The sequence below is a fragment of the Mobula birostris genome, chromosome 16 (genome assembly GCF_030028105.1).
Source record: "Mobula birostris isolate sMobBir1 chromosome 16, sMobBir1.hap1, whole genome shotgun sequence".
Lineage (NCBI taxonomy): Eukaryota > Metazoa > Chordata > Chondrichthyes > Myliobatiformes > Myliobatidae > Mobula > Mobula birostris.
The window spans coordinates 16,313,679-16,793,132 of NC_092385.1; the positions used below are offsets into that span (position 1 = coordinate 16,313,679).

The 479,454-nt window shown below is 40.9% G+C and overlaps 2 protein-coding genes and 1 non-coding gene across 3 annotated transcripts; 2 read left to right on the forward strand and 1 right to left on the reverse strand.

The window, feature by feature from the left end:
• Nucleotides 1-30,724: 30,724 nt before the first annotated feature.
• On the forward strand, nt 30,725-438,710 carry syn2b (synapsin IIb). Its single transcript, XM_072280332.1, has 13 exons — nt 30,725-31,493; nt 261,937-261,994; nt 285,922-286,013; nt 313,188-313,344; nt 320,729-320,818; nt 384,654-384,716; nt 385,276-385,418; nt 389,245-389,319; nt 400,734-400,836; nt 421,137-421,286; nt 424,798-424,864; nt 436,398-436,692; nt 438,476-438,710. The coding sequence occupies exons 1-13, from the start codon at nt 31,198-31,200 to the stop codon at nt 438,609-438,611; spliced, it is 1,725 nt and encodes a 574-aa protein (XP_072136433.1). The 5' UTR covers nt 30,725-31,197; the 3' UTR covers nt 438,612-438,710.
• LOC140211314 (U12 minor spliceosomal RNA) lies at nt 288,249-288,399 on the forward strand. Its single transcript, XR_011889417.1, has one exon. It is a non-coding gene; the product is annotated as a U12 minor spliceosomal RNA (small nuclear RNA).
• Nucleotides 325,342-334,396, reverse strand: LOC140210999 (metalloproteinase inhibitor 4-like). Its single transcript, XM_072280333.1, has 4 exons — nt 334,317-334,396; nt 330,160-330,268; nt 326,982-327,109; nt 325,342-325,732 (listed from the first exon to the last, which is right to left on the reverse strand). The coding sequence occupies exons 2-4, from the start codon at nt 330,266-330,268 to the stop codon at nt 325,535-325,537; spliced, it is 435 nt and encodes a 144-aa protein (XP_072136434.1). The 5' UTR covers nt 334,317-334,396; the 3' UTR covers nt 325,342-325,534.
• Nucleotides 438,711-479,454: the final 40,744 nt, after the last annotated feature.

The window sequence follows — 479,454 nt, forward strand, 5'->3', positions numbered from 1 at the left end:
GGGGAATTTAGTATAAGAGCAAATAGGTCCTTCTGCAGCTGTACAGGGCCCTGGTGAGACCACACCTGGAGTACTGTGTGCAGTTTTGGTCTCCAAGTTTGAGGAAGGACATTCTTGCTATTGAGGGAGTGCAGCGTAGGTTCACAAGGTTAATTCCCGGGATGGCGGGACTGTCATATGTCAAAAGATTGGAGCGACTAGGCTTGTATATTCTGGAATTTAGAAGGCTGAGAGTGGATCCTATTGAAACGTATAGGATTATTAAGGGATTCAACACGCTGGAGGCATGAAGCATGTTCCTGCTGATGGGTGAGTCCAGAACCAGAGGCCACAGTTTAAGAATAAGGGGTAGGCCATTTAGAATGGAGTTGAGGAAAAACTTTTTCACCCAGAGAGTGGTGGATATATGGAATGCTCTGCCCCAGAAGGCTGTGGAGGCCAAGTCTCTGGATGCTTTCAAGAAAGAGACGGATAGAGCTCTTAAAGACAGCGGAATCAAAGGTTATGGGGATAAGGCAGGAACTGGATACTGATTGTGGATGATCAGCCATGATCACAGTGAATGGCGGTGCTGGCTCGAAGGGCCGAATGGCCTATTCCTGCACCTATTGTCTATTGTCTATTGCCTTTGTTTCTAATCTCTAGCCATATATTCTCTGGGCAAGTTCTGTTGACATGCTATTACTAATGATAATTTTTCTGCAGCTATGCATTTTGCCTGCTTCAGCTACGGACCTGAAAGGGCGACAGCCTAGTGTACCATGCACAGTGAACCAGGAGCAGGGATGGGCAGCGTGAAGGGACAAAAGTGATCAGCCGCAGGCAGAAGCAGGGAGGTCGGGCTGATTGATAGCTGGCCAGGTAATGCGAAGAGGTGCAGGGCGATGGATAATCCAGTGCCCCGGGTGGAGTGAGGCATAAACAGCCTGACAAAGCTGAGCAAAGGGACTGAAGCATGAGGGCACAGAGGTACTAGGTGGCAGGGAAAAAGCACAGAGACAACAGGATGATCTGGACTGGATGTCACAACCATGGACTTGGCTGCGCAGTAAATTCGGCAATTGCGCTCGTGAATATGCACATGTCAGCTAATTACTGTTTCATTATGTCGGTATTTAACTCCCTTCTTTTTGTTGTAGCGCTTGTCAGGACTTGAGCAAAGCACAGCAACATTACACTGCTTGCTTGCATTCAGCCTTGCTTGAGAAACTGGACAATCAAGTCAACTGACACTGAAGGTTAGCGGTATTTGTTTTGTAGTTAGACGTTTCTTTCAGCCGTGGTGTTGGCATTTAGTTTTCCATTTGAGAGTATCAGTTAACGGCCCAGTTTGACCTAGGGTTTATTGTTTCCTTTTCCCTTAAAATCCTGTTTACATTAAAGTCTGTGAACTATCGACCTTTTTCAGTGTCTCTCCCTGGCAAACCTGCTGCAATCCCAGTTGAATGGGGCTCAGATAGATTTTAAAGTGAGAAGGCAGGGTGGACGTGGACCTGAAAGGGTACTGGCTTAATGGAGCCATTTGAGTGAACTTGCCATGGGGATGGACAGAGTGAAGGGATTATTAACTGAGGAATGGACAACGATCAGCTGCTGGTTGAGGTAGGGAGGACAGGATGACTGGAGGTGGATAGGGCAACATGAGGAGGGAGCAGATATGACAGAATGAACCAGAGAACAATGTAGGAAAATGGAGTTAGTGAGGATGGGTATCAGGTGGACTATAGGGCCTGTTTCAAGTTTGAGTTTATTGTCACTTGACTGTACAAATATACAACCCAACGAAACAACGTTCCTCTGGACCACGGTGCACCCGTAGTACATACATCACACACAGCACATAGGACAACATATCACCACAAATACGTTAATAAAATATAATTCAAAATGCATGTGAAGAGAGCAGCACAGGCATTAGTAAACAGTAAAGAGTAAACAGATTGTTGTCCTAATGACAAGACCTCGGTGTGGCAGGGTATTCATTAGTCTCACAGCCTGAGGGAAGAAGCTGTTGCCCAGTCTGAGTGGCCAAGTCCTGGTGCTCCTGTACCTCCTTCCTGACAACAGTGGGTCAACGAGATTGTGGGATGGCTGGCAGGGATCCTCAACAACGCTTTGGCCCTTTATATACAACGTTCAGAGTAAATGCCACCAATAGGGGGTGAGGAGACTCTGGTGTTCCCCTCGACAGTTTTTACTATCCTCCATAGGTTCTTGAGGTCCAATGCCTCTCAGCTCCCGTACCACACAATGATGCAGACAGGGTACTCTCGATGGTGCTCCTGTAGAAAGCTGTTAGAATGCAGGCAGGGGGGCAGGGAATGCAAGGGAGAGATTAGAATGTTTCTGCATTTTATGACACCATGAGTTTTCCAAATCTAATATTTATTCCTTATTTATTTATTATTACAGGTCGACCTTCACTAATCTGGCACTACTGGGACCTGAGGAGTGCTGGATTAGTGAAGATGCCGAATTACAGAAGGATCACATGAAGCATAATTAGTGCCGGATTATCGAAGGAACTGGATTACAGGTAGTCAGATTAGTGAAGGTCGACTGTATTATTTCTTTCTTCCTGTATTTGCACAGTTTATTGTCTTGCACACTAATTGAACGCCCAAGTTGGTGCTGTCTTTCATTGATTCTATTCTGGTTATTATTCTATTATGGAATTATTAGATTATGGGGACACTCAGTCCTTGTTTATTGTCATTTAGAAATGCCTGCATTAAGAAATGATACAATGTTCCTCCAGAGTGATATCACAAGGAAAAAACAGGACAAACCAAAGACTAACACTGACAAAACCACATAATTATAACATATAGTTACAGCAGACCATGGGCACAGTAAAAAAAAGTCTCAAAGTTCCGATCGACTCCCGATAGTCCCGCTAGCAGGCGGCAAAAGGGAGAAACTCTCCCTGCCATAAACCTCCAGGCACTCACAACTTGCCGATGCATTGGAAGCACTGGACCACAGCCGACTCTGAGTATGACTGCAAGAAAATAAATCTCAGGGTTGTATATGGTGACATGTATGTACTTTGATAATAAATTTACTTTCAAATTTGAACTATGATTGTTGTCCCTGAAACGTTATCCACTGATAATTGCTCCACTTAGCCTGTCTCAGAAAAAAGATAAGCCCAAAAGGTCTCCCGTGTCCTTGGATTAGAAATGCATTGATTAAGAAACTTCTCTTCAAAGTCAAAAATTCCTTTCAAGCTTTTCTTTTTTATTACTTCAGTACTTTAGAATAGATGAAGTCCCTTATCTTTTCCCCAGGGCAGGGGAGCCTAAAACCAAGGGTATAGACTTGAGGTGAGAAGGGAAAGATTTAAAGAGGACCCAACAGGCAAGCTTTTTATAAAGAGGGCGATGTGTATGTGGAATGAACCATCAGAAGAAGTGGTAGGGGCAGGTACAATTACAACATTTTAAAGACACTTAGACAGGTATGTGGATAGTAAACACTTAGAAGAATATTGGACAACCGCGGGCGAATGGGACTAGCTCAAGTAAGCTCCTTGGCCAGCATGGAAGAATTGGGCTGAATGTCCTGTTTCAATGCTGTATAATAGTATGACTCAATTATCTAAACGTTATGGCTTTTGCACATTTCTGTAATTTCCTTACACATTTGGTCCTCTTTCATACCAGTTTGGGGAATAGTCCCTCTATTATCATGTCACCTCTGTAGTTTCTTAATACTAACAAAGTAGGTTCAGTTGTTCCAGGGTATTATTTTCCTTAATTAATACTTCCCAGAATCCGTTCTTTACTTCCAGATACATTGAACACAAATACGTTGGATTCTGGTTAATTGGGGCAACTGTTTATTTGGCACAACCCTTAAAGAACAAAAACTAAATCTAGAAAATAGCCAAGATTCCCAATTATTTGGGACACTATGCTGCATAATTGGGGCAGGATATTGTTACTGAACAGTTTCTAACTAGTGTCAGTCGTGTGCACTTGCATGGCCGCTAGACACAACACTGTTTTAGAGTGATCAGTTTTTAAAGAGCATCAGTTGTGTGTGTTTTGTTCAGAAAACTGTGATTTCTGTACTGATAGTTGGCGAAAATAAGCAGTAAGACGATGCAGAACTGTTTTGCTCACCATGGTTTCATGCATTCAGGCTTAGAGATGCCAGAAACAGCCAGGGGTGAAAATAAATCGATTTCATTACTTCAACAAGTTCAGAATTCTCTTGATGTTACAATGAAAATGAAGATTTGGAGGATGTCATTGTCTAAAGCATGATATGAAGGCAGTCCATTATCTGTATGATGTGTCGTCACTGATTTTGTTTATTTACAGCTAAACAAAAGGACACGGCAGATGAATTCCTCTGCTGATAACTATTAGGAACTAATACACAGTTTTATCGTACTGTAGAGGTATTGGTAGTCTTCTAATTGGTCTGTATTTCATTTAAATACGTAAATTGTTACTCAGAAAATGGTAGTTCATCTTTTTTATACCTTTTAACTATTTTTATGAAACTTCAGCTAATTGGGACAGCCACTTATTGGGCCTAAATAATGTGCTGTAGATTTCTATGTTCAATGTTCTATATTGGACCCAATGTGTCCCTGTTAACTGGCATCCACTGTATTTAGTATTCAGTCAGTTCTTAGTTTTAACCATCTCTCCTTTATTACCAAAGCTTCATACTCACAAGTGGCTAATTATACCTGCAGCTCTCTGACCTTGTTCAATATGCTTTGTGCATTTGCATATATGCACAGGAAGCCAATCTTGGCTCTCCAGACTTATCCTGTCTAAAACTGTACGATAATGTGTTCTAATCCTATTTATCTCTGCAAATCCTCCCTGCAGTTTTTTAAGCTTTCATTTCAGTGGTACATCCTGATGCCAAGTTGATCTAATCCTCAACACCATTCTCCCTTCTGTCCAACTCCCATCCTCCACCATTGTTCTAGTAATCTTCTTGTGAGGATACTGATCTCTGCTCCGTTTAAGTACAACACAGGAACCCTCACGCCTTTCCCAGATCTTGTATCTTGTCCAGAAATTTACTGGCCTCTTGCCTGTAGCCTTTCTCCAGCCCTGCACCTACTTAGACCTTTCTCTTGTTTTAATATTCACCGGTATGTGGCACACAGAGTGATCACACGATCATTACTTTTCAGGCTGCCCTTCTTCAGTTGTCTCAAACCAGCCTGCTGGACCACATCTTATTTCTTGCACTAGCACCTACCATGACCTCTGGCTCAGGCACACCCCTCCTGCATTTTAAAGGGGAAAGTTTTTACATAGAGAGTGGAAGACATTTCCAACGTATATTTACTTACTGCCCAATACGCCACTGGCATTTAAGGCAGTAATGCAGGTCCTCTATCTCTGGTGCTGTTCAGAGCTTCCTTCGTTTTGCTAGTAGCTTCTTCTTGGTTTTCACTACTGTCAGTAGTTCTGGGTAAAGACTCAGGAATACCATCTCACTCAGATGTAGAAGGAATCTTCATTGCTGTTTCCATAACAAATTTCTTTTACTAGTTCGGGTTGCTAGTCCTGAGCTAAGCCCTGAACCTGGAGGATTGGTGGACCACTGGTCCCTACCCTTTGACCTGTTTGGCTTGGGTGACTCTACCAAGAGCCAAAGCATAAAGCCTTGACTCCAGCCTACATAGCTCTCCGGGTCATTGAGGCATGCAAGCCTCAAGTCATGACAGAGTTGTGGTCCTCTTGGAAGATTTCCAATTTGTGGATTCAAATAAAATCATTTCATCTAAGAGACATATAGACAGGCAAAAAGATTAGATTAGATTAGATTAGATTAGATTCAACTTTATTGTCATTGTGTCAAGTACAGATACAAAGCCATTGAAATGCAGTTAGCATCTGACCAGAAATGCAAAGAACAATGAAAAAAATAGGCAAGGCATCAGAAAGTATGCAGACCAATATAATGAGCGCAGATGGTAAAAAGACCAGTAGGCTCTTGATGGGCTGAAGGGCCCTTTTCTGTGCTCCACCCTTCTGTCTCTGAGCACCTTCTCCACATTGTCTCTCATCTTGACATCACAGAGGATTTATGACGACTGGGACTGGCTTGGGTGGGCATTTAGTCAGACTGGATGAAGTTGAGCCAAAAGGCCTGTTTCCATGTTGTATGTGTCTATAATGATGCCTGTCCCCAACTTTGAAACCCCTGTGACCATTGCATTCCAATGCCGTTGCTCCATGATGCCATGTTCTGGACTTGATAGGAACATTTAAATCATGAAGGGTCAAGACAGAATAGTTGGACAGAAATTATTCCTGTTGGCAGATAGTTCATGATTAAGAGGAAATGGAATGATGGTGACTGGATTATGAGGATATAGAATAAAAAAAAACTGGCAAAAATAAAACGAGATAAAGAAAATCTTCTTTACACAGCGAGTGGTAAGAATCTGGAATACACTGGTTTGGGGTAATGGAGGCAGATTCAATCATGACATCCAAAAGAGTACTGGACATGTACTTGAAAGGAATATTAGATTAGATTAGATTAGATTATGAGGACACTCAGTCCTCGCTTATTGTCATTTAGAAATGCATGCATTAAAAAATGATACAATGTTCCTCCAGAAAGATATCACAGAAATACAGGACAAACCAAGTCTAAAACTGACAAAACCGCATAATTATAACATATAGTTACAACAGTGCAAAGCAATACCATAATTTGATAAAGAGCAGACCATGGGCATGGTAAAAAAAAGTCCCAAAGTCCCGATAGCCCCATCATCTAATGCAGACGGTAGAAGGGAGAAACTCTCCCTGCCATGAACCTCCAAGCGCCGCAAACTTGCCGATGCATTGGAAGCACCTGACTGCAGCCAACTCTGAGTCCATCCGAAAACTTCGAGCCTCCGACCAGCCCTCCGACACCGAGCACCGAGCTCCATCTCTGCCGAGCGCTTCGACCCCGTCCTGGCCGCCGAGCAACAAGCAAAGCCGAGGACTCGGGGCCTTCCTTTCCGGAGATTCTGGATCACACAGTAGCAGCAGCAACAAAGCAGGCATTTCAGATGTTTCACCAGATGTTCCTCCGTGCTCTCACGTCCGTCTCCATCAAATCAGGATTATGCACAGTACCCTACTTGACAAATAACAGACATCACCACCCGAGTGGTCGCGCCGCCATCTTCTCCTCCCGAATTAGAGGGAAGAGTGTGCAAGCACCTACAGTGCTCTTGGACCAACCTAGCATGGACTTCATAGGCTGCTCTATATCCCACCTTTTATTCTGAAATGTTTGATATGATTTTTAAATAACACATTAAAATGGATGCATCACACCTTTGGAGAGGATCCAGCTCCAGCAGATCTCAAAACCGTTCTTGTGAAGCAGCTTAATGATTTTCAGCAAATAATATGCAGTGCAAAAAAAAACTACCTTTGTAGCGAAACAACATCCTGAAACCTACCGATGACAGCAAAATCACTTAGCCCACCAACATTAACCGTGCTCTTCGAACTTGATTGCCATTCTAGTTCAATTATCCAGTTCAATTGTCATTTAATCAAATGTAAAGATTTTTACTCCTCATGTATATGAAGGATGTAAGTAATAAAGTCTATTCAATGAATACCCATGAATACAGCCGAATGAGACAGTGTTACTACAGGGACAGCACACAGCGTCACACAGTTACACAGCATTCGAGAAACAGTCTGGCCATGTTAAGTTTGGCCAGTCCTGTCTACCACAAAGAAATGTGATGCAAGTCATTCATCGTTGTGGAGTATGTTTAAAAACAAACCCTGTTTTTTGGGGATTTATTCTATATAAGCACAAACATAATTCGAATGTGCCCGCGAGGGCTCCAAGATCTTATTCTTAAGCAGCATGATGAACAAACAAATAGCTCTCCAGGTCAGATTCAGGAGACATCTGTCACTGTTGCTGTTGCCTCTAGCTGCTGTATATCTTACTCAGGGAAAAAAATCACACCTTATCCAAGAAGAAGCAGATGGCCAATTGCATCACATGCTTCCAAGAATGCGACAAGCAGTTCCATAAATTTAGCCCATATTCTTCATAGTGACTCTCTGCTTCACCATCTTGTAATGAAAATTGACTCCAGGGTTCTCTGTGTTGCTCTAGTATTTGAAAAAAACATTGGAGAAGGAATCAAATAACATATCAAACAAAGGGCATTCTCTCCCAATCCCACCACCTCTTTATTCATCTCTTGCTCTGTTCGTTTTAGTAACTCACATTAATTTTTATGAATTGCACTGTACTGCTGCTGCAAAACAACAACGATCATGGCAAATGTCAATATAATAAATCTGATTCTGTTTCAACATTCATACATCATCATACGTAAGCTGCATTTCCTTTACTGTCCATTGGGTGTCTCTGATTAAAGCAAAAAACTAGCTTAAATCAAGATTGCTCAGAGGAAATAACGAAAACATGGAATAATGTCAGCCTCACACTGTTTCAAATCTACCATAACTACGATGGGTGGTTTACATTCCCCTCAGACCAAAGGTCTAAGTGTGGAGCAATATTCAGGTCAGTCTGATGGATTGAATTTCTATTCATCTGACACTTGGGACAACCCGGCCCCATACGATCCTCCGCACAAAATACAACAGAATAACTTTGGCATTAGCCAAAGGGATAGAAAATGTGACCTATGTGGAAATGCAGGCCAAAATGTTCACACCTGCTTTAAAAAAATAGGTGGTAAAATAACATTGGAGAAGGTGTCTTGATTTGATGGTATAAGGAAGTGATACCTGTGGATGTGAAGGGTGCGAGGTTCTCATCTAAGTGCCACAATTTGTAGCACTTCAGTGTGGTGGAACATGTTAGCAATGTGTGCACTCAGATTCGCACGTGATCTACACTTTGCAATGTGCCATCAAGGCTGAGAATACGAACCACATTTAAATACCCAGCAGCCTTTATGCACTGGCAACCATACATCCAAACTGAGCTAAGTGTGCAATATGTGTACAGTAAAGTATGTTGAACTCCATTGTATGCAGCTTAAAGACATGCCAACTGAGTTTCCATGTTATTACACTATCAAAAGACTATACAGTATCCAAATATAGAAAATTCTGCACCATTATATTGATTATGACACTATGATTCCTACCATTTCTGGCATCTTCTGGCTTTGTCAATCAGCTCACCAAACATCTTGAGCAGACAAGGACCTAAAGACTAGAATTCACAAGAATTCCATGTGTTTCTGCTTTCTTCTCTTTGACCACTGTCTGTTAACTTTGCTCCTGTGGAGCACGGTGAGACACTTTATGAACGTGGGTTAATGTAGTTGTACTAGGATCAGTCGTCTTATGTGCAATACCAGTGGGTTATTTACTGGAGTTGTGGTGATCACAGATAGAGCTAGCAACCAAATGTCCTTTATTGACATAGTCATCTTTCAACAGTGGATGATACAATAAAGAATCAAAAGCAATATCATATGGTATATATGTCTCACATGTGTTTCTTCTTGTTTGTAACTTTCCATGATAAGATTTCATTAGAAAAAGAAGTTACAAAAAATGTAAACATGCTATAACCACACAATATCACCCTCCATCTTGTACTCCTTCCCCTCCCTAACCTTCTTTCCAGTCCTGATGAAGGGTCTCAGCCCGATTCACCGACTGTTTACTCTTCGATATAGATGCTGCTTGACCTGCTGAGCTCCTCTAGCATTTTGTGTTTCTTAGTCTGGATTTTCAGCATTTGTAGAATCTCTTGTGTTTGTGTCAATAACAACGAATGATCCTTCAGATTCTCTACATTTTTGCAGAAACAGTGTGCCAATTGCAACTGGAGATTGCAGGTAATGTGGTGACCTCTGCCAGAGGAACTGAAATGGTTAAGCCACCTTCTTGCTCCCTCCACTCTTCCTTACTAATGCCATATCTACCTCAACATTGCATGAATTAAAACACACAGTATCCACTCAGCATGACTTGCTGCATTCCTTCAGGACTTTGTGTGTGTTGCTTTGGATTTCCAGTATCTGCATATTTTCTTGCGTCAGTATCCACTTCCAATGTCTTTCCCTCTACTCCAGACAGAAAGTTAAGAAAACTCTGTGGCTAAAGTTGCCTAAACCTTGTTTTAGACTGTGAACTAAATCAAGTGGTTTTTTTTGGAAGCTGGTTCTCTCCTGGGATTGTGTAGCTCGTTGTATAGGTTAATGGCGGAATTCAAGATAGAGATTGAACTTTACCAAATGTATAGATATTTTTGCTCTGAATCAGCATCTTGTGAGTGATCTTATCTCCCACATATTGTCCTGCAGAATAGGTTAGGATTGCATATGGAATACTGAAGTGATATATTGATGAGAAAGCCCCATGTTTACTTGTAAATATGTAACTACCCTTTGAAAAATGACACATTATGTTTAGTACTGGAGACATCACACACTTTGGAGAAATATTGAATTTCATATCAAATTCAATAATGTCATATCATAATCCAATTAACTTAAATAATCTCCTGAAGAATCAAGCAACACTTCCACTAAGAATGTATTAAGAGGCTACATATCAACATTCATGAATATATCGATACCTCTGGATGAGAAATGGATGCCAGTTTGATAAGAGACCAAAATTATTTCTTACTACAATTCAGACCACTTTGGTAGGTTTTGTTAAACATTAAATTCTTATTTCATATTAATTCATATTACACTATTTTACTATACTACTGAGGTGGCACGGTATTGTAGTGGTTAGCATGCTTTCCAGTACCAGTGACACAGGTTCAATTCCCACTGCTGCCTGTAAGGAGCTTGTCCATTTTCCCCGTGACCATGAAGGTTTCCTCCGGGTGCTCTGGTTTCTTCCCACAATCCAGAGATGTACCGGTTGATGGATTAATTGGTCAATGGTCAATGTTAGGCTAGGATTAAATGGGGGAATTGCTGGTCGGCGCGGCTTGAAGGGCCGGAAGGGCCTATTCCGTGCTGTATCACAATAAACAAACAAACAAATGTTATAATACACAAGGTTGAAAAATGCATGAATTATTGTAGGATTCCTATTTATGTAATATAGTATGGGTGTATGCTATGCAAAATAGTCAAGTGATTTGAACAATCTAGTGTTTCGGATAAAGTTAAGTAGGGTAGAAATAGAAAGGAAGGAAGAGCTGTAGTATAATAAATTAACTGAAAAGTGAAAAATAAAATAGAAACAATTCTTGAAAATCAAAAAAAATTGCAGGCCCTGGGAATCTGTACTAAACAAAAACTACTGGGGATGATTAATAGATTAGACAGCATCCGTGGTAAGAGAAACAAAGTTAATGTTTCAGGTCAAATTCCAGTTTTCAAAATTGGGGAAGGAAGAAAACAAGTCAGCATTTTACAGGATGTAGGAGAAGGTTGGATAGGATATCAGGTATAAATGCCAGGGGTTAGACCTGAGTGGCTGTAATAAGTAATTGCTGAAGCTATTTGATTGATTGGTTATTAAGGGAGATGAGTGAGAGAGAATAAAAGGAGCACAGAACAGCTGTGAAGGGTGTAGAAAATGCTCTGCAGATTAGGCAGGGTTAATGGAGTGAGAAAAATTAACATTACAGAAGGATAACCAACTGCCAAGCTGGCCGGTTCTGATACAAAAATAACAAAGTGGGCGAGTTGAAATTATTGAATTTGATTTTGCGTCCAGGAGACTTCTATCTGCACAACAAGAAGATTAGGTGTTACTCCTTAAGTTAGTTAACATTGGGCCTTGTTAATGTGGTACAGGAGATTGGAGATAGGCAGGTCAGAGCAGGAGTGGGATAGAGAACAACAGTAATGGCAACTGGAAGCTCAGGATCACCCCTGTGAACTGAAGATAAGTGCTTGACAAAATGGTCATCTAATAGGTTAAAAGGTCGGCACAACGTTGTGCACGGAAGGGCCTGTGTTGTACTGTTCTATGTTCTGTGACTGTTTGGATCCCTGGAAAGCTCATCACTGTCTTTATTTTCATAGGAGGTTAAGGGGATTTAGTTCATCACTGAACACTCCAAATAACTTTGACAAACATACCATTGAAGGTATCCCCAATGGCTGCATCATGGCCTGGTACAACAATTCGAATGCGCTGGAATGCAAGAAGCTGTAGAGAGTACTGGATTTTGGCCAAGGGTCCATACGGCACATACCTTCCCACCACTGTTAGTATCTACCAGAAGGCAAGATGTTTCATCAAAGATCCCCACCATCTGGGCCCTGCCATCTTTTTGTAGCTACAGTACCACCATGCAGGAGGTACAGAAGCCTGAAGTCCCACACCACTGATTTCAAGAACAGCTACTTTGATTCAACCATTCCGTTCTTGAACCAACCAGCAAAACTCTAACCACCACTTCAGGTTAGCAACACTCTGACCACTGATCACTTTGCACTAAATGGACCTTTTATTCTAATTTTTTTTTCTTGTACAAATTGTGTAAAATTTATGTTTATGTTTTTCTTGTGAATGCTGCTTATCTGATGTTCCGTGTCTGTGATGCTGTTGAAAGTTTTTCTATTGCTTTGGTGCACTTGGGCACCTGGCAATAAAGCTGGCACTGAAAATTGCAAAGGATGATCGGTTAAGTACAAAGACTAGAGCAGTGGAAAATGACAAAGGAAACTCAGTCCTTGCTCTGTGTGGGAGGAGAATGGAACACAGTGATTATTTTAGAATGGGATCACATGATCAATTAATACTCTGGAAAATGCTGTTCAGCTCTACAATTCCGTGTCATTGCTTGTTTATCAAATAGACCTGATGCCTCCAAGCCAAGTTACCTGTGGGTTAATCTACCGTTCTTGCTTATGGTGGGCTTTGTCAGAGGGAGAGGGAGGAACAGTAGAGTTGGGTGGCTGTGACATTCTTTTGTGATGCATGAAGGGTCCCCACACTTTATTGGGGGACTTCCTCTGTGAGGTCTGCTGCTGCCTAGCAGGAAGGGCCTGTCAAATACTAATGTTCATACATTTGTCAGATTCATCCTTGTCTGGTTGGGCATCTCATTTAAATCTGATGATGGGTCTCATCCTGAAACTTTGACTGTTTATTTACCCCCATAGACGCTGCCTGACCTGCTGAGTTCCTCACAAATTTTGTGTTCGTTGTTCTGGATTTCCAGCAACTGCAGGATCTCTTGTGGTTATCAGCCAAATCTGTTCAAACCCAAAGCTCAAAATCAGTAAGGCTTTAGACTAGTGGTCACCAACCTTTTTAAGCCCAAGATCCCCTACCTCGACCTCAGTGAAAGGCAAGATCTACCTACTAAATCGTTTAGAGAAAAAACAGTTCAGATTGTACTGCCAATTTGAGGCCTTTTATTTGGGCTAATTGTATTTGAATTACACAAAATGTGTTTGTCAAACTTTCAAATTAATTCAAACAAGAAAACACTGTAACTAGCATATCTTTAAGAATATTACAATACTTCACACCTTTAATTCTAAGTTTCATTATTTAATTTTATTTCAACACAAAAAATAAATGAATAAAAATTGACTGTTGCACTCAGTGTGATGACTGGTGCTGAATACTTATTGCTAGTTCCCTGAAATTTGGCTCATAACTACAGACAGCCAGTCTGAGACAGTCTGTGAGGTGTCTGTCAGTAAGACAGCTCCTGTACTTAGATTTAATAATTTTTCATCTGTGAAAATGCAATTTCACATAGATAAGTTGACCTGAAGTAGGCACTGATTTTTAGTGCTATAAAACTAATGCACACACCGCACATTGCTGAGGCCTCATCAGTAGTAATTGCCACCAGTTTATGAATGGGGATGTCATTTTCATGGACATATTTTTAAAACTCATTGTAAATATCCTCACCTCTCGTTCTTTCCTTTAATTGCAAAAGAGTGAGGAAGTCCTCCTTTGTTGTAAAATCCTGGAAAGCCATTCTGACAAATACAACAAGCTGAGCTGTTTGCATTACATCCAGGGATTCATCGAATTGTAGTGAAAAATATCCACGTCCTCTGACAATGACTCTACCCTCCTTGTCACTGTTGCAGGGCCAAGCGGTATATCATGTATTGCGGTTGTGATGCCATTTTTATTTTTAAAGTCATTAAAAACAGTCTCGGCAGTAATGGCCGTTGCTTCCTTGAATAAATCGCCATCTGTAAAAGGCTTCTTGTGTTTAGCCAAAAGGTGACTTGCACGAAATGATGCTTCAATAGCAGCCTTATTTTGAGCAGCATGTTTTGTGAAAAATGATTGCTGGGCCTTCAACCCTGATTTAAGCTTCTCAACTTTCCAGGCACGAATTGCGCTCTTTGGGGGGTAGGTGTCTTTAAATTTCTGGTGGTTGGTGTTGTGGTGCCGCTCCAGATTCCCTCTTTTAGTCAGTGCTTGTGTTTGGTGGCACATCATACATACACACTTGTCTTTCACCAAGGTAAATAGAAATTCCTCTTCCCATCCTGGATGGTATTTGTACGTTTTTGCCTTCTTTCATGGAGCCTCCGCCATGCTATCAGGATATCACGAGCGAGTGCCGTATATTGATGTTTGCGACATACTGTACTCTTATCCAGTGGTCCCCAAATCCGGGCCGCTCAGGTTGGAGGAACAACACCTTATATTCCGTCTGGGTAGCCTCCAACCTGATGGCATGAACTTTGACTTCTCTAACTTCCACTAATGCCCCACCTCCTCCTCGTACCCCATCCATTATTTATTTATATACACACATTCTTTCTCTCTCTCTCCTTTTTCTCCCTCTGCCCCTCTGGCTATACCCCTCGCCCATCCTCTGGGTTTTCCCCCCTCCCTCTTTTCCTTCTCCTAGACCTCCTGTCCCATGATCCTCTCATATCTCTTTTGCCAATCACCTGTCCAGCTCTTGGCTCCATCCCTCCCCCTCCTGTCTTCTCCTATCATTTTCGATCTCCCCCTCCCCCTCCCACTTTCAAATCTCTTACTAACTCTTCTTTCAATTAGTCCTGACGAAGGGTCTCGGCCCGAAACGTCGACTGCACCTCTTCCTAGAGATGCTGCCTGGCCTGCTGCGTTCACTAGCAACTCTGATGTGTGTTGCTTGAATTTCCAGTATCTGCAGAATTCCTCATGTTTACGTAATTAATTAGGTGCCGCCCAGCACGTAAATGTCAGCCCAGATCAGAGGCAACGCAATCGGCAATCGCCTCTGATCTGGGTCAACATTTACGTGCCGGGTGGCACCTAATTAATTAGCTTGTTTATTTCAGCTTTTTTCTTAAAGATGTGCTGGGTGCATTCCAACTACCGCTGTACCGCTGCATTCTTTGCAGCCCAGTGGTTGGGGACCACTGCGTATCTAATTTAATTGGTCACTTTGATGCAGCACAAGCTGCGCTGAAAACGCAGTTCATGGCAGGGGTGCTACACACATGCGCACTGGGCAGAAAGAACGGAACTAAAACCCTTCAACCCGGAAACAATCTTTCTTTACAAACAGCTTTGTAGCAAAAGTATTGCTATATTACCATTATCCTAATTAGTATTACTTATTTTTATAATGCTCACATTACAACAGTACTTGCGTATTTATTTTTGATTTTTTTTCGGGATCTACTGGGAAAGTCTCAAAGATCGACAGGTTGGCAACCCCTACTTTAGACATTCAGGCCAAATGAGCATGGTACCATCTTGTAACCTCTAGAGCAGGGGTTCCCAACCTGGAGTCCGTGGACTTTTTGATTAATGGTAGGGGTCCATGGATTAACCCCTGCTCTAGACTACCATTGGGTGAATAAGTAACAATAGAAGACTTCTTGCAGGCCAGCCACATACTGTACATTTTTCTCATGCTATATATTATTCTCCATTCAATTTTATATCTTCAATATTTTAATTTGTTATATATTGAAGTTTCGTCTTGTCATTTCCTTGTAAGTTCTTTTCTTCATTCTCCATCTTTTAGTTGCCTTCCTTCTTTGTCATCCCTGACCAAGAAGATAAGAGTTGCACACAGTAAGATACCTTTGGATATTTAGGTCCAGAAGGAACTGATGTGACATTTTTAAACAGGAACAGAAGAGACAAGAAAATTACATTTGATTGTGAACAGAATCAAGAGAACATCCAATTCTTAGTCTGTTTTACATTGCCATGTAAAAATCACTGATAAAGCAACCCCATGATTATATAAGACTTACGGTAGGGAAAGAAAAATCAAAATATTAGTCTCCACTGTATTTTTTCATGTTGAGGTTAGGACAAGTGATTGTCCATCTGTGTCAGCTCATCCAAAAAATAGTTTGGACCTGATATTTGTTATCTGATGGATCATTTTAGGAGAGAGGGCATCCCATTGAAACATATAAATATCTTAGATGGCCTAACGGTTAACTGTTATAGAAGATAGCAAATCGATCATGAGATTAATTTAGTTGTAATTTTATAAACAGAGTGAGAGCAAGCTTTATTTTATTTTGAAAAGCAGTGCAGATTCTATAAACCTGCATAAAAAGTGAATGCTGGAAATACATAGAAGTTTAGTTGGGTCGCTGTGGCATTCTTTTGGGATGCATGTAGGGTCCTCACACTTTATTGGGAGACTTTCTCTATGAGATCTTCTGCACCATAGCAGGAAAGGCCTGCCATACATTTGTCGGATTCATCCTTATTTGGTAGGGTATTTCATTTAAGTCTGATGAAGAGTCTCACCCCAGACATCGACTGTTTATTCCTCTCCGTAGATGGTACCCAACTTGCTGAGTTTGTCCAGCACTTTGTGTTTGTTGCTCTGGGCTTCCAGCATTTGCAGGATCTCTTGTGCTTATCACTCAGATCTTGTTATCATAGAAAGGATGTGCTGAACTTGGAGAGTGTTCAAAGGAGGAAATGATTCCAGGATTGAAAGGTTCATCATACGAAGAGCGTTTGATAGCTCTGGGCCTGTATTCACTGGAATTCAGAAGAATGAGGGGCCTAATTGAAACCTATCAAATGGCGAAAGGCCTTGATTGAGTGAAGGTGGAGAGGATGTTTCCTACGGCAGGATAGTCTCAGACCACAAGACACAGCCTTAGAATAAACGGGTGTTCTTTTAGAATGGAGTTGAGGAATTTCTTTAGCCAGAGAGGTGAATCTATGGAATTTGTTGCCACAGGCACCTATGGAGGCTAAGTCTTTATGTATATTTAAGGCAGAGGTTGATAGATTCTTGAGGACTAGTGGGGCCTGGGCTGGATGTCCTGCTCACTTAAGGAAGGTGAAGCATCTCCCATAGTTTCTCCTTTCCAAGTGTAGTGATTGCCGCAGGGCCACTGTTTGACTTGCCACACAGTAGGTCACTCGCATTTAGCCTCTCCGACACAACTGTCCCCATAGCAACGCCTTCAAGTGGTGTTCCTGTTCTTACTGAGTTTGCAATGTCATGGTGCGACCGAGTGTCCAGCGGTATAATTGGGCAGGCCGGCTGGGGGTGGCAACCAGCTGAGGAGGAGAACTCTGATTCCAAACCCAGGTAGGTGGGACTGTTAGTCTAGCCAGGCACTTTATCCAGGAGAATGAAAGCTCCAATACTCAACCTATAGCTTGGAGGTCGCCATAGTCGTCACAGCTCACTGTGCCATAGTGAAGCATTCCCCGGCCTAAAGAATGGAATAGGTCCGCGTGCACCGATCCTCACTATAAACCTACGCAGTGCAGACGGGAAGGAAAGCCCTACTGTGATGGAGATATTCCCTCTTGATCTTCGCAAGCGAAGAACCAGCTATCATCATCTGATGGATTCTTGATCAGTCAAGATACAGGGAGAAGGCAGGAGATTAGGGCTGAGAGGAAAAATGGACCAGCCATGATGAAATGGCAGAGCAGACTCAATGGAACAAATGGTCTAATTCTGCTCTGATATCTTATGGTTTTAAGGTTTAGAGTGATGTGGACCAAACACAAGCACAAGCATGGGCAAGTTGGGTCAAAGGGCAAGCTTCCATGCTGTATCACACTCTCATTCTGCTCAATAGGTCAGAAAGCACATGCAGAAAGAGGTACAGAGTTAATGTTTCAGGACTTTGAGTACTTGGTCATCAAAGATAATCAGATTGAAACATTGACTCTGTTTCTGTCTCTGTGAATGCTGCCTGTCCTGCTGATTATTTCCACTTGTTGCGGGTCTATCTCCATTCACGAAGGCTCAGGCATCCATAGCATGTGGTGCTGTTACAGCTGGAAAGTTGGGTTAGTACACATGGGTGTAATATGGTAACACAAGTACAGTGCTGGAGGAGCTCAGCGGGCCAGGCAGCATCTACAGAGAGGAACAGAGTCAACATTTTGGGCTGAAGGTCTGATGAAGAGCCTCACCCCAAACATTGCCACTTTATTCCTCTCTATTGATGCTGCCTGACCTGCTGAGCTCTTCCAGCATTGTATATGTGTTACTCTGGATTTCCAGCATCTGCAGAATCTCTTGTATTTATGGATATAATATAGACTTTATTTTTGGATGACATATTCTGACATTTTAAATAAATTGACTTTATGTTACTGTTTCAAATTTAAATTAAGTTGTAAAATTGCAATGTAAAATTGTTGGATCAGGTGAGTTTGTCTACAATACAGAATGAGGAACAGAAATATCAAATGGATGTGCTGCTGTATATTTGGTAATGACTGAATCGTATTTGTTGGTAAGGCTAGACCCTGCCAGGAGAACTAAAGATATATTTTAAAAAAATGCTCCTCTCACAAATGATCACCAAATATTTGTAATATTAGGACTTGGATTAATCACTAACCATTGGTGTGGACATTCATATTTCTCATTATAGAATGGTTTGATCTTGGCAGCTTCAGTCAATTTTGTTGACAGATTAAAAATGGATCTACCTAGTAGTTTAAATAGTCATCAAGCGCCACAACAAGAGACTGTAGAAATATAGAGTTGGCTCCATTTGGATGACCAGTCAATTCATCACATGTTATACGTATGAGCATGTACACTTGCAGTTTCTTCGTGTTTTTTGGGGAGAGTGAAGGGGTGGTCTACTCCCACTAGCATTCTAAATGCCTGCATCACCATCTGGTATGACGGGGCTACTGCCCAGGATCGAAATAAGCTGCAGAGAGTTGTAAAATTGGTCAGCTCCATCATGGGCACTAGCCTCTGTAGTGCCCAAAACATCTTCAAGGAGCGGTGCCTGAGAAAGGTGGCGTCCATCATTAAGGTCTCCCATCACCCAGGACATGCCCTCTTCTCATTGCTACCATCAGGAAGGAGGTACAGAAGCCTGAAGGCACATAATCATTTTCTTCCTCTGTCATCTGATATCTGAATGGGCATTCAATGCATGAACACTACCTCATTACTTCTTTTATTTCCTATTTTTTGCACGACTTATTTAATTTAACTATAAAATATATTTGTATTTACTGCAATTTAGTTTTTTCATTTCTCTTATTATGTATTTCCTTGTGCTGCTGCAAAGTTAACAAATTTCACAACATTAAAACCTAATATTAAACCTGATTCTGATTCTATACCAATCCTTTTTATAAAGACTTGTATAAGAGATAATTGTCTAAATTTATTGGAATGTAAGGCAAAATATTGAGCTAGTTATGAGTTTGTTTACATGACAATAAACAATTGCTACTTCCTTAAAATGGAAGGTCATGACTTGGCCAGTCCTCAACCGATCTGGCAATTGATGACTTCGTACTCACATACCCTTGGGCATGGCCTTGCGAGCCACGCAGTTGTTTCATGCCACTACATGCGGTGCCCAGGATATGACAGGGTGCTGTTCATGACCAATTTTCCATAATAAGCAACACTGCAGACTCTAGCAACAAAACAGCAAGCTTTTGGTCTCCCTCTCATCTGCTGGAGGAGTGGTTCCTCTCTATCCCTCGCTAGTTAGTCTGAGATGTTGCAGTGTTTGGATGGACGGTAGTTTTTGATGCACTCTAGACCATGGGGCTTTGCAATTCCTTGCGTGGTGGAGGGGGGGTGGTTGAATCTTTGGCTGCTACTTGTGCATGGGAGGGGGAAGGAGATTTAGGGTTCTAATGTTTTCTATCATTCATTCTTTGTGGGTTTTTTTTCTGTTTCATGGATGTCTGTGAAGAGTAAGAATTTCAGTTCGTATACTGATGTGGGCACGTGGCCAAGTGGTTAAGGCATTGGACTAGCGATCTGAAGGTTGTGAGTTCGAATGCCAGCCAAAGCGGTGTGTGGTGAGCAAGGCATTTAACCACACGGTGCTCTGCGACGACACTGGTGCCAAGCTGTATCGGCCCTCGCCCTTGAACAACATCGGTGTTGTGGAGAGGGGAGACTTGCATGGGCAACTGCCGGTCTTTCATACAACCTTACCCAGAGTGAAGAAACATAGAAAAACTTTCCAGGTACAGACCCATGGTCTCGCAAGACTAACGGATGCCTTTATAGTGATAACATTCAGTGATATTAAACTGAACCATTGAACCCGAAGGATTTGTTAAGTGGGAAATGACCAAAAGCAGTGTGTGAGAACGAGCAGGGTGCTGCAAGTCTTATACCCAGCTTTCCCCGACTCAGTAAGTGAGCATGAGAGTCTGCTGAATGTTTCCAGTTTTACCCAGCCTGTGATTATCGTGGCACGAGGAAGGGAAGCAGAGAAGGCACCCAGAAATGTCCCATTCCCACCTAGCAGTTCCACAATAGCCAGCAAATCCATCCCTACCCTTCCCACCCATCTCCAAATGCTCACTGATCGTAAGCAGAGGAGGGCATGTACAGATATCCATTATACATAGTCAGAGGTGTCCGTTCATTTAAAGGACTGTCCTCTCTCTCAATGGAAATTTGGGATGGAGCATAAATCCTGATGTTCTTGTCCCTGGAGAAGAATAAAAATCAAAGTTTAAAGTGAATTCATTATCAAAGTACGCTTATGTCACCACATACAACCCTGAGATTCATCTTCTTGCAGGCATATTCAGTAAATCCAGGAACCATAATGGAATCAATGAAAGACCGCACCCAACAGGGTGGACAAACAATCAATGTGCAGCATAGAACAGGCTCTGCAAATACAAAAAATAGTAAAATTAAATAAATAAGCAATAAATATTAAGAACAAGAGAGGAAGAGTCCTTGAAAGTGAGTCCATAGATGGCGGGAACAGTTCAGTGATGGGGCAAAGAAGTTGAGTGAAGTTAAATCCATGGTTCTTGACAAATTGAAAAAGCGGATCTTATGTGAAATAACAGCATGTCTCATTATCAAATTCTATGCACTGATACTGCATGCAGGAATCGATTTATATTTCTACTCATGATATGTCAGTTGAAAAAGCTTCACATTGTGAGAGCACACACTTAAGGGACAACTGGGTAGCTTGGGAGGTAAAGCAGTTCCAGTGGTAAGAAAGGTCTTAATGATCGAATGTGCCTTTCACAATATGGCATGTAGGAGATACAGGAACTCCTAGTTCCATCATATAGCCTATGAAAGGTGAAGCTAATAACCTAATAAGGTAAATAAATTAGAGGTGATGGGCGCTGATGTTTTTTTGCTGAAATGGGTGGGGAAGGAGGGGGTTGATGCTTTGTTGCTACTTGTGTGTGGGATGGGGGAGAAGGGAGCTTTGGGGTTCTAATGTTACTGTCATTCATTCTTAGGGGTGTTGCATTTTTGTGGACGTCTGCAAAGACCAATAATTTCATGTTGTATACTTTATACATTTTCTGTTATTAAATGGAACCATTAAACTATTCAGTACTCGAAAATGTCCATCCCAGCCAAAACTTCCTGAAAGCATTACGTGAAAGGCCGATTATAAACTATCACGACCAAACAGGATAAACAAATAGGGTGCAGGAGTAATCACTCTGAGTCGGAAAGGGGGAGGAAAAAAACACATCTGCCTGAAGTCTGAAACAAAACAATAAATAATGGACATTTGAACTGATCTAAATATGATGATATTGCACCTACTTCCAAAGTGTAATGTGACAGAAGGCAGAGTTTTGTACATAGAAAACCACCTACCATATTTCAGTATTAGAATCAGGTTTAGTATCTCAGGCATATGTCATGAAATTTGTTGTTATGCAGTACAAGGGATGGGGAAGATTACATAAAATTATAAGAAGTTAAGGTAGAGAAAGGCTGATGGTTCTCTGAGGATTCAGAATAAAGAGCTTCAGAAAGAATTGCAAGTTGATGCAATGAAGACTTGTTGAGTATGAGCGTCTTGGAAAAAGAGGCAATCAATGTGTTCAAAAGGAAATTAGACAGGCATGAGGGCAATAAAGTGCAGGGGAATGGGAATAACTTGGAATGGGTTTGTTAAGCTCCTGTGCCATTACATATGTTATTATTGGCATCAGTTTGAATTAAAAAAAAAGCAAAGTCTATTGTAATGTGATCAAAGTGATTTACTGTTGCTATATTGAGGTTGTGATTAGGTGTTGTCCCAGTTGGTTCAAGAACTGAATGGCTGAAGGGAAGTAATTGTTATTGAACCTGGTGGTATAGGGCTTCAGGCTTCTGTACCTCCTACCTAATGGTAGCTGTATGACGACTGGATGGCCAGTTTGGTGGGATCTTTGATGATAGGTGTTACCTTTATGTAGGTACCACTGATGGTGGGGATTTGATGTGCCTATGATGTATTGGCAGAGCTCACTACACTCAGCAATTTCGTGCATTTGACCAGGGTGCAACTAGTCCGGATATTTTCACCAATACATCTGTAACTCTCGGTTTGGCTAATGGCTTATAGTGGGGTGATAGCCCCCAGCCTGGCCAAACATAAGAAATCTCATTTGGGTAGATGCTGTGCAATGTGTCCCCTGTTACAAATCAGTACCATGAAATAACAAACAGTACACAATATGCAACTAAACGATTGAGCTTTATTATTCTTAATATGACTATCTGGTTCATAAAGAAACAAAAGGAAGAGAAGGGCCCATTCTCATGAAACAGTTTAATGCACAATGTTGGAGCTCACTGATAAGGCCGTTCATCCACCACCGACCTCCTCCGATCGTCGCTGACCTTCGGACCCTTGCTCCAAGACCACGCCATCCAGCACTCTACCAACTCTCTCCATTCGCGTCTTCTCCCCTCATTTCTCTTCGGCAAAAGACAGAGAAATCGCTGCTCCCAGACACACAAGAAAGAACATCATCCCACTCATTGGCCAACATGTCCCGTTATCTCTAGTCATAATCCAAACATTGCTGTGACAGAGAAACCATTACCTTTGCAGTGGAGCATTGCAGAGAAGACATTACATTAGCAGTGAAACCTTACAGCGTGTAACACATCTACAGAGATTTATTAGCGTGTTTGGTGTTGTCATCTACGCAATTGGAGCTGTGCTTTGCTAACACAGTCAGGTGTATATATGGAGAAGAACAGGGGCCTAAGCATACAACCTTGAGATGCATTTACGTTGATGGTCAGAAATAAGGAACTTTTGCTCAAAGTAGTTTTGTGATAATTTACCAACATTCTCTGGACTCTGGCAGTTCCCAGTGCTTTGGAAGACAGAGAATATCATGCTGCCTTTTAAAAAATGATGTTGGCAATAAACAGGTATCTATAGGCCAGTTAGCTCTGTAGTCAGGAAAATTATTGAAGCTATCATTAAGGAAGAAATAATGAGGCATCTGGATAGAAGTGGTTCTATCAGTCATGGATTCATATGGCATGGATTCAGGAAGACGGGCTCTGTTTGATAAAGTTACTAGGGTTCTTTGAGGATATAACAAGTACTGTCAATATAAAGTGTTGTGTTCTTATATTTATACATACCATGGATTAACAATAAAGAATCATATTCTGGAAGAATTAGAACTTTTATTTAACAACAACAACCACACATGTCTTACAGCGCCATGCTTCCAGATTATTCTATCATTTCTGCGCATGCTCAGAACTCTTTCCAATCACGTCCTGACAGGTCATATCACCACATCTTCCTTTCCTTAAAAAGAAAAACAATTAGCAATATTAATCAAAATAAATGCATAATTTATCTTGTCTCTATCAGTCTTTCTGGAGGCTTACGAACACGAGTAGACCTTCTAAGTGGTTCTCACAGTTCTTGTGTTTCATTGTTATTTTCATGTTTTGTCTGGTCTGCATCAGTTAACTGAAACTCTGAAGGTGGCTCTTTCTTGTGGTCTTTGCGATTTGTTCTTAACACTGCTTCTTCTGTTTGGACTGTGTATGATCTGGGTTGTACTTCTTCAAGTACTGTAGCTTTCTTAATTCCTTCATTTCCATTTGTAATGAAATATGAATCTTCTTTTCTTCATCTAATTCGTTCATTAACTATGTAATCTCTTTTTTTATGCTGAGACTTCATCATTTCAATGAAACTTCTCAATTCCTTCACTTGTGCTTTCACTTCTCCAATTGGATCCTGATTCTTATCACTCTTTGGCTTCAGATCAGTATTATACTGTACTGGCAAGTTTGGCCTCTGTCCTCCTGCAGAGGTGAGATTGTGATGGAATGCATGGCCCATTGATGAATGTGTGTTACTTCTAGAGGGCAAAATTGCAACTCCTGGTTTTGGTGGCAATGCTTTGTCAGATGCTGGTAACAATGGGTTGGGTCTGGGAGCCTTCTTTATGACTTCTAGCCGTTCCATTCTGTCACTGTATTCTGACTCTGTGTCACTGTCCAGGACTAATATTCTTTTCACCAAATTCAGTCTCTCACAGGCAGATAGACCCAGTATTGACTGTACATTATTTGGCACCACCACAAATGACAGCGTGTGCACAATATTTTTGTGTGATACTTTTGCCACACATGTTTCTTTAACTGGAATGTCTGCATCTGAATACCCAGTCACTTTTATATTTGTCTTATGTAGCATTGGTCTTGGCTTTAATGCATTAAACTCAGATTCTGCAAGAACATTTACTTGTGCTCCAGTATCAAGTTTAAACAGAATATTGATTTGGTTCACTTGCAATGGAATAGTCCAGTCATTATTCCCATAATTCAATGATATATTTTGTCTTTCAAGATGCCTGCAAGCACAAAAATCTCTTCTTTTTAATTGCAAGGATTTTCAGGGAAAGGAGTGACCACCATTTGATGAGGACTGGGACTTGAAAAGACATCTTATAGCCCAAAGGGGATACCTCTTGTCATGGTGTATCATTATTGACTATGGATTTTAAAAGTACATTCAAAGTCTAAACACCCCTTTGTGGCCAGATATAATCTCTCCAAGCTTGGCCCTTTGACATGAATCAGCTAATCCAATAATTCAGTTTTATCTTTTATTGCCATGCCTCAGTTGGAGCACTTGGGGGCGCCAGAGTCCTCCAGGCTCCATTGCTCCTCGTCCTGATTATTGGTTGATTATTTTTGCCTGTGTCTTGTTTTAATTATTAGTGCACCTGGACCTTGTTTCTCTATTTGTCCCCTTTGTTTTGTTCATCTTTGCTCAGTCTTGAGTTTATGCATCCAACGCTGCCATAGTTGGATGCATCAGTAAGGGAGATGAGGCTGAGTACAGGACTATGGTAGGAAACTTTGTCACATGGTGTGAGCAGAATTATCTGCAGCTTAATGTGAAAAAGACTAAGGAGCTGGAGGTAGACCTGAGGAGAGCTAAGGTACTGGTGACCCCTGTTTCCATCCAGGGGGTCAATGTGGACATGGTGGAGGATTACAAATACCTGGGGATACAAATTGCCAATAAACTGGACTGGTCAAAGAACACTGAGGCTGTCTACAAGAAGGGTCAGAGCCGTCTCTATTTCCTGAGGAGACTGAGGTCCTTTAACATCTGCTGGACGATGCTGAGGATGTTCTACAAGTCTGTGGTGGCCAGTGCTATCATGTTTGCTGTTGTGTGCTGGGGCAGCAGGCTGAGGGTAGCAGACACCAACCGAATCAACAAACTCATTCGTAAGGCCAGTGATGTTGTGGGGATGGAACTGGACTCTCTGACAGTGGTGTCTGAAAAGAGGATGCTGTCCAAGTTGCATGCCATCTTGGACAATGTCTCCCATCCACTACATAATGTACTGGGTGGGCACAGGAGTACATTCAGCCAGAGACTCATTCCACCGAGATGCAGCACAGAGCGTCATAGGAAGTTATTCCTGTCTGTGGCCATCAAACTTTGCAACTCCTACCTTGGAGGGTCAGACACCCTGAGCCAATAGGCTGGTCCTGGACTTATTTCCTGGCATAATTTACATATTACTATTTAACTATTTATGGTTTTATTATTACTAATTAATTATTTATGGTACAACTGTAACGAAAACCAATTTCCCCCAGGATCAATAAAGTATGACTATGACTGTGACTATTCACTCTGTGTGTAGTCATTCTCAAGTTCTGGCCTGTGTTTTCTACTAACCGATCTACTAGTTAAGATTCTTTATCCAACTCCATCCTCCTCTCTGATTTCCTCTGCATTTGGGCCCACCTAATGAACGTTTCTCCTGATACAGAACTTCATAACAACCCTGGTTCAAACCCAGCCTGGCAATCACCCCCGTTAGAGCAAAACTGAGCCATTCATGGAACCAACAGAGTATGGGGATTTCCAAACTATGCTGAATGACATTTCAGAGACTGGAAGGGATTTGAAAAATCAAGAGAAATTTTAAATTAATATTCTGCCTAGTTTTAGCCAATGTGGGTTAACGAGAACAGACACAATGGGTAAATGAGGTTCCTCTGCAACTTCAGTCCCACCACAGCACCCCTGACTATTGTGCACATTGACAAGGAGTGCTGTTGCAGAAAAGCAACATCTATCATTGAGGATCCCAACCTGAGGTCTGTGGACACTTTAGTTAATGGTAGGGGTCCATGGCAAAAAAAGGGTTGGGAACCCCTACCCACTATCAAAACCATGCCCTCTTCTCAGTGCTGCCATTGGGAAGGAGGTACAGGAGCTTTGGGTCCCACAGCACCACCAAGTTCAGGAACAGTTATTACCCCTCAACCAACAGACTCCTGAACCAGAGTTAATAACTTCGTTCACCCCAACACTGAACTGATTTCACAACCTATGGATTCACTTTCAAGGACTCTACAATTCATGTTCTCAATAATTATTATTTATTTATTTTGTAATATTAATTTTTTTTTTTTTCTGTTTTTTCTATTTGCACAATTTGTCATCTTTTGCACTTTGGTTGTTTGTCAGTCTTTGTATTTACTGTGAAAGCCTTCAAGAAAATAAATCTCTGGGTAGTATACGATGACATATCTGTACTCGGTGATAAATCCATTTTGTAATTCCTGGCCAACAGTATTCTGGTTGTTATAAGAGCAATTTCTCACCATTGTGGGACAACATTACAGGGTTTTCCTCATTTAGATTCCATTAGTGTTGGGAGATCACGTGAGACCCCATGTTGAGGGGAGTAGGCTGTTTTCAGCAGACCTGATAGCAGGCCGGAGGATTGCTTGTCTAAACATATCAACTGCATTTACATTAATACCAGTGATCCAGCATTTGCATGTTGTCTGTCAAAGTGAAATGATGCTGACTGCTCTCTACGGCAGCAGACTTAAAGGTGTCAACAATGTTAATGTGTCAATCCAGGATAATTGACATCAGGTTTACAAGCTGAACCAAATCTTTATCAATGCCAGAAGTCTATTCTACAGGCCCTAAACTGCTGAGAAAATCTGAATAACCTGCTCTGGGTTACATCAGTCACAGAAACAAGGATGAACAAAATGAAAAAAAGGATATCAGTTGAAACAAGCTAAATTCTAGTTGGCTTACAGATTTGTTTTAGTTCATTTAAAAACTTGTAATTGCTTTCAAGTGTATTTGAGTGAGATGGTTTCACCTTCTCAACCCTCTCTCCTTTTGTCCATCGAAATCCGATGACGACGTTCACTCCTTTAACGGTGAGATCTTTGATGACTACACAGTCCTATCCTGGGCCCACAAGCTCTGTTGCAGGTGGGACATGTATATGTGGTAGTGGTGGCAAACATGGCTGCATTTCTCCAGGTTCTCTTCTGTTGTCTTCTGGCTGTTCTTTCCATCTCCAGAATATGAACCCCGTCCCGACACAGCTGTCGCTAAGTGGTACGGTCAGCAGCAACACCCTCCAGGTCCTCGGGTCTGATCTTGCACTTCCTTAAAGCATTCTTCATCTGATCCTTATAGCGCTTCTTCAGCCCTCCAGCTGAGCGTCGACCATGATGTAGCTGGCCGTATAACACTCTGCGGGGTAGTCAACATGGGGGCATCCTCATCACGGGCCCCAGCCACTGCAGCTGGCGCTGGGTGATCATGGCCTCAATACTTCAACCCAACAAAGGCAAATCTCCTAAAAAGAGATGGGAAGTCCAGTGGGAGCTCACCTAACACTAAATGAAATTAGCTGGGAAGTCCACCCTCATTCAACACTCCACTCCCAGACAATGGTGGGGAGGGGGGTATTATCCAGTGGAAAAAATACAAACCTACCCTCTGACATGGAAGCTACTGACACAACGAAGGAAGCCGTGAACACCGCCAGAGATGGAGGACCTTCATTGCTGCCCTAAACGGCAGCAGCATAACGAGCAAAAGAGATACTTCTCACATAATCATAGTGATGCAGCAGTAGGAAAACTTAAGCCAAGCATTACTTCGTGACAGTTAGCTAGCTCTTTGGTGAAATGGACTGAATGATGTTCATTTGACTCATTTTTTTTTTGAAGAGTAATTTTCTCATGCATTTACAGTCACACCATTCCTTTGATTTCTGCTGGTTAAGCTGACTGAGTTTTAGCGACTACTGCAATCGACGTCCACTGTCAGTTTCACACACACGTATTGTATATCACGTAGAAGTAAAGGTCCTGATTTGGCAAGAAAGAACACGTTGCTTTGATCTAGCAGCACGTCATCGTGCGAAAGCAGTAAGGTGCTGCTGGAGGGAACGACGACAGGAAGTTTTCATTTACTGCAACACAACTCCATTGCCTTCAGAAAAACAATCCTCTTCTCTTTAAAAGAACATGTTCTAATTATATTCCTGAAGCATCAAAATAGAATCGGAAAAGCGACTATATAGATACTGTATGTCAAAGCCCGATGCAACTCTTGCTCTGAAGCAATTTTCCAACAGCCATGTGATACAGAACAAATACTGTTTTTTTTATGAGCTACTAGTTAGAGAAATTTCTTTACACTGTATTAGAGAAATAAACTTCCTTAATATATAATAAAACACACAAAATGCTGAAGGAAGTCAGCAGGTCAGGTAGCATCTATGGGAAAGAGTAAGCAGTCGATGTTTCAGGGCGAGACCCTTCTTCAGGATTCAGGATGGTTGCTTTGGGTTTCCAGCATCTGCAGATTTTCTTGTGTTTGTTTCTTAATATATTGTCTTTTACAAGTATGAAGAATAAATTTGCAATTGATCCAAACATTGAAACGGAGACCATGTCTAACATAGATTACAGAGACCAGATTCTGTTCGGCAGTCAAAGGTTTTGTTACTTTATCAGATTTTTGCTGTAAAATTCTTGCAGAGATGCTCTTCCTTCCTTACATCAGGAGTACAATTCACTCGAAAGTATTTCCAATAATTGATCCTGCTGCCCTTTACCAAACTGAAGCCGATGCTTTGTGATCAGAATAACATATTTAACTTATTGAAACAGACAGTGTTATTGAAAATCCTGTTCACCGTTGTACAAGCATCGTTATTCTGGATAAGGGTCACTGCTCACATCTAGGAAATTTAATAACCACGGTTAAAACCCTGACACAAACATTACTGTACAGCTGCTGCCATGTTAGTGAAATTCATTGGCAAACAATTTTCAACTGGTTTCATAAATCTGCTTTAAAGTACTGCATTTATCAAAATATTGTACATTTATTAATTAAATAAAATTGGCGTAATATTTTCTTTCACTTTGATCTACATCTCTGCCAAGGCTCCACCAATAGCAAAGCAACTATATTGTATCATACTGATAGTTGCTTCAAAAAGGTACCTTTTCCATGGACAAATTCTGCACACAGTGAAGGTTATTTCTCTCACTTACAGTAACTGTCATAACTCATAGTACTCCTATTTCACTCCAGAAGAGCTGGAAAGGTTGCCTGTTCTGCCATTTTCCTCTGAAGAGAATAATTTGCCAGAAACTGAAGGTTTGAAGGTACCAATGGTCAGGAATCAAATAACAAGCAAATATAGACCTAACAGTACCAGCTATTGCTTCTTATTCTGAAATACCTCTCACCCCTCTCCCCTTCTTCCCCCTCCCCTTCCCTTCCCCCTCTCTCCCCCCACTTATTTCCCTCTCTCCCTATCTTTCTGCCGTTATTTTAAATCTTTCTTTAAGTGAATGCGCAATTCTTGTAGAAAGATAGTTATTTGTTTAGTTCTTGCTTGGAAAAACTCCCAAATATATAAAACTCTGCCTTGTACTTTAAAGGATTGAGTACGGGGACTGAAATAACCATTGAAGAATATGACAGAAATTTGCTACTTAGTTGGTGTATGGTTGATTGATTGCCATATAATTGCAGTAATGTGAGAGCATCAGATGAAAATTGTCATACGATATCAGTACTTGCAATTTTACTGTGGTTATGAGTAAGGTTAGAAATGAAAGGCAAATATCTTGCATATTCAGAAACTGCTGCCGAGTCCATATGTTTACATCAGTGATTGGACGGATATAAATAGAGCACGATGTAAAACATCTGCCTGCCTAATAATCATTAGAAATGCGGAGAGAATGGACGCTCGTCGGTCAGTGGTCCCTTCCAGCTGAAAAGTCAATGAAATGTAGGAAGTGAAAACCTACATCGACGGCACAGGCAGCGTTCCACCTATCGCTGCTTACTCGTAGGGGGAATTCACTGGCCCGCCATGTGACAGCTCCCCGCCGCCGATGACATTCAGGAGCACGGCACCGGGAGAGGTAGTTTGCAACTGGCTGCTGGCCGGGCAGTGGGGTTGTGTCGGCGCACGAAGGTAGAGGAGGGTAGGGCTGAACTGCAAGGCACAGAGGTGACTACAGTCTTGCAGCACGGAGACGTCAGCACATGTGCAGTTCTGATGCTCTAGATGAGCGCTCATTAGAGACAGACATTTAAAGACATCGCACAGGAGCTTGTTCGGTGTACGGAGGTGAAAGACTTCTGGAACTCCCCGCTCCACCGAGCTGCCCGGCACCTGAATTTCTTACCTCCCGCTCTTGTTTGGGTTGCCCCCTCCGGAATCCGCACAAATGATGAACTTTCTGCGCCGAAGGCTTTCCGACAGCAGCTTCATCGCCAACCTGCCGAATGGATACATGACAGACCTGCAGCGGCCGGAGCCCCCACAGCCCCCGCCGCCCGTGTCCCCGGCCCCCGAGAGGAGGCAGACGAGCCAGTCCACGGGAAGCAGCTTCTTCAGTTCCATCTCCAACGCCGTCAAGCAGACCACGGCGGCCGCTGCGGCCGGCTTAACGGAGCAAACGTCCGCGGGAGCTGCCAGGAGAGCCAAGATTCTCCTCATCATTGACGAGCCCCACACCGACTGGTAGGTGATCCCGGGTCTGTTCGTGCGGCCAGCACCGCACAGCTGTTCACCCTGTGGTGCCGGCTTTCCCCGTCGTCGGTGGGGGTAAAATCACTCAGTACGCCGTTATTTTCCCCACACGAATTATCTTCCCAGTTAAAAACATAAACACACAAGTGTATTTAAATTGGGCTAACTTGTGCTCCATTCCCTATTCAGACACTTGTAGGCAAAGAAATAAAAGCGATCGATTTAATATTCTCATTAAATGCATTTATTTCCTTTTATCTTGGCAATGTGATGTGGTTTAATTTCGTTCTTTGATGGTCCAACGGGGTTTATTGACTGCTTTCCTTCTTAACACAAATGACCATGGGCTATTGAACGGGCTGGGGCGGGGATTATACCCTGGTCTAACTCTCCGAGCCTGCCTTGTGACCTCCCACCCTGCACTGCAGAACGGCAAGACTTTGCTTTCCATACTTTGGGCTTCGCCTCATCTGCAAGACAGCTGTCTCAATATACAAAAACCTTGAGATCGATACATTTATTATTTTCCCGTGAGACGATCTCCTAGATAGCTGCTTCATTGATATGTGACAGCACCTGTTCACCATATTTTGCATGTCGATAAACAGAGAATTATATCACTTCATCTCTCTTAATGGTGTTCTACCCTAAAGTCAACAGTTCTTATTTCAGTGTACAGTACAAGAATCGTGTCAAGAAAGAACAACATGTAACCCGAAGACTTTTCCTTCAGTGCCTGATCTGAAACGCATTAACTGTCATTGCAACTCAAGATTGCTACAAACACCTGTTTATTTGTGTAAAAGCAAAAAATATTTTGGAACAATGTTTGTGGTTGCATTTTTTTTAGATTGAGGGATTAAATAAGCTTCACGTATCTACTCACTAGTTTGGGGCATTAGCCTCAAGAATATTTTGTAATAAAGGAAATCAAGTTGCCTTTGGTGAAACAATCCCTTTCATGGTGTAAGTCAGTTTTCGCTCCTGTGCAATGTTTTAGCTATTTTTCTGCTCTGTTTATCTCTGCCCAGAGGTCTCCATGGTGCCTTTATAGTGTTTGAGTCAAGCTGGTTACCATGAGATGGCTTGGTCCGCAGTGAATTATGGGTAAATGGCACCAGAACAGATGCTGTGCGCCCCTCCCCCTCCCCATTACATCAGTAACAAATAACAACACATTTTAGAGGCAAGTTGATAAGACATCTGTGGTAGGGGATAAAAAAGGTGTCATGAATGCTCAAGTACATTATCACATTTTTTCCTGAAGATTTCAGATTTATTTATTCTTGGAATAGCAAATTAATGTCAAACAATTATAAAATCAGTCCTGATAAAGGGGCTCGGCCCGAAACGCCAACTGCTTACTTTTTTTTTCCCCTCATAGATGCTGGCTGGCCTGCTGAGCTCCTCCAGCATTTTGTGTGCATTACTTTGATTTCCAGCATCCATAGATTTTCCTCTTCATAAAATTAGCATAGGCAGTATAGAGATAAAATTGTCAGGACACTTATTTCTAAAGGCAATTCGTTTTCAAAGATTCAGTTAAATGAAATGGTATGTTTTTTTTGGTGTGGCATTACAATATTCATTTTTGAAAGAGAGTGTTCCATGCTTAAAGCAAAAAAAAAAACAACCTGGCTTTCTCAAAGCATTAGACATTAAGTAATGGATGTGCTCAGTTTCTTTGGGACAAAATTATGATTGATTTTTTTTAACCTGTCTTAGAATTTTAATCAGCCGACTGAACTTTTAGTGGATCTTTGGGAATTTTTTTGGTTTTTGCTTCTCTGTTGCCTAAAGATCAATATGTTGTTGCTGTTTGTTGTATTCTTGGATATTAATCTGCATGCAGCCCTGTCTTGTCTATAATATGTGTGTTATATATGCACTCTTTGTCTGTACTTAATGATGTTCTGGCATCAAATGAAGTGGGATGTATTATAGAGTATATAAGGATTCTCCAGCCATTTACTTGCAATCCATCCAGACGTCCTGTTAGATCAAGATTTAAAATGAGGTATTGGATATGAATTTTTAACATCAGAGAATGGTAATATGGGACCATATGTACACAATTATAACAGCGTGCTGCCAGAACATTACCATGGCTCTGAAATGGTTTTTAATCGTAGTAAACATAATGCATGTTTCATTCCTGCTCACTGCACCATGGAAGTGTAGAATTTTTCAACTTGTAAATCCTGACTCTCTCAGTTACAAAACATTCTAATTAGAACCATTAAGTAAGATATCAACTCTTTTTTTTAAAAAAAAAAAGATTTTTCTGAGCCAACATATAACAAACTATGTTTAAAAAGGTCAAATTGTACATCAATGGTAGTTACAATGATACTTTGAACAATCACTTACGTCCACATTTAACTATTGGTTTATAAATTCTAATTTATGCAATAATTATGGAAATGTATTACTCTGGAGTAATTTTTTTTTGTTTCTTCCAGACGACACACTGAATAGCTCTGTTAGATAATTTAAGAATTGCTTTAGACATTCCAAAGAAGTATAATAATTGAAGTTGAACAATTCTGTCTTTATTATTTGTTATCACCATGTTATGAAGCCTCTTGTGAAATAAAATGTGTTGCATTCCTAGTTGATTATGCCAAACATGCTAGCAACTCAGTGGTGGTAGGCATCTGAAAATAACTTTTGACTGTAACGGAATTGAATTATGTCAGTTGTGACATTTTAGGCTGTACAATATGACTGACTGTGGTTGACTTTATAGCCAATGTACTTATTCTTGGAATGTGAGCAATCTTTGGAAGGCTGGCATTTTTCCCCATACCTCATTGTCTTTAAGGAAATGGCACTGGGACCTCTACTGAATGGAATGTAGTACACTTACTGAGAGTAGTTGTATCAGGTAGTTGAGTCAAGAGTGCTCCATACCGAAGAGGGGAGATTTAGGGACAAGTGTTCCATTCACCACTGCCTTGGTCTTTTGAGGTGATGGAGGACATAACCTTGTGAAGTGCTGCCAAAGAAATGATATTTCCTATGGTAGGTTGTATGCATTGTAATCATGGTTCTCTGCTGGTGAAAAGAATAGGTGTTTTAAAGCAGATACACATGGTTAGCTGAGTAGAATAAGTTTGTCTGCATGGTGTCAAGTTCTCTGAGTGTTTATAGAGCTGCACCAGATCAGGTAGATAAGTATTCCACCATATTTTTTGTTTGTACCTTGCAGGTGGTTGAAAGACTTGAGAGTAGCAATATAGGAGAATACCTAAGTCCTTGAATAACTTTACATGGTATTGCAGAATACCCAATTTCTTACAACCATTTTATTTTTAGCCTTGTTTTTTAAGTTGATTTGGGAACGATTGGGCTCTTTTTGGTTGCTGGTCATTACTTGTGTCACATGATTATTACTTGCCTCTTGGCCCAGTTGTGGACATCTTCATATAGTCTTTAGGCATGGTTCTGAGAAGCACTGAATCGGCAGTGCATTGACCTTGTTTGATCTTGTACTCGAGGGAATCACTAATGATACAGCTAAAGGTTGAGACTGCTGTGAGGAGTTCCTAAAGTGATGGCTTACTGCTGAAATGTATTGAATGAGATGCTTCCAAAAATCACAAACATCTTTCCTTCTGACAGATGTAACTGTAACCAATTGAAGATCATTCCCCCTAAATCCCACAGAATTCTGCAAATGCTCCTTCAAATGCAATTCAGTTATGTTCAATTCATCTCTATTGTAATAAGGTTTTGACATAACTCTCAGAATCCAAATAAGCAATGCCAAGCTGGTTAGAGGTTACTATGGGTAGGCTGGTAGGATGTTATTTGGCTAGAAGGCATTTGCCCTGTGTTATGTGGAGAGCACATTTACAGACAGAGAAATACAGTGAAGAAAGAGGCTCTTCAGCCAATTTACTCCATGCTGAACCATTTAAACTGTCTACTGCCATTGACTTGTACCGGGACCCTAGCTCTCCATACTGCTACCATCCGTGTATCTATCCAAACTTCTCCTAAACATTGAAGTCGAGCTCCCTTGCACTGGCAGCCCATTTCACACTCTCTCATGATCCTCTGAGTGAAGAAGATTCCCCTTAAACTTTTCATCTTTCACCCTTAACCTATGGCCTCTAGTTGCAGTCCCACCCAATCTCAGTGGAAAAAGCCTGCTTGCATTTACCCTATCTATACCCCTTGTATACCTCTGTCAAATCTCCTTTCAACCTGTCAATGTTCTGAGATATTAGGAACAAGTCCTAACCTATTCAATCTTTCCTTATAACTCAGATCCTCCAGACCTGACAACATCCTTGTAAATTTGCTCTGTACTCTTTCAACCTTGCCTCTTTCATGTAGGTAGGTGACTGAAACTGCACACAATACTCCAAATTGGGCCGCACTGATGTCTTGTACAACTTCAACATAACACACCATCTTCTGAACTCAATACTTGGATTCAGGAAGTCCAATGTGCGAACAGTTTTCTGTATGACCCTGTCTACCTGTGACACCTCTTTCAATGTATGCCTAGAGTTCTTTGTTCTACTCTTCAGTGCCCTGTTGTTTACTGTGTAAGACCTACTCTCATTGATCCAATGAAGTGCAACACTTCACACTTGTCTGCATTAAATTCCATCTGCCATTGTTCAGCCTATTTTTCCAGCTCGTCACTTCCTGCTGCAAGCCATGATCGTCTTCCTCACTCTCCACTACACCCTCAATCTTGGTGCCATTTGCAAATTTGCTGATCCAGTTAACCACATTAACATCCAGACAATTGATATAGATGACAAACAACAACAGACCCAGCACCAACACTTGCAACACTCCACAAGTCACAGGCCTCCAGTCAGAGAGGCAACTGTGTATGTACTACCACTCTCTGGCTTCTTCCACAAAGCCAATGTTTAATCCAATTTACTATCTCATCTCGAATGCTGAGCACTGAACCTTCTTGACCAGCCTCCCATATCCTAGACAATTTTCCACTTTGTCAGGTGGATGCCAGTGATTTATGTTTTTAAAAATAAATGAGAAAGCCACTTGTCCCTTGAGTAAGACTGCAGCTGACCTGACTTCAGTAGACCTCCATTTTCTTGCTTAATACTCAAGCCCTTAATTTCCTTGTAATCCAAAAATCCGTCTTCCTGAGCCTGAGGTGTGCTTAATGACTTGACACCCTCGGTCCCTTGTAGTAGAGAATTCCAAACAACTCAATTTTATTTTTAGAGAGATAATTGTCCTCTGTCTCGGTCATCTTGAGATTCTGTCCACTGATGTCAGACTGCCAGTCTGAAAGATAAACAGCTTCTCAGCAACTTCTGTGCCAACCCCTCTTACTGTTTTGTATGTTTCAGTAAATTTGTTTTTCATTCTTGGAAATTTAAGTTCCATTCTCCCTGTATTCTACCCACAGTACAACGTCCTCGCATCAGATATTAAACTAATGGATTGGCAATGCATTAACTCCAATGCAAGTGCAGCCTACTTTTAATCTGGACCAAAACTTCCAATGAGATCTCTGAAAGCCTGCAAAACATCTGTAATTTATTATTACATCTTTTTAAATAATGATCAATATATTATTTGCTTTCCTAGTTGTGATGTCTGTTTACTTTCTGTGGCTCATGCACCAAATTCAACACAATCACTCTGGGCTCCAGTATTTACTGGTTTATCACCATTCGTGTCGATATGGCCCTGGCCATCACGGATAAAGCCCTTGCAACCATTGAGCACATCTAAATGAAACGCTGTCGAAAGAAAGCAACATCCATCATCCAGATATGCTCCCTTCTGGCTGCTGCCATTAAGAAGGTAGTACAGGAGCCTCAGGACTCGCACCACCAGGTTCAGGAACAGTTACTACCCCTCAACCACTTGAATCAAAGGGGATAATTTTACTCAACTTCACTTTCCCCATTATTGAAATGTTCCTACAGCCAGTGGCCTCACTTTCAAGGACTCTTTATCTCATGTTCTCTATTTATTGTTTGTTTATTTATTATTATTTCATTTTTCTATTTGCAGTTGTCATCTACATTCTGAATATCCTAGTTGAGCCGTCTTTCATTGATCCTGTTATAGTTATTATTCTATAGATTTCTTGAGTATGTCCATAGAAAATGAATCTCAGGGTTGTATATGGTGGTAGGTATGTACTTTGATAATAAATTTACTTTGAACTTTGAGGCTATTGAATTCTTTCTATGCTGTCTTGTTTCACATCTGTAGGATGCATTTGTCCTGCATCATATCACCATCAGATTTGTACCTTGTTTCCTGGTTTAGTTTAATGGTACTGTTTATCGAACCTGTGTTGCTTCTCTAGTTTGATACTGATAGATATCTGACGTGGTGGGATTTTGCAGGGATGGTAGTGGAAAAGTCCACAATGGCTAAAAATCCTACCAGAATGGTCTACAGAAACACGAGTTCTCAGGTTTGAGATGCTAGATCTGTCCTTAATGCACCTTTTGTAATGCTGTGCAACCCAGTGAAATGCATCTGTAATGTGATTTTTAGAAAAGGTCTCCACAAAAACTGTGTGGAGTCACTCCTAATAACATCATGGACGAGCATGTCAGAAGAAGGCAAATTTATGAGGATGCAATATTTTCTCACAGCCAGTTCACTTGTCACCCATCACAGAGGGTCAGTCTGTCAGCTACAGTACTGTACAAAAGTTTTGGGCACATACGGTATACACAGCTAGGATGCCCAAGACTTGCTGAATACTGTATTCGTCAATATGGAGCGGAGAGCAAGTTTGTAAATCCAGTGGGAGCAAAGGATGTTGGGTTTGCCGAGGGTGGAGCATCACGTGAGGGGTGTGGGACAGCTGGCAGAGAAGGAATACCAGGGGTGGGAGATGGCGTGGCTGCAGACGCACCCAGCCCTGAGACGCCAGGCAAGATCATTTGATTCTAAACAATTGGTTTATTGATCATTATACAATGTCCCTCTGGTGATTCCAGCTCTCTCCCCTCTTCCTTCCCTTTTCTCAACCATGATTCCCCTCTCCCTGCCCCCTTCCCACTCTCAGTCCACAATAGAGACCCATATCAGAATCAGGCTTATCATCACTTAAATATCATGAATTTTTTTGTAGCAATACAGTGCAATATATAAAATTACTACAGTGTACAACATCTTGGGCATCCTAGCTATATATGTGACTAAGACTTCTTACAGCACTGTATATATTTTAAAACACATATAAATAGTTCAATAGTTATAATGCCTGGATTCCCCTGCTGGCAATAATTAAAGTATTTTTAAGAGATTATTTTAAGAGGAGGTGTTGTTGGTAAGCTTCCTCACTAATATTCTTGAAGGTGCCAGGAGATTTCATCGCATGTTGTGTCGCTGTTGGGGACCCCCTACCCTGCCCCAGACCACTCCCACCTGACCCTGTAGCACTAGGCCTTCAATTCTGTGAGGCCTGCCTTGATTGTTTGATTGATGTGATTTTGTGAGTATCGCAGTGGCAGACCGAATGTTGGATGGTATTGGTGCAGTCCCCCAGGTGTTCATGCAGAGAGTTCAGAGGGTTCAGCCCATCCTCATTGCCTTCTACACATTATATATTGTTCATTTTTTCTACCTCCAAGAAACAGATACTCACTTAACCATCTTACAGAATCCTAACTGGTAAGTTGCAAAGCAACACATTATCTGCATTTAACCAACAGTCATTCAGTGTCTAACTCTTAATTCATGCACCTTATCAAATAACTAACTAAATAATATTCACACTTCTAATTCATTCATGGAATATTCTATTAAAATGACATTGGTTTAGGCCCTTTCTTGAGGTGTGTAGATAATCTTGCTACCAAGCCTGCCCTGGTATTTGATTAGATAATGTCCAGTCTGCACCTGCTTCCGCTTTCTTTATCTCTTGCAAATTCTTGGATGTGCTGCCACCTCTACCTTCACCCGTCTTTGCCAGCACTCCAGGTTTGGATCTTTTCGGCCAGTTTTCCATCTATGCCTCGATACCATGCCATCTCTCTTCAGTCACAACTATTAAAGGCAATCAGTCTCCCCACAACCTTTCTGATCAGTCTGCAGGTTAATGCACACCCCCCCCCCGCACCCCCATCAATTTGTCTTCCTTCATATTCAGCGTGCTGAATTCCAATCCTAATCCTAATCTGTAATGATTTCAGATATGCTCTTGGCCCAAGTGTCTCCTAAAGATGTATTTTATGCACTTTCATTAATGGACTACCACTCAACAAAAGCTTTTTCAGTACCAGATAACACAAAGTTCTGTGATTCTTTATCTGCACCATGAATATTACTGATGATCTGGCCTCCACCTTCTGAAGCAAAGAATGCCAGACATTCTCTATCAGAGAACAAATTTCTCTGCATCTGTTTTAAATATCAGCCCCCTATCTTGTTGCTTTGTTCCCTTTGCATGACTCTCCTATTTAGCCCCCATTTTGTCAGGGCCACCCTTTCATCCCAGGAATTGGTTTGCTCAATCCTTTGGAGTATCTCCAGTGCTACCACTGTGGATTTCAGTTAATTGGGATAGTGCATTTTGGTCCAATTAGCTGAAGTTTAAACCGCAGATATAGGAGCTGAATTAGGCCTTTTAGCCCGTTGAGTCTCTCAGCCATTCAGTCATGGCTAATTCTTCCTCACCTCCTCCCACCCCCCCCCCCACCAACCCCATTCCCTGGCCTTCTCTCCATCAGCTTTGATGTCATGTCCAATCAAGAATTTATCAATATCTGCCTTAAGTAAACCCAACAACTTGGCCTCCATGGCTGCCTGTGGTAACAAATTCACCACTCTAAAGGGGCTAAAGAAATTTCTCTGCATCTGTATTAAATGGATGTTCCTCTATCCTGAAGCTGTGCCCTCTTATCCTAGACTCCCACACCATGGGAAACATCCTTTCTACATCTACTCTGTCAAGGCCTTTCAAATTTTGAAAGGTTTTAATTAGATCCCCCTTCATCCTTCTAAATCCTAACGAATATGGACCCAGAGCCATCAAACATTCCTCGTATGATAACTTTTTCATTCTTGGAATCATCTTGTGCCAGCACATCTTTTCTTTGAGGAGCCCAAAACTGTTCACAAACTAGTTATTGGAAATAATTTGTTATTTGGTTAAATGGTAGTTTGCCTTTTTTTAATTATATATTTAAATGAAACACAACAAATTAGAACACTAATATTAGTACAGTACTATAGAACTGTTTAAGAGAGTCATAGAAAACCATAGCACAGAAACAGGCCCTTTGGCCCATCTAGTCTGTGCCAAACCTAACAGTTATTGATGGAGGAATTTTTACAGTGTACACTGTAGTGTTCTTTTGATTGACTGTAAACAAACAAAATCAGTGCAGATACCCAGTGCAGATAATGGATTGCTGCCTTTGCCTTCCTGCATGAAGTAGAATCAAAAATCACTGCTTTTTAATTCAGCGTCAGTGAGGCCAAATGAATAACATAACACAAGCATAAACACCTGATGCTATTTTAAAAAACTGTTCATTCTAAGCACAGTGTGTAGTGTCTAACGGCCACGCAAGTGCACACAGTTGATGCTAGTTAGCAACTGTTTGGCAACAGTCTCCTGTCCCAATTAAGCAGCATAGTGTCCCAAATAAGCAAGATTCTACTTATTTACTCAGTTAGTTTTTGTTCTTCAAAAGTTTGTCCCAGATAAGTGGCTGTCCCAATCAGCCAGAATCCAGGGTCTATCATAGACATTGTACAGTATTGTAGGGGTGGCCTCACCAGCACCCTGTATAAGTGTAACAAATTGTCCCTGCTCTTAAACTCCAACCATTTGCAATAAAGATAATTTGTCATCTTAACCACTTGTTGGACCTGCCTGTTGGCTTTTGTGGACTACAACACCTAGATCCCACTGAAATTCACTCATTTTTACTGTCTTTTCATTTAGATAACAGTCCACCATTTGGCTCATCTTACCAAAGAGCATGACTTTGCACTTCCCGACAAAAAAACTCTTTTTGCCATGTTTTAAGCCAATCATTCAATCTATCTATACGACATTGTGAAGTTACAGTCAGAATCAGGTTTTAATATCACTGGCAAGTGTCGTGAAATTTGTGAACTTAGTGGCAGCGGTACAATGAAAAACATTATAAAAATAAATGTATTACAGTAAGTATATATATATATATATGAATATTAACTTAAATTTAAAAATAGTAGTGCAAAATCAGAAATAATAAGAAGTGAGGTAGTGTTCATGGGTTCAATGTCCATTTAGAAATCAGATGGCAAAGGTGAAGAAGCTGTTCCTGAATCATTGAGTGTGTGTCTTCAGGCTCCTGTACCTCCTTCCTGATGGCAGCAATGAGAAGAGGGCATGTCCTGGGTGATGCGGATCCTTAGTGATGGACAATGCTTTTATGAGGCACCACTCTTTGTCCTGGATACTACGGAGGCTAGTACCCAAGGAGGAGCTGACTAATTTTACAACTTTCTGTAGCTTTTTTCCATTCTGTGCAGTAGACCCCTCCCACATACCAGATGGTGATGCAGACTGTCATAATGCTCTCCACAGTACATCTGTAGAGATCTGAGTGCTTTAGGTGACAAACCAAATCTCCTCAAACTACTAATGAAATGTAGCCGCTGTCTTGCCTTCTTTCTACTTACATCGATAATGTTCTCATCAGAACAGTCCCTTCCAAAATAAAATGATTTAAGTGGTTTGAATCTTAGCTTAAAATCTTCCCTACTCATTCTGTGTTATTGTCAGACTTGGGAATATTAAATTTCATTCCCTCTTTCAGGTCATTAGTATAAATAAAGGGTCAACAACTGATCCCCGGGGTACTTCGTTGGTTATATTCCTCCAGCCTTGAGATGTCCTATTTATTCTAACCCTTTGTTTTCTGTGTGTCTGCTAGTTTTCAATCCATGCTAAGACATTTCCTCCAATACCTTGGGGCCGTTAATTTATGAACTAACCCCTCATGGAATAACATCAAATGCCTTTAGAAAATCTAAATGAAAATTTACAAGCTCGTCTTTATCAACTCTCCCTTTCACATAGTCATAGAAAAGTACAGCACAGAAACAGGCCCTTCAGCCCAACGAGTCCATGCTGATCCATTTAAACTGTCTACTCCCATCAACCTGCACTGGGACCATAGCCCCCCATACCCCTACCATCCATGGACCTGTCCAAACTTCTTGTAAACATTGAAATTGAGCTCATTACTTGTGCTGGCAGCTCGTTTCACACTCTCACAACCCTGAGTGGAAAAAGTTTCCCCTCGTGTTCCCCTTAAATTTCTCACCTTTCTCTCTTAACCCATGACCTCTGGTTGTAGTCCCACCCAACCTCAGTAGGGAAAAATGCCTCCTTGCATTTGCCCTATCTATAGGAAAAAGGAAAGGTACTTTGCATTCGGAGTTTCTCCGGTTAGCAGAGGATTTCCCTCCACTCCTCTCTGACGTAACGGGGGACTGCATACGAGGCAAGTTACAGCAGTGGTTTGCCATTGCCTTCTGCTGGGTGAGTTTCCAAAGAGATCACTAGCTCATAACCCAGCACAGATGGAAAGCATGCAAGGGAGCCGGCTGGATTCGAACTCAGGACCTTTCATCCCGAAGTCTGGCACTGATGCCACTATGCCACCAGCCGGGTTGCTCTATCTATACTCTTCATAATTTTATATACCTCTATCAAATCTCCTCTCAATCTTCTATGTTCCAAGGAATAAAGTCTTAACCTATTCAATCTTTCCATATAACTCCAGTCCTACAGACCAGGCAATATCCTTGTAAATTTTCACTGTACTCTTTCAACCTTATTTACATCTTTTCTGTAGGTAGGTGACCAAAACTGCATGCAATACTCCAAATTAGGCCTCACCAATGTCTTGCCCAACCTCAGTATAACATTTCATCTCCTGTACTCAAATAATTTGAACAAATTTGTCAAATATGATTTACTTTTCACGACACCATGTTGGCCTGGTTTGATTACGTTCCAATTCCCCAAATCATTAGTTAATTGTAGTGGGGTGATTCCTTGCTGCTCCACACCTGGTTCTGTGCTTGTTTGGCTCTGCTGTTAGGGCATTGGCAGTGGATTGTTTTAACATCTACATGTATTGTTGATGGTTAAGTAGTAGCTGATAACAATCCAGTGTCCTTATTTTTTAAAATCATTATCTTGTATAACTGAAGTACTCTAAAACCGATTTTTATTACCAACTTTCAGTGCCTACTCAATGAGAGATCTTGATGAAGGGCCTCACTCCTACTTCACAAAGTCAATGAAGTCAAGAAAAACTGTAGAACCAACACAGCAACAAACCATGAAAGCCAGAAAAAAGTATGAATGCTGAAACTTGAAACGAAAACAAACAAAAATTGCTGGAAAATCTCAGCAGGTCAGCCGGCATATGTGGAAAAAGAAACAGTCAACATTTCTGGTCTGAAATCTTCATACTTAAAGCAAACTTAAGCAGATTTATAGGATGATATCAATTTGTTTTAATGCACCCTGTGTGGAGGCATGAGGGCTAGGACTGTCCCTTGTGGAATGACTTCAGTACTGAAGGCCTGTGGTGGCTCACCGCAATCATATTTTACCCTTCTTCCCAGCCAATCATTTTTGAAGCAATTTTGAGCCAAGTGCAAGCAGTTTAGAATTGCTGCTTTGCAATGCCTTGATGTTTAAAATATTTATACAGCATGCTATATTATATTTGTTTCTGCTACAGTATATGATAAAGCTACAAGTTTCTACTATGAATTCTGGAAATAATCAAAAGCTTCTCAGTCCTGCTATAAATTATTTGTTATTTGGGGAATAATGATACTCTGTCTCAGTGTGAAGGATTAAGTGAGAGTTGCTCTAGAACTCAAATATAACACAATTCTTAGGAAGTAAAATGGGTTCACTGGTACACATTGATATGGACTATGAATATTTCGGTCTTCTGGACAAGATGGCACCTGAGTACAATGCTCCTTCGGTTGACATCTTCTAGATAGATCATTAAAAAAGTGAAATATAGGATTTCATGTTTGCTACATTTGTTTTTCATCCTGGATGTGATTCTGGAACTGTTGGAGCTCTGATTTGATGCTTGGAGGTTCCTTGGCTGTTCCAGTGCTCTGCAATTTCCGAAAGGATTCCAGGAGGTAGAGGCAGCATGCACAAACCTCATGGCAGGCAGGGTGTAGGGTGGGACACGAGCTAATGTTTGACTCCATTTCACTGATTAAAGCAACGAGAGAGACTGAAACATTGAGGTGAATGCAGAAAGTGAGCACCAGCTACCTGTTTTATTTGATAACTGAGCATCATTCTGCTATGCTATCAGAGAGAGGAGAGCCTGTCACTGTGCCTGGAGAACATCGCACAGGTTTTCTGCATTTTGGCTATGGACTTGGACTGCAGACTCTTTCCATCTTATAGCTTCTTGTAATTTTTTTTTCATCTGATCTTCCTCTTTGTGCGAGGAAGGGGATCTGTGGGTTGATGTTTTTTTTTGTGTGGGGAGAGATGATTTGGGGGCTGATGATCGTGCTGCCTTTCTTTTCTTGATTTCATGGCTACCCATGGAAGAAGAATTTCAGCGTTGTATACTTTGATAATACATGAACCTTTGAAATCTGCATAAGCTCTTTCGGTAATGTTGACTGTTAATTTCCATGATCTTTTTTTTTCTCTCTGCCTTGTCACTTAATGGAGTCTACCCATTGTTAATTAAATTGTGATTAGAGTGAGTAAGTCTCTGGTAAAGGCAAAATTATTTTCAAAAATGGCAGCATGGTTATTCAGAAAATGTGGCACGGTTTCAGTTCAATATCTAATCTTCCAAGCCTGCAACATCAGCCCCCTGTGTGGGGAAAAATTGATAATCCTCACTTCCTAAAAGTCAGTCCCTGAAATGTAATACATATAATAATGCTCTGTTTATGACAGAAATTCGCATGTTATCAATGTAACCCACTGAAGATGGGCACGCCAGTGCAGTAATAAACTTTTCTCATTTTATACGGTAATTATTGTCATGTAATCAAAGTCACTGGAGAGAAGTAGTTGGTAGATATGAAGTATTCTCTTTATTCAACAAAATGAGTCACAGCCAGCATCATATTGAGACCTTTTCAGAGGAAGAGACCTGCTTGACCCAATGTTACATGACATTTTATACGCTAAATTTCAAAGAGCGATTCTATATTTACAATGCATCTACAATACTTTCCTTTGAATTAAGTTTAACTTTCACACCACCTTCTTCACATGCATACTACACCCAAATAAATTTTAAATCTGCATTGCCTGAATTTCCAATTAACTGTGGTTCACCACTTTTAGGAATCCATTGTCCGGAGCTGTATTTTAAATTTAATCTACAGTCCATATTCAGATCTGAAGATTGGTGGCTATAAGTTAATGTTTTGCTATAAGTCCAGAATATGCTCAACACGATAAATAAGCTGCAAGACAAGGGGGCAGAATTAGGCCATTTGGCCCATTGAGTGTGTTCTGCCGTTCCATCATACCTGATTTTATTATCTTTCTCGACCCCGTTCTCCTACCTTTTCCCCGTAAACTTTGATGCTCTGACTAATCAGGAACATATCATTCTCTGCTTTGAATATTCCCAATGATTTGCCCTTCACAGCTGTCTGTGACAATGAATTCCGCAGATTTGCCACCCTCTGGTTAAAGAAATTGCTCCTCATCTCTGTTCTAAATTGATGTCCCTCTACTCTGTGGCTGTGCACACTTCTCCTAGACTCCCCCCCAATATAGGAAACATCCTCTCCATGTCCACTCTATCTAGACCTTTCAATATTTAATAGTTTTCAATCAGATTCCACACCTTCCCCAACCATTCTTCTAAGTTCCAGTGAGTACAGGCACAGAGTCATCAAACACTCCTCATATGTTAATCTTTTCATTCATGAAATCCTTCTCATGAATCTCCTCTGGAGCATCTCCAATTCCATCACATCCTTTGTAATGCAAGGGGCCCAAAACTTTTCAAACTATTAAGGGTAAATTCGAGCCCAAGTACTAACTGCAAAATATACTTTGTGAACAGTGTTGGAGTGATTTTGATGACATGACCTAACCAGCAAGATCAGATGGGAACTCTGAGAGACTGATAGGCCTGTCACTTATTCATTTTACATAAGGGTTTTCGAGTTAGGCTGGAATATCTGCTGGTGAGAATCCTCCAACAAGTGTGAACATGATCATCTATTAACAGCAATGGCTCAGCTGCTGTAAGGTATCAAGATACACTCTCTCTTGCAATTTCTAAATCATTCCTTCCTGTGATGGTTGGAAGTGGTGGATCATAAAGTTTAAAAGTACATTTATTATCAAAGTATGTATACATTGATTTTAGTAAGGCATTTGACAAGGTTCCACACGGTAGGCTTATTCAGAAAGTCAGAAGGCTTGGGAGCCAGGGAATTTTGGCCAGGTGGATTCAGAATTGGCTTGCTTGCAGAAAGCAGAGGGTCGTGGTGGAGGGAGTACATTCGGATTGGAGGGTTGTGACCAGTAGTGTCCCACAAGGATCGGTTCTGGGACTTCTACTTTTCGTGATTTTTATTAATGACCTGGATGTGGGGATAGAAGGGTGGGTTGGCAAGTTTGCAAACGACACAAAGATTGGTGGTGTTGTGGATAGTGTAAAGGATTGTCAAAGATTGCAGAGAGACATTGATAGGATGCAGAAGTGGGCTGGGAAGTGGCAGATGGAGTTCAGCTGGGAGAAGTGTGAGGTGATGCACTTTGGAAGGACAAACTCCAAGGCAGAGTACAAAGTAAATGGCAGGATACTTAGAAGTGTGGAGGAGCAGAGGGATCTGGTGGTACGTGTCCGCAGATCCCTGAAAGTTGCCTCACAGGTAGATAGGGTAGTTAAGAAAGCTTATGGGGTGTTAGCTTTCATAAGTCGAGGGATAAAGTTTAAGAGTCACAAGGTAATGATGCAGCTCTATAAAACTCTGGTGAGGCCACACTTGGAGTACTGTCAACACACGTCAAAGTTGCTGGTGAACGCAGCAGGCCAGGCAACATCTGTAGGAAGAGGTGCAGTCGACGTTTCAGGCCGAGACCCTTCATCAGGACTAACTGAAGGAAGAGTGAGTAAGAGATTTGAAAGGGGGAGGGAGAGGGGGAGATCCAAAATGATAGGAGAAGACAGGAGGGGGAGGGATAGAGCCAAGAGCTGGACAGGTGATAGGCAAAAGGGGATACGAGAGGATCATGGGACAGGAGGTCCGGGAAGAAAGACGGGGGGGGGGGTAGAACCCAGAGGATGGGCAAGAGGTATATTCAGAGGGACAGAGGGAGAAAAAGGAGAGTGAGAGAAAGAATGTGTGCATAAAAATAAGTAACAGATGGGGTACGAGGGGGAGGTGGGGCCTTAGCGGAAGTTAGAGAAGTCGATGTTCATGCCATCAGGTTGTAGGCTACCCAGACGGAATATAAGGTGTTGTTCCTCCAGCCTGAGTGTGGCTTCATCTTTACAGTAGAGGAGGCCATGGATAGACATGTCAGAATGGGAATGGGATGTGGAATTAAAATGTGTGGCCACTGAGGGATCCTGCTTTCTCTGGCGGACAGAGCGTAGATGTTCAGCAAAGCGGTCTCCCAGTCTGCATCGGGTCTCGCCAATATATAAAAGGCCACATCGGGAGCACCGGACGCAGTATATCACCCCAGTCGACTCACAGGTGAAGTGTTGCCTCACCTGGCAGGACTGTTTGGTGCCCTGAATGGTGGTAAGGGAGGAAGTGTGAGGGCATGTGTAGCACTTGTTCCGCTTACACGGATAAGTGCCAGGAGGGAGATCAGTGGGGAGGGATGGGGGGGACGAATGGACAAGGGAGTTGCGTAGGGAGCGATCCCTGCGGAATGCAGAGAGAGGAGGGGAGGGAAAGATGTGCTTAGTGGTGGGATCCCGTTGGAGGTGGTGGAAGTTACGGAGAATAATATGTTGGACCCGGAGGCTGGTGGGGTGGTAGGTGAGGACCAGGGGAACCCTATTCCTAGTGGGGTGGTGGGAGGATGGAGTGAGAGCAGATGTACGTGAAATGGGGGAGATGCGTTTAAGAGCAGAGTTGGACTTGGAGTACTGTGTCCAGTTCTGGTCGCCTCACTATAGGAAGGATGTGGAAGCATTGGAAAGGGTATTGAGGAGATTTACCAGGATGCTGCCTGGTTTAGAGAGTATGCTTTATGATCAGAGATTAAGGGAGCTAGGGCTTTACTCTTTGGAGAGAAGGAGGATGAGAGGAGACATGATAGAGGTGTACAAGATATTAAGAGGAATAGATAGAGTGGATAGCCAGCGCCTCTTCCCCAGGGCACCACTGCTCAGTACAAGAGGACATGGCTTTAAGGTAGGGGGTGGGAAGTTCAAGGGGGATATTAGAGGAAGGTTTTTTACTCAGAGTGGTTGGTGCGTGGAATGCCCTGCCTGAGTCAGTGGTGGAGGCAGATACACTAGTGAAATTTAAGAGACTACTAGACAGGTATATGGAGGAATTTAAGGTGGGGGGTTATGGGAGGCAGGGTTTAAGAGTCGGCACAACATTGTGGGCCAAAGGGCCTGTACTGTGCTGTACTATTCTGTGTTCTATACATTATACAGCTTTGAGATTCATCTCCTTACACACAGCCCAAAACAAGAAACCCAGAAGAATCTATTTTGGGGAAAAAAAACAGTGTGTGCAGAGAGAGGGAGGAAACACATCATGCAAACAAAAGAAGTAAGCAAACAGCACTTAGACGAAAGTGAGTCCTCAGATCACAAAGCTCGGAGCAGCCCACAGCCTCCACTCATCACGTGGTAGAGTAAAATGTCACAGATCCTGCAGACACGAAGCCCGGAGCAGCTGGAGATGGTCCGCAGCCTCAGCGTACACAGAGTGGAGTAAACGTCATGGAGCAATGAGCTGAACTAGCCCAACCCTCGCCTCTGGCCCTGACACGCTGCTCACTCTAGAGCAATAAGGGAATACAATGTGAGTCCATTATCTGTAATCCTCCTTGGAATATATTCCCACCATGAGGGATCACAGAGGATACTTGAGGCATCACCCTGAAGTAAAAGTTTGAGGGTCTCATTCTGTGTATGCCTTCTCCCAGCCACCTCGACTCCTAACCACTGACAGAAGTTTCCAGGCTGTCTTTTTCACCTTGATTTTGGCCAATGAAACTGAAGCACTGTTTGAAGAATCTCAGTTATTTTGTAATAAGTGTTTAATGGACTAAAATTTGCATTGTGTACTGTTTGTATTCTGCCCCTTAGTGATGGTAGGTAGTCCCACAATGACTAACTTGTACCAAATATCTTTAAAGGGACCAGCTACTAATCGGCAGGGTAATCAACAAAGCATGTGGAATTGGTACATTCCAATGTTAGTGCAGCTCTGCCAACATGGCTCCCTCTAAAAAATTTTTTATTTAGATCTATTTTTGGAAATCATGGGAACAAACAGTGGAAACAGCTGTCACACATAACACCAAGATACACTCTTACAAGTGCTGTAGGACAGTCTAGCTTCCCCCAAAGGAATCATCGACATGTTAGTGTCCCATGGGTCCTGTACAGCAGGTGCTATCAGCTGCATCTTCAAAGCAATGTAACATAGATAAATATTCCAAGGAGGAAGCACTTGGGGCTTCAAACATATTGGCAAAGACTAGATTTGAAGAGCAGTTTTCACAAAAATGGATTGAGCTGAAGTGTTAGCCTTGCCAATAATAACTAAGTCCCAAATAGGAAAAAAAAACAAATATGATCTTGTATCCTCTGCACTCCTTGCCTGTAGAGTTTGGCTCCCCAAACGTGTATTTCTTGGATGTAACTAAATTAGTTGCAGTCTCCCGTCAGATGGACACACAGACTTTTGTGACGTCAATCTAGTTGGCCACCGTTCTGGCACACGGACCGTTAACGGCTGCTGGGTGGAAGCATACAAGAAAAGCAGATCGAAGTGAGTCAGTGTGACACCAGCACTATGGATAAAGTGCTAGATAGTTTTCCACAGCTCAAGGTGTATTCAGCAGCTGTAACCACTAACTGTATCATCCATAACTTGCAGTCAGAGAATTCCCCATTGATTTTTTTTAGCCTGTTGCTAAATATTTTGTAGGTCTGACTTTAGAAAAAGAGTTTGTGTCAATTGGTAAATGCTGCAGTGAGTGGTGTGCTTGCTGCTGAACACATCTGGGTACGCTGTCCTGTTACCAGACAAGGGTGCATCAGTAAACACTCCTGAAAGAGTACAGTGTGACAAGGTGTGCCGTGATCGGAGAGGGGACGGAATGGACTCAGCAAAAATAATCTCTGCCTAATATATTAAGTAAACAAATTTCTGGCTTCAGTAAGAACATGCTCACTGAAATCTGCAAAGCTGCTCCAAACAAATCCAGCAACAACTGGAATCTTAGAGGAGGTTGAATATCATATGGTCACTGCGTGTAGACTGGAGCTGGAACCCCATCTGATGTAGAGATTCTGCAGATGCTGAAAATCAAGAGCAATGTACAAAATACTTGCAGTCAGCAGGTCGAGCAGCTTTAATGGAGGGAAATAAATAGTTGACGCTTTGGGCTGAGACCCTTTGTCAGGATTTCTGTTATCTTGCAGTGCGCTGCTGTCAAAGAAAGAAGAAGGCTGACAACATTTCATCTTTAACTGTAAAAAAAAAAGTTATTTATTTGAATGCACATAACATTTACATCGTCTCTGTACAAATAGCAACATATGAGTATGATGTAATAGCTATTACAGAAACGTGCTTGTTGAGTGACCTAAACAAGCTGCTCAATATTCCTAGTTATACACTGTTTCAATAAAACATGGCGAAGATGAAAAAGGGTAGGGTGGTGTTAATCGAGGACATGGAGCAGTGCTGACTCATGATGTAAAGGCATTTGGGTTTGACATCGTGGAGAGCAGGGGAAGGAAGACATGGGCTGGAGTGTTGGTATTGGTGTTGGTTTATCAAGTAGTCTATTGAACTCCAAGATGTGATCTCTGAATAGGTCAGATAATGCATAGGGACATATTTGAAGGGAGCTTCAATTATCTTGGGAGGCTTTAATCTATATACTGACTAGATGAACCAAACTGTAAAGGGTATCATGGGAGAAGATGCATCAGGGATTGCTTCCTTGAGCAAAACATTGAACTGCTTTAGATTTTGCTCTGTAAAATAAAGGATTTGTGGTCACTAACCCCTTGGGCAGGAGTTCCCAACCTTTTTTTGCAATGGACCCCTACCATTAACCATAAATTCTGTTTAAACTACTTTGAGGGGTCCATGAAATTCCGATTGGGAACCCCTTCCTGAGGGGGTCTTTAACCACAATAGGTTAGAATTCAAAATACAATTTGAGGATGTGTTTTTAGTTTGTATAATGGTGATTGCAGAACAATGGTATGAGGGAAAAGTCCGCCAAGGTGGACTGGGTAAATAAGCTAAGAGAAAGGTCAGTAGAGAAACAGTGACAGATAGTCAGTTGGTTCGTAATGTGCAAATGATCCCAATCAAAAGGAGGAATTCCAAGAGAAAGAGGCAAAATACATGGATTTACTTAAAGGATAATGTTAAATTGAATACTGAGATATATAAATTGGCAAAGACGAGTGATAGACCAAAGTATTGGGAAGTTTTTGGGATCCAGCTGCGATGGTTTGCTACCTGTAAAGCTCCAAACTCAAAAGGAGACGTTAAGCCCTAGCTGATTTATGGGTATCTACAGGTACCCTCAGTAAAGGGAGGTTATACTGCATCAGCCTCCACTTCAAAGACTAGTTTACTTTCCTGTTTAGTCTTTATGGTGAGGTCTAGCTTCCAATACCCACTATTTGAGTGATGGGTCCTCGCTCCCTATGCCAAAGGAGATACTTCCAGCTAACGAAAGTAGTTTAAATACAATTTATTTTGTGGTGTAATTATACACATTTAAATTTAGACAAATAATTCTGGACACACACACAGATGAAACTTGGGTACAATTGCCAAACAAGTTTAATTTTTACAAACTGAAAGTATGTACCAATAAGTTGCAGACTAACGAGTCATCTGTTTCAAAAACTGAAGATCGAGGAGTTAAAGTCAAAGTGAATTTATTGTCAAAGTACAGAACATAGTACATGATCCTACCTTGAGATTCATCTTCCTGCAGGCACCTAAAGAAAAATAAAGAAATACAATAGAATTTATGAAAAACTATATATAAGCAAAGACTGACAAACAACCAATATGCAAAAGACAACAAATTGTACAAATATTAAATAAATAATACTGAAGAGATGAATTGCAAAGTCCTTGAAAGCGAGTCTATAGGTTGTAGAATTAGTTCGGAGTTGAGGTGAGTGAAGTTATTCATGCTGGTTCAGGAGCCTGACTTTTGTAGGCTAATAACTGTTTCTGAATCTGGTGCTGTGAGATCTAAGCCTCCTGTTCCTCCTGCCCATGGGAGTAGCAAAGAGAAAAAAGTATGGCCCGGATGGTGAGGGAAGAGTGCCCTTGATGGATACTGCTTTCTTGTGGCAGTGCTCCTGGTACGTGTGCACTGTGGTCGAGGGGGCTTTGCCTATGGTGGACTGAGCTATAGGCACCACTTTCTGTAGACTTTTCTGGGCATTGGTGTTTCCATACCAGGCTGTGATGGAACCAGTCTGGATACTGAGAATCTATGGAAGTTTGTCAAAGTTTCAAATGTCATGCAATAGGACTTTAAAGTTATCGAACGTCGCCACCTCTGATCCCCTAATGAAGACTGGTTCATGGACCCCACCCCGGCTGCTTCCTTCTTTGTCAACAATCAGCTCTTTAGTTTTACTGACATTGAGTGAGAGGTTGTTGTGATACCATTCAATCTCCTTCTTGTAAACCAATTTGTCACCATCTTTGGAGATGATGTCAGCAAACTCGTGGTATATATGGCATTGGAGCTGTACTTAGCCACACAATGATGGGACTAGAGCAGGAGGTTAAGCATATGGCCTTGTGGTGCACCTGTGCTGATAGTGATTGTGTAGGAGATGTTACCAATCTGTACTTGTTCTTCTTTCTGTCACCCTGTGTTTTTGCTATTCTCCTTCTCATTCTAACATTTATGTTTTGCCACTAATTGACATCACCTACATATGATGATTTTTAAGTTAATTGTCAGGCCAGGTAAATGCAATAATTAATTCGGCCAAAATAGGCCTCATTATTTACCTTAAATGATAGGCTAACGAGATCCTCATTCTTCACTTATTTACGACAAGAGGCTGAGCAAGGAATACTGGTTAGAAGAATGATTTTGTCCAAAACAGCTCTTTGACCCTGGAAAGGCTAACCTGCTGTTCTAGAAAGCTGAGGTTTGCAATAAGAACCTTAGGCCTTAGGGAGTGAGTATCCATCACACAGAAGCAGAAGATTTTTAAAGATCTTGGTCCTGAAGAAGGGTCTCGGCCCAAAATGGTGTCTGTTCATTAATTTCCTGCTGAGTTCCCTCAGCATTTTGTGTGTTGCTGAAGATATTTTTAAAAATCAGCTAACCTTGTAAGAGCCCCAATACCTTCATTCCTTGGCACCTCCATTTGAGCCACAGTGAGAAACCAGGGAGTGTATAACAAAGCTACCTCCTGTCAACAGGCTTGAAAGTCACTACAAAACAACATCAGGTGACGTGCAGGAAATATCAAGTTACCACAAGGAATGTGGCAAGCTCCAACACCTGGCTTTAACTAAGACTCTGCAGGTATTCAATACTTTTAGGAATACCAATTTGTTCTCGTCTCCAGCGGATAAGGTGCCAAGTTCCAGGACCATTGCAGAGAAGATTTGCAGTGGTCATGCAACAATGCATCAAGATTCACGGTGTATGCTAGATGGCCTACTATTAAGAGGACCCAGCTATGCAGAGAACTTTAGGAGAGCAGGGGGATGAAGAAAGGAAAATGTAAAACATATCATGTGGAAGGCTGTAGGGCCATTTTGGACAGGCTATCCATGAACAACTTAAGCAGCTGCATCTTTTCCTAGAATTCTGTCATTTGTAGAATAGCTGCTGCAGAATGGAAGATGGCAGAAAAAGCTGGACTATGTGGAAGGGGAGAGAGTAAACGGGAGCTACAGATTGCCAAGATTAACACACACAAAATGCTGGAGGAACTCAGCAGGCAAGGCGGTATTTATGGAAAATAGTACAGTCGACGTTTCAGGCCAATACTCTTTGGCTGTACTTTTTTCCATAGATACTGCCTGGCCTGCTGAGTTTCTCCAGCATTTTGTGTATGTTGCTCAGATTTCCAGCATCTGCAGATTTTCTCTTGTTTTTGCTGACAGTAATATTATAGGTGAGGAAAACACTCGGGGCTGTTATAAAGGATGAGCTAATTGGACACTCAAAACATTTCAATGGGATTCAACTGGTCAACAGGGCCATATGGAAGGAAAAGCCTACTGGATTTTCCAGAATGTAACTGGCAGGAAATATGAGGGAGAATAAGTGGATATGGTACACTTGGCATAATTTGAAAACTGATTAGACAAGTAAAACAAAATGAGTCTTTTCTGGGATGAGGAGCAGTAATGTGAGGTACTGCAAGGATCAGTGCTTGACCCTCAGCTAACCAACAGGTTCAGAGAATGAAGCAGCCTTCTCTCTTCATTCTATTGAGGAAGTTCTTGATGTATTCACCAAATTCCCCCATACCTTACCTTCTCACTGTCACTGCCTACTATTGTATTCCAAATAAAGTTGTGTATCAAAGTTCACCAAACTGCTCGGAAACATCAATTAACCACTGTTGTTGGTCCACATGGTCCACTGAATTGTTGGCAAACCCTCAGATGACGGATGAATGCTGGAATGGTGTGAACAAGTACCTCCTTTGAATACTGCTGTATTAACAGCAGTCCGAGATTGAGGAGATGAAGAAGCATTTACTGGTGTTGGATACTTGCCTGATGCAGAAGTGCAGATACAGAGTTTCTTGTTGAAATGCCAACAGTTTCTTCCCAATCACAGGTTTACAGCCTCTTGTTCCTCTTTGGGTACTTTCTGCCTGTGCTGCATTGGAACCTATAATGACCTTCAAGAGGAGGTTATATAGTGGCGGGGGGTGGGGGGTGGGGGAATGTCCGAGTTAAGTTTTTTTATGCAGTTGGGTACGTGAGATGTGCTGTCATGGGTGGTGGTAGAGTCAAAGGTACATTAGGGACATGTTGTATACTAGGAGACTCTTAGATAGGCACATGGATGATAGAAGAATGGAGGGCTATGTAGGATGGATAGGTTGGATTGATCTTGGCACAAGTTTCAGGAGTATATACATATTATGGGCTGAAGGGCCTGTACTGTTCCTTAATGATCTAAGTATATGTTCTAATTGCTACTTGACAGAATTGTATAGCATGGAAGCAGGGTTTTCACCTGCCAAGTCCAATTGAAAAGATGCGTTTTGCCATCTGTGCAAGAGTCAGTTCTACACCATCCAAGATATTGCAAACATTACAATGCATAGATCAACAGAGCTCTGCTGTAAGCTGTCGTACTGAAGTCCATATCTGAGTCCTCTTCAATGGAGCTGGTGTGCATTCCTGTACTCTGGGGACTGAGTACTTTAACTTTAGGCCAAACCTCTAAATTCTACATGGTGGATAGAAATGTTAAACCAATAATAGTATATCATAGACTTGACTTTATCTATCCTGGGTAGTAACAATTCTTGGCTGTAAGGAAAACTGCAAGGAAAAAAAGAGGCTGTGTCATGGGGGATAGAGGTAAAGTGCTCACACTATCCATCACTTATACACTGGAAGAAATCTTGAGGTGGGGAGGAAATAGAATATGAACAGTCTTCATCTTCTTCGGTTGCAGCTCTGCCAGTGGCCCTGGCTTTGCTCCATGGAGTAATGTGTTGCTCCATGGAGACTGAGAACTGTCTCCTTGAGGGGTGTCAGGTAAAGCTGTCGTGTGTTGCCTGCTGCTGTCTGTGCTCGTGTACCACCTCGTCCCACATAAGTGGGGGAATCGTGTCTGTATATATTGCCCAATGTACTTGGCAGGACAGAACGGCTGGCAGTGCGAGATCCTCAGCAGTGCAAAGTGTGTGAGGGTGCGGCGGATAGATTCAAGTTAATTATAAGTTTGAGTTCACAGTTTGCTCTTTGTGAATGATGGTTGGGGTGTGGTTAACCCAACAGTGATTTGAGGCTAAGGAAACGGTAACCAAGATTTGGCATTAGAAGATACAAATTACTGACCTTGACTGTGTAGTTAAGGTCATTGATCTTTTAGCAGCAACTGAATGGTACATGAACACGATCTCACCGTTTTGCTCTTTGCACTATTAATTTATGTTTTATTTATATGCCAGCTGTGTAACAGGCAGTAACTACGATATTCATTATTGTAAATTGTAGTGATTTTTAACTATTGCACTATACTGATGTTGCGAAACAAAAAGTTCACAGTATAGGTCAGTGATAATAAATGTGATTCTCATCCCTTGTTCTCGGGGATGGATCCTTGCACTGAGTGCAAGAGCAATCTGCTCCATGAATTTCGGAGCCAAGGTGTTGACACACTTTGTGAGTGGGCTGTCGGCGTTGGGCAACTATAATTAGCAGACCTTGTTATGTCACAGGTCTTTGATCTTCATTAAAAAAAGGTACAGTTTTTTTCTTATTGTTATTTCTCTGCTCATTAATTGAATTAAGAGCAGGATAGCATGTGTCATTGTAAATGTCTCTGAGAGCATGAGGTATGAAAGGTCACCAGACCGGTGCTGAAGCTGGAGTGGTCTGGTCACAACTCATGGTCCAGTTTCCTTATGGAATGGTCACAGGACTAAGGATGGTCGTCGGGCTAGCAGAGGTCACAGGCAAGTCTGCACTGAGTGCAATCCAGCCCATTAATATTCTGTAAATTGAAACTGTGACGCAAGGTTTTGTCATCTTGTCTGAAACCACTGCAGGTTAAATTATCGTTTTCATTAATCAAAGATGTTTCTAGAATGTCTAAGGTTTTTAATTACCTTTTAATATAAGAAAACAAGAAAACCACCAATTATAATCATGAATCTTCCCTCAGGATCATCAATGACATATACTTATCTTTGATCTGTATATTTCCCTGTTTTATGCATCTTGCACATTATCTTTGAAGTATGAAATATTCTTATTAGAAGCATTGAGCTACACATCTGTTCCTTAAAGCTAAACAGATGTTTCAGGCACATATTTCCATCTCACTATGTTGTTTAAGGACTAAACCCCAAACAAAGGCCATAAACCCAAATCTAACACCAGCAACTTGTAATTTTTGTAGTAGTTCTATCATGTTTGCAAAAATATCATCAAGCAATACATGATATTGTGTTAAATGGAGAAACAGGTGACCACAGTTTTGGTGAAAAAGCATGAACAATAAGGAGAAAGAAAGAGAGGCAGAGATGTGTGGGTTTTGGGAGATGATACCAGAACAGTGAAGCAGTTGTTAATACTATTGCTTTACAGCTCCAGCCATCTGGATTCAGCCTTGGCATCAGGTGCTGTCTGTATGGAGTTTGTAAGTTCTTTCTGTGACTGTGTTGTTTTTATTTTATTTTATCTTTGTGTATTATTTGCATCCCATCTTTCCATCCATCCTTCCTTTTACTTAGAGAGTCAGCATGGTGTAGGCCCTCAAAGCCGCACTGGCCAGCATCCCCCAGTTTAAGCCTAACCTAATGATGGGGCAATTTACAATGACCAATTAACTTGCTCGGTACGTCTTTGGACTATGGGAGGAAATTGGAGGGGCCAGTAAAAACACATGCATTCCACAGGAAGCAGGTACAGAGATTCCTTACAGAGGACTCTGGGATTAAACTCCAGTGCCCCGAGCTGTAATAGTGTTGTGCTAACCTCTATGCTACTGTCACGCCCAATATTTCTCTGGGTGCCCTTGTTTCTTCCCACAACCCATGGATATGCTGGTAGGTAATTGGCTATGATACATTACCTCTTACTGTATGTACGTGGCAAAAGAATCCAAAGGGTAGTTGGTGATAATGTGAGAGGCAACAGGTTGATGGGCTAAAGAGTAAGGACTAATGTGAGCTTCGTTTTGCTTTGTGATAAGTAAGAACCTAGGTGATAAAGGCAGACAATGGGAATGAACAGGAGACCAGTCCTGAAGGATCACAGAACTCTAGAAGGGCTGTATAGCTGGAAATTTTGTGGATGAAGGGAGAGCTATGGTGGGATCTGAAGGTAGGAATTTAATATTGGGAGCGGTGCAAGTGTGGAGGAGAAATGGGGCAATGGAAAAAAAACTTGCTTTGTACAGTGGTGTTTTGGGCTAACACATTATTTACTGAGGGTGAATATTTACAGAACAACTAGGAGAACCTCAGAATACTCGGGTGTTGAGGTACCAAAAATGTGGCAACTTACTTTTGCAACACATGGGCTCAGGCAAGCATGGCGATGGACAACGTTGGATAGAATTGTGAATTACATAATAAAGCAGTGATTAGAATGAATCTGAAAACTCGAATTTCAGTGGTCAGTGAGATACTTGTGTGCTACTCATAGGAGCACACTGTGGCACCAGCCTCTAGCCTGGAGGATAAGTTTGGGGGGAAAAAAAAATGAGCAGCATCTGAAGATATAGTCACCTAAATAGTTACTGCAACACTGTCTGGCATGGGGGAGGGTACTACAACAGAGGAACAAAGGAAGCTACAGAGAGTTGTAAAATTAGTCAGCTTCCTCATGGGTACCAGCCTCCATAATCTCCAAGACATCTTCAAGGAGCAGTGCCTCAGAAAGGTGGCGTCCATTATTAAGGACCCCCACCACCCAGGACATGCCTTCTTCTCATTGTTACCATTAGGAAGGAGGTACAGAAGCCTGAAGGCACACACTCAGTGATTCAGGAACAGCTTCTTCCCCTCTGTCATCAGATTTCTTGGTGGATATTAAACCCATGGACACTGCTTCACTACTTCTTTATTTCTGTTTTTTGCATTGTATCATGTATTGCATCGTACCGCTGCCACAAAGTTAACAAGTTTCACGACATATGCCGGTGACGTTAATTCTGATTCTGTATAATTGAACGTCTAGAGGTTGTTCACATGCATGAGAAGGTGGTACTCCTGCCACAACCTTAATTACTGTCGTTCTGGTAGAATAGCCAAGTATTTTTCAAATACTGATAAGCTGGGTTCTGCTTTATCACTTAGGACAAAATATATTCAGCGTTTGTGACGTGGAACTATTGCATAAGAATGCAAGGGCTCACAATTTCCAGTGTCAGTAGATCTGCAGCTACGTAAATTTGAACTTCAAATTCAGTAACACTTGATACATTGAAATGTGTCATCTACCTCCAAAGATAATGACTAAACCACAAAGTATAAAAATGTGTATAATTGTAGGAATTGATTTTTTTAAATTATACCCTGGTACACAAGCAAAAGTGCAGAAAATTGGTATGATTTGCTTTTAAGGGAAATTTACATATGAAATGAATCGGGTTACTTAGAAAAGACCAGCTTGAGTAACATTGGCATATTGTGGTACAGTATTGAAAATATCCCTGCTGCTTTGAGTGGGAATGCAGCTCGAGTCTCTTTATATTTCCTAAATTCCTTTCTAACAAAAGACCAACTTGGAATTGCAGTAAATTATCTTTAACATCGACAGGAATTCTTGAAATGTCTGAATACCAAATTGTTAGTTTCAGATAGGCCAAGAACAGAGTTTTTGGAAAATGCTGCGTTCTTGGTTCCATTGCTTGGAACATATAAAAATTGTGTTTAGCATTTCAAATTTATGTATAAATTACCTGAAACTATTTTAAAAAAAAAAGAGGGATTTTACAGGTTATTTTTGGAATATATGGTTTTGGATATCCAGCTTTGGTGATCATGGTTCCATCTAATTTCAGAGAACAAACACAATATACAACCTGAAATTCTTACTGTCCACAAACATCCATGAAATAGAAGAAAAACTCCAAATTCAGAACTTCAAAGCCCCCCTTCCCCTCCCCATGCACAAGCATCAACCCTCCCCCTTCCCTTTCCCCATCAGCCTCAATAAAAAGCATCAGCTGCTCCCCACCCCAAACACCCACCATGCAAGGAAAAGCAAAGCCCCCAAAGATACCATGATCTAAAGTCTACCAGAAACCACTGTTCACCCCAACAGTTCAACATGCCACAGTGGTTCTCTCTCGCGCTGTCTCTCTCGTGCTCTCTCTCATTAAATTTAGATTTGTTTTCTTCTTCTCTGTTTAATCATGGCACTTATAGGTTTTTTCTTCCCCATATTCTAAACCCTCTGTCAGCAGGAGATTCATAAACCATATTATTCTGGCTTTGGCAATGTAGCAAATATAACAGTAGCAGAATAGAACTAGAAAGGACCAATGTTTAGTATTGCTCTAATTAATTTCATCTCTACTTAAAATAGATCAGTTTATGTAACCTAATAGCTGGTTAAATTAATGACTTGAGCCTGATAAGACTTTCCAGTGATCATCATTAAGGATGCCAGACATTTTTTTCTTGCTCCAAAGTTAACTTAAAAACGACTGGTCAGAATCTCCTGGAAAAACTGCAGTCAGTTCTGAATGTCCTAATAGACATTTAATGGGCTGTGCTGACAAAGGTCATAGAACTTCCCGTAATTCCCTAGATCTTGCAGTAGGGAATTCGCCCAGTGAATCAGCACCAGATCACCCTTCAAAGTAATGTTCCATATTCAAAGTGAATTTATTATCAAAGTACGTATATGTCACCATATACTTCCCTGAGATGCATTTTAACCTTAGAGGAAAGAATTACAATAGATTCGGTAAAAAACTGCTCATAAAGGCTGACAAACAACCAGTATGCAAAAGACAATATGTGTAAATAAAAAGCAAAGTATAACTAAATAAATAATACTAAGACCACAAGTTGTAGGGGTCTTGTAGTTGTGGAGTTGCAGAGCTGTAGAAAGTAAATGCATAGGTTGTGAGTTCAGAGTTAAGGTGAGTGAAGTTATCCATGCTGGTTCAGGAGCCTGATGTTTGAAGGGTAATACTGTAACTGTTCTTGAACCTGGTGGTGTGAGAACCAAGGCTCCTGTACCTCTTTCCACATGGCAGCAGTGAGAAGCGTGCATGGCCTTGGATGGTGGCAGTCCTCGGTATTCAATGATGGATTTTATTTCACAGAAAAGTACCTGCAAGACTGCAAGTGTTCTTTATAATTAGTTGACTTTAATCATGTGCTTTTAAATGCTTTAATTCTTCAGGTTTTTTTAAAAAGTTGATTAATTTTAATCACTTAGTTTTTGTAAGTACTGAAGACCAGACAGATTAACAGTATGGACAGCCAGCTGAGCATGGGGCAAGGGTTAATGGCTGACAAGTTTTATTCAGCATTTCTACGTGGGGATAATATGCTGTCCCAGCTACTTGATTGCTTATAATAATGAATGAAGCAACTTCTTAAGGAAGACCTTGGAAAAAATATAGAAGTAGAGTAGCACGATCACTCGAGTCAAGGATGTTGTTCTTCTAAGGGGTCCTCTCTTGGTGGTGTCTTCAAGTGGCTGGTCCAGGATCATAATCCTGCCCCCTCTCCTCTTGCAGATCGCTGCTGGATTTAATCCAGGATGTAGGTGTAAGTTCCCTTAATGGAGATCACCTGTGCGTGATTTGTTTAACGTGGGAGGCTAATGCATGGACACTCACCACACAGTTCTTAACAGATCAGGGTCAGGGTGCAGTGGCATGGAACGCAAGATGACTGGGGACCTTTCATTACTGCAGCTTCCACTGCCTTCACTACCTATTGTGATGTGTCATCATCTTTGCCAGCTCCACTGTTTCAGCCAAAGATCATTCCTTGTCTTGAACTTCTCCCTTGACTTTATCTCCATGGGTGACACTACCAAGAGCTTTTCGCTAGTTTGCTAAACTCCAGATGCATTGCTCTTGGGATTTCAGGAACTCCCCTTACCATGGTAACTGACAGAAGGATAACTATGCAAGGATAATTAATGGATCAATGGGTAGATGAGCATAAGTTCTTTGCCAGGAAATTCTATGTCAATATGTTACTCGTTTCTAAACTGGCGTTAACCAGTCTCATGATCAGGAAGATTATGCAGCAGGTCAGAGACGGCAATTCTTGTATATGCAGTAATCATTTCATTTTGTGTTAGATGTTGGTATGCTTCCAAATGTATCGTAATACAGAATTAATTCAAGTACAGTGACTGCAATGATGGATATAGATTTGTTTGGATGGTCAGTATTGTGCCCTTGCTCAAGAGTTTTCCCATTTCTTAAGCTACACAGATCAATAACTCCCGTCCCAGCGTCATTGCAGTTGAAGACAGTTTTGTTATTCACCAAGCATTGCAGTATGCAAGGAGCCACTGTAAAAAGACAGTACTTCTCAGCGTTCTTACAAAAGGCAGATTCAAATATTGATTGAAATTCCTTCAACTTCTAACAAGTGCTTCTAAATATTAAATGAAATGTACAAATGATGTAAAATGGCTGGCCTGGTGATGAAAGCTATTTGCTTAACAATGTGATAATAAGCAATCAACAGCTGTAAACTTACAATTAAGCAATGAGATCTAGTAACTAGAAATAAAATGACAAACCACATCAGGAAAGACATAACAGTCGGAAACAGATCACGTTTGAGTAAAGGGAATAAAGAAAGGAAAAACAGTGATTTGAGATAGAAAATCCATAGCAGATAAAAGGATTATCTATTAATTTTGCCAAGCTCTGGGCAGCTGAGTTGATTCTAACGTTTTAAAAGCTGGCATGTATTCAACCGGATCACAGGGCTGTGTATTATTTGCATTCAATTTACTGCTCTCAGTTCATTAGTGCAACTTGAGGTATGCATTCAGAATTGATTTAGGGAGCATTGCTGTTAGAATGGAAATGGTGTTCCAGTGAAATTTAATGGTATGGAGACTTTTCAAATGGACTGTTGCAATGAGGTGAAAATATTCCTACAACACTTTGAAAAGATTTGGAATTGGCACAAATTTTGTATTGACAGCTCAATTTCAAATATCAGCAGTTCTTAAACACTTGCTTCCCTTGATTTCAGTTAATACAAGCAGCTATATTACTGCCAAAAGCAGAACTTCTTGGTGGCCAAATATTTTAATTCTGATTCCCATTCCTGTTCTGATATGCTGGTCCATAGCCTCCTGTACTGTTGCAATGAGGCCAAACTCAGTTTGGAGGAGTAACACCTTGTATTCCGTCTTGGTAGCCCACAACCTGATGGCAAGAATAGCGATTTCTCCTTCCAGTTTAAAAAAAACTCTCTCCCCCTCTCCACTCTTCCTCTATTTCCCACTCTTGCCTTTTACCTATTCTCACCTGTCTATCTCCTCCCCCTGGGTCCCCTCTTCCTTTCTCTTCTGCCATGGTCCACTCTTGTCTCCTATAAGATGCCTTCCTCTCCAGCCCTTTACCTTTCCCACCTACCTGGCTTCACCCATCACCTTCCAGTTAGTCTCCTTCCCCCCTCCCCACCTTTTTATTCAGGCACCTTCCCCCTTCCTTTCCAGTCCTGAAGAAGGGTCTCAGCCTGAAATGTTGACTATTTATTTCCATAGATGCTGCCTGATCTGCTGAGTTCCTCCAGCATTTTGTGTGTGTTGAGCAGTATTGCTGGTAGATAGACCTTATGAAAATATCTGCCTTGTCATGCTGTTCCTTGTGAATTTCTACCTTCCTGTACCTGACTCTTCTGGTAAGGTTGAAGGAGCAGGGGACTAACAATTAAGTAACATACCAGAAAATAATCTTTAAGTGAGCTTAATTCTCCATCTTTATTTGATGTCTGTTGAAGTGAAAGTCAGATGGCTGAGGCCTGGAAACCTCCCCAAACATCTCCACTGTTGTGGAGCTAAATTCCAGACTTGATGAATGTTACTCCCACTGGATTTTCAAGTTTATGTAATAAGTTTTCTGAAGATGTCTCAGAAATGGATGGCATGGTTCTACAAATGACTCTTGCTTCATTGAGGAAACAGTTCCCTGAAATCATTAGCACCTCTCAGTCTTTGTCAGGTAGTTCTGACAGCATCTTCAGTAACACTTGATTGCGTCTTGACAGGTACAGCCACTTTAACCTCAAGGACTCCTCTAGAGTCAATAAAAAATTGACATTGTGTGACTGGATTGCTTTTGAAGAAGTTCCCAAGGCAAAATTAGTCAGGGATCAGTATATCTTAACAGTGACTATTGTTTGCGAGTTCTTTTGAGAAGACAAACTTCTGTGTGCAGTCATAATCTAATAATATATCTTTCTGTGCCTGCGACCGTAAATGGCAGCTACTGAGCAGAGAGAATCTGTGACTCTGACTCAAGCTCCATGGTTTGTCTTTTATTCCTCACTACAAACAGCTCAGAGATGGGAATTCCCGTTAATTAATGCCAAGTAATCAATTCATCTTCACTTGCAACAGTGGAGTAGGCATGATTGGAGCATGTTATCTTTAAAACCTTCCAGTAGAAATTTCACTCAACTTGGTTGCAAAAATGTTTCATGTTTTTGTTACGCTGAGATTTTTTTTGAGTACAACATTGGAAGTGATTGACTTTTCCTCAGATGTACAGTATATTCCTGCCGCTGTTTGTACGTTCTCCCCGTGACCGTGTGGGTTTCCTCTGGGTGCTCCAGTTTCCTCCCACAGTCCAAATGCATACTGGTTGTTACTTTAGTTAGTCATTGTAAATTGCCCCATAGTTAGGCTAGAGTTAAATTGGGGGTTGCTAGGTGGACGGCCCTAATATCCGAGAGGGCCTATTCTGCACTGCATTTAAATAAATATTATTGATAAACACAAGGAAACCTGCAGATGCTGGAAATCCAAAGCAACACACACACACAATGCTGGAGGAACTCAGCAGGCCAGGCAGCTTCTTTGGAAATGAGTAAACAGTTGATGTTTCGGGCTGAGACCCTTCCTTAGGACTGGAGAGGAAAAGGGGAAGTCAGAGTAAATAAAATTCTTGGTTATTAATATTGTCAGGAAAAGATGCAGTATAAATAATCCGAATTAACATTTTCAGCCCAAATTATTTGAATTTAGATTGTTATGAGCAAAAGAAGTTAACTAAACCTTTACAACAGGAATTCTGCAGATGCTGGAAATTCAAGCAACACACATCAAAGTTGCTGGTGAACGCAGCAGGCCAGGCAGCATCTCTAGGCAGAGGTACAGTCGACGTTTCAGGCCGAGACCCTTCGTCAGGACAGAAGGGTCGTTCCTGACGAAGGGTCTCGGCCTGAAACGGCGACTGTACCTCTTCCTAGAGATGCTGCCTGGCCTGCCGCGTTCACCAGCAACTTTGATGTGTGTTAACTAAAGCTTTAGCCTCATTTAGACAAAGCAACCACTGAGAGCGACCAAGAGAACATGACAAACACATTGGAGCGTGATTAAGCCTCTTGCTCTGTAATTGCCAGCATCGTGGCAGATCTTCCATACTATTTTTCTCCATTACCCCACCATTCCTTTGATTTCTTTAATACAAAAGTACCAGTTTTCAATATTAATACTAATATTGAGCATTCACAACTGTCTGGGATGGGAAAACTCCAATGGTTTGCCATCCTCTGGGTTAGGATATTGTACATAAGTCAACCTAAAGCTGCCTAGACCCTTATTCTGTGATTGTGATCCTTGGTCCTGGACTGCTGATCGTCTCTGCATTCTCCCCATAGGAATTTCGTAATTTAACAGTAATCTTCTAAAGCCTAGTAAATACCAACTTAATATACCTAAACGTACATCATACAGCAAACTTGCCATTCTAGGAACTTGTCTGGTCAATCTTCATCCACTCCCACTTAGGACAAGGATTTCTTATTTTGGCCGAGGAATCTAAAACTATACGCAATACTCTATTTGTGGTCTAATCAAGGGCCTTTATTAAATTTTGTCATGCTAAAAGCTGATATAACCCATTTACCTTCCTAATTCCTTGTTGTGTCTACACTTCAGTTTTCAATAATTTGAATACTATAATACTGAGGTTACTAAGAATATCAGCATTTCCTATTTCTATTTACAAATTTTGTTTTTCTGTATTTTGTACACCAAAGTTGATGATCTCCTATTTTTTTATTCACATACCACTCCACCTTAAATTCACTTGTCTCTGTATTGAAACTTCAGTATATCCTCTTTTCCTGATAGTCCTTTGAGTTCTAAAGTGCTCTCAATCCTCAGGCCCTGAGTTGCTTCTGACAACTTTCGATATCTTTAGTATTTTTTTAGTGTCAAGTAAAAGTCTATCAGATTCCTTTCTCTTGGCTTTTCCCACACTCCTGGCTTCACCTATCACCTTCTAGCTGTCCTTTTCCTTCTCCCCACCCCTACCTTTAACTCTGATATCTGCCCCCTTCTTTTCCAGTCCTGAAGATGGGTCTCAGCCCAAAACGTTGACTGTTTGTAGTTGTTTTCCATAGATGCTGCCTGACCTGCTGAATTCCTCCAACATTATGTGTGTGTGTGTGTGTGTGTGTGTGTGTGTGTCTTTAATTTTCATTGTTGCCCATAGTCAGAACACTTCACATATCTTTTTTTTTACTTAAAGGATTTTGGTTTACAAATCGTGTTCTATTTTTAAATGCTAACCTTTCCTCTCACACCTTTTAATCAATCAAGATCAACTCATCCCACAGAATTTCATAGTTTTCTTTGTCTAGATGTAAAACCTGACTTTTGCATATAACTAGATCAATTTCAAACTGTATAATTCTCTCATCATATGACTATGCTTGAGTTTTCAAGAGTAGATTTAAATTTATTTTTGATTAATAATCAGAAAAAAATTCAAATAAACTTAAATCAACACCTCCAACTCTGCAAGATTATTAATTAACCACTCTCTTACCATAATATTATTTAAAATGACCTTTTCTCTGGTTGGTTCCTCTAACACATTAATCTAGAAAGCATCTCCTATTAATTCCATAATTTTTGCCCTTCACTTTTACAAGCCCTAGTTACACTTTCCCAGTCTATATGTAGATTGAATGATTCATGTGGATTTCATGGATGGAAAAGTGTGCTAACTAAACCAAGATCAGCCCCAGAACGCTTTTGTCACCTGCCTCCACACCATCTGCTGTCAGAATTCTCACTCATATCTTTGTCACCATGAGTTTCAATAACCGTCCTGGCTGACCTCCCTTCATCCATTCTCCAGAACTGAATCCAAACACCTTCTTTGCCTTCATACAAACCTGCACCTGGCATTGCTCTTCACATAGTGAGCATTCATTAGTTCTTGATTCATGCTGCCTTGCATTTAAAATTCCCATCCTGCACACAACCTTCCGTATCCTATTCCATTCCTAATGATGCCTTTCATTTTTGGAATTTTATGGGTTTATTACCAGTCAGCTGACAACAAACTGCATTCTGGAATTACCTAAATCATTCCATTAGTGTTTCCAGTTCACACTGTCCCTGATGTCTCTAATTTGTTTAATAATGCTTTTTTGTCTACTCTGCCCTTTTCTCCTTTACTGGCTCAGCATTTCTAATTATTCCTCTCTTAAGTACCTAAGGGTGTTTTTCAAAATTAAAAGGCATTACATAACTCAATTAGTTCAATTTAATATCAAAGAATGTATACAATATACAGCCTGAATTTCTTACTCCTCACAGACATCCGTGAAAACAGAAGAGTGCCCCAAAGAATGAGTCACAGTAACAGTGTCAGCACCTCAAAGCCCCCCCTACTCCCCCACCCACACACAAGCAGCAGCAAGCATCAACCCTCCCCCTCCCCCACTTATTTCAGCAAAAAGCATCAGCACCCACCAAGCAATAGCAAAGCCCCAAAGGGAGACCATGATCTGCAGTCCAAAAAAAACCGAATCGTTCACCTGGCCTCTGCCCCCTCTCTGATAAAGAGGCAGAGAGGTGTCACTCAGCAAGAGGGGAGACAAAATCAAAACAGCTCATTGATTAGAGTGTTAAAGTCTGCCACATTGTTTCTTTCGAGTTCTCTAACTGCGAATCAGCAGCAAACTCTCTCCCCACCAGCAGGAGAAAGAGAGAGCGATTCGCTGAGTACCGAGACCTCCAACAGCTGATCCGCTGTTCCCTATATTCTGTTGTTGATTCGGAAGTACCTGATGCTCTAAATTACCCCTTCTCTCTTGCTTTAACTATATTGGTACTTCCATGCATGAGTGAAGAGGGCACTTTCCGAAGCAACACTAAAACTTGCAGCACTCAGCTTTGCCAATCTGTGTCTGGTCTCTATCAGATAAAGCAGGTGGATGGGAAAAAATACACACAAAGTGCTGCAGGAACTCAGCAAGTCAGGCAGCATCTATGGAGGGGAATACATGTTTGGGGCTGAAACCCTTCATCTGGACTGGAAAGGAAGCAAGGAAAAGCCAGAATCAAATGGTGGAGGAGGGAGGTTGCAGAAGGAGTATAAGAAGGTGATGAGTGAAATCAGGTGAGAGGGAGGGTGGTTGAAGTAAGAAGCTGAGAGGTGATAGGTGGAAGAGGTGACGGACTGAAGAAGGAATCTGATAGGAGAGGAGAGTGGGCCAAGGAGGAAAGAGGAGGAGGAGGGGCACCAGAGGGAGGTAGTGGGCCATCGAGCAAATGAGAAGGGGTGAAAGTGGAGCCAGAATGGGGAATGGAAAAAGAGAGAAGGGTTATGGAGCAGGAGAAATTACTGGAAGTTATAGAAACAATGTTCATGCTGTCAGGTTGGAGGCTGTAGATGAGGAAATAACTTACTACACTAATCATATTGATTACTTGAAAATATGTAAATGCAAAGTAAAACCAGGAAATCCAAATAATATTGTGAGGAACAATTTGAAAAGCTAGAAGAGACCATGTTATTTACAGGGGAAGAACTCCAGTTATGAATAAAAATATAGCTATCATCCATTTATTGACCCTTCCCAAATGAACTCGTAATACTCTTTTACAGAATAAATGCTAATATTGACACATGCATCAAGCTGACTCCTATATTTTCAAAGGCTTCTATTTCACCAGGTACATGTCAAGTCTGGTTTAAAAAAAGTGTAAGGTTTGGGGCAGTTATTAAAACCCTGTCAAGTTATGGCGGATATTACCAATAATTCTCAAGAAAAAGAGCCAGTATGGATCATTAGTAAACTTAGGTACAGATTCTCTTGGCTCCTGCTTTAAATACAGCTGGAGGAATATATTGAAACTGAAGGGCTTAACAATTTCTACAGGCAAACCAAGATGCTGCTTTCAAAATGTTGATAGCAGTTGTAAAAACCATAACAATTCTAGATTACATTTTAAACTAACATGTCCCGTTGACTAATAAAAAATGATTAAGTCTGTGAAAAATTCTCTTTCATTAGCTGAAAGAATACATGCGCATAATGAGTAGCACATAATGAGTATTTTTGAAGAAAAAACTTCAAAGTGGTGTCGAGCTGAAATTTTAAAATTTATTCTCGGGATCTAGATTTTACCAACTAGGTAAATTTACTGACTAATTCTAGTTAGCCTTAAAGTGCAGAGCCACTGTCTTTCGTTCAGGTGTGGCAAATGTTATTTACAGCAATTGTGACTTGGGAGCTGACTACTTTATTGGCAGAATGGAGCTAATCTGTTGCTCAGACTTCACTACTCTTGATTCCCAGCTGCATAGCCCAATTTACCTGGACTGGTTGCAGAATACCAATCAAAGTGCCCCTCCAAGCCAAGGTGTGACTGGCAAGGAGGCGGGAGGCTTCAGCAGTAGATGTCCTCAGGCAGTGTGGTACTGAGGCCCTGCTGTTCAATGCCTCACCTGTCTCTGACAGGCACCACGGTTGGGGATGAGGTAACAGACTCAAAATACTGGAGGAACTCAGCAGGCCAGGCAATAAGAGTAAATGATCAACATTTTAGGCCAAGACCCTTCATCAGGACCTAATAAAGGGTCTCGGCCCAACACGTCGACTGTTTATTCATTTCCATAGATGCTGTGTGACCTACTGAGTTCCTCTGGCATTTTGTGTTTGTCCTTTTGGATTTCCAGCATCTGCAGATCTTATTGTGGTGGGGGTAACAGAATTCGGGCAGGGGTAGAAAGCCTCACTTCCATCAAAGCAGGGATTTAATTTTAACAGTTGATGGTACTTGGAGACATTTAAAATATTTTCTGATTGGTTTAAGTAATTAAGAAAACAAATCAAGTCAAAGATATTGTAAATTATTTATCATTTATTTTGTAATCTTTAGTGTGGGAATTTAATATGAATGGGATCTCTAGTATTGTGCCGGAACTGACTGGCAGAAGGTTGGAGAGGCAGAAACCCAACTGAATACATATCCACAAACACGAGGAAATCTGCAGATGCTGGAATTTCAAGCAACGCACATAAAAGTTGCTGGTGAACGCAGCAGGCCAGGTAGCATTTCTCGGAAGAGGTACAGTCGACGTTTTGGGCCGAGACCCTTCGTCGGTCCTGACGAAGGGTCTCGGCCTGAAACGTCGACTGTACCTCTTCCTAGAGATGCTGCCTGGCCTGCTGCGTTCACCAGCAACTCTTATGTGTGTTGAATACATATCCTTCAGTATGCTGTAGACTTGCAAAGAATCCATTTGAGTTATGAATCAACCTACCAGTAATTTCACAACTACAATAGCAAATCCTCGCAAATAACAAGATAGTGAAACCCTAAAGTTGCTGTTAACCTTGCTAGGAATTTAGGCCATGGAACTATTGATTATAACTCATTTGTGGGCCAAAGGGCCTGTATTGTGCTGTAGGTTTTCTATGTTTCTATTGTTTTCATTCAAAATCTAAAGTATTGTTAAGCATTCTGCTGTGAGATCATCTAATAATGTAGAAGTTGTGTGACATCTGTTCAGAGACATAATTCAGCTCACTGAGTCTGTATAGACTCAAGCATACATTTACATAAATCTTAATTTATTTTCTCCCAATTTTCATCAACTCACCCAGATTCTACTACTTACTACATCGTTCGCTATGTGCCATGTCATATGATGCAGGCAATCATGGTCTTGACCATGATTGTACTTGGCAAATTTTTCTACAGATTTGGTTTGCCATTTGCCTTCTGGCAATGTCTTTACCAACAGGTCCCGCGGCCATTATTAATAACGTCAGAGATTGTCTGCCTGGTGGCGGTGGTCATATAACCAGGAATTGTGATGTGCATCAGCTGCTCGTATGACCATCCACCATCTGCTCCCATGGTTTCATGTGACTCTGATTGGTGGGGCGGGGCAGCTAAGCAGGTGCTACACTTTGCCCAAGGGTGTCGAGTCTACTGGACCTCCTTGGAGATGCATCTGCACCCCACTCGCTTACACAACTTACAGTGCCAATTTACAGTGACCAATTCATCCACCAACAAATGTATCTTTGGGAAGTCAGAGCAAACAGGAGCACCTGGAGGAAATGTGTTATCAGGGAGAAAATGGAAGTTCGACAATCATCTCTGGAGTTCAGGGTGAATCCAGGTCACTGAGGCAGCAGCTGTACTATCTGAACCACTCTTTCACTGGGAATAAGCAACGACACTTTCAGTGTGAGGGTTGATGATTTATGAGTAGATGTTCAGAGGACTCAAGAAATAAAAGCTATCATCTTTATCTATTTTCCTCTAGATATCCAGATCCATTTATAGTCATTTAGCTTTATTAGATTTTTAATGTATGCCATCCATTAGGTTTCATATATAGAGGCCTTATTCTATAAGCAAAATTGTTATGAGGAAGCAGGTTCACAGGTTAATAAGTGAGACAGAAGACTCTGATTATGAATAAGCACATTAGCCATTTATTAATAGACAGTGAAACATTTGACAAAACAGCTAATCCACCTAAGTTGCACCAATTATGATACTCAACATTCAGTAACACTTAAACTCAACATGTACCTCACTAAGTTTCCCCAAGTTATACCACCACAAAATTAACCATTCAACAACCAGGTACTTTTAGCTAAGTGTGCATGTGGGCCCTTCTATTCCTGCAGCATACTTGCCCAATGGTTCTTCAGCACCGGCCGTGACCTCCAGGTGAAGGTGTGTGCCCGGAGACAAAGGAAAGCCCCTGCGATGCCTGAGGCCAGACAATGGTGCTGTGGCCAACAAGGCACCCAATGGGAAAGAGCTGCAGCATCCTTCGAATGAGCCAGTCGATGACTGGCATGGTAGAAGTGGCTTTCGATGACAAGTAAATGAATCCTTCACGTTAATAGAAAATGAGTTATGTTAACTGGAATAAACTTGTTAAAGCAGCATAGACAGTGATGAACGCAAGAGATTCTTCAGATCTCTTGAGGTTAAAGAAATCTTGAGCAAATCAATATGCTGGAGGAATTCAGCAGGTCAGGCAGTACCTCTAGTCAACATTTTGGGCTGGAACACTTCATTGTAGCTGGAAAAGAATGGGCCACAAGGCAGAACCAAAGATGGGGGGAGGAGGAGGAGGAGTTCAAGCTGGCAGGTGAGGGGTGAAACCAGGTAAGAGGAAAAGGTGGTTGGGGTGAGGGGGTGGGGGAATGAAGTAAGGAGAATGAAATCTTTCCTTTGGGGGTAGATGGAGTGAAGGTGCTCAATGCTGAAGTCCCGTGAGCTATGTCGGGCCTTGCTAATGTAGAGGAGGCTATACCCAGGATCACCAGAATACTGTAGATGGCCCTGACAGTGTCACCTCACCTGGGAAGACTGTTTGGAGTCTGGAATGGTGATGAGGAAGGAGGAGAAGGGGCTTGTGTAGCCACTTTCAAGGAGATCAGTGGAGAGGGATGAGTGGACATGGGAGTTCCATAGTACAGAAAGTGGAGAGTTGGGTGGGTGGGGGCATCCTGTTGTAGACGGCAGAGTTTTACGGAGAATGATGTGCTGGATTCAGTCTCAAGGGCTGCAAGGCAAAAGGCAGAATTGCCTGGTGGACACCCAGTTCAATTTGACTTCAACATGTCACCTCACGGCTTTCTCTACTGCCATGATGAGGCCACACACAGGTGGAAGGAACAACACCTTGTATTCCATCCGGGTAGCCTGCAACCTGATGGTATGAATATCAATTTCTCCCTCATCCACCTTCTCTTTTTTTCCATTCCCCATTGTGGTTCCCCTTTCACCCCTTCTCACCTTGCCAATCACTTCCCTCTAGTTCCTCTCCTCCTTCCCTTTCTTCCATGTTCCACTGTCCTCTCCTATCAGATTCCTTTTTCAGGCCTTTGCTTCCTCCACCTATCCGTTCCTAGCTCCTTATGTCATCCACCCAACTATCTTCTCCCTCACCTGGTTTCACCTATCGCTTGCCAGCTTGTACTCTTACTCTCTCTCCCCCCCCCCCCCCCCACACAAGCTTATTCTGGCTTCTGCTCCCCATTCCTTCCAGTTGTGATGAGAGGTGTCTGCCTGAAATGTTGGCTGTTTATTCCTCTCCATAGATGCTGATAGATGGGAATGATCTGCTCTCAAGAGTGAATGGTTCGTAATTATGCAACTTTGAGCAAAAACAAGATGTGAGGGAAAACATTTTAATCTAATTCATAGTCTCTAAGGGTATTGGACACTGAATCAATCAGTACTTCCAGATAGATTGGAACAGCACTTGGGACAAATTTGCCTATCCTAGGGGAAAGACTGGGCGTACAGTATTGCTCTACTGGGAACTAAAACAGACTTACTGGGTTGAATGAAGTACTTCTATAATAACTGCATGGTTCCATGTTTTATTAATTTCTGCAGTTAATTACTTGGGAAGATATAGATTTAGTTTACTTAAATTTCTTTTAACTTTTTTTTCCGCATTATTTACGCTTTTTATTTGGGAAGTGAATTGCTTTAGTTTCTCTCTTCCTGGCTGATAGAAGTAAGCCTTTCATCTTTTCAACAGAGTGTGATCAATACTATTCAGAAATTCAGGACAGCTCCAAATTGCTCTTATAAACAACAAGAGACAATAAGGGAGTAGACCTGAAAGAGATGGAAGTGAGAAAGGAGTATGCATCACGTGGACAAAACTTAAGTCTTTGGAGGCACAAGAATGCAGATGCTGGAATCTGGAGCAACAAGCAATCTACCAAAGCAACGTGGAGGGTCAAGCAATATCTGTGGGGTTGGGGAGCAGGGAAGGGAATTGTTGATGTTCAGGATTGAAACCCTGCATACAGATTAAGCAAGGAGGATGATTGTGCCCAGTATAAAGAGGTGAGGGGTAGGTTGCTGGTCTCCTCTCTCATTGCAGGACTGATGTTTCTCTCGCTGTCCCTCGTCAGTGAGGGAGAGAGCCTGTCTGAGATGTTGAGGTGCTGAGATAGACAGTAGTTTTGATGGACTCTAGATCGTGGTCTCTTTGGGGGCTTTGCTCTTGCTTGCATGGTGGGTGGTCGTTGCAAGGGGGAGGTCGATGCTTTTACTGCTGCTTGTGCATGAGGAGGGGATGCTTTGGGGTTCTAACATTTTCTGTCATTCTTTGGGGGTTTCTGTTTCACAGGTGTCTGTGAAGAGTAAGAATTTCAGGTTATACACTGTACACATTCTCTGATATTCAACTGAACCATTGTGAGTATAATTGTGGACCAAGATGATTGACGAACTGCGAAGGGGTGACAGATAAGTTTCACCATTTTGTGGAAGGTTGAAAGTGTGATGGTGGTTGGAGTTGGGAGGTGGTGAAAGGTGAATGATCGATGGAGGCAGGCAGGGATAAAAAATGAGGGCAGATGGGGTGAGGAGGGTGGAGTCACGGTGGAGATGGTTGCTGGAGGGAGACCAGTTCAGGAATCTGATAAGTAAAGAGGTGATGATAGGAAATCATTAAAGGAGGGGTCAATGGCTCATGGAACCAGAACCAAATAGGAAAGTGATGGGAGGAAATATTTTGGTGAACACTGTGTGTCGTGGGTGGATGGAATCAGAAGAGGGAGGAGGGGCAAAATGTGTTATAGGCTCCGCGAGGGGGTTGCTGCTGGGAAAGAGGACAAAATGAGTGGATTAGAAGAGAGAGGGGATGGCGAAAGGGTGATAAACCCACCAGATGGAGGGTTACCTAAATGTGGAAAACTCTATCTTCATGCCACTGGGTTCTAAACTATCCTGGCGAAATATGAGGTGTGTTTTTTTTTCTAGTTTGTATTGATTCTCATCCTGGCTGTGCAGAAAGCCAAGGATGGACAGATCGCCCTGGGAATTGGAAGGAGCATTGAAATAGTATGCAACTGGGAGCCCGGGATGCTTACGGGAGGCAAAGCATAGGTGGTCTGAAAAATCTTCTCCTAGTCTGCACTTGGTCTTGCCAAAGTGGATGACCACTTGACAACGTCAGAGAAGGTGAATGTGATTTTTGCTTCACCTGGAGGGGTTGTTTAGGCCCCTGGTGTCTGGTAGCAGGAAAAGATTGGTACTTGCTTGCATATATTGACATAGTCGATGTAGTTCACTTATCAGTGAAACATGAAAACATTAACGAGATTGCAGATGCTGGAAATCTTGAACAACACCCAAAATGCTGGAGGAACTCAGTGAGTCAGGTAGCATCTAAAGAGGGGAATAAGCCAACATTAACTGTGTATTCCCCTCCATTGAAGCACGCTTTTAATTGTGCGCTTTGCTTAATCTGCGTCTGTAATGACTTCTATCGTTCTGTTTGTCGAACTTCTTCAGCATTAGTGATGACAATTACTGTAAAGCTCATAAGCTCAGAGCCACGTCAGTGATGGCTCTGCCTTCTTAGCTGTCAGACAAACATCTCGTGATGAAACTCATTCGGGATGTACTGTCAGGCAAATGTTTAGCAGTATAACTCAGTTTGGATGGTGGAGATGTATGGAAAGTGAATGTCTCTTGACTCCTCATTATTGCCAGGGTTCTGGTGGAAATCTGGGGAGAATCTGATCTATGAAGTTGTTAATATTCTATGGTGCTCTTGGATACCACTGGAGTGCAGATAAACATTACTTACAATTATGATTGCTAAGTACAAACATTTGTATGCCCTTCAGCATGGAAAACCAATGTTTCCAATTCTCAGGAATGCTATAGCTAGCACAGAAGGCTCATCCACTGACTCTGCAAATGATGCAATGATAGGGAGCACGTCTGCTTGACACCGGAGGGTCACAGAGACCTCAACAGACTGATGAGCAGGGGACGCGTTGTTTGTGAATGGGGTTAGGGAAACCTTCCATGACTACAGACTGGTGCTCCTTACGGGGAGTTGCCCGGGAGATCTCTTGAAGATATGGGTGCAGTTACTAAATACCGTTCACTTTGGAGAAGCCTGCATTGCCAGTTGCTCGTATGGGTTGCAGGGAAAAATTAATGGATTTTCCCCTCCCTGGAGTATGGAGCTTTGGTGCTGTCCCTAATGTAGCAGTGAGCTTGTGAGTTGTGCCAAACATCAACGTCAGCATGATGAGTGAGTGTTTGCCATCCAGACTGCCTTGGGTAAAGCAGTCAAGACACGCAAGTGAGGTCATCTTTGAGGTGTAGAAGTCACAGTGAAGACCACGTTTGATCATTTGCCTCCTGAGTAGCACAGATTCACTTACAATGGAGATACCAAGAGCTGATTGCTCTGTGGTCTAATGCGAGGCCATTGTCATTGAGAATATCACTGGGGATGTATTTTGCATATGGCACCATTCTTTTGGAATTGTCTTACACAAGAAAAGTAGTTAATGTAAGATTAAAAAATCCCACTAAAGATGTGGGAGACATATTCCATGACAGCTGCGAAGGCATCCCAGCATTATACACAAAATCGCTGCTATTTGTGTTTCAATAGCAAAATGCCATTTTCTCTCAGTACTGTGACAGATGTCAGTCATATTAAGTAGGTAAATAAGTTTCCTTGCAAGCCGTTTAATCTAATTGTTTGTTGATTTCTGTGTACTTCTGCAGTAATGTTTTCAACGATAGAGTATTATAAGCTTTATCAGTACCTCGTGTCAGCTTGGAGTCCGTAAGCCAATTATGCTTTCTGTGATTCACTGGTGAATCTCCCAAGGAAGTACACGACTATCGCTAAACCAAGGAATCAACACAAGAACAGAAAATTCTGGAAATGCTCAGCAAGTCAGGCGGCATCTGTAGGAAGAGAAACAGTCAACATTTCAGGTTAACGATCCTTTGTTAGAATGGAAAGTGACAGAAGGAGCTGATAAAGCTGTGGGGTGGTGGGGAGGGATATGAGTCTCATGAGGTGAAACCGGAATAACCGTAGGGATGAGTTGTAAAGATGGCTTTCAAAGAATCTTATAAAGATTCCTGTAATGAATTTAAACAGGACATGATTGAGCTTGAATTACTGTTAATCTATTTACACTGTTGCAGTGGTGAAGGATGTAATAATTTTTCTGGATCATTTACAGAAGCTTTCCGAGGTAAATTGCAGGATAAAACTTACCCTTACTTAATATAATCTACTCATACTAATTGTTAAGGAAGTTGTAATATATCTGGAGTTGGACCACAAACTCTGCAAGACTTACTGTAAGTAGTTACAGGAGATGAGAGCTTCAAATAAGAATATTCATCCTGTGTGTAACAGCGTTGAATGAATTTCATGTGTTGTCTGCGTCATACAATTGGTGGCATCTGTCTTCTACCCATAGTATGTATTTGCATAACCATTATGTACAAATGCAACACATATCAAACTTTCAAGTACGTTTAATATCAAATAATTTATAAATTATACAACCTTGAGATTTGTCTGCTTACAGGCAGCCACAAAACACGAAACCCAAAAGAACCCGATTAAAACAGAAAATAAAGACCAAGCCCCAATGCACAGAGAAGGGGGGTGGGGGGGGAACACAAATCATGCCAACAATACAAATGAACAAGAGCATTCCAGACCAAATTGTGTCCTTGGATCTGAATCCTCAGAGTCGGCCCAAAGCAGATTTTTCTTATGCTTGATTCCTGCCCTATGAAGTTCCTGAGATGTTCCAAGCACAGAGGATTGACCTCCAAGAGATAAAACTGGCTTCCCATATTTTGGAATAATACCAACTATTAGAATGTTTCCCATCTGATGCCTATTTACTTTAATTTGCCAGATCTCCTCTCCCTCTTGCCATGCTTGATTAGATGGTACTTTAACGTAAGGGACAGCCACTCTAGAATTCGGCTCTTTGGACCATGCTTGAGGCAAGGCAGAGCCTTGGAGCTAAGTGGTCCTAACAAAACCCTAACTAGTGATCAATGAGCAGCTTATTGATGCATAGGTGCTGCTTGACACTGCTGTTGATGACAGCTCTCATCATGCCGGTGTTTTCAGCTGCGATTCGATTTGTCCTGTTTCCTCTCTCCTCTGCTACAAGTCAGGAACAAAAATTATAAACATAAGAAAGTTTTTGTCCTGTTTCCTCTCTCCTCTGCTACAAGTCAGGAACAAAAATTATAAACACAAGAAAGTTTGCAGATGCTGGAACTCCAAAGCTACACACAAAAATGCTGGAGGAATCCAGCAGGTCAGGCAAGCATCTGTGGAAATGAACAGGTAGTTGATGTTTCAGGGCAAGACCCTTCTTCAGGACTGAGAAGGAAGGGGAAGGTGCCAGAATAAAAAGGTGAGGGCAGGGGACAAAGGCTAGCTGGAAGGTGATGGGTGAAGCCAAGCAGGTGGAAACGGTCAAGGGCTGGAGAAGAAAGAATCTGATAGGAGAGGAGAGTGGACTATAAGGGAAAGGGAAGGAGGAGGGGGTCCAGGGGGAAATAACAGGCAGGTGAGAAGAGGTAAAAGATCAGAGTAGGGAATAAAAGAGGGGGCGTAGAATTTGGTTACAAGAAGGGGAAATTAATATTCATGCCATCAGGTTGGAGGGTACCCGGGCGGAATATAAGGTGTTACTCCTCCAAACTGAGGGTGGCCTCATCTTGACACCAGAGCAGTCCATGGACTGACATGTCCGAACAGGAAGGGGAATTGGAATTAAAATGTTTGGCCACTGGGGAGTCCCACTTGCGGAGGTGCTCGATGAAGTAGACCCCCAACAAAATTTTTAGCAGTACGTTACTCTTCAGGTTTACATTAAATTACTTTCTAATTTTAAATGGAAATTATGACTTCACGTCTCTGAGAGGTGCAAATTGCAGACATTACTCTTCTCCTGGCATCAAACAACGTAGGTGTTAGTGCTAAAATGACAAAACATCCAAGTTAAAGAACTTGTTGGTATGATATAAAACCTGGGATGTTTGTGCACCCGTAGAAAATTCCATCTGAACAGCTGCTGTGATCAAATTTCAAACTACAAAGCAGTGCAAATGTGTGGATGTGGGATCGTGAAATGTAAAAGGTCAACAGTATGCTTGGGTTGTTAAACTGGATAATGTGCGACTGACTAAATACAGTACACTGAGTGGCATTGTTACAGTGACAAAATAATGTTGGAGCATAATTACATTTTCCTGGGAGCTTGAGGTGACTAATTATAGAATTCTTGCACACCAGACCAAGATTGGGATTTAATCTAATTTTTGAGAGCGTCCTGTATACAACTGTCTCCCCACTTCGGTGCTAAGTGATAAATACCTTTTTCTCTTGCTGGCATTGCTAATGAACCCCAGGGGCATCAAAGCAAATCTCAATTCTATTGTCCCCTGACATCAACACAGCACACCCTGAGAATTGTAAAATAACGTGATGGTATTTGACATTAAATGTCAGAAGGAGCAGAATTACACAGAAGCAGGGGTTTTGATCTTAAGGAAGTTTGACTTCAATTGAACGAGATATAAGCCCTATATATTAAACAGAGTTGAGTTCAGAAATAAAGCAGCTGCACAACAATGTGAGGTCTTCCAGGTTATTTAATGCAATGCTAAAAGCAAGAAATAAAAAATAAATATTTGAATATTTGTTATAATGTTCACAGAGCTTGGAGTGTTAGAATGCTGTAGTATTGGAACATAGAATAATATCCACAGTATGTTAGCAAGCAGAGAAAGTGCCACATCTTTCTAAAGATTCCAGTTCAAGAATTAGTGGATGTTCTGCAAGTTTATAGGATGTAAGATGTGGATAACAGACGGAAATTAAAGACTAGGAATAAGTAGATTGGAGGATTGCCTAATGAAACACTGGGATTAGTTTAGCTTCCTGCAGTCTATGATTTCAATGAGGGAGTCAAGTGTAATAGTCAAGTGTACACATAAGACATACATTAGGATATAACCTGGTTGTCGGTGCTTTGCTTTCCTGCACCGGTGATCACAGATCGGGACTCGTTCCTACTGCTGTCTGTAAGGAGTTAGTAACATTGTCTCGGTGACTGTGTCGGTTTTCTCCTGGTGCTCCAGTTTCCTCTTGTATTCCAAAAAGACATGTCATAAGGTGTAGGAGGAGAATTTGGCCATTTGGCCAATCAAGTCAACCATTTCATCGTAGCTGATCCATTTCCCTCTCAGCCCCATTCTCCTGCCTTCTCCCCTTCACGCCCTGACTAATCAAGAGTCTGTATTAAATATAGATTCTCTGCCTTAAATACTGTATATGTAAAACGTGGTCTCCACAGCGCCCTGTGGCAATGAATTCCTCAGATTCACCACTCTCTGGCTAAAGAATTTCCACGTCATCTACGTTCTAAATGGACATCCCTCCATTCTGAGACTGCGCCCTCTGGTCCTAGACTCCCCCACCATAGGAAGCATCCCCTCCACATCCACTCTCTCGAGGCCTTTCAACAATCGATAGGTTTCAACGAGATCCCCACTCATTCTTTGAAATTCCAGTGAGTACAGGCCCAGAGCCATCAAATGCTCATCAATGATAAGCCTTTCAATCCCAGAATCATTTTCATGATCCTCCTTTGGTCCTTTTCAAGTGTCAGCACATCCTTTCTTAGATAAGGAGCCCAGAACTGCTCACAATACTTCAAGTGGGGCCTTATGGTTAGTGAGTTGGGAAGTGTGGCGAAACTGCAGGCTACCCAGCACAACCCTTGCTAATTTGATTTGACAATCAATGCATTTCGCTGTATGTTTTAATGTACACAGGGCAAACAAAGCTAATCTTTAATCTTTATCATTAAGATGGGTAGCAGTGTGGTAGATACAGAAAAGCTTTGTATGTTTTGGCCAGTTGAATTGAATGGTCAAGGGCCCGCCAGATGCCCTTTTGGAAAAATCTGTCATCATCCACTGTGTTAGTAAGAATAGAAAAAAAAGTCATTTTTAATAGTGAGAGACTGAATACTCTCAGAGGATCTATGTGTCTTTGTATACATGTTACTGAAAGTAAATATGAATGTACAAGCAATAAGGAAGTCAAATGATATTGTTTTTCTTTTATTGAAGAGGATTTGAATGCAAAATTCAAAAGGCTAGTTCCATGTATGGAGTTATGGTATGTAGGACTGGTCTCCCTACCAAAGGGAACATAGATTTACAATGGCGTAAGTGTAGCAAAGGTAGTCAAGTTTATTTTTGAGGTATGAGGGAGTGTAGTTTGAGGTTTGTGATCTCTCCTCTGTGGGGGGGGGGGGGGGGAGTGTGCAAATTCTTCACTCCAGAAGAATAAAAGGTGACTTGACAGACATTTATGAAATTCCTGTCAAAAAATGATTATTCACCAAGTTGGAGTGATTAAAACAAGGGATCGACATCTTAAGATAATGGGCATGAGTAGCAAATGTTTGAAATTTTCTACCAAAGAATTCTGTGGGGCTTTTGTGACGAAGTGTAGTTTTGGATATTAAGCGACCAAGTGATGTGTTTGAGAGGATCAGATCATGAATGTGATGCTGTAGAATGTGATGCAGTTTCTTTTTCTTGCATTGTTTGGTGTTCCTGTTCGATTTTTAAATTAAGACCATAAGATATAGGAGGAGAATTAGGCCACTTGGCCCATTGAGTCTGTTCCACCATTTTATCATGGCTGATCCAATTTTCCTCTCAGCCCCAATCTCCTGCCTTCTCCCCATATGCCTCAATGCCCTGACCAATTAAGAATCTATTAACCTCTGCCTTAAATATACATAAAGACTTGGCCTCCACATCTACCTGTGGCAATGAATTCCACAGGTTCGCCACTCTCTGGCTAAAAAAAATTCCTCCTCATCACTGTTCTAAAAGGACGCCCCCTAAACTGAGGATGTGTCCTAGATTCTCTCACCATAGAGAACATCCTCTCCACATCCACTCATCTTTCACCATTTGATAGGTTTCAATGGGGTCACACCTCATTCTTCTGAATTCCAGTGAAAACAGGCCCAGAGCCATCAAACGATCTTCATATGACAAGCCATTCAATCTTGGAATCATTTTCATGAAACTCTTTTGAACCCTCTCCAGTTTCAGTACATCCTTTCTAAGTTAAGGGGCCCAAAACTGCACATAGTACTCCAGGTGAGGCTTCAGCAGTGCTTTATAAAGTCTCAACATTACATCCTTGCTTTTATATTATAATACTCTTGAAATTAATGTTATCATTGCATTTGCCTTCCTCACCAGGCTCAACCTACAAATTAACTTTCAGGAAATGCTGCTCAAAGACTCCCATATCCCTTTGCACCTCAGTTTTTTGTATTTTCACTCTATTTAGAAAATAGTCAACCCTTTCATTTCTTCTACCAAAATGCACGATCATACACTTCCCAGCACCATATTGTATCTACCATTTCTTTGGCCATTCTCCTAATCTAAGTCCTTATGTAGCCTCTGTATTTCTTCCAAACTACCTGCCCCTCCACCTATCTTATTATAGTCTGCAAACTTTGCAATAAAGCCATCAATTCCTTTTAATCTTTTTATTGATTTTTCAAATGTACAGGCATAACAGTATTAATACAGAGAGATTGGGATTACATTGTTAATAATTGACATACGCAAATAAAAACTACAGATAATACAAGTATATTCAACTTCCCGAACTCTTAGCATGAATGAACATGGTAGAGAAAAAAAGAAAAAATATCAAAAAAAAAACCCAAAGTAAAAAAAAACAAAACTAAACTGAACCAAAAAAAAAAAATTAATCTAAACAAAACAAATCAAGACTAGGCTGATATGTTACATTGAATACATATTAATGTCGTTAACTCCACTCCTCCATCCATATATCCTAGGTTAACAAAAAGGATTCGGAAAAGGTCAGACTACATCATATGAAAATATTGAATAAATGGCCTCCAAGTTTCTTCAAATTTAACCAAAGGATCAAAAGTAGCACTTCTGATCTTTTTTCTAGATTCAAACATGATATAGTTTGGGAAAACCATTGAAATGTAAGAGAGGGATTTTTCTCTTTCCATTTCAGTAGGATGGATCTTCTAGTCATTAGTGTAACAAATGCAATCATCTGACGGGCTGAAGAGGATAGAGAACTATGTTCCATCATTGGTAAACCAAAAATTGCAGTAATAGAATGAAGTTGCAAATCAATATGCCAAACTGTTGAAATGATATCAAAAATATCTTTCCAATATTTTTTCAAAAGAGAGGAAGAGTAGAACATATGAGTCAAAGAAACTACTTCAGAATGACATCTGTCACAAACAGGATTTATATGAGAGTAAAAGCGAGCTAGTTTATCTTTAGACATGTGGGCCCTATGCACCACCTTAAGTTGTATCAATGTATGTTTGGCACATCCAGAAGAAAAACTAACTAATTGAAAAATTTTCTCCCATTTCTCTATAGATAATTGAAGTTGAAGTTCCCTTTTCCATTCATTCTTAATTTTATTGGATATGCCTGGTTGTATTTTCATAATTATGTCATAAATAATTGCTATTAAACCCTTCTGATAAGGATTTAAACCTAAATTTTTTTCCATGATATCAGTTGAGTGTGAAATCGGAAAGGTAGGAAGCATAGTATTTAAAAAGTTTCTTATTTGTAAATATCTTAAAAAAAAAGGATCTGGGCAAATTATATTTATTAGACAACTGTTCAAAAGATATGAAACAGTCATCAGAGAATAAATCATGAAGACATATTATGCCCTTCATTTTCCATATCAAAAAGGCTTGATCCAGAGGGTTGGAAAAAAAATTAGACATAATAGGACTTGATAAAATAAATTTGTTCAAACCAAAAAACTTATGAAATTAAAACTATATTCGTACAGTGTATTTAATTATTGGATTAACCATTTGTTTATTCAATTTAGAGAGAGCAAAGGGAAGCGAAGTTCCTAAAATAGAAACCAATGAGTACCCTTGTACAGAATTGCATTCAAGGTTTACCCAATGTGGACTTGGAATTATATCCCAATCTTATGTCCAAAATATTAAATATCAAATATTAATTGCCCAAAAATAAAACCTTAAATTCGGCAGTGCCAAACCACCGTCTTTTTTGGAATTTTGTATTTTTTACTTAATCTCTGATTTTATTCTGCCATATATAAGAGGAAATTTTAGAATCAACAGTATCAAAAAAGGATTTAGGAATGAAAATTGGTATTGCTTGAAATAGATATAAAAATTTAGGTAGAATAATCATTTTGATAGCATTGATTCGACCGATCAGTGATAAAGATAATGGAGACCATTTAGTAGACACTTGTTTAACCTGATTAATTAGCAGTAAAAAAAGTAAACTTGAATAAGTCTTTATGCTTTTTAGTAATTTTAACACCCAAATAGGTAAAATAATCGGTAATCAATCTGAATGGTGAACACCTATAAATGGGAACCTGCATATTTAATGGGGCAAGTTTACTCTTACTAAGATTCAATTTATAGCCAGAAAAGCTACTAAACTGAGCAAGCAGGGATATTACTGCCGGAATGGATTTCTCAGGGTTAGAGATATATAGTAAAATGTCTGAAATGTCGTAACTTCCAGTTCCTCTTTGAACCTTTCTTCCTCTTCCAGGTTCATGAGTTTGCATTCTGGTTAACGCTTTACATACCATATGTTAGATTTTAGCACTATGGATAAGATTATTAATTTTGTTTCTTGGAATATAAACGGTTTAAACCATCCGATTAAATGGAAAATTTTTAAAGTATTCCATAGAATGAATGCTCATATTATCTTTGCACAAGAAACTCATGCGAGGAAAGAGGATTAGCAGCGTTTTAGGTTTTGGAAGAAAAACAATGCCACTCAAACTCTCAGGCCGAAGTGAGAGGAGTTTCTATTTTTATAGATTCTTCAATTTAATTTATGCATTATGAAACTATTTCAGATCCGAATGGTAGATTTTTGCTAATCACTGGTTTGCTCTTTAACAAAAAAGTTGTTATGGTCAATATTTATGCTTCAAATGTTAATTATCCTGAATTTTTAAAGCATCTTTTCACATCCCTTTCCAATTTAAATGATTACATGTTGATAATGGGTGGAGATTTTAATTGTTGTTTAAACCCTTCGATGGATAGATCTGTGTCTAATCAGGCACTTCTGAACAAATCGGCTACTCTGATCAATTCTTTTATGGTTGTCTCTGGAGTTTCAGAAATTTGGAGATTTTTAAAACCCAAGGCTAAAGAATTTTTATTCTTTTCTCATGTATGTCATCATTATTCGAGAATTGATTATTTTCTTATTGATTTACATTTAATTCCATTTGTTATTGATTGCAACTATGATTCCATTGCTATTTCTGATCATGCACCATTGAAACTCTCTATTAAGCTGATGGATACATCTTCTAGTACTAGACAATGGCGGTTTAATACCACCCTGCTTCAGGACGCGAACTTTGTTAATTTCATTTTCTTTTCAACGAATTTTACGGAAGAAATTTCCAGTGGGGTATTATGGGATGCTTTTAAACCTTATATCCATGGACAAATTATTTCATATTCTGCTGGTCTGAAAAAACAAATTAATAACTAGGTTGGTTGACAAGATTAAAGAAATTGACAAGAAATATTCTACTGCTCCTAGTAAGGAGCTTTATAAAGAGAGAGTCGAACTTCAAATGGAACATAATCTATTACTAACATCTTCGATTGAAAATCAGTTAATGAAAACTAGGAGTCAGTTTTATATACATGGTGATCTGGTAAACTATTGGCTAATCAATTGAAAACTGCTTCGGTTAAACGCCAGATCATAAAGATTCGTAAAAGGGATGGTACCTTGACGGTTGATCATGATGAGATAAATAAATCCTTTCAAGAATTTTATACGTCTTTATATCAATCAGAATTTCCCGACGACCTTACTATAATGCATGAATTTTTAAGGAAATTGAATATCCCGAAATTACCACCCAACAAAAGTTTAGAGTTCAATCTACCTATTACGGAAGAAGAAATAAAGGATGCTATTTTTTCGATGAATTCAGGTAAAGCACCTGGTCCAGATCGCTATATGACAGAATTTTAAAAATTCTTTTCTACTATACTTTCTCCATGGTAATGTAGAATCTTTAAGGATGCAGTACTTCTAGGTAAATTACCACAATCTTTTAATCAAGCTTCTATTTCTCTAATTCTTAAAAAAGTTAAGGCTCCTATTGAATGTGAATCATATAGGCCCATATTGTTGTTGAATGTAGACTCCAAGGTTTTTTCTAAAATATTGGCAACCAGACTGGAGAATGTGTTACCTCAAATTATTTCGGTTGACCAGACCGGATTTATTAAAAAATCATTATTCCTTCTTTAATATTAGGAGATTAATGAATAGTGTTTATACTCCTAGAACTTCAGAATGCGTTATTTCATTAGACGCTGAGAAAGCTTTAGACAGAGTCGCTTGGGCATATTTATTTAATATGCCTGAGAAATTTAATTTTTGTCCGATATTTATATCTTGGATTAAATTGATATACCTTACCCCTTTGGCTTTGGTATCTACCAATAATCAACGATCACCCTTTTTTCAGTTATTTTGTGGTACTAGACAGGGTTGCCCTCTTAGTCCATTACTTTTCGATATTGCCTTGGAACCTTTAGCTATTGCTATTTGAGACTCACCTAATATATTTGGCATTACCCACTATATAATTTATCACTATATGCAGATGATTTATTACTATATACCTCGAACCCTGAGAAATCCATTCCAGCAGTAATATCCCTGCTTGCTCAGTTTAGTAGCTTTTCTGGCAAAGCGATCAATTCCATCATCCAAATCATTGATGTATAACACAAGGAGAATCAGTCCCAAAACAGACCCCTGTGGAACCAGCAGCCAGTCAGAAAAGGCTCCCTTTATTCCCATTCTTTGCCTCCTGCCGATCAACCATTGCTTTATCCATGCTTGAATCTTTCCTGAAGTACCATGGGCTCATAGCTTGTTGGGCAGCCTCATGTGGCACCTTGTCAAAGGCCTTCTTAAAATCCAAATACACAACATCAACCAATTTTCCATTGGCTTCCAAGAATTCCAACAGATTTATCAGTCAAGATTTTTCCCTTCAGGAATCCATGTTGAGTACAACTTATTTTGTCACATGCCTGAGACCTCATCCTTAATAATCAACTCCAACGTCTTTCTTACCACTGAGGTCAGACTACCTGGCCTGTATTTTCCTTTCTTCTGCCTCTTTCCTTTCTTGAAGAGCGGAGCATTCTTTGCAATTTTCCAGTCTTCCCAAACCATTCCAGAATCTCGAAAGATTATTAATGCCTCTGCAATCTCTTCAGCCACCTTTTTCATCATCTGATCCAGGTGACTTATCTACCTTCAGACCTTTCAATTAATTCCCCAAGTTAGCTTTTCTCTAGTTATGGTAACTTCACGCACTTCATGGCCCCTGACACCTGAAGCTTCCAGCATACTGCTATTATCTTCAACCATGAAGACTGATGCAAAATTTTTATTTTGTTCATCTACCGTTTTGATGTCCCCCACTACTACCTCTCCAGCATTGTTTTCCAGCAATCTGATATCCACTCTGCCCTCTCTTTTACACTTAATTTATCTGACAAAACTTTTGGTATCCTCTTTAATATTATTGGCTAGCTTACTTTTGTATTCTTTCTTTACCTTCTTAATGACTTCTCTTGTTGCCTTCTGTTGATTCTTAAAATCTTCCTGCTCCTCTAACATGTTGGCTTTGACTTCTCTTGCTAGCCATGGTTGTGTCATCTTTCCTTTAGAATACTTCTTCCTCTTTGGGATGTATATATCCTGTGCCTTCTGAATTGCTTCCAGAAATTCCAGACTTTGTTGCTCTGAAGATCAAAGTTCAAAGTCAATTTATTTTCAAAGTACATGTATGTCACCATATTCAACCCTGAGATTAATTTTCTTGCAGGCATGCACAGTAAATCCAAGAAACACAATGAAAGACTGCACTCAACATGATGGATGGATAAACAACTAATGTGCAAAGGACAACAAACTGCAAATACGAAAGAGAAAAAAATAATTAATAGATAAACAATAAATATCCAACATGATCTGGAGTCCTTGAAAGTGAGTCCATAAGTTGGGGAACATTTCAGTGAGGGTGTGTGAAGTTATCCCCTCTGGTTCAAGAGCCTGATGATTGGGGGATAATTTTTAAATTTTAGATGATGGGTGTGTTAATGTTCATCTTTAATTTGATATCTAAACAGTGTGTTGAAGCTCATTAAATACTCGGTTTCCATTGATTAACTGCTTTAACCTGGTTATATGTTTATGACAGAATGAAGCCCATAGGCTCACACTTAATATTACGTCAGCTGGTAGAGTGAGGCATGAGCTTGTGCTGCTTCCTGACAGCTATATCAAGCCAGCGTTGCTCGTGACCTCCACTGCTGTGAATGTGGAGCTTGCATGTTCTCTGTGTGAATGTCTACCTTCTCCCAGGTGCTCTGGTTTCCCTCCACATCCCAAAGGCTAGCTGATTCTGAAGTTCACTCGAACTTGCCCCTAAATTAAGTGGGTAGAAGGAGAATTGGGACAGGTTAACGGGCATGTGAACGAGGACAAGTGAGTGTGAGAATGGGGTTAGAGCAGGAGTTCCTAACCTTTTTTATGCCATGGAGCCTTACTATTAACTGAGTGGTCCGTGGGTCCCATGTTGGGAGCCCCTGGGTTAGTGGGATTACTGGGAGAAACGGAGTAGACTAAGTTGATACCATCCTTCCCTGTCATAAGGAACTGTGATATACGCAAGGTAATTTAGGATTTTTTTTGTTCAGTAGGCACATTCTTTATTTCATGAGTCTAGCCATTCGAAAAAGAATTGGATTCATAAGTTTGCCTAAAGCTTTGAAGTAAACTGAATTAATGGGTTTTAAGCCACCCTGAGAAATATCTGTCAAAAAGCCCTAGAGTCTAGACACGCATGGCAACCCTGAATGACAGTAACACATGAAAAGAAAAGCTAACAGCTCATATAATCTCAGGCCAGCTCACAAGTTTTTAGAACTAACGAAATTCCTTTGAAGTGTATTTATTACTGTAATTAGAGAACACGGCAGCCAATTTGTGCACAGGAGCTCACACTGTTAACAACATAGCAATAAAAGCATAAAATGCTGGAAATACTCAGACATCTGTGGTGACATAACTGGAGTTGATGTTTCTAGTAGATAGACTTTTATGAGAAAGCTGAGTACTTGCAGCAGTTTCTGCTGTTATTTCAGGTTTTTAGCATCCCCAATCTGTATTAATGTATGATAAATGTGATAATGGGTGTTTGATTGTTGGCAAAGTCTTGTCAGGCTAAAGGGGCTGTTCCTGTGCTATACAAGTGAAGTTAGTAAATTCTAAAATATGCATGACTTGAGTTAATTTCTCTGCCATATCCCTTTTTTATATACCTTTTGGACAAACTATCAGTTTAAGGTTTATTTTGGATGGTATTTATTTTATCTACAAATCTTTGCGGTGGTGGAGAAATATGCCATTTAATTTGGTTGGATGACAATTGCTCAGGATGGTTTTTTCTTGGACAGTTGGTCAGGATTGACGCTGACTTCCTTCCACTCTGGCTTTGAGGTTTCTGAGGCAGCTCATGAGAGATCCACAGACAGAACAGGAGTACCTGCAAGGGCAGGCGGGTGGGTAGTTTGAGAGATGGTGTATTCCTTTTACTGCTTGTGCAGGGCTTCTTCGTGTTCCTGTTTTATGACCTCAACATAAGATCCCAACTGAGCAGACATGGGCCAGAGATCTTCGAGAATCATGGGGTTGCTACATTTCCTTGTGGATGTACTGAGAATTAAATAAAGTTTACTTCAGGAGTCTGGCGTCAAGCATGCAAGCATCATGGTCTGAGTGTAGTTCACACTTCAGAACTGGGATCGTTGAGCAGGGAGAGGACACTGACAGTAGTTCACATAACCTTCCAGTAAATTTGATAGATTTTGTGACAACACTTTGGTAGTATATTTCCAGTCCCAGTGGTCCTTCCAAGACAGATATATAAATGGGAGAGCTGGGATCACTGCTACCCAGAGCCACACCCAAGGCCCTGATCTTCAAATGCCGTTCTTCTCAACTGAATTTCCATTGTCAATGTTTGCCTCCACTGAAAAGTGGCTCCCCAGATGTGAAAAGTGGCCCACATTTTTTGGGGCCTTACCCTGGTCCTCGCAGGATAGCAACCAGCCTTTAGTTTGAGGTATTGGGAGGAGGGACACCCATAAATGAATTCTGTACGGGGCAATCACTGTCCAATTTGCTGAGTGAAATTGTTGACTAATATAGCAATTAAAATGAATTGATTGACCGTTATAATTTTCCTAAGTAACTGTCATGGAAATGAATAAAAAGCAGCATTTCTGATGACTGTGTATAATTACAAAAAGCATGGAGAGGGATGATTCACAACAATGTTATTATATGATTCAGAATGTTAATCTAATGCTCCCACTGTCACCATCACTTTACATTTGAAGCTATTTTAACCTACATAGCCTTTACTGATTGCTGGGCCATGTGTTGCCATTTTAGGAGTGCATAAGGATTAAGGATGAGGCATTGTAGGAGCTGTGGATTAAAATTCTAATTGTTTTCCACAACACGAAAGGTCAAAAGGACAGAAGGTCTGAGGAACTGTTGAAGATATGAAGCCAATGGTGCACACCTGGAAGGACTTGGTTCTTCTTTTGTCCATTTCTAGGAAAGTGGGAAGATCAGGATGGGTAATTTAGTGGGATTTTAAAATGGTATGATTTGCGTTCAACATCTGTAAGACAAAGGTCTTCAGCTGACCCGTCACATGGCACTGTGTGGCCCCTTTCCCCAGCTATGAAGCTTCACAATGAAATCTGGAGAACACTAAACACTTCCTGTATGATGTGCATAGGAAGGAGTTTACAAAAGTATTTACCTTTTTTTTAAAACTCTAGCACACACATAGATTGAAAACCACATAAAACATGAACCCGGATGGAGAATTAAATTTTGAAGTCAGAATCAATTTTAATATGACCAGCATATGTTATGAAACTTTGCGGCATACATGATAAATGTAGAAAAAAAAACAAATTACATTAAATATATATATGTGTTAAGTAGTGCAGAAACAAAGCTAAATATAACGAGGGAGTTAATCAATGTTTATGGGTACAATGTCCATTTAGAAATTGGATGGCAGAGGGGAAGAAGCTGTTCCTAAATCAAACATGAAATGAATCATTGATGTTGAGTGAACTATATTTGAGTATTTATGCGTATTTTAATTGTCTTTAGAGTCTCTCATACTTAATAATCATGACGGGACTAGAGGTACAATGCTATTCAGGGTGAAGAAAGAATCTATAAAGAAAATGTTATCACAAATGTTGAGTTGTTAAACCAAAAGCTCCAGAAAGGATGTGGGTTTTATCTTCTCCTGTGCTTCTTTAGGAAGGCAACAGGAGTGGCCTTAGGGTGCTTGGATTAAGGAGAGCATAACAAGATATTATGTCTCCATGACTGAGCAGCCTGCAGTTGCTCACTGGCAAGATTACATCCTAATAAAACCCACTTGTGAGAAGTGGTGTCTGGAGCATGAAATCTAAGAAATGAAACCCTGGGAGGGGAGATAAAAACATCTCCAGAGAAAATAGAAGAGAGCTTGCAATTTGTGTAGGCAGAAACCATGCAGAATAGAAATGAATAGAAAGTAGATATGAGAGAAAGCTAGGTGAAAGAGCTTGAGATATTTACATCAAAAGGAGAAACTTTAGGTCTGCGAAAAGAGAGTGAGACAGACTCATCAATACCAATGTGGGGAAGATATTCCCTACAGTGTGGGATTCTAGGACTAGACGGCACAGAATAGGTAGATGCCCTTCAGGAGAGAGATGAAGAGGAATCTCTTAAGCCAGGGTATGGTGAATCTGTGGAATTCGTAGCCACAAACGGCCAAGGAGGCCAAGTTATTGGTATATTTAAAGTGGAGGTAATTGATTCTTGATTAATCAGGGTAACAAAGGTTCGGGGAGAAGGCAAGAGAATGGGGTTGAGAGGGATAATAAGTCAGCCATGATGATGACTCAATGCGCTGAATGGCCTAATTCTGCTTCTATTGCCTTTTGGTGTTTTCAGTCAGGATGATGAATCTCAGGAATTTTCAAGCCCAGAGAGTTGTGGAGGTTGGATAATTGGGGGCATATAAAGAGAAAGTATGATTTTGGCAGATCAGGGAGGTGAAGGCCAAGGAGAACCTACACAAAGGAGGAGATGGAGATGGTAGATCAGCCAAGTGGCCACTGCAGTTTGTGTTTCTTTCTAAAAGGGATTGAGTGGAGGGGAAGGTCATAAAAATTGTTTTGACAAATTAGATTACTAAAGTAATAATAATTGAAGAAACTCAAAGATTGTCAGTTTTTATACTGGCATGGAATCATATGCAGATATTCAACTTCCAAGTAAATCATAATCACAGATGTTTACATGACATCTTTGGAAAATTACCAGACAGCCATCATTTTCTTTTTCAAACGTCTAATCTATCTCACCTTGATTATAAGGTCGTTGAAAGCTCAGGCAGGAGGCAGCTTGATTGACCTTCAGCTGGTAATCACTCAGTGTTAATGATTCAATCCTTTAGGGAAAAAAACATGTTTGTTTGAATTGAGTGAAGAGCAAAATGGGTATGAAAAGTGAATGCAAAAGCTCAAACATTGAATATTTATTTTTGTATGGAAAAAAGCTTGGATAAAGAGAGTGTGCAGTATGCAAATCAATACATTTGTGGTGGCATCCATTAGTCTCACGAGACCATGGATCTGCGCCTGGAAAGTCTTGCTTCGGTCTGTGTTGGTAGAGCAGCATCTGTTGTGGCGTAGAGACCCACACGGGAGTGACAGTCTCGGCTGCAGCGACTGCATTTGAAGGCAGTGTCCTCCAGTGTTGTCTTGGTGCTGTTTTTCTGATGAGTGTGCTTTTCTTCAGCAGCAAGCCTCAGCTTCTCTTCTCCCCTTTTTAGACCTCTGCGTAGTTCCAGCCTCTGAGAGCGATTGCTTGCGATGTCCTCCCACCTCTCGACGTTCATGTTCAGTGATTTCATGTCTCTCTTGCAGATATCTTTGAAACGAAGATGGGGCCGCCCTCGTGCTCTCTTGCTGGAGGCCAATTCCCGTACAGCAGGTTTTTCGGGATCCTCCCGTCTGACATGCGGCATACGTGGCCCAGCCAGCGGAGATGGCATTGTTGGAGCAGGGTGAAGAGGCTGGGTATCTGGGTGTGGGCCAAGACCTCATTATTGGTGACTCGGTCAGTCCGCTTGATGTCCAGGATGCGTCTCAGGTTGCGAAGGTGGAAGGTGTTGAGACGCTGCTCTTGTCTGTAGTAGAGGCTCCAGGTCTCGCTGCCGTAAAGCAGTGTGCTGAGGACGCAGGCCCTGTAGACTGCAACCTTGGTGTGCATCGTCAGCTTTCTGTTCTCCCAGTCTTTGTCAGCTTGGCAAATGTTGAGGCTGCTCGTCCAATCCGTATGTTGATCTCAGGGTCTAGGGAGAGACTGTCCGTGATGGTGGAGCCAAGGTATTGTTGATGGTAGTGGCAGGAGGGGGTGCTCAACGCCTTGGCCCAACACGTTGGTTTTCTTCAGGCTGATGGTCAAGCTGAAGTCCTGGCAGGCTCTTGAGAAGCTGTCCATGAGGCGTTGCAGTTGCTCTTCAGAGTGTGTTGCCAGTGCCGCATCATCTGCAATCAACATGTCCCTGATGAGTACTTCATGAACCTTGGTTTTTGCCCTCAGCCAGGACAGACTGAACAGCCTCCCGTCCGATCTGGTGTGGAGGTAGACACCATTAGTTGATGTTCCAAAGGCGTGCTTCAGCATGACTGCGAAGAAGATGCCGAACAGGGTGGGGGCAAGCACACAGCCTTGCTTCACACTGCTGCAGATGTTGATGGCCTCTGAAGAAGAGCCGTAGAACTGAATGACACCCTTCATGTCGGTGTGGAATGACTGAACTATCCTGAGGAGTCTCGGGGGACAACCAATCCTGCCGAAGATTTTGAACAGGCCGTCTCTGCTCACAAGGTCCAAGGCCTTCGTAAGGTCAACGAAAGCGATGTAGAGTGGTTGTCTTTGCTCTCTGCATTTCTGTTGTAGCTGTTGAAGGGAGAAGATCATGTCGATTGTGGAGCGTTCTGGCCTGAAGCCGCACTGAGACTTGGGATATACCCTTTCGGCTATTTTCTGCAGTCTGTTCAGGACCACGCGGGTAAAGACCTTCCCAATGATGCTCAGCAAGGAGATTCCCCTGTAGCTGTTACAGTCGCTTCTGTCCCCTTTTTTCTTACATAGGATGACAATGTTGCAGTCTCTCATGTCTTATGGCACTGCTCCCTCTATCCAGCACGGGCACAATAGTTTGTGCAGGTAGTTTAGCAGGGTGCCCTTTGCGCGTTTGATGGCCTCTGGTGGAATGCCATCCAATCCTGGTGCCTTCCCGGTGGGCAGCTTGTCGATGACTTTATGCAGCTCTTCAGCAGTCGGCAATGCATCCAGTTCCTCCATGACAACTGGAATCAATACAACAGTTGTAAAAAAAACCTGAAATATACAATATACATATGTCAAGATAAATCAGTAAACAGTCCTAAGATTATAATTCGCACTGTTTGCATCTGCGATGAGAAACTTTGACCTAGTTTAAACGCAAAGGGCAAATTAGTGATCAAACATTTTCTGCTTTGTACATTTCCTAGATGATTTTATTTTCTTGTGTGCCATGTCAGTTAGAGATAAAATGGAGAAATATGGCTACAAAGAGATGTTCTTGTGTACTGCGCTATAGTGATGCGTAGCGGCTAATCCAGAGGCTCGAACTAATAATTCAGGGATCAGAGTTCAAATCCCATCATGGCAGCTGGTGGAAATTTAGACTGTTCTTCGCCAAATTCCAGATTAGTAACAATGATAAGTCTGAATAATGAGAACCGCATTTGGAGGGATTTATAAAATTAGGTTACGGTGGAGTACTGTGTACAGCAGTGAGTGCCACACAATAGGAAGGGTGTAATTCCATTGAAAAAGATGCAGAAATAATTCATCAGTGTACCAGCCAGGATTTGAGACAACTGTCTCATTTGTGAGGAGAGACTGTATTGACCGGGTTTGTTTTCCTTGGACTGGAGTAAGATGATAGGGTAGAACGTAGGAAATTCCTGTAGCAGAAGTGTCCAAAGCTATAGGATATAGGTTTACGTAAAGGGTTAAGAGGTTTTCCACCAAAGGATCATTAGGATCTGGAACGTACAAACTGAGTGAGTGGTGAAGGTAGGTAATCTCACTACATTTACTAAGTACCTGGATAAGCACTTGTACTGCCAAGGCATTGATGGCTATGGGGAAAGTACTTGTAAACAGAGGTAGGTACTGGAATGATAATAAGGGCATGATGATCAAAGGACTCTTCTTTTTGTTGTATACCAATAAGTAAGATCTGTATGGTATAAACTACCAATGGTTCACCAACATTTCCTGGGAAAGGAAAGCTGTCATTCCAACCCAATCTAGCCAGTGAGTTTGAAAGGTTGAGCAAGCTAGGGATTTTCTTTTTGGAACAAAGGAAGAAGAGAAATGTACAAGATTATTGTGCATTGGCAGAGTGCACTGCCAGCACCCTTTCCCAAGGGGAGAAACAATAAATTTGATAGGACATAATTTTAAGGTGATTGGAGAAAGGTATGGGGGGAATATCAGAGTACTGTTTTTTTTCCAAACAGAGTGGTGGGTGCATATAACACTCTGCCTGGGTAGTGGTAGAGCCAGATGCGTTAGGGACGTTTAAGAGCTTCTTAGATAGCTACACAAATGATAGAAAAATAGAGGGCTATCTCAGAGCGAAGCATCTTTGAGTAGGTTAAAAATTTGGCGCAACGTTGTGAGCTGAGGGACCTGTACTACACAGTACTATATTTGTCAACATGGAGCAGAGAGCAAGTTTGTAAATCTATTAGGAGCAACAGATGTTGAGAGTGGCAAGGGTGGAGTGCTGTAGGGGGGTGTGGGACAGGTGGTAAAGAAGGAGTCCCAGGGGTGGGAGATTGCACTGGTAGAGACACACCCAGCCCTGAGACACCAGGTAAGGTCATTGGATTCCAAACAATTGCTTTATTGATCATTACAGAATGTCTCTCTGGTGCTTCCATTTTCTTCTCCTTTTCCCAACCTTAGTTCCCCTCTCCCTGCCGCCTTCCCACTCTTGGTCCACAATAGAGACCCATATCAGAATCAGGTTTATCATCACTCACATATCATGAAGTTTGTTTTTTTTTTTTTTTTGCAGCAGCAGCTGTACAGTGCAATACATAAAATTACTACAGTAAAGGTCTTAGTCATCCTAGCTATATACCTGAGAACTTTGCACAGCACTGTGTGTTCTATGATCTATGCTCTGTGTATAGTACGTGTCTCCAGACACATCGAAAGTGACAGTGTATGAAGTGCATTCTGAAATGCCCAGAAAGCCCCACAGTTGCTGGGAACTCACCCCTAACCTTGAGGGAAATGCATATTGGCCTTGTTAACATCACCCAGATCTGGAGTAACATAGCAATATGGAGATTGGCTATCAAAGACCAGCAGATGCTGAATATCTGAAACGCGAACTGACAATGCCAGAAGTTCTCCATGGGTCAAACAGAAGAGGTTTACATTTTGGGTCCAAGGCCCTTCATTACATCGAGGAGAGTGAGGACACCAGTTAGTTTTCAGTTGCAGATGTGGTGGGGAAAGGGTGGATATGGCTCTAATAGAGTGGGGTAGGTGTTTGATCACACGACCCCAATGTTTACAAAGTTCTCTGAATAAATTATTGAGGGGCACTAGAGAGAAACAAAACAAATGGTTTAGTTAGAGCAGCCATGATGAAATGGCAGAGCAGACTTGATGGGCCGAACGGCCTAATTCTGCTAATATCTTATGGTTTATCTAAAACTGTAGAAATGCATTCAGACTGGTTGCTGAGATTTGTAACCAAAAGACAGATCCTTAAAGTACCCATATTGGAAAATCCCAGCAGAGCAGCCAGTCGTAAAGAATGAAATTAATGACAGATGGATTGCTGTTGTAAGCGGAGAAAAGCTAATTATCTAAATCTGTTGGATTCAAGATTGAGTCTCGGAGGCTGCAACATGAAGCATGGAAGTGAGGCCCTTCAGAGTAGCTTGTCCATGCCAGCTGTGTTGCCCAGGGAGTTAGTCCCATCTGCCCGCATTTGGCCCGTAGCTCTCAAAATCTCTCCTATCAATATACTTATCTAAATGGCTTTTAAATGCTGCTGATGTGCCTACCTCAACCACTATTTCTAGCAGCTCATTCCAAACATGCACTGCCCTTTGTGTAAAGAAGCTCCCCTATTGTCACTTTATCATCAGCTGCCTGTGGTCTTAAACCCATTCCTCCTTGTTTTTAACACCCCTCTCCCTGGGGAAGAGACCTTGTCTGTGCCTTTCATGATCTCCAGGTCACCTCTCCATCTCTTACATTGCAGGGAAGAAATTCCAAGACTACACAATCTCTCTTGTAACTCAGACCCCCAAATCCAAGCAACATCCTGGTAAATCTTTTCTGCACTCTTTCTAGTTTAGCCATTATCTTCCTGGCAACAGGGTGACCAGAACTCTACCCAAGCTTGCCCAGATAGAAGAAATTTGTCTACTTTAGTAGAGGGACTAATGAATTGAATTACACATTCAACGATTCAAAAATAGCTTCTTCTCCTCTACCTTCAGATTTCTGAACAAACATTGAATGAACCCACGAAAATGACCTCTGCTTGGGTCTATTTAAAACAGGGGATGACAGGTTCTTGATTAATAAGGACATTGAGGGTAATGGAGAAAAGGTAGAAGAACGGGGTTGAAGGGATAATAAATCTCCATTATTGAATGGGAGAGCAGACTCGATGGGCTGACTGGCCTAATTCTGTTCCTGTGTCTTATGGTGTTGTATGCAAGTGATATTAAATCTGATTCTGAATTGTGCGACAATAGTAAATAAAGCTCAAAGAATTTTACATGCTGGAAATCTGAAACAAATTGAATCTCTTTATGAAAACAAGAAAATCAGAAACCACTGAGTGTTAACTAGGCAACATATCTTTGGTCAGAAACAGGAGCACTGTTTCATTCCACAAGTACTGCATGACTTGCAGGCTGTTTCCTGCATTTTCTGTCCTTATTATTACTGTAATAAAAAAGCAATAGTTTGTTAGATTAAATCATCTTTTCTTTCAATTTAACTAAAGACCAGGTATCTTCTCAATGAATACACAGCATCTGCACTCAAAGTTTATTAACTATCATTATCATTAAAATCCTATACCTGTTCTAATAAATCCAAACATTTTCCTTTGCTGCAAGCCATCACACATAGAAAATGGCATGCAGAATATTTCAGAAGAGGAAGAACCTAGAGAATAGAAAATTTTTGTAGGTTACTAAAAAAAAAAATTAGATAAACTGTATGTGTTTGAAGAAGTTAATGGATTCAGTATTTGCAGCTTAAGTACAGTAATCAAATAAAAGATATCTAGAGTTTATTTATGCCACAAAGGATATGATTTATATTTTCAATTTTCCATTATCAGCTATTCCTTTGGAAATTTAACTCTATCATTTTGCCTATGATGTTGCATTTTTCACTATTACGAGAATTTAAACTGGCAATCAGTATTCAGTGTTCTGAATAATAGCAGCTTACTGCTGTTCCAGAAACATGACTTTTTAAAGACTCAGATTCAGTGTGTTTAAGGAAACAATTGGGGGTTGGGGGAATGAAGATGATGCTGAAATTTGAACCTTCGAATGATGACATCGAATGACTCCTAGTTAATTCAAGAACATTCTCAGGCGGCTTAGTATGGCAACTACACTGCATGTGACGCAAGAAGCTTCAGAGAGTTGTGGACAGAGCTCAACGTATCACGGGAGCCTACCTTTTCTCTCTGGACTCTGTCTATACTTCTCTCTGACTCAGGCAGCCCACCTCCAAGTCACTTGGGGATTGTTGCGAAACAGAGAGACCAATGAATGCAAAGTACATAGTGTAGTTCTCTGAAAGTGGCAACACATGTGGACAAGGTGGTGGAGAAACCATGTAGCACATGTGCCTTTCCACACTTGGATCACTGAATATAAGAATCAGGATGTCATGTTCACAAGAGATTCTGCAGATGCTGGAGATCCCGAGTAGCACACAAAACGCTGGAGGAACTTGCAGCCCAGGCAGCATTTATGGAAATGAGTAAGGAACTGACATTTCAGGCCAACACTTTTCTTCAGGTTATGTTAGTGACATAGCCACCCTCTGGGTAAAGGAGCAAGACCTTGTATTTTGTTTGGGTAGCTTCCAACCTGATGGCATGAATTTCTCCTTCTGATTTGAAAAGAAATTCCCTCCCCCCCCCCCCCACTTATATTCCATTCTGACTTTTTACCTCATCTAACCTGCTTGTCACTTACACCTCAGTCCCCTCCGTCCCTTTCTCGTATGGTCCACTCCTATCAGATTCCTTCCTCTCCAGCCCTTTATCCTCCCCACCCACCTGGTTTCACCTATCACTTGTCTTCTTTCCCCTCTCCCCACTTTTTTGTTATTCTAACATCTTCCCCCTTCCTTTTCAGTCCCGAAGAAGGATCTCGGCCCGAAACGTCAACTGTTCATTCATTTCCATGGATGCTGCCTGACCTGCTGAGTTTCTCCAGCACTGTGTGTGTGTGTGTGTGTGTGTGTGTGTGTCTGTCTGTCCTAGTGACATTGCTCCTGGAAAATTGTGTGCAGTTATGGTTGCCATATTATAATAAAGATGTGATTAAGCTAGAGAAGGCACTGAAAAGATTCACAAGCATGTTGCTGGGACTGGAGAGCTTGAGTTATAGGGAGAGACTGGGTAGGCTGGGGACTGTATTCCCTGGAGGCTCAAGGGTTTCCTTGGAGTGGTTTATAAAATCTTGAGGGATCTAGATAAGCTGGATTGTCACAGAGTAGAGAACTCTAAAATCAGAAGGCTTAGGGGACCTGAGAGTCAAGGTTATAGAAAGTGCTGGGTATATGGAATGAGCTGCCAGAGGAAGTGGTAGAGGCAGGTATAATTACAACCGATTCATGAATTAGAAGGTTAGGTTGAAACATATAAGATTATCAAGGGATTGGACACGCTGGAGGCAGGATGGATGGCTGATGGATGAGTCCAGAACCAGAGGATGGATGGCTGATGGATCAATCCAGAACCAGAGGCCACAGTTTAAGAATTAGGGGTAGTCAATTTAGAACGGAGTTGAGGAAAAACTTTTTCTCCCAGAGAGTGGTGGATATGTGGAATGCTCTGCCCCAGAAGGCAGTGGAGGCCAAGTCTCTGGATGCTTTCAAGAAAGAGATGGGCAGTTTTTCTTTTTTTTTCTGTTTTTTTCTGTTTTTTTTCTTTTTTTTTAGGTAGGAGTATGTATCGGGGGGAAGGGTTAAGGGGAGGGGAGAGGGTAGATATTATTCTATGTAATCAAGTTTGAAAATTGAATTAAAAAAATTTAAAGAAAGAAAGAGATGGATAGAGCTCTTAAAGATAGCGGAATCAAAGGTTATGGGGATAAGGCAGGAACTGGATACTGATTGTGGATGATCAGCCATGATCACAGTGAATGGTGGTGCTGGTTCGAAGGGCTAAATGGCCTAAATAGGCCTGCACCTATTGTCTATTGATCAGAGATTCCCAACCTGGGGTCCATGGATCCCTTGCTTAATGGTATTGGTCCATAACATAAAAAAACAATTGGGAACCCCTGACGTAGAGGGATATGAGCCAAATGTAAGCAGATAGGATAAGCTCAGGAAGTCTCCTTGGCTGGCATAGGCAAGTTTGATCAAAGGTCTTGTTTCTATGCTGTCTGCCACTTGTTTTCATATTAGTACTTTTATCCCATTGTAAAGCACTTTGAACTACATCATCTGTGTGATAAGTGTTCTAGAAATGTTATTATTATTAATATTATTATTATTACTATTCAACTGTCTCTATACCCCGAGGGGGAAGAGAAAATAAAATGAGTCAAGTCTGTAACATCTGCTCTGTCTCTTTTGAAATGTCCAGGGATGATTTGTTACACAAGCAGTGCAATATTAAATTACTGTTTTGTTGCTGTCAGATACAGGATGTAATATAACTTAATCAGTCTCAGAATCTATGAGCAGCACAGTGAGCTGTTGTCTCATAGTGCCAGAGACCTAGGGTCAATCCTGCCCCAGGGTGCCATTGTATGTAACTTGTATGTTCTCCCTATTACTGCTTGGAATTCCTTCAGCATCCCAAAGATCTGCTGGTTGGTAGCTTAATTGGCCCCTGTATTTAAAAAAAGAGTCTGATTTGATAAGAATATTGGGAGAATTAGCAAACAGATTAATGTAGGATGTGTGAATTGGTAGTTAATGGTCAATGTGAACTCATTAGGTCCAAAGGACCTGTTTCAGACCTGTATCTTTCTATGGCTCTATGAAAGTTTTATAATAAGTCTTGGAGAAGGAGTATTGCTATTAGGGATTATTTTATCTGGATAATTTCCTTTCAAGAAATTTCGTACTTCCTGGAGTTTAGAAGAATGGAAAGTGAACTTATTGAAATGTCCAAGATTCTTAAAGGGTCTGACCGGGTTGATAAAGGCTGCAATTTAGTCAACGATCAAGGGTCATGGTCTCAGATAGTGGGTTGACCAATCAGTAAAGAGTGAGTAGAAAATTTTGACCAAGATAATAATGAATCTTTGGAATTTGTGACCCAAGGGGGTAGTGAAGGTTTGGTCACAACTGTATACAACATGAGCAGAAATTGTTTTATTTAGATATTAAAGTTGTCAAAGGCCATGGGGTTAATGCAGGAGAGTCACGCTAAAGCAAAAGACCAACCATAATTGTGTTGAATGACAGAGAAAACACCTTTATTTCCACCTACATTCCTAAATTCAAAGGTATTATAGAATTATGGGCAAAGGTATTATGGGTCAAAAAAATAAGTTGGGACGTGGGGACAAGAATCAAAATTAACTATCAACAATCAAATTTTCCTATACTCTACCAAGGGATAATGGAAAGAAATTAGAGGGAAAGATTTCTGTATGCTCTATTTCATTAGAGGTTAAGTAGAACTAGTCAGATGGTTTTCTAGCTCATTGTCCAAGGCAGGTATAAGGATGATCTGGAACAGGGGTTCCCAGCTTGTTTTCATGACATGACCCCTACCATTAACAGGTTGGGAACCCCTGTTTGAGGGAGGGAGGGAGAGAGAGAGAGATAGATAGAGAGAGATATGTGTGTGTGTGTGTGTGTGTGTGTGTGTGTGTATGTATGTATATATATATATATATATATATATATATATATATATATATATATATATATATATATATATATATAATATGTAGATATATAAAAAAATGTTTTTCTCTCATCAATAGGCAAGGTTAAAACATACACCACTGGCACCAGATTTGATTATTCTTTGTATTACTGCGATATTTTGATTTCATTGAAATTGCCTGCCTCCGGGGTAGGCTGATCATGTGGGGTCTGCTCATTTAGCCATTGTTTGGGACTTTGTCTCTTGCACACAGTTTCACAATGTAATCGGGAATAAATTAATTCCATCATTACCATTAGGTATTCTTTGACATATCCCTTCTGTTGATGAAATATTGATATGGGATGCAACTAATTTGGGTCCAATTTTCACAGGATATGTACAGTCAAATGTTCAACTGGAATATTGTAACAGGTTGATTATGTCAGGCTGATTACGCTAACTGAACAGGGGACAGTTGGATGGAGATGGGGAGGAAGCTCTCAAGGCTCCATGAGAGCTCAGTTGCTATCCACAGCAGTAGCTGACAGTTCAGAATACAGTTCTTCATAAAGAAAGGAAATTTGTCTGGATGAAGAGAGTAACTGGGATTGGAAAATGATAAGACGGATCCATTGGAACTGCAGCTAAGGGCAGCACAGGTCCTGTCAATTCTTCTACTTGTAAATGGAAAAGAAGAATGTGGTGTTTCTGGCCCAAGCCTATGATAAGTTTGAAACCTACAGTAACATGCTGGCTTGAATGGAATGCATATCTTCTAGCCTGGAATGTCTATCAACATAAAACCCTGTTTATTGCACATTTACCTGAGTAAGTAAATTTCCAGAACAAATAACTTAAACTGACATATCAGTTTTCGTTTCAATGGGGCCAAGCTTCGATTTTCACTCAGGGTAAGAAGCTTTTTTTTTTAAATCACTTCTATTTGAAGAGTACATATTTTGGTATTGACATTGTTCCTTGGGCTTGACCTTGCAGAGAAGGAATCTCTTAATCCACATTCTCCATTGTGAAAGGCCTGGTTTCAAATGGAAGTAATTGGATATGCCCAACCATAAAGCAGGATAAAATACTGATTGCATAGCTCCCACAGGGGTAATTGTCTGAAGATGAGACTTGGTTCTAGCTGCATATCTAATCCAGTATCAACTACGTTTGCAGAGCATGTTGTCTTTTTTTTCATTTCACCACTATTGCTGGAATGTATCTAGCAATGTTTTAGAGAGAAAATTACAGAATTGTCTCTTGGATGACTCATAGCTATGTGACTGTGAGATGAAGACACTTAGGCTGAGAGGTAATTTCATTATTAAAAAGAACTCCTTTTGCCCAATCAATTTTTGCTCTTGGTATAAAGCAAAGAAGTTTCTTGGCACATAAAACAATGGAATCATGATGGAATCAATCAAACACACAGCATGCAACAACTGAAATGCCTCAAAATCTTGGACCTACCACAGGTAAGCCTGCAAAATTGTTATATTTATCAATTAATTTGAGAGGCAGAAATGCACCAGTGTAATCTCAGAACATGGTGTGAGCATCACGTGTCTCTGATGGGCATCCAACCAAGAATTACTGTGAACAGTCCTGTCCACTGGAAAAGATGGGCCCAATATGAATCGTGTGCCAGATGTAGGGTTTGAAAATCACCTTTGAATGCCCCTGTGGTACAGTTTGGTGTATTTCCTTACAGTGGTACAGGTAGAGATGGGTGTTAAACAAGTATGCAGAATGTCTTCATTCTACGCAGAACCCCTGGTGCTGTGTCTGAGGGCAGTGCCACAGGCAAAGCATGCATTAGCCTTGATTTTCTTTTTCCAAAAAATAGCATTTTGCAAATGTATCAAGCTGCTTAGTAGAAGGTACAGTTAATAAGTTTACAGGTCATGTGAAAATTGATGGTGTGGATAGCAAGGGAGGTTGTCTAAAGCTATGACAGGACATGGATCATTTGGAAAGGTGGGCAAAGTTGAGCAGATGGAATTTAATTTTAAAGTGCAAGGTGATGCATTTCGGGAAGCCAAATGGAGATGGGACGTATACATGTGATGTTGTTGTTTGTTGTTGTTGTTGTTGTTCATCCTTCGTAGTCGAAGATGACCATGGCTTCACAGTCAAATGGGAGATTGGTGGCTGTGGGTCCGGAGGTGACTGATGCGGCCAATCCGGGCCCTGAAGGCTCGCCCACATGTGGGACACAAGTGGGTGGGTGCTGTCGTGGCAGTGGATGCTGCTTGGGCCTTGCGCACAGCACGCTTTCGTTGCGCCTCGATGATGCGCCTGACTTCAGCTGCATGGGCTCCTGTAGTGATCTTGCTGCACCAAGCTGGACGGTCGAGGGCAAGCCTCTCCCACGTGTTGATGTCGACACCCAGGCCTTTGAGGGATGCTTTGAGGCAGTCTTTGTAATGTTTCTTCTGCCCCCCCCCCCCACCGCCTGAGCGCTTGTCTGGCATTCTGACCACGTGTCCAGCCCACCTGACTTGGGCTTTCAGCAGGAGGGTGTAGACACTGCAGAGCCCAGCTCATTCCAGGATTTCCGTGTCGGGGACTTTGTCCTGCCACCTGATGTGGACCAGTCTGCGGAGACAGCTCAGGTGAAAGTGGTTGAGCTGTTTGACATGTCTGCTGTAGACAGTCCAGGTCTCGCTGGCGTAAAGGAGGATGGTAAGGACCACTGCACAGTAGACCTTCAGCTTGGTGGTAAGGCTGAATCCTCTCCGCTCCCAGACGTTTTCACGGAGTCTCCCAAAGGCGGCGATGGCTTTGGCAATCCTGTTGTTGACCTCAGCATCTATGTTCATTGCGCGAGAGAGTATGCTGCCCAGGTAGGTGAAGTTGTCGGCTGCCTGGAGGTTCTGACCCTTCACCGTGATGCGCGGCTCCTGGTATGGTTTTCTGGAAGCGGGCTGGTACATAACTTCGGTCTTTTTGGTGCTGAAAGTGAGACCGAAGTTATCGCAGGCTTGTGAGAAGCAGTCCATTTCACGCTGCATCTCCTGCTCTGTGCTGGCGTTGAGTGCGCAGTCATCAGCAAACAACAAGTCTCTGATGACAGTCTCTCGCACCTTTGTAACTGCCTGCAGGCGCCTAAGGTTGAACAACCTGCCGTCAGTCCTGTATCTGACGTGAATTCCTTCTTCGTAGTTATGGAAGGCATCTGTCAGCGTGGCAGAGAATACCATACTGAACAGAGTCGGGGCAAGAACGCAACCTTGTTTGACGCCATTTGTCACTGGGAAGGCCTCCGACTCGTCGCCGTCATCCAGAACTTTCACCATCATACCGTCGTGGAACTGCTGGACGATTGTGATGAACTTGCTGGGGCAGCCAAACTTCTCCATGATCTTCCACAAGCCTTCCCTGCTGACCATATCGAAAGCCTTGGTTAGATCGACAAAGGTCACGAAGAGGTCGCTGTGATACAAGTGATAGTAAGGTGCTAAGGAATGTTGATAAACTGAGAGATCTAAAGGGCCCAAATCCATATTGCCTTCAATTTAGCAACGCTGGTGGATAGGGCAGTGAAGAAAACATATGGCATTCCTGCCTTTATAGTTGGGTAGAATAATGGGATATATATAAAACCCTAGTAAGGTTACACTTGGAGCATTATGTACAGTTCTTGTCACCACACTCCAGGAATTATGTTGTTGCACTGGATAGAGTGCAGAGGAGATTGACCAGAATACTATCTGGATCGGGGAACTTTGGTTATGGGGAGAGACTGGGAAAGCTTGGTTTGTTTTTCCTGGAGTCGGCAGCTGGGGGATGAGCTGATAGACGTACACTCATTGGTATGTAGTATCCAATAAGGTGGCCACTGAGTGTATGTTTGTGGTCTTCTGCAGCTGTAGCCCATCCACTTCAAGGTTCAATATGCCCTTCAGAGATGCTGTTCCACACACCACTGTTGTTACGTGTGGTTATTTGAGACACGGTTGCCTTCCTGTCAGTTTGAACCTGTCTGGCCATTCTCCTCTGACCTCTCTCAGTAACAAGGTGTTTTTGCCCACAGAACTGCCGCTCACTGGATTTTATGTTTTTGTTTTTCACACCATTCTCAATAAAATCTGGAGACAGTTGTACGTGAAAATCCCAGGAGATCAGCAGTTTCTGAGATACTCAAACCATCCCGTCTGACACCAACAATCATTCCATGGTCAAAGTCACTTGGATCACATTTCTTTCCCATTCTGATTCTTGGTCTGAACACAACTGAACCTCTTGACCAGGTCTGCATGCTTTTACACACTGAGTTGCTGCCACTTGATTGACTGATCAGATATTTGCATTAACTAGCAGTTGTACCCCAGAAGGTGCTGACTGAGTGTGTATAGGATTATGAGAGACAGGTAAGTTAGGTAGTCAAAATCCTTTTCCAAGTAGTTGAGGTAGTAGAAACTCATTTTGCTTAAAATTTGCAAGCACTTTCAAAGCAGAGTTGGGAATGGTTGTTGGTTCAGTGGATTGTTTAAAGTGAATTGGGAATAGCAATGGATGGAACAGTGGAGTGAATGAGAATCAGCTTTAATCCTGATGAAGGGCTTTGGACCAAAATGTCGACTGTTTACTCCTTTCCATTGTGTGTGTGTGTGTGTGTGTGTGTGTGTGTGTGTGTGTTTGTTTGTTTGTTTCAGGTTTAATATAACTGGTATATATGTGAAATTAGTTGTTATGTGGCAGCAGTACATTGCAATACATAATAAAAACTATAAATTACAGTAAGTATATGTACATATTTGAAAATTTAAATTAAAGAAGTAGTGCAAAAAGAGGGAAAGAAGTGAGACGACATTCATGGGTTCAATGTCCATTCAGAGATCTGATGGCAGAGGGAATGAAGCCACTCCCGAATAGTTGAGTCAGGAATCAGAACCAATATTTTGTGAAAGTTGTTCTTTCGTGGCAGCCAAAATTTTTTCTAAATGCAGTACAAGTGTTGTGGGGTGGATGAAATCACTGGAGAGACAGAGTTACAGGTGGATACAAAGCAGCTTCTTTATTCAACAAAACAAGGTACAGCAGGCATCATACTGACAGAGAAGCTTTCAGTAGAAAGGTCTGCTAGCCCAATGTGGCCTTAATATTTATATGCTAAACACAAAGGGCAATCCATATTTACAAAGTTATAGACAATGCTTTCTTTTGAAGCTACATACAAAACATCACACCTTCTGACTTCATCCTTTCCTCCTGACGCCCACATGTCTGGGTTGGTACTCACAACCTTTGGCAATGCAAGTTAAATCCACAATACATTTATTTGGTACTTTATGTGCTAACATAGAGGACAATTCATATTTATAAAGTATAGATGAGGCTGTCTTCGAAACTACCTGTAAACCACACTTCCATCCACAGTGTCTGGGCTAGTATTCTGGTATTATAGACAATAGGTGCAGGGGTAGGCCATTCGGCCCTTTGAGCCAGCACCGCCATTCACTGTGATCATGGCTGATCATCCACAATCAGTATCCAGTTCCTGCCTTATCCCCATAACCTTTGATTCCGCTATCTTTAAGAGCTCTATCCATCTCTTTCTTGAAAGCATCCAGAGACCTGGCCTCCACAGCCTTCTGGGGCAGAGCATTCCATATATCCACCACTCTCTGGGTGAAAAAGTTTTTCCTCAACTCCGTTCTAAATGGCCTACCCCTAATTCTTAAACTGTGGCCTCTGGTTCTTTACTCCCCATCAACGGGAACATGCTTCCTGCCTCCAGCATGTCCAATTGCTTAATAATCTTATATGTTTCAATAAGATCCTCTCTTAGCCTTCTAAATTCCAGAGTATACAAGCCCAGCTGCTCCAATCTTTCAACATATGACCGTGCCGCCATCCCGGGAATTAACCTTGTGAATCTACGCTGCACTCCCTCAATAGCAAGAATGTCCTTCCTCAAATTTGGAGACCAAAACTGCACACAGTACTCCAGGTGCGGTCTCACCAGGGCCCTGTACAGCTGCAGAAGGACCTCTTTGCTCTTATACTCAATTCTCAGCTTTTAGGAAATGCATTGTTGTGAACTCAATCCACAGTACTTTGTCAAACAGAAGGCTGGTGGCCAGAGTCATAAAGTGTAAATGAATCATCTACCCAAAGCTCACTCTAACACAAGCAAGGTATAAAAACTGACAAGTTACAATAATAAATAAAATAACTAAACATTGCAAAAGAGGGATATTAAAGTAGTGTTTGTGGACCATTCCAATGTTGCTTGTCTGCTCAGCTACACTTGCACACCAGCACTGTTTGTTCTGAGATTATCTCATCATTAGTGCTGTCACTTTCAGTGGTTCTGTATAATTAGTGAAGGAAACTGTCCTTTTTGGTATTCATACTTCTGCTAATAAGGGATAATTAGCCTGACACTCACTGACTGGCATTAACCTTAAGGAGTAGTTGTGAAAGTATAATCAATTCAAATTTATTGTATTTGTGTGCAATATTTGAAGAATATGGAAATGTTAAACTGATTCAACCCTTTTGATGATTATAAAGAACAAAATCAAAGAGTAACTACAGTTAAAATTCCGTTAGTTCAGTTTGTACTTTGAGATGGTTCAATGTGGAACCACTGGAACCACTTAAAAGCAACTATAATTTATTTTGTTCGTTCTTTATCTTCCTTTGTTTTAAATGTACTGAGTACTCGCCCATCCCCTCTCAAAAGGTTCTTCTGAAACAGGGGTTCTCAGCCTGGGGTCCTTGGTTAATAGTAGGGGTCCATGGCATAAAAAGGGTTGGGAGCCTCTGTTCTAAAACGAAGACAAAAACTCTGAGCACATCTGTTGGAAGAGGGAAGGAGGAAAAAAAATTAAATTAGTTTCAAGTTGTTTAAGGGTGGGGAAGTTGATGGACAGGACAAAGGGAAAATAGGCCAAGGTCAAAGTTGTATAGCTTTTGATGAGGATGTCTGGGTGATAGGGTAATGAGGGAGGTTAAAGAGAGAACCTTCCTGTTAGTACAAGTCATTCTTTTCTTGCTTGTTACCAAATACTTATTGACTTTGCCAATAATTTACCATCATCCTCTTTGAATCCCTTTTAAGACTTTAAATCAGTGGCACATTTCTTGGTGTGCATTCTAGCACAAAGTTGCCATCCCTCTCAGAAATATGTCAGGTCTTTTATTTCAGCCCAGTACGCTTCTATTTCCAATAGTTTAATGAACCACAGTTTCCCTTCTCGGGACACTTCGTCTACAATACCAGTTTAAATTCCCAATCATCAGAATGTATTCCATTTATTCTAATGGTCACGGTTACAACGGCAGTGATCAACACCAACTGCAAATTATAGCTACTGATCTTGGAACAGAGTTCAGTTTCAAAATAAATGCTCAATACTTGTCAGGGTAGGGTGAGGGGTAGTGTCTTAGTATCATTGACACCTTGGTAAATTTAAGATGTGGATTGAAGCCATTTGCCATATAGTGCCTATAATGTTCTAAGAGGTAAATAGAAAATTGATCATAGATTATTACAACACTGTACAGGCTCTTTGGCACATTATGTCGTGCTAGCCTTTTTAACCTACTCAAAGATTAATCTAAAACTTCCCTCCCACATAGCCCTCCATTTTTTTTCTTTCAACCATATGCCTTTCCAAGAGTTTGTTAAATATCCCCAATGTTTCTGTCTGTACTATCACCTCTGGATCCATGCACTCACTACTCTGTGTGTAAAACCCTCCTCTGACATCCCCACTAAACGTTCCTCCAATCACCTTAAAATTATGCCCCCTTGTGTTAACCATTTCCACCCTGGGGGAAAAAGGAGTCTGGTTGTCCGCACAATCTATGCCTCTCATCATCTTGTACACCTCTGTCAAGTCACCTCTCATCCTCCTTCACTCGAAAGAGAAAAGTCCTAGCTTGTTCAACCTATTCTCATAAGACATGATCTCCAATTCAGGCAGCATCCTGGTAAATTTCCTTCGCACCTTCTCCATAGCCTCCACATCCTTCCTATAATGAGGTGACCAGAACTGGACACGATATTTTAACCTCAGATTTATAGACCACAAATAGTTAAACTAATTAAACTATTAAACTAACAATCGGGCAGATTATTATTTAGATGGGGAGAAAATTCAAAAATTGGAAGTGCAAAGGGACTTGGGGGTCCTCGTGCAGGATACCCTAAAGGTTAACCACCAAGTTGGATTGGCAGTAAGGAAAACGAATGCTATGTTGGCATTCATTTCAAGAGGAATAGTGTATAAGAGTAAGGAGGTGTTGATGAGGCTCTATGGGGCATTAGTGAGACCTCATTTGGAATACTGTGTGCAGTTTTGGGCCCCCTATCTTAGAAAGGATATACTGATGTTGGAGAAAGTTCAGAGACGATTTACGAGGATGATTCCTGGAATGCAGGGGCTAACATATGAGGAGCGTCTGTCGGCTCTTGGATTGTATTCATTAGAGTATAGAAGAATGAGAGGGGATCTCATAGAAACGTTTCGAATGTTGAAAGGGTTGGACAGAGTAGATGTGGAAAGGTTGTTTCCCTTGGTGGGTGAGTCCAGGACAAGAGGCCATAGTCTTAGAATTAGAGGGTACCCAGTTAAAACAGAGATGAGGAGAAATTTTTTTAGCCAGAGGGTCGTGGATTTGTAGAATTCGTTGCCACATACAGCTGTGGAGGCCCGATCATTGAGGGTGTTTAAGGATGAGATTGACAGGTATCTAATTAGTCAGGGTATCAAGGGATATGGGGAAAAAGCCGGAAATTGGAACTAGATGGGTGAATAGTTTAGCTCATGGGGGAGCTGCGGAGCAGACTCGATGGGCTGAATGGCCTACTTCTGCTCCTTTGTCTTGTGATCTTGTGATTTTACCATGTAGGACTTTGAATCAAGTTATTCGAGTACTAAAATCGATGATTTCTTGTGTTTGCTTCTGTCTTCTGTTGTATCTTAAAACTACGCACCTTCTTTGTTTTATTGATAGAATACATCCTTTCTGTTTACTCTATCTAAGCCATTCATAATTCTGAGGGGTTCAACGGCCAAGATCGCTATTTACTAATCAGCTGTTCAATGGATAAACTCATTAAGCCAATGGAAAACCAGTCTCATTATACTTGCATTTACTTTTATTCTTTAGCTGTTTTATCCTTTCATCCTCAGTTGCAATTTTTTCCTAAGTTTTAAATGAAATGCTTTCTTATCTTTTCGCAAAACTATGAAATAATGACGACTGTCTAAAAGCCATCCCAGTACTTGTGCACAGTCCTGCTGGAAATTACAGACGGGGGATGATCTTAGGTCACGTGCATCAAACTGGAGGCTCCTGATTAAAATCAGGTTCCTGCTGTCTGATTCTTCGTTCCTCTCTAGGATGAGGGATGGGAGAAGGAGAATCCTCTGAGGAAAGAAGAAGCAGTTTAGACCTATACTTTATGCAGTACAGAAGAGGTGACCTCAAAAAAAAAAACATATAAGGGTCTTATGGCCCTTGACAATGGAGATGCAAGGTTGGATCAAGGTCTCAGACTCTAAACGTTTAGCCATAGAGGACTGAGAAAAGAAGACATATTTTTCACCCAGAAGAATTTTCTTCATGAACTTGAGGAGATACAGTCATTGAGTGTATTCAAGGCAGAAAGTGATATGTTTTGGCTATCACGGAAATCATGGGATTTGGATTAATGCATAAAGTGGTGCTGTAAGATTGATGGTGATTCTATCGAATGGGAGGGTGGCCATTATAGAATCATGGCTACCCTGTTGAATGGCCTGCTCTATATCTTACATAGATATGTTTTAACAAGGGAGAATTCCTCATGTTGTGCTCATAAATTAAAATTAGTTGGTGCAGGAGGAGAAAATGACCTTTTAGTGACCTTTGTAATTACATTTTCATTGGCGTGACTACTTCGAATTATGAGAATGTTTTTAGAAGTGTGGAATCTCTGCATCAGTGCTGAAATTAGCGACAAGGGTTTGTAGTTCCCTTTCCTTTCCATTCTTTTCTTTGCTTTCTGTGTTCGCTTTGCACTGTGTTCACTATTCTAACTTCCCCTCCTTTCCACCATTTCAGAGTCCTTCCGTAAGGGAATGCTGCAGTCACCCTACCTACGCAGCTCCCAATTATCCTGTGGAAAAGGGAGTGAGTTGTTTCAATATACCACTATCAGGAATCTATAGTGAAAATTATGAAGGAAGTTAAACTGGCATAGGCAAAGCTAATGGACAGGAGTTCTGGCTCATGGCTTATATGCTGTGTAAAATCGGCTTTACTAAATTATTAATAACCAGGATTGAGCAAGTCATTGAAATCTCAGAAGACAGTGATATTGTTGCCTCCTCAAATTATTGTCTTATTTCTGTAATGATTGTAATCTCTTTTGGGATCAGCACAGTCCAAATTAAAAACCATTATCACTATTATGCAGCAGATTTTGCTACACATTAGTTAACGTACTATGATGGAGAGCACTCGAGAAACATACTCCTTACACACACGCATTTACACACACAAACCTTGCCTTGTCACTCTGCTGTCATTGCACTGCGTGTAGCCACTTTAAAGTCTTCCCGGGTACATCCTCGTAATGGGCCGTCAACCAAGCTGAAGCCTCAGGCTGGCTTTATGGTGCCTTTCCAGCCACACACCGAGGAATGTTCCATTTCCTTAGTAAGGGGGATGTGTATAGTCACAGTCATAGTCATACTTTATTGATCCCGGTTTTCACTACAGTTGCACCATAAATAATAAATAGTAATAACACCATAAATAGTTAAATAGTAATATGTAAATTATGCCAGGAAATAAGTCCAGGACCAGCCTATTGGCTCATGGTGTCTGACCCTCCAAGGGAGGAGTTGTAAAGTTTGATGGCCACAGGCAGGTCCATGACACTCTGTGTTGCATGTTGATGGAATGAGTCTCTGGCTGAATGTACTCCTGTGCCCAACCAGTACATTATGTAGTGGATGGGAGAAATTGTCCAAGATGGCATGCAACTTGAACAGCATCCTCATTTCAGACACCACAGTCAGAGAGTCCAGTTATGTTGTTTGTATACTGTATTTAAGGAAGATACTTCAGTTGATTTTCTAATATGATTGTAACTACATTGTGGGGTACATTCATTCATAGTCTTAAGTTAACTCTGTGGGTAACTTTGAGAGACAGAGATTCATTCACTCACTCACACTGGACTGTACAGAGCTTTTGTGTTTTCAGGTAGATACCTTTTTGTAAGTATTGCCTGTTTTCACTGTTACTGCTAATTTTGATATTCTGATGCACCTAATAAACACCTTTGCACTAAACTGCTAAGTGACTCAAGCCATTTTTCCTTTGGTCATGACCCACATATCTAACAAACACATAGTGACATTTCTCACCTGGACAATAGCTTCACATTGTCGTTAGTCTATTTCATTCCCTTTTTTTTTAAAAAAAAAGAAAATGAGCATTACCTTCATCCTACAGCAAATATTTAGGGCAACAGGGTAGTGTAGTGGTTAGTGTAACACTTTTACAGTGCCAGCAACCGGCATTCAATTCTGCCACTGTCCATAAGGAATTTTGACAGTCTCCCACTCTCCACGTGGGTTCCCTCCCACTGTAGTGTTCTTGTGCAGTGTGTTGAAACTCTGACTAAACACCAAGTTAAACCGGAGCCAATGAAGACAGAGTCGTAGTAAGGTTAACCATTTACTGTTCACTCTTCCACGTTAACATCGTATGGTGAAAACTGTTGATTAAAAAAAATACAAACATATACAGTGTCTGTTTCATTCCGGAGACCACGCACGCTCTCTTCTTTTAGCGAGTGTCTCCAGCCGCCCCGAGTAGCGGGCGAGGGGGGTCCCATCAAACCGCCATCAGGCTTGAGCACACCCTGCATTTGAAATTGAAAACCCGGCACGCGCGCGGTCCCAACCGCTTCCTTAACAGAAACTGCGTTAATATTTTTACTTCAAATACATTCTTATGAACTTACGGCGTTGCTTCTATAATGTTTCTTTGTGGATAGAAACGGAGCTCTTCATGATCATGCTGCACGCATGGCACCCACCTTCACACCTTCTCCGAACCGGAGGTTACACATAAGATGCGGCGAAACCGGAGGTGACGTCATCACATGCAGCGATATACCATAGACAATGAATTTACCTTTGTTATACTGCAACTTAATTATCAACCTTTAACTTTAACTAGAAAATAGTCACAAACAAATCATTTAAAACGTAGACCCAACAAAGTCAAATAAATGCTTTAAGGGCAACACACCCACATTCCAGAAAACATACAGGTTTGTAGGTTAATTATGGGAGCAATGGGGGGGGGGTGTGCCCATTGGGCTAGAAGATCCTGTGACCATGCAGCATCTTCCAATAAAATAAAAAAAGAGACACTGCTTTTGTGACACTTAAACACGGAATTCTGATTCCTGGGTCCCACACTCTTCAGAGTCAAGGATCCAAAGGCTTTTTTTCATATAGATTTAATGGTGATTTATGACTCAGAAGTGTTTTATTTGTTCAAAACCTATTTTATTCTGTGTCACCTTTTATTATATTCTACATTTTAGAAAAACTGTCAGGAAGGGAACTAAAACTATTAATTCCATTAAGCACTTCACCACAATATTACAGGATGCAATTCCTCGGGTCTCGCAACTTTTTGGAATTGTTTTTTCTAATTATGTAAGGAGCTTCTGGTGACGATTCTTGTTCCTTGGAGTTTGATTGAGACAACTAATCATTTAATCATGAATCTGTGATTAAAGTCTTCCAAATACAGGTAAGGGAATCTTATTCCACTTGGTTGAGGATTTAGCCACCAGCAAAAGATGATTTGTGTTATGTCACAAATAATTCTGTCTGTATCTGTTGCACAGTTTGCACCAAGTAATAGCATCAATATAGAAGCACTGTAAATTTAGAGGCAAATGGAGGGATATGCCTTTATTTTTACATTTACTGCATTTATCGATTATCTCATGAAAGGTCATGCATTTGTCTTCACTTTGGCTACATCATCTTCAGCAGCATGCATTATTTTTGCTTTAATTTTATTCAGTAGATTGTGATTTATGATCATTTCCATGTTGAATTACACCGCATCAGAAATTTGATTAAACCACCTGGACAGCTACCGAAGATGCATTTTCTGTGTCATATGCATTCCTAGTGGCACCATTCCCATTGCTACACTCATTTGGCACATTCCTGAGATGAGTCATCACTCACTAATCTCTAGACTATTCCCACACACAAACTAACCAGTTCTGATCATCATGCCCCTCTATCCCACTTCAGATATAGGAGCCCTGTTTCATGACCTTCCTCATCTCTCCCACCCTAACACCAAACCACAATTCCTCTTTAACTCAGCCAACGATCCACATCAAAATACTGCCTAACATGTAATAATCAGGCTTATGGGGGAGGGTGGTTGTTGGAAGTTAGACGCCTGTGATCTAGAGACTTTAGACACAGAAAATGCTGGAAGTACTTGGCAAGTCAGACAGCATATTTAGAGGGGAAACAGCCAAAGTTTTGGGCTCTGACACTTCAATAGGACTGAAACAGAAGGGAGGAAAAGCCAGAATAATAAGGTACGGTGATAGGAAGGAGTACAAACTGGTAGATGATAGGTGAGGGGGAAGTGGATGGGAGAAGAGAATTAAATAAAGCTGGGAGCTGATGGGCAGATGAAGTAAAGGGCTGAAGAAGAAATCTAAGAGGAGAAGACAGTGGACTGTGGAAGGAAGTGAAGAAAAAGGAGGAGGGGAACCAGAAGAAGAGGATAGACAGGTGAGGAAAAGAGGAGGCAAGAGGGGAACCAGGAGGATGGAAAACAGGGAGGAAGGTGGAAGGTTAACCTCTGCCTTGATGGAGATGCTCGTTTCCTGGCATTCTACTCACCACTTACAGCACATACCCCGAAAGTTATTCACCTCTTGCTGTGTGTCACCAGGGGATTGTTCATTTGCAGAGGTGTTGCAAGTGGAATCATGCAGTCATCAGCACACTTGTAATGGAAGAAATACCATTCATGAAGCATCCAGAGGTGGTTGAGCCTTGCCCCTGAAGAATTCAAAGTACATTTATTATCAGAGTATGTATACTTTATATAACTTTGAGATTTGTCTCCTTAAAGGCAGCCATGAAACAAAGAACTCCAATAAAACCTGTTAAAAACAAAAGAAGACACCCAGTGTGGAGAGGGAGAGAAAAAAAACCATGCAAACAATAAAATCAAGCAAACAGCATTCAGAACTGAAGTTCACAATGCCAGGCATCACTGCAGCCGATTCAGAAGTTCTCTAGCTGCAGGCCACAAACCCCGTGGAGCAGTGAGCCGAACTGGCCTTTCTCTTGCTTCTGATCCCAACACCCTAACCATTTCAATCTAGCCTGGTGCTTCAATCATCCAAACCTCGTGTTGTTCCTTGCCCACGGGCTTGAACTCCATTGCCTCGATACGTCCAGTCCCCAACCTTTCCAATTCAGCTCAGTTCTTAAAACAAGCAAACCTTGGATTTTTTCCTTACTTCGCCTCTGTTCCTCCTCTGGGCGGGGATAGTTGACTTCTAACAACTTTTAACCATTTTCCCTTGCGTTGTGACTCCAGCCACCCGATGCCTATTGACTGACTGGTTTTGCAGGCAGCTGTGAGCTTGTCTTTGCTGCAAATGTCCTTTTATGGAGCCTTACTCTGGGCTCATTTTAAACCAAAAAATTGATGGGAAATAATTATTGATGCCTTTCAACAATCCCAAAGATATGCAGGCATTTTTATTGTCAATTTGCAATGTTTTCACAAAGGTATTAAGGTGCATTGTATCTACAAAGAGGAATGGTCTATTTGAAAGGAAGCACACTTAAATTATTTAGGCTGCCAGGCTATGATACCTTTCCAAGTATAAGACCACCTGACTCTCCTGTCCAATTAGGTTCACAACATGAATAAATGCGCAGATAAGCAGCTAAAAACTTGTTCCTGTTGAAAGATGCACTACAGTTATCAGAAGGTATGGAACGAAGGTCTCAATCTAATTAAGTAGAGGTTAAGCCTCCATGAGCTGAATGGGCCACTATAGCTGCCAAAAGGCATTTAGTATATTGTAGGAGCCATGTACTGTGTGCTGCGGATTTATTACGTGTATTATGGTAAGTAGTCACATTGGTGGGGGTGTGGTAAAAGCGAAGGGGAATAAGTTCGGTATTCATGTTTATTTCATGGGAGTTTGTACCTTGGGATTGGCGGAGGTCATATCTTTGCTGACCAGTAAGATAATGCTCAGGGTTTAATTCCTGACGCTGCCTGTAAGGAGCTTGTACATTCTCCCATGACTGTGTGGGTTTCCTCCGGGTGCTTTGGTTTCCTCCCACAGTCCAAAGCCGTACCAGTTAGTATGTTAATTGGTCATTGTAAATTGTTCTGTGATTAGGCTAGAATTAAATCGTGGGATTGCTGGATGGCGCAGTTCAAAGGGGATGGATGCACCAATTCCACACTGCATCTCAATAAATGAACCATTGAGAAGTGGACCTTTTAATTCATATTTGTCCATTTAGGAGCAATAACTAGATCAAACAATAGCAAAGAACAGAATAAACAAACATACAAAATCTATTCTTTAAAAGGTTCATTGTAGGCTTGGCTCCTTTATTAGTTTAAAAAATTCAGCAGGTATCCGGGAAGGCCAGTGTGAAAGGAATGTAATTGAAAAGTATAGTCTAAAAGCTTCAAAGTAAATTTATTATCCAAGTATATACAGTACACGGCAGTATATACTACCCTGAAACTAATTTTCTTGCAGGTATTTATAGTAGAACAAAACTACAGTCAATGGAAAAACTACTCTCAAACGTAGTCTGGCAAGCAATCAACATGCAATCTGTGCAAATACAATTTGTCGATGAAAGGTTACAGACATATGAATGGGAAGGAAGAAATCATTTCAAAGACAGGCACAGCCATTTCCCACTGGGGAAATAGAACACATTTACAGAAAAAATCAGATCCCTGCTCAGATATTGCTGAAGGGGTGGTGAGGGAGTTACATGTTACAAAAGGAAGCTTTCATCCAAGTTGAATGACAGGTATTCAGATGGAGAATGAAGTGTTCTCCACTTCTTTACCCTCCCCTCTCTTCCTCTCCCTCTGACGCAGACATTAACATGCCATACTGACAGAAAGATTCACGTCCACAGAAAAGAAACAGTGAAGCAGCATGTCAAATGAACAGCCCACCTAAATCTAAAAAATCCACGGGGTTTGTAGTTCCTTGGCAGATACCGAGGAAATGAATCTAGTCAACCATTGCAAAGCAGAGCTGGCACTTCAACATTCTTTTTTGCAGAAAGCATTAATATCAGAAGAGCTGGAAGCTAATTTTAGAATGAGCTTTAAATAAAAAATAAAATGGAGAAACCATCTGAGGAATTTAGCTATAAAATGATGTAGTATTGAAGCACTGCTTGTCACTAGGCTTTCTAATATATTTGATAATTTTCTAGGAAAGCTGAATCAATTTATGCTGAATCAATTTATGTCTATCAAATGTATTCCAAAATGCATCAAAGTGTGATATCATTCAAACTGGCATCATTTATCATGCATCCTGTTCCTTGAAATGTACCTTAGGACAATTCCATGGAATATTTGTTCACTGATTGCCACTGGCTTCTTTCAGACCCTTCCTTGTCTTGTTACTCAAATATGGAAATGTTCACAATTTTTTTTGAATTGAATATGTCAGAAACGTTGACTACCTATCATTTTCAAATTGGTTCTGCTACAAAAGCAAGCATGCTTTTCATTCTGTGTTTTTGCTGTTATGATATCCCATGCAGAATGTTTTGCATGATGCCGGTAACAGCCTCAAAGAAGCTTTTGTGAGCAAAAGAATGAACCAAGTTATTAGACAGGACCAATGTGGTCTACGAAATCTACTGTAGGGACTGCTGCAAATATTACGTCAGCCAGACTGGGAGAAAACAATTCACGAGGATCAATGAGCATCAACTGGCTGTAAAACTCCCTAGTCTCTACCCATGAAGATCAAGAGGGGCACAAATTCAGCTGGGCATCAGTGAAAAGTCATGACGCAAGCAAACATGCGGCATGCAAGAGACTACCCAGAAGGGTGATTTTCCACGAATAATTCTGTAAACAAACATGTAGGCCTCAATCCTATCAATCAGCTAATTAGTCTTCATTTCGGAAACACAATTGTGATGTGGAGGGGAAATATCATTGCTGGTTGGTTGCATGATGAACTTTTTGGGTTTTGATCTGGAATTTCGATATGAACCAATGGATGTGAAATTCCAGATCAAAACCCAAAAAGTTCACCATGCAACCAACCAGCAATGATATTTCCCCTCCACATCACAACTGTGTTTTCGAAATGAAGACTAATTAGCTGATTGATGTATATAAAGGCCAAGCATTCGGAGGACACACCACAATTAACAGTGCACTAACCATGTCTCCTCATATGGTGATGAAACGTTTGCAAATAAATTGCCAAAATCAGAGAGCAACTCAACTCAACCATCAGCCACCCAAGCGACACATTTTCTGAATTTTGTGACCCATTGATTATAGTATTTTGAAAGGAGGCCAATACTGGTTCTCCTAGTGTTGGCACCTTTTAGTTTACAAACCACTATCCTTAAACTGCAATCACTGAGTTAGGCTGGAACTGGACAGAATACGCAACCAGTAAGGAAGGGCCTGAAATTATTTTTGTGTTGCCCAGTAGAGCACTGAAGTCCAGGTTCCAAAACACTATATACACAAGTTTCCACCTCCCCATGATCATCCCTCATCCTGCACTCCCTTTTCCCCTTGGCATTCTGAACTTGTTGTCAACCTGATTCTGGCCTGTCATCTGCTCAAGCTGCTGATCCACAGTTCCAGTATCCTGGATTGAGTACTGATGTCTGCACTATCTGGGCAAGTTTGGACATTCTCCCCGTGATTGTGTGTGAGTTACTTGCTTCTTCCCATGTCCTTAAGACTGGCCATTGTAAATCATTCCTTGTGTGCCACTGAGTAGCAGAAACTGGAGAGAAAAAGATGTTGGGAGTATGGGGAGAATCAAATGGAATCAGTGTAGGGTTAATCTAAATGGATGCTCGATATGCTCAGAGTGGACTTGGTGAGCCAAAAGGAGCGTTTCCGTGCTCTGACTCTGTCAGGGATGGCATTTTCAATAAAGGAGACAAAGTTGTCTCTGGTAACTGCCTTCTCCCTTCCTTCTCAACTTTGAAGAAGGGTCTCAGCCTGAAATATCGACTACCTATTCATTTCCATAGCTGCTGCCTGACCTGCTGAGTTTCTCCAGCATTTTGTGTGTGTGTGTGTGTGTTGCTTTGGATTTCCAGCAACTGCAGAGTTTCTTGTGTTTATGATCTGGTAACGACTGAGGGATCTAGAAGAGGAAAGTCACCTACTGGTCTCTTTCTCACCTGCTTCCCTTCAGTGGGCAATGAACGGCTGTAGATCCATCTGGTGTCACAGAGCAATACAGCACAGATATAGGCCCTACAGCCCATTGAGTCCATGCTGACCATGGTATGCCCCCCCCCCAGCTAGTTCTAATTTCCTGCAATCAGCCCATTTCCCTCTAAGCCCCACTCCTCCAGAGGCAGAGTATGCAAGGACTTCACCATACAATAATTTCAAGAGAAATTCAGGGAGCAGTAAGAAATTATCTGTGGGCGTTAATGAACTTATTAAAGCCTTTGTTGCCACCAACTAGAAAGGACTGCAGAGTATTTGCCTCAAATTTGGTTCCTCAAAGAAATTTGCCCCCACCTAGCTCAAGCATCATGACAGCATGCAAGCCATGAACTGAACCAACAGACCATTACTAGGGGCAATCTCAGTGTAGACTGATGTAAAACAAGAAAATATTGTTTCCACAATATTTTTTCAGAAATTTTTTACCACAATGTTTTATCTCACTCTCAACAAACCACATGGGAGTGGAGTTAAGCATAAGAGCTAATGGGAAGCTATTCATTCTTATGGCTCAACCATAGCCACCCCAGACCCAGTGGTCGACCTGCTGATATAGATAATGCTTTCACCTATGTGTTGTGATATGAACAAAGTGGCCAGAGAAACACTAAAGCTAATGGATGTAGAAGTGTTTTACTCAACAAAACCGAGCAACAGGCATCATATTGTGACTCTCTTGGAAGAAGAGGCCTCTCGGCCTAATATTATGTGACATTTTTATAAGCTAAAGGTCAAAAGTAGCAGAAACAATTCTATAGTTACAAGCAACACACGTAGAAGTTGCTAGTGAACGCAGTAGGCCAGGCAGCATCTCCAGGAAGAGGTACTGTCGACGCTTCGGGCCGAGATCCTTTGTCAGGACCCTTTGTCAACTGTACCTCTTCCTAGAGATGCTGCCTGGCCTGCTGCATTCACCAGCAACTTTTATGTGTGTTGCTTGAAATTCCAGTATCTGCAGATTTCCTCGTGTTTGCGTTTTTACAGTTACAATGTATCTACAATGCTTCCTTTGAATTACATATAGTTTTCATGCTCCTCCTTCTTTGTACCCACCCTCCAGACTCCCAAAATGAATGTTAATCAGAATTGTCTGGTTTGCAATCAACCCCGGTCTACAGCTCCAGGAAAACCTTTGTTCAGGGCTGCATTTTAAATTCAATCTACAATCCACATTCAGGTCAGGAGGTTGATTGCTGGTGAAATTTATATTTTCTATCTACCCTAACACTGTGTTTGCTCATTAATGCTTTCACCAAAGTGTATAAAGGTTTAGTACTTGCTCTAAGTATCCACATGACAATGGTGGTCTTTCAAACTGTTCCCACTGACCCTGCACAATGCTGCTCTCTGGCAGCAGTGAAAATGTATATCATTTATTGGTGCCTTGGGTTTAATGTGAAATATATAATAGTCCACAACTTTAATAGTTACTAAAGAGCAGGGCAGCATCTGTATGCTGGTAGGAGGTCTGAAGCACAAATCATTTGATTTCTTCCTGTATATAAATACTATATAAATATTCATTTGAGTCATTTTCAGTAACCAGGAATGAATTTGATGTCCCCATATGTTTCTACATATTAAATAGCCCTTTTGTATATTTAGTATAGTGGGTACACCAGACGTCTGTGTTCATATAATTATGTTCAAGTAATTATTTATATTGTTGCATAAATCAATGTAGTTTGTTACTTCATTAATTAGCATTTATTAATTGCAATGTTTCTGAGACTCCAAACTATTTTTGCTTCATGACATTTACTAAGTTATTTGTGCAAATTTACTTCTCCAGAAGGCTGCCACGAGTGAAATGAAACCCTCTGCTGCAGGTCCCCAGACAATATTCAGCTTGCCAACATTGTTGTGCGTCAAAACCACAGCTGGTATGAAGTGCGGCTTTATGGTTAAAAAGTAACCTCTCAGAGGGTTGTGGGTTTGAGTGTCAGTCCAGATGACTAGGGACAAAGCTGTAGACTGACGATCCTTTCGTATACTGAGGGAATGCTGCTCTGCAGGAGATACAATCTTTAATTAATTATATGTGCATTGAAACAAGATACTTATGAAATTAGAATTTTTTAAAAAAGAGCACAATTGCTAGCTTATTTAGTGAATTAAATATTGACAATATTAAAACAATATTACAAACAAACTTACAGCATTCTAAAAGGTAGTGTTCTAGAAAAGTACAGCACAGAAGTAGGCCCTTCAGCCCATCTAGTTTGTGCCAAGCAATTTAAACTGCCTACTCCCATTGATCTGCACAGGGACCATACCCTTCCATACCCCTACCATTTATGTACCCATCCAAACATCTCTCAAATGTTGAAATCTAGCTTGCACGCACCAGTTGTGCTGGCTGGCAGCTTGCTCCACACTCTCACCACCCTCACCACCCTCATGTTCCCCTCAAACTTTTCACCTTTCGCCCTTAACCCATAGCCTCTACTTGCAGTCCACAAAACAATTTCATTCTGCTGCATTAATGATTAGCCGGCTGGTGGTGTAGTGGCATCAGCACCAGACTTTGAGGAGAGTGGTCCTTTGTTCAAATCTGGCCGGCTCCTTGCATGCTTTCCATCCATGCTGGGTTGAGCGTCAAGCTAACAACTTGGCTTGGTAAAAAAACAGTTAGATGCTATGGAAATGGCAAGGATGTTGCCCAGTGCACCTTAAAGTGTGAAAAGGAACAACAACTACATTAACTGATTAATTACTTACACTTTAATCTTTGCAGGAATTTTTTAAAAAATCATCATCACAAAATTAATGTTACTCAAAGTTAAGTTTATGATACTTAAAAAGCTTTGTACTAGAGAGAAGCTAATGTGAAATTACCACAAAATTGTTTCCAAAAGAATGACTTTCCAAAGAAAATTAATAGGAGCTTTTTGATTTTTGAAATCTACTGAAGAGCAGGAAAAGTCAATGCACCTGCCTGAAAGACCAATCATGTATAGTGAAAACACAATGGTAATTTACAGGATTAGATATGTAGTTAGATAACACTTTTATCTTTAGACACTTACCCTGTGGGAGCTAGGCAATCAATACTTTACACTGCTTTGAGTCATATCTATCCAATTATTTCACTTTGAAACCAAGCATTTCAGAATGGAGAATGTGGATTAAGAGATTTTTTTCTCTCTCTGCAAGGTCAAACCCAAGGGGCAATGTCAACACTTAGGTATGTACTCTCCAAACAGAAGTGATCTTTTGAAATAACCCTCTTAGCTATAGAAGAAATCAAAGCACGGTTCCTTTGAAGCAAAGGCATTCCAGCTAATATGTCTATTTAGATTATTTGTCACGGAAATTCACTGGCACAAGTAAATGTCCAATAAATTGGGCTCTATGTTGATGGGTATTCCAACCTAGAAGATGTGATTCCATTTGAGCCTGCCACAGGAACAGGCCCTTCAGCCCACAGTGTTGTGCCGAGCCAAAAAGTAATCTAATGGCCAACTGAACTAATCCCTTATGTCTACACAGTGTCTACATCCTTCCATTTTTTCCCACATTCATGTGCCTACCCAAACATCCCTTAAAAATCACTGATGTCTCTGCCTCTCAACACCAACCCAACCAGCACATTTCAGGCACCCACCACTCTGCATTTAAAAAAAAACTTGCCCCTTGCACCTCCTGTGCAATTACCTCTCTCACCATAAATGCTTGCCCTCTGGTATTAGACATTTCAAAGCCTGGGAAAGGATACTGTCTAGTCTATCAATAACTCTTGTAATCTTATTACTCTTGAGATCTGTCTGATCTCCCCCCAGCCTCTGCCGCTCCAGAGAAGTCAAATTGGGTTTGTCCAATCTCTCGTTACAGCCTGGTAACTCTCCTTCTGCAGTCTCAACATCCTTCCTGTAATTGGACAACCAGAACTGTGTTCGCAATACTCCAGATGCAGCCTAATTAGAGTTTTATCAAGCTACAACATAACATTCTGACTTTTGAACCCAATGCCTCGGCTAATAAAGGCAAACATGCCATCTTATTTCTTAGCCACCCTATCAACATGTGTAGCCACTTTTATGGAGCTAGGAACTTGGACCTTAAGATTTCTCTGCTCCTCAACACAGCTAAGAGTTTTACCTTAACAATGTACTGTCTCTTTACATTTGATCTACCAAGGCACAACACTTTACATTTGGCTGTGTTAAGCTCCATCTGCCATTCCTCCATCCATATTTGCAACTGATTTATATCCCACTGTATTCTTCGCCAGTCATCTACACTATCCACATCTCCACTAATCTTTATATCATCTGCAAACTTACTAACCCAAAAATCTACATTTTCATCCACTTATTCACATGACAAACAGCAGAGATTCTTAGGAACACCACTTATCACAGACTTCTGCCTAGAATACGTCCCTTCCACCACTACCCCCTGTTTCCTATGGGTGAACTAGTTCTGAATCCAAACGGCCAATTCACCATGGATTCCATGCATCTCAATCTTCTGGATGAGCCTCCCATGAGGGAGCTTGTCAAAGACCTTACTAAAGTCAATATAGACACCATCCACAGATCTGCTTACCCTCATCACCTCATCATTTACTACCCCCCTCAACCCCATTCTCCTGCCTTCTCCCCATAAACTTTGAACTCTTACTAATCAAGAACCTATCATCCTCCACTTAAAATACAACCAATGACTTGACCTTTACTTCAAAATGCCCTAGCATATCAATACTCGAGTCCACATCCTTTTACTTGGTAAATACTGATATTAAGTACTCATTAGAACCTCGCCCACATCCTTCACATCCAAGCAAATATTCCTCCCTTTATCCTTCGGTGGTGCCACACTCTCCCCAGTTATCCTTCTGCTTTTGATGTATGTATAGAATGCCTTGGGATTCTCTTTATGGCTCCACCTCGTTTTCCCAATTCTCTTCTTGTCATCTTTATAATCTTCAAGGGATCTGATTGATTCTAGTTTCTTAAGCGTTACATACTTATCCTCTTTCCTCTTGGCTAAATTCATCACCTCCTTCAACATCCAAGGTTCTCTTACTTGCTATCCTTGTCCTTCCTTCTGACTGGAATATACCTGTCCTGTAGTCTGTGCCGTTTGGTCTTTAAGCACCCTTGCATGTCGGATGTGGACTTCCCCAAAAACAACTGTTCCTAATTAACTCTCCCTAGTTCCTGCTTAATGCTCTTGTAACTTGCCCTGCTCTAATTTGATACCCTCCTGCAAGGTCCATATTTATCTTTAGCTATCTTAAACCTTAAGGAGTTGTGGTTACTGTTCCCTAACTGCTGGACCTTTGAAAGGTCGGTCACCCAGACAGGCTCATTACCCAACACCAGGTCCAATACAGCCCCTCCTCTTGTTAGGCTATCTATATATTGATTTAATAAACTCTCCTGGATGCACCTAGCAAATTCTGCCCCATCTAAACCTCTTACACTAAGAAGGTCGCAGTTTATATTAGGGAAGTTGAAGTCCCCATGACAACAACCTTTTTGTTTTTACACTTCTCCTTAATGTCCTGGTGGCTACTGGGAGGACTGTAGTACAATCCCAATCAGATTACACCCTTCCTATTTTTGAGTTGTACCCATATAGTGGTTGAGTCCTCCACTCTGTCCCTCTGAGTGCAGCTGTGATATCGTCCTTGATTAGTAGTGTATCTTCCCCCCCCCACCCCGCACTTTTCCTCCCTCTCTATCTTTTCTAAAACATTGAGACCCTAGGGCATTAAGCACCTTATCCTGTTTCGCTCTTAACCAAGCCTATGTAACAACCACAATATCAAAGTTACCTGTACTGATCTACGCTCTAAGTTCATCACCTTTATCCATAATACTCCTAGCATCAAAATACACACACTTCAAACTATCCATCCTATCATATCTATTGTTTTGCTCCTGTTTGTTTTTACTGGCCCTGGCATTTATCGTCCTCTCCATTCTTCACTTTCTCACTGGGTTCTCAGCTTGCCATGCCCCCTGCCAAACTAGTTTAAACCCTCCCCAGTAGCATCGATGAACCTCCCGACCCGGATGCAACCCGGCCCTCTTGCAGGGTGATCCCTGTCCCAGAAAAGGTTCCAATGATCCAAGAACCTGAATCCTTGCCCCCTGCACCAGTTCCCGACTAACTCATTCATCGGTGCTGTCATCCTATTCCAGTCCTAACTAGCACGTGGTACTGGGAGTAATCCAGAGATTAGTACTGTGGAGGCCTATACTGTTAGAGGTTTCAGCAAAGGTGTCATTGACGTGGTCTGGAAACACTAGTTTTCTTTTGCACATGCAAGCAGGAGAATTGACAAGACCTGCGTCACCCTTAACTGCAGAACAGTCCCGATAGACTCCTCTTACCATCTCCCATTCACTGCCACCCCATTTGCTCTCTTCATCCAGATAACTTTCCTACCTTTATGAAGAACTGTATTCTGAACTATGAGCTACTGCCATGGATAGCAACTGAGCTCCTGTGGAGCTAAAAGAGCTTCCTCTCCAGCCCCATCCAACTGTCTCTGTTCAGTTAGCATTATCAGCCTGTAACAATATTCTGGTTGAACATCTAGCTGTACATATCCCGCGAAAATTTCGACCCAAGTTAATAGCATCCCATACCGATGTTTCATCAAGAGAGGGGTACGTGAAGGAATACATCATGGTAAAGGAACTTATTTAAACTCAATTATATTGTGAAACTGCATATAAAATGTATCCCAAACAGTGACTAAGTGAGCGTACACTGGAAAATTAACAGAGTTCTGAGGTCGGAGACGTGCCGGTGAACTTCCGTTGCCATGATTTCAGCGTGGCTGGATGAGGATGAGTTATTGTCGATGTTCGTTCCAAGGAACCTGAAACTCTCAATCTCTTGACGGTGGCATCATTGATATTAACAGGAGCATGTTCTACTTTCCTGAGGGCAATGACCAGCTCTTTCGTTTCCCTGACCTTGAAGGAACAGTTGGTGTCATGACAACATCTCACTAGACTCTCTATCTACTTCCTGTACTGTAACTCATACAGCCCACTGCGATGGTGTCATCTGCACACTTGGAGGTGGAGTTAGACCAGATTCTGGCCAAGGAGTAGGGGGCTGAGGATGCAGCTTGTGGAGCATCAGTATTTAGAATAATTATGGCGGAGGTGTTGCTCCCATCCTTACTGAGTGCAGCCAGTTGGCAGAAAGTCAAGGATCCAGTTGCAGAGGGAGATGTTCACTCCCAAGGTCTGGAAGATTGATGAGTTTGCTTGGAATTTTATTAATTAAGTTGGAGCCGTAGTTCCACGTTGATGTCCTTACTGTTCAGATACTCTGGAGATGAGTGTAGGGCCAGGGAGTCACATAGAAGCTCCTCAGTTTCCTCAGGCCAGCAGTGTATGACCTTCTGCACGAATCTACATGTTTCAGCTCTTGTTTCAATGCCGGGAAACAGAGCATAACCCAGTGATCTGATTTGCCAAAGTGTTGGCAGGGGGTGGCCCAGTAGGCGTCTTTGATGGTTGTATAACAATGGTTGAGGGTGTTTGGGGCTCTGGTGGGACAGGAATCTTACTGGTAGTATTCTGTATTATACAGGACTGTGCAAAAGTCCTGGGCACATATAGAGAGCTAGGTATCTAAGACTTTTCCACAGTCCTGTAGTAATTTTATGTATTGCACTGTACTGCTGCCACAAAAAAAACAACAAATTGCTTGGCATTTGAGTGATGAAAAACCTGATTCAGATATTGTCTCTATTGTCGACTGAGAGTGGGAAGGGGGCAGGGAGAGGGGAATCATGGTTGGGAAAAGGAGAAGGGAGATAGGAATCATGGTTAGGAGAAGAGGAAGGGAGAGAGGAGGGAGCAGGAAGCACCAGAGAGATATTCTGCAATGATCAATAAACCAGTTGTTTGGAATCAAATGAGCTTGTGTGGTGTGTCAGGACTGGGTGTGTCTGCACCTGTGCCACCCCCTCCCCAGCACTCCATCTCTGCCACCTGTCCCACACCACTCCTGTGGAGATCCACCCTCACCATTCCCGATGTCCCTTGCTCCCACCAGATTTACAAACTCGCTCTCCACTCCACTTGGATAAATGCAGCACTGTGCAAAAGTCTTAGGCATTCTAACTATAAGTATGTGCCTAAGACTTTTTCAGAGCACTGTACTCTTTAAGTGGACCTGGTTGAAGTTACCTGCAATGATGAAGAGGGCTTCAGGGTATCCTGCTTCAAGGCTATTGACAACAGTATAGTTCACTGAGTTCAGGCTTTGCATCTGCCTGGGGTGCAATATAGACTTCAATACAGATAGCTGAAGTGAACTCCTGTGACTGGTTAGTATGTGCAACACTTCAACATTAAATATACCAGTAAACATGCGTACAGTTGTCTGTTTTTTTTCTCCTGAGAATGATCCTCTTTTCAATGTTTTGAGCTGTCAAGGGTATGATTCGTCGTAGAATCGTACAGCACAACAAAAGATCCTTTGGCCCACCATGCCTTGCCAACTATCAATTACCCGCTAATCCCACTTACTAGCACTTGTCTGTAGCTTTACCAATTAATTTGATCATCGAGATACTTTCTAAGCGTGAGAGCTTCCAGAGGGAAATGTGGAACTAACCAGATTACTCTTTATAAACCTCTTTCAGAGAAAAAAAATCAGCAGAATAGCCTTTGATTCAGAAAACTTGCTGTATTTGTAGAAGTAGAGAAATGGCTTCAACAGAGAATAAAAGATAAACTTTTTACCTGATGTCACTGTGGTAAATTAATTTTCATACCTCACTCTTGTCACAAACAGTCATTTCGTTTTTTCTGGTGTCAGTATGATATCCAGCTGTAATGGAATTATTTGATGGGATCACTAATAATGTTAGCTCCAGCCTCAACATCAATGCTTAAATTTCTTTGCAATTGTTTCAGTCGGCATACGGTTTCCCACTTCTAGTTTTCTGCTGGTTTTGCACATATTGGCTTCCAGTGTAATCTCCAAGTCAATGTCCATCATTGGAATGGTTCTGCTGCCTCTCCCAGAGCTTATCTCATCTGTAGCTACTCACTGAATGAGCTAAAGTGTGGACAAAGCCCTTAGAGCTGGGGTTTCTGACCTTTGTTATGTTATGGACCTCTATCATTAATTGAGGGGTCTATGGACCCCAGGTTGGGAACCCCTGCCTTAGAGGTCCCTTTGCCTGCTTCCACAGCAACTTTAGATAATGCAGAAGCTACAAAAGTAAGAGTAGGTTCACAGGTGACAGCAAGCAGATTTTCCTTCCAGATTTTGGGTATTTGGTTTGCTCTGAAGAAAATCCACAATCTGAGTGATGTTCAAAATAAATTCAATGGTGGGTTTTTCAAAAATTGTCTCCATTGATTGGGAATTATTTATATCTATGATAAAATAAATCTGCTCACCATTAAACATCTTCAACTCATTCACTCAGTGTGACAACAGCTTTGTGTACGAATGTGTGTGTGTGTGTGTATATATATGTAATTTTTTAGAACATTTATAAAACAACATACAGTATCACAGCCATGCACACTCAGGTGACTATCATTAGCATTTCCATCTTTCAAGCAAGTTGGAAGTAATAAAATGGACTCTCCAATAATAAGGTGTTTGATAAAAGAGGGTGAAGTACAGATTGAGGACCCCTTATCCAGAATTCCAAAATCTGAAAACCTCTGCAATCCGAAATTTTTTTGCGTGCTGACATGAAGTCACAATGAAAAGTTCCACAACTGCTGAGAAGATTCCCAGGTCATGTGCAGGTCTCCGTGTACCACAGACAGCTCTGAGAAGTGATCCACATATGTAATGAACTGAAGATAATGAAAAATAGAAAAATACTGTAAAAAGTGAAAATGAAGATCACAAATCTGTATTGAAAGAGTGGATTCATCAGTGTCTGAGTGAACATATACAGCTTAACATTATGCTGATAGTGAAACAAGCAACATTTATCATGACAAATTGAAAATCGAAGGCAGTTGTGAACATTCAGCAGGCTGGTTGCAGAAAAGGCATGGCATTAATTTTTTTAAGATTCCTGGTGATAAACCATCTGCTGATCACGAAGCAGCAGGGAAATGAACTGATGAGTTTGTGAAAACTAGCACTGATGAAAATCAGACATGCTGAACTACTGCATCAGTACGTGTGTGATGAACAATTATAAGACAAGCATTCTTACTGGTAGCAAGTAAATTCAGAGTCAGAAATTATGGCAATCCTGAACTATCTCATTATGTATTCCAAAATCCCAAATAATCCAAAATCCGAAAAACTTGCAGCCCCAAATATTTCGGATAAGGGGTGCTCAATCTGTGTTCACTTAATGTTGCTTTGCAACAACATAGTTTTGCTCATCTGTTTTACAGGAAATTATATTGGTCTCTAGTGGTTTAAACACCTTTCTGTTTTAACATGTGTTTTCTGGATTGACTAAATCCATCCATTTAATTGGTCCCTTTTTAATTCCAGTTTATTAGAATAATAAAACAATTTTTCAGAGAATTATCCATTGGCCTCCTTTAGAAAGGATGTTCCAGCAAAACAATCAGTAAGAATTTTGTTTGGAAAGTCTGTTTGTCTAATTTTGGAAATGATGCTTTATTTTTATTTTGTATAGATGACATAACTGTGGAACATTATTTTCAGGAAGTAGCTGCTATCTCTGCATCACAAATACACATGACAGATCAGCCGGGGCTTCTGCAGTATTTAACTTACATTAGCAGGGAGGCAAGTACATCTAAGAAATGGATAGAACGGGCAACTTCTTAGTGCTTGCACCTCCTCCTTTTGCAAAATTAATTCTGAAATAAAGTTGGCATTCTGTTAAATGATCTTCCCTTTTAACTGCCATTATGCCTGATATTCACCAAATTCAAACATTCCCTTTATAGTTCAATCACCTGGTTAATTCTCTACAAATAATAAATTATCCCTAGGTAGCAAACTTAATTCTATATTCTGCAAACTATTTTCACGATAAACCACCTAAGTGTGGTTCTTTACTACACTGGGGAACTGTTAATGAAAATGATGTCAAGGACTTTTTTTCGGTCCACTGAACATCCACCATAAGAGAATTGTCTTTCAAGTTCGAACGGCTAGAGACAGCTCAATTCTAGTTACCCAAGATGCTGACTTAGGAAGCCATAGCATGAAACATTCTACTGAATGAAACATTAATAACCCCATGCAATAATTAGAAATGCAAACAGCACTAAAGAAAGATTAAAAAATTAACATGGAGGTGCTGGTGATCTTGGTTGATTAAGGTGGAAGCCAACATAAAGGGCAAAAATGCTTAGGATATATCAAGCTTTTGGAATGACAGTTTGCAATCGGCATGAGATTATTTGTGTTTAAATTAAACATTCAATGAAGAGGACTGTATTAAAGTTCAAAGTACATTTATTATCTAAGTACGTATGTAGTATACAACCCTGAGATTAATCCCCATAGACGCACAAAAAAGAATAAATTGCTCAAACGACAAAAAAACAAGTGAAAACACAGAATATAAATCATCAAATCACAAAGTAATTGAAACAGTTGAGAAATCTTCATTTTACTTCAGTTCAGTTCACTTCAGCACACCATTATTCAGTATTTGGAAAAAAACATATGGGTATCCTGGACATTCAAAATGGAGGCATGAAATACAAGAGCAAGGAACAGCAAACTTGATGAAACTTTAAAATCACTGGTTCAGCTACAATAGTTCTGGATTTTAAGAAGGTTTGGTGAGGATGCAGAAGAGGTTTACCAAAATGATTCTGGGGATACAGACTATAGTTTGGTGAATAGACTGGAGAAGCTGGGATGGTTGTTCTTGGCTCAGAGGAGATTGTGAAAACAATTCTTGTTACTTCTTGCTCTTTAGCCAATATCCTTCATTTATAGTTTTCTACTTCCACTTCATCTTTGCATATGTGAATGGTTAAGGTTTAGAATATACTGATGGGTGTAGAGAAGGCCAATCAACAGTAGCATTAAAAAGAGAGCTAGATAAGTAGCTGAAAAAAACTGTCTCCGAGTACAAAGGGTTTTTTTATTATCCATGTATGTATGCAGTATTCAACTCTGAGATTCATCTTCTCCATATAGCCACGAAACAAAGAAAATGGAGGTCCTTCAAATAAAAACATCAACCATCCTCACATAAAAAATCTTGCAAATGGCAACACAACCATAAACCTCCCTTCCCCCATGCCATGCAAAATACTAAAAAATCGCACCAAATGGCAACAAGAATATCAAATCACAGACCCTAACCCCCTCCCTCACAAAAAAATCTACCAGTTCAGAATAGGGCAGAGGAATTGGAATGACTGTAAGCAGAACATGAGGGCTGGATGAGAAGGAAAAAGGCTCTAAATCTATGACTGCTAATGTCATCAATGCCACAATATAGGAAGGAAAGTAAGTTGTGAAAAAGGGCATAAGGGGGCTACAAAGTGAGTAGGCAGCAATCTGGCTAATGGAATAAAACGTGCAGACATGTAAAATTATTCACTTTGGCAGGGAAAGTACAAAATAGCATATTATCTCAACAGTGAGACATTTCAGACCTCAGAGATGCAGAGTGACCCCAGAGTCCAAGTACATTGTTTTCAAAAGGCCAGATAGAACTTTCAGTGAGTAAGTTAAAAAGCTAATAGAATATTTTCTTTAATTGTCAGGAGAAGTGAATACAAAACTAGAGAGATTATGGCTTAGTTTTGAAGGGCATTACTGAAATTACACCCAGAGTTCTATGTGCACTACTGGTCTCCTTAGTAATATTAATTACTAGAATGTTAATTAGACTAATACTTGGCATGGGTAGGTTGCCTAATGAGGAAATGCTGACAGAGTAGACTTGTGTCTGCTGTAGTTCAGATGAGTGAGATGGGATTTGAGTGGGGTCTTTACAGGTGGATGTAGAGGAGATGTTTCTCCCTGTGGGAGAAATCTGAAACTATGGATCACTGTTTATAAGAAAAGATCAACTTCTTAAATTGGAGATGAGGCTTTATTTTTTGGTTCTATGACATAGCTGTGAATATTTGGTTTCTTTTCCTAAAGGAGGGATGGAAAAATAGTCTTTGAGTATTTTTAAGGCAATGGTGGAGAGACACTTGGACGATAAGATATAGGAGCAGAATTAGGCCATTCAGCTCATCAAGTCTGCTCTGACATTTTATCGTGGCTTATCCTGGATCCAATTCAACCCCGTACACCGCCCCCCCCCCCCCCACCATATCTATTGATGCCCCGACCAATCAGAAATCTAACAACTTCCACTTTGAATATACCCACGGACTTGGCTTTCACTGCAGTCTGTGGCAGAGAGTTCCACAGATTCACCACTCTTTGGCTAAAAAAATTCCTCCTTACTTCTGTTCTAAAAGGTGGCCCCTCAGTTTTGAGGCTGTGCCCTCTAGAATCAGATTCCCCCACCATAGGAGACATCTCCACATCCACCTTATCTAGTCCTTTCAACATTTGGTAGGTTTCAATGAGATCCTCACACATTCTTCCAAATTCCAGTGAGTACAGGCCCGAAGTTGGCAAACGCTCCTCATATGTTAACCCCATCATTCCTGGAATAATCCTCATGAACCTCCTCTGGACTTTCTCCAATGGCAATATATCCTTTCTGAGATAAGGGCCCAAAATGTTTGACATTGCTCCAAATGACACTTAATAATTAATTGGTAATACTGTAGGCAGCTAGGAATTCACAACTGAATCAGATTAGCCACGATCTCATTGAATAACTGAGCAGGTTTGCAGAGCTATGTATCCTATTCCTGTCGTTAGTTTGTATGTTCACTTTCTAATTTACATGTTCATCTGCAATGTTTACAACAAAATTGATGAAGTACCACACTGGGTAATGAAAAACAAAAAAACCCCTGCTCATTTCAGAACCAAATTTAATGTCACGAGCATGTCATGAAATTTGTTGTTTTGCTAGAGCATTACATCACAATGCAGAACAAAATACCATACACTACAATAAGAAAGTATATAAAAATGAATTTAAATAGGCAGTGCAAAAACTAGTGTGTTAGTGCTCGTAGGTTAGTTCATTGTCTGTTCTGATGGTGAGATTTGCCTGTAGTTAATAGACTATTTTGTTGTTCAGCTCTTTATTGCTGCTTTGACAAATTGGTAGGATATTGTAATTGTAACAGAAGTCACTTTTCAGAAAAGTTGGGGGTAATATAAAGGGAAATGTGGGAAAGCGATTTCCTTGCAATTGCACAAATACCCATGCCATCCTACTTTGTACTGGGCATGGTGCTCTGAAAACTGCTGGAAAAATAGGCCAGGCTTAACCAACAGAGAATGAAATTTCCCTTGGTCGTCTTTGCTGATGTGGTTGTGATAATGATGTGCCTTCACTCAGAGACTAACTAATCAGTGTGGAATGCACAGCCTGCAAGCTGATATAGCTGACTTGATTGGTGGCATAAACATATGCTCCTTAAGTTTTATATCTTGACCTCTGTAAAAATGGTTTGCAAATTCAACAGTAAGGAAGTGGTGCTAGCTATGCTGTCTAACCTGCAAAAGTACACACAGTGGCCACTTAATTAGATACAGAAATTAACCCTTCTGCTGCTGTAGCTCATCCACTTCAAAGTTCGCTGCGTTGTGAATTCAGAGATGTACTCCTGCACACCGCTGTTGTAACACGTTGTTGTTTGAGTTACTCTCTCCTTTCTGTCAACTTGAATCAATCTGGACATTCTCCTCTGTCCTCTCATCAACAAGGCATTTTCACCGACAGATCTGTTGCTCACTGGATGTTTTTTTTTGTTTTTCACACTATTCACTGTAAACTCTAGAGACTGTTGTGTGTGAAAATCCTAGGAGATCAGCAGTTTCTGAGATACTCAGACCACCCCGTCTGGCACCAACAATTATTCCACGGACAAAGTCACTTGGATCGCATTTCTTCCCCATTCTAATATTTGGTTTGAACAACCACAGAACCTCTTGACCATGTCTGCATGCTTTTATGCATGGAGTTGCTGCCACATGATTGATCGTATAGTTGGGTTAATAAGCAGATATACCTAATAAAGTGACCACTGAATGTATATTCTGCATGCTGTAATGCAAGCAGGTTGGATTATCACACTTCTTATTGCAGGTATCAATAATATGGCCCTCAGAACGAAGTACACAGCCAGAAAACTGCCAATGATGCCCAATTTTTAAGCAATGCTGAGCAGGTACTATCATACCAATGAAGTGTTATTTTTAGATTATGAGGACATTCATAATTTCATACTGTGGTAAGAATTACCTCTTATAACGATGATTAGTGAGGCACAGAAAGATCTGTATTTACTGACAAGTACCTTTATTGTTTAAACTAGTAAGTATGTGAATTCATACACTAAATATTGTGTGCAAGATCCCGCTAAGTATCCCTGACTGTCCTAATAGTCAAAGAATAGCAAAAGTATTACCTGGGCAAGGGAGTTTACGCTGGCCAGGCATTCCTCATAATCCCAATTCACTCGCCATCTGTTTCGCGCAGGGTTACTCATGCTTGTATCTGCAATGGTTATTCCTCGAAGTTACTGTTGCCAGCACACACGAAGCATCCACTTTTATATCCATTCCTTATCAATTCAAATATCGCATTCCAGTGTCACTGGCCACAGGTCATGTGTCTCACCTTTAACACCTTGTTATTGGCTCTGCTCCAAGACAGCGTCCATTTATTGCTCTCTCCCATCAAGTCACAGTCAATAATTTATGGTTCTTTGTTCTCAATCAGCAACGAGCTCAAATCACTCCAGGCAGGCACCAACCTCAACATTCACAAACCTGCATATTATATCCAACCAAAGAACATCTCCCAAATAACTTCTTATTTGGAAATGATCTCCAGACCAGCAGATTATCTGGAGTATTGTTGTGTCTTCTTTAAAACATTGATCGAGCCCAGCATGTCAAGCTCACAAAATGGAGAACAGAATGTCTTCACAAAATGTCAGCATCCATCCCCAAACATGCGGCAAGAACAAAGACAATCAGAAGACAATCAGTCTATCTGCTTCCATTGTCCTTGATTCATTTGAATTCATTGATTTGTAGACTGTCATTCTTTCTGGCCAACAATACTAGTAAAGCGTAGCCAACTTCAACACTAAACTTGGTCAATAAGAAGACTTCCATTTGATAATCATGATTTAACACAAAATATCAAAGGAAGTTAAGCATTTGTACTGTTGCAGGTGTCCCCTTATCAAAGTACTTAACTCGCTCAGTACTGTGGTCAGTCTGTGTATGATACACACTATAATCTATAATACAAAATACTTTTACTACCTGTGGGACATCAATGTTCAGATTCCACTGCAACCCTAATTGTTGTTGAAATGGTTGGTGAAACGTCTTGGTTTCAACCAGAGGGTAAATGGGGGGCTATCATAGGTGTGGAAGAAGGAAGCAGCAGTTATCGTGGATGACTTTAACCTGCATATTGATTGGAGGAATCAAACAACCAAGGATATCCATGGAAGAAGAATTTGGTGGAATATGTTAGAGATTGTTTTTAGAGCACTATTACAGCATACATGCAGGATCTGGATCTTTTAGATTTAGCCATGTGTAATGATGTAGGATAAATAAGAGATCTTGTGGTTAAGGATGCGATAAGGAACAGAAGTTCTGGCCTGGTAGGATTTCAAATATAGTTTTGAGTATGAGCTTTCAGACCTTAAAAACAATGTCTTCAACTTAAATGTTGACAATCATAATGCAATGGAGGTAGAGTTGTCCAGAGTGGAGTGGTTAGTGATAAAACTTGAGAGGACTAGAATATAAAAGCTAGGCTGTAATACTGAGGCTTTATGAGGTATTAGTCAGACCACATTTGGAGTATTGTGAGCAGGTTTGGGCCCAACATCTAAGAAAGAATTTGCTGGCATTGGAGAGGGACCAGATGAGGTTTATGAGAATGATCCCAGGAATGAAAGGTTTAATTTCTGAGGAGCATTTGATGGCTCTGGGCCTGTACTCACTGGAGCTTAGAAGAATACAGAAGGATCTCATTGAAACGTACCAAATATTGAAAAGATATAGAGTGGATGTGGAGGGCATGTTTCCTACAGTGGAGGAGTTTAGGACCAGAGGGCACAGCCTTAGTTAGAATAGAAGGATTTCTCTTTAAAATAGAGATGAGGACAAATTTCTTTAGCCAGAGTGTGGTTAATCTATGGAATTCATTGCTCCAGATGGCTATGGAAGCCAAGTCATTGAGTATACTTAAGACAGAGGTTGATGCGTTCTTGATTGGCAAAGGTATCAAACATTACAGAAGAAGGCAGGAGAATGGGGTTGAGAGGGAAATAAATCACCCATGATCAAATGACAGAGCAGACCCAATGGGCTGAATGGCTTAACTCTGCTCAATGTCTTATGGTCTTATGTGTAAATAGACTAAGGCTTGGGTTGATTGCTGATATTTAATGTTTATAATACTAGGCAGAAATTTATTCCCGAGAGCAATCCCAGGAGAAAATTGAACAATCCATAGTTAACAAAGGAGATGCAGGAAAATTTAAAATCAAAGATTAGATCATATAATGTGCCATGGGCTACTAGTAGATTTGACAGTAACGAGCTGTGAGGGACTGGAAAGTCAATAAGGAGGAAGGAAGTTGATCAGGAGCGAAAATTGACAAGTAATAGCAAAACAAACATAAAAATGAGGAGAATATTTAGGATAAGAGGTGTATAGATAGAGTTAATGCAAGCAGGCTTTTCCCACTGAGGCTGGGTGGGACTAGAACTAGACGTCATAGATTAAGGGTGAAAGGAGAAATATTTTTGGGTGAACTTCTTCATTCACAGGGTGATGTGAGAATGGAATGAGCCACCAGGAGATGTTGTGGATGTGGATTTGATTCCAACATTTAGGAGAAGTTTGGATAAGTATACGGATGGGAGGGCATGGAGGGCTATGGTCCAGTGCAGGTCAATGGGACAAGGCAAAATAGCAGTTTGGCACAGACTACATGGGCCAAAGGGCCTGTTTCTGTGTTGTAGTGCTCTGTGACTCTATGTAAGTGTGGAACCTGTAGAGGGCCAAAGACGAGGGAATTAAAAATGGGAAACAAAGAAATGGTAGTTATGTTACAGTAATTATATACCTCGCTTCAGATTTCATCATGGAAAAGCTACAAACATCCCAACAATTTCTGGTGGACTAGTTTCAAGTACTATGGAATTGAGTTGAATTGACTTTATTACTTACATCCCTCATATACATGAGGAGTAAAAATCTTTACGTTATGTCTCCATTCAAATGTGTAATTATAGTAATTTATAATAAGTATTATGTTCAACAGGATAGTCAATATAACATAGAAATACAGTTGCATGAGCATGAATTAATCAGTTTGATGGCCTGGTGGAAGAAGCTGTCCCGGAGCCTGTTGGTCCTGGCTTTTATGCTGTGGTATCATTTCCCGGATGGTAGCAGCTGGAACAGTTTGTGGTTGGGGTGACTCGGTCTCCAATGATCCTTTGGGCCCTTTTTACAACCTGTCTTTGTAAATCTCTTGAGTAGTGAGAAGTTCACATCTACCGATGCGCTAGGCTGTCCACTCTACTCTTTGCAGAGTACTGCGATTGAGGGAAGTACAGTTCCTATACCAGGCAGTGATACAGCCAGTCAGGATGCTCTCAATCATGCCCCTTTAGAAAGTTCTTAGAATTTGGGGGGGCCATACCAAACTTCTTCAACCGTCTTGGGTGAAAGAGATGCTGTTGTGCCTTTTTCACCACACAGCCGGTATGTACAGACCACGTGAGATCCTCGGGAATGTTTATGCCAATGAACTTAAAGCGATTCACCCTCTCAACCCCAGATCCATTGATCTATAGGGGTTAGCCTGTCTCCATTCCTCCTGTAGTCCACAACCAGCTCCTTTGTTTTTGTGACATTGAGGGAGAGTTTGTTTTCTTAACGTCACTGTGTCAGGGTGATGACTTGCCTCATTATTATTTGAGATTAGGCCAATCAGTGTAGTGTCGTCAGCAAATTTAATTAGCAGGTTGGAACTGTGGGTGGTGACACAGTCATGGGTATACAGACAGTAATGGAGGGGGCTTAGTACACAGCCCTGAGGAGCACCTGTGTTGAGGGTCAGAGGGGCAGAGGTGAAGGAGCCCACACTTACCACCTGCCGGTGATCTGACAGGAAGTCCAGGATCCAGCTGCACAAGGCAGGGTGAAGACTGAGGTCTCTGAGCTTCTTGTCGAGCCTGGAGGGAATTATGGTGTTGAATGCTAAACTGTAGTCCAAGAACAGCATTCTCACATGAGCATCCCCCTTCTCCAGGTGTGTAAGGGCTGTGGCAATTGCATTATCTGTCGATCGGTTGTGTCGGTAGGCGAATTGTAGGGGTCCAGTGTGGATGATAATATGCTGCAGATGTAGACCTTGAGCAGCGTTTCAAAGCATTTGCTTATTATTGAGGTGAATGCGACAGGACACGTCATTCAGACATGTTACCTTGGTCTTTTTAGGTACAGGGAAAATTGTGGATGTTTTGAAACAGAACATAACAATCACTGTCCCATGGGACATGATATTAGAAGAACTAATGGGACTGAAAAGAGACATATTTCCAGGCTCTGTTGGCTTGCACCCAAGGAAGTGACTGCAGAGACAGTGCAGCCATTGGTTAAGGTTTTAAAACCCACGGAGTTCTGGAAATTTACCAGCGGTTTAGAAAACAGCAAATGTGACTCAATTGATTGAAAAGGGTGGAAGACAAAAAAATGAGTAATTGTAGGTCTGTTAGTTTAACATCAGTTGCTGGCAAGATGCTGGATTTTATAATCAAGGGTGAAATAGCTAATCATTTGGAAAATACAAAAAAAACCTTACAGTGCTCAGAAACTGAAATGTTAACACTATCTCTCTTATAACAGATGCAAGTAACATGCTGAGTGTTTCGAGCATTTTTTGCCTCTTTGGTTCTTTGTCCATTTTATTCTATGAATATTGCTTACTGCCTCACAAGGCAGAGGATCCAGTACTTCTCTACCTTCTTAAGATCCATTCTGATCTTGAATAATACTATTAAGTCACCCCTTAACTTTATCTGTTCTATGAAATACAATCCCAACTAATTCAGTTTGTGTGAATGCCTTCCTACAACAGAAGGTTCCTTATATTGTAATCCTGCACCTACTGCTGACTTATTTCCTACCAAAGTTAATGGATATAGTCCTGTCCATCATAGGTAAAGCCTGCCCCACCACTGAGCACATCTACATGGAGTGTTGTTGCAGGAAAGCAGCATCCATCGCCAAGGACACCCACCACCAAGATCACATTCTCTTCTCGCTGCTGCCAGCAGGAAGAAGTTACAGGAACCTCAGGGCCTACACCACCAGGTTCAGGAACAATTACCTCTCAACCATCAGGCTCTTGAACCAAAGGGGATAACCTCACTCATGCCATCACTGAACTGTTCTCACAAACTATGGACTCCCTTTCAAGGCTTCTTCATCTCATGTTCTCAATATTTATTTTTTTTTACTGTTTTTGTATTCGCACAATGTTTTTTTTGCACATTGGTTGTCTATCCTGTTGCATGTGGTCTTTCCTTGATTCTACTGTTTCTTGTAGTTACTCTAATTACATGCAAGAAAATAACACACAGATTTGTATATGGTGACATATATGTACTTCAATAATAAATACACTTTGAACTTTGAACTTTTTTGAACTTTGAACCAGAACAATCAATATTTAGTGACTGTAACGTACCAGAGCTTTTCAGCACCAAGATTTTCATCACTAGAACCGGCAGGTTTGGAATTCTTGATCCTGTTTATGAGCTTAAAGGCATGCTTTTTACATGAATTTCTTAATCTGTTTTATGGCACTTGACAAATTACACAGCAAACTGCTAAATAGTTCATTGTGTTGAGATTTGTGATGTTTATTAGTTATTTAATCTGTTTGGCATACAAATTTTTGCTTTCAATTGACTTTAAGCCCTTCTGTTGTGTTTGTGTTTTTTAATAAAATTAACGTACTTTGAACCTCTAATTATTCATATAGTTTCATATTGAATCTTTGCTTTCATTTTTTGTCTGTCTTCTATCCCTCCTTTCAGCTGAGTTTGCAGAGAAAGACATTTTAACCATCAGTTTATTCTTCACCTTGGTTATAATTTTGTTACTAATTAACTGTTGTCACTTCTGTTTGTCCTTACTTAGTTCTTCTAAAGGGTCACCACTGTAGCTTAGCAGTTAATGTAATGCTATTACAGTGCCTGTAACCCAGGTTCAATTCCACTACTGTCCGTAAGGAGTTTGTATGTTCTCCCCTTGACTGCGTGGGTTTCCTCCCACATTTCAAAGATGGTGAGAATTAGGGAGTTGTGGTCATGTTAATCGGTCATATGGGTGTAACTGGGTGGCGCAGGCTCAGTGGGTCAAAAGGATTTGTTACCATTCTGCATCTGTAAATAAAATAAAATTAAGTACATCAACAGTAATTGATGATAAGCAACTTCAGGGAGCAGTGTCTCAGAACGGCAGCGTCCATTATTAAGGATGTCCAGCACCCAGGACATGCCCTTTTCTCACTGTTACCATCAGGAAGGAGGTACAGAAGCCTGAAGGCACACACTCAATGATTCAGGAACAGCTTCTTCCCTTCTGCCATCCGATTCCTGAATGGACTTTGAAGATTTGGACACTACTTCACTTTTTTTAATATACAGTATTTCTGTTTTTGCACAATTTTTAATAATCTATTCAATATACATAATTGATTTACTTGTTTATTTATTATTATGTTTTATTTTATTTATTTTTTATTATTATTATTTTCTCTCTCTGCTAGATTATGTATTACATTGAACTGCTGCTGCTGTTAACAAATTTCACGTCACATGCCAGTGATAATAGACCTGATTCTGATTCTAAAATGTCACTAACATAAGCTTATTTGAAGTGACCTAACCAAAGAAAACTTTCTAAAGGAATAGTGATCATAGTCATAGTAGTCATAGTCATACTTTATTGATCCCGAGGGAAATTGGGTTTTGTTACAGTTGCACCAACCAAGAATAGAGTATATTGATGAATAGGTATAAGAATAGAGTCACTGATGTTATTTTACCATGAGATACTGTATACATAAGTGACTGTGTACATACATCTATTGATGCTTCTGGACACATCTTCAGTGATGTTCCTGGAATCATCGGGTGTTTCGGGTCTTTCAACATCATACAACCTCCTCCAGGTGACCCAGCCGGGGCTGATCAGACCCCAGCTTGTGTCCAGATGGCTAGCTACTTATGACTCCATGGCTCCCCTCTTTTGAGCCACAGCCATCTTGAGGCCCTCTCTGCCGCATTGGTGGTACTGCGGACGGCTCTCCTCTTCCTCTCTCCCTCGATGCCCAAAATGCTCTAACTAAAGAATTCCCTACAACCAACCTCCACTGGGAGACACCTCGCTCTCCATCCAGCCTGCTGACAGTTGCTGACCAGTCCTGCGTACTTGGAGAGCTTCCTTTCAAAGGCCTCTTCCAAGCTATCTTCCCATGGGACTGTCAGCTCCAGCAGCACCACTTGCTTAGTCGACTCAGACACTAGGATAATGTCTGATCGCAGGGTGGTGGCTGCGATATGGTTGGGGAACTTCAGCTGCCCTTCAAGGTCCACCAACAGCTGCCAGTCCCTTGCAGAGGTCAGAATGCCTGCAGATGTCCTTTTGGCAGATATTGGCTGCTGCCCAGCTCTGACAAAGGCAATGGTCTGCTTGGAGGGTCGGGACCGCTTCGCCCACTCAACTCCTGTGCTGACGGCTTCAGCGATGGTCTTCAGGACCTGATCATGCCTCCACCTGTACCGTCCCTCACCAAGTGTCCTTGCACAGCCGCTGAGGATGTGCTCCAGGGTTCCTCGCTTGGAGCACAGTGGGCATGCAGATGACTCTGCCTTGCCCCATGTGTGCAGGTTTGATGGGCTTGGAAGCACATTGTACATTGCCAGGATGAGGAATTGGATGCGGTGTGGTTCGGCTTTCCAAAGATCAGCCCAGGTCACTTTCCTCTCAACCGCATTCTCCCATCTTGTCCAAGCTCCCTGTTGCTTCATTCCCACTGCCTTGCAGGCTCTCATCTCCTCCACTACTGCCCTCACCTCCTCCTGAACTAGACGACGCCTTTCCTTCCCTCTGGTGTCCATTTGGGGAGTTGGAAAGGATCCTAGCCCAGCTCGGCCTTGTGTGACCACTCCCACCAGCCTCCTGTCACGCAGCCTAGCCTCTGCCCTCCTGAACAGCTTCCTCTGCCCTCCACTTCCTGCCAGTACTTACTTGGATCCCTGCTCTAGCCACCTTCGGGTCACTTGAGTCCCTATACTGTAGCACTTCTCTGGCTCTTGTTACCTTGAATTCTTCCTCCAAGGATTTGAAGGGCAGTTACAGTTTGTTGTGGTGTCCATAGAGTGCGATACTGCTCAGGCTCTTTGGCAGCCCCAGCCATCTCCTGAGGTGGTTGCTAACCCTCCTCTCTAAGGTTTCGACTGTCGAGATCGGAACTGCATAGACGAGGAGGGGCGACAGGATTCTGGGAAGAATGCCATGCTGATACACCCAGGCTTTAAACTTCCCAGGTAGGCCAGACTTGTCCACAGATTTCAGCCAGCCATCCAACTCGGTGCAAGTTGCCTGAATGGATGTTGTGTCCCTTAAAGAGCTGTCAAAAACTTTGCCTAAGCTCTTGACTGGCTTTTCTGTGATGGTTGGGATGGCTGTGCCTGCGATGCTGAACCGGAACTTGTTCTCCACCTTCCCTTTCCTCAGCACCATCGATCTTGATTTGGTGGGTTTGAAACGCATCCGGGCCCACTCCACCAGCTTTTCAAGCCCTTGCAGAATCCTCCGGCAGCCTGGGACTGATTCTGTGGTGACTGTGAGGTCATCCATGAATACCCTGATAGGTGGTTGCCATTGAGCAGACTTCATTCTGGGCCCTCTGCACTCTGGTTCAGCAGACTTAGTGAGCATGTTCATGGCTAGGGAGAACAGTGTCACTGAGATAGTGCACCCTGTGATGATGCCGATCTCCACCTTGTGCCAGGTTGATGTAATTGCTCCTGAAGAGACCCTCATCCTGAAGTTGCTGTAATAATCAGACATCATATGCATTTAAGAAGAATTGCCCACTGTCAAAACAGCCAACAAGAGAATAAGTTTGTAGCTTATCACTTGTCCTAATACTGGGAAGTTATTAGGAATAGGTTGGTTACAACCTTTAGACTTAACCTTGATAACTATTAGCACCAATTGTTAGATGTTAATCTCTGGAAATTTTCTCTAGATTTTCTATAAAAACGCTTTCAGTTACAAGCTTGGTGCATGGTATCCATTTATTGTATTCAACATCCAAAGCCAGTTCACCCAAAACAGAAGTAATTCTTTGTCTTCTCTGACCTCTAACTGCTTTACTGAATTTAATTAAGTGCTATGTCGTTTATTTTTATCCAGCAGAATAAATACGTTTTTCTTGCACTCTTCTTTTTGATGTTTGCATGTAATGCCGAAGTTGCGGTTGGCACAATGCTTTAGAGTACCCGCCACCCGGGTTCAATTCCAGCTGCTGCATCTGAGGAGTGTGTACGTTCTCCTCATAACCACATGAGTTTCCTCTATGTACTCTGGTTTTCTCTCACATTCCAAAGACCTGCTAGTTGGTAGGTTAACTGGTCACTGTAGATTGTTCCATGATTAGGCTAGGGTTAAGTCAAGGGTTGCTGGGTGTCGCGGCTTGTGGGGCCTGTATTCCACACTGTATCTCAATAAATAAATAAATACTTAGCCCCCCCCCCACAGCCAAGCTCTCTGAAATGATTTTAACCAGGGTGTTGGCTTCCACATTGCAGTTAAGAGTTTTTCTTTGGAGCTCTGACATAGAAATCTCATGAAAATGAAAATTAGAAAGTAATGTGGTTGTAATGAGGATCAGAGACAGACTTACCCTGTTACTCTGTATTGCACATTACAGCACCTTTGGGAGATATTTTGCCATTGCCTCCTGATTTATTCATTGTGATAAATCGAAATGTAAATTTAATTATTTCTCTGATAATCATATAAACCATGCAAGATGTCAAGCATTGCAGAAGATAAATGATATCACATTAATTCTATGTTTAAATTAATTCAGAAATTCGAAATGTGCATGACCCATCGACATGGCATTTTTATCTTGCATATTAATCAAGGTAAGAAGAAAATAAAATAGAACAAAAGGTTAGGAATTGTTTTCATGGCATTACACCAGCATTGCAGATTACCCATAACATTCAGATCACATTAGATTGAATATTCTACTGCAAGCTTCTTTGCATGGCACTGTTGGGTTTTCAATGTAAAGCTGTATTTTGTCAGTTTCCATGCTATATTATCTATTGATGTACGTAAGTTTTCCAAAGCTTCCCCCATTTATCCTTGCCAATGCAGTCACTGCAGGCAATGGACAAACCATAACACACAAAATGCTCTTTCAACAGCAGGGGACTGTTGCTATCAAATAAGTGGGTGTCGCTGTATTGGGAAGGGAGGGGCATGAATCTCAAATGGACGGGGTGCCTGGATAAGCAGGTGAAGAACAGTACCTGCAGGAGGTGTGTGCTCTGCACAAGGGGACTACAACAACCTTCCAGAGGGAAGACAGGCTCTACTGGTGAGGCATTGCCGCCAAGGTCTCTACCACTTCCTCTGGTAACTTGTCCCATGTACCCTCCACTCTCTGTGTGAAAAACCTGTCTTTCATCTCCTCTTAAATCTTTCCCTTACTCCTTAATCTGAATGCTGTCTAGTTATAGACTTCCCCACCCTAGCAAAAAGACGTTGATCATCCACCTTATCTACAGCACTAATGAACTCACCCCTCAGCATCCTTTACTTTGGGGAAACAGTCCCAGACAATTCAGTCTCTCCATTATATCTCAAGCCGAGCAGTCCTACAGGCTTCCTTGTGAAACTTTTCTCTGGCTTCTCTTGCTTAATCACACCCTTTCTATAATATGGTGACTAGAGCTGGACGCAATACTACAGGTGTGGTCTCACAAACATGATACTTGCAGTTATAGCTGTGTTTATGTCATAAATAATTCCGGGAAAAACTTTTCCGTTCATTTTGCAATCCTTTCAGCCTTTTCATTCACTTGAGAATATTAGATCGCAGAACAGCTCACATTTGCCAAATCCATAGTTTCACTGAGTTCTGAATGTTTGACATTCTGTAAATTGTATCCCTTTATAAAAGCTATGTTCCTCAAAGGTGGCACAATGATTCGACCGGTAATTCAGAATGAATTACCGCAGAGAACTTTTTCTGTGAAATCATGCAGATGCTCACGAGCCTTCTGCCCAGGATCAGCCAATAAATTCATAAGTAGGTGCATTGCTCCTAATTATACTAATGACTGGCTGTGTTTGTTCTTTCCGTCAGTCCAATCCTGATTCTATCATTGATCCTGTCAAGAATCTCACTCCTCTTTGTCTCAGGAATCGCAGTCCTGCCTGATATACTGAACACAATAATTCATTACTGACATTTCTAATAGTGTTCTATGTCCTCTGGAAACATTTGGGCATTGACTAAAAATCACTCGTTGTGTGCTGTGCCATGTATTATGGACAATCATGGTCTTTCCATGACTATGATTGTTCTTAGCAAACATTTCCACAGAAGTGGTTTGCCATAGCCTTCTTCTGGGCAGTGTCCTTACAAAACGGGTGACCACGGTCATTCTCAACACTCTTCAGAGACTGCCTGACTGGGGTCAGTGGTCACATAACCAGGACTTGTAACATGCACCAGCTGCTCATACAACCATCCACCACCTGATCCCATGGCTTCATGTGACCCTGATCGGAGAGGCTAAGCAGGTGCCACACCTTGCCCAAGGGTGACCTGCAGGCTAGGAGGGAAGGAGTGTCTTACACCTCCTTTGGTAGAGACATAGCTCTCTATCCAACCACCCACATATACTAATAGTTGGCCGCTTCAGTATATAAATCACTCTCTGCCATGTATTCATGTTGTATAGTCAGTCCTGTTTCAAGTGATATTAAGGATTTTAAGACTGTTAAACTTTTAGAAGGAATCAATCCCTTGGAAGAATTCGAAAAGAAACTCAATAGATCATTTATTGACTGACTTTGTATTTTATTATTGTATTTATCATCATGGAAGTATTTAAAACAAATTGCATCCAGTGCAAGTTTATTTCCCTGTTATCCCGTCAATATACATCACAAGGTCTAATTGCTTGAACCTTTAATTAGTTTCTGTAGGCTTGTTATTTTTCCTACTGATGATACAGTTCTTTGGGAACAAAAAAAGGCCATTTCTTCTTATAAGCAAATGTATTTTAAGCCAAGAAGAGCCTTGCAATTTTAATTTGAATCACCTCTGAACAACACTCTTGTGCATAAATCATTCAAATTTAATGGTAAACCATCAAATTTTGGAACATTACTCACAATGGAATACATGGCCAACCTAAAATATTATCTTGTTATCTGTGAAGGGAAAGATAATATAATGGAAGCATGACATCTGGGCTGTGATAGAGTTAGAAGCTATACATTGAAACTCAGTGACTCAATGGGGCAGCGAGGCAGCATAGTGGCTAGCACAACGCTTTATGGTACAGGCGACATAGATTCAATTCCCACCCCTGCCTGTAAGGAGTTTGTATGTGTTCCCCATGAACGCGTGGGTTTCCTCCGAGTCCTCCCGTTTCCTCCCACAGTCCACAGACGTACTGGTTGTTAGGTTAATAGGTCATTGTAAATTGTCCCGCGATTAGGCTAGGGTTAAATCAGGCGATCGCTGGGCGGCGTGGCTGAAAGGGCCAGAAAGGCCTATTCCACACTGCATCTCAAAAAATAAATAAATGAAGCGACACTGAGTAAACTTGATGAAATCATCATGAGGAAATACAAAGTCTAAAATCCTAACAATTCTTTTCAGCAAGTACTTAATAATACGAGGGGTGATTGATAAGTTCGTGACCTAAGGTAGAAGGAGATGAGTTATACAGCGCACATTACATGCACATGCAATTCAACTCTTTGAGTGCAAATACAGAAAGTTTGAAGTTAATAACTCATCTCCTTCTACCTTAGGCCACGAACTTATCAATCACCCCTACAGTGGACCACTTTCTGGAGGTCCAAGACGCCAACTTCTACAAAGAAGGGATCTGTATGCTCCATGACCGTTGGACTAAGTGCGTAAATGTAGGAAAAATAAATGTGCTAGGTTTTCTAAAATCGACTCCTACTTAGGCCACGAACTTATCAATCACCCCTCGTAAGCTCTGAAATGTATTTGAGTGCCAATGGTTTTGTGCTGAAGCTAATATTGAATTATTAGCTAATTTCTATAATGCAATTAGAATCAAATGATGTAATGCTGTCAGTATAAAGACCTGAAAATGTTGAATCCACGCCTTGCCAGACAGACCATGCATTAGGGATATTTAACTGATATTTAAAGATGGTAATGTCAGTGGCTTAGCCTTTCTGAAAGCCTATCACGAAGACAATGGAAAAGCTGTGGTCAACTTCTAAAACTGTATGTTGGATATGAAAGTTATTTGCACCAATTTGAACCAAATAACATCGACAAACAGCCCTATTCATAATGCTGGCCTTAATTCCCATGAGAGGTTGCTACCAATTCTGTTCATTTCCAGCCCTCAAGAAACCCTTAATTTTTTTCAGGTGACTGGACACCTAAAAGCTTTAAAATATTCAGTGTACAGATCCATAGATACCATTTCTCTGCGGCAGTGTTTTCAGAATCTATTTTTCTTTTAAATAAGAAATAGGTTGCTCTACACCTCAACAAAATTAATGTTCGGAATCAGAATCAGGTTTAATATTACAGGCATATGTCATGAAACTTGCTGTCTTTGAGTCAGCGGTACAATGTAGTACATAATAATAGAGGAAAAATGTGAATTACAATAAGGATATATATATATTAAATACTTAAATATGTAGTAGAAAAATAAATATAAGGAACGGTGGTGAGGCAGAGTTCATATGTTCAATGTTCATTCAGAAATTGTATGGCAGTGGGGAACAAACTGCTCCTGAATTGTTGAGTATGTATCTTCAGGCTCCTGGATCTCCTTCCTAATGGTTACAATGAGAACAGGGCATGTCCTGGGTGATGAGGTCCTTAATGATAGATGCTGCCTTTTTAAGGCATCACTCCTTGAGCATATTCTGGATACTACAGAGTATTGTTTGTGTACAGTATGTTTCTAAAGGCACAATCAGTTGCTTAAAATCAGGGTCGCACACTGATGGACGAGACACTGAATGAAAAAGCTTGGTCCAGAAATTAACTAGTCTGCATCAATGCTCAAATTTCCCACCATGCACTGCACTAATGGTTCACTTGCAACCCTTGAACCTTTGCAGTTGAGATCCCAATCTCCAACCCACCCAGCCTTGCCTCAGATGAAGACTCTGATTGCCAACAGTTCTCTGCAGTCAACAAGGTCCCTGGTGGAATATCTGATCTTGGGCTCCATACTTCTTCCAGATTTAGGTCCTTGGAGCCTCCATTCCACAGTCTCCACTGCCTGTAGTCTTCCCCCATCTTTATTTCCCTGCCCTTCAATAACACCCACATGTTAACTTCCAGTGATTTGTGTACAAGAATGATAATGTCCCTCCAAACACTAAAATCAATCTATCTATCACCTTTTTAAAACATACTCTACCTGTTTCATTTCTCTGCCAAAGAAGATGACCTCACATTTTTTCAGCTTGATATTCCATCTGCTAATTCAATTCAATTAACCTCAATATATTCACTTGAAGCTTGTTTGCATTCTGTTCACTGCACAGATTTCCATCAGGGTTTTTTTTTAAGTTTGCTTGGTCCCCTAATTAAAGTCATCCCTGCCACATCTGATAAGCCACAAAACTGGCCTACAAATCTCATCTCTGTTTTCTGTGGTCACATTACCCTCACTCTCATACGCTCTTTTTTAGTTTATCAAAGGACTTCAGAAATTCCAAATATGCCCTCCAGCATGCTCCACATTAGCTATTCTTTCATTTACATTATTTTTCATCCATCTCCACATCTCGTGGCACATCACGCAGCAACCTACCGTGTCTTTGGCATCTTGTCTGTTTTTTACGAGGCCGAGTTGCTAGCTCATCTCTCGACCCAGCACAGATGGAAAGCATGCAAGAAGCCAGCTGGATTCGAACCCGGGACCACTTGCTTCAAAGTCTGGTGCTGATGCCATTACACCACTAGCCAGCATTACCTATTCTTTATAAGGTGACAATAACTTTAACAGATTCCTGAATCGTGATTACTTGAAGTATTCTGCAACTACTTCCAAACTGTTCAAATTTCACATTTTCCCTACTTTTGATGTCTGTAGTTTTGTTTTTTCTTAAATACTGAGTTCACATTTGCTGCCTTTCATTTTGTGGTAACCTTTCTAGAACTGATGGAAATTTGGAAGATGACAACCAGTGCTTTTGTTATCTCCGTTACAACCTCACTCAACAGCTTGGAATGCAGTCATCACACACAGGCTTATGTCACCTTTCAGCTCCATTAACTTTCCCATTTTTTTGTTTACTAATGATCTTCTTCACTCCATTGGATAAATTAAGCATGTCGTGTTTTTAAGCAATACGGGTACCACTTGTTATGTTGGATGATTTTAATCAGCAGTTACTCACTGATCTGCATAATTAGCCCTCAGAAAGTTTTCAGGATAAAAAGGAATAATACTGTTCTCTTATCACTGAACTATAAGATATAGAAGCAGAATTAGGCCATTTCGCCCATCAAGTCTGCTCCGCCATTTCATCATGGCTGAACCATTTCCCTCTCAGCCCTAATCTCTTGCCTTCTCCCTGTATCCCTTCACTCCCTGACTATCAACCTCTGCCTTAAATATATCCAATGGCTTGGCCGCCACAGCTATCTATGGCAATGAATTCCACAGATTCACCACTCTCCAGCTAAAGAAGTTCCTCCTCATCTCCGTTCTAAAAGGAAGGCCCTCGATTCTGATGCTGTGTCCTGTAGTCTTAGACTCCCCCACCATAGGAAACGTCCTCTCAACAACCACTCTATCATGGCCTTTCACCTTTTGATAGGTTTCAATGAGGTCATCCATTATTCCTCTGAATTCCGGTGGGTTGAGCCATTAAATGCATTTCATATGACAAGGCTTTCAAGCCCAGAATCATTTTCAGGAACTTCAGTTGACCCTCCTCTCCAAGGTCAGCACATCCTTTCTAAGATAAGGGGCCCAAAACAGCTCACAGTACTCCAAGTGATGCCTCACCCGTGCTTTATAAAGCCTCAGCATTACATCTTTGCTTTTATATTCCAGTCCTCTCAAAAGGAATGTTAACATCACCTTTGCCTGCCTCACCACTGACTCATAACACAACTATTACTAATGAATCCAATTTCCATTTCAGTGGCACCTTATGAGGAATTTGTTGTCAGAGTCCTGATCTTTCCAACATTTACCTCAGGCACTGCACTGTGAACCACTTTTTATAATGCTGTTTACATTATAAATACATGCTGGTATTAATGTGTTTATGCGGATATTATTCCATAACTGTACTTCTAACTTTTTTTAATAATATTCCTTATTCTGTACAATAGTTGTCATTATTGTTGCATGCAGTGCCAACACTCCACAGCAATTTCCTAATGCATATGGTGAATAAAGTTGATCGTTATTGAAAGGATTTCTGTGGAGTGCTTGACTTCACGAGATACCATTGTAGTAGATGGGTAGGGTTTTGCGTGGGCAAATTTGGGATGAGTACAAGCATACAGTATTTTGTGATACCTGCTGTCCATCAAATCTGCAAACAGGGAGGCTCTATAAGGCGCTGGTGAGACCTCACTTGGAGTACTGTGGGCAGTTTTGGTCTCCTTATTTAAGAAAAGATGTGCTAACATTGGAGAGGGTACAGAGAAGATTCACTAGAATAATTCTGGGAATGAAAGGGTTAACATATGAGGAACGTTTGTCCGCTCTTGGACTGTATTCCTTAGAGTTTAGAGGAATGAGGGGAGACCTCATAGAAACATTTCGAATGTTGAAAGGCATGGACAGAGTGGATGTGCCAAAGTTGTTTGCCATGATGGGGGAGTCTAGTACGAGAGGGCATGACTTAAGGATTTAAAAACAGGGCCATTCAGAACAGAGACACGAAGAAATTTTTTTAGCCAGAGGATGGTGAATCTATGGAATTTGTTGCCACGGGTGGCAGTGGAGGCCAAGTCATTGGGTGTATTTAAGGCAGAGATTGATAGGTATCTGAGTAGCCAGGGCATCAAAGGTTATGGTGAGAAGGAGGGGGAGTGGGACTAAATGGGAGAATGGATCAGCTCATGATAAAATGGCGGAGCAGACTCGATGGGCCAAATGGCTAACTTCTGCTCCTTTGTCTTATGGTCTTATGGATACAAATCTTTTTGTTAAAGAACGTTTCGGATTCCTGTTTAAATATCTGGAAGTATCAATTGGGTTTACACTTTCATCCAGTTTCATCATCCAGTTCGCCTACCAGCTCCGACTAGGAGTTGAGGATGCCATCGTCTACCTGCTGAACCGTGTCTACGCTCACCTGGACAAGCCAGCGAGCACTGTGAGGGTCATGTTTTTTGACTTCTCCAGTGCGTTCAACACCATCTGGCCTGCTCTGCTGGGGGAGAAGCTGACAGCGATGCAGGTGGGTGCTTTCCTGGTGTCATGGATTCTTGATTACCTGACTGGCAGACCACAGTACGTGTGCTTGCAACACTGTGTGTCCGACAGAGTGATCAGCAGCACTGGGGCTCCACAGGGTACTGTCTTGTCTCCCTTTCTCTTCACCATTTACACCTTGGACTTCAACTACTGCACAGAGTCTTGTCATCTTCAGAAGTTTTCGGATGACTCTGCCATAGTTGGATGCATCAGCAAGGGAGATGAGGCTGAGTACAGGGCTACGGTAGGAAACTTTGTCACATGGTGCGAGCAGAATTATCTGCAGCTTAATGTGAAAAAGACTAAGGAGCTGGTGGTAGACCTGAGGAGAGCTAAGGTACCGGTGACCCTTGTTTCCATCCGGGGGGGTCAGTGTGGACATGGTGGAGGATTACAAGTACCTGGGGATACGATTGACAATAAACTGGACTGGTCAAAGAACACTGAGGCTGTCTACAAGAAGGGTCAGAGCCGTCTCTATTTCCTGAGGTCCTTTAACATCTGCCAGACGATGCTGAGGATGTTCTACGAGTCTGTGGTGGCCAGTGCTATCATGTTTGCTGTTGTGTGCTGGGGCAGCAGGCTGAGGGTAGCAGACACCAACAGAATCAACAAACTCATTCATAAGGCCAGTGATGTTGTAGGGATGGAACTGGACTCTCTGATGGTGGTGTCTGAAAAGAGGATGCTGTCCAAGTTGCATGCCATCTTGGACAATGTCTCCCATCCACTACATAATGTACTGGTTGGGTACAGGAGTACATTCAGCCAGAGACTCATTCCACCAAGATGCAACACAGAGCGTCATAGGAAGTCATTCCTGCCTGTGGCCATCAAACTTTACAACTCCTCCCTTGGAGGGTCAGATACCCCGAGCCAATAGGCTGGTCCTGGACTTCTTTCCTGGCATAATTTACATATTACTATTTAACTATTTATGGTTTTATTATTACTATTTAATTATTTATGGTGCAACTGTAATGAAAACCAATTTCCCCCGGGATCAATAAAGTATGACTATGACTATCCCGGGAGTGGAGGGGGAGCATTGAACGTTTGACTCAGTTAGGGGTGCTCTCACAGGGTCAAAGATAAACATTATGGAATCAGTTCATACCATGTTGTGCGCACGTAGATGCGTTAGAGTTTATGCTGCACTTGCATTTGGCTTACGCTGGCAGATAAGGTCTTACTGATATAATAAGCTTTTTCGGTTGCGGACTTACTCCAGAAAAAAAAAACAATGCAAGACTCATTACAGAGAAGCTTAAATCTCTGGCCACGATGTCACCCAGTGGTTGAAATGCATTTGGATGTAGTTGATGTTGACTGGCTTACTAGCTACTTCTAAAAAGCAGTGCAGTGAATTCCAAAAGCTACCACAATGAATAACAGAATGAAGTATTTTAGAAGCAATCTCATTATCAGTTAAAAGCATCATGATCTCAGCATGAAAATGGAGTATCCTTGTATTGTTGACCCTGCTTTTCCTGATCTTAAGAATGTCATTTCCATTAAATGATACCCACAGCCGAGAGAGAGCCAGGTTCCATTAATTACCATCTCCTGGGCACTTTGCCACTTTAAAGTGTTTAAATTTAAAAGCTTGCGGCTGTGCTGGAATTCTAAAGTTATAAAGTTGTCTAAGGTTATAAACAAGAGAAAGTATGCAGATGCTTGAAACCCAAAAAAAAAACACATACAAAATGCTGGAGGAACTCAGCAAGTCAGGCAGCATCTATGGAAATGAATGAATAGTCAATGTTTCGGGCCGAGACCCTTCTTCAGGACACTGAAGATATGTTAGTCCATCAGAAGAACTGAACATAAACGACATATTTAGGTGCAGAAAGTTATGAAGAAGACCAGAGGAGTACTGCTGTGATTATCTATGTGGCAACAACAGACGGAAACACTTCAGCTCATAAACTTAGATGACTTGGAGTACTATGTTTAATTCTGGGCACCTGATTATACAAAGGATATTTTGGCCCTGTAGTGAGTGCAGTGTAGATTTACTAGAATGGTTCCTGGTTTCCAAGAGATAAATTATGAAAGAATCCTGGTTGTAATGCCAGGATAAGGAAAGTTCAGAGGTAATTTGATCAGTGTTGGGGAGGAACCACTGCAGACAGACAAAAAGCATTTTTATTGATTGCGATGTCTAGGCAAAGGTGATCTAACTAATGTGGAATCAGGCTTTTCTAATGTGGTGTTAAGAAACACTTAAACAAGAAGATTAGAAGTTTGAACTTGTCTTCCAAATGTACAATTGTTAATTGTACAACTGAAACTGAGACTTTTTTAAAAAACTATAAAACATAAAAGGATATGGTGAAAAGATTGGCATCATGAAATAAGCCATGGATTAGTGATAATTGCATTCAAAGATACAACGGGCTGTGAGATGGGGTGGTAAATAACCTACTTTCATTCTTATTAGGTTTGGAAAAATTAGAAGATTAAGTTATTTCCTAACCTTATGGGACCTATCAAGATGGAGGCATAATTTTCCTGCCACAACCGCAACTGTTCTAATATTGCAGCATTAAAAACTCTTTCAAAAAGAAAGGAGTGGTCTCTGAGACGGTTGAGTGTTCCTGTGGCTTAAAAATGTTTCAGAATTGTACATCATTACACTGATAAGCTTCTGCAGAAAATATTCACAGAGGAGTCTCTGGTCATGATTTGCTTACAAAGAGCAGCAGTGGTTTTTGAAGCTATTTTGGGTATCATTAGAGATGCAGTTTTCAACATCTTTGTACTGATAGTTTGAAGGAAAGGATCTTGCGAGGTGTTGACGAAACTGCAGGAGGTTGGAGGACTAGGGTAGCTCTTTCAAAGTGCAGTGTTGGTACAAAGGATTAAGTGGCCTCAGTCTGTGCTGCATTCATCCTGCAGAATCCAGGAGTACACATATTAAAGAATTTATCATGAAATAATTGAGCATATGTTCCACACAAATGTATTAAGACACAATATATATACATGAATGGATGGGTTATTTGAATGGAAGAACACGATCTATTTATATGTGGAGTCTTCAATTTGCTGCTACAGTCTGTGCGTTTCAGTCATTATTGAACTCTTGCAAAGCAGGTACAACACATGAATGTAATGTGCCCTCTCTTTCAGGACAAAATGACTGAGGTCCCCGGTCTCATCCTGCGCAGATCCCAACAGCCTCGAAAGTCAATTTCTGCTGCTACTCTCATCTTACCCTCTATCAGTCAGTATTCTGAAAGCACCATTCTGTTCATAATGACTGCCTGCTTCTCCAGCTCCATTTATTGTGCCATTTCACTCCCCCAGGCAACCATCGAAGATATAGCAGCTGCTTTTTACCTCTTCTCTGAACTATCCTCCCAAGGGAAGCAAAGATTGACTTACACTTTACCTTATTATTTCTGAATTTATTTGTGTTAATATCACTTTATGTGAGATTTATATCTACTGTGTACAGCCTCTTCCCCTCTGTCATCTGATTCCTAAATGGACGTTGAACCCTGAACACTACCTTACTTTTTTTAATATATATTATTTCTGTTTTTTGCATGATTTTTAATCTATTCTATATACATATACTGTAACTGATTTATTTATTTATTTATTTATTATTATTATTTTATTTTTCTTCTTCTTCTTCTATTTTATGTATTACATTGAACTGCTGCTGCTAAGTTAACAAATTTCATGACACCTGTCAGTGATGGTGAAGCTGATTCTGATTCTGAACATTGATCCAGAAGAATGGTGTTTCATTTAATTTAATTTATTAATTTACGGGATGTGGGCATCGCCAGCTAAGCCAGCATTTATTGCCCATCTCTAGTTGCCCTTGAGAAGGTGGTGATAAGCTGCCTTCTTGAACCTGCAGTTCCTGAGGTGTAGGTACACCCACAGTGCTGTTAGGGAGGGAGTTCCATGATTTTGACCCAGCGACAATGAAGGAATGGCGATATGTTTCCAAGTCAGGATGGTGAGTGACTTGGACGGGGATTTCCAAGTGGTGGTGTTCCCAGGTATCTGCTATTCTCTTCCTTCGTTGATGCTTGTGGAACGGGTACCAATCAAGTGGGCTGCTTTGTACTGGATGGTGACAAGCTTCTTGAGTGTCGATGGAGCTGCTCTCATCCAGGTGTTACATACCTTGTGGGTATCTTGTGACTGTCTTATGACCATGATGTAACTGAGTGTCTTGTGAGCATGATGTAATTGTCTTGTGATGGTGGGGTGATGTAAATTTCCCGCCGGTGTGACGTCACGTGATGGCATGTTCCAACAGGTATATAAGAGGAAACCCCTGTTGTCATGCAGGTAATTAGTTAGTTTTGCTGTGTATTCATCTCATGACGCAGTTTCGTTTTAAAATGGAATTTTACTTTCTATTTTAAGGTGCAAAGGTTGTTGCTGGCAGTTTCGCCAATCACTGCCAGTTTTTGTTTGTTGCACCTTTGTTTTACTTTTACAGTCTAGTATTGGAGAGTGAAGACCTCACCAAAGTATGGGAACCCAAAGGTTTGAGTAAAGTTGTTGTCATTCAGCTGTTTTAAAAAGGATTGACCTTATTGAATCTTCATTCAGGAATAGTGGCCTGCATCTGAGATAACCCCTGCAAGATCAGGAAGGTTTGTGCAATGTTCACCCTCCAGGAAAAGGTCAGTTCCTTTAAGCCATTTTATTTCCTTCATCCTGAATCCTTTGGACAAGGCATCTCTGGGCTGGGATCAGCAGTAACGTCACGTCTTCAAAGAAATCAGTTTTCAGGGAAGACTCTCCTTACTGACTGTATAAATCACTTGGACATTCGAATTTACCACTCTAAGAACTATTCCAGAGTTTGGCTGTTTGTTAAATTGCCATATAGCAGTTAACTTCCAGTTAAGTTAGTCGTTTGTTCACTTTTCACTATTGTTGAGCAAAGTTTAATAAATGTTTATGTTTGTTTATAAAACCTGACTCAATTCTATATTCATTGTTGCCGACCACGTAACACAGGCGAGTAGCGGATATTCCATTACACTCCTGACCTGAGCCTTGTAGATGGTGGACAGGCTTTGGGGAGTCAGGAGGTGAGTTACACACCTCAGGATTCCTAGCCTTTGACCTGCTCTGGTAGCCATGCTGTTTATATGACTACACCAATTCAGTTTCCTGTCAATGGTAACCCCCAGGATGTTGGTGGTAGGGGATTCAGTGATGGTGATGCCACCGAATGTCAAGGATGATGCTTAGAGCCTCTCTTGTTGGAGATGGTCATTGCCTGGCACTTTTACTTGCCACTTGTCAACCCAAGCCTGGATACCGTTCAGATCCTGTTGCATTTGGCAGTATACATGTGTACGACTGAACGTCAATAAACTGAACTTCAGCTTGAACTAGTTCCAGTGTAGTGTATTCCCCGCAGTGCTCACTATGTAGTTTCCTTTACGTTGCAGAAATCAAACACAGATTAACTGATCACTGTGTGGAACTCCAGAGCTTCCTATGACTTGCCTCTTCAATTCACCATCCCAGTCTGACTTTTCCAACAATACCCTCCAGCACTGTTATAATGAGGCCCACTGTAATGTTGAATAAGAGCCGCCCATCTTCTGCCTGGCACTTCAAGAAGCTCACTTTCTCTGTTTGCATAAGAATTAGCCAGTTCTGCTGTAGGCCATCAGCCTGAAATTTTGACTGAGTTTTTCATCTCTCCATTAATACAACCTGACCAAAAGTAAATCCAACATACTTGTACTTTGCACCTTTTCAGGATTTTTCAGAATCAGAATCCGGTTTAATATCACCAGCGTATATTATGAAAGTTGTTGTTATGCAGCAGCAGAACGATGTAATACATAATAATAAAAAAAGTGAACTACAGTATTTAATTTAACTTATATGTTAAATTAAATAAATAGTGCAAAAAAGTAGTGAGATAATGTTCATGGGTTCAATGTCCATTTAGAAATTTGATGGCAGAGGGGAAGAAGCTGTTCCTGAATAATTGAGTGTGCGTCTTCAGGCTCCTGTTCCTCCTTCCTGATGGTAGCGATGAGAAGATGGCATGTCCTGGGTGATGGGGGTCCTTAATGATGGACGCCGCCTTTTTGAGGTGTTGCTCCTTGAAGATGTCCTGGAGGCTGGAGAGGCTCATGCCCATGGTGGAGCTGACTCAGTTCACAACTTTCTGCAGATTATTTTGATCAAGTGCAGTGTCCCCACCTCCACCCCCATATCAGAAGGTGATGCAGCCAGTTAGAATGCTCTCCACAGAGCATCTGTAGAAATTTGCAAGTGTCTTTGTGGCAAACCAAAACTTCTCAAACTCCTAATGAAATATAAATTTTGTTGTGCCTTCTTTGTAACTATATTGATATGTTTTGTCTATATTTGCACACTCTAACTATCCCCATCTCATAGTTTCTGTTTAATTTTCCCTATTTTTGATTGTCCCCATTAAGCTCATGATTTCTAAAACATAATCCCTCAACAACCTTGGCATCACCCTATCACACACATTCAATTTGTCCTGTCCAGACCTCCTTCATCTTCTCTCTAACATGAGATTAAATTGTTTTCCCTTTTTCCTGATTCTGACGAAGGATCTTCATTCTGAAATGGTAAATGATGATGTCTGCTCTGTCAAGTGTGTCCACTATTTTTAGGTCTTATGTCAGACTTCCAGCATCTGCAGTTCATTTGATTTTCATAAGAGTGTTTGATGACTTTAATATAAAAGCAAGGATGTAATGTTGAGACTTTATAAAGCACTGATGAGGCCTCACTTGGAGTACTGTGAGTAGTTTTGGTCCCCTTATCTCAGAAAGGATGTGCTGAAACTGGAGAGGGTTCAAAGGAGTTTCACAAAAATGATTCCATTATTGATCAGCTTGTCATATGAAGAGTATTTGTTGGCTCTGGGACTGTATTCACTGGAATTCAGAAAAATGGAGGGTGACTTCATTGAAAGCTATCAAATGGTGAAAGGCCTTGATAGAGTATGGTGGGAGGGGCTAAGACCAGAGGACACAGATCCAGAATAGAGAGGCATCCTTTTAGAACAGAGATGAGGAGGAATTTCTTTATCTGGAGAGTGGTGTATCTGTGGAATTAATTGCCACAGGTAGCTGTAGAAGCCAAGTCTTTATGTATATATAAGGCAGAGGTTGACTGATTCTTGATTGGTCAGGGCCTGAAGGGATATGGGGAGAAGGCAGGAGCTTGGAGCTGAGTGGAAAGCCATAATGAAACGCCAGAGCAGACTCGATGGGCCAAATGGCCTAATTATGCTCCTACATCGTAGGGTTTTTAGCTAAAGAATATTAGTGAGTGAAGATGGGAAATGAGATCACTCTACCAGGAGCTGCATGGATTTAGAAACCCAAATTATTTCCTTCTATGCTGTAATTCCATAATATTGCGTATCTTGGTCACTAACGTGGTCATGAGCATTTTATTCCAAATATATTGAATTATAGAATTCAAGTTCTCCAGTTGCCATGTAAATGGAGTTGAATCCATCAGGTACAGTAAATGGATTTATCTCACTGCTTATGGGTCAGGTTAGAGCAGCGTTATTTCCTTCAGGCCAAAGCAGACAAATCATGACTCTATGGTAGCCACCAACACAACCTCCCCCCCCCACACACACACACACACAAGCCCATACCATGATCACCACCATCAATCTGATCACTGCGCACCATACCATCTCGAGAGCCTCCTCAGCTCACTCTACATCTGGCATCAAACCCATGGTACACATTCATTCCTCCTCCTCTCCCCACCTTGCTCTTTGATCTGAAAGCTCCAGCAAGCCACAGCCCACCCCAGCACCCCCACGCACACACACAAAGGCTCCCTGACAATATGAAGCCTTGAGCGCTCCTAAAAGACAACCTGTCAACCAAGTTGAGTTCCAAGCAGGAAATATGTTCAACCAGAAAAAAAACAAGTGAAATGGAGTTAAAATCCAGCTGTGCACGCGAATCCATGTAACCATAAATGCTCTGCGTTACTCTGTAGCTATGCCAAAATTAAATCAATGTCACTTCACTTGCCTTGTCTGTTATTAGAAATATCGACATTATTCACAGAGACTTACTCTCACAAACAGAAAAATGTCAAGTTTAGTCTACTTCAGAATTGTCAACATCATTACACACTCTTAGCCTCTCTCCATTACTAACGACAATTGTTTGTCAAGTTTAAAAGAGATATTTAATGTACTTAAAACACATTTCATCTCTCAATTTTGATGAATTAGCATCGTATGCCATCATGCAAGCCAGTAATAAATTGCTATGAGTGGGATTTTAATGTAACAATTTATCTTGATTGTACTGAATTTTCTTTGATGTCAATACAATGTGGAAAATGTATTAATGGAAGCAGAACTGAGAATATTGTATGAATTCAGTAACATCTTGTAATGAAAGATGATTGCTAATTGGATGGGCTGTTTTTGTTTAGACATTTGGGTCATAATGTTGCTTACTGGAAGCAATTATCCTGACAATGAAATGTTTTGAAAGCCGTTCATGAATCCACATCTTTTAGAGTGTAGCAACATTTTATTTGGTAAGATGTCATAATCCAAAGGCTTTGTTTTCTTAGGAATTCCAATAATTAATTTTCATGAAGAACTATCACAGACAAAATTGAACAAAAGATGGCTAGATTTGTGAAAATGAAATTTAAATTTCTGCAGGATTTAATGAAAATCAATCTGTGATTGGACAACATTATAATTAATATGTTCTGTGAAAATAGTGATTTTCAGAGAATACTATTTATATACAGTATGAAGTTTTGTATAATGCTAAAACCTGTTACACTGAGTATAGAGATTTTTCATGCTGCTGAGGTGTTAGGTAAGGTTATTGCTAAGTTTTATACCTGGACATTCAAAGCATTCAGGGCATCATTTAGATGTGAAAAACACTCAAAATGCTGGAGGAATTCAGCAGGCCAGTCAGCACCTATGGAAAAAATGCACAGTCGACGTTTCGAGCCAAGATCCTTCGGCAAGGTGTTACTTAGATTTCCAGCACCTGCAGATTTTCTCTTGTTTATCATTTACATGTTACCTCTTTTGATGCCCTTCAATAAGGTTCAGCTTTTATTTAAACCTGGGCTTGCCACCACTATTTCTACAATTTCAGGGAATGATTTAACTACAGTGGATTCCAGTTAATTGGGACACATGAAGACCAGTATACGAGGGGTGATTGATAGGTTCGTGGCCTAAAGTAGAAGGAGTCAATTTTAGAAAACCTAGCATATTTATTTTTCCTACATTTACACACTTAGTCCAGCGGTCATGGAGCATACGGATCCCTTCTTTGTAGAAGTTGGTGTCTTGGACCTCCAGAAGTGGTCCACAGCAGGGGTGATTGATAAGTTTGTGGCCTAAGGTGGAAGGAGATGAGTTATTAACTGCAAACTTTCTGCATTTGCACTCAAAGAGTTGAATTGCATGTGCATGTAACGAGAGCTGTATAACATCTCCTTCTACCTTTGGCCACGAACTTATCAACCACCCCTGCTGTGCACCACTTCTACAAAGAAGAGATCCGTATGCTCCATGACTGCTGGACTAAGGTCATGTAGAAGGGGACTATGTTGAAAAATAAATGTGCTAGGCCTAGGTTTTCTAAAATTGACTCTTTCTACCTTAGGCCATGAGCTTATCAATCATCCCTCGTATTGTGGTCCAATTAAGCAGCTGCCCCAATGAGTCGCAGTTTCATAAAAATAATTAAAAAGGTATTTAAAAAGACAAGCAGAGAAACAAATTACGTTTTTAAATTAAATACAGAACAAGTTAGAACATTCCCAATAGTCCTGCAGTACTAGAAAACTGTAATAATTCCTAATAGTAATTGTCTGAGGAATTTATCCAGTGCATGCAATGAACAAGATCAGCAGAGGCATCTAGTGCAGATAATGAACTGCCTCATACAATGCTTTCAATGATTGCATCTTTCAAATCTTCATTTTAATTGTAAAATGATTGTTGATACCTTCAAAATCTTTGTAGCGCCTAACTTGTTGAAGAAGAGAAATCAGTTCATTTTCCTGCCTGGCTGTTTCTGCCCTCTCCAAGCCTGAATGCTTGAAACCACAGTGAGTAAAACAGTTTGGAATTGTCTTTCTGCTTATTTCTTGTCAACTATCAGTGACGAAAGTCACTGCTTTTTGAACACAAACACACGCAACTGACACTATTTATAAACTATTCACTCTAAGCATGGTGTAGTGTCTAACAGCCACACGAGTGCGCACGACTGGTGCTAGTTAGAACAAGCAAGAGAAAATCTGCAGCTGCTGGAAATCCGAGCAACACACTCAAATTGCTGGAGGAACTCAACAGGCCAGGCAGCATCTACAGAAAAGAGTACAGTCAACATTTCAGGCAGAGATCTTGGAGGAACTCAGCAGGCCAGGCAGCACCTATGGAAAAGAGTAAACAGTCGACGTTTCGGGCTGAGACACTTCATCAGTCCTGAAACGTTGACTATTTACTCTTTTTCCATAGATGCTGCCTGGCCTGCTGAGTTCCTCCAGCAGTTTGTGTGTGATGCTAGCTAGAATTTCATTGGCAACAGTCTTTTGCCTCAATTAAACGGCATCGTGTCCCAAATAAACAAAGGGAATCCAGCAATTTACCCAATTAGTTTTTGTTCTTTTTAGGTGTTGTGCAAATAAGTGGCTGTCCTGATTAACCAATGGCCCAATTAACTGGAATCCACTGTATTCCTATTTGTGGCTCCGATACACCCAACCTGTTTTTCCGCTTGTCCGATTACATTCCTCTTTGCCCCTTTTTGTTTTAACCATAATCCCCTTAAGCATTTTAAATCCTACTGCCTGCCATCCCTTTGCAGGCTTGCCTTCCAATTTTCTCTGCTGTCAATTACTACAGCTTGGTATTCAAAGCCATCGTCCCCTTAGTACTAATCAGCCAGCTCCTAAACCTAGGCGCTTATACCACCCTCTGCAGCTGGATCCTTGACTTCCTCATTGCATCAGTATGGTTAGTACTGATTGATAATAACATCTTATTCTTGCTAGAGATCAATACAAGAGCAACCATGCATTGCTCACTGCTCTGCTCTCTCTACACTCATGACTGCGTGGCTAAGCACAGATAAGTTCACAGATGACACAGCTGCTGTTGGTTAAAATCTCAGACGGCTATGAGAAGGCATATGAGAGTGAGGTAGATTAGCTGGTACAACAACCTTGCACTCAGTGTCAGAAAGACAAAGGAATTGGTTGTGGACTTCAGGAAGGGGAATTTGGGAGGACACGCACCAACCTTCATTAAGGGGTCACCAGTGGACGGGGTGAGCAGTCTTAAGTTCCTGGCTGTCAACACCTTGGAGGGTCTGCTCGGGCCCGAGCACATTGATGCCATCACGAAGAAGTCACACCAGCTGCTGTACTTCATTAGGAGTTAGAGGAGATTGTTTGGGTATGTCACCAAAGACTCTTGCAAATTTCTATCAATGTACAGCAAGAAAGCATTCTGACTGGTTACAACTCAGCCTGGAATGGAGACCACAATGAGCAGGATGGCAAGAAGCTACAGAGGGTTGTAGACTTAGCCAGCTTGAATCCTCCCCACTTTCAAGAGGTACGTTTCAAGAAGGTGGCATCCATCTCAGAGTAGCTTCATTGTTCTTCTTGTTGTTGTCATTCTCATTACTACAGGGGTGTGAAGACCCACACGCAGTGATTTATAAACAGTTCTTCCCGCTCCGCCATCAGATTTCTGAATGGTCTCATGAACACTAACTCTAGAACTATTTCAGGGCCCGACAGTCCTTCCAGGTGAGGTGACAGTTCACCTGTGAGTCGGCTGGGGTGATATACTGCATCCGGTGCTCCCGATGTGGCCTTCTATATATTGGCGAGACCCGACGCAGACTGGGAGATCGCTTTGCTGAACACCTATGCTCTGTCCGCCAGAGAAAGCAGGATCTCCCAGTGGCACACATTTTAATTCCACATCCCATTCCCATTCTGATATGTCTATCCATGGCCTCCTCTACTGTAAAGATGAAGCCGCACTCAGGTTGGAGGAACAACACCTTATATTCTGTCTGGGTAGCCTCCAACCTGATGGCATGAACACTGACTTCTCTAACTTCTGCTAATGCCCCACCTCTCCCTCGTACCCTATCCGTTATTTATTTATGTACACCATTCTTTCTCTCTCTCTCCTTTTTCTCCCTCTGTCCCTCTGACTATACCCCTTGCCCATCCTCTGGGATTTTCCCCCCTCCCCCTTTTCCTTCTCCCTGGGCCTCCTGTGCCATGATCCTCTCATATCCCCTTTGCCAATCATCTGTCCAGCTCTTGGCTCCATCCCTCCCCCTCCTGTCTTCTCCTATCATTTCGGATCTCCCCCTCCCCCTCCCACTTTCAAATCTCTTACTAGCTCTTCCTTCAGTTAGTCCTGACGAAGGGTCTCGGCCCGAAACGTCGACTGTACCTCTTCCTAGAGATGCTGCCTGGCCTGCTGTGTTCACCAGCAACTTTGATGTGTGTTGCCTGAATTTCCAGCATCTGCAGAATTCCTTGTGTTCTAGAACTATTTATTTATTTTGAAATTTATAGTAATTTTATGTCCTTGCACTGTACTGATGCTGCAAAACAACAGATTTCACGTTGTATAAGACAGGATAATAAACCTGATTCCGATTTGGATACTTTCCCCTGGATGTTTCTCTTTAAACATTTGGCTTCAACTATTTACTCTGTTTCTCTCTGCAGACTTGCTGAGTTTTACTTTCCATTTTATTTCAAGTTCCCTTTGTCTGAAGTAGTTTGCTTTTGGCATCATCCGTCTGCTTTCACGTGAACCCAATGTTATCTTCGGTAAAGATATTTGCAGCCTATCAATAAAATCATATTTAAAATTGTAGCAATAATTTTAATATTTTAGTTTCAAGCAAAATCTTAATCTGATGCAAAAAGATCAGAATTCCTCCTCTTTTGATTATTTTAATGTTCCGCTTCTACAATCTGTTCAGGCGGTGACTCTCCTCTTTACTTTCAGCCTTGATGGCTTCCTGCCTTTTTTTCTTGGGCCCACGATAGTAACTAAAGTATCTGTAGTGTCACGTTTATTAACTATATGAAAATCTCATTGCCATAAAGCTTATCATATGAGGAGCATGAGATGGCTCTGGGCCTGTACCCACTGGAATTCAGAACAATGGGAGTGGGGATATTTCATTGAAACCTGTTAAATGTTGAAAGGCCTTAATGGAGAAGATGTGGAGAGGATGTTTCCTGTGATGGGGCAGTCTAGGACCAGAGGACACAGACTCAGAATAGAGTGATGTCCATTTAGAATGTAGATAAGGAGGAATTTCTTCAGTCAGAGTATAGTGAATGTGTGGAATTCATTGTCTCGGGCAGCTGTGGAGGCCAAAGCTACGTCCACACTAGACAAGGTAATTTTGAAAGCGCCGGTTTCATGTAAAAACGATAGGCGTCCACACCAGGCATTTTTGAAAATAACTCCGTCCACATTAAAATGGGTATTTGGGCGAATTTCCTACTACTGGGCATGTGCAGGACACATCTACAGAAAACAAGCGAAGAGGAAACGGTATACTGTTTTCATTTCCGCTGCGGCGTTGTGCTATTTCCCTTGGTCAAAAACTAGAGTACTTACAACAACAGTGAAAGAAAGTTTTCAACAATGTCTTCGAGGAATACAAAGAAAACCTCCACTGGAAAAAGCAGCTATTAACGTAGACAATAAAGTAAACAACACACGCATGAAGCCGTCTGCCATTGTTGTTGTGGTGTTGAAGGTTGCGTTTAAGAAAACAATGAAATGCCGGGCTGCCACCACCATCTGTTCCGGCACGTCATGACAGCGTTTTTAAAAAGCTCCGGTTACCCCGTACACACTACACCGCCCAACCAGCATTTTCAGATTTACACACTCTGGAGAGCATTTTAGAAAAGCTCCGTTTTCAGGGGAGGAAAATGCCGTTTCAGTGTGGACGAAGGGTGAAAACGGAGAGAAGAAGCTTCGGTTATGGATTTATCGGGTCTAGTGTGGATGTAGCCCAAGTCATTAGGTATATTTAAAATAGAAGTTGATGGGTTCTTGATTAGCAACAACATCGAAGGTACATTTAGGATAGAGGCTGCTAGGTTCTTGATTAGTCAGGGCATGAAGGGTGATGGGGAGAAGGCAGGAGATTGGGGCTGAGAGGGAAAATGGATCAGCTGTGTTGAAATAGCGGAACAGACTCGATGGGCCGACTAACCCAATTCTGCTCCTATGTCTTATGATCTTATACTACAGGAAAGATGTGAATAATCTAGAGAGGATGCAAGAAAGATGCACAAGGATGTTGCCAAGACTACAGTGCTTGAGTTATGAGGAGAAAGCAGTTAGGTTGGGACTCTTTTCCCAGGAGTGAAGGAGGCTGAGTGATTACCCTTATAGAAATTTATAAGATTAACAGGGGCACAGACAAGGTGGATGGTCCTAGTATTTGTCCAAGGGTTAGGGAGTCTAGAAGATCTAAAGGGGACATATGGGGGAATTGTTTCACACAAAGGGTGGTACGTATATGGTATGGCCTTCCAGAGGAAGTGCTAGAAACAAATACATTTCAAATGCATTGGACTGGTACATGGATAAGAAAGATTTAAAGCAGGGATTTCCTACCTGGGGTCTACGGACCCCTTGCTTAATGATATTGGTCCATGGCATTGAAAAATTCCTAATTTAGAGAGAGATGGACAAACGTAGGAAAATGGTGCTTGCTCAGAAAGGCAGTTTGGTTGACATGGCCTGTATATCTTTAAGACTTTAATATAACTACCAAGACCAGAGAATAGACATTGCAGGAAATGATGAAGAGGGTCTGAAATCCTTTGTAGTGGTATGTTAATCTGATTTACACGAGGATTTCCCATACAGATATATAAACGGAATACACTAAGCACTTTGAAAAGATGTTTATTTCTGATGAACTGCAGGCTTATTATCACTAGTCTTAATTAATGAAGAAAGTAATCACAAAAAGTTACTTCACCTTCTTTTATCTCTGTGTTGTGCCCATTACCAGAGGTGAGTGTGTTTGCTTGTGGATGTTGTGCAAGCATATCATAGAACCATACAAATTTATCACACAGAAACTGGCAATTGGGCCCCACTGAGTCCCGGCCTGTTGAGAAAGAACGGTTCACTATAATCCCACATCTCAGCTCTAAGTCGGTAGTCTTGTCATTAAGTGTGCTTTCAGGTGCTTTGTAAAATCCATTTGGTTTCAAAATCTACCAATGAAATGGTAAATTAGAAAGAAAACCAAAGATGTCTGCTAAGATGCAGCACACACAAAATGTTGGAGGAATGCAGCAGGTCAGGCAGCATCTATGGAAATAAATAAACAGTTGCTGTTTCAGGCTGAGACAGTTCATGGAAAGGAATGGGGGAAGACACCAGAATAAAAAGGTGGGGGAAAGGGGAAGAAGGATAGCTAGACGGTGATGGGTGAAGCCAGGTAGGTGGGAAATGTAAAAGGCTGGAGAAGAAGGAACCTGATGGGAGAGGAGAATAGACCACGGGAGAAAGCGAAGAAGGAGGGGCAACAGGGAATTCATTTCCATAGATGCTGCCTGACTTGCTGAGTTCCTCCAGCATTTTGTGTGCATAGCTCTGGATTTCCAACACCTGCAGAATCTTCTTGTGTTTATGGTGAGGTACAAGGTTACTCAAAGCAGAATATGGATTAATAATGGTAGAGACTCAACTGGTAAACCTTTCAGGTCCCATAAGCTAGTTTTATTTCACTATGAAGTCAATGATTTGCAGTAACTCCAAGTTATGCTCTGCTTTTGTATTTATGAAGTCATCCTCCATATTCCTCAGAGGAATAAAGCCTGTGTTACCACATTTTCTCTTTGAATGATTAGAAATTGCATTTCCCTCTAGCCCAGGGATTCCCAGCGGTTTTTTATACCATGGACCCATACCACTAACCGGGGGTCCATGGATCCAAGGTTGGAAATCCCGACTCTTAGCCTATCTTTTGCGTGTTTTATGTCAGAGATTTTCAAACACTTACCTCATCCCTCATACGAGGATGAATTCTGGGGAACATTAATGTGCTTTTGCTGTGCTTTGCATAGTGCTCATCACAATACATTTTGTGCCTTTGAGGCAGATACTTTAATGTAATTTACTTTCATTGGAGATGCTGAGGCACTTACCTTATCAGTCATTTGTGCATTATGCCCTCAGTAATTCTCCCTCAAGTGCCATTGGTAATCAATATAACTAGCTTTGGCCGGTTATCAAACTTACCTTCTGTATGTGAAAGTTGAATTGCACTGGTATGTTCTCTTCATTACTAGAAGCTGAGATGGAGTAGGTTGATATTGGAATGAGAAGGGACTAGAGGGATTATTCTGATTTGAAGCTTGCATGAATCTTGGCACACACTTGACTAAACTCCTACTGCGGTTGGCTGGTTTGTGATTTCCAATATGGTTTAGATGTGACATTGCTATGCAGATGCTTAGGGACAAAGGTTCCCAATCGAGGGTCCATGGACCCCTTGGTTAATTGGTAAGGGTCCATGGCATTAAAATGATTGGGAATCACTGATTAGGAGTAAAGGAGATGTAAGGGAAGTCTAATGAATGGTAATGCCTGCAATAATGCATCAGAACAAGCAGGTGCACTCATGCCTAGGAGATCAAATGGAAGACTGATTTGATGTTTTCAATTTTCACCCAGTTTGGGATCAGAGTTCTTAAACAGGCATTCATCCCTCAGTCACATAATCAAAAGAATGAATCAAAGAGTCATAATCAGGTTTATTGTCACTGATCTATGTCAGCAATTGCATTTCCCTCTAGCCCAGGGATTCCCAATGCTCTTTAGGCCAAGGACCCTTACCATTAACCAGGGGGTCCGTGGATCCGAGGTTGGGAACTCCTGCTCTAGCCTATCTTTTGCATGTTTTATGTCAGAGATTTTCAAACACTTCCTTCATCCCTCATACGAGGATGAATTCTGAGGAACATTAATGTGCTTTTTGGCAGGAGTATAGCGCAATGCATAAAAAACACTAAGTTACAACAAAATACACATAACAATAAATCGTGACAAAGAGGAACAGTGAGCTATTTTCATAGATTCATGAACCATTCAGAAACCTGATGGTAGAGGGAAAGAAACTTATTCCTAAAACATTGAGTGTGGATCTTCAGGCTCCTGTACATGATGGTAGTAATGAGAAGGGTGCATCTCCCAGGTAGTGAGGGTACTTCATGATGGATGGCACTTTCCCGACACACCACCTTTTGGAGGTGTCATCAATGAGTCAAGGAGAGAGGGGTGGGGAGTGACAGCAGTGTTGATTTGGAACAGTTTACCACACAATCAATTACTCGATCTGCTAATTTTGACCTGAGGCACAGACATTTGAAGATGACCGTCCTGAAAAGGAAACCAGGCCACTAATGAAGGACATCAGCTGAACTGACTTTTCAAGTATTTCTCTTACTCTCCCAAAATATCAATTCAGTTGGTAATCTTCTTGTGGTAAACTGTTCCAAATCAGCACTGCTCTCACTGCCCACCCCTCTCTTCTTGGTTTGGCTGTGTCTGTACTACAAAAGATATTATTTTACGATGATGGAAGTGTGGCCAAAACTCAATTTTGTTTGGAGAAAACCCCACATTATTCCTCACGGCCTCTTGTGAAAATCACTGAGTTTAGTAAGCCAGACTTTATCAATTACATGACAATATATTGCTCTCAGCATTAGGTACTAGAACTCTTCACTTTATTATTGCAGCAAGGAAACAGCTACCTCACAATATTGTGTCTGGTCATAGAGTTACACTGCAGAGGAGCCGACCCTGTGGCCTGGCTTGTGCATGCCAACCAAGGTGCCATCTTGAGCTAGTCTCATTTGGCTCCTTTTCCTTGAAACCAGAGGTTTCCAACCAGGGGTCCCTGGACTCCTCAGTTAATGGTCGGGGTCCATGTTAGCAAGAAGCTTGGGAATCCCTGTTCTAAACCTTTCTTATCATGTACCAGTCCAAATGTGTTTGGATTGTATCTGGCAGTATGTCCCCGATACCCACCACCTTCTGTGTGAAACGCTTGTCCCCTAGCTCCCCTTTAAATCTTTCCCCTCTCATCCTAAACCTATCCTGTTTTGTTTTAGACTTCCCTACCCTGGGAAAAAGTTATTTTATAGAGTCACTATCTGAAGCCATGGGATCAGGTGGTGGATGGTCATTTGAGCAGCTGCTGCACAAGTCTTGGTTATGCGACTACTGCCACCAGGGCGACAATCTCTGAAGTATTGATAATGACTGGAGTCACACATCTTGTAAAGACACTGCCCAGAAGAAGGCAATGGCAAACCACTTCTGTAGAAAAAGTTGTCAAGAACAATCGTGGTCATGGAAAGACCATAGACACCTATGTCATACTTATTGGCATATAACAAAGGAACGATCTGAGTAGATTGTGGAAGCAAGAACATTTGGGAACTCATAAAGGGAAGAACTGAGGTCTTTTAATCATGAGATTAAGGTTTTGCGAGAAATTGAAATATTAAAATTGTTGCTACAGAGTTAATTATATGTAACTGGGTGACCATTGGATCTTATTCAGTATCGTTCAAAGTGTACTTAGGCATCCATCCGGGTAATGCTAGAATAGTTGTCTGTGCCTTTAAGGGAGACGGTGATGTCATTACACACGTGCAGGGTAGTGGGGAGACCATTTTGCTTTCTGCTGAAGACATGGTAAGGTGTTGGAATTGGGTTCTTCCCTCTTGAGGCTGGGCATGGTGAGGAAAGATTTTCTTGAGTAAGTGACTCAATGCTGGATTGCGTGGCTTGGGCAAAGTTCCTCACCATCCAAGTAGGATTGCCACTACCGTATTTGTACCTTATAAGTTCTGGTATTTTTATACTGCATACACAATTCTGTCCATACACAAGGGTGTGAGTCGGAAGTTAAACTGAGATTGTAATGGCAAGAACTGGTTGTAAATTCGTTCGTTTTGTTTCGCGACCCTCTTCTGGCACTTAAACATCAAAAACCGATAAAGGAATTAAAACCCAAAAAAGTCTTTGTTGTCCTGAGCGTGTACTTTTCCCCAGGCTACAAAATATATTTTAATTGATAGGCTGCAAACATTTTTACCAAAGGTAACATTGCCTTCAGGAGAAAGCTGACAGCTGATGCCAAAAGCAAAATACTTCAGACAAAGGAAATTTGAAACAGAATAAAAATAAATACTCAGCTGGTTACATTCTGGCAGCATCTTTGGAAAGAGAAACAGAGGGAATGCGTCAAGCCAATAGTATTTCATCAGAACTGGGAAAAGTTATGGGACAAAACAAGTTTAAAGGTAAATATTCTGGGGCAGGAGAAAACTGAAAGCAAGTCTGCAAAGGGATGGAGGCAAGACTGAAAAATCAGCTTACGCATGGGTATCTGAAATGAATTGTTAACTCTTCCAACTACTTATCAAATTTACCCACTATATACAATTTGTATATCAAAAGATACATGTTGGTTTATTGTCATTCAACTACACACATGTACAGTATACAGATAAATGAAACATTGTCCCTCTGGGGCCAAGGTGCAAAATGCAGTACATATAGTCACACACAGCATATATAGTTTATGATCCCTCACATACAGTCACAAAATAATATTAGCACAAGTATCTGAGTGATGGACTGGCATGACCTGAAGATTGATAGGTCCCATGGACCTCTTGCTTAGTGGTAGTGATGGTGGTGATCCATGGCATAAGAAGAGGTTGGGGACGCCTGCACTATTCTATTAAATCAATCAGCAGTATAAATATGTGAAACAACAGCTGTAAAAGGGTGTAAAGTGACCAGTGCAGGATGAGAGTGTGTCTATGAGTTGGGGAGTTGGGGGGTGTGGGGTATAGGGCGTTCAGACAGGACACCATGGTCCTGGAGGATCGTTGTTTCGTTTTTACTGTGTACTGTACCAGCAGTTATGGTTGAAATGGCAATAAAAGTGACTTGACTTGACTTGATATACTTGCAAGCTGGGTGGCAACAAAGTGTTACGAAGTCTAGCAGCTTGGTCGAAGAAGCTGTACCCAGCCCTACAGTTCTGGTTCTTATGCCGCGATACACTTACCTGATGGCAGGAGCTCAAAGAGATTTGGGAAAAGTGGGAGGGGTCTTTGACAATGCTGGATGTGCTACATTTGCAGAGATTCCAATAGATATACCAAACTGGTGGGGGGGGGGGCGGGGAGGTGGGAAGGACACCTATCCTTGAAAATTTGCACAATATTAATGCTGCTTGTATCTATCTTCACGTTGAACCGCTCCGTAAGTAAGATCCAGATTCTGAATTAGCAAACCAGATTTAGATGAAAATTAAATTCGAGCTGGAAAACAACAGAAAATTATTTTGCAAAAGGATTGTTCTGGGGAAAAGAAATGAGCCAGGTTTTATTTCTCCTGGCCGGTGATTCTGCTGCAGGTTAGATGAGAGCTTTGAGTCTAGTAGCAGGGCTGTAAACAAGAAGAGCTGTCAACTTCGCCTGAGTCATTAGTATTGCAGGGTTGGCTGTTCATTGTGACGGTAATAGATCTTATGCTCATTTCTGACGCACCTTACTAATCAAAGCTAATACTTGGTGTGACAAGAGCGACAGTATATGTCTCTTAAAATTGCTGGTTTTTGACCTAATAGTTCTCAGAAGATACTGCAGTTTTCTTTTTCTTTAGGGAGCCTAACATCAAAAGGCCTTTTACTCAGTGTGGTCCTCTGGAAGCCATGGAAAATCAAAGTCTGTTGGAGTTGTGTGGGGATGGGGAAGGGGTGTAGGGGAAGGTTCACCTGTTAGAATCATACCCTGCACAAAGGAGAGTGATAATGGTAGTGGGTGTCAGTTACCTCATCCTCAGGATCTCCTCAGTTAATGTCCTTGGACCTGCCATCTTCAGATGTTTCATCAATATCTCCTGTCATGAGACAGGTTGATGTTTTGCTGCACGCTTGAGTGTTCGGTGGAGATTGCCGATGCTTTTATGCTGGTGGGGGAGGGGTGTCGTTGCTTTACTGCTGCTTGTGTGTGGGAAGGGGTTGCTGGGAGGGGCGCTTTGGGATTCTAACATTTAACTGTCATTCTTTCTTTGGGACACTCCCCTGTTTTCATGGATGTTTGCAAAGAAAAAGAATTTCAGGATTTATATTGTATACATTTCTCTGACATTAAATGTACCTATTGAAATCTATTGTAAATGTAGATGTTTTCTTAACACTGTATAGCATTCCACTCCACTCACAACTTCGCAAATAATGAAGAAGTTCATGCCCAAGTGCAGCAAGATCTGAAGAAGATTCAGGCTGGGTAACTGCCTGAAAAAGACACCTCTACCTAACAAATACTACTCAATAGAAGCTTCCAATTGAAGGATGCCAAACTAGTCTCCTTTGACGTTCAATTAAATATCACTTGGAACACATCAGTATTGTGGAGTATTCTACCATTAGGCAGAATCTTCAGAGAACCATAAACATTGTAGCTACGTGTATGTTCTGCAGAAAGTTACCCACACCCTGACTTCTCAGACACTTTCCACAAGCTACACAACATATGATAGCAATGTGGTGGAATTTGTTCCACTTGCCTACATAAAGAAGGCTCCAAAAATGATAGAAAACTCAATAATGTCTCAGTCAAAATATCTGGTTGGCTGTAGATGCAGGAAGCAAAGACATTCCCGTAGATGCTCTGCATCTCAGGCTACATCTGCAGAGAGAGGAACTAAGTTAACACTTCAGGTCAATAAGCTTGCAGTATAATGGGACAATTGGGAAAGCAAGCTGAAGATTATGAGAAGAGGATGAAAGGAGCAAAGGGAATAACTGTGAATTGGGTGAGGGGGCACATGGTACTAAACATCACAGGTGACATAGCTGATTTTGGTGTCAAGTCAAGTCAAGTCAAGTCACTTTTTATTATCATTTCGACCATAACTGCTGGTACAGTACACAGTAAAAATGAGGCAACATTTTTCAGGACTGTGGTGCTACATGAAACAATACAAAAACTACCCTGAACTATGTAAAAACAACGCAAAACTACACTAGACTACAGACCTACCCAGGACTGCATAAAGTGCTCAAGACAGTGCAGGCATTACAATAAATAATAAACAAGACAACAGGCACAGTAGAGGGCAGTATATTGGTGTCAGTCCAGGCTCTGGCTATTGAGGAGTCTGATGATTTGGGGGAAGAAACTGTTACATAGTCTAGTCATGAGAGCTTGAACACTTCAGTGCCTTTTGACAGATGGCAGGAGGGAGAAGAGTTTGTATGAGGGGTGCGTGGGGTCCTTCATAATGCTGTTCACTTTACGGATGCAGCGTGTGGTGTAAATGTCTGTAATGGCGGGAAGAGAAACCCCGATGATCTTCTCAGCTGACCTCACTATCCGCTGCAGGGTCTTGCGATCCGAGACGGTTCAATTTCCGAACCAGGCAGTGATGCAGCTGCTCAGGATGCTCTCAGTACAACCTCTGTAGAATGTGGTGAGGATGGGGGTGGGAGATGGACTTTTCTCTGCCTTCGCAGAAAGTAGAGACGCTGCTAGGCTTTCTTTGCTATGGAGCTGGTGTTGTGGGACCAGGTGAGATTCTCCGCCAGGTGACCACCAAGAAATTTGGTGCTCTCAACGATCTCTATGGAGGAGTCGTCGATGTTGAGCGGAGAGTGGTCGTTTCCTGTCCTCCTGAAGTTAACAACCATCTCTTTTGTTTTGTTCACATTCAAAGACAGGTTGTTGGCTCTGCACCAGTCCATTAGCCACTGCACCTCCTCTCTGTATGCTGACTCATCGTTCTTGCTGGAGACTCACCATGGTCGTGTCATCGGTGAACTTGATGATGTGGTTTGAGCTGTGTGTTGCTGCACAGTCGTGGGTCAGCAGAGTGACCAGCAGTGGACTGAGCACACAGCCCTGGGGGGCCCCCCATGCTCACTGTGATGGTGTTGGAGATGCTGCTTCCAATCCGGACTGACTGAGGTCTCCTAGTCAGGAAGTCTAGGATCCAGTTGCAGAGGGAGGTGTTCAGGCCCAGTAGGCTCAGCTTTCCGATCAGTTTCTGAGGAATGATTGTGTTGAATGCTGAACTGAAGTCTATGAACAGCATTCGAACGTACGTGTCTTTTTTGTCCAGGTGGAGGGTGATGGCAATGGTGTCGTCTGTTGAACGGTTGGGACGGTTCGCGAACTGCAGGGGGTCCAGTGAGGGGGGCAGCAGGGTCTTGATGTGCCTCATGACGAGCCTCTCGAAACACTTCATGATGATGGATGTGAGTGCAACGGGACGGTAGTCGTTGAGGCAGGACACTGAAGACTTCTTCGGCACGGGGACGATGGTGGCGGCCTTGAAGCATGTAGGAACGACGACGCTGCTCAGGGAGATGTTGAAGATGTCAGTGAGAATCTCAGCTAGCTGGTCTGCACATCCTCCAAATACTCTGCCAGGAATATTGTCTGGTCCAGCAGCCTTCCGTGGGTTGACCCTGCACAGGGTTCTCCTCACATTAGCCATGATAAGACACAGCACCTGGTCATTTGGAGGAGGGGTGGTCTTCCTCGCCGCCATGTCATTTTCCGCCTCAAAACGAGCGTAGAAGTTATTCAATGTATCTGGGAGGGAGGCATCACCAGCACAGGCAGGTGGTGTTTTCTTGTAGTGGGCGATGTCCTGAATGCCCTTCCACATGCGCCACATGTCGCCGCTGTCCTGGAAGTGGCTGTGGATTCACTGGATGTGTGCACGCTGTGCCTCTCTGATGACCCGGGACAGTTTGGCCCTCGCTGTTGTTAGGGCTGCCTTGTCACCTGCTCTGAAGGCGGAGTCACGGGTCCTCAGCAGCGCACACACCTCCGCGGTCATCCATGGCTTCTGGTTAGCGCGTGTAGTGATGGTCTCGGCCACAGTGATGTCATCGGTGCACTTGCTGATGTAGCTAGTCACTGATGCCGTGTACTCCTCTAAGTTGGTAGAGTCGCCATCGGTTGCAGCCTCCCTGAACATGTGCCAGTCAGTGTGCTCAAAGCAGTCTTGAAGAGCAGAGATGGCTCCTGCTGGCCAGGTTTTCACCTGCTTCTGAACTGGTCTGGAGCACCTGACGAGCAGTCTGTGTGCTGGGATTAGCATAACAGTTCTTGCACCATTCCGTATTGATGTAAACACACAAGCCACCACCACGAGTCTTACCAGAAAGAGCTGCATCTCTGTCTGCTTGAAACAAGACGAGCCCGTCCAGCTGAATGGCAGCGTCCAGGATTCTGTCAGTAAGCCACGTTTCTGTGAAAACATATGCACAGCAGAACCTGTACTCCTGCTGAGTATTTCATTGGAGTCGGATATAGTCCAATTTATTGTCCAGGGAACGGACATCGCAGAGCAGAATGGACGGGAGAGCCGGCCAGCCGGGGTTTGCTTTTTGCCTGGCGCGGACTCCTGCCCACTTGAATGCTTGATAAACAACTGTTGTCTCCTTTAACTGAGGAATTAAAAGAGTGGGAAATGAATGAGTAGAAGTGAGGGAAACAAATTAAATAATGTTGAAGCTGTGAGATGTGACACACAGCAATTGCTGGAAATCTGATGTAAAAATAAATTTGGAAATACACAATGTTACGTACCCCGTAACTGGGTTGCCAAACCAGCAGAAATGGATCACTCAGTTGGAGTCTGGTTTACTAGAACTAAGAAAGTTTTATTAAAGAAACAAGCAACACAGTACTCTAATTAAAAGGATAATGAATGCAACAGTTCAGCAATGATAAACACACATGTGCACAGAATTAAGATAACAGGATCAATCAAGCTCTATCGTTGTCTAGGGGTAAATGACCAGTTTCAAAGTGACACAAAGTTCAGTTCAATTTAGTTCAGTTCGCAGTAATCGTTGCCGTGGCGATGGACAGTGGGAGGGGAGGAGAAAGAGCAAAATGAATGAATATTCAAAACAGCTTCCACACACAGACCTTCGCAGTCAGCTGTCGGGCGAGTCCTTTGTGATGTCATCTGAGGTCACCAACCGTGACCCCTCCATTTCCAGATACGATCGTTTCCCTGCGCTGAACCTGGCACCCAGGCAAGGGTGGACACACACCAGATTCCCGCCGATTGTGCCTTTCCACCCTGAGCGTCTAAGGCTTGATCCCGCGATCAGCCATCCTGAGAGGCGCACCGCTTCCAGGGTCTCGTTACCTCGGGTGTCGTGTGTCCTCCCTTAGCGAACCTGTCCCTTTTTATCCTCCTGCTGGGGTATCGCCTGTCCATCACTTCAAACAGTTCAGGGTTCAAAGGGGGGGCCGCTCTTGACAGCTCTCCTTCCCCTTCATTACACATCTCCAAATGCTGCTCCATTGTTTTCCTTATCTCTCTCTCTCCTGAAGACAGGTGGCAGACCAACTGCTGATCACACAGGACAGCTAACATCTATGTGTATTCTTGTCACAACAAGACAAGTACTGTAGTATCTGTGAAAAAGGACAAAAGCAAATGAATGTTGCAGGTAGATGACCTTGTATTGGGACTAGTTAAATTGTTAAATTCAGTATTGAGTCCCAAGGGCTGGGTGTTGCCTGGACAGAAAATGAGTTGCTGATTCTCAAGCAGAGGTTAGACTTCCTTGGGGCAGAGAAGTCAGAATGGGAGGAGGAGAGGGCTGGAGAACTAAAGTGGCTGCAACTAAAAGCTCAGGGTCAGACTTGGAGGTTGAACAGAGTTGTTCTGCAAAGAAGCTACTCAATCTTCCTTTGGTTCTCCAGTGTAATTTTGTGAGCACTGAACGTTGTGCACTAAATTAGAAGTGCTAGTGAGGAGTGCGCCTGAAGTACACAGCATCTGATAGAAATGCGAGGAAATCTGCTCCACTTGACTGGATGAATAAGGCTCCCAACATGATTGAAAACTCAACAATATCTAAGCCAAGGCATCTGTTTTGTTGCAGATGCTGGAAATCTTAAATACAACAGAAATTGTATGGAGAAATTGTATGGAGAAATGGCATGAAAGAAATATAAGGGCAAGTATTGGATTTCCTACAGATTATGACTTTTTTCTCTATATATCTAACTATATCTCATAAAAAAAGATATAGTTGTTGGAGATGGAGAAAAAAGTCAGTCACAGTGTGAATAATCCCTTTGGAATTCTGAAAGGGGAGGGGAGAAGAGGAAGATATGACTAATTGTAGCAGCTCAATGGAAGTAATAGAAATTCCAAAATTGATTCATTGAATGTGCAGGTTGATGGGGTACAAGGATGATAATGGGAAACCTGTGTCCTCATCGTAGTTGACAGAGTACCAATGTACCTTTGTTGACAGGGCTCTCAAGCATTTCTGTTCCACTTCCTGTACTTACCCCTCTCACCTCACCTCCTCTCCTTCCACTCAAATCGAGGATGAGTTGTCCTATCCCCAACTCACTACCTCACCAGCCTCCAGAGTCATCATCCACAATTTCTGTTGCACTCACCGAGATGCCACCAGCAGGTACCTCTCCCTTCCCTTTCAGTATATCAACTCAAGTCAGGTTTTTTGTCATTTAGCTACATAGCATGGCCAAGTGGTTAAGGCGTTGGTCTAGTGATCTGAAGGTCGCTCGTTCGAGCCTTGGCTGAGGCAGCGTGTTGTATCCTTGAGCAAGGCACTTAACCACACATTGCTCTGCAACGACACCGGTGCCAAGCTATATGGGTCCTAATGCCCTTCCCTTGGACAACATCGGTGCCATGGAGAGGGGAGACTTGCAGCATGGGCAACTGCTGGTTTTCCATACAACCTTGCCCAGGCCTGCACCCTGGAAGCCTTCCAAGGTGCAAATCCATGGTCGCATGAGACTAACGGATGCCTATATATAAAAAAAGCTATATACATGTATACTATTAAATGAGATGAATTATGCATAAGCAATCAAAGTAAAGTGCATAAATAAAATATAGTAAGGTCAAGAACAGAATAGCTGGTGACACTTCAAATGTGATGCGGCAGAGAGCTGAGAAGCCTAAAGAAACTGTTTTCCATCCTAACCGCTCTTGTTTTTATGCATCAGAGTCTCCTGCTGGATGGTTTGGTAAGATCCTTCATAGTACTAAGAGCCCTGCAATAAATATCCCTGATGGATGGTAGGGAGACCCTATGATTTTCTCAACTGTCCTCACAGTCCTTTATAGGGACTTCCTGTCCAACGCTCGGCTGTTCCCATACCAGATGGAGATGCAACTTGTCAGGACGCTTTCAATGGTGCTCCTATAACAGTTCAAAAGAACTGCTCCCTCCACAGTTCTCTGAATGGCTCTTTCAAGTCCACTGACAATTCCCTTTCTTGTAGCACTTTGCTTTGCAAGTGCAAGAGATCCATCACCCCTCCATTTAGTTCCTTTCATCCCCTCATCCAAGGCCACAAACTGTCTTTCCAAGGTAAGCAATGACATACTTGCACTTTTTCCAAACGCACTGCCTTTTCTACTCATGATGTTGCCTGCTGTATGTTGGAGATACCAAATGCAGATTCTGTGAACACTCTGAATGAATTCAACAACTTGTTTACGTCAGAGCTGAGCAGTCAACCACATATAGCATTCATTTTGTTATCCCCTTCTTATCTGTAATGTAACCTGCTATATAATCTACATTTTCTCTTACCTCAGATTTACAGCAACTGCTATGTTCTGTCATGCCGAAATTCCAGTATAGTTTATTAATCTCCTTTTTCTACTGACTTCAGCCAGATCAACAATGAATAATAAGCATTCACCAATAACACCGGTGTCAGCTGAATTGTCAGACTGTGCTCTGAAGGTGGACTTTTCACTTCGTGAGCTTCACACCAGCAGTATATAAGCTGTGTGTGTAACGTGAATGGATTTCATGTTTAGACTTGGGACTTACCCACAAGTTATCTCATTGTATAGATGCAAATATTCCTAAATATGAAAATGCTTCTAGCTCCAAGCATTTCGGATAAGGAGTGCTCAATCTGTATTTTGTATCTTTATCGCAATTGCTTGATTGTTGCCACAATCTACAATCATAGCAGTCACTCCCTCTGCTACCCTAAGGCTGCAGAGCGTGCCATCTACAAAATAAGATGCAGTAGTTCACCAAGGCTTTTATTGTAGAACCTCTTCTAGTGCATAAACTCAACCATCTGGAAGAACAGGGTTAACTCGGGCAGAGGAAGAATATCACCTCTAAAATCTGCTGACTTTGAAAGATATAGCTTGTCACCTGTTGTCTGTGGATCTGAATCCTTGAACTCCCTACCAAGCAGAGCTGTGAGTTAGTTCCACTACCCAGTCTGCAGTTGTTCAGGTAAGCAACTCACCTCAGACAATTAATACTTCCCTGCTACTGACTCTACTTAGTGGCAAAACCAACAGTTCAACTGTTCTGGACGGTATTATATTTTCAAGGTGATTATACATCCAAAGTTGCTTCTTATCTCAACAACATCAAGTTTTGTTCGGATTCAGATTTAGTTATCATATGTACATCGAAACATGCAGTGAAATGGGTTGTTTGTGGTAACAACTGACACACTCAAGGATGTACTTGGGGCAGCTCGCAAGAGTTGCCACACATTCTGGTGCCAACATAACAAGTCCACGATGCCCAGGAGGACCACACAGAACTCAACAAAACAGAATACTACAAGTGACAAAGCAACAGTAGCAAAACAAGCCTTGTTTCTCCCTCCCACCAACCCCCCACCTGCTCACATACATAGTCCTGGACACATCCATCCACTCCATCATGGGTAACGCCCTCCCCACCATTGAACACATCTACATGAAACGCTGTTGCAGGAAAGCAGCATCCATCATCAGAGACCCCCACCGTCCAGGTCATGCTCTCTTCTCACTACTGCCATCAGGAAGAGGTACAGGAGCCTCAGGACTCACACCACCAGATTCAGGAATAGTAATTATCCTCAACCATCAAGCTCTTGAACCAGGGGAGATAACTTAACTCAATTTCACTTGCCCCAGCATCAAATGTTTCCTTTCCTATGGACTCACTTTTCCGGACTGTGCATCTCATGTTCTCGATAAATATTGCTTACTGACTCACTCCGCCAGGTTCCATGACAGTAATTGTCCCTCAACCCTCAGGCTTTTGAGTCATCTTCACTCAACTTCACTTGCCCCATTATTGAAATGTTCCTACACCCTATGGAGTCACTTTCAAGGCTCTTAGATTAGATTTTTTTAGATTATGAAGACACATAGTCCTCTTTTATTGTCATTTAGTAATGCATGCATTAAGAAATGATACAATATTTCCTCCGGTGTGATATCATAAAACACAAGACAGACCAAGACTGAAAAAACTAACAAAACCACATAATTATAACATATAGTTACAACAGTGCAATAATACCATAACTTGATGAAGAACAGTCCATGAGCACAGTAAAAAGTTCAAAGTCTCTCAAATGTCCCACATCTCACGCAGACGGGAGAAGGAAGAAAAACTCTCCCTGCCATGCCCGACTACAGTCCAACTCTGAGTTGTCCAAAAACTTGGAGCCTCCGATCAGCTCTCCGACACTGAGTACCGAGCACCATCTCTATCCAAAGGATACGACCTCAATCTCAGTCGCCAACAGCAGGCAAAGCCGGGGATTTTGAGGCCTTCCCTCCGGAAGATTCTCGATCGCGCAGTAACGACAGCAGCGAACGGGCATTTCAGAAATTTCTCCAGATGTTCCTCTGTGCTTTCACGTCCGTCTCCGTCAAATCAGAATTGTCCACGGCCCCTATTTAACGGATATGATATCATTTTTCACCGGAGGGCTGCGAACGCGCGGCGCGCTGCTATCTCTCCTCCCACTCCGATTGGATTAGATTATTAGATTAAATTAGATTCATCTCCTGTTCTAGATATTTATTGCTTATTTATTTATTATCATTTTTTTTTGTATTTGCATAGTTTGTTGTCTTTTGCATACTGGTTGAACATCCAAGTTGTGTGGTCTTTCATTGATTCTGTTATGGTTATTATTCTATTATGGACTTACTGAGTATGCCCACAAGAAAATGAATCTCAGGGTTGTATTTGGTGACATATATGAACTTTGATAATAAATTTACTTTGAACTTTGAACTGCATTCCATACCTCTTGTGTCACGCTAACCTAGTGCAGGCTAATTGTAAGCGAAGGTGCAGGTAGAGTTATACAATGCTGTTCATTCATTGGCTTCACATAGCAAACATGCAAATAAGCAGCCAAGGAGAATCCATATGCGTTAATTGCATATTGTGATCTTCACAGCCTTTTCCAGATGCTAACTAATTTAGCACCCAGTAAACTGCAGCATAAACAATGATTTGTAAAAGTTTCCATCATCTAATTTTCGTTTTATTTTTTGCCCCTATTTTAAATGTGTGTGTGTGTTTTTTCCCCAGTTTATCAACTCATATTTAAAAAACAGTGTGTCAAACAACAAGTGCTACTGCTCTTCAAAGCCTTCTTATTCACTGTACGTTTCCTTTCTGTTTTCCTTCCGCGGCTTGACGTCCATACGTTTTGCCATTAAACTTAATTTGATCTGCACAGGAAGCCTGATTATTTACATCCAAGCTGTTTTCCCAAGTGAGAGAACTTGCTCCTAAATTTACATCGTGTGCAATATATATCACCATGCTGGAAGTTGTTTTGTTTCTGTCAGCTGGTGGCTTTATAATTAAAATGCAAAGTATTTGTGAATTATCTGTAGTGCAGATAATTCATAAGTGGATCTAAATGTAGATTAGTGAGTAGTAAATTTGCAGATGAATTGAAAATTGAATAATGTAGAAGGCTGCCAAAGGAAATAGATCAGTTGCAGATACAGGCAGAGAACTGGCAGATGGAGTTTAACCCGGCTACATGCGAAGTGTTGAATTTTGGGAGATCAAATATCAAGGGGCAGTATGCTGTTAATGGCAAGACCCTTACCAGAGTTGAGGTACAGTGCAATCTCGGGTTCCAAGTCTAAAGCTCTCTGAAAGTGGCAGCACATGGTGAAAGCATGGTAAAGAAGGCAGATGCCATGCTGATCCTGATGAAGCCAGTCCTGATGAAAAGTCTCAGCCTGAAATGTTGTCTGTTTATTCCTTTCTAAAGACGCTACCTGACCTGCTGCATTCCTCCAGTATTTTGAGTGTGTTCCTCCGGATTTCCAGCATTTGCAGAATCTCTTCTGTTCATGATTTGTTGTTTCATTGCAAGCTCGCTTCGAGGTGTACCTACCCTGAAGAAGTTTAATTCTTCTCTTTGATGGGAGTTCAGTGAGACGCCCTCTCACTGCTCCCCCTCTGTGGTGGCCAGTCCTGATGAAGGGTCCCGGCCCAAAACGTCAGCTGTTTATTCCTTTACATCGACGCTGCCTGACCTGCTGAGTTCCTCCCGCATTTTGTATGTGTTACTCTGGATTTCTAGCACCTGAAGAATCTACTGTTTATATATGACATGCTTGCCTCTGTTAGTCAAGCAATTGAGTTCAAAAGTCAGGAAGTTATGTTGCAGCTTTAATTAGGTCACATCTGGAGTATTGTTTTTATTTCTGGTCACCCCACTATAGGGAGAATGTCAAGGGTGCAGAAGAGGAGGTCCTATAAGAAGAGGTGGGACTGACTTTGTTTTTTGCTCTGGAGCAGCAGAGACCAAGGGTGAAAAGCTGACCGAAGTTTATAAGATGATACCAGGCATAGATAGAGCAGACAGCTGGTATATTCTCCGCAGGGTTGAAATATCTAATACCAGCAGGCATTAAGCTGAGGGGAGTAAATTCAAAGGAGATGTGTGAGGCAATAGTTTAACACAGAGAATGGTGGATGCCTGGGATGGTGGTGAAGGCAAATACAACAGAGGCATTCCAGAGGCTCTTAAAAAGGCACTCATGAATGTGCAGGAAGTGAAAGTATATGGACATTGTGTAGGCACAAGGGTTTGGTTTAGTTGTGCATTTGATTACTAACTTAGTTCAGCACAATATTGTGGGCTGAAGTACCTGTTTCTGTGCTGTGCTGTACTGTTCTGTGTTCTAGGTTCTAATATATATTTGCCCCTGTATTTGTGTGTTACACATGAACTTTCAAATGTTTTAACAGAATCAAAGATTCAGAAGATTCAACGTACATTTATTATCAAAGTATGTATGCGGTCTGCAACCTTGAGATTAGTCTTCCCAGAGAGAGCCATGAAACAAAGAAGCACCATGGAGCCCGTTCACAGAAAACATCAAACACCCACTGCGCATAAAAAAAAGAACAAATCATGCATGCGGCTAAGAACGAGCAAAAAACACGCAAAATATAAAATATCAAACCACAGGGTCCTTGAAACAGCCTAGGAATGTTGAAATTAAAGATTTGAGCATTCAGATTAAAACCTAGTTTCTACTTTCCCTACCCTGCTTCTCTTGATGGCACTGGGGTTACGAAGGTTGATATGAATGGAAAGTGCTGATTACAATTTACCTTACTTCAAAGATTCTTGTCTACTTATAGCTGAGTTGTAACTAAGAGAGCAATTAACCTGATAATCTCTTTCTTGTACCTCATTATTGCCATTCATAGAATTACAAAGAATTGCACTAAAAATATAAAACAGAGATTAGATTTATTTGCCCGATGTACATCAACACCGACAGTGAAATGCATCATTTGCATCAAATTAGATCAGAGTGGATTATGCTGGGCAGCCCACAAGTATTGCCACACTTCCAGTGCCAACATAGTATGCCTGCAAAGAAGTGGGATCTCCCGGTGGCCATCCATTTTAATTCCATTTCAGATTCCCATTCCAATATGTCTATCCACGGCCTCCACTACTGTCGCGATGAGGCCACACTCAGGTTGGAGGAACAACACCTTGTATTCCATCTGGGTAGCCTCCAACCTGACAGCACGAACATAGATTTGTCAAATTTCTGGTAATGCCATCCCCCCTTCACCCATCCCCTTTTCCTTCTCTCACCTTATTTCCTTGCCTCCCTCTGGTGCTCCTCCCCCTTTCTTTCTTCCATGGCCTTCTGTCCTCTCTTATCAGATTCCGCCTTCTCCAGCCATGTATCACTTTCACCATTCAACTTCCCAGCTCTTTACTTCACCCCTCCCCTTCTCCCAGTTTCACTTATCACCTTGTGTTTCTCCCTCCCCTCCTTTCAAATCTACTCCTCATCTTTTTTCCTCCTGTCCTGCTGGAGGGTCCCAGCCCGAATCGTCGACTCTACTCTTTTCCATAGATGCTGCCTGGCCTGCTGAGTTCCTCCAGCATTGTGTGTGTGTGTGTGTGTGTGTGTGTGTGTGTGTTGCTTGGATTTCCAGCATCTGCAGACTTTCTCTTGTTTGTGGTTGGATTACTAACTCCATCGTATTTAGATTATGAGAACACTCAATCCTCTTTTATTGTCATTTAGAAATGCATACATGCATTAAGAAGTTATACAATGTTTCTCCGGAGTGATATCACAGAAAACAGGACAAACCAAAGATTAACACTGACAGAACCACATAATTATAACATACAGTTACAGCAGTGTAAAGCAATACCATAATTTGATGAAGAACAAACCATGGGCACGGTAAATGAAGTCTCAAAAGTCCCCAGGTCGATCGACTCCCAGGTCTCCGATAGCGGCGGCAAAAGGGAGAAACTCCCTGCCATAAACCTGCAGGCACCGTCAACTTGCCGATGCCTTGGAAGCAGCCAACCACAGCCGACACTGAGTCCGTCCGTCCGAAAACGTTGAGTTTCCGACCAGCCCCTCCGATACAGCCTCCCAAGCGCCATCCTCTGCCGAGCGCCTTCGACCTCACCCCGGCCACTGAAACACGCAAAGCCGAGGATTTCGGGGCCTTCTGCTCCGGAGATTCCGGTTACCACACAGTAGCAGCGGCAGCGAAGCGGGCATTTCAGAAGTTTTCCAGATGTTCCTCCGTACTCTCACGTCCGTCTCCATCAAATCAGAATTGTGCACGGTCCCCTACTTGACAGATAACAGATATCACCACCGAAGTGGCCACGCGCGCTGCCGTCACGCCGCCATCTTCTCCTCCTCCATCTTCATTGATGGAGTTAGAATGTGGGAGGAAACTGGATCATGCAGTCATGGGGAGAATGTAACAAACACCTAACAGACAGCAACAGAAATTGAACCCTGATTGCTGATTGTTTGCACTATAAAGTGATGCGCTAACTACTATGCCACCCCTTCTACCCATCCAGCCCGAATGAGCATGATTTCTCCCTTTTCATCGCATCACAACATATTCTTTGTCACTCTTTCTCTCAACTTCCTTCAAAAAGACTTGAACTGTTTACCTTCCCCATTTCCTTCAGAACCGAGTTCCATATTGGGTGTTTGGCATCTCTAAGTTGCTTTGGTATGAATTATGACAATGTTTGGAGCTGTACCTTCTGCTGACATATTACGCAGCAATGACTTTCTATCTGATATCACACATTCCCCATCATTTACTTTGGTTCATTTTCGAGATTGCTTCAGATTTGAAACAGCCACCCAGACTATGGCTCAGCTACTCAAAACAAATTCCCTAATGTACTTTCTGTGGTTGATGACAGCTTAGTAGGAAATCGAATCTTACAGATAATATTCTGTCTTGTGGATCCATTATTACCATAAACTCTTTTCACATGGTAATAGTTAGAAGAATCATCACACTTCCTTAGAAATTAAAGTTAAATCTTGATGAATTAAAATGATTTTGTTTTGCAAACATACTATTTGCTTTTTGGTGAACTTTTATCTCATTTTTACACGTGTAACCATTAGTTCAATACTAATTTGCGTTTCCTAAGTCAGTTACACAATTCTCCTAACCAAAGTAAATAAAATATACTGCAATGGCCAGTGATTTACTACAAGTAGCTTAGTAGGTTAAAAAGTTTGGGAAAAGCCCTTTCCTATTTTTTCTGGGGCCACTTTATAAGCTGTCATTTCCCTAAGATAATTATTCAATTCTGGTCGCCTCACTACAGGAAGGATGTGCAAGCCATAGAAAGGGTGCAGAGGAGATTTACAAGGATGTTGCCTGGATTGGGGAGCATGCCTTATGAAAACAGGTTGAGTGAACTCGGCCTTTTCTCCTTGGAGCGACGGAGGATGAGAGGTGACCTGATGGAGGTGTACGAGATGATGGGAGGCATTGATTGTGTGGATAGTCAGAGGCTTTTCCTCGGGGCCAAAATGGCTAGCACGAGAGGGCACAGTTTTAAGGTGCTTGGAAGTAGGTACAGAGAAGATGTCAGGGGTAAATTTTTTACGCAGGGAGTGGTGAGTGCATGGAATGGGCTGCTGGCGGCAGTGGTGGAGGCGGAAACGATAGGGTCTTTTAAGAGACTCCTGGATGGCTATATGGAGCTTAGAAAAATAGAGGGCTATGGGTTGGGCACAGCCGAAGAGCCTGGATGGCTATATGGAGCTTAGAAAAATAGAGGGCTATGGGTTGGGCACAGCCGAAGAGCCTGTATTGTGCTGTAGGTTTTCTATGTTTCTATAATTATGAGAGTTTAAAACTATAAAAAACATATGTCAGCAATCAGTTGCCTATAATGTCTCTCTGTTGTCGTCCAACACAAATTAATGCTGTAATCTCACCAGACCACTGAAGGACTGACCTGAACTAATGAGTTGGACCATAATCCATGAGGTAATGCATTTAAATAGAATATAGCACTGTCTGCAATAATACAACTTCATCAATAATAGTATTTGCTTCTAAACCCTGATCCTAATTGCCGCCAATTATTAACACCGTGTTACATTTAGCAATATGGATAACATCTTCTCAATCATTCAGATTTCTCCCTCCCAAAGGCGAAGAGAAATTGCAAGGGTCTTTCATTATTTTTAAGAGCAATGATTTCATTGTTTCTCCTGTGTACTGCAAATCTTTCAGAAAGATTTCACCTTTTTTTTTGGTCAGTGAGCAATTGAAGGAAAATTATGCATCTGTAAGCATTTTGTTCAAGGTCATAAATTAAGATGGGTGTCATGTCTGTGAATTTGACAATCTTAAATTAAAAGCAAGATGGAAAATTTGCAGGACATTGAAATTCCAGAGGGACCGCAAAGTTCATTTGTGGGGATAAACATTGAATTAATAACTAAAGTTGAAGAAATTTCACCAGAACAAGGAAAGTCTAAAAGAAATCAAGGAGTAGAAAGAACAAAAACAATATTTGTGAAGATGAGGTGCTGACCATGAAAAATCAAATGGTAGTGGTACTGTTGTTCATCCATCGTCGTCGATGAAGACCTCAACACCATTATTGATGATGATGGTGTCGAGACTAGTGCTCGATTTGGATTTAAGTGAGGGAGAGTTGTGCAGCATCAGCCTCACTCTCTCTTCCCAATTCCCATCTGGATCCAGTGGCAAGACAAGAGTCGAGACGGCTGGAGATGGGTCTAGGCGCAGTGGATGACCAGGACACCCTCTTTGTCTTGTCCTGCTCTACGCGTCCCACAACGCTTGCAGAGACCGCCTTCTTGACCGTTGGACCTTCCATTGGTCTCGTCTGCTCAATCCGCCAGAGTCTGTCTTCACATTCTGGGATAGACAACTCTCTATCTCACTGACGGTTTGAGACCCATCAGCTACCCTCACCTGGTTTAGCTGGCTTGTCGAGGCTGTTGCTTGGGGTGTGGCCGCTGTCGCATGCAAACCGCTACGGGGAGCCAAAGGTAACAGCTGAGTGCCAGGTGGGGACCGAAGGAGGACAAACTGCCTGAAGAGGACGCAACATGTTCCCCCAGCAGAGGTGCTACCCCTCCCTGACACCCCATACACCCCAATATTTGTGAAGATGAAGTGTTGATCATGAAAACTGTTGATGAGATGTGTTTAGATGGAAATTAATGAGAACAGCACAGAGAAAGAAAAAAACAACATATTGGAACTCCTAGATTCACAACATTTTATTGATGAAAGATCTAGAGGAAAAAAAGAAAGTTGGAAGTACTCATCAAGTTAAGAAACACCTGTAAAAAGGGAAGATGGAATTACCCATTATCAATGGTCAGTTCTTGTGTAAGATGGGGATTGTCTCAGGATTATTAGCCCAATGACCTGACCCGCATTTCAGGCACAGACACTCAATAAGCGTCTGCAATACTCCACTCGTAACATTTATAGGAGGAATGTGAGGTTTGATGATGAGGTGCTGCTCTGATGTTCTTATTGCCCTGCATTTTGCTACCTTTTAGCCTTTCCCTCAATCGATTCTCTTTCACTGATGACTTATGTCATGTACCATTCAGCTAGGTTTTCTAATATACCAAAACAAACTACAACAAATTCAGAGTAGATCACGTTATTAGTTCATTTATTATTTTACTTACAAGCAGAAGTATACTTCCAGAGAACTTTCATCAGGAAAAATAGCTCTAACCTTCTGTTTCAACCGAAGTACTTTTATATGTTTTTTTGACAATGAACAGTGATTAGTTTGCTCCATTCCATGGCATTACATTCCCCTGTTATCTTCATCTGTAACTCATTCTTACATTTGATCTTTAGAAGTTCCATCCTGTTTCCTCCTATTGTCAAAACATCCCCTCTGGCCATAAGACAAATTGCCTGTCATAAAACAAACAGTTTCCTCCCACACTTCTAAGCTTTCTCCTCCAAACCAGCAAAGCACCTTGGGATTTCATAGACCCCCATTTTGTCACATTACATTCCACAAAAGTTACAAATTCATAAAGAACTCAGGGTCACAGATGTATTTCCACTCTTAGGACTTAGTCTCGGTACTTTTATGCGCTTTAACATGAAAGAAGTTTTTATCCCAAGGATAGAGATGTGAACATGAGATGCTAAAGTCACCAACTCAAAATACCCTTATTCTTGAAATATGATTAGGTCTTGGAGGAGATGATGAATATGGAGATAGCCAAACATGGAATAAGGCATGGTACTTGTACATTATTATTGGAATATCATATCCCTGCCTTTGATGGTGATCTTGCCTTCCAATGAAATTATCATATTAAGTTTGAAATCCATCTGTAGCAAATTAACCAACATGTTCCCCATTCAGTATGTGCTGTGGAAGTTCCCTACTTTTCCCTTGTATGAAGCACACCAGTCAATTGGTAAAACGGCAGCTCTCACCAAGAGCGCAAGGTTCAAGTGGAGCAAGAATTGACTAATTGACTAATTAACATTCTGAAGGAACTCATGAAGAGTCTTGGTTTAAAATATCAACTCTTTGTTCCTTTCCATAGATGCTGCCTGACCTGCTGAGCTCTTCCAGCATTTTGTGTATGTTACTCTGGATTTCCAGCATCTGCAGAATCTCTTCCGTTTATGAAGGAGGGACAAATATTGGTTGATCAGTAAGCTGTCCAAATACACAGCCAGCCCCTGTTGGACCACACTGTTACTTCTATAGTGGTGCACGTCACCAGCTGTGATACCGGAACGGGTTTTTCTTAACTGATGCAGTTCCGCACTTGTTGCTTGGATGGTATCACTGAGACTGAACACTTGTGAATTTTATTTATCAATAGAACATTGTTAACCATTTAGGGAATAAAACCTTTGAGCACTTATTAAAAGAATTAAAAGTAACTGAAGTGAATCAGGTAAAGTGATCTGCCTACTGTTCATTTCAATGGGGATGTTATCCTTGTGTTAGCTAATGAGCAGGGCAAGAAGAAGAAGACTCTGTATCAGCGTCATCCATTTGTCCTTGGCCACAGCATCTAACAAGAGTGAAAGGCTGCATTTAGGTCTGTGCAAAGGCAGTCTTGAGGTTCTGCCCAATTAACGGCTTAAAAGATGAGAGGTGTAACCAGGTCTTCTGGCTTTAAACTTGATGATCTACTTCAAAATCTAATCAGAAAGAAGACATCTCATTAATTTTTAAAAGTTACCAGTATATAACCTTGCAATGATATTGGTTGTTAAATTAGTGTGACTGAATATGCTGGATCAGTCTTTGCCAAATACTGGCCGACCTTGGGACAGCAGTGAAGGTTCTCCATTCTAGAAGGGTTCTTCATTGCTGTTTCCATAGCAATTGTTTTTTTGACCATTCAGGGTTGTTAGCCCTGAGCTGAATCCCCAAACCTAGAGGACTGGCGGACCACTCTTAGTCTGGCCTCTACCCTTTGACCTGTTTGGCATAGGTGAACTTATCAAGAGCCAAAGCACAAAGCGCTGATTCCAGCCAACATAGGTCATTGAGACACACAAGTCCTCCAAACCTTACCACAAGGTTGTGGTTCTCTTGGAGAACATGCGAATGAGCTCCCATAATATGATGAAATTCAAAACCCAGATGAATGGCAGAACTAGTTTGCTCTCTCTCCACTTTTAATAATTGTTTGTTTTTCTCAGTTTTATGTGTTTTTGATGCAAATCATTACGATATTGTGAAGGCATGGTTATCATATTGAATGATTATTGTGTATTTTCCAATGTGGACAAAATTGATTTAAGAGCATATGTTTCAAACAAAACCTGTTCATTATCCAGGGATAGCCTGTAGTATTAATTTCATCTCATTCTGTCTTGTATAAGAGTTAATGTAAAATGATTGGAGGACAAGCAATGTTCAACTATTTTGGCCATTTTATAAATGTGGCAAAGAACTAAAATGCTTCCATCCAGTTTTCTGAGAACAGAAATTGAACTGGCTGAAAGTCATTGCATTTTTGTCATTTTGAAGACATTATCTTCTACCCATTTTACAAGATTCACGAAAACCTACAGCCAATTTCCATTACACTGCAGAAATGCAGGGAGAAAGTAACTTATTTTGCTAAACCCGTTTGGTATTAACAATAGAAAGCTCCGGCCTGGCTTCATGGCTTTTGTAAACTTCAGTTCTGAAGCTATTTGGCTATATTAGCTATATTTCAATAGGAGCTTGAAGAGATTCAGTTTGTCCCTTAAAACACGCGAAAACTTCTGTAGATGTCCCTTGGACAGCATTCTGACAGGCTGTATTACTGTCTGGTGTGGTGGCAGGGTGGCTACTGCACAGGCCCGAAAGAAGCTACAGAAAGTTGTAAAATTAATCAGCTCCATCTTGGGTACTAGCCTCCGTAGTATCCAAGACATCTTCAAGGAGTGGTGCCTCGGAGAGGTGACATCCATTATTAAGGACCCCATCACCCAGGGTATGCCCTCTTCTCATTGTTACCATCAGGAAGGAGGTACAGAAGCTTGAAGGCACACACTCAGCGATTCAGGAACAGTTTCTTCCCCTCTGTCATACGATTCCTAAATAGACATTGAACCCATGAGCACTACCTCACTTTTTTTTTCTTTCTTTGATATATATTATATCTGTTTTTGCACTATTTTTAATCTATTCAATATGCATATATATATTTACTGTATTGATTTTGTTATTTATTTATTTTTCTTTCTATATTATCATGTATTGCATTGTACTGCTGCTGCTAAAATAACAAATTTCAGGACACATGCCAATGATAATAAACTGATTTAGATTCTGATTCCAATTCTGTGTGTAGTACTAATCATTCAGTGATGTTTAAAGTTTCTGGAGTACTTTGTGCCAGTTTGTTGAGCTCCTGGCAGATGCAGAGCTGATGATGAATGGTTTCTTGCTGGCACAAACTGAATTATCTCACAATTCTGGAATCTTGTTCCATCAAGCAGCCTTTTGAATTTAGCTTTACAATGACAGCAGCCAATGACCTCTGGTGCAAAACTGAAATGATTGGAGAAATTGCTTATTGAACATGTGTCTCAGTATGGTTTGGGTATTTTAACAAGTACTTCAGCAATACTTTGGTGCATATTCTCAATGGCCTGGTTTGATATTGTTAAATATCTTGATTTCATATTTTCTTATGACATAGAATGAAGACCTTGAGTCGATCAGATCTACACATCTTGTAGAGAAATTGCATAAATCCCATTCTCCAACTTATTTCCTTGTGACCCATTTTTCCTCTGTTAGTCATTAAATTCATCTTGATTTTCCCACTGTTCAGTTACAGTAGGGATAGTTTATAGTTCCCAAGTAGCTTATCAATCACTGCTTCTTTAAGAACATGGGAGGGAAGCAGGACACATGAGAAAACCCAGGAGATCACAAGGAGAATTTGCAAACCTCTCACAGACAGCACTAGAAGTCAGAAACAAATCCTGGTGATTGAAGCCGTGGGACGGCAGTATTGACTGAAGTACCTCAACGTAACATACAGAATGCAGGAGGAACTCAGCGGCTCAGACAGCAGCTTTATTATCACGGACAAATGATGTGAAATTTCATATCATAGTTTATGTGCGAGACATGAAAAACACTATAAGTTACAACAAACAAATAAATAAATAGATAAGTAAATAGTGGACAACTGGAATAGCGGGTTAGTGTTCATGGATCATTCAGAAAGTTCAAGTTTAACTGTCATTCAACCATACATGAATACCTATGAATACAGCCAACTGAAACCTCATTACTCCAGGGCCAAATATAGCACATATAGATAGCAAGCACATATAAGAGGTCAGTAAAATAGAGTCATTCAAAAAAAAATTAGTCCAAGACCCTGAGTCCATAAACATTGCAGCAGTCTGCAGCTGAACACAATAGAGCTTGTCTTCTGTTGGGAGAGAAGGGTGCACCATTCCTAAAGCATTGAGTTTTGGTCTCTGAGCTCCTGTACCTCCTCCCTGATGTTAGTAATCTGAAGAGACCATGTCCCAGGTAGCAAGGGTCCTTAATAATGGATGCTATCTGTTGAAGATGTCCTCAATGGTGAGGAGACTAGTGCCCGTGATGGAGTTGGCATCTATGGAGAATCTCTGGAGAGAAACTGGCAGTCAATATTTTGGGTCAAGACCTTTCATTAGGACCTACTGAGTTCTTCCATCTTTTCGTCTGCTGCTCCAGATTTCCAGCGTATGCGGTCTTTCTTGTGACTCCATTTTGCTGTATCTCAGTGCTGCTGATCTCAAGGCTGTTGTCAGCAACATATCATCTACATGCGAAGGAGAATGTGTAACAGTGATCTAATAGATCAGTGCAAAGGTTTGATATGAAATTACAACAGTGAGCGTGTATACAAAGGTCAAAAAGTTATTTTAACATTGATGATGAATGAGAAGGAGGAGAAGATGACGGCGCGACGCAGCTTATGCGGCCACTCCGGTGACTGATATCTGTTATCTGTCAAGTAGGGTGCCGTGCACAATTCTGGTTTGATGGAGACAGACGTGAGAGAACGGAGGAACATCTGGAGAAACTTCTGAAATGCCTTTTTCGCTGCCGCTGTTACTGTGTGATCCTGAATCTCCAGAGGGGAAGACCCCGAGCCCTGGGCTTTGCTTGTTGCTCGGCGGCTGGGACGAGGTTGAGGTACTCGGCAGAGATGGTGCTCGGTGCTCGGTGTCCAAGGGCTGGTCGGAGGCTCAAAGTTTTCAGACTGTCTCAGGGTCGGCTGGGGTCGGGTGCTTCCAATGCATCGACAGTTGTCGGTGCCTGGAGGTTTATGGCAGAGAGAGTTTCTCCCTTCTGCCGCCTGCTATTGGGGACTATCAGGAGCAGATCGGAACTTTGAGACTTCTTTTTACCATTCCCATGGTCTGGTCTTTATCAAATTATGGTATTGCTTTGCACTGCTGTAACTATATGTTATAATTATGTGGTCTTGTCAGTGTTAGTCTTTGGTTTGTCCTTTTTTTTGTGATATCACTCTGGAGGAACATTGTATCATTTCTTAATGCATGCATTTCTAAATGACAATAAACGAGGACTGAGTGTTCTCATAATCTAAAAAAAAAGATGTGAAATGGAAGCCACTTGCAATGGGAGTTAAAATTTGAATTAAAAATATTTTTCCTGACTCTTACAAGCTTATGGTTTTTGAACAAAGCTACTTAGGTCTAAGTGCTTCACAAAATAGAATGAGTAAATTATAAGTGTAAAGCAGACTAGAGTTATCTGCATTAATAATAGGTGAATTGCAGTTTCCAGCATCCACACATTTACTGTCATACCCAGGATGGTCAGAAAAACTAGTCCAAAGTTCCATTACCAATCAGAGGCCTTCCCTTCCTACTTTCATCATGTAGATGGAATAGCAAAAATATTTTATTTTGTAAAAAGGGAAAAAGTAAATACTAAATTGATTCTGTGCTAATAAGTCTGTTAGAGAATGAAAGAAATCAGATCCTGGAAATACAAAATATAAAGGAAAAAATGACCGAAATGCTCAGCGGATCAGGTCACATCTGTGGGTAGAGAAACAGAGTTAATACTTCAGGTCAACGCCTGTTAACAAGTTGGGATTTAATGCCTAATGTTGATCCTAACAGTAAACGTTGCTGTAATTTACATAAAAGTGATGGTTTAGCATTTCAGTATTAATCTGGAATTCATTTTGTTGATCTGCATACTTGGGTTCCATATGATGACTTCAATAGACAGGATGCCATGACTATACATCAGCACAGTTTAGCCGAGAGGCTGTATAGGAGAGGATTGATTAGTTCCTCAATGTGTCACTAAATGCCCAAAGAATGAGGGGAATCCTGGAGGTTGGGAAGGAGTCTGCTTCACCATCTTGCCCATCTCTCCTGTTCTGCTTTTCTCAGAACATCATCCCATTCCTCCTGTAAAGCAAAGTTGGCAATGTGCTTCCACTTGAGGGCTCGTATGACGGGAGAGTGGCCTAGCGCTTCTTTTAGATTAGATACTCAGAGAATTCCAAGAGCTAATAGTGATAATGAAGTCTTGATCAGGGCTAAGGGAGTCTCCAGTATGTTTCAAAAGGCCTTTGCAAATCTCCAGCAGTGTTTTGGTAAAGGGCAATAGACATTGTAGATTTTGAACACTATTTCAATGAAGGCCATAAGACCATAGGACATCAGACATAGGGACAGAACTAGCTATTCATCCCATTGAGTCCGCTCTGCGCCATTAAACATAGGAGCAGGATTAGGTCATCTGCCTCATCAATCTGTTCAGCTATTCGACTATTTTCCTTCTTAACCCAATTCTCCTGCCTTCTCCCCATAACCTTTGATGCCCTTCCTATTCAAGAACCTATCAATTTCCACTTTAAATATACACAATGATATGGCCTCCGCTGCCACCTGTGGCGATGAATTCCACAGATTCACCACTCTCTGGCTAAAGAAATTCCTCCTCATTTCTGTTCTAAAGAGATGTCCTTGTGGTCTGAGGCAGTGTCCTCTGGTCCTAGACTCCCACATTATTGAAAATATCCTCTTCACATCCACTCTATCTAGGCCTTTCAATATTCGCTACATTTTAATGAGATACCCCCACCCCCATTCTTCTAAGCTCCGGTGAGTACAGGCCCAGAGCCATCAAATACTCCTCATATGTTAACCTTCCATTCACAAAATAATGAGCTATATTCACAAAATGGGGTGCTCTGTTGGGATTTCTTTGAAATCCGTTTTGTGCTGGTACCAGTTGCTGCTGTCAGAAGAAGGCATTGGGACAATACTAATTAGCATCAGCATTTTAAAGTATCAACCAGAATATAGGCTTATCCACAGGAGTGTTTTGATTCATTCTCAAAGCCAACTGCAGCTTGTTTACCAAATTGTTTTATTGTGTTAGGTACAAGCTAAATTACACAGAACCCCAACTTAAACTTGGAAGATCTGTAGCAATTTGAATGAATTTTTCACTTTAGTGTTTGTTGTGGAATTATTAAATGCGTGGGGGCAGGGATACACATTAGCATCATTTCCAATAGTAATTAACATCAGTTGTATATTGAAAACTACTGAGATATGTTAAAAGCAGACCATTTTATAATAACATAATAACATGCTTTTAAGCTTGTGACAACCCTTTGACTAGGACTTTAAAATACACCTTTTTGTTAAAACTCAGTTCTCAGCACACAGATCAAGCTCCCATTGCTGGAGTTCAGCTCCAAAAGGGTGGCAATGTAACACAGCACTGAGAGTAATGCTTCACAGTGCCAATACCCCAGGTTCAAATCAAACTGCTGCCTGTAAGAAAACCCTAGCTGCTCTGGTTTCCTCTTACATTCCAAAGTCATAGGGGTTAGTAGGCTAATCGCCACAATTGGACTGGAGGTGCCTGTATCTCTAAATAAAATATATCTTTTAAAGAAACATGTCACTTTGCATATAAATTTTTCTTCAGACTATCTGACCAATAAAACCTTGGTCCTGCAATATTGACAGCCATGTAGAAAATGTGCAGTGAATAAGTATTTTCAGTATTATTATTTATTAAAAGATATTTGTAACTACAACATTTACTAGCATTTATTATTTCTTGAAACACAATATTTATCAGAATAACATCTGAAACCAACACTTAACTGAGATCTTTCACAAAGTTTCCCAGCACAAGCTCTTCCCTTCACCAGTTTCTCCCTTATAATCCTGACAAGGATGAAGATTGTTGTGTATGTAATATTTCAGTAATATTTGAGTAAACTTGTGTAAATATGCACTGGTTGATCAAGTATTCTTGTTCTTTAAATAATTAATTATGAGTTATATATAAAAATACAGAAATTCCATATGTCATCATACTACCACGTGATTTGTGCGCATCCTGCTTGAAGTAAACTCAAAGTTAGATCCGCATTCTCTGACTCTTGTGTCTTCCTTTGAATTACTGTAATGTTTTGAAGTTATGAAACATAACAAAAACCGTTTGATGTAGCATCACGTATATGGATAATTGATTTAGAGGTCACATTCTAAAGAGAAGATTGCCTGGAAGAGCGAATAAGAAAGTATTGGATTCAGTATACTGTGATAAGGTTGGATGGATATGGGAAAACATTTCAAAAGGTTTACTTACTTATTATGTCAGTTTTAGTGTTAGTAACTTCTGGCACCAATGTAGTTCCATTACTGTAACAGTTGTGTCTGCTTCTGCAACAGCAAATGAGCCTTGTAGATCGGATGCATGGAATTCCCCACCTCCTCTGTGCCAGCACTCTGTTACATTTCTTCTTCTGTATATTTTTTAAGCTTTCAATTGATATAATTAAAACTTTTCAACCTTAATGAAGCAAAAAAGCATCAGGTATAAATAAAAATCCACTTAAGTGCTTCTTTTCTAATTTCTCACCAAACGCCCATCATAAGAAAGAAATGAGTCATAAACACGAGGAATTCTGCAGATGCTGGAAGTTCAAGCAACACACATCAAAGTTGCTGGTGAACGCAGCAGGCCAGGCAGCATCTCTAGGAAGCGGTACAGTCAACGTTTCGGGCCGAGATGTCGACTGTACCTCTTCCTAGAAATGAGTCATAATCTTGAATAAAACAATGCATGCTACAAGTGCTCAACAAAACTGTCAGAGTCTGTAGAGGTCAGTGGATTGAATCTTGTTAAGTGACAGCTAACTCTTCCAGGCCATTGGTTATTTGAGCCTCAGCACGTCCTGGACTATGCCATGCACACTTGGTCAAAGACAGGAGTCGCTGATGTGCTGGAGGCTCAGTGCTACTGTCAAACTTACTGAAGGAGCTTTGATGTGGTGAAGACAAGGGCCAAGTTCAACTCTTCATGCCAGAGTGGGTCAAGATACAAACTGGACGTTCAGGGTCACCAACTGTGTATGAAAACATCATTTTTCTTCTGTTTACTTCATTTTAATATGTTAATCATTTGTCGGTGTTTTGTTTTAATTGATTTGTTTTAGAATTTAATGCAATGTTTGTACTTTTAATCATTTCACTTCATTTGAATAGATTTTAATCAGAGGAAAAAAACTTTAAAGCGGCTGCCAAAAGCCCCCAGGGTTTGCATGTATGAGTGCCTGATGGCTAGTCATTAGTAACAGCCGCCTGCACTTGTCAAATGCCATTTGACTGCAGAGGGCCAGTCAAAGTAAAATGGCAGGGGAAACTCCACATATGGCAGATCGAGGCATTGGGCTGTGCCTGGCATTATCTGAACCAATACTGAATTCGAACATCAGCACAGAGGAGTTTATACACTATCAATTAGTCATCATAGGTTATCTTATGGATACACTCTATTTCCACATAATTTCAGAATCAGCATCAGGTTTATTATCACTAGCATGTGTCATGAAATTTGTTAACAGCAGCAGCAGTTCAATGCAATACATAATATAGAAGAAAAAGAAAAAAAAATTAGTGATAAATAAGTAAATCAAATACAGTATATGTATATTAAATAGATTAAAAATAGTGCAAAACCAGAAATAATATATATTAAAAAAGTGAGGTAGTATTCGTAGGTTCAATGTCCATTTAGGAATCAGATGGCGGAGGGGAAGAAGCTATTCCTGAATCGCTGTGTGTGTGCCTTCAGGCTTCTGTATCTCTTACCTGATGGTAACAGTGAGAAACAGGCATGCTCTGGGTGCTGGGGGTCCTTAATAATAGACGCTGCCTTTCTGAGACACCACTCCTTGAAGATGTCCTGGGTACTTTGTAGGCTAGTACCCAAGATGGAGTTGACTAATTTTACAACTTTTTGTAGCTTCTTTCAGTCCTGTGCAGTAGCCACCTCCGACCATACCAGACAGTGCTGCAGCCTGTCAGAATGCTCTCCATGGTAATCTATAGAAGTTTTTGAGTGTAAATTTGTTATCATACCAAATCTCTTCAAAATCCTAAAGAAGTATCGTCGCCATCTTGCCTTCTTTATAGCTGCATCGATATGTTGGGACCAGATTAGGTCCTCAGAGATTTTGACACCCATAAACTTGAAATAGCTCACTATCTCCACTTCTGATCCCTCTATGAGGATTGATATGTGGTCCTTCATCTTACCCTTCCTGAAGTCCACAATCAGCTCTTTCATCTTACTGACATTGAGTGCAAGGTTTTTGCTGTGACACCACTCCACTAGTTGGCATATCTTACTCCTGTACGCCCTCTTATCTCCATCTGAGATTCTACCAACAATGGTCGTATCATCAGCACATTTATGGATGATAATTGAGCAATGCCTAGCTACACAGTTATGGGTATAGTGAGAGTAGAGCAGTGAGCTAAGCACACACCCCTGAGGTGTGCCAGTGTTGATCAACAGTGAAGAGGAGGTATTATCTCTAATCCATACAGATTGATATCTTCTGGTTAGGAAGATGAGGATCCAATTGCAGAGGAAGGTACAAACACCCAGGTTCTATAACTTATCAATCAGGATTGTGGGAATGATGGTGTTAAATTCTGAATTATAGTCGATGAACAGCATCCTGACATAGGTGCTTGTGTTGTCCTGGTGGTCTAAGGCCAAGTGAAGAGCCGTTGAAAATGCATCTGCCATTGGCCTATTGTGGCAATAGGCAAAGTGCAGAGGGTCCAGGTCCTTGCTGAGGCAGAAGTTCAGTCTAGTCAGGACCAACCTCTCAAAGCACTTCATCACTGTAGATGTGAGTGCTACTGGGCGATAATCATTAAGGCAACTCACATTTCATAGAACTTCCAGAAAATAAGAGACCCAGAAAGCTGATACTGCTAAAGACACAAATTATTTAGAGATTGAATCATAAATAGAGCAGAAATGACAGATTAATAAATAATCAGAATATCTGTAGGGTGAGTCCTGGACAAGTATAGAGAATCACAGAAAATCTGATTGAGAAATAGTATGAAAAGATTACAGGGAAATGGAGGGAATGAGATACAATTAACGTCCATGTAATGTTGACAGAAAGACACCTACAGGCCTATAGTTGAACAAAAGAAAATCAATAGAAAAAATTACATGGTTATTTATCTCATTACTGTTTGACTTCATTGCCTGTGACATGGACTGGGATATACCTATATCATGAAGAGCTGTGGCTTGGAATAGACAGTGAAATGTACAGGAGAGTTTCCAAAATTGTATTCAGCCATTAGTGGTTGTTTTCCTGACTGACCAATCCCCCTTTTCCTCCCCCACACCCATAAGGGAGTCCACAAAAGCACCCTGTGCCAGACTGCACCGATTGTCCAGATGGTTTCTCCGATGATTTCAGTCCAAAGGAAGAGCTGCAAGAATACAAGATTAGTATCAGTTAATTTTAGATATATGAGGTTGTAAGAGCCATGCATCTGTTTTCTATCTGCAGTGTATTCTGTGTTGTGTGTTTATTCGGGCAGCTCGCCACATGGATCAGGGCGTGGTAAAAGCAAAGAGGATAAGTTATGTATTCATCCTTATACTGGTTAGTTTTAGTGCTGTGGGCCGCTGGGTGTCATATCTTTTGTTGACTGCTTAATTACATTTGAAATCACTTAATTACATCACTTAAGTCCTGTTTAAAGACTTTTACTATCACCAGTTTTTAGTTTCATAAGTTTCATCACTTCGAGATTGTGCGTTTGCAAGTTGCTAATCAATGATTGAATATATTTCTTCAACTTTTTTGAATATTATGCTTGGATTGATCAGTGGGCGTGTCATGCAAGGTAACTACCTGTGGGATCTCTAGCAATGGCATTGTTTGCTCAAGAGTTTTTTAGTTCTTTATTATTTGTTTAATTTTTTAGGTAAAATAGTTCTGTAAAAAGACCTACTGCTTTCCCGGCATATATGACGAATAAACTCTTCTCGGGCTTCCAGCCGGGTACAGGTATCAAACATAACCAACATTTTGATGACAAATTCTGTCATCTTCATCAAGGATGATGCCTGGGCTTGTCTAGTCTGATGGCTTTTAATGTTGGAAATGTTCAGAAACGATACTTGAGTGTTAGCTAAAGTAGATGACTGGCTTAAACAAATACATTCCACAACACCGACTCCACAGGGTCATTACTTTGACTTAATGCAACACACAAAAGGGTGGAGGAACTCAGCAGGTTGGGCAGCATCTATGGAGGGAAATATGTAGTGCCTTTTCAGGCTGAGACCCTTCATCTGGAGGAGAGAGTGAAAGTCGTGCCTGAAGCTGGGTAGTGATGGGTGGAAGGTGATGGAATATGATAGGAGAGGAAGGTGGAACATGGAATTAAGGAAGGGAGTTGGGGGAGGGAAGGTGGGAACAGTGGAGGAGGAGGAGAGTGTTGGTGATGGGCAGATGGAGGAAGGGCACAAAATAGGCTGGTGGGGGAGGTACTGGGTAGATCAGTCGAATAGAGAACTGGGACTGATGGGGGTGGGGAGCACTCTACCAAAAGTTGGAGAAGCCTGTGCTTATGCTGTTGGGTTGTAGGCTACCCAGGTAGAATATGACGTCATATTGTTCACCATGATGCCATAGATGAGCTGGCTATGGCCGCAGCTTCCTGCTGAGGGAACTGGGAAAGTTTGTATTGACAAACTCAGGCATCCTGCCATTGCTTTCAACTTCTGAGCAATTACATCAGTACCGGTTTCCTTGCATCACTCTTTGTTTGTCATTGTAAAATACAACAGAATGTCAACTGGGTGTCATTGATTATCTTCTGACAGCACTCTCTCTATTTCTGTACAATCTAATCCAATTTGAAGATGCAGAACTCGATCTGCAGGCAAGCCTGTGGCCCTGCTGTCCTATTTAAGAAGCCATTAACTGGAGGATGTATTCCTCTCCAGAACAACTGCAGGCATTATTTTTCAAAACTTAATTAGCATCTGTGAAGTGTCCTTGGAAGAATTTAAGCTTTCAAGTAGGACACTGGTGATACTGCCTGTCCTGAAGCCTACCTGCAAGGCCCTTCCTGTATTAACTGTCACGGATTATTTACACCTCACTGTCTAGCGGGTTTGTGGGTGTCAGGGAGCTGCTGACTTGCTGAGAACAAGTGAAGAGCAGTCACCTTGAGGTCAGTGGCTCGTACTTTGTTGCTGGGAAGGAAAGGTTATCAGCAGGACCTTGTGGCTCAGAAAAGGAAGTCCAGGGCAGCTGAGGTGCAAGCTTTCCTGCCCGGGAATGATTGTAAGAGAAAACCCTGAGTGGGGTGGAATCAGTCATCTACCAAAGCTGTTCACTTTTGATTCTTGTTTTTCCACTTTCTTTTTGCAGAAAGCAGGCCCATGAAAATGGGAGGCACGGTAGCGCAGTGGTTAGCACAACGCTTTACAGTGCCAACGACCCGGGTTCAAATCCTGCCGCTGTCCGTAAGAAGTTTGTACATTCTCCCCACGGCTGCATGGGTTTCCTCCACAGTCCAAAGACACACCAGTTGATAGGTTAATTGATCATTGTAAATTGTCCCATGATTGCTGGGCAGCACGGCTCGAAGGGCCGAAAGGCCTATTCTGTGCTGTGTCTTCATTTAAAAAATTATTCCTGTAGTTTTGCCTGTGATTAGCATGAGCCAAAGGTTGATTAACCACAAGCAATCCGGATTATTATAGTGGCATTTTGATAAATAGGGTGATGTTGAAACTACTCTTATCTACTCCTCCAAGAGGAACTGTGACAGAGATGCAGGGGGTATGCATAAACCTTTTACGGCTTTAAAAGAGTCAAAATGGATCACTATTTCTTTATTCCTTTATGACACAGCATCACATTCTGGAAGTCATTTTGTTAATAATGTATTAGTTATTTTACATTATCTAAATAACAAAATACTCAGCAGATATGGCAGTATTAGTGAAGGAGAAAGCAATGAAGATTCAGATCAAAGGCCCTTTGTCAGAACTGGGAAAGGGAGAAAACAAGTTGGTTTTAAATTGCAAAAAAGGCAAAGGCATGAAGAGAACAAAGATAACATTGCAGAATGTTGTGTTCAGTCCGCAGGGCTGACTCAGAGCTCCCTAATTTCCTTATCATCATGTGCAGAGAAAATCAACAGTGAGTTGAATCTTTAAAGAAGATCAATGAGAAATATGGAAAAAAGATATCACTGCAGACTACACCCTCAGGCACTGAAAAGATGCTTTAATAGGTTGCAAATATGAGATGGATGATGGAAAGGACTTGTATTAAATGTTTCTTGAATTTGAAATCTTTCACAGGATTTGTGCATTGCTGGTAAGGCCAGTACACATCGACCTTGAGTGCCTGCCAGTTTTGATTTCAAAGTTCAAGTTCAAAGTACAGTTATTATCAAATTATACAACCCTGAGATTTGCCTGCTTAAAGCCAGCCGCAGAAACATGAACACATTTTAAAAAGACCACAAATAGTGCAAACAAAATTAAAAACAAACAACAGCTTTCAGAATGAAAGTCAGTCCAATAGACACAACGCATGAAGCAGGCATAGTGGGCCCTCAGCCTCAGCTTCAGTTCATCACCCAGCGGGGAAAAATCGTGCTGGAGCTCACAGCACAGAGCAGCTGGAGCAGACCCACAGCCTCAGGCCAGTGAATGTTCAACCACTTTGCCACTTGGGGCCCGTTTATCTGACCTGAGCCTGACGTGACCCAACAGTTAAGTGTCAGGTTTCAATCACTGGGCTGGATGCAACCAGCTGCTTATATCCACTATGCAGCGTATTTATTGTTTGGGAGGGGCATATCATGACAGCATCAGTGTTTATTAGCCGGTCATGAAAGCACTTGAACTGCTACAATCTTTCTGATGAGTCTCACAGTAGTATATGGTGACAACATGTACTTCAATAATAAATTTACTTTGTACTTTGGTGAAGGTATATACAGAATGCCACTGGAAAGGAAGCTCCAGGATTCATCTCAGTGACCCTGATAGAGAGGCATTGCATTTCTAAGTCAGGATGTGACTTGGAAGAGATCCTCCAATAACACTGCAGCAGCACTGACATGTTTCAGGGGTGCTATCGCCGTGATCCTGGTGAGTGACTGCACTCTGCAGTTTGTAGAACGTCTTCCGGCTGATGCCCACAAGTAACTAGGGGCTGCAAGAAACACAGGAAATACTTGCTACCTATCAACATATGACTTCACTACTGCCTGAGACAACCCGAGACCAGTAGGAACTGACGGCACAGTGGTTGAGTTGAGTTCAGTTGTCCTCCGATCTTGGCAATTTACTTGCAAACGTTTCATCACCATACGGGGAGATATCATCAGTGCGCTGCTAATTGTGGTGTGTCCTCCGAAAGCTTAGCCTTTTTATACTTATCAATCAGCTGATTGGTTGTCATTCCAGAAATTGGGTTGTGAAATCTTGTCACAGACACGCTGGAGGAACTCAGCAGGTCGGGCAGCATCCATGGAAACATTGACTCATCGTTTCCACGGATGCTGCCCGACCTGCTGAGTTCCTCCAGCGTGTTGTGAGTGTTGCTTTGACCCCAGCATCTGCAGATTATTTTCTGTTAAATCTTGTCACCGATTGGTTGCATGGCGAACTTTGTGCATTGCAGGCTGGAATTTTGTCCGCATTGGATCATAAATAGGATGTCTACGTGTTTGTTTACAGAATTGTTCACGGAAAACCACACTTCTAGGAATTCTCTGCGTGCCATGTGTTTGCTTGTGCCATGACTTTCACTGATGCCAAGTCGAATTTGTACACATCTCTATCTTCATGGGTGGAGCCTAGGGAGACTTGGTCAAGTTGCTTTACACCAGTTGATGCTCGTGGATCCTTGTGGGTAGTTTTCTCCCAGTTTGGCTGATGTAATATTTGCAGCAGTCTCTGCAGTGGATTTTGTAGACAACATTAGTCTTGGCCAAAAGCTTTGCTCTTTCTTCTGGTCTGCAAAGTACTCTCCTCAACATTGCTGTTGGCTTATGCACAACCGAAATTCTATGTCCTTGGAGCAGTTGGCCGTTATTTCGGAGATATTTTGAATGTACGCAAGGACAACCCATTTGGTTGCTGCATTGTCAACCTCACAGGCAATCTCATATGATGTTCCATAGGTATCCGTTTGGAGAAAATACTGCAAAGTATCAAAATGAATGTGAAGCTATTGGACTTGAATTGTCCATAATAAATCTTGTTATGTTCTATAACACCAAAAACATTAAACTAATTGAAAGGAAAAACACTGAGCCAAAATCTGGGAATATTCAAGTACACTTAGTTTCATTTTTACATAACTGAGGCACACAGGTATGATGTGGCAGTGTAATGACGTATGCCATTTATGTACTTTCACATAAATGCATTATGTAAACAAAAAAGAATGTTTAATTAAGCAATATATTTACAATATCACTCAAATATTACTGAAATATTAAAAACACAAGACTCTTCCCTGCTTAGCTCCAAATCAATATAGAATGCATCTCAACTTATATAGTGTGTGTGTGTATATATATACAGTATGCTACGTTATTCTGTACTATATAGACATCCATAGCATAGTAAGTTTTAAATTGCCCCATTCAGGTCAAAAGATTAATCACTATGGAGGATCTCTTACCTTTGTGTGATAATGTCTTTACTTACAAGGGAGGTCACTCTGCTTGGCAGATGAGACTTGTAGCTGCGAAAACAATTTCAGACTCTGGGGCCTTCTCCATGGTGGTTGTAAAAGTTGACTTTGGGCCTGTAGGAAGTGGTTCTGATAGCTCTGGCCACCTTTTTCCCTCCAACAATTGAGTCTGCTCTCCTCAACTGATTGATGTATCATCTTCAGATGATATCAGATGCAATCTTCACTGTGTAGGAGAATCCTCCAGTTCCATCCCCCTTTTGATCACCTCTGCTTGTCCAGGAGTAAAACATTGAACCTCCTTGTTTGAGGAGCCCTCAATTTGTCTCAGCTGTTTGTCCTGCCTACTCCTCCTGAGATTGGGTTTGGGGAGATCCAACTGTGACCACAAGGTACGACCCAGGAACATAGCTGGTCAGTTGTTGGTTGTGCTGCATTGCAATATACATGGAGGAAATTGCTGAGGTTCTGGTTCAGTGTTAGTGTGGTATGTTCTGCTGACATTGCTCGCAATGTATTCTTTAGACTCTGCACAATCCTTTCCACCAAGCTGGGTGGTACGGTGAAGATGTAAAATGTCTTATTCTATTAATTTTCAGGAATGACTGAAACTGTTTTACAGCAAACCGTGGTCACTTGTCGCTGACTAAGTGTTCTGGAACTCCAGTCCCTGCAAAGAGTGTGCGGGGCTGTAGTGGAGGCTATTGGGCACGCTTCTGGCCACTTTGTAACTGCAAACACTACTACCAAGTAATATGAGCCCATGAATGATCCTGCAAAATCCACATGAGTCGTCTACCAGGGCAATGCAGACCATTCCCAAGGATGAAGAGGCACTGCACTTGACGTCTTCTGGATGTGTTAGCATCCTGAACAGTGCATGGTGAGCTACTCAATCTGCTGATCTACCACAGACCACCAGACAAAGCTTTCATTCTGACCACACCTAGATGACCTGCATTTAGCCCCTCCAAAACTTTATCCCTCAGCTTGGATGGTACAGCATCTCTCAATTCCTACATAAGGCAGCCCCCATCAAGGGCAAGTTCATCCCCACACTGGTAAACATGGGGGAACTGAGATTTCTGTTGCACAATCCAGCCATTTAGGGTGGCTTTGTAGACCTGAGACAGTATAGTTTCCTTTTGGAGCATCTCTGCCATCATAGGGAGATAATATCCTTTGGTTTTGGGACATTCATCACTGCTTGAATTTTCTCAGCACACTTGTGTAATCCCTTTGCATCGATGGCCACAGTAAGTAGTGTGTGGTTTAAAGAATTCACAGTTGTTGCGCCATGCTGAGCTCATAATCTTCTCATCTTTTTAACACTGCCTTGAGATTTAGGAGATGTTCCTTGTAGTCTTCACCGGTACCACTGAGTGCCTGGACAGTCTTGCAACATCTGGTCCATAACTTTCTATCAGAGTGCAGGTGCTAATCCAAAAATAACAATATTATTATAACAATAAAGTCCTTTGTGAGTGTCTATGGTGAGAAACACTTTCAACTCTTCTTCCATCTTCACCTGCAGGTAGGCCTCAGCTGAGTCCACTTTACTGAAGTATTTTCCTCCAGAAAGGTTTACAAAGATATCCTTTATCCTGGGCAGAGAATAATTGTCTACTTTCAATACTGGGTTGATGGTGACCCTAAAATCACCACAGATCCTGACAGACCCATTCTTCTTGGCTACTGGGACCACTGGTGTTTCCCATGGGCTCCAGTCAACCTTGGAATGAAATCCTGCAGACTCCAGGCAATCTAGCTTATTGGTTGCTTTATTATTATTAATGATTGTTATTAATGATTATGATATAGTTGGGATCACAGAGACATGGCTCCAGGGTGACCAGGGATGGGAGCTCAACGTTCAGGGATATTCAATATTCAGGAGGGATAGACATGAAGGAAGGGGAGGTGGGGTGGCGTTGCTGGTTAAAGAAGAGATTAATGCAATAGAAAGGAAGGGCATAAGCCAGGAAGATGTGAAATCGATATGGGTAGAGCTGCGTAACACTAAGGGGCAGAAGACGCTGGTGGGAGTTGTGTACAGGCCACCTAACAGTATTAGTGAGGTCGGAGATGGTATTAAACAGGAAATTAGAAATGTGTGCAATAAAGGAACAGCAGTTATAATGGGTGACTTCAATCTACGTGTAGATTGGGTGAACCAAATTGGTAAAGGTGCTGAGGAAGAGGATTCCTTGGAATGTATGCGGGATGGTTTTTTGAACCAACATGTCGAGGAACCAACCAGAGAGCAGGCTATTCTGGACTGTGTTTTGAGCAATGAGGAAGGGTTAATTAGCAATCTTGTTGTGAGAGGCCCCTTGGGTAAGAGTGACCATAATATGGTGGAATTCTTCATTAAGATGGAGAGTGACATAGTTAATTCAGAAACAAAGATTCTGAACTTAAAGAGGGGTAACTTTGAAGGTATGAGACGTGAATTAGCTAAGATAGACTGGCAAATGACACTTAAAGGATTGACGGTGGATATGCAATGGCAAGCATTTAAAGGTTGCATGGATGAACTACAACAATTGTTCATCCCAGTTTGGCAAAAGAATAAATCAAGGAAGGTAGTGCACCTGTGGCTGACAAGAGAAATTAGGGATAGTATCAATTCCAAAGAAGAAGCATACAAATTAGCCAGAGAAAGTGGCTCACCTGAGGACTGGGAGAAATTCAGAGTTCAGCAGAGGAGGACAAAGGGCTTAATTAGGAAGGGGAAAAAAGATTATGAGAGAAAACTGGCAGGGAACATAAAAACTGACTGTAAAAGCTTTTATAGATATGTAAAAAGGAAAAGACTGGTAAAGACAAATGTAGGTCCCCTGCAGACAGAAACAGGTGAATTGATTATGGGGAGCAAGGACATGGCAGACCAATTGAATAATTACTTTGGTTCTGTCTTCACTAAGGAGGACATAAATAATCTTCCAGAAATAGTAGGGGACAGAGGGTCCAGTGAGATGGAGGAACTGAGTGAAATACATGTTAGTAGGGAAGTGGTGTTAGGTAAATTGAAGGGATTGAAGGCAGATAAATCCCCAGGGCCAGATGGTCTGCACCCCAGAGTGCTTAAGGAAGTAGCCCAAGAAATAGTGGATGCATTAGTGATAATTTTTCAAAATTCGTTAGATTCTGGACTAGTTCCTGAGGATTGGAGGGTGGCTAATGTAACTCCACTTTTTAAAAAAGGAGGGAGAGAGAGACCAGGGAATTATAGACCGGTTAGCCTAACGTCGGTGGTGGGGAAACTGCTGGAGTCAGTTATCAAGGATGTGATAACAGCACATTTGGAAAGCGGTGAAATGATCGGACAAAGTCAGCATGGATTTGTGAAAGGAAAATCATGTCTGACGAATCTCATAGAATTTTTTGAGGATGTAACTAGTAGAGTGGATAGGGGAGAACCAGTGGATGTGGTATATTTGGATTTTCAGAAGGCTTTTGACAAGGTCTCACACAGGAGATTAGTGTGCAAACTTAAAGCACACGGTATTGGGGGTAAGGTATTGGTGTGGGTGGAGAGTTGGTTAGCAGACAGGAAGCAAAGAGTGGGAATAAACGGGACCTTTTCGGAATGGCAGGCGGTGACTAGTGGGGTACTGCAAGGCTCAGTGCTGGGACCCCAGTTGTTTACAATATATATTAATGACTTGGATGAGGGAATTAAATGCAGCATCTCCAAGTTTGCGGATGACACGAAGCTGGGTGGCAGTGTTAGCTGTGAGGAGGATGCTAAGAGGATGCAGGGTGACTTGGATAGGTTGGGTGAGTGGGCAAATTCATGGCAGATGCAATTTAATGTGGATAAATGTGAAGTTATCCACTTTGGTGGCAAGAATAGGAAAACAGATTATTATCTGAATGGTGGCCGATTAGGAAAAGGGGAGGTGCAACAAGACCTGGGTGTCATTCTACACCAGTCATTGAAAGTGGGCATGCAGGTACAGCAAGTGGTGAAAAGGGCGAATGGTATACTGGCATTTATAGCGAGAGGATTCGAGTACAGGAGCAGGGAGGTACTACTGCAGTTGTACAAGGCCTTGGTGAGACCACACCTGGAGTATTGTGTGCAGTTTTGGTCCCCTAATCTAAGGAAAGACATCCTTGCCATAGAGGGAGTACAAAGATGGTTCACCAGATTGATTCCTGGGATTGCAGGACTTTCATATGAAGAAAGACTGGATGAACTGGGCTTGTACTCGTTGGAATTTAGAAGATTGAGGGGGGATCTGATTGAAACGTATAAGATCCTAAAGGGATTGGACAGGCTAGATGCAGGAAATTGTTCCCGATGTTGGGGAAGTCCAGAACGAGGGGCCACAGTTTGAGGATAGAGGGGAAGCCTTTTAGGACCGAGATTAGGAAAAACTTCTTCACACAGAGAGTGGTGAATCTGTGGAATTTTCTGCCACAGGAAACAGTTGAGGCCAGTTCATTGGCTATATTTAAGAGGGAGTTAGATATGGCCCTTGTGGCTACGGGGATCAGGGGGTATGGAGGGAAGGCTGGGGCAGGGTTCTGAGTTGGATGATCAGCCATGATCATAATAAATGGCGGTGCAGGCTCGAAGGGCCGAATGGCCTACTCCTGCACCTATTTTCTATGTTTCTATCATGATGGTATAAAGAACCAGACGGGTTTTGTAAGACTTGGGTGTGGCATTTTCATTTAACACTATTTTATGTTTGAGTTGTCCAATGCCATCTAGAACACTGCTGTGGCATCATCCAGTACCTTTCTTAATTCACATTCAGTTGAACTCTATTGGAGGGGTTGTGGCATGCAGATGATGGATGGATCTCCAGCAGAGTTATAGTTGACTCAACCAATCACAACCCCCTGCAACGCTAGCAGTCCTGCTTCACCATATTCAAGCTCTTTGTGGGCTGTGGGTTGTTAATTGTTAGTTGTTGTATAACTCCCACAGGAGGTAACTTTCTCCAGAGTAAGTTCTTAGTTGGATATCTGCACGCTTCAGTTCAGTATCCTTGAAATGCCGGTCAAACTCATTTTGTGAAACGACTGTAACTGCTGAACTAGTGTCCAAATGAATTTTATTTAATTTGCCATTCTCTTCTGATGTTTGTCTCTTGTGAGTTTTCACATTATAAATCTCAAGACTACCCAGTCTTCTCACAGCATTATCAGATTTTTCATCAACAATATGCAAGTTAGTGCTCTTTCTCAAACTGTATCTTGACTTTTTATCTTTTATCTTCCCTGTGCAATCTATATATTTTTGTCTGCCCAACATGCTCTTTGTATGTGTCCTACTTTGTTGCATTTTCTGCAGGGTTCACCTTTAAACCTCCATTGGCCTGGTGTACATGAGGCCCTTCCACAACAGTAACACAATTGTTTGGCCAGGACAATTTCTGTTTAGACATCGCAAATTTGTTCACGCTCACTTTCAGTCCTGACTTCAATTTAATTGTATCTCTGCCTGCTGTTTCTATTAATATACCTATTTCAACTGTTCTTTTAAATGTAAGTTGTGCTTCAGTTAGGAGCTATTTTTGAATGCTTTCATGTAAGGTTCCACAAATATAATTAAGCCCACCACTGAACTGACAATGGTCAGAAAACTTCTTCAATTCAGCCACTTATGCTGAAATGGACTCCCTTTCCTTTTGATAACACTTTTGAAACCCAAAGCATTCTGCAATCAACAAGGGTTTTGGCTCTAAATGTTCCTGCATTACTTTCACAAAGTCAACAAAGCTCACTTTGGCTGGTTTAGTTGGAGCAGTTAAACTTCTAAGCAAACTGTATGCTTTTAAATCCAATGTTCTCAGCAAAACTGGTACTCACTTCTCACTGGTATTTCATTTGCTTCAAAATACTGCACAGTCCATTCAGTGTACAAACTCCAGTTATCTGTTTTGCAATTGAACATATCTATCTTTCCAATGTAGCCAGCCTTTTCTTTTTTTTTTAAATTTATGATTATTACCACCCGGTACTCATTGTTTATGAACCCATGAATTTGTCCATTTTCTGCCTAATTTAAAATTCAACCTTCCCTGTCCCTTCTGAAGAAAACATGTGGTGCTGCTTTTTTTTAATCACTGATTCTCACTGTGCTTTTTTAACCTCAAATATCTCATTGTACTTTAATAGGTAGGAAGTCATCTCAGGTTCGTTTAAAACTTCTTCATCACTACTGTTATGTTTTGTAACTTAAAAACAGTAAACTAATTGAAAAGAAAAACACTGAGGCAGAGTCAGGGTACCAGCAATGCATCATGTCAACTACACTGAATGCTTAATCATACAGAATATTTACAACACTACCCAAATATCACTGAAATATTAACTGATAAACAAGTCTGGGCTTTTATTTTGTAACAGATCCCTAGCTGTTAAGGAGATGAAGGTCTGAATGTGCAAGGATGGCAGATTGTCGTCCTTAAAGGTGTCTGTCAATGAGTTGTCTTTTATGCTGAAATAATATGTAGGAGCCTACGGGTGGGAGTGGAGTCAGCATGAGTTCGGCTGGCTTCCATGGCAACAGGGATCAGGCCAGATACAACATGTAGTATTTACTAATTTTCCTAAAGTAGACTTTTATTAAAGTAACATTTACATGAAATGTTGCTGGTAGAATAACTTTAGGGCTTTTAATCTGAGATGCCTCTGCCTAGGGACAAAAACATAATTTTCTGACTTAAACTTATGAATGTCCTTCGTGGTGGAGTGTCCTATAGGGTCGCGATGACTATTGAATTGCATCATTGGGCCACTAATACAAGCTGCGGCTCTCTATTTATAGATCCCAATTATTCTCCCACTGGGTCATTTAGCTCTGGGGAAGAGCTTCCACAGGTACATAAATCTGGATCATTAAATTTATTTTCCTCTGATAAATCTAATTCACAGCTAGTCTGCAGGAAATGATGCCAACAGAAGCTTCACTAAGTAATATTTCAGTTATCTTGTTGACAATCATTGCAGGACAGGCTCCTGACACCACTTAAAGCATACCCGGTTTAGCCAAATTCATTCAAAATAAGGCACATTTTTCAAAATATTGGCAGAATCCTGCAAATTGCAAAAGAAATTTTGCTGACAACATCACACATCACCAGCACTTATTTTGGATGCATTATTTTGGGAATGGCTTTTGAAATGAAAATCTCAGCATTTCTTTTCCAGCAACCTAGACAGAAACAAAATATGAGTTCAGTCAAACTTGAAATCAACTTTGTAAGTAAAATACTACTTTCTAAATTTATGGCATGGTTTGTTTAGAAAGGAGGAAATGATTTGTCATTATCCAGAAGTACTGGAAAGAAAGTTGAGTGGAGAGATATTGCTTGAAGTATTACTAATCGTTTGGAGGATAAAAGCAAAATTATCCTCCTAAAATGGGCGCAGGGATTGAAAAGCCTGGTTAATCTGCCCCGTTGTTTTGAAAGCTGGCAGCACTCCAAGCAGAAAGACTATGTGAGTTCTTAGTGAGAAATATCTCTCACCTCCCTGGAGTGTGGCCTCATTCCATGTATGACATGTGGAGCATGTGAATGAAAGAGATACTCGTTCACTCAAAACGCATGCCAAATTTCAAACGTGTGTGCCCTTGTGCAAGGTTTCTATTAATCCATCTCATCCATCACGTTATTTGATTTCTGATCAAAGATTAATATTTTCCTTTCAATTGGACAAAATTGGGTGACTTCATACCCCTCTCCAACGTCTACACATAGGGTTTTTTGGAAAGTTTTCCATTCAAAGTAGTTAAAGATCACCTCACTTATCTTGGCTTGGCAATCCCCAAATATCCTAAATTATATATTTAACTTAAGCTTCGCGGAGTTTATTTCAAAACTTAAACAGAATATAGAAAGTTGGAAAACCCTACCTCTGTCCATGATTGGTCATATAAATTCAATTAAAATGGTTTCCCTTCTTAGGTTTCTCTATCTTTGTCAAAATCTCCCCAATTTTTTTTTTACATCAGCCTTCTTTAAAGAGTTGGACTCCATAATTTTGTCCTATATCTGGAATTATAAGAATCACATGATTTCAAAGATGTATTCAGACACTGGTATTGGGCTGTCAATGCTAGGGCTGTAATGTTTTGGCAACAGGGGGCTCCGGATAACCTAGCCCCTGGGGCTCCCTTGTGACTATGTATGGAGTCCAACTGTGTTGTCAATTCCTCCTTGCCAGCCATGCTGTTCTCTAAGTTAGAAAAGCCTGGGACTTCAAAAAGTTTAAGTTCCGTTTTGAAAAATGTCATCAGAATTCTAAATCAGATTAGGAGTGTTCTGAATTTACCAGAGGCCTCTGTACAGACACCAATCTGTTTCAATCACTCCTTTCTACCCTCTTGGTCAGATAAAAACTACCATGCTTGGAGGGAGAAGGGTCTAGTTTCTATTGAAGACCTGTACATAGAGGAGCGATTTGCAACATTTAGTCTGCTGAAAGAGAAGTTTGAGCTGCCTCATTCACACTTTTTTCGTTACTTACAAATTAGAAACTACATTTAATCTAAGATTTGTAATTTTGAAATCCTTCCAAAGAAGCATATATCTTTTGATATCTTAAAGAACCCTCCTGACTCCAAGCATCTCGTTTCTAAGTTTGTGCGTTTGTTTGATGATTGCACTATAGCGTCTACTGTGAAGATTAGAGACACCTGGAGAGAGGAGTTGGGCATTGAATTATCTGAAGCTGCCTGGGACAAGAGTTTGTCTATGATACAGGCTTGCTCTGTTAACAGCAGACACCAACTGATCCAGTTTAAAGTTGTCCACTGTCTCCACTACTCTAAACTTAGATTGCTCAGGATTTTCCCTTCTGTGTCGCCAATGTGTGATAGATGCCAAGGGATGGAGGCCACGTTGTCACATACCTTTTGGTTTTGCCCATTACTGACTGGATTTTGGTCCAAAATATTTGACTGGTACTCAAAGGCCTATAAAATATCCTTCCCCTTGGAAGCTGGTCTCTTATGGGGATCTCATCTGAAGATTTTTACTGATGGCTCAGTGGACCCAGAGAGCAGTAGGGCAGGATTTGGGATGTATGTGTCTCAACTTGGAGTTAAGATTGGTCACCAAGTTTCAGATGGTATTTCTGTCTTTGCAACAGAAGTATTAACAATCCTCTGGGCCTTATGGTGGATAGAAGACTCTCGACCACGTAGGGTTATCATCTGTTCGGATTCTGCTGCTGCCTTAGAGTCTATAAAAGGGAGTAAATCAAAAGCTTGTCCTGACATAGTTATTGAGATTCTCTGAGTGTTGTTTAGAGTAGGGAAAATGGGTTGTGCAGTTAGATTTTCATGGGTACCTGGGCATATTGGGGTGGAAGGAAATGAAATTGTGGATGGCATTGCAAAGTCTTCCTTACAGAGCAGGCAAGTAGAAATTAGAGTTCCCCTAGGTAGAGCAGAATTGAGAAGTAGGATTAAAAAAGGTATAGAGAAGAAGTGACAGGAGGATTGAAAAAATGAATTAAGGGGCAGGTATTATTTTCCTAGTCACCCACTAGTTAAAAAGGTCTGAGACTGTTACCTTTTAAGTTGTAGAGATATGGTGAAATTTACAAGACTTAGGTTGGGGCATTGTGGGCTAAACTATTATTTAAAGATAATAGGAAAACATCCTACTGGATTATGTGACTGTGGTAGTCCAGAGACAGTCCAGCATGTTTTGCTGAGCTGTAATCGATACAAAATTGAAAGAAGCATGATGTTCAAGAGGCTGTCTGGCTTAAATTTATTTTGGTTTTCTATTCAATCTTTGTTCGGCCATCAAGAGAATTAACATCTGATTGAAGAGTCTATTATTCAGTTTATATGTGAGACTAGGTTGTATTCGAGAATTTGAGTTTCTGGAAGTTCTATAATTAATTATACATCCTGTGGAGGGCTGTAATATGACAAGATGCGTCTGAACAGCCGGAAATAGAAGAAGAAGAAGCTGGTCTTGCCATCTTTGGCTGTTTGCAATCTACTATTTGCTTCTCTACAGTCATACAACAGTCTCTGATGCTGGGGATGATTGTTGCCAAAAGACTTACCTTGAGGGAATGGAAATCACCCTCTCCCCCTTCCTTTCGGAGATGGATGGCTGACCTGGTCTCAGTCATGCAGATGGAGATACTTAGGTTCTTGAGAACCAATTCAATTAAAAAATTTTCGGCTATCTGGGATCCATTTCTTGCCTACCTGGACGAGGCCGGGGGGTGGATGAGCAATTTCCCCCCAGCTGATTTCTCACGGCCCTCATTTGAGATTTTATGTTTAGTATTTTTGAGCACTTTGTACAATAGGCATCCCTCTAATGTTATGTCCCTTTCTTTTGCTTATTTCAGTTTTACACATGTCTGAGCTGGTACGTTCTTGTTGATTTCATTGTTTCTTCTTGAAAATGTTGAAAATAAAGTATTTAAAAAAAAACTTCTTCATCACTACTGTTATGTTTTGTAATTTTTGTAAGTAAAATACTACTTTCTAAATTTATGGCATGGTTTGTTTAGAAAGGAGGAAATGTTTTTTTCATTATCCAGCAGTACTGGAAAGAAAGTTGAGTGGAGAGATATTGCTTGAAATATTACTAATCGTTTGGAGGATAGAAGCAAAATTATCCTCCTAAAATGGGCACAGGGATTGAAAAGCCTGGTTAATCTGCCCCGTTGTTTTGAAAGCTGGCAGCACTCCAAGCAGAAAGACCATGTGAGTTCTTAGTGAGAAATATCTCTCACTTCCCTGGGTCTGGCCTCATCCCATGTATGTCATGTGGAGCATGTGAATGAAGGAGTTACTCATTCACTCGAAACGCATGCCAAATTTCAAACGTGTATGCCTTTGTGCAAGGTTTCTATTAATCCATCTCATCCATCATGTTATTTGATTTCTGATCAAAGATTAATATTTTCCTTTTCTGGAAACAGATTTGCTCATCTGAAGTCAACTGTTATTATCCTGCTGTGCTGCATTGCAAACCAGATGATGAAGAGAATTTAATAATGCCAGGCTGCTGTCAGATCATTTAACTTGTCAATGAGAGGAAGAACAAGCAGGAAAGGAAAATGCTGGTCATATTTGTGATTGATGGAGACTTTTATGGTTGGGCAAGAAATCCATCTAACTTTTATCATTTAGCTGAACAATTCTGCCCAATCTGTCCGATTAATATTTCACAGAAAGTTACACAGTCATAAGACACACAAAATTCTGGAGGAGCTCAGCAGGTCAGGCAGCAGCTATGGAGGGAAATAAGCGGATGACGGTTCGGGCCAAGGGTCTTCATCAGGATGGGAAATGAAGAGAGGCAGAAGCCAGAGGGGAAAGGTTGGGGGGAGGGGTGTGAGAACAAGCAGGCAGGTGATAGTTGGGAACAGGTGAGGGGGAATCTTTCATTCTCCTAAACTCCGGTGAGTATGGGCCCAAAATGGTCAATGTCTCTTTATGGGCTATCCCTTTCTTCCAGCAGTCAAACTGCATCTCTGCACAGCTGCCAGTGCAAAGATGGAGACTCAGTACAACATACGCTACCTCGCCGATGCCTTTTTTATACCTGCATTTGAACTTACATGTACTTGGCAATTAGACCCGATTACTTACATCTTCCAAATCACTAGCTGTATGCCAATATCCTTTACTTCCTGCAGGAAGGTTCCCAGGTTCCTTTGCACCACAGCATTTTGCAGTCCCACTCTGCTTAAATAATAATTTCCTTTTTCATTCTTCCTTGCGAATGGGTTAACGTTGAATTTTCCATTGTTAGTTTTCCATTCACCAACTCCCTGTCTATTCAGTTAACCTATCCATTTCCCTTTGTAGACTCTAAGCACACCTGCCTTTGCATTATTAGCAGCTTTGGCCAAGGTGTGCTTGATCTTTTCATGCAAGACATTAATGTAGACTGTAAGTAGTTAAAACCCCAAGCACTGATCCTATAGCACCCCGGTATTGCTGATTGCCAATCTGAATGTGACCCATTACTGACTCTGCTCTTCTATATTCGTTCCATGTTTTTCTTCAGCAATCAATCTAATGGAATTGGCTTTGGGAGTTCATTGTGATGAAAAATGCCATTGCTACAAAGCACATGAATGTCAAGTAACAGCAACTAACTCTATGCTAGACAGAAACTGAATGCATTAACATTTGCCCAAAATATTAATTACCAAATATTGCTATTGGTTTATGATTTCATGTGTATCGAGGTACAGTAAAAAACTTGTCGTGCATCTTGCATATAAGGTAACAACTTACCTTGTTCTACCTCAATGCACTTATAACAATCCGATCATTACTCAGTGCATTGACGTAGAATGAGGTAGAATAATAACAGTGCAAATAAAATGTAAAAGCTACAGAGAAAATACAGTGCAGCTAAACAAGAAGATGCAAGGTCTGTCATCTGGAGCTACCTGACCTGAATGCAGAAGAACTTTCAAAGCCTAGATTGGACTCATAAGCCACTTGAGAGCCCATAAGTAGATCAACAGAACGAAGACCATCATCCTCAACCTCGAGGGATAGCCACGACGATGACGTAGGTGCAAGATCATAAGGTAGACTATGAGGCCAAGAGTCCATCCTATCATACATAAGAACTGTTCAATGGTCTTTGAACCTGGTGGCACATGCTTTCAGGCTTTCTGCCCATTCGATGTGAGAACAGAGAATGTCTGGGTGTGTGTGGTTTTCGATTACTGAGAAGGCGAGAAGTATTGGCAATGTCCGTGGAGGGCAGGCTGGTTTCTGTGATGTGCTGAGCTATGTCCACAACTCTTTCCAGTTTCTTGGAGTCACTTGCAGAACAGTAGTCATTATTATTATGTTATTATGCATCCAGATAGGATGCTTTCTATAGTGCGTCAATAAAAATTGGGAAGAGTTGACAAGGGTATACCTTGTCCCCCTGAGGAGGCAGTGGCATTGGTGGGCTTTCTTAGCCATGACATCAACATGATCGGTCAAGGTCAGGCTACTGGTGATGTTCACACCTAAGGATCTGAAGTTCTCAACCTTCTCAACCTCAACACCATTGATATAGACAAGAGCATGTGCACTGTCTCCCTTCCTGAAGTCAATAACTAGCTTTTTATTTTGTTTTGCTGACATTAAGAGAAAGTGTTTTGTCATGAAACCATGTTACTAAGCTCTCCATCTCCTTCCTATAGTTTGAATTACCATTATTTGAGATACGGCCCACTACAATAGTATGATCTGCAAACTTGTAGATGGAGTTATAGCAGAATCTGCCCACACAGTCATGAGGGTGCAGGGACTAGAGTAGGGAGATGAGGATGCAACTTTGTGGGCACCTGTGTTTAAAATAATCGTGGCGGGGGTGTTTCTGTGTATCAAGCATCCAATTGCAAATGAAGGTATTGGTTCCCAGGGTTTGGAATTTGCTTAGAATTCTAGCACTGAAAGTGGGGCTGTCATCAATAAACAATAATCTAACAGTGGTTGGCACATCTTCTGCTGGCCCCTTAATTGCCAACGTTATGCCCTAGTGCAACACTGCTTCTCCCAGCGTGGCCCCAGGTGCCATCTTGCACTGGGAGGATGGCTCCCAACTGATTGATGTGGCTCTGTAAGTGAAAGTGACAGCGCTTCTGTCTGAGAACGCTGGAGCCCTGCTTCCAGCCTCACCGGCTGTCACACCTGCCACAGGGATTGACTGACGTTCTCAAACATTGAAAAACACCTGGGAAGAACAAAAAGGAAAAGTAATATTTAAACTTCTTCAGATACTTGGAAGTTGCCCCACACTTTTTCATGATGCACTATACAAGAGCCTGGTCCGGTCTGCTCCATGCTCTGTGGGTAGATTTCCTTGCCTAACCACAACAAGATCTGTGGACAGCTACAGTGCCACATTGGAGGTGCAAGCACTTCCAACATCACAGTAGGCAGAGTGGGAGGTAAGATAAGCCAGAACTGGATTTCAGGATAGAAATCCATATAAATCCTGGCAGAATCATTGGCCTTTTATATCTTTCATTTGACAGGTATTAACTTCCTGAAATGTATCTGATCAGTAAGCAGCCAAGATTGTATTGATGAGATGGAAGAAACCTTGCACAAATGGATATGGACTTGAAACAAGATATTCCTTTTGTTTCACCGAGTAACCTACCAACATATACTAATGGTACCTAAACATTTACTTGCACTCACTATATTGTGCACAGATGTGAGGAGAACAGTGACAGACACAGGAAAAGCTGCAAAATATGGAGATTAAAGAAATTACAAAACATGGTAGATGGCATCAATCGGGAAAGAATGAATGGGTTGTGAATTTTTTTTTATTCCTCAAAGAGTAAACTTCAAATTTAAAAAAAGATTTGTAATTTATATTTGCAGAGAAAAGATATTTTTATTTGTATCAGTGGTCATTTCCAAGGACCCCATAAGTATGAGATAGCTTTCATAACTTGTATAAGGAGTTCAGGAGAAATTTCTTTACCAAAGATTGTTAAAGTGTGGAATTCATTATCAAAATTGGTAGTTAAGGTGAACAACATTGGCATTCAAAAGAAAATGATCAACATTTTACAATAGGAGCTTGATTGTTCTCCACTCCACTCCCTTTATCATCTCCTTTATTCTCAAGTTCTGAAGAACTGTAGAACTTGGATCTCACTTTTGCCTAAATTAACTGAAAATAAATGTATGCTTTAACAAATGTAATAATAGGCTAGGGTTCTTAATGTACAAACAGAAGTGACTTCCTAATGCCCAATACTCATTAAAATTTACCATTGTTAACTTTGACATTGTCTAGGAGAATTACAGATGTATGTCTGTTCGCCAAATCTACTCATGAACATCTAATTTTTAAAATGCTATTGCATTTGGTTTTTTATTCATATTATAGAACTTCAGTCATTTTGCTTTAAACAACAACTGCTATATTAACTGTGTCTCAATGGACAATTGTTCTCATCCCTTGTGACCAATAATCTGATTATAATCTCTTAACTCCCTTATCCTTCATCCATCTATAGAACCTGTTCTTCAACTAACAATATTGGTCTTTGTTTGTTATTAATCTCAATAGTCAATTCCTAAACATCACACTCCACTGGATGAGAAACGTTGCCCAGTTCTAACATCCAAATCCTTCTAATCCGATTCCCTTTTGCTCTAGGTTCATGCTTCACTGGAAACTCTACATTTCCAGTGATCCCTTTTCTGTCTTCCAGCAATGGTCATTCTAAAGGGAGCATTTACAGAAGCACACCAGTGCATTCTAGTCTTTATATTTTATGGGTGGTGGCAAAAAAAAATCCAGTATTGTAGCAGCTGCATCATCTGATCTGCTGTGTTTAAGTTTTATGAGCCAGGACTTTCATTCATCAACATTGGAAGCTACCTTCAGCATCTCAGATCTGATTGATGTTAAATTCCAGTGCAGTTTTGGCCATTTGGGTATCTCTGTCTTCTGAATGGTTTGCAGTGCTTCCCATTTCACTGTGATCATCAAACTTGGACACCTCTCCCAATGGCTCTGAATCTAAATCATGGTGAACGCAAGACTATGGGGTACTTCTGTTCACTTTCAGCTGATCACGGACTGTTCTTGGCTCAAATCCCGTTTGTTTACCCAAGCAGCTCCTGCATCAAAGTAGGAACTCAGACTTTAACTTGTAACTGTGGAAAGATGGTGCAAGACCTCACACACATATGCACGCAGTTTGAAGTACACAGTGCCAGCCATGTTTTGAGAACTAGCAGACTGTGACTACCCTCTACTGGCTAATTGTAAAGTTGCATTTTCGGAACTGTCACAACCTTTGATGACAAATTGTTCTATTTTACCGTGAGTCTGCGGACGACAGTGGCTTTGCAAAGCAGAAAACACGAATTGTGCTTTTTAATTGCTACAAATATTTGATTTTCCCTGCTTGTTAATTTGGCAGTGTTCTCAGTCACTATTTTCCACTGTCTTTGATGCTTTGATCTATGGAAGCAGCAGTAGTCTCTTTGAACAACGTTAAAGGAACAAAAACCTGAGCAGATGGCAGAAAAGTGGAAGCTGGCCATAATCTTGGAGTGTGGTCCTGCAGAGCGAAATACACAGTGAAAAATTAGTATCAGTTGCAACAAAAATCAACGTTGCATCCAATCGTTCTAACAGATTTTCTACTTCTAGATTATGAAAATATTTGTCATTTTATGTATTAGGTGTTTGATTTCTGACTCATACATTATCACTTAAGTTAATATATCAAAGATAAATGATAATCATATTTCCTGACGGGCTGTAGACCGCCAACAGCTTCTTTCAGCTAATCCACATTTTGAGCAGCACAAGTAAATTGATCCAGCCACACGAAAGCAAGTTGTTGGATTATACTGTATGAACAAGTATTTCACTTCATTTATTGCAAGATTCATGGATTTAAATAAAAGACAATTTTCTATAAAAATAATGGCTAGGTTAATAACGTTGGCTATTAATGATGCATAGTCTGCATAATATGCATATTTATGCATAGATAAGCATAAATGTAAATTAAACCCAAAAATCTATGGTTTCCACCCCATAAATCATATAAATATGATATATCACCATTTGACTTTCTATTCAAATGAATCCAACACTGTAAAATTCTTGAATAGACTAAACTCATGAAAGTTTTCTTTACCCGTAACAAACTCCTCTGTCAATTAATCTCTATGGCAGAGATGTATTCCTTAAGATTTTAATTGTTTTTGGAGTTCCTTGTTGCTTCAATCTTTTCTGTCTCCCCAATCTCTTATTTTTTTCAGCTACCTTGACATGGAATTCAATATTTTCTAACTTGTACTTCCTGGTTTGGACTCTGCACTTTGCAATCTGATTGGTCTGGGGCATATCATTGCTCATTTGGGGGGGCACTGCTCTGCTCGATCTCCAGACAGCAACTTCTGCTGCAAGAGCTCATATGAATTACTGACCTACGTACTTATTGCCCTTTTTGCCGCTGGCATTCAGGGCAGCAATGAAGGTCCTCCATCTCTGGTGGTGGTCAGGGCTTCATTCATCACATCAGTAGCTCCCTGTTGGTTTTCACTACTGTCAGTCATGCAAGTCTCGGGTGGAGACTCAGGAATACTGTCACACTCAGATGTAGAAAGATTCTTCATTGCTGCTTCTGTAACAATTTTGTTTTACTACTCAGGATTGTTGACCTGAGCTGAACCTCTGAACTTGGAGGACTGGTAGACCACACTTTTCCCTCTACCCTTTGACCTGTTTGGCATGGGTGACCCTACCAAGAGCCAAAGCATAAAGCCCTGACAGCAGCCAACTTAGCACTCCAGGGCATCAAGAGACGCAAGCTTCCAAACCATGACAATGTTTTGGGCCTCTTGGAGGACATAGGAGTTAAATGGAGGTAAAAGCAAATCAGACAAGCTGTGGGGTGGCATGGTAGCGTAGTGGTTAGCACAGCACTCTGCAGGGTTCAATTCCCGCTGCTGCCTTTTAGCGGTTTGTATGTTCTCCTTGTGACTGCATAGGTTTCCTCCAGGTGCTGTGGTTTCTTCCCACAGTCCAAAGGCATACCGATTGGTAGGTTAATCGGTCATTGTAAATTGTCCCATGATTAGGCTCATGTTAAATTGGAGGATATGCTGGGTGCCATGGATCAGAGGGCCCGAATGGGCCTATTCTGAGCTGCATCTCAATTAAAAAAATAAATAAACTCCTGGCAGTATTTGTTTGCCAACTAATGTTAATTCTGGTCATTTATACATTGCAATGAAATGTGGATTTTGAGTGATCAATTTTTGAACGAGAAAGATAAGCTAAAATCAAAGTTTAGTAGAAAATAAAGTTAATATAAAATAATTATGGATTTCAGTCCCTTAAAGAATTAAGGAATTAAAATCCTTAAGGGATTAGGAATGATAGTGTTACCATATGAGGAACGTCTGGCAACTCTTGGGCTGTATTCTGTGGAGTTCAGGAGAAGGAGGGAGGATCTCACAGAAACATTCCGAATGTTAAAAGGCCTGAACAGATTAGATATGGCAAAGTTATTTCCCATGGTAGGGGAGTCTAGGACAAGAGGACACGACTTCAGGATTGAAGGACTTCCATTTAGACAGAGATGCAGAGAAATTACTTTAGTCAGAGGGTGGGGTGGTAAATCTGTGGAATTTGTTGCCACGAATGGCTGTGGAGGCCAAGTCATTGGGAACCTTTAAGGCAGAGATAGATAGGTTCTTGATTAGCCAGGGCATCAAAGGGTATGGGGAGAAAGCAGGGGAGTGCGGATGACTGGAAGAATTGGATCAACCCATGATTGAATGGTGGAGCAGACTCAATGGGCCAAATGACCTACTTCTGCTCCTATATATTATGGTCTTATAGTCTTATAGTCAAATATGAGATACAGCACAGATGTAGGAGCAAGTTTTGACTTTTTTTCCCTTCATGAACATAAAGTAATTTTGAAATGCGCACTCCATATGTAAATATACCAAGGATATGATGTATGTGTGTTCAAAGTTCAGAGTAAATTTTATTATCAGAGTACGTATATGTCACCACATACGACCCAGAGATTCTTTTTCCTGCGGGCATACTCAGAAAATCTATAGAATATTATCTATAGGATCAATGAAAGATCAGCCAGAGTGTAGAAGACAAACTGTGCAAATGCAAATATAAATAAATAGCAATAAATAATGAGAACATGAAATAACAAGATAAAGAGTTCCTAAAGTGAGATCATTGGTTGTGGGAACATCTCAATGGATGGAGAAAGTGAGTGTATTGAGATGTTCCCGCAACCAATGATCTCACTTTAAGGACACTTTACCTTGTTATCTTGTTTGCATTTGGACCAGCAAATATTTGGAAACATGTTCCTGAGTCGTTAGTGAGAGGGCAAATAGATGACGTGAAGGTAAATATACCGAATTACACTACTCCATTACACAATGGATGATTATTTAGAGTTATATCAGCAAACAAAAATGAATGTTCAGTGTTCATGAACCATGCATTCAGTGGAAAGGCAGATGCTTGATTTAAAATGAAACTATATGAAAGGTACAAAGGGAGTCTTAATGTGCAAATTCTAGTTTGTATTGAAAAAGTCACCTGTGTGTAGAATCAGCAGGACACCAAATTTAAAAAATTATAGGCTACTGCAATCAAAAGAGCATAAAATGTCTGTGAAGAGAGGGAAATTGTGTATGATGTGTGCACATGTTGCAGTGCAAATCATATTGTAGCTACTGACTGTAGGTGTCACAGGACTTTACATTGTTGTTGTGTGATTCATCGAGCAGAAAATAACCTGGATATTGGTAGCTGCACACAATTTAATTCACTGCCTCGGGGGAAAAAATAATTTTGTTAAAAACTTTGTTAGCTATTCATCAACTATTTATTGTGGAGGTTTTTCTGAGCACTGAATGGATTAGCATTGAAATGTAATGCTCTCAGCAGTAACTAAGCTAGCGGGGTTTGTCATTGTTTCAATTGCCGCATCACACCTATTGATCCCGCTGTTTGTGCTTTATTGGCGGAAACAAATAAATGATCATCAATTGTTCTATCTCACCTAATGGAACATAATTTGCATACTGCTATGTTGATTTAGTTTTGGAATGTAATAATGTTGAAAACAGATTGTGCCCTTGGTTATCTGAATCGTAAGACAGCTGAGAGCTTGGACATCTCGTGGGATGAACTGGAGCAGAATAATTTTGCAATGAAGGCGAAGAGAGCCTGAGCAATGAGCCCACTTATACTTTTCATTATACGTCAGATAATGAAAAACTCCAGCGAGGACAACACAATCAAAATAGAGAGAAATGATTTGTCATTTGTAGCTCATGATCATTACTAATAAATATAATGGGCTGCTTTACAAGGAACTATGTTACCGTACCTTTTGATCCAGATGATAGCATTGAGAACTCGAGGACCTGGGTTATCAAGAAAAATTGAATAGGTAAGAACTTTATTCATTGGAGGGCAGAAGATTGAGAGGAGATTTGATAGAAGTGTACAAAATCATGATGGGGTATAGCTAAGGTAAATGCAAGCAGGCTTTTTCCACTCACGTTGCGTGGGACTACAATTAGAGGTCATAGGTTAAGGGTGAAAGGTGAAAAGTTTAAGGGGAACACAAAGGGAAACTTCTTCACTCAGAGGGTTGTGAGCTGCCCACGCAATTGGTGCATGCGAGCTCGATTTCCATGTTTAAGGGAGGCTTGGATAGGTACATGAATGGTAGGGGTACAGAGGGCTACGGTGCCAGTACAGGTCGATGGGAGTAAGCAGTTTAAATGATTCGGCATGGACTAGATGGGCCAAAGGGCCTGTTTCAGTGCTGTACTTTTCTATGACTTTATGACTATTTTAATGATGCTTGAATATTTTTCTCCATTACTGTTTTCCCTCAGATAAATGAATCAAAGGGTTCAATAACAATAGCTATTTCTTGATATAAACCTATATGTAGAATCATGTTTATGGGAATAAAGTGTAATAGTTGTCCTCTGATTGAAAGATAGGCATTGGCTATCATCATAATCAAATTATTAATAGAACCATAACAATTTCATAAAGATTGATGCATGACTGATCTTGCAATTATTCTAAAAGCAACAACGTGTACCACAGAGCTAAAATTAGAAAAATAATTGAGGTAAGAGCAGAGTGTTCCATGGCATCAGCTTTCATTCAGACCATCTGCTGCATAATTGTCTGGCCGTCAGGCTGGTCTATATATCCAAGGCCATTGGTCTCCTTCTGTAATGTACTACCTCGTGATTTATTAGCTGGCTGGTGGTGTAGTGGCATCTGCTCCAGCCTTCGAGCCGAGTGGTGCCAAGTTCGAATCTGGCGGGCTCCTTGCAGTTGAGCATTGAGCTAGCAACTCGGCCTCATAAAGAGCCGACAAATGCTATAGAAATGGCTAGGTTGCTGCCCGATGCGCCACGAGGTGCGGAAAGGAACTCAACAACATGACTTATTTCTGAGGCTTAGCGAATACATGGTATTATTGCACGGGAAGAACGAATGAAGTTTCTCCATTCAAATCAATTTCAGAAGCCACACATCCAAATGCTCTTTTCTTTAATTTACTTCTTTGAACACAAAGTGGTTTAGTCAGAGCAATGCAACAGGTGTATTGTCCCAAAGGTATATTTGATTAATGGTGGATCCAGTGAGAGACAGTCATTATACAAGCAAATGACTCATGGAATGTTGAGTTTAATCTGATGTTTGGTCGTCACACATAGTCAGGTTTTGCATTGCTTCTTGAGGCTCACGTTCAAGTTTGACACAACAGTAAGTTGAAGTCAAGCACAGCCAAAAGGCCTCATGTCATTTTGTACAATTGAAGATTCAACAATGAAAGAAGCAGCATGGAAGTGATTGGAATAATGAAATATTCAGCAGGCAAGGTGTACAGCCTTTGAAAAATCTGATTCATTTTCTATAATCTTGGAATGTTTCATTGCTAATTTTATTCATACTGCTCACTTTTATCATTTTGACAGCAGATAATAGCTTTAATGATATCATGTTTCCTGTCATTGAGTGTGACATTGTTATCTACCTCTTTAAAACAATATCTAATCCTTTATCAAAATTAAAAATAATAATAGGCACAAAGAGCCCATGGTGCAAATATTGACTGCTATCAGAAAGTTCTGAAGCACTTTTACCTGCATATATTGTTTGACTCCAGGAGTGCAGTTGGTCCAGTGTGGGGAACATATTTTTAAATATGTGGCTCGATTATACAGATTTTTTTCAGGCTTTACACAAAAAATTAATCAATAAGGCAGGGAAGGAGCTGATTTTCTAAACTTTGAAAATGAATTAGCTTCTCTTCCTGACATCTCATCCAATTATAGTAATGATTAAAGCATGCTACAACTTATATTTCAAGATTAGTGTACTTATACACTGTTTCCTCTGCTTCTCAACACTTCCACAAGACCCTGCAATTCATAGACATGTCCTAACCTTATTTGCCCTCCCAAAGCACATCACTTTGCACTTATCAGAATTACATTCCATCTGCCTTATAGCTTGAGTATCCTCCCCACTATTAACAACACCACCAATCTCTGTGACATCTGCAGAGTTATTCAGACTTATTAATCATACCTCCTGAATTCATATACAAATTTTTAATGTATATAAAAAACAGTAATGGTCCAAGCACCAAGCATGGCTTCCCATTGCAAAACTAACCCTTTGTTGACACCTTCTGCCTCCCAATATCTTCTTCAGACCAAGCCTGTAATCATCCCCTGATACCTTCTGCCTCAAACTAATTTTGTAACTTGCCTTGGATTCTGTAGCTTTTAAACATTTGGACCAGTATCTCATGTAGTACCTTATCAAAGCCCTTACTGAAGTTCATGTTGACTTCCATCAACCACACTGGCTTCATCAATCTATTTTGTAACCTTCTTGAAAGAATTAATCAGATTGTCAGACAGGACATTTTCTTAACAAAGCTACAGTGATAATGTTTGATCTAGGGGTTCCCAACCTTCTTTATGCCATGGACCAATACCATTAAGCCATAGTTCCGTGGACTCTAGCTTGTTAACCCCAAGATTAGACATTGCCTTTCTAAGTGCTGATTAATCCTGTCCCTCAGAATTGATTCTATTTACTTCTCTAAAACTGAGGTTAGACTCACAATCTGTAATCATCTGGCTTAACACTGCTTATATCTGCAGATATCTGAAAGCAGAGGGGTAGAAGGTGTTTCTAAATAATTGAGTGTGGGTCTTCTGGCTCCTGTACCCCCTCTCTGATGAGAAGAAGGCATGCCCACCCAGATACTGAGGGTCCTTAGTGATGGAAGCTGCCTTCTTAAAGGGGTCCTGAATGATGAGAGGGGCGGGTTGTGATGGAGCTGACTGAGTCTAGAACCTTCTCTAGCCTCTTGTGATTCTGTGCATTGGAACCTCCATGCCAGGCTGTGATGCAGCCAGTTGGAATATTCTCCATAGTTCATTTATACAAATTATCAAGGATCTGTAGAGACAAACTCAAACTCCTAACGAAGTAGAGTCACTGGCGTGCCTTCTTCATGACTGCATCAGTGTGTTGGGCCCAGGTTGGATCCTCCAAGGTGCTGACACACAGAAACTTAAAGCTGCTCACCTCTTTCACCCTTCAATGAGGACAGGTGTTCTCCTGACTCCCCCCCCCCCCCCCGTACCCGAAGTCCACAATCAATTCCTTGGTCCTGCTGACATTGAGGGCAAATTTGACATTGTGACAGTACTCAACCAGCCACTCTATGTACTCTTGCACATTTCCTCATTACTATCTGAGATTTTACCAACAGCAATTCTGTCATCTGAAAAATTACAAATGGCATTTACAAATGGCCACGCAGCCATGAGTGCAGAGAGAGTAGAGCAGTGAGCTCGACACACTTCTTTGAGGTGCGCTTATGCTGAGTGTTATCGAAGAGGAGACGTCATTATTGATCCCCACTAAATGTGGTCTCCTGAAGAGAAAGTCTAGGATCCAGTTGCAGAGGGAAGTACAGAGGCTCAGGATTTAAGCTTGTTGATTATTACTGAGGGGATAAGACTATAAGACATATGGGCAGAATTAGGCCATTCAGCCCATCGAGTCTGCTTCAGCATTCCATCTTGGTTGATCCTGAATCCCACTCAGCCCCATACACCTGCCTTCTTGCCATATCCTTTGATACCTTGACCGATTAGGAAACGATCATCTTCCGCCTTAAATACACCCACAGGCTTGGCCTCCAACACAGTCTGTGGCAAAACAGTCCATAGATTTACTGCTCTCTGGCTAAAAAAATTTCTCCTTACCTCTATTCGAAAGGGTCACCCCTCAATATTGAGTCTGTGCCCTCTGGTTCTGGATACCCCCGCCATTAGAAACATTCTCTCCACATCCACCCTATCTAGTCTTTTCAACATTCATTAGGTTTCAGTGAGATCCCTCACACCTTCTAAGTTCCAGTGAGCTGCCAAACACTCTTCATATGTTAACCCCAAAGCTGCCAACACTTCATTCCCAGAGTCAGCCTAGTGAACCACCTCTGGAGTCTCTCCAATAACAACACATCCTTTCTGAGATCTGGGGCCCAACACTGTTGACAGTACTGGTATTGATGGCATGATGGTATTGAATACTATGGGATACTGGTATTGAATACCATGTTGGATAATAAACAGCAGACTGATGTAAGTTTTGCTCCAAAGCAGACTGGAGGGCCAGTGAAATTGCACCTGTTGTGGTGATAGGCAAATTGCAGCGAGTCCTGGTTCTTACTCAGGCACGAGTTAATTCTAAGGATAACCAACCTCTCAAAGCACTTCGTTATGGTAGATATTAGATTAGATTATGAGGACACGCAGTCCTCTTTTATTGTCATTTAGTAATGCATGCATTAAAAAATGATACAATGTTCCTCCAGTGTGATATCACAGAAACACAAGACAGACCAAGGCTGAAAAACTGACAAAAACCACATGATTATAATATATAGTTACAACAGTGCAAGCAATACCATAATTTGATAAAGAACAGACCATGGGCACGGTAAAAAAAAGTCTCAAAGTCTCTCAGAAGTCCCAACATCTCACGCAGACAGTAGAAGGAAGAAAACTCTCTCTGCCATGAGCTTCCAGCACCACAAACTTGCCGATGCAGCATCCTGGAAGCACCCGACCACAGTCCAACTTCCAGTCTGTCAGAAAACTTCGAGCCCCCACCCAGCCCTCTGACACGGAGCACCATCTCTGCCGAGCGCTTCGACCCCGGCCCCGGCCGCCAGCAACAGGCAAAGCCGAGGACTTGGGGTCTTCCCTTCTGGAGATTCTCGATCGCACAGTAGCAGCAGCAGCAAACCGGGCATTTCAGAAGTTTCTCCAGATGTTCCTCTGTGTTTCTCACATCTGTCTCCATCAAATCAGAATTGTGCACAGCATCCGACTTACAAATACGATATCATTTCACTGGAGAGGCCGCGCGCGCTGCATCGCGCAGCCATCTTCTCCTCCCTGCAGTCGCTCGATAGCTGTTGAGCCCACTCACCTTGCGCATCATAGGCATTGATTGCTGCCCTTCTGTAGCATCGAGAAACTCGTAACACAGCAGTGAGAGGTTGATGATGTCCTTGAACACTCCCGTTGGCCAGCACAGGTTTCCATTACCCAGCCAGATACACCTTGTCGAACAGTGATCTGATGCCTCACCAATTGTCAGAAGTTTACAAGGATGCACCAGTGTCTGTGTAGGAAACAGATCATCAGGACAAGAAAAATACCTAGTCATGGCGTTTTAGTCCAGAAAGAAGTCACTTAAGACTTAAAGCTTTCCTGTGGAAATATGAATTTTGAAGCCACTGTGCAGTATTATTAAATATCCATTATTATCTGTTATGTTTGTCTTTTGTTGATTGGGTCATTTGGTGGCAGTAGTTAAGAATGAACTGGCATCTCTTGCTATTCAAATTAACATGTAACATGGAACAGAGAACCTTACAGCACCATACAGGCCTTTCAGTCAAAATTGTTGTGCTGACCTTTTAATCTACTCTTCGCTCTTAAGTTATCTTCATCATCATCATCAGTGTCGTATGATGCAGGCGCTACGTTCCCTCTAAGGTGCTTGTGTGTGTGTGTGCATACGTCTTTTGCTACTAGTGCACAAAGGAATTTAAACTCTGCACAATAGATTGTCACCCTCTACCTCGTTGGCATGTTAAGTATATTTCACGATCGTACACAATCACATTTCCTTTTCCGGTTTCTGGTGCGGACGGTGTTGACAATGTGGAGCTTGCGATGATTTGTCTGCCGATTTTAGAACTGGCTTATTCATACTGTTTTTATGGAAGATATTATTCTGTGCACACATGTTGTTGTCACTGAGCAAAAAATTGCACAGCACAAGATTTTTGCACACACTGGTCATTACAAATTAGAGGGAACATTGTGTAGGAAACTGTGGTCTTTAACCATGATTGTCCTTGGCAAATTTTTCTACAGAAGAGGTTTGCCATTGCCATCCTCTGGGCAGTCTCCTTACAAGACAGGTGACCCCAGCCGTTATCAATACTCTTCAGAGATTGTCTGCCTGGTGTTAGTGGTCACATAGGCAGGGCTTGTGATATGCACCCGCTGCTCATACGACCATCCACGACCATCCGGCCAACATTGTGGGCCGAAGGGCCTGTAATATGCTGTAATTTTCTATGTTCTATGTTCTAAAATTAGATACACAATCAAAGTAGACCTGTTATGCACTAACGTGAATTGCCTGCCATTGTGCATTCTTTGAATGCTGCATTATTTAATAACAATAAAATCTTACCAATCTGTACAGCTCTGCAATGAACAACAGAGATCCTTCATTTCAAAAAAGTACTGTTGAATCCATTACACAGCCTCTCATTATCTTTAGTCCTGGGTGAACTTAAGTAGATCATTGTGAGCTGAGAGTTTGTAGCTTGTCATTTCTGAGCGAACAAAATTCTTCTGCAAGATAGACAGGAGATTTGGAGAATGTGTTGTGTTATATCTCACTGTGTTACAGAAAATGTTATTGAAGTTGCAACATAAAATAGGTCATTTAGCCTAGCTGGTCTACAGATATTGCCAGCTGCACAGATCTCCTAAAATGTCTCTTCCTACTCTGCCCCCTATTCCCTCCATTTAGTAGTATTCCGAAAGCACTTGCAATGGTACAGATGGTGAGCTGTTGTCCAGCAGATTCAGCATCCCAGGTTCCAACTTCCAGTGTTATCGTGGTGAAGTTTTCACATTCTCTAGTGACTCAGTTTCTTCTAAGTGCTCCAATTTCTTCCCACATTGTGGAGGAGGGAAGAAATTGCCCCTTGTGCGTGTGTGGGTGGTGGAATCAAGGACCAACTTTATTCGCCACATACATTTACATGTATTAAGAACTTGCTGTGGTGTATTGACATGACAAATAACAACAACATTCAAAAATTACAAAAATAAAGAATTATATAGAAGATAAATTTAAAGTTTAAAGTACAGATATGGAATAAGATGTTTATGAACACATAAATGCAAGCATGTATTTGCAATGTAAATGACATTATGAAAATGGTTTAAAGGGTTTACAGTACAATACAGTGACAAGAGTAAAAGATAGAGGGGGTGGGAGGGGCTAACTAGAATGGTCGATCAGATTAGCTGCCTGGGGGAAAGAAACTTTTAAAATGGTGAGAAGTTTTATGTTTTAATAGCCCTATTGTGGTTTGCAGAATGGAAATTGCTGGTTGGATAGTGTCTGCAATGATTTTTCCTGCCTGTTTCTTTGTCCTGAATATATGCGATCCATGCAGTGATGGTAGACTGCAGCAAATGACCTTTCCTGCTGCCCTGACGGATCACTGCAGTTTTCCTGGACTGGGGGAGGATGATGCACCAAACCAGACAGTAAGGGCTGATGTGAGGATGCTCTCCATCACGCACTAGTACTGTACGTCCTGGGGAAGATGGCATTTGGCCAATTGCCACAAATCCCCTGCTGAGACTCTTTGTTAATGAAGTTTTCCCACATGAGGTACTGCGAAATAGTGACACCTGGGGATCCGAATGTGGGATGCAGAATTGTTGACGATGAGTGGGCAGAGAGGAGACGTACTTCTCCTGAAGTTGATATTTATCTCCATGAGTTTGAGGACAATAATCTTCATGTTGCTGTTATTGCACCAGCACATTAGCTTCTTTATATCCTGGTGACACTACAGTTTGTCACATCTTGTCACTAGTCCAATGGCAGCGGTGTCGTCCACAAACTTTATCAGTTTAACTGATGGATCACTGGAGATGCAGTCACTGGTGTATAGAAAAAGTACGCTCGATGCCACTTTATTAGGAACCTACTATATCAAATAAAAGTGGTCACTGAGTCTGTGTCTGTGGTCTTCTGCTATAGCCCATCCACTTCAACCTGATGTGCATTCAGAGATGCTCTTCTGCACACCACTGCTGTAATGAGGGATTATTTGAATCACTGTCGCCTTCTTGTCAGCTTGAACCAGTCTGGCCATTCTCCTCTGACCTCTCTTTCATTAACGAGGTGTTTCCACCCAGAGAACTTCCACTCACTGGATTTTTAAAAACATGCAACAAATCAGAGATACTGTATATTTTTTAAAAAGTGAGGTAGTTTCCAAGGGTTCAATGTCCATTTAGGAATCGGATTGCAGAGGGGAAGAAGCTGTTCCTGAATCACTGAGTGTGTGCCTCCAGGCTTCTGTACCTCCTACCTGATGGTAACAATGAGAAGAGGGTCTTGGGTGGTGGAGATCCTTAATGATGGACGGAGCCTTCCTAAAGCACGGCTCCTTGAAGATGTCTTGGACACTATGGAGACTGCTACCCATGCTGGAGCTGACTAATCTGCAAAGGGAATCCTGGCATATATTCTGGGGAGTTGTGGTGCTGTGGTATGAAGTCCAGACCAATGTTACCTGTGTCATCCACACATCTATTGGCTTTGGAGATAAACTGCTGCAATTCTAGAAAATTGTGATTTATGGATGAGACATGATTTAACCAGCCTTTTAAAAGTCTTTGTTAAGACTAATGTGAGTACAACTGTCCCTTAGTCATTAAGTGGGTGACCTTTGATTTTTTAAATTTTGGAACTGGAATAAAGACAGATTTTCTGAACTTGCTGGAACAGTGCATACTTTAACAGACTGATTGGAAATGTCTGTGAAGACTGTGGACAGCTGGTTGGTGTAATGTTTAAAGGTGGCCAGGGAGTCAGAGTCAGGGGCAGCAACCTTCTTGATATTTTGCTTCCTGCACAGCTTTCTCACCTCCTCTTCCTTGATGACGAAGGGTGTGGGGCATTGGTGATGGTTTGGCTGAATTCAATGGGAGTTGAGAGGAATATGGGAAGAATAAAATGGGATTTGTATAATTCAGTGCTTGTTGGCCAACATAGACTAGGTAGTATGTACTAGATGGCATGAAAGGCCTGTTTCCATGCTGTGTTGTCTGGGCTTAGAACGCAAATCCTTCAGTGGCCATTCGATGTGGCAGCAAACTTCACAATCTCACTGAACACATGACAATGTTCCCCAAATCTTTAAACGCTAGTGATTTAATACTATTATTTTTGCAGTATGACAACCAGAATTATGTTCTGCTTAATTTAATGCGGTTTTTCATTTTTCTGGCACTGAATCCCAGTAATTGTCATCTTGTGGTTCCAGATCCCTTCTCTCTCATTTAATTGAACCCCAATAATTGTCATCTTGTGGTTCCAAATCTCTTCCCTCTTATTCAATTGTCATCTTGTGGTTCCAGACCTCGTCTCTCTCATTCAATTAAGCCCAATAATTGTCATCTTGTGGTTCCAGATCCCTTCCCTCTCATTCAATTGAACCCCAATACTTGTCATCTTGTGGTTCTAGTTCTCCTCTCTCTCATTCAATTGAACCCCAATAATTGTCATTTTGTGGTTCCAAATCTCTTCCCTTTCATTTAATTGAGCCCCAATAATTATCATCCTGTCGTCTCAGATTCTTTCTCTCTCATTCAATTGAACCCCAATAATTGTCATCTTGTGGTTCCAGATCCCTTCCCTCGCATTCAATTGAACCCCAATAATTGTTATCTTGTGGTTCCAGATCCCTTCCCTCTCATTCAATTGAACTCCAATAATTGTCATCCTGTGGTTTCAGATTCTTTCTCTCTCATTCAATTGAATCCCAATACTTGTCATTTTGTGGTTCTAGATCTCTTCCCTCTCATTCAGCTTCTCAACTTCAAATGCAAAATTGGCCTCTTAAAATCTAAACTGAACCATCCAACAATTCGCTTTGTTGAATCTTATTTTTCATTTCTCTACTCACTCTTTGAATCTCATTCTGTAGGTCCTCCACATGATCAGCTAATTTCACATCAATTGTGAATGTCATGCCTCTGGCTCCTGGCTCCAGGCTCCAGGCTCCAGGCTCCTGGCTCCAGGCTCCAGGCATCCAAGTAGACAAGGCAGCCATACCTGTCAAGTTCTCTTTCTTCATTATTTCTTGATTCCTGATTTTAGATTTCTGAATCAGAATCAGGTTTATTATCACTGACATATATCGTGAAATGTATTGCTTTGTATTCTGCAGTACAGTGCAACACATAAAATATGACAAGTATGCATAAATAATAATTAAATATATGGATAAATAAATGATTAGATAGATCGATAGTGCAATTCAGGAATAGCAATGCAGTGTTCATGAATCCATGGACCAACCATTCAAAAATCTGAAGGCAGATTGGAGAAAAAAAACCTGTTCCTAAAACATTGAGTGTGGGTCTTCAGGCTCCTATACCCTCCTCACTGATGGTAGTAATGAAAACAGGACATACCCCGGATAGTGAGTGTCCTTAATGATAGAGGCCATGTTCTTGAGGTCTGCCTTTTGAAGGTGTCCATAATGGCAGAGAGGCTTGTTCCTGTAGGGGTTGGCCAAGGCTACCATTCTCTGCAGCTTCTTACACATTGGAACCACCATATCAGGTGAGATGGAGCCAATGGGAATGCTGTCCACTGTACATCTATAGAAATTTGCTAGAGTCACAGATGGCATACTAAATTTCGTCAAACTCCTAATGAAGTTCAGATACTGATGTCCTTTCTTCATGATTGCAGCAATATGTTGGGCCCAGGATGGATTCATTGAGAGGTTCCCACCCAGGGAAGCTGATCACCCTTTCCATTTCATTAAAAGCACTCTGAAATCCAGGTTTCTATCATATCCACTTCATCACCTTTGCCTGCCTTTAGTGTGACTTCTTAAAAGTGTTCTATAAAGATGCTTAAAATTGAACTTCCTGAAAGCCGTGCTTATTCTTATATTCTCTATCGTTCTTTTATCTGGACTTTTAGTGAAGGTTCATTGGCACTTTGCCAAGTGGTTAAGATGTTCGTCTAGTGATTTGAAGGTCGCTAGTTCGAGCCTTGGCTGAGGCAGCGTGTGTGTCCTTGAGCAAGGCACTTAACCACTGATTGCCCTGCAGTGACATTGGTGCCAAGCTGTATGGGTCCTAATGCCCTTCCCCCGGATAACATCGGTGGTGTGGAGAGGGGAGACTTGCAGCATGGGCAACTGGTGGTCTTCCATACAACCTTGCCCAGGCCTGCGCCCTGGAAACTTTCCAAGGCGCAAATCCATGGTCTCATGAGACTAACGGATGCCTATATAGTGAAAGCTCTCATGGACTGCAGCTCTCAACTGCTGATTTATTACTTTTTCTGAAGGATAAGGATTAAGTTTACTTGCAGTCATTATTACTTTTCTTTATTTCCTATTTGACTGCATTTTACCTGGAGCCTTTAGTTTTGATGGGCATGCAGAACAATCAGAATCACTTACAACCAGGTAACAGTGGGACTCCATCTGTCCTGCTATTCCTCCACTGGATTACTTGCTAATAACACAGTGACATGAGGAGCACGGTAGCATAGTGGTTAGCACAACACTTTACAATACCAGTGACCCAGGTATTGTATTCAATTCACACCGCTGTCTGTAAGGAGTTTGGACATTCTCCCTGTGGCCGCATGGTTTCCTCCAGGTGCTCCAGTTTCTTCCCACCAGTCCAAAGTCCTACCCGTTGGTGGGTTAATTGGTCATTGTAAATTGTCCATTGATTAGGCTGGAGTTAAATGGGGGGTTGCTGGGCAGCATGAAGGGGTGGAAGGGCCCACTCTGAGCTACAGTTCGAAAAGTAAATAAAGATGAAATTAGCTTTTTTTTAAGCAATAACTACTATCCAAGACTCTGTAAGAGTAAAGAAGCAAGAAAGAGCACTAAGATACTTTCCTGTCCAGTACAATATCAGAGCCAGGGTCTGTACAGTTCAGCAAGACACCACAATACAAGGAAAGACAAATATGCTATTACGTCCGTGGAGCAAACGGCCTGTTACTGCTATACTTCTCTTCAAAATTATTACGTTGTCTAGCAATTTGAAATAATCTTAAATGATAAAATTTACAAGGATGTTGCCAGGTCTGGAGAACCTGAGATTTTAGGGAAGATTGGATAGGTTAGGACTTTATTTCTTGGAATATAGACGACTGGGAGGAGATTTGATGGAGGTGTACAAAATTATGAGGGGTAGAGAGAGGATAAATGCAAGCAGGCTTTTTTCACTGACGTTGGGTGGGACTGCAACCAGAAATCATGGATTAAAGGTGAAAGGTGAAAGTTTAAGGGGAACATGAGTGGAAACTTCTTCATTCAGAGGGTCCTGAGAGTGTGGAGTGAGCTGCCAGATCAAGTGGTGCATGAGAGCTCAATTTTAATATTCAAGTGAAGTTTGAATAAGTACATGAATGTTGGGGATATGGAGGGCTATGGTCCTGGTGCAGGTCGATGGGGGTAATTATTTTAAGTCGTTTTGGCATGGACTTGATTGGGCAAAGGGCCTGTTTCTATGCTGTACTTTTCTAAGACTCCATAACTGCATGATGATAAATAAATTCTGATCTTGTACCTTACGCAAGCTGTTCATTTGCCTTATCCACTGGGGTTTCTTCATCGATTTGTTGGGTAAATCTCTGGTAGATTGGATTATTAATGATAGTTGAGTTATAAATTATGTATGCAGTCTGATCATTAGCTTTGGAAATAATGAGATTTAAAATTAAACCACAACAACCACAAATTAAGGAATTTCTACTTGAGCTATAAACAGTAAAGGATATTGATTTCTGAGTTTTTATAATGCTACCCTGCTCTGAAAATTTGATTTAAAAAAAAACAGGTGTTGTGCTTGAGGGACAATGTTTATTGTGTTCTATGAATACAATTAGAGTTTCAGTAATTGTTTCCTACAGGAAAAAATTGCAGAGTAAGAATATTGTACCTAAGAACTTTGCTGGTAAAAGGTAATGCAGTAAACCTGTCTGATTTAGCTCCATGGCTGTTAAATTGTACTTAGCTGATTTTCACTGGAGGGTATTTTATGTAGGGTGAGAGACCTAGCCATTAGATTTATACCCTTATTCCATTGGGGTAGCCTCAATCCTAATGGCACGAACATCAATTTCTCGAACCTGGTAATTACCTCCCATCCCACCCCCTTCACCATTCCCCATCCTTGTTTCCCTCCCACTCCTTTTTCTTCTTACCCGCCCATCACCTCCCTCTGGTGCTCCTCACCCTTCCTTTCCTTCCATGTTCTTCTGTTCTCTCCTATCAGGTCCCCCCTTCTCTAGCCCTTTACCTCATTCACCAATCAACTTCCTAGCTCTATACTTCACCCCTCCCCATCCCCAGTTTCACCTATCACCTGCCACCTTGTACTTCTCCTCTTCTCCCGCCACCTTCTTAATCTGACTTCTTCCCCCTTCCTTCCCAGTCTCAATGAAGGGCCTTGGCCCAAAATGTCAACTGTTTATCCCCATCCATAGATGCTGCCTGACCTACTGAGCTCCTCCAGCACATTGCGTGTATTGCTCTAGATTTTCAGCATCTGCAGTAACTCTCGCGTCCACAGTTTATACCCCAGACCAGCCAGGACAGCCTTAAATTGCAGACAGTTAAGAATTTCACAAAAGCAGGCTGCCATGGTCCGGTCCGTGAAATCCGCATTCCGGTTTTCCGGTTTTCCCCAGTTTCTGTTGAGGCAGCTGATTCTCGTTTGGGCTGGCTTCATAAATAGCTTCAGGGATTCAACCTCTGGTTGCTGGATTGTTCCTGTTCTCACCCCCTGTCTGAATCCCTTCCTCCTGAAATCTTGCCATGCCCCTGCAACCTGTGTCTGAAGCCTTGCCTGCAACTGCAACCTTCACCTTCACTGCTGTCAAGTTCAACCGCGAGAGCAAGATATGGAACAGTCTATTGTTGTTTTGAACTGTCGCTGTGTCCACGCCTTTGCTAGGTAGGTCTGGCTGTTTGCCGGTACCTAGTATTGGAAACCATCTTGTCAACATACTGTGCATGAGTCCTGGCCCTATGTCCTGTACCCAAGGAGGGGTCCCAGCTCTGTGTTCTATGTTCCTGTCTCTCTCTTGACCAAGTCAAGGCTTCGGGGTCTTGTCCAGTCCTAGCCACGATCCAAGAACCTTGTCCTGTCCAAGCCATGGCTTTGTGTTCTCATCATGTCCAGCCCAGTGCTGGGGTTCCCTTGTTCTGTCCAGGAGTCTCACGTCCAGTCCTGTTGCCTCTCCTTGTCCTGTAGCCACATCATGTCCTCGCCTAGTTCTGGAGTCCAAGCCCGAGTCAAGTCCCAGGTTCTGGGTCCTTGCCCAGTCTCTGGCTCGGAGTCCATACCCTAGCCTCGAAGAACCTAAGTGTCGTCATGTCTTCACCTAGTTCTGGGGTCCAAGCCTGAGTCAAGACCCAGGTTCTGGGTCCTTGTCCAGTCTCTGGCTTGGAGTCCAAGCCCAGGCTTCTAGTTCCACGTTCCATGTCCTGGTTCTGCTATCCCAGTCAAGTCCTAGCCCAGGCCCTGTATCCTTGTCTCATCCAGTGCCTGTGTCATGTCCAGTGTCCTTTCTTCCCCACTTCCCTTCCTTTCTTGACTTTCCTAGTCCTGTTCCTTGTACTTCAGTATCTGTGTCTTGCATTTGGGTCTGCACCAATACCCTTCTTATAACACAGGCAGGATTTGTCAAAAATGTAAACCACGCTCCAATACCATTGGAAGATCTGATTATGATAACCAGAGGCTTGTTGAGAGTTCACTACAAAGCTAGACCTGCTGGGAAAACTATGTAAGAGTCATTAAGCCTACTCTAGGGGACTATGCTTGGAAGAATTGCCCCTGTAGACCTCACAAGACAACTTTGGATCACCTCTGTGTTAGGCTTCACCCAGGGATTACCTTGGGACCACTGCCACCACCATCACGCTCACCAGATGACAATCTAGCCCCACGCTGCAGCATGACGGTGCTTTTCTGCCACCTGAATTCTGCTCCACCAGGCATTGATTCCACTGGAATAAGGCAGGAGATCACATAAAACCTCCAGTCCCCTTGAGCCAACCTGAAAAATGGCTGCTTATCACAAGGTTCTTTCTCGCAGGCCTAGGTCTGGCCATATTATCACAGAGCAGAAAGCAAAGATAAGACAGTCAGAATGAAGATGGATTGAGAATTAAAGGAATTTGATCTGTTACCCTTTGTTTTCACTGTATTACAGAACAGAAGGCTTTTTTGGCACTTTTGATATCAAGTTTTATGTTGTTCCTTGCTACTCGGATCAACCTTGGCTATTTTATTCGCAATTGAAATTCTTGATCTTTAAAGTCTTCTCTGTTGTTTAATACTTTTTAACAGCACCTGTCACCCCTGTCATATTTCCCCAATTTCTCGTGGTGTTTTCTGTAATGTGGATTACCTACATCTTTGCACGTTGGTAGCTTCGCTTCTAGCACCACGTTGAACTAGACGCTACTATGTTATTCGATTAATGCTCACATACAGAATGGAAGCAATCGATTTAGAAGAGGGAAGAAGGTTATAAGCAATAGTTGGAATGGTGATTGATGACTAGGTGCTGTGAACCACAGTGGGGGCAGCAGTGATTACCTTTCTTTCGTTTTAGGATCAAGCAGAACACTGTTTCTTGTGCTCTATTACCATTTTTTTTAATATACTTGCCTTGTTTATTGCTGAATCAGAGGTGATCTCTACTTGGTGATGTGGATAAGGGTCATTTCAACGGTATAAAGAACAGAAAAGGCCTGAGGAAAATGGAATCAATGACTGGCTGATGAAACTGTAATTGAGCAATGGGAAGTATTTAAGGCAAAAACATTCCAGCTAGGACCTATTACATACCATGAAGGTGGAGGAAATTAAAGCCCCCTGGATGACCAAAGTGATGGAGAGTGAAATAGAGCAGAAGAAAAAGGTGGAGGCTGAGGGGTTAATACTGACTGATTATAACACAGTCATTCAGGAGATTGAGAAACAAAACTTAAGAGAGCACGAAGAATTCAGACAGCAAGCATAAAAGGGAATCCAAAATTACTCTACAAACGAGAGAAAATCTGCAGGTGCTGGATATCAGAGCAACACACACAAAATGCTGGAGGAACTCAGCAGGCCAGGCAGCATCTATGGAAAAGAGTAAACAGTTCACATCTCAACCCAAAACATTGACTGTACTTTTTTTCCATTAATGCTGCCTGGCCTGCTGAGTTCCTCCAGCATGTTGTGTCTGTTGTCCAGAATTACTCTATTGCGATGTGAGCAGGAAAGAGTAAGAGAGGAATGGGGCTGATCTGACACAGAAATATTAATCTGGTCAGCGGGATAAATCCTTGAATCAGCCTTCACTGAGGGAAGATGCAACTGAGATTCTGGATGGGGTGAAAAGAGTAAAGTGGAAGGTATAAAAGGCAACCAGTGTTTGAAGTAGATAAATCATCTGATCTAGTTGACATGCATCCAAACTTCTGACAGAGTCATTGACTTGATATGCTAATACTAACTCTCTCACCACAGGTTCCTCCTGATTTGCCAGATGTTTCCAGACTTTCTGTTTTATGCCAAGGATGAGGGACTTTGGTTAGCTAGTTAGAGAGGAAAGGCTGAGCTTTGGAAAAGTGGTTGTGAAGAGATTTAACGGGGGTGCTTAAAATCAGGGAGCGTATAGACAGAGTAGATGGACAGAGACAATTCCCATTAATGAAGGGTTCAGGAACCAAGGGAAGTGGATGAAATTATTGGCAAAATAAAATAAATGGACACTAGAATAAACTATTTATTGAATGCTTCATTTTTGGAACCCACTGGCAGGGGGAGTACTGGAGAGAGCTAGATGAATATTTGAAAGGCCCGGGAAAAGAGAATGGGAATACAATACTGGATTTTATTTACATAGAACTCAGTAAATCAAATATCCGCCTTCTGTCTGCAGTTATTCAATGATTCAGTTTGGCCAGATGTGTACGTACTTTCTCTGGTTGCAGCCACCACTGTTATCACACATCGTGCTCCAAGCTTTCACTGATTGATGGAGAGTAGTATTATTACCATTCCTCATGGTGCACTTCCTGTCTGTCTAATGGAGGGTAGGAAATATTGGTTGCACTCCACTAGTGTTGAGTCATGTCACGTGTGACACAACAATAGATAGGCTAGAGAAGGGGATCACATTGCTGTCTGCGTTCATCAAACAACAAACATCAGATGAAGGGAGCCGAAGAGGCTTTCATGTCCTGTAATCCATTGTTCTGCATCAAACAACAGAAAAAGATAAATTGTTTCGGTCATCTCTCTAATCATCAGCATCTTGACTGGTCAGGAACTTGCACCTTGAGTAACTATTCAAAGCAATGAAGGAGACATCCAAAAATCCATTACATCTTCTCCATCTTTAAAATGGAAGTATTTCTCATTCATTGAACTCTGTGGCTGATGCCAATTGTAAAACTAATGCCACGTTTATTTCCTGTGATAGATTTATTTCACGATGAATGTATTAGTGGGTGTTACTTTGGTCATTTTTCACTTTAGTAAATACTTATTTTTCTATGAGGTTTTTCAAACATTAGTCAGCTTTTCTCCATTGTGACTAAAACAAAATAGCGTCACCATCAAGATGGTGGTAGTCCTGCCCAACATTTTCACCCACTCAACATTTAGCTGTAGGCTAGCTGCATGCCAGTATGAGTCGTCTGCTAGCCAGAGCCCCACATTGTGGAAAACAGAGAGCATCCACACCTGATTGAGTGAACTAGGAACAAATCAAATGGAATTCTAGTGGGAGGGGACCACAATTATCCTGCTTGATTAGAAGGATGTCCATTTAAAACAGAGATGAGGAAGAATTTCTTTAGCCAGAGGGTAGTGAATCTGTGAAATTCATTGCCACAGACGGCTATGGAAGCCAAGTCATTGAGTATACTTAAAGCGGAGGTTGATAGTCCCTTGATTAGTCAGTGCATCAAAGGTTACAGGGAGAAAGCAGGAGAATGGGGTTGAGAGGGACAATAAATCAATCATGATGTAATGCTGAAGCAGAATTGATAGGCTGAATGGCCTAATTCTGTTCCTGTGTCTTCTGATATTATGGATTTCAACTGACATTTTTACATTTGGTGAAAATAAGCCATAGTGTAGCTCAAGGAGTGTTTGGTGTGAGGTGGTGGATAATCCTCCAGAGGAATATGGAGACGGAACTGTGAACTAGTAACTCCCTTCACTCAACATTCTCTCCTACGTAACTGCTGTAAGCCCGGTTTGATTACAAACAGTGTCAGACTTGTCTGAAGCAGGAATGCTCCGTACCCGATCAAAGACCTCGTACATTATTGGAGGGTAGGCTTTGGTACTGAAAAGGTGCCAAAGTTTGAGTTAGCATTACAGCAAGCTGAAACTGAAATTTTCAAGATGAGTTTTCCCAAACTGTTTATTCGGAGGAGATCTATGTAGTCTCGGGGAGATTGTACAAACTCCTTATAGTCAGCGGCGGAATTGAACCTGGGCTGCTGGTGCTGTTATAGTACAATGCGAACAACCACCTGCCATCCAATTTTTTAAAAATTAGATAATTGAAATATACTTGCCGAAATAAATGTAATTGTGACAATTAGTTGAGGAAGAACAGATTCAAAGACTTATTTATTATTGGACTATGTATACAGGATACAACCCTGGGATTCATCTTCCCACAGGCAGCCGCAAAACAAAGAAAGAAACGCCATGGAACTCGGACACAGTAAACATCAAACACCCAACGTACAAAAAAAGAGAATGAATTGTGCAAATGGCGAAAAACACAGGACATAAAATATCAAACCACAGAGTCATTGAAACAGTCAAGGAGTGGTCAATTTAGTTCAGTTCAGTTCAATTTAGTGCTGTACGGCTCGTTGACTATAGGCCACAGATCCGATCAAAATCACACAAAATAGCAATAAAAGAAGTAGTAACCAGAAACCAGGAGCTCATCATGTCATGAACTCCAGAGTCCAATCCACAAACTCTGGCACCATCCTCCGACAGCTTCAAGTGAGAGAGAGAGAGAGAGAGAGAGGCTGGTCAAACGCAGCCACCTTCCTCCTGCAGTAGTGAGCAAGAGGGAGAGAGAGCAGCCAAGGACGATGCTTAATGACTGGTTACCATAGTTTTTTTTTTAAAAATTGGATGTTCAGTATAACGAAAGACAAATTGTAGAAACAAAATCCAGACACTTTCAAGACTCTGAGGGCAATTTTGTATATGTATCTCCCCTAATTTGCTGACATCTTCAACTGCTCCTTGCTTCAGTCTAAGATCCCCTCGTGTTTTAAGAAGGCAACGATAATCCCAGTGCCGAAGAAGAGCAAGGTGGCATGCCTGAATGATTATCGACCTGTGTTCCAACAGTAAGGAAAGCCATAATGGAAAATTAAGATGCAAAAAAATTGAGTTCTTTTTTAGATTATGAGGACATGTAGTCCTCTTTTATTGTCATTTAGTAATGCATGCATTAAGAAATGATACAATATTTCCTCCGGTGTAACATCACAAAACACAGGACAGACCAAGACTAAAAAAAACTGACAAAACCACATAATTATAACATATAGTTACAACAGTGCAACAATACCATAACTTAATGAAGTCCATGAGCACAGTGAAGTTCAAAGTCTCTCAAATGTCCCACATCTCACGCAGACGGGAGACGGAAGAAAAACTCTCCCTGCCATTCTGACCACAATCCAATTCTGAATCATCCGAAAACTTCGAGCTCTGATCAGCTCTCCGACACCGAGTACTGAGCACCATCTCTGTCCGAACGATTCGACCTCCTTCTCAGTCGCCAAAAGCAGGCAAGGCCGGGGATTTTGAGGCCTTCCCTCCGAAAGATTCCCGACCACACAGTAACGACAGCAGCAAACGAGCGTTTCAGAAATTTCTCCAGATGTTCCTCTGTGCTTTCACGTCCATTCTCCATCAAATCAGAATTGTCCACGGCCCCTATTTAACAGATATGATATCATTTTTCACCAGAGGGCTGCGCACACGCGGGTGCGCCTCCATCTTCTCCTCCCGCATCTGATCTCAGCTATTCGTAAGGAAACAATGTTTTTCTTTCTGCACAAGGCAATTAGAGTTGGAGCCAATGAGGCTGAAGTAAAATGCAACTTGTAACAAAGTTAAATTTGCCTTCATCAATCACAGATAGTGTTTCCATAGAAAACCAAAGCATTTCTCTATGCATTATGCAGAACAATTAAGAAGGTCATCTGAGAAGGAAAGTGATGTGTATGGTTTATAGATAGTTGCAAACTTGCTTACTGCTTTGCACCACAAGTTGCTTACTTTGGTCCACACCTGCTAATTGTGAGTCAGACATTCCCACTTACCAGGTGCTGTTAAACATTTGTTTTCGATTTCCACCAAAGTTTGGAAGAAACTGAAGTTTCCAAGGGTAGGATTTCCATCATAACTCATCACCTGTCAGTCTTGATAATGTGGAAGCTCTGATGTTACTGCTTTCTTACCACACGTAGACTGGAAAGATGCCAGAGTAGAATAGTTTCAGGACTAGAGGTCTATTAAGAGACAGTTGGGTAAGACTAATTGCTCCAAAATGTCTAAGAAAATAATTTTCCTACAAAGTGTGGGAAGACTAGTAGGTCTGAGGTCAGAGGTCTGTTAGTCACTCTGGAGATTAGGTAGATGGTTGAAGCATTTCATTTCAAATTGTAGTTCTATGCTCCAATTAATCTCACAAATCTGTCAAAATTAAATTTGCCTTTAATACCAAAAACTGAATGTCATGAGTTGTTCAGCAGTAATGTCAGCATTTGACAAATCACAATGAACTTGGGGGCACTGCAGTTCTGAAATCAGATCCCACCTTTGTCACCTGGGATCATCTTTGAACCACAGTAAAACATCTGGCTGTCCATTAACCCTTCAGGAGATACCCTTTGAATTTTCTCTCGTATTGTATTATGGCACAGAGTCGTAGAAAAGTACAGCACTGAAACTGGCCCTTTGGCCCATCCAGTCCGTGCTGAATCATTTAAACTGCTTATTCCCATTGACCTGCACTGGGACCATTGTCCTCCATGCCCCACCCATCCATATACCTATCCAAACTTCTCTTGAACATTGAAATCACGCTCACGTGAACCACTTGCACTGGCAGCTCATTCCACACTCTCACGACCCTCTGAGTGAAGAAGTTTCCCCTCCTTTTCACCTTTCACCTTTAACCCATTACCTCTAGTTGAAGTCCCACCCAACCTGAGTGGAAAAAGCCTGCTTGCATTTACCCCTCATAATATTGTACACCTCTACCAATCTCCTCTCAATCTTCTACATTGGAAGCAAACTATTTGGGCTATCATATCTTTGCCAAGTCTCAGAGGAATTCCCATCAATGTCATTTCCCCATTTATCTCCTTGCTATTTATTCTCCCTCACATGACTAAAAACTGCTTCCAATTCTTCTACCACCCAACTACATTCGGGTAATGGACAGGAGGTAATTAAGCTCCCGAGGGTGCCATGGCAGTGTAGCCATTATGCACAATGTGATTACACCATGGGATGTTAGAGTTCAGAGTTCAATTCTAGTATTGGCCATTAAGCTAAAGGCTAAATAGGGGGTTGCTGGGTGGTAGAGCTCTTTGGGCCTGAAGTGCCTGTTCCATACTGCATCTCTAATAAATAAACAAACAAACATGTGGAAAGAAACCAGATAACTGACATGGTTACTTGCAAACCATAAAATGATAACACCGGACATCAAATGACTGCAGTTAGAGCTAACTTCATATATAATTCTAACTTGGCTCATAATAGTTGATTCTTCTTGTTTAATTCTGGGCATCACTTATCTTAATTTTTTTTTAATTGGAGAGGCTTTCATGTTTACAAACAACAGCTGTTGTAAAAATGTATTTCTTTTCCCAGCTGTCATTTTGCACTTTATAAGCTTCAGGAAGTCCATGGAACTGAAGGTGCAAAATGCAAAAGAGAAGGAAACAAGGTCATAGGGAGGGAGGGAAAGGAGAAGGATTGGCTGGGCTTGGAGAAAAAACACTGGTGTTCACAAACAATGTGCAAGGTCATCTCCGTTTCTCTCACACGCACACGCACGCACGCTCACACACACAACCTTGGGTTCATGCCATTGAATTTGCTACCACGGATCTTCACTTGAAGCTGACATGATATCTTCATGGAGTGATGTATTTATGCATCGATTTGGAGTCTGATGAAGTTCTAGTTCAAACTCTTCCTTTGTACTGATTTTCCTAAAGCTGCGCAAAAGTCTTGGGCACATATATATACTAGTTCTGGGCACATATATATATTAATTCTAGGCTACCTAAGACTTTTGCATAGTACTGTATCCACTAAGTGTTTACCAATGTTTACTTAAGATTCATAGATATTGCTATTTCGAGAACAGTTAAAGAGAGGATGGAGACGGATGTCTTTCAACCATGTGTTTCAAATCAAATCAAAATTAACCTATGCAGGAAATGATATAAAAAATAAATTACAGTACTATGCAAAAGTTGTCAGCACACTAGCTATATATACAGTATGTGCCTAAGACTTTTGCACAGTGCTGTAAAAGTTTAAAGGAAATGGTTTCATTAATGATAATTCAATAGGAAATTATAACAGTGTTTATAAATATATTGAGACATGGCATTTATATATTCAAAGGGATAATGGGCATCTACAAAGCACATTTAATCAATTTGCATATTGAATCTCTTAGCTGTAAGTACAGACAGTGCCCCTGTGTAGGAAAACAAGACCATACTGCCAAGTAGGTAGATCATGGATAAACACATTAAAAAAAATACAGAACAGAACACTCCTACTTAAAGAGTAACACGCACAAAATGCTGGAGGAACTCAGCAAGTCAGGCAGCATCTATGGAAATGAATAAACAGTTGACGTTTTGGGCCGAGAACCTTCCTCAGAACTGGGAAGGAAGGGAGAAGAACTATCTAAACATGGATCTAATACCAAACTTTTCATGAGATCAGGAAAACCATCAGGCTGTTAAACCAGAGGGGATAACTTCACTCACCCCATCACTAAAGTGTTCCCACAACCCATGGAGCAACACACATCAAAGTTGCTGGTGAACGCAGCAGGCCAGGCAGCATCTCTAGGAAGAGGTACAGTCGACGTTTCAGACCGAGACCCTTCGTCAGGACTAACTGAAGGAAGAGTTAGTAAGAGGTTTGAAAGAGGTTGTCGTTTCCGCAACCACAACCCATGGACACACTATCAAGAACTCTTCATCGCATGCTCTCGATATTTATCACTAAGACAACTGAACTGCTCCAAAGAGCGCTATATGAGGTCATTCTTACCCTTGGCCATTAGGCTCAATAATGAATCAACCTTTAGCCAGGGAAGTGATGACTCCTTCCTGTTAAACTGTTTGTGGTAACTTATTTTTTAATCTTTCTGCTTCTCTTATGATATTAATATCCGTGCACTCGTAATGCTACTGTGATACTGTAATTTCCCTTGGGATCAATAAAGTATCTATCTTATTTATTATTTTATTATTATTTTCTTTTATATTTGCACAGTTGTTTGCCTTTTGTACATTGGTTGTTTGTCTGGGTGTGGTCTTTCATTGATTCTATTGTGTTTCTATTCTATTCTATTGTGTGGCATTCATAGCAAGAGGATTCGAGTACAGGAGCAGGGAGGTACTACTGCAGTTGTACAAGGCCTTGGTGAGACCACACCTGGAGTATTGTGTGCAGTTTTGGTCCCCTAATCTGAGGAAAGACATTCTTGCCATAGTGGGAGTACAAAGAAGGTTCACCAGATTGATTCCTGGGATGGCAGGACTATCATATGATGAAAGACTGGATCGGCTAGGCTTATACTCTCTGGAATTTAGAAGATTGAGAGGGGGATCGGATTGAAACGTATAAAATCCTAAAGGGATTGGACAGGCTAGATGCAGGAAGATTGTTCCCGATGTTGGGGAAGTCCAGAACGAGGGGTCACGGTTTGAGGATAAAGGCGAAGCCTTTTAGGACTGAGATTAGGAAAAACTTCTTCACACAGAGAGTGGTGAATCTGTGGAATTCTCTGCCACAGGAAACAGTTGAGGCCAGTTCATTGGCTATATTTAAGAGGGAGTTAGATATGGTCCTTTTGGCTAAAGGGATCAGGGATGTATGGCGAGAAGGCAGGTACAGGGTTCTGAGTTGGATGATCAGCCATGATCATACTGAATGGCGGTGCAGGCTCGAAGGGCCGAATGGCCTACTCCTGCACCTATTTTCTATGTTTCTGTTTCTTGGATTTACTGAATTTTTGGCCACAGTAAAGTGAACCTCAGGGTTGTATATGGTGACATATACGTATCTTAATAAGAAATTTACTTTGAACTTTGAGGTTAACTTGAAACCTGGGTACCTCTTTGTCCCACCGCAACATGCCAGTTGCGCAGAAAGCTTGCAGCGAATAATCAAATGACATAGAGTGGAAATAATAAAGAAAATAAAGAATTAAAAGAGATTCACCTAATTGTAGTTGGAGGTTTTGTCGTGCACTTGCAAAATGGACAGAATCCTCGGAATATCAAATCAAAACATCAGCGTCAAAGCTTGTGCCAGAATTCAAAGGCTGATGCTGCCATGGCATTTCTGAATCCATTAGTTATCTTCAAAATTGGTTGCCATGACAGGTGTTCCAGACACTGCTTCTAGGCTTGTTTCAAGTGCAATGCTGAAATAAATCTGTTGCAGGCCAGGTCTTGTGTGTGCTATATACATACATTCCAAAAGATGTTTATGCTTTGTTTTCATTTTACGCATGTTCTTCCTACTACCAGTGCAAATAATATTCAGTCATAAACTGGTATATGTCCCATCAGTCATTTGAAACTTGTTCTTTTATGTTATTTGCAGCTTGTGCTAATTGTTTATTTCTCGATATTACGTTATTCTCTCTGCGGGCTATCACTGCCTTCAGTTCTGCAGCTGCCGTCACTGGAAGCCATATTCTCATTAATAGGTGCCTTTTCGATACAGAATGCTACCTGACGGACCTATTTCAGTTCTTTCAGCATTTAATGATTAGTGGGGCTGCACTCACTCTGTGTATCTGCAGCTGGAGAACATCTTTCATCTGTTACCCAGACCGTGTCACAAAACAATTTCTCTGTATTTGCATAAAAATAAAGCTGTTGCAATTTCACAAAACCTGCAAAAACAGCATTATAATTCATGATGAACTGAACAGCATAGACTGGTACAATTTAGCATAGAGATTGATATCATTGTTCATTATGTTTAGTTTTGCAGGTCAGCTACCAATACAAAGAGTACACAAACAACATTTACAGAATTGTGATGTATTATTGACTTTTAACTGCTGCCAAAACCCATTTATAGTGATCCCTGCATAAAACATGCATGAGGACAATTATTTTCTTGGAAAAGACAGTGTACTGTTTGATTGTTGAGGAAAACTGATGTGCGTTGTGCATAAACACGGACATCATTGTTAATATAGGTTATTAAAAGGAGTCTGTAAAAAATGGATTCATTGAAATGTAAATCCACTGTGAACCATAACTATGTAAAAATTTGTTTAATTTCAGAAATGCTGAAATCTGAGATGAAAAATTAAAGATTAAGAAGAGATTAAAGATTAGCTTTATTGTCACACATGCGTGAAACATGCAGTGAATCAGAATCAGGTTTAATATCATCGGCATCTGTTGTGAATTTTGTTGCCTTTGCGGCAGCAGTACTTGTTAATAGAAAAAAAACTGAATCACTGTAAGTGTATACACACACATATATATGTGTGTGTATGTATATATGTATATATAAATATATGTATGTGTGTAAATATATATATATATATATATATATATATATATGTGTGTGTGTGTGTGTGTGTATATATGTGTGTGTGTGTGTGTGTGTATATATGTGTGTGTGTGTGTGTGTGTGTGTATATATGTGTGTGTGTGTGTGTGTGTATATATGTATGTGTGTGTGTGAGGTAGTGTTCATGTGTTCAATATCCATTCAGAAATCAGATGGCAGAGGGAAAGAAGCTGTACCTGAATTGTTGAGTGAATGCCTTCACACTTCTGTACCTCCTTCCTGATGGTAGCAATGAGAACAAGGTATGTCCTGGGTGATGGGAGTCCTTTATAATGAATGCCACCTCACTAACACCAAGTGTGAGGATGTGCCAGGAGCAGCCCACAAGAGCTGCCGTGCGTCTTATGCCAACGTAGCGTGCCTGCAACTTACTAGCCCAAATGCCTTTAGAAGTGATCCAGAAGCTCACTCCTAAATCCCTTTGACATATAGCGGAGTAATTATTTTATGATTTACTTTAGATACCATGAATCAACAACATCAGAATGTATAAACTTGCAGCTATAATCAGCTAAAGAAGGATCGGCTGAACAATGTATGAGAATCAATGAATCGGGGAGCTGTTAAAGCATTTTAAACCTCTTCATCCTTAGTAGCGCTCTCTGTATATGTAGAGTCATAGAGCGCATGTCCTGGGTGGTGGAGGTCCCTGATGATGGATGCTGCTTTCCTGTGACAACGCTTCATGTAGATGTGCTCAATGGTGGGGAGGGCTTTACTCCTGATGGACTGGGCCGTATTCACCACCTTTTGTAGGATTCGGGAGGGCTAGATTATTCAGAGCCTTATATGTAATTAAGAGTATTTTAAAATTGATCCTAAAGACAGCCAGTGTAGTAATGCCAAAACCAGTGAAATGTGCTCAGACGTCCTTTTTTTGGTTAAGATTCTTACTGCTGCATCTTGAACAGGTTGCAACCGATTTACATCTTCTTAGACTGTCCTGAAAAGAGTGCATCACAGTAGTCTAATTGGCTAAAAACAAAAACGTGCATCAATTTTACTGTATCTTGAGGAGAAGAAGAAGAATATCTTTATTGTCATTGTTGTGGAGCAATGAAACACAGTTTAGCAGCTCAATGTTTTGCAGCATGACAAAGAATATATACATAAAATAAACTCTAAAACCTCAGGAGTGCAGTCCAAAATTAATAATATATGGATGGGGGTGGGGGGGGTAGGACTATTGCAGACCAGCCATTCCTGGAAGTGTGATGCATTGAGCTGCCGCCGTCTTAGGAGGGGGGCAGGAGAAGGGAAGGGGGTGTTATACATTTCACTGCTTGTGGGTAGAAGCTGTTAAGGAGTCTCTTTATTTTCGTCCTTAATGCTCTGTATCTCTTCCCAGAAGGTAGAGGGGAAAACAGGTGATGTCCAGGATGAGTGGGATCCTTTGAAATACAAGTAGCCTTCTTCTGAAGTCTGCCAGTATAAATGTCTCTGAGGGAGGGTAATGTTGTACCAATAACTCACTCTGCTACCCTCACCACCTGCTGCGAGTCCTTCCTGTTCTGTTCTGTGCAGCTGGCAAACCACAGCACAGCAGTACGTCAGGAGGCTCTCTATAGTTGTCCGATAGAAGTTGATCAGCAGGTGATGAGGGAGGAGAGAGTGCTTTAGCTTCCTTAGGAAGTAGAGCCTCTGTTGGGCCTTCCCCACCTGATAAGAGATATGGGCAGTCCAGGTGAGGTCAGCCGAGATGTGGACGCCGAGGAACTTGAAACTCTTTACTCTCTCCACCTCTTTCCCATATATGTGCAGAGCAGAGTGCTCGACGCGCTTTGATTTCCTGAAGTCTACTATCAGCTCCTTGGTTTTTGTGATGTTCAAGTCCAGGTTATTATGACAACACCATTCTGTCAAATGCTGTACCTCCTCCCTATAGGCTGTCTCATCACAGTCTGATATGATACCTATTAGGGTGGTATCGTCAGCAAATTTAACAATGGTGTTGGTGGAGTGAATGGTAGAGCAGTCATGGGTGAAAAGAGAATGGAGGATGGGGCTGAGAACACACCCCTGTGGTGTACCAGTGTTCAGGATGAGAGTAGATGATGTGTGTTCTCCCATCCTGACACTTTGTGATGTTATAAGGAATCGAACTCTTGGAATCTTCTTTAAATAAAAGAACGCATTCATAATAATATGGTTAAATATCATTTGAAATTTAGCTCAGAGCCAATAATAACACATAAATTCTTTATTTCTGGCTTGACTTGGAAGGCCAAGATGATCAAGTTTTTCCTAAGATTCACACTTCTTTTTTTATTGCTACCAATAACCAAAATTCCTGTTTTTTTCTTAAATTTAGTTTAAGGAAATTCAAACTCATTCATTCTGTAATGCTAGTAAGACACCAGACCAGAGGGTTCAGAGCCTTGAGGTTATCTGGAGTAATAGATAAATATATTTCAATAGATAAATAAATTAATACATACTTGGTGACACAGGACAAGATAGGACAATATCAGCATGTTTTCCTTATGGAAAATCCTGCCTGAAGAACCTGTTGGAATTCTTTGAGGAGATTTCAAATAGGATAGATAAAGGGGGATGTAGTGCATATTGTATATTTGGACTTTCAGAAGGCCTTTGACAAGGTGCCACAGATGGGACTGCTTACCAAGTTAAGAGCCCATCGTATTACAGGAAAGTTACTGACATGGTTAGATCATTGGCTGATTGGAAGAAGGCAGCGAGTGGGAATAAAAGGATCCCTGTCTGGTTGGCTGCCAGTCTAATGGTATACCGCAGGGGTTGGTGTTGGGACCACTTCTTTTTATGCTGTATATGAATAATTTTTTGCCAAGTTTGCAGATGATACAGAGATTGGTGGGGGGCAGGTAGTGTTGTGGAAACAGGTAGGATACAGAAGGATTTAGACAGATTAGGAGAATGAGCAAGAAAGTGGCAAATGAAATACAATGTCGGAAAATGCATGGTCATGCACTTTGGTAGTAGAAATAAATGTGCTAAATGGGGAGAAAATCCAAAGCATCTGAGACGCAAAGGGTCTTGTGAGTCCTTGTGCAGAACACCCTAAAGGTTAACTTGAAAGTTGAGTTGGTGGTGAGGAAGGCTAATGCAATGTTAGCATTCATTTCAAGAGGTCTAGAATACAAGAGCAGGGATGCGATGCTGAGGCTTTATAAGGCACTGGTGAGGCTTCACCTTGAGTATTGTGTACAGTTTCAGGCTCCTCATCTTAGAAGAGATGTGCTGGCATTGGAGGGGGTCCAGAGGAGGTTCACAAGGATGATTCCAGGAATGAACGGGTTATCATACGAGGAACATTTTATGGCTCTGGGTCTGCACTCGCTGGAGTTTAGAAGGATGAGGCGGGGGTGGGGCAATCTCATTGAAGCCTTTTGAATGTTGAAAGGCCTAGACAGAGTAGATGTGGAAAGGGTGTTTCCCATGGTGGGAGTGTCTAGGACAAGAGGGCACAGCCTCAGGATAGAGGGGCGCCCTTTCAAAACAGAGATGCGGAGAAATTTCTTTAGCCAGAGGGTGGTGAATTTGCAGAATTTGTTGCCAAATGCAGCTGTGGATGTCAGGTTGTTGGGCGTATTTAAGGCAGAGATTAATAGGTTCTTCATTGGTCATGGCACCAAAGGTTACGGAGAGAAAGTCGGGAAATGGGGTTGAGGAGGAGGAGGAAAAAAAGTTCGGCCATGATTGAATGGTGAAGCAGACTCTGTGGGCCAAATAGCCTAATCCTGCTCCTATGTCTTGTGGTCTTATGGTCTTATTTGAGTGTCATTTGCATAGCTGTGGTAATTTTGAAATAATCTCTCCTAATAGTTTTCATTGACTGCAGATTAAGGTCTCTCCCTTTGGATGCTTTGTTGTTGCTTGGTGGGTGGTGGGTGGTGAGGCTTTTTGCTGAAGTAGCAGAATTGGAGGGGAGGGGCTTTGATGCTTGCTGCTGCTTGCATAGGGAAGAGGGGAGAAAGTGTGTTCAGGTTCTAACGTTTTTCTGTCGCTCATTCTTTTGGGATTCTTCTGTTTTTCGTAGATATCTGTGAAGAGTAAGAATTTCAGGTTGTGTACTATATACATTCTCTGATAATAAACAGAACCATTTGAACCTAATGGGAGAAAGTAGAGTGAGAACAACAACGAGCCTTGCAGCACACCAAACACAATATCATGGATCTTTGACACACAATCACCACAGCTAATGAAGAATTTCCTCCCTGTTGTATAAGATTGCAACCAGCTTAAGGCAGTACCAGAAAGACCTATCCATTGCCTTAGGCGGTTCATGAGAATGCTGTGACCCATGGAATCAAATGCTGTGCTCAAATCTCAAAGTTCAAAAAGGTTCAAAGGTTTATTTATTATTAAAGTATGTATGCAGTATACAATTCTGAGATTCGTCTTCTCCAGATTGCCACAAAAACAAAGAAAACCAGGGAAGTCGGACAACAAAATACATCAGCACCCCCTGTCCAAAAAAACACCAAATCTCACAAATGGCAAAACTAAGAGAGCAAGAACTGATATGTTAACTGTGTCGGCATTAAGCCGTAAATCATTACCTACCTCAAACAATGCAGTTTCTGTACTACAATTTGATCTAAAATTTGAATGATACTTGTCAGGAAGAGAATTTTTATTCAAGTAATCACTTACTTGTCGAAAAACTACTTTTTAAAAAGTTTTACTTGGAAAAGGCAGGTTGGAAATTGGTCTAAGATTTTCCAAAACAGAGCAATCTGGAGTATTTTTTTTAAGTAGGGGGTTCAACTACTGCAGTTTTTAAGGAATCCAGAAAATGCCAGAAACTTGTGAGCAATTAACTATGTCAAGTACACTGTCAATTAGTGCATCAGAGGCTTCTTTAAAAAAGCCTGTGGGAGTAAGATCAAGGACAGAAGGGGATGGTTTTAGTTGAGTAATTATTTTTCAAAGTTTAGGTAAACTTATTTTAGTGAAAGAGTTTAGTTCACAGTGTTGATCTCGTTGAAGTTCAACAATGTTTATTCTTGAGTTCTGTTTTATATTACATCTTGTATTATTTATTTATTTTTCTATAAAAATGCAGCAAAGCTCTCACTTTTAGCCTCAACTACTTTCAGAAATCATTTCATCAATGGAGCTGGGTTTACCGGCCAGTCAATAGTTGAAAATGATGCTCTTAGGTTACCTGCACCCTCACTAATAATTTTAGAAAAGTACGGCTATCTCTCAAGATGAATTGTGGTGTGTTGTATTTAGTTATATGAGCCCTCAAGATTTCATAATGAACCGTTAGTTTAGTCTATCTCCATTCAACATGCTGGTGAGCATCTTGTGAACCATCTCCAGAGCAGCTCATTCCTTCTCTAGTGCGGCAACCGGAATGACACACCCATCCCATCAGCACTTTGTTCTTCAACAGTTTAGCTTATAATGGGTTGAAGAAGGGTCTTGATCCGAAACATGGTCTGTTTTTTTCATTTCCATGGATGCTGCCTGACATGCTGAGTGCCTCTGGCATTTTGTATGTGTAACTTGCTGTACCCACTTTTAAGCATATCAAACAGGAGCTCCAGTTCTGTAGGCAACCGCTTGCAAAAGAAGGGCATGCATCTTGTTGGAATCCACTGTACCATTGACAGATTTCATAAATTTGCCCACATCTTTCTTCCCAGGTTCCCTTTAAACCACCAGGCGGTTTGCTGAATATTTCTGCTAATGTAAATGTTCTTTTTCTATCCTTTATCTTATTCTGTACATCTTTTTTTTAATAATTATAATCCCATTTTCTTACTATGATCATGTCATCTCTCATCAGCATAACCACCTAAACTTTGCTTCATCCTCTTTCATTTTCTTTTCTGAATTGCAAGGTTCCATGATATTCAACTGCCTCTTCCTTGTCTTCTCTTCTTAATTCACTGAAGTCACAAATCCTCTAATCATGAGCGCGTTGGTAGTGGTTTATTTGGTGAAAGGAGATCACATGATCGACAAAGTTCAAAGTGAATATATTATCAAAGTGCGTATATGTCATCATATCCTACCTCAAGATTCATTTTCTTGCAGGCATTCACAGTAGAATAAAGAAATACAATAGAATCAATGAAAAGCTACACACACTGACAATCAATGTGCAAAGAAGACAAACTGTGCGAATATATAAATAGCAATAAAAATAATAATAAACAAATAATACTGAGAATAGGAGCTATGTGGTCCTTGAACATAATCCATAGATTGTGGGCTAAATTCAGCGCTGAGTGAAGTTATCCATGATGGTTCAAGAGCCCGATGGTTGCGGGGTAATAACTGTTCCTAAATCTGGTGATGTGGGACCTAAGGTTGCTGGATCTCCTTCCCAGTGGCAGCAGTGAGAAGAGAGCGTGGCCTGGATGGTGGGTGTACTTGAAGGATGCTGCTTCCTTGTGGCAGTTCTCCTTGTCGATCTGCTCAATGGTGGGGTGGATTTTTCAGGTGATGGTCTAGGCCATTTCCGTTACTTTTTGTAGGCTTTTCTGTTCAAAGCCATTGGAGATTCCATACCAGGCCATGATGCAACCAGTCAGGATACTCTCCGCTGTGCATCTGAGCAATCGGGTAAATTCACAGTGGCTGGACATTCTTGCTGTGGACTTTGTCCTTTATCATCATTATGTGCCGTCCCATATGACATCATCATTATGTGCCGTGCCATATGACGTGGGTGATCATGGTCTCCATGACCTGGGTTGTTCTTAGCAAACTTTTCTACAGAAGTGGGCAATGTCTTCACAGAACAGGGGACCCCAGCCATTATCAATACTCTTCAGATATTGTCTGCCTGGTGTCAGTGATCACATAACCAGGACTTGTGATATGCACAAGCTGCTCATACAATTATCTTGGCTTCCTTGGCTTCATGTGACCCTGATTGGGGGTCTAAGCGGGAGCTACAATTTGCCCAAGGGTGACCTGCAGACTAGAGGAGGGAAGGAGCGCCATACATTTGCTTTGGTACATACATATCTCCAACCCGCCATCCAATAAGCTCTAATTATCTGTTCCTGATCATTGCAAATGATTGACTCATCGCCCAGATCTTTATGTCAGCTTTATGATATTTTTACTGGATCCTTCCAGTCTACCATGCATTCTTACTTTTATCATGAACAAAGTCAAAAAATATGTTTTTAGAAGCTCACACTGGTTTAAGCATTACCTATATTAAGTGTTTTCCAATTGGTAGATAATGTAACTTTTCTTTTCTTCTTAGGGCAAAGCTGTTCCGTGGGAAAAAGGTTCATGGAGAATATGATATTAGAGTGGAACAGGTCAGTATTCTTCCTGTCTTCAAAGTTGTCAATTATCATGAAATGTAAGTGAAATGTGATTAATGAATGGACATAATCATCTACCCACCGAGGGTAAATACTAATCCTGCTTGGCTACTCAGTTAGCAGTTAATAGGAGATCATTTTGATAGTTAACCCAGGAGATTCAGCAGATGTTGGAAGTCACACAACAGGTCAGGCAGCATCTATGAAAATGAGTAAACAGTCGACGTTTTGGGCCGAGACACTTCCTCAGGACCGGAAATGAAGGGGGGGAGGGGTAAGAATGTGATAGGTGAAGCGTGGTGGGTGGGAAAGGTAGAGGGCTGGAGGAGAGGAAATCTGAAAGGAGAGTATGGGAGAAAGGGAAGAAGGAAGGACACCAGGGGGAGGTGATAGGAGGAGAAGCGGTAAGAGGCCAGAAAGGAGAATAGAAGAAATTTTGATAATTGCCTGGCTGAGTGATCACATTGATTAAATACACTAGCCTGTCTCACTATTGGATGCAGCAGTAAGGACTGGAGAGCTGTCATCTGTGAAAAACAATTTTTACTATCTTTACATTAATAACAACAAACAATAATTTTCTGGGGCTGACAGCAGGCACTGGAATAATTGGCATATGGCATCTGATATCATCAAATTTCAGAATGAAAATAAAGTAAGTCACTTCATTTGTGTAAAACAATAGTTCTCAATGACGTACCAAATTAAATAATGATTCTGCCTAATGTGATACAGTTGTTCAACTGACAACTTTTATGAAAATAGCCTTTTTGCCTTTTATTAAAGTAGCCTTGGCTGTTGCTTGCATCTCCACTATGTTCTATAACATAATAATTTAAAAATTGCTTGCTTATATTGCAAGGGTGTGGTACTGAGATAATAACCACCACTGGTGATATTAATGGCTAAGTAGATAAAGAGATGATATGATATCCTTGTGTTCTCCACTGTAACTGAGGCATCAACCCTTTTATTTGTCCAGTACTGTATTATTAATAATTTTAACACAAAGTCTCATATCCAGATAGGTAGATTTTCCTTATTTTTATTCCATTTAGACTAAACATGCATTCCAATATTTTGCAAGAATGTTTTAGGTTAATGTTTGGGTTTGTATGGTAATAGTGAATTTATTGATTCTGTCTAACTGACACTATTTTAATAACCTGACGACTGACCAGCAGAGGGCACTGGTGAGCTACCCATTCTATCACACATTCTTTCAACGTTATGACTGCTTACATCAGTTCATAAATGTCTCCATAATTTATTTAATAATTGATATTTATTTAGAGTTACAGCAACCAACCGATTTAAACCTAGCCTAATCACAGGACAATTTCCAATTTCTAATGAGCCTACTAACCGGTATATCTTTGGACTGTGGGAGGAAACCAGAGCACCCGGAGAAGACCCGTGCACTCACGGGAAGGTCGTACAAACTCCTTACAGGGTGGAGAAATTGAACTCCAGACACTGACACGCCAAGATGTAAAAGCATCACACTAACCACTACGTTACCGTGATGCCTCTAGATTTCAGAGTTAGTTACTTATTGAGATACAGAGCAGAACAGGTCCTTCTGGCCCTTCGAGCTGTGCCACCCAGCAATCCCCCAATTTAGCCCCAGCCTAATCTCAGGACAATCCACAATGACCAATTAACCTCCCAACTGGTACGTCTTTGGACTGTTGGAGGAAACCGGAGCACCCGGAGGAAACGCACACAGTCACGGGGAGAACGTACAAACTCCTTACAGGGAGTGGTTGGAATTGAACCCGGGTCACCTGTACTGTAAAGCGTTGTGTTAACCACTATATTACCATGCTGCCCTCAGATGAGAGAGTGTAATTATAAGAATAAAATAACATTTTGAGTGTATCAATTATTCCTAGGTTAATTGCAAATGTACAACTTCCACGGAAATTGCATTTAATAGTTGGCTTCAGCTGTGAAATCACAATAACATGTGATTTTATCCACTTTTATTTGAGAAAGTTATACCTGTTAGATTACAGAAAACACAGGCTTTACAGGTTAAAAGTCAAATGAATTATTAAATTCTTCCCATTGGTAACAATTCTGCTAAAGCTAAGCTTCTTTTGCAGCTTACAGAATTATGAAGGTCTTATTGATTTTTAAAAGATCATAGACTCCCTTGGCTGCAGTATCTTCCCATTTCCATGGGTTCCATCTGGTGGCGATTAATGGTGTGTGCGCCCTCTCGAGGGTGAATCAAATCCACTACAGTCTAGAGATGGAAAGGCGTTTGTTTATATCTATTACATGGCACCCAAGAGAAATCAGCTGTTTTGGGTTGGGGGAGATCATAGAGGAGAGAATCTTGAGGTAAAAGGAAGTGAGGGATCAGAAAGTGTGACACTAGTTGCTATGTAGAAGAGTGAAGATCAGGGTCACGAAAATGGCTGACCAAGGGGGTCAAGGCTGAATGGAATGCTGGGATGTGGTTGGAAGAGCACTTGTAGGTGTGGGATATTTTGAAGATTGAGAATTTGGCACTATTGAAAAGTTTTTACCTGAAGGAGAAGCGTGTGTGTGTGTGTGTGTGTGTGGTATTCTGCTTGAAGAGAAGGTACCTGAGGTTGACTCACAGTACTGGAGCAGATCCTGATGAGACAGCACCCTTGTGAATAACACTTGCGAATAATCATCCCAGACATTGTGAAGCCTCTTCTATATGAGCAGCTAATTGATAGAGGTATGTTTTGGAGGATGAATATCAGTCCCTGTATCCAGTTGGATGCTAGTGTACAAGTCCAGGCTCCTCCAGGTGTCACATGGAGAACCCAGAAGGTAATTAATGGACATAGATCACGCTTGTAAATTTGTTTGCTGTCTGTCATGCATACAAGCCAAGCTGCTGACTTTCGATGGAGGAGACTATAGATGTCTTTAGTTATGACAAGGAAAATCACAAGTGTAGAACATCCTTGTGAATTTAATTGCTCCCCCCCCCCCTTCACCATTCCCTATTCCTGTTCTCCTCTCACACCTTCTCTTCATAACTACTCATCACCTCCGTCTGGTCCTCCTCCCCCTTCCCTTTCTTTCATGCTCTCCTGTCCTTTCCTATCAGACTTCCCCCACCTTCAGCCCTTTATTTCTTTCACCAATCAACTTCCCAGCTCTTTATTTCATGTCCTTTCCCTCTCCCTGTTTCACCTATCGCCTAACACCGTGTACTTCTTCCTCCCCTCCCCCCACCTTCTTACTCTGACCCCTTTCCTCCTTCCTTTCCAGTCCTGATGAAGGGTCTCGGCCCGAAACGTCGACTGTTTACCCTTTCCCATCGATGCCGCCTGGCCTGCCGAATTCCTCTAGCATCTTGTGTATGTTGCTTGTATTTCCAGCAGGCAGATTTTCTCGTGCTTGCACCCTTGTGAATTTGCTCGATCCTTGTAATTCAAATACCTTGGTGCTCAAACCAAGCTGCTGACTTTCAGTGGGGAAGACTGCAGATGTCTTTAGTTATGATAGCAAGCTCAGATTCAAACTATTTGTGACCCTTGGCCAATGCACAACACAAAAGACAACAGAAAATGTTGTGGCCCATGTCTGCATGCAGCAGGATCTGGAAAACATTAGGCATGGGCTGATAAATAGCAAGTGTCATCTCCACCGTACAAGTGTTGGCAATAACCATCATCAACCATATTGCCTCGATATTCAATAGCATCACCAACACTGAGTACTTCAACGTCAATGTTCTGGAACCTGTAAGTCATTTGGTCCAGCCTCAAAAATACTGTGGCTACAAATGGATGGGGATCTTGGGGTCATTAACCTAACTACAAAATCCCCACAGCTATGTCATTATGTACAAAAGGAAGAAAGACAAGGAGGGTAAGACAGATGATTACAGGAATGAAAAGGTTATCATATGAGGAAAGTTTGATGGCTCTGGGTCTGTACTCACTGGAACTTAGAAGTATTGGGGAAGGGGGGGATTTTATTGAAACCTTTCGAATGTTGAAGGGCCTAGATGAAGTAGACGTGCAAGGGATGACAAGAGGCTACAGCCTCAGGATAGAGGGGCGTTCATTTAAAACAGATGTGGAGAAATTACTTTATCCGGAGGGTGGTGAACTTGTGGAATTTGTTACCACAGGCAGCTGTGGAGGCCAGGCCGTTGGGTGTATTTAAGGCAGAGATTGATTGGTTCTTGATTGGACATGGCATCAAAGGTTATGGGGAGAAGGCTGAGGAGGGGAGAAAAAGATCAGCCAGGATTGAATGGTGGAGCAGACTCAATGGACCAAATAGCCTAATTCTGCTCCTATTTCCTAAAGTGATGGAGAAGGGAAATGAAAAATGGGAAGGCACATCCATAGGGAATCTTCTGGCAGCAGATTATTGGAGTCGGAAATGTCTAATATCCCAGGAGTCATTTTTCATTCTGATGTCCAAACTCACAATGACAGCAGTTGAATTTCATAGTAGAGAGCCAGCTTGGCATGTTATATATTTGAGCTTGCATTGCTGAGGTGGAAGTTGGGATGCTACAGTGGAATTGGATCCACAGATAGAATGCTGCAAATAATCATCCACTACATGACTCACTAGATGTTAAGATAATTACTCATTCCATGCTGGAGGAACGTTGGCCAAGAGTTGCAGAGAAAGCATGGAGCTGAAATCCTGGACGATGAGATGCAAAGACCTTTTCCAAGTTGATTACTGCCCCTTTTCAAGAGTAAAAGAGGAAAACATCAGTAAACCCTCCCATGTCACCATTATCAGCTGTGGTACAGCACACTTTTCTCAGTGAGTTACTTCCCCCAATAGTTACAAAGCATCTCCCATTTAGAAACACAGAAACGTAGAAAACCTACAGCACAATACAGGTCCTTTGGCCCACAAAGCTATGCCGAACATATCCTTACTTTAGAAATTACCTGGAGTTACCCATAGCCCTCTATTTTTCTAAGTTCCATGTACCTATCCAGGAATCCCTTAAAAGACCCTATCGTGAAAATAAATGATGTTAAAAGTTCAAGCAAATCCGCTAATAGAAAGGTGAGTGGTGGTAAAAATCTTCTGAGGTGTATATATTTCAATGCTAGGAGTATTGCGGGGAAGGCGGATGAGTTGAGGGCATGGATTGACACGTGGAATTATGATGTTGTGGCAATTAGTGAAACTTGGCTACAGGAGGGGCAGGACTGGCAGCTTAATATTCCAGGGTTCCGATGTTTCAGATGTGATCGAGGCAGAGGAATGAAAGGTGGGGGAGTAGCATTGCTTGTTAGGGAAAATGTTACAGCAGTGCTCAGGCAGGACAGATTAGAGGGCTTGTCTACTGAGTCCTTATGGGTGGAGCTGAGAAACAGGAAAGGTATGGCCACATTAGTGGGATTGTATTACAGACCACCCAATAGTCAACGAGAATTGGAAGAGCAAATCTGCAGAGAGATAGCAGGCAGCTGCAGGAAACATAAAGTTGTGGTGGTAGGGGATTTAAATTTTCCATATATTGATTGGGTCTCCCATACTGTTAGGGGTCTAGATGGTTTAGAGTTTGTAAAATGTGTTCAGGAAAGTTTTCTAAATCAATATATAGAGGGACCAACTAGAAGGGATGCAATATTGGATCTCCTGTTAGGAAACGAGTTAGGACAAGTGACAGAAGTCTGTGTAGGGGAGCACTTTGGTTCCAGTGATCATAACACCATTAGTTTCAACTTGACCATGGACAAGGATAGATCTGGTCCTAGGGTTGAGGTTCTTAACTGGAAGAAGGCCAAATTTGAAGAAATGAGAAAGGATCTAAAAAGCATGGATTGGGACAGGTTGTTCTCTGGCAAGGATGTGATCGGTAGGTGGGAAGCCTTCAAAGGAGAAATTTTGAGAGTGCAGAATTTGTATGTTCCTGTCAGGATTAAAGGCAAAGTGAATAGGAATAAGGAACCTTGGTTCTCAAGGGATATTGCAACTCTGATAAAGAAGAAGAGAGAGTTGTATGACATGTATAGGAAGCAGGGAGTAAATAAGGTGCTTGAGGAGTATAAGAAGTGCAAGAAAATACTTAAGAAAGAAATCAGGAGGGCTAAAAGAAGACATGAGGTTGCCTTGGCAGTCAAAGTGAAGGATAATCCAAAGAACTTTTACAGGTATATTAAGAACAAAAGGATTGTACGGGATAAAGTTGTTCCTCTTGAAGATCAGAGTGGTCGGCTATGTGCGGAACCAAAGGAAATGGGGGAGATCTTAAATAGGTTTTTTGCGTCTGTATTTACTAAGGAAACTGGCATGAAGTCTATAGAATTAAGGGAAACAAGTAGTGAGATCATGGAAACTGTACAGATCGGAAAGGAGGAGGTCCTTGCTGTCTTGAGGAAAATTAAAGTGGATAAATCCCCGGGACCTGACAGGATGTTCCCTTGGACCTTGAAGGAGACTAGTGTTGAAATTGCAGGGGCCCTGGCAGAAATATTTAAAATGTCGCTGTCTACAGGTGAGGTGCCGAAGGATTGGAGAGTGGCTCATGTTATTCCGTTGTTTAAAAAAGGATCGAAAAGTAATCCAGGAAATTATAGGCCAGTAAGTTTAACGTTGGTAGTAAGTAAGTTATTGGAGGGAGTACTAACAGACAGAATCTACAAGCATTTGGAGAGACAGGGACTTATTAGGGAGAGTCAACATGGCTTTGTGCGTGGTAGGTCATGTTTGACCAATCTATTGGAGTTTTTTGAGGAGGTTACCAGGAAAGTGGATGAAGGGAAGGCAGTGGGTATTGTCTACATGGACTTCAGTAAGGCCTTTGACAAGGTCCCACATGGGAGGTTAGTTAAGAAAATTCAGTTGCTAGGTATACATGGAGAGGTGGTAAATTGGATTAGATATTGGCTCAATGGAAGAAGCCAAAGAGTGGTAGTAGAGAATTGCTTCTCTGAGTGGAGGCCTGTGACTAGTGGTGTGCCACAGGAATCAGTGCTGGGTCCATTGTTATTTGTCATCTATACCAATGATCTGGATGATAATGTGGTAAATTGGATCAGCAAATTTGCTGATGATACAAAGATTGGAGGTGTAGTAGACAGTGAGGAAGGTTTTCAGAGCCTGCAGAGGGACTTGGACCAGCTGGAAAAATCGGCTGAAAAATAGCAGATGGAGTTGAATACAGACAAGTGTGAGGTATTGCATGTTGGAAGGACAAACCAAGGTAGAACATACAGGGTTAATGGTAAGGCACTGAGGAGTGCAGTAGAACAGAGGGATCTGGGAATACAGATACAAAATTCCCTAAAAGTGGTGTCACAGGTAGATAGGGTCGTAAAGAGAGCTTTTGGTACATTGGTCTTTATTAAGCAAAGTATTGAGTATAAGAGCTGGAATGTTATGATGAGGCTGTATAAGACATTGGTGAGGCCGAATCTGGAGTATTGTGTTCAGTTTTGGTCACCAAATTACAGGAAGGATATAAATAAGGTTGAAAGAGTGCAGAGAAGGTTTACAAGGATGTTGCCGGGACTTGAGAAACTCAGTTACAGAGAAAGGTTGAATAGGTTAGGACTTTATTCCCTGAAGCGTAGAAGAATGAGGGGAGATTTGATAGAGGTATATAAAATTATGATGGGTATTGATAGAGTGAATGCAAGCAGGCTTTTTCCACTGAGGCAAGGGGAGAAAAAAAAAACCAGAGGACATGGGTTAAGGGTGAGGGGGGAAAAGTTTAAAGGGAACATTGGGGGGGCTTCTTCACACAGAGAGTGGTGGGAGTATGGAATGAGCTGCCAGACGAGGTGGTAAATGTGGGTTCTTTTTTAACATTTAAGAATAAATTGGACAGATACATGGATGGGAGGTGTATGGAGGGATATGGTCCGTGTGCAGGTCAGTGGGACTTGGCAGAAAATGGTTCGGTACAGCCAAGAAGGGCCAAAAGGCCTGTTTTCTGTGCTGTAGTTTCTATGGTTTCTATGGTATCCACCTCCACTGCCGTCACCTGCAGCCCATTCCACGCACTCACTAATCTCCGCGCAAAAAACTTACCCCTGACATCTCCTCTGTACCTGCTTCCAAGCACCTTAAAGCTGTGTCCTCTCATGCTAGCCATTTCAGCCCTGGGAAAAAGCCTCTGACTATCCACATGATCAATGCCTCTCATCATCTTGTACACCTCTATCAGGTCACCTCTATCCTCCGTCACTCCAAGGAGAAAAGGCCGAGTTCACTCAACCTATTCTCATAAGGCATACTCCCTGATCCAGGCAACATCCTTGTAAATCTTCTCTGCACCCTTTCTATGGTTTCCACATCTTGTAGTGAGGCAACCAGAACTGAGCACAGTACTCCAAGGGGGTCTAACCAGGGTCCTATATAGCTGCAACATTACCTCTCGGCTCCTAAACTCAATCCCACAATTGAAGGCCAATGCACCGTATGCCTTCTTAACCACAGAGTCAACCTGCGCAGCAGCTTTGAGTGTCCTATGGACTCAGACCCCAAGATCCCTCTGATCCTCCACACTGCCAAGAGTCTTACCATTAATACTATATTCTGCCATCATATTTGACCTACCAAAATGAACCACCTCACACTTACCTGGGTTCGCCAATTCTCAGCCCAGTTTTGCATCCTATCAATGTCCTACTGTAACCTCTGACAGCCCTCCACACTATCCACAACACCCCCAACCTTTGTGTCATCCGCAAATTTACTAACCCCAACCCTCCACTTCCTCATCCAAGTCACTTATAAAAATCACGAAGAGTAGGGGTCCCAGAACAGATCCCTGAGGCACACCACTGGTGACCATGCAGAATATGACCCATCTACAACCACTCTTTGCCTTCTGTGGGCAAGCCAGTTCTGGATCCACAAAGCAAACTCTGTACTAGCCTACAAAGTATCCAGGACATCCTTAGGAAGCGGTGTCTTAGAAAGGCAGCGTCCATTATTAAAGACCTCCAGCACCGAGGACATGCACTTTTCTCACTGTTACTATCAGCTAGGAGGTACAGAAGCCTGAAGGCACACACTCAGCGATTCAGGAACAGCTTCTTCCCCTCTGTCATCCGATTCCTAAATGGACTTTGAAGCTTTGGACACTACCTCACTTTTTTTAATATACAATATTTCTGTTTTTGCGCATTTTTAATAATCTATTCAATTAATGTAATTGATTTACTTGTTTATTATGTTTTATTTTATTTATTATTATTTTTTTCTGTCTCTCTGCTATGTTACGTATTGCATTGAACTGCTGCTGCTAAGTTAGCAAATTTCACATCACATGCCAGTGATAATAAACCTGATTCTGATTCTGATTCAAGGTCCCCTTGGATCCCATGCCTCCTTACTTTCTCAATAAGCCTTGCATGGGGCAACTGATCAAATATCTTGCTGAAATCCATATACACTACATCTACTGCTCTATTTTCATCAATGTGTTTAGTCACATTCTCACAAAATTCAATCAAGCTCGTAAGGCACGACCTGCCTTTGACAAAGCCATGCTGACTATTCCTAATCATATTATGCCTCTCCAAATGTTCATATGTCCTGCCTCTCAGGATCTTCTCCATCAACTTACCTACCACATATGCAACTTTGCTTAAAGAAGAATGGGTTAGCATTATGCAGACTAGGCAGGAGTTGTATAGATGTGCAACACCAGTGTGTGGTTAGTATTGGCTGGACACTAAATAAAATCACAAACAAGGGAAAATCTGCAGATGCTGGAAGTCCGAGCAACACACACAAAATGCTGGACGAACTCAGTAGGCCAGGCAGCATCTATGGAACAGAGTACAGTTAACATTTCAGGCCTCAAACCTTCAGCAGTACCGGAGAAAAAGTGCGGAAGAGTAGGTTTGAAAGGTGGGGGGAGGGGAGAGAAAAACGCCAGGCGATAGGTGAAACATGGTGGTGGAGGGATGAAGCAAAGAGCTAGGAAGTTGATTGGTGAAAGAGACAGAAGGCCATGGAAGAAGGTGGGGAGGACGGGAAGGAGCACCAGAGGGAGGCGATGGGTGTGAAAGGAGATTACATGAGAGAGAGAGACAAGGGGATGGGAAATGGTGAAGTCGGGGGGGGTGTTGGAGATTACTGGAAGTTTGAGAAATCAACGTTCATGCCATCTGGTTGGAGGCTACCCAAATGGAATGTAAGGTGCTGTTCCTCCATCCTAAGTGTGGCCTTACCCCGACAGTAGATCATCCTGGGTCACTGTTTGAATCTAACACTGCAAAGGTGATGTGTGACTACATTATATAGAACAGGGGTTTCCAGCCCTTTTTATGCCATGGATCCCTAACATTTAATTGAAAGGTCCATGGACCCCAAGATGGGAACCTCCAGTCTAGAATGACTGGGTTAATTATATATTCCAAACATACAGCTATAGTTCTGGCTTTTTAAAGGGGATGACTACACTCACTTGCCCGTCCATTAGGAAGTTGTCACAGCCAATTATCCCACTTTGTGTTTTCTAGGAGGTAGTTGAGTACTGCCTGAGGAGAGGTTGCTAGACTTGATATTTTGATTTTTATTTCACACAAACTTTGTTCCTTGTGATGACTCTATTTGCTTCCTTGCTGGTTTATATCCTCATTGTGCACAGCGTGAATCTGCTTTATGCAAATGCCAACACAATATTTGCCTTTGCATGGTGGGAGAGGTGTCTAACTGGTGGTAAAACCAACTGCTAAAAAGATGAATATTCACTCATTAGTCAAAATTTTCTTAAATCATTAAAGGAAATAGCAGCCACCACACAAGTAAGTGTTGAATTATTTCAAAAATTTGACTTTTTACATTGGGCGAATTTCAGTAGAGTGATTGAGCCAAGAGCTGGACAGGTGATTGGCAAAAGGGATATGAGAGGATCATGGGACAGGAGGCCCAGGGAGAAGGAAAAGGGGAGGGGGGGAAAGCCCAGAGGATGGGCAAGGGGTATAGTGAGAGGGACAGAGGGAGAAAAAAGAGAGAGAGAAAAAGAATGTGTGTATATAAATAAATAACAGATGGGGTATGAGGGAGAAGTGGGAGAAGTCAGGGTTCATGCCATCAGGTTGGAGGCTACCCAGACGGAATGTAAGGTGTTGTTCCTCCAACCTGAGTGTGGCTTCATCTTTACAGTAGAGGAGGCCGTGGATAGACATATCAGAATGGGAATGGGACGTGGAAAATTAAAATGTGTGGCCACTGGGAGATCCTGCTTTCTCTGGCGGACAGAGCGTAGGTGTTCAGCGAAATGATCTCCCAGTCTGCATTGGGTCTCGCCAATGTATAGAAGGCTACATCGGGAGCACCGGACGCAGTATATCACCCCAGCCGACTCACAGGTGAAGTGTCGCCTCACCTGGAAGGACTGTCTGGGGCCCCGAATGGTAGTGAGGGAGGAAGTGTAAGGGCATGTGTAGCACTTGTCCCACTTCCAAGGATAAGTGCCAGGAGGGAGATCAGTGGGGAGGGATGGGGGCACAAATGGACAAGGGAGTCGCGTAGGGAGCGATATGTAGTGAGAGCAGATGTGCATGAAATGGGGGAGTTGCGTTTGAGAGCAGAGTTGATGGTGGAGGAAGGGAAGCCCCTTTCTTTAAAAAAGGAGGACATCTCCCTCGTCCTGAAATGAAAAGCCTCATCCTGAGAGCAGATGCGGCGGAGATGGAGGAATTGCGAGAAGGGGATGGCACTTTTGCAAGAGACAGGGTGAGAAGAGGAATAGTCCAGATAGCTGTGAGAGTCAGTAGCCTTATAGTAGACATCAGTAGATAAGCTGTCTCCAGAGATAGAGACAGAAAGATCTAGAAAGGGGAGGGAGGTGTTGGAAATGGACCAAGTAAACTTGAGGGCAGGGTGAAAGTTCCAAATCCCATTCTGATATGTCTCTCCATGGCCTCCTCTACTGTAAATATGAAGCCACACTCAGGTTGGAGGAACAACACCTTACATTCCGTCTGGGTAGCCTCCAACCTGATGGCATGAACACTGACCTCTCTGACTTCCGCGAATGCCCCACCTCCCCCTCGTACCCCATCCGTTATTTATTTATACACACACATTCTTTTTCTCTCTCTCCTTTTTCTCCCTCTGTCCCTCTCACTATACCCCTTGCCCATCCTCTGGGCTTCCCCTCCCACCCTTTTCTTTCTCCCTAGGCCTCCTGTCCCATGATCCTCTCATATCTCATTTGCCAATCACTTGTCCAGCTCTTGGCTCCATCCCTCCCCCTCCTGTCTTCGCCTATCATTTCGGATCTCCCCCTCCCCCTCCCACTTTCAAATCTCTTACTAGCTCTTCCTTCAGTTAGTCCTGACGAAGGGTCTCGGCCTGAAACGTCGACTGCACCTCTTCCTAGAGATACTGCCTGGCCTGCTGCGTTCACCAGCAACTTTTATGTGTGTTGCTTGAAATTCCAGCATCTGCAGATTTCCTCGTGACCCCTCCAATCGATTCTTTGACCCCTGATTCTGGATACCTCACTTCAAATTAGTAGAGTAACTGATGACTTTGACCAACTTTATTATTGTTAACTGTAATTCATTTTATCTCATCTGAAGTTATATGATTTATGCTAAATGGCATATGTTTTTACATAATTATAGGTTAAGGATTATTTGTTGGTACAGAAGACAGAATAAGTTATTCTGCAAAGTTTAATAATGTGTTGCTGACTGATTTTTTTAATTGGTGCAATAATTCTACTTTCCTTTTACCTCTATTAAAAGGAATTTAAACATTTGGTGAAGGAAATCTTAATTTTAAATTAAAAATTCAAATAAACCTGCATTCAGAATATGAGACATCGAGGTATTATTTGTGGTAACTATTCGGTGGCACATCAAAATGCTTATGTCTGTGTTGAGAACATCCTTCTAAATTCTAAACGAGGGCTATCTGGACAGGAAACAAACATCAATTCCACAGTCCACCAAAAATATTCTGAAAAGAAAATCTGGCATTTGTCTAGCACTCTTCATGACCCTTTCAAGCCACTATAAGTAGTTCTGAAGTGCGCTCACTGATGTAAGGTAGGAACGTGGAGCAACGTGGTAGTGGAACAGTTAACGTAACACTGTATCAACACCATCAATCGGACAATCGTGGTTCTGTCCTTGCCACTGTCTCACCATGACCACGTGTTCTGTATGATCTGGTTTCATCCCTCATTCCCAAGACATGCGGGTTAGACTCTGGGCATGCTATGTTGATAGTTGCCTTGAAAGTGCTGAGCAGAGTTTAGGATTAGGGTTAGCAAACTGTATGCATGCTGTGTTGGCAGAGGCAGTGTCCTGAGCACATAAGACCATAAGATATAGGAGCAGAATTAGGCCACTTGGCCCATTGAGTCTGCTCTGCCATTTGATCATGGCTGATCCATTTTATCTCTCAGCCCCAATCTCCTGCCTTCTCCCTGTATCTCGTCATGCCCTGACTAATCAAGAATCTATTAACCTCTGCCTAAAGACTTGACCTCCCCAGCCGTCTGTGGGAATGAATTCTACCGATTCACCACTCTCTGGCTAAAGAACTTCCTCCTCGTCTCCTTTCTAAAAGGACGCCCCTCTATCCTGTGGCTGTGTCCTCTGGTCTTAGACTCTCCCACCATAGAAAACATCCTCTCCACATCTGCTCTATCAAGGCCTTTCAACATTCGATAGGTTTCAACGCGGTCACCCCTCATTCTTCTGAATTCCAGTTAGTACAGGCCCAGAGCTATCAAACACTCTTCATATGACAAGTGTTTCAACCCTGGAATCCTTTTCATGAACCTCCTTTGAACCCTCTCCAGTGTCAGCACATCATTTCTAAGGACTCCCAGGTGCTTTTGCATCTCCGATTTTTAAATGTCTCTCTTCACCTTTGGGCTGTGTGGCTCATTGACGCAAATGATGCATCTCACAGTATGTTCTGATGTCAATGTGACAGCTGTTCTTTCTTTCTAAAATTTAGTGTGCAGTGAGTTCTTGTGAAAAGCAATATGATGACAACCAGATTATCTGAGACCAGATGATATGTTTTTAGTGATGTTGATTAGAGCATAAATTATTTCTTTGACCCTGAAGATAAATCCACTGCTGTACAAAGTAGTGACATGGGATCAATTGCGTCTGCCTGAGGCAGCAGCTTGGGCCTTATTTTACCCTCTCAATCAAACTCGTGAGAAGGCTGCATTCCCTCAACACTGTGGTGCTGCATCAATCTAGGAATTCCTTTTCAAGTCCCTATGATGGAAGTCAGACCTTTATGGTTCAGAGAGACAAGATTTCTATCAATTGAGTTTCATCTGGTGCAGTTTTATCTGAAGCACCAATCCTGACATTGGGCAATTGGGTTAAAAATCTTTCCTTAGAAAGATACCATCTAATTTCTACGTCGGTGCCTTGAAAGTCCAGAAATCAGAGCACTTAATTGGATAATATTAGAAGCAATTTGACATGAGATAATTTGAAACAAGCTGAAATTTTTTAAAAAAAGCATTTGTTTTCTGATGTGAATGAGCTGAAGATTAACTTTTGCTTGTTGATGTGTACTCCAAACTAGATGTGATTCCATTCGAGCCTGCCGTAGAACATGGAACAGTACAGCACAGGAACAGACCCTTCAGCCCTCAATGTTGTGCTGAACCAAATAAACTAGCAATCAAATGGTCAATTAAATAATACCTTCTACCAAGACAACATCTATTTTCCTCATATTCATGTGCCGGTCTAACCGTCTCTAAAAGTTCTCTAATGTATCTGCCTCTACCACCACCCCAGGCAGATCATTCCAGGCACCCAACACTCCTTGTAAAAAAAAAACTTGCCTCTCACATCTCCTTTGAAATTATCCCCCTCTCACCTTAAATGCATGCCCTCTGGTATTAGACATTTCAACCCTGGGAAAAAGATATTGTCTGTCTGCTCTATCTATGCCTCTCATAATCTTGTGAACCTCTATCAGATTTCCCCTCAGAAAACAACCCAGGTTTGTCCAGCATCTTGTTACATAGCACATGCCCTCTAATCCAGGCAGCATCCTGGTAAACCTCTTCCACACCCTCTCCAAACCCTCAACATCCTTCCTATAATGGGGTGACCAGAACTGAACGGAATATTCCGGATGCGGCCTAACTAGAGTTTTATAAAGCTGCAGTATAACTTATTTCTTTTCACTACCTTTTTGCCTTGGCCAAAGCACAAACAGGTTTCCAACCACAATCAGCTGGAGGTTCAACACGCTTCACTGGTTGCCACGGCAGCGTAGCAGTTAGCATGACGCTATTACGGCCCAGGGCATTTCAGAGTTTGGAGTTCGCGTCCGGCGCCATTCTGTAAGGCGTCTCTACGTCTTCCCCGTGGAATGCGGGGGCTTTTCTGCAGTGCTCCGGTTTCCTCTCACAGTCTGGAGATGTACCGGGTAGGTTAATTAGTCATTGTAAACTTGTCCCAGTATTAGGTAGGGTTAATGGGGTTTATCAGGGGGTTGCTGGGGCAACAAGACTCGAAGGGCCTGAAGGGCCTACTCCATGGTGTATCGCTAAATAATAATAAATAATAAAAATTCTTCAGATCTAGACAGAAGCTTTAGCTGCAGTCTTCAGTATAAATAATGGATTCTGTGGTGAATATGAAGGGTATTAAGGACCTGGTTAAGGAAAAAAAGGCAGGTGCATGGCAGGTTGGAGCAAATGAAGTGCTTATGGACTATAAGAAATGCAAGAGAACACTTAAGAGGGAAACCAGGAGGGCTGAAAGAAGGCTAGAGGTTGCCCTAGCAGACATGGTGAAGGAGAATCCTAAGAGCTTCTGCAGGTATATTAAGAACAAAAGGATAGCGAGGAACAAAATGGGTCCTCTGGAGGATCAGATTGGTTATCTGTGCATGAGGCCCAAAGAGATGAGGGAAACCTTAAGTATATTTTTTGCATCTGTATTTACTCAGGAGACAGACACAGATTCTGTAGAAGTGAGGCAAAGAAGCAGTGAGGTCATGGACCGTATACAGATTACAGAGGAGGAGGTTTTTGCTGTCTTGAGGCAAATTAGGGTGAACAAATCCCCAGGACCTGACAAATGTTCCCTTGGACCTTGTGGGAGACGGGTGCAGATATTGCAGGAACCATAGCAGTGATATTTAAAACATCCTTAGCCACAGGTGAGATGCCAGAGAACTGGAGGATAGCTAATATTGTTCTGCTGTTTAAGAAAGGCTCGAAGAATAAACCAGAAAATTATAGGCCGGTGAGCCTGATGTCAGTAGTGGAAAAGTTATTGGAAGGTATTCTAAGGAAACAAATATTTGAGTATTTGGATAGACTTGGACTGATTAGGGATAGTCAACACAGCTTTATGTGTGGTAGGTCATGTCTAACCAATTTTATAGAGAGGGAGTTACCAGGAAGTCAATGCAGTGGATGTTGTATAAATGGACTTTAGCAAGGCATTTGACAAGGTCTTTCATGGGAAGTTGGTCAAGAAGGTTCAGTCACTTGACATTCAAGATTCAAAGATTCAAGATTCAAAATTGGCTTGCCTGCAGAAGGCAGAGGGTGGTGGTGGAAGGAGTACATTCAGATTGGAGGATTGTGACTAGTGGTGTCCCACAAGGATCTGTTCTGGGACCTCTACTTTTCGTGATTTTTATTAACGACCTGGATATGGGGGTAGAAGGGTAGGTTGGCAAGTTTGCAGACGACACAAAGGTTGGTGGTGTTGTAGGTAGTGTAGAGGATTGTCAAAGATTGCAGAGAGACATCGATAGGATGCGGAAGTAGGCTGAGAAGTGGCAGATGGAGTTCAACCCAGAGAAGTGTGAGGTGGTACACTTTGGAAGGACAAACCCCAAGGCAGAGTACAAAGTAAATGGCAGGATACTTGGTAGTGTGGAGGAGCAAAGGGATCTCGGGGTACATGTCCACAGATACCTGAAAGTTGCCTCACAGGTGGATAGGGTAGTTAAGAAAGCTTATGGGGTGTTAGCTTTCATAAGTTGAGGGATAGAGTTTAAGAGTCGCGATGTAATGATGCAGCTCTATAAAACTTTGGTTAGGCCACACTTGGAATACTGTGTCCAGTTCTGGTCACCTCACTATAGGAAGGATGTGGAAGCGTTGGAAAGGGTGCAGAGGAGATTTACTAGGATGCTGCCTGGTTTAGAATGTATGCATTATGATCAGAGATTAAGGGAGCTAGGGCTTTACTCTTTGGAGAGAAGGAGGATGAGAGGAGACGTGATAGAGGTGTACAAGATAATAAGAGGAATAGATAGAGTGGATAGCCAGTGCCTCTTCCCCAGGGCACCACTGCTCAATACAAGAGGACATGGCTTTAAGGTAAGGGGTGGAAAGTTCAAGGGGGATATTAGAGGAAGGTTTTTTACTCTGAGTGTGGTTGGTGCATGGAATGCACTGCCTGAGTCAGTGGTGGAGGCAGATACACTAGTGAAGTTTAAGAGACTACTAGACAGGTATATGGAGGAATCTAAGGTGGGGGCTTATATGGGAGGCAGGGTTTGAGGGTTGGCACAACATTGTGGGCCGAAGGGCCTGTACTGTGCTGTACTATTCTATGTTCTATGTTCTATGTAAAAAACTTTATTGTCATTCTAACCATACATCAGCTCTGCAGGGCAGAATGAGACAACGTTTCTCAGGGGCAGTGCAATCATAACATAACAAACGTAACACTAAATAATAAACATAACAATAAATAGTAAAACACTACAGCCACATATCAGTTAAAATCAAGTTATAAGTGTCCAATGCAAGTTAAAAGTGTCCAAAGCAGAGTCAGGTGGAGCAGCTATTTAGCAGTCTGACTGCCTGTGGGAGGAAGCTGTTTAGTAGCCTTGTGGTTTTAGTTTTGATGCTCCTGTAATGTTTGCCTGATGGCAGAAGAGCAAACAATTCGTGGAGAGGGTGTGAGGGGTCTTTAATGATGTACCGTGTCTTCTGGAGGCATCGACTCTGAAAGAGGTCTTGGACAGAAGGTAGGGAGACCCCAATAACCTTCTCTGCTCCCCTAACCACCCTCTGCAAGGCTTTTTTGTCAACAGCACTGCAACTGGAGTACCAGGTTGTGATGCAAAAGGTCAGCACACTCTCAACCACGACTCTGTAGAATGTAGTTAAGATTTTAGTGGGGAGTGATGCTTGTTTAAGCTTCCTCAGAAAGTGCAATCTCTGCTGGGCCTGTTTCAAAATCCCAGTGATGTTCCTGGACCAGGTGAGATTGTCCGAGATCTGCACCCCAAGGAACTTTATGTTTTCCACTCTCTCCACTGTGGAGCCGCTGATGCTGAGGGGTGTGTGCTCAGGCTGAAATCAACGATCATCTCCTTGGGTTTTGGTGACATTAAGCATCAAGTTGTTATCCCTGCACCAGCTCTCCAGGTGTTTGACCTCCTCCCTGTACATAGTTTCATCATTTTTGCTGATGAGCCCCACCACTGTGGTATCATCTGCAAATTTAATGATCAGGTTCTCCTTGAAACTGGCTGCACAGTCATGTGTTAGCAGTGTAAACAGCAATGGGCTAAGCACACAGCCTTGTGGGGATCCAGTGCTCAGTGTGTTGGGGTCAGAGATGTTCCTGCCAACACGAACTGACTGTGGTCTCTCTGTCAAGAAATCCAGAATCCAGCGACACATGGCAGCGCTAAGGCCAAGCAGTGACAGTTTCTCCACTAGTCTCTGCAGAATGATGGTATTGAACGCTGAACTGAAATCAATGTACAGGATTCTGGCACAAGATGAGGTAGTAAATTAGGTTAGACATTGGCTTCATGGGAGAAGCCAGAGAGTGGTAGTAGACGGTTGCCTCTCTGTCTGGAGGCCTGTGACTAGTGAAGTGCCACAGGGGTTGGTGCTGGGTCTGTTATTGTTTGTCATCTATATCAATGATCTGGATGATAATGTGGTAAACTGGATCAGCCAATTTGCAGATGACACCAAGATTGGGGGTGTAGCATACAGCGAGGAATACTATCAGAGTTTGCTGCAGGATCTGGACCAGCTGGAAAACTGGGCTGAAAAGTGGCAGATGGAATTTAATGTAGAAAAGTGCAAGGTGACGCCCTTCGCTAGGACCAACCAGGCAGGTCTTACATGGTAAATGATAGAGTATTGAGGAGTGTGGTAGAACAAAGGGATCTGGGAATACAGGGCCATAATTCATTGAAAGTGATGGCACAGGTAGAGAGAGTCGTAAAGAAAAGTTTTTTACGACTCAGAAAACAAAATATTGAGTACAAGAGATGGGATGATATACTGAAATTGTATAAGACATTGGTGAGGCCTAATTTGGAGGATTCTGTGCAGTTTTGGTCACCTACCTTGAGAAAAGATGTAAATCAAGTTCAAAGAGTACAGAGAAAATTTACGGGAAGACTACCAGGTCTGAAGGGTCGGAGTTATATGGAAAGATTGAATAGGTTAGGACTTTATTTCATGGAAGGTAGAAAATTGAGGGGAGATTTGATAGAGGTATACAAAGCTATGAGGGGTGTAGATAGGGTAAATGCAACAGGCTTTTTCCACTGAGGTTGGCTGGGACTGCAACTCAAGGTCATGGATTAAGGATATAAGGTGAAAAGTTTAAGGGGAACTTGAGTGGAAACTCCTTTACTCAGAGGGTCATGAGAGCGTGGAACAAGCTGCCAGTGCAAGTGGTGCATGCAAGCTCGATTTCAACATTGAAGAGAAGTTTGGATAGGTATAAGGCTGGTAGGAATATGGAGGGCTATGGTCTCGGTATAGATCAATGGGAGTGGGCAGTTTAAATGGTTTGGCATAGATTAGAGACCCTGAAGGGCCTGTTTCTGTGCTGTACTTTTCTATGACTATGACTCTATTTAAAATAGTAATATTATAAGAGCAAGATTATGTCAACAAAATGAATTTCCTGTAGCTGAGAATACAATCACTAAAGGGAATTCATTTAAATTAATTGGTGAAAGGATTAAAAAGCAGTTGACAAAGTTTGCATTTCCTCCGCTAATTTCCTTTCGTGACTTTATAAAAGACACTTCTGTAATGATGTCTCATAAAATCTTATTGAGACCCATTTCTGCATTGTGAGGAAATTATTTTACACCATGCACCATGTAAATTATTCAATAATGATAATATAATTATTAATTGAAGTCTATTTTTTTTTCTTTGTGAGAAATAAGCAGACTTATTCTGGTTTGCAAAAGATGACACTTAGTAGGTCTTTTTAGAAGAGTGGGTTCACAAATGTACTGAAATGACAACGATTGAGAAGGACACTGCCTGGGAGATTGAGACATGCAATAGACTGCATATTCTGGAATGTGGAGGGTTAGACAATATGCTGCAGGAAATCGATGTGACGGGCAGCTTCGGTGGGATGGGGTGAAGGAGTGGAGGGGTCAAAACCCTGCACAAGCTTAGAGATTGAGTCTGAATCATCATAACCTGTGGAGACCTTGACCACGTCAAACAGAAACCGGTCTTCGAAGGTGAAAGTTCTTTATGGAAGTAGTTCAACAGTGCAGTGACCTGGATGCTAAAGTAGCTGGATTTGAGTTTACTTGCTCCAAATCTATTACACTGTTACATTACCTCATGTGGAAAGAAACACTGGCAAACAGAACTACTTTAGAAACTGACTGAGTGGCATGGAGTTGTAGAGATAATGATGTCCTTAGTGGCAGGATGCCACCAACGGGCCCACAAGGACCTCTGACATAAGAGGTACTGCAGATGCTGGAAGATACTGCAGACGTCTCAGCCCAAAATGTCGACTCTTTATCCCCATCCATAGATGCTGCCTGACCTGCTGAGCTCCGTCTGCACACTGCGTGTATTCCACGAGGATCCCTATTAGGAATAGTAGATAACATACTTATACTTTATACTTTATTGTCGCCAAACGATTGATACTAGAACGTACAATCATCATAGCGATCTTTGATTCTGCGCTTCCTGCTCCCTGGATTACAAACCAATAGTAAATATTAAAAATTTAAATTATAAATCATAAATAGAAAATAGAAAAATGGAAAGTAAGGTAGTGCAAAAAAACCGAGAGGCAGGTCCGGATATTTGGAGGGTACGGCTCAGATCTGGGTCAGGATCTGTTCAGCAGTCTTATCACAGTTGGAAAGAAGCTGTTCCCAAATCTGTCCGTATGAGTCTTCAAGCTCCATACATAACATTTAAGCAGTGCAGACAGAAATATAAACTTACAAAACGGCAATAACGAAGTAAGTGAATGGGCAAAAGCTGTGGCTTTTATGGTATGTCTCATTGTTGACAGATATAAAGTTTCCAATTTGTATCCTAAACAGGATAGCATATTTCCAAAATATTGCTGAGCTATTAACAGCGAAGACCAAAGTTCTTTGTAGCTGACAGAGTGTTAATAGATGGGGAGAAGGTTGATCTATCCCAGTAAATCATTAAAATACCGTGACTTAGTTCAGAAAGGAATCAAAAATGTTAAGGGAATACTGAAGTGCAAGTAGCTCGAAGTTATGTAAGGATCAAACCCAAGGTTATTATAATTGTCTTTTATGATATGAAATTTGTTGCTTTGTGGTAGAGCTTCACAAAGACATGATTAGACATACCTGTACAGTAATGACTACAAGTAATCCTGGCACCACATCTTTACAACAGTATACTGCCACTGACAACAGTGCACCTGTATCGGAAAGGCACCTGTTCTTGAAGAGTTAGCTTGTAATGATAGATTAATTAGACTAACCTAGTCTATATTACTCTATAACTTAGAATTAAAAAGTTAATACTTTTTTTTATCAAAGTTGCAAAGGTATTTTGTATAGCCAGACAGAAACCAATACTGTTCATTAAGAAATCTGTAGCTAGAGAGCACAGTCCAGAGAGGAAGTAGTGGAATGAGGAACTGTGTTGTGAAGGCACAGTTCCATTTTGTGAGCATTAATTACCTTTAATCCTGAAATTGATTAATTTTGTTAATTGACATTTTAAAGTATAGAAAGAAAAGAAAGAGTATAAAGCTAACAGATCAGCTGTAACTTTCCTGAATTGTACAATACGTTGAAGACATTTTCAACTCTCACTGCTACGAGCTGAAGTTCCCACTTGCTTCAAAAGGGCAACAATTATACCAGTGCCTAAGAAGTATAATGTGAGCTGCCTTAATGAATATCGCCCGGTTGCACTCACATCAACAGTGATGAAATGCTTTGAGAGGTTGGTCATGACTAGACTAAATTGCAAGGACCCGGACCCATTGCAATTTGTCTATCACCACATGAAAAATACCTCACTACTTTTTTATTTCCTAATTTTTTGCACAACTTATTTAATTAAACTATGATAATATAATAAACTCTGAATTAAAATATATATTTTTACCGAAATTCAGTTTTTTCCTCTATCATATATTGCATTGTACAGTTGCCACAAAGTTAACAAATTTCATGACATATGCCAATGATATTAAACCTGATTCTGATTCTGATTTTATATCTCTTATCGTCTTGTGCACCCCTATCAAGTCACCTCTCATCCTCTTTCTCTCCAAAGAGAAAAGCTCACTCAACCTACCCTCATAAGACATGATGTTTTGATGACCCATTATGAAGGAATGTTGAACTTGTTTGAATTTGACCATGGGGATAATCCCATGGTGATCAATATCCGCAGCTAGATCCACATACTTTGTATCATTTGTAGAACTCCATTCAATCTGACAGATTTTGAAGGATCAATGGCTTCTAAAACAATGACTCACCTTTTTAAATAGTTAATACAATCTCTTGTGGTCTCATTGAAATGAATGGGAGGTGACTTCAGGGACAAAACCAGGAGAATGCTTTATTTGTTTTAGTGATATTGTGCACTTGTGTCATTTTAATGTTTGGTTGGTTCCGCACAGATCTTTAGACACAGCAAAAACAAGTTAATAACTAAAATTGGCAGTGGAGCATTCCAGAAATAGGGCAAAGGTCAATTGCTGTCACACTTCATAATGTCACATTTATTGCAAAACCATCGTGGGCTAACTGAGTCAGAAATCTGTGTAACTGAGCTGAACTGCTTCAGGGTAATGGCTTTCAATTCAGCAATTGTTTTACTGTATCTTTGTATGTAACCTACAGATCTGTACAATAAGGAAACTTGGAAAGCAAATTGCAAGTAATTACTTCATTTTCGGATGCCAGACTGATTGAAATTGTGATACTTTAATTTTAGAAATATGAATTCTGATGTCAACAACGAAAGAATGATTCATATATGACTTAATAGATTATTAGCCAGCTCTTACAACAGCCTAAAATGAAGATCACTGGCTAACAACAATGTTGTTCCTTTTCTCTCTTTGTGGCACATTAGGCAGCATTTTTCCTTAGCATGTGTCTGTTTTCTTACGAGGCCGAGTTGCTAGCTCGATGCTTAACCCAGCGCAGATGGAAAGCGTGTAAGGAGCCAGCTGGATTCAAACCTGATACCATTCGCCTCGAAGTCCAGTGCTAATGCCATTACCCCACCAGCCAGCATAGAGAACAACATTGTTCAATTATATATTTCAACTCATTAGGGATTTATTTATTTATCTATCTATTTATTTCTTTATTGATTGATTGAGATACAGCGCAGAGTAGGCTCTTCTGGCCCTTTGAGCCGTTCTGCCCAGCAACCCCCCCATTTAACCCTAGTCCAATCAAGGGACAATTTACAATGACCAATTAACCTACCAACTGGTAGGTCTTTGGACTGTGGGGGGGTAACCACAGCACCCAGAAGAAACCCATGCAGGTCATGGGGAGAACATACAAACTCCTGGTTTGGTGGGATTGTTGCTTAATTCTTCTGTCAGACGTACTGAGGTTCAGTCAAAGGTCTTTCTGATAATTAAAGAGTTACAGATTCCATGCTGTGGTTTTTGATTGTTTTTTGTTATTGTTCAAGTACCTTTTCACTGTGTTCTAAGCAGCTATTTTTATTGTTTTTACAGGCAGAATTTGCTGAGATTAATCTGATGGCTCAAGCTGACGGTACCTGTACAGTTGACATGCAAGTTTTTCGAAATGGCACCAAAGTTGTCAGGTGAGACATAAGGCTGTACAAGTAAAGCACGAAAGGAACCATGTGACTGGTCTGCTTTTCATTAACGTCTCCTTAGAAAATTACCTTTCCAAACCAAGTCTTGCACTGATGGATTTGACTTTTCATGTAACACTTCATCACCTCCTAATGAGGTATGCTGTAAGATGGAAAACAAGAAAAGTTAGCTGTGAATATGAAAAATATCATTTAAACTCGGCTGTGTCAATAATAGGTAAAGGTTTAATTAAAGTGTAATTGGTGTTTTTACAGTATAATAAGAATGTCATTACATTGTTTGGAAATTCTGTTTATGCATTTCACTTCCTGTTAGCAAAATGGCTAAAATATCTGCAGATATAGCAAAATACTGTTTGTTCAAGTAATTCAGTGCTGTTTGAAGGAATTTGAGATATTTATAAAAAAAATTATGAAATAGTATATAAATCTTTTTTTTCTGGCACAGCTATTGAGAGTACTGGTACACTGTATGAGGGGTGATTGATAAGTTTGTGGCCTAAGGTAGAAGGAGTCAATTTTAGAAAACCTAGCACGTTTATTTTTCAACGTAGTCCCCTCCTACATGTACACACTTAGTCCAGCGGTCGTGGAGCATACGGATCCCTTCTTTGTAGAAGTGGTCCACAGCAGGGGTGATTGATAAGTTCGTGGCCTAAGGTAGAAGGAGATGAGTTATACAGCTCCCATTACATGCACATGCAGTTCAACTCTTTGAGTGAAAATGCAGAAAGTTTGAAGTTAATAACTCATCTCCTTCTACCTTAGGCCACTAACTTATCAATCACCCCTGCTGTGGACCACTTTTGGAGGTCCAAGACGCCAACTTCTACAAAGAAGGGATCTGTAAGCTCCGCGACCGCTGGACTAAGTGTGTAAATGTAGGAAAAATAAATGTGCTAGGTTTTCTAAAATTGACTCCTTCTACCTTAGGACACGAACTTATCAATCACCCCTCGTAAGCGCACAGCAGACACTTCCAAGAATGGGGCAAGAGGTGTTTGCCAAGTCTATCAAGTGGATCGTTGTGAGGAGCTGCACTCCTTTGACCACAAGGCTTTTGGTTGCTCAAAGTGCATGGTCTCAAGGTTCTCGGTACCATCCCAACTTCTCTAGTTTGAGAGGCAATGACTCAGAAGCTTGGATTACAATGTTGGTTTGGGGAATCTGGCCTCAGGAATGGAAGCAGCAAGTGCTATCCAAGTCCTGATGAAGGGTCTTGGCTCAAACCATCAACTGCTTACTCTTTTCTATAGATGCTACCTGGCCTGCTGAGATCCTCCAGCATTTTATGTATGTGTTGCTCTGGATTTCCTGCATCTGCAGGTTTTCTCATATTGAAGAGCTATCCAATGTAACCAACTGAGTATAATTAAGGCCACAACCCTGGGAATGTTGGTTTGGGGGACAACAGTGTTGTTAGTTCACCTATCCTTCCAGCGAGTTTGGAAGATTTTGCAGAGGCGACTGGTAGTATTTTTCCAAAGTCTTTGATGCCTACTGTAGATAGAAGAATGTAGGAGGGCAAGGATCACTGGACTGTGGAAATTATGAACTTTGTGCCATGGATCTTCAATGCTTAAAATTTCAAAAAGCCCAAAATAAATCTGTCATCAAAGTATGTGTATGCTGCCACATACTACCATAATTGGTGGCAGGGTGGAGATACGTCTCTACCAAAGGAGGTGTAAGGCTCTCCTTTCCACCACTAGCCTACAGGTCACCCTTGGGCAAGGTGAAGAACCTGCTTAGCCACCTGATCAGGGTCATGTGAAGCCATGGGAGCAAGTGGTGGATACTGTTGGTACATGTCACACATCCTGGCAGTCAATCTCTGAAGACTATTGATAACAGCTGGGGTCACCCAGCTTATAAAGTCACTGCCCAGAAGAAGGCAATGGAAAACCACCTCTGAAGAAAAATTTGCCAAGAACAATCATGGTTGTGAGGCCATGATTGCCGATGTCATATGACATGGCACATAATGATGATGCCATGTCATATGAGATTCTTTTTCTTGTGGGCATTCACAGTAAATACAAAGAAACACAATAGAATCAATGAAAAGCCACACACAACAAAGACAGACAAACCTCCAACGTGCAAAAGACAACAAGCTATGCATATACAAAAAAAAAGAAAAATGATAATAATTTTTAAAAAGCAATAAATATCGAGAACAGGAGTTGTAGAGTCTTTGAAAGTGAATCCATAATTTGAGAGCCGGAAGTTAATGAGTGGAGAAAACAATGGTCCTGGGTGATATTTGGGTCCTTGGCATTTCATGTGAGAGGAATTTTTAAGCAGGTAAAGTTTGCTTTGCAGACGACACGTCCACTTTATGAGATGATGCAGTGCAACGACCTGCCTGGTGTTCCCCATTTTAAATGAAAAACGTGCAGGGGCGTAGCGGTTATGCAAAGCTCTACAGCAGCCAATGATAAGATTGGAGCTCAGTTCCCACTGCTGTGTGTAAGGAGTTTGTACATTCTCCCCGTGACCACACGCATTTATTCAAGGTGCTACGGTTTTTCTCCCACATTCCAAAGACGTACCGGTTAGGGTTAGTAAGGTGATGCCTGAAAGCATAGCGACACCTGCGGGCTGCCCAGCGCAACTCGCTGATTTCACCTGATGTAAACGACACATTTCACTGTTTTGTTGCATGTTTGGCAGAGAAGCTAATAATTAAAAATCTTTAAGAGCCACACAAACGACACATTTCACTATCTGTTCTGATGCATGTTTGACGAAGAAGCTAATAATTAAAAATCTTTAAGAGCCTCAGTCAACCAAAGGTTGCTGGTACAACTTCTTAGCCAAGAGATAACTCTGCAGATATGGGAAGAGGTCCCTGACCTGCAGAGTCTCACCATGAACCTTAGTTACGAGGGCTGTAATGCACTGCCCTAGAGCCAGGTTGATTGGGACTTTTGTCTTGAGAGTGTTGCACGGAAGATGATCCTCTCCTGTGCTTGAGTGGAAACATGTCAAATGGAGCTTTTGAGCTGTGCATAATGAACAAGCAAACATAAACAAGAAACTGCAATGACATCTGTAGTACCCCGGCTTTGACAGGAACTGATGACTGATATTGGGACGGCACAGTAGCATAGTGGTTTACACAGCGCTTTACAGTACAGTCGACCTGGGTTCAATTCCCACTGCTGCCTGCAAGAAGTTTATACATTCTACCTGTGAGTGCATGGGTTTCCTCCGTGTGCTCCAGTTTCCTCCCACAGTTCAAAGATGTACCGGTTGGTAGGCTAATTGGTCATTGTAAATTGTCCTGTTTTTAGGCTAGGATTAAATCAGGGGGTTGCTGGGCGGCACGACTTGAAGGGCTGGAAGGGTCTATTCTGTGCGGATCTCAATAAAATAAATAAATAATACAAATCAGCACCCAGTCCTTTATGTCCATCAAACCAACCTAAAAATCATCATGAGTATTGCTGATAGAAGATCAACACTGAAGTTCTCAAGGACCCCGCAAAGGTGGCTCATCTCAGGTAGCACCTCAGACATTGTCGACGCTCAGGAGGCTCAAAGTATCCTCAGCTCGTGGGCTATTGGAAGTCCACCCTAACTGGCAACTCGCAAAGAGACTTCTGGCTTCTCTAACGCAAAAAAATCAAAACTGATGAATGAAACTGACCAGGAGATTGAGGAGCTAATTTAGGGAAAATGTAAGATGTTTCGGGATTGAAAGCTCCACTTTTTCTTCAAGGGGAAAGAAGGAAAGAAACAGTTTCACTGGCACCTGAAGGCGGAAGTCCAGCGGAAAATTAATGATGCAAAAATTTATGAGAAGGAAAATAGAGAATAATGCCAGAGACACAGCAACCTGCTGACAGCCATGATGTGTATGGGTTCTTCATCCATCTATGGTCCAAACACCCAAGGCCCTGTCTTGTAGAGAGCTAAAAAATGGGAGCAAACTCATTGCTGGTCTTTTCCCAGGAAGGAACACTCTGAAACTCTCCTCAACGATGACTCTGCCCTTGAGATGAGCACCTTGACAACTTCCCACAGCAATCCATTCACTCCAGGCTTGCCATCACCCCTGATCGAAGAGAAGTTGAAATGCTGATGTCCCAGAAGAAGAACAATAACAAAAACATGGGGCAGCAGGCACATCCCTGCTGAAGTTCTAAAACGTGGGCATGAAGAGCTCCAGTCTCAATTCCACATCCCATTGCTCATGCCTGGAAAGAGGAAGATGCACCAGAAAATCTCTGAGAGGTCATAATTTTGACCCCCTTCAAGAAAAGAGACTTCTGCGATATCTTCAGGGATGTCTTCAACTTTTTGTCACAGTGTTCTAACCCATCTTCTCCCAGTGACTGAAGAGCAGTTTCATTAAACAGAGTGTAGGTTCTGCCCGTCTCATATCACAAAAGAGACAATCTTCACTATAAGAGGGATATCAGGAGAAGCACTTTTCTTACATCATTAAAGCCTTTGATTCCATCAGTGAGATAATTCATCACTTGTTTGTGTTCACTGTGTGATGGTAAACCAGCCTGAGTAGTAACCAACATGTCTACAGCAGAGTCTGTCCCAGTGAAGACCACCCCTTTCATCAGCCTGAGAAAAGGCAAGCAAGGAGATTGGGGCTGAATGGACGTCAGCGTAAGGAAGGTGTATCTGTCTGTTAACACTCAACCAGTTTGGCAGAGCTGCTTGGGCAGGCTGCAGTGACTAATCTTCTGAGGATCACATTTTGCAGAAACGAAACAAATTATATCCAATGGAATGTGAAGCTGATCCTGTTTCTCCCATCCGTGGTTACAAAAACTGGCATGTGATGAATTCCAGGCGCACACATGCTGAGGCAGACAAACTTGCAGAATCTCTAGGTACATGAAGAAAAGCCTGAAATTGTTACTTGAATATAAGCCCAAAGGCATCCTTATTATTGATGGAAATATTGTTCTGTGTGTTGGCTATGCACAAGCAGAGCATTAAATTCCAGCTAAAAGAAATGGCCAAGGCAAAATTGTCAAGAAACAAATCACGTAATTTTCATTAATAGGGCAGGGGTTGGTATACAGTGTAGAGTAGAGATGGAAGGATCCCTTTACCCTTGCACTGCCTATCATATCATACGCTATCTAAAAGGTTCAAGGTTCAAAGGTTCATTTATTCTCAAAGTATGTATGCAGTATGCAACTCTGAGATTCATCTTCTCCAGATAGCCAAGAAACAAAGAAAATCATGGAAGCAAACTCCTCACCGCACAAAAGTCACCCAAATTCAAACTGCAGTGACAACAAGAGCATCAACCACCCCTCCACCCCACAGAAAAACAAATTGGTGAACTGCGTGCGCATCAAACCTCAGCCCCCGTCCCAACAAAAAACCATACGAATCGCACTAAAATTAAATCGTCTCAGATGGCAACCAGAAAAAAAACGGGTGAAAACACTGAATGTAAAAGACATACAACCGAAAAAGAGTCCAGTCCAATCCATAAATCACAGAAGTTTGCCTCAAGGGAGAGGGAGACCGCTCACACGTTGAGGCAGAGCAGCAAGGGAGACAGTCACACGTAGACATCTTATCCAGCTACATTGAGCCATGGACACCTTATCCGGCAACATCATGTGGCAATATCTTAGCCCTTTTTTAAGGTTGTGTTTGCCTGTGATCTGATTCAGCCATTTTCTTTAATAATGGTTAGTAACTCTGACCAAAGTTTCCTGTTCCAGAGCAGAAATATTATCTCAGAAGTTGATAACTCCAAGGTTCATTTTACAATCAGAACATAGAACAGTACAGCACAGTGTAGGCCATTTGGCCCACAATGTTATACCAACTTTTTCACCTACTCCAAGAGCAATCTAACCCTTCCCTCCCGCATAACCCTCCATTCTTTGTTTCCACCATTCATCAATCGAAAAGTCTCTTAAATCTTCTTAATGTATCTGCCTTTACAACCACCCTGGCAATGTGCTCCATGTCCCCACTACTCACTGTTTGATAAACCTACCTCTGCCATCCCCCAAACATTAGAATTAAGGCTTTCATCAAAAACTGCCCAAGGAGCAGCTGCGAATGTGACTGGGATTAGTGTATGAAGTAGGCCAGGATCAGAGACTTGTGGAATCCTAACATGCTGGCACTAGCTCCAGCTAGTTGTTCTCCCCTATTCTTTCCCACTGGCCATGCAAACTCATTCACTTTGAGCCTTTTACTAATTTCCTTGAAAAGTTAATACTGTAATTATTTTCACAGGTTTTCTGAAAATACCTTCCAGTGCATCCTTTTCATCGTATCCCTTTTGCCTGTCACCTTAAATCCATGGCCTTTGGTATTCAATATTTCTGCTACAAGAATCGTTTCCCTTATTTACTTAATAATAAAGGTTTTCAACATCTCTTTCAAATTCTACTTTTAATGTGAGTTTCTTAAGAAACATGTAATTTTGATTGATATGAACTTATTTATCCAATTTGCACTTGAGAGTTAATCACTTTGATCAACAAACTTGGTTGATAAAGCATCTCTATTAAGTGCAATCACAAATAGAAGTAGTAGTAGTCATGTGATCACTTGAGTCGAGTCAGGTGTTCTCCTAAGGGGCTGTCTATTGGTGGGTCCTCAGGTTACTGTAGAGACCAATCCAAGATCCACATATTCTGGTGCTGTGTGGGCAAGAGGAAGTGGTGGTTGTGGTTAGTGAGTAGGTCTGGTGCTTAGTTACTGCCTGTAATGCCGCTGACGTTTAGGACAGCAGTGAAGATCCTCCACCTCTGTCTGTATAGAAGGATTCTTCATTGCTGTTCCTGTAACAGTTGTTTTTTGGCCAGTCAGGGTTATTAACCCTGAGCTGAGCTCCCGAACCTGGAGGACCAGTGGTCGGTGGACCACTCTTGGTCTGGCCTCTACCCTTTCACCTGTTTGGCAAGGGTGACTCTACCAAGAGCTAAAGCTCAAGGCCCTGACTCCAGCCGACATAGCTCTCCAGGACATTGAAGCACGCAATCCTCCAAACCCAATGACAAGTTTGTGATCCTCTTGGTGGACTGGGTCTTGTAGCTGATAGAAAATTTCACATGTTTAGAACAATAAGAACAATGTGTTGGGCGAAAAAAAATTAATATAAATGAGGGAAAGAAAAGGATGGTGTTTCCTTTCGTGACCTTTGGACCTTTATTCCTACCAAGATGGTGACATTACAGATCCAATGAACGTGAAGATTCAGGGGTTGGAAAGTGTGGTCAAGAGAGCATGAGGGTCCAGTAGAGTTTAGTCATTAATCTCCTGAAAAGAAAATAGAGAAATTGAGAAAGGGAAGATTAGGACTGTATGAAAGTGAGAGTCCTGATGAAGAGTTTTGGCCCAAAATGTCGACTGTTTACTCTCTTCCATAGATGCTGCCTGGCCTGCTGAATTCCTCCAGCATTTTGTGTGGGTAGCAAAGGTAATGACATCCTTTAAATTAGTGAGAGCAGCAAGCAATGCATGTACAAGTTATCAGTCTCCCCCAAACTATTATATAACCATATAACAATTACAGCATGGAAACAGGCCATCTCGGCCCTCCTAGTCCGTGCCGAACTCTTACTCTCACCTAGTCCCACCAACCTGCACTCAGCCTATAACCCTCCATTCCTTTCCTGTCCATATATCTATCCAATTTAACTTTAAACGACAACATCGAAGCTGCCTCAACCACTTCTGCTGGAAGCTCGTTTTGAGATTTTTAAAAAAGTTTATTAAAGTATTATACAAATCTGTATTTGGCAATCATAGTGCAAGTTGCAGATACATTCCTGTCAAATAAAGAGATCTTTAGATTGCAGAGTGAGATTATAGCAAAATAATTACTACTTCTCTCATTATTAAGGGTAGAACTCATTTTGTAATTCTGACACGTTACTCCCTACTCTTGTTCTCGAAATTGGGTATGAATCCGCTGGGAATATGTATCTGCTAATAAAAATGCAAATTGGAGCTGTAATGGCAGCCTGTCCCTAACGGCTCATTCAAGGTAGGCATTAAAACTGAAAACATTTCTGATGCTCGGTCTTAGTGAAAAATTACACCATAGTTACTAATCATTTAACCTGTCTAACAAGCAGAATCCATAAAAGTACCTCTGCAGCAGTGCAGTTGGACCAAGACATGAGGCAGGGAATCATAACATAATTGTAATGCAGACAGAGTGTGTATTTTACTGAACACGTCACAGTAACTCATGAAAAGCTAAAGAACAGATGGAAACAGAAACCGTAGTCTGCAGTAATAAAAGTTTTATTACCTGTTGTGATCCAGTCAAAAAAATAACAACAAATAACTTATAAGAGGTACAGACAGGGTAAATGCGAGCAGTCTCTATCCACTGAGGTTGGGTGAGACTAGAACTAGAGGTCATAGATTAAGGTGTAGTGTTTAAAGGGAACATGAGGGGAAACTTCTTCACTCACAGAATGGTTAGAGTGTGGAATGAGCTGCCAGCAGAAATGGTGGATGTGGGTTCGATTTCAAAATTTAAGAGGAATTTGGATAAGTACATGGATGAGTCCCCGGCTGATGGCGTAGTGGCATCAGCATCGGACTTTGGGACGAAAGGTCCCGAGTTCGAATCCAGCCGGCTCCCCTGCACGCTTTCCATCTGTTCTGGGTTACGAGCTGGTGATCTCTTTGGAAACTCACCCGGCAGAAGGCAGTGGCAACCCACTGCTGTAACTTGCCTCGTACACGGTTCCCCACTACGTCAGAGAGACGTGAAGAGAAATGGTCCGCTAACTGGAGAAACCCCGGATGTGATGTACCTTTCCTTTCCTATATGGATGGGAAGATTATGGAGGGCTGTGGTCCGGGTGCAAGCAAGTTAACAGGACTCGTTGGAATAATAGTTCAGCACAGAATAAATGGGTTGTTTCTGTGCTGTCATTTTCTGTGATTATGACTCAATCAGCAATCTCCAGGGGTTGCAATGATTGAACACCACAGGTGATCCTATCTGTGTGAACAGATTAGTGGACTGCATTGGGCTAACAAAGTACAAATTTGCCTGTCTTAACCTCTTGGATCCCTACTGCCATTGTGATTGCCCCTCGCAGATCTAGAAGAACTTTGATTTCTTTGATTTTTCAATCCCTTTGATTTTTCCCCACAGCCTCCTCTCTTTGAAAGCAAGCATGACTAGAATTCTCCAGCCCTGGCAACATTCTTGTGAAGTTTTTATGCACCTTCATAGAATCCCGTGTCTCAGTCTGAAGGCATATTATTATAAAGGGGAAAAGTTATAGGAAATGAATGTCTGTATGGATTAGTGTCATGTCTTCTGTTGTGGGTATAAGGCACTGAGAATGGCATTTTATACCCAATGATGAAAGGCTGGAAGTACTGCTGGTTCCAAGGGACACAGCTTCTTGATACACAACGCAGGTTACTGGAATAGCAGTGGTCAGGTCCTAAAGAGTTAGCACAGGGAAGAGGAACAAGGAAAGTTAAAATGGTGAGGTAAAGAAATGCAACCTTCTCCCTGTTAAAGATTTCAACAGTTACACGAAACTGGGTTAATATTGTTATTACTTAACTTGATGGAATCATTCTTAGAATGCTTGATAAAGCTCAGAAGGCAAGAGAACGGTTAATTTGTGCACAGTAAGTTCATACAATTAGCTGCATCATAATGAAATCAGCTCTTTTAATGTGCGGAGAAAGAGACAAAGTTTTGAACAGAAATGTCAAGGATCAGATAATGATTTTACCCCAAATCCAATAGCTCCAACAGGACAGCTCCAAAGATGTGTTCAAATCGCTGGACTGTGTCTTGAATCCAGAAACTTAGCATTCAGAGATAAGAGTGTTACTAAGTGAGCCACAGCCAGTGGTGCTGTTTAAAGTTCAAAGTAAATTTATTATTTAAGTACATCTATGGCACTGTATACAACCCTGAGATTTGTTTCCTTCTGAGCATACTTAGTAAATCTAAGAACCATAATAGAAAGACCACATCCAACAAGACGGACAAACAACCTGTGTGCAAAAGACAACAAAACAACAAACTGTGCAGATACAAAAGAGAAAAAGGAACAATAAATAAACAAACAAACAAACAAACAAGGAAGCAAGCAATATTGAGAACATGAGATGAAAAGTTCTTGAAAGAGAGTCTATAGGTTGTGGGACTGTTCAGTGATGGAGCAAGTGAAGTTGAATATCCTCATTAGTTCAACAACCTGATGGCTGAGGGGTAATAACAGTTCCTGGAACTGGTGGTGTGAGTCCTGAGACTCCCGTACCTTGCTTCCTGATGGCAGCAGCGAGAAGAGAGCATGACCTGATGGGGGGTCCCTGATGATGGATGCTGCTTTCCTGCAGCAGCGCTACGTGTAGATGTGCTCAATGGTGGGGAGGGCTTTACCTGTGATAGACTGGGCTGTGTCCACTACTCTTTATAGGATTTTGAGGTCCAGAGAAGGTGAAATCTGACTGAGCGGTGCCATTCTTCTTGGAGAAATAAACCAGTTCTTAGACTTTCACTATGGTAAGGTGGAATCACGTATCTATTTCCAAGTGGATACATGTCGTGTCCACTGTAGATATGCGATTGCCCTTATGTCAGGACCACTCAACAGAGGCAATATTAGTTTGAATTAGGGTGTGCGTATGTCTCAATTTTCAAATGTGTTATTGCTTCACCTCTTGTATTGTCATTTGCCTGGCTGGAAAACATCTATGTTACCTGAGTATGGAGAATAAAAAATCTCTGTGCATTCAATATAACTACTTTGTCTTTGCAGCCGTGGATAATAAATTGCCACATCGAACTTTACTTGGGATCTGGAATTCATCTACCTACCAATAATGTGTGCATCAATTTTACATTTGCATTCATGATCTGGTACTTTGAGTTAAGCATACTCCTGCTTCTGGCTGCTCAGCTTTCTTCCAAGAATGGTAAAACAAAGCGACAATGTTCTCTGCACTGGAGAAGGCCAAGGAGGTGGGGACAGGCTTCCAGTTTCTGTTTATTGCATTCACAAAATTGCTGCATACTGCCCTCACTGAAGTGAGGCTGCTGGTACTGGGGAACCATGGATTGGACACAGTTGTTTAAGATGTAACTCATTCTAGACGGAATCAGCATGGGTTTTTAGCTACTCATCTAAGTCTTAGCCCCTTTACTGAAGTGAAGTAGGTGCTGGAAACCTGAGATTAAAAAAAAGAGAAAATGGCAGCAGAAATCAGAGATTGTGGGTAGCAACTGTAGAGAGAAAAAAAGGGGTAAAGATGGCAAGGGGAGAACTTAGACGAGTTCTGACACAAAATGATGGGAATTGAAAGAGTGAGCTGGAACTTTCTCAGCCATAATCCTTAGTTGGACCTCAGTGGGTCGAGCAGCATCTTTGTGAATAAAGGAATTGTTGACATTTCAGGTCAAAACTCTGCATCAGGATATAGATTTCCTCACGTTGTAGGAGGAGGCCACTCTGCCTGTCGATTCAATGCCATTGCAAGACAAACCCATTTCCCCCACTCACTTACAATAGCCTACTGCCTCTCTTAAGCTTTTCAACTCTTCCCAGGTTCTCCTCTTCCACTGTACGTCCCTACACTTGGGAAGAAGTTTCAAGTTCCCTGTTAACCTCGCAATCAGCACGTCTCTGGAGTGTGGGAAGAACCTGGAGCGCCCGCGGGAAACTCGCATGATCACAGGGGAAATATGCAGACTTCACAGAGAAGGCACCTGAGGTCAGGATGGAGGCTAGGTTCCGGACCATTGTGACAGCAGTGCTAACGGGTGTGCCATTTAATGCGAAATATTGACAGTAACACATTTAACTAAGGAAATCTGACCTGTGTATATACAACATAGCACAGTAACAGACTCTTAGGCCTATGGTTTTCTGCCAAAGCAATTAAATTAATAATTAAATGCTCAATTTAACTAATCTTTTCTGCCTACACAATGTCCACATCTTCCAATTGCCTGCACATTCCTGTGCCAATCTAAGAGCCCTTTGAACACTTTTATCACATTTGCTTCCCCTAGCAGCACATTCCAGACACCCACGACTCTCTGCATAAAAGTAAAACTTGCCCCCACACACCTCCTTTGAACTTTCCCCTTTCACCTAAAATGCATTTCAACCCTGAGAGAAAGATACTGGCTGTATATTCACTCTTTGCCTCTCATAATCTTTTAAAGCTCCATGAGATACCTGCCGCTCCAGAGAAAAGAACCCAAGTTTGTCTGGCCTCTCCTGGTAGCACATGCCCTCTAATCCAGGCAGCATCTTTGTAAACCACCTCAGCACCCTCTCCAAAGCCAGGACATCTTTCCTGTAACGGAACAACCAGAGCTGAATGCAATACTCCAGATGTGGCCGAACCAGAGTTTTATAAATCTGAAACATAACTTCCTGGTTCTTGAACTTAATTCCCAGATGCATAAAGGCAAGCACCCCATATGCCGACTTTTCTGCCCAGCTTGATTTTGTAAGCCGACTGCCGGACTGAGACTTGATTTTGGATTGATACTGTCTCTCGGCATCTCTAATAGCTTTACAGAGGTCATGTAAAGGCCAGGTAGAATGCTGCAGACCTAGACTTCATAAGAGAGTGGATGTCCTAGCTCATGCATGGCTTCTGGTTTAGAAACACCCATATTGTCTCCCTTGGTACACAGTCCGCAGCATAGTTGCTGATGAGGTCTGTGATGATAGTGGCTCGCTCGTCTAGACTGGCAGCTGAGCCTTTGAGCATGGAGCAGTCTACCTACTCAAAGAATCTCATCTGTTTCCTCAGACCAGCACTACATGAATTTCTTTTCTGTATTTCCCTATTTTAGCTTCTGTTTGGATGTGGAGAGTAACAGAACAGCCTGGTGGTCTGACTTACCAAAGTGTGGACAGGGAATGGCTCACTAGGTTCTCTATCTCCTTCCTGTACTTCGATTCATCATTCCTTGAGATGCGGCTCACCAGGCATCTTCAGTGGTTGTATAGCAATGGTCCAAAGTGTTTGGGCCTCTGGCAGGACAGGAGATGTGCTGGTATTACTATGGTAACACACTCCTGAAGTTGACCTGGCTGAAGTCACCGGCAGTGATGAAAAGAGCTTCTGGGTATCACATTTCAAGGATTTGACCATAGAGTGTAGTTGACTGAGTGCAAGCTTTGTGTCTGTCTGAGGTAGGATGTAGACTTCCATCAGATTAGCTGAAGTGAATTCCCATTGCAGCTGGTATGGGTGACACTTCACTGTTAGATATTCCTTGTCGCGTGAGCAGGAGCTCGCCAGAACTATCAGATCTGAGCAGTGCGAGGAATTGATTAAGAAGCAGACCCCTTCGCCTCGTCCCTGAAGGCACCGTACAGACTATCCAGTGAATTGAGAAACCCTCAGGTTGAATGACACAGTAATATGAAGTGGGTGTAAGCCATGTTTCAGTGAAACATAGCACTCAACAGTCTCTCAGTACTCTTTGGTTGGTCAGTCTTGCCCTTATTTCATCAGGTTTGTTCTCAGTGACCTGAACATTAGCTAATTGTATTCTGGGGAGAGGCGTCTTTAACCCATACTCTTCTAGCTTCACTTACATCCCAGCCCTCTTGCCACTCTTCTGAGGTAACTGCTGGTTCCAAGGGCCAAGCCACCCTTGGATGTTTCTTGTAAATGTGGTAGTTATACCCACCTCTACCACCTCCTCTGGCAACTTGTTCTGCATATCTATCACCCCCTCTATTAAAAAGTTGTTTGTCAGGTCCCCTTTAAATTTTTTCCCATTCACCATAAATCTAGGCCGTCAAGTTTTAAATTTCCCAGTACCAGCAATAGGTGTGGATTATAGCAATTTCTAACCATTTACCTTATCACTCTCTTCACAGAGCAGTATTTCCTTTTCATTATTTTTTAAATTTGATATGTTTCTGCCTGAATTGTATTTTTTATTCTGTGTATTTCCATCCTCTGTTTTTGATTCAAACTTCTAGCCGTCCTCTTCTGATACGGTGTGATTATTGTAAGCAACCCTAAGCTGCCTTCAATTTATCGATATACAGTACTGTGCAAAAATCTTAGCTAAATATGTGCCTAAGACTTTTGCACAGTAATGTAGTGTTTACAAAATGTTTATATCTGTTCCCTCCAGCAGAAGGGTGGATATTATTTTGAATATTCCATTTAAATTTGCCAATTCAGAAGGTTAATTTTACAAGTGCCTTATGCTAAATTTACTCTCCAAGTCACCACACTTGGCATTGGCCTTTCTAAGTTGAGCTACAGCCAGGAGCATCCCACCTGCAGGCTCCTCTTCACAGCCAAACGATCTCAGCTACAGGGCATTTGTGGTTTGAATACACGCAAAGGGCAGGAGGGACTCAGCACGTTAGGCAGCATCAGTAGAGGGGAATAAACAATTGACGTTTTGGGCCAAGAACCTTCATCAGAACTGGAGAGGAGGAGGGAAGAAGCCAGATTACGAAGGTGGGGTGGGGGGAGAGGGGATAGAGATAAAGCTGGGGAGTGATAGGTGGAAGTGGTGAAGGGCTGAAGAACAAGAGATCTGGCAGGAGAGGACAGTGGACCATGAGAGAAAGGGAAGAAGGAGAGGCACCAAAGGGAGGTGATAGGCACAGTTGAGAAGAGAAGGGGTAAGAGGGGAGTCAGAATGGGGAAAGTAGAAAGAGAGAAGGCGAAGGAGGGAGAAATTACTGGAAGCTAAAGAAATTGATGTGTTTACGATTTGTGGTTTGAAATCTTGTTGGGTACATTGACATTTTGTGATTAATGGTTAATTCTGGAGCAATAAAACAGAAAACCACTGTAAATGTAAGAGAAAATACTTGGCAACATTTTGCATCTTAATGGAGGTACTGTGTTTGTTCATTTGTCATTGATGTTAGGACTAGGAATTTGTATGGCCACAAGTTTCATATCAAAAAATATAAATCAACCGAACAGTCTTCAGGGTTCTAGTTGAATAATCCATGGAATGGATTTTACTTTACATATTCCATTACATTTGCCAGTTTATAAGATACGTGCTGTGAGTGCTTTGTTCTGAATTTACTCTCCATGGCATTTCACTTCTGTGGATCAGTGGATTTCACAGAAGAACACAACATAATCACTCAGGCTAGTGAATTTGATCCACCGGTACTTGAACCTTCTAGTTGTGCAGTTGCACTCAACGAATTATTCTGAGTGTGCGTTACTACAACTTAACTCCAATGCATGATAAAGCCTTTGTTCTCACACAGTGTGGATCATAACAGTGGGCAGTGAAGTTAAGCTTATAATTTGTTCAAGAAGTCTCCTATAAAAGTTCAAACTTGCCATGTACAGAGGAAGATTCTCCTGTCTGCATCTAAAACATTAAGAACTGGGTGTCAGAGAAATAGAACATGTGCAAACTCTGGCATTTACCTGACTCAGTTTGGTTTAGTATCTTCCTTCCAGACATCTATCTCACCACTGCTGTTTTAGTAATTTCAGTGTCTTTCCCTTTGTTTAATCATTTATTTCTTGTGTTTTTTACCAAATAGTTTTGACTGATATCAATTTAAATTTAGTTTTCACTCCTAACATGTAGAAGTCCTCTAATAATAATTACTTCATGTATTTTAAGTACTTAACTGCATCTTTCCTGAACTTAAAAGCTTTGCATCCTCTAAACCTTTCTTATCTTTCTTTTGTACCTCATGACAATAGGAGCTCGCATTAGAGAAATAAAAGAAATAAGAAAGTAGTCCAATAATATTTCAGAGAAACATAGAAAACCTACAGGCCCTTCGGCCCACAATGCTGTGCCGAACATGTCCCTACTTTAGAAATTACCTTGGGTTACCCATAGCCCTCTATTTTTCTAAGCTCCGTGTACCTATCCAGGAGTCTCTTAAAAGACCCTATCATATCAGCCTCTACCACCATCGCCAGCAGCCCATTCCACGCGCTTACCACTCTCTGCATAAAAAACTTACCCCTGACATCTCATCTTTACCTACTCGCAAGCACCTTAAAACTGTGCCCTCTCGTGCTAACCACTTCAGCCCTGGGAAAAAGCCTCTGACTATCCACAGGATCAATGCCTCTCATCATCTTATACACCTCTATCAAGTTGTCTCTCATCCTCCGTCACTCCAAGGAGAAAAGGCCAAGTATACTCAACCTATTCTCATAAGGCATGCTCCCCAATCCAGGTAACATCCTTGTAAATCTCCTCTGCACCCTTTCTATGGTTTCCACATCCTTCCTGTAGTGAGGCGACCAGAACTGAGCACCACTCACAACACGCTGGAGGAACTCAGCAGGTCGGGCAGCATCCATGGAAAAGATCGGTCGACGTTTCGGGCCGGAACCCTTCGTCAGGACGAAAGGTTCCGGCCCGAAACGTCAACCGATCTTTTCCACGGATGCTGCCCGACCTGCTGAGTTCCTCCAGCGTGTTGTGAGTGTTGCTTTGACCCCAGCATCTGCAGATTATTTTGTGTTTACAGAACTGAGCGCGGTACTCCAAGTGGGGTCTGACCAGAGTCCTATTTAGCTGCAACATTACCTCTCTGCTCCTAAACCCAATCCCATGATTGATGAAGGCCAATGCACCGTATGCCTTCTTAACCACAGAGTCAACCTACGCAGCAGCTTTGAGTGTCCTATGGACTCGGACCCCAAGATCTCTCTGATCCTCCAAACTGCCAAGAGTCTTACCATTAATACTATATTCTGCCATCATATTTGACCTACCAAAATGAACCACCTCACACTTATCCGTGTTGAATTCCATCTGCCACTTCTCAGCCCAGTTTTGCATCTAATCAATATCCCGCTGTAATCTCTGACACTTCATATTTTTTTCATCATGTTTACAATTATCTCATGCCTTAAAGCACATCCTGTTTTTCTCACGGCAACTTTGGAAATCACTCTGTTTATTTAAGGCTTGTTGATCTTTTTCATGATAATTTGTTACACCAGATGGCCAGCATCAGCAAATCTTTGCTTTATTTCTCCCTTCTCTTCTGTGCACTACTCCAGCCTACCCTGTGGAATATGTTTTGTTGTTTTAACCATTGCTAATATCAATTACCTGCCTCAGTCAGCTTTGTTATGCTTTTTAAACAAAGGTATCAGGCTTACATGTTCAGGCAGAATCACAGCAGTGCTCTGTAATTCATTACAGAAGCCATCATTTTGAAAATTAGCCACTAAGACTCCTTCATGACCCATGATTATCTTTGTCCATTTAGACCAGGATATTTTGTTGGTTTTAAGTTTTGCATATTTATCTGAAACACCTGCAGACTGAGTTGACCATGGCAAATATAAGACAATGTTCTATCCATTGGGAAGTCAAGTATTCAAGATGTCAGATCTTTAGCCAAATGATATAACTGTAGTTTAAAAATGGAATAAACTATGAGAATCAGGTGTTATCGCAGAAGGATCACCAGAATGAGAAAGATGACGCTAAGTTTCAATTATTGGTTCTTGCAATTTTGACTATTTGCCTAAAGTGGAATTTTAGGAACTTCAGTTATACTTATACCAAGGTGTTATTGTTAAACTAAACTTAGTATGCCAGGAATGAATCCACATATTGTATGCTCAATCAAAAATTCACAAGAACTGACGGAATCGAGGCGCCAGATTGTTTTGAAGCAACTGAACCCAATGATTGAACATCAATTTAGGCGTCGGGTCTGATTGAAAAGGTCAGGGTGTTGGGGTCCGAGGTGGGGTATAGTCCGGTTCAGCTCATTCCTCCGCAACATTTACTCAGCTCTGCGCAGAACTAAAGATCGGAGGACAGACTCTTTGCCGATTTCAGTTCAGGATGCTATTTGCTTGCCTTTATAGTTTGCATGACTTGTTTTCTCTCTTCTCTGCACATTTGGGTATTTGACGCTCTTTTTTTTAATGGGTTCTTTTGGGTTTCTTTGTTTCGTAGCTGCCTATAAAGAGACGAGTCTCAAGGTTGTATGACGTTTACGTTCTTTGATAATGAATGCGCTTTGAATTGCGAACTTTGAACCTTGAGAAGTGGTCAAGGTGAATTTGTTACTCACCCTTCATGCTGGAGTTGATTTTGTACATAGTTCCGGCTGAAGGAGAGCAGCATGACAGGAATGCCCATTCACCCAGTTAGACAAGCAGGATCGTCTCTTAGGCCACGATTAGTGTAAAATGTCATCAAACGTCTGTTTGAAGCAACTAGCTGGAAACTGATAGAGGCAACTTATTGATCATACAAGAAAGATGCTACGGTTATATACTTGCCACATAAATGCTTAAAAAAAAAGAGTGAATCTGATTTCACTCTCTGTTTGTATGCAGTTAACCACAATAATTTAATGGTGATTACTTATTTTACATTTTTTGAAAGTGTTTTTAATTGTTTTCAATTGAGAAATCTTTTCTGCATTATTTTGAGTTGTCTGTGTATAGCTTTCAATTGCTTTCAGTGTTTATCTTTTTATCTTCCAAGTACTAACAAACAGAAAATGCCAGAAATGCTCAGGAGGTTCTACAGCATCATGGAAGGAGAAACAGAGTTAATGTTTCAGGTCAAAGAGCAAAACTAGTTGTTCCGTTTCTCTTTCCATAGAAGCTGTCTGACTTGCTGAGGTTTTCCGGCATTCAATGGTTGAATGGCTCAATTTTATGTCAGAGAATACATACAGTATACAACCTGAAATTCTTGCTCTTCACAGACATCCATGGAACAGTGAGGAAAAAAAAACACCAAGGAACAAATGGCAGAAAAGCATTAGAACCCCAAAGCCCCCTTCCCCATTCCCATGCACAAGCAAGCCTTAGGTTTTCTAAGCCTATTGGGGAGAGTTTAAACTAGGATTGCTGGGGAGTGGGAACCAAACTGAAGAGACGGAGGAAGAGGCGGTTGGCTCACAAATAGAGAAAGCTTGGGTACAGTGCGAGAGGGAGGATGGACAGGTGATAGAGAAGGGACGCGCTCAGACCATTGGGAGACATTGATCGTGTGGATAGTCAGGCAACAAAGATAAATCTTCTGGACCTGATGGAATGCACCCTCAGGTTCTGAAGGAAGTAGCTGGAGAGATTGTGGAGGCATTTACGATGATCTTTCAAGAATCAACAGATTCTGGCATTGTACCAGATGATTGGAAAACTGTAAGTGTTACTCTGCTATTTAAGAAGGGTAGGAGGTAGCAGAAGGGAAACTATAGGCCTGTTAGCCTGACATCAGTGGTTGGGAAGTTGTCGGAAACGATTGCTAGGGATGAGATTACGGTGTACCTGGAGGCACATGACAACATAGGCCAAATCCTACCTGACAAACCTACTGCAACTCTTTGAGGAAATTACAAGCAGGGTAGACAAAGGAGATGCAGTAGACATGGTGTACTTGGATTTTCAGAAGGCCTTTAACAAGGTGCCACACATGAGGCTGCTTAGCAAGATAAGAGCCCATGCAATTACAGGAAAGTTACTAGCATGGGTAGAGCATTGGCTGGCTGGCAGAAAACAGAGAGTGGGAATAAAGGGATCATATTCTGGCTGGCTGCCGGTTATCAGTGGAGTTCCACAGGGGTCGGTGTTTTTAACGATGTATGTCAATGATTTGGACTACAGTACTAATGGATTTGTGGCTAAATTTGCTGATGATACAAAGATAGGTGGAGGAGCGGGTAGTGTTGAGGAAACAGAGAGCCTGCAGAGAGACTTAGATTTTTGGGGCAATGGGCAAAGAAGTGGCAAATGAAATACGATGTTGGAAAGTATATGGTCATGTACTTTGATGGAAGAAGTAAACGGCAGACTATTATTTAGATGGGGAGAGAATTCAAAATGCAGAGATGCAAGGGGACTTGGGAGTCCTTGTGAAAGATACCCTAAAGGTTAATCTGCAGGTTGAGTCAGTTGTGAAGAAGGCGAATGCAATGTTGGCATTCGTTTCTAGAGGTATAGAATATGAGAGCAGGGATGTGATGTTGAGACTCTATAAGGCACTCATGAGACCACACTTGGAGTATTGTGTGCAGTTTTGGGCTCTTTATTTTAGAAAGGATATACTGACATTAGAGAGGGTTCAGAGAAGATTCACGAGAATAATTCCAGGAATGAAAGGGTTACCGTATGAGGAACGTCTGACAGCTCTTGGGCTGTATTCCCTGGAGTTCAGGAGAATGAGGGGGAATCTCATAGAAACATTCTGAATGTTAAGAGGCCTGAACAGATTAGATATGGCATAGTTATTTCCCATGCTAGGGGATTCTAGGACAAGAGGACATGACTTCAGGATTGAAGGACATCCTTTTAGAACTGAGATGCGGAGAAATTACTTTAGTCAGAGGGTGGTAAATCTGTGGAATTTTTTGCCACGTGTAGCTGTGGAGGCCAAGTCATTGGGTGTATTTAAGGCAGAGATAGATAGGTTCTTGATTAGCCAGGGCATCAAAGGGTATGGGGTGAAAGCAGGGGAGTGGGGATGACTGGAAGAATTGGATCAGCCCATGATTGAATGGCAGAGCAGAGTTGATGGGCCAAATGGCCTACTTCTGCTCCTATGTCTTATGGTCTTATAGTAATTGAACTCTGAACTTCGACGCCCCGAGTTCAAAAATGTGGTGACATGTAATCCAAACACTATATCCAGCATCATTAACTCCTCATCTTTTAAATACAATAATATCAGGTTTTTGTGAGTTACTCTTTGGTCTCCCCTTGTAGTTATGCTGCATAGTCAATGCTTAGATAAACTCACATGGCCTCAATTCAAATAAAATTGCACCGTGATATCTTTGTATCAGTTTTATATCTTTCACATCTGCTGGGAGAATAAAACCATTTTGGATGGGCTCTTCTCATGGATCTCGTTAGATCACCTTCAGCCAATATCAGCAAGCAAAGGCATCAGTAATTTATAAACACAAGAGGTTCTGCAGATGCTGCAAATCCAGAACAACACACAAAATGATGGAGGAACCCAGCAGGTCAGGCATTCTTCTATCAGAGATTTATTCCAGGTTCGTGTTCTGGTAGTCCTTTTATTTGGGATGCACTTTTTGAGTTTCTTGTGGTAGAAACATAGAAACATAGAAAATAGGTGCAGGAGTAGGCCATTCGGCCCTTCGAGCCTGCACCGCCATTTATTATGATCATGGCTAATAATCCAACTCAGAACCTCGCCCCAGCCTTCCCTCCATACCCCCTGATCCCCATAGCCACAAGGGCCATATCTAACTCCCTCTTAAATATAGCCAATGAACCGGCCTCAACTGTTTCCTGTGGCAGAGAATTCCACAGATTCACCACTCTCTGTGTGAAGAAGTTTTTCCTAATCTCGGTCCTAAAAGGCTTCCCCTTTATCCTCAAACTGTGACCCCTTGTTCTGGACTTCCCCAACATCGGGAACAATCTTCCTGCATCTAGCCTGTCCAATCCCTTTAGGATTTTATACATTTCAATCAGATCCCCTCTCAATCTTCTAAATTCCAACGAGTACAAGCCCAGTTCATCCAGTCTTTCTTCATATGAAAGTCCTGCCATCCCAGGAATCAATCTGGTGAACCTTCTTTGTACTCCCTCTATGGCAAGGATGTCCTTCCTCAGATTAGGGGACCAAAACTGCACACAATACTCCAGGTGTGGTCTCACCAAGGCCTTGTACAACTGCAGTAGTACCTCCCTGCTCCTGTACTCGAATCTTCTCGCTATAAATGCCAGCATACCATTCGCCTTTTTCACCGCTTGCTGTACCTGCATGCCCACTTTCAATGACTGGTGTATAATGACACCCAGGTCTCGTTGCACCCCCCCTTTTCCTAATCGGCCACCATTCAGATAATAATCTGTTTTCCTATTTTTGCCACCAAAATGGATAACTTCACATTTATCCACATTAAATTGCATCTGCCATGAATTTGCCCACTCACCCAACCTATCCAAGTCACCCTGCATCCTCTTAGCATCCTCCTCACAGCTAACACTGCCACCCAGCTTCGTGTCATCCGCAAACTTGGAGATGCTGCATTTAATTCCCTCATCCAAGTCAGTAATATATATTGTAAACAACTGGGGTCCCAGCACTGAGCCTTGCGGTACCCCACTAGTCACTAGTGGTGTTTTTGTAATCTTGCTGAGGAAAGCTATGTTCTACTGAGCATGTCTTTGTGCACAGCGAGATATTCTTCTCAAGTGATTTGGGTCCATACATTAATATGAAATGCAGTGTTGACATTTGTCTTTAGTAAAGCTTGTACTTGATTGTTTGACTAATAATTGCTTTGTGCTTGATCAGACCAGAATTTATAGAGAGAGCTGTTGTGTTTTGTAATTCCAAAACATAAAACTAATTGAAATGAAATAGGGACCCAAGAATGTGCATATTATTTTTGTTTTTCTTTAAGCAAGGCACACATAATGACAGTGTCATAATGATGGATGTTATTTATGGATGTTTACATATAATCCATAATAAATTATTTAAACAACAAATACTTAATCAAACAATACATTTATGATATCACTCAAATATTACTGAAATACTAAATACACCTCACTCCTCAATCCAATATAGAATGCATTTATATAAATATAGAGAGAGAGAGAGAGAGAGAGAAAGAGAGAGAGAGAGAGAAAGAGAGAGAGAGATAGAGAGAGAGGGGAGGGGGGAGAGGGAGGGAGAGAGGGGAGAGAGAGAGAGAAGGGGAGGGAGGGAGAGAGAGAGGTTGATTGATTGATTCTCAATTAGTTAGGGCATGAAGAGATACGGGGAGAAGGCAGGACATTGGAGGTGAGAGGGAAAATGGATCACGCGTGATGAAATGGTGGAGCAGACTCAACAGGCCAAATTGAACAATTCTGCTCCTACAGTACATCTTATGGTCTTATTTTCTCATATACATAAGGCAACCTACATAAAGGATGAGCCCGTCCCAGCGCTGGGAAAAATGGGGCAACTGTAGTTTCTGCAGCGTATTCCAGCCATTTTGGGTGGCCATGTAGACTTGAAACAGTGTAGGGTCTTTTCTGCTTTCCCTTTAAATCCTCTATGCTGTAACAGGGAGACTTTTGACATGCCTCAGGGAGAATATGTCAAGAGAAGTGTCCTCTCTTGTAAATTTTTCAGGTATTTCCTTTCCCAAGGGTAAACAGGACAATCAATCAGCATTTCCACAATTAGTTGTCCTCCTGAATTCGATCTTGTAATTGTGTTCTCCAAGTAACAGACCCAGTCTCTTCTGGCGTGAGTGGAACATCCTTCTGTGAATTGCAAATGGTCACCAGTGGCTGATACACACAAAACTCAGCAGGCCAGGCAGCATCTATGGAAAAGACATCACCATTTCCTTTACTGTTTGGAAAGCCACCTCACACTGCTTTGCCCATTGTCACTTCTTCCTGATCTGTATTAATGAGTCCAAGAGGCGGAGCACAGTAGCCAAGTTTGGCAGGAAACTGTTATGGTAATTAAAAAATCCTAGAAAGCACCACAACTGTGACACGTTCTTTGGCCTCAGGGCATCCACCACTGATTAAATTTTCTCAGCACACTTGTGTAACACTAGTGCACCTAGTCCTGTGTCACTTATATCATTATCATACTTTTTATCAACAGCTTGCAGATTAGTGCCCTTTTTGAAAGGCAACGACTTTTTAATCTTTTTCCGTTCCCTGCGCAGTCCACTTGCTTTTGTCTGCTTGACATGCTTTTTGTATGTGTCCTACTTTTTTGCATTTTCTACAAATTTCACTCTTAAACCGGTATTGTTCTGATGTATGTGAGCCCTTGCCACAACAGTAACACAATTTGCTCGGCCAAGCCAGTCTCTGATTAGATGTTGAAACCTTGTTCACGCTCACTTTCATTCCTGACTACAACTCAATTGCATCTATGTCAGCAGTTTGCATTGATACAGCTATTTCAACTGCTCTTTTAAGTGTAAGTTGTGCTTCAGTTAGGAACCGTCTTTGAATACTTTCTTGTAAGGTTCCACAAACTAAAGGACCTCTCAGTGCATCATTAAGTCGAACACTGAACTGAACAGACAATGCTCAGACAAGTTCTTCAATTCAGCCACATATGCTGAAATGGACACCTCTTCCTTTTGATTTCGCTTATGAAACCAAAAACATTCTGCATTGGTTCTAAACGTTGCTGCAGTACTTCCACAATATCAGCAAATCTCATTTCGGTTGGTTTGGCTGGAGAAGTCAAACTTCTAAGCAAACTGTCTTCAATTATGTGAAGAACAAAAGGATGACAGGAGTGAAGGTAGGACCAATTAGAAGTAAAGGTGGGAAGATGTGACTGGAGGCTGTGGAACTGAGCGAGGTCCTCAATTAATACTTCTCTTCGGTATTCACCAATGAGAGGGAACTTGTTGATGGTGAGGACAATATGAGTGAGGTTGATGTTCTGGAGCATGTTGATATCAAGGGAGAGGAGGTGTTGGAGTTGTTAAAATACATTAGAACGGATAAGTCCCCGGAGCCTGACGGAATATTCCCCAGGCTGCTCCATGAGGTGAGGGAAGAGATTGCTGAGCCTCTGGCTGGGATCTTTCTGTCCTCGTCCATGGGAATGGTACCAGAGGATTGGAGGGAGGTGAATGTTGTCCCCTTGTTCAAAAAAGGTAGTAGGGATAGTCCGGGTAACTATCAACCAGTGAGCCTTACAACTGTGGTGGGAAAGCTGTTGGAAAAGATTCTTAGAGATAGGATCTGTGGGCATTTAGAGAATTATGGTCTGATCAGGGACAGTCAGCATGGCTTTGTGAAGGACAGATCGTGTCTAACAAGCCTGAGAGAGTTCTTTGAGGAGGTGACCAGGCATATAGATGAGGGTAGTGCAGTGGATGTGATCTACATGGATTTTAGTAAGGCATTTGACAAGGTTCCACATGGTAAGCTTAATCAGAAAGTCAGAAGGCATGGGATCCAGGGAAGTTTGGCCAGGTGGATTCAGAATTGGCTTGCCTGCAGAAAACAGAGGGTCATGGTGGAGGGAGTACATTCAGATTGGAGGATTGTGACTAGTGGTGTCCCACAAGGATCGGTTCTGGGACCTCTACTTTTTGTGATTTTTATTAACGACCTTGATGTTGGGGTAGAAGGGTGGGTTGGCAAGTTTGCAGACAACACAAAGGTTGGTGGTATTGTAGATAGTGTAGGGGATTGTTGAAAATTGCAGAGAGACATTGATAGGATGCAGGGGTGGGCTGAGAAGTGGCAGATGGAGTTCAACCCAGAGAAGTGTGAGGTGGTACACTTTGGAAAGACAAACTCCAAGGCAGAGTACAAAGTAAATAGCAGGATACTTGGTAGTGTGGAGGAGCAGAGGGATCTGGGGGTACATGTCCACAGATCCCTGAAAGTTGCCTCACAATTAGATAGGGTAGTTAAGAAAGCTTATGGGGTGTTAGCTTTCATAAGTCGAGGGACAGAGTTTAAGAGTCGCGATGTAATGATGCAGCTCTATAAAACTCTGGTTAGGCCACACTTGGAATACTGTGTCCAGTTCTGGTCACCTCACTATAGGAAGGATGTGGAAGCATTGGAAATGGCACAGAGGAGATTTACCAGGTTGCTGCCTGGTTTAGAGAGTATGCATTATGATCAGAGATTAAGGGAGCTAGGGCTTTACTCTTTGGAGAGAAGGAGGATGAGAGAAGACATGATAGAGGTGTACAAGATAATAAGAGGAATAGATAGAGTGGATAGCCAGCGCCTCTTCCCCAGGGCACCACTGCTCAATACAAGAGGACATGGCTTTAAGGTAAGGGGTGGGAAGTTCAAGGGGGATATTAGAGGAAGGTTTTTTACTCAGAGAGTGGTTGGTGCATGGAATGCACTGCCTGAGTCAGTGGCGGAGGCAGATACACTCATGAAGTTTAAGGGACTACTAGACAGGTATATGGAGGAATTTAAGGTGGGGGGTTATATGGGAGGCAGGGTTTGAGGGTCAGCACAACATTGAGGGCTGAAGGGCCTGTAATGTGCTGTACTATTCTATGTTCTATGTTCTATGTTTAAACCAATTGCAGTCAGCAGAAGTGCTCTCAATTTTCATTGGCTATTTCATTTGCTTCAAAATACAGCTCAATTCACTCAGTATACAACATCCAGTTATCTCTTCTGGTATTGAACATGTCTGTCTTACTGATGTAGCCAGCCATTTCTGCATTTTTTTAAAATTTTTTTATTATTATCACCCCATAATCACTGTTTATGAGCCTGTGAATTTGTTAGTTTTCTGCCTTTTTTGTTAATCGACCGTCTCCTCTCTCTCTCTCTCTCCCTTCCAAAGAGGCACATGCTACACTGATTTTGTTTTAACTTGAACATCTTGCTATGTATTTTTTAACTCAAACATCTTTTTTTTTACTTTTAATAGGTAGGTAGTTGCCTTGGATCCATTTTAGAACTACCTTGTTGCCACTGTTAAGTTTTGTAATTCCAAGATGTAAAATTAATTGAAAGGAAACGTGGAGCCGGGAATGCGTGTCTTAGTTTTGTTTTTACCTTAAGCAAGGCATGCACATAATGACAAGCTGCTGTAATAATGTATGCCATTCACTTACTTTTACATATAATCTGTAATGAATTATTAAAAAAGCAAAGAATGCTTAATCAAACAATATATTTACTACATCACTCAAATGTTACTGACATTAAATACTCAATATGAATAATTACAGTTGATCATGAGGCACTCGTAGCTCAATTGTCACAGACTCATTTCATCTACGTCTTTCTTTTGATTTCACCTACACTCTTTTGTCTGAACAAACATGCATTGCTGAAGGATATGATTTGAGCCCAGAGCAACACTGAGTTTACTGTGAATTTTAAAGTTATAAACAATATATTCTTTCATCTTTGAAGCATCTTGTTCTCCACAAACACTTCACCTGCCATTATCATAAAACAGAACTGTGCCCGAGATAAAGAGCAGACAATGTTATTCACTGACGATTTCCCAAATATGTGCCCCATTATTTGTGTAATGGTGATCTAATATCGGTACCTGGAGTGAAATATCCCTGGTTATTCCCATCAATCTGTACATTACTGATCAATAATCTGGCTGCACTCATTGGGAATAGTGTTGTGGGAGAGTTCTCAATTATCACACTGTTATTTTAGGAGGGAAAAAAACATTTTATTTTATTAACTTAATTTCACATAGTTTTTTTTTGCTTTTATTGACAGATCCTTCAAGCCTGACTTTGTCATTGTGAGGCAACATCCCTACAGCATGGCAGAAAATGAAGATTTCCGTAATATCATTATAGGTCTTCAGTATGGAAATCTACCAAGCGTGAATTCGCTAGAATCCATCTACAACTTCTGTGACAAGCCTTGGGTGGTAAGTTCAAAACTTAAAGAGAATTAATCATGTTATTCTTCACAATTCCACTAGAAGAATCCAAGTTGGAATAATACTCAAGAAGCACCATTCACTATAAACAGACAGTGGGAAATTGTCAGTTATTTTCACAATCCAAAAACGGTCCATACTGCTCTTCCAGAAAGGCGATGCCTGAAAAGGGTGGCATCCATCAACCAGGGCACACGGACATTCTCTCTTCTTATTACCACAATCAAAGAGGAGGTACAGGTGCCCGAAAAAACACACTCAATGTTTTAGGAACAGTTCCTCTGAACGGATTTTTGAACGGACAATGAACAACCCTTGAACACTACCTCGCTATTTTTGCACTACCTATTTAATTTATACATATAATATATATATATAATATTTATACATATAATATATATAAAACACGGAAGGTTAGTTAGGAAGGTTCAATCGTTAGGTATTAATATTGAAGTAGTAAAATGGATTCAGCAGTGGCTGGATGGGAGACGCCAGAGAGTAGTGGTGGATAACTGTGTGTCAGATTGGAGGATGGTGTCTAGTGGTGTGCCTCAGGATCTGTACTGGGTCCAATGTTGTTTGTCATATATATTAACGATCTGGATGATGGGGTGGTAAATTGGATTAGTAAGTATGCAGATGATACTAAGATAGGTGGCGTTGTGGATAATGAAGTAGGTTTTCAAAGCTTGCAGGGCGATTTAGGCCAGTTAGAAGAGTGGGCTGAAAGATGGCAGATGGAGTTTAATGCTGAAAAGTGTGAGGTGCTACATTTTGGTAGGACTAATCAAAATAGGACATACATGGTAAATGGTAGGGCATTGAAGAATGCAGTAGAACAAAGGGATCTAGGAATAATGGTGCATAGTTCCCTGAAGGTGGAATCTCATGTGGATAGGGTGGTGAAGAAAGCTTTTGGTATGCTGGCCTTTATTAATCAGAGTATTGAGTATAGGAGCTGGGATGTAATGTTGAAATTGTATAAGGCATTGGTAAGGCCAAATTTGGAGTATTGTGTACAGTTCTGGTCACCGAATTATAGGAAAGATGTCAATAAAATTGAGAGAGTACAGAGGAGGTTTACTAAAATGTTGCCTGGGTTTCATCTCCTAAGTTACAGAGAAAGGTTGAACAAGTTAGGTCTTTATTCTTTGGAGCATAGAAGGTTGAGGGGGGACTTGATAGAGGTATTTAAAATTATGAAGGGGATTGATAGAGTTGATGTGGATAGGCTTTTTCCATTGAGAGTGGGGAAGATTCAAACAAGAGGAGATGGGTTGAGAGTTAAAGGGCAAAAGTTTAGAGGTAACATGAGGGAGAACTTCTTTACTCAGAGAGTGATAGCTATGTGGAACGAGCTTCCAGCAGAAGTGGTTGAGGCAGGTTCAATGTTGTCGTTTAAAGTTAAATTGGATAGATATATGGACAGGAAAGGAATGGAGGGTTATGGGCTGAATGCAGGTCGGTGGGACTAGGTGAGCGTAAGAGTTCGGCATGGACTAGAAGGGCCGAGATGGCCTGTTTCCGTGCTGTAATTGTTATATGGTTATATATGAGGGGTGATTTATAAGTTCGTGGCCTAAGGTACAAGGAGTCAATTTTAGAAAATCTAGCACATTTATTGTTCAACATAGTCCCCTCCTACATGTACACACTCAGTCCAGCGGTTGTGGAGCATACAGATCCCTTCTTTGTAGAAGTGGTCCACAGCAGGGGTGATTGATAAGTTTGTGGCCTAAGGTAGAAAGAGATGAGTTATTAACTTCAAACTTTCTGCATTTTCACTCAAAGAGTTGAACTGCACATATGTGTAACAAGAGCGTCTTGGACCTCCAGATGGTCCACAGCAGTGCTGGTTGATAAGTTCGTGGCGTAAGGCAGAAGGAGGTCTTGTTAACAGCTCTTGTTACATGCACGTGCAGTTTAATTCTTTCAATGAAAATGCAGAAAGTTTGAAGTTAATAACTCATCTCCTTCTACCTTACCCCTGCTGTGGACCACACTCTGGAGGTCCAAGAGGCCAACTTCTACAAAGAAGGGATCCATGTGCTCCATGACCACTGGACTAAGCGTGTAAAAGTAGGAAAAATAAATGTGCTAGATTTTCTAAAATGGACTCCTTCTACCTTAGGCCACAAACTTATCAATCACCCCTCATATATATATATATATGTGTGTGTGTGTGTGTGTGTTTATACAGTATTTCTTGTCATTTACAGTATTTTTCTGTATTGAACTGCGCTGCTGCCACTAAACAACAAATCTCATGACAGATGTCAGTAACATTAAGCCTGTTTCTACTTCTGACACTCAAAAAGAGCAATAATTCTATTTGTGCAGTTAAGTAATCATTGCCAACAAGTGAAGTAAGAACTCTATCCAGCTAGCAGTGAAAGTTCAAACAAATGCAAAGGAAATCAGAAATCAAATGGATTGGAGATCTATAAAATGTACCCGAGATATGAACAAGCAGTAAGTTCAAACAAGAAGAATGTGGAAAACAAAATTCCATCAAGCGATATCATAGGCAACAGCTAAAGGTTTTCTTAATACTTTGACCAGGATTTTGCGCTCCGTGGCAAAATGGTACTGCATGGCCCTGACCTCGAACGTCTAGGTGACCTTTTGGTGTGATGTCTGGAATCAGCTCCAGGGACCCAGAGCCCAGTCCAGTTATTGTTATATCATGGAGCAGCCATTCACGTTAAAGAACTTTCACAAAGAGGAAATCAAGAATTAAAGAGGGCAACTTATAACTAAAAGTTTGAAAGAACCCACAGTTCACTTTGGAGCATAATCATGAGAGCAGGATCAAAACTCAAGTGCCATTTAGGACCAAATTAAAAACAAAACACACCTAGGAAATGACATTTAACACATGTAAAATTAGCTTTCAAGGACAGAAAGATGATCGAGAAATACTTATAGTTTTGTACAGCATTAAAGATCCAGTTGCATTTCGTTCCATAACATGTTGCATCTCAATGGATTTTTTTGCAGTGAAATTATGTTGTTGTGGATGGTTCACTGATCTCCACCAGGCTGCAACAGTGCGACATATAGAGGAGCAAAAAATAATTAACTAATGGCTTCTTGGTCTCCACATGTAATTCATCATCATCATCAAGTGCCATGCCCAGTTTGAGCTTTGACTGTCATGGCCCACACACTCCTCTTTCGGGTCAAGTGGATCAATTCATTGGTATTCATTTGCAATTCTCTGGCTGCTGTCTCCATCATCATTTGTCTTTGCCTTCCTCTTGCTTTCTTCCCTTCAATCTTTCCCATAATTACCGTGGATTCTAACTCCTCTTTCCTAATCACATGTCCAAGTTGCGTTGCCTTTTCATGATCTCATACATTATTTCTCTTTTTGTGTTTGCTCTGTTCATGACATCCTCCTTAGGTATTCGTTTCGTCCATGATATTCTTTGCATCCTCCTCAAAAACAACATCTCTGCTGCTACAATTCGTTTCCTCATGTTACTAGATATTGTCCAACATTCTGAGCCATATAACATAACTGGATAAACATGACATTTCAGTACTGTGAGGCGGGTTGTCATGCCTAGTTTAGTATTGGTCAGTATACTCTTCATTCTCATAAAGGTGTCTTTTGGCATCCCTATTCTTCTTTTGATGTCCAAGTCGCACCTGCCATCTGATGTCACCCAGCTTCCTAAGTAGCAAAAGTTCTGTACTTGTTTTATGTCTTCCCCATTTATTCTCAGTCTGCAGATAGGATTCTCCTTCTTTTTAGATATCACCATACATTCTGTCTTTTTGCAATTGATAAACCCATTTTGCACTTTCTTCAACAATTATATCAATTAAGTTTTGTAGTTCTTCCTCCGTACTTGCAATTAACACTGTGTCATCTGCATATCTGAAATTATTGATGTTTTCACCGCCAACTTTGATTCCCAAGATCTCTTTTTTTTTAATATTGTTTCACTGTACACATTAAACAAATCAGGGGAGAAAACCCACCCTTGTCTATCCCCTCTCTTGATTTTCATAAACTGACTCACTTCTCCATCTATTCTTACAGCGGCAGTTTGTTCCCAGTACAGATTTCTGATTAGGCAGACGTCCTTCAAATCTAGATCTAGAGTTTCCTGTAATATTTCAAATAATTTATTGTGCTTCATTTTATCAAATGCTTTTGTGTAGTTGATTAAAACAAACAAATCTTTTTGCGCTTGAATGACTCGTTCTGATAGTATCTTTAACATCAATATTGCATTTCTTATACCTTTGTTTTTCACAAAACCACATTGTTTTTGCCTATTTCAGCTTGTATCTTACTTTTTGCTCTTGTCATCAAAATTCTTAGAAATATCTTGGTGATATGACTCTTAAACTTATGGTCCTATGTAATTCACATTCTATTGCTCCAGCTTTCTTAGGAAGAGTGATAAATACTGTTTTTTTAATCTCTTCTGGTATTATTCCAGTCTCATAAATGTCACTGATTAAATCAGTAAGTTTTTCAATTCCATAATCTTCAAGGGCAATAATTTGTTCTATTACTAATTCATCATACCTGCTGCCTTTCCTCTCTTCATCTTATTTATTGCATTATGAACTTCAGATTTTAAAATACTTGGACCTTCAATGTTCTTCTTAATTTCTGGTTTTTCACCTCGATTGTCTTCAAACATTTCCTGAATATACTCAGTCCATCTGTTCATAATCTCATCTTTTTTCATGATAATGGTACCGTCCTTTGCTTTCAAACATCCACCTGAAAAACAGAGGAGCTTTTTACCACTGATTTTCTTGATTTGTTGATGTAACCTTTTTGGATCAGTAATAGGGATTCTTTGTATTTGCTCACATTCTTGATTCAACTATTCTTCTTTGGTTTTTTGACGTAAGCTTTTAACTTTTTTATCTAAGGACTTATATTCTATAGGATTTGCTTTCTTCCGTCTCCTTTCTTCCATTAGATTTTTGATTTCATCTGTCATCCATTTATTCTTTGTGCTTTTTTCTTTTTTAGGAATCACTGACTCTGCTGATTCTACCAAGACATCCTTTAGAGAGATTCTATTTACAGATTCTATTTCTAGACTTTGAAATCTATTCCTTACTTCAATTGTAAATTTTTGTCTTAAGTTCTCTTCTTTAATTAATTGCAAGTAGTCAAGGGATTGTTCAGGTTTTTGCTTCTTTAGTTTATTAAGTTTTACTTTTACATGACATACTACTGGGTTATGGTCACTATTACAGTCTGCACCTGCATATGTTTTGCATTGAGTTACTGAGTTTCTAAATCTTTGGTTTATAGTAATAAAGTCAATTTGATTTCTGGTGTTATCACCTGGACTTTTCCAGGTCCACAAGCATCTTGGATGGTTTTTAAAGTAGGTATTCATAATGACCTGATTGTTCATCTTGCACCATTCTACCCATTTCTCACCTCGTTCATTTCTTTTCCCTAGTCCAAATTTTCCTATGGTATTTCCATCAGCACCTTGTCCTACTTTAGCGTTTAGATCTCCCGTGACAATAACAATATCTTGAGATTTGCATCCATTCTTTGCTTGTTCAAGGTCTTCATAGAATTTATCTATATCTTCATTTGTTCCATCTGTTGTTGGTGCATATAACTGAATAATTGCTAAATCAAATGGTTATCCTCTGAATCTAACAAGGAGCATTCTTTCTGATATTGCCCAATGCCCTAAAACACTTTTTGCCATGTTTTCATCCATAAGAATTCCTACTCCATTAGTATGGGATGTTCCACAAGAATAAACTAGTGTTTTATTTCTAATCTGACATGTTCCAGCACCTATCCAATGAACTTCGCTGATTCCCATGATGTTAATCTTTAGTCTTTCCATTTCATTTATCACATTGTTCAATCTTCCTGCTTGATATAGGGTTCTTACATTCCAAATGGCGATAATTTTCTTTTGTGTTATTTTAATTTTATGAGCAGTAGCTTGATGACAGTCGGGGATCCCCTGCTGGCCAGAATCAACGCTACCAAGCGAAACATCTTCAGAGCTGTCTTGAAGATCCTCTTGACACTGTTGTTGTGTGATGCATTTTGTGAGTTTGACCATGGTATTCTTAGCAAATAGCAACAGTGGTTTGCTATTGCCTACCGTTGGGCGAACTAAAGAAATCGCCATTTCTCTTCCCAAATGTTCATCCGCCTGTACTATAGCCATTGACATTTGAGGTCGTAGCTCATCCGCCTTCTCCATCATAAATTCAGTTACTGAACCCTCCGGATCTGCCGTTGGCCTTCGCTTGTATCCTGAGCAGGAACGCTTGTAGGTGCTACCGTTCTGGGTCAGAGCGGCCCTGGGAGCAATGAATGACTAAGGGATAACTCCACTTTCCCCAAAGCTCTGAAAGTCCCCAAGCAGAGCTTCATCACCGGTTGCAGTTTAGAGTCATACCAAGGACTGCACATATAATTACACAAGTATATAATTTAATAATTGTCAGTTCCACCATGTGGGCATGCAACAGGACCACTACTTCAAAACAAAATGGGAGCATTATGGTAAATTAGAGGATGGCTATTTAGGAATGAGATCAGGAAGCACTATTTCCATTCTAAATGAGAAACCTGAACTTGCTATCACAGATGGTTTGATGCCAGGGCAAATAAAAATTTCAAGACTGCAATAGATTGAATTTTGATTGAGGTTTTTGAGGAATGTGGAACAAAAGCAATTAAATGGCTTTGTAGTTACTGCAGTTAGAATGGAAATAGAGCTTCCTGATCTCATTCTTAAATGGCCAACTTCTAACTTTCAACTGTGCTCTTTTGCTCTAATTTATTAGAAAATCTATTTTCATTTCCCTGTTTCTACTGTGCAGTATAAAGCACAAATGTGCATATGACCTCCATACATATCCATTCATACAATGCCGCGTAAGCGATAGAGGAAGAAAATGTAAGACCTAAGTGCTGTATGGCCACCCCCTCGATGGGACTGAGCAGTCAAGGCAGAGTAGCTCCTATTTTCCCTCTTCACTACAAGGCAGAAGTTCCCAACCTGAGGTCCACGAACACCTTACTTAATGGTATTGGTCCATGGCATAAGAAAAGTTGGGAACCCCTGCCATAAGGTAATGTTTGATTTTTTTAAAGAAAGCTTAGAAAAGTGAAGAAAAAATTACAGTATAGGAAAAACATGCTCTTGCAATTGATGATTTTGCTGTTGTTTGGGTTGAGAGGCCATTTGAAGCCAGAGAAAGTTAAGTTTTAAAAATTAGTTTCTAAATGGCGAGTATCAGATCTGCATGTCAAGAGCTTTGTTCTATTAGGAAGAGGCCAAGTCTGCAGAAGTGTTGCTGACATATAATGGATCATGTATGATAGTGTGACTTTGTTGTGTTTCAGTTTGCTCAGTTGGCGAATATTTACAAAAGGCTGGGTCCAGGGAAATTTCCATTGATTGAACAAGTCTTTTATCCAAATCATAAGGAAATGGTAAGTGAATTTTTCCTTGTGTTATAGGATACATCAATTAACTAATTAATTTATTTATTTAGAGATAAAGCACAGAATAGGCCCTTCCAACCTTTCGAGCCGCGCCAAACCCAGTAAGCCCTGACAACCCCAATTTAACTCTAACATAATCACGGGACAACTTTACAATGCTTTATAACTGGAGCATCTCATGGGGAGGACGTGCAGAGACTCCTTACAGAGGACGCCAGAATTGAACTCCGAACTTCTGACACTCCAAGCTGCAACAGCGTCGTGCTAACCACTACGCTACCATGGCGCCCGCAGGAGTTCCAAATGTAAAAGCACAAAAGATTCAGGGTTTTCAAATATCGTGGGTGTATAACAATAAGTTGATTTGATGCTAATGATCATAACATGCTCAGTATGTGAGAAAGTGGAGAAGGCATTATATAAGCATTGCACTTAATGAGGCTGTTTTTCATGTCTTTAAAAACCATTATTGCTATGCATAAAAATTCATGTGGATCGATCCAATACACATCTAAGGCAATGGGAGTTATGGTCTGTAAGGAGGATTGCATTATTTTTAACATCTCAATGTTGTGATCTGGTGCAATGCTGTGTAATGATGTTTCATTGGTATTACCCGTATGTGAAGACATTTACAGTAGTAGATACTTAAAGTGCAATATACAGTATACCATAAACATGAGAAGTTCTGCAGATGCTAGAAATTCAGAGCAACACACACAAAATGCTGGAGGAACTCAGCAGGTCAGGCAGCATCTATGGAAATGAGTAAACAGTTGATGTTTTGGGCCAAAACACTTCATCAGGAAGGACGAAGATGCCAAAATAAATATGTTGGGGGAGAGGAAGGAGGGTAGTTAGAAGGTAATAGGTGAAGCCAGGTGGCTAAGAAAAGTACAGGGCTGGTGAGATAGGAGAGAAGATATGGACGCCAAGTCATTGGGAATATTTAAGGCAGAGGTTAGTAGATCCTTGATTAGTTAGAGCATGAAAGGATAAGAGAATGCAGGAGATTGGGGCTGAGAGGGAAAATGGATCAGCCATGATGAAATGGAGGAGCAGACTTGATGGGCCAAATGGCCTAATTCTGCTCCTATGTCTTATGGTCTAAGATGCTGATATTTGTATGATATCATGTATCTTCTCTAATTTTGTTACCTGGAATCCTACTCATTACTATACAAGATTTATAGACACTAGTGATTAGAGGCCATAATATCAATGGTGATACCAGAATGTCACCATTTGCTCAGTATAAGCATAGTTCTGAAGATGTTCACCGTACAACTTGTGAAGAAAGTCTGAGATTTGTGGTAATACTGGACGGTATTGCCTTGAGCTGTCTCTGGGAACACATAACCACATAAGCATGACTCGATGCCTCTATTTATTGTTTTGCAAAAGTATTTGCTCAGAGCTCTTTATTGCCAACCACAGAACAACCATTCAATTGGTATTGGTATTGACTTTGGTTTATTATTATCACTTGTACCAAGATACAGAGAAAACCTTGTCTTGCAAACTGTTTAGAAAGATCAAATTATTACACAGTGCATTGAGCCAGAATAAGGTTAAACAATAATAATTCAGAGTAAAGTGTAAAAGTACAGTGCAGGTAATGATAATGCTTGATTGTAACGAGTGGATTGTGAGGCCAAGAGGCCAACTTATCGTACAAAACATCCATCCAGGAGTCTGATTAGACCTTGAGTCTGGTGTTACTTGCTCTCTGGTTTGTATGTTCTGCCCGATAGAGATGGGAGAAGAGACAATATCTGGGGTAGTAATGTCTTTGATTATGCTAGTTGCTTTACTACTGAAACAGCAAGAAGTATGGACAGGGGCCATAGAGTGAAGGCTGATTCTTCTGATGTGCTGAACAATGCCTACATCTCTCTGCAGTTTCTTATGTTCATTTGCAGAGCAGTTTCTGTACCAAGCTGTTATACATCCAGACAGAATGCTTTCTATGGTGCTTTGATTAAAATTGGTAAGAGTCAACTATTGGTAACAGCCTCCAGAAGTAGAGGTGTTGGTGAGCTTTCTTGGCCATGACATCAGCATGGTTGGGATCAAGACAGGCTACTGATGATGTATACTTGAAGTTCTCAACTCTCCGAACCTCAGGACCATTCAGGTAGATAGGAATATGTGCACCACACCCCGCTCTTCTGCAATCAATGAACAACTCTTGTTTTAGTTACATTTAGGGAAAGGTTTTTATCATGGCACAAAGTTCTCTATCTGCTTTCTGTTCTCCGAATCATTATTATGTGACATGAGGCTCATCTGCAGTCATGTAGATGGAGTTAGAGCGGAGTCCTGGCTATGCAGCCCCGAGTGGACAAGGAGTTGTGAAGGGGGCTAAAAATGCAACCTTGTGGAGAACAACTGTTTAGAATAATTGTGGTGGAGGCATTGCTGTCCATCCTTACCAATTGCAGTCTGTTGGTCATGAAGTCAAAGATCCAATTGCAGAAGGAAACTCTATATCCCAGTGCTTGGAATTTGGTGATGAGTTTACTTGGAATAATAGTATGAAGACAGAGCTGTAGTCAATAAACAGTAGTCTGACATAGGTATATGCTCTTTTCTGGTGACGAGTATTATCGAAATGACCAACTATTATCTACATGGATGTGTTTGAAGATGTTGGAGGTCACCCTAGCACTGTGTTAGGTCCACGTTGAAATGCCTGGGATTGGAACTAAGTTGATTTTCTTTTTAATAACTGACCTGAACCTAACAGTTTGTATGCTGATCTTGCTTCAGCTGATGAATAATAGAATCCCCAGCTTTTTTATGTGATATACAGTATCTCTGAGGTAATGTAAGAGCTAATTCACAAATACTGATTCCGTGTGAAGAAGTAGTTCCATTGCTGAGGAATGGGATTTTTCCTATTTGGCCCTTATAACCCATCACCCGCTGGGTATAGTACCAGTCACAGGATAATAGTGCAGGGCTTAATGAGTTGTGGTCAACTGGACAGCTTTAACTGGCTTATGTTCAATATAAACTCTATGTAGTTCAGAGGTCCCAAAACTTGGCTCACAATCCTATTCTTTGAATTACTATCTCTAAGGAGATGGAGTGGTGCTTTATGTTCCGCAAATAGGAAACACATTTATGTAGAATTAAGAATATTCTTAAGATTAATGCATGGTAATGGATTTCTCTAATTATCTGATACTCAACTAAACAAAAATTAATTAAACACACACAAGCTTTCAAAATAATTGGGATCACTCAGATATTTTACTGAAAACTCACAGCACATTTATTAAAACATTAATAAGAAAGCTTTTTGTTAGATATTTGGCAAGACAGCATCGTTCTTACAAAGCAGAATGTTCATATCAAATATGAGAAATCATCTTTGTTTCTATGTTCTACATTTACAATTGAATCTGTTGTCAGTTTTTGAAGTCAATTATATTGACTTGGATGTTCTCTCATTTTTGGGACGAAGGTGAAGGATTCTTTCTGATTCCTCAAAGTATTTAAAAGCTGTACAAATGTACTGAAACATGCTAATAACACAACAAGATTCCAGAGATTTCTGATGCCCTATCTAGGTAAACTAATCAAAGGTGGTCCACAGGAAAGTGGAACTGGATTTGAATTCCACCATTGGAGAATGAAGCCTGTTGGAGGTCACAGGCCTTGGTCTTCTGTCTTTTCCAACAATTTCCTAAATACACCAAGCTTTTTTTTAACTATTTTTATGTTCAGGATTCTGGAGGTTGAGTCATTCACGTGGATAATGGAACATAGAAATTTTTTTTCCAACACATGACAGAGATAACTTCAGATTTTAACAGACGGATGGTATATTCATGTTAATGGCATTTGGCTGTAGCCCCACAATGCCAGTGTGGATTGCATTCTGCCACTGACAAAGCAGCAAACAATATGAATGGGAATACATGTTACTTTTACCTGGAACTAATCTGCTTTTCCAAAACTGTAATTTCCTTTTAATAGGACTTTTTCACCCAGGAAAAGGAAGTCATTTTATGAAACAAAAAGGAGCGCTTCTGAGGGCAAGAGAAGGAACAGTCCCTTTGCTTGCTGCTATTAACCACTGTTCTCTAAATGTTTTGGTGCATAATGGCATCTTACATGGCCTTTGTGCTGTCAGCTGCATGTTAATACTACCCTGCATGTGGCGCAGCCTTGAAGAAAACAGATAGCAATTTTTGACACAATTGTAATCTTGCCACTGCTAGGGCAAGGGTTACTCTAGAGCACTCTTGAATTTTAACCTGGATTTTTTTTTACAAAATACTGAATAACATAAATAATGTAGCATCATTCTGAAATAAAAAGACACATTTTCTTTATGTTTCAACTTGCATCATTAAGAGTTATAATAAGTTTTGATAGTAAACGTCACCAGCCAACTACAGCGCTGATATACATTCACAACTATTGTAGTGGTGTTGATGCTTTAGTTCACCTCAGGTGACAAAACTCAGCATGCTAACAAAATTTAACACAGGGCTAGAAGTGTTGGTTCTCATTCATTATGGTACATTCAGTGAAAGAATGGATAGAGAAGCCACTGTGCCTCACATAGCATACAGGAATACAATAAACTGACAAAAATGTTGGCGTTAACACTGGAACCTGGGGGTCTTTGACAGAGATGGGCCACCTGTAGCTGGTGTTGAACACAATTCTTATAAGATAGAGGGACACTCAAGGTTCACCATAATAGATATTTTCATTCATGCTGGCTGATCTTTCATCAGACCAGTGACAGGAGCCATCACCCTCCTTTGAGCAGACACTGTTCTTTGCCTGTGATCCAGTTCGAGTTTTCTCATATACCAGGTCAGTCCAAATACATTGGGTCTTTGTTGGAGAGGAGCATGGTACACTGGGACAGCTGACAATCTGCAACACAGAACCATAAAAAAAGATCAAATGTTCTAGATGTTCTAAAGCAGTCCATTTATAGTTGAATCTGTCATAACTTTGAAATCAATTTTGAAGGCAGAGGGTGGTGTGGAGTGTATTCTGTCTGGAGATTGGTGGCCGGTGGTGTTCCACAGGGATCTGTCTTGGGGCCCCTGCTCTTTTTGTTTGTCAATGATTTGTTTGAGGAAGTGAAAGGTGGATTCGTAAGTTTGCAGATGACATGAAGGTTGTTGGTATTGTGTTTACTGTTGAAGGTTGTGATAGATTACAGTGGGTTAGGATGCAGAGCTGGACTGAGAAGTGGCAGATGGAGTTCAATCTGGAAAAGCGTGAAGTGGTTCACTTTGGAAGTTCAAATTTGAAGGCAGAGTACAGGGTTAATGGCAGAATTCATTTTAGAGGAATAGATGGATCTTGGGTCTATGTCCGTAGATCATTCAAAGTTGCTATACAAGTTCTTAGGGTGGTTAAGAAAATGTTGGGTGCATTGGCCTTCATTAGTGGGGGATTGAGACAAGAGCTGTGAGGTAATGATTCGGCTCTGTAAAGCTCTGAATAGAAAGTATGTCTTATGAGGAAAGGTTTGGCGAGCTAGGGTTTTTCTCTTTGAATAGGACAGACAACCAGGATCATTTTTCCCCAGGGCAGAAATGGCTAATACAAAAGGATGTAATTTTAAGGTGATAGAGGAAAGTATGAGCAGGATGTCAAAGATATGTTTATTCTCTAATACACACAGAGCAGTGGGTACGTGGAACGCGCTGCCATGGGTGGTGGTAGAAGCAGATACATAAGCGACATTTAAGAAACTCTTTGATAAAAGGAAAAAGGAGCACTACGTGGGAGGGAAGCATTAGATTGATCTTACAGTAGGTTAAAAGTTTGACATAACACTGTGGACCAAAAGGCCTGTACTGTGCTTTTACTATGACGTACAACAGCTATTCCATTCCACAGATACAGAATAAATTATCTCCATATATTCCAATGTGGTGGCCATATCAGTAAGCTTTCTATATAGGCAGTCGATGGCATGTCAGTGTTAGCCAATGCATTACGAATACTATCAATTAAAGATGATCTGATCACCTAAGGTCTTCATTACTAATGACTATTAATGTCACTTTTTACCAGTTCCCACTGCAATAATTAGTGACATTGGGAAAGCATGTGAGGAACTAATGGGAGGGAGAGGGTGAGAAAGTGTACCAGCAATGAGGCTTACTTGACAGGAGCAGCCAGTTTCATACTTGTTCCACTTCAGGTGCCATTTCTGTAATGAAGTTAGGTCATCCCATGGAACAATCCAATTGCAGATCCCAATATGAACGATCCCCTGAATATCGAAATGGCCTGAAACCAGAAAGCATATCGACACATTTATTCATAATATGGTAAAGAGGAAAGATTTCAATCTGCAAAACACAAAGCTACCTTATTCTAAGCTGAACAGAAGACTACCAGGCCCCTGCATTTGCAGAGCTGTGTTAAATATATTTAGTATGTGTGTTTCCTTTAATTATAACGCTTATGTATGCCACACACTTTGATTCCTAATCATAGCCAGTTTTAATATAACTGTACCAACATACAGTATTTTCTGGTCTTATAAAAATTGAATGGCTCCAATGCGGTTGAAGTTGTTGGAAGAGACGTTGCCCCTTCAAACAATACTTCATACAACTCAAGTTATTTTTATTTCCTAGTGTTTTCTTAAGACCCATACAAAAAAGTCTTAAGATATTTTATTTAGCACTCTCTTAACACCATAAGACTATAAGATACAGGAGCAGAATTAGGTCATCTGGCCCATCGAGTGTGCTCTGCCATTCAATCATGTCTGATCCTTTTCTCTATCTCCTCCTCAACCCCAGTTCCCGGCCTTCTCCGCATAACCTTTGATGCCATGTCCAATCAAGAACCTATCAGGGCACAATGGGACTGACAGTCTGTGATCCTTCCAGGATACCATAAGACCATAAGGCAAAGGAGCAGAAGTCGGCCATTCGGCCCATCGAGTCTGCTCCGCCATTTTATCATGAGCTCATCCATTCTCCCATTTAGTCCCACTCCCCCGCCTTCTCACCATAACCTTTGATGCCTTGGCTACTCAGATACCTATCAATCTCTGCCTTAAATACACCCAATGACTTGGCCTCCACTGCTGTCCGTGGCAACAAATTCCATAGATTCACCACCCGACTAAAAAAATTCCTTCGCATTTCTGTTCTGAATGGGCACCCTTCAATCCTTAAGTCATGCCTTCTTGTACTAGACTCCCCCATCATGGGAAACAACTTTGCCACATCCACTCTGTCCATGCCTTTCAACATTCAAAATGTTTCTATGAGGTCTCCCCTCATTCTTCTGAACTCCAAGGAATACAGTCCAAGAGCGGACAAACGTTCCTCATATGTTAACCCTCTCATTCCCGGAATCATTCTAGTGAATCTTTTCTGTACCCTCTCCAACATCAGCACATCCTTTCTTAAATAAGGAGACCAAAACTACCCACAGTACTCCAAGTGAGGTCTCACCAGTGCCTTATAGAGCCTCAACATCACATCCCTGCTCCTATACTCTATTCCTCTAGAAATGAATGCCAACATTGCATTCGTCTTCTTCACTACTGACTCAACCTGGAGGTTAACTTTAAGGGTATCCTGTATGAGGACTCCCAAGTCCCGTTGCATCTACGAACTTTGAATTCTTTCCCTATTTAAATAATAGTCTGCCCGTTTATTTTTTCTGCCAAAGTGCATAACCATACACTTTCCAACATTGTACTTCATTTGCCACTTCTCTGCCCATTCTTCCAATCTATCCAAGTCGCTCTACAGAATCTCCGTTTCCTCAGCACTATCGGCCCTTCCACCTATCTTCATATCGTCAGCAAACTTAGCCACAAAGCCATCTATTCCATAATCCAAATCGTTGATGTACAATGTAAAAAGAAGCAGCCCCAACACGGACCTCTGTGGAACACCACTGGTAACCGGCAGCCAACCAGAATAGGATCCCTTTATTCCCACTCTCTGTTTCCTGCCAATCAGCCAACGCTCTATCCACATATGTAACTTTCCCGTAACCCCATGGGCTCTTATCTTGTTAAGTAGCTTCATGCGTGGCACCTTGTCAAAGACCTTCTGAAAATCCAAATATACAACATCCACTGCATCTCCCTTGTCTAGCCTACTGGTAATTTCCTCAAAAAATTGTAATAGGTTTGTCAGGCAGGATTTTCCTTTAAGGAATCCATGTTGAGTTCTGCTTATCTTGTCATATGCCTCCAGGTACCCTGTAACCTCATCCTTGATACCCCCCAATAACATACACAAAATGCTGGAGGAACTCAGCTGGTCAGGCAGCACCCATGGAATTGAATGAACAGGTGACATTTCAGACCGAGACCCTTCTTCAGGACTGGAAAGGAAGGGGAAAGACACCAGAATAAAAGGGTGTGGAGAGGGGAAGGAGGATAGTTAGAATGTTTTTTTTTAATATACAGAGAGTGATGGATGTCTGGAATATGCTGCCATGAGTGGTGGTGATAGGAACATGGATATAAAAAGGATGGAGAGTGCTGGCTGAAGGGATTAGGTAGCATTAGCATAATAGTATGCGCAGAAGGTCGTGTTCCTACATTATGTTGTTCTAGGTTCTATGTGTATGGTGAAGAAATAATGGAGAATAAATCAGGATTTGGATGAAACTAGTGAGGTATTCTGGTGTAGGGTTAGAACAGACATGATAGATTGAATGCTGTTCTTCTGTGCAACAACTATTCTCTGATTTATATGAATACAATGTTCCTTGGCATAAAGACAATTATTTGCCTACTTGCAATCTTCATGCAAGCAAGCGCGCATTTGTCTGTGCAAAATACCATCTCCAAGACAGATCAAAGTGTTACAGTTGATTTGCCAAGCTTCTTTACTTTTTCATCTGTGGAGATATAATTATTTCCCAGATGACCAGTTCCTTCTCTCCCCTTCTAACACCGACCTCTCCCCTTCTATCACTAACCTTCCCCAATCCCTTCCTATATACACTCTTCTCCTCTTCTAACTCTGTTTCCTCCATTCCATCCCTCTCTCAGATCCTTCCATATTTCCCCTTCCAGTCTTCTCCCTTCTCCATCAGCCTCCTCCCTATTCCCTCAGCTACCCTTATCCATTTGCCTCCCATCCCTTGCCTCAGCTTTCTACCTTCCTTCCATTTGCATGTCCCCATTTTTACCTTCACTTACTACCCTCTTTTGCCTCATTCTCTCCTCTCTTCCCCCTCTTCCCTCATTCCCTCCCCACCTAAAAATGAACCAATAACTTGTGTAGCCCCTAAGAGAGTAGCAAGACTTTTGATGAATAAAAAGTGAACCATCCAAATAATGAAACAGTTCTCACCTGTTATGAGGTACTGGATATTGGTTTCCAGCTCAATACCACATAGAGAAGAGCTGGAAGATGTGTAAATATAGTCCACCATTTTCTTCATTTCAAATCCTTTGTACATCTGTTAATGTTTGGAGCACAGCATCATGATTAAAATCTTCACTTAAACATTTTAAAGTTCATTTGATTATCAAAACTACACTAATCCAAACAATAAATCTAACTTGTCTCATAGAATGACTGTAAGTAGTGTTCACAGGTTATGCATTTTTAACTTGGAATGACCTTTGGAGTAAGTTATTCAAATATATTAATAATCTTTAAAATTATTTCATGTCAGTGATTTCTTCATTAGGCTTAGTTGACTAGTTTAAAATGTCATTATAATTTTTAATAGCACATATCTTCAAAAAAAGTAAGACATGAGTAAACCATTCTACATAACATAAAAGTAAAAACTTACTCTGAAATCATCCTAAAGGTTTGCATATGCTTTGAAAAAACCAGTGGCATTTTTGGTAAATTATTTATTTTCATGCAGTATAGAGCTAGGTCATTATAGCAATCTTTAATTATTTGAATTTATATTTAAAATGAGCATACATTAACCAATCAAAAAGCATACAATGGAAATAAAGTGTATAATTCCTGGAATTAAGTAGTAAAGTGCTTATTTCTGTACTCTATGATTTGAAATGTATTTCTGGAAGAGCAAAATGTGATTATAGCTACTTTTGGGTCATTTGGCCTTCAGGAGTTTGGATGAGTGCTTCTAATCTGACACATTTTCAGTAACAGAGTCAATCAAGTGACACCATTTCCAGTGAAACACTCTATAAAGAGCACTGCAGCAGGAAATTAGTGCACATTGACCCAGAAGCAAGCATTGATGATCTCTCTTTCTCCGAAGACAAACTATTTCTACCGTGGTGTGCTAAACTGGGGCACTACTGAAGGAAACCATGTGCAGATTTTCCAGCTAATCCAGAACAAGTGGCTCTGACCCCAACTCCAAAGAATCCCCATAGCTCCAATGTTGCCAACTCTCTCATCCCTCAAGAATGGCTAAACATTATGATCTTCAGTCTAATGAAGGCTCTAATTCCAGTGTTTAAAACTACTACTACCTAGAGACCCCGCCCCCCCCCCCCCCCCCACTCCTGGCTATGATCCTCTAGTCATTCATTCTTCCTCCCAACCCTCGGTTCATTGATGGCTGTACATCCCTATTCCCGAGTTCAGCTAGCTAATGGCTGCCCCACTCACTCACCCCAAGGCTCTCCTCTGATAAATCAAATCCTTCACCAGGCCTGATCTAAACAACACACACAAAATGCTGGAGGAACTCAGTAGGCCACGCAGCATCCATGGAAAAGAAGAAACTGGTCCTCTGAATCCTAACCTACACAAATCTACCACCCAAGCCCCAAGTACTCATCTAACACCTGTCCCTCTCCTGACCTCCTGGACACAGCCTTGGTTCTGAGTAGTGCATTTTCCCACACTTGCTGCACAGGAAGATACATAACTATGAATCAGAGGCACTTTAAACAGTACGCTATACAATTTCTAGACAATTGAAGCCCATAAGACTAAAGGAGTCAACATCTAAATGATAAAGACAACATCAACACTAAACTGCATTCAGATAGCACCTTTAATGCAAAAAAAAATCTTAAGGTGTATGCATAAACATGAGAAAGTCTGCAGATGCTGGAAATCCAAAACAACACACACAAAATGCTGGAGGAACTCAGCAGGTCAGGCAGCAACTGTGGAAATGACTGAACAGTTCTGAAGAAGGGTCTTGGCCAGAAACACTGACTGTTGATTCACTTCTGTGGATAGCGCCATTTTCCCTGGAGTGTGGGATCATTTGCAGAGTTTATAAAATAATGAGGCACATAAATAAGGTGAATTAGCCATAGGCTTTTCCCCAGGGTAGGTGTATCCAAAGTAGGTTTAAAATGAGAGAGGGAAGATTTAAAAGGGACCTGAGGGGCAACTATTTCCACAGAGAGGGTATTGTGTGTGTGGAATGAGCTACCAGCAGAAGTGGTAAACTTGGATAAAACATTTAAAAGGCATTTGAATAGCGACGTGGATTAGAAAGGTTTAGAAGAATATAGGCCAAACATAGATAAGTGGGCTAGCTCAGTCAGGCATTGGTTAGAGTCATACAGTCATAGAAAAGTACAGCACAGAATCAGACCCTTTGACCTATCTAGTCCGTGCCAAACCATTTAAACAGCCTACACCCACTGACTTGTACTGGGACCACAGCCCTCCATAGCCCTACTATCCATGTACCTATCCAAGTTTCTCTTAAACATTGAAATCGAGCTCGCAGGCACCATTTGTGCTGGTGGCTCATTCCACACTCACAGAGTCCTCTGAGTGAAATCATTTCCCCTCATGTTCCCCTTAAACTTTTCACCTTTCAACCTTGGCCCATGACCTCTAGTTGTAGTCTCACCCAACCTCAGTGGAAAATGGCTGCTTGCACTTACCCTCTCTATCCCCTCATAATTTTGTATACCTCTATCAAATCTCCTCTCAGCCTTCTACATTCCAAGGAATAAAGTCCTAACCTATTCAATCTTTCCTTGTAACTCAGGCACTCCAGTCCTGGAAGCATCCTCGTAAATATTCTCTGTTATCTATCACCCTACTTACATCTTACCTACAGGTAGGTGACTAAAACGACATTCAATACTCCAAATTAGGCCTCACTAGCGCCTTATACAACTTCAACATAACATCTCATCTCCTATACTCAATACTTGGTCCAGGTCCTGCTGCAAGCTCTGATAGTCTTCTCCACTGTCCACTACACCTCCATGCTTGGTCTCATCTGCAAATCTGCTGATCCAGTTAACCACATTATCATCCAGATCATTGATATAGGTGACAAACTAAAATGGACCTGGCATTGATCCCTGCAGCACTCCACTAGTCACAGGCCTCCAGTCAGAGAGGCAACCATTGACTACCACTCTCAGGCTTCTCCCACAAAGCCAATTTACTACCTCATCTTGAATGCCAAGTGTCTGGACCTTCTTGACCAACCTTATCATGTGGGACCCTGTTAAATGGCTTGCTAAAGTCCATGTTGACAATAGCACAGATAGGTTGGGCTGAAAGGCCTGTTTTCTGTGCTGTACAGCTCTCTGTCTCTCAGAGCAAGAACTCTGAAATTAAGGCTTTGCGTAATTGATAGACTCTGTAGGCCAGTAAGCACAGACAAAGGGTGAACGAGATCTAGTACAAATTATGACACAGGCAGCAAAGGTTTGAGTTGCCTTGAGTTTGTCAAAGCAAGAGAGGTTGGCCAGACATCACTGGAGTATGAAGGCCAGCAGAAATAAAATCATGGATGGAGTTCAGAGACAGGTGATGTGAGGGAGTAATGGATGCTCTGACATTTATCTTGGGTTCAAATATGAACTTAATACTGTAATGTAAGAATCTAGTTTAACCTCAGTTGCCAAATAAAATAAACCCATTCTTAACAGTTCATCAACAATTGGTCATGGCTGTGGACTTCCAGTGCTTAACTGGAGAACTGTTCTGTGCGCCAGGCAAGCAGACAAACAATTTGGAGGCAGTGGATTTGTCAAATAAGGCAGTGATGAGATAGAACAGGGTGTTGTCAGTGGCTATGTGTAAGTTGATGCTGTGTTATCAAACTGCAAGAGGCATTGCTGAAATATAGGACAGGTACAAGAATAGAAGCTTGCATGGTACAAGGCGAGGAAGAAAATCCATTGAAGGAGGGTGCGTAAGAACAGAAACAGGTGAGAGCTGTCCCACCAGTTGGATGACAGTAAGTTATGTAGAGAATGATGTGCTCAAGTACCACCGAGTCTGCAACTGGTCAAAAAGGTAATTACTATCACTCAAGGCAAAGTTGTTAATGATTTTGTCAATAGTTGTTTTAGTGATGTGACAGGCTGGAAAGACAAATCAAGAGGTTTCAGAGAATTCCAAAATAAATTTTAGAAAAGCTAGTGTGCTGATTAAGGGTTTCAACGTAGAATTCTATGTTTTCAAACTATTGATTAGGAAGCAGTGTTTCCAATGCTTTCTGCTTTTATTTCATTGCAAACACTCCCAACCCTCCCCACCCCCACCGCTTCCACTTGCTGACTTTTTCAAACTTTCTTTACCTTTTCTTGTTTTACTGTATACTGGATTACACTGGATTCGCTGGAAGAAGTCGGCCATTTACGAGTGACTAACGCTCGTATCACTATTAAAGACAAAATAGGATTGAGAATAGCATTGTGGTAAAGATATCTTAATACACAAGCTTGAAAGACAAATTATATAGTAATGTAGCAATAGTAAAGGATTCTGTGAAGTATTTGTTATTGATTCCATTCCTTTTAAAAAGCCATTCTTCTATAACTCAAACATATGACACAGATCAGACTGAAATTTATTCTTATGAGGATTAAGATGGTCACATTAATCATTCATACCAATATGCCTGGTGAAAAATAACTATATCTCACCAAGATAAACCACAATTAATTCCATGCCTAAATGTTACTTAGTGATCCAAATTGAACAAAATTTAATAGTAACTCTGCAACTGACTGAACAAATTTTCACTGGATGAAGAAGTTAGCATAGGCATACAGGACAGAAATAGGCTTTTGGATACACCAATCCCATTTCAAGCCCCCACTTTTGCTGATATTTTATTCTATTGACTCTTACCAGATTCTACCATTCAGTCACATGAGGGACAATTTAAAGTGGCATGTTAATCTACCAACCCGGATGTGGGAAGAAGCTGGAGTACTTGAATGAAACCTACAGTCACAGGGAGAACATACGGCACATACACAGCACCGAGTTCAGGATTGAACTTGGATCACTGGAGCTGTGAGGCAGTAGACTTTGTTTTTACTTTTGTCAGATTCCACAATTAATCAGTTTTAAACCACATAATAAATCAAAACAGAGTAGTTACGGTACTTCTGTTTTTTTTTAAAATGACAACGCCAAGGAAATGAATTGTCCTTCCATTCCAGCTCTTCTGTATGTCTGACAAGTTAATACAAAGAGGATGTACATACATGCAGTTACACCCAACAACAGGCAGGAGCATAGATACCAATTGTATTAGTTTGGTCATTCACACAGTAAGGCTTTACACAGCCTGCAAGACTTACTTCATTGCTACTTAGATGAGTTCTGACTGAAGAGATCTGTTCAAATTTCTTTACTTATCCTGTGCTACAGCTCACATTCAGGTCCATTAGCTCTTTTCCTCTTAATTTTATCATTCACATACCTTGTCTTTCCAGTCAACTGTCTGGTACTCTCATGACACTCCTCCATGTCATCACCTGCGAATCCAACCAACTGATCTTTTACCTCAAAATGTCTCAGCGTCCCTCCAGATCCTCATCCATCAATCACCTTCCCAAGTATCAGTCCATTGCTCTCCAGTCTGTTCCCCCTTACTGATCACATGCCCAAATGTGCTCCACTCAACTTTCACCCACTCTTGCCTGATCCCATCCTTCTGGCCCACAGCCCATCTGCCACTGATATTCCACCGTATTTTTTTCTCCCAATCTTCACCAGGCACCACCATCTAACTCTCCTCCTGCCCTCTACAGACAAACTACTGGTCCCGTTCAATGAACTCCCCTATCCAACTTTTGTCCAACAAACCCCAGCGATCACTGACCTCCCAGCTGCTTTCTCACTGATCCCGGCTCTCGTTACCTAATTAAAATCCTCCCTGAGGCCCTTGAAGATGGACTCCTTCACAAATGAAAATAGCTCTACAGCTCTTGGAGAAATTACTTTAGTCAGAGGGTGGTAAGTCTATGGAATTTGTTGCCACGAGCAGCTGTGGAGTCATTGGGTGTATTTAAGGCAGAGATAGATAGGTTTTTGATTAGCCAGGGCATCAAAGGGTATGGCGTGAAAGCAGGGGAGTGGGGATGACTGGATGAGGTGGATCAGCCCATGACTGAATGGTGGAGCAGACTCGATGGGCCGAATGGCCTACTTCTGCTCCTAAATCTTCTGGTCTTATGGATCTTCAAAGACACGTCCAAGAGCCTTTTAACTGAGATGACATTTCCTAGGTCTATCACCCTTCAACCAGCGAGTTCAACATCTTTAGCATTCCCTGAATAAAAATTATTTTCTCTTCTGCCCTTTATTCTTTCCCTCAATCACTTTGCAGATTAAAAGAAGCATAAGTATTCCTCCTGGCCGTAGAAACAAAATCCAAAATTGTCAAAACATATCACTTTATTTGGGTAACACACATCAAAGTTGCTGGTGAACGCAGCAGGCCAGGTAGCATCTCTAGGAAGAGGTACAGTCGACGTTTCGGACCGAGACCCTTCCATTGGGTATGTGGGTATTTTATTTGGGTATTCACTGTTTCCTTAAACTGTTTAATAACCGGCAGCTATAAGGCTAAGAAGTATGGTACACAATTCTGTATTTGGAAGAAGTGGCTATGATAATAATAAGTGTTGTGATTATCATTTTCCAAAATCCTATAGATTCTGGAATGGTTCCTACAGATTGCAAGGTAGTAAATGTGATCCCATTCTTTAAAAAAGGGGGAGAAGAAACAGGAAATTACCTTATCAGTTGGAAAAGTAGTTGGAACTACATCAGAGAATGTGCTTTCAAGATACTAACTGAGCGGAGATGCCATAGACTTATGAAAGGGAAAGCATCTTTAATAATTTGATTCGAGATGTATCAAGGATGTATCTACTGGAGTAGATTGGGGGAAACTGGAGAGGATAATGCACTTAGATAAGGTCTCACACAAGTTGATGAGTGCAGTTACAGAACATGAATTGGTGGGGGGGATGATATCGAAGCATAGTTTAAGAGTTGGTCAACAGATAGGAAACAAAGAGTAGGATTAAATGGGACTTAGTCTTTGGTACTCGTTGGTGGACAGGGATGGATGCTTAAGCCCCAACTATTCACAGTCCATATCCACTATGTAGCAGAGGAAACCAAATTTCAAAGTGTGCCAAAGACTTGAAAGTAATTCAGAATGTAAGTAATGATGAAGCTACAAGGAGGCATCAGTGGGATACAGCTAGCTGAGAGAGTGGCAACAACATAGTAGGTGAAGTAAAATATGGAAGAAAATGGAGTTTATCCTCATTGGTCACAAAACACAGAAATACTCAGCACTTTTAAAGTAATTGAAGATGGGGAAACACTGATGGTCAAAAGATTATGGTTTCCTTTATCTATATTATATACAATGGATTCCAGTTAATTGGGACACATTGGGACCAGTACATTTTGGCCCAATTAAGCGGCTACCACAATTAGCCAAAATTTCATGGAGATAGTGAAAAAGGTGTAAAAAGACAAACTACCATTTAACTAACAAATTATGTACCTAACTGAAATGCAGAACAAATTAAAACACTATCAGTGCTACTACAGTACTATAAAACTGTATTAGTTCCTGATAGTTATTGATGGAGGAATTAATCCAGAGTACACTGATTGACAGTAAATTAAAAAATTCAGTGCGTCACCTAATGTAGATAATAGACTGCCTTTGAACAATGCTTTTGATGATTGCATCATCTGAATCTTCATTTTCATTGCAATATTCAAGATGATTGACAATACCTCCAAATTCTTTGTAGTTCCTAACTTGTTGAAGTAGTGAAATTGGTTCATTTTCACTCCCAGCCATGTCTGGCATTTTCATGCCTGAATGCTTGAAGCCACAGTGATCAAAATAGTTCTGAATTGTCTTTAACTGTCTTACTGCTTATTACGTGCCAACTATCAGACAACATTCACTGCTTTTTGAACACAAACACACACAAGTGACACTACTTAAAAACTGTTCACTCTAAGCAGTGTAGTGTCTAATGGCCACAAAATGCACAAAGTGTACATGACTGATGTTAGTTAGAAAATGTTTGGCAATTAAGTGGCATAGAGTCACAAACAAATGCAGAGAATGCCAGCTATTTTCTAGATTTGTTTTTGTTCTTTAAGAGTTGCCCTAAATAAGCGCCTGCCCCAATTAACTGATGGTTTAATTAACCAGAATCCACAGTGTAACATATATATATATATATTTATTTATTTATGGTTAAAAATGTATAAAAAAGACAAAGTGCCATTTAAATGAGTAACAAGAGATGTATTTAAATGAAATACAGGACAAATTAGAACATTAACGATGCTGCTAGAGTACTATAAAACTATGTATTAGTTCCTAATAGTTATCCTGTCCCAATTAAGAGGTACAGTGTCCCAAATAAACAAAGGAAATCCCAGCTATTTTCTCAATTTGTTTTTGTACTTTAAGAGTTGTCCCAAATAGTGGAATTCTCAACCATGAAGGGCTGTGGAAGTTCAGTATTTGGTTGCATTTAATGCAGAAATTCATAGGTTTCTGGTAAATAAAGGAATCAAGAACTGTAGGTAATACAAGAAAACGATGTTAAGGTGGGAGATCAGCTAAAGTCCAAATGACCTAACCACGTTCCTCTTTCTTATATCAAAAGTAGCTTTTTTTTTTGCTTGTTGGTGCCAATTGGTGGGTGCCAATAGCAGCTGATACTCTAGGGATATTTAAAAGAGACTCTTAGGCACATGGATGAAAGAAAAGCGGAGGGTGATCAGGCTTTGTTGGAAGGAAGGGATTGAAGGAGTAGGTTTATATAAGTCTGCTCATCATTATTAGCTGAATGGCCCATATGGTAATGCATTGTTCTATGTTCTTATGGGCTTGTCTTAAAATTGCAATCATGAGCTGCATGCAACTTCGTATATTTATTTAAAACCTTACACCTATTTGAACCTGCAGAATTTGACATCCTTTTGAATCCATAAAATCAGCAAATTGATGAGCATAGACTTCATCCATTTTCACCCTGGGCATTGAAGAATTTGGACTCAGCAGATACATACACTGCATTTCAATGTTTAGAATAATCTATTCTCTGTTCTTCTCAAAGCAAGGTTAATTCAATATCTCTGATAATTGATTTTTTTCAGTAATCTGTTTTTACATTTACAATCGTTAATTCATGGTGCCAGATGATTAAAATGCACAGATTATATCTTAACCTATTGTTTCAGCGAGCTGAAAGTGATTGCTGCCTGCATTGAAAACATGCAGGATCCCTAGTGCCATTTCCACATGTGGTCCTCACTTCAGCTTAACCAGTAGGTAGACACTAGGCTCTTGATGCTGTTAACTGGTTTGGGAAGACCAAGATTTATTCTCAGTTGGTCCATGGAACATCCTGGAGAGTTCTAGTGGGGCTTAGTATTCAGTGGGAATTAGAATCAGAATCAGATTTAATATCACCAGCATAAGTCGTGAAATTTATTAACTTTACACCAGCAGTACAATGAAATACATGACAAATAAATAGAGAAAAAAACTGCTTCATTAAGTATATATATGCCTATTAAATAGTTAAGTTAAAATAAGTAGTTCAAAAATGAGAAATAAAGAAGTAGTGAGGTAGTGTTCATGGGTTCAATGTCCATTTACAAATTGGATAGCAGAGGGGAAGAAGCCGTTCCTCAATCACTGAGTGTGTGCCTTCAGGCTTCTGCATCCCCTTCCCGACAGTACCAGTGTAAAGAGGGCATATCATGGATGGTGGTGGTCCTTAACGATGGACGCTGCCTTCCTAAGGCAGCACTCCTTGAAGATGTCCTGGATACTAGTATCGGTGAAAGTTTATTCCTGAGTATGGTCATAAGGTGGATGGTTATATCTCTTACTTTTGTGCTTTTTTTAAATATGTTGAACTCTTCCAACATTAGATGCTGCATCAACATTGTAACGAATGCAAGAATGAAATTTCCCAAAAACAGACACTTCATTAAGATGCTACAGTAAAGTGTTCCTGACAAGCATATCTTAGGTGTATTGAAAGTCCCAATGCATCTGGTGTATTGGACATTATGCCATAATTAGCATTCAGCTGCTGTTACTTTGTGGTTAACCCCTGGTCTCTCCTGTCAGTAGAATACCCTTGATGGTAATTAATGTATAATGGGATATAAATGGAAGCCAGTTTTAGACCTGCATAATATCACCTTCTTAGTCAGTACAGCAAATAGATTTGAAAATGAGTTGACAAAACCAAAGGCACCTTATTCCAAATATTATACTGATTTCCTCCAGAGAGCAGGTAACTTATTTGCCTATTTTTGATACTTTTGTTTCAGGAATAAATATAAGTTGCCATCCCCGGCTTGGAAAATTTGTTCGGAATTTGTATTTTCTTCTCAGGTCAAGCATGTAACTTTCTAGGTGTCCTCTGTCTGCAGTTTTAGCTCATCATACAATTCAATTACATGGTGAATGCAATCAGTAACCTTAGTGGCAATACTATTCCACAGCTGCCAGTATATCAAGTTTTATTTCTCTACAGCATAGAAGATTGTAGGCTCATCAGTCTATACCAGATCTCCCAACAATCCCATCAATACCATTGTCCAAACCAACATTTCCCTGTAACCTATTCTTTGCCAATCAATTCCTCACCAACCTATATTAAGGGTACTTTACAGCAACCAGTTAACTTCACCACCTAAAAGAGCTTTGAGACATGGGTGGAAACTGGGCTACCCGGTGGAAGCAAGCAAACTCCACACAAACTGCACTGAAGATTGGGATCGAACCCCAGAGGTGAGAGGCAGAAGCACTACCAGATTCTCCATACAGCTGAATGTTGTCCTTTAATATCACAATTAATTCAGACACAGGGTTAAATTAAAAGAAATAAAATTCTACACCAAACTGCATACACTTGTCACATTTGCCCACCTGTATTCTAATTCACCAATGCTTAAACTTTGAACTTTTACTTTACTTTAAATAACTTTGTGGAATTGCATTCATTCTCTCCCTCCCATCTCAAACACACTTCCCTCATCCCAACTTCTTCCTTAACTGGTGGTAATTGTGTTTTCAGTTGGTCAAATCCCACTCTGTGAAATTCCATTAATAAGCCACTTTAAGAAATCTCTTTAAGAAAGATTAATTCTCTTTCTTCACTGCAGTGTTATTATAAGTCACCCTTTTTCATGATATCTAGTGTAAAGTTACATCATAGAGTATTTTTATAGCACCTTAGATGTCGATGAAACTGGTAACAAAACAAAGTTCTTTTCTCTTTCAAAGAAGTTGGACCTGTTAGGAGCAGAAGTATTTTTAAAAAAAACTGGAAATATTCTCTTTAGAGTAACAAGATCTCAGGGTTATGCCAGTCCTTGTAGCAGGACAGATTACAATATACAAGAGGACTTAATTGGCTTGTGCAGGTTGTAGAATAACTATAGGGTGGAAAAGAAATAAAAGCTATAAGTTTGTTCTGAAAGCAATCAATCTCTCCAGAAATACAGGGAAAGCTGTTAGGTTTATGAGCACAAATGGTCAGCGGGAAATGTGGTTACTAATAGCAGGCCTGTTGAATACAAATGACTCTTGTAAGGATGTGACACTGTCTGATTGAATCAAATGAAATCTTTGTTAAGACTGGATGGCTACTGGCAGCAGGGATCCCAGTGTTGGCTTGGTCAAGTATTAATATCTAAATACTTGTACTTTAGTCAAGGAAATGCTCATTAATGCTGTGTGTTCTTAGAACTGAATGATACAGGTCAGATATGATATAATAATCAATGTACGATTTGTGGAGTTTCAGTGACTGAACTCCCACAACCATCAATTAATTATTTTTGATACGTGTTTATGATTTTCTACTACAATGTATGTGAATATTGTTATTGATAGAAACATTACTCACATGGGTAATATGAGTTTAAATATGCGCAGTACAGTACTTGGATTTAGCTGAGAGCAGATAATTTCCTCTGGCAATGACCACCATAGCAATGTGGTGAAATGTAATCAAATGAAATTATCCTCAGAGCTGGAACAAAGTCTCAAAGCTATTTGCAAGTAAACTATATGTTTGACTTATTGAGATTATATCAAATGAATGTTTAACAAATTTAGCATATTCTCAATTGACTGTACCTCTATTTAAATATTTTTTAAAAAAGGATAACTGAAGAAGGAAGATTTTTATTCTCATCTACCTAAATGTGCCTTTAGTCAGTAAACTACCTTTCCACTGAGACACAGCCTATTTTTTTGGGTAGGTAATCTCAGATGTTCCCTTCTTCCAGGTTATTCCAAATAAGAAGATACTGACAAAAATGTAGAACTGATTTGCAGTGGGTCTGAACAGTCAAAGAGTAAACTCAAAGCTTAATGTAAAATTTATTATCAGAGTACATACATGTCACCACATACAACCCCAGGATTCTTTTCCCTGCAGGCATACTTAGCAAATCTATAAAACATTAACTGTAAATAACAAACTGCAAATGCAAGTATAAATAAATATCAATAAATAAAGAGTATGAAATAACATAAAATTTAAGAGCATGAAATAACAAGATAAAGAGTCCTTAAAGTGAGACCCTCTGTTGTGGAAACACCAGAAATAGAATGAGTGTAGATATCCCCTTTTGTTCAAGAGCCTGATGGTTGAGGGGTAATTACTGCTCTTAAACCTGGTGGTGTGAGTCCTGGGGCACCTGTACTTTCCACCTGATGGCAGCAACAAGAAAAGGGCATGGCCTGGTTGATGATAGGTGCTGCTTTCTACGGCAATGTTTTATATAAATATGCTCAATGGTTGGGAGGGTTTTACCCATGATGTACTGGGCCAAATCCATTACCTTTTCTAGGATTTTCCACTCAAAGAGATTGGCTTTCCCATACCAGGCCGTAATGCAGCCAGTAAACACACTTTGCACCACTCATCCACACCTCTATAGAAGTTTGCCAAAGTTTTTGATGACATGCCGAATCTCATCAGACTCCTGAGGAAGTAGAGTTGCTGCCATGCTTTCTTTGCAATTATATTTATATGATAGGTCCAGGACAGGTCCTTTGAGATAGTGACAACCAGGAATTTAAAGTTACTGACCCTCTCCACCTCTGCTCCTCCATTGAGGACTGGCTCATGGACCTCTAGTTTCCCTCTCCTGAGGTCTGCAATCAGTTCCTGACTTATTTCAACGTAACTGTATCAACGAGCTTCAGGACTCTTGCATGAATGTGCAGTTTGAACTTACTAGCCAAACACCACTGGTAATTTTTGGCAGCGCTTTGCCACTGGACTCCATATGGAGTCCAACAGCAAAACAGGAGCTTGCTGAGTTTTCACAGTGTAGATGCTAGGAATCTGTTCGTAGTTCCCTCATTAGTGTAGACCAAGTCCAGGATTTACAATAATAAGGCCCTTTCTTTTCAATAGTAATCACAGACGTGGATGGACTAATCTAAAAATAAAGTAAGTTTTTTTTCAATTTCAATTACATTTTTTTCAAATGCATTGTTTGGTTTAATTGTTCAAAAATATAAGTGCTTCTGGATAATTTATCTCATTATTTTGTAATATATTTTTGAAATATTTAAGCTCCTAGATTGTCCAAGTATCTGAAATTTCAAAAGTCATCAAGTTGTACAGCACGAGAACAGTCCCATTGACTCATTGATTTCCTACTGAACAACAATCACCCATTTACACACTAATCCCATTTTATTCTCCCCACATTTTTGTGAATACCCCACCCCCTAATTCTACCAGTGTTGGCGTGTGGCCAAGTGGTTAAGGCATCGGTCTAGTGATCTGAAGGTCGCTAGTTCGAGCCTGAGCTGAGGCAGTGTGTTGTGTCCTTCAGCAAGGCACTTAACCACACATTTCTCTGTGATGACACCAGTGCCAAGCTGTATCGGCCCTAGTGCCCTTCCCTTGGACAACATCGGTGGCGTGGAAAGGGGAGACTTACAGCATGGGCAATTGCTGGTCTTCTATACAACCTTGCCCAGGCCTGCGCCCTGGAAACCTTCCAAGGCACAAATCCATGATCTCACGAGACTAACAGATGCCAATAAAAAAGAAATTCTACCACTCACACACACACACTGGGGGCAATTGAGAGTGGAAAACAAACCTACCGACCTTCTCACTTTGGGAATATGAGAGAAAACAGAAGAAACTCGTGTGTTCACAGTAAGTGCATGCAAAACTCACACATACTGTACAGGTGGTCACTGGGGCTGGGAAGCAGCAATTCAACCAGCTGAAGCAGAAACAAACTGCAGGGCGGACCCAGGGAGTTGTCATCTGTGGAGCATAGAGATAGACAACATTTTGGATTGAGATCCTTTCTAAATATATCCAGCAATTGTGGCCTCCACAGCCTTTTGTGGTAGAGAATTCCACAGGTTCATCGTCTCTGAGTGAAGAAAGTTCCGTCGTCTCAGTCTTAAAATGTCTTACCCATAAGCTATGACTTGGCCCCACGTTCTAGGCCATTAGCCTTCCTCCATCCAGCGTGCTTAGCCCTGAGAAAAGTCTGTACACCTCAATGAGATGTCCTCTCATTATTCTAAACTTTAGTGAAGAAAGGTTCAAGTTGCCCTACTCTCCCCTTATATAGCACTCCAAGTGAACCTGTGAGGCAAGGATAGCCTTTCATAGAACACAGAACATAGAATAGTACAGCACAGTACAGGCCCTTCGGTCCTCATTGTTGTGCTGACCCTCAAACCCTGCCTTCCATATAACCCCCCACCTTAAATTCCTCCATATACCTGTCTAGTAGTCACTTAAATTTCAGTAGTGTATCTGCCTCCACCACTGACTCAGGCAGTGCATTCCACACACCAACCACTCTCTGAGTAAAAAACCTTCCTCTAATATCCCCCTTGAATTTCCCACCCCTTACCTTAAAGCCATGTCCTCTTGTATTGAGCAGTGGTGCCCTGGGGAAGAGGCGCTCGCTGTCCTCTCCATCTATTCCTCTTAATATCTTGTATACCTCTGTCATGTCTCCTCTCATTCTCCTTCTCTCCAAAGAGTAAAGCCCTAGCTCCCTTAATCTCTGATCACAATCCATACTCTCTAAACCAGGAAGCATCCTGGTAAATCTCCTCTGTACCCTTTCCAGTGCTTCCACATCCTTCCTATAGTGAGATGACCAGAACTGGACACAGTACTCCAAGTGTGGCCTAACCAGAGTTTTATAGAGCTGCATCACTACATCGCGACTCTTAAACTCTATCCCTCGACTTATGAAAGCTAACACCCCATAAGCTTTCTCAACTACCCTATCTACCTGTGAGGCAACTTTCAGGGATCTGTGGACATGTACTCCCAGATCCCTCTGCTCCTCCAAGGATCCTGCCATTTACTTTGTACTCTGCCTTGGAGTTTGTCCTTCCAAAGTGTACCACCTCACACTTCGGGTTGAACTCCATCTGCCACTTCTCAGCCCACTTCTCCATCCTATCAACGTCTCTCTGCAATCTTCGACAATCCTCTACACTATCCACAACACCACCAATCTTTGCGTCATCTGCAAACTTGTCAACCCACCCTTCTACCCCCACGTCCAGGTTGTTAATAAAAATCACAAAAAGTAGAGGTCCCAGAACAGATCCTTGTGGGACACCACTAGTCACAATCCTCCAATCCGAATGTACTCCCTCCACCACGACCCTCTGCCTTCTGCAGGCAAGCCAATTCTGAATCCACCTGGCCAAACTTCCCTGGATCCCATGCCTTCTGACTTTCTGAATAAGCCTACCGTGTGGAACCTTGTCAAATGCCTTACTAAAATCCATGTAGATCACATCCACTGCACTACCCTCATCTATATGCCTGGTCACCTCCTCAAAGAACTCTCTCAGGCTTGTTAGACATGATCTGCCCTTCCCAAAGCCATGCTGACTGTCCCTGATTGGACTATGTTTCTCTAAATGCCCATAGATCCTATCTCTAAGAATCTTTTTCAACAGCTTTCCCACGATAGATGTAAGGCTCACTGGTCTATAATTACCCGGACTATCCCTACTACATTTTTTGAACAAAGGGACAACATTCACCTCCCTCCAATCCTCCAGTACCATTCCTATGGACAACGAGGACATAAAGATCCTAGCCAGAGGGTCAGCATTCTCTTCCCTCGCTTCGTGGAGCAGCCTGGGGAATATTCTGTCAGGCCACTGGGACTTATCCGTCCTAATGTATTTTAATAACTCCAACACATCCTCTCCCTTAATAGCAACATGCTCCAGAACATCAACCTCACTCATATTGTCCTCACCATCATCAAGTTCCCTCTCATTGGTGAATACCAAAGAGAAGTATTCATTGAGGGCCTCGCTCACTTCCACAGTCTCCAGGCACATCTTCCCACCTTTATCTCTAATCGGTCCTACCTTCACTCCTGTCATCCTTTTGTTCTTCACATAATTGAAGAATGCCTTGGGGTTTTCCTTTACCCTTCTCTTGCCCCCTTCTTGCTCTCCTCAGCCCCTTCTTAAGCTCCTTTCTTGCTAACCTATATTCCTCTCAATAGACCCATCTGATCCTTGCTTCCTAAACCTCATGTATGCTGCCTTCTTCCACCTGACTAGATTTTCCACCTCACTTGTCACCCACTTGGCAAGAAGACCAAAACTGTACTCCAGGTGCTATTTCACCAGGGCGTAGTATAATCATAGCAAGACATTCTAAGTCTTGTATTCAAAAACTTCATCAATGAAGGCCAAGATGCCATATGCTTCTTTACTACTAGTGGCATCTGGACGTTTGCTTTCAGCCACTCATGTAATGGAAACCCAGGTCCTCTCATTTTCCCAATCTGCTACCTTTCAGATAATACTCTGCTTCTCTGTTTTTTTCTCATCAAAGTGAATAGTTCATGTAATACTGCACCTGCTTTCAGAGCACAATGAACCACATTGCTGAGAGTCTGGAGTCACATCTTGCCGAGACCCAGTTTTACTCCCTATTAACCTTTTTTCTATAATTAGCTGAATTTAAATTCTGCAGCATTTAGGTTGAGATTTGAACTTGTGTTTCCTGATAACTGTTCCAAATCTGACGGTTAGTTCAACAGTAAGTAACATACCTGATAATTCCTTGATATAATCCAATAAGAGTTTCATGTAACTACCGCATAACCTCCACTTCTTTGTACAGTATTACAAACACTTAATATATGTACTGTAACTGTAGATTTTAGTATTTACAATTTAGTGGGCTCTGCTCTTCCTAAAAAACTGTTCATTTTTAGAAATACTCTGAATTAGCTTCAAGGATCTGAAACAAACAACCATTAATTTCTTTATATTAAACACCCATTCACAATCCGTCATTGTTCCTTTGCAAGTTTCTGTTTCTATCATTTACAGTCGGCCCTCCGTATCCACGGGTTCTGTATCCACGGATTCAACCAACTGCGGATCGAAAATACTGTACAAGTATCCCCCACTATCCGAAAGTAGAGCGTTCCTATGAAACCTGTTGTAAGCTGAACCCAAAAAATAACCTACCAAATCATACCAAATAACATATAAAACCTAAAATAACACTGACCTATAGTAAAAGCAGGAATGATATGCTACTAGCAGAACCAATAGTAACATCAGCAGCTTTCAAGATTCTTTCTCTTTGCGTGTAAGTAGTACAAATGGTGGGCGCAGGCAAGTTCAACGCACGCACAATACCTTTATTTCGTTCACCACAGTCGAAATGCTTAATTACGTCCAGTTTTACGCTAAGCGTAACACCCTTATGAGCTCTCTTAGGCTTTTCTGATACCTTAGGACATATCTTGCTAACGGACGCACAAAATAAATCGAGATAAAGCACTCTCGCTGCTTGGGGTGTGCGCTGCCTCTATAACGGCTCGCGGCAAAACTAATGCTGAACCCTATTTTCACTTTTCGTAACACTCTTACGAGCTCATTTAGGTTTTTATATAAGGGACTTGAGCATCTGCAAATTTTGGTATCCACGGGGGTTCCTGGAACCAATCCCCCACGGATACGGAGGGTCGACTGTACTGTACTCAGTGTCAGTGGCAAGCTTATGTTACAGGTGTCCAACCCATATTAACAAATGTCATGAAGAATAACCCTGGAGAAGTAAACACAACCCCACTATCTCTGCAATGTCTCATACTATCTTCTTCCCTACCTGTGGTTTGCCACTTTATCCTTGTACTTTTCTAGTTAACAATATCCACCACCATGGATTGCTGAATACTGCAGGCCCAGTTACCAAAGAGAGGAGTTTACATTGATAGTATTTGCATTGCACTGATACTATTAAGGAGGACTTGTGCAAACTTTCAGGATCTAAAAAATTAAACTATACCACTGAAATGTTTTCCATAATCTGAACCTTAAGTGCTAAGTTGTTTATCACCATGTGTGCTATCACAACTCTACTGACTAGCTTTTGTTTGTGAGTAATAAGGAGACATCTGCACAAAAATTTGTTGTTTATTGCTAATGGAAAACATGCGATATAGTAATCTCTGAAGCTGAATTTCAAAAGTAGAGTATGACAGGTTCTGTAGATGTGACTATATCACATATTTAGAGCTAGCAATCAGAGGAGAGTTTTTCTTCCAATTGCATCTTAGAACAGTGGGGTTTCCTCTGCTGATTAACAGAAGGACTCAGTTTGTTAACTAGAAATTAAATAGTTAACTAAAGGAAGAGGCTCCAGGAATATCCCCAACCTTAACAATGGCAGAGCCCAGAATGTGCCTGTTAAATATAGACTGAAGTGTTTACAAGCCAGATGTGCCATGTGGAACACTCATCTTAGTTCTCCTTCAAAATTTCCACCAAGAGAGCCAATCTTCAGTCAATTCACTTCACTTCACAGCTGAGTGTATTGGAAATGCAAGAGATTTTGCAGATGCTAGAAATTCAGAGCAACACACACAAAATGCTGGAGGAACTCAGCAGGTCAGGCAGCATCTATGGAAATGAACAGTTATTGGTTTGGGCCGAGACACTTCATTGGAACTGAATCTTGTGTATGCTTATATGCAGTATTTTATGTGTGTTGAGTGTATTGGATATAGCAAGGGCTATGAAATCTGACAATATCCAGCTATGGTACAATATCAGCTCAAGCTGCATCTCTAGCCAAAATGTTCCAGTAGAGTTCCAATATCAGAATCTATCTGACAACATGGAAATCTGTCACACAAAAAGGCAAGACAAATCCAAGCAAATCAAATACTATCCAGTCAGTCTACTTTCAGTCAAAGTGTACCCCTGCATTACAACAGAGCTAGCAAAAAAAATTTGTCCTTACGGAATTGCTTCCTGAGATCCGAGGTAAGGAGGAAAAGTTTGCTCTTATGGAATCTGTGTGAGGAAAAAAACCCAAAATACAAAAGGAATTACAAATTTTGCCAATTATTGGCCAGAATTCAAGGGTTCATATGAAGAGTTTTCCAGAAACAGAACCCCTTTGTTAAAGGGGGGGGCATGTATGGGCAAAGTGATGGCAGTGCCATTGACAGTGTATTCAAGTAGAACCTGTTTAGTGACGTCCACTTTGTGTTTAGCTAGGACCTCATCAGGCTTGGACCAAGTATGGATCAAAGAACTGAATTCAAAAAGCGATAACAGAATGACTACCCTTGACATCAAGGTAGTATTTGCCTTAGGTGTATATCCTAGGAAGCTGGGCAAACAGTTCAAGGCAATAAGGGAAAACACTTCAAAGGCACAAAGGAAATCAGTTGCAATAATCGGTGGGCAATCATTCCAACTCCAGGACAACACTACAGTCATTCCTCAGCGCACTGTCCAAGCCTCAATCATGTTCAACCTGAACTATCAAAGATTTTGGCTTATGGAGCAAGATAGATTGGCTGGTTTAGAGATGTCACAACAACACTCTCACACAGAGCATCAGCTAGACCAGGAACTGACTGTGGACTTTTGATAGGGGAAGTTGGAGAACACACACCAATCCTCAATTTGTGTGCCCCATGTTTTCAAGGACATTGAGGAGCAGATCAGTAGACAGATGATAGTGCAAAAATAATAGGTTTGTTGTCATGGGTGACTTCAACTTCCCCAATATTGATTGGCACCTCCTTAGTTCAAGAGATTTAAATGGGGCAGAATTTGTCAGGTGTGTCCAGGAAAAATTCCTAATAACAGATGGACAAGCTGAGTAGAGTAGAGACCATACTGGATCCAGTACTAGGCAATGAACTTGATCAGGTGATAGATCTCAAAGGAAGCAAGGACTTTGGAGACAGTGACTACAACTCCCTGACATTTAGCATAGCCTTAAACAAGGATAGAAGTAGACAGTATGGGAAACTATTTAAATGGAAGTGGGCTAATTATGATGCTATTAGGCAGAAATTTTGGAGAATAAATTAGGAACACATTTCTTATGGAAATGTACAACAGAGATGTGGAAGTTATTTAGGGAGCACTTGCATGGAGTTCTGGATTGGTTTGTCCCACTGACGCAAGGAAAGGGTGAAAATACCATCGTTGACAAAGGAGGTAGGACATTTAGTCAAAAGGAATAAGGAAGCATACTTACAATATAGGAAGCAAGGATCAGACAGGGCTCTTGGGAGTTATAAGGTAGCCAGCAGGGAGTTTAAAAAGTGACTTAGGAGAGCTGGAAGGGGATACGAGAAGGGTTTGTCAAGTAGGATTAAGGAAAATCCCAAGGTGTTCTACAGGTATGTGAAGAACAGAAGGATAAGTGTAGGACTGATCAGGGATGGAAAAGGAAACATTTGTCTGGAGTCGAAGGAGATGGGGGAGGTCCTTATTCACTGGTGCTCCAGTATTCACCAGTTAGAGCAGAGGTTCCCAGCCTTTTTTATGCCATGGACCAATATCATTAAGCAAGGAGTCCATGGACCCCAGGTTGTGAAATACTGCATCAGAGAAACGTTGATGAATGTGAGGCTTATGTAGAATAGGCTAATGTGCTAGAACATGTCAACATTAAGAAAGAGGCAGTGTCGGAGTTTTTAAAGAATTTTAGGATAGTTAAGACCCCAGAGCTGAGCAGGATATACTTCAGGTTACCATGGGAAGTGAGGGAAGTGACCACTACACCATTGACAATGATCTTTGCATCCTCACTGGCAACACAAGTAGTACCAAAAGATTGGAGGATGGCAAGTGTTACTCCTTTGTTCAAGAAGGGTAATAGGAATAATCCTGGGGATTATAGACCAGGGACTGTTACATCAGTGGTGGCAAACTATTAGAGAGAATTCTTGGAGACAGGATTTACAAGCATTTGGAGAAGCATGGTCTTATTGTCAATAACCATCAAGGCTTTGTGAGCGGCAGGTTGTGCCTTACATATTGTGCCTTATGAGTGTATATGGATTTTAGTAGAGTGTTTGATAAGGTTCTGCACGATAGGCTCATTTAAAATCAGGAGGCATGGGATCCAGGAAACTTGGCTGTGTGGATTCAGAATTGACTTGCTCACAGAAGGCAGGGTGTGGTAGTAGATGAACGATATTCTGCCTAGAAGTCCATGACTTAGTGGTGTTCTGCACGGATCTGTTCTGGGATTCCTACTCTTCATGATTTGTATAAATGACTTAGATGAGGAAGTGGAAGGGTGTCTTAGTAAGTTTGCAGATGACAGCAAGTTTGGTGGTGTTGAAGATAGTGTAGGAGGTTGCCGAAGGTTACAGCAGGACATTTTCAGGATGCAGAGCTAGGCTGAGAAGTGGCAGATGTAGTTCAACCTGCAAAATTGTGAAATAATAAACTTGAGAAAGTCAAACCTGATGAATAAATATTTAAAGGCAGGATTCTTAGCAGTGTCGGGGAACCGAGGGATCTTGAGGTCCAAGTCCATAGATCCTTAGGGTGGTGGCAAAGGTATCTGGTGTGTTGGCAGCTCCATTAAACACTGGTTAGACCATAATTGGCACTACTGTGTTCAGTTCCAGTTGCCCTATAATAGTAAGAATGTGGAAGCTTTAGTAAGAAAGTGCAAAGGCTTTACCAGAATGCTGCTTCAATTAGAGAACAAACCTTATAAGGAAGGTTTGAGTGAGCTAGGGCTTTTCTCTTTGGAGTGTAGAAGGATGAGAGGTGACTTGATGAAGGTTCATAAGATGATAGGAGACAAAGATACAGTGGACAGACAATGCCTTTTTCCCCAGGGTGGCAATGACTAATATGAGAGGACATATTATTAAAGTGATTGAAAGAAAGTATAATGGGGATGTCAGAGGTAGTTTTTTTTTAAATACAGTCAGTGGCAAATGCACGAAATGCACTGTTGGGGTGGGGTGGTAGAAGCAGATACGTTAGGAACTTTTAACAGAAGCTTAAATAAGCACATGGGTGAAAGAAAAAAATGGAGGGCCATATAGGAGGGAAGGGTTGGATTGATCTTGGAGTAGGTTAAAAGGTAGACACAACATCATAGGCCGAAGGGCCTGAACTGTGTTGTACTGTTCTATGCTCTATGTTCATTGAGGCATCAGTGGTGGAAAGGGTGAGCCACTTCAGGTTCCTAGGTGTCGTCATCTCAGAGGATCTGTCTAACTACCTAACACGTTGATGCGCCCACGAAAGCATGCCAGCAGCTATACTTCTTTAGGGGTTTGTTGAAATTTGATATGTCACCATATGTCTATCGATGTACCGTGAAGAGCAACCTGGTCTGGAGGCCCCAGTGCTCAGGATTGCACGAGGCTGCGGAAGGCTGTAGACTCAGTCAGCTCCGATGTGGGAACAGTGCTCACCACCAGTCGTCATCATCATCCAGTCATACCCTCTTCTTGTTACTACCGTCAGGGACAGAAGAGGTATAAGAGCTTGAAGACATACATTCAATGTTTTAACTACAGCTTCTTCCCCACCACCATCAGATTTCTGAATGGTCCATGAACCCATGAACACTACCTTGTTATTGCTTTTTTTTCCATAATTTATAGATTTTTGTCTTTGCACTGTACTGCTGCTGCGAAACAACACATTTTATGTCATATGTCAGTGGTAATACATCTGCTTCTGCTTCTTATTCATCATGAGCTACTAAATGCCTGCAGTTACTGGCACATTTAACTTTTTGCTCCATTCCTGGGCTCACCACCAAGTCCAGGGATGGTTTCCAATTTTCTCAAGTAGAAGGCTTGGATATGCTTCATATTTAGTCACTCAGCTTCAGGGCAGCAATAGCTGGCATCTCATGACCTCTTGGGTGGTCTGAGCCTATTGGTATTCCAACTGGTTACACATTATAACCAAACAAAGGAAAAGCAATACTACCAATAATAGTCTGAACCATATCTACCTTTGGATAGTGGTTTGGAGATTAACATATTCATAATTTCCTCACTTTTATTCTATAGTGTGAAATATGGAAGGCATACAAAGTCACATGCTGGCACTTCTGACAGTTCACTGTAGCTGACCTTCAGTGGAAAGGCATATAAAAATTATTTTATTTCTCTTTACTTTGTATTTTAATTGGTTTAACTACTTGGATGTAGAATAGAATAGTAGTACAGCACAGTACAGGCCCTTCAGCTGACAATGTTGTGCCGACCCTCAAACCCTGCCTCCCATATAAGCCCCCACCTTAGATTCCTCCATATACCTGTCTAGTAGTCTCTTAAACTTCACTAGTGTATCTGCCTCCACCACTGACTCAGGCAGTGCATTCCACGCACCAACCACGCTCTGAGTAAAAAACCTTCCTCTAATATCCCCCTTGAACTTCCCACCTCTTACCTTAAAGCCATGTCCTCTTGTATTGAGCAGTGGTGCCCTGGGGAAGAGGCGCTGGCTATCCACTCTATCTATTCCTCTTATTATCTTATACACCTCTATCATGTCTCCTCTCATCCTCCTTCTCTCCAAAGAGTAAAGCCCTAGCTCCCTTAATCTCTGATCATAATGCATACTCTCTAAACCAGGCAGCATCCTGGTAAATCTCCTCTGTACCCTTTCCAATGCTTCCACATCCTTCCTATAGTGAGGTGACCAGAACCGGACACAGTACTCCAAGTGTGACCTAACCAGAGTTTTATTGAGCTGCATCATTACATCGCGACTCTTAAACTCTATCCCACGACTTATGAAAGCTAACACCCCATAAGCTTTCTTAACTACCCTATCCACCTGTGAGGCAACTTTCAGGGATCTGTGGACATGTACCCCCAGATCCCTCTGCTCCTCCACACTACCAAGTATCCTGTAGTTTAGCTGCATTTATATTTTAATTTAATTTTTTGTGTAATTTGTATTTTTTTTAATTATTTAAGTGCATTTCAAAAGTTTTTAAATAAAAAGGCCCATGACAGCAGTGGGCTATCAAAAGCCATAAAAGTGGTCTTAGAATCCACCACCCAAAGACTGGTCACTCTTTGTGCACCATTCCACTTCATAATGACATCAGGTTCTCAAGGTTGTGGATAGCTTTATTGGCACAACACATACCGAAAATGATTGGGACAATATACTAATTTCAACCTTGTTCCATCATTAGTTAAACCAGACCTTAAAGCCACTTAGACAATTTATCTAGAAAGTGAGCTGCTCATATGTATAAAGCTCAGGGCCATTCCTTTGCTCTGTGCACCAGCTTTAGCATTCAGCCATATTATCATTCTCCTTCCACATGTCTTGATTGTGACACAATGCAGATAAGATAATCTTAGTATTATTCATTATTCATTTGGATAATAAAGAGCTTTCCTGTATTGATAAGATAGTCTAAAAAGGTTTAATAATTTAGGGTTGTTTTGTGAACATTAGGTACTCTTTGCCATAGTTCTGGGCCAGCTTTCTACAAGTGTACACATATACAGCTGCAGATTGTTCTTCAGCCATTAATACTTAATAATTTATTTAAATGGGATATATTTAGGATTGATTGAAATGTTTTGCATATGTAAATAGCTCAACACCCCTCTGCTGGAGCTAATGAAACTTTATCGAAGTGCAACTTTTGTCATTGGGACTACATAGTATCCTTTAGATCTTCATCTCTTTTACTAATCAACTTCCCGCTCTTTACTTCACCCCATCCCCCTCTCCTGGCTTCACCCATCACCTACCACCTTGTACTTCTTCCTCCCCTCGCCCAACAAAAGGAACAAAATTGGTCCTCTGGAAGTCCAGAATGATCATTCACGTGTGGAGCCAAAACAGATGGGAGAGATCTTACATGCATTCTTTGCATCTATGTTTATTCGGGAAACAGATACAGGGCCTATAGAAGTGAGGCAAAACGGCATCAACTTCACAGACCCTGCACAGATTACAGAAGAGGAGGTGTTTGCTACCCTGAGGCAAATCAAGGTGGATAAATCCCCAGGGCTTGACAAGGTATTCCCTCGGACCCTGCGGGAGGCAAGTGCAGGAATTACCGGGGCACTAGCAGATGTATTTAAAACATCCTTAGTAACAGGAGAGGTACCAGAGGATTGGAGGATAGCCAATGTTGTACCACTATTTTAAAAAATGCTCTAAACAGAAACCAGGAAATGATAGGCTGGTGAGTCTGACATCAGTTGTGGAAAAGTTATTGGAAGGTATTCTAAGGGACAGTATATATAAGTATTTGGATAGACATGGACTGATTAAGGATAGTTAGCATCGTGAGTGGTAGGTCATGTCTAACCAATCGTATGCCGTTTTTTGAGGAAGTTACCAGGAAAGTGAATGAAGGCTCAGCAGCGGATAGTGACAACATGAACTTTAGTAAGGCATTTGACATGGTCCCACTTGGAAGGCTAGTCAAGAAGGTTCAGTTGTTCGGCATTCAGGATGAGGTAGTAAATTGGATTAGACATTGGTTTGTGGAAGAAGCCAGGGAGTGTTCACAGAAGCTTGCCTCTCTGATTAGAGGCTCATGATTTATGGTGTGCCGCAGGGATCGATGCTGGGTCCTTTGTTGTTTGCCATCTATATCAGTGATCTGGATGATAGTGTGGTTAACTAGATCAGCAAATTTGTGGATGACACAAAGACTGGACAGTGAGGAAGGCTATCATGGTTGCATCAGCTGGAAAAAAAGGCAGACAAATGGCAGATGGAATTTAATGCAGACAAGTGCAAGGTTTTGCACTTCAGTAGGACCAACCATATTAGGTCTTACACTGTGAACGGTAGGGCACACCACGTGTAGATAGGACAGTAAAGAAAGCTTTGGGCACACTGGCCTTCATAAATCAAAGTATTGAGTATAGAAGATTGGATGTTATGTTGAAGTTGTACAAGACATTGGTGAGGCCTAATTTGGACTATTGTGTGCAGTTTGGTCATCTACCTGCAGAAAAGTTGTAAACAAGTTTAAAAGTGTACAGAGAAAACTTACAAGGATGTTGCTGAATTGGGAAGGCCTGACCTATAAGGAAAGATTGAATAGGTGAGGACTGTATTCTTTAGATCGTAGAAGACTGAGAGGAGAATAGGTAGAGGTATACCAAATTATGAGGGATATAGATAGGGTAAATGCAAGCAGGCTTTTTCCACTGAGGTTGGGTGGGACTACAACCAGAAGTCATGGGTTAAGGGTCAAAGCTGAGAAATTTAAGGGGAGCATGAGGGGAAATTTCTTTACTCAGACAGTCGTGAGAGTGTGGAATGAGCTGCCAGCACACGTGGTGTATGCAAGCTCGATTTCAACATTTTAGATAAGTTTGGGTAGATACATGGATAGTAGGGATATGGAGGGCTATGGTCCCGGTGCAGGGCGATGGGAGTGGGCAGATTAGATGGTTTTGGCATGGAGTGGGTGGTCCGAAGTAGATGTGCTGTACTTCTGTGACTCTATGGCCCACCTTCTTACTCTGACTTCTCCTCTTCCTTTCCAGTCCTGATGAAGGGTCTCAACTGGAAACATCGGCAGTTTACTCTTTTCCATAGAAGCTGCCTGCCCTCTGGGTTCCTCCAGCATTTTGGGTTTGTGTTGCTACAGCATCCTGCCAATAATTCTACACACCTTACATCACCAAACTCTGACAAGCCATGGAGCAGTGAATCAAAGCACATGTATGTTGCAAAGATAAATCTGTATTAGATTTGCATTCTCGTTAAAACAAATCCTTAAACTGCAAATGGCCAATTGATTTTAGCTATTCAGGAATCAATCCATTTAGGTACAAAGTTTAGAGAAATTATCTCAGGAAATCTGGGATGGGTATGAGGTACAGTTCAGGAATGACTGTGGAATTATTCACATCATGGTGTAAAAAGGTTGCAGCGCACTTCTGTTTTGTTATTCTGGTGCAGTCCCTTGAGAGTTTCACTCTTATAACAATGTTAGATTGTGGAGCTGCCGCTCACTGTTCAGTTTATAATGTTTTTTTTCCTAAACGCAGGCTGCTCTGACTATAGGCATTAAAACAGGAGTAATTTGTTTGCACTTTAGTGTTCACTTTTAATTTGTATATCTGGTGATTTAATGTATCCTCTGCAATAAAGGATTGTTGTAGCTTGGCTATTGAAATATTGCTGTGGTGTAATGTGAAAAAGAGAACTCTGGAGCTATTTGCTACTGTCACTTATAAACCTAACAATCATTTCTGATTAACCAGATTCAATTGTTAGCTTTATTGGTTACTGTTAAACAATGATGCAAAAGCTGTTGCAAGTCATTTTTGATGAGGACGTTCGTTGCCAAAGTTCACTTGAAGAGTATGTCTTTTGAACTCAGTGTCAACAATGAAGCAGAAATGGATCTAGGTCAGTTTTCAGGTCAAGATTTACCGCTGCAAACCTGAGCCCTGAGGTTGTCCTGAAACTAGGCCACAAACAGGACCATCAGCAGCCTGCTCGATATGGCAAGACAACAGCAATGAGTTTGGTCAGAGTGGTAGGAGGGCAGGGTTGTTGTGCATACTGATGTGATTTGGTAAGATCCAGTGATCTAAATATCAAGTCATTTGGGATTAATGCATTAAGGCTAAACTGCAGAATATAATATTTTACAATCCAAGAATTAGCAGCTCTCAAAGTGAAGAAAGAATCTCTCCTCTTAATTGGCCAATCGGCCTAGTCAGGGTATGCTAACTATTTGACATTCTAAAATATCTAATATGATAGACCAAATAGAATCGGATCATACAACCCCTGCCTCTGTAAGACGGCTTAATGGAATTGTTACCTAAATTAGGAAACTCATCCAGTCACTGAAAAATCCTTACAGCTCAGTTTCTGCAAAGGGATTTGAAAAAAACATTGAGCTCCTTCCATTAACATGATTGTTTGAATGAAAAAGAAATCAGTCTATTGTTTTTTTCAGCTATTCAGGTGTAGGGTGTTATACTCTGAAAATTAGCCTTATTGCATTCATGCTATGTACTTTTAAAGGAAGGTTCAGTTTCTAGTACAAAAAATGTATATTGGTGTTTTTAAGTATTAGGGATGTTGCAGTGATAGAAAAAAATGTAGTAAATGACCATTTGCACCAGCCTTTGAAAACTATTTATCAATAGTTGATCATTTATTGAGGCCCTGGTTAAGAAGACAAAAAAAAGTCCATAGCAAGAATAGGCAGAAAGGAACAAATGAGGCACTTAATGAATGTGAGAGAACACTTAAGAGGGAAATCAGGAGGGATAAAAAATGTGAGGGAGAATTCCAAAGAGCTTCTACAGATAAAGGATAGCAAGGGACAAAATTAGTCCACTTGAAGATCAGCATGCATGGAGCCCAGGGAGAGGGGAGAAGATTTTAAATGGATTTTTTTCCATCAGTATTTTCTTGGGAGACAGCCATAGAGTCTATAGAAATTGCAGGAGCTCAGGGGTATTTAAAACATTCGTGGCCACAGTCGAGATGCTGGAGGACTGAAGGAGAGCTAATGTTGTTCCATTGTTCAAGAAAGGCTCTAAGAATATGCCAGGAAATTGCAGGCCAGTGAGCCATACATCACTAGTGGGTAGATTATTGGAGGTATTCTAAGGGACAGGATATACGAGTGGTGATTGATAAGTTCGTGGCCTAAGGTAGAAGGAGTCAATTTTAGAAAACCTAGCGCATTTATTTTTCCTACAGTTACACACTTAGTCCAGCGGTTGTGGAGCATACGGATCTCTTCTTTGTAGGAGCCGGAGTCGGAGTCTTGGTCCTCCAGAAGTGGTCCATAGCAGGGGTGATTGATAAGTCTGTGGCCTAAGGTAGAAGGAGATGAGTTACTAACTTCAAACTTTCTGCATCTTCACTCAAAGGGTTGAACTGCATGTGCATGTAATGAGAGCTGTATAACTCATCTTCTTCTACCTTAGGCCACGAACTCATCAATCACCCCTGCTGTGGACCACCTGGAGGTCCAAAACGCTCTCCTTACATGGATGTGCAGTTCAACTCTTTGAGTGATAATGCCAAAAGTTTGAAGATAATAACTCATCTCCTTCTACCTTAGACCACAAACTTATCAATCACCCCTGCTGTGGACCACTTCTACAAAGAAAGGATCCGTATGCTCCACGGCAGCTGGACTAAGTGTGTACATGTAGGACCGGACTATGTTCAAAAATAAATGTGCTAGGTTTTCTAAAATTGACTCCTTCTACCTTAGGCCACGAGCTTATCAATCACCCCTCGTATAAGTATTTGGGTAGGCAACATGGTTTTGTGCATGATAGGTCATGCCTAACCAATCTTAATAGAGATTTTAAGAGGTTACTAGGAAAACTGATGAAGAAAAAGCAATGGGTATTGTCTACATGGATTTTAGCAAGGCCTTTGACAATGACCCACATGTGAGATTGGTCAAGAAGATTAGGTCACTTGGCATTCAGAATGAAGTAGTAAAGTGGATTCAAAACTGGCTTCGTTGGAGAAGCCAGAGAGTAGTAGCAGATGGGTACTTCTCTGACTGAAGGCCTATGACTAGTGGTGTGTACGAGGATTGATGCTCGGTCTGTCTTTATTATCTATATGAATGATCTGGATGATAATGTGGTAAACCTGGATCTGCAGATTTGTGGCTGACACCAAGATTGGGGGCATGGTGGACAGTGATGTAAACTATCAAAGTGAGATCTGGACCAGGTGACAAAAATGGGCCCAAGATTAACAGGTTGATTTTAATTCAGGCAAGTGTGAGCTGTTGCACAAATCAGGGCAGGCCACATGCCATGAACGATAGGGCATTGAGCAGGGTGATAAAATAAAATAATCTGGGATTACAGATCCATAATTCCCTGAAAGTGGTGTATAGATAGGGTCATAAGGATAGCTTTTAGCATATTGGCACTCATAAATCAAAGTATTAAATGCAGGAGTTGGAATATGTTAAAGTCATACAAGACATTGGTAAGGTCTAATCTGGAGGATTGTGTGCAGGAGAAGTGGTAGATGTTGGTTCGATTGCAAGGTTTAAGAGAAGCTGGGACAGGTACATGGATAGAAAGGGCATGGGGGCTATGGTCCATGGAACAGGGCAGAATAACAAGTTGTCATGGACTAGATTGGTCAAAAGGTTCACTTTCTGTGCTGTTGTGCTCTTTAACTTTAATGTATTTTTTTTAAACATTTTGCTGCTCTAGTTGAAAGTTTGTGGTACTGATGAAGCATTTTTTTAGAAGATACAATTGATTAGTTTCGCTTACACTGATAATAGAACTTGCAAAAGAAGAACAAGCTTATATTGGCAAGGGTTGATACCTGTACAACAGTACAGCATATCACAATTTTGAATAGCTATTCCCATTCAATATGCATTTCAATTTAAAAGAATATTGTTCACGCACAAGTTTGCTTCAGGCTGGGGAAGTTGACTCATACAGAAACTAACAAAACCTTCAATAATAGAGTTATGAGCCCTTGAATGAAAGAAAACATAGCAATCCTAATGCCTTTATTCTACATTAAAGATTAGGCTATATAGGCCAAAGAGAATCTCTCGTGCTAAAGTATGCAAAGTCTTTGAAATTCTTAAATATCTGATGTATATAAATCTCAATAATGGTTACATTGTGGAGGAATAAGTTCCTATTTTTAAGCACATTTTTCAGTTATTATTTTGGTAGTAACACTCAACTTTTTCTCTGGCAAGTTTATACTGTGTCTGTTAGGTCAGTATAAATAATACATAGTGTGCAAAATGAGAATGAGTTATCTCTATCCTGAGAATGATGGGACTTTCAGAGAGATTTCCATGTTTAATTGCTGATACATAGTTCTAGCTGGTGCTGAACAATTTCCATACAAATAGTTCAAAATCCATGTCATGTATTCAAATATAACACAACCTTATTTCAGAACTAATCATATTTCCTCTGGAGGTACAATTATGATATGAAGCAGCTGAGGGAATAATAAAAGCTATTTTGGTTCATTTAAATCTATCAGAATGCTGGTGTTCCAGCAATAGTCATGTTACCATGGTGTTTGTGTTCAAATATCCGCTAACATATAAAATGGCTCACAATTGTTAATGTGGCCCACTACAGTTAAAATAATACTTCAACGTATGTAATTCAAAATTTTGCCTTAGCTGTTGCCTATTTAAATTCATACTGTGAATATGATATTCATCTCAGTTCCCACAAACCCATTGGAAGATTTCTAAAAGCTCTAGTGCTCATGTTATGATGTGAAGACATTTCAATAACTGCCTTTCATACCAAGTGTTAAATGTGGTGACTGAATTTTTGCTGCATGATAAAGTTTGAGACAAGGGAAAAAAAAGTTATTTTGAGTTTTGACCTTTATCGTGTTGCAAAAATGTAAATTTGTCCACAAGATTAAGTACATTTCCTGTGCACATGAATAGCTTTGAAATGTAGGAACTTTGTCCCTTTTGATGTCCTGAGCTGCAATGTATTCTTAACAAAGGATGACGTTAGATGAAAATAAGCAACTTCATCCGTAACCCTATAAGATGGCTTCATCTGCACAAGATGACTTTGTTAAATTCTTGAATGCAGACATTTGGAGGAGAGGGGAATAAACTTTTGCCCTGAGAATCTATTTATTTGCATTAGAAAAAGCACTGACTAACACAAAGCAGTGTTGTTTGCTGTAACGAGAATGGAGGAGTTAAACAAAAACCTCCTTTCCGCAAGTTAGGTTGCCATCTTTAACATAAAACCTAACAGATTATATTTTGCAATTTCCTATGTCCAAATGCGGCTGCATATATCAATCTTATCCCAGGCATTGGAAGAATCTTTTCTCTCTAGTGCAAGATTTGGGTCTATTCCCATTCATTTGCTAAGGTTCCCAAAGAGGAGCCCAAAAAATTCTATTATGGTGTAATGTGTTGAGAGGATAGCTTTGTTAAGCAAACTGAAAAGATAAGTGTAGTAAAACAAAACACTGAAACTGTCTTAAGACGGACTCAGACTCTATTACAGTAAAGAATGTTTTAAATTAACATTAAGGGACAATTTACCAAATGAAAAAGAATCATGGAATTCAAGATTATATTTTAGTTGATACTTACAGTATAGTTGCCATACCCTTGTATGAAATTATTATAAAATCTCTAATTTTAGTTTTGAATTTTGATAATTCAATGTAACAAATTGCATAAATGCTGTTATCACATGCCAAAGTACCAAAGAATCTTTCAGCTGTCAGTTCATGTGTAGCTTTATCCCAGTTTGTCATGCTGTGTGCTGGCTGAAATCTAATGAAAGGACAGGCTCATGAAATAGAAGCTATATTGTCAACTTGTTCCTGTGGGCCACACCACTAGTCACTTCAAAGAAAATCAACAGCAAAAGGTGCTTGGCCAGGGGTTAATTAATTTTCCTGTTTCTGTTCCAGAAGGGCAGGCACAGAAAATGTTGATGGTGGACAGATACAAATATTGATCAAATTCTCCCCATTGATTATAAAGTCTGGTTAAATAGTTCACCTCAGCAAGAATAATTATGCATGTTGTTAAGTATTGCTTTTTTCTTTACCCCACCATCTCTATCACAGATATGTTCAGATTTTTGGTTCTGATGGTACAACATGCTTTTTTTTACTGTGACTATGTTCATCCTAAGTTGAAAATTAGTTTAATCGTTCTTTGCACTAAATGAGACCCTGCTGGTAAGGATTTATTCACTATTAAAGCAATTTTGTGCTCTAAAGTTTACTAAGAGGGATAGAGAGTTGCTGTAAAAATAATAGAATTACAGTCTGACGTGTCTAAACCAAAGTATTAGATTTTCCTTTTGTACACGTCTTTTTATTTAAATATTAAGGGAAATTTTTCACAGACAGAAATGGCTGTTCCAAAGGAATGCAAATACTGTGCATAATTTTCTCTATTTTTAGAATTGTTGGTAATTAACAGCTTTCTAATGGATATTTTTTTAAAAACTGTACTTAAGCCTTCATTTTAAGTTATGCAATACAAAGATTGCATTCCTCTAAAAGAAATTTCAATTCAACTTCATTCAGTGACAGCTTTCCTGAATGAAACTGGTTATCATTTTTTTCAGGCATTTAAATAACAATTAAAGTATATTAAGTGTACTTTCTCAAAATGCTTACCTATATCAGAATTACAAAATGTAATTTGTGGATGAACTGGAAGACAGGTACATCCATCCACGAGCTCCTGTAGCCTCAAAGTCAGAATTAGTAGCAGTGAGAATAGCAAACCAGTCATCAGGGTGTTCATGTTCTCCTCGAGCACACGCACAAACTCGAGTCTTTCTGCTCAGCAGAGGTTGTAGACTATATGCAGATTTAACCGTGTGAAGGAATGTTGCAGAAAACTTCTTTTGCCTGCAGCAGGAGTGATGGGAAGTGAAAAGCCCACTCAGCATTAGTACCACCGAATAATCCTGCCTAAAATTCTCCGCCTGAACTGCCTGATTTTCCACATTCAACACAGTCCATCCTCACATTTATAGTTCTGCCACTTCTTTCTAGCCCCGCCTACTCATGAAGAAAATGGTCTGTCATTGTTTGAGGTCCTAGAATGACAGTACGTTGTTTGACTCCAGTCCCACACAGACCAGACATTTCAGGTGATTTAAAAATGAATGTTGTGACTCAGTGTAATTACTATGGTAGTGATACTTATTAATTCATAAACAGCTTCAAGTTATTCAAATTAGTTAAATTACTTATAAATTTAAGTGAAATTATTACCATGATTTATATACTTTTTTATAATACGTAGAAAAAACTAAAGAATTAAAATTATTTTATAATTATATTGGCCGTTTCTATTGGTACAAATCAATTTGATGCTACCTCTTTGAATATTAAATCTGCTATCCTATAGAATCACTGTGGAGGTTTTTTACTGTTTTCTAGACAACTCTGTTTGCACCTTTAGCTAAGTCAGTAATCTACCTGCCACAATACTGAATGCTCTAATCAGGACTTTGTAATAAATAATTTTTTATGAAAGATATCTTACTGAATAATTATTTCTTTAACACTGTTGACAACATCATTATTAAAATCAGCAATCTATTTAATAAAAAAAAAACTTGCACCTGAAATGGATTAGCTAACCTGACTGAGTTCAAGACACAATGGAAGTGATTTTCTGTTTTCAATTTCTCAAACAATTACCCATACACTGAAGCAGAGCTAGCTTTATGAGGTAAAATAGAAGGGTGAGATTATAGTTAAATTCCCTCATTAAGGGCGAGGTAGCCACATGGGGGAGTTATCAGCCAAGCTAAGTTCCAGAGGAATCTCTCCAATGACCTTGTTCAAAAACTACTATGATGCAGGCAGAATAATTTAACACTGCAGCAGACGCTACATCTGCTGCAATGTGATCTTGTAAGTATTGAGCTATATTTTTAACTTAAAATCAAAGATTTCTTAGAAGAGGAAGTAGCACAGCACAGGGACAGGCCAGTCTGCCCACAATGTTGTACCAAACCAGCAAAGAAGCAGATCAAAAACAGCCAAACTCTAATTCCTCCAACCTACACTATGTCCATATCCCTCCATCTTCCTTGCATCCATGTGCCTATCCCAACGCTCTCTTAATAGCTTCCCATGTATTTGCCTCTGCCACCATATCAAGCAGTGCATTCCAAGCATCCATGACACTGAGTAAAAAAACTTACCCCTCACATCCCTCTTGAACCTATCTCCCCTCTCACCCTCAATGCATGCCCTCTGATATTCAACCCTGGTAAACAGATACTCTCTGTCCATCTTATCTGAGCTTTTCAGTATCTTGCAAACCTCTATTAGATCTCCCCTCCACCTCCGATGCTCCAGACAAAACATCCCAAGTTTATCCACTTGGGTCCAAGTGACATCACACGCCCTCTAAACCAGGCAGCTTCCGGGTAAAGCTCTTACGCACCCTCTCCAAAGCCAAAACATCCTTCCAGTAGTGCAGTGACCAGAACTGTATGCAATACTCCAAATGTAGCCTAATCAGAGTTTTAGTTCAGTTTGTTGCAACAATCACATTTATCACATGCCTACCAAAATCTAAAAATACTTGGTTCAGGAAAAAAAATTTAAAGGCGACGATATGGTCTGGAAGTATCTTCAATATCTTTTAAGAATACAAATTAGAAAATTCCAAAATACTTTGACTACAATACTATACTTCTCATTGCTAAATTAAATAGATCTTTTCAACTGAATATTGCTAACTATGAAGTTCTATTACCGTTTTCACCTTTTCATTTAACCTGGGATATTTGACAAAGCTGGAAACTTCTGATCCCCACAAAGCTACTTTCCCTTTTGATAAAGACATACAATATATCTGCACCAAGCTGGTAACCTGCAAGGAATAGACAGGTTGTACCTGTTTTTGGTTATAGCTGTATTAGTTTATTTCGCCACTATCCCATAGAAACATTCTTTTTTTAAATTGAATGTTGCCTAGCACACTGCTGCTGGCTGCGCTATGCGTGCTTACACAGAAGAGAGGTTAAAAGTTCAAGTGTTAATCACAATATGTTTTAAAATTTGGTTCAAGCATTATCTACAGAATGCAAATCTGGGAGAAAGTAAATCTGGTTCCAGTACAAGATACAAACCAGGTGCCTCAGCCTTTTTGTCCAACTGAGGCAATGATCATCACGTACAGTAACAAGTGGGTCTTAAATGTCAACACTGCTATTTTATGCCTAAAGCATAAAGTGATAGAGATTTATAGCCTACCAATTAATCCCCAGTCAATTGTACTAAGGGTTAGAGTATTCCTCCAGAATTAATTCCAGAGGTTCACGATTCAAGTACATTTATTATCAAAGACTGTATAAATTATACAACCTTGAGATTTGCTTGCTCAAAGATAGCCACAAAGCAAGAAACCCAAAGGAACCCAATTAAAGAAAAAGAAGAATAAAAATAAAATCAAAAGACCAACACCTGATACGCAATAGAAGGAGAAAAAGTACAAATCATGCAACCATTGAAGCAAACAACAACGTTCTGAAAATGAGAACTCAGATCCAAATCCTGAAGCGGCCCAAAGTAGGCCTGAAGCCTCGCTTTATATTAAAGAATACAGAATTGCAGAATGATTTAAAAACAGGAGTGGTCACTTAGCCTATGGATTCCATTTCAGTTCAATGTAAAAGTGATCGAGCTAGGCTTGTACCCCTGCTTTCTCCTTCTTGCCCTGAAAAAGTTTTTCCTTCCAGTCCTTATCCATCCATCTGGCATAAATGCCACAGCTGAGTCAGCCTCCCACTGCTCTCACTGCCAATGCATTCCAAGCCCCAGCTCCCAATGTGTAGTTTGTCCTCATGTCATTTGTGGAATTTATTTGCTAATAAACTTCATTCTCTGTCACTTAGTACTTGACCCCTCCACCAATGAAAATAGTTTCTAGCTACAATTGTCTCAAGTTCAAGTTTATTGTCATCTGACTGTACCTATTTACAACCAAATGAAACAACGTTCCTCCAGACCACCCACAAAACATATCATGCACAGCACATAAAACAAAATTTTACCATAAATAATTTAATGAAATAATATTCAAAAAATGCATGTAGTGCACAGCACAGGTAAACAGTAAACAGCTCGCTGTCCTCGTAATGAGACCTCGGTGGTGGCAGGGTATTCATTAGTCTCACAGCCAGAGGGAAGAAACTGTTGCCCAGTCTGGCAGTCCTAGGCCTGATGCTCATGTACCTTCCACCTGATGGTAGTGGGTCGTTAGCCTTTATGATTTTAAATATCACTATCAATCTCCTCTGTTCCAAGGAGAGCAACTTCAACTCTTCCAGTCAGTCATCTGTGTTAGAAATATTTTAGTAAGTCCCTCCTGCACCCTTGCTAAAGCCTTTACATATTTCTTTAAGAGTGATGACCAAAAGTAGGTATAATACAAAAAGTTCTGGATCATCATGTCCTCATAGTCTTTGTACTCTATACATCTACTCAAAGTTTAGGATCCTGTATGCTTTCCTAAATCGCTTTCTCAACCTTCCTTGTTACTTTCAACAAACTAGGGATATATACCTCCAGGCCAGGGGTTCCCAATCTTTTTTATGTCATGGACCAATACCATTAAGTAAGGGGTCCATGGGAAACCCTGCCCTAGACCATACTAGTACTCATTTGAATTATGACCTCTAGATTATTTGTCTCATCCATACTTTCTGCCAAAATTATTTGCATTTCTCAGTCTTAAATTTCATTTGCTGCCTTTCTGCCATTCCACCAGTCATACCTTCACAGCTCACTATTTCTCCAAGTCAATTGCATGAATTTTGGATGCAGAGTATAATGCACTAAATTGAATATATTGTGCATTACTGCTATCTTATCAGGTTGACTACCGAGGCACTTGTGATTTATTTATATAAGTGATCTTAATCAAAAATCAAATCAAGTTTAATTATCATTCAGACCACACATGGATACAGTCGAATGAGACAGCATTCCTCCCGGGCCCAGGTGCATAGCATACATTCAAAATAGCGAAAGAACAAAACAAACACACACACACACATCATTATGCAAGAAAGCACATGTACAGTCCAAGTCCCTGAGCGACATGTAAATTGATGGTACAGCTCCCAGAAATCTCGCCTGTCATTCCGCTTGTCGGACACTAGAGGGCAGCACTGATGGGAGCCGCCAGCTCCAACCAAGCAAAAACTCCATACTACACCGCCTCCAGTGTCAACTCATCTGGACTGCAGAGCAGGCAAGCCCACTTGCAGCCTTTTCCTCACTGCAACCAAGGCCTAGCTGCTGCCTCAGCACCCATCTCCCCACCAGACAAGGCAAACAGGCCTGTGATATCGCACATTATCATGTCCAACAGGGTCTTGTGTTCACAAGAGAAATGTCTAAGACAGTCACTCACGGTTATACTGCACGCTGCTTTCTCACACCAACTCCGATGTCTTTGAGTGGCCGGCGACAGCATGGTCTGCATCCAGATGAACTATCCCGGACCTTCTCCAGCCTATCCACCAGCTTCACCTTCTCACAGTCACCCACCGGCTTCACCTGCCAGCTTCTTCTTCTCCCAGCTGACCGCCAGCTTTTTCTCCTCCCAGCCAACCGCTGGGATATATTAATCTGCTTTGCTTTGGCACTAAGTCTTCTACGTTATTCGGTCAATGGACACTCCAACCAGATCTGGCCCTACACACGTTCTTATGAAATGGAATGCTCTTCTCTATCACTATGCTACATATGGCATTAATTTCATTTAAATTCAGGTTTTTGACACCTTGGTGAAAGGAATGAGTGAGTGAGTGTGCGTGTGTGCATGTGTCTGTCTGTCTTCTGGCCATCTCTATTGATTTTCTAGAAACATAGAAACATAGAAAACATACAGCACAATACAGGCCCTTCGGCCCAAAAGCTACGCTGAACATGTCCCTACCTTAGAACTACCTAGGCTTTACCCATAGCCCTCTATTCTCCTATGCTCCATGTAGCCATCCAGGAGTCCCTTAAAAGACCCTATCGTTTCTGCCTCCACCATCACCAGCCCATTCCACGCGCTCACCATTCTCTGCGTAAAAAACTCACCCCTGATATCTCCTCTGTACCTACTTCCAAGCACCTTAAAACTATGCGTTCTCGAGCTAACCATTTTAGCCCTGGGGAAAAGCCTCCGACTATCCACACGATCAATGCCTCTCATTATCTTGCACATCTCTATCAAGTCACCTCTCATCCTCTATCGCTCCAAGGAGAAAAGGCCAAGTTCACTCAACCTTCTGAGTTTATTTGCACTTTTGTTCCCACTGCTCCAGAGCTGCACAGCAGAATTGATTACTTATGATGAAAAAAATCTTCATAGCCCTGACATGATGTGTCTTTATCAGTCCAATCTGCTGTTATGTACTATTTCCAAGTATAGATGTGATATTGCAAAGGTTTACTTGATTCTTTCATTATCTTCAGAGGGCATGTCCCACTTGGCTTCAGTGTAATGGTATTGTGGTATTATTGTGACATGTACTGAAATACAGTGAAAAGCTTGTCTTGTATACTGTTAGTACAGATCAAATCATTACACAGTGCATTGAGATAGAAGAACATAAAACAATAACAACAGAATAAAATGCAACAGCTACAGAGAAAGTACAGTGCAGGAATCTAATTCAGTCTCTTTTCTTATAGGATTCATCTTGTCTGCTCCCTCCACTTTTGATATCATGTTTGTGGAATGTTTGTAATGAAATAATTTTGTGGTCTGTATTGTGAAAATCTTTTCCATCCATAGGTTATATATTATTTTTAGGGGCTCATGTTTCCAACCACAATACTTGCAACATCTAAGTCGCCTTGGCTATACGTTGCTTATACTGCCTCCTGCCTGTGCTTTCTGGTAGGCACTTCTTGCTGTTGGCCATCCAACAGTCTTACCACAGAGATTCAAACAAAAAATATGTCGGTTTGGCATTGAGGGAGACAAGAAGACCTTGGTACACAGCAGGAAGATTTAAAAAATTTTCTATGCCACACTTGAAGAACTGTTAAATTAGGAACGGTATCCCAGACAATATTTTCCCCAAATCAACAAAACGATCATGGTCATATTGGTATTTGTAGGAGGTTTCTATGTGCAAATTGACTGGAGCATTTTGCCACATTACAAGAAATTACACTGCAAAACTACCTCATTGGTAAATTGTAAACACGAGATTCTTCAGATGTTTGAAATGTTGAATAACACACAGAAAATGCTGGAGGAACTCTCAGGTCAGGCAGCAACTGTGGAGGGAAATGAATAATGTTTCAGGCCAAGACCCTTCATTTTTTGGCCCATTTCCCTCCATCAACACTGTGTGACCTGCTGAGTTCCTCCAGTATTTTGCATACTGTCCACATAGAACAATTCATTACAATTGCACCTTGAGGTAGTACAAGGTAAAACAATAACAGAGTGCAGAATAAAGTAAACACGAGGAATTCTGTAGATGCTGGAAATTCAAGCAACACACATCAAAGTTGCTGGTGAATGCAGCAGGCCAGGCAGCATCTCTAGGAAGAGGTACAGTCAACGTTTCAGGCCGAGACCCTTCGTCAGGACTCACTGAAGGAAGAGCTAGTAAGAGATTTGAAAGTGGGAGGGGGAAGGGGAGATCCAAAATGATAGGAGAAGACAGGAGGGGGAGGGATGGAGCCAAGAGCTGGACAGGTGATTGGCAAAAGGGATATGAGAGGATCCTGGGACAGGAGGCCCAGGGAGAAGGAAAAAGGGGAGGTGGGGGGGAAACCCAGAGGATGGGCAAGGGGTATAGTCAGAGGGACAGAGGGAGAAAAAGGAGCGAGAGAGAGAGAAAGAATGTGTGACACTCAGGTTGGAGGAACAACACCTTGTATTCCGTTTGGGTAGCCTCCAACCTGATGGCATGAACACTGACTTCTCTAACTTCCTCTAATGCCCCACCTCCCCCTCGTACCCCATGCGTTATTTATTTATATACACACATTCTTTCTCTCTCTCTCTCTCTCTCTCTCTCTCTCTCTCCTTTTTCTCCCTCTGTCCCTCTGACTATACTCCTTGCCCATCCTCTGGGTTCCCCCCCCCCTTTCCTTCTCCCTGGGCCCCCTGTCCCATGATCCTCTCATATCCCTTTTGCCAATCACCTGTCCAGCTCTTGGCTCCATCCCTCCCCCTCCTGTCTTCTCCTATCATTTTGGATCTCCCCCTCCTCCTCCCACTTTCAAATCTCTTACTAACTCTTCCTTCAGTTAGTCCTGACAAAGGGTCTCGGCCCAAAACGTCGACTGTACCTCTTCCTAGAGATGCTGCCTGGCCTGCTGCGTTCAGCAGCAACTTTGATGTGTGTTGCAGAATAAAGTGTTACAGTACAGTTTGACAGTAAGATGCAAGGTCACAATGTGGTTGGACAAGAGTCCATTTTACTGTACTAGGGAAATATTCACTAATCTTATAACATCAGGACAGAAGCTGCCCATGAGACTGGTGGTACATGCTTTCAGGCTTGTCTGCCAACAGCCCATGATTTTAAAGTGCTTTGGGACAACCTGCCATTTTGAGATGAGATATAGTACACCAAAGCAAATCTTCCTTTTACATTCATTTCATAATTATCATTGGTCTCCAGCACCTTGTTTCATTCTTGATCCAGACCCCTTGATCTCTCATAACAAGTTATTTCCCATGGTACTTATTGTTCTTACTTGAGTTTGTACAAGTGAAAATAATCTTAACTCACAACCTTTTGCACATAAATTGTATTTGACTTCCGTATTTAAATACAAAATATCCTGACCCTTAACTTTCAGAGAAATTATTTGCAAATAAAATTCACTAAAATCATTTATTATTGTAGATAAGTGCTTTCCCAATAAGTTAGTAACGGGATAAAAATAATATAATAACAAATTACTGATTAATACAACATCTGACTAATAAATTAGATGCTGGAAAATTAATTTGGTTGAACTAGATCATCTTTGTTTTTGACTACTCTATCAATTTCATATGATATTGACTCTAACTCCACAAAAACATCTACAGACTCTCAAAGAAATTACCTCCTATGATATAATTAAATGCCATTCTTTCCAATTCAATAAATCAGTGAGGTTTCTCAATTACTTAGCTCCTTCTAAAAGCTATCACCAATATCTATCTTCATCTTGATCCTCAGCCATGCGTTTTTCCAGCTTCTTAGCCTATTCAGCCAGATGTCAATTAAAAAGAGGTGATTTTGTCCTCACTCTGTCATTCTTTGTACTTCCTTTTTCTTTCCTCTGAGGTGTGAAATAGGCAACTACTTTATTACTGGTCAGTTTTTTTTCCCACACTGAGGGTAAATTGTTATCCATTTTCTACTCCTAACCTCCCGCTACTGGAATGGTCTTCAGAATGAGAGATTTTATTGAGGTGTATGAGATCATGATATGTTCAGAAGTGTAAATAGGGAGGAGCTGTATCCATGGGCAAAGAGGACAGGTATTTAAATGACTGGCAAAAGATCTAGAGAATTCCTTGTGATCATCAAGTAGCTATGATTTGGATTTGGATTCCATTGTTTAAAAGCATGGGGTGGGGTGGGGGGTTTTGGGATTGGGATCAGGAATCTAGAGGGAAGTTATCTAATAGCAATACGATGGCTAAGGTTAGAGCAGATCTCACTCAATCCAACTGCCCTTGTGTGGGAGATCAGTGAGTTTGGAAGGGTAGGAGGGGGTCAGTTTACGGTTATTGATTCAGTGCTCTGTGATTGATGGTCAGCTGTCAGGTCATGAGAACTGTTTTCTAAATAAACTTGGTTAGGCACAATTGACAGCAAGTGCTCTTGTACAGGAACCATATAAATGCAAGCCATTTCATCTTTTATATTTCTCTCTTTTGTTACCTGTCTTGTTACAAGCTTTAATAAAAGTTAAATTAATCGAAGCTCACACTTTATTGTCTCTGCACAAACAGCAATGTAACTATGTTAACCCTAGGCCAACGGCTTAAAACATGAATTCCATTGTTCCCTTTGTACCAATACTCACTCAGACCACTTCTCTGATCTATAACACCAAAACAGGGGATTTCCTGTTGGCGAGATGATCGATCCTTCTTCTCACAGCCCCTGCATGGGGGTTCTTCCTTGCATTGGTGAATCTCTGAAGTTATAGCTACTTTGTATTTGAAGCATCTGCTTTTATATTCAAGGAAGGTAGTACACCCGTGGCTGACAAGGGAAATTAGGGATAGTATCAATTCCAAAGAAGAAGCATACAAATTAGCCAGAGAAAGTGGCTCACCTGAGGACTGGGAGAAATTCAGAGTCCAGCAGAGGAGGACAAAGGGCTTAATTAGGAAAGGGAAAAAAGATTATGAGAGAAAACTGGCAGGGAACATAAAAACTGACTGTAAAAGCTTTTATAGATATGTGAAAAGAAAAAGATTGGTTCAGACAAATGTAGGTCCCCTACAGACAGAAACAGGTGAATTGATTATGGGGAGCAAGGACATGGCAGACCAATTCAATAACTACTTTGGTTCTGTCTTCACTAAGGAGGACATAAATAATCTTCCGGAAATAGTAGGGGACAGAGGGTCCAGTGAGATGGAGGAACTGAGCGAAATACATGTTAGTAGGGAAGTGGTGTTAGGTAAATTGAAGGGATTAAAGGCAGATAATCCCCAGGGCCAGATGGTCTGCATCCCAGAGTGCTTCAGGAAGTAGCCCAAGAAATAGTGGATGCATTAGTGATAAATTTTCAAAACTCTTTAGATTCTGGACTAGTTCCTGAGGATTGGAGGGTGGCTAATGTAACCCCACTTTTTAAAAAAGGACGGAGAGAGAAACCGGGAAATTATAGATCGGTTAGCCTAACGTCGGTGGTGGGGAAAATGCTAGAGTCAGTTATCAAAGATGTGATAACAGCACATTTGGAAAGTGGTGAAATCATCGGACAAAGTCAGCATGGATTTGTGAAAGAAAAATCATGTCTGACGAATCTCATAGAATTTTTTTGAGGATGTAACTAGTAGAGTGGATAGGGGAGAACCAGTGGATGTGGTATATTTGGATTTTCAAAAGGCTTTTGACAAGGTCCCACACAGGAGATTAGTGTGCAAACTTAAAGCACATGGTATTGGGGGTAAGGTATTGATGTGGATAGAGAATTGGTTGGCAGACAGGAAGCAAAGAGTGGGAATAAACATGACCTTTTCAGAATGGCAGGCAGTGACTAGTGGGGTACCGCAAGGCTCAGTGCTGGGACCCCAGTTGTTTACAATATATATTAATGACTTAGATGAGGGAATTAAATGCAGCATCTCCAAGTTTGCGGATGACACGAAGCTGGACAGCAGTGTTAGCTGTGAGGAGGATGCTAAGAGGATGCAGGGTGACTTGGATAGGTTAGGTGAGTGAGCAAATTCATGGCAGATGCAATTTAATGTGGATAAATGTGAGGTTATCCACTTTGGTGACAAAAACAGGAAAACAGATTATTATCTGAATGGTGGCCGATTAGGAAAAGGGGAGGTGCAACGAGACTTGGGTGTCATTATACACCAGTCATTGAAAGTGGGCAAGCAGGTATAGAAGGCGGTGAAAAAGGCGAATGGTATGCTGGCATTCATAGCAAGAGAATTCGAGTACAGGAGCAGGGAGGTACTACTGCAGTTGTACAAGGCCTTGGTGAGACCACACCTGGAGTATTGTGTGCAGTTTTGGTCCCTTAATCTGAGGAAAGACATTCTTGCCATAGAGGGAGTACAAAGTAGGTTCACCAGATTGATTCCTGAGATGGCAGGACTTTCATATGAGGAAAGATTGGATCGACTAGGCTTATACGTTGGAATTTAGAAGATTGAGGGGGGATCTTATTGAAGCATATAAAATCCTAAAGGGATTGGACAGGCTAGATGCAGGAAGATTGTTCCCGATGTTGGGGAAGTCCAGAATGAGGGTCACAGTTTGAGGATAAAGGGGAAGACTTTTAGGACCAAGATGAGGAAAAAATTCTTCACACAGAGAGTGATGAATCTGTGGAATTCTCTGCCACAGGAAACAATTGAGGCCAGTTCATTGGCTATATTTAAGAGGGAGTTAGATATGGCCCCTGTGGCTAAAGGGATCATGGGGTACGGAGGGAAGGCTGGTACAGGGTTCTGAGTTGGATGATCAGCCATGATCATACTGAATGGCGGTGCAGGCTCGAAGGGCCGAATGGCCTACTCCTGCACCTATTTTCTATGTTTCTATGTTTCTATATTCATTCCTTACCAGTTCAAATTTTGTATTTCAGTGTTATTGGCTACAGGTCCACTGACTGATCTTTAACAACTTCCCGTTGGATCTAGTCCAAGGGTTACACAACTTCATGCCTTAGGTGATTTCCTTTGTTCCCTTTGATTTTGGTTCAAACCAGCGATAGAAGGTCACTCACACACTGGGCCGAGACAATCAGATTACTTCTATGAGCTGGCCATCGTACATAACACACAGCTTATCTGAGAACAGTCTCAGGTTTAGCAGGTCCATTGCAAAAACTCCTTGGTGTCCACATTCAATTGCTCTTATATGATTATCCCAGAGCAAGATTCAGTTCATCAGACAGTTCACAAGGTGGAAGTTACAGAACAGGTTCACAAAAATGGCAGCCTCCATCTCCTTTAAGCATGTGGCAAGAACAAAGACAATGAATTTGTCGGCTTCCACTGACCTTGAACCATTCAGGTTTAACATTTTTTTCCCCATATTTTAATTCCTCCGTGGCCAACAGTCCCGACCCCAAGTGCAGTTTGTGTACAGGCTCATCATCTCCTTTTGATCATATGAAATTATCCCAGCCGCTCTGGTTTCTTTTCACATCCGAAAAGTCCCCTCATTGGTAGGCAAATTGGCCAGGCTAAATTTCCCCAAGTGTGTAGGTGAGCGGTGGAATCTGGGGGGCAGATGATGGGAATGTGGGGAGAACAGTTCATAGGGAAAGCTAATGGGGGAGTTGCTCTATGAGTCAGAATGGACTCAATGGGACAAATTGGCCCCTTTCCATGTTGCAAATGAAATGAATAAATGCTTGTCCTAACTGTCTTATTGTTCTCCATCATTATTGTTATGTTTTGTAATTTCAAAATATTAAACTAATTCAAAGAGAAGACATGGAGTCCGGAATATGAGTCTAACTTTGTGTTTACTTTAAGCGCAGCGTGCATTTCTCACGTGGTAGCGTCATGACATATGCAATTCATGTACTTTTACATGTAACCTGTGGCGAATTATTGAAATGAACAAGAATGCTGAATCAACATCAAGATTACTCAAATAACAGAGGCAGCACAATAGCCTGGTGGTTAGCGCAATGGTTTACAGTACCAGCAAACCAGGTTCAATTGAAGCACTGCTGTAAAGACTTTATATGTTCTCAAGTTTCCTCGGTGCTTCAGTTTCCTCCCACAATCTAAAGATGTACTGGTTGGTAGGTTAGTTGATCATTGTAAATTGTCCCGTGATTAGGCTAGCATTAAATTGTGGGTTGCTTTGTGGCATAATTCAAAGAGCCAGAAGGGGAACTCCACGCTGTATCTCAATAAAAAAAATTACTGAAATATTAAATACACAACAGTTATGCCTCCAGGTGTGCTGCAGTGTTTTAATCATAAATCTTTGAAATAATACCTCTGCCACTGAGATTTATTAGAGGTGTTGTATTAGCAGTTTAATGTTTAAGCTTATGAATAAGGTGTAATAATTTGAAGTGTACCTGGTCATTAACAAAAGGGAATATGTCAGTATCCAGAATCATGATCAAAGGATTGACGGTGGATATGCAATGGCAAGCATTTAAAGGTTGCATGGATGAACTGCAACAAATGTTCATCCCAGTTTGGCAAAAGAATAAATCAAGGAAGGTAGTGCACCCGTGGCTGACAAGAGAAATTAGGGATAGTATCAATTCCAAAGAAGCAGCATACAAATTAGCCAGAGAAAGTGGCTCACCTGAGGACTGGGAGAAATTCAGAGGAGGGCAAAGGGCTTAATTAGGAAGGGGAAAAAAGATTATGAGAGAAAACTGGCAGGCAACATAAAAATGGACTGTAAAAGCTTTTATAGATATGTAAAAAGGAAAAGACTGGTAAAGACAAATGTAGGTCCCCTGCAGGCAGAAACAGGTGAATTGATTATGGGGAGCAAGGACATGGCAGACCAATTGAATAATTACTTTGGTTCTGCCTTCACTAAGGAGGACATAAATAATCTTCCAGAAATAGTAGGGGACAGAGGGTCCAGTGAGATGGAGGAACTGAGCGAAATACATGTTAGTAGGGAAGTGGTGTTAGGTAAATTGAAGGGATTGAAGGCAGATAAATCCCCAGGGCCAGATGGTCTGCATCCCAGGGTGCTTAAGGAAGTAGCCCAAGAAATAGTGGATGCATTAGTGATAATTTTTCAAAACTCGTTAGATTCTGGACTAGTTCCTGAGGATTGGAGGGTGGCTAATGTAACTCCACTTTTTAAAGAAGGAGGGAGAGAGAAACTGGGGAATTATAGACCAGTTAGCCTAACGTCGGTGGTGGGGAAACTGCTGGAGTCAGTTATCAAGGATGTGATAACAGCACATTTGGAAAGTGGTGAAATGATCAGACAAAGTCAGCATGGATTTGTGAAAGGAAAATCGTGTCTGACGAATCTCATAGAATTTTTTGAGGATGTAACTAGTAGAGTGGATAGGGGAGAACCAGTGGATGTGGTATATTTGGATTTTCAGAAGGCTTTTGACAAGGTCCCACACAGGAGATTAGTGTGCAAACTTAAAGCACACAGTATTGGGGGTAAGGTATTGGTGTGGGTGGAGAGTTGGTTAGCAGACAGGAAGCAAAGAGTGGGAATAAACGGGACCTTTTCAGAATGGCAGGCGGTGACTAGTGGGGTACCGCAAGGCTCAGTGCTGGGACCCCGGTTGTTTACAATATATATTAATGACTTGGATGAGGGAATTAAATGCAGCATCTCCAAGTTTGCGGATGACACGAAGCTAGGTGGCAGTGTTAGCTGTGAGGAGGATGCTAAGAGGATGCAGGGTGACTTGGATAGGTTGGGTGAGTGGGCAAATTCATGGCAGATGCAATTTAATGTGGATAAATGTGAAGTTATCCACTTTGGTGGCAAAAATAGGAAAACAGATTATTATCTGAATGGTGGCCGATTAGGAAAAGGGGAAGTGCAACGTGACCTGGGTGTCATTATACACCAGTCATTGAAAGTGGGCATGCAGGTACAGCAGGCGGTGAAAAAGGCGAATGGTATGCTGGCATTTATAGCGAGAGGATTTGAGTACAGGAGCAGGGAGGTACTACTGCAGTTGTACAAGGCCTTGGTGAGACCACACCTGGAGTATTGTGTGCAGTTTTGGTCCCCTAATCTGAGGAAAGACATCCTTGCCATAGAGGGAGTACAGAGAAGGTTCACCAGATTGATTCCTGGGATGGCAGGACTTTCATATGAAGAAAGAATGGATGAACTGGGCTTGTACTCGTTGGAATTTAGAAGATTGAGGGGTGATCTGATTGAAACGTATAAGATCCTCAAGGGATTGGACAGGCTAGATGCAGGAAGATTGTTCCCGATGTTGGGGAAGTCCAGAACGAGGGGTCACAGTTTGAGGATAGAGGGGAAGCCTTTTAGGACCGAGATTAGGAAAAACTTCTTCACACAGAGAGTGGTGAATCTGTGGAATTCTCTGCCACAGGAAACAGTTGAGGCCAGTTCATTGGCTATATTTAAGAGGGAGTTAGATATGGCCCTTGTGGCTACGGGGGTCAGGGGGTATGGAGGGAAGGCTGGGGCGGTGTTCTGAATTGGATGATCAGCCATGATCATAATAAATGGCGGTGCAGGCTCGAAGGGCCGAATGGCCTACTCCTGCACCTATTTTCTATGTTTCTATGATCCACTCAAATTTATTGCTTGTAATGGCACCACTGAAAAGCACATTGTGAATCTTGTAGGGTAAATATTTTAGAAAGGCAATGTCAGGGGCAGTATGATCTGAAACCAAACCTGAAGCAATGCGAGGAATATCCTTTATTACTATATCACAGGATTTTTTTGTTTTGTCTCAATGGTCTACTAATAAATAATCAAGAGCATTCTATCTGGCTGCATTACTGTTTGGTATCCTGGGGTTGGGGTAGGAGGTGTTGCTGCTGCGCAGGATCAAAAGAACCTGCAGAAAGTTGTGAACTCAGTTAGTTTCATCATGGGCACTAGCCTCCATAGCATCCAGGATATCTTCAAGGAGCGATGCCTCAAAAAGGTGATATCCATCATTAAGGATCCCCGTCATCTCATGGCTACCATCAGGAAGGAGGTACAGGAGCCTGAAAGCACACACTCAATGATTCAGGAACAGCTTCATTCCCTCTGCCATCAGATTTCTGAATGGACATTGAACCCATGAACACTACAGTACCTCAGTACTTTTTGACCTACTTATTTAACTACTTAATATATATTTACTAACTGTGATTCACAGATTTTATTATGTATTGCAATGTACTGCCACTGCAAAAAACAACAAATTTCACAAAATATGCTGGTGATATTAAAACTGATTCTGATGTGCAGAACTAAGCAGTAGATCACTTTTGATGCTAAGCATAAGAGTAGATATCCTGGAAGTGAGGACACAAAGCACAACAGCAAGCAAAGCAGAATCAGAGAAGCAAGAAAGATAATCAATTTGCTTTCCATAACACAGCATATCAAAGTGACTCTGATGGGAATTGCCACATAATAGGCAGTCAAAAGGATGTTTTCTAAATGAGTAACACTGTACAATCAGTATGAAATCTATTTGTTATGAAGACAAAGCAATAGATGTGGAGATAGAACATTGACATCGTATGAACAATGATTGATAGATCTGTTAGGTAATAATAACTGACTTATCTGTTAGGTTGCAGAATATTTTGTATTATCTTTAATTTTCTGCATGGCCCCTTCATTTATGTGCTTATTATGGTAGTCTGACTGATTAAAGTAAATGATTGTGTAACTTGGCATCTTGTCTGTTCATTTATTCCATGACTGATAACACTGGACATTTTTTTTTCCAAATATGTTGCCTCTTCAGATTTTTTTTGTTTTTGATAGACCGCTTGAAGGTGAACACGAATATAATTTCAGGCTACTGGTATTATGTAAAAACAAGAAATTAACCTTTATTGAATATAATGTGTTTAATTGCACAACGGTGCTGACACTTTGCAATAGTTCAACTAAACTAAAAATGTTTTGTTAATGATTTTTGCTTGTACTCAGTGTCTGAGCGTTGGACTTAAGTGTCCAACAATTATCAACCAGCATTGATGAACTCCTGTTGCCCTGATACCATTTCTTCATGATTGCAATGTCCTGGTGAAACCCTTCACCATGCTTGTCACTGACAGCATCAGAATTTGCAGGGAAGAAGTCAAAATGGGAATGCAGGAAATGAATCTTTAGTGACTTGTTGCACTTCATGGTTTTGTATGCTTGAAGCATGTTGTCAACAAGCTGGACATGGTTTGGTGCTCTATAGTTGACAAGAAAATTTTCAGCAACATCTTTAAATGCCTTCCATGCATTAGAATTTCTTCAGTTGCCTGTCATTGATGGCCTGTATAATTCGTTGCCAACAAAAATGCCTTCCTAAGTTTTGGCATCAGTTATTCTGGGAAACATCTGTCTCAAATATCAAAATGCTTCACAGAAATTTATAGCCTTTCTAAAAGCCTGTCCTACCATGCAGCACAAAAAAAAGAAAATTTGCAGATGCTGGAAATCCAAGCAACACACGCAAAATATGGAGCAGCTCAGCAGGTCAGGCAGCATCTATGGACAAGAGACCCTTCAGCAAGACTGGAGAAAAAAAGATGAGGAGTAGGGTAAAAGGTGGGGGGAGGGGAGGGAGAAACACATGATCATAGGTGAAACGGGGGGGGTGGGAGGAAGGATGAAATAAAGAGCTGGGAAGTTGATTGGTGAAGTGCAGACTGCCAACATCCACAACTCTACTGACTCCTGAAGGTAGTGCTCAAGTACATGACAAGCAAAAGTACAAGCAAATAAAGCAAAAGAGCTACTATGACAGACATACAATACAGTTGCCAGATCTACATACAGGTGAAAATATCAGAATACAGAGAGGGGACACTTGGCAACCAGCTGTGGTTGTGAACAGATATCAGCAACCAAGATCCTTCATAGTTTGCACGCCGGATGGAAGAGTCTACAGGAGGAACGGGAAGCATCTGCTGAAGACAGGCGAGAATGAGTTTCCACGTACAGATGCACAGGACATTTCCACAGATACAGACATAGAAACAAATGACACCAAGAATGATGCAGACCCCAAAGACACAGAGGTCACTCGAGAGACTGACACTGATGAAGGACAAGCACAGTCACAGTTGTATCACACACGGTCTGGGAGACAAGTCAAGCTTCCAGCTAGATACAGAGACTAGACATACAGTTTGAGGCAAAGTCACACATGTTATAAGTTCCAAGGTGTGAAATAAAAGGTTTATTAGTCTATGTTAGTAAATGAAAATACACTGCTGTTAGTACTGTAAAATACAATGCAGAATACAGTACAAGAAGGTAAGATTTTTTTAGTTTATGTCAGAGTTATTGCACTGTTAAGAAGGGCACACCTAGAGGCATTGTTTTAGTAATTCACAGTGTTGTAAAAAAAATCTTGAGAAGGGGGATGTAATGTATTGTGTGAGTATTCGTAGTATCAGAGTGCGTATGACGTCAGGACGTGGAAGCAGGGTTTAAAAAAATGGAAGTCTGGTGAATAAAGGTTGGCTGTTCAATCTACACCGGTGTCCGAGTCACATAAATATTACACAGGGCTGGAGAAGGGGGAATCTGATAGGAGAGGACAGAAAGCCAAGGAAGAAAGAAAAGTGGGGAGGAGCACCAGAGGGAGGCGATGGGCAGGCAAGGAGATAAGGTGAGCGAGGGATACATTACTCTGGTAGCAGGTCTGGGTAAGCACGTGGTCAAAGAGTTGGAGGGCCACAGAGATCACAGAGGAGGAGCAGTGAGAGAGGGTTTCTCTGAATTCCCATTGAAGGGAAGATTTAAACTTCTTCAGGGTAGGCATCCCTGGAGGAGACTTCACGGTGTAGTAATTCAATCACAAACAAGAGAAAATCTGCAGATGCTGGAAATCCAAGCAACACACACAAAATGCTGGAGGAACTCAGCAGGCCAGGCAGCATCTATGGAAAAGAGTACAGTTGACATTTCAAGCTGTTTCTTTCATCAATCAACTTCCCAGCTCTTTACTTCACCCCTCCCCCTCCTAGTTTCCATCTATCACCTTTGTTTTAAAGAGATGATATTGTTCCTAAAACCTAAAAGTGTTAGTTTCCCCTCACAGATACCATCCCATACTTAGCAAATCTTGAGGTTACATTGAGTAGGTAATTAGAAACAGCACATGGGAGGGAGGATGTGTTTCCAGAGTCAGGATCCATAATCACCTGGCTGAAGAGTCTCAGGTTCAAGAACTGTTGGGCCACTTTTAAATGAAGGCAGCATGTTCACCATTAAGAGAATGTACAACATAAACGTAAGATCTTCCGAGAGTGCTGCAGAGATATAGTATCTGTATGCCTTCCATTTAAGCTCATATTATTATTATTGGTTATGTCAGATTGAGTTGAATTGACTTTATTTCTTATATCCTTCACATACATGAGGAGTAAAAATCTTTACATTACATCTCCATCTAAATGTGCAATGTGCAGATTATGGTAATTTGCAACAAAAAGTATGTACTGTAAGGTATACAACAGAACAGTCAATATAGCTTAGAAACACAATTAATCAGTCTGATGGCCTGGTGGAAGAAGCTGTCCCAGAGTCTGTTGGTCCTGACTATTATGCTGCGGTACCGTTTCCCAGATGGTAGCAGCTGAAACAGTTTGTGGTTGGGGTGACTCGGGTCCCCAATGATCCTTCGGACCCTTTTTACACACCTATCACTGTAAATATCCTGAATAGTGGGAAGTTCACATCCACAGATGTGCTGGGCTGTCCGCACCACTCTCTGCAGAGTCCTGCGATTGAGGGAAGTACAGTTCCCATACCAGGCAGTGATACAGGTCAGTCAGGATGCTCTCAATTGTGCCCCTGAATAGCAATGTTGCTTCCAGCCTCCAAATTAAGTGAGTTCTTTTCTGTTAAATGGCAAGGCTCAAGAGTTTTTGGATTTAATTTGGTTATTTGCAAAATCAGAACACTGTATCAATCTGAATACTGCACCTCAAATACAGATACGGCATACTTTTCATTGGATCCCTGAGGAACTAATATGTAGGCTTATCACGGGATTGTCCGGAATGAATTAACCTGCCCATTACTACTGGAAAAGAACAGAGATAGGCACTCAGATATTTGACTGGTTAAATAATTAGCTGACTGGACTTAAACATTCAGACATATCACCTGTGATGACTAACAGGAGCTCTCAGATCTCAGAAGTGAAACATTAGGCTGTAACCAGCTGTACCAGTAAATATAATAACTTGTATTGTTAGCCAGACTTGAGTGGGTTTGGAACTTTCAGCACAGAATTATAAGGCTACTGTAAATTTAGCTGCTGTGCTATAAAAGATGAAGAACAAGAGTGGTTTGCAATGGCTGGTTTGAAGACCTAGTTTCTTTACAGTAATTTTGATGTAATTATGAACATATTTATCTTGAAAATAATTTAAAGATATTTTGATTGTATGTATTGCCCTTTGGAATAGGAAGCAGACCTGAAAATTGATATGTGCCCAAAAAGAAAGGTACATCGTCACTGGGGGTCATGACAATATCCGTTTTAGAAATTGTCCCATTTCTGATACTGTGTGTTCCTAGGTGGACAATGAGGGAAGGAATCAAATGAAAATCTATCCTTGGTACCTCAATGATTTCCACTTGGGCCTAACACCCAAACAAGGATAATTGGGATGATTTCTTGCAAAAAATTGTTTCTTAACATTATTGTTGGAGCTCTGAGCTAAGATATTCATCCATTTGAATTAATTCTAAGTCATGGCAATGCAATGCAGTTGCTTGCCTTCATAGGCAGGTACTGAGTATAAGAATTGAGATATCACATTGCAGCTTTACAAGACCACACTTCCATACATGTATTGTGTGCACTTCTGGTCACGACACTATCTGTTCGGAAGGGAATCACCAAAAAGGTTTTTGTTACAAGGGTGGAGGGGGGGTTGTTTTCACTGGAATACAGAAGACATAGAGGTTTATAAGATTATGAGGGGAATACACAGGAAAGATAGTCACAGTCATTTTTCAATGGTAGGGGAGTCTAAAACTAGAGGACATATGAAGATAAGGTTAATCCCACAAAGAGGGTGGTGCGTGTTTGGAGCATTATGTCAGAGGAGGTAGTAGAGGCAGGTGTGATAACATTAAAAATCATTTGAAAACATACATGGATAGGAAAGGAATAGAGGGATAAGGACCAAATAGAGAAAAATGGGATTAGCTTAGATAAGCATTTCAATAGGCATGGACAAGTCAGGCTGAAGGGTCTGTTTCTGCTTTGTACAACTCTCTGACTCCCCTTATAGAGGTAATTATGAACAGGACTCGATGTTCTTGAGAATATTGAAATAGTACTTTTTTTATATAATACACAATATGTTCCAATAAAGCATGTTGTGAATATAAATGAAATCTAATAAATCTGTTGGGAATATTTTCTGTGTTTTCAGTTAACCATGCCAACATTCCCTGTTGTTGTGAAGATTGGGCATGCTCACTCAGGCATGGGAAAGGTAACTAATCTTGTACTGTTAATCAACCTAACACTTAGCATTAAATTAATACTGTGTCAAAATGACTGGGTTGAACAGAAAGATTCACCTAAAAATTTAATTTGGATATTCTCACTGCTTCCCAGTAATGCTGTGTTGCTCAATTGTGGGGCCATGGGGCTGCATTTCCTTCTTGTCAATTATTGCACTCTGTTTACAGTTCGATGACCAAGTGCCTGAAGGGTTAGGAAATTGTTTGCAACTTTGAACAGAGTTCTTTTAAAACTGTAATTTATGCATTGTATATTGAGTTATGGAATAGAATCACAATAAAGGTACTTGCGAAATTAATTTTAAAATTCTCATTAAATTTTAATTTGATTTGAAATTCAGAAGTTTATTTCAAACTGTACTTTGTTTTTCATGCACTGTTGAATTATGCAATGGGTGGGCACTTGAGGAAATTTATTTAATCAATCATATTAAATAAAATGTAACATTTCAGCAGATCCACTTCATCTGTTTCTCTTTTTTTCTCTTCTACCTTTCCCCCATGCTACCTTCTTCTGGATGGCACCAGGTGAAAGTAGAAAACCACTACGATTTTCAGGATATAGCAAGTGTTGTAGCCTTGGCAAACACCTACGCCACAACAGAACCCTTCATAGACTCCAAATATGATATAAGGATTCAAAAAATAGGCAGTAATTACAAGGCTTACATGTGAGCAAACCTTATTAACTGAAAGCACTTACTGTAATAATAATATTTTCAAATGGCTTTGTACTTACGTTCATTAATTAGAAATCCTCTAACTTTTTTGTGTATCCTTACTGTTTTACCGATTATTTTCCAAATCAGGTGTAATGGTAACACTTTGAGTACATTCCCCACCTGCCTTATGGGCAGGTGAGTGCCATGTTTAATGAGCTGCTATTGGCAAAATATTTAATTAAAGACTCCACATCTTTCATAATTTCCACTTTAACTTAGAAGTGTTTGTTGCAGACAACACAATTAAACAAGCTGCGCTTTCTGGGCTTATTCAGTATTCCACTAATTATACCTGCAATAGTTTATAAGGCTGGTGTGAATTAATGAAGGCTGGTGTGAATTAATTAATTAACTTCTGGTGTTTGGCTTTTCTTTGACAATATCACACTGGAGAAAAAGTATATGGGCAAACAAAAATAATGTTCTTACTTTTCTTGATATACTCCTTTTGTTACCGAGATAAAAATCATGAGACTAAAACATTCTCCCAATAGCTACCCTAATATATTTTGATTGAATAAGTATATTCAAGATTATGGTCATCTACCTACAGGAAATTTATCAATAAGATTGAAAGAGTACAGAGAAATTTTACAAGGATGTTGCTAGGAATTGTGGAACTTGTTATAGAAACATAGAAAATAGATGCAGGAGTAGGCCATTCGGCCCTTCGAGCCTGCACGGCCATTCAGTATGATCATGGCTGATCATCCAACTCAGAACCCTGTACCAGCCTTCCCTCCGTACCCCCTGATCCCTTTAGCCACAGGGGCCATATCTAACTCCCTCTTAAATATAGCCAATGAACTGGCCTCAACTGTTTCCTGTGGCAGAAAATTCCACAGATTCACCACTCTCTGTGTGAAGAAGTTTTTCCTCATCTCAGTCCTAAAAGGCTTCCCCTTCATCCTCAAACTGTGACCCCTCGTTCTGGACTTCCCCAATATCGGGCACAATCTTCCTGCATCTAGCCTGTCCAATCCCTTTAGGATTTTATACGTTTCAATAAGATCCCCCCTCAATCTTCTAAATTCCAACAAGTATAAGCCTAGTCGATCCAGTCTTTCCTCATATGAAAGTCCTGCCATCCCAGGAATCAATCTGGTGAACCTACTTTGCACTCCCTCTATGGCAAGAATGTCTTTCCTCAGATTAGGGGACCAAAACTGCACACAATACTCCAGGTGTGGTCTCACCAAGGCCTTGTACAACTGCAGAAGTACCTCCCTGCTCCTGTACTCGAATCCTCTTGCTATAAATGCCAGCATACCATTCGCCTTTTTCACCACCTGCTGTACCTGCATGCCCACTTTCAATGACTGGTGTATAATGACACCCAGGTCTCGTTGCACCTCCCCTTTTCCTAATCGGCCACCATTCAGATAATAATCTGTTTTCCTGTTTTTGCCACCAAAGTGGATAACCTCACATTTATCCACATTAAATTGCATCTGCCATGAATTTGCCCACTCACCTAACCTATCCAAGTCACCCTGCATCCTCTTAGCATCCTCCTCACAGCTAACACTGCTGTCCAGCTTCATGTCATCCGCAAACTTGGAGATGCTGCATTTAATTCCCTCATCTAAGTCATAAATATATATTGTAAACAACTGGGGTCCCAGCACTGAGCCTTGTGGTACCCCACTAGTCACTGCCTGCCATTCTGAAAAGGTCCCGTTTATTCCCACTCTTTGCTTCCTGTCTGCCAACCAATTCTCTATCCACATCAATACCTTACCCCCAATACCATGTGCTTTAAGTTTGCACACTAATCTCCTGTGTGGGACCTTGTCAAAAGCCTTTTGAAAATCCAAATATACCACATCCACTGGTTCTCCCCTATCCACTCTACTAGTTACATCCTCAAAAAATTCTATGAGATTCGTCAGACATGATTTTCCTTTCACAAATCCATGCTGGGAAAGGTCAAATAGGATATGACTTTATTCCCTGGAGTGTGGGAAAATAAAGGGAAATTTGATAGAGGTATACAAAACTATGAGGGGTATAGGTAGGATAAATGCAAGCATGCTTTTTCCGCTAAGGTTAGGTAAGATCAGAGGTCATAGGTTAAGGGTGAAAAGTGAAATATTTCAGAGAAGTTTGAACAAGAACATCGATTAGAGGGGAATGGAGGCTATGGTCCAGGTCCAGATCAATAAGACTAGGCAGAATAACATTTGGGCACAAACTAGCTTGACCGAAGGTCCTGTTTCTGTGCTGTTGTAACCTATTACATTTCGTACTTCATGTGCTTTGCATGGAATTGTATTAAACAATTGATATGCAATGCACATTCTTTGCATTTTAAAATCTATCAAAAAATATTTCAAATTTCATCTTGTACATATTTTTGATTTTATCCAATATGTTTCTCATGTTTATCCATGCAGGATATTTATTATTTTTGTTATCAGTCTGTACAATCTTTTGAAATAATCCATAGAAATTGCACACATAAATATTTCTTTGCTGCCACAACTTAATAATTAATGCAATTGCTTTACTAAAATTCAATTTACTTCAAGATATAATCCAATAGGTAAGCACAAATGCCCAAATAAATACAAATTAAATCTGGCAGCTACAAATTCAAGGTTGATTTAAAAAGATAATGGGTATTGCTGCTTGGCTGTTTCAAGTGACTGTCCATTTTAAATGCAGGTGGTTTAAGAGCTGAGAACTGAACCTAAAATAAATATCAAGTGGTAAGGTAACCTGATGGTAGAAATCCAGAGGTCTGGACAAATGATCTGGGAATATTAATTCATAATCCTACCATGTCAACTGAGGAACTTAAATTCAATTTAAGAAATCTGAAAAAAACTAATATCTACAACAATGAGCTTCCAACTACTTCTCCAGCACACTATATAGCATGCTTCACTTGAAATAATTTGGTTGGACCACTTCTTTGCTTTTTATTCTCATTTAAATTAGCCAGAAATCTATTTCACAACTTTAATTAATATCTGAACTAGCACCTGTTTATTAACTGTTGGCTGTCAACTAACTACAGTTGCACAAATTTGCAAGTTAAAAAAGTGGGGAAAACATGTAATCTAACTACTGGTGCTTAACCAAGCCTATCAGTGAATTCTTACCCAGATCAAATTGTCATTTTAGAAAATCTGTTTTCATTCGATTCCTACCTGATTATATTATCATTTCACCTGGTGCAGATTTTCTCTATTGGAATCTGTCAATCTGAAATAGTAATTCATACAACAGGAATATTTGAAAAAGAGTTTCTAAATATAGCCAAATATATTACATTTTTACTGTAATGGAATTAAGGCAAAGGTATAATTTGCAAATAATAATTTCTGTCATAGCTCATTACTACTTACTGAGTTGTCTGTTCCTCTAGCTGCAGGTCTGCAAGAGAAATAGAAAATATAACAAAATATTACTTTCCTTATGTTTGCAAGGAATAATAACTATTTAAGTAAGCGATCAGTTCAGACTGTTCAATTATGAAACTGAATTCTGGATGTGAATTTAAACAATGAACAAAGCTGCAATAGTTTTAGTTTCGTCATTCTACAGAGTGTTGTGAAGATTGGGCATTACACTCAGATCATGTTCAAAATGTAAATGACTATTTGATTAATTAAATGGGCTACAAAAATGCCATCCCATCTGTGAAGTGGTCATTGCATGTAAATTAAGATTAATCATATTTAGAAGACATGCTAATATCTGATTAAACTACAGAAGCATTGAGAAATAAAACCACATATGCCAATTGTAATTTATTTATCCTTCCTAGGAGAACATCAATATCTGGAAATTGGAAAACAAACACTGGATCAGCCATGCTTGAACAGATTGCAATGACAGAAAGGTGAGTATATGACAGAGGCAAACAACATCATAGTCAAGACCTCAATATTCCTGTAGAGCTATAGTTAACGGAATGGGGAAAGCATCTCATCAAGTCTTGGCTTCAATGGTGGGGTTGGGAAAAGGTTTAGGCCAAGGACCAGATTAAGGATTAAGTAAATAGGTGATCAATCAGGGGAAATTCTTGAGATTCTTCAAGGGCCTTGTTGGGTCATGGGAGTGGATACTGGTTGTTGCAAGATGGACTTTAAGAGATTGACAAAAATCACTTTTGGGACAATATTATCCAACATCTGACAAAACAATACAAAAGGAACCTTTCACAGGGAATAATGTCACTCTGATGTGAATTTATACCAGGTTTTACATGTTCTGAAAAATTTTGAAGTGTACTGCAAAATAACTCATAAATAATTGTTATCACATCTCACTACACAAATATTGTATATCAGTTATTAAAAAAGTCCAACTTGTGCTTGAATTTCAAGTCATTTATCTCTGATTCAGTTTGGTGTCATTTAGAACTAATATGGTCCTGCACACAGTGAAGTGAGTACATTAGTCTGGCTTTTTGATTATCTGCATGGCAATAGTAGTATTTTATGTTGTTTAAGTCTATTTGCATGTTAGCTTTATTAAGACCTCTATTTTTAAAGAGAAATATTTAAAAGAGCACCACAGGAAGTTTTACAAGCTTTGTTTTTTTACACCTGTCGAAATGAGAGAAAAATATTTTTAATTGTTAAAAAATTTCTTCGTTATTTTTGTGCTATCTTTCTGTTGTATCTTTAAAATTCTTTTCAGAATGTCTTTAACTCTTTAAGGCAAGGTAATATGTCTCAAATGTAGCATTTAGTCACCAGCGCTGAGTTATTTGTAAGAAGATGTACCAAGGAATATAATTGGAGTTGTCAGAAATCAGTCTTCCGACCCCAGAACTTCACTGGAGGTAGTGTTCTAGGTCAGTTGGATAACCAGTGATTTCCTTTCCGTGTAAGGTTGGAAGTAGGCATAATTGCTAACAGTTAGACAATTCCATTTGCAACTCAACGAAACAGTCCATGTCTGCATGAAGTAAATCCAGGACAATGTTAAGACATATGCTGATAAGTAACAAGCAATAGTTATGCTATAGAGATGCCAGGGAATAACCAGTATCAATAGAGAGGATCTAACCATCTACTCTTGGATTTCAATTACCAGCACTGTCATGGGGGTCACTATTGACCTGAAACAAGTGAACAGGCCGTATAAATACTGTAGCTACAAGAACAAGTGTGAGGCTGAATCTCTTGTGGCATGTAATGGCCTGCTGTCATCACAAGACCTTTCCAGCAGCAGCAAGTCACAAGTCAGGATGAAATTCAATTCTCACCACTTACCTGGATGTACCTAGCACTAACAACTCTCGAGTGAGTCAACATTATCCAGGACAATGCAGCTCACTTAATTGACATATCACTAACCGCCCTAATTTTTCAATCCCTCCACTGCTGCTATACAATGTCTGTAGAGAGTACTGGTACCAGTTTATTAGTATTGTCTACAGGATGCACTGCAGTTAATTACTATGTCTGCTCTAAGAACACTTCGTAAACCCATGTCCTCTGTCACCAAAAACATCAAAGGCATCAAGGCAGCTGTGGAGGCCAAGTCATTGGGTATATTTAAGGCAGAAGTTGATCAGTTCTTGATTACTCAGGGCATGAAGGGATATGGGGAGAAGGCAGGATATTGGGGCCGAGAGGAAAATGAATAAGCTATGATAAAATGGCAGAGCTGACGCGATGGGCCAAATGCCCTAATGGTCTCATAGCGGCAGGTATAGGGAAACACCACCACCTACATGTTCTCCTCCAAGTCAAATGCTATCCTGATTTGCAATCATCAGTCGTTAATCATCTTTGGATCCAAATCCTGGGACTCCCTGCCCAACAGCACAATCAGAGTACTCAGCCTACCAATTGAAAGATAATTAAGAATGGTCAATAAATATTGGGCATGCCTACAACACTGAAATCCTAAATATTAATTCAAAAACATCCAAGTAGGCATTTATGTTTCCTGAGACCAGCTGTAGTTGTCCTTTTTGAGAGTGCAGGACAATGGTCCCTGTGGACTGAGCATGTGTACATACTGTAAAGCCAAGTAATGTGATGATAATGGTACTGTAGTAGATGCAATAGCAGTCACGCGGACTCGAAACATCTACGAATGACCAATGTAAAGGAACCGGTTCAGAGTTTCATTATTTATAAGTTCATCTACAGTTAACTTGGAACTTAAGGACTGGACTCTACTATTGTCAACATCATAATTGCTCTTGCTGCCTGTTGTCCTTTCCTGTATGAAGATGTCTGTACCATGCTGTACACAGAAATTTGATGCAGTACAACTAGCATTTTCAATGATTTGTTCACAAAAGAAACGAGCACCTAATTTGACTACATTGACTCCTTTGCTGCCGTTTGTCACTTTAATATATGGAAATTACGTCAATGGTTATACAGTAGGTGGATGGATGGAAGGGTCAAAAGACAAAAAATGTTGGAAATAACTCAGAAAAAGTGTAGCTCCAGTGATTGATGTTCATGGATCCTTGTGGATGGTTTTCTCCCAGTATGCCCAATGTAGTGACAAGTCCTCCTCCCTACATCTCAGTCGGGTTTCTGTAATGATGACCAATCAACTGATTGATTAAGTATAAACTATAAAGGCCAAGCATTCAGAGGCAACACCAAAAGTGAACAGCACACTGATGATGTTTCCTCATTCGGTGACGAAATTTTCACAAAAGGATTGTCAAGATCGGAGAACAACTTAACTCAAAAAATATTAAAATAATTCAAAAGCAGAAACTGCTTACACTTCAAATTCTAAGTTACAGCACAATTTAAAAGTGGTTCTTATATCCTATAATTTTAAAAAAACAGCTACTGAGGATCAGTCAATATTAAATATTCCTCTTGTTTAGATCAGAAACAGATGTCAGTTGACAAACATAAAAGTATAGGTTTTCCCAGCACTCCAATCCATTGAGTTCTTCCAGCAGGCTGTGAGTTTCAATCAACTGAAACATTTTCCTTTAAGGTTATGTACATGTATTCCTTTTGCTTGCTTAGTTAGGGGATCATATTTCATAGTGGATTTACTCCCTAATCTTGGAACATCAGAACATTTGTCAGTTTCAGAATATATCCCCTGTTAGTTTCCTAATCTGTAAACTGCTTTAATTCATTTGTCGGCTATAGAATCTCTGATAATTTAAAGAGTTATTCAGGATAGCTTCATTATTATTCCTGCACTGAAGAGAAACTGCAGCACTTGAAATACATTAATGAGAATACTTGAGAAAGTAATAACACAGCAAATATCCATTGCAGAAGGTCAATTAGGACTTGTTAATTGGTTGAAGAACTCATTTTGAAACTTGAGCAATTATTTCCCAAGTTTTGACTCTGTGTGACAGCCTTTGTATCTGCCGCAGTACCATTATCATCACATTACTTGGCTTTATGTTCACCTGCTCACTCCACAGGGAACATTGTCCTGGACATCCAAGAAGGGCAACTCTAGATAGGCTCAGAAAATGTAAATGCATTCCATCCCTGCAACATGATATACTTTGGATGGGGGATATACACACACAAGGCTAGCACGTCCAAAACAATATAGAAGCAGCTCTGGAGTCGTCAAAGCTAAGCATGCCAAAGTCCTCACAAAGTTCCTATAAAGTTAAATAATAACAGTCCTGAATTTGAATTTACATTTTGGCTTCTTTAAGCAAACGTCTGTCCGTCTCTTGTGGAGTGAGTTCATAGAAGGCAGGAGCATTGCGTGTGCTGGGTCTTTCCCCAATCAAACTCATGCAGAAACAAAATTCTGTGATGCTAGCAGTTTGAAATAGAAATAGCAAATGCTGAGAACATGCTGCAAGTCAGGGGGGAGTTATGGAAGTAGAAATATAATCAAAAGGCAGAGAGTTCAGGAACCTGGTGGAACCTAGATGCACATGTCTACCTGTAGAATCCAGAGGCACTCCACAAGTTGCTGAGCCAAGGAGCTTCTTGGCTGTTCAACTATATACTCATCGTAGCTGGTACATTTATAGAATGCTGTCCATAGGGTCATTCTCCTCCATTTAAAATGCATGTTCAGGTAAACTTTACTTTTTATTTCAATGTATGTTTAGTTTTAAATAAATGTATCTACTATATTTGTCATAACTTGTTCTTTTAGATTTGTTTTGATGATTAAAAACTTTAAGAAACGGTAAAGGGCAAGCTTAGCCACTCTTATGGCCTTATGGAGGGGTTGAAAGGGTGACCTCAGCCTCACAACCAGAAAAAAATTAGATTCAGAGAAGTACAGCACAGAAGCAGGCCCTTTGACCCACCTAGACCATGCCGAAACAATTTAAACTGCCTACTCCCATCGACCGGCACAGGAACCATAGCCCTCCATATTCCTACCAAATTACGCTTAAACATTGGAATCGAGCTCACATGCACCACTTGTGCTGGCAGCTCATCCCACACTCACGATCCTCTGAGTGAAGAAGTTGTCCCTCATGTTCCCCTTAAACTTCTCACCTTTCACCCTTAACCCATGTCCTCTTGTTGTAGTCTCTCCCAATCTCAGTGGAGAACCTTGGGGATACTGTGTGCAAACAACAGGAATTCTGTAGATGCTGGAAATTCAAGCAACACACATCAAAGTTGCTGGTGAACGCAGCAGGCCAGGCAGCATCTGTAGGAAGAGGTGCAGTCGACGTTTCAGGCCGAGACCCTTCGTCCTGAAACGTCAACTGCACCTCTTCCTACAGATGCAGCCTGGCCGGATACTGTGTGCAGTACAGTAGGGAATTCAAAAAGATCAGCTCAAGTTAGTTAAGTTTTGTAACATCGAACTATTTGGAAGGAAAGCATGGAGAGTCCAGAATGCAAGTCTAACTTCATTTTTATTTTAAGCAATTCACTTATTTTTACGTAAAACCCGCAATTAATTATTTAAATAAACAGTATATTTATAATATTACTCAAATACTACTGAAATATTAAATACATAACAAAGTTGGGGTCACATTTCAGGCTGATAGCCTTTTATCTGAAAATTCAAACGAATCTCTGTATCCCAGTCCAACTTTTATTCCAACATCGTCCAGGCTCTAGGGGGCACTATTACTGTTGGACAAAATATAAAAGACATCATTGTGAATTAAAGGTTTTTTTTTGTTTTGCCAAGTGTAATAATAATCTTTTTTCAGGAAATGTTTTAATGTGCAGCATATCTTAAATAAAAAAACATTATTTATGAACCTTTTAAAATGAGTTAGTACCCAAAACGGAAGAGAATAGTTAAGGATGGTGACTATCTATGTCACAGTGTAGATAAGGGGAGTGAATGATCAGCATTGGTATAAACTGATGGTTGACATCCAAAGATCATCTCAGCAAAGAACCGAACAAGCACTTAAAAGATAAATGATCTGGGACAAGCCCAGTATGAACGGAAATGTGCGCAGGTAGAGCAAATAAAAGGAAAAATAAAAATCATAAATACACAATAAAAGAAGAAATTGGAAGGAATTCATGCCAACTTCACTAATACCCATTACTTTTCTTTGAATTGTATCAACAGGCTTATTTCCCTCCTAGTTTCCATTTCTGTAAATCTAATTAAGTCACTAATCAGACTTTTGTCTTTTTGAGGATGCCAATAAGCATGATTGTTTATAAATCAGATTCCCAGCGCATGTTTAGATTTTTCTTCTGTTTCCTTTCTTATGATAAATACAGACTTTTGATATGCATTCCATCCACAGCCAAGTGTCAGAGCCAGAAATCAGTGTAGTTGCTATTACTAAAAGCAAGTTCTTGCAAAGCTGGAAGGACTGAAGGTAATTAAGTCACTTTGACCTGATGGACTACACCTCAGAGCTCTGAAAGAGGTAGCTGAAGAGATTTTGGAGGCATTAGTAATGATCTTACAAGCATCGCTCAATTCTAGAATGGTTCTATAGGACTGGAAAATGGAAAAATATCACTCCACTCACCCTAAAGAAGAGAGGTAGGTAAAAGTCAGGAAATAATAAGCTAGTCATCTTGATTTCAATGGTTGGAAGATGTTAGAATCTATTATTAAGGATGAAGTTTTGAGATACTTGGAGGTACACTTCCCTTCAAGGGAAATCTTTCCTGACAAATCTGGAATTCTTTGAGGAAATTACAGGGAGGATAGAGAAAGGAGAGTCAGTGAATGTTGTTTACTTGGATTCTCAGAAGGCCTTTAACAAAATGCCACACATGAGGCTGCTAAACAAGACCCCATGGTAATACAGGAAAGATACCAACGTTGACAAAAGCTTGGCTGACTGGCAGAAGGAAAATGTGGGAATAAAGAGCATCTTTTCTGGTTGGATGCCAGTGACCAGTGGTGTTCTACAGGGGTCAGTGTTGAGTCCACTATTTTTCACATTACATGTTAATGGATGACAGAATTGGTGGATTTCTGGTCCAGTTTGCGGATAATACAAAGATGGCGCAGGTAGTGTTGAGGAACCAGGGAGTCTGCTGAAGGACTTGATTAGGAGAATAGGAAGAGAAGTGGCAGATGGAATACAGTGTAGGGAAGTGTATGATCAAGCATTTTGACTAAAGGAATAAAGGCATAATCTGTTTTCTAAACAGAGTGAATTCAGAAATTGAAGGTGAAAAAGTACTTGGGAATTCCAGTGTAGGATTCCCTAAAGGTAAACTTGCAGGTTTACAGTGTTAAACAAGTAGAATGTTAGCATTCATTTCAGGGTGATATAAAATATAAAAGATACAAGATATAAAAGCAAAGATGTAATGCTGAGGTTTTTCAAGGCATTGCTCTGACCACAGTTGGAGTATTGTGAGTAGCTTTGAGCCCCATACCTAACAAAAGATGTACAACAAGATTGGAGACGGTTCAGAGGAAATTTATGCGGATGACCCAGGGAATGAAAGAATTAACATATGAGTGTTTGATGGCTCTGAACCTTACTCACTGGAGTTATGATGAATGAGGGAGTATCCCATTGAAAGCCATCAAATATTCAAAGGCCGAGAGAGAGTGAACATGAACATGGAGAAAATGCTTCCAATAGGGGAAAAGTCTATGGACGAGAGGAAACAGGCTCAGTATAGAAGGATGTCTCTTTAGAACAGAGATGAAGAATAATTTCTTTAGCCAGAGAGTTGTGTATCAGTGGAATTCATTACCACAGACAGCTATGGAGGACAAGTCACTGGGTATGCTTAAAGCAGAGGTTAATCGATTCTTCATTAGTAAGGGTATCAAAGTTTATGGGGAGAAGGCTAAAGAATAAGGTTGGGAAGAAAAATTCTTTGCTGCCACAAAGTTAACAAACTTTACAATACTAAAAATGATTCTGAATTAATCAATCCTGATTGAACGGTTGAGCAGTCTCAATGGACTGAATGGCCAAATACTGTTCTTATGTTTTACAGCTATACTCTTGGCAAAAATCTTACCCCATCTCCACCAACAATACCCCATCCCAGGGGTATGGGGATGGGGACAGAGAGATAGGGAGATAGAGGACAATCAGAGGCACTTGAGGATATTTATATTTTTTCAGTTGCAATTCGAACTGTCATCTTTTTGTTGTTCCATCACGTACTAGTAGTACAACAGTGAAAGCCCTGTTTAATTTTCAGCTATACCTGGGTAATATTGTGGCAGTGGAAGGGCTAAAGGTCTGAAGAGACTTAGAATGTTTAATGCTTCCCATCAGCAATAGCTCAAAAGCCAATATGGAATATGATGAGAAAAGAATAGGCAGAGATGACAAGCACAAGGAAAAAATGGCAGTAATTGTTTAAAATTTGTTAATGGTACATTTATATTCAAACTGATGAATTACCTTAACATTTTTAAAATCTTATTTTGTAAGTAATTATCCTGATGCAAGTCCAATGCTTTGTGTACTTTTAAACTAGATTAACAAAGCAACAAAACATCTGGTTCCAATTTTCTCGAAAATTATGAAAGATTATATGCCATACTCCAATATTACATTGCATAAATGAGGGATAAAGAGTTTTGTAGAGAAACAGTTCAGCTTATATTTACCCCAGAGCATATCCATGAAATTATTATCAGCCCTTCCCATAGCTAAGAAGAAATGTAATATTTCAGAAATCTCAACTTGTTATATCCAACAGTCGTCTCTACCAATTACCTTAAACCTGCAAGCATTTCAGACAAATGTTTCTTTATCAATAATATTTTCTTTCTTGATCAATCATTTTGTATCTCTATGCACTCTGCAGCTTAGTAAAGTAAATTAAGGAAGTTTAATTTGAAAGCTAATCCAAAGTGGTAAAATATACAACTCTGAAGGTAGGTGCCTGCAGTCACATCGTTAACATAATGCTGCCAGAATAGTCAGCAAATACCATTTCTTGTCAGTGCTCCTTTTTAAGTTGTTGGGTTGGGTCATTCTGATGGCCAGCTGGTAGGTCCAAGGGGAATTACCAGCAACTGCAGCACACATGTCAACATCCCTTCAACACACTGGAACATGCTGCAGAGCAGACATAGGCACATGTGATCTCTTGCACTGCTCCCAGTCTTGTCACAAGGTCCAGGTAAACTACTGAGCTAAGAATTCAAATACTGTATACTTCATATCTGGCCTCCTCTGCTTTGTGACAACCACGTATGCTATGCGTAGAGTGGGCCCATTAATTTGAATGGAGTCATCCCCCCCCCATGTTAAAATGTTTACCCCCTTCCTTTATTTTAATTAATTGAAGTTAATGGTAATTTTCATCAGTTAAAATTTTAAGTGAATATATTCTATTTCTTTAAATAGTAATTGTTTGTTACTTCATCATTTACATATTTTTAATGATTTAAGACATTTAGAAACACTGAAAAGCTTTTTTGACAGTACATACTGTTTGACCAGGGCCACAGGCTAGGAGACCTTTTAGAGCCATACAACCTTAAGAGTGGCCACAGGGTTAACAGTGAAAGTCGAGGATGGCCTTGTCTATTATTTGCAAAAACAATTGTGCACGTTATAAAGAAGGAAAAATCTGCAGATGCTGGAAATCCAAGCAACACACACAGGCCTGCTGAGTTCCTCAAGCATTTCGTGCATGTTGTGTGCACATTATAAAACTTTTTACTTTTTACTGTTGGACTTCGGTCATATTCCACCGAGATACAACACTGGGCGGCACGGGAGATCGTTCCTGCCTGTGGCCATCGAACTTGCAGCTCCTCCCGTGGAGGGTCAGACACCCTGAGCCAATAGACTGGTCCTGGACTTATTTTCCATCTGGCATAGTTTGCATTTTGTTGTTTGATTGTTTGTGGTTTTTGTATTGCTATATTTATACTCTATTCTTGGTTGGTGCAGCTGTAACGAAACCCAATTTCCCTTGGGATCAATAAAGTATATCTATCTATCTATCTAAAAAAGCTGTCTAGCAAAAATCACTGCAAGCAGATTTGTGGTGAAATGTCTAGTATTTTAATTAATTAAAGCACACAACTAAAGTCCTGTTCTTAATTAGTTTGCTATCCTTCAGTATAGAAGGCAAAGAGTTGGTATAAATGGGTGTTTCTCCGGTTGGCAGTCTGTGGTGAGTGGGGTGCCGCAGGGGTCAGTGCTGGGCCCGCAGCTGTTTACTATTTACATTGATAATTTGGAAGCGGGGACTGCGTGTAGCATAGCAAAATTTGCTGACGAAACTAAACTGAGTGGAAAAGCAAATTGTACAGAGGGTGTGGAGAGTCTGCAGAGGGATATAGATAGGTTAAGTGAGTGGGCCAAGGTCTGGCAGATGAAATACAACATTGGTAAATGCCAGATCATCCACTTTGGGAGGAACAATAGAAGAGCAGAGTATTATTTAAATGGTGAAAGATGGCAGCATGCTGTTGTGCAGAAGGACTTGGGAGTGCTTGTGCATGAATCGCAAAAAGTTGGCTGCAGGTACAACAGGTTATTAAGAAGGCAAACGGAATGTTGGCCTTCATTGCTAGAGGGATTGAATTCAAGAGCTGGGAGGTCATGCTGCAACTATACAGGGTACTGGTGAGGCCGCATCTGGAGTACTGTGTGCAGTTCTGGCCTCCATACTTAAGGAAGGATATACTGGCTTTGGAGGCAGTGCAGAGGAGGTTCACCAGGCTGATTCCAAGGATGAAGGGGTTAACCTATGAGGAGAGATTGACTCGCCTGGGACTATACTCTCTGGAGTTCAGAAGAATGAGAGGGGATCTTATAGAAACACACAAAAATTTTGAAAGGGATATATAAGATAGAAGTAGGGAAGTTGTTTCCATTGGTAGGTGAGACTAGAACTAGGGGACATTGCCTCAAGATTCAGGGAAGAAGATTTAGGACGGAGATGAAAAGAAACTGTTTTTCCCAGAGAGTGGTGAATCTGTGGAATTCTCTGCCCAGGGAAGCAGTTGAGGCTTCTTCACTAATTATATTTAAGAAACAGTTAGATAGGTTTTTACATAGTAAGGGAATTAAGGGTTATGGGGAAAAGGCAGGTAGATGGAGCTGAGTTTACGGACAGATTAACCATGATCTTATTGAATGGCAGGGCAGGCTCGATGGGCCAGATGGCCTACTCCTGCTCCTATTTCTTATGTTCTTATATTGTAGACCATTTTGGGCTATTTAAATTCCCAGCCTATATGATGGAAGGCAAGTTATCAATCGGTTAAAATGGCGAATGTGTTTTATTTATTTTTGTCAATAGTTATCTTAACTTGATCATTAGATGAGGCCAGAGACAGTATCGGAAGACAGTTAGATCCTCCTTTCTCTTGTTAAACGATGTTTTGGGATTATGGGTGAATTATATAAATGGATTAAGCTCCCAACATGCATCAGAAATCCATTCCATTTTTTTATGAGAAGCATTAAATAGGAAAGCATTATGTCAATTTACTGACAAGAACATAGATCAGGAATAAAAAAGGCTCAGAAGTCTATTCTCAATATTTTTCTGTATCTTGAGCCTGCCTTGCCAATTCAAATCAGGATAATCGTTGGATACCTATAAGAGTCAGGGACCATTTTTTCAGTAGGTTCTGCCACTTGAAATATTGTGGCACATCCACGATTTCCTCAGCCTCCTATGGACGGTTTATCATCTGCCTCATCACCAGTTTAACTAACTCCAGTCTGATTTAAGATTAAGGTTTCTGTCTCTGTACACTGGAGCCCTGTACACTCACATTGTGTTACATATTTTCTATGACAAGCAATAACACTCCTACAGAACTACACAGGAAGTTCTTTGCTCAAGTAATTCTGATCAGCTTTAAAATATAGCATAGTTAAAATATGAAAGTAAAAACTATCAAACATTATATACTTTTCTCCTACTACAGGTACAGACTTTGGGTTGATGCATGCTCTGAAATGTTTGGTGGACTGGACATCTGCGCTGTGAAGGCTGTCCATGGAAAGGATGGGAAGGACTATATCATTGAGGTAAGGAAGGAGGGCACCACAAGCCCAAAGTAACCACTAATAAGCCTCTTGCAGTAGTCCATGCATATACTATATTGCATTCTCAAATTTATTTCTAAAGGCAATGTTAATTACTTCACTCTAAGGGCGATAAGAGTATAAATTAATTATGGTTAATTTATTAGTACTGGCCAATTAGTAATACTTGCTTTCAAACTACTGTCTCCAGACGTTTCCTAAAGTACCAACACTCCATCCTTATACGCTACTACATTAATTTTGTTTCCATAAACTTTGAACTATTAATTTCTTCCTGAATCTGTTCCTGCAACTCCTTGTTTTAGTTCTCTGCATTCAGGTTACTGCCAATCTGCAACACAAAAACAACTCTAAAGAGTTGTTTGTTTCCTCCTTTGTTTCTAGCTTTCCTGAACTCAGCAAGACTGCCATCAAACCAATCATAGCCAGAGCATAACCAAAAAAAGGTTTCTCACCTAGTTTGTTGTTTTTTTAGCTCCAGAGTCAAGCATCTGCAGTCCCATGAGTCTCCAAGGCATCTCATCCAGTCTCAACAACATTACACCTATTAGCAAATCATCATTGGCCCTCTTATTTGACTTATTTTCATGCTGTTACTCAGAATGGTTCTCTTCTCCAATGCACGATCAGAATTAGGGCTGTTCACATAGTTTTCAGCTGCGTTGCAATTTCTCCTGAAATGAAACAAATTACACTCAGTGGCCATTTTATTAGGGGCACTGGTTCATTAATACAAATATCTAATCAGCCAATCATGTAGCAGCAACTCAACGCATAAAATAATGCAGATATGGTCAAGACATTCAATTGCTGTGCAGACCAAACATCAGATACGGAGAAGAAACATGATCTGAGTGACTTTGACTGTAGAATAATTGTTGGTGCCTGATGGGGTGGTTTGAGTAGCTTGGAAACTACTAATCACTTGGGATTTTCCAGAGTTCGAAGGTTCATTTTTTTTAACCGAAGTACGTTTCCATATACAGCTCTGAGATTTGTCTTCTCCAGATAGCCTCAGAACAAAGAAAGAATGTGGAAGTTGTTCAGAGAGAAACATAAAATCACCCCCTGCACAAATAGAACAGCATCTCGATCATCAACCCCAAACTTCCTTTCCCACACAAAATGCAACAAGAACATCGACCCCCAAATAATCCCTCCACCACACAAAAAAAAACTAACAGAACACTACAAGAACATCAACCCCCAAACCCACTCTGCTCACACAACAAAAAGAAAATGGAACTGGCAAAAAGCACAGAATATAAAAACCGTAAGTTTGAAAAGCCCACAGTCTATAAACATATTAGTTCAATTCATGAATCAGAACCGCGGTAACATCCTCTGACATAATCGAAAGAGAGAGACACCACACAAGCATACAGGCCTACCCGCCTGCCACAGCAAGCCACACAGAGATAGGCCACTCGTGGACTCCTTCTCCGGCAGTGATCAAAAGGCAGGCAGTCGGCACTAAACTCTCACCCACCTTATGCATTCACCGCAATATCATCTTCCTCGATGCTTTAACTGGCGACATGCAGTCAAACATCGGCTCGTGCCCCATCTCTAAGTTCCTTCGCATCAAGGCCATCCGAGTACACGCTGGCTTCACAGAATCTTCTTGGAGACAGCAAAGTGCTGAATCCCTCAATTGATCTCCAAACTGTAAATTGCAGGGTCTAACAGTCCCAGAAACACATTTAAGGTAAAAAAAAAAAGACGTAAAAGTAGTAGAATAGACATTTTCGTGGGCTATCTGGAAGATGTCAACCGAGGGACCTTTGTATACTGGTGCCATCTTGACTGCAAATTTCCTGCACACAGTCTCTAAAGTTTACAGAGAATGGTGCGAAGAACAAAAACAATCCAGTAAGCAGCAGTTTTGTGGGGGGAAAAGACATCTTATTAATGAGAGTAGTTAGAGGAGAATAGCCAGGCTGGTTCAAACTGACAGAAAGGCAACAGTAACTCAAATAACCACGTGTTGCAACAGTGGTGTCCATTCTTCCCCATTCTGATGTTTGGTCTGAACAAGAACTAAACCTCTTAACCATAACTCCATGCTTTTATGCATTGAGTTGCTGCCATGTGATTGGCCGATTAGACATTTGTATTACCAAGCAGTGTTAATACAGATATCTCTGAACACACAACATATCGCACCTTGTAGTGGATGGGCTACAGCAGCAGAAGACCATGTCCCTACACTCAGTAGCCACACTACTGGGTACAGGAGGCACCCAATAAAGTGACCACTGAGTGTAGTTTGAAACTTGTCAGATACATTGAGCTAAGTTATTACGTCCACGCATTATGTTACTGTTTGTACATTACTAAGTAGGTTAAATGACAAATCCCCAGAGGCGCAGCATAGTTCCACAGACTTCGTGCTAAAGTGCAAGAATAAATTAAATTACCTTTAATTGTCTATTTTTGAAATAGGTAAAATAGAAGATTCAATGGAAATCAATAAAGAAACAAATATTTTTATAACACCAGGCCAATAAAATCACGTAAAATAAAGACAAATAGGTGTATTCAAATTGTAGTTAATTGAACTACCTGCAGGATATTCAATGATAATGTATACAACTTCAATTATACCTCTCCACAGCTAATTAAATTGCTTTATCATTCTGTCACCAATAGTGTACAACCATCCCAAATTTTAGAAAATCAAGAATAGTCTAGCAGTATTGTGATACAAATGATTTTATACATAGCAACTAATGGGCATCAGTCCCAACTGAATTCTTTGTCAGACCTATACCTAACAACAACTATCATTTTAAATTTGTATATTTAAGGTGTGACAGACTACTCTGCAACTCTACCAACAATATTTCCTCCTCCATCCTTGTAAATCAGGCAATGAAATTTCTGTGTCCTGTGGTTGCTCCTAATGCCTGCAGTCAAACAATTTTAATTTTCCATTTGTGGATTATGTAGGTATAACTGCCGTGGTTTATGCAGATGTGGTTCAGATTGCTTGAAAAATTAAATCTCTGAATTTCCTGTAGCGCATTTATCACTATATGTTTTGACCTCTTATGAGTTCTACGTCACTTTAGAAGCTTTGAAATAGTACAGTCACAGGGTTAAATGAAGTAGTGTTGGAGAATGCTCATAAATGCTAGTACAGACTTAGGGAATAAATGGCTGCTTCTATCCTACAAATCTGATGTAATTTGATCCATGAATTTCCTATTTCGAATTTAATTTGCTTGTGTTTCTAAACCCCAAGTATGGGTGTCAGCCATTTACATTTTTCCATATTTAAACTGTTATTTTAGTCTGTGGTTTGTATTTAATTAGAAAGAAACCCTTTTAATTAATCATACACACTCCCCAGATTCAAATATAGTAGGTCAAGAAGCATTTAGTCCCACTTTTTGAATGCAGAAAAATATACAGTGGATAATCAACTACCAATACTGTAGGGGTCATGTATTCTGTGCCACACGTTCATTATGGTAATTAGTCACATTAGTGGGGGAATGGTAAAAGCGAAGGGAATAAGTTATGTATTTCTTGCTTATTGCCATAAAACCATAAGACATAGGAGCAGAAATAAGCCATTTGGCCCATCGAGTCTGCTCCACCATTCAATCATGACTGATCTTTTTTCCGCTCCTCAGCCCCACTTCCCAGATTTCTCCCCGTAACCTTTGATGCTGTATCCAATCAAGAACCTATCAAGGTTTGCCTTAAATACACCCAACAACCTGGCCTCCACAGCTGCCTGCAATAATAAATTCCACAAATTCACTACCCTCTGGCTAAAGAAATTTCTCCACTAATCTGTTTTAAATAGGCACCCCTCTATCCTGAGGCCGTGCCCTCTTGTCCTAGACTCCCCCACCATGGGAAATACCCTTTCCACATCTACTCTGCCTAGGCCTTTCAACATTCAAAATATTTCAATGAGATCCCCCTCATTCTTCTAAATTCCAGTGAATACAGACCCAGAACTACCAAACGTTCCTTGTATGAAAACCCTTTCATTAGTGGAATTACCCCTGTGAACCTTCTCTGAACCCTTTCCAATGCCAGCACATCTCTTCTTAGATGAGGAGCCCAAAACATTTCATGGCAGTTTGTGTCTTGGGACTGGCAGAGGTCATATCTTTGCTACCAATTAATACCACTTAATATTGCTTCAAGATTATATGCTTGCTAATTGCTAATAAAAGGATCAAAATAAGGAAGTTGACTCTCTGGAGTAATCATTTCATTGGAGCAGAAGGTGTACCAGGCACGTATAACAATCCTGCAGGCTTGCAGCAATTGTCTTGTTTTGATTTTGTATCAATTTTTGCCACTACAAGTCCAACAATAAAATCAACTACATTGACTATGAAATACTCTTGCATTAGGATTTTCACTCTACCAGTTATTTTCCTCCTCATTATATTATTGGTAGATCCACTTAGCTTTTCAGTTAACTTGTTTTTCTACTCAAATCACGTTATGCAACAAATGTGACTGTTTCCTCATGTTTTGGTTTTCTAATTATAATCAGATAGGTCATTATGGACTTGAATAATTTAGAAACTTGTTAATTCTTGTCCATGTTGTAATATCTGCTAAATGCTAGAAAGTGGTTAATAAACCTGCAGCAATGATTTGGTGCTACTTTCTTATCTGATGTTATTACAGCTTTTACTCAGCACTTAAATATACGTACTTCTCCATTACACTGAGGTATTGGTTACTTTCAGTAGAACAATTAAGTGGATGATAATGAAGCAAGCCATGAGGCTTTTTTACATGAAAGTGTTCACAACGAGAAAGAATTGCTGGACTTCATCTGTTCTAAAAGTATACTGATTGTTTTTCATTCTCTCTAACTTCCATGCTTTCTTGAAGTATAATAATTGCCTAACCCAGTCCTAACCAGATCCACAGAGCTGTTGACATGACCCAATATTCTTAACACTCTCTGCCCACCAACCATATACACACCCCCAACTCCACCTTTCGCCATCACTTCATAGGCAACCCTGAGTGGTGATACAACACCAATTAAAAAATCAATACCCCAAAATTACTAATGCAAACCTATCCCACCTCATTATTACTTACTTCCTGCCCATGACACTGCTGGTATTTAGAGCAGCAATGAAGGTCCTCTGTCTCCTTTTGTATAGAAGGGGATTCTTCATTGCTGTTTCCGTAACAATTGTTTTTTGACCAGTCAGGGTTATTAGCCCTGAGCTGAACCTCCAAGGACCAGTGGACTTCTACCCTTTGACCTGTTTGACATGGGTAACCACACCGAGAGCCAAAGCACAAGGCCCTGGCTCCAGTCAGCATAGCTTTCTGGATCATTAAGGCACGCAAGCCTCCAAACCCTATGTCAAAGTTGTGGTCCTCCTGGAGGGACTTATAGGTAGTTCCCCAAATATTCACAACAGCTGATTTTCAACTATCCAACAAATAGTCTTGATCTCCAAGACATCAGACAATCAAGAAGCCAATAATGTAAAAGACTTCATATATTTAAAAGTTGTCTGCCCTAGGTGAGATTGAAATTAGACACCAGTGTTCCTATGTAATCACCAAAGTCCACAAAATCAGGACCAGAAATCCACACATCTACTACAAATTACTAAAAGTGCCACTGGTTATGTCCTCACCTAGATTACCTTGATGACTAACGCTCATAAGCCTCTGCCATGAAAGACCCTTCCCACATTAAGCCCTACACAACCTGCACTTATCTTGAAGACAGGACAGTGGGCAACCCAACCAACACCCTTCACCCTCCCCCCCTCCACCCTGCTTTTCGAGAAGTCCTTTCCTCAGCTCAGCCTATCTCAATTCCTGACAGAGCAAGAAAGCAAAGACTGACAGAGTGCAAGATACACTCGGTAACAAACAAAGTTGAGGGCCAAATGCACTACTACATTTTCCATTAGCCAGTTCAGGAATAAATTCAGGAATTAAAGTTCCACTCGCCTGCCAGGAACCAATTTTTCGATGTGCCTTTAGAGGCAATGACCAATCCCTAGATAAATGGCATACTTAATTGTGAAACTATAGTTATGAACAAAAACAGATGAGTCTTGCAGCCATATAATTATTTCCATCCATCTGGTGTATTGAAAGGAAAAAAAAGCTAATTTTAATGCCTTTCATTTGTGAGAATTCTACTGAATTCAAGGGGAAACAGATACAGAAAAGCAGCTGGACAACTGATTTCCTTATCCTGTTTTATGAACCTAATGTAGCCTCTTTTAAGAGAAAAAGACAAACTAGATGCATTAGAGAAATAGGGAATGATAGACCAGTCAGTCTGAAATCGTGGGTGGAGAACATGCTGGATTTCATTATAAAAGATGTTATAGCAGAGACATGAAGCATATCAACACAATCAGACTATGTCAGCATGGATTCATCAAATGGAAATTGTGCTGCAAATCTCTGTGTATTTTTTGAGGAAATAAACAGCAGAATATTTGAGAAGGAACCAACGGATTTTCAGAAAGTTCTCATAAGAACTTATCATGCAATATAAATGCACATCCATTTGGTGTAAAATGTTGACAAGGATGGAGATGGAATATGCCTTTCAGCCCATCTAGTCTATGCTGACCCTCCGCCACCTTTCACACCAACCCTACACTAATCCCATTTCATTCTCCCCACATCCCCCTCAACTTCACCCCAGATTCTACACACCAAAGGCAAGAGTTGAAATAATTAAGCCTTTTTCTGAATGGCAAACCACAAATTGGTAATGTACCACAAAAATCAATACTGGAGCCCAAGCAATTCATGATAAATATGAAGTTGCCCACTTTAGTTGGACTAATAGGAAGGCAAATTATTTTCTACAGTAAATGGAAATGGATTGAGAAACAGTGTAAGAAAAATTGGTTGCCCATGTACACCAGTGAATGAGTAAGTATGCAAGTTGATTAAGCAGGCAAATTTTATGCTCGCCTTTACAACAAGAGGTTTCAATATAAGAATAGGGATCTCATGCTGCAATTTTAAAGGGTCTCGGTGAGGCAGCAGCTTGAATATTGTGTGCAGTTTTAGACACCCTATTTGAGGAGGGATGTTCTTGTGATGGAGGAAGTCCAAAAAGTCTCACCAAATTGATTGCTGGAATTGTGAAACTAACATATGAAGAAAGATTGGATCAGTAGGCTGTAATTCTAACAGAACTGGACAGATTAGATATAGGAAGAACTTCCAATGCCAATGGGTCAAGGACCTGGGTAACAGTCGAAAGAGAAGGGTAAAGCTATTTAGGATCAAGATAAGAAGAAATTTCTTCTCCCTGATTGGCAATTCTGTGGCTGCCTCTAACACAGAAAGTAGTTGAAGCCACATTACTGAAAATACTCAAGGAAAAGTTAGATTTTTTTATTGCTAGAGGGATCAAGGGATATGGGAAGAAATCTGGAGTAGGGCATTGAATGTGGCTGATCAGCCTTGATCATATTGAATAACAAGAGCAGGCTCAAAGGACCAAATACCCGTCTCCAGTTCCTACTTTTCTATATTTATATAAAAGAGAGGGAAGATCAAAGAGGTAGGGATTTAAGTGAGGAAGGCTATAAATGAGGTAGGAAGTTAGCAGAGCAAGATGAGCATTTTGCTATACTACAGCTGTAGAATATATCATTTATGCCTAGATTTTAATGTTCACCAGTGTTCCATGTAACAGGTTACAGGAGTTTAACCAGCACAATAATCAGATCATTATATACAGGAAATAAAGTGATGTGAAATGTACCATTTTTTGCCTAAAAGTTTGAGGTCTAACTTAATTAATAATTGTTGGTATACTTAGCTTCAGCCAGCAACATTTAAAACAGTATATCTACTGTACATTTGCCAGCAAAGAACATTGATAGAAGGCACAGTGCCAAACTGAAGGAGGGCAGTTTGTACGGGAAACTGGTGTTGGCAAGCTGCTTCTGAGGCCAATCAATGTAAAGCCTGTTTATATATTTTGCCTGTGGGGCCTCTAAATAAGCACTCATATAATTAACCAAGTGCAAACTTTCACTAGTAGCCTTGAAAAGATCAAAGGCTGGGCTTGGTCTCAATGTTCAAAGTACAGTTATTATCAAAGTATGTATACTTTATACAACCTTGAGATTTGTCTCCTTACAGGCAGCCACAAAAAGAAACCCAATGGAGCCTATTTTTAAAAAAAGGCTGTCAAACATCAAATGTACAGAGAGGAAAAAAAACAAATTGTGTGAACAATAAAAGTATGCAAATAGCATTCAGAATTGAAGTTTTACGAAAGTGAGTCCACAGACATTAAGCCAGTCACTGAGGGAATGCTGTGGGTTTGATTAATGTTTACCTCTGAGACATTTAAGATGGGTGCATAGTTTTTGATTAGCTCAAGTGCTCTGATGAGTAAGACAAGAATCAGCAACATCATATTCCTGCACAATTGCAACTGACTGCATATTCTTTTTAACTAGTATAGTTAAAAGGAATATGTAGTCAGTTGCAATTGTACAGATAATTGTCCTAATGGCAGTCTACATTTTAAAAGATTCTCTTTTGCAACTTGCCAAGAAGCTGGGCCAGACTGAGGATTCAGAAAATAGACTTCTTAAAGTTTATCCCTGAGGGAAGACTAGTGCCATCTTAAACATTTAATTTACTAAGTTTAAATAAATATACGTTGCACTGTACTGTTCATTCCTTCTTGTGTAAACAACATTTAATTGTTTTAACATTTTGAGTTCTTAATTTTAAAAAGTAAATCTTTCTAACCAGCCTCCCAAAGTGAGAAGATAACATATGCTAGCAACTGGTATACATTATCTAGAATAAAGGACCTCTGCTGTAATCCCTAGGTCGGCAGTACTGACCTGAATATTTTGTGGAAAAGAATATGTTGGACAACTGAGCATCCACATCTCTTTGAGGTACACAATTCAAAAAAATACACAGTGCTTACAAGAGAAGAAATTTGTCCTGAACACTCTTCCAAATGTTTGCCTCCTTATCTTGCTACTAGTTTTCCAGGCAACAGAAACATCCCTTCAGCATTCATCCTTCCAGTGCCTTTCACAGACATCCCACCTCTCCGGAACTTCCGGGAGTCTCCCGCATATTAATAGTGGCTCCCTGGTGCCCGCAAATTATATACAATATCGTGGAAATCAATTTTTTTTGAGAGTGAGCGAGAGAAAAGCAAGAGAGAGCGCAAGAGCGAACATGAGAGCGAGAAAGCGAGAGTGCGCAAGCGAAAGCGAAAGCAAGCGAGAGCGCTTGAGCGACCATGAGAGAGAGAAAGAGAGTGCGAGCGAGAGCGCGCCATTGCAGAGTGTTCCAAAAAAAATAAAATGTACGTCACCCCAGATTACACTAAAGTGTACCCCTGCCTAATAGGGGTCAAAATAATGACAGTGTTGCTCGCTGCACTGTTTGCAACAATGACTTTTCTATTGCCCATGGTGGGTTAAGACTGTAAAAGACATGTTGAGGTGAGTTTAACAGGTGTCATTCGTTCATTAGCATAGCTAACGTTATTTAAACTAGCTGGCCAGCTGCTAAGGAGCTACTCTATTGCAGACATCCCACCTCTCCCGCAAGTCTCCTGCAAATTGATGGTGCTACCTCCCTGAAATGAGTTTTTGCAGGGTAGGATGTCTGCTTTCACATAACCTAAAGTAAGCTGTATTGTTTTACATTTGATTATATTTTTATCACAGTTGGTGTGAGTAGGAATTGCAAACTCCATTAATAGCAGAGAGACTTGGAAATATTAGAGCTATTCCTAGAGAATCCAAATTCATAAAAATATTAGGAAGAAATAGTTTTCAGGTTGAGAAGCTAAGACTAGTGGTGATCTAGGCTACTGAGGTTTACGGTGGTGCTCCAGCTATTCCATGTATATATCAATGATCTGGATAAGCAATGAGAAGAGCATTATAATATATCCAGGTTAGATGGATATAAAGCTAGATGGCAGCAATGGCAATGAGGAGAATACAGAGAAGCTCCAGGAAGATCCAAATGGTTTAGAATATATGTGATTCCATACTTACAAACATACAGAACAGTTTCAACTATCTTCCAAAATGGTGTTGAAAAAGCATTGAGGACTTGCCAAGCTATCAGTAAATGATATATTCTTCTTTTAAGAAGCATTAAAAACTATTAGAAATATTCAAAATAATAAATGGTTTAAGAGTAAGAAAACATGAAAATCCATTTATAACAATTTAAATGAACTAAAATAATTCTAAAAAAATGAAATGGCTGAGACCTTCCATAATTTTTTGTGGAATTTCCTCTACGCTCAAATGAATAGAGATAAAGGTAGAAAATGCTGGAAGTACTCAGCAGCTCAGATTGATTGCATCTTTGGGAAGAAAAACAGAGTTAACATTTTATGTTGAAAATCCATCATCACAACGTTCCAATGAAGGGTCTTGGACCTGAAACACTACACTTACCTGTCTTCTCACAGATGCTGCCTGATCTGCTAAATGTTTCCAGCATGTTCTGTTTTAGATTGAAATTCCAGCAGGTGGAGGTTTTGTGGTTTTCAGTTGGTTAGGAATACTGTTCCTGCACCAGGCAAGACCCAGAGCAAATTTTTCAAGTACAAGTACTTTGGTGTTATACTCAGTGTGCACTCCTGTGATCATTCATTCATAAACAGGAATCTCAAACTTGCTGATATTGAACTATCGTGTTCTCTGCAATGTTGAACAACAGAGCAGGACAGAGAAACAAACTGAATATTTCAGTTAATGGCCATGAGGCTATAAGGTGTAGGAGCAGAATTAGGCCATTTGGTGCATCAAGTATGCTCTACTATTTGACCATTGCTTTTGCCACAATGCTGCCTGATCTGCTTAATATTTTTCTCTCAGCCTTATCCTCCTGCCTTCTTCCCATAATCTTTGACATCCTTACTAATTAAGTACCTATCAACCTCTGCTTTAAATATACATAGAAACATAGAAAAACCTACGGTACAATACAGGCCCTTCGGCCTACAAAGCTGTGCCGAATATGTCCCTACCTTAGAAATTACTTAGGTTTACCTACAGCCCTCTATTTTACTAAGCTCCATGTACCTGTCCAGGAGTCTCTTAAAAGACCCTATCATATCCACCTCTACCACCGTCGCCGGCAGCCCATTCCACACATTCATCACTCTCTGCATAAAAAAACTTACCCCTGACATCTCCTCTGTACCTACTTCCAAGCACCTTAAAACTGTGCCCTCTCATGCTAGCCATTTCAGCCCTGAGAAAAAGCCCCTGACTATCCACACGATCAATGCCTCTCATCATCTTATACACATCTATCAGGTCACCTCTCATCCTCCGTTGCTCCAAGGAGAGAAGGCCAAGTTCACTCAACCTATCCTCATAAGGCAAGCTCCCCAATCCGGGCAACATCCTTGTAAATCTCTTCTGCACCCTTTCTATGGTTTCCACATCCTTCCTGCAGTGAGGCCACCAGAACTGAGCACAGTACTCCAAGTGGGGTCTGACCAGGGTCCTATATAGCTGCAACATTACCTCTCAGCTCCTAAACTCAGTCCACCATTGATGAAGGCCAATGCACCATATGCCTTCTTAACCACAAAGTCAACCTGCGCAGCAGCTTTGAGTGTAATTTCCAAGGTAAGGGCATGTTCAGCACAGCTTTGTGGGACAAAGGGCCAGTACTGCACTGCAGGTTTTCTATGTTTCTGTGTTTCTAGATCCGCACAGGAAATTGGTCATTGAGTTAGGGTGGGTTTTGTTTATAAATATTGTCAATTTTTGAAAAACAATTTAATCAAAGTTACTTTTTCTATGTAGGTAAGCAGGTCTTGGAGTTAGAAATTCATTCACATAACTTTCAAAAACAAATTATGCTGTGCTTTTGAAAACTAGTTTACTCCAAAGTAAAGCACATATGTACTGTACCTATCTCATGGTTTCATTATACGATCAGACTAATCATTGATTTTTTTCGCATGACTTTTATTCTCCCTAGCATCATTTTTCTGGCTTTAAATTCTACAAATGACCTCAGCAGAAAGTTCAAAGCAAGTAAGTTTATTATCACAGGACATATATGTCACCATATACATCCCTGAGAATCATTTTCTTGTGGGCATACTCAATAAATCCATAATAGGATAACCATAATAGAATCAATGAAAGACTGCACCAACCAGGCTTTCAACAAGTGTGCAGAAGACAACAAACTGTACAATTCCAAAATGAAAGAAATAATAATAAATAAATAAGCAATAACATGAGATGAAGAGTCCTTGAGAGTGAGTCCATAGGTTATGGGAACATTTCAATGATTGGGCGAGTGAAGTTATCCCTTTGGTTCAACAGCCTGATGGTTGAGGGGTAATAACTGTTCCTGCATCTCATGGTATGAGTCCCGAGACTCCTGCGTCTTCTTTCTGATGGCAGCAGCAAGAAGAGAGCATGACCTGGATGATGGGGGCCCTTGACGATGGATGCTGATTTCCTGCAACAACATTCCATGTAGATGTGCTCAATGGTGGAGGGAGCTTTACCCGTGATGGATTGGGCCGTATCCACCACATTTTGTAGGATTTTCTATTCATGGGCATTAGTGTTTCCATACCAGGCTGTGCTACAGCCAGTAAATACACTCTCCACCACATATCTATAGAAGTTCGTCATTTCTAAATGTCATGCCAAATCCTTGCACACTCCTAAGGAAGTAGAGGTGCTGCCATGCTTTCTTCGTAATTGCACTTATATGCTGGGCCTAGGGCAGGCCCTCCAAAATAATAATATCAAGGAATTTAAAGTTGCTATCCTCTTCATCTCTGAACCTCCAATGAGACTGGCTCATGGATCTCTGGTTTCCTCCTCCTGAAGTCAATAATCAGCTCCTTGGATTTACTGACATTGAGTAAGAGGTTGTTTTTGTGGCATCACTCAGCCAAATTTTCAATATCCCTCACCACCTTTGATTCAGTCTATGACAGTGGTGTCATCAGCAAACCTAAATATGGCAGTGGAGCTGTGATTAGCCACACAGTCATCACTGTGAAGCGAGTAGACCTTGTGGTGCACCTGTGCTGATGGAGATTGTGGAGATGTTGTTATCAATTCGAACTGACTGGGGTCTGCAAGTGAGGAAATCCAAGACGTATTGAGGCCAAGGTCTAGACGTTTATTAGTAATTAGTTTTGAGGGGATGATGGTATTGAAAGCCGAGCTGTAGTCAATAAAGAGCATCCTGATGTATGTATCTTTGCTGTCCAAATGTTCCAGGGTTGAGTGAAGAACATCTGCTGTGGACCTGTTGCGCTGGTAGGCAAATTGGAGCAGATTTAAGTCGCTTCTCAAGCAAGGGTTGATATGTTTCATCACCAGTCTCTCAAAGCACTTCATTACAGAGGATATAAGTACTACTGGGCGATAGTCTCTAAGGCAGGTCACCACGTTCTTCTTAGGCACTGGTATAAATGAAGCCTACTTGAAGCAGCTGGGTACCTCAGACTGCCAAAGGGAGAACATTCTAGCTAGTTGATCAGCACAGCCCTTTAGTACTTGGCCAGGTACCCCGTCTGGGTCAGATGCTTTTTGTACGTTCACTCTCCTGAAGGCTGCTCACACGCCGACCTCAGAAACTGAATCACTGGATCGTCGGGGATTGTGAGAGTTCGTGATGGTTCCTCCATGCTTTGATGGTCAAAGTGAGCATAAAAGGCATTGATCTCATCTGGAACCAAAGCCCTGGTGTTGCCTAGCCCTATGTCATTTGATTTTACTTTATAAGAGGTGCAAGCATGCAAGCTCTGCCACAGCTGTTGAGTATCCTTGATTGATTCAGTCTTAGTCTGGAATTGCTGCTTCACCAACAAGATGGCTTTCCAGAGATCGTACCTGGACCTCTTGTAACTTTCTTGTTCACCAGACTTGAATGCCTCTGACCTGACGCTCAGCAAATTGTAGATCTCATGATTCATCCAGGGCTTCTGGTTGGGGAAGACTCTGAATGATTTTGCAGGGACATACTCATCTACAACTGTTTTTATAAAGTCCGTGACAACCGTAGTGCATTCATTCAGATCCACAGATGAGTCCTTGAACATGGTCCAGTCCACCAGTCCACCAACTTGAAGCAATCCCATAGTCACTCTTCTGCCTCCTGCAACCACCTCTTTGTTGTCTTTATCTCTGGAGCTTTGCTCTTTAGCCTCTGCTACCTGTATACAGGTAGGAGAAGGACAGCCAAGTGATCAGGTTTCCTGAAATTCAGTCTGGGCATGGAACGGTAGGCATTCCTTATCTTAGTATAACAGTGGTCTAGAGTGTTGGGACCCCTGATGCTACAGGTTATATGCCGATGATAAATGGGCAGGGATTTCTTCAAACAAGCCTGGTTGACGACCCCAACTATGACATGAAGTGTGTCAGGATGAACTGTTTCTTGTTTAGAGATGGGATCTGCAGTACCTCAAGTATTTGATTATAGTTGGCAATGGTCTAGATTTTGCTGCGGGGGAGATTCACAATGATATCATGAGTCTGAAAGATCACAGATCTCATTTATTCACAGAACGAGCAGAATATATTAACATCCTTCCCAGTATAACTGATATTTAAATGGTCACCATTCAAATACTAAGTTTGTCCTCACCAGCTTCCCTTTGAATACAGCTTCATGAGTACCTGGACTGCTTTGCTACAATTACTCCCAGCTCATTAGGCCCAGGTCCATTCTAGAGTGTTGTTGTAAATGTTTGCAACACCTCACAGTTTGCTGCTTACTGTTACATTAGGAGCTCAGCCAAGCTCCATACTCAAAGAGAGAAGACTTCATCTACTTGTATACAAATCATCATAGCAGGCAAACTGGGTGTAGCATCCCCTAAAGTTCGGACATTAAGAGACCAAATTCATGAACTTACAATTAGCTCCCTATGGCACCCTGGGAATAGAAAACATGCCTCTTATGCAGACTGCCCTTTATCATACTGCCATGTCTCTCTGACCTATTGCAAGCTCTCTGCTACCCATATCCTACTGTCTCTCCTACTCTATCAAACATTGCAGTTGTTAATTTGTGGAAAGAGAATTGTTTCCTTAGGAACATATTTCTTTCAGACCCTGACTATGAAGTTTGTACCTGCTGCAGTACAAATGGGGTATGCATAAACTTGCAACATATTACGTAATGTCAATTTAGGGAAACTCAACAATGCTGATGAATTTTAAAACTGAATTTTTTTACTCTTAATGTGATTTTCATAAATAACATTAGAAAGAAGAACTATGGCATTGTTTCATGCTGAAGAATGTGGAATAATTCCTAGATCACAGTGTAGAAATGATAGCTTCAAGCCAAAAATTTGTAACACCAAAGGTAATATGTGGGCATTATAAAATATCTTTCATAAAGTGCTAGTCTTTTTCATTATTGCTCATAAACTGTATATGTAAATTTTATTAGATAATATCTTTGGTTGACTTCCTTCATTCAAAATTCATAACAATAAAGTTCAAAGCATCTTTGATTTACAACTTTATATGATGTTGGATTTTTACTTTTATTATTTCATATTAAGCACATGGCCAGACAAGCATGCAGGGAATATTGGACAGGAAAGAGAATATACTCTAGACAGAACCCATTTTGTTTTCTTTCTGTGTCAATAAAAAAAATACAGTGTATTCTATCAATACTGTGCAGGCTTTCCCATTCATTTAAAATTGTGTTGTACTCTGCTAAAAAGAGATGTAAATCTATATGATTGCCTTTCCAAAATATATTGCATCATTTAACCTGGGTTAGCTTCTTCTAAGCAGCTTATGTTTCATTTAATGAGGTCATTTTTCAAGTATGCCAAAAATTGGTTGCCATGGTTTAATTACACCTGCTTAGTACAACTTTGATTATTTTTGTGGCCTGGTCCAATTTAAATTAAGTCACTAAACTTTTATGACAATTGCACAATTGCTGACAAGATAGCACTGGCAAGACATGGCAATGTTTTACAGGCATCTAATAAAACTACTAACTATTCTACAGAATATACTTTTGCTGGACTACAATCACTGCAATCCACAGTCGTAATTTCCCTTTGGAAATTAGAACCCTATGTACAACATGGTATTTTTGTGGTATCCAGGTACAGCTACGGCAGCTATTGCTGAGCAGACTTTTGGCTGGATTGAAACTTTGGGCCAGATTGAAGTGGCAGGGATGTTTATCTATTTCAAGCACTGAGCCAGATTTTAAAAATTAAGGCATTCAGGCTGAGGGTGGGTACAAACCAGTGTTCAGCTCAATATTTTGTGAGGTTTTCCTTGCTTCAGTGCTGAATTGTCTCTGCAGCAATGGCCCACAGCCATCAGCACTGAATTGGCTCCATGGCTGTGGACTCACTTTCAGGGACTCCATGGTTCATGTTCTGTGTATTATTTCTTTACTTTTTCAAAATAGTTTCCACGATTTGTTCCTTTTCCTCTAGCTGGATGTTTGATGGTCTTTGTGGTATGGAGTATTTCGAGAATTTTATCATGTTTTGCTGTTTTGTGGCTGTTTTCAAGAAGAGAAATCTCAAGCTTGTATATAGTACAATAAATACTTTTATACTAAATACTTCTTTAATAAATGTACTTTGAACTTTGTAGGCAGTTTGCAGATTGGGAAGAGATCTAGTGAAGGAGCTGCTACAGTTCCTTGAAGAGTGAGGGTACATTAGGTTTACCTTCCTGGGAGGGACTGATGAGCCATGAGTCCTCAGCTTCTCTGCTGCATTATTGTTGGTATAGTAAGTAGCAGAAAGTCACAGCACTTCCTCTCCATTGATAACAAACACCTAGTCAAATTTCACAGCAGCAATGGCAGGACACTACTGGGATCTAGATCCAGTGCAGGAAAAATGTTAAATTAAACTATCTTTCCATGTTTCACACTAACCTCAGTCTTGTATTGTCCTTTCTAATATTACCGTTACAGATTAGTCCATTTTTGTTTGATTATACTGTTTGAAACCCAGACATCCCACCCTGCAAAAACTCATTTCAGGGAGATAGCACCATCAATTTGCAGGAGACTCCCAGAACTTCCAGGAGAGGTGGGATGTCTGCAAAAGAGCAGCTCCTTAGCTGTTAGCCAGCTAGTTTAAATAATGTTAGCTATGCTAGTGAATGAATGACACCTGTTAAACTCACCTCAACATGTCTTTTACAGTCTTAACCCACCATGGGCAATAGAAAAGTCACTGTTGCAAACAGTGCAGCGAGCAACACTGTCATTATTTTGACCCCTATTAGGCAGAGGTACACTTTAGTGTAGTCTGGGGTGACATACGTTTCATATTTTCTTTTTTTGGAACACTCTGCCATGGCATGCTCTCGCTCGCACTCTCTCTCTCTCATGGTCTCTCACGCTCTCGCTTGCTTTCTCTCTCGCTCACACGCTCTTGCTTGCTTGCTCTCACTCTCTCTCTTGTGGTCACTCTCACACTTTCTCTTGCTTTCTCTCGCTCGCTCACTCTCAAAAAAATTGATTTCTATGATATTGTATATAATTGCGGATATCAAGGACCCACTATTAATATGCAGGAGACTCCCAGAACTTCCGGGAGAGGTGGGATGCCTGGAAACCCTTAGACTCTCTTGCTATGTTAAGGACCATTTGTAGTGCAGATAGTTTTGGTTGCTATTCTGGTCTTCTTGTTTAGCCTACTACTATCTGTTGCACTCCTCTCATGGCCTTGCATGTCTTGGATCCTGTTGTCTCACCCTCAAAACCTGGCCCTTAATCTTATTTCTTCATCCCAATAAGTGGTTCTGTTTACATATCAGGACGTTTTCTAAACCCTCTCAAGAGGTCACAGGCACTCATTTGCAGAAGTTTAGTAAACCTCCAAGGGAAGCATACAGGCCAATTTTAAAGCAATATAACCAATACACAGAGAGGTAATTCCTCAGTGGGAAAGTACAAGAAAGAGAATTTATACAAACATTGAAGAGCCGCCAAACAGAGCAAACCAAGGCTTTCAGTAAGCATCAAGCAAGAAAATACATATAAAGTACATGTGTGCACAACACAGATGCAATGAAAGACTTAACTGACAGCAGCATCAGAGGCACAGCAGCATTCACAAGAATAACGCATTAAACATAAATTGGGCACAATTTAAACAAGTAAAAAATTAGAACAAAAAGAGGTCATTTTTAGTGCAAAGTGGTCATAGTGTTGCTGATCTGTATCACTAAACTATTCCCACAACCTATGGACTCACTTTCAAGGATTCTTCATTTCATGTTCTCAGTATTTATTGTTTGTTTGTTTATTTATTTATTTATTATTTCCCTTTTTTTTTCCTTTTGTATTTGCAGTTTGTTATCTTTTGCATATTGTCCTGTTGGATGCAGTCCTTCATTGTTCCAATTATGTGTTTTGGGTTTATTCTTGATGGCCATAAAAAAAAAACACAAATCTCAGGGCTGTATATGGTGACATGTATGAACATTGATAATAAATTTACTTTGAATTTCAATTACAGTTTTGCTGGTTGGTTCAAGAACTGAATGGTTGAAAGGAAGAAGTTGTTCTTGAAACTGGTGCTGTGGGACTTCGGGCTTCTATACCTCCTGCCTAATAGTAGCTGCAAAAAGATGGCATGGTTCAGATAGTGGAGGTACAGGTCAATGACCAGTCAGTAAGAGATGAAAATTAAAACAGCTATGGGTTGTTCTATCATAGCTAAAGATAACATATAGAAGAACATTCAGCCATCTGTCTTTGTCTCCAAGTATAGTTAGTCTGAAGGACATTGCAGTGAAATACTAAAGGCACTAGTTCAAATCAAATGCACAATGCCATATTCTCATACAACATTGGAGACTATTTGGGTCATCATGTCTATACCAGCTCTTGGAATAATACCATCAATCAAATTCCAACATCAATTTCTCTGTAACCGTTCTCCCTAACTGCCCACATGCTGCACCCACAATCTCCACAGACACAATGGGCAAATTGCAGCAGCCCATCAACCAGCTAACCAGCACATATTTCAGACATAGAGCATCTGGCGAACAATGATGTGGAACTACTGATAGTTGCAGCTGACTGACATCACTAGACAATTATTAGGTGAAAAGATCACAAAATTATTCGGTAAATATGTTCACTCTACAATCTGGAATTTAAGAAACTCAAATCTTAGTAATAATGGTCATGAGACTAATGAATTGTTGCAAAATCTACATAGTTCAACAAGAGGAGGAGGCCTACCACCCTAACCTGATGCGGCCTACATGTGACTCCAAGCCCACAAAACTAGTTGACACTTAAAAGCCTAGCAATTCACTCAGGTCATGGGATAGGCAATGAATACTAATTTTTCCAGTGATGTCTGGATGCTCGAAAATAATTTTAAAACCTTATTTCTTGTCATTTATGACATTCAGCTATCTGAATCGGAAATCCAATGCCAGCAAGAATGTTGAATAACTTCATTGAGTAATTTAAGGTAAAGGTATTGAACAACTCTGACCAATCCAATTTACAAACAGAAAATATATGTGTGAGAAATGCCTTTCAAAAAGAGGCCAGTACAAATTAAAAGTGATTAAATATTCTATTGACCATGGTGACTTCTTTTTAGGTTCATAATTAATATTTGCATGAAGAAGGTTAATTGATGGCTGAGGTAGATTGATGGGTGGAGAAAATTAATTACTTGGTGGAACTAGTCTGAAGCATAAAATTTGTAGAGCTCTTGAAGGACAATGGAATAGGTGCATAACAATTTGCAAACAGTATAGAATGGTGTTACCAATTCAAAATTACACATCAAGTGAAAATGTAAATGTGAACAATTGGACTATGGACTGGTTGGTCAAGCTTTGTTATCTATCAGAGAAGTCTTTGATTAATTAATTATTTATTGTTTACTTGTTGAGATACAGCACGGAATAAGCCCTTCTGGCCCTTCGAGCTGCTCCACCCAGCAATCCCCCAATTTAATCCTAGCCTTATCACAGGTCAATTAACCTACCAACCGGTACATCTATGGACTTTGGGAGGAAACCGGAGCAGAGGAAACCCATGCAGTCACTGTGCGAATGTACAAACTCCTTGCAGGCAGTGACAGGAATTGAACCTGGGTCTCTGGAACTGTAAAGCATTGTGCTGACCACCATGCTACCGTGCCACCCCATAGCAGATTAAATAATGGAATATTTGAAAACATTTACATTCTTTCACAAGGATACATGATGGTATGACACAATCTCTCACTAGTGCACATTTGCACTCTTTTACAGGTCATGGACTGCACAATGCCACTGATTGGAGAACACCAGGCCGAAGACAGAGAACTTGTAACTGAACTAGTTTTAGGCAAAATGAATCTATTAATACCAAGAACACCTATTCCATCACCTCAGAGACCTACTGCTACACAGCAACCACAGGTAAGCAACATTCAAAAAAGTTATGCAAGGGGCTTTTTTTGTTTTTTTACTGGCTACACTTATTTAAAGGACAGTATATGGCAACCTAACTCATTAAGCAACATTCATATGGCAGTATTACCTGCTGATGGTATGCAACTAGACATCCATAATTAAGCTTAGAGTTTTCATGTAACCTAATTCCCTTTTGTTATCAGTATCAAACAGTCAGAAACAGTATCATCCTGGTACTAGTCCTCTGGTGTTCAATTCCTATTTTCTTTTAAATGTGTATACAAATATGGAATCTGATCCTAGATTCCAGTTATAGCAAATATATTTTACATGGCATATACAATAATTAATTTTCCATTACAGTATTCACACAATTGTATAAAATATCTCACAATTCCAGTTTCAATTTGCTTACTTTTATTGTTTGCACAATTTGTTTTTTTGTCTACTCTGCACATTGGGTGTTTGACTGCCTTTTTAAATGGGTGCTTTTGGGTTTCTAATTTTTGTGGCTGCCTGTAAGGAGATGAATCTCAAAGTTGTATAATGTATACATACTTTGATAATAAATGTACTATGAACCTACAGCAGCTATGTTGTCTATGAAAAAAGCCTATCAGTAACACATTGACAACAATAGATCTGGCGTTGAGAGGGTGAACAGCTTTAAGTTCCTCGGTATGCACATCAGTAAGGATCTCACTTGGTCTATACGTACCAGCTGTGTGGTGAGAAAAGCACTACAGCGCCTCTTCCATCTCAGATGGTCGAAGAAGTTCAGCATGAGTCCCCAAATTCTAAGGACTTTCTACAGGGGCACAATTGAGAATATCCTGACTGGCTGTATCACTGCCTGGTATGAGATCTGCACTTCACTCCATCGCAAGACTCTGCAGAGAGTGGTGCGGACAGCCTAGTGCATCTGTGGATGTGAACTTCCCACTATTCAGAACATTTACAGCAACAGGTGCATAAAAAGGGCATGAGGGATCATTGGGGACCTGAGTCACTCCAACCACAAACTCTTCCAGCTGCTACCATCCGGGAAACAGTACCACAGCATTAAAGCGAAGACCAACAGGCTCCGGGATAGCTTCTCCCATCAGACCATCAGACTGATTAATTCACGCTGACACAATTATATTTCTAAGCTATACTGACTGTTCTGTTGTATACCTTACTGTACTGCTATTTATTACAAATTACTATAATTTGCATATTGCACATTCAGACAGAGACGTAACAAGAAGGATCCAAGAAATAAAGTCAATTCACAAGAGATTCTGCAAGTGCTGGAAATCCAGAGCAATGAACCTATCAGTGGCACTGACATCTTCTGCCACCACAAGAAATATCCTCTGGAAACCACAGCTACCTACATGTGTAAACATGGGCAAAAGTGCTTTGCCATTTAAATTAGAAACAGTTTAATTAAGACCTATTTTGCTGGTTAACCACTCATAGTGTAGTTCATATTCTGTATTTCCTTACAATATAGAAGTTGGCATTTTGGCCCATTAAGGCTATGCCAGCTGTCACAACAATCACATTTTCCTGTTAATTTTCTTTATAAACTATTCTCTTTTCCATTAATTTGTTCAGATTCAACCACCTATTTTCATAGAGATGTAAAATTTACAGTTGTCAATTTTTCTACCAAATGACATGTCATTGGGATGAGGGAAGAACACCAAGCACCAGAGGCACCTAATACAGTCACAGGAGAACATGCAAGCTCCACACAGACAGTGGTAGAGGTTAGGACTGAGCCCAAGTCGTTGGAGCCCTGAGGCAGTACCAGCTGTGCCACTGTGCTAGCAAGTAGATAGGCACATCAACTCACTATATCAACGCAGGACATCAAGTACTTACCTATAATAATCACATCTCCCAACATTCAGCCAACAGCCTTCAAAGCCAAAGATTTCAAAGTGCTCAGAGTACAAAGTAAATTTATTATCAAAGTACATATATATCACCATATACAATCTCGAGAACAATTTTCTCATTGGCATTCACAATAAGTACAAGAAGCACAAAAGAATCAATAAAAGACTACACCGACAGGTTAGACAGCAACCAATGTGCAAAAGGCAACAAACTGCAAATACAAAAAGAATAATAATAATAAAAAATAAATGAGCAGTAAATACTTCTTTTAAACAAGGTTGTGAGTCTTCTCACCACCACCTTCTTAGACTGTGCATTTAAGATTTCATCCACTCTTTGAATAGAATTTGTATGTCAAATCCCAATTGCAATGTTTAAAGTGGAAACAATCACAGCGATGAAGAGATATTTGGATGGGTACTCAGATAGGAAAGGTACAAAGGGATATGGGCCTACTGCAGAGAAATAGGATTGCAATAGTTGGTACAGATGAGGTGGACCAAAAGGGCTCAAGTTGTGTTGTATGATGTTAACTTAAAGCTTTGCCCTATGGTTTTAGACATCACAGCTCAGGAGAAAGATTTTTTTTACTGTCCACTCCATCAGTGCCCTTCATAATTTTGTCACCTAGTCTTAGGGAATGCATCATATCAAGTGGTTAGACTGTCAGTGGGAGAACGTTTTGGATGTGGCAACCATAACTCCATACATTTCAAGTTAGTTATAGAAAAGGATAAGCCTGGACTGCAAATTAAGATCCTGATTTGGGTAAGGCTGATTTCAAGATGATGAGATAAATGTGAACATGAAGCAGCTGCTTGCAGGTAGGTCTGAAATGACACATGGAAATTATTCAAAAATGGAATAGTGAAAGTTCCATGTTTGAATCAACACAGAATTCTGGAACCAAGTAGCCACAGCAAAATTCAGGCTGAACACCAATGGGCAAATTATTTATCAATAAGTGCCAATATATAGCATACCAGATAGCACTATATACCAAATGAAAGCAGAAAATCCTGGAAACACTCAGCAGGTTAGAAAAGAGAAACAATTGGAGATTCAAGTCCAGGTCCCTTCATCAGAAGGTGTCAGACTTGAAACTGTTTCTTTATCTGCAGATACTTCCTGACATACTGAGTACTTCCACCCTTTTCAACATATTCCCATTAGGATGAAAGGCAAGACAACAAGCCCAGGGAGCTTGGATGACAGGGGATAATGAGGGTTCGATAAAAGAGTGAAAGGATACATATGTCTAGTACAGAGAATAGAGATGCTGGGCAATTATAGGTGAGAGTAAGCAATATATTTTGCTAATGATGTCCCCATCTACAAAAGAATGCTTAATGTAGATTTTTAAAAAAAAACAAGCTGCAGCTGGGGACAAGTAGATATAAACACAAATATAGACACAATATATTTAGATCAGTTCTCTTACATTTAAATCGATATCACTGAGTACTTCAATATGGTAATTATATCCGAAGTAAGTTATCCTTAGCCAGGTAGGGTGATGAGTCTCATATTTTTGTGCTTTCAGTGTTATTGCTAGGACATCAGCACCCCTGATTAATTCCACCAATGCAAAACGTGAGTGATTTTGGTTTCAATCTTTCTTTTGCAGAGTGGAGGTTTGAAGGAGGCACAGACTCAGCCCGGCTCATTTCCTCAGCAGCGACCTCCACCACAAGGTTGTTTACAGTATATTCTCGACTGTAATGGCGTTGCAGTAGGACCAAAACAAGTCCAGGCTTCCTAAAAAAAATAAGAGGATGGTGATTTTTAGCTAAAAAAGAAAAAAAATCCTGTGCAATTTTTGGCAGTGTTTCAGTGCTGACCTGGACTGTGTTTTTCTATGCAGTGTCAACTGTACTGTCTGATGTTTATTTGTCAATGTTTGTGCTCGTAATTAATAGTTACGTTTTATTGTACACTTTGTGACCTTGGGACTGCAGTTTGAGACATGGTGTTGTAACCCATACACACAATTGTGCCTATACGGAGTCCATTGCTGCTGTACTTCATTCAATAGCTAGATATAGTGTTTCCAAGCATTTTATGTTGTGAGGTGAATGGTTTCAGAATTAATCCCTTGCTTTTACCTCGTGCTACTTGTTGTTATGCATGGGAATTAAATGGAACAGGCAACAGTTAGTTAAACGGTTTAAACTTTATATTGTCAATTTTGAGTTAATTCTAACATTTACTTTTGTGCAACTGGAACATTATTTTTCATCCATATTTTTCTCAGTTTCTGAAATAAGCAAGATAACCCCATCTATCAATCCCGTAACTTTGACATTTTATTTCAATGAATCAGTTTAATTTGGGGATGCTTTACAGAATCTGAATTATTTTCACGATTTATTTTGAGCAAAGGATGACACCAACAGCTCAAAAGAGGCATTGCATAGAATAGTAACCTTGGATAAGTTTTATGTAATATTGTATTGAATTGATTCTTTTGTTGTTGTTGTTGCCTATTGTGACTCTCCTCTTCTTGTCCTGAAAATCATAGCTCTTTGGTGAGAGACAATTCCACAGAGCTAGGCATCCTTGACTTTCTCAGACAAGTGGACACTATTTATTTTGGAATCTTATTGGCACGCTACTTGGCTATATGAATCAACAATCATGTGCAAATCAACTCCGGCTTATCTAGGGGTGTAGTCTAGGGGGCATTTACTGCAATGAATATGCACCTGTCTCCGAGTTGTAGTTAACTATTGCAGTACACACTGGACACTTTCTGAGATGAACATTTATTGATTATAAATGTTTGTATTCATGGTACTTTTTAAATCAGTACCAAAAGGCAGAGAATTTAATTTTCTGAACAATGCAACTATAAAATTAAGCCAAAGCAAGTGATGACAGTTTAATTAATAAAATCGCTGTGTTTAGTTACGCCATCATACAAGACAGCAAAAGAGATCATCGACATTTTTGAGAAAATTAAATAACATTGAGTATGCAGTAGTAAAGCAATGCTGTAAACACAATCTGAGTTTCCATATGTACTTTGACAAAACACAACTCCTCAGCACCATCACTTCTCTCAACTCTTCCACTATCTCTAAGTTATCAGGACTGTTTATGAAGATCCATACTATCTTAATAAAAACTACTTGCAAATGAAAAAGAGGGAAGACTGGAGCCATTGACTTGGCCCCAAATGGAAGCTCATTGCTCTCTTTGGCTATTGAGGCTGAACCAGTCTGCTTACAAGTTTGGTGTCACACCAGACTTGAAGATAATAGTGTCATCAGTCAGACCAGATGTTGGTGAAATCACCCATCTAAGCTATTTCAGTTGATCTATTGCCACAACCTTCCAACTAGCTTCATGCTAGACTCCCACATTTTACCCTCTGTACACTTGAACTCATCCAACAATCTACTCCTTTTAGTTCAAACCAAATCCTGCTCAGTCATTACCCTCTTACTCTCTAACTTTCACTGGCTTCTGATCAAGCCACATATAAAAAGCAGATGTTGAATAAGAAATCTTTTTGTTGTTCTGATGTGCCTTGGGATTTTTTTTTTAAATTTAAAAAGTTAACAATTCATTTAATGCTGATGCTCCTGATGATCAGGTTAGACTGTAACAAGAATAAAATTGAAATATATTTAAAATTACTCTTTAAAACTATACTTTTTAAACCTTCTAATAACCAGTAGAACTTTATCCTTTGAGCAGTTTTATAGCTTTTAAACAACTTTATCTAATTTCTCAGTTGAAAGGGCAAATGAGTAATGCTAATCAAATCATGCAACACACACAAAAAATGCTGGTGAACACAGCAGGCCAGGCAGCATCTATAGGAAGAAGTACAGTCAACGTTTCGGGCTGGGACCCTTTGTCAGGACTAACTGAAAGAAGAGATAGTAAGAGAGTTGAAAGTGGGAGGGGAGGGGGAGATCCAAAATGATAGGAGAAGACAGGAGGGGAGGGGTGGATCTAAGAGCTGGAAAGTTGAGTGGCAAAAGAGATACCAGGCTGGGAAGCAAGAGGGTCATGGGATGGGAAGCCTGGGGAGAAAGAGAAGGGGGGAGGGGAGCCCAGAGGGTGGAGAGCAGGCAAGGAGTTATAGTAAGATGGACAGAGGGAGAAAAAAGAGAGAGAAAAAAGGGAGGGAATATGAAAAATATATTTTAAGAAATTAAATAAACAAATAAAGGATGGGGTGTGAAGGGGAGGAGGGGCATTAACGGAAGTTAGAGAAGTCAATATTCATGCCATCAGGTTGGAGGCTGCCAAGACGGAATATAAGGTGTTTTTCCTCCAACCTGAGTGTGGCTTCATCTTGACAGTAGAGGAAGCCGTGGATAGACATATCAGAAGGGGAATGGGACGTGGGATTAAAATGTGTGGCCACTGGGAGATCCTGCTTTCTCTGGCGGAGAGAGCATAGGTGTTCAGCGAAACGGTCTCCCAGCCTGCGTCGGGTCTCGCCAATATATAGAAGGCCGCACCAGGACACACCGGACGCAGTATATCACCCCAGCCGACTCACAAGTGAAGTGTCAACTCACCTGGAAGGACCGTTTGGGGCCCTGAATGGTGGTGAGGGAGGAGGTGTAAGGGCATGTGTAGAACTTGTTCCGCTTACAAGGATGTGCCGGGAGAGAGATCGGTGGGAAGGGATGGGGGGAACGAATGGACAAGGGAGTCGCATAGGGCGCAATCCCTGCGGGGGGGGGGGGGGAGAGATGTGCTTGGTGGTGGGATCCTGTTGGAGGTTCCGGAAGTTATAGAGAATTATATGTTGGACCCAGAGGCTGGAGGGGTGGTAGGTTAGGACAAGGGGAACCCTATTCCTTGTGGGGTGGTGGAAGGATGGGGTGAGAGCAGATGTGTGTGAAATGGGAGAGGTGCATTTGAGAGCAGAGTTGATGGTGGAGGAAGGGAAGCCTCTTTCTTTAAAAAAGGAAGACATCTCCTTCGTCCTGGAATGAAAAGCCTCATCCTGAGAGCAGATGCGGCGGAGACGGAGGAATTGCGAGAAGGGGATGACAGGGCGGGAAGAGGAATAGTCCAGGTAGCTATGAGAGTCCGTAAGCTTATAGTAGACATCAGCAGATAAGCTGCCTCCAGAGATAGAGACAGAAAGATCAAGAAAAGGGAGAGAGGTGTCGGAAATGGACCAGGTAAACTTGAGGGCGGGATGAAAGTTGGAGGCAAAGTTAATGAAGTCAACAAGCTCAGCACGTGTGCAGGAAGCAGCGCCAATGCAGTTGTTGATGTAGCGAAGGAAAAGAGGGGGACAGATACCAATATAGGCTTCGAACATAGATTGTTCCACAAAGCCAACGAAAAGGCAGGCATAGCTGGGACCCATACAGGTGCCCATGGCAACACCTTTAGTTTGGAGGAAGTGGGAGGAGCCAAAGAAGAAATTGTTACGAGTAAGGACTAATTCCGCTAGATGGAGGAGAATGGTGGTAGAGGGGAACTGGCTAGGTCTGGAATCCAAAAAGAAGTGGAGAGCTTTGAGACCTTCCTGGTGGGGGATGAAGGTATATAGGGGCTGAACATCTATGGTAAAAATAAAGCGGTGGGGGCCAGGGAACTTAAAATCATTGAAAGGATCCAGAACGTGAGAAGTGTCACGAACATAGGTGGGAAGGGATTGAACAAGGGGGGATAAAACAGTGTTGAGGTATGCAGAAGTAAGTTTGGTGGGGCAGGAGCAAGCTGAGACAATGGGTCTACCTGGGCAGGCAAGTTTGTGGACCTTGGGTAGGAGGTAGAAACAGGAAGTGCGGGGTGCGGGAACTGTAAGGTTGGTAGCAGCAGATGGGAGATCCCCTGAGTTGATAAAGTTGGTGATGGTGTGGGAGATGATGGCCTGGTGCTCCAATCCCTTATTTATTTATTTTTTTATATACATATTCCCCCCCCCCTTTTTTCTCTCTTTTTTTCTCTCTCTGTCCCTCTCACTATAACACCTTGCCTGCTCTCCACCCTCCGGGCTCCCCTCCCCACTTTTCTTTCTACCCAGGCTTCCCATCCCATGATCCTCTCCCTTCTCAGCCTGGTATCCCTTTGCCAATCAACTTTCCAGTTCTTAGATCCGCCCCTCCCTGTCTTCTCCTATCATTTCGGATCTCCCCCTCCCCCTCCCACTTTCAAATCTCTTACTATCTCTTCTTTCAGTTAGTCCTGACGAAGGGTCCCGGCCCGAAACGTCGACTGTACCTCTTCCTATAGATGCTGCCTGGCCTGCTGCATTCACCAGCGTTTTTGTGTGTGTTGCTTGAATTTCCAGCATCTGCAGATTTCCTCATGTCTGCATGCTAATCAAATCATGCCTCGTTTCAGATCCCCAGGTTACAAATAGCTTAGGTTTGACTTATTAGGAAAATTTAATGAATCTTTATTTAAACTATCAATGGATGTAAAACTTTAAATTGTCAAATATGGAGGAACAACTGGGAGGCTGGAATATGCAAATTATGTAAAAATTAAAGAGAGCTGATGAACCAAAAAATATGTAAACCCTGCTCAGGAGTGAAATACACTGTGGGTTTTATTAGCAAATTCTAATACCACATGTAATATCTTACATTTCTCAATAAGTATGATGTATTGATTAGTATCACTAAAACTTTAGAAGCCAACTATTTTTTAAAAATTAATATTAAGATATGCAATACCCTTATCTTTTAACAATATTTTTAAAGATAGCATCAAAATTATGGCAAGATGGCTAAAAAATTCTATGCAAAAGATGGATTGGGTACAGTCTTACAGATTTTTGAAATCTATGAAGATCTTAATCTAATTATTTAGTCTACTTTGAAATTGAAATGTTAATAAATGATAGTATATTTATTTTTCACAGATTGTACTCAAGTAAATGCAATAACAACACAATAATTTTAGTATGTATAACTGCTGTAGATGTCATATCAGCAAGATATATAGCATTACAAAGTTGAAAAGGGTGGCAATTATGAAAAAGCAGTCATTTTCATCTCAAGTTATTGCTTCATTAATATTAACTTCAAAAATAGAGGGGGGCAGAATGAACTGCCTACATTTGAAATACTTTGAAGGCAAGACAAATTATGTTCATATATGATGGGGTACAGATTAACTTATTTCTGTACTGAAGCACTTATTCATAAAGAAACAGAAGCTCTTGTATGTAATGTATTTTGGAGACAACATGCAATGATTTCACACCAACATATAGAGCATTAAGCACCAATGACCTGGACATGAAGTTCTAGGCAAATTTCCATGACACATCAAAAACACTCTAAATCTCCATGCTAAAAATCCAAAACATCCTTTGCAAAAAATTCCAATCTCTTTGTAAGCAAGCCCTCACAGAAAAAAAATGTAAAACAAAAGAATATACAAAGTTTATTCCTCTATATTAACAATATAATTAGGTATATAAAAACCCCACCCTCTATACAATAAACATTTAACTACCTTACATTAAAAAGGTAAACATATATACACAAACATAACTCCCTTTTATATACGGACCAATACTTCCCTTCAAACCTCCTCAACGTCTTTCAATACTTCAACAGTCACTCCACTTTGTCCCTTTACTGTCTTTGATAACAACTCTACTGTGAACAATGGTAATTTAGTACACCATAACCTCCCTCCCCAACTTGAATTCCCACCATGAGCATTCAATATACACCAAACCAACTGATGCATTATTCAGGTCTACTGCTATCTAGTTGCTTTTGTGAAGGGGATAATACAGGCTCTGTAAACACCTTAAGCTTCTTGGTTATGGAAAAGTGATAATATTATGATCAATTTCACTGCTAGGATATGTAAAGGAATGTTTACATTCCCCAGCCAGAAGAGAGCACATGGAGAAATCGAATGGAATACTGGAGATGAAGAATTGCACACATATTTAAATGGTTAGGAAATGGGCTGCACAACAGGTGCACATCTAATGCATCCAAAATGCAGTGCTGCAAATATGGTTCTGTGCTTCAAGTATGAAAATGATCTTTTTAACTTGCTTTATTTAAACACACTACAGACAATAGATACAAAGGAAGGCAGCTAGTGGATTTCACTGGGGTTGGGATCATCTGAATTATTTGAAGAAAGTACAACACTTTGTATTTACAATTACAAAGCTCCAGAATTGTATTACTTAAACTGATTCTAATTTAACAGGTTTGATTACACTCATATGTCTAAAGCTTACTTAATGTCAGTTTCGTGCTTTACAGCAAGTAGCAAAAGTTAACCAAAAGGTCAAACATTATTACTTTACAGCAAATGAATTCTAAAGAAGTGAAGACTTTCATTGCGGCACCTATCTTCACAAAGTGCTTAACAGACAATTAAGTACTTGTGAAGTGTTTTAATTTAGTAATAGTTTATATCTTTTACATCAATATCCCTTGTATGCTCTCATAACTAAGACAAGAGGAATGTTTCAGTACTGCAGGAAAACAAATAAAGTTTTATACCCCTTCGTAGGCTGAACCCACACTTGCTGTAATACCAGATTGGACACATGGCTTTTTGTCCATCAATGAACATTAAATATTTCATTGTAATATAAATACTCACACAAAACAGATCTAAACTTTCATTTTATTATTCTCTGTTGCTTATCCTCAATACTTGAGATAATTATTTTCCATCTGAAACTGTAAATGTTTCTATTCAAGTGAAACAATCCAATAGGACTTAAGGAATAATAGTATTTCTTTAGCTTTGTTAATTGTAAGTTTTATGTAGACTATCAAATTCTGAACCATAGATATTTAGTATCCTAGAGGACTAAAACAGATGAAACCATTGGATATTTTTCAAAAGTCTATTTTGGCAAAATTGTTGTGTTTTGCATCATGTTGATGTATCTTTTATTATGCTGCACCCTGAAAGAAAGCTCTTTGAAGTTGTTACTCATTAGCTATTCCAACACTATTATGTTTATATTCCCATATTTACAGAATTGTGTAAATATGACTCTTGTTTGTAAAAAATGATAAGGAGGATACAAAAATACTCAATGGGTTAGGAAGCATCTATGGAGCAAGAAGCAGAAATAAAAATTTGGACTAATGACATTTGAAAGAACTGGCTTTTAGAAACAGAAAGCAGGATCTGTGTGAGGGGGTTGAGGTAATGTTTATTAGTTCTGAGATTATTTTAGACTGGAAATGCTATTGTCAGCAGCATAATGGGCAACTCATTCCAACTTTTTTGCCAGGGTTGAGCCCCATGTACACATCTGTTATGATGACAATTGGCATGCTGTTTTCCTTGTAGAATACTTTATATAAAGGCCTGCAATTGCTACCAAAATAACTGCACAATCGATAGAGCTCTATTATTTATGCACAGATGTCATGAAAATTCAGGTAAAGGCTGAAGCAAGGATGAACACACGTTTGTCAATTAAGATCATAAAGGGTGGCTTATTATGTATCTTCCAGAACAAATGCATTAAGGGACATGATGTTGCTATACTCTTTGTCAACTCAGCTCAGAACATCAGGTCATTTATAGTCTAACCATCACAAGAACAGAGTATCATTCTTTCAAGTATTAATTATTATTGGAGAACTATGATAGAACTGTTTTACTTTCTCCATTTGATGGTGTTTTTTAACATATTTTCAGTCCCATCTTTCTTTCCCTCTTTTTTCTTTCTGTGACTGATTTGACAATATCCAGAATTTTCATTGAGTGGTGAGCCATTCACAATTTTCACTCTCCTAATTATCAAATCCACAATTGTCTTCAGCAAATATTCCAGCAGCAACATCCTCAGCTAGTGAGCTCCAATGTGGTCATCATGCCCGTCTGGTGCAAAACCTTCTGAATATAAACATTGTCACTTAGGACAGCCTAAACAAACCCTGCCCACAGAAACATCAAAAACTTTAACAGCAGGCTAACATATACCCTTAGCTTAGAAAGCTTTTAAACTGATTGAATATTTGTGAAACATATCCAAAACAGATTTTTAAAAATTCAATGATAAACTATTACAAATTTTTATAATTATAAAATTAATATATTTTAAATGAAAGGACTGAAATAAACTAATACAAAACTATTAAAAACATTTAAATTGCTTCGGTTAAGATCAAACTTTTCTTCCTCATACCTATTCTGTTCCATTGAAATAGCAGAATTCATCTGGTCGATTCACTAATCTAAGTTCTGAGCAACTGGAAACAGTTGGTACTGGTTGGCAACACCCAGTAAACAGTCATAAGAAAGTTTGGGACTTCCATATCTGCATATTTAGAAGTGAATGTCATGAGCTTTCTGATACTGTGTAAGGAAATAGTGAGAATGCCATTTGGAACTTCTAGCCTTTCTCAGAAAATTCTATACGGTTGAATTCACCATTTGAAATTTAAATTAATTTTCATTCCCCATGCCATCTCTTTCTCAATTTTTTTCAGGTGCTTGAGTAGGAAACCCATAGTAGTTTTTCATGTTCACTTAGATTTCAAATATCCTGTATGGTGATAGGCAATTCATTGTTCTCTCACGGCAAATTTTGGGCTACCATTACCAGAATGAGTGGACAGAACATTTTGAGGAACTTACTAACAATTTGCTGAAATTTAGATTCCAGTTAGTGAGGCATCTTACCAGCATCATGTTTTCCCAAAACTGACTTCTACCCAAAAATGTCATAAAAAAATAGTGTGTGACTAAGGGATAACCTGTTATTATTGATTTTTTAAGTGGTCTCTTACCCTTTGTTAGAACTTAAATGTGCTTCTGAACTCAAGTTATAACCATTTGCATGTAATTCTACATTTGTCCTAAACATTTTAAGTAGATATGGTTGACCTTGTGCATTGATTTAGGAGAGACATTTGTTGAGATAAAGTACAGTGTTGTGGCTAAAAGAAATAAAAATGGTTTAATATTTTAATTCTTGGAGGACACTGAATTACACAGTCAGAAATAAACATTCCTAATAAAAATGCATTTGGATCTGCATGCAAGCATGCTATATGCAAAGTCTAATGTTACAGTTGAGGTCAAAAGATAATGTGTTGAGTTGTTTGTAAAAGTCTCTTATTTTTTTATTATAACTGTATTTCATTTAAGAAAATGCTCAGGTTTTACTGCAGTATTTTACATAATGTGGCTACACACTTGTACAGCTTGATGTGCAATAAAAACACAAAAGTTAGTTGAGTCTTCCTGATATAATTTTTACACAGTCTTGGTATAATACATAATTATCATCTAAGCACAAACTGCTTCCTACACAAACAATTTCAGAAGCAATGCAATGACGTACTAACTGAAGTAATATCACTTCCTTCTGCTAACTCTTGGTTATGAATCAAAAATTTTAAAATACCAACAACTTCTATGACAGGTAGCCTTGGACCTCAAGTATAACTGAAGTTTGTGATGGATGACCCAATAACCAAACTGGTTGTTGGTGCCTCACTGATACACAAAATGCCTAATTAAGTCCCAGTGTTAAAATTTGATTCAGATCATGCCATAAATGGGAAGTTCAATCTATTGACATATCTGAAAAAAATTGATAGGACATGCACAGTTCCTTGAGTCAATTATACATAAGATTTGCCTCTACCTATTTTTCATAGAAATGAATTGTATTGACATTACAATTATTCCTTACCTTATAATTAGTTTATACTTACAGTCCCTACTTACCCTTGCAGCCATTATTGTGTGAGAAATGGAATTAAAGCTGTATTTTTATGTGCCCTGACATACTGAAATATGGTGTAAAACTCTTACGCTGTTAATCTTTGCTATCAATTTTTTTGTGAAATTATGTTCATCTGTAAGTAAATCAAATGCTCTGTTGAAATGCTCAGTCAAATTTGGTTCAATCAAATCCAACTGAAATTTGAATGCAATGAAAAATGTACTGTTTTAAACATCAGATTTAATTTTGAAGAGATCTGCAGAATAACTATTTGTACATTATAAGAGGAATATTGTTGATTTATTTAAATCCAGCACTAGCTTGTGCACTGAAATATAATTTTAAAGATTTGTGTAGCCTGCATATGACTATATCTCACATTATTATTTGAATTTTTAAAAACAAATTATGGAAGGCAACTGAAGTAATCAATGTCATGCACTTCCCACATGGAGAAACAGGAAAATCAGGAGTTGGAGGGCGAGTCTTCTTGAATCACTCCTACACACCTTCAAGTACTTCTCCAAAGAATTAGAAGCCACAGAACTAGTAAGCTAACTACCCTCCCATGCAAGGGAATAAGAAAGAAGGGACAAAATTACTCAACAGTTGAGAGGAAAATATAAAGAGTATATTCTTCATTGTCTTTAGAGAAGATCTAGTAATATTTCTCACATTTCCAAAGTCAAACCAACAAGTATCTTAAAGCAAGAATCCCCATCTTCAAATCTTTCTTCTTTGTCGTAACAGAACCACAGAATTGTTTGCAGATTCATGAATTAATTACATTTTGGTGTGGTTCATTGACTATATTTTTACATATTATTAAAGGTTTCTCAGCCCTAATTTAAATTTAAAATTAAATTCATGTTTTAATAGCTACCCTCTCAATGCAAATTAATGTTTTGGGCAGTTTACATAATCAAAAATTTTTATCCAACAACTGGTGCATGGATGTGATTCAAAAACATAGTAGCTAAACTCTACAATTGCATCAGTTGTATTTTTTCCTGCATTCTTACCAATACACCTTCAAAATTTACACTTTACTTCATAAAAGTAGATCTTAATAATGCCTTTAGGTAGTGACATTATGTAGATGAGTCTCCATGTTTTGTTAGTGTAAGAGATCTCCCTTAGTTATATAATCTTAATCATCATTTTTCTTGTGACACCTACACAATTGCTTACTGTTACCTTGATGTTTTTGTCTCCCTTGGATTTTTCTAGTGTTAATGTTTTGCGGGACCTATTCCTCTCATGTACCGTACTTGTAACAAAAAGTACAATTACTCCTGTGTAACATATTTATAAGCATTATAGTAGTTTGAGAAAATGATCTGAGTCACTGCCTATAATTGTAACTTTGTTTAAATGGAGCCATTACTCTAAAACAGTGAATGATCGCAGTAGTGTAATTTCATAAAATTTCTTTTGAGGGCTACCATATGGCATACAAATACCTTCCTTTCATTTTCTGATAGTGAAGTGCTGGATTTCAAAGTATGAGGAGTTCCTACCTATGTAACATTATTTAGTATTTCTTGTGCTGAACATAGGGGGCCCAATACAACCCCAAGGACCACATCCACAGTGCCAAGGTCAACTGCAGCAACAGCATGCTTCTCGTGAGGGGCCACGTCTGCAAGGAGGTGTGCGTCCCACTGGCCCCCCACCTCTGCTACAAAGGCAACCGAGCCAAGCAACACAGCAACCACAGACTGCTTTGCAAAGCCAGAGACCGCAAAGTCAACCATTAAAGAGGCAGCCTGAACAAAAGATGCAAGCACAGCCTCCGTTAAGATCACAACCAAAGACTCCTCAGCAACAGCCACAGCCCCATCCCCAATTAAAGTAAGACATTACTAATTTGGTCACTTTAATTAAAAGTATAAAATTGCTACTGTGAACATGAAGTAGTAAACAGTAATAAAAAAAACATACTGGACAAGGCTTTGGGATACCAGCATACATTTAGAATTTCAAACAATTAAAACATACAAAATATTCAAACAGGATGTCTTCTTACTCCTTTATTAGATTTGAAATTTTTAAATACATAATAAAAAATATGTAGAGGTTGCAAGAGCTGTTCTCCCTTCCATTTATCTGATTTTTTCTGCCATTTCTCTCTCTCTCCTCTGTATTCCCTTATTTCATTAGTCTTATCAAGTTTATTGTCACTTAACTATATACAGGTATATAATCATATAATTTATATAGAAATCAGACAATGTTTCTCTTCTTTTTTTCCCCAAGTCAATCATGGTCACACCAACTTGCTTTTCCTTTGTCTGTCTTTTTTGTTACCTTTGCTATTGCTGGTAATTTTTTCCCCCATTTATTCTCCTCTCTCACATTTCCCTTCACTTGTTTTCCTTCAAACCTCTTTTCTCCACTTGGTTTTCTTGCAATATTTTCATTTTGTTATCTAAAATATGGATCTGCTACTATTCTAAGGGGGAAAAAACAACACATTGTCTAAATCGGTTGTGAGCCATAGTTAGGAAGCAGGTGAAGTAAAGTAATAAAATAGTAGAGTAACAGCTAACTAAGATGTTTATTTAGGTGAGTTTAGGATCAGGGCTTCTGATTAAAAGCAGCAGATAGATCAAGTGCAGCGTTCCCTAAAACTTTAACAGAAATACTTAGCAGGTCAAGCAACATTTCTTCCAAGGTAAAGAGTTGTAAATGTAATATGCTGTGCAATTAACCAGAACCAAATTAATTTTTGGGTTAATGGTAAATTTCAGGCAGATCAACGCTGCATATTTTACAATATCAAACAAGAGAAAATCTGCAGATGCTGAAAATCCAAGCAACACACACACAATGCTGGAGGAACTCAGAAGACCAGGCAACAGCTATGGAAAAGAGTACAGTCAAGTTTTGGGTCGAGACCCTTCATCAGGATCCTAATGAAGAGTCTCGGCCCGAAAGGTAGACTGTACTCTTTTCCATAGATGCTGCCTGGCCTGCTGAATTCCTCCAGGTGAGTGTGAGAGTGAGAGTGTGTTTGTTGCTTGTTTTACAATATATAATGTTTTGCCAACTTTTTATATTTTGCAAGTTTTAAACTCAACATGCCTTTTTCTGAAACAAATTACCCAGGATTTCCTGGCAGTGGTCAGCCACCTGTGCATACCACTAATGTACCCACAAATACAAACATAAGAAAATAAGAAATAGGAAGAGGCTTTGGCCTTTGTGGATCCTCCACATACTCATCAAGTGGATTTCACAATGGCAAGTTTCAAGTTGAAACTAACTCAAAACTTATAACCAAGGTACTGCACAGTGCTTGGACATACCGGTGTATCCCATTATGTCAGGGCCAGAACAAATCTCATCCACAAAATGTTAATTGATCATAAAGAATTCACAGAATTTGCAGCAATAGCTTTTGTGATTACCAATTAACTACTGTATATCAATATATCATAACAAAACAGAAATATGTTTAAATTGCTAATTCTTAATGAAAAGAAAGTGGAATTTACAGAACTAGATCCATTTATTGAAATGTTATTTCTTTATAATGAGCTGATATTGCATGAATGAATGTTTATCAAGAATATGATAGCTTCCAATCTTGAAAATATAATTAAATGTATTTATTTTTGTTTTGTTTTTGCAGTAAATCACAGTCTTTGACCAATGCATTCAACTTCACAGAATCATCGCTATTTCGATCTAATTTAAATGAAGATGAAGCAAAGGCTGAAACAATTCGTAATTTGAGGAAGTCCTTTGCCAGTTTATTTTCTGATTAGAAGATAGTAAATGCCCCCAAAATCACGCCACATAAATGTTACGCTAAGCTGCAGCGTACTAACCTCGGTGACTGTAGAAAAAGTTATTTTCTGTGCCCTAGATTTAAATTATTCTTTTGTGCCGTTTGGATATTATAATTTGTACATTGTAAGATGTGACAAATGAGCTGCTTTGGACCAGTTAGCTGCCAGAAAAAAAAAGAGTAGCCAAAAATCACACTCTATTTAAGTCGGTACTAGTGTGGTTGCTGAGTGGTTTCAACAGGGGAAACAAAATAATCTTTAGCATATTCACTGTGATGTTGTGATAAGTGCACAGAGATGCCTTATGGTGAAAGTAACATTTCTATATTTTATTTCATAGTGAAGTTTCATAGTATGATAATCAATTAAAGTGTGCTTATTTCTGTTCAGTTCCTTGCCAAGACGCAATATTAGTTAACAAAGTGCTTTTGCAAGTATCAATACTATGACATATTGGGTACAGTATATATGTTGTGACAAGTTTACACGTTATATAAAAGTCGTCAAAAGTAATGGAGATGTACATCAGTATTACGTGTTTATCAACTGAGGAAAGAGTAAAAATTGAATTCCTCTATATTTGCCCTTCGATAAACACTTTTCTCCTATATATAACAGGTGTAAACAATTGGAGTTAGTGTTATAGAATTATACATTCATCTTATATATGTATCTTAAAATGTACTATTATGGATTATGTGTGTTGTATAACCTTGTATATTGTATTAAGATTGCTTAGTCTCTTGCCATATAACCCTGCAAAACTTGTCTGAACTCAAAACTGAGCACATGTCTGGTGTACATATATGCAGCCAATAAATAAATAAATATATCTGGGGAGATATTGCCAAAAACATAGCATCACAACATAATGAATTGTTTCCATTAGATTTCATAATATGTGATATTGATGTATAGATACCATTCCTTGAAATATACACTTGTTTAGACCTTTTAGTTACTTTGCTGCATATTTTTGACAAGTAAAACCACATCAAGTATACCCACATCAGTCATATACTTACCAAAATCGAGAATATTAGAAAGTATATAAACTTTTCACACCAATTACATTCTACTACTGATACAAAACAATTAAAAAGTTTGACCAGAACATAAAAAGATAGATGAAAACTTCAGTTATAGCAGACTTTTTTTTAAAAGAAATTGGCCAGTTAAAGTCAAGTTGGCATATATGGAGCAGGAGTGGCAAGCCATGCATAAAGAAAGCTTAGCCATTGCACAAGGATAAACAATTCCACTTGTATTAATGTACTATTCCCTCATTGACAGGCTATTCAAACAGTTATCATTTCAGTCAAGTGACCTGTCATAGGAACTGGAAATGTGAGCAAACAGGTGTGTTGTAGTTACAGTCAAAAGGGGTGGAGAAAACAAAATGTCTGTGAAAGGGTGGAGACCAAGAAAACCTTGCTGATACAAAATGCAATTGATACCACCAAAGTGAAGGTGGTGAATGCTTGTTGAACTAAGCACTGCTCTCTGGAGGAGAGGGAAATAGGAGCTGATTGAGAACAAAAGAAAGAAGAAATAAAACATGTTGGAACTGTGAGATGTGAATCACTGCAGATGCTGAAAATCTGCAATAAAGAAAATACTGCAAATGCAGTAGGTCAAGTAGCAGCTATAGGGAAAAAAAGTTCATGTTGCAGGAAGATAATTACGATATTCATATATATCAGTACTAAATTTCAGATAACCAGCCTTTCCTATTTGTGTCAGAACTGGCTAAACCAATTTCTTTCCTTACAATCTTGATCTTTTTTTTAATCCTTCAAGTGATTATTTACATCTTTTTGGAAAAAGTTCTGTTGAATTCCCATATACTAACCAATTTTTTTGTGTTTCCTCTTACTTCTTTGCCAATTTCTTGAATCTATACCCTTGTGTTGTCAGACATTTTAAGTATTTTATTCTAATTTACTCCACTTAATTCTTACATGAATTTAAACAGTATCTAGCTCTGCTTTAAGGAAAGCAATACAGAAACATAGAAACCCTACCGCGCAATACAGGCCCTTCAGCCCACAAAGCTGTGCCGAACATGTCCTTACCTTAGAACTACCTAGGCTTACCCATAGCCCTCAATTTTTCTAAGCTCCATGTACCTATCCAGAAGTCTCTTAAAAGACCCTATCGTTTCCACCTCCACCGCCACTGCCGGCAGCCCATTCCACGCACAGCAGCAACTTTTCTTGCCTATCCACATAACCACAGATGCTCAACCTGAAACCACTTCTCAGTAGTCTCTCCAAAGTGTTTTGTTTTTCTTAAAGTGTGTTGCTCAGAAATAGACACAGTACTCTTTATGGGAGAAAATTATTGATGAATACATGAATCATTTTCTTTTCTGGCCTCTGCATTTCCTGTCAGAATGCTAAGAGCTTTAATAACTGTTCAGTTAAATTGTGCTGTCCTTTCAAAAATTTTGTGCACGAGTAATACCACGACTCCATCTTTTTACACTATTTAGTTATTCCAAAGAAAAATGTATTACCTAAAGAAGAACACAACTGCCTTTCAATGCAATGAAGGTTCATAGGATTGATTACTGAGACAGTATGATTATCATACAAGGAGAGAGAGGGTCAAATAGATCTGCATTCACTAGCGTTTAGATCAATGAGACGAGATCTCATTGAAATATTCAAAATTCTAGTAGGGCTTGACTAGCTAGAATTGATTCAACTTACTGTGGGGATTGTGGCGGATGCTACAGCTCATACCAAAGTTTGTAGTCTTAGGATACAGAATTGATATGGAAGGTCCTGAACCAGAGGATCATTTTTCTTTTTACTAAGAGGACTGTGGAAAATGAAATTAATACATTTTTATATGCTAAAACCATAAAAAGTTCTAAGGAGAGAGCCAAACTGGGATGGAGGGTCAGCCATGACTGCATTGAAAGACAGTGAAGGCTTTGTACATGGCTCATGCTCCTATTTTTGTATGGCTATGCAAATAACAGATAGATTTCTATGTCTTTTATCTATTACTTCTAAAGCCATTCTACTAGCCTGTCTTTAAAGAAACATAGAAAACCTACAGCACAATACGGCCCTTTGGCCCACAATGCCGAACATGTACTTACTTTAGAAATTACGTTTGTACCTAGGTTACCCATAGCCCTCCATCTTTCCAAGCTCCATGTACCCATCCAAGAGTCTCTTAAAAGACCCTAGTGTATCTGCCTCCACCATTGTCACTGGCAGCACACTCCACTCACTCACCACTCTGCGTAAAAACCTCACCCCTGACATCTCCTCTGAACCTACTTCCAAGCACCTTAAAACTGTGCCCGCTTGTGTTAGCCATTTCAGCCCTGGGAAAATTATTTTCTTAATAGGTTACATTTCCAAACCTTGCAGCAATCCATAACACTTTTCAGAGTTGTGTCCTTTAGCCCACAGAGGTCAAATCACTACTGGATATCAAAATTGCATCACCATGCAGAGCCTTGGGAAATTTCTCATAATACCTCCTTTAGTATACAAAACAGTGATTCATCACAAACCAATTCCTGTTACTGTTCCATTAATTCTTGGCTTTAATTTTTCTAATATTCCTATTATATATTGGCTTATGAAACAACTTTTAAAGATCACATACATATTAACTACACTCTCCCATCCATTTGTTATTAAAAAAATCAAGTCAGTCAAACATAATTTTCATTTAATCAAACTAAATTAGTTAGCCTATAATTGTCCAGTTTAACTTTCTTCAATGTTCTGAACAACTGTGTAATATTTGCAAACTTTCAATGCTCCTTTCAATCCTTTATCTAGTTAGTTCCGGAAAATGGTGGCCAACACCTCCATTATTTTAATCCCTACTGCATTCAGCAACCTAGGATTAATTCCGCTTGTGACGTTTCCACATAAGATCTTTCAATTGGCTTCTAACTCTCCGAGTATCTAGTCTAACAGCAATTTCTTTGTAAAAGTTTTCTTCCTTGAAAACACCAAAGCAAAACACTCATTTAGGAGTTGAGTCATGCTTTCTATCTGCACCAACAGTTTTCTATCTTGGTCATTACTCAGCTTCGCCACTCTTCTGACAACCTGCTTCACTGTTGATATGGCCATTGCAGACTTTTGGATTCCCTTTCATGTTCATTGTCAATTTCACTTGCTTTCATATTATTGCTCATTCCCGACTTTTACCATATCTCCTGTAGTTTTTAACCTGAAGTTTTATTCTTCCTTATATTTTCAGGCCTGCATCTTATTTACATCCCCTATTTGTTCCATTCTACTATGACCTTTTTGTAACACTGGAAACTCTGATTTTGTTTGGCTAATTTTGATGTTATCAGAAAGGATCTAGCAAGTGTGGATTGGGACAGGCCATCTTCTGGCAAAGGTGTACTTGCTAAGTGGGAGGATTTCAAAAATGAAATTTTGAGAGTATATGGTTTGTACATTTCTGTCAGAAAAAGAGGCAAAGATAACAGGTTTAGAGAACCTTGGTTTTTGAGAAATATTTGAGGCCTTGGTAAAGAAGGAGGTGCATAGCAGGTATAGGCAGGAAGGGACAAATGAAGAACTTGAGGAGTACAAGAAGTGCAAGAGAACACTTAAGAAGGAAGGCTTAAAGAAGACATGAGGTTGCTCTAGCAGACAAGGTGAAGGAGAATCCCAAGGGCTTAAGAGCTGAAGAATAGCAAGCAACAAAATTAGTTTTCTTGAAGATCAAAGTGGTCAGCTATGCATGGAGCCGATTTTTTTCAGCTGTAGTTACTCAGGAGTTGGACATAGAAGTGAGACAAAACAGCAGTGCGGTCATGGACCATATACAGATTACAGAGGAGGAGGTATTTGCTTGAAATAAACAAGGTGGATAAATCCCAGGGCCTAACAAGGTGTTCCCTAGGACCTAGTGGGAGGCTAGTGCAGAATTTGCAGGAGCCCTGGCAGAGATATTTAAGAACAACCACAGCAACACGTGAGGTGCTGGAAGATTGGATAGCTGATGCTGTTCTGCTGTTTAAGAAACACTATAAGAGTAAGTCAGAAATTTGATAGACTGATGAGCCTGACATCAGTCCAGATGAAGGGTCTCGGCCCAAAACATCAACTATACTTTGTTTCCATAGATGCTCCCTGGCCTACTGAGCTCCTCCAGCATTTTGTGTGTGTTGCTTGGATTTCCAGCACCTGCAGATTTTCTCTTGTTTGTGATCAGTAGTGAAAAGTCAATGGAAGGTATTCTAAGTACTTGGATAGACATGGGCTGATAAGGGATAGTCAATATGGCTGTGCGCAGTAGGTGCATTTAACCAATAGTATGCCGTTTTTTGAGGAAGTTACCAGGAAAGTTGATGAAGGCAACACAGTAGATATTGTCTACATGGACTTTAACAAGGCCCTTGACAAGGTCTCGCATGCGAGGTTGGTCACGAAGATTCAGTCACTCAGTATTCAAGGTGAGCCAGTAAATTGGAGAAGACATTCACTTTGTGAGACAAGCCAGAGAGTGATTGCCTCCCTGACTGGAGGCTGTGACTAGTGGAGTGCCACAGGGATCGGTGCTGGCTCCATTGTTGTTTGTCATCTATATCAACGATCTGGATGATAATGTAGTAAACTGGATCAGCAGATTTGCAGATGACACCAAGAATGTGAGCATAGTGGTGAAGAAAGATATCAAAGCCTGCAGCAAGATCTGGACCAGTTGGAAAAAGAGCTGAAAAATGGCAGATGGAATTTAGTGCAGACAGGTGTAAGGTGTTGCAGTTTGAGTGGAAAAACAGGGTAGGACATATACGCTGAGCTGTGGGGCACTGAAGAATGAGGTAGAATAGAGGGATCTGGGAATACAGATCTATAATTCCTTGGAAGTGGTGTCACTGGTAGGGTTGTAAAGACAGCTTTTGACACATTGGCCTTCATAAGTCAAAATATCGAGTACAGAAGGTGAGATGTTACGTTGAAGTTGTACAAGAGGTTGGTAGGGTCTAATTTGGAATATTGTGCACCATTCTGATCAGTAACGTATCTACAGGAAAGATACTGATAAGGTTGAAAGAATGCAGAAAAAACCTACAACGATGTAGATTTTCTACACCGTGTTACTGGTTGGAAAAATAGCACAGCAGTGCTCAGTCAGGACAGACTGGAGAACTCGTTTAATGAGGCTTTATGGGTGAAAGTGAGGAATAAGAAAGGTATGACCACGTTAATGCAGCTGTATTGTAGACCACCCAACAGTCCATAGGATTGAGGGGAACAAATTTGTAGCAAGATCACAGACTGTTGCAAGAAACATAAGGTTGTTATAGTAAGTGATTTTAACTTTCCACTTATTGACTGGGACTCCCATACTGTTAAAGGATGAGTTGGAATAGAGTTTGTCAGATGTGCTCAGGAAGGTTTCTTTAATCCCAACCAAGTCCCAATGGAAGACTGTGTGATAGTGATCTACTATTAAGGAATGAGACAGGGCAGGTGACAGAAATTTGTGCAGGGGAACACTTTGCATCTAGTGATTACAATGCCATTAGTTTCAAAGTAATATGGAAAAAGATAGGTCTGGTCCACAATTTGAGGCTCTAAGGCCAATTTTGACAGTATCAGAAAGGATCTGGCAAGTGTGGATTGGGACAGGCTGTTTTCTGGCAAAGGTGTGCTTGGTAAGTGGGAAGCCTTCAAAAGTGAAATTTTGAGAGTACAAAACTTGTATATGCCTGTCAGAATAAAAGGTAAAGGTAACAGATTTAAGGAACCTTGGTTTTCAAGAGACATTGAGGCCCTGGTTAAGAAATGAAAGGAGGTGCACAGCAAATAACAGTATAGGCAGGCAGGAACATGTGAGGTACTTTTGAAGTATAAGAGTACAAGAGAACACTTATGAAAGAAATCAGGAGGCGTAAAGAAGGCATGTGGTTGCCCTAACAGACAAGGTGAAGGAGAATCTGAAGAGATTCTACAGATATGTTAAGAGCAAAGGGATTGCAAGGGACAAAACTGGTCCTCTGGTAGATCAAAATGGTAACCTATGCATGGAGCCAAAAGACATGGGGTAGAAATTAAATAGATTTTTTGCACCTGTATATACTCAGGACATGGACACAGAGTCTATAGAAGAGAGGCAAAGTAACAGTGAGGTTATGGACCATATCCAGATTACTGAGGAGGAGGTGTTTGCTGTTTTGAGGCAAATTAGGGTAGATAAATCCCTAGGGCCTGATAAGGTGTTCCCTCAGACCCTGTGGGAGGCAAGTGCAGAAATTGCAGGGGACTAGTGGAGATATTTAAATCACCCTAGCGACAGTTGAGGTACTGGAAGATTGGAGGATAGCTATTGTCATTCTGCTGTTTAAAAAAGGTTCCATAAATAACCCAGGAAATTAAAGGTTGGTGAGCCTGACATTGGTATTAGGAAAATTATTGAAAAGTATTCTAAGGGAATAGATATCTGAACGTTTGGATAGATATACACTGATAGTCAGCATGGCTTGGTGCATGATAAGTCATTATCTAACCAATCTTATAGAGTTTTTCGAGGAAGTTACTAGAAAAGTTGATGAAGGCAAGGCAGTGGCTGTTGCCTACATGGACTTCATCAAGGCACTTAACAAGGTCCCACATGGGAAGTTGGTCAAGAAGTTTCAATCACTCGGTATTCAAAATGAGGTAGTAAACTGGATTAGAATTGGCTTTGTGGGAGAAGCCAGAAAATGGTAGTAGAGGGTTGCCTCTCTGACTGGAGGCCTGTGACTAGTGGAGTGCTGCAGGGATCACTGCTGGAACCATTGCTGTTTGTCATTCATCTCAATGATCTGGATTATAATGTGGTTAACTGACTCAGCAAATTTGCGGACGACACCAACATTGGGGGTGTAGTGGACACTGAGGAAGACTACCAGTGCTTGCAGCAGAATCTGGAACAGCTGGTAAAAAATGGGCTCAAAAATGGCAGATGGAATTTAATGCAGACAAGTGGCAGGACCAGCTAGGGAAAGTGTACCATATAGCCTACTGTATAATATGGGACTATTTTATGTGGTAGTAACACGTTATTGAGTATGCGTCATTAGGCACATATTGATCTGTATATATGTGTTGAGTTCGAGTTTTGTAAGTAAAAGCCCCTGTTAACTTAGCTCCAGTCTCTAGCGTTTTTATTAATGATATTGTTGTGTAAATGGCCACATACACAACAGAAGGTCTTACACAGTCAATGGTAGGGCACTGAAGAGAGCAGTATAACAAAGGGATCTGGGAATACAGGTCCACAATTCATTGAAAATGGTGGCATGGGTAGAGAGGGTCATTAAGAAAGCTTTTGGCATATTGGCCTTCATACATTAAAGTACTGAGTACAAGAGATGGGATGTTATGCTGAAGTTGTACAAGACGTTCATGGAGCCTAATTTGGGGTACTGTATGTAGTTTTGCTTACCTACCTACAAGAAAGAAGTACAGAAAAAAAAATTACAAGGATGTTGCTGGGTGCTGGGACCTGAGGGCCCGAGTTATAAAGAATGATTGAATAGGTTCAGACGTTATTCCTCGGAATGTAGAAGATTGAGAGGGGATTTGATAGGGGTATACAAAATTATGATGGGTATAGATAGGGTAAATAAAAGCAGGCTTTTTAAACTGAGGTTTGGAGGGACTACAACTAGAGTCATGCATTAAGGGTGAAAGGTGAAAAGTTAAGGAGAACATGACAGGAAACTTCTTCACTCAGAGGATCATGAGAGTGTGAAACAAGCAGCCAACTTAAGTGGTGCACGCAAGCTTAATCTCAGCTTTTAAGAGAAGGTTGGATAAGTACATGGATAGTAGGGGTATGGAAGGCTATAGTCTGGGGGCAGGCCAATGAGACTAGGCAAACTAATAGTTGAGCACAGACTTGATGGGCCAAAGGGCCTGTTTTTATACTGTAGTGTTCTATGACTATGACTCTGAAAGGCATCAGGGATACTGAGAAGATGGTATATGGATAGGAGATGAATCATGATCATGTCATGTGATGAAGGAGGCTTCATTGGACTAATGGTATAATCGCAATTATATTTTTAATAGAAACCATAGAAAAACTACAGCACAGAAACAGGCCTTTTGGCCCTTCTTGGCTGTGCCAAAGCATTTTCTGCCTAGTCTCACTGACCTGCACACGGACCATATCTCTCCATACACCTCCCATCCATGTATCTGTCCAATTTATTCTTAAATGTTAAAAAAGAACCTGCATTTACCACCTCGTCTGGCAGCTCATTCCATACTCCCACCACCCTCTGTGTGAAGAAGCCCCCACTAATGTTCCCTTTAAACTTTTTCCCCCTCACCCTTAACCCATGTCCTCTGGTTTTTCTCTCCCCTTGCCTCAGTGGAAAAAGGCTGCTTGCATTCACTATCTATACCCATCAGAATTTTATATACCTCTATCAAATCTCCCCTCATTCTTCTACGCTCCAGGGAATAAAGTCCTAACCTATTCAACCTTTCTCTGTAACTGAGTTTCTCAAGACCTGGCAACATCCTTGTAAACCTTCTCTGCACTCTTTCAACCTTATTTATATCCTTCCTGTAATTTGGTGACCAAAACTGAACACAATACTCCAGATTCGGCCTCACCAATGCCTTATACAACCTCATCATAACATTCCAGCTCTTATACTCAATACTTTGATTAATAAAGGCCAATGTACCAAAAGCTCTCTTTGTGACCCTATCTACCTGTGACACCACTTTTAGGGAATTTTGTATCTGTATTCCCAGATCCCCCTGTTCTACTGCACTCCTCAGTGCCTTACCATTAACCCTGTATGTTCTACCTTGGTTTGTCCTTCCAACGTGCAATACCTCACACTTGTCTGTATTAAACTCCATCTGCCATTTTTCAGCCCATTTTCCCAGCTGGTCCAATGTTTTTTTTTTAAGATTTCTGTGCAACTGGAGTCACATATTTATCATGTTTTGCCAATTTGCATCAGACAACTCATGCTTGTGGAATTGATATGACCACTTTTAACCACAAATATACATAGTTTATTCTGTTTGTGAGTAATTATATATTCATTTGAAAATTATAATCGACATTTCAAGAAACTTTAAAACAAAAAATAAGTATATACAGAAAGGCACCTTAAAAATCTCCATAGATAGTTTTAGCTGTAAAACCTACTACAGTAATTTGTAAAGCTGACTCGGGTGCTATATAATTTTGCTTTATGCTTAAAGCAGCACCATTTTGTTCCTAAAGCTTCAAATATTTTGTGGAAGCATTGAGCTAGACTTTTCTTTCAGCGACAAGTGAACAGTTCCAGACATTCAATGTACTTCGACTTCTGATGACTTTGTGAGATTTTTCATTAGAATATACTGTAAATTACAGAAACGAACTAGCATAACACAACGATATATGAATTCAACACCAAGCATTTGCATACATTCAGAATTAATGGTGAGGAATAATAGTAAGATTACAATGAAGTAAACTTACCCACAATGTTTGAATAGCAGACGTACTCAATTAAACATAGAAATCCAGATTTGGTTTTCCTCCACATGGTATGCTGCTTGCAGCCTTCTTTAGTCTAATCCTAAAGTATCACTGAACTGATGAGATCATCGGTATTTATAAATTATTCTCAAAAAAATATGGTGACACTGAGTTCTTAATCATCCACTTAGTCAATTACTGCAAAAAATCTCAATGGGCATGAAAACTGGATTTTATACATATAGAAACATAGAAACATAGAAAATAGGTGCAGGAGTAGGCCATTCGGCCCTTCGAGCCTGCACTGCCATTTATCATGATCATGGCTGATCATCCAACTCAGAACCCTGCACCAGCCTTCCCTCCATACCCCCTGACCCCCGTAGCCACAAGGGCCATATCTAACTCCCTCTTAAATATAGCCAATGAAATGGCCTCAACTGTTTCCTGTGGCAGAGAATTCCACAGATTCACCATTCTCTGTGTGAAGAAGTTTTTCCTAATCTCGGTCCTAAAAGGCTTCCCCTCTATCCTCAAACTGTGGCCCCTCGTTCTGGACTTCCCCAACATCGGGAACAATCTTCCTGCATCTAGCCTGTCCAATCCCTTTAGGATCTTATACGTTTCAATCAGATCCCCCCTCAATCTTCTAAATTCCAACGAGTACAAGCCCAGTTCATCCAGTCTTTCTTCATATGAAAGTCCTGCCATCCCAGGAATCAATCTGGTGAACCTTCTTTGTACTCCCTCTATGGCAAGGATGTCTTTCCTCAGATTAGGGGACCAAAACTGCACACAATACTCCAGGTGTGGTCTCACCAAGGCCTTGTACAACTGCAGTAGTACCTCCCTGCTCCTGTACTCGAATCCTCTCGCTATAAATGCCAGCATACCATTCGCCTTTTTCACCGCCTGCTGTACCTGCATGCCCACTTTCAATGACTGGTGTATAATGACACCCAGGTCTCGTTGCACCTCCCCTTTTCCTAATCGGCCACCATTCAGATAATAATCTGTTTTCCTATTTTTGCCACCAAAGTGGATAACTTGACATTTATCCACATAAAATTGCATCTGCCATGAATTTGCCCACTCACCCAACCTATCCAAGTCACCCTGCATCCTCTTAGCATCCTCCTCACAGCTAACACTGCCACCCAGCTTCGTGTCATCCGCAAACTTGGAGATGCTGCATTTAATTCCCTCATCCAAGTCATTAATATATATTGTAAACAACTGGGGTCCCAGCACTGAGCCTTGCGGTACCCCACTATTCACCGCCTGCCATTCTGAAAAGGTCCCGTTTATTCCCACTCTTTGCTTCCTGTCTGCTAACCAACTCTCCACCCACACCAATACCTTACCCCCAATACCGTGTGCTTTAAGTTTGCACACTAATCTCCTGTGTGGGACCTTGTCAAAAGCCTTCTGAAAATCCAAATATACCACATCCACTGGTTCTCCCCTATCCACTCTACTAGTTACATCCTCAAAAAATTCTATGAGATTCGTCAGACATGATTTTCCTTTCACAAATCCATGCTGACTTTGTCCGATCATTTCACCGCTTTTCAAATGTGCTGTTATCACATCCTTGATAACTGACTCCAGCAGTTTCCCCACCACCGACGTTAGGCTAACCGGTCTATAATTCCCCAGTTTCTCTCTCCCTCCTTCTTTAAAAAGTGGAGTTACATTAGCCACCCTCCAATCCTCAGGAACTAGTCCAGAATCTAACGAGTTTTGAAAAATTATCACTAATGCATCCACTATTTCTTGGGCTACTTCCTTAAGCACCCTGGGATGCAGACCATCTGGCCCTGGGAATTTATCTGCCTTCAATCCCTTCAATTTACCTAACACCACTTCCCTACTAACATGTATTTCGCTCAGTTCCTCCATCTCACTGGACCCTCTGTCCCCTACTATTTCTGGAAGATTATTTATGTCCTCCTTAGTGAAGACAGAACCAAAGTAATTATTCAATTGGTCTGCCATGTCCTTGCTCCCCATAATCAATTCACCTGTTTCTGTCTGCAGGGGACCTACATTTGTCTTTACCAGTCTTTTCCTTTTTACATATCTATAAAAGCTTTTACAGTCCGTTTTTATGTTTCCTGCCAGTTTTCTCTCATAATCTTTTTTCCCCTTCCTAATTAAGCCCTTTGTCCTCCTCTGTTGAACTCTGAATTTCTCCCAGTCCTCAGGTGAGCCACTTTCTCTGGATAATTTGTATGCTTCTTCTTTGGAATTGATACTATCCCTAATTTCTCTTGTCAGCCACGGGTGCACTACCTTCCTTGATTTATTCTTTTGCCAGACTGGGATGAACAATTGTTGTAGTTCATCCATGCAACCTTTAAATGCTTGCCATTGCATATCCACCGTCAATCCTTTAAGTGTCATTTGCCAGTCTATCTTAGCTAATTCACGTCTCATACCTTCAAAGTTACCCCTCTTTAAGTTCAGAACCTTTGTTTCTGAATTAACCATGTCACTCTCCATCTTAATGAAGAATTCCACCATATTATGGTCACTCTTACCCAAGGGGCCTCTCACGACAAGATTGCTAATTAACCCTTCCTCATTGCTCAAAACCCAGTCCAGAATAGCCTGCTCTCTAGTTAGTTCCTCGACATGTTGGTTCAAAAAACCATCCCGCATACATTCCAAGAAATCCTCTTCCTCAGCACCTTTACCAATTTGGTTCACCCAATCTACATGTAGATTGAAGTCACCCATTATAACTGCTGTTCCTTTATTGCACACATTTCTAATTTCCTGTTTAATACCATCTCCAACCTCACTACTACTGTTAGGTGGCCTGTACACAACTCCCACCAGCGTCTTCTGTCCCTTAGTGTTACGCAGCTCTACCCATATCGATTCCACATCTTCCTGGCTTATGTCCTTCCTTTCTATTGCGTTAATCTCTTCTTTAACCAGCAACGCCACCCCACCTCCCCTTCCTTCATGTCTATCCCTCCTGAATATTGAATATCCCTGAACGTTGAGCTCCCATCCCTGGTCACCCTGGAGCCATGTCTCTGTGATCCCAACTATATCATCATCATTAATAACAATCTGCACTTTCAATTCATCCACCTTATTACGAATGCTCCTTGCATTGACACACAAAGCCTTCAGGCGCTCTTTAACAACTCTCTTTGCCCTTATACAATTATGCTGAAAAGTGGCCCTTTTTAATGCTTGCCCTGGATTTGTCGGCCTGCCACTTTTACTTTTCTCCATAGTACTTTTTGTTTCTACCCTCACTTTACACCCCTCTGTCTCTCTGCACTGGTTCCCATCCCCCTGTAGTGAACTAACCTCCTCACGCCTAGCCTCTTTAACTTGATTCCCACCCCCCAACCATTCTAGTTTAAAGTCACCTCAGTAGCCCCCGCTAATCTCCCTGCCAGGATATTGGTCCCCCTAGGATTCAAGTGCAACCCGTCCTTTTTGTACAGGTCACGCCTGCGCCAAAAGAGGTCCCAATGATCCAAAAACTTGAATCCCTGCCCCCTGCTCCAATCCCTCAGCCACGCATTTATCCTCCACCTCATAGCATTCCTACTCTCACTATCGCGTGGCACAGGCAGTAATCCCGAGATTACTACCTTTGTGGTCCTTTTTCTCAACTCCCTTCCTAGCTCCCTATATTCTCCTTTCAGGACCTCATCCCTTTTCCTGCCTATGTCATTGGTACCTATATGTACCACGACCTCTGGCTCCTCACCCTCCCACTTCAGGATATCTTGGACACGATCAGAAATATCCCGGACCCTGGCACCAGGGAGGCAAACTACCATCCGGGTCTCTGGACTGCGTCCACAGAATCGCCTATCTGACCCCCTTACTATCGAGTCCCCTATCACAACTGCCCCCCTCTTCCTTGCCCTTCCCTTCTGAGCTACAGGGCCGGACTCTGTGCTGAAGGCACGGCCACTGTCGCTTCCCCCGGGTAAGCTGTCCCCCCAAACAGTACTCAAATAGTTTGTTATTCCTCCAAATAAATATTTGAAGATTCTATTTTGTATAAATCTTTTAAAAATTAATTTATTTTGCCTCATTTATTTATGGTATTTCAACATATATTAAAATATAAAGTCATATACTACAACACAGAAACAGACCTTTCGCCCATCCAGTCCATGCCGATCTGATCTTCTGTAGCTAATCAAACCCCTTAAATGTTACAACTGAACCCATGTCTACTACTTTCATAGGTATCCCATTCACACTCACACCACTCTCTGAATGAAGAAATTTCCCTTCAATATTTCACCTGTTACCCTAAACCTATGAACTCAAGTTCTCATCTCACTCAACCTGACGAGAAAGAGACTCCATAATGTTGTATACTGCTATAAAATCTCCTGATTCTCATATGCTCCAGGGAATAAACTCCTGACTATTCAAACATTCCCTGCAACTTCTCAACCCCTAGCAACATCCTTGCAAATCTTCCCTGCACTCTTTCAGCTTATTGATATCTTACCTGTAGATAGATGTCCAAAATTGCACAAAATACTCCACATTTAATCTCATCAATTTCTTGTCCAACTTCAACATTATATTTTAATTCTTGTACTCAGTGCCCTGATTTATGAAGCCCAAAAATATTCTTTATGATACTAAGTACCTGTAATGTTACTTCCAATGAATTATGGAACTGTACTCCCAGGTCTCTCTGTTCTACTGTGTAATTCAGAGCCCATTGTTCACTGTGTAAATCATACTCTCATTTGTCCTCCTAAAGTGTAATACTTCACATTTGTCTGCAAAAAAATTCATTCTGCCATTTTTCAGCCCATGTTCCCAGCTGGTCCAGATCACACTGCAAACTTTGATAGCCTCCCTCACTGTTCATTACACCCCGAATCTCAGTATAACCACAAATTTGTTGATCCCACTTACCACACTATCATGCAAATCATTAATATAGATGATAAACAACAGTGTATGCAGCACCACTCCCTGTAGCACAGCACTCATCATAGGCCTCTGTTGAGAGAGATAGCCATCTACTGCCTTTCTCGGGCTTCTCCCACTAAGCCAATGTTTGATCCAATTGGCTACTTCATTTTAAATGCCAAGTGACTTCAATTTCTGGATCAGCCTCCCATGCAGAACTTAATCAAAAGCCTCGTTATGGTCTATGTAGACAATGTTCACCACCTTCCTTCATCAATCTTCTAGGTAACCTCTTCAAAAAAAACTATGATTGGTTAGAATGACCTACTATGCACAAACCCATGTTGACTGTTGCTAATAAAGCCCTGTTTACCCAAATAATTACATAGCCTGTCCCTTAGAATACATGGGTTTAAGGTAAGGGGTGGGAAGTTCAAGGGGATTATTAGAGGAAGGTTTTTTACTCAGAGAGTGGTTGGTGTGTGGAATGCACTGCCTGAGTCAGTGGTGGAGGCAGATACACTAGTTAAGTTTAGGAGACTACCAGACAGGTATATGGAGGAATTTAAGGTATATGGGAGGCAGGGTTTGAGGGTCAGCACAACATTGTGGGCCGAAGGGCCTGTAATGTGCTGTACTATTCCATGTTCTATACCTCCTGACATCTGGCTCACTGGCCTATAATTTTCTGGATTGTTCTTAGATACTGTCTTGAACAACAGAACATTAGCTATCCTCCAGCACCTCATCCATGGCTAAGAACAATTTAAGTATCTTAGCCCGGGCCCCTGCAGTTTCAAAATCTGAATCAGCAAATTTTTTCATAGATGCTGCTTCCTCAGAAATTTTTTGTGGATATGATAGACCGCATAAAGCTGAACACAAACATAATTTAGAATTTGGAGAAACAAGAAATTAACTTTTATTAAATATATTGTGTTTAATTGAATAACCGTGCTGATGCTTTGCAATTGTTCAACTGAGCTAAAAATGTTTTGTTGATGATTTTCATTTGTGCTCATTGAATGAGGCTTCTCACTTAAGTGTCCAACGATGATCAGTCACTGATTCCAGCTGCCCTGATACAATTTCTCCATGACCGCGATGTCCTGGTGAAACCTTCCACCATGACAGTGCCAAGATTTGCAGCAAAGAAGTCTGAATGGCAATGCAGAAAATGAAACTTCAGTGAAATGTTGCACTTCATGGTTTTGTGTATTTGAAGCATGTTGTCAACCAGCTTCACAGTAATTTGGTGCTCTGTAGTTGCCAAGAAAATCTTCAACAACATTCTTGAATGCTTTCCATGCGATTTTCTCTTGTCCCACTAGAAGTTCTTTGAATTGCCTGTCATTGATGAACTGTTTGATTTGTGGACCAACAAAATTGTCTTTCTTAATCTTGGCATTAGTTATTCTGGGAAACATCTTAAGTATCAAAATCCTTCACAGAAATTTTTGTGCCTGGTGACAGTAGATTTTATCCTTGCAGTCTTGAACCCAGTAATTCTACTTTTGCATTTGACAACTGCAGGTCTATGACCAGGTCATTTAACTCAGATTGAGTTATCAGATGAGGCTCACTCAATATAAAAGGTTCAAAATCTGTATCAATATCAGCGTCGTATTCCACTCCTGGTTTGTGAATCATGGCATCTTTGTGTGATTCCTCTAAAGTCCATGTCTCTGGTGATTTCGGTACTGGAAGACTATCATTATGCAGCACAGGTCTCATGGCTGAATGGCAATTGGGTAATCAATGGATTTTGTGTTTTTAGCAGAGACCAGACACACTGGTCAGACAGAAGTAGCATCGTGTTTGACTAATCTTCTGGAATTTTTTGAGGATGTAACTATGAAAATGGACAAGGGAGAACCAGTAGATGTAGTGTACCTGGACTTTCAGAAAGCCTTTGATAAAGTCCCACATAGGAGATTAGTGGGCAGAATTAGGGCACATGGTATTGGGTGCAGAGTACTGACATGGATTGAAAATTGGCTGGCTGACAGAAAACAAAGAGTAGTGATTAACAGGTCCCTTTTAGAATGGCAGGCGGTGACCTGTGGGGTACCGCAGGGTTCAGTGCTGGGACCACAGCTGTTTACAATATATATTAATGTTTTAGATGAGGAAATTAAAAGTAACATTAGCAAATTTGCCGATGACACAAAGCTGGGTGGCAGTGTGAAATGTGGGGAGGATGTTATGAGAATGCAGGGTGACTTGGACAGGCTGGGTGAGTGGGCAGATGCAGTTTAATGTGGATAAATGTGAGGTTATCCATTTTGGTGGTAAGGATGGGAAGGCAGATTATTATCTAAATGGAGTCAAGTTAGGAAAAGGGGAAGCACAACGAGATCTATGTGTTCTTGTACATCAGTCGCTGAACGCAAGCATGCAAGTACAGCAGGCAGTGAAGAAAGCTAATGGCATGCTGGCCTTCATAACAAGGGGAATTGAGTATAAGAGCAAAGAGGTCCTTCTGCAGCTGTACAGGGCCCTGGTGAGACCACACCTGGAGTACTGTGTGCAGTTTTGGTCTCCAAATTTGAGGAAGGACATTCTTGCTATTGAGGGAGTGCAGCGTAGGTTCACAAGGTTAATTCCCGGGATGGCGGGACGGTCATATGTCGAAAGGTTGGAGCAACTGGGCTTGTATACTCTGGGATTTAGAAGGCTGAGAGGGGATCTTATTGAAACATTTAAGATTATTAAAGGATTGGACATGCTGCAGGCAGGAAGCATATTCCCGCTGATGGGTGAGTCCAGAACCAGAGGCCACAGTTTAAGAAGGGGTAGGCCATTTAGAACGGAGTTGAGGAAAAACCTTTTCACCCAGAGAGTGGTGGATATATGGAATGCTCTGCCCCAGAAGGCTGTGGAGGCCAAGTCTCTGGATGCTTTCAAAAAAGAGATGGATAGAGCTCTTAAAGATAGCAGGATCAAAGGTTATGGGGATAGGGCAGGAACTGGATACTGATAGTGGGTGATCAGCCATGATCACAGTGAATGGTGGTGCTGGCTCGAAGGGCTCAATGGCCTACTCCTGCACCTATTGTCTATTGTATGTCACATGATCCTTCTGCTCTCACCATATCATCAGAATAGTGAATAATAGCGACTTACTTGAGAGTACCTCTGAGCCAAACTCTAAGATCGACAGCACATGTTGCATAAGAAATGTGAGCAGCCAAGGCTTTGTCTTGGTTGCCAACTTAACACATAAACGAGAGCTCAAAAGCTTTCTTAATAAGAGGAGTCATGCTCAGTCTTTGAGATTTCAGTGTACACTAGCCACAAATATAACAGAAAGTACAATGGCTGTTGCAACATTGACGAGACATTTTGCTGTCACAAATATTCCTGAAAATATAATTATTTTATTATGACACAATATGCTATGCATATAGAGCATGCATATCAATGTAATTGCAAACCTATATACACTCACATTCCCGTTCCCCCCCCCCGCCCCACCAGGGGTGATTGACAAGTTCGTGGCCTAAGGTAGAAGGAGTCAATTTTAGAAAACCTAGCACACTTATTTTTCCCACATTTACACACTTAGTCCAGCAGTTGAGGAGCATACAGATCCCTTCTTTGTAGAAGTCGACGTCTTGGACCTCCAGAAAGTGGTCCACAGCAGGGGTGATTGATATATTCGTGGCCTAAGGTAGAAGGCAATGAGTTACTAACTTCAAACTTTCTGCATTTTCACTCAGAGGTGAACTGCACGTGCATGTAACGAGATCTGTATAACTCATTTCCTTCTACCTTAGGCCACAAACTTATCAATCACCCCTGCTGTGGACCACCTGGAGGTCCAACACACTCTCGTTACATGCACCATGAGATCATGGACCATTCAGAAATCTGATGACAGAGGGGAAGAAGCTGTTCCTAAAATGTTTGAGTATGCATCTTCAGGCTTCTGTACCTCCTCCTTGATGGTAGTAATAAGAAGAGGGATGTTATGGATGGTGAGTGTTCTTCATGAGGCATTGCCTTTTGATGATGTCCTCAGTGGTGGGGAGGTAGTGCCCATAATGGAGTTGGCTGAGTTTATAATATTGCAGCTTTTTCCAATCCCATGCAGTGACCTCTCCACACCATTCAACGATGCAACCAGTTAGAATGCTATCCATGCTACATTTGTGGAAATTTGCTAGAGTCTTTGAAGACATACCAAATCTCCTCAAACTGCTAATGAAATATTGCTGCTGTCATGTCTTTGTTGTAATTGCATCAATATGCTCGGTCTATTATAGATCTTCAGAGAATTTGACACTAGAAACTTGAACTGTGCAGTCCTTCCACTGCTGATCCCTCAATGAATGTTGATGTGTGTTCCCCTAACATCCCCTTCCTGAAGTCCACAGTCAACTTTCTTGTCTTATTAATGTTGAGAGCAAGGTTGTTGTTGTGACACCACTGAACCAGTCCATTAATTTTACTCCTAAATGCCTCCTCATCACTATTTAAATTCTGCTAACAACAGTTCTGTCATCAGCAAATTTATAAATAATGTTTGAGTTGTGCTTAGCCACACAGTCATAAGAGCAAAGAGAGTAGAGCAGTGGGCTAAGCATGAATCCATGAGGAGCACCCAAGTTCAATGTCAGTGAATAGGAGATGTTATTTCTGTTCCGCACTGACTGCGGTCTCCCGATGAGGAAGTCAAAGGTCCCACTGAAGAAGCCCAGATTCTGAAGCTTGCTGATTAGTACTGATGGAATGGTGGTGCTAAATGCTGAGCTGTAATCAATAAACAGCAGCCTGACATAGGTATTACTCATGTCCAGGTGATCCAAGGCTCAGTGGAGAGCCAGTGAGATTGCACTCGCTATGGACCTGTTGTGACAGTAGACAAATTGCAGTGGGTCTAGGCAGAAGTTAATTCTAGCTATGACCAACCTCTAAAGCACTTCATCAGACTAGATGTGAGTGCTACTGGCAATAGTTGTGAGAAAGCTCACCCTGCTCTACTTGAGCACAGTACGACTGATGCCTTTTAAAGCAGTGGGAGATTATAAATGTCCTTCAACACACCAGTCAGTTGGTGGTTTTCAGTGCCCTACTAGATACACAGTTAGGACCTGATATCTTGTGAGGGTTCACCAACTTAAAATGTTCTAGCATTGGTCTCTGAGACAGATACCACAGGATCACCAGATGCTGCAAGGATTCGCACAGGTCTAGTTCATTCTCCCTTTCAAAACATATCTGCTCTAGCCTCTCACAGGTCTAAGGAGACACCTTGTCAGGCCCTGGAGATTTATTCAATGCTATTCACCACAAGGCAGCCAGCATTTCTTCTTCCATAAGCTGGATATGGTCCATGACCTCAATGCTCTTTTGCATCAGTTCTATAGACTTTGTGTCTGACTCCTGAGTAAATATAGATGTGAAAAAAAAATTCTTAGGAATTGTGTACAGTTCTGGTCACCAAATTATAGAAAAGATGTCAACAAAATAGAGAGAGTACAGAGGAGATTTACTAGAATGTTATCTGGGTTTCAGCACATAAGTTACAGAGAAAGGTTGAACAAGTTAGGTCTTCATTCTTTGGAGCGTAAAAGGTTGAGGGGAGACTTGATAGAGGTATTTAAAATTATGAGGGGGATAGATAGAGTTGGCATGGATAGGCTTTTTCCATTGAGAGTAGGTGAGATTCAAACAAGAGGACATGAGTTGAGAGTTAAGTGACAAAAGTTTAGGGGTAACACGATGGGGAACTTCTTTACTCAGAGAGTGGTAGCTGTGTGGAACGAGCTTCCAGTAGAAGTGGTAGAGGCAGGTTCAATTTTGTCATTTTAAAAAAAATTGGATAGGTATATGGACAGGAAAGGAATGGAGGGTTATGGGCTGAGTGCAGTTAGATGGGACTAGGTGAGAGTAAGCATTCAGCACGGACTAGAAGGGCCGAGATGGCCTGTTTCCGTGCTGTAATTGTTATATGGTTATATGATTTAAATGTAAAGAGGCAATACACTGTTAAGGCAAGATGCTTAACAGTGTTGATGAGCGCAGAGGAATCTTGGGGTCTATGTCTATAGCTCCCTGAAAGTGGTTTCACAGGTTGGTAAGGTGGTTAAGAAAGCATAAGGCATGCTTTCCTTTATTAGTTGAGGCATTGAGTTCTAAAGTCAGGAAGTTATGTTGCAGCCTTATAAAACAGTAGTTTGGCCACATCTGGAGGTTTGCACACAGTTCTGGTCACTCCATTATAGGAAGGATGTCGAAGCTTTAGAGAGGGTGCAGAAGAGGTTTACCAGGATGCTGCATTAGAGGGTTGTTTTCTCTGGAGCACGTGTGGCTGAGGGGAGATCTAAAAGAGGCTTATAAGGTCCATATGAATGTAAAGAAAGTGGAAGGATATGGACAACAGATATATTGTGTAGGCAGAAGGGGTTAACCATTTGATTAATAATCTTAATTGGGTCAGCACAACATTGTGGGCTGACGGGCCTGTTCCTGTGCTGTACTGTTCTGTGACTTATGTTCTATCTACCCTATTTCTTCCAGCTCCATGCATAGATGACTACACTGATCTCCAAGAGGGCCAATTTTGTCCCTTATTATCCCTTTGCTCTTAAAATAGCTATAGAACCCCTTCAGATTCTTTCACCTTGTCTGCCAGAGCAATCTCACATTATCTTCTAGCATTGCCAATTTCTCTTGTGTTTTCTTCCATTACTTATACCCTCAAGCACTTCATTAGTTCCTAAATGCCGAAACCTGATATGCATCTCCTTCTTTTTCTTTACCAGCCCTCAATATCCCTCAATAATCAAGATTCCCTAAACCTGTTAACCTTGTCTTTTATTCTCATAGGAATACACAAATTCTTTAATCTCAATATTTAATTTTGAAAGCCTTCCACTTACTAAGCATCTCCTTGCCAGAAAACAGCCTATTCCAATCCATGTCTGCCAGATCTCTTCTGATGCCATCAAAAATTAGCCTTCTTCCAATTTAGAATTTCAATCCAAGGACCTGTCATATCCTTCTCCCTAACTGTCTTGAGTAAACTAATGGAATTATATTCACCACTTTAGTTGTGACCCCCATATATTAAGAAACTTTCCTGAACATATTTGACAAACTCTATCCCATCCAATCCCCTTTTAGCACAGGAGTCCCAAACAATATGTCGCAAGTTTAAAAAAACTACTTAAAGCAACGGTATATTTCTTGGAACTATCTGCTATCTCTCTGCAAATCTGTTTCTCTAAATCTTGCTGATTATTGGGAGGTCTATAATATAGTCCCATTAACATGATCATCCCCTTTTTTATTCCTCAGTTCTACCAATATAGCCTTAATAAGTAATAAGCCCTCCATTATGTCCTCTCTGAGCACTGTCGTAGCAATTTCACTGTGAGTACTACCAACCCTCCCTCTTTAGTGTCTCTCTCCTCTACTCCAGAACACTGAGCCACCAGTCCTGCCCTTCCTGCAACCAAGTCTCATTTATGGCTACAACACGCTGATCCATGCCTAAAGGTTGTCTGCCTTGTATACAATACTGCTTGCTTAGAAACAGACATATCCCATAACATCAGCCTTACCACACTCATCAACCAGTCAATTTCAGTCTTTGCTTGTAGGCTTAACATCTACTTCCCCCACTGCCACCCTCTTGCAATTCTAGTTTCAAACACTTCCCCCCCCTCCCCCGAGCAGCATTAGCATATTTTGCCTATTTTTTAAAGATACAGCACACATTAAACAGGCCTTTCCGGCCCAACAAGCCCGTGCTGCCCAATTACCCTCATGTAACCAATTAAAATACTAACCTGTAAGTCTTTGGAATATGGAGGAAATCGGAGCACCCAGAGGAAACACAACAGTCACTGGGAGAACGTACAAGCTCCTTACTGGGAGCGGCAGGAGTTGAACCCAGTAGCTGACGCTGCTATAGTGTTACGCTAACCACTAAGCTACTGTACTACCCAAATCTAATTCCTATATTGCACTCTCTAAGAGTTAGTTAACATTGGCAGGTTTTATTTCTCGGCGCCGCGGGTGAGAATTTTTCAGCGTGAAACATTGCTTCATCTGCTTGATGATATCATTATCTCAGACATTAAAGATCGTATCGCAGATGTCTCATGACAAGTGGCTTTAAGAAAAGTGAAATGCATGTCACAGAGGTTGTTAAATCACTGCAGGCAACTTTCATCAAGGCCACTGATAAGTGACATCACTCCTGACTACAAAGTTCAAACCACACTTGTACAAACATGATGTATTTGCTCCGGGCAGTATGGTATTATCTACATTATGTTGAAGGTTTTCTGGGTAAAGCTGCACAACATGCATCCTGTCATGTATTTTGCAATATACTCAGCTATTTGCAATCTATCATCATCAAATTTAATTAGAAAATAATTTGTTCCATTGCAACCTAGGCCCCAAACATTTCAGCCAGCAATCTTGCATTCTTATTGCATTGTAGCACTGAAAGTTGGTACTGTTCAATTTTTTTTTTAATTTTAATTATTTACACTAATGTTCATAAAAAAATTCACTTTTTCATATTTAGTTTACTTCTATTCAACGAAGTGTAAAACTAGTGTATAATGACAACAAAAAGGATCTATTTCATTCAACTGTTTGTTGGCTGATATTCAGAGACGTAGCAATAGATCAACCCATCCTGCTGGTATCAGATACATTCCAGTCTACACGCCTTGCTTGTGTCATAAGTCCCACTGATTTCATTTTTTTTTCCATCTCCCCTATTTATGGACAGGGCAGCTGTTGAAAATAAACAAAATAAAACATCAAAACCAACACAGCAAGTTATCATTCTTAGTAAGGAATCTGAAAAAGCTTTCAACTCCATTTTATAGTAGTTAAACTTTGCTATATGCTCGAGTAATGCTTGAGATATTGGAATCTACATTATACACCGTGGTACTACATTACTCTCTGAAGCCGAATCACAATTTTCCAACGCAGTATTTTTCTCGCACTTAAAGCTTCACCCTGACTTTCCAGTCACATTTTATAAAGGTCATGGGATTGCATGTGTACAGTACATCTGGAAGTTGAATAAAAACATTGCTTAAGCGCATCTTGTGAAATGCCAGTACAGTCTTAGTCATCATTTCAAAACTGAGCAATACAAGTGATTGTGTTATTCAATGTTTATTATTAAATTCTCACTAATTATTAAATTAATCTCATTTCTCAACACCAAGAATTAATTACCAACATCAAACAGTACAACTTAAATGCTACCTTATTTTAATTAGCTTTATTTCTTTTGGATTTCAGCCAAAGAATAAATAACAAAGAAACCTGTTGTGCACAGGTTTCTCTCAGTTCAAGCAAATATTTTGCTCAAGAAGATATTTGCTCTACAGGTTTAACTACATTGTTTTGCCAGTGCTTGTTTTTTCTGCAGCAAATTCCAAATCAGTTCACTTTTCTTCCACCCTCAATTTTGCAAATTATGATCTCCCCCAACTCTCTCACCTCACCTCCAATTTTATATTACCTCTCTAAATCTACATGACCAAGCATATATTTGGGTGGGTTGGTAACACATAATCATAATTCTGGTTTATGGTCAGGATTTGGGCAAAGTATGTATGGTTTAACACAATTCATCTTTGTTCAGTAGCTATTTCAACAGCCAACCAAGAATTAGGCCTTAACTGCACAAGATATCATGGCCAGAAATACAACATATTAGTAGTTCTATCATAATATACAAGAATAAATGCTTTAATCACTAACATGAGTAAATAGTACACTGCCCTGTGTATGAGATCACTTTATTTCATCTTAATTCTCATCACAGTACTTTAACAATTTTATGTTTTGCACTGTATTGCTGCCATTAAACAAAAGAAAATATACTGTATAACATATGCGAGTGATGATAAACCTAATTCTGATATGGGTCTCTATTGTGGACTGAGAGTGGGAAGGAACAGGGAGAGGGGAATGATGGTTGGGAAAAGGGGAAGAGAGAGGGGAAGGAGCAGGAACCACTGGAGACACATTCTGTAATAACCAAATGACCTTGCCTGGTGTCTCATGCTGGATGTGTCCACACCCACGCCATCCCCCACCCCTACACTCCTCTGCCACCTATCCCACACCACTCCCATGGCACTCCACCCTCACCATTTCCAACATCCTTTGCTCCTTCCAGATTTACAAACTCGCTCTCTTTTTCACGTTGACAAATACAGCACTATGCAAAAGTCTCAGGCACCCAAGCTATATATAGATGCTTAAGACTTTTACACAGTATTGTACAAATCCACTGATTCATGGGATACACTCTCATATAATATTCATATAAAATGCTCTCATATCATATAATACAGACCATGAGACCATAAAACAAAGGAGCAGAAGTCGGCCATTCAGCCCATCGAGTCTGCTCCGCCATTCTACCATAAACTGATCCAATCTCCCATTTAGTCCCACTACCCCGCCTTCTCACCATAACCTTTGATGCCCTGGCTACTCAGATACCTATCAATCTCTGCCTTAAATACACCCAATGACTTGAGCTCCACTGCCGCCCGTGGCAACAAATTCCATAGATTCACCACCCTCTGACTAAAAAAATTTCTTCGCATCTCTGTTCTGAATGGGCACCCTTCAATCCTTAAGTCATGCCCTCTCGTACAAGACTCCCCCACCATGGGAAACAACTTTGCCACATCCACTCTGTCCATGCCTTTCAACATTCGAAATGTTTCTATGAGGTCCCCCCTCATTCTTCTAAGCTCCAAGGAGTACAGTCCAAGAGCGGTCAAATGTGCCTCATATGTTAATCCTCTCATTTCCAGAATCATTCTAGTGAATCTTCTCTGAACCCTCTCCAATATCAGCACATCCTTTCTTAAATAAGGAGCCCAAAACTGCACACAGTACTCCAAGTGAGGTCTTACCAGTGCCTTACAGAGCCTCAACATCACATCCCTGCTCCTATACTCTATTCCTCTAGAAATGAATGCCAACATTGCTTTCGCCTTCTTCACCACTGACTCAACCTGGAGGTTAACCTTAAGGGTATCCTGCACAAGGACTCCCAAGTCCCATTGCATCTAGAACTTTGAATTCTCTCCCCATTTAAATAATAGTCTGCCCGTTTATTTCTTCTACCAAAGTGCGTAACCATACACTTTCCAACATTGTATTTCATTTGCCACTTCTTTGTCCAATCTAGCCAAGCCTCCCTGCAGACTCTCCATTTCCTCAGCACTACCGGCCCCTCCACCTATCTTTGTATCATCAGCAAACTTAGCCACAAAGCCATCTATTCCATAATCCAAATCGTTGATGTACAACATAAAAAGAAGTGGCCCCAACATGGACACCTGTGGAACACCACTGGTAACCAGCAGCCAACCAGAATGGGAACCCTTTATTCCCACTCTCTGTTTCCTGCCAATCAGCCAACGCTCTATCCACGTATGTAACTTTCCCATAACCCCATGGGCTCTTATCTTGTTTTGTAGCCTCATGTGCGGCACCTTGTCAAAGGCCTTCTGAAAATCCAAATACACAACATCCACTGCACCTCCCTTGTCTAGCCTACTGGTAATTTCCTCAAAAAATTGTAATAGGTTGTCAGGGAGGATTTTCCTTTAAGGAAACCATGCTGAGTTCTGCCTATCTTGTCATATGCCTCCAGGTACTCCATAATCTCATCCTTGACAATCGACTCCAACAACTTCCCAACCACCGATGTCAAGCTAACAGGTCTATAATTTCCTTTTTGCTTCCTTGCCCCCTTCTTAAATAGTGTAGTGACATTTGCAATCTTCCAGTCCTCCGGGACCATGCCAGATTCTATTGACTTTTGAAGATCATTGCTATTCCCTCCGCAATCTCCACAGCTACTTCCTTCAGAACACAAGGGTGCATTCCAGCTGGTCCGGGAGATATATCTACCCTTAGACTATTCAGCTTCCTGAGTACTTTCTCTGTCATAATTGTGACTGTGCACACTTCTCTTCCCTGACACCCTTGAGTGTCTGGTATACGGCTGATGTCTTCCTCAGTGAAGACTGATGCAAAATACTCGTTCAGTTCCTCTGTCATCACCTTATCTCCCATTACAATTTCTCCAGCACCATTTTCTATTGGTCCGATATCTACTCTCACCTGTCTTTTACTCTTTATATACTGTACTTGAAAAAGCTTTTAGTATCCTCTTTGATATTATTTGCTAGCTTCCTTTCATAGTTCATGTTTTCCCTGTTAATGATCTTCTTAGTTTCCTTTCGCAAGCTTTTAAAAACTTCCCAATATTCTGTCTTCCCACTAATTTTTGCTTCCTTGTATGCCCTCTCCCTTGCTTTAACTTTGGCTTTGACTCCTCTTGTCAGCCATGGTTGCATCCTTTTTCCATTAGAAAATTCCTTCTTTTTTGGAATATATCTGTCTTGCACCTTCCTCAGTTCTCACATAAACTCCAGCCACTGCTGCTCTGCCGTCCTTCCCACTAGTGTCCCTTTCCAGTCAACTTTGGCCAGTTCCCCTCTCATGCCACCGTAATTTCCTTTACTCCACTGAAATACCGACACATCAGATTTCGGCTTCTCATTCTCAAATTTCACAGTGAACTCAATCGTGTTATGATCACTGCCTCCTAAGGGTTCCTTCACCTCAATCTCTCTAATCATCTCTGGTTCATTACACAATACCCAATCCAGTACAGCTGATCCCCTAGTGGGCTCAGCAACAAGCTGTTCTAAAAAGCCATCTCATAGACATTCTACAAATTCTCTCTCCAGATCCAGTGCCAACTTGATTTTCCCAATCCACTTGCATGTTAAAATCCCCCACAATTATCATAACACTGCCCTTCTGACAAGCCTTTTCTATTTCCTGTTGTAATTTGTAGTCCACATCACGGCAGCTGTTAGGAAGCCTGTATATAACTGCCATCAGGGTCCTTTTACCCCTGCGATTTCTTAGCTCAACCCATAAAGATTCTGCACCTTCCGATCCTATGTCACCTCTTTCTAATGATTTAATATCACTTCTTACCAATAAAGCCACGCCTCCCCCTCTGCCTACCTGCCTATCCTTCCGATACACCGTGTATCCATGGACGTTCAGCTCCCAGATACATGCATCCTTTAGCCAGGTCTCAGTGATGGCCACAATATCATACCTGCCAATCGTAGCTGTACAACAAGATCATCTACCTTATTCCTTATGCTGTGTGCATTTAAGCATAACATTTAAGTCCAGTATTTGGTACTTTTTGCTTTGATTGCACTGCAACTTTATTGCACTGCAACTCATCCCCATGGCTACAAATTTGCCTCATCCCCTGCCTGTCCTTCCTGACATCTTTACTGCTCACTATCTTAGATTTATTTGTTTTCCCCCTCCTCTGCTCTATCATTCCGGTTCCCATCCCCCTGCCAAATTAGTTTAAACCCTCCCTAACAGCTCTATTAAACCTTCCCGCCAGGATATTGGTCCCCTTCGGGTTCAGGTGTAACCCGGCCTTTTTGAACAGGTCATACTTCCCCCAGAAGAGATCCCAATGATCCAAGAATCTGAAGCCCTGCCCCCTGCACCAGTCTCTCAGCCACACATTCATCTGCCTGATCCTACTATTCTTGCCCTCGCTAGCACGTGGCACAGGTAGCAATCCCCAGATTACTACCCTGGAGGTCCTGCTTCTCAGCTTCCTTCCTAACTCCCAGAAATCTTTCTTCAGGACCTCCTCCCTTTTCCTATCTATGTCATTGGTACCAACACGTACCAAGACAGTTGGCTGCTCGCCCTCTCCCTTCAGAACATTCTGGACCCAATCCGAGACATCCCATACCCTGGCACCTGGGAGAAAACACACCATGTGGGTATCTCTGTCAGGGTCACAGAATCTCCTGTCTGTTCCCCTGACTATTGAATCCCCTATGACTATCACATTGTTCTTCTCCCTCCTTCCCTCCTGCACAATAGCACCAGGCTCAGTGCCAGAGACCCAGTCACCGTGGCTGTCCCCTGTCAGGTCATCCCCCTCAACAGCATCCAAAATAGACAATAGACAATAGTCAATAGGTGCAGGAGTAGGCCATTCGGCCCTTTGAGCCAGCACCGCCATTCAATGTGATCATGGCTGATCATCCACTATCAGTATCCAGTTCCTGCCTTATCCCCATAACCTTTGATTCCACTATCTTTAAGAGCTCTATCCATCTCTTTTTTGAAAGCATCCAGAGACTTGGCCTCCACAGCCTTCTGGGGCAGAGCATTCCATATATCCACCACTCTCTGGGTGAAAAAGTTTTTCCTCAACTCCGTTCTAAATTGCCTAACCCTAATTCTTAAACTGTGGCCTCTGGTTCTGGACTCACCCATCAGCAGGAACATGCTTCCTGCCTGCAGTATGTCCAATCCCTTAATAATCTTATATGTTTCAATAAGATCCCCTCTCAGCCTTCTAAATTCCAGAGTATACAAGCCCAGTCGCTCCAATCTTTCGACATATGACAGTCCCGCCATCCCGGGAATTAACCTTGTGAACCTACGCTGCACTCCCTCAATAGCAAGAATGTCCTTCCTCAAATTTGGAGACCAAAACTGTACACAGTACTCCAGATGTGGTCTCACCAGGGCCCTTTACAGCTGCAGAAGGACCTCTTTGCTCTTATACTCAATTCCCCTTGTTATGAAGGCCAGCATGCCATTAGCTTTCTTCACTGCCTGCTGTACTTGCATGCTTGCTTTCAGTGACTGATGTACAAGAACACCTAGATCTCGCTGTGCTTCCCCTTTTCCTAACTTGACTCCATTTAGATAATAATCTGCCTTCTCGTTCTTACCACCAAAGTGGATAACCTCAAATTTATCCACATTAAACTGCATCTACCATGCATCTGCCCACTCACCCAGCCTGTCCAAGTCACCCTGCATTCTCATAACATCCTCCCCACATTTCACACTGCCATGCAGCTTTGTGTCATCGGCAAATTTGCTAATGTTACTTTTAATTCCCTCATCTAAATCATTAATATATATTGTAAACAGCTGCGGTCCCAGCACTGAACCCTGCGGTACCCCATTGGTCACCGCCTGCCATTCCGAAAGGGACCTGTTAATCACTACTCTTTGTTTTCTGTCAGCCAGCCAATTTTCAATCCATGTCAGTACTCTGCACCCAATACCATGTACCCTAATTCTGCCCACTAATCTCCTATGTGGGACTTTATCAAAGGCTTTCTGAAAGTCCAGGTACACTACATCCACTGGCTCTCCCTTGTCCATTTTCATAGTTACATCCTCAAAAAATTCCAGAAGATTAGTCAAGCACGATTTCCCCTTCATAAATCCATGCTGACTCGGACCAAACCTGTTACTACTATCCAGATGTGTCATAATTTCATCTTTTATAATTGACTCCAGCATCTTTCCCACCACCGACGTCAGGCTAACCGATCTATAATTCCCTGTTTTCTCTCTTCCTCCCTTCTTGAAGAGAGGGACAACATTAGCCACCCTCCAATCCACAGGAACTGATCCTGAATCTATAGAACATTGGAAAATGATTACCAATGCATCCACGATTTCTAAAGCTACCTCCTTAAGTACCCTGGGATACAGACCATCAGGTCCCAGGGACTTATCAGCCTTCAGACCCAACAGCCTATCCAACACCATTTCCTGCCGAATATAAATTTCCTTCAATTCATTCATTACCCTAGGTCCTTCGGCCACTATTACATCTGGGAGATTGTCTGTGTCTTCCCTAGTGAAGACAGATCCAAAGTACCTGTTCAACTCGTCTGCCATTTCCTTGTTCCCCATAATGAATTCACCAGCTTCTGTCTTCAAGGGCCCAATTTTGGTCCGAACAATTATTTTCCTTTTCACATACCTAAAGAAGCTTTTACTATCCTCCTTTATATTCTTGGCTAGCTTACCTTCGTACCTCATTTTTTCTCCATGTATTGCCTTTTTAGTTACCTTCTGTTGCTCTTTAAAAGTTTCCCAATCCTCCGGCTTCCCACTCGTCTTTGCTATGTTATACTTCTTCTCTTTTATTTTTATACTGTCCATTACTTCCCTTGTCAGCCACGGTCTCCCCTTACTCCCCTTAGGATCTTTCTTCCTCTTTGGAACGAACTGATCCTGCACCTTCCGCATTATTCCCAGAAATACTTGCCATTGCTGTTCCACTGTCATCCCTGCTAGGGTATTGTTCCATTGAACTTTGGCTAGCTCCTCCCTCATAGCACCATAATTCCGTTTGTTCAACTGTAATACTGACACTTCCGAGTTTCCCTTCTAAGATACTTGTTGCTGAGGGGGGCTGCCACAGGGGTGCTCTCCACTATCCGGGCAATTTCCTTCCCTCTCCTGACAGTCACCCAGTTTTCTGACCCCCGTAGCCTAGCGATGACTATCTCCCTGTAGCTCCTGTCTATCACCTCTTCACTTTCCCTAATAAGCAGTAGGTCATCAAGGTGCAGCTCCAGATCCCCAACACGGTCTCTGAGGAGCTGCATCTCGGTGCACATGACGCAGGTGTAGCCATAAGGGAGGCTGGAGGTCTCCCAGGATTCCCACATCTGACACCCTGAACAAAGCACTAACCCTGCAGACATGCTACCTAATTCTACAGAAATGAAACAAGGAAAAATAAGTCTACTCACCCACTTACCTCGCCAAGCACATGAACTTTTTAAACCGTTAGCATGTACCGTTAGCTGTGTGAGCTCTGCTGTTTTGATGCACTTGATTATATGCCAAAAATAAGAATGAATATCCTACAGTTGTCATGGACTTTATAAAGACACAAATGTGTACCCACAAAATCACTCAGAATGTTACTCAACCAGAACCCTGGATGAACCAAAAGATCCGTAATCTGTTGAGGGCTAGATGATGGCGTTCAAATTTTACAACCCAGGAAAGAGGAAAAAGTTCCAGACATGACCTATGGAAAACTATCTCATATGTAAAATGGCAATTTCAGACCAAACTTGAAACACAGAAGGATATTTGACAGCTGTGGTAGAGATTGAATGCCATCATCTCTTACAAAATAAAACCAAACAACAAAATGACAATAAGATTTTGTTCCCAGATAAGCTCAATGTCTTTTATGTTCACTTTGACCAATAAAACGTGGAAGCACCTTCACAAACTCCCATAGACCCAATGACATGTAATTTCAGTTTCTGAGACCAAAATACCAGCAGTCTTCAGGAGGACGTACCCACTAAAAGCATCTGGCCCAGATAGTGTACCTGACTGAGTACAGAAGACATGTGCTATCAACTGGCTGGAGTGTTTTTTTACATCTTTAACCTCCACCTTCAGCATTCTGAGGAACCCACCTACTTCAAGCAAGCTTCAATTACACTGATGTCCAAGAAGAATATGGTAACCTGCCTCAATGATTATCGTCCAGCAGATCTTACATCCACTGTGATGAAATGCTTTGGGATGTTGGTCATGAAGCATGTTAACTCCAACCTAAGAAGTGACTTGGATATGCTCCAATTTGCCTAATGTCACAACAAGTCAACAGCAGATGCCATTTCATTGGCTCTCCACAGAGCTCTGTAACATCTAGACAGTGAAGATACAGACATCAGGATGCTCTGTTCATTAAATACAGTTATGTATTTCACACTATCAACCCCTCAAAACTAATCAATAAATTCCATGTCCTAGGCCTTGGCACTGCTCTATGTGTAACTGGATCCCCGATTTCCTCAATTACAGATCCCAGTCAGTACAGATTAGCAGCATCTCTTCCACAATCACCATCAGCAAAGGTACACCACTTGGTTGCGTTCCTAGTCCCCTGCTGTACTCACTCTATACTTAAGACCATGAGGCTAAATACAGGTCGAATGCCATATTTAAGTTAGCTGATGATACCACTGTTTTTGGCTGATTCAAAGGTGGTGACAAATCGGTTAATAGGAGAGAGATTGGTGCCATGACTACAACCTCTCATTCAATGTCAGCAAGACCAAGGAGCTGATTATTGACTTCAGGAGAAGGAGACTGGAGGGCCATGAGCCACTCCTCATTGGGGTATCAGAGATGGAAAGGGTCAGTAACTTGCTGGGCATTAACATCTGATTATGATTCTGACCACAGCTTACATACTGCCAAAAGCAGATGATAAACAAGCACTAATGCATTGAATACCACGATTAGCAAATGAGAAACAGCAAATTCTGACACCTTACAACTCATTATCAGATACTTCAATGAGGCTTGTTTTAAGAAAACCCTGCCCAACTATCATCAACATATCACCTGCAGCACCGGGGGTTCTAACACCCTCAACCAATGTTACAGTACAATTAGGAATGCCTACCATTCTATGTTGAGACCGCATTTCAGTAAATTTGATCACTTACCTGTCCTCCTCATGCCTACATACAGGCAGAGGCTAATTCAAGCCTCCAGAGTTAAGGAAATAAAGAGTGGTTGTGGAGGCTGAGGAGGGTTACAGGATTGCTTTAAGTCAGTAATTGGGCTATATTCAAGGATTCATCAGAGGATCTGAATGAATATGCCACGGTTGTCATGGACTTTTTAAAAACAGTCATAGATGAGTATGTTCCCACAAGATCTTTCAGTCTTCCCCAACCAGATGCCCAGGTTCCTCAAACTGCTGAGGGCTAGATCAGTGGCTTTCAGGTCTGGTGACCAAGAAGGATACAAGAGGTCCAGGTACAATCTCCAGAAAGGCATCTCACAGGCAAAGTGGCAATTCTGGACCAAACCTCAATCAGTGAAGGATGCTCAAGAGTGTGGTAGGAATTAAATGCTATCACCTCCTACAACGTGAAACCAAACAACATACTAGGTGACAAGGCTTCGCTCCCAGATGAGCTTAATGCCGTTTATGCTCGCTTTGCTCATGAAAACATGCAGGCAATTTCACAAACTCTCACAGCTCCTGAACACCCTGCGATTTCAGTCTCTGAGGCCACCATGAAAGCATTCTTGAGGAAAGTGAATCCACAGAAAGCATCCAACCCAGATGGGGTTCCTGGCCAATTATTAAACATCTGTGCTGATGTAAAGACCTGGGCTGGAGTGTTCACCAATATCTTTAACCACTCATTTCAGCAGTCTGAGGTACCCAGCTGCTTCAAGCAGGCATCAATTATACCAGTGCCAAAGAAGAATGTGGTAATCTGCCTCAGCGATTATCATCCAGTAGCACTTATATCCATTGTGATGAAGTGCTTTGCAGGTTGGTGAAGAAACATATGAACTCCTACCTGAGAAGCGACTTGGATCCATTCCAATTTGCCTATCGTCACAACACGTCCAGAACAGATGCCATTTCATTGGCTCTTCACTCAATTCTTGAACATATGAACAGTGAAGATGCATATATCAGGATGTTCTTTGTTGCAGCTCAGCTTTCAATACAATTATCCACTCAAAACTAATCAATAAGCTTCAAGTCCTAGGCCTCAATACCTCCTTGTGCAACTGGATTTTTGATTTCCTCATCTGCAGACCCAAATCAGTTTGGATTGGCAACAACATTTCCTCCACAACCTCCTCAGCACAGGTGCACCACAAGGCTGTGTGTTTAGCCCCCTACTGTACTCGCTTTACACGTATGACTACGTAGCTAAGCACAGCTTCAATGCCATATTTAAGTTTGCCAATGACACCACTGTCGTTGGCCAAATCAAGAATCGCAACAAATCAGTATCTAGAAGGAAGATTGAAAATCTGGTTGAGTGGTGCCACAACAACAACCTTTCACTCAATATCAACGAGACCAAGAAGATGATTATTGACTTTAGAAGGAGGAAACCAGAGGTCCATGAGCCATAACTCATTGGAGGAACAGAGGTGGAGAGGGTCAGCAGCCTTAAATTCCTCAGTGCTATAATTTCAGAGGATCTTTTCTGGGTTCACCACACAAGTGCCTTTACAAAGAAAGCATGGCAGCTTTCTTAGAAGTTTGCAAAGATCTTGCATGTCATCTAAAACTTTAACAAACTTCTATAGATGTATGATAGAGAGTATCCTGACTGATTGCATCACAGTCTGGTAATGGAAACAGCAGTGCCCAAGAACGGAAAAGTCTAAAACAGTGGTGGATACAGCCCAGTTCATCATAGGAAAAGTCCTCCCCACTACTGAGCACATCTACATAGAGTGCTGCCACCAGAAAGCAGTACAGTATCCATAATGAAGAGTCCCCACCATATAGGCCATGCTTACCGTTACAATCACGAAGGTGGTAGAGGAACCTTAGGTTCAGGGAACAGTTGTTATCCTTCAACCATCAGGTTTCTAAACCAGTGTGGACATCTCCACTCACCATAACACTTAACTGATCATTGAACATAACTTATGGACTCACTTTCAAAGACTCTACAGTTCATATTTTCAGTAGTATGTGTGTATTTATTTATTATTACTACTTGTTTCTTTTGTATTTGCATAGTTTGCCAATCTTTATGTGCTGTTTTTCATTGATTCCACTGTACTTTGTTCTACTGTGAATGCCTGCAAGAAAATGAATCTCAGGGTAGAACATGGTGACATATACAGTACGTACTTTGATAATAAATTTATTTTGAACTTTGAAAATGCTCTGCACAGAATTCAAAGGAGATTCTTCAAATTAACTTATATTTTACTCAAAGTTGAGACACAAACCAAATATCATCTGGAGATGGAGCAAAGTGAATTGAACAAATACACAGAGTTCTGTGAGTACAAGAAAACTGTATAATAATTTCCAGGATGTTGCAACCCATTTTGATTAGTTTAAAGAAGTTGATGCTATACTATTAAGACATGATAATGAATATGATTCTAGTTAGCACTTCAGTGTTTATATAAAAAGTTAGAAAATATTCTATAATGAGCTCAAGACTGAATGGTGTCCGATGAAGAATTACTAAGTGTTCTAAAATTATATTGATTGATTTCTCCAGAAGTGGTATTATCTGCTTATAGTAGGAGTTGCAATGCATTCCTTTTCTGTTTGAAAATTACTTACATTTAACACCAAGGGATATTTTGACAAATATCACAGAATTAATTTTCTTACTCTCACTTAAGATTGGAAACCCAATAAGATCTAAAGTAATCTGTCTAATCCACTTGTGCAAGCACTCACTCTTTGTCACAATAAAAGTAGATCTTTCAGCTTAACCACTCACTTTGGTAAGGCACCAATCACTTCTCACTTAAGATCATTGGTATACAATATTAACTATTCACAAGCAATCTTGTTAAATCAGGTGAAGCTCCATCTGAGCCTTTTTCTTGTCTGTAAAATATTTACTTCTGGTAGTATCCTGGAAAACATTGATATTCTCTGGCTCCTTTTTGCACTGCAAGCTATTTCCTTAACCCCGTATCTGTTGACTTTGTCCTCCATTTCTCCAACAAAAAGACTGTGGGCTTTGCATATTTCTTTATTATTAAGACTGGGTCTATCTAATCTAGTTCTCCCTCCTCCTAGGTCAGGCAGATCAAAGTTCTGCAGAGTCAGAGACATCACAGAAATGAGCTGTTCAGACTCCAAGTACATGCTGATCATCATCACCCACAACACTAATCCTATATCTGCCCACATTTTCTGGGGTGAATTTCTGCAGCTCTGAACTCTCATATTTCAAAATTTTCTCCCATCTCCCCCTTACACTGAGACCATCTTCGCTGTAGGACCCATCTCCTATTCTGTCATTTCTATTCTCACCAGATTTCCTTCCTGCCCTCTTTTGCCAAAAGTTCTCAAGTCTTCAGAAACTGGACTGTCTCATTAAAAACCAAACCTCTGCCTGCTGCACTTGAAAATTATTGTTCTATCTTCACCACTCCTTTATTCACCCAGTGTCCTACAATGTCCTGTCATCTCAGTAATCTGTGCCCATCCATCCCAGAAATCCCTGTTGGAATCCCAATCAGACTTGTAATTTTGTACTTTGAGAGGGTTACTCTTACCCGATTCATGAAGAATATTTTGTGTCTCTGTAACAAAGTTGATCAACCTCTTCTCATCTTGTTAAAAATCTGCTGACCTATTTAACTATACAGCATCCAGATTCAACTCTCCATCAACACTGTCCATTTTGATAGAACTAAACTTGTCTGCTTCCATTCTTACCTATATGGTCATAGCCAAAGGATCCCACTGCCTTTTCCTCCCACACCCACAGCATTACCACTGCTTTATCTAAAACAAAGGTTCCCAACCACATTTATGCCATGGACCACTACCATTAACTGAGGTGTTCTTGGACCCCAGGTGGTGAAACCAGATTTAAAGAATCCGATTTTGATTCTCTCCAATTTCTCATTTAAACACTGCCCATCAGTAATATTAAAGAAGAAAATGCCAATAACTTTCATACATATAGTTTAAAGCACTTGTCACTGCCATGCCAATATATTTTATTGACAATTTCAATGTCCCCAATATGCGAATTCAAGAGTGAATGATGAGAATTTTTCACTAATTAATGGCAAGGTCAAAGAAGGTTAGTGAAAAATAATGTTGTGCAATACAGAGAGCTAGACAGACGGATCAGACAATTATGCAATATTGCAAAGGAAGAATGGCTGACTCAAAAATGCAATGAAGTAGAAGGCCAAAGAAATGAACAAGAAAATTAAGGAAATTGCTGGAATTAAGAAAACCTCCTCTACAGGATGCATAAGATCAGCAGACAGATCCATACCTACAGATCCAGATAAAGTATGTGAGAGGTGGATTCAGTATATAGAGCAGCTTTTTGAAGATAATAGAGGGGAACCCCCAGATATTAAACACTCTAATTCTGGCCCACCTATTACCAAAGAAGAAATAATTAAAGCAATGAAAAGCATGAAACATGGTAAAGCCACTGGACCTGATGAAATTTCAGTGGAAATGATACAACCCCGAGAAGATCTGGGCATAGATATTCTTTTTGAACTGTTTAATGGCATATATGAGTCTGGTGTATTGTCTGACGATCTCTTGAAATCAGTATTTATAACTCTGCCAAAAATTCCTGGAATTATTGACTGCGAAAATTATAGAACTATCAGTCTTATGAGCCACATAATAAAGATTTTGTTGAGAATTGTTCTGAGTCGAATTAAAAACAAGTTAATGCCAGAAACTTCTAAACTGCAATATGGGTTTATTGAGGATAGAGGAACTAGGAATGCAATTTTTATACTACGAATGCTTTCAGAAAGGGCAATTGATTATCAAAATGATGCCTTTTTATGTTTTATTAATTTCACTAAAGCATTCGACAAAGTGCAACATGGAAAATTATTTCAAATTCACGCTAAACTAAACATTGACGGAAGGGACCAACGACTGCTTCAAAATTTATATTGGAATCAAAAGACGGTAAAAATTGATGATAATATAAGCAGTTGGACTAAAATTCAAAGAGGAGTTAGACAAGGATGAGTTGCCTCACCGGAATTATTTAATATCTATAGAGAAGTGATTCTCAGAGAAATAGAAGACCTAGATGGGATAAAAATTGGAGGTGTTAACATAAACGACATAAGATATGCAGACAATACCACCCTGATAGCAAGTGCTGCAGAAGACCTACAAATCCTCCTAGACAAAGTAGTACAAACAAGAGCAGATTTTGGTCTAACCATCAACTGTAAAAAAACCAAACGTATGGTAATATCAAAACAGCAGGATACTTCCAACTGCTAACAACAGGAACTCTGCAGATGCTGGAAATTCAAGCAACACACATCAAAGTTGCTGGTGAACGCAGCAGGCCAGGCAGCATCTCTAGGAAGAGGTACAGTCGACGTGAACATGGCATGAACATCGACTTCTCCAACTTCCGCTAATGCCCCACCTCCCCCTCGTACCCCATCTGTTATTTATTTTTATACACACATTCTTTCTCTCACTCTCCTTTTTCTCCCTCTGTCCCTCTGACTATACCCCTTGCCCATCCTCTGGGTCCCCCCCCCCCTTGTCTTTCTCCCTGGACCTCTTGTCCCATGATCCTCTCATATCCCCTTTGCCAATCAACTGTCAGCTCTTGGCTCCATCCCTCCCCCTCCTCTCTTCTCCTATCATTCTGGATCTCCTCCTCCCACTTTCAAATCTCTTACTAACTCTTCCTTCAGTTAGTTTCGGCCTGAAACGTCGACTGTACTTCTTCCGAGAGATGCTGCCTGGCCTGCTGCGTTCACCAGCAACTTTGATGTGTGTTGTTCCAACTGCCAATTTTACATCGGTAACCAAGAGTTTCAACAAAAGACCAGCTTTAGTTACCTTGGTAGCTTTATATCACAAGATGCTAGAAGTAAAGTAGAAATAAAAAGAAGAATTGCCATTGCCAAAACCAACTTCCAAAAAAATGAAACCCATTTTTATCAACAGACACATTTCTATGACAACAAGGGTTAGGCTACTAAAATGTTACATCTTGTCAATCTTGCTGTATGCTTCCGAAACATAGACTGTAACACCAGAACTCCAAAGAAACTTAAAAGCAACAAAAATGTGGTTTCTTAGAAGAATGTTGAAAATATCATTTAGAGATAGGGTAACTAATGAGACAGTACTCCAATGCGCCCATGCAAAAAGATCTTTAATGAGAACATTAAATGAGAGAAAACTTAAATTCCTGGCCATGTTATCAGAAAGGGAGAAATATAACGCCTTACGTTACAAGGCCGTATGCCTGGGAAATGCAGAAGAGGAAGGCAAAGAAGAAAATATATGGACACTGTGAAAGAACTAAGAGATCTAAGTGTGTGAGATATCATTGACGCTGCAAAGGATCATTCGATGTGGCCAGCCATGATTGCCCAAGTGTGTAACGCACAAGGCACATGAAGAAGAAGATACGATGATGGACAAACTTTTTGTTGCTACTGTTGTGTTTGCACATAAAGTTGGAATACCTTCCATTATCAGACAAGAATATGATAGTAGAATCATATTCACAGACTGTTCCAAAAACTGGATTATCAGCCTGTGGTAAGTTACTACATTTTTTTCCTGCTTCCCTTACTCTTTGCATTTAAAAATGCGGATTTTTTTTTAATATAGGCTTATTATTGTCACATGTACCAAGACACATGTAAAAAGTTTCACTCATTTTTTTAAACTAGAAAGCCAAAAAAATATTTTTTTTTACAGTGAAAAGCTTCTCTTGCATACTGTTTTATACAGATCAAATCATCACACAGTGCATTGATCTAGACAAGGGTTCCCAACCTGCAGTCCATAGCCCCCTCAGTTAATGATAGGGGTCCATGGCATAAAAAAGACTGGGAGCCACTGACTTAGAATAAGGTAAAAGAATAACAGTGCAGGATATAGCAAAAAACTACTGATGGAGTGCAGCACAGGTGAACAATTAAAGTGCAAGATTATAATGTCATTGTACAAGAGTCTAACACTAACACTAATCCTGGTTTTGCAGGAGCTTTG

Bases quoted from the DNA above. Each gene is read 5' to 3' on its own strand.
- syn2b (XM_072280332.1), top strand. From the start codon at position 31,198: ATGATGAACTTTCTGCGCCGAAGGCTTTCCGACAGCAGCTTCATCGCC. The intron at 261,995-285,921 runs GTCAGTATTCTT...TTGTTTTTACAG, and splicing joins ATGATATTAGAGTGGAACAG to GCAGAATTTGCTGAGATTAA. The intron at 389,320-400,733 runs GTGAGTATATGA...CTCCTACTACAG, and splicing joins CAGATTGCAATGACAGAAAG to GTACAGACTTTGGGTTGATG.
- LOC140210999 (XM_072280333.1), bottom strand. From the start codon at position 330,268: ATGTACAAAGGATTTGAAATGAAGAAAATGGTGGACTATATTTACACA. The intron at 327,110-330,159 runs GTGAGAACTGTT...TTCTGGTTTCAG, and splicing joins TATCCAGTACCTCATAACAG to GCCATTTCGATATTCAGGGG. The intron at 325,733-326,981 runs GTAAGCCTCATT...TCTGTGTTGCAG, and splicing joins AAACTGGCTGCTCCTGTCAA to ATTGTCAGCTGTCCCAGTGT.